Raw genomic sequence first — 478889 nt, forward strand, 5'->3', positions numbered from 1 at the left:
AAAACAAAATAAGCAGCAGTAAATAGTTTAAAAGAACAAAACCAGAATCTATGTACATTTTGTAAGAATATGGATGGGTGCAACAATAAATTGGTGTAAAACAATAAGAAATTACAAAATACTTGGTAGGGTTTAAAGTCACACAGAATTGCCATCATAGTCTGCTGTGTTTGTATCACACTTGTTAGACCTACATGGATAAAAAAGAAAATAAATAAATCTAATGCCGAACTAAGAGGAAGCAACAAAGTCACTGCTTGATGAAAAATGTAGCTAATTAGGCACATGATACTATGAGAAAGTATTCATGTTCAGAAATATTTGATATGCAAACAAGAAAAATAGAATAAATGTTAATAGTTTTATAGAAAAGTTGCATCTTTACAGGAATAATACACATTCATTATTTACATTCAGTGTGATTTCATTTTTTTTTTTTTAGCAAAATTCATTTGTTCATTCTTTTATAATACCTGCACATTTTACCAACACATGCTTTGTGTTTGTGTTTGTGTTTTTAGTGTTAATGTTGGATTAGGGGGCATTCTCTACAAGTGTATAGAAGGAAAAAAGGAACATCAGGACGATCAAATATCACTTTCAAACAACATGATCAGGCTTTAATTAGTGTAACTGTGTGCATAAAAGCTCAGCAGCGCCCTCTGCAGTTTGCAAAGAGAAGTGAAAAACAATAACATACCACCTTTCTATACACTTGTAGAGAATCCAACATTAACATTGCTGTTAGTTTGTCATTCAATAAACAAATGAAACCTGAGATAAATATTTGTGTCTTGTCGTTCTTTCTAATAGTTTTACGACACTAGTTTAATCTGATATTCTCTCAAATGTTATATTTCCAGTTTCAGTAGCTACTACTGATCATACAACATAATCCTCTTGTTACTGTCCTCACAACCATGAAAAGGGGGTCAAGTTCAAGTTCAACATTTAGGGATTTATATGAAGAATAATGAAGCTCCTTCCCTTCCTCCAGGTAAAACAGTGCTTCTTTATGGACGCAACAGTTGATCAGTTATTCTCAGACAAGTACCAAAGTCTCTACTAAAACATTTTACTTGATTTATCACAGTGTCAAACTAACTGTGTTTCTGACTGGCCTAGTGGTTACAGAAAAAGGTTCCAGATCACAAGGTTGTTGGTTTAATTCCTGACTCTGCCAGATATGCATCAATGTGGCAGATAACACACAAGTGATGCTCTTTCACCTGTAACACATTTTTTTCCTGAAATGTTAAGTGAACATAAAGTGTGCAGGAGGTGAAGCTAAGGTGTGGCTGAGATAAACCTCCATGTGGATGACCTGAAATATGTCTCAGTAAGATGAGTAACAGGTGATAAATACCTGAGCACAGGATTGTTTGTTCAATCCCTGCTGAGGGATAAATATGTTTGTGGTTGCTTTGTCTTTAATGTGTGCTTACAGAGCACTGATATTGGCTTCAAACAAACACAGAGTACATATGTATAAGACTGCATATAAAGTAAAAAAGTACATAATATAAGTGTTAGAGTATATATATATAAGTATCACAGCAATCTACAACATTGGCTTTAAAATCAGACACACTGCTGGAGATTAAAAACCTTAAATGAACACTGTCGGATTCCATCTCATCTTGTGGCTCACTCTGTTAGACAGTCTCTTGAAGTTTTGAGGTTATGGGTTCAACTCTGACCCTGTTCATCAACGTTTTTAAGTGTACTGCTACAGATTAATAAGCTCATGTGAAAAGCACTTGTTGAAAGCCATTTAATCATGTAGCTCACTGTGTTGAATATCAACATGGAAGCTTTAAGGTTGTTGGTCCTGACTTTCACTGACTTTTTTAAAGTCAGCCTCACTGCAGTAGATTGAAAACCTCTGATGAAGACTGTGACATACAATCTGGTCTTGTGGCTCACTGTGTTGAACAGCTATGTTGTTGTTTTGAGGTTGTGGGTTCGATCCTGACTCTGTCAGTGAATTTTGAAAGTGATGACTCAGAGGAGAGGTTTAAAAGTGCTCAGAGAAGAGGTATGAGTGTGAAGGGGACCTGGTGGAGTGATGGCATCGTCAACACAGATCTCAGATACGTCTGCGGACGTGAGGTGGCTGGTTCGATTCCCTCTCCTTCATCAGTAACTGGAGCAAACTCAAATGTGTCCCACATGGGTGGGTAAGGGGGGGGGCCTTGTCCTCCCCCGATGTTCCAAAGGTCTGTATGCAGGGGGTTATGCAGCAAAAAGTCCTGCACAGCTGAAATTTTACTGATGAATGAAGGTGCGAACAAGTTTTTAAAAATGTTGAAAGTCTCTTGCCATCGCATGTTTGTTGCTTATTATGTTCTGTCATTATTAATACACAAAACCACCGCCTGCCTATCGGGATAAAACGCAAAATTCTCAAATGACAGTCAGTGTCTACATACTGTTGGAGACTGCTGTGATACTTATATATGTACTCTTATACTTTATATGCACTCTTATACTTAGATATACGTACTCTGTATTTGGTTGGAGCCAATATCAATACTTTGTAGACCAACATTACAGGCAGAGCAACCAAGAAGATCTTTAACCCTGAGCAGGGATTGAACCAACAACCATGTGCTCAGGTGTATAGTACCTGTCACTCATCCCACTGAGCTATCCTTGTGGTTAGACACATAGGTGTTTATCTCTTACACATTTTGTCCTCGCACCCCTCATGATACACTTAACGTTTCATGAAAATAAGTTATTTGCACATGGAGGGAACACAGCTTGTGTGTGGTCATACCTGCCTTCTGCAGGTTCCTCTGGCTGAGTTGGGGATTGAACCAGCAACCTTGTGAATACCAGCCCTCTTCTGTAACCACTCAGCCAGTCAAGGTACCCTCCCATCAACCGAAAATCCTAAATCAATTAATGTCATATGCATCATGCCAAAGAAAGTATAATTAAGACACTCTGTTCTTGTAAAGCACAAGTGGAAATCCATTTTAATACACTTGCTTTTAAATGGTTCCTTGTTATTGCTCTCCAATATGGTTTCTCAATTTTGCTGAATGGTTAATACCTTGTGGTCATCAGCCCTTTTCTGCAACCACTCGGCTAGCAGAACCACTGACCCACCCAAGGAAAATGTGCATTGATGTTACTTTTGTGACCCTGGCAGAGTTAACAATATGATCCTTGGAACAGGGTGATTTTGACACTGTGAGACTATCAGTGTGTCACTAAATCAATTAAAATGTTTTGGTGGAGAACACAAACAGTTGCACCTGTAGAGTCCATAAACGAGCAGGAGACAGGGGTGTGGCCTCAATGAAACAAGCAACCTCTCAGCCTGGCTGCCCGGTGTTACGGACAAACTGGTCCCGGTGGTTCAGCCAGTGGTCTGCACTGAAGCAGTTTTACATGGAGTGGGGTGTTTCCCAACCTTGTGGTGACTTTCTGACTTTGTTGAAGTTGTGGGTTCAACTCAAAGCCAATCAGCAATGCAAAGCTTTAGCTCACTGTGTTTGACAGCATCACTGAAGTTTTAAAGTTGTGGGTTCAATCCCGACTTGAACAATGAATTTTAAAAGTTAGCAGCTGTATGTAAGATGTAAAACCCTTAGTAAAGGTTTAACCCTTGGTAAAGGTTTGACCCTTGTGGCTCACTTCGTTAAAATATGCTACCCATAGGGTTTAAGGTTCAAGCCAGAGCTGTTTGGATCTTCAATCTTCAGGAGTGTGTCTGATTTGAAAAAATGCAATGAGGGTGTTGGGATTGAACCCACAACCCTTAAACTTCAACAAAGATGTCTAACAGAGTGAGCTTCACAACCAGATAATGTTTTAGAGTTTTCATTGGGACTGTTCAACCTTCAGAAATGTGGCTGACTTGGAAAAAGCTCAACGAGAGACTGAGGATTGAACGAATGTTTGTCAGAGCGTTTCTGTCTTTAATCAAGATATTGGTTTTAAAAAGTTACCAAATGGAAACAAGTAGATGATGTTCATTGTTTTTACTCTTCAGTGGTTTATCTTGTGTCTGACTGATTGAAGATTGAATCCACAACTTCAAAGCCTTTAAACAGCTACCAAACAGACTGAGCTACTGGACCCAGACAGCCATGACTCAAGATTTTGGCTTTAAAAAATCTCCAAGCAGCTCTGGCTTGAATCTTAAAACGTTTGAGTAGCAATTTAACACAGTGAGCCTCAAGGGTCAAACCTTTACCAAGGGTTTTCAATCTTGCATACAGCTGCTAACTTTAAGAAGTCATCGCTAAAGTCGGGATTGAACCCACAAGTTTAAAAGTTCAGTGTTGCAGTCAAACACAGTGAGCTAAAGTTTTGCACTGCTAATTGGCTCTGGGTTGAACCCACAACTTCAACAAAGTCAAAAAGTCAGCACAAGGGTGGGAAACACCCCACTCCACGTAAAACTGCTTCAGTGCCAACCACTGGCTGAACCACCAGGACCAGTTTGTCCGTAACACCGGGCAGCCAGGCTGTGAGGTGGCTTGCTTTAGTGAGGCCACACTGCTGTCTCTTGCTTGAACCCACAACCTTAAAACTTTTAACAACTTTAAAACTTCAGTGTTTCTGTTCAACACAGTGAGCTACGGATTCACACTGACACAATGTTTTCATGTGATGTTTTCAGTCCTCAGTGGTGCAGCTGGATTGAACCCACAGCTTCAACAAAGTTAAAACGTTACCAAACAGTTCAAGCAACTGGATCAGATGCCCAAAAAGGTGTTTTTGTGAGAGCATTTAAATCTGAGTTAGATCTTATTTTATCCTTTGAGTAATTATTCCAATGTATTATGTGCAAGAATGTCAGTGCTTACAGAACAAATTTATGTACAAAATCCAGCATTGTATGGTTTGTAGCCCATAATTAACCGTGCATCAGACACCAATTTAAAAGGTTATGTGCACAGTGACACCTGGGGCCTGTCTGGTGGTGCTGGGGGAGGGACAGGTGGTGTACAGCAGACAGCAGTGTAGCCTCACTAAGCAAGCTACCTCACAGCCTGGCTGCCTGGTGTTACGGACAAACTGGTCCTGGTGGTTCAGCCAGTGGTCTGCACTGAAGCAGTTGAACGTGGAGTGGGGTGTTTCCCACCCTTGTGGTAACTTTCTGACTTTGTTGAAGTTGTGGGTTCAACCCTGAGCCAATCAGCAGTGCAAAGCTTTAGCTCACTGTGTTTGACAGCAACATTGAACTTTTAAACTTGTGGGTTCAATCCCAACTTGAGCAATAAATTTTAAAAGTTAGCAGCTGTATGTAAGATTGAAAACCCTTGGTAAAGGTTTGACTCTTGTGGCTCACTTCATTAAAATATGCACATCAAAGGTTTTAAGGTGTCACCAGTCTGATGACCAGCAACACAAGCAGCACTGTTTTACCTGGGAGAAGGGAAGGAGCTTCATTATACTTCATATAAATCCCTAAATGTTGAACTTGAACTTGACCCCCTTTTCATGGTTGTGGGGTCAGAAAAGGTCAAATTACAGATTAAGACAGGAACAAGAGTATTATGTTGTATGATCAGTAGTAGCTACTGAAACTGAAAGTATAACATTTGACAGAATATCTGATTAAACTAGTGTTGTAAAACTATTAGAAAAAAGAAAGACAGGACACAAATATTTATTTCCAGTTTCATCTGTTTATTTAATGACAAACTAACAGCAGTGCTAATGTTGGATTAGGGGGCATTCTCTACAAGTGTATAAAAGGAAAAAAGGAGCATCAGGACAATCAAAAATCACTTTCAAACAGCATGATCAGTCTTTAATTACTGCAACTGTTTTTATAAAAGCCCCGCAGCGCCCTCTGCAGTTTACAAAGAGAAGTGAAAAAGCTTACAGCACCTGGTATTCCCAGGCGGTCTCCCATCCAAGTACTAACCAGGCCCGACCCTGCTTAGCTTCCGAGATCAGACGAGATCGGGCGTGTTCAGGGTGGTATGGCCGTAAGCGAGAAAATTACTCGCACACACACTATTTATACATGATGTAACGTCATGTATTCTTCTATTTATGTGTGTGCTGATTGTATATGTAGCCTGTAGATTGTCTAGATAAAACACATCTTACTAGAAGACTAAATGAGCCTGTAAAAGCTGTAACTGTGCGCTCCTCTCCATGTCTCAGCTGCTTATCTGTACACATTATTATATAACACACAGTCTTTATCATTCTTGTTAATGTTGGGGGATTGTATCACTGGAATTAGAGGTTCCTGCTCAGAAAATACACTTATGTCTTTAACTACATAACCCCACACAGATGGGGGTCGGGACATCAATAAAAGACTAGTTTGTCTGCGTTACCTTCGCTTACGGCCATACCACCCTGAACACGCCCGATCTCGTCTGATCTCGGAAGCTAAGCAGGGTCGGGCCTGGTTAGTACTTGGATGGGAGACCGCCTGGGAATACCAGGTGCTGTAAGCTTTTTCACTTCTCTTTACAAACTGCAGAGGGCGCTGCTGCCTCTTTAACGGAAGACAGGACTTTGATATGCAGAGCAAGAACGAGGCAAGACAAGTAAAAACACTGTTCTGGTGGAATTGAAATTAAAAAATAGCGTTTGTGCAGTCATGTAAATTGGCAAAGTAGAGCTAAGGCTTGATGACTGATGAAAGCAGACTGTGACACTTTTGTTAAGCTTAAAAACAAAGCAGTTCATCACTGGAGGAACAATGTACACAGGAATTCTGGTAAATGTAAGAAGAAAAACAGTATAGCATGTGCAGCAATGATTATTTATTACCTCAAATAATAATAAGCATAAAGCTGGTTCACAATTTACAAGGAATATTCAGTCAAAACAAATACTGTGTAATGTAACTAAGCGGTTTTGACAAGTGTGACTGGGCACAAGCAAGGCCCAGATTTGGTTTTTAGAATTATAGGTTGCACTGACCCTTTAATACTCAAACCAAACCAGCTAAAAGGCCATAGATCCTTTACAATTATACAGATGACAGTAAATGAGAGACTGAGACAAGAAATTCACCCAAGATTACAAAAATATTAAAACAACAATTAGACATATAATAATTTAAAAAGAAATTAAAAACAGGATATTTATTAAAGCTAACTAATTTAAAATTGATATAAATTGCAATAAGAAAATGGGAGTGCCAAGGGGTGGTTGGCCGTAGCCGTATACATAACGTATAAGAAAAGTTACACTAGGATAGAGTAATCACCACGCCGCTGTGCTCTATACGCCCTACGCATGGGGGTGAGCAGCTAAAGTGAGACACCCTATCACCAAACCCGCCAGCGTCTTGGCGGGCGGCCATGCTTGCTACATGTCCTATAGCACTCACACAGACAGAAAACAGGTTAAGTTCACAACAGTAGCGCTGTGTGGCAGCACGCTACGTTATTTACTTCTTGGAGGAAAGCAATAAATGCCACGAAGGGCTGACAGGATGTAACAGAAGAATCTAACAATAACAGAAACCACCTGATGAAGCTAAAGGCTAATAATACAGGCAAAAATAATACAGTAGTAAAGCAAATTAAACAACTGTATTAACAACAAATCAGACACACAGCAAAAACAAAATGTAGCAAAACAAAAACTAAGCTAAACAAACCCAAACTAAACAAAAAAGCAGTGGCAGTCAAAAGAAAACGGATTAAATTAATTGACACACTGCCAAACAAATGCATAATATAAGGAAACATAACATCGGTATTTACCTCTCGCCGGGCTTAGAAACCAATTTGACATTGTGGCCAAACCGTGTAATTACAACGTCATGTGTTGCACACTGGCCCCAAAAGACTTTTTCCCATAGATTTACAGCGTATACATTTTTGTAGCATCACAACCCCAGCGAAATGACTTGTCTCACTATCAGAATTTGATCCTTTCAGTCCAATCACATTTCAAAAGTCTAGAAAAGCCGCATGATGGTACGCACAGATGCAGAAGCAATGCAGAAGAAGTTAAAAGTTTTTGGCTTCAGCGAACTTTCATAGGAATGAGCGGGGCTTTGTTAAACCAAACAAACTGACAACAAGGAAGTAGGCGGTACTAAGGCCTGTCTAACCCTATGGTAGCCCGGGAGGGACATTACAAATGAGAACTTGAGGGCTTCTTTCATTGAGGTCATCTATACTTAAAAGACAAATAGTCTAATTTCATTAGTGTTGTAGGAGCCATTTATGTTGATTGTTGGCATATCATCTGTGTAGTTATAACTTGCAGTATTATTTTGGACACTGGGTGGCGGTCATGAGATGCACAGGGTTGTATATTTAGGGGCATAGGTGACAGGAAACGGCAGGCACAGGCAGGTGGAGCACATACAGTTCTTACCAGATCGGGAACAGACGCACACTACAGCTGGCAGGATAGAAACCCGGTATGTTCATGTCATGTACAAAGACTTCAATAAAACAACAAACTAAACGGCAGCCAACGGACTGGAAAATCTGTTCTTGAATCTGCGTAAGATCACTCCTAACTTAACCTACCTGTGTAGTAATGGCAAACCGGAAAAACAGGAAAAGAAAGGACATCGAAAAATGAAAATTGCCATTACACCTAAGTAAGAACTCGCTCTTCGAGTGAAATTGGAGCTCGTGATTCATTCAGACGGACTGAGCATTGTCTCGCGGAACAACAAAGAGGACGCCGCCATTACCAAACCAGGTGGACATCTTCGTCACCTGCGCTTACCTGACGGTGATTGAAAACCGCAAACTGAGTGAGTACATGCAAGCATTAAGCTTTATTGGAGAAGCTATATGCAAAGCCGTATTGGAAGACGGCTATTATAATGGAGTTGGTGGACTGAAGACTGAAAGCTACGATCGCACATCGATCAGCTGTTTGAAACATTGTGCCGGCAGCATACGGCTTTCGTCAACAAGTCTTAAAGAGACAGTGAACAAATATGTCTGTTGTTAAGTCTGATGCTCAGTCACAAGATGACGATGTTGAAAAGGAAAAAAGAGTTATCAAACACACTGCCAAAGGCTTGGAATTGTTCATTGCAAATTGTCAGAAGACAAGAAACAGGAAATGTAAACAAGCTAACAAGTTGATGGAAATGCTGAAAGAGCTCATGAAATCAAAGGAAAATGCAAGAAAAGTACAATCTAATTTGTTTCAATTAATCAAGCTCTGTGATGAAGCCAAGGAAAACCATGAATCACTGGTGAATTTACCACTGCCTGAAGATGAACTTGAAAAGCAAAATCAGTGGTTTCAACGAAAAATGGAAATCTTTAAAGGGTTTATACAAAATGTAAAGGTGTGGTTACCTGAGGCTGGACAGCAAATTGCACACTCCGTTGCTGAAAGTGTCATACTACAAAGTGTAGTAAATTCAGATGACATTGGACCTGATGACAGCGTTTCAAATGCCTCAAAACCTAAATCAAAGCACAAATCCAGTTCTTCATCACGTGCATCTTCAACATCCTCTGCTCGCATTAAAGCTCAGGCAGAAAAGGCTGCTCTCATGGAACGTGTTGCTGCCCTGAAGAAAAAACATGAGCTTGAGGCACAAGAAGAACAATTGAAAAGAAAGAAAGAGCAACTGGAACTAGAAACTGAACTGGCAGCAACCAATGCAAAAATCAACATACTTGAGGCCTTGGGATCAAGAAGCAGCTCTAGAGTTTCTGATGGGATGAACTCTTATTTGAGAAAAGGAACTGCTCAAAATGAAACATCAGCTAAATTAAATCCACACGCAAATGAATATTTACCAGAACAAGTGCAGCAAAGACAGAATGTGTTGATCGAAACTAACTCTTCTTCCCAGCAACAGGTTGTTAGACCAAAAGAAACAGCTCATGGACCATCTGTTCGACCTCATGATACAACCCATCTAATACAATATTCTCCTCAAAGGAAAAATGTACAGAGTCGTATGCAGGGGTATGTTCGCACTACACCCCCTGTATTGAATGATGGTAATCAAGGTGATATGTGTAACCTAATACAGAGGCAAAATGACATCACTGCTCTCCTGGCTCAACAAAGTCTCTCTTCTACTTTACCACCAAGAGTCATTCCTGTTTATGATGGTGATCCTTTACAGTACGACGTTTTCCGCAGGGCATTTGAGAGAGGAGTGGAAAAAAAGTGTGATGACTACAGTGACTGCTTGCATTTTCTAGAGCAATATACAAGAGGGCATCCGAAAGACTTAGTCCGCAGCTGTCAACATCTGCCCCCAGCCCAGGGCTATCAAAGAGCAAAAGATCTGCTCAAAGAACATTTTGGTAACGAACATAAGATTGCCACTGCATATATGGACAAAGCATTTGCCTGGTCAGTGATCAAATCAGAGGATGTGGAAGCATTGCAAGCATTCTCACTGTTCCTTAGAGGTTGTTGCACTGCAATGGAACATCTCACCTATATGGAGGAAATGAATGTTGCTTCCAATATGAAGACCATCCTTCTGAAACTGCCTTACAGGCTCAGAGACAAGTGGAGAAGTAGAGCATGTCAGTTACAGGAGCAGCGTGGACATCGAGCTAGATTTTCTGACCTGGTAGACTTCATAGAGAGACAAGTGAAGATACTATCAGATCCACTTTTTGGAAACATTCAGGATGCTAAGCCAGCTGCAACTGTCAAAAGCTCTACTAAAACAAGAGAAAAGTCAAGACCTAGAGGAAGCAGTTTTGCAACAGCTGTAACACCGGTAAAAACATCAGTACAAGAAAATTTGACAACAAATGGAATGAAAGGAAACGTACCTACTACCAATTCTCAAAGTTCTTGTTTGTTCTGCAACAAGAGTGGTCACACATTGGGGCGGTGTCCACAGATCAGGAAGAAGATGCACAGAGAAAAAATGGACTTCTTAAAGGAGAAGGGAGTCTGTTTTGGATGTTTAAAAATAGGACACATGAGCAAAGACTGCAAGAGTCGTTTGACTTGTGATGTGTGCAACCAAAATCATCCTGAAATACTTCACATTGAACAAAAGGACAAAGGAAAAAAAACAGAACATGCAGAACAGAGTGAAAAAGCAACTGGGAGTAATGCTGTTCCCTCACCTCATACATGTGGGCATATTGGGGCCGGTGATGAAAACTGTACCTTTTCCATTGTACCAGTACAAGTAAAAGGCCAAAAGGGGGACACAGTGTTGCAAACATATGCATTTCTGGATCATGGAAGTACATCTACCTTTTGCACAGAAAGCTTGATGAGAAGGCTGAACATAACAGGGCAAAGGACCAATATTCTTTTACGTACCATGAACCAAGTGAAGCCTGTGACCAGTCATCATATCTCAGGTTTGGAAATATCTAGTCTGGACAAAGACTATTTCATTCAAATATCTGATGTGTTCACACATAAAACCATGCCTGTTTCCCAGCTCAACATTCCCAGACAAGAAGATCTGACACAATGGCCTTACTTGAAGGATATCAAGATTCATGAAATAGACTCTGGCATTGACCTACTCATCGGGACAAATGCTTCAAAGGTATTGGAACCTTGGGAGCTGGTCAACAGCCAAGGGGATGGACCATATGCTGTGAGGACCCTACTGGGGTGGGTCATCTATGGTCCCCTGAGAGGAGACAAAAGCATAAGGGATGAAAATGGCTGCCCTGCTGCTGCTGTCAATCGAATATCCATTGTAAACTTGGAGGAGCTACTGGTCAAACAGTACAATCATGACTTCAGTGAAGGAACCAGCAAGGAAACAGAGGAAATGTCTAGGGAAGATATAAAATTCTTGGACATTGTGAATCGCTCAGCAAAAGTGACAGATGGACACTACTGCCTAGACTTACCTTTCACACAAGAAAAGCCCAGCATGCCAAATAACCGTTGCATTGCAGTGCAGCGCATCCAAAGCCTGAAACGCAAGTTTGCCAAGAATAAGAAATTTCATGATGAATATACATCTTTCCTCACAGAAATGATTGTTAATGGTTATGCTGAAATGGTACCTGTAGACCAGCTGAATCGAAGCGATGGAGAACTCTGGTACATCCCACATCACGGAGTGTATCACTCAAAGAAAGGAACCTTAAGGGTAGTGTTTGACTGTGGTGCAGTCTTTAAAGGAACATCACTTAACTGCCAATTGCTGCAGGGTCCAGACCTTACCAACTCACTCATTGGAGTCCTCATCAGATTCAGACAAGAGCCGGTTGCTTTGATGGCTGACATCAAAGCAATGTTTCATCAAGTCAGAGTTTCAGAAAAGCATGTTGACTATCTGCGATTCCTGTGGTGGCCCGATGGTGATGTGCAGCAAGATCTTGTTGAATACCGGATGAAAGTACATCTCTTTGGAGCCGTGTCGTCACCAAGTTGTGCAAACTTTGCATTAAGGAAGACTGCTGATGACAACAAAGGTCACTTTCCATCAGAGGTAACAAACACAGTAAGGAACAACTTCTATGTAGATGATTGTTTGAAATCCCTGCCTTTGGAACAGGAAGCAGTTCAAATGGTAAGAGACCTGACTGCTCTCTGCAAAATGGGAGGATTCATGCTGTCAAAGTGGATCAGCAACAGCCGTGTTGTATTGGCATCCATTCCCCAAGAAAACCGAACCAAAGAGACTAAGGAGTTGGACTTGGACAAAGACAATCTGCCAATGGAAAGAGCCCTGGGATTGCACTGGTGTGTTGAAACAGATGTCTTCAAGTTCAAAATTGCTGCACAGGAACGACCATACACCAGACGTGGCATCTTGTCCGTAGTCGGCTCTATATACGACCCTTTAGGATTTGTAGTACCATTTACTCTGCCAGCCAAACTGATTATGCAGGAGCTCTGTAAGACAAAACTTGGATGGGATGAAAACATACCCCAAACCTTCTTGCATCGGTGGACAGGATGGCTAGCAGACCTTAACAAGATGGCAGAGTTTAAAGTAGACCGGTGCATGAAGTCCACAAGCTTTGGTCAAATCAGATTTGCACAGCTACACCACTTTTCAGACGCCAGTGAAAGTGGCTATGGTACTGCCTCATATATAAGACTGGAAAACTATAACAGAGAAGCGCATGTTGCATTCATAATAGGAAAATCCAGAGTGGCACCATTGAAACAAATAACGATTCCCCGAATGGAGCTCACAGCTGCAGTCCTAGCTGTCAAAGTTGACACAATGCTGCGAAAGGAATTACAGCTACAACTGGACAAATCCATCTTCTGGACCGATAGCACAACGCTGCTTAAATACATCAACAACGAAACCAAACGCTTCCAAACATTTGTAGCAAACAGGACCTCTTTTATAAGGGATGCTACTGATGTATCACAATGGAGATATGTTAACACAAAGGAAAATCCTGCAGATGAAGCCTCTAGAGGACTAACAGCAGACCGCTTCTTGAGCTGCAAAAGATGGATCCAGGGACCAGATTTTCTCTGTAAGCCAGACAGAGAATGGCCAAAACCTCACTTGGAATCTGCAATCTCTGCTAATGATCCAATGGATCTGGAAGCACTCACACCAAACCATCTTCTTCTGTTGAAGTCTAAGCCAATACTACCACCTGGACTCTTTGTAAAAGAAGACTTGTACATCAAACACAGATGGAGACAAGTGCAATACATGGCAGATCTCTTTTGGAAACGGTGGACACAGGAATACTTACCTCTTATCCAAGAACGACAACGGTGGTCAAAGGTGAAAAGAAGCTTTGCTCCAGGTGACATTGTTGTGGTGGTTGATTCTACTGCACCACGAGGCTCATGGCTAATGGGCAGAATACTGGAAACTAAACCAGATGCACAAGGACTTGTGCGCACAGTTCGACTCCAGACGAAGAGCAGCATCTTGGAAAGACCAATAACAAAGAAATGTCTGCTCCAAGAAGCCGAGACCTAAACGGCAAGAAAAAAAAAAGGGAAGATTGAAGAATCAGTAAAGAAGAAATGCCAACACATAGTAGATGCATTTTTTGAAAATTGTATATGTAATGTATAATGGATATGGCACTTTTTTTATTATTTATTGGTAATTGTTTTGTTATATACTTAAAACAATTAGGGGCCGGTATGTAGGAGCCATTTATGTTGATTGTTGGCATATCATCTGTGTAGTTATAACTTGCAGTATTATTTTGGACACTGGGTGGCGGTCATGAGATGCACAGGGTTGTATATTTAGGGGCATAGGTGACAGGAAACGGCAGGCACAGGCAGGTGGAGCACATACAGTTCTTACCAGATCGGGAACAGACGCACACTACAGCTGGCAGGATAGAAACCCGGTATGTTCATGTCATGTACAAAGACTTCAATAAAACAACAAACTAAACGGCAGCCAACGGACTGGAAAATCTGTTCTTGAATCTGCGTAAGATCACTCCTAACTTAACCTACCTGTGTAGTAATGGCAAACCGGAAAAACAGGAAAAGAAAGGACATCGAAAAATGAAAATTGCCATTACAAGTGTAATTTCATTTTATAAAAACCTGGTGACGTCAAACGTTTACACAAAATGTATACTGATACTGAAACCACAAACTATTTCCTGACATACAGGAAAGTCCTTCTGTTGTTGACAGTCAGACATCTGGCTCAAATTTGGAGAAGTGGCTTGTTTGCACCCAAAAACCCAAGATTTTTGAAGATGTTATTTCAGGCTGTGGGGAATGAATTCAAAGTGTTTCATTACCTTTCATGACTTTAATGACATTTTATAGACTTAAACAATTAATCACAAAAATAATGGGTGGTTGCAGCCCAAGAACAAATTCCAGAGAGATGGAATGACATCCTTATTATGAAATGCCAGCGGGGTGTACATATCACAGATGACTCATCACTTCCTGTGGCTCACTCAACCAGAAACTAAAGGAAATTCCAGACACCTACTAAGTAGTTCCAGTGAACAGCTGTGCAGTGACTCAGTTTCACTTTCACTTGCAACTTCATGTTCAAGAGAAATTTGTCACAGCCATTGACTGTATTTATATATGGTTTATATTTTACATGTCTAATTTATATTTCTTTTAGATTGCAATATTCAGCACTTTATCTTTCTTTATGAGCTTCAAGCAGCTAAATGTAGAAATTAAAAAGTCAGGGAATATGACCAATGTTTCATGGAAGTATTATTATATTTTAATCTGTTAACAATATTGTGACCTTGACTGTAACACAGTACAATAGTTAAAGTTTGCTTCAAGTAAGTTTAGCAGGTAGATTATGAGTATAACCAGCTGATATAGATGTAATAAATTTTCCTTTTTGTGCTTGCGATCATGTGAGGAGACAGAAAAACAGGTGATTTTTACTCAACCAGAGGAGGAGTAAACTGGAGAGGGGGGTGTGATTCAGAGGGGAGATGGGACAGATATTTATATTTAGGGAGTGATAAACATTTGGATTGAAAAATGACTGACTGCTCATCCTGAGGTTGGATGGTTGGATGTCAGCACAGGAAACATGAAGCAAGGAAGAAGAATTCAGGGGAAGTTGAGGCAAAGCAGGCTGAAGCCTTGAGGTTGTGTTTTGGTGACACCGTGGATGTATCACAATGATACTGTGTCACAGACTGATCTCAGGGTGCTGTGGTGCCATCCAGTGTGCTTTCTGGGAACAAAAGAATAGGCTTTTTTATGAATCAGAAATTAAAATACAATGGTACTAAAGAGGATTGAAGTAACCCAAATTTCTCTCTCTCTCTCTCTCTCTCTCTCTCTCTCTCTCTCTCTCTCTCTCTCTCTCTCTCTCTCTCTCTCTCTCTCTCTATATATATATATATATATGCAAATCAATTAAAAATGAACTCTTTCTCTTTGGGAGCAAATCCCACATTTGCTCATCAACATCTAGCCTAAACATACATAAACATTCACACTAATGTTAGCAGAAAAAAACAAATGTAATAATCTTCTTATCTGAATACTTAACAGTAATAAATAAACTACTTAGTTATGGATGGTGATGTTGCTGTTGCTAAAGTGCTGGAGATGGTGGAAGCTGATGGACCTGATCAGAAAAAATAATGGGGAACATTTTGTCATGATGATTTTTAGAAGTCATGGCATGTCATCAATACCATTAGGATGTAATGAACTCACATTCATCAGGAGCAGGACCTGGAGGGGGACTGGTTCTCTTTTTTGTTGTTAGCAATTTCACCAATGTTCCTGTGAAGAGATAAGAAATAGTTACTTTATGATACTAATCAGTAATAAATGAGTTCATATGAATTCCTGAAATGTATCTTTAAATATTCCTTATGGCCTTATTAATTTATATTATTCTATCATCTTTTTTTAATTTATTTCATATGATTTACTTAACTTTAATCAGTTTCACGGGCTTGTTTCTCAAATCTTAACAAAGCTAAAACTATTTAGTTTACATTAAATTTGAATTAGTCTCATATAATCTCAAAGTGCTTTCTTTTCTCCTTTCTCTTTCTTTTTCATTTCTATGATACCGGAGTTATGGGGAATTTTTAGAAGGTAATAGCGTGAGTCTCGGTGAAAACCAATGTGCTTTCATTCCGCCTGACTGTTTCTTTACATCGTGGGACTCAGAGACGTAATTCGCTGTTTTATATTACATTTTAGCATTTTAGAAACAATTCAGTTTATGTCACTGTTTTTTTTTACATTGATACCAACAGAGATCAGTATAGTTGAGTTGAAACTTGCCACAATGATGACACAAGCTGCAGTCATGACGATCTTTTTTGTTTTAGGAGTCTTTCCAAAAGGTAAGAGAGATGTTACAGTAGTACTTTTACAAAAGTCATTTTTCTGCTGACATTGAAGGAGGATTCCTGTGTATTTTTAACTCTAATCCAAAGTGAATGTTTTGAGAAGAAATATTGAATCTTGCTGATTTATTCTTGTTTTCCACATTCAAAGTGCGACAGGTGAATGTTTCTTGCTGGTGACAATTTTTATTTACAGTGAACTAAGACAAAAAAGCAACATGTGTAATTTATTAGAAATTTAATTACTATAAATAAGTGAAAATTATGTCACTGTGAATTTTGGCTAAAATTATTCACAGGTGCTTAAAGGAAAAAAAAAATCACATATCATCATTTGTGGACTGACATTTCAGAAAGCTCTGAATATGGCATGTTGAGGACATATTGGTAAGAATCAGACATTAAACTACGTGAAAGCTTTTGTGATTTTGGAGAGCTATGTGTGTGCGCCTTTGCCAACTAAAGCCACGGAAATTTTGGATTTTGCGCTGAATATATTTTATGGACTGATATTGCTGCTGAAATGTGGTGTGAAAAAGAAGAAAAGATGTTCAGCTCACCTGTTATCACCTGTTGTTTGCCTATTTGGATTGCCTTTCTGTCACTGCCTGGTAATGAAACTGAAAAGACACCTGCCTCGATGTCTGACGTCATCCTCTTTGCCTCGTACACACACACACGTGACATTGAGTGTGGTGTTTGAAGGACGTTCCCTAAATCTAATAAAGAAAGAAACTTGATATTATCGTCATTACATCGTGGGACTCAGAGACGTAATTCGCTGTTTTATATTACATTTTAGAAACAAATCAATGTATGTTGCTGTTTCATATGTAGACCTATATTTATTCTATTAGTAACTTTTTTTACATTGATACCAACAGAGATCAGTATAATTGAGTTGAAACTTGCGACAATGATGACACAAGCTGCAGTCTTGACAACCTTCTTTGTTTTGGGAAAAACGTAAGAGAGAGATGTTACAGTATTACTTTTACAGAAGTCATTTTTTCTGTTGAAATTGAAAGCACCGTGGAGGATTCCTGTGTATTCTTAACTCTAATCCAAAGTGAATGTTTTTAGAAGAAATATTGAATCCTGCTGATTTATTCTTGTTTTCCACATTCAAAGTGTGACAGGTGAATGTTTCTTGCTGGTGACAATTTTTATTTACAGCAAACTAAGTTAAAAAAGTAACGTGTAATTTATTAGAAATTGAATTACGGTGAATAAGTGTCTCAAAAACAGCTACATGCAGTGATGGACTCAGGCTGTCTCAGGGGCAGGGATGAAAAATGTAAACGGCACCTGATACATTCAATGAGCCATTTCACAACGTTTTTTCCCATACAGTGCACCCTATAGGGCACACATTTTCATTGAGAGGGCACCCAATTCTGCACTTCAATATTTTAGACTTAAACTAGACTAAATTGCCCTTTTTTTTTCTTGCTCACTAGAAGGGCACCCATACAGAACCTCCAGCTCACCCCATTACAACAGCATCATAGAGCACTGCATTACATCCTCTTCATTTAAAGGGCACCTCATATTTTCTTGTTTTTGGGGGTTCTTTACAGGGCACTATCATACCGTGAGGACTCTTCATTCCAGATTGTCACATATAGAGGCCCTCTATAGGGCATTTCATCCTGATTTACCCATAGCTACACAGTCATTACAGAACTTATATATAGATATTTTTTCTCCTCTGTGTGGCCACCTTAGAAGGCACTTTATCATACTGTGGGGGCACCTTAGAGGGCTGCATTTTTTTTGTCCTAGTGGGCGCTGGGGGGGTGGTTGCCTCTTATTGGAGTTTTCCCATCACGATATAAATCATTTTGAGTAGTTAAGTATCAATTTATAACCAAAATTGTATTGAAATGTTCACATCAACCTAAAGTACACACACAGTTTAAACCCCATATTTCTTTTCCTCCATGCAGGTCTAACAGCTGTGATACAAACACAGCAGACTGTGATGGCAGCAGTAGGAGAAGATGTCCATCTCAGCTGTCAGCTCATGCAGTCTAAAGATGTTCTTCAGGTCACATGGCAGAAACTTTCACCTGATGGGAAGAACAAGAATTTTGCCACCTACAACAAACAGTTTGGACAAACAGTGAATCCTGGTTTTCAGGGGAAAGTGGAGTTTAAAGATGCTGGACTGCAGAACTGCTCCATAGTTATCAGGAAGGTGATGGAGCAGGATGAAGGCTGCTATCTCTGTTTGTTTAACACGTTTCCTGATGGTTCTCTGACAGGCAGAACCTGCCTCCAACTCTATGGTGAGGACTAGTCCTGAAACTTCATTATCAATTAATCTGTTGATTATTTTCTCAATTTATCATTTTCTCCATCAAAAAATTTAGTTTAATATCAGATATATTCACATTAATGAAGTTGGGACCAGTGGATTTTTGGCATTTCTGCTGAAATGGATTGATTAATTACTAATTGGTGCAGCTGTAAGGACCTTTCTGCATTATTAAACATATTTCCATAATCGTCAAACTGGATTATGTAATTCCAGCGTTAAACACATTCACCCTGGAGAATTATCATGTCAAAGCTGATGTCATTGTAAGAAATGAATTCATGTGAAACAGTATTTCTTTAATGTTTTGTCTTTGCAGAGCTGCATGAACCCATTCTACAAATCAGAGAATCAAACTCTACTGAAGAGACAGTTGTGTCCTGCTCGGCCACAGGTCGTCCTGCTCCCACAGTAACTCTGAATGTCCCACAACAAGACCTCTACTTCTCTCACAACAGCACAGTCAGTGTCACCAACACCAATGGTACAGTCACCGTCACCACTACAGCTGTGCTGTCTGGTTTCCATGGAAACAGTGCACAGATTGGATGTGCAGCACGACTGCTCTCAGTCCCTGAAATTCAGGTGTTTAAGACGATTCCTGCAGTGAAACAATCATCTGCTGATGGTGAGAAACACTTCCAAAACCACAGATTTATAGATAGATTATCACTTTATGATTCTGATCGGGTTTCAATTTTCAGTTTTTAATGAGGAAACTCGATCTGATCAGAGTAAGTTAACCATAAAGTTGTCTTAAGTCAAAATGCGCATTTAAACTGTAGTTTACTTTATGAATGTTTCCTGTTCCATATATAGTGGAAAAGTAACGCACACCAAGGGCTGCAGAATCGAAGCAGATTCAAAAACAGGAAAAAATTGTTGCACACTCTGGCTCTATATGTATTTCTCTCATCAAAATAAAAGAGAAATACATGTTCTCAGTCCATGACTGATCTTGAAGAAGGCCTGAGGGCCCGAACGTTATCAATATAAAGTGAAATAAATAGTAATAGAGTGTGCAACACTTTTTTCTGTTTTTATTTAGTGTTTCATATCACATGTTTTCCTCTTTTTCTCATAGATTTCACTTTGATAGTTGCATCGATCACAACAGTGGTCGTTGTTTGTGTTGCTGTAGTCGTCACTGTCCTGCTCAGACATAAACATAAGAACAGGTAATTTCAACTTTCAACTCAATATCTGTCTTGTTGTGATACCAGTGTCTCACAGTTAATATGGTAATAATTTATTGACATTAAGAGGAAACACAGAGCTTAAAGAATCTTTACAGACAACACCTATAAATAAATAATATATAAATGTTCTTAAATCCTTCATTCTGTCACACAGGGATGATGAGGAGATCATGACGCTACAAGAACCAATGAAAGACCCTGATGAGTAAGACGATTTCATAATTATTCACTTGTTCATATTAATTATTAATTGCTTTTTCAGAAAATGATTTCATCTATCTTCTCTCTATTTTGTCATTTAAGTTCCTTTCTGTCTCTATATCTCTCTAACTAATGTGTTATTTATACATGAAGCTGATTCTGATGCACTTTACTCTTCATGGTCCATTGTGTACTCATAGTCAGCCTGTTTATCCACATAGTGTTAACTGTCAGAGTCATTCAGTGATAGAAATATGTATGATGAATTGTAATAATGTGAGTGGAAACTGACTCATGTCTTGTTTTTATCTGAAGGTGCAAAATACCTTTAATGAAGCAGGAGAACCAGCAGATCAGGTGACAAAGAAAAATCCAAAAGGGGAGAAACCAGAACCATCATCTTCCACAGTTAGAAGTCTATTTTGTGACAAACAACCAACAAGACTGTAGTTTAAATACAAAGTCAGGCGGATTTGAACAAAGTTGCATCAAAGCATGTGTTGGTGAGATGTGCAGACATTGTAAAAGAAGTAAATATTAAAGTAGATAGTAAATCAAAATGTGTCCTGAACAAGATGAATCTCTCATCTTATATCTCCAGATTGAAAAGATTAATGTACACAGAGGTTTTGATGTTTTTGCACTATTTTTTTTTACCATATATTTTTTTATAACATTTTAAGCCTTTTAAAATAAAATAAATCATTGAATGTTACCTTTTACTCAGAGAAGAACTACTTTAATGTCTCTGACATGTTGAATACAACCAGTTTCTCTTCTTTCTTGCTGTTTGTTGGGACTTTAAACTTTATCAAGTATTTTGTAAATTCTTTTTTTTCTTTTACACCAATTTATTGTTGCATCCATCCATATTTTTGTAAAATGTAAATAGATTCTAGTTTTGTTCTTTGCATTATTTACTTTATTTTGTTTTGTCATACAAACCTAGTAATGTCAGAGATGAATGAATATAAAAAATTAACATGTATTTTTCTTGTGTTAAATTAACATAAAACAAAATAAAGAAACCATCAGAAGGAAGCTCCAATCTAGCAGTTTCTGAGATTGACATTTATTGATAGATCCTCAGATACATGTTAGACTTTGTGTGACATGAAACATTTTTCTTCTTACTCTGTGATTTTTGGAAAGTGTTGGTTAAAATTGGTATTACTGCTACTGCTGCCACTGTTATTATATCTTCTAATGCTAACAAAGACAACAATAAAGGAGCTATCAAACCTTCATTTTCTTCATAATGTCATTTTTTCTCAACTGTGCCTCAATATCTGCTGCACAAAATCAATTTCACAACATGACCACTGGAGGTCGCTGTTTATACATATTTACTGTGGAAGTGTTGAGACATGATGTTACTAAATGAAGGACAGTCTTTGTAAAATCACATCAGTGTTTCTCATCTGTCACATCAGGAATCAGTATTACTGTAGCCTACAATTTATTAATTTATGATGGTAACCTGCAACAGAAACATTTACATCACCAACTTTGTATTGATCATATGAAAAAGCCTAATTCCTTTCTTCAAAATAATATATAGGAGAGGACTTTGCATATTTAACATATATAAACGTTTGTTTTTTCAGCCTCTCACATCAGACCCATCTGCAAAGCGCTTTGTTTGAATTTTGGTGCACATACAGCAGCAATGACAAACCGTGCAGTCTTATATTTCCTTTTTATGGTGGAGGTATTTCCGAAAGGTAAGAAAAAGAAATCCGTTATTATAATGTACGTTACAGTTGGTTCCTTTCTTCAAAATAACATATAGAAAGGACTATGCATATATATATATAAATGTTTGTTACAAAATAAAGAAACCATCAGAAGGAAGCTCCAGTCTAGTAATTTTCAAGATTGACATTTATTGATAGATCCTCAGATACATGTTAGACTTTGTGTGACATCAAACATTTTTCTTCTTCCTCTGTGATTTTTGGAAAGTGTTGGTTAAAATTGGTATTACTGCTACTGCTGCCACTGTTATTATGTCTTCTAATGCTAATGAAGACAACAATAAAGGAGCTATCAAACCTTCATTTTCTTTATAATGTCATTTATTCCCAACTGTGCATCAATGGCTGCTGCAGATTTTTTCATAAGTAATTGTACAACATGGCCGCTGGAGGTCGCTGTTTATACAGATTTACTGTGGAAGTGTTGAGACATGAACTCATTAAATCCAGGATAGTCTATGTCAGAGCCATATAGAGATGTATACAACTGAATATGTGGCATTTTCATACAGTGTGGAAAAGATTTGTTCTGTTCTCTGAAGCTAGTTGGTTACATTTGCCTCATTTACAGTTATTTACATAATACTTTGGCTAATTACCCTTCTGAGCTTGTCTGCATAAGATTGATAACATAGCAGGAAGAGCATGATCGTCATACACTTTAAATATTGCCAATATTGATGCTGACAAATTGTGCATTTATTCATTATGTGCAGTAAATGTATTGTTATAGCCCACAGGAAAGTACACACTGCAAAAGTCAGTAACTCCAATGTATGATTGTGCTAGTAATGCAGATTTATCCTCTTTATAGATGAGAAAAGTACCCTGCCGTCCACAGAGGTCATATTCATCTACATATTCATGACAGTTGGACATTTAAGCCAAATAACACTTTCAGTTATTTAGTTATTTAATTATTTAGTTTAGTTATTTAGTAATCAGCAGTGACGGAGCTCCATGCACACTGCTCTGCACGGTTTTGCTTTTCTCCTTTTGCACCTGCTGAGAAGAATCAACTTACCAGTGAAACGACATACAGCAACATTTTGATCCAAAAAAGGCTCAGCTAGATTTACATTGATCAATCATCACATCTCTGTTAAGCAGCTGGTGAGCTGGACACAAGGTGACAAAAATGACTGTTTTAAGCCTTTTTCCATTTGTTTAATGATCTGATGAATAATTAAAACCACTGCACATAAATAGGGTAAAACATTATTATAAAATATATCAATTTAATGTTGTGATAAACTATCATTTTCTTTTTTTAATTGTAGATTGTAGAACTTTTTTTCTGTCAATAATTAGTCCTCCTCATTCTTTATGCAAATTTGCGTTTAAATGCTCATTGAACATCATATCTTATGCTTCAAAGTATTTTTTTCTTCGTAGTAGCTGATTAAAATAGATTTGAACAGATGAAAGAAAACAAGAACACCACAATAAGAAACAGATGAGAGCTAGAAAGCCCTCAGAGGGTCACACACATATAAGGGGGCCTGACTCGTAGTGGTCTTGCAGACTGCAGACAGAAACTTGCTGCTTGATAAAATCATGTCAGTGTTTCTCATCTGTCACATCAGGTATCAGTATTACTGTAGCCTACAATTCATTACTTTATTATAATTTACCTGCGACAGAAACATTTACATCTCCAACATTGTATTGCTCATAATTCCTTTCTTCAAAATAGCATATAGGAAAGGATTATGTATATTTAACATATATAAATGTTTGTTTTTTCAGCCTCTCACATCATATGCAACAAAATATAAAAAAGGAAGAAAACTGAATTGGCCTCTATAGTTTTGAATAATACTGTTGTTAACTTATGTTGTAGTTTCCTGTGAGGGCTGTGACAACTAATCAAAGACTGATGGGTTTCACCTGATCTGAACTGTTGCCGCTGACAGACTGTGAGCTGATCGTTCTCAGCTGGTCTTGATTGCTGAGATGACGAACTGGTAAATGAGAGCCGAGTGGGCGGGAATGTGTTTACTATGGGAGGCTGGTTAGCTGGGGGAAAGACTGTCTGAAAGGGGTTATGTCATAGCTTCACCAGTCCTATCCTCGGTCCACTAAGAACACGCTGTTGTCTGATGAACTCATCTGTGTAAAATAAAGTCTATATTCTCCGTACATCGTTGTAAGTGTGTGTTGTTCTCAGATCTCTGACACCGGCAAAGATAAACGTATTGGGTACATTTTAAACTGCCGGAGATTTTTAACATTACAAACTATAAAGTGTCACAAACGCTGTCCAAGGTGCTGATTCTGCGACGGCCATGATTGCGGGAGCTGTCCAGGGAATTTCGTGTTTGTCTCCTCTTCATCACTCATTGTCGCAGGTGTCTGCAACAAAAAGCGAAAGAAACAGATGTCATGTTTCCGTTATTCCGCCTGACTGGATCGTTTCTTTACATCGTGGGACTCACAGACGCTGTTTTATATTACATTTTAGAAACAAATCAGTGTATGTTTCTGTTTCATATACAGACCTATATTTATTCTGGTAATAACTTTTTTTCTGCTGAAATTGAAAGCAACGTGGAGGATATTTTTTTTAACTCTAACTCAAAGTGAATGTTTTGCGAAGAAATATTGAATCCTGCTGATTTATTCTTGTTTTCCACATTCAAAGTGCGACAGGTGAATGTTTCTTGCCGGTGACAATTTTTATTTACAGTAAACTAAGACAAAAAAGCAACATGTGTAATTTATTAGAAATTTAATTACTATAAATAAGTGTCTCGAAAACAGCTACGTGTTCTTTGCCCGTTTTCAACATCTGTATTAATCACAACCAACCAGCCAAACATTTATGAGTTAACATGAAGCTTAAAGTGACACAAATTATTTTTCACTTTTAACATCACTGTTCAGTCTCTATAATAAAGTTCAGTGCTTTACCTGCAGCCTGTCCTACTTTCAAAAGCAAAACTATATTTGCAGAAATAAATCATATTTTACAACACTTTACAACACTGTATGAAAATGCCAAATATTCTGTTGTATAAATCTCTATATGGCTCTGACATAGACTATCCTGGATTTAGTTACTTCATGTCTCAACACTTCCACAGTAAATCTGTATAAACAGGGACCTCCAGCGGCCATGTTGTGCAATTGCTTATGAAAAAATCTGCAGCAGACATTGATGCACAGTTGAATGAATGACATTATGAAGAAAATGAAGGTTTTAAAAGGTCCTTTATTGTTGTCTTCATTGGCAGTAGAGGATATAATAGCAGTGAATAGTTCATATTGAAACTACAGTCTTGTTGGTTGTTTATGACTAAACAGAATTGATGGTAGTTCTGGTTTCTCCCCTTTTGGATCTCTTTTGTGAGGTGTCCATCGACTGATCTGCTCGTTCTTCATGTTCATGAGTCAATTTCCACTCACATTATTACAATACATCACTTTCTGGAGAGGAAATTAATGATAAATATGTACAAATGAATAATTATGAAATTGTCTTACTCATAAGATCTCCTCAGCATCCCTGTGTGACAGAATGAAGGATTTAAGAACATTTATATATTATTTATTTATAGGTGTTGTCTGTATAGATTCTTTATGCTCTGTGTATTTTCTTAATGTCAATAAATTATTACCATATTAACTGTGAGACACTGGTATCACAACAAGGCAAATATTGAGTTGAAAGTTGAAATTACCTGTTCTTATGTTTATGTCTGAGCAGGACAGTGACGACTACAGCGACACAAACAACGACCACTGCTGTGATCAATGTAACGATCAAAGTGAAATCTATGAGAAAAAGAGGAAAACATGTGATATGAACACTAAACTTTCATAAAGCAACTACAGTTTAAATGTGAATTTTGATGAAATGTGAAACTTGAGACAACTTTAAGATTAACTTACTCTTATTGGATCCAGATTCCTCATCAAAATCTGAAAAATGAAATCCAATCAGAATCATAAAGTGATATTCAATTTATAAATCTATGGTTTTGGAAGTGTTTCTCACCATCAGCAGACGATCGTTTCACTGCAGGAATCATCTTAAACACCTGAATTTCAGGGACTGAGAGCAGTCGTGCTGCACATCCAATCTGTGCACCGTTTCCATGGAAACCAGACAGCACAGCTGTAGTGGTGACGGTGACTGTACCGTTGGTGTTGGTGACACTGACTGTGCTGTTGTGAGAGAAGTAGAGGTCTTGTTGTGGGACATTCAGAGTTACTGTGGGAGCAGGACGACCTGTGGCCGAGCAGGACACAACTGTCTCTTCAGTAGAGTTTGATTCTCTGATTTGTAGAATGGGTTCATGCAGTTCTGCAAATTCATTAAAAAATATCACATGGAGCAAGTTGCTGTTTTATAACATTATAAATCAAATATATTTGGGCTTTAGACTGAATAAAACAAGCATTTTAAGAAATGTTTGGGTTCTTGGTCATTGTGACATAAGTTGTTTCTGTTTCCTGTGGACAAAATACACAATAGGGCAGCACCTTTCATTTTTATGCCTTAAAGTACATTTCATTTCACAAATTGAGAAATTTGATGCAATTATTTAATTTAAATATCATGACTATCATGTCTTGTTATATTTGTGAAGAAAATTAACTTTTATGACAGTTGGATGCAAAATGTGTGAAATGCAGAGTATGTACAACATGCTTTTAGTGGTGTGAAGTATTTGCATTTCATGGCAAAATGACGGCTAGCAGACAATTTAACAGCCATCATTTCTAACTGCCATCAATGTTAAACAAGCTAAAATATAATTCACTACAAATATGTCTTAAAAAGTGAAGAAAGGAGCTCACCATAGAGTTGGAGGCAGGTTCTGCCTGTCAGATAACCATCAGGAAACGTGTTAAACAAACAGAGATAGCAGCCTTCATCCTGCTCCATCACCTTCCTGATAACTATGGAGCAGTTTTGCAGTCCAGCATCTTTAAACTCCACTTTCCCCTGAAAACCAGGATTCACTGTTTGTCCAAAGTATTTGTTGTAGGTGACAAGATTCTTCTTCTTCCCATCAGGTGAAAGTTTCTGCCATGTGACCTGAACAACATCTCTAGACTGCATGAGCTGACAGCTGAGATGGACATCTTCTCCTACTGCTGCCATCACAGTCTGCTGTGTTTGTATCACAGCTGTTAGACCTGCATGGAGGAAAAGAAATATGGGGTTTAAACTGTGTGTGAACTTTAGGTTGATGTGAACATTTCAACACAATTTCTGTTATAAATTGATACTTAACTGCTCAAATTGATTTATAATGTAATAGTGAAACTGCAACTCAGTGACAAAATATGATTTATTTCACCAAATATAGTTTTGCTTTTCAAAGTAGGACAGGCTGCAGGTAAAGCACTAAACTTTATTATAGAGACTGAACAGTGATGTTAAAAGTGAAAAAAGTGAGTCACTTTAAGCTTCATGTTAACTCATAAATGTGTTGCTGGTTGGTTGTTGTGAACACAGATGTTGAAAACAGGCAAAGAACACGTAGCTGTTTCCGAGAATAAATGACTTGTAAAAGTACAGACTACTGTAACATCTCTCTCTTACCTTTTGAAAAAAGTCCAAAACAAAAAAGATTTTCATGACTGCAGCTTGTGTCATCATTGCTGCAAGTTTCAACTCAATTATACTGATCTCTGTTGATATCAATATATTAGAATAACTATAGGCCTATATATGAAACAGTAACATACACTGATTTGTTTCTAAAATGTACTATAAAACATCGTATTACGTCTCTGAGTCCCACGACGTAAAGAAACGATCCAGTCAGGCGGAATAACGGAAACATGAAGTTTCTTTCTTTTTTTGTATTTGCGGAACACCCGCAAATACAAATGGTTGTTGTTATGCTATTTCGATGCTTCCTCCCATGCGTCAACACCCGCCTTCAGCGAGGTGAAAGTGGCCAATCAGATTGTAAGGGGCACTGGCCCTAGGCCTATAAAAGCGCGCATGGTTCACACAATTGTTCTTATACACCGTTGGACTCAGAGACGTAATACCATGTTTAATATTACATTTTAAACACAAATCAGTGTATGTTACTGTTTCATATGTACACCCATATTTATTCAGCCTGGTTGTCAGAATAAAACGTTGGCATTGTACGTTTCAACACGTGTAATACGTATCAAATCAACATTTCTTAAGTGACGTAGTTCACATGAGATCTATATGAGCTGACTTTTTTTATTAAGAGGAGAAGGAGTCGGTGGATGCTGGATGGTATCGAAGTTTCTTGGCAGAAAGTTGAAAGTTGGAAATCAGCAGAGAGCACGGTTAATTTAAATTTGAACCCAAATCATGATCTTTCCTTAACCCTAACCAAGTGGTCTTTGTGCTTAAACCTAACCAGACCTTAACCACAACGTTGCCACACCATAAAACATCATTATTCAATGGATAACGGCCAACATTGAAACGCTGACATTCAACGTATCCGTAGTTTGCAGAAACCTTCGATGCCAATGTTTTCTTTGGCGATTGGATTGATTTTGATTTTCTAGTGATAACTTTTCATTACATTGATACCAACAGAGATCAGCATGATTGAGATGAAGCCTGATGACACAAACTGCAGTTATGACAATCTTTTTTGTTTTGGGAGTCTTTCCAAAAGGTGAGAGAGAGATGTTACAGTAGTCTGTACTTTTACAGAAGTCAATTTTTACTACTGAAATTGAAAGCATCTTGGAGGATTCCTGCATCTTTTAACTCTAAACCAAAGTGAATATTTTGAGAAGAAACGTTTTAAATCCTGTTGATTCATTCTTGTTTTCCACGTTCAGTTTTTATTTACAGCAAACTAAGACAAAAAAGCAACGTGTAATTTATTAGAAATGTAATTACGATAAATGAGTCTGTCTCAACAGCCACGTGTTCAACACGTGTTCATCAAACCAACCTAAAGTTCAACTCAACGTGGCTGTTCTCACTAGACTAAATATAGGTCTATATATGAAACAGAAGCATACACTGATTTGTCTCTAAAATGTAATATAAAACAGCGTCTCTGAGTCCCACGATGTAAAGAAACGATCCAGTCAGGCGGAATAACGGAAACATGACATCTATTTCTTTCGCTTTTTGTTGCAGACACCTGCGACAATGGGTGCATCCCAAGTCTCTTACATTGCATCCACGTTTCCCTCACTTGCGTCTTTTCCACCGTGGATGCAAGGAGAGACGCAAGGAAACCAAGCGAGGAGAGAGGAAACGAGGAAATTTGTTTTAAGGGACATGAGACGTCCTCTCCTCTGAAGCGTCATGTGAAGGAGGAGGACAGAGGAGCACGGTGCATCATGGGAAGTCCCCCGGGAGTCTAGACCTATAGCATCATAACTAAGGGTTGATCCAAGGTGAGCTTGGCCGGCCCTAACTATAAACTTCATTAAAAAGGAAAGTTTTGAGCCTACTCTTAAATGTAGAGAGGGTCTGTCCTGCTCAGACATAAACATAAGAACAGGTAATTTCAACTTTTAACTCAATATCTGTCTTGTTGTGATACCAGTGTCTCACAGTTAATATGGTAATAATTTATTGACATTAAGAGGAGACACAGAGCTTAAAGAATCTATACAGACAACACCTATAAATAAATAATATATAAATGTTCTTAAATCCTTCATTCTGTCACACAGGGATGCTGAGGAGATCTTCTGAGTAAGACAATTTCATAATTATTCACTTTACATATTTATTATTAATTGCTTCTTCAGAAAATGATTTAATAAATTTATGTTCAACTAAATGAAATTTAAAAATGGTAAAACGAGAATACAGTTTTACATATGGCGCTTTTCTTTTCTCAGCTGACCCCACTTGGGCTCCGTAGATGAGAGAAGTTTACTTTATCAGACAGTTTAGCTCATTTTTTCAGATCTTGAAGGCACCAATCACAATCTGCTGAGTTACGTCAAAAATACAATCTGATCTCTTTCTCAGTTTCTCAGCACATTACGTGAAGACGCTTCACTAACACCAGCATCAAAATAACTGAGCTGACACTTCTCTCAGCGTCCGCCCTCATCCTCTCGATAAACTCATGCCCCTGAGGGCGGTCTTAAAGCGTGCAAGTATACAAATCAAAAAGCGGAAGAAACGGATGTTACCATCATTCCGGCACTCAGAGATCGTTTCTTTATATCGTGGGACTCAGAGACGCTGTTGTATATTACATTTTAGAAACAAATCAGTGTATGATTATGTTTCATATGTAGACCTATATTTATTCTAGTGATAACTTTTTATTTTAACATTGGTACCATCAGAGATCAGTATAGTTGAGTAGAAACTTGAAGCAAAAATGACACAAGCTGCAGTCATGACGATCTTTTTTGTTTTGGGAGTCTTTCCAAAAGGTAAGAGAGAGATGTTACAGTCGTCTGTGTACGTACAGTCTTTTTTCTGCTGATATTGAAAGCACCGTGGTGTTTCCTGTATGTTTTAACTCTAACCCAAAGTGAATATTATCAGAAGAAATATTGAATCCTGCTGATTTATTCTGGTTTTCCCACATTCAAAGTGCGACAGGTGAATGTTTCTTGCTGGTGATATTTTTTTTATTTACAGCTAACTGAGACAAAAAAGCAACGTGTAATTTATCAGAAATGTGATTACTATAAATAACTCTGTTTCGAAAACAGCTACGTGTTCTTCTTCCTGTTTTCAACATCTGTGTTCATCACAACCAACCAGCAACACATTTATGAGTTAACATGAAGTTTAAAGTGACTCAAACTCTTTTTCACTTTTAACATCACTGTTCAGTCTCTATAATAAAGTTTAGTACTTTACCTGCAGCCTGTCCTACTTTGAAAAGCAAAACTATATTTGGTGAAATAAATCATATTTTATCACTGAGTTGCAGTTTCACTATTACATTATAAATCATTTTGAGCAGTTAAGTATCAATTTATAACAGGAATTGTGTTGAAATGTTCACATCAACCTAAAGTACAAACACAGTTTAAACCCCATATTTCTTTTCCTCCATGCAGGTCTAACAGCTGTGATACAAACACAGCAGACTGTGATGGCAGCAGTAGGAGAAGATGTCCATCTCAGCTGTCAGCTCATGGAGTCTAGAGATGTTCTTCAGGTCACATGGCAGAAACTTTCACCTGATGGGGAAGAAGAAGAATCTTGTTATTTACAACAAAGCCTCAGGGCAAGGAGTGATTCCTGGTTTTCAGGGGAAAGTGGAGTTTAAAGATGCTGGACTGCAGAACTGCTCCATAGTTATCAGGAAGGTGATGGAGCAGGATGAAGGCTGCTATCTCTGTTTGTTTAACACGTTTCCTGATGGTTCTCTGACAGGCAGAACCTGCCTCCAACTCTATGGTGAGAACTAGACCTGAAACTTCATTATCAATTAATCTGTTGATTATTTTCTCAATTTATCATTTTCTCCATCAGGATACGTAAAGTCTGTCTGATAAGACTTTATCAGTCAAAAATACAATCTGATCTCTTTCTCAGTTTCTCAGCACATTACGTGAAGACGCTTCACTAACACCAGCATCAAAATAACTGAGCTGACACTTGTCTCAGCGTCCGCCCTCATCCTGTCGATAAACTCATGCCCCTGAGTGCGGTCTTAAAGCGTGCAAGTATACAAATCAAAAAGCGAAAGAAACGGATGTTACCATCATTCCGGCACTCAGGGACGTAAAGCGCTGCTTTATATTACATTTTAGAAACAAATCAGTGTATGATTATGTTTCATATGTAGACCTATATTTATTCTAGTGATAACTTTTTATTTTAACATTGGTACCATCAGAGATCAGTATAGTTGAGTAGAAACTTGAAGCAAAAATGACACAAGCTGCAGTCATGACGATCTTTTTTGTTTTGGGAGTCTTTCCAAAAGGTAAGAGAGAGATGTTACAGTCGTCTGTGTACGTACAGTCTTTTTTCTGCTGATATTGAAAGCACCGTGGTGTTTCCTGTATGTTTTAACTCTAACCCAAAGTGAATATTATCAGAAGAAATATTGAATCCTGCTGATTTATTCTGGTTTTCCCACATTCAAAGTGTGACAGGTGAATGTTTCTTGCTGGTGATATTTTTTTTATTTACAGCAAACTAAGACAAAAAAAGCAACGTGTAATTTATTAGAAATGTAATTACGATAAATGCGTTTTTTTTTTTTTTTTTTTTGTTTTGTTTTGTTTTTTTTTTAAACTCCATGCAGGTCTAACAGCTGTGATACAAACACAGCAGACTGTGATGGCAGCAGTAGGAGAAGATGTCCATTTTGGCTGTCAGCTCATGCAGTCTAAAGATGTTGTTCAGGTCACATGGCAGAAACTTTCACCTGAGGGGAAGAAGAAGGATATTGGCAGCTACAACAAACACTTTGGACAAACAGTGAATGCTGGTTTTCAGGGGAAAGTGGAGTTTAAAGATGCTGGACTGCAGAACTGCTCCATAGTTATCAGGAAGGTGATGGAGCAGGATGAAGGCTGCTATCTCTGTTTGTTTAACACGTATCCTGATGGTTCTCTGACAGGCAGAACCTGCCTACAACTCTATGGTGAGAACTAGACCTGAAACTTCATTATCGATTAATCTGTTGATTATTTTCTCAATGTATCGTTTTCTCTATCAAAAAATTTAGTTTAGTATCAGATATATTCACATTAATGAAGTTGGGACCAGTGGATTTTTGGCATTTTTGCTGAAATGGATTGATTAATCTACTAATTTGTGCAGATGTAAGGACCTTTCTGCATTATTAAACATATTCCATAATCGTCAAACTGGATTATGTAATTCCAGTATTAAACACGTTCACCCTGGAGAATTATCATGTCAAAGCTGATGTCTTTGTAAGAAATGGATTGATGTGAAAGCACCGTGGTGTTTCCTGTATGTTTTAACTCTAACCCAAAGTGAATATTATCAGAAGAAATATTGAATCCTGCTGATTTATTCTGGTTTTCCCACATTCAAACTATGACAGGTGAATGTTTCTTGCTGGTGATATTTTTTTTATTTACAGCAAACTAAGACAAAAAAAGCAACGTGTAATTTATTAGAAATGTAATTACGATAAATGCGGGTTTTTTTTTTTGTTTGTTTTTTTTTTAAACTCCATGCAGGTCTAACAGCTGTGATACAAACACAGCAGACTGTGATGGCAGCAGTAGGAGAAGATGTCCATCTCAGCTGTCAGCTCATGGAGTCTAGAGATGTTCTTCAGGTCACATGGCAGAAACTTTCACCTGATGGGAAGAAGAAGGATATTGGCAGCTACAACAAACACTTTGGACAAACAGTGAATCCTGGTTTTCAGGGGAAAGTGGAGTTTAAAGATGCTGGACTGCAGAACTGCTCCATAGTTATCAGGAAGGTGATGGAGCAGGATGAAGGCTGCTATCTCTGTTTGTTTAACACGTTTCCTGTTGGTTCTCTGACAGGCAGAACCTGCCTCCAACTCTATGGTGAGCTCCTTTCTTCACTTTTGATGACATATTTGTGGTGAATTATATTTTAGCTTGTTTAACATTGATGGCAGTTAGAAATGATGGCTGTTAAATGGTCTGCTAGCCGTCATTTTGTCATGAAATGCAAATACTTCAAACCACTAAAAGCATGTTGGACATACTCTGCATTTCGCACATTTTGCATCCAAATGTTATAAAAGTTAATTTTCTTCACAAATATAACAAGACATGATAGTCATGATATTTAAATTAAATAATTGCATCAAATTTCTCAATTTGTGAAATGAAATGTACTTTAAGGCATAAAAATGAAAGGTGCTGCCCTATTGTGTATTTTGTGCACAGGAAACAGAAACAACTTATGTCACAATGACCAAGAACCCAAAGATTTCTTAAAATGCTTGTTTTATTTAGTCTAAAGCCCAAATATATTTGATTTATAATGTTATAAAACAGCAACTTGCTCCATGTGATATTTTTTAATGAATTTGCAGAGCTGCATGAACCCATTCTACAAATCACAGAATCAAAGTCTACTGAAGAGACAGTTGTGTCCTGCTCGGCCACAGGTCGTCCTGCTCCCACAGTAACTCTGAATGTCCCACAACAAGACCTCTACTTCACTCACAACAGCACAGTCAGTGTCACCAACACCAACGGTACAGTCACCGTCACCACTACAGCTGTGCTGTCTGGTTTCCATGGAAACGACACACAGGTTGGATGTGCAGCACGACTGCTCTCAGTCCCTGAAATTCAGGTGTTTAAGACGATTCCTGCGGTGAAACAATCATCTGCTGATGGTGAGAAACTCTTCCAAAACCACAGATTTATAGATAAATCATCACTTTATGATTCTGATCGGGTTTCAATTTTCGGTTTTTAATGAGGAAACTCGATCTAATCAGAGTAAATTAACCATAAAGTTGTCTTAAGTCAAAATGCGCATTTAAACTGTAGTTTATTTTATGAATGTTTCCTGTTCCATATATAGTGGAAAAGTAACGCACACCAAGGGCTGCAGAATCGAAGCAGATTCAAAAACAGGAAAAAAGTGTTGCACACTCTGGCTCTATATGTGTTTCTCTCATCAAAATAAAAAAGAAATACATGACTGATCTTGAAGAAGGCCTGAGGGCCGAAACGTTATCAATAAAAGTGAAATAAATAGTAACAGAGTGTGCGACACTTTTTTCTGTTTTTGTTTAGTGTTTCATATCACATGTTTTCCTCTTTTTCTCATAGATTTCACTTTGATCGTTGCATTGATCACAACAGTGGTCGTTGTTTGTGTTGCTGTAGTCGTCACTGTCCTGCTCAGACATAAACATAAGAACAGGTAATTTCAACTTTCAACTCAATATCTGTCTTGTTGTGATACCAGTGTCTCACAGTTAATATGGTAATAATTTATTGACATTAAGAGGAAACACAGAGCTTAAAGAATCTTTACAGACAACACCTATAAATAAATAATATATAAATGTTCTTAAATCCTTCATTCTGTCACACAGGGATGCTGAGGAGATCAAGACGGTACAAGAACCAATGAAAGACCCTGATGAGTAAGACAATTTCATAATTATTCACTTGTTCATATTAATTATTAATTGCTTTTTCAGAAAATGATTTCATCTGTCTTCTCTCTATTTTGGTATTTAAGTTCCTCTCTATCTCTATATCTCACTAACTAATGTGTTATTTATACATGAATCTGATTCTGATGCACTTTACTCTTCATGGTCCATTGTGTACTCATAGTCAGCCTGTTTATCCACATAACTGTTAACTGTCAGAGTCATTCAGTGATAGAAATATGTATGAAGTATTGTTATAATGTGAGTGGTACTTGGCTCATGTCTTGTTTTTATCTTAAGGTGCAAAATACTTTTAATGAAGCAGGAGAACCAGCAGATCAAGTGACGAAGAAAAATCCAAAAGGGGAGAAACCAGAACCACCATTTTCCACAGTTAGACGTCTATTTTGTGACAAACAACCAACAAGACTGTAGTTTAAATACAAAGTCAGGCGGATTTGAACAAAGCTGCATCAAAGCATGTGTTGGTGAGATGTGCAGACATTGTAAAAGAAGTAAATATTAAAGTAGATAGTAAATCAAAATGTGTCCTGAACAAGATGAATCTCTCATCTTATATCTCCAGATTGAAAAGATTAATGTACACAGAGGTTTTGATGTTTTTGTACTATTTTTTTTACCATATATTTTTTTATAACATTTTAAGCCTTTTAAAATAAAATAAATCATTGAATGTTACCTTTTACTCAGAGAAGAACTACTTTAATGTCTCTGACATGTTGAACACAACCAGTTTCTCTTCTTTCTTGCTGTTTGTTGGGACTTTAAACTTTATCAAGTATTTTATAAATTCTTATTGTTTTACAATTTTTTTAAAAAAAATGTAAATAGATTATGGTTTTGTTCTTTGCATTATTTACTTTATTTTGTTTTGTCATACAAACCTAGTAATGTCAGAGATGAAATTACAGATCATTGAATATAAAAAATGAAAATGTATTTTTCTTGTGTTAAATTCACATAAAACAAAATAAAGAAACCATCAGAAGGAAGCTCCAATCTAGTAATTTTCAAGATTGACATTTATTGATAGATCCTCAGATACATGTTAGACTTTGTGTGACATGAAACATTTTTCTCCTTCCTCTGTGATTTTTGGAAAGTGTTGGTTAAAATTGGTATTACTGCTACTGCTGCCACTGCTATTATGTCTTCTAATGCTAACAAAGACAACAATAAAGGAGCTATCAAACCTTCATTTTCTTCATAATGTCATTTATTCCCAACTGTGCCTCAATGTCTGCTGCAGATTTTTTTCATAAGCAATTTGACAACATGGCCACTGGAGGTCGCTGTTTATACAGATTTACTGTGGAAGTGTTGAGACATAAAGTAACTAAATCCAGGATAGTCTATGTCAGAGCCATATAGAGATCTATACAACTGAATATGTGGCATTTTCATACAGTGTGGAAAAGATTTGTTCTGTTCTCTGAAGCTAGTTGGATACATTTGCCTCATTTACAGTCATTTATATAATACTTTCACTAATTACCCTTCTGAACTTGTCTGCATAAGATTGACAACATAGCAGGAAGAGCATGATAGTCATCCATTTTAAATATTGCCAATATTGATACTGACAAATTGTGCATTTATTCATTAGGGCCAGAAAGCCCTCAGAAGGTCACTCACACATAAGAAGGGGGCCTGACTTGTAGTGGCCTTGCAGACTGCAGACGGAAACTTGCTGCTTGATAAAATCATGTCAGTGTTTCTCATCTGTCACATCAGGTATCAGTATTACTGTAGCCTACAATTCATTACTTTATTATAATTTACCTGCAACAGAAACATTTACATCTCCAACATTGTATTGCTCATAATTCCTTTCTTCAAAATAGCATATAGGAAAGGATTATGCATATTTAACATATATGAATATTTGTTTTTCAGCCTCTCACATCATATGCAACAAAATATTAAAAAGGAAGAAAACCGAATCGGCCTCTATAGTTTTGAATAATACTGTAGTGAACTTGGGTTGTAGTTTCTTGTGAAAATTTGTGGTGAATTACAGTTTTAACTTGTTTCACATTGATGGCAGTTAGAAATGATGGCTGTTAAATTGTCTGTTAATTATTTTAAATTCATTTTCCTCAATTTGTGAAATGAAATATTATCTATGGCATGGAAAGTGACACATGTTGCTCGAAGTATATTCGATTTATAATGTTATAAAACAGAGGAAATCAGCAAACTAGTTGATTTTTTTAAACAACTTGCTCCATGTGATATTTTTAAAAAAAAGATTTTCATGACTGCAGCTTGTGTCATCATTGCTGCAAGTTTGAACTCAACTATCCTGATCTCTGTTGGTATCAATGTAAAAAAAAAAAGTTCTCACTAGAATAAATATAGGCCTATATATGAAACAGTAACATACACTGATTTGTTTCTAAAATGTAATATAAAACAGCGTCTCTGAGTCCCACGATATAAAGAAACGATCCAGTCAGGCGGAATAACGGAAACATGACATCTGTTTCTTTCGCTTTTTGTTGCAGACACCTGCGACAATGAGTAATGAAGAGGAGACAAACAGGGAATTCCCCGGACAGCTCCCCATTCTTATGAGTGTGTGACCTTCTGAGGGCTTTCTGGCTAAATTAAAAATAACCGTGCTCTCTGCTGATTTCCAACTTTCAACTTTCTGCCAAGAAACTTCGTAACCATCCAGCATCCACCGACTCCTCCTCTTAATAAGAAAGTCAGTTCATATAGATCTCATGTGATCTACGTCACTTAAGAAATGTTGATTTGATACGTATTACATGTGTTGAAACGTACAGTGCCAACGTTTTATTCTGACCACCAGGCTGAATGAAAATAGGTCTACATATGAAACAGTAACAGCTGGAAAGGAACAATTGAGTGAACCATGCGCGGTTTTATAGCTACAATCTGATTGGCCACTTTCACCTCACTGAAGGCGGATGTTGACGCATGGGTTTCCGGGTCACAGAGGAGAAAGGACGCGAGGAAGCATAGAATTAGCATAACGAAAAGCACCCACAGTCTCAAAATGCGGGAATTCCCCCTAATAAAAAACAAAAACCCTCCAAAAAACCCTGTAAAGCCCAGATATAGGAAAAAAAGAGCAAAATTGTTTTTCATCTTTCAGATGTTGTTGTAGGAGGCCATTGATGCAGAAATTAAAGGGTTTTCAATTGTTTTACGTTTTTAGGGAAATGTGCTATTGCAACGTTGGGCCTAGTTGGGAGCAGAATATCTGTGTGTACTCTAATTCTCTGAACAAATATACAGAACAACTAGAGGATTGATTGCTTATTTAGCCCCATAACAGTATATATATATATATATATTGAATAATAATCACACAACAGTCATATATTTCTATGTTGGTCATTTACTTTTCTTGCGATTTTGCACTTTAATGTTTGTGTTTACTCTCTCTCTCTCTCTCTCTCTCTCTATATATATATATATATATTTGTTCATCAACATCTAGCCTAAACATTTTTCACACTAATGTTAGCAGAAAAAACAAATGTAATAATCTTCTTATCTGAATACTTAACAGTAATAAATAAACTACTTAGTTATGGGTGGTGATGTTGCGGTTGCCAAAGTGCTGGAGATGGTGGAAGTTGATGGACCTGATCAGAAAAAATAACGGGGAACATTTTGTCATGATGATTTTTAGAAGTCATGGCATGTCATCAATACCATTAGGATGTAATGAACTCACATTCATCAGGATCAAGACCTGGAGGCGGGCTGGTTCCCTTTTTTGTTGTTAGCAATTTCACCAATGTTCCTGTGAAGAGATAAGAAATAGTTACTTTATGATACTAATCAGTAATAAATGAGTTCATATGAATTCCTGAAATTAATCTTTAAATGTTCCTTATGACCTTATTAATTTATATTATTCTATCATCTTTTTTAATTTATTTCATATGATTCACTTAACTTTAATCAGTTTCACGGGCTTGTTTCTCAAATCTTAACAAAGCTAAAACTATTTAGTTTACATTAAATTTTAATTAGTCTCATATAATCTCAAAGTAAATATCTAGAAAGCTAAATGCTGTTAGCTTGCTAGATAGTTTCTGGCTTACCATTTACTATCATCAATCATCATTTATCATCATTCATTATCAGCTCTACTAACCACTGACCTGCTTTCTTTTCTCTTCCTCCTTTTTCTCTCTCTTTCTTTGTCGTTTCTATTACTGGTTGTGACTGCAATGATACCGGAGTTATGGTGGATTCCCACGTTTGTAGACGGTAATTGCGTGAGTCAGATCTCGGGGACTCATTCTTCTGTCAAACATACAGGCAGATTGTCTCAGTGGAAACAAATGTGCTTTCCAAACACCCACACCACAGAGAAGTGTGAGCCAACTACGTGACAGAAATTTTCGGTGAATTTTGGTTAAAATTATTCACAGGTGCTTAAAGGAAAAAAAAATCACATATCATCATTTGTGGACTGACATTTCAGAAAGCTCTGAATATGGCATGTTGAGGACATATTGGTAAGAATCAGACATTAAACTACGTGAAAGCTTTTGTGATTTTGGAGAGCTATGTGTGTGCGCCTTTGCCAACTAAAGCCACGGAAATTTTGGATTTTGCGCTGAATATATTTTATGGACTGATATTGCTGCTGAAATGTGGTGTGAAAAAGAAGAAAAGATGTTCAGCTCACCTGTTATCACCTGTTGTTTGCCTATTTGGATTGCCTTTCTGTCACTGCCTGGTAATGAAACTGAAAAGACACCTGCCTCGATGTCTGACGTCATCCTCTTTGCCTCGTACACACACACACGTGACATTGAGTGTGGTGTTTGAAGGACGTTCCCTAAATCTAATAAAGAAAGAAACTTGATATTATCGTCATTACATCGTGGGACTCATAGACGTAATTCGCTGTTTTATATTGCATTTTAGAAACAAATCAATGTATGTTACAGTTTCATATGTAGACCTATATTTATTCTATTAGTAACTTTTTTTTACATTGATACCAACAGAGATCAGTATAATTGAGTTGAAACTTGCGACAATGATGACACAAGCTGCAGTCATGACAACCTTCTTTGTTTTGGGAGTCTTTCCAAAACGTAAGAGAGATGTTACAGTAGTCTGTACTTTTACAGAAGTCATTTTTTCTGTTGAAATTGAAAGCATCGTGGAGGATTCCTGAGTATTTTTAACTCTAACTCAAAGTGAATGTTTTGTGAAGAAATATTGAATCCTGCTGATTTATTCTTGTTTTCCACATTCAAAGTGTGACAGGTGAATGTTTCTTGCTGGTGACAATTTTTATTTACAGCAAACTAAGTTAAAGAAGCAACATGTGTAATTTATTAGAAATTTAATTACGATGAATAAGTGTCTTAAAAACAGCTACATGTAGTGATGGACTCAGGGGCAGGGATGAAAAATATAAACGGCACCTGATACATTCAATGAGCCATTTCACAACGTTTTTTCCCATACAGTGCACCCTATAGGGCACACATTTTCATTGTGAGGGCACCCAATTCTGCACTTCAATATTTTAGACTTAAACTAGACTAAATCAGTCTTGCAATCAGTCTTAAACCAGCTTGCCCCATTAGAACAGCATCATAGAGCACTGCATTACATCCCCTTCATTTAAAGGGCACCTCATATTTTCTTGTTTTTGGGGGTTCTTTACAGGGCACTATCAAACCGTGAGGACTCTTCATTCCAGATTGTCACATATAGAGGCCCTCTACAGGGCATTTCATCCTGATTTACCCATAGCTACACAGTCATTACAGAACTTATATATAGATATTTTTTCTCCTCTGTGTGGCCACCTTAGAAGGGACTTTATCATACTGTGGGGGCACCTTAGAGGGCTGCATTTTTTTGTCCTAGTGGGCACTGGGGGGGGGGGGGGGGGGGGTGGTTGCCTCTTATTGGAGTTTTCCCATCACAATATAAATCATTTTGAGCAGTTAAGTATCAATTTATAACCAAAATTGTGTTAAAATGTTCACATCAACCTAAAGTCCTCCATGCAGGTCTAACAGATGTGATACAAACACAGCAGACTGTGATGGCAGCAGTAGGAGAAGATGTCCATCTCAGCTGTCAGCTCATGCAGTCTAAAGATGTTCTTCAGGTCACATGGCAGAAACTTTCACCTGATGGGAAGAAGAAGAATCTTGTCTCCTACAACAAACACTTTGGACAAACAGTGAATGCTGGTTTTCAGGGGAAAGTGGAGTTTAAAGATGCTGGACTGCAGAACTGCTCCATAGTTATCAGGAAGGTGATGGAGCAGGATGAAGGCTGCTATCTCTGTTTGTTTAACACGTTTACTGATGGTTCTCTGACAGGCAGAACCTGCCTCCAACTCTATGATGAGGACTAGACTTGAAACTAATTTTCTTTATTGGTGGCATTTCTTCTGAAATTGATTGATTAATCCACTAATCGGTGCAGCTGTAAGGACTTTTCTGCGTTATTAAACATTTGAGACATTTCCATAATCGTCAAATTGGATTCTGTATTTCCAGTATTAACACATTCTTGCCGTAGAATTACAACTTTAACCTGTTTCATAATGTATCTCCACTCTCACTTGCAAATAGATGGAAGATTAAAATTATGTTTATTTGTTTGTTTGCCATGAAATTGAATTTTTTTAACCATCACACGTGACAATAACTGTATTTTCACACCACAAAATGCAAAAAGTGCCAAAAGAAAGAAAAACAATCCTTGTGTGCATTTATGTTCATGTACAGTGTTTTCATTTAGAGCTGCAACAATTAATCAATTGACAGAAAACTGAAACAGCATGAAAGTGACAGATGCTGCATCACCAGTAGCAGGTGATTCTTTTAGGCCAAACTGTACATATTTATTATTAATTGCTTCTTCAGAAAATGATTTAATAAATTTATGTTCAACTAAATGAAATTTAAAAATGGTAAAACGAGAATACAGTTTTACATATGGCGCTTTTCTTTTCTCAGCTGACCCCACTTGGGCTCCGTAGATGAGAGAAGTTTACTTTATCAGACAGTTTAGCTCATTTTTTCAGATCTTGAAGGCACCAATCACAATCTGCTGAGTTACGTCAAAAATACAATCTGATCTCTTTCTCAGTTTCTCAGCACATTACGTGAAGACGCTTCACTAACACCAGCATCAAAATAACTGAGCTGACACTTGTCTCAGCGTCCGCCCTCATACTCTCGATAAACTCATGCCCCTGGGGGCGGTATGCAAATCAAAAAGCGGAAGAAACGGATGTTACCATCATTCCGGCACTCAGAGATCGTTTCTTTATATCGTGGGACTCAGAGACGCTGTTGTATATTACATTTTAGAAACAAATCAGTGTATGATTATGTTTCATATGTAGATCTATATTTATTCTAGTGATAACTTTTTATTTTAACATTGATACCATCAGAGATCAGTATAGTTGAGTAGAAACTTGAGGCAAAAATGACACAAGCTGCAGTCATGACGATCTTTTTTGTTTTGGGAGTCTTTCCAAAAGGTAAGAGAGAGATGTTACAGTCGTCTGTGTACCTACAGTCTTTTTTCTGCTGATATTGAAAGCACCGTGGTGTTTCCTGTATGTTTTAACTCTAACCCAAAGTGAATATTATCAGAAGAAATATTGAATCCTGCTGATTTATTCTGGTTTTCCCATTCAAAGTGTGACAGGTGAATGTTTCTTGCTGGTGACAATTTTTTTTATTTACAGCAAACTACAGTTGAGGCCCTCTCAGGAACAGTTGTCTCTAATTTCAACATCTGTGTTCACAACAACCAGCAACACATTTATGAGTAACATGAAGTTTAAAGTGACTCAAACTCTTTTTTTACTTTTAACATCACTGTTCAGTCTCTATAATAAAGTTTAGTACTTTACCTGCAGCCTGTCCTACTTTGAAAAGCAAAACTATATTTGCTGAAATAAATCATATTTTATCACTGAGTTGCAGTTTCACTGTTACATTATAAATCAATTTGAGCAGTTAAGTATCAATTTATAACAGAAATTGTGTTGAAATGTTCACATCAACCTAAAGTTCACACACAGTTTAAACCCCATATTTCTTTTCCTCCATGCAGGTCTAACAGCTGTGATACAAACACAGCAGACTGTGATGGCAGCAGTAGGAGAAGATGTCCATCTCAGCTGTCAGCTCATGGAGTCTAGAGATGTTCTTCAGGTCACATGGCAGAAACTTTCACCTGAGGGGAAGAAGAAGGATCTTGGCAGCTACAACAAATACTTTGGACAAACAGTGAATGCTGGTTTTCAGGGGAAAGTGGAGTTTAAAGTTGCTGGACTGCAGAACTGCTCCATAGTTATCAGGAAGGTGATGGAGCAGGATGAAGGCTGCTATCTCTGTTTGTTTAACACGTATCCTGATGGTTCTCTGACAGGCAGAACCTGCCTCCAACTCTATGGTGAGCTCCTTTCTTCACTTTTGAAGACATATTTGTGGTGAATTACAGTTTTAACTTGTTTCACATTGATGGCAGTTAGAAATGATGGCTGTTAAATTGTCTGTTAATTATTTCAAATTCATTTTCCTCAATTTGTGAAATGAAATATTATCTATGGCATGGAAAGTGACACATGTTGCTCGAAGTATATTCGATTTATAATGTTATAAAACAGAGGAAATCAGCAAACTAGTTGATTTTTTTAAACAACTTGCTCCATGTGATATTTTTAAAAAAAGATTTTCATGACTGCAGCTTGTGTCATCATTGCTGCAAGTTTCAACTCAATTATACTGATCTCTGTTGGTATCAATGTAAAAAAAAGTTCTCACTAGAATAAATATAGGTCTATATATGAAACAGTAACATACACTGATTTGTTTCTAAAATGTAATATAAAACAGCGTCTCTGAGTCCCACGATGTAAAGAAACGATCCAGTCAGGCGGAATAACGGAAACATGACATCTGTTTCTTTCGCTTTTTGTTGCAGACACCTGCGACAATGGGTGCATCCCAAGTCTCTTACATTGCATCCACGTTTCCCTCACTTGCGTCTTTTCCACCGTGGATGCAAGGAGAGACGCAAGGAAACCAAGCGAGGAGAGAGGAAACGAGGAAATTTGTTTTAAGGGACATGAGACGTCCTCTCCTCTGAAGCGTCATGTGAAGGAGGAGGAGAGAGGAGCTCGTGCATCATGGGAAGTCCGCCCTCATCCTCTCGATAAACTCATACCCCCTGAGTGCGGTCTTAAAGCGTGAGAGTATGCAAATCAAAAAGCGGAAGAAACGGATGTTACCATCATTCCGGCACTCAGGGACGTAAAGCGCTGCTTTATATTACATTTTAGAAACAAATCAGTGTATGTTTATGTTTCATACGTAGACCTATATTTATTCTAGTGATAACTTTTTATTTTAACATTGATACCATCAGAGATCAGTATCAGTCTGTGTACCTACAGTCTTTTTTCTGCTGATATTGAAAGCACCGTGGTGTTTCCTGTATGTTTTAACTCTAACCCAAAGTGAATATTATCAGAAGAAATATTGAATCCTGCTGATTTATTCTGGTTTTCCCATTCAAACTATGACAGGTGAATGTTTCTTGCTGGTGACAATTTTTTTTATTTACAGCAAACTAAGACAAAAAAGCAACAGGTGTAATTTATTAGAAATGTAACAAAGATAAACAGCTTGAGGCCCTCTCAGGAACAGTTGTCTCTAATTTCAACATCTGTGTTCACAACAACCAGCAACACATTTATGAGTAACATGAAGTTTAAAGTGACTCAAACTCTTTTTTTACTTTTAACGTCACTGTTCAGTCTCTATAATAAAGTTTAGTACTTTACCTGCAGCCTGTCCTACTTTGAAAAGCAAAACTATATTTGCTGAAATAAATCATATTTTATCACTGAGTTGCAGTTTCACCATTACATTATAAATCATTTTGAGCAGTAAAGTATCAATTTATAACAGAAATTGTGTTGAAATGTTCACATCAACCTAAAGTTCACACACACAGTTTAAACCCCATATTTCTTTTCCTCCATGCAGGTCTAACAGCTGTGATACAAACACAGCAGACTGTGATGGCAGCAGTAGGAGAAGATGTCCATCTCAGCTGTCAGCTCATGCAGTCTAGAGATGTTCTTCAGGTCACATGGCAGAAACTTTCACCTGAGGGGAAGAACAAGAATCTTGCCACCTACAACAAACACTTTGGACAAACAGTGAATGCTGGTTTTCAGGGGAAAGTGGAGTTTAAAGATGCTGGACTGCAGAACTGCTCCATAGTTATCAGGAAGGTGATGGAGCAGGATGAATGCTGCTATCTCTGTTTGTTTAACACGTTTCCTGATGGTTATCTGACAGGCAGAACCTGCCTCCAACTCTATGGTGAGGACTAGACCTGAAACTTCATTATCGATTAATCTGTTGATTATTTTCTCAATTTATCGTTTTCTCTATCAAAAAATTTAGTTTAATATCAGATATATTCACATTAATGAAGTTGGGACCAGTGGATTTTTGGCATTTCTGCTGAAATGGATTGATTAATTACTAATTGGTGCAGCTGTAAGGACCTTTCTGCATTATTAAACATATTCCCATAAGCGTCAAACTGGATTATGTAATTCCAGTATTAAACACGTTCACCCTGGAGAATTATCATGTCAAAGCTGATGTCTTTGTAAGAAATGAATTCATGTGAAACAGTATTTAATGTTTTGTCTTTGCAGAGCTGCATGAACCCATTCTACAAATCAGAGAATCAAACTCTACTGAAGAGACAGTTGTGTCCTGCTCGGCCACAGGTCGTCCTGCTCCCACAGTAACTCTGAATGTCCCACAACAAGACCTCTACTTCTCTCACAACAGCACAGTCAGTGTCACCAACACCAACGGTACAGTCACCGTCACCACTACAGCTGTGCTGTCTGGTTTCCATGGAAACGGTGCACAGGTTGGATGTGCAGCACGACTGCTCTCAGTCCCTGAAATACAGGTGTTTATGACGATTCCTGCAGTGAAACAATCGTCTGCTGATGGTGAGAAACACTTCCAAAACCACAGATTTATAGATAGATTATCACTTTATGATTCTGATCGGGTTTCAATTTTCGGTTTTTAATGAGGAAACTCGATCTGATCAGAGTAAGTTAACCATAAAGTTGTCTTAAGTCAAAATGCGCATTTAAACTGTAGTTTACTTTATGAATGTTTCCTGTTCCATATATAGTGGAAAGGTAACGCACACCAAGGGCTGCAGAATCGAAGCAGATTCAAAAACAAGAAAAAAGTGTTGTACACTCTGGCTCTATATGTGTTTCTCTCATCAAAATAAAAGAGAAATACATGTTCTCAGTCCATGACTGATCTTGAAGAAGGCCTGAGGGCCGAAACGTTATCAATATAAAGTGAAATAAATAGTAATAGAGTGTGCAACACTTTTTTCTGTTTTTATTTAGTGTTTATATCACATTTCTTCCTCTTTTTCTCATAGATTTCACTTTGATCGTTGCATTGATCACAGCAGTGGTCGTTTGTGTTGCTGCAGTCGTCACTGTCCTGCTCAGACATAAACATAAGAACAGGTCATTTCAACTTTCAACTCAATATCTGTCTTGTTGTGATACCAGTGTCTCACAGTTAATATGGTAATAATTTATTGACATTAAGAGGAAACACAGAGCTTAAAGAATCTATACAGACAACACCTATAAATAAATAATATATAAATGTTCTTAAATCCTTCATTCTGTCACACAGGGATGCTGAGGTGATGGAGATGACACAAGAACCAATCAAAGACCCCGATGACTAAGACAATTTCATAATTATTCACATATTTATAATTAATTTATTTTTCAGAAAATGATTTAATCTGTCTTCTTTCTATTTTGTCATTTAAGTTCCTTTCTGTCTCTATATCTCTCTAACTAATGTGTTATTTATACATGAAAGCTGATTCTGATGCACTTTACTCTTCATGGTCCATTGTGTACTCATAGTCAGCCTGTTTATCCACATAACTGTTAACTGTCAGAGTCATTCAGTGATAGAAATATGTATGATGGATTGTAATAATGTGAGTGGTAAATGACTCATGTCTCGTTTTTATCTGACGATGCAAAATACCTTTAATGGAGAAGGTGAACCAGCAGATCAGGTGACAGACATCTCAGAAGAAAAATCCACAAGGAGAGAAACCAAAACCACCATTTTTCCACAGTCAGAAGTCTATTTAGTGACAAATAACCTAAAAGACTGTAGTTTCAGTCCAAAGTCAGTCGAACTTGAACAAAGTTCAAAAAACTTGTTTTTTCAGCCTCTCACATCATATACAACAAAATATAAAAAAGGAAGAAAACCGAATCGGCCTCTATAGTATCGATGAGCAAAATCCCACACCAGCCTCTTTAAGTTCAGATCCTTTGGGAGGGATCTTTCAGCACTTGCGACACTCACAGGTAGAATAAGAAATTGTTTAAAAGTGCGCCGGAAATAGTTTATGGGGGACACTAATGCACGTCTAAATGAGATGACTTGTTCTGGAAAACCCGCAGATAAAAGTCAACTCCAACAGCGAACCTGCATCGATGCTGACTTACTGAGGACCTGCAACGCCTGTTGTGTTCGTCATGGAGGCGCTGCGTACAAATGTTAAGTTCCGTGCGACAACCTGTACAAACATTTACTAGTAAACTGCTCAAACTAACACAGACATTTAATATTGCCACGCAGATGTTAAAAACTTAAAGGTTACATTGTATTTAGATCAAATACACCATTCTCTAGTCTAGAAAACAGTAGACGTGTTTATTTGATTGTAACGTTGCATATTTACAGGGAATGTTGCTAAAAAACAAGCCGCATATAAACATAAGAATGCAAAAGGAAAAGATGTTTACAAAGAAAAGAAATGCAACTAAAGAGTCTTGGGAGTAAATCTGGTATTATTATATATGTATGTGTGGTATTATATGTGATGAAATCTACCTATATGTTTGAAATTAGTGTCATTTTTTATTTCAACAAAATTGGTTTGGACAGGAAGTTTAATTTATTTCCATGGAACATTAATACATTTTAAAAAGTTTGACAGTCCCTTTGTGTATCCTTCATATCTCCAGAGACAACGAAGTTCACAACCTCTGGTTATTATATCCGAGTTAGTGACTACAAATGTATAAAGGAAAAGGTAAACACATTTATTGTTTCAGGAGGAAAACATTCATTAATGTTTGTGCACAAATGTAATTACCACAGATAAATTCTATTAATGCACAACAGGCTTTCAGTAATACTTGCAATGTTACTGTACCATTGTATTGCCATTTACATGTGAAATTTAGCAAATAACAATAAAATTCGGGATATTTGATGTAAATAATGACGCTAGAAGGAAAACGTTTTTGAATTGCATCATAGCGTGGTCTTTAAAAATTTATTTTTTCAATGGCATCTCTGAAAAATGGCTCACCGCCACTTGTGCAAAAGGATCACTATGCAAGGAGTGTAGTGATATGGTCTGTACCCAAGAAATGTATTTTTGTATTTTCGATAACAAAAAGATGAAACACAAAAAAACATCTACACCTTCTGACAGATCTCCCTCTCTTGCAACAGCTGGTGGATGATGGCAAACGTTGCCGCTCCCGACCATTGACTGTATATAGATTTATTATAAGTATATAAATATTTATATACAGTCAAAGATCCCCACAGATGCTGATTGGAAACCATGGTGACGAAGAGTTACGACAGTTCCTGTTTCCGCCGGAGAGAGTGAAGTTCGTCCCAAAGCTTGCCGCTGTATTTATACCCTAAACCTTAATGAAGGGAACTTCATTCAGCTGTGCGTGTGACTACAAACAGAGTGCACGCCGTGATGAAGTGGGAGTGGGTGGGGGCTACCTTGGAAAAGGCCCATAATCAATGATTTTGGAGAGTTTTGTGTGTGCGCCTTTGCTAAAGCCACGGAAATTGTGGATTTTTTGTGGACCGATATTGCTGCTGAAATGTGATGGAAAAACAGAAAAGACGTTTCAGAAGAAAAGTCCCTTTCATTTATCTGACCTTTAGTGTGGTTTTTAAAGGACTTCTTTACTTCGTAGGACTCGAAGACGTAATACCCTGTTTTATATTACATTCTAGAAACAAATCAGTGTATGTTTATGTTTCATATGTAGACCTATATTTATTCTAGTGAGAACTTTTTTTTACATCGATACCAACAGAGATCGATATAATTGAGTTGAAACTTAAGACAATGATGACACAAGCTGCAGTCATGACGGCTTTTTTATTTTGGGAGTCTTTCCAAAAGGTAATAGAGAGATGTTACAGTAGTCTGTACTTTTACAGAAGTAATTTTTTCTGCTGAAATTCCTGTGACTTTAAACTCCACCAAGTATTTTGTAATATATTTCTGAAAAATTGTTTTACAGCAATTTTTTGTTTCCTCATCAATTTTTTTTTTGTAAAATGGATATAATTTTTGTTTTTATTCCTTGCTCTGTTTATAGCTGCTTCTTTTTTTGTTTTTCCATTTTTGTATAGTCTTAATGATGTCAAATATAAAATTACAGGAGAAACCTTAATGTGAATATTTGCACTGTTCCCGTCTTAAAGTTATGTTCAACAAAATAAACAAACCCTTCCTGTTTGAAATGCAGTTTTTCTGTAAACCTAGGAGAAGGTCTCTGGGGTAGATCGGGGATACAAGTTAAATTTGAATTTTTTTCAGATTATGAAGGCACCAATCACAATCTGCTGGGTTACGCGAAAAATAAAATCTAATTTCTTTCTCAGTTTCTCAGCACATTACAAGAAGACGCTTCACAAACACCAGCCTCAAAATTACCATTGATTTGATTGGACACCTCTCTGGCTCAGTGTTTTTCATGGTTTGATAAAAGACAATGAAGTTCAGCTGCTGTGCCAGGCGTGCGTAAAATGCGCACAGCCCCTGGCTATGGGTATTCACAGGTACTCAAAGGAAAAAAATCTTACATACCATCATTTGTGGACTGACATTTCAGAAGCACATAGGTAAGAATCAGACATTAATCTACATGAATCCTTATGTGTATTTGGAGAGCTCTGTGTGTGCACCTTTGCCAACTAAAGTCACGGACACTGTGGATTTTGCGCTTAAAATTTTTTACGGACTGATATTGCTGCTGCAATGTCTCGTGCGTCTTACACGCATCCATGACCTTTATCGTGGTGTTGAAGGTCAACAACGAAAGAAACCTGACGTCAGCCTGACTAGATGGTTTCTTTACATCGTGGGACTCAGAGACGTAATACGATGTTTATATTACATTTCGGAAACAAATCAGTGTATGTTACCGTTTCATATGTAAATCTATATTTATTCTAGTGATAACTTTTTATTTTAAAATTGATACCAACAGAGATCAGTATAGTTGAGTAGAAACTTGAGGCAAAAATGACACAAGCTGCAGTCATGACGATCTTTTTTGTTTTAGGAGTCTTTCCAAAAGGTAAGAGAGATATGTTACAGTAGTCTGTGTACGTAGTCTTTTTTCTGCTGATATTGAAAGCACCGCGATGTTTCCTGTGTATTTTTAACTTTAACTCAAAATGAACGTTTTGAGAAGAAATATTGAATCCTGCTGATTTATTCTTGTTTCCACATTCAAAGTGCGACAGGTGAATGTTTCTTGCTGGTGACATTTTTTTTATTTACAGCAAACTAAGACAAAAAAGCAACATGTAATTTATTAGAAATGTAATTACGATAAATGAGTTTGTCTCAAAAACAGCTATGTGTTCTTCAACACGTGTTCATCGCAATCAACCACATGTAGGCCTATGAGTCAGCATGAAGCTTAATGTGACTCAAACTCTTTTTCACATTTAACATCACTGTTCAGTTTCTATAATAAAGTTTAGGACTTTACCTGCAGCCTGTCCTACTTTGAAAAGCAAAACTATATTTGCTGAAATAAATCATATTTTACCACTGAGATGCAGTTTCACCATTACATTATAAATCATTTTGAGCAGTTAAGTATCAATTTATAGCAGAAATTGTGTTGAAATGTTCACATCAACCTAAAGTTCACACACAGCTTAAACCCCATATTTCTTTTCCTCCATGCAGGTCTAACAGCTGTGATACAATCACAGCAGACTGTGATGGCAGCAGTAGGAGAAGATGCCCATCTCAGCTGTCAGCTCATGCAGTCTAGAGATGTTCTTCAGGTCACATGGCAGAAACTTTCACCTGATGGGAAGAAGAACAATCTTGCCACCTTCAACAAATACTTCGGGCAAACAGTGAATGCTGGTTTTCAGGGGAAAGTTGAGTTTAAAGATGCTGGACTGCAGAACTGCTCCATAGTTATCAGGAAGGTGATGGAGCAGGATGAAGGCTGCTATCTCTGTTTGTTTAACACATATCCTGAAGGTTCTCTGACAGGCAGAACCTGCCTCCAACTCTATGGTGAGGACTAGACCTGAAACTTATTTTCGTTGTTGATGCCAATTTGGCTGAAATTAATCAACTAACTGGTGCAGCTGTAAGGACCTTTCTGCATTGTTACAGACATTTCCATAATCATCAAATTGGATTCTGTATTTCCATTCTCACATGCAAATAGATGGCAGATTGAAATTATGTTTGTCTGTTTGTCATTTATTCACACAATAAAATGCAAAAAGTGCACACACACATACACAAAAAACAGTGCTTGTGTGCATTTATATTCATGTACAGTATTTTCATTTAGAGCTACAACAATTAATCAATCAGCAGAAAACTGAAACAGCATGAAAGTGACAGATGCTGCATCACCAGTAGCAAGTGATTCTTTCTAGGCCAAACAAACTAACATACTGGACACAAAGTATCATGTCAAAGCTGATGTCTTTGTAAGAAATGAATTCATGTGAAACAGTATTTCTTTAATGTTTTGTCTTTGCAGAGCTGCATGAACCCATTCTACAAATCAGAGAATCAAACTCTACTGAAGAGACAGTTGTGTCCTGCTCGGCCACAGGTCGTCCTGCTCCCACAGTAACTCTGAATGTCCCACAACAAGACCTCTACTTCTCTCACAACAGCACAGTCAGTGTCACCAACACCAACGGTACAGTCACCGTCACCACTACAGCTGTGCTGAATGGTTTCCATGGAAACGACACACAGGTTGGATGTGCAGCACGACTGCTCTCAGTCCCTGAAATTCAGGTGTTTAAGACGATTCCTGCGGTGAAACAATCATCTGCTGATGGTGAGAAACACTTCCAAATCATCAGATTTATAGATAGATTATCACTTTATGATTCTGATATTTGTTTTTCTTTCTTCAGATTTTAATGATGAATCTGGATCCAATAATAGTAAGTTAACCATAACAGTAAGTTAACTTCCAAAACCACATAGATAGATAATTATTCTATGATTCTGATTGGGTTTAATTTTTCAGGTTTAATTTTTCAGGTGTTTAAGACGATTCCTGAGGTCGATCAGTTGCTGATGAGAAACACTTCCAAAACCACAGATTAATAGATTAATAATTACTTTGTGACTTATGATTTTATAACTTTTATTACTTTGTTTTTGTTTCTTTTTCCAGGTTTTGATTTAAAAAATGAATCTGATAACAGTGATTCAGTTAATGTTCATGTGGTCTCCTGTCACTAACAGCCAGTTACTCTTTGATTCTTAGTTACATTATGAATGTTGTTCCATATGACAAATGTTCCTCTTTTTCTCAGGTTCCACTGTGATCATTGTGTTTGTTGTGTTGGCCTGTGGTTGTGTTGCTGCAGTCATCGCTGTCCTGCTTAAACGAAAATATAACAACAGGTAAGTCTTTCAGTCGATATCTATTGTAATACTTGTGTCTGAGTTAATATTGAAATGAATATTTCTTCAGCTTTAACTTTTCTTAAATCCTTCAGTTTGTCACACAGGGACTCAGAGATGAATGAGATGCCCAGAGCAACAATTACAGACACTTATGAGTAACACACTTTCATACTATCATCACTCACTTGCATATATTTATCATGTATTCCTAATTATTTATGATCAGCCTCCATCCTGTTGTGTCACTTATTCTGATTCTCACTAACTTGCCTCTTTGACAAATCAGTTTTATTTTTGTAGCCCAAAGTTGCAAATTTGTCTCAGAGAGTTTTACAATCAGTACAAAACATGTTCTCTTTTTTGGACCATTGAGTACTTGTTTTATTAAAGAAATATGATACGTGAAGTGATGCAAACATGTATTAATGTGCTTTTTTCAGGCACGGTCATACAACGGACGTTTGAAGATTTGAAGATTCAAGGAAATTACATTTGACAGCAAGGAGACAAAATTTTTTAGATCACCAGTTGTAAATGTATGAGGTGGAACACTTTAAACTAACTCTGGTGCTGACGTGCTACGGTAAGTATATTGTGTCATTTCCGGTTGCCGACTGTGTCTACTGATAGCGTTGTTGCTGCTCTCAACTCAGTTGATTTTGCTATATATCACATTACTGTGGATTAATACCTGCTGTATATTTAAACTTTCGCTAGTTCTACACAAGCACTCTCAGCGCTTTTCTCTTAGCAGCTTTTCTCGCCAATCGCACAGTTGTCAGTTATTTTAGCTCCGCAGCTAGCATTAGCAGCTAACTTCAACTAGGCAGTTAGGGATGGCCTCTCGTTCTCCTGCTCTCTCTTGCTCGGTGTGTCAAATGTTTAGTTATTCCTCTGCTTCCTTTAGTGAGAGTGGTACGTGTAATAAGTGTAGTTTATTTGCAGTGCTGGAGGCAAGGCTCAGTGAATTGGAAGCGTGGCTCCGCACCATGGAAAAACAATCAGTAGCTAATGTAGTTAGCCAGCCCCCAGTATCCGGTGCGGGCCGACCTAGTGTAGCTCCCACTCCCCCGGTAGTTCCTGAGCACCCGGGAAGCCAGGGTTGCTGGGTGACTGTCCGAAGGAAGCGTAGCCCTAAACAGAAGCCCACGGTTCACCACCAACCAGTTCGCGTTACAAACAGGTTCTCCTCCCTCAGTAACACTGTAATGGCAATTTTCATTTTTTGATGTCCTTTCTTTTCCTGTTTTTCCAGTTTACCATTACTACACAGGTAGGTTAAGTTAGGAGTGATCTTACGCAGATTCAAGAACAGATTTTCCAGTCCGTTGGCTGCCGTTTAGTTTGTTGTTTTATTGAAGTCTTTGTACATGTCATGAACATACCGGGTTTCTGTCCTGCCAGCTGTAGTGTGCGTCTGTTCCCGATCTGGTAAGAACTGTATGTGCTCCACCTGCCTGTGCCTCCCGTTTCCTGTCACCTATGCCCCTAGATATACAACCCTGTGCATCTAATGACCGCCACCCAGTGTCCAAAATAATACTGCAAGTTATAACTAAACAAATGACATGCCAACAATCAACATAAATGGCTCCTACATACCGGCCCCTAATTGTTTTAAGTATATAACAAAACAATTACCAATAAATAATAAAAAAGGTGCCATATCCATCATACTTTACATATACAATTTTGAACAAATGCATGTACTATGCGTTGGCATTTCTTCTTTACTGATTCTTCAATCTTCCCTTTCCCGTTTAGGTCTCGGCTTCTTGGAGCAGACATATCTTTGTTATTGGTCTTTCCAAGATGCTGCTCTTCGTCTGAAGTCGAACTGTGCGCACAAGTCCTTGTGCATCTGGTTTAGTTTCCAGTATTCTGCCCACTAGCCATGAGCCTCGTGGTGCAGTAGAATCAACCACCACAACAATGTCACCTGGAGCAAAGCTTCTTTTCACCTTTGACCACCGTTGTCGTTCTTGGATAAGAGGTAAGTATTCCTGTGTCCACCGTTTCCAAAAGAGATCTGCCATGTATTGCACTTGTCTCCATCTGCGTTTGATGTACAAGTCTTCTTTTACAAAGAGTCCAGGTGGTAGTATTGGCTTAGACTTCAACAGAAGAAGATGGTTTGGTGTGAGTGCTTCCAGATCCATTGGATCATTAGCAGAGATTGCAGATTCCAAGTGAGGTTTTGGCCATTCTCTGTCTGGCTTACAGAGAAAATCTGGTCCCTGGATCCATCTTTTGCAGTTCAAGAAGCGGTCTGCTGTTAGTCCTCTAGAGGCTTCATCTGCAGGATTTTCCTTTGTGTTAACATATCTCCATTGTGATACATCAGTAGCATCCCTTATAAAAGAGGTCCTGTTTGCTACAAATGTTTGGAAGCGTTTGGTTTCATTGTTGATGTATTTAAGCACCGTTGTGCTATCGGTCCAGAAGATGGATTTGTCCAGTTGAAGCTGTAATTCCTTTCGCAGCATTGTGTCAACTTTGACAGCTAGGACTGCAGCTGTGAGCTCCATTCGGGGAATCGTTACTTGTTTCAATGGTGCCACTCTGGATTTTCCTATTATGAATGCAACATGCGCTTCTCCGTTATAGTTTTCCAGTCTTATATATGAGGCAGTACCATAGCCACTTTCACTGGCATCTGAAAAGTGGTGTAGCTGTGCAAATCTGATTTGACCAAAGCTTGTGGGCTTCATGCACCGGTCTACTTTAAACTCTGCCATCTTGTTAAGGTCTGCTAGCCATCCTGTCCACCGATGCAAGAAAGTTTGGGGTATGTTTTCATCCCATCCAAGTTTTTTCTTACAGAGCTCCTGCATAATCAGTTTGGCTGGCAGAGTAAATGGTGCTACAAATCCTAAAGGATCGTATATAGAGCCGACTATGGACAAGATGCCACGTCTGGTGTATGGTCGTTCCTGTGCAGCAATTTTGAACTTGAAGACATCTGTTTCAACACACCAGTGCAATCCCAGGGCTCTTTCCATTGGCGGATTGTCTTTGTCCAAGTCCAACTCCTTAGTCTCTTTGGTTCGGTTTTCTTGGGGAATGGATGCCAATACAGCACGGCTGTTGCTGATCCACTTTGACAGCATGAATCCTCCCATTTTGCAGAGAGCAGTCAGGTCTCTTACCATTTGAACTGCTTCCTGTTCCGAAGGCAGGGATTTCAAACAATCATCTACATAGAAGTTGTTCTTTATTGTGTTTGTTACCTCTGATGGAAAGTGACCTTTGTTGTCATCAGCAGTCTTCCTTAATGCAAAGTTTGCACAACTTGGTGACGACACGGCTCCAAAGAGATGTACTTTCATCCGGTATTCAACAAGATCTTGCTGCACATCACCATCAGGCCACCACAGGAATCGCAGATAGTCAACATGCTTTTCTGATACTCTGACTTGATGAAACATTGCTTTGATGTCAGCCATCAAAGCAACCGGCTCTTGTCTGAATCTGATGAGAACTCCAATGAGTGAGTTGGTAAGGTCTGGACCCTGCAGCAATTGGCAGTTAAGTGATGTTCCTTTAAAGACTGCACCACAGTCAAACACTACCCTTAAGGTTCCTTTCTTTGAGTGATACACTCCGTGATGTGGGATGTACCAGAGTTCTCCATCGCTTCGATTCAGCTGGTCGACTGGTACCACCTCAGCATAACCATTAACAATCATTTCTGTGAGGAAAGATGTATATTCATCATGAAATTTCTTATTCTTGGCAAACTTGCGTTTCAGGCTTTGGATGCGCTGCACTGCAATGCAACGGTTATTTGGCATGCTGGGCTTTTCTTGTGTGAAAGGTAAGTCTAGGCAGTAGTGTCCATCTGTCACTTTTGCTGAGCGATTCACAATGTCCAAGAATTTTACATCTTCCCTAGACATTTCCTCTGTTTCCTTGCTGGTTCCTTCACTGAAGTCATGATTGTACTGTTTGACCAGTAGCTCCTCCAAGTTTACAATGGATATTCGATTGACAGCAGCAGCAGGGCAGCCATTTTCATCCCTTATGCTTTTGTCTCCTCTCAGGGGACCATAGATGACCCACCCCAGTAGGGTCCTCACAGCATATGGTCCATCCCCTTGGCTGTTGACCAGCTCCCAAGGTTCCAATACCTTTGAAGCATTTGTCCCAATGAGTAGGTCAATGCCAGAGTCTATTGCATGAATCTTGATATCCTTCAAGTAAGGCCATTGTGTCAGATCTTCTTGTCTGGGAATGTTGAGCTAGGAAACAGGCATGGTTTTATGTGTGAACACATCAGATATTTGAATGAAATAGTCTTTGTCCAGACTAGATATTTCCAAACCTGATATATGATGACTGGTCACAGGCTTCACTTGGTTCATGGTACGTAAAAGAATATTGGTCCTTTGCCCTGTTATGTTCAGCCTTCTCATCAAGCTTTCTGTGCAAAAGGTAGATGTACTTCCATGATCCAAAAATGCATATGTTTGCAACACTGTGTCCCCCTTTTGGCTCTTTACTTGTACTGGTACAATGGAAAAGGTACAGTTTTCATCACCGGCCCCAATATGCCCACATGTATGAGGTGAGAGAACAGCATTACTCCCAGTTGCTTTTTCACTCTGTTCTGTATGTTCTGTTTTTTTTCCTTTGTCCTTTTGTTCAATGTGAAGTATTTCAGGATGATTTTGGTTGCACACATCACAAGTCAAACGACTCTTGCAGTCTTTGCTCATGTGTCCTATTTTTAAACATCCAAAACAGACTCCCTTCTCCTTTAAGAAGTCTATTTTTTCTCTGTGCATCTTCTTCCTGATCTGTGAACACCGCCCCGATGTGTGACCACTCTTGTTGCAGAACAAACAAGAACTTTGAGAATTGGTAGTAGGTACATTTCCTTTCATTCCGTTTGTTGTCAAATTTTCTTGTACTGATGTTTTTACAGGTGTTACAGCTGTTGCAAAACTGCTTCCTCTAGGTCTTGACTTTTCTCTTGTTTTAGTAGAGCTTTTGACAGTTGCAGCTGGCTTAGCATCCCGAATGTTTCCAAAAAGTGGATCTGATAGTATCTTCACTTGTCTCTCTATGAAGTCTACCAGGTCAGGAAATCTAGCTCGGTGTCCACGCTGCTCCTGTAACTGACATGCTCTACTTCTCCACTTGTCTCTGAGCCTGTAAGGCAGTTTCAGAAGGATGGTCTTCATATTGGAAGCAACATTCATTTCCTCCATATAGGTGAGATGTTCCATTGCAGTGCAACAACCTCTGAGGAACAGTGAGAATGCTTGCAATGCTTCCACATCCTCTGATTTGATCACTGACCAGGCAAATGCTTTGTCCATATATGCAGTGGCAATCTTATGTTCATTACCAAAATGTTCTTTGAGCAGATCTTTTGCTCTTTGATAGCCCTGGGCTGGGGGCAGATGTTGACAGCTGCGGACTAAGTCTTTTGGATGCCCTCTTGTATATTGCTCTAGAAAATGCAAGCAGTCACTGTAGTCATCACACTTTTTTTCCACTCCTCTCTCAAATGCCCTGCTGAAAACTTCGTACTGTAAAGGATCACCATCATAAACAGGAATGACTCTTGGTGGTAAAGTAGAAGAGAGACTTTGTTGAGCCAGGAGAGCAGTGATGTCATTTTGCCTCTGTATTAGGTTACACATATCACCTTGATTGCCATCATTCAATACAGGGGGTGTAGTGCGAACATACCCCTGCATACGACTCTGTACATTTTGCCTTTGAGGAGAATATTGTATTAGATGGGTTGTATCATGAGGTCGAACAGATGGTCCGTGAGCTGTTTCTTTTGGTCTAACAACCTGTTGCTGGGAAGAAGAGTTAGTTTCAATCAACACATTCTGTCTTTGCTGCACTTGATCTGGTAAATATTCATTTGCGTGTTGATTTAATTTAGCTGATGTTTCATTTTGAGCAGTTCCTTTTCTCCAATAAGAGTTCATGCCATCAGAAACTCTAGAGCTGCTTCTTGATCCCAGAGCCTCAAGTATGTTGATTTTTGCATTGGTTGCTGCCAGTTCAGTTTCTAGTTCCAGTTGCTCTTTCTTTCTTTTCAATTGTTCTTCTTGTGCCTCAAGCTCATGTTTTTTCTTCAGGGCAGCAACACGTTCCATGAGAGCAGCCTTTTCTGCCTGAGCTTTAATGCGAGCAGAGGATGTTGAAGATGCACGTGATGAAGAACTGGATTTGTGCTTTGATTTAGGTTTTGAGGCATTTGAAACGCTGTCATCAGGTCCAATGTCATCTGAAGTTACTACACTTTGTAGTATGACACTTTCAGCAATGGAGTGTGCAATTTGCTGTCCAGCCTCAGGCAACCACACCTTTACATCTTGTATAAACCCTTTAAAGATTTCCATTTTTAGTTGAAACCACTGATTTTGCTTTTCAAGTTCATCTTCAGGCAGTGGTAAATTCACCAGTGATTCATGGTTTTCCTTGGCTTCATCACAGAGCTTGATTAATTGAAACAAATTAGATTGTACTTCTCTTGCATTTTCCTTTGATTTCATGAGCTCTTTCAGCATTTCCATCAACTTGTTAGCTTGTTTACATTTCCTGTTTCTTGTCTCCTGACAATTTGCAATGAACAATTCCAAGCCTTTGGCAGTGTGTTTGATAACCCTTTTTTCCTTTTCAACATCGTCATCTTGTGACTGAGCATCAGACTTAACAACAGACATATTTGTTCACTGTCTCTTTAAGACTTGTTGACGAAAGCCGTATGCTGCCGGCACAATGTTTCAAATAGCTGATCGATGTGCGATCGTAGCTTTCAGTCTTCAGTCCACCAACTCCATTATAATAGCCGTCTTCCAATACAGCTTTGCATATAGCTTCTCCAATAAAGCTTAATGCTTGCATGTACTCACTCAGTTTGCGGTTTTCAATCACCGTCAGGTAAGCGCAGGTGACGAAGATGTCCACCTGGTTTGGTAATGGCGGCATCCTCTTTGTTGTTCCGCGAGACAATGCTCAGTCCGTCTGAATGAATCACGAGCTCCAATTTCACTCGAAGAGCGAGTTCTTACTTCGGTGTAATGGCAATTTTCATTTTTTGATGTCCTTTCTTTTCCTGTTTTTCCAGTTTACCATTACTACACAGGTAGGTTAAGTTAGGAGTGATCTTACGCAGATTCAAGAACAGATTTTCCAGTCCGTTGGCTGCCGTTTAGTTTGTTGTTTTATTGAAGTCTTTGTACATGTCATGAACATACCGGGTTTCTGTCCTGCCAGCTGTAGTGTGCGTCTGTTCCCGATCTGGTAAGAACTGTATGTGCTCCACCTGCCTGTGCCTCCCGTTTCCTGTCACCTATGCCCCTAGATATACAACCCTGTGCATCTAATGACCGCCACCCAGTGTCCAAAATAATACTGCAAGTTATAACTAAACAAATGACATGCCAACAATCAACATAAATGGCTCCTACAAACACACCTGCTGAGAAACCAACTCTGATTATTGGCAGCTCCATAGTCAGAAACGTGAAGTTAGCGACACCAACAGCTATAGTTAAATGTATTCCTGGGGCCAGAGCAGGCGACATTGAGTCAAATTTAAAACTGCTGGCTAAGAATAAACGTAAATATGGTACAAAAACAATGTCGGACTCATGTATAGCAACATGTCACAATTCAACCACTGGCTGTCGAGGTGGTGTCCAGCAAACGATATGGGCTTCATAGATAATTAGCAGACTTTCTGGGGAAGACCTGGTCTGATTAGGAGAGATGGCATACATCCCACTTTGGATGGAGCTGCTCTCATATTTAGAAATATGGCTGAGTTTATTAGTAGACCAAAACCATGACAACCCAGAGTTGAGACCAGGAAGCAGAGCTGCAGTCCTACACGCTTCTCTGTGCTTCCATTGGAGCAGTTACCCACCCAAAACCACATAGAGACTGTGTCTGTCCCCCGACCACTTAAATCAATTAAATCCAATGTAAACAAAAGAAGAGTCATTCATAAAAATCTAGTAAAAATTAAAACCACTACTGCAATAGTACAACAAAATAAGATAATTAAATGTGAACTCTTGAACATTAGATCTCTGTCATCTAAAGCTGTTTTAGTAAACAATTTAATTTCAGATCATCATATTGATTTATTTTGTCTTACTGAAACCTGGCTGTGTCATGAAGAATATGTCAGCCTAAATGAATCCACTCCCCCCAGTCATATTAATACTCACATTCCTTGAGACACTGACCGAGGAGGAGGAGTTGCAGCCATTTTCAACTCAAGCCTAATCATCAACCCTAGACCTAAATTTAATTATAACTCATTTGAAAGCCTTGTTCTTAGTCTCTCTTAGCCAACCTGGAAAACTTTACAGCCAGTTCTATTTGTTATAGTGTACCGTCCTCCTGGCCCGTACTCTGATAAAAACTCTGACAATTCAGATAGGAATTCAAACTTAGTCCTCAGTACAGATAAAGTAATTATAGTAGGTGATTTTAATATTCATGTGGACATCGATAATGATAGTCTAGGTACTGCATTTATCTCATTATTAGACTCAATTGGCTTCTCTCAGTGTGTAAATAATCCCACTCACTGTATTGAACATTTACTTTTTTTTCCACAAAATCCTATTCTATCAGATCATTTTTTAATAACTTCTGAATTCCTATTACTGGATTACACACCATTAGACAAAAATGTCCTCACTAGATGTCTATCTGATAGTGTTGTAGAAAAATTTAAGGCAGCAATTCCATCAGTACTGAATTCAATGCCATGTCTCAATACTACAGAGGACTCTTCTGTTAACTTTAGTCCCTCTCAAATTGATAATCTTGTTGATAGTGCTGCAGGCTCATTATGAATAACACTCAGCTCCATCGCCCCCTTAAAAAGGAAGATAATAAAACATAAGAGGTTAGCTCCATGGTATAACTCCCAAACCCGCAAATTAAAGCAAACATTGCGAAAATTGGAAAGGATTTGGCATTCCACCAAAGTGGAAGAATCTTGCTTAGTCTGGCAAGATAGTCTTAAAACATATAGGAAGGCCCTCTGTAATGCCAGAGCCGCCTATTACTCAGCATTAATGGAAGAGAATAAAAACAGCCCTAGGTTCCTTTTCAGCACTTTGGCCAGGCTGACAAAGAGTCATAACTCTATTGATCCATATATTCCTATAGCTCTCAGTAGTAATGACTTTATGAGCTTCTTTAATGATAAAATTCTAACTATTATAGACAAAATTAACCACCTCTTGCCCTCAACAGGCACCGTTTTCTCCCCAAACACAGTCACCCTAGAAACAGCTGTAAATCCTGACATACATTTGGACTGTTTTTCTCCAGTCGACTTTTCTGAACTAACTTCAATGATTTGTTCAGCTAAACCATCAACCTGTCTCTTAGATCCCATCCCAACTAGGCTGTTTAAGGAAGCCTTACCCTTAGTTAGCACTTCTTTACTAGATATGATCAATCTGTCTTTAGTAACAGACTATGTACCACAGTCCTTTAAAGTAGCTGTAATTAAAACTCTTCTTAAGAAGCATACTCTTAATTCAGGCATTTTAGCCAATTATAGACCTATATCTTACCTTCCATTTCTATCTAAGATCCTTGAGAAAGCAGTCTCTAATCAGTTATGTGACTTTCTACATAACAATAGTTTATTTGAGGATTTTCAGTCAGGATTTAGAGTGCATCATAGCACAGAGACAGCACTGGTGAAAGTCACAAATGACCTCCTAACTGCATCGGACAAAGGACTTGTCTCTGTACTTGTCCTGTTAGATCTTAGTGCCGCATTCGACACAATTGACCATCAAATCCTTTTGCAGAGACTGGAACATTTAATTGGCATTAAAGGAACTGCATTAAGCTGGTTTAAGTCCTATTTATCAGACCGATTTCAATTTGTACAAGTTAATGATGAATCCTCTGTGAAGGCAAAAGTTAGACATGGAGTTTCACAAGGTTCTGTACTTGGACCAATTCTATTCACCTTGTATATGCTTCCTTTAGGTAATATTATTAGGAAACACTCCATAATTTTTCATTGTTATGCAGATGACACCCAATTATATTTATCAATGAAGCCTGATGAAACCAATCAGGACATAAAGACCTGGATGACCTGCAATTTTCTACTACTAAATTCAGATAAAACTGAAGTTATTGAGCATGGCCCTAAACACCTTAGAAACACATTATCTAATGATATAGCTACTCTGGATGGCATTACCCTGGCCTCCAGCACCACCGTAAGGAATCTGGGAGTTATCTTTGATCAGGATATGTCCTTTAACTCCCACATAAATCAAATTTCAAGGACTGCCTTTTTTCACTTACATAATATCACAAAAAATCAGGCACATCCTGTCCCTAAAAGATGCAGAAAAACTAGTTCACGCATTTGTTACTTCTAGGCTGGATTATTGCAATTCCTTATTATCAGGCTGCCCTAACAAGTCTCTAAAGACTCTCCAGCTGGTCCAGAATGCAGCTGCACGTGTTCTGACTAAAACTAGAAAAAGAGACCACATTTCTCCCATTTTAGCTTCACTACATTGGCTTCCTGTAAAATCTAGAATAGAATTTAAAATCCTTCTCCTAACTTACAAAGCCCTTAATGGTCAGGCACCATCATATCTTGAAGAGCTCATAATAATTATCCCACTAGAACACTGCACTCCCAGTATGCAGGCTTACTGGTGGTCCCTACAGTCTTTAAAAGTAGAATGGGAGGCAGAGCCTTCAGCTATCAGGCTCCTCTTCTATGGAACCATCTACCAGATTCAGTCCGGGGTGCAGACACCCTCCCTATGTTTAAGAGTAGGCTTAAAACTTTCCCTTTTGATAAAGCTTATAGTTAGGGCCGACCAGGCTCACCTTGGATCAGCCCTTAGTTATGCTGCTATAGGCCTAGACTGCTGGGGGACTTCCCATGATGCACTGAGCTCCTCTCTCCTCCTCCTCCTCTCCATCTGTATGCATTCATGTAACATCAATGCATGTCACTAACTTTGCTTCTTCCCCGGAGTTTTTTTTTGTGCTTTCTCATCTCGCAGGAAACCCTGGGTTCTGGGCCGAGCCTTCGCAGTCCTTCACAGTCTTCACAGTCCTGATGGCATCCTTCCCTGTCTATTGATGCTTACGCTTGCTGTGATTATTGCTCTCCTGTCCCCCCTCCCCCTTTCCCTCTCTCTTTCTCTCTCTCAACCCAACCGGTCAAAGCAGATGGCCGCCCACCAAGAGCCGGGTTCTGCTTGAGGTTTCTACCCGTTAAAGGGGAGTTTTTCCTTACCGCTGTCGCCAAGTGCTTGCTCATGGGGGAATTGTTGGGTGTCTGTAAATTAAAGAGTATAGTCTTGACCTGCTCTATGTGAAAAGTGCCCTGAGAAGACTTTTGTTGTGATTTGGCGCTATATAAATAAAAATTGGATTGAATCGAATTGAATATATTTGTTTATATATTTCTTAAAAAGAAAAAGAAACAATCTTTGAATAGTTCTTTATTTTCGTATGAAAAGATTGACTTTGAGAAGTATTTGGATGATTTTAAGCTCAGGTAGAACGACTCTCATTTCACTTTGACCTGTAAATGTTATATATCATGCATTTGCAAATCAAACCACCTGTCTTTGTTTTATTTTGTTTGCATCATTAACTTGTTTTTATCATGTGAAAATAGTTTTTGTTTTTGCTCTGTTTCTGTCATTTGTGTAGATTTTTAAAAAATTGCCACTTGAATATTAGTAATGTATTAATATCTGCAAATAAAAATTCACACAATGTTTAAAAGGATAATTTTTGGTGAAATTGGGAGTGTTATTATAAGATTTTGGAGCCAGATGAGCTGTGACAAATAGCTATGATGATTTATTCTCTTATTAAAAGGCAAAACTGCAACTATCAAACCCTCATATTGTGCGTAATAACGTGAAGTAAAACGGTTAGATGCAATTGCGCAACATGGACACCAGAGGTCCCACTGACCTCAAATGTACTGACGAAGAGTTGAGGCGTTTTGAGAGACCAGGGAGTGAAATGAGGCAGCAGAAACTCAACACTGGTCGATCGTAGTTTTATGTAGTAACCATGGATTATTCTGCTCCAGTTACACATTACCTGTAACACAGGGACACCTCACAGACTGGGAACCAAGCTTGTTTTCGGGGGACTATCATCTGTCAGACTTTCATTTGGAATATCTTGAAAGTTTAGTAGTTTCCAGTTATTTCTTCCACTTTCTTACTATTTCAAACTTTTTATGATGACACTCCTCAGGATGTAAAATCAGTGTAAATAGTGGATCAGTAACAACCAGACATGTCTATGAAGATGGCATCTTTTAAAACTAATCATGTTTTACTTAAAATAACATGTAATCAACATTTTATTGTAGTTTTTTCTTTATAATGAACTCATACACCTGTATCATCTTGTTTTTATCTGAAGGTGTAAAACAGCTTTAATGAAGCAGGAAAACGAGCAGATCAAACAACAAACATCTCGGGAGGAAAATCCAACACGGGACAAACCAGAACTATCATCTCCCATAGTAAGAAGTCTGTTTAGTGACAAACTATAAACCCACAAAATGGTAGTTTCACTACAAAATACAATACATTTGACACTTTGCCACCAAGTATTTTGTAACATCTATAAATTAATTCTGATATATTGTTTTAAATCAATTTAATGATGCCTCATCCAGTTTTAAAGTAAAATAAATATGTTTGGTTTTATTACTTGCACTATTTACTGCTGCTTCTCGTTTTTGTTTCTTTCTTTGTTTCTTTTTGTTTGTACAAACTTAATAATGCCAAAGATGGAATTACAGGAGAAAACTGAATATCAATGTGTGTATTATTCATGTGTTAAAGTTATGTTCAACAAAATGAAAATGAAAAATTATCTTAAGTCCAAATTCTTCCTGTTTGCAATACCAAGATGAAGTTTTTCTGTAAAACCAGGAACATTTCTCTAATTTTCGCCTCTCAAAGGGTCTCTGGAGTATAGGTACGGTGCCTCCCTGGGGTCAGCTGGGAAGAAAAGGATCCATGTGTAAATCTGTGTTCTCAGATTCATATTCTGCGCGCACGGATTAATAAACGGAGAGTACAGATTTACACATGGGTCTTTTTTTCTAAATTGACCCCAGGGAGGCACCGTAGATAAGAGAAGTTTGTGCCTGGCGTGCGTAACATGCGCACAGCCCCTTGCTACAGGTATTCATAGGCAATCAAAGGAAAAAATCTTACATACCATCATTTGTGGACTGACACTTCAGAAAGCCCCGGATTAGACATTCAGTGACATGTTACAGACACATCGGTAAGAACCACAGGAACTGTGGAATTTGCGCATCATAATTTTTATGGACTGTTATTGCTGCTGAGATTTGGTGGGAAAAAAGAAAAGAGGTTTCAGAATCTCTATCCTGCCTCCATCCTCTTTTCTACGTACACAAACCCGTGACCATGAGTGTGATGTTCCGCAAGTACAAAAAAAGAAAGAAACTTCATGTTTCAGTTATTCGGCCTGACTGGATTGTTTCTTTACGTTTTGGGACTCAGAGACGTAATACGATGTTTTACATTTTAGAAACAAATCAGTGTATGTTACTGTTTCATATATAGGCCTATATTTATTCTAGTGAGAACTTTTTTTTTTTTTACATTGATACCAACAGAGATCAGTATAATTGAGTTGAAACTTACAGCGATGATGACACAAGCTGCAGTCATGAAAATCTTTTTTGTTTTGGGAATCTTTTCAAAAGGTAAGAGAGAGATGTTACAGTAGTCTGTACTTTTACAAGTCATTTATTCTCGGAAACAGCAACGTGTTCTTTGCCTGTTTTCAACATCTGTTCACAACAACCAACCAGCAACACATTTATGAGTTAACATGAAGTTTAAAGTGACTCATATTCTTTTTCACTTTTATCATCACTGTTCAGTCTTTATAATAAAGTTTAGTACTTTACCTGCAGCCTGTCCTACTTTGAAAAGCAAAACTATATTTGCAGAAATAAGTCATATTTTACCACTGAGTTGCAGTTTCACCATTACATTATAAATCATTTTGAGCAGTTAATTATCATTTTATAACAGAAATTGTGTTGAAATGTTCACATCAACCTAAAGTTCACACACAGTTTAAACCCCATATTTCTTTTCCTCCATGCAGGTCTAACAGCTGTGATACAAACACAGCAGACTGTGATGGCAGCAGTAGGAGAAGATGTCCATCTCAGCTGTCAGCTCATGCAGTCTAGAGATGTTGTTCAGGTCACATGGATGAAACTTTCACCTGATGGGAAGAAGAAGAATCTTGCAGGCTACAACAAACACTTAGGGCAAGGAGTGAGTGCTGATTTTCAGGGGAAAGTGGAGTTCAAAGATGCTGGACTGCAGAACTGCTCCATAGTTATCAGGAAGGTGATGGAGCAGGATGAAGGCTGCTATCTCTGTTTGTTTAACACGTTTCCTGAAGGTTCTCTGACAGGAAGAACCTGCCTCCAACTCTATGGTGAGCTCCTTTCTTCACTTTTGAAGACATTCGTGGTGAATTACAGTTTTAACTTGTTTCACATGGCGCATCTTCTCCACCTGCAGGGCTTAAACAATGATGGCAGTTAAATTTTTGACATTAAATATGTTTTAAAAAGTGACAGATGCTGCCCCAAATTGATTTGATTTATAATGTTATGAAACAGAGGAAATCAGCAAACTAGTTGATTTTTTTGTAACACCTTGCTCCATGTGATATTTTTCAATGTTTTGTCTTTGCATTTTATCACTGAGATGGAGTTTCTGCATTACACTATAAATAATTTTGAGCAGTTAAATGTCAATGTATAACAGAAATTGTGTTTAAATGTTCACATCAACTTAAAGTTCACACACAGCTTAAACCCCATATTTCTTTTCCTCCATGCAGGTCTAACAGCTGTGATACAAACACAGCAGACTGTGATGGCAGCAGTAGGAGAAGATGTCCATCTCAGCTGTCAGCTCATGCAGTCTAGAGATGTTCTTCAGGTCACATGGCAGAAACTTTCACCTGAGGGGAAGAAGAAGAATCTTGCCACCTACAACAAATACTTTGGGCAAACAGTGAACGCTGGTTTTCAGGGGAAAGTGGAGTTTAAAGATGCTGGACTGCAGAACTGCTCCATAGTTATCAGGAAGGTGATGGAGCAGGATGAAGGCTGCTATCTCTGTTTGTTTAACACGTATCCTGATGGTTCTCTGACAGGCAGAACCTGCCTCCAACTCTATGGTGAGCTCCTTTCTTCACTTTTGAAGACATATTTGTGATGAATTATATTTTAGCTTGTTTAACATTGATGGCAGTTGGAAATGATGGCTGTTAAATTCTCTGTTTGCCGTCATTTTGTCACAAAATATAAATACTTCACACCACTAAAAGCATGTTGTACATACTCTGCATTTCACACATTTTGCATCCAAATGTCATAAAAGTTAATTTTCTTCACAAATATAACAAGACATGATAGTCATGATATTTAAATTAAATAATTGCATCAAATTTCTTAATTTGTGAAATGAAATGTACTTCAAGGCATTAAAATGAAAGATGCTGCCCTATTGTGCATTTTGTGCACAGGAAACAGAAACAACTTATGTCACAATGACCAAGAACCCAAAGACTTCTTAAAATGCTTGTTTTATTCAGTCTAAAGCCCAAATATATTTGATTTATAATGTTATAAAACAGCAACTTGCTCCATGTGATATTTTTTGTTGTCTTTGCAGAGCTGTATGAACCCATTCTACAAATCAGAGAATCAAACTCTACTGAAGAGACAGTTGTGTCCTGCTCGGCCACAGGTCGTCCTGCTCCCACAGTAACTCTGAATGTCCCACAACAAGACCTCTACTTCTCTCACAACAGCACAGTCAGTGTCACCAACACCAATGGTACAGTCACCGTCACCACTACAGCTGTGCTGTCTGGTTTCCATGGAAACGGCGCACAAGTTGGATGTGCAGCACGACTGCTCTCAGTCCCTGAAATTCAGGTGTTTAAGACGATTCCTGAGGTCAAACAAACATCAACTGTTGGTGAGAAACACTTCCAAACCACCACTTCCCATTTTATATTTGCGTAATCAATGTTGTTCCATATGACAAATGTTCCTCTTTTTCTCAGATTCCACTGTGATCATTGTGTTTGTTGTGTTGGCCTGTGGTTGTGTTGCTGCAGTCATCGCTGTCCCGCTTAAACAAAAATATAACAACAGGTAAGTCTTTCAGTCGATATCTATTGTAATACTTGTGTCTGAGTTAATATTGAAATGAATGTTTGTTCAGCTTTAACTTTTCTTAAATCCTTCAATTTGTCACACAGGGACTTAGAGATGAATGAGACGCCCAGAGCAACAATTATAAACACTTATGAGTAACACACTTTCATACTATCATCATTCACTTGCATATATTTATCATGTATTCCTAATTATTTTTGATCAGCCTCCATTCTGTTGTGTATTGTCACTTATTTTGATTCTCACTAACTTGCCTCGTAGTCAAATCAGTTTTATTTTTGTAGCCCAAAGTTGCAAATTTGTCTCAGAGAGTTTTACAATCAGTACAAAACATGTTCTCTTTTTTGGACCATTGAGTACTTGTTTTATTAAAGAAATATGGCATGTGAAGTGATATAATAATGCAAGCAAATATTAATTTGCTTTTTTCAGACACATTCATACAACAGATATTTGAATATTTGAAGTGATAAATCAAAACTGTCACCTTTGACAGTGAGGAGATGATGGGATTTATTCGAAAAATGTAAACGTATGAGGTGGAACACTTTAAACTATTTGATACACGCCGATCTGCCAAAACATTAAAATCGATGACAGGTGAAGTGAAAAACACTGATTGTCTCGTTAAAATGGCACCTGTCAAGGTCTGGGATATATTAGGCAGCAAATGAACAGTCAGTTCTTGAAGTTGATGTGTTGGAAGCAGGAAAAATGGGCAAGCATAAGGCTCTGTGTGACTTTGATGCACTCTGCCACATTGCAAAAATTATTCAGGAATGGTTTGAGGAACATGACAAAGAATTCAAGGTGTAGCTTTGGCCTCCAAATTCCCCAGATCTCAATCCGATTGAGCATTTGTGGGATGTGCTAGAAAAACAAGTCTGATCCATGGAGGCCCCACCTCACAACTTACAGGACTTAAAAGATCTGCTGCTAACGTCTTGGTGCCAGATACCAGAGGACACCTTCAGAGGTCTTTTGAAGTCCATGCATCAATGGATCAGAGCTATTTTGGTGGCATGATGGGGACCTACACAATTTTAGGCAAGTGGTTTTAATGTTGTGGCTGATCTGTGTATATTTGTTTATATATAGTATTTCTAAAAAAAACAAAAAAACATCTTTGAGCAGTTATTTTATTTTCATATGAAAACTTTGACTTTGAGAAGTATTTGGATGATTTTAAGCTTAGCAAGAACTACTCTCATTCCACTTTGACCTGTAAATGTTGTATATCATGCATTTGTAAAACCAATCCATCTGTCTTTGTTTTATTTTGTTTGAATCATTAACTTGTTTTTTCATGTGAAAATGTTGTATATAACACATGTGGTGTTACTTCTTTTTGTTTTTGCTCTGTTTCTGTCATTTGTGTAGATCAAAATTTGCTGCCACTGGAACATAATTTAATATCTTCAAATAGAAATTCTGTTTTTATGAATCTTCATGTCTGTCTAGAATTAGTTTTTGGTTATTGGTTGGTTATTATAAGGTTTTAGAGCTGTGACAAGAAGCTGTGATGATTTTTCCCTTATTAAAAGGCGATACTGCAACCGTTAAACCCTCATATTTTGCGCAATAATGTGAAGTAAACCAGTTGGATGTGATTGCGCAATATGGACACCAGAGGTCCCATCATTACATTGAGCACAGCAGTGGTCGTTGTTTGTGTTGCTGTAGTCGTCACTGTCCTGCTCAGACATAAACATAAGAACAGGTCATTTCAACTTTCAACTCAATATCTGTCTTGTTGTGATACCAGTGTCTCACAGTTAATATGGTAATAATTTATTGACATTAAGAGGAAACACAGAGCTTAAAGAATCCATACAGACAACACCTATAAATAAATAATAAATAAATGTTCTTAAATCCTTCATTCTGTCACACAGGGATGCTGAGGAGATGGAGATGACACATGAACCAATCAAAGACCCTGATGAGTAAGACAATTTCATAATTATTCACTTGTGCATATTTATTATTAAGTGCTTCTTCAGAAAATGATTTAATCTGTCTTCTCTCTGTCTGTTTTGGCATTTAATGTCTGTGTAAAGGAAAATCAGAAATTTCTTTTAAAACACATTATACATATTAGAAAATAATTGCTGAAAACATGTGAAAAGACTGTGAACCATGTCGTACTGAACTGTGGCGTTAGACCATTAAACTGTTTTTCACCATTTCTGTGTTAGGGATTTGTTGGGTGTGCCTAAAACCACTTCACTATGACGTAGAGGTGTTACTAGCATGACCACCACCACCACCACCAACGCTATATATAACAGTGGTTCTCAACCAAATAATGTATGAGGTGAAAGGGACTTTCTCTCTGACGGACATGGTGGGGTCTGGTTGGGGCTACTTTTGTATCAGCCACATACACTCCTCACACAGTACTTTTTAAAAATTGATTATACTGATTATTCTGCCAGTTAAACCCTGCTGTCCCTCCAGATGACACCAAGTTCCCCAAATGAGCCAAACACACCTCCAACTGTCCGGAGGGACACTGACAACAAATAAGGAAAGTAACAACACCAAATATGTGTAAAATATTAGAATAAAAGTGTAACTAAATATTCCACTGGAAACACTTGAAAGTAATTCATCAAGAGTAAATGTATGTTTTTGCAGTTTAAATGTTTAAAGACCCCAAAACAACCTCAGTTTATATGACTCACAATGTGTTTAAGAGCATTACATTTATTATTATTAGAATGAATAAATGGCCACACATAGATATTTGGAGCCAAAGTCTTAATATGAAAAGCTGCTAATTAATACTAATTGGGATATGTTTATATTGATAAGTTGTCTTAGAGGAAACCTAGAACCCTTCAGCAAATATTGAACTATTTGAATCAGAACTGGAAAACTAAAAAGAAAAACTGACAGGACAAGAATCATCTTTGTTTTAATGTTTAATTAACATATAATGTACTGATTCTGATCATTATATTTGGTATGTTACTCTTACTGTGTTCATTTGAAGTGATTAAACATACAAAAAGAATACACTGCTATGTAAAACGTTTACAGTTGTTAGAATGAAATATTAATGCACACATTCAATAAAGCAAAAATAGTGCCACCATGTGGACATCTTGAGCTATTTCACTTATTATTCAACAGTAAAACATGAAAATGGATACAGTTTAGTTTCATTGCAGTTCTACTACAGATTCCCTCAATTTGTGGTAAACATGTTTGAATTATTAGTGTTTGAGTTGCGTATTTTGACAGTTGAATAAAGCCCAGCAGACTCTGTTTGCATGAAGGTGCTGTACGGTTCAATGTCTTGAGGCTCCTGCAGAAAGACGTTTAAGGAATGATTAAAGTTAAATTAACAGTACACATGAAGAAGGTAAAACACTTTTCTGTATTGTACCGTGTTTGGACGACTGCTCAGCGGCTCTTGTTGTCTTCTGTTGGATGAACGGACAAAACAGAACTTCATTAGAATTAAATCTTAACGTTCATGCACTCTGAATTTATAAGACAAGACAGGAAATGAAACACACTTCCTCCATTGTTTCATCTTTGATCTTGACCTGACAGTCAAGATCTTGTTATATGTGACTGCAGTGAAGTACTGCAGTAAAACTCAAATTCAAAATGAGATAAACATGTATGACAGGTGATATCATTAAAGAAAAGTACTTTTTAATTGATATACTTGACTTACAAAATAAGAACAGGTGTTGAAAGCGCTGCATGTAAATGAACCGCAGTCAATATAATCATATTTATATAGTTTAACATATAGTATAAGAGCATTCAAAAAATAATAATGTATTGAAAATATGAAATATGAATATTACAGTCTCTCACCTGTGATGTTTTCTTCTGTGGATAAATCCCAGGATAACTCCAGTTATAATGATGAATACAGTCACACCAACAGCAGTACTGGCAATTGATATTTTTGTGGAACCTGTGGCCTCTTCATCCTCTACAGTGGCACTGGAATTTACTCAAATTGTAAAACAAAAAACATAAGATGCTTCTGTAATATAAAAATGATCGAAATCTGTCAACCAATAAATTACCGCATGCTTTGATTTGACCTGTAAACCTGAAGTATAGACATCATACTAACAATACAACACAATGGAAAATAATCACCATAAATTTAATCAAAGTATGAGGAAAAATGCATAACATGTGTTTACCTTCCACAGTGATATGAAGATGGAGAGTATTTGTTGCTCCAGGATATGTACACTCACAGCTGTAGTTCCCACTATCCACTGGTGTTAAACTGGTCAGGTGAAGAAATATAGTCTGATTCTTTTTCATAAGTGTGAACCTGGAGTCACATCCATGCTCAAAGTCCTGTCCATATTTATACATTAAGCGACACTCTTCTCCTCTGCTCCTCTCTGTTCTGATCTTACATATTATAAGTGTGATGTCATTCAGTGTTCCATTGGTGCATATCGGAGTGACATATGGTTCTCTCCCAGAGGTTTTCACAATAGTCACTGCAAACAATGAATAATTAAAGTCAGTATGAAATATAGAAAATATTATGCTCTCTTTAAACCAAAGATGATTAGAAAACAATTACATTCTCAAATGATAAATGATACAAACTAGTTCCTGTACAGTACCTTGGCTGTTGTTATACGCAGGTAGCAGCAGAAGCAGAACAAACCACAGTTTCCAAACAGCCATGCTGGTCAAGAGGTCTGAGCAACAGTTTAAGTGCTGCTGGCAGTGAAAACGTTACTGAACTGAAGAGAGGAAACTGACACACGCCTTTGACCTGTTGTTTAGACACCTACAAGCTGGTGTGATGTCTTCTTAAAAGGAAGTGCAAGACCAGACTGGTTTTACATTAACACATTGACAGTGGGAGGGTAGAATACAGAAAGAAAATATGTCAGATCTTCAATCATCAGGTCTACAGTCATGTGTTCAGATCACTCTTGGAGCTGGATCCACAAGAATCCAACTAATACAAAGTATCACCTGCTTTATATCTTAAAATATGTACACTTAGTAAAAGTTGTACATCTTGTAACATGATTTACCTGACATGTTTGCTTTTGTGGTGATCATCATGTGCGTGAGAAGAAAACAGTAAGCAGCATGTTCTAATCACCTTTTTGTAAAAAGGAAACCGCTGCTTCCTCTTCACACAGCACTGTTTTAACTGAACACAATTATAAATGACAAACACACATCACTTGATGCAGGTTAACAGGTCAGTCTGAGCACAAATGAACAGCAACTGTATTCTACAGACTAGTTTATGTGACTGGCAGACATCTTTCAAGCAACAGCGAGTTTATAGACATCTGGAATATTTACTTGTTGATCACAATTATACACTTCCATTGCCTGATATTTATTCTCAAACTCCAATAATTCATAATCAATATTGTACAGTTTGTGGCCATAGGATGCAAAGTCCTCTCTCTGTAGTTTAAATTGTGTTATTATTAAGAGAATCAGAAAATGGCCTCAACTTTTGTGATGAAACTCCAACTCAGGAAGGATGTGAGGTACATTACTCATAACAAGGTTTGTGTGTTAAAAACATTGATACTAGAAGAGGGAGTTATATGTTACATACTTTATTGTATTTGTTGATTTTGTCGGCCACTGCAACAGTTTTACACGGAGCATTGTGTCTTCTTTTTGTTTTTGCTGTTTAATATCTTCTGTTTTTATGAATCTTCATTACTAGAAGTAGTTTTTGGTTAAATTGAGAGTGTTATTATGAGGTTTTAGAGCTGTGACAAGAAATTGTGATGATTTATTCTCTCATTAAAAGGCAATACTGCAACTATCAAACCCTCATATTTTGCGTTGGATAAAACAGTTGGATGTGATTGCGCAACATGGACACCAGAGGTCCCACTGACCTCAAATGTACTGGCGAAGAGTTGAGGCATTTTGAGAGATCAGGGAGTGAAATGAGGCAGCAGGAACTCGACACTGGTCGGTCGTAGTTTTATGTAGTAACCATGGATTATTCTGCTCCAGTTACACATTATCTGTAGAACAGGAACACCTCACAGACTGGGAACCAAGCTTGTTTTTGGGGGACTATCATCTGTCAGCAGGTAAATTTAATTTCTGTTTCTCCATGGTGAGGACTAGGTCTGAAAATTATTATCATTATCGATTCATCTGTTGATTATTTTCTCAGCTTATCATTTTGTCCATGAAATGTCAAAAAACCCAAAAATATTTAGTTTAATATCAGATATATTCACATTTATGAAGCTTGAACCAGTGAATTTTTTGGCATTTCTGCTGAAATCGATCGATTAATCTACTAATTGGTGCAGCTGTAAAAACTGCATTATTAAACACATTTCCATAATCGTCAAACTGGATTATGTAATTCCAGTATTAAACACATTTCCCCTGGAAAATTATCATGTCAAAGCTGATGTCTTTTTAAGAAACAGATTCATGTGAAACAATATTTCTTTAATGTTTTGTCTTTGCAGAGCTGCATGAACCCATTCTATAAATCAGAGAATCAAACTCTACTGAAGAGACAGTTGTGTCCTGCTCGGCCACAGGTCGTCCTGCTCCCACAGTAACTCTGAATGTCCCACAACAAGACCTCTACTTCTCTCACAACAGCACAGTCAGTGTCACCAACACCAACGGTACAGTCACTGTCACCACTACAGCTGTGCTGTCTGGTTTCCATGGAAACGGTGCACAAGTTGGATGTGCAGCAAGACTGCTGTGTCATGTGTTTTCTTGCAGTGTGATGACGATAAAAGTAGAGAGGCGAGTGAATTTCTTTCTCTTATAGGTCAGAAATTAAACAGTTATGGTGTCAAGAAAACGTCCGATACTGCAATCTCAATGTTTAGGGAAACAATATCAGACAGTTACATATATATGTTGTGTTGAATTTTGGTTCAAGTGTTTTCATAGTTTTCTCAACTTGGATCAGTCTCTCTTCCATCTATTTTCTGATCATCCAGCTCCATTATATTGTGGCTGAATTTGTCTTGGCATCATGTTGATGGTTTATTGAGGATATAGTTTGGTAGAGATTATTTGCTGGCTGCTGAAGGCTTGTGTAGGGGTCATCTGGGTCATCTTGGTCCTATAAAAAGAGATCAGAATTTGAATGCATGATGCTTTAAAAGTCTGACTTAATTATGTTGAACAATGGTTGAGACACTGAGTCACTACATTTACTGAAACCTCCACTTTTCAAGGTTCAAATCCACTCACACACTCCTCTGATCAGAAAGTATATTACTCACCGATGAGCTGGGAGATTTACATACAGATGATCCAGATGTGTCTGTTCTTGAACAGTTTCTTTAAATAAGAAGAGATATCAGAGTTAGTGACACACCAAACACACACACACACACCAGCTCTTCTGTGCTCTCCAAGAAAACCACTGACTGCATTGTTTTACAAGGTTTGAAAACACTTTAGTCAGAAATTTTCACGGGCAATGAATTTTTCTGAGGATGAATCCAAGGACAATTCCAGTAACAACAATCAATGCAGTAACACTACAGTTTATATTAATAAATAATACATTTTGCTTTTTGTGGTCTGTTTTACTAGACGAGACAGGAAACGAAACATCACGTCTTCCTTCATTGTTTCATTTGAACCTGAAAGTCAAGATCTTGTTATATGTGACTGCAATGAACTTAATTCAAAATGAGATAAACATGTATGACAGGTGATATCATTAAAGATAATTACTTTTTAAATGATATACTTGACTTACAAAATGAGAACAAGTGTTGAAAAAACTGCATGTAAATGAACCACAGTCGACATAATCATGTTGTTTAAGAGCATCTGATGCTTTTAAGTCATGAAGAAAAAAATAATAACATATTGAAAATATGAAATATGAATATTACAGTCTCTCACCTGTGATGTTTCTTCTGTGGATAAATCCCAGGATAACTCCAGTTATAATGATGAATACAGTCACACCAACAGCAGCACTGGCAATTGATATTTTTGTGGAACTTGTGGCCTCTTCATCCTCTACAGTGGCACTGGAATTTACTCAAATTGTAAAATAAATAACATAAGATGCTTCTGTAATATTTTATTATTTAAATCTGCAAATCAAAGCTAATAAATTACCACAGCCAAGACCAAAAATGATGTATGACATTACTGTCAGCACTAATGCTGTTTAAAATACTATATCCCTGTTATAATTACTGCATGCTTTGATTTAACCTGTAAACCTGAAGTATAGACATCATACTACCATGTTAACAATACAACACAATGGAAAATAATCACCTTAAATTTAGCCAAAGTATGAGGAAAAATACATAACATTCGTTTACCTTCCACAGTGATATGAAGATGGAGAGTATTTGTTGCTCCAGGATATGTACACTCACAGCTGTAGTTCCCACTATCCACTGGTGTTAAACTGGTCAGGTGAAGAAATATAGTCTGATTCTTTTTCATAAGTGTGAACCTGGAGTCACATCCATGCTCAAAGTCCTGTCCATATTTATACATTAAGCGACACTCTTCTCCTCTGCTCCTCTCTGTTCTGATCTTACATATTATAAGTGTGATGATATTCAGTGTTTCATTGGTGCATATCGGAGTGACATATGGTTCTCTCCCAGTGGTTTTCACAATAGTCACTGTAAACAATGAATAATTAAAGTCAGTATGAAATATAGAAAATATTTAGTTTTCTATTTAAATGATAAATGATAAAAAAAACTAGTTCCTGTACCTTGGCTGTTGTTATACGCAGGTAGCAGCAGAAGCAGAACAAACCACAGTTTCCAAACAGCCATGCTGGTCAAGAGGTCTGAGCAACAGTTTAAGTGCTGCTGACAGTGAAAACTTTATTGTACTGAAGAGGGGAAACTTACACTCGCCTTTGACCTGTTCTCTAGCTAACCTCAAACTCTCACAGATGCACTAGCTGGTTTCTCTTCTCTTTTGAAAAAGAAAGTGCAAGACATGACTGATTTTATATTAAGACACTGAAGGTGAAACAGAGTAGAATACAGAAAGAAAATATGTCAGATCTTCAATCATCAGGTCTACAGTCATGTGTTCAGACCGCTCTTGGAGCTGGATCCACAAGAATCCAACTAATACAAAGTATCACCTGCTTTATATCTTACAATATTTACACTTAGTAAAAGTTGTTCATCATGTGACATGCTGTAACTGACGTGTTTGCTTTTGTGGTCATCACATATTTATAGGACTGAGCGTGAGTTGAAAACAGTAAGCAGCATGCTCTTAACACCTTTTTGTAATAAGGAAACCTTTGCTTCGTCTTCACACAGCACTGTTTTAACTGGACACAATTGTAAGTGACAAATACACATCACTTGATGCAGGTTAACAGGTCAGTCTAAGCACAAATGAACAGCAACTGTATTCTACAGATTAGTTCATGTGACTGGCAGACATCTTTCAAGCAGCAGCAAGGTTTGTGTGCACAATTCAAGTATTATAGACATCTGGAATATTTACTTGTTGATTGCAATTATACACTTCCATGGCCTGATATTTATTCTCAAATTCCATTAATTTATAGCAATAATAAGAATCAGAAAATGGCCTCAACTTTTGTGATGAAACTCCAACTCAGGAAGGATGTGAGGTACATTACTCATAACAAGGTCTGTGTGTTAAAAAAACAGTGATACTAGAAGAGGGAGTTATATGTTACATACTTTATTGTATTTGTTGATTTTATCGGCCACTGCAACAGTTTTACACAGAGCATTTCTGAACAAACTAACCAAACTCAGTAACAAGTAAGCAGTAAGCAAGAAAGAATCAGAGATGTTGAGGTTTCATGCTGTTAGCTTTTGGAAAATATCAATCCTATCTGATTGAAGAATGTGACTAGAAACTTCTAGCTATTAGCCTCATGAAACAGCATGCAAGAACAAATTAAAATGCTAATAACTACATTAAGATACTGTTGTGGTTGAACCTGAGATATATAAGACTCACACCACAATCCATTAAACACGTATCTCTGACAACCACGTAGTGAATCTGCACAGGAAGTCCTGTGTTTTCTTGCTGTGTGATGACGATAAAGATAGAGAGGTGTGAATTTGTTTTTCTTGTAAGTCAGAAACGAAACAGTTATGGTGTCAAGAAAACGTCTGATACTGCAATCTCAATATTTAGGGAAACAATATCAGACAGTTACATATTTATGTTCTCTTGAATTTTGGTTCAAGTGTTTCCATAGTTTTCCCAACTTGGATCAGTCTCTCTTCCATCTATTTCCTGATCATCCAGCTCCAATTTATTGCAGCAGAATTTATCTTGGCATCATGTTGATGGTGTTTTGAGGAGATAGTTTGGTAGAGATCATTTACTGGCTGCTGAAGGCTTGTGTAGGGGTCATCTGGGTCATCTTGGTCCTATAAAAAAGATCAGAATTTGAATGCATGATGCTTTAAAAGTCTGACTTAATTATGTTGAACAATAGTTGAGACACTGAGTCACTACATTTACTGAAACCTCCACTTTTCAAGGTTCAAATCCACTCACACAGTCCTCTGATCAGAAAGTACATTACTCACCAAAGAGCCGGGAGATTTACATACAGATGATCCAGATGTGTCTGTTCTTGAACAGTTTCTTTAAATAAGAAGAGATATCAGAGTTAGTGACACACCAAACACACACACACACACACACACCAGCTCTTCTATGCTTTCCAACAAAACCACTGACTGCATTGTTTTACAAGGTTTAAATGCAGTAACACCACAGCTTATTCAACCGCAATGGTAAGAATAAATAATGCACTTTGAATTTTGTGGTCTATATTATTAGATGAGACAGGAAATCTGTCTCATCTAATAACGCCTTTGACCTGTTCTCTAGCTAACCTCAAACTCTCACAGAGCTACGAACTGAGCTTCTCTTCTGAAAGAAGGAAGTGCAAGACATGACTGCTTTTATATTAAGACACTCTGAAGGTGAAACAGAGTAGAATACAGAAAGAAAATATGTCAGATCTTCAAACATCAGGTCTACAGTCATGTGTTCAGATCACTCTTGGAGCTGGATCCACAAGAATCCAACAAATACAAAGTATCACCTGCTTTATATCTTACAACATCTACACTTAGTAAAAGTTGTACATCTTGTAACATGCTTTAACTGACATGTTTACTTTTGTGGTCATTACCATGTGCGTGAGATGAAAATAGCAAGCAGCATGCTCTTATCACCTTTTTGTAATAAGGAAACTGCTGCTTCGTCTTCACACAGCACTGTTTTAACGGGACACAATTGTAAGTGACACACATCACTTGATGCAGGTTAACAGATCAGTCTGAGCACAAATGAACAGCATCCTCAGAGTCTGAGGTGCCCACACGAAGGAGAAAACATACAAAAGTTCTGTATTGACTGTCTAGTTATGAGCAATTTAGGATGAAATGCCTTATAGAGGGCCTCTATATGTGACAATCTGGAATGAAGTGACCTCATGGTGCCTTTTCAGTGGAAGAAAATGTGATAGTGCCCTGTAAAGAACCCCCAAAGATGAGAAAATACAATGTGTCGTTTAACTGAAGAGGATATAATGCAGTGCCCTATGATGGATGCTGTTGTAATGGAGTGAACTGGAGGTTTTGTATGGGTGCCCTTCTAGTGAACAAAAAAAAGAACAAAAGAAAAAAGTGCAATTCAGTCTAATTTAAGTCTAACATACTGAAGTGCAGAATTGGGTGCCCTTTCAATGAAAAAATGTGCCCTATAGGGTGCACTGTATGGGATAAAAACATTGTGAAGTGCCATTTATATTTTTTCATCTCTCCCCCTGAGACAGCCTGAGTCCGCCACTGCATTGCGGCCACATCTAGACATCCCTTTGCCACCTCTGCTCTTTCTCTTTTCACTCCCGGACAGATAACTCCTCTCTGTTTTGCGTAACGTTAGTCTATGCAAACAAATCTGGATGTAACGCTGCTCACAGAGACGCTGATGAGATAGGGCTCATTAGGGGAGGGTTCCTAGCACTGGTTGTCGCTGCAATAGTACCGCAGTTAAGGGGGATTCTCACATTTTCAGACAGCGTAAGTCAGCCCTAGGAGGGCGCCCTCATACCTCCATCAATCATACAGGCACAGCGTCTCGGTAGAAACCAATGTGCTGGCCAAACACCCGCCCCACAGCAAGGTGGAAGTCAATGACGTGGCAGAAATTTTGGGGTGGCTTCTGGGGTGGCCAGTCAGATTGTAGAGGTGGAAATGGACACCCCAGCCACCCATTTAAAAGCACACATGGTTGGGAGATGATCAATGCCATCCTTTCTCATCCTTTGTCATATGTTATGTGGCTTTATGTGAGGAGGTGTTCCTCCGGCTTCTGGGCTGAAGATTTGAATAAATATTTGCAAAACGGAATCACACACACATTTGTCTCTCTCTCTCTCCATTCCGTATTTCCATTTCATTTCCGCTTGCAGCAACGATGACACAAGCTGCAGTCATAACAATCTTTTTTGTTTTGGGAGTCTTTCCAAAAGGTAAGAGAGAGATGTTACAGTAGTCTGTACTTTTACAGAAGTAATTTTTTCTGCTGAAATTCAAAGCACCATGGAGGATTCCTGTGTATTGTCTAACCCAAAGTGAATGTTTTTAGAAGAAACATATTGAATCCTGCTGTGTTCCTCTGTCTGTTTTCAGCATCTGTGTTCACCACAACCAACCTGCAACACATTTATGAGTTAACATGAAGCTTAAAGTGACTCAAACTCTTTTTCACTTTTAACATCACTGTTCAGTCTCTATAATAAAGTTTAGTACTTTACCTGCAGCCTGTCCTACTTTGAAAAGCAAAACTATATTTGCTGAAATAAATCATATTTTACCACTGAGTTGCAGTTTCACCATTACATTATAAATCATTTTGAGCAGTTAAGTATCAATTTATAACAGAAATTGTGTTTAAATGTTCACATCAACCTAAAGTTCACACACAGCTTAAACCCCATATTTCTTTTCCTCCATGCAGGTCTAACAGCTGTGATACAAACACAGCAGACTGTGATGGCAGCAGTAGGAGAAGATGTCCATCTCAGCTGTCAGCTCATGGAGTCTAGAGATGTTGTTCAGGTCACATGGCAGAAACTTTCACCTGAGGGGGAGAGGAAGAATCTTGGCAGCTGCGACAAAAACTCTAGTCAAACAGTGAATGCTGGTTTTCAGGGGAAAGTGGAATTTAAAGATGCTGGACTGCAGAACTGCTCCATAGTTATCAGGAAGGTGATGGAGCAGGATGAAGGCTGCTATCTCTGTTTGTTTAACACGTTTCCTGATGGTTCTCTGACAGGCAGAACCTGCCTCCAACTCTATGGTGAGCTCCTTTCTTCACTTTTGAAGACATATTTGTAGTGAAATATAGTTTTAGCTTGTTTCAAATTGATGGCAGTTAGAAATGATGGCTGTTAAATTGTCTGCTTGACGTCAGTTTGCCATGAAATGCAAATACTCCACATCACTAAAAGCATGTTGTACATACTCTGCATTTCACACACTTTGCATCCAAGTGTCATAAAAGTTGATTTTACTCCCAAATGTAAGAAGACATGATGGTCATGATATTTAAATTATTTCATTGTTATCTCCAAATTCTCATTTTGTGAAATTAAATGTAGGAAAAAGAGACAACTGCTCATCATAATGTCCAAGAAACCAAAGATTTCTTAAAATGTTTTATTCAGTCTAAAGCCCAAATATATTTGATTTATAATGTTATAAAACAGAGGAAATCAGCAAACTAGTTGATTTTTTTGTAACAACTTGCTCCATGTGATATTTTTTAATGTTTTGTCTTTGCAGAACCCATTTTGCATGAACCCATTCTACAAATCAGAGAATCAAACTCTACTGAAGAGACAGTTGGGTCCTGCTCGGCCACAGGTCGTCCTGCTCCTACAGTAACTCTGAATGTCCCACAACAAGACCTCTACTTCTCTCACAACAGCACAGTCAGTGTCACCAACACCAACGGTACAGTCACCGTCACCACTACAGCTGTGCTGTCTGGTTTCCATGGAAACGACACACAGGTTGGATGTGCAGCACGGCTGCTCTCAGTCCCTGAAATTCAGGTGTTTAAGACGATTCCTGCTGATGGTGAGAAACACTTCCAAAACCACAGATTTATAAACTGATTATCAGTTTATGACTCTAATATTTGTTTTTTTTTTCTTCAGGTTTTGATGATGAATCTGGATCCAATAAGAGTAAGTTAACCTTAAAGTTGTCTCAAGTCAAAGTTCACATTTAAACTGTAGTTGCTTTATGAAAGTTTAGTGTTTCTATCACATTTTTTCCTCTTTTTCTCATAGATTTCACTTTGATCGTTACATTGATCACAGCAGTGGTCGTTGTTTGTGTTGCTGTAGTCGTCACTGTCCTGCTCAGACATAAACAGAAGAACAGGTAATTTCAGCATTCAACTCAATATCTCTTATTGTGATACCAGTGTCTCACAGTTAATATGGTAATAATTTATTGACATTAAGAGGAAACACAGAGCTTAAAGAATCTATACAGACAACACCTATAAATACATAATAAATAAATGTTCTTAAATCCTTCAGTCTGCCACACAGGGACGATGAGGAGATCAAGATGCTATAAGAACCAATGTAAGACCATCATGAGTAAGACAATTTCATAATTGCAGCTGTATGCAAAAGTTTGGACATCCCTTAACAAATAACATATTTTAATGATTTTTTTTTTAATTGAAAAGACGTAAACAGTCTCTCTAGGATATGGAACATAAAACACAATATTTTCAGCAATCATTCATGCATAGATACTTTTTATGTCATAAATTGAACAAAAATTTAAACAATAAAAACATCATTGTGGCATGTGCAGAGGTTTGGACATCCTACATATTCAGTACTTAGTGACACTCCTCTGGCAGATTTCACAGCTTGCAAACACTTTTTGTTGCCAGATAAAAATTCTTTCAGTTCTTGTATTTGGGATTTTCTCTCACTCTTCTTTGCAAAAGGCTTCTGGTTCTGCAATTTTCTTGGACCATCTTGCATGCACAGCTCTTTTAAGATCTACCCACAGATTTTAATTATGTTTAAGTCAGGGGACTGTGAGGGCTGTTCCAAAACCTTCAGCTTGTGTAAATATATAAATAATATATAAATGTTCTTAAATCCTTCAATCTGTCACACAGCGTCACTGAGGAGATGACACAAACATCGATCAAAGACACTAATGAGTAAGATAATTTAATAATTATTCACTTGTATATATTTATTATTAATTGCTTCTTCAGAAAAGGATTTAATCCGTTCAATTCTCTCTATTTTGGCATTTAAGTTCCTTTCTTTCTCTACATCTCTTTAACTAATGTGTTTTTATATGAAGGTACAACACACCTTTAATGAAGCAGAACCAGCAGATCAGACAATGGACACCTGAGAAGAAAAATCCAAAAGAGGAGAAACCAGAACCACCACCTTCTACAGTTAGACGTCTATTTAGTGACACACAATAATCCACAAGACTGTAGTTTCATTACAAAATCAGTTAGACTTGAACAAATCTGCATCAAATCATGTGTTGGTAAAATGTGCAGACATTGTAGAAGAATCAAAATGTGTCCTGAACAAGATGAATCTCTCATCTTATTTCTCCAAATTGAAAAGATTAATGTACACAGAGGTTTTGATGTTTTTGTGCTATTTTATTAACCATGTTTTATGTGATAATGATAATGATAATGAGGTTGAACGGTTGGATGTCAGCACAGGAAACATGAAGTAAGGAAGAGGAATTTGGGAGAAGTTGAAGGCAAAGCAGGCTGAAGCCTTGAGGTTGTGTTTTGGTGACATCATGGATGTATTATAAGAGCTCTTGCAATACATCAGTGGCTGATACTGTGTTACAGACTGATCTCAGGGTGCTGTAGTGCCATCTAGTGTGCTTTTTGAGAACAAAAGAATTGGCTTTTTTAAGATTCAGAAATTAAAATACAATGGCAATAAAGAGGACTGAAGTAACCCAAATTCAGCATCACTAAATAATATAATTCAAATTTCTGTTAAATTGGAACTCCTTCCTTGTTAAAATGATCTATACTTCTATCTATCAGACAACTGCAGCTGATTCAGAACGCTGCTGCTCGAGTCCTCACTAAGACCAAGAAAGTGGATCATATCACTCCAGTTCTCAGATCTTTACACTTGTTTCCTGTCTGTCAAAGAACTGACTTTAAAATACTGCTGTTGGTTTACAAAGCACTTAATGGTGTAGGACTCACATACATTTCTGATCTGCAACCGCAATGGTAGGAATAAATAATGCACTTTGAATTTTGTGGTCTATTTTATTAGACGAGACAGGAAACGAAACATCACATGTTCCTTCATTGTTTCATATAAACCTGAAAGTCAAGATCTTGTTATATGTAACTGCAATGAATTTAATTCAAAATAAGATAAACATGTATGACAGGTGATATCATTAAAGATAATTACTTTTTAAATGATATACTTGACTTACAAAATGAGAGCAAGTGTTGAAAAAACTGCATGTAAATGAACCACAGTCGATATAATCATATTGTTTAAGAGCATCTAATGCTTTTAAGTCATGAAGCAAAAAGTAATAACATATTGAAAATATAAATATGTATATGACAGTCTCTGTCAGGGCTCTGGCTGGCCTGTGTTTCTCTGTTTTCCTCTGTGTCACCTCCTCCTCTGTCTGTTTGTGTGTGTGTGTGTGTTGTGGGCGTGGCTTCCCTGACCAGGCACAACCTGTCTGCAATCAGCTCATCAATTCACAGCACAAGTACTCCGGCTCTCCTTCCATTCCTCGCCAGATTGTTCAGTCAGCTCAGTAGTAGCTACTCTCCCTCAGCTGCTCAGTATTCTTTGTACTTGAGTTACTTTATTGTGATCTCTTGCAAATTACTGATCTGACATCTCCTTTGTCCAGGTCTCCGGTGCCAGCTCGTCCACCACATCGTTGTTATCAACATTGCTGCAAGCCCACTATTCAGCTAATCCAAGCAATATTCACCGAGCCACCAGCCAAGCTCCACCATACCACTCCTCTGTAGCCTGCCTGCCGCCCCTTGCCATCACCAGCCCCCCTCCCTTCTTCCCTCCACAACCAGTTTTGCTCACTAAACCATCCTATCTTATTCATTCCTCTCTGTTTCTGTGTCTGCTTTTAGGTCTAAAACAATCTTAGCCTTAACAGTCTCTCACCTGTGATATTTTCTTCTGTGGATAAATCCCAGGATAACTCCAGTTATAATGATGAATACAGTCACACCAACAGCAGCACTGGCAATTGATATTTTTGTGGAACTTGTGGCCTCTTCATCCTCTACAGTGACACTGGAATTTACTCAAATTGTAAAACAAAAAACATAAGATGTTTCTGTAATATTTTATTATAAAAATCTGCAAAACAAAGCTAATAAATTACCACAGCCAAGACCAAAAACGATGTAGGACATTACTGTCAGCACTAATGCTGTTTGAAATATTATATTCCTGTTATAATTACTGCATGCTTTGATTTAACCTGTAAACCTGAAGTATAGACATCATACTACCATGTTAACAATACAACACAATGGAAAATAATCATTATAAATTTAGCCAAAGTATGAGGAAAAATACATAACATGTGTTTACCTTCCACAGTGATATGAAGATGGAGAGTATTTGTTACTCCAGGATATATACACTCACAGCTGTAGTTCCCACTATCCACTGGTGTTAAACTGGTCAGGTGAAGAAATATAGTCTGATTCTTTTTCATAAGTGTGAACCTGGAGTCACATTTATGCTCAAAGCCCTGTCTATATCTATAAATTAAGCGACACTCTTCTCCTCTGCTCCTCTCTGTTCTGATCTTACATATTATAAGTGTGATGATATTCAGTGTTTCATTGGTGCATATCGGAGTGACATATGGTTCTCTCCCAGTGGTTTTTCACAAGAGTCACTGCAAACAATGAATAATTAAAGTAATAATTAAAGTTCCCAAACAGCCATGCTGGTCAAGAGGTCTGAGCAACAGTTTAAGTGCTGCTGGCAGTGAAAAGTTTATTGTCCTGAAGGGGGGAAAGTGACACATGTCTTTGACCTGTTCTTTAGATCCCTAGACCTCAAACACTCTTAGAGGTACAAGCTGGTTTCTCTTCTCTTCTGAAAAAGGAAGTGCAAGACATGACTGCTTTTATATTAAGACACTCTGAAGGTGAAACAGAGTAGAATACAGAAATAAATATGTCAAATCTTCAAACATCAGGTCTACAGTCATGTGTTCAGACCGCTCTTGGAGCTGGATCCACAAGAATCCAACTAATACAAAGTATCACCTGCTTTATATCTTACAACATCTACACTTAGTAAAAGTTGTACATCTTGTAACATGCTTTAACTGACATGTTTACTTTTGTGGTCATTACCATGTGCGTGAGATGAAAATAGCAAGCAGTATGCTCTTATCACCTTTTTGTAGCAAGGAAACCGCTGCTTCGTCTTCAGACAGCACTGTTTTAACTGAACACAATTGTAAGTGACAAACACACATGACTTGATGCAGGTTAACAGATCAGTCTGAGCACAAATGAACAGCATCCTTAGAGTCTGAGGTGCCCACACGAAGGAGAAAACATACAAAAATTCTGTAATGACTTTCTACTTATGGGTAAATCAGGATGAAATGCCCTATAGAGGGCCTCTATATGTGACAATCTGGAATGAAGTGCCCTCATGGTGCCTTTTCAGTAGAAGAAACTGTGATAGTGCCCTGTAAAGAACCCCCCAAAAACAAGAAAATATGACGTGTCCTTTAAATGAAGACGATGTAATGCAGTGCCCTATGATGCTGTTGTAATGGGGTGAGCTGGAGGTTCTGTATGAGTGCCCTTCTAGTGCCAAAGAAAAGAAAAAAGCGCAATTTAGTCTAATTTAAGTCTAACATACTAAAGTGCAGAATTGGGTGCCCTTTCAATGAAAAAATGTGCCCTATAGGGTGCACTGTATGGGAGAAAAACATTGTGAATGTGCCATTTATATTTTTTCATCTCTCCCCCTGAGACAGCCTGAGTCCGCCACTAGACATCCCTTTGCCACCTCTGCTCTTTCTCTTTTTACTCCCGGACAGATAACTCCTCTCCTCTGTTTTGCGTAACGTTAGTCTATGCAAACAAATCTGGATGTAACGCTGCTCACAGAGATGCTGATGAGATAGGGCTCATTAGGGGAGGGTTCCTAGCACTGGTTGTCGCTGCAATAGTACCGCAGTTAAGGGGGATTCTCACATTTTCAGACAGCGTAAGTCAGCCCTAGGAGGGCGTCCTCATGCCTCCATCAATCATACAGGCACAGCGTCTCGGTAGAAACCAATGTGCTGGCCAAACACCCGCCCCACAGCAAGGTGGAAGTCAATGATGTGGCAGAAATCATATATTATGTGGCTTTATGTGAGGAGGTGTTCCTCCGGCTTCTGGGCTGAAGATTTGAATAAATATTTGCAAAACGGAGTCAAACACGCGCAGACACACAGTTGTCTCTCTCTCTCTCCATTCCGTATTTCCATTTCATTTCCGCTTGCAGCAACGATGACACAAGCTGCAGTCATAACAATCTTTTTTGTTTTGGGAGTCTTTCCAAAAGGTAAGAGAGAGATGTTACAGTAGTCTGTACTTTTACAGAAGTAATTTTTTCTGCTGAAATTGAAAGCATCATGGAGGATTCCTGTGTATTGTCTAACCCAAAGTGAATGTTTTTAGAAGAAACATATTGAATCCTGCTGTGTTCCTCTGTCTGTTTTCAACATCTGTGTTCACCACAACCAACCTGCAACACATTTATGAGTTAACATGAAGCTTAAAGTGACTCAAACTCTTTTTCACTTTTAACATCACAGTTCAGTCTCTATAATAAAGTTTAGTACTTTACCTGCAGCCTGTCCTACTTTGAAAAGCAAAACTATATTTGCTGAAATAAATCATATTTTACCACTGAGTTGCAGTTTCACCATTACATTATAAATCATTTTGAGTAGTTAAGTATCAATTTATAACAGAAATTGTGTTTAAATGTTCACATCAACCTAAAGTTCACACACAGCTTAAACCCCATATTTCTTTTCCTCCATGCAGGTCTAACAGCTGTGATACAAACACAGCAGACTGTGATGGCAGCAGTAGGAGAAGATGTCCATCTCAGCTGTCAGCTCATGGAGTCTAGAGATGTTCGTCAGGTCACATGGCAGAAACTTTCACCTCAGGGGGAGAGGAAGAATCTTGGCAGCTGCGACAAATACTCTAGTCAAACAGTGAATCCTGGTTTTCAGGAGAAAGTGGAGTTTAAAGATGCTGGACTGCAGAAGTGCTCCATAGTTATCAGGAAGGTGATGGAGCAGGATGAAGGCTGCTATCTCTGTTTGTTTAACACGTATCCTGAAGGTTCTCTGATAGGCAGAACCTGCCTCCAACTCTATGGTGAGCTCCTTTCTTCACTTTTGAAGACATATTTGTAGTGAAATATAGTTTTAGCTTGTTTCAAATTGATGGCAGTTAGAAATGATGGCTGTTAAATTGTCTGCTTGACGTCAGTTTGCCATGAAATGCAAATACTCCACATCACTAAAAGCATGTTGTACATACTCTGCATTTCACACACTTTGCATCCAAGTGTCATAAAAGTTGATTTTACTCCCAAATATAAAAAGACATGATGGTCATGATATTTAAATTATTTCATTGTTATCTCCAAATTCTCATTTTGTGAAATTAAATGTAGGAAACAGACAACTGCTCATCGTAATGTCCAAGAAACCAAAGATTTCTTAAAATGTTTTATTCAGTCTAAAGCCCAAATATATTTGATTTATAATGTTATAAAACAGAGGAAATCAGCAAACTAGTTGATTTTTTTTGTAACAACTTGCTCCATGTGATATTTTTTAATGTTTTGTCTTTGCAGAACCCATTTTGCATGAACCCATTCTACAAATCAGAGAATCAAACTCTACTGAAGAGACAGTTGTGTCCTGCTCGGCCACAGGTCGTCCTGCTCCCACAGTAACTCTGAATGTCCTACAACAAGACCTCTACTTATCTCACAACAGCACAGTCAGTGTCACCAACACCAACGGTACAGTCACTGTCACCACTACAGCTGTGCTGTCTGGTTTCCATGAAAACGATGCACAGGTTGGATGTGCAGCACGACTGCTCTCAGTCCCTGAAATTCAGGTGTTTAAGACGATTCCTGCGGTGAAACAATCATCTGCTGATGGTGAGAAACACTTCCAAACCACAGATTTATTAACTGATTATCACTTTATGATTCTGATTTGGTTTCATTTTTCAGGTTTTGATGATGAATCTGGATCTGATAAGAGTAAGTTAACCTTAAATTTGTCTCAAGTCAAAATTCACATTTAACCTGTAGTTGCTTTATGAATGTTTAGTGTTCATATCACATGTTTTCCTCTTTTTCTCATAGATTTCACTTTGATCGTTGCATTGATCACAGCAGTGGTCGTTGTTTGTGTTGCTGTAGTCGTCACTGTTGTCACTGTCCTGCTCAGACATAAACATAAGAACAGGTAATTTCAACTTTCAACTCAATATCTGTCTTGTTGTGATACCAGTGTCTCACAGTTAATATGGTAAAAATTTATTGACATTAAGAGGAAACACAGAGCTTAAAGAATTTTAAATGTTCTTAAATCCTTCAGTCTGCCACACAGGGACGATGAGGAGATCAAGATGCTATAAGAATCAATGTAAGACCATCATGAGTAAGACAATTTCATAATTGCAGCTGTATGCAAAAGTTTGGACATCCCTTAACAAATAACATATTTTAATGATTTTTTTTTAATTGAAAAGATGTAAACAGTCTCTCTAGGATATGGAACATAAAACACAATATTTTCAGCAATCATTCATGCATAGATACTTTTTATGTCATAAATTGAACAAAAATTTAAACAATAAAAACATCATTGTGGCATGTGCAGAGGTTTGGACATCCTACATATTCAGTACTTAGTGACACCCCTCTGGCAGATATCACAGCTTGCAAACACTTTTTGTTGCCAGATAAAAATTCTTTCAGTTCTTGTATTTGGGATTTTCTCTCACTCTTCTTTGCAAAAGGCTTCTGGCTCTGCAATTTTCTTGGACCATCTTGCATGCACAGCTCTTTTAAGATCTACCCACAGATTTTAATTATGTTTAAGTCAGGGGACTGTGAGGGCCGTTCCAAAACCTTCAGCTTGTGTAAATATATAAATAATATATAAATGTTCTTAAATCCTTCAATCTGTCACACAGCGTCACTGAGGAGATGACACAAACATCGATCAAAGACACTAATGAGTAAGATAATTTCATAATTATTCACTTGTACATATTTATTATTAATTGCTTCTTCAGAAAAGGATTTAATCCGTCTTCTCTCTATTTTGGCATTTAAGTTCCTTTCTTTCTCTACATCTCTTTAACCAATGTGTTTTTATATGAAGGTACAAAACACCTTTAATGAAGCAGAACGAGCAGATCAGACAATGGACACCTGAGAAAAAAAATCCAAAAGAGGAGAAACCAGAACCACCACCTTCTACAGTTAGACGTCTATTTAGTGACACACAATAATCTACAAGACTGTAGTTTCATTACAAAATCAGTTAGACTTGAACAAATCTGCATCAAATCATGTGTTGGTAAAATGTGCAGACATTGTAGAAGAATCAAAAGGTGTCCTGAACAAGATGAATCTCTCATCTTATTTCTCCAAATTGAAAAGATTAATGTACACAGAGGTTTTGATGTTTTTGTGCTATTTTATTAACCATGTTTTATGTGATAATGATAATGATAATGAGGTTGAACGGTTGGATGTCAGCACAGGAAACATGAAGAAAGGAAGAGGAATTTGGGAGAAGTTGAAGGCAAAGCAGGCTGAAGTCTTGAGGTTGTGTTTTGGTGACATCACGGATGTATTATAAGAGCTCTTGCAATACATCAGTGGCTGATACTGTGTTACAGACTGATCTCAGGGTGCTGTAGTGCCATCTAGTGTGCTTTTTGAGAACAAAAGAATTGGCTTTTTTAAGATTCAGAAATTAAAATACAATGGCAATAAAGAGGACTGAAGTAACCCAAATTCAGCATCACTAAATAATATAATTCAAATTTCTGTTAAATTGGAACTCCTTCCTTGTTAAAATGATCTATTCTTCTATCTATCAGACAACTGCAGCTGATTCAGAACACTGCTGCTCGAGTCCTCACTAAGACCAAGAAAGTGGATCATATCACTCCAGTTCTCAGATCTTTACACTTGTTTCCTGTCTGTCAAAGAACTGATTTTAAAATACTGCTGTTGGTTTACAAAGCACTTAATGGTGTAGGACTCACATACATTTCTGATCTGCAACCGCAATGGTAGGAATAAATAATGCACTTTGAATTTTGTGGTCTATTTTATTAGACGAGACAGGAAACGAAACATCACGTGTTCCTTCATTGTTTCATATAAACCTGAAAGTCAAGATCTTGTTATATGTAACTGCAATGAATTTAATTCAAAATAAGATAAACATGTATGACAGGTGATATCATTAAAGATAATTACTTTTTAAATGATATACTTGACTTACAAAATGAGAGCAAGTGTTGAAAAAACTGCATGTAAATGAACCACAGTCGATATAATCATATTGTTTAAGAGCATCTAATGCTTTTAAGTCATGAAGCAAAAAGTAATAACATATTGAAAATATAAATATGTATATGACAGTCTCTGTCAGGGCTCTGGCTGGCCTGTGTTTCTCTGTTTTCCTCTGTGTCACCTCCTCCTCTGTCTGTTTGTGTGTGTGTGTGTGTTGTGGGCGTGGCTTCCCTGACCAGGCACAACCTGTCTGCAATCAGCTCATCAATTCACAGCACAAGTACTCCGGCTCTCCTTCCATTCCTCGCCAGATTGTTCAGTCAGCTCAGTAGTAGCTACTCTCCCTCAGCTGCTCAGTATTCTTTGTACTTGAGTTACTTTATTGTGATCTCTTGCAAATTACTGATCTGACATCTCCTTTGTCCAGGTCTCCGGTGCCAGCTCGTCCACCACATCGTTGTTATCAACATTGCTGCAAGCCCACTATTCAGCTAATCCAAGCAATATTCACCGAGCCACCAGCCAAGCTCCACCATACCACTCCTCTGTAGCCTGCCTGCCGCCCCTTGCCATCACCAGCCCCCCTCCTTTCTTCCCTCCACAACCAGTTTTGCTCACTAAACCATCCTATCTTATTCATTCCTCTCTGTTTCTGTGTCTGCTTTTAGGTCTAAAACAATCTTAGCCTTAACAGTCTCTCACCTGTGATATTTTCTTCTGTGGATAAATCCCAGGATAACTCCAGTTATAATGATGAATACAGTCACACCAACAGCAGCACTGGCAATTGATATTTTTGTGGAACTTGTGGCCTCTTCATCCTCTACAGTGACACTGGAATTTACTCAAATTGTAAAACAAAAACATAAGATGTTTCTGTAATATTTTATTATTAAAATCTGCAAAACAAAGCTAATAAATTACCACAGCCAAGACCAAAAACGATGTAGGACATTACTGTCAGCACTAATGCTGTTTGAAATATTATATTCCTGTTATAATTACTGCATGCTTTGATTTAACCTGTAAACCTGAAGTATAGACATCATACTACCATGTTAACAATACAACACAATGGAAAATAATCACCTTAAATTTAGCCAAAGTATGAGGAAAAATACACAACATGTGTTTACCTTCCACAGTGATATGAAGATGGAGAGTATTTGTTCCTTCAGGATATATACACTCACAGCTGTAGTTCCCACTATCCACTGGTGTTAAACTGGTCAGGTGAAGAAATATAGTCTGATTCTTTTTCATAAGTGTGAACCTGGAGCCACATTTATGCTCAAAGCCCTGTCTATATCTATAAATTAAGCGACACTCTTCTCCTCTGCTCCTCTCTGTTCTGATCTTACATATTATAAGTGTGATGATATTCAGTGTTTCATTGGTGCATATCGGAGTGACATATGGTTCTCTCCCAGTGGTTTTTCACAAGAGTCACTGCAAACAATGAATAATTAAAGTAATAATTAAAGTTCCCAAACAGCCATGCTGGTCAAGAGGTCTGAGCAACAGTTTAAGTGCTGCTGACAGTGAAAAGTTTATTGTCCTGAAGGGGGGAAAGTGACACATGTCTGACCTGTTCTTTAGATCCCTAGACCTCAAACACTCTTAGAGGTACGAGCTGGTTTCTCTTCTCTTCTGAGAGAAGGAAGTGCAAGACATGACTGCTTTTATATTAAGACACTCTGAAGGTGAAACAGAGTAGATTACAGAAATAAATATGTCAAATCTTCAAACATCAGGTCTACAGTCATGTGTTCAGATCACTCTTGGAGCTGGATCCACAAGAATCCAACTAATACAAAATATCACCTGCTTTATATCTTACAACATCTACACTTAGTAAAGTTGTACATCTTGTAACATGCTTTAACTGACATGTTTACTTTTGTGGTCATTACCATGTGCGTGAGATGAAAATAGCAAGCAGCATGCTCTTATCATCTTTTTGTAATAAGGAAACTGCTGCTTCGTCTTCACACAGCACTGTTTTAACTGAACACAATTGTAAGTGACAAACACACATGACTTGATGCAGGTTAACAGATTAGTCTGAGCACAAATGAACAGCATCCTTAGAGTCTGAGGTGCCCACACGAAGGAGAAAACATACAAAAATTCTGTAATGACTGTCTATTTATGGGTAAATCAGGATGAAATGCCCTATAGAGGGCCTCTATATGTGACAATCTGGAATGAAGGATCCTCATGGTGCCTTTTCAGTAGAAGAAACTGTGATAGTGTCCTGTAAACAACCCCCCAAAAACAAGAAAATATGACGTGTCCTTTAAATGAAGAGGATGTAATGCAGTGCCCTATGATGCTGTTGTAATGGGGTGAGCTGGAGGTTCTGTATGAGTGCCCTTCTAGTGCTAAAGAAAAGAAAAAAGCGCAATTTAGTCTAATTTAAGTCTAACATACTAAAGTGCAGAATTGGGTGCCCTTTCAATGAAAAAATGTGCCCTATAGGGTGCACTGTATGGGATAAAAACATTGTGAAGTGCGGGTGCCATTTATATTTTTTCATCTCTCCCCCTGAGACAGCCTGAGTCCACCACTGCATTGCAGCCACATCTAGACATCCCTTTTCCACCTCTGCTCTTTCTCTTTTCACTCCCGGACAGATAACTCCTCTCTGTTTTGCGTAACGTTTGTCTATGCAAACAAACCTGAATGTAATGCTGCTCACAGAGATGCTGATGAGATAGGGCTCCTTAGGGGAGGGTTCCTAGCACTGGTTGTCGCTGCAATAGTACCGCAGTTAAGGGGGATTCTCACATTTTCAGACAGCGGAAGTCAGCCCTAGGAGGGCGTCCTCATGCCTCCATCAATCATACAGGCACAGCGTCTCGGTAGAAACCAATGTGCTGGCCAAACACCCGCCCCACAGCAAGGTGGAAGTCAATGACGTGGCAGAAATTTTGGGGTGGCTTCTGGGGTGGCCAGTCAGATTGTAGAGGTGGAAATGGACACCCCAGCCACCCATTTAAAAGCACACATGGTTGGGAGATGATCAATGCCATCCTTTCTCATCCTTTGTCATATATTATGTGGCTTTATGTGAGGAGGTGTTCCTCCGGCTTCTGGGCTGAAGATTTGAATAAATATTTGCAAAACGGAGTCAAACACGTGCAGACACACAGTTGTCTCTCTCTCTCTCCATTCCGTATTTCCATTTCATTTCCGCTTGCAGCAACGATGACACAAGCTGCAGTCATAACAATCTTTTTTGTTTTGGGAGTCTTTCCAAAAGGTAAGAGAGAGATGTTACAGTAGTCTGTACTTTTACAGAAGTCATTTTTTCTGCTGAAATTCAAAGCATCATGGAGGATTCCTGTGTATTGTCTAACCCAAAGTGAATGTTTTTAGAAGAAACATATTGAATCCTGCTGTGTTCCTCTGTCTGTTTTCAACATCTGTGTTCACCACAACCAACCTGCAACACATTTATGAGTTAACATGAAGCTTAAAGTGACTCACACTCTTTTTCACTTTTAACATCAAAGTTCAGTCTCTATAATAAAGTTTAGTACTTTACCTGCAGCCTGTCCTACTTTGAAAACCAAAACTATATTTGCCTCAAATAAATCACAATTTAACACTGAGTTGCAGTTTCACCATTACATTATAAATCAATTTGAGTAGTTAAGTATCAATTTATACCAGAAATTGTGTTGAAATGCTCACATCAACCTGAAGTTCACACACAGTTTAAACACCATATTTCTTTTCCTCCATGCAGGTCTAATGCAGTCTGCTGTGATACAAACACAGCAGACTGTGATGGCAGCAGTAGGAGAAGATGTCCATCTCAGCTGTCAGCTCATGCAGTCTAGAGATGTTCTTCAGGTCACATGGCAGAAACTTTCACCTGAGGGGGAGAACGAGAATCTTGGCAGCTGCGACAAAAACTTTGGACAAACAGTGAATCCTGGTTTTCAGGAGAAAGTGGAGTTTAAAGATGCTGGACTGCAGAAGTGCTCCATAGTTATCAGGAAGGTGATGGATCAGGATGAAGGCTGCTATCTCTGTTTGTTTCACACGTATCCTCATGGTTCTCTGACAGGCAGAACCTGCCTCCAACTCTATGGTGAGCTCCTTTCTTCACTTTTGAAGACATATTTGTGGTGAATTACACTTTTAACTTGTTTCAAATTGATGGCAGTTAGAAATGATGGCTGTTAAATTGTCTGTTTGACGTCATTTTGCCATGAAATGCAAATACTTCACATCACTAAAAGCATGCGTTTCACACACTTTGCATCCAAGTGTCATAAAAGAAGACATGATGGTCATGATATTTAAATTATATTATTGTTATCTCAAAATTTTCATTTTGTGAAATGAAATGTAGGAATCAGAGACAACTGCTCATCATAATGTCCAAGAAACCAAAGATTTCTTAAATGCTTGTTTTATTCAGTCTAAAGCCCAAATATATTTGATTTATAATGCTATAACAGAGGAAATCAGCAAACTAGTTGATATTTTTAACAACTTTCTCCATGTGATATTTTTTAATGTTTTCACCAAGATATTACAAAGAAAGAAAATTGAATTGGCCTCTATTGTTTTTAATCATAATTCTTTACTTTTAGGGATTTCTACTGTAAGATGTATCCCAATGATTTTCCGGAGGGGGGGCTGGTAATATAGAAATAATTTTAGAGCAAAACAGTCAGACTTTGTGTGGAATTCATTATTATTATTATTCATTATTATTATTATGATTATTCTCTCATTTTCACATACAGGCTAAATAAGAGCTGCAAGTTTACTATAAGTGGTGGTTTGGCAGTAAGGTCTAGTCCTCCACTAAAATGACCCTTTTAAGTCTTGAGGAACAAAAATCCCCTTCTGAGTTGTGCATTAAAATAGTCCTTGACTTCAGATAATGATTATTCATTCCTGTATAACATCACCACTCCATCAGCTAGTGGTGCTATTGAGAACAGCTCCCACTAGAACCTGTGTGTAAAATAAACAGGTGGGATTGGAATTAGATAGTTGTTGTGAGTCCATATTATTTGTGCTTTGTTGCAACTGTTAGACTTTGAAGATACCTTGTGAGTATTGAGAATAGCAACCCTCATGTTTAACATTGTTTAACCAGGTTTAATCATCCAAATCATATTGTGATGTGTTGTAAGACTATTTCATTTATGCAAAATGTTTGTCCTTGTTTTACCTTGAAGATGGCTGAGTAGCCTGCAACCTTGTACCATTTTAGTCTACATAATGTTTTTATAAATATAATTCTAAATATGAAATAGCCATTCTTCTGATAATCATTTCCTGTCCTGATCCGCCCAATTATAAACAGTTCTTGGTGCATTCTTGGTTTTCAGAGCACCTTCAATCGAACTAATCTAGACTAGTGCAGGTGGCTGTTTCTTGACTTAATCCAAGAGATTGGGTGGTGTAGAAAAGCAGGAAATTTGTTTTAAATTACAATTTCTTTTCAGAGGGAGGAACCCCAACTCCCCTATTTTCAAACATGACCAGGCGCCCTCCTACATGTGGTTATTTTAGGGCTTAAATGTGCAGCAACAATATTAAATGCAGCAAATGTGTGGGACTTTAAACTTTGCTGAAGGTACTGACGACCGAGAACGAAAGTAATTCAGTGTTGAAATCCTGGATGTGTCCCAATGATTTATGAGCGGGATGTTCCACTATAAGAGGGGGGATCAGTTTATGTGTTTAATATAGATTTTTTTTTAGAGTAAAACGGCAGCAGCTGGTTAAATCAACAGTTTATTCGACACTGAAGTGAATGTCGTTATGTTGTTTATGGAAGGATTTATTCAAGGGATTACTTATCTTATTTTTATATTGACACCTACTGTACACCTGGATTAGTACAGTATTAGTCTCCTACAGACAGACCTTTGTCCACGGCGCTCCCTTTGAATTTTGGCGCACATGGAGCAGCAATGTCAAACCGTGCCGTCTTATATTTCCTTTTTATGGTGGCGGTATTTGCAAAAGGTAAGAAAAACAAATCCGTAATTATAATGTATGTGATTATTATGTTGAAGTTCATGTATCAGAAGCAAAACCTTCCAGACACATTTCATATTTATTTTCCTTTTATCGTCAGATATTCACGTTCGCGCTCAAAGGATTTTGAGTCACCTTATTATCGCACCAATCATCAGCTTTTCATCAAATTTAGAGGTTTTCATCTCTGGAATTCACTAAGTACAACTTTGAAGTCATCTTCTTTAACAACTTTCACAACACATTTTGAAAAATATGTTTTATCTGACTGGAATTTTGTGTGACTGGGTTTGTATTACATCTCTTGCACATTTAAATTGTTCAAATCTCTGTCTTCATTATTTTTTCCTTTTTTAATCTTTTTCAGCGATACATGTTTTTTGTTGTTTTGGTTTTTTTTTACATTTGGCATTAACATGCGTCTCGGGTGATCCGATCACAAGTGGACAGCTTTAAGTACAGGTGTGAACGCACCCAAAACGCATTGAAGACGCATTGAGATCCAAACACCACATTAGAAGGTGGTCTGGGCCGCATGTGACCACATTCATTTAGAAGTGTAAACGCAGTGTGTCCCGGGCCACACTGAAGGATCGCCTACTCAACTGACGTCCTCTATTTTCCGCCCGTGAACCCTCCATTCAAAGCTGTAATCAACTTGTTTGATAACTGGATAAAGAAATGCATTATTTTGTTTTTCCATTTTTCATGTAAATTAAAAGAACGTAATCCACATCCCGTTTTCCTGATTTTCTCGTTCCTCTGACCAGTTTTCCTCATCAAATCGACAACTGGAATAGAAATTAAACGGAAACCAGAAACTAACTTGTTTTTCGCTTGTCTGCGTAAAAAATATTTCAGAAGCTAAACGTTGCTGGATAGTTTCTTCTGTCCTGTCAAGTTGATTAATACAGTTTTTAGTTTTGCTGCGCTGTAATGAGGTCAGGATTTATCAGGACCAAATAGTTTCACTGTATGAACCTGGACTGTGTGTGACCTTTTGGATGTGTAGAAGAACACAGAACATTCATTAACATTAGATCCTGTCGGTCTGTCGTAGATTTAAATAATCAATGGAGTTGCGCTGCTGTGTCTCGTGCGTAAATGCGCACAACGTCTCATTGTGGGGGCACAATGTATTGTATATTTGTTTGTCCTGTTATCAAACAAGTTGAACACAGCTTTGGACGGAGGGTACACGGACCCCCGCTCCTCCCGCCGGTTAATAACAACAACGACTTTGGTCTTTGCAAACGGAAATGATGTCCGTGGTTATTTGCATACAGAGCAGGGAAGTGAGTTCCGATCACAAATGGCCACTTAAGACGCACGTGTAGACGCATGTTCGTACCAGGTGTGAGCAAAACCTATGACTCAGTATGTTTTTAATGACTTGTTGAAATGAGGGCGAGAACTTTATATAAGTCCTCTGGGCTTCTTTTCTCTGCTGCACAATTAATATAACTTTGTTTACCTTGTAATATTTTATCGTAAACTCGATGCAAATAAATACACTAAACTATGTTACAGTTGGTTTTATAGCCATTTGTTGTTTGTTGAGAAGGTTAAACCTAAAAATAACTTTGTAATTTTTCATATTTTGTCAATGACTGCTTCATTAAGCTGTAGCAAAAACATCAGCCTCACATCTATAACTGTCATTTCTTTTCCTCCATGCAGGTCTAACAGCTGTGATACAAACACAGCAGACTGTGGTGGCAGCAGTAGGAGAAGATGTCCATCTCAGCTGTCAGCTCATGCAGTCTAGAGATGTTGTTCAGGTCACATGGCAGAAAATTTCACCTGATGGGAAGAAGAAGAATCTTGCCACCTACAACAAACACTTTGGACAAACAGTGATTCCTGGTTTTCAGGGGAAAGTGGAGTTTAAAGATGCTGGACTGCAGAACTGCTCCATAGTTATCAGGGAGGTGAAGGATCAGGATGAAGGCTGCTATCTCTGTTTGTTTAACACGTTTCCTGATGGTTCTCTGACAGGCAGAACCTGCCTCCAACTCTATGGTGAGAACTAGACCTGAAACTTATTTTCATTATTGATGGCATTTCTGCTGAAAAGAATTGATTAGTCCACTAATGGGTGCAGCTGTAAGGACCTTTCAGTATTATTAAAGACATTTCCATAATCATTAAATTGGATTCTGTATTTCCAGTATTAAACACATTCCTGCTGGAGAATTAAAACTTTAACCTGTTTCATAATGTATCTCCACTCTCACATGCAAATAGATGGCAGATTAAAATAATGTTTATTTGTCTGTTTGCCATGAAATTGATTTTTGTCACACATGACAATAACTGTATTTTCACACCACAAAATGCAAAAAGTGCAAAAAGAAACAAAAACAGTGCTTGTGTGCATTTATGTTCATGTACAGTATTTTCATTTAGAGCTGCAACAATTAATCAATCGACAGAAAACTGAAACAGCATGAAAGTGACAGATGCTGCATAACCAGTAGCAGGTGATTCTTTCTAGGCCAAACAAACTAACGTACTGGACACAAAGTATTATGTCAAAGCTGATGTCTTTGTAAGAAATGAATTCATGTGAAACAGTATTTCTTTAATGTTTTGTCTTTGCAGAGCTGCATGAACCCATTCTACAAATCAGAGAATCAAACTCTACTGAAGAGACAGTTGTGTCCTGCTCGGCCACAGGTCGTCCTGCTCCCACAGTAACTCTGAATGTCCCACAACAAGACCTCTACTTCTCTCACAACAGCACAGTCAGTGTCACCAACACCAACGGTACAGTCACCGTCACCACTACAGCTGTGCTGTCTGGTTTCCATGGAAAAGACACACAGGTTGGATGTGCAGCACGACTGCTCTCAGTCCCTGAAATTCAGGTGTTTATGACGATTCCTGCAGTGAAACTGTTTTCAGTTCTTGGTGAGAAACACTTCCAAAACCACAGATTTATAGATTAATTATCACTTTATGATTCTGATATTTGTTTTTCTTTCTTCAGGTTTCGATGATGAATCTGGATCTGATGAGAGTAAGTTACCCTTAAAGTTGTCTCAAGTCAAAATTCACATTAAACTGTAGTTGCTTTATGAATGTTTAGTGTTTCATATCACATGTTTTCCTCTTTTTCTCATAGATTTCACTTTGATCCTTGTATTGATCACAGCAGGGTTTGTTTGTGTTGCTGTAGTCGTCACTGTTGTCACTGTCGTCATATGTAAACATAAGAACAGGTCATTTCAACTTTCAACTCAATATCTGTCTTGTTGTGATACCAGTGTCTCACAGTTAATATGGTAATAATTTATTGACATTAAGAGGAAACACAGAGCTTAAAGAATCTATACAGACAACACCTATAAATAAATAATATATAAATGTTTTTAAATCCTTCAGATTGTCACAAAGGAATGCTGAAAGAGATCAGGATATCTTATGAGTAAGATAATTTCATAATTATTCACTTGTTCATATTTATTATAAATTGCTTCTTCAGAAAATGATTTAATCTGTCTTCTCTCTATTTTAGTATTTAAGTTCCTTTCTGTCTCTATATCTCTCTAACTAATGTGTCATTTATACATGAAGCTGATTCTGATGCACTTTACTCTTCATGGTCCATTGTGTACTCATAGTCAGCATGTTTATCCACATAACTGTTAACTGTCAGAGTCATTCAGTGATAGAAATATGTATGATGTGTTGTAATAATGTGCCTGGAAACTGACTCATGTCTTGTTTTTATCTGAAGGGACAAAACACCTTTAATGAAGCAGGAGAACAAACAGATCAGGAAACGGTCACCTGAGAAGAAAGATCCAAAAGGGGAGAAACCAGAACCACCATCTTCTACAGTTAGAAGTCTATTTTGTGACAAACAACCTACAAGACTGTAGTTTTAATATGAAGTCAGTCAGACTTGAACAAAGTTGCATCAAAGCATGTGTTGGTAAAATGTTAACATTGTAAAAAAATCAAAATGTGTCCTGAACAAGATGAATCTCTCATCTTATATCTCCAGATCAAAAAGATTAATGTACACAGAGGTTTTGATGTTTTTGTACAATTTTTTTACCATATTTTTTATAACACATTAAGCTTTTTAAGACAAAAAGATAATTGAATGTTTTCTTTGACTCAGAGAGGAGCTATTTTAATGTCTGTGACATGTTGAATACAACCAGTTTCTCTTCTTTCTTGCTGTTTGTTGGGACTTTAAACTCTACCAAGTATTTTGTAACATCTATGATATAATTCTGATATATTGTTTTACACCAATTTATTGTTGCCTCATCATTTTTTTTAAGTAAAATGGTCATAACTTTTGGTTTTGTCCCTCTGTCACAACTATTGTCTCAGTCCTGCTCATTTAGTCCTTTCTGTCTCTGTCTCAGCCTCCAGCCTCCTTCTTACTTCTCCAGACCTCTTGCATCGACATTGAACCTTCCATTCTCTGCCATTCATCACCTGACCACCAGGTGGCCTCACACTTCTCCACTGGTCTGCTCACCTGTTCTCACCTGTTTGCCTGATAACTTGAACTTTGAACTGTTAAAGTGCCTTTACCTGATGTGATGTTGTTGTTCCTCCTGACTGGCTTCTGTTAAGCAGATTGTTTCTTTTCTTCCGGGGACACTTTCAGATGTAACGCACTGTTTATATTGTATTTTTAGAATAAAGCAGGTTTTCATAAAATAAGCAGTTTATTCGACAAACTTTGCCATTTGCATCAACGATGACTCACGGTGCCGTAAATAAAACTCTTTTTGGTTTTGGGAGTCTTTCCAAAAGGTAAGAGAGAGATGTTACAGTAGTCTGTACTTTTACAGAAGTCAATTTTTCTTCTGAAATTCAAAGCACAGTGGAGGATTCCTGTGTATTTTTAACTCTAACTCAAAGTGAATGTTTTGAGAAGAAATATTGAATCCTGCTGATTTATTCTTGTTTTCCACATTCAAACTGCGACAGGTGAATGTTTCTTGCTGCTGACATTTTTTAGTTACAGCAAACTAAGACAAAAAAAGCACCATTGTTCTGTGTTTTCAACATCTGTGTTCACAACAACCAACCAGCAACACATTAATGATCCTCATCTGTTAAACATGAAAACAGCTTAGTTATGAAACACCCTTTTCCACATTTCAGTCTCTATAATAAAGTTTGGTGCTTTGCCTGCAGCTTGTCCGACTTTGAAACATAGATTGCTGAAATGAAAGTTCCCCATGACATAAATAATTTTGAGCAGTTCATGACATTCAGTGACATGTTAAGGATATTTTGGTAAGAATCAGACATTAACCTACATTACAGGTTTTGTGATTGTGGAGAGCTGTGTGTGTGCGCGCCTTTGCCAACTAAAGCCACGGAAAGTGTGGATTTTGCTTTTTATGGATTGATATTGCTGTTGAAATGTAGTGGAAAAAAAAGAGCTTTCAGAAGAAAGTCCCTTTCATTTATGTATCCTGCCTCCATCCTCTTTGCCTTGCACACACATCCGTGACCATCAGTGTGGCGTTAAAGCGTGAAAATACGCACGAAACGCAGGATCCCCCGAAAAAAAAAAGAATTAGAAACCTGATGTTACCGAATTGTTTCTTTGCTCCGTGGGACACTTTGAGACCAATGCGCTGTTTTATATTACATTTTAGAAACAAATCTATGTATGTTATATTCTAGTGATAGTAATGTTAATGATATTAACATTACGAGCTAACGTTTGGGTGACACTTCAAGAGGACACAGAACCACCACAAACAAACGGAGTTAAAAGAGAAAAAGGGAGGACAGACAGGAGGACGTGGCCGCGGTGTGAATAGTCTTGGAAAATTAGACAAGGTAAGCATGAGTTTTGTTTGTAAATGTGTCAATATATTTTGTAGTTCTATTGTTTTTCTCTGCGGGGACAAGAAGATCTGAATAAATATTTGCATAGATGATTGCAAAACAGAAAGAGTAAAGACCTAAGAGTCCCACAGTTAAATATGTGGGCAGTTTCGCATGTTGTGTTAAGTATCTAAAAATATGTTCAATGTTTGACGTGCAGGGCTGTAAACCTCACAGCTATGTGAACATTTAAAAATAAGGGCGGTGTAGCTGAGTGTGCACATTTAGGCCAAAATCCACCTGCATGGCTTGGACACGTTTTATGCTGTCATCTCATTTGCTTATTTTTCGCTGACGTGACAACTGTAGAGCCGGAATTGGTCAGTAAATGGTCACTGCAGTTCCCTTAATATGATTATTTATGACCATATATAGCTTTTTGTCTTTACAATGAAACCAACAGAAATCAGTGTAGTTGAGTTCAAATTTGCAGCAATGATGGCACAAGCTGCAGTCATGAAAATCTTTTTTGTTTTGGGAATCTTTTCAAAAGGTAAGAGAGAAATGTTACAGTAGTCTGTACTTTTACAGAAGTCATTTTTCTGCTGAACTTGAAAGCACCGTGGAGGATTCCTGTGTATTTTTAATTCTAACCCAAAGTGAATGTTTTGTGAAGAAATATTGAATCCTGCTAATTTATTCTTGTTTTCCACATTAAAAGTGCGACAGGTGAATGTTTCTTACTGGTGACAGTTTTTATTTACAGCAAACTAAGACAAAAAAGCAACATTTCCTTTCATGCATTACTGCATAAGAGGATTTTGTTTAGTTTTTCAGGACTAGTGTTGAACTGCTGATCACCCAGATGGTAAAGGAGGGAAGTAGCTGTAATAGAAGCCCTGAAGTAGAAATCTATAACAGAAATTGTGTTGAAATGTTCACATCAACCTAAAGTTCACACACAGCTTAAACCCCATATTTCTTTTCCTCCATGCAGGTCTAACAGCTGTGATACAAACACAGCAGACTGTGATGGCAGCAGTAGGAGAAGATGTCCATCTCAGCTGTCAGCTCATGGAGTCTAGAGATGTTCTTCAGGTCACATGGCAGAAACTTTCACCTGAGGGGAAGAAGGAGAATCTTGTCACCTACAACAAATACTTTGGAGAAACAGTGAATTCTGGTTTTCAGGGGAAAGTGGAGTTTAAAGATGCTGGACTGCAGAACTGCTCCATAGTTATCAGGAAGGTGATGGAGCAGGATGAAGGCTGCTATCTCTGTTTGTTTAACACGTATCCTGATGGTTCTCTGACAGGCAGAACCTGCCTCCAACTCTATGGTGAGCTCCTTTCTTCACTTTTGATGACATATTCATGGTGAATTACAGTTTTAACTTGTTTCACATTGATGGCAGTTAGAAATGATGGCTGTTAAATTGTCTGCTTGATGTCATTTTGCCATGAAATGCAAATATTTCAGACATAAACATAAGAACAGGTCATTTCAACTTTCAACTCAATATCTGTCTTGTTGTGATACCAGTGTCTCACAGTTAATATGGTAATAATTTATTGACTTTAAGAGGAAACACAGAGCTTAAAGAATCTATACAGACAACACCTATAAATAAATAATATATAAATGTTCTTAAATCCTTCATTCTGTCACACAGGGACGCTGAGGAGATCTTATGAATAAGACAATTTCATAATTATTCACTTTACATATTTATTATTAATTGTTTGTTCAGAAAACGATTTAATAAATTTATGTTCAACTAAATGAAATTTAAAAATGGTAAAACGAGAATACAGTTTTACATATGGCTCTTTTCTTTTCTCAGCTGACCCCACTGGGGCTCCGTAGATGAGGGAAGTTTACTTTATCAGACAGTTTAGCTCATTTTTTCAGATCTTGAAGGCACCAATCACAATCTGTTGAGTTACGTCAAAAATACAATCTGATCTCTTTCTCAGTTTCTCAGCACATTACGTGAAGACGCTTCACTAACATCAGCATCAAAATAACTGAGCTTACACTTGTCTCAGCGTCCGCCCTCATCCTCTCGATAAACTCATGCCCCTGAGGGCGGTCTTAAAGCGTGAGAGTATGCAAATCAAAAAGCGGAAGAAACGGATGTTACCATCATTCCGGCACTCAGGGACATAAAGCGCTGCTTTATATTACATTTTAGAAACAAATCAGTGTATGATTATGTTTCATATGTAGATCTATATTTATTCTAGTGATAACTTTTTATTTTAACATTGATACCATCAGAGATCAGTATAGTTGACTTGAAACTTGAGGCAAAAATGACACAAGCTGCAGTCATGACGATCTTTTTTGTTTTGGGAGTCTCTCCAAAAGGTAAGAGAGAGATGTTACAGTCGTCTGTGTACCTACAGTCTTTTTTCTGCTGATATTGAAAGCACCGTGGTGTTTCCTGTATGTTTTAACTCTAACCCAAAGTGAATATTATCAGAAGAAATATTGAATCCCGCTGATTTATTCTGGTTTTCCCATTCAAACTATGACAGGTGAATGTTTCTTGCTGGTGACATTTTTTTATTTACAGCAAACTAAGACAAAAAAGCAACAGGTGTAATTTATTAGAAATGTAACAAAGATAAACAGCTTGAGGCCCTCTCAGGAACAGTTGTCTCTAATTTCAACATCTGTGTTCACAACAACCAGCAACACATTTATGAGTAACATGAAGTTTAAAGTGACTCACACTCTTTTTCATTGTTATCATCACTGTTCAGTCTCTATAATAAAGTTTAGTACTTTACCTGCAGCCTGTCCTACTTTGAAAAGCAAAACTATATTTGCTGAAATAAATCATATTTTATCACTGAGTTGCAGTTTCACCATTACATTATAAATCATTTTGAGCAGTTAAATATCAATTTATAACAGAAATTGTGTTGTAATGTTCACATCAACCTAAAGTTCACACACAGCTTAAACCCCATATTTCTTTTCCTCCATGCAGGTCTAACAGCTGTGATACAAACACAGCAGACTGTGATGGCAGCAGTAGGAGAAGATGTCCATCTCAGCTGTCAGCTCATGCAGTCTAGAGATGTTGTTCAGGTCACATGGCAGAAACTTTCACCTGAGGGGAAGAAGGAGAATCTTGTCACCTACAACAAATACTTTGGAGAAACAGTGAATCCTGGTTTTCAGGGGAAAGTGGAGTTTAAAGATGCTGGACTGCAGAACTGCTCCATAGTTATCAGGAAGGTGATGGAGCAGGATGAAGGCTGCTATCTCTGTTTGTTTAACACGTTTCCTGATGGTTCTCTGACAGGCAGAACCTGCCTCCAACTCTATGGTGAGCTCCTTTCTTCACTTTTGATGACATATTCATGGTGAATTACAGTTTTAACTTGTTTCACATTGATGGCAGTTAGAAATGATGGCTGTTAAATTGTCTGCTTGATGTCATTTTGCCATGAAATGCAAATATTTCAGACATAAACATAAGAACAGGTCATTTCAACTTTCAACTCAATATCTGTCTTGTTGTGATACCAGTGTCTCACAGTTAATATGGTAATAATTTATTGACATTAAGAGGAAACACAGAGCTTAAAGAATCTATACAGACAACACCTATAAATAAATAATATATAAATGTTCTTAAATCCTTCATTCTGTCACACAGGGACGCTGAGGAGATCTTATGAATAAGACAATTTCATAATTATTCACTTTACATATTTATTATTAATTGTTTGTTCAGAAAACGATTTAATAAATTTATGTTCAACTAAATGAAATTTAAAAATGGTAAAACGAGGATACAGTTTTACATATGGCTCTTTTCTTTTCTCAGCTGACCCCACTTGGGCTCCGTAGATGAGAGAAGTTTACTTTATCAGACAGTTTAGCTCATTTTTTCAGATCTTGAAGGCACCAATCACAATCTGCTGAGTTACGTCAAAAATACAATCTGATCTCTTTCTCAGTTTCTCAGCACATTACGTGAAGACGCTTCACTAACACCAGCATCAAAATAACTGAGCTTACACTTGTCTCAGCGTCCGCCCTCATCCTCTCGATAAACTCATGCCCTGAGGGCGGTCTTAAAGCGTGCAAGTGTACAAATCAAAAAGCGGAAGAAACGGATGTTACCATCATTCCGGCACTCAGGGACGTAAAGCGCTGCTTTATATTACATTTTAGAAACAAATCAGTGTATGTTTATGTTTCTTATGTAGACCTATATTTATTCTAGTGATAACTTTTTATTTTAACATTGATACCATCAGAGATCAGTATAGTTGAGTAGAAACTTGAGGCAAAAATGACACAAGCTGCAGTCATGACGATCTTTTTTGTTTTGGGAGTCTTTCCAAAAGGTAAGAGAGAGATGTTACAGTCGTTTGTGTACCTACAGTCTTTTTTCTGCTGATATTGAAAGCACCGTGGTGTTTCCTGTATGTTTTAACTCTAACCCAAAGTGAATATTATCAGAAGAAATATTGAATCCTGCTGATTTATTCTGGTTTTCCCATTCAAACTATGACAGGTGAATGTTTCTTGCTGGTGACATTTTTTTATTTACAGCAAACTAAGACAAAAAAGCAACAGGTGTAATTTATTAGAAATGTAACAAAGATAAACAGCTTGAGGCCCTCTCAGGAACAGTTGTCTCTAATTTCAACATCTGTGTTCACAACAACCAGCAACACATTTATGAGTAACATGAAGTTTAAAGTGACTCACACTCTTTTTCATTGTTATCATCACTGTTCAGTCTCTATAATAAAGTTTAGTACTTTACCTGCAGCCTGTCCTACTTTGAAAAGCAAAACTATATTTGCTGAAATAAATCATATTTTATCACTGAGTTGCAGTTTCACCATTACATTATAAATCATTTTGAGCAGTTAAATATCAATTTATAACAGAAATTGTGTTGAAATGTTCACATCAACCTAAAGTTCACACACAGCTTAAACACCATGTTTCTTTTCCTCCATGCAGGTCTAACAGCTGTGATACAAACACAGCAGACTGTGATGGCAGCAGTAGGAGAAGATGTCCATCTCAGCTGTCAGCTCATGCAGTCTAGAGATGTTGTTCAGGTCACATGGCAGAAACTTTCACCTGAGGGGAAGAAGGAGAATCTTGTCACCTACAACGAACACTTTGGGCAAGGAGTGATTCCTGGTTTTCAGGGGAAAGTGGAGTTTAAAGATGCTGGACTGCAGAACTGCTCCATAGTTATCAGGAAGGTGATGGATCAGGATGAAGGCTGCTATCTCTGTTTGTTTAACACGTTTCCTGATGGTTATCTGACAGGCAGAACCTGCCTCCAACTCTATGGTGAGCTCCTTTCTTCACTTTTGAAGACATATTCATGGTGAATTACAGTTTTAACTTGTTTCACATTGATGGCAGTTAGAAATGATGGCTGTTAAATTGTCTGTTTCCCGTCATTTTGTCACGAAATATAAATATTTCACATCACAAAAAGCATGTTGTACATACTCTGCATTTCACACACTTTGCATCCAAGTGTCATAAAAGTTAATGTCATGATATTTCAGTAATATTATTATTATATCAGATTCCTCAATTTGTGAAATGAAATGTAGGAAACAGAGACAACTGCTCATCATAATGTCCAAAAACCCAAAGATTTCTTAAAATACTTGTTTTATTCAGTCTAAAGCTCAAATATATTTGATTTATAATGTTATAAAACAGAGTAAATCAGCAAACTGGTTGACTTGCTCCATGTGATATTTCTTTAATGTTTTGTCTTTGCAGAGCTGCATGAACCCATTCTACAAATCAGAGAATCAAACTCTACTGAAGAGACAGTTGTGTCCTGCTCGGCCACAGGTCGTCCTGCTCCCACAGTAACTCTGAATGTCCCACAACAAGACCTCTACTTCTCTCACAACAGCACAGTCAGTGTCACCAACACCAACGGTACAGTCACTGTCACCACTACAGCTGTGCTGTCTGGTTTCCATGGAAACGACGCACAAGTTGGATGTGCAGCACGACTGCTCTCAGTCCCTGAAATTCAGGTGTTTAAGACGATTCCTGCTGATGGTGAGAAACACTTCCAAAACCACAGATTTATAGATTAATTATCACTTTGTGATTCTGATATTTGTTTTTCTTTCTTCAGGTTTTAATGATGAATCTGGATCCAATAAGAGTAAGTTAACCTTAAAGTTGTCTCAAGTCAAAATTCACATTTAAACTGTAGTTGCTTTATGAATGTTTAGTGTTTCATATCACATTTTCTCCTCTTTTTCTCATAGATTTCACTTTGATCATTGCATTGATCACAGCAGTGGTCGTTGTTTGTGTTGCTGTAGTCGTCACTGTCCTGCTCAGACATAAACATAAGAACAGGTCATTTCAACTTTCAACTCAATATCTGTCTTGTTGTGATACCAGTGTCTCACAGTTAATATGGTAATAATTTATTGACATTAAGAAGAAACACAGAGCTTAAAGAATCTATACAGACAACACCTATAAATAAATAATATATAAATGTTCTTAAATCCTTCAGTCTGTCACACAGGGACGATGAGGAGATGGAGATGACACAAGAACCAATGAAAGACACTTATGTGTAAGACAATTTCATAATTATTCATTTGTTTATATTTATGATTAATTGCTTCTTCAGAAAATTATTTAATCTGTCTTCTCTTTGTCTGTTATGGTTAGGGTTAGGGTTAGTATTTAAGTTCCTTTCTGTCGCTATATCTCTCTAACTAATGTGTTATTTATACATGAAGCTGATTCTGATGCACTTTACTCTTCATGGTCCATTGTGTACTCATAGTCAGCCTGTTTATCCACATAACTGTTAACTGTCAGAGTCATTCAGTGACAGAAATATGTATGATGTATTGTAATAATGTGAGTGGAAAATGACTCATGTCTTGTTTTTATCTGAAGGTGAATCTGGAGAACGAACAGATCAGGAAACGGTCACCTGAGAAGAAAGATCCAAAAGAGGAGAAACCAGAACCATCATCTTCCACAGTCAGAAGTCTATTTAGTGACAAATAACCTACAAGACTGTAGTTTCAATATGAAGTCAGTCAGACTTGAACAAAGCTGCATCAAAGCATGTGTTGGTAAAATGTTCAGACATTGTAAAAGAATCAAAAAGTGTCCTGAACAAGATGAATCTCTCATCTTATATCTCCAGATCAAAAAGATTAATGTACACAGAGATTTTGATGTTTTTGTATTATTTTTTTTTACGATATTTTTGTCTTAACATTTTAAACTTTTTAAGACAAAATAAATAATTGAATGTTTCCTTTGACTTCATTTCTCTTCTTTCTTGCTGTTTGTTGGGACTTTAAACTTTACCAAGTATTTTGTAACATTTATAATATAATTCAGATATATTGTTTTACACCAATTTGTTGTTGTCTCATCAATTTCTTAAGTAAAATGTTTATAACTTTTGGTTTTGTCCCTTGCGCTGTTCACTGCTTCTTTTCTTTTTAGATTTTTTTTTATAAAATGAATTTTGCCGAAGATGAAATTACACTGAATGTAAATAATGAATGTGTATTATTCCTGGAAAGATGGAGTTTTTTCTATAAAACTATCTTTTCTACTTTGTATTTGTCTTTTTTTGTAAATATTTTTATATGTATATTTATATATATGTTTATTCAACTTGGTGTTAGATGTGTTTGTGTGTCACAACTACTGTCTCAGTCCTGCTCATTTAGTCCTTTCTATCTCTGTCTCAGCCTCCAGCCTCCTTCTTACTTCTCCAGACCTCTTGCATCGACATTGAACCTTCCTTTCTCTGCCATTCATCACCTGACCACCAGGTGGCCTCAGACTTCTCCACTGGTCTGCTCACCTGTTCTCACCTGTTTGCCTGATAACTTGAACTTTGAACTGTTAAAGTGTCTTTACCTGATGTGATGTTGTTGTTCCTCCTGACTGGCTTCTGTTAAGCAGATTGTTTCTTTTCTTCAGGGGACACTTTCAGATGTAACACACTGTTTATACCATATTTTTAGAACAAATCAGCATTTCATAAAGAAGTTTGTTCAACAAACTTTGCCACTTGCAGCAACAATGACACACAGTGTCTTTCTAAAAGGTAAGAGAGAGATGTTACAGTAGTCTCTACTTTTACAGAAGTCACTTTTTCTGCTGAAATTGAAAGCACCGTGGAGGATTCCTGTGTATTTTTAAGTCTAACACCAAGTTGGATGTGCAGCACGACTGCTTTCAGTCCCTGAAATTCAGGTCATCTGCTGATGGTGAGAAACACTTCCAAAACCACAGATTTATAAACTGATTATCACTTTATGACTCTGATTAGGTTTCATTTTTCAGGTTATGATGATGAATCTGGATCCAATAAGAGTAAGTTAAACTTAAAGTTGTCTCATGTCAAAATTCACATTTAAACTGTAGTTGCTTTATGAATGTTTAGTGTTTCATATCACATGTTTTCCTCTTTTTCTCATAGATTTCACTTTACTCTTCATGGTCCATTGTGTACTCATAGTCAGCCTCTTTACCAACATAACTGTTAACTGATAGAGTCATTCAGTGATAGAACTGTGTTCACAAAAGCCCAGCAGCGCCCTCTGCAGTTTGCAAAGAGAAGTGAAAAAGCTTACAGCACCTGGTATTCCCAGGCGGTCTCCCATCCAAGTACTAACCAGGCCCGACCCTGCTTAGCTTCCGAGATCAGACGAGATCGGGCGTGTTCAGGGTGGTATGGCCGTAAGCGGGAGAATGTGCTGCAAACAGGCTTTTTATAGATGTCAATCATCAGCATTTTCTGAGCAGGAACCTCTGATCCTAGTAATACAATCCCCCAACATTAACAAGAATGATAAAGACTGTGTGTTATATAATAATGTGTACAGATAAGCAGCTGAGACATGGAGAGTAGCGCGCTGTTACAGCCTCATTTAGTCTTCTAGTAAGATGTGTTTTATTTACACAATCTACAGGCTACATATACAATCAGCACACATATAAATAGAAGAATACATGATGTTACATCATGTATAAATAGTGTGTGTGTGTGTGTGTGTGTGTGTGTGTGTGTGTGTGTGTGTGTGTGTGTGTGTGTTTCTCTCGCTTACGGCCATACCACCCTGAACACGTCGTCTGATCTCGGAAGCTGAAGATGTTGCACTGTTACATTAAATAAATAAAAGAATAAAGTCATGTGAATGTAGTTTCTTTATCACAGGTGTGAATGCTTTAAAGATCCATTGAATGTAACCCTTTCAGCACATCACTGACATCTTGTGGTCTTCACATGAGCCTTGTTACAGTTTTTCTGATTGTTTTGATTGTTTAATATCTTTAAAACTACAGGCTATTTAACCACAAAACCTTACAGCAAACCAGCAAAATATTATACATCTCTCGCAAAAGCAAACAAAAAACTCCTCAAACTGTTTTAAAAAATAGTGTTTTTGCATCAATACAGTAACAAAACCATCATTTGAATAAGCAAATGAAGCGCAAACTACACTGATGGCATACATGAAAAACACTTGTGGCTTTTGCTTTTTCTTTTTTTCTGTGCAGGGCAGCAGTTTGCAATAAAGTTTTGTCATACATGTAGTAAACACACATAAAAGTATCGCCTGGAGTGTCGTATCCAGTCCCGACATGACTCTCTGTCCAATATTGGCCTCCATTGTTGTCCAAACCAAATGTTTACCTGTGGCCTATTTATATTGTTCAAGCTCTGATTTGTAAGTGTAAGTGAACTCATTATCTAAAAGTGTTTTCACATGTGTCATTGTGGAAAGACAACTGGCAAAATAGTGCAATGTAGAGACCAATGTTTACAGTTTTGCTAGAAGTGTGTTAATAAACTGCAAACTGAGTGTAAAGCAGAGAACGTGTTTTCAGTTTGGCACACTTGGTAAATGCATTGGTTACAAGTGTTAATGGTTTCAGACATAGTGCTTCAAGAATCACTGTTAGTGTTTAAGCATTCAGAAAAAAAACTGTAAACTCCTCATTAGCAAGATTTAAATGATGAAAGTGAAAGAGAAAGTTTACAGTGTTTGAGGGAGTGAGAAGTTTAGTGTGGAGTAGTTTTAAGATACTGATGTGATCAGAAAGTGAAGAATCTGTTGTGACATTTGTCCTTTTATCCACTTGGATCTGCTTCATGCAGTATAGAAGGAAATGTGAGAGCATCTTTGTGAAGTCTGGACTTCATTTGCAAGTGAACACCTGCAGACAAGACAAATAGATAAAACACAATAATGCAGCAGATATTTGGATTCAGCTGGAAAATACATAACTAGTAACATTAATAAAAGCTCACAGGCACACATACAGTATATGAGATGGGACCATTATTATTATTAGTTACATTTCTGTTGACAAGTAAGTAACATGTCTGCAGTGTGAAAGACCAACATACTTACAGTGTTAGATGTCATACTGTCACTCTACCTGCAGAGAGAGTGAAAGCTTAATGGGTCACTGCTACCTCTGATAGCTCTGCCCTTAAAGGACACGTTCACAATTTTTCAAGTCTCCTCTAAAACAATAGCCAGATGCAAAAATGAACATTGTCAAGTTTTTCAGTTCTACTTCTGTGTAAAAATATATTTAAAAGTTTATTTGATGTTAATATGAAGCTCCAGCTGCCCAAATTAGTCAAATCAAGTCAATGTCTTTAAAAGTTACAGTCTTTTTGGTGCGAAATTCCTTCTTTATGTTACTAAACTTCCACTGCAGCTGAACAGGAAAACATTATGTGGAGACACAAAGAGGGAATTTGCTTTATTTGATTAACTCAGTCAGCTGAAACTTTGTAAAAACTGCAGATAAACTTTTAAATACATGTTTGCTCAAAACGTGGACTGGATGAACATGTCATGGTTCTGTCTCAGTCTGGCTCTATGTCCCTCCACCAGTCCACCAGATGACCTCTGACTTTTTCCCTGTTTGTGAACTGGACTTAGTGGGAGAAGGCCCTTATACAGGAAATTGGAGTTTGTTTTCACGCTAGTTGTTTTCTTAAGGAAATGTGACTTGAGGACTGTTGCTTGCTACACACTGACCCTCCTAGAAACTAAGTGCAAAAGTGAGCTGAAACTCAGAGCAACAGTTGTCTTTCAGTCCTGTTTTTGTTGTTACATGCAGCCTTAATATGCAGACCACTCTGCTTGACAGATTTATTGGTTCATGTTTCTGTCAACAGTGATGTATGTTTCTAGTCTTTAAGGTAAAGGTTTCTAGGTTTGCAATGTGATGCTGAAGTTTATTTGCTGTGTTTTCTAAGTGTGACTTGTGTATTTAAGTTATATTCATGTGTATGTTGGGTTTTCAGTTGTTTTTTTCCTTCTGTGCTCCCAGCCTGCTCTTCCCTCCACACCTGCCCTGCATCAGTCTCGTTGGCTCTGCCCTGCTCCCTGTGTTTTCTCCAGCCAATCAGCTTCTTTCCTGTTCTCCTGTTCATCTCCTCACTCCCCTCACTTGAGTTTCTCTGCCCCACCTGCACCTCATCTCCTGGTTAGTTCTGTTAGTATTTTGAGTCCTGCTTTTCAGTTTAGTGTGTTTGGATCCTTTGTTCACTTCAGTTCTCTTCAGTACACTGAACACTATACTGAACACTGATGCACATTTTCACGCTTTGTCCTTGTTGCTCTTTTTAAAAGTGAGCACATTCAACTGGTCTTTTTGAAGAGTCGACACACAGTCTGGCCTTCGCTCCTTTGAAGAATACAGTACGGCTTTGTCAAAGTCTTCAGAGTTAGGTGTTGTCGGACATGTAGTCACGTTGATGAGATTATTCTAAAATAATTAGAAATGGTTGATTGTCAGAGTTGTTCTGTTTCAATTCTTTTGGATCATGACTTGCTGTGTGTGTCTTATATTGCTTTTGGATATAGTTCTTCTGAATGAGTTATCATCTGGTTGCTAAAGAAGAAAGAGGAATTGTGGGAGAAATGTTGATTTGAATATAGGGGCAGTCTGGAGTCACAGTTATGCAGACGTGTTCTTGGAGTGGTGAACTTGCATATCTTGAATACAGAGCTGGCTGTGAGCCATATTGGTTCAGATATGATTCCTGTGAGTACTCTTTATTCAAATCAGCGTAGTGTTTCATCCACCAGGCATCAAACTCTTTCTCAATAAACTGTAAAGCTGTTTTACTGCTGAGCACCTTACATGGTTAATCTTCTATAGTTGTGTCATCTGTGCCTTCAAGATAATGACTGTAACACTGTTTTATAACAAAATAAAGTACTGAAGATGTAAATATTTGTGAGTATAACTATAATGATATATAAGTCTTAGTTAGTTGGAGTAAGACCCAAACTTAAACTATTTTCCTTGGTCATGTAATCCTTTATGTGCTGTTATTAGTCTGTAATTTACACTCTTTCCTGTCTCTTAGTCTCATGATCATATTGTACAACAACCTGTTACGCAGCTTCCAAACTGAAAAAAGGTAAAAGGAGAATATGGAGTCACAAGAGTCATGTAGACGTGTTCTTTGCTTGGTGAACTGTCACCAGGACATTTGCTATAACTGAGACGCCACTTTGTTATCATTTTATTACATAAAAAGGATTTAATATTGTACGATTATACACATATTACACATGCTGGATTTAACAACAGTTGTTTTGTCAAGTGATATTTCAAAGGTCAAGAATGAGTTTACAATTTTAAATTTTAAGCAAATGTGGATGAGAAGTCCTTAAGGTGCTCAGAAAACAATGGACATTTAAATATATTCACTTCCCTGCTTACTGAGCAAATTCTATCTGGTAATGAAGACCATGTGATATGATTGAAAGCTCCAGAACATATACTAAATTAACCTTATGGCAAAATGTTTTTGTCAACCTGAAAATTTGATTGAAATTAAGCTAAATAAATTACAGTTGAAGGAATTTAGTATTTTTCACTGAATGACATAACTTACAGCATAGAGAAACAACAGTAAGGTCATAATTACTTAAGATATAATAATAATAAAATATTTTCATGGCTAATCAATAAATGTGTAGGTGGGTTGTGTTATGTTGGGGGAATTTGAACATTACCTCTGTTGTATTACCTCAATCATTGTAAAATCCTGGTGGCCCTGAAAGTAACCAGTAACTACAACACAGATTATAATCAGATTTCACTTTTTCATCTGGATGTGAAAACTGAAACTCTGAGAATTTCATAACAATAAATAATTATAAATAACAGTTTTAATTATTGATAAACTGTAAATTACTGTTTGTATATATTATATCTTTTATTGATATTGTAAGATTCTCCAAACAAACTCTAATGTTTGTGACTTGTTAATTATTGTGAGTATGAACATCATCTACGCATTTCGTTAACCTTCTTGTCATGTTTTTGTCAAGGTAGTGTGTTTATATCTATATTACTGTGCAGGTCAAAGGAAATAGCTGCACTACAGCTGCACTACTGATTATTTGCACTGTTTATGACTGCAGAGTAGAACCAGGAAGTAAATTCTGTTGCCATCCTGTGTCATTTTTATAACAGTAGCTGTAACAGTAAATCCAGCTAAAGACCAACCTTTGAAGACAACATTTGAATTGGTACACTGTAAAGTGAGAAGTATTAAAATGCCATGTACTTTCTCAATCATGCATGATTAAAAAGTCAGTTGTCATGGAGATGGCTGAGCTACGTGTCCAACACTGTCTCTGTATGAACGTCATTTCTAGGAAACAGGGTTGAAGTTTCTGGAGTGTCAGAACTTCTAGTCAGAGTCATCAAGTCACAAGGAGTCAACACTCACCACAAACAACATCTCTGCTGGTACATCCAAACCACACATTACTTTGATAGTGAGAATGTTAATGATGTGCTTTGTTTCGATGACTAATCTGAGATTTAGAATAGCTACAAATGCTGTTGTACCCAGGAATAATATAGATTATACAGTTTATGATAAGATGCTAGCGGCAGGGCTCTAGTAATGGCAACGTTGGTCGGTGGTTCGGCATGAAATTTGTTCCCCACTGAATGAATTGTTAAGACTTGATCCCTTGACTTTTCATCTCCTGCCATCATCAGGTCAAAATTTCACTTTGTCCAATAATTTGATTTATGATCAAATACCTGCAAAACTAATGAGGTTCCCATCAGCCTCAGCACTAATTAGTAAGTTCAACCATGTTAGCATGTTGATAGCAATTTTCTCAAAGTTGCGCTGTGTTGAAGTACAGCCTTACAGAGATGGTAGCACGGCTGTAGACTCTACTTTCAGACAGTGAGTGGTTGCTGCCACCAGCTCCATTGTTTCCAAGGTAAAGATGATGGCAGCTGTGCTGTAGTGTCAGCAGCGAGGACAGAGACGCTGGCTGCTGCCAACATAAATGTACATGATTATTTGCTGCTGTCATATGAGTTGATTATGGTTGAACTTCTTTCACTGACAAACCATGACAACCACAGAAACCACACTAAGGAAAAGATGCAGGTTCTGAGATCAACATCTCTTCATCAGCATTGAACAAAGACTAACATTAACAAAAACAGTTTTTGAGCAAAAGCTTCAGTGTTTAATTATCAGGTCTGAGCCAGTAAACAATGTTTATGATATTAGTTTGCTAAACTTGCTATAATTGTTTTCTAACATTTTGCTGTCTTTTAAATACTTGTTTTCTTGTAAACTTACCAAAAAGCAATGAGTGTATCCTTGTGGTCTAACAAATGTGTTGTGTGCATTTCCAATTCACTTCAGTTCAGTTCTTTATTGTCCCACAAACATAAAAATACACAATAAAAGTTCCAGTGCTATTCATGCAGTTCAGACAATAAGGATATATGTTAAAAGCAAGAAAACAGTAACGAAGAATAAAAATGAGAAAAAAATAAAGTGCTGAGCTGTGTGAAGAATCAAGACTCAGTGTATAATGTAATGTTCCTTCCTCATAAAACATTTGCAAGCCACGTTTAAAAAAATATTTCAAATCATACAATGTTTACATCCATATTTGTATGGTTACCTGGATACCATTTGCTCAACATTTTGTTGTGCTGTTGTATGTTTTGATTGTGAGGGACTCAGCCAGGTACAGTGCATCATTTATGTTAAAAACTGTACTCTATCCCAATAAATAAATACAATCAATCAGTGACTCATTTCTGATAGTGCAGAGTGTAAAAGAATGTAGAGGAGACACATGAGGACAATGTTCAAGTGGTTTTATATCATGTCTGTTCTTCTTATCTCTGCCCTCTGTAACGTTTCTCTGTACTTTGACACTAGGTGTGTTTGGTGTGTGTTCGGAAAGAGCTGATCCACTGAAGTGAGACACTTTACAGAGTGTACATGGGGCACTTTGACAGACACACCATTTTGCATTTTCAACATTTGGATTTGAGTATTTTGTGTCAGTTATCACTGACATCCACCGCTGCCTGGGATGTAATCTGATCATGGTGTTGTTTTCACATTTCCTGATTATCTGTGCTCTACTCATCTGCTTATGTTCTACTAAAGGTAAGATTCATACTCATAAACACATTTGCTAAATCAACACTTTTATGTCAATTTTCATGTTGATGTAAAATGTCTTAAACATTCTAATATTTAAGTTTAAATACAAAATATATTTACATTTCCTTTTACAACTGATTTAAGGCCAATTAGTGTTTTAGTTAGTGTGTTTTCTCCATTTTGAGCCTGTGTCCTGACAGCAGATGGATCAGCGCCACGTAGTGGACACAGGAAGTGATAGTTATCTCCTACATGCAATGTCCAATATTCATGAAAATGTATATCAATGTTATGCCCTCTTTTAAATGCATTAATATTTCACTTATGTAGTATTGCCTACAGGCAACAGGAAGTGAGGCCTATATGACACATAGTTCATCAAATTATACACAATTCTTAATAACTACACAAAGGAAATAACATTTGACCCCTTTACACAGTGTCCAAAATTCCTGACAAATCAGAGCCGTGTCAACAGACCTCAAGTAGCGATACTACTCTTACTAGCGATTAAACACATTGGATCAAAGGGGTGTTGCCATCCGGCAAGACACTTCTGTGTAGGATACACCTGTGTTTCCTCACTCTAAGCTCCTCCAGGAGCCTCCTCTCTCCTCGCTCCTCGTCTCCTGCAGGTGCTTTTAAGGGATTGGAAGATCCTCCATGATGGCGAAGGAAGGTCAGTTTCTGGGTCACGGAGGAGAGAGGAGGCATAGAGTTAATGTCATGAAAAGCACCGATACTTGCACTGCTCAGGTAGATGTAGGCAGTGTGTCCTCAATGGTAACAGTTTCAAGTTAACAGGCGAGATGGAGACAGTCTAAAGATCCCTTTCATTATCTAAGAGAATGAGATCTTACTTATGGGAAACATCCAGACGTGACACACTGTTTATGTTGTATTTTTAGAACAAATCAGGTTTTCATAAAATAAGCAGATTATTCCACAAACTTTGCCGCTTGCAGCAGCAATGACACATGGTGCCGTTATAAAACACTTTTTTCTTTTGGGAGTCTTTCTAAAAGGTAAGAGAAAGATGTTACAGTAGTCTGTACTTTTACAGAAGTCATTTTACTACTGAAATTGAAAGCACCGTGTAGGATTCCTGTGTATTTTAAACTCCAACCCAAAGTGAATGTTTTGAGAAGAAACATAGTAAATCCTGCTGATTTATTCTTGTCTTCCACATTCAAAGTGCGACAGGTGAATGTTTCTTGCTGATGACAATTTTTATTTACAGCAAACTAAGACAAAAAAGCAACATGCGTAATTTATTAGAAATGTAACAAAGATAAGTTTTCTCTGTTTTCAACATCTGTGTTCATCACAACCAACCAGCAACATATTTATGAGTTAACATGAAGTTTAAAGTGACTCAAACTCTTTTTCATTTTTAACATCACTGTTCAGTCTTTATAATGAAGTTTAGTACTTTACCTGCAGCCTGTCCTACTTTGAAAAGCAAAACTATATTTGCTGAAATAAATCATATTTTATCACTGAGTTGCAGTTTCACCATTATAAATCATTTTGAGCAGTTAAGTATCAATTTATAACAGAATTCATGTTAAAATGTTCACATCAACCTAAAGTTCACACACAGCTTAAACACCATATTTATTTTCCTCCATGCAGGTCTAACAGCTGTGATACAAACACAGCAGACTGTGATGGCAGCAGTAGGAGAAGATGTCCATCTCAGCTGTCAGCTCATGCAGTCTAGAGATGTTCTTCAGGTCACATGGCAGAAACTTTCACCTGATGGGAAGAAAAAGGTTCTTGCCGCCTACAACAAAAACTTTGGAAAAACAGTGATTCCTGGTTTTGTGGGGAAAGTGGAGTTTAAAGATGCTGGACTGCAGAACTGCTCCATAGTTATCAGGAAGGTGATGGAGCAGGATGAAGGCTGCTATCTCTGTTTGTTTAACACGTTTCCTGATGGTTCTCTGACAGGCAGAACCTGCCTCCAACTCTATGGTGAGCTCCTTTCTTCACTTTTGAAGACATATTTGTAGTGATTTACAGTTTTAACTTGTTTCACATCGATGGCAGTTAGAAATGATGGCTGTTAAATTGTCTGCTTGACGTCAGTTTGCCATGAAATGCAAATACTTCACATCACTAAAAGCATGTTGTACATACTCTGCATTTCACACATTTTGCATCCAACTGTCATAAAAGCTGATTTTTATTATATCCCAAATGTTAGACATGTCATAAAAGTTGATTTTATTCCCAAATATAAGAAGACATGATGGTCATGATATTTAAATTATATTATTGTTATCTCAAAATTCTCAATTTGTGAAATGAAATCTAGGAAACAGAGACAACTGCTCATCATAATGTCCAAGAACTCAAAGATTTCTTAAAATGCTTGTTTTATTCAGTCTAAAGCTCAAATATATTTGATTTGTAATGTTATGAAACAGAGAAAATCAGCACAACAGTTTATTTTTTTTTTTAACTTGCTCCATGTGATATTTTTAATGTTTTGTCTTTGCAGAGCTGCATGAACCCATTCTACAAATCAGAGAATCAAACTCTACTGAAGAGACAGTTGTTTCCTGCTCGGCCACAGGTCGTCCTGCTCCCACAGTAACTCTGAATGTCACACAACAAGACCTCTGCTTCTCTCACAGCAGCACAGTCAGTGTCACCAACACCAACGGTACAGTCACCGTCACCACTACAGCTGTGCTGTCTGGTTTCCATGGAAACAGTGCACAAGTTAGATGTGCAGCACGACTGCTCTCAGTCCCTGAAATTCAGGTGTTTAAGACGATTCCTGCTGATGGTGAGAAACACTTCCAAAACCACAGATTCATAAATTAATTATCACTTTATGATTCTGATATTTGTTTTTCTTTCTTCAGGTTTTGATGATGAATCTGGATCCAATAAGAGTAAGTTAACTTTAAAGTTGTCTCAAGTCAAAATTCACATTTAAACTGTAGTTGCTTTATGAATGTTTAGTGTTTCATATCACATTTTTTCCTCTTTTTCTCATAGTTTCCACTTTGATCTTTGCATTGATCACAGCAGTGGTCGTTGTTTGTGTTGCTGTAGTCGTCACTGTCCTGCTCAGACATAAACATAAGAACAGGTAATTTCAACTTTCAACTCAATATCTGTCTTGTTGTGATACCAGTGTCTCACAGTTAATATGGTAATAATTTAATGACATTAAGAGGAAACACAGAGCTTAAAGAATCTTTACAGACAACACCTATAAATAAATAATATGTAAATGTTCTTAGATCCTTCAGTCTGTCACACAAGGACGCTGAGGAGATGGAGATGACACAAGAATCAATGATGACCGAGACCCCGATGAGTAATACAATTTCATAATGATTCACTTGTTTATATTTATTATTAATTGCTTCTTCAGAAAATTATTTAATTTGTCTTCTCTTTGTCTGTTATGGTTAGGGTTAGGGTTACTATTTAAGTTCCTTTCTGTCTCTATATCTCTCTAACTAATGTGTTATTTATACATGAAGCTGATTCTGATGCACTTTACTCTTCATGGTCCATTGTGTACTCATAGTCAGCCTGTTTATCCACATAACTGTTAACTGTCAGAGTCATTCAGTGATAGAAATATGTATGACGTATTGTAATAATGTGAGTGGAAATTGACTCATGTCTTGTTTTTATCTGAAGGTGAATCTGGAGAACGAACAGATCAGGAAACGGTCACCTGAGAAGAAAGATCCAAAAGAGGAGAAACCAGAACCATCATCTTCTACAGTTAGAAGTCTATTTAGTGACAAATAAGCAACAAGACTGTAGTTTCAATATGAAGTCAGTCAGACTTGAACAAAGCTGCATCAAATCATGTGTTGGTAAAATGTTCAGACATTGTAAAAGAATCAAAAAAGTGTCCTGAACAAGATGAATCTCTCATCTTATATCTCCAGATCAAAAAGATTAATGTACACAGAGATTTTGATATTTTTGTATTATTTTTTTACCATATTTTTTATAACATATTAAGCTTTTTAAGACAAAATAAATAATTGAATGTTTTCTTTGACTTTGTTTCTCTTCTTTCTTGCTGTTTGTTGGGACTTTAAACTCTACCAAGTATTTTGTAACATCTATAATATAATTCAGATATATTGTTTTACACCAATTTATTGTTGCCTCATCAGTTTTTTAAGTAAAATGTTTATAACTTTTGGTTTTGTCCCTTGCACTGTTTACTGCTTCTTTTTTTTCAGATTGTTTTTTTTTTTTGTATAAAATGAATTTTGCCAGAGATGAAATTACACTGAATGTTTTATGTATGAATGTAAGTTGTCATTAGATGTGTTTGTGTGTCACAACTACTGTCTCAGTCCTGCTCATTTAGTCCTTTCTGCCTCTGTCTCAGCCTCCAGCCTCCTTCTTACTTCTCCAGACCTCTTGCATTGACATTGAACCTTCCATTCTCTGCCATTCATCACCTGACCACCAGGTGGCCTCAGACTTCTCCACTGGTCTGCTCACCTGTTCTCACCTGTTTGCCTGATAACTTGAACTTTGAACTGTTTAAGTGCCTTTACCTGATGTGATGTTGTTGTTCCTCCTGACTGGCTTCTGTTAAGCAGATTGTTTCTTTTCTTCCGGGGACACTTTCAGATATTACACTCAGATGTAAGCAGTTTATTCGACAAACTTTGCCATTTGCATCAACGATGACTCACGGTGCCGTAAATAAAACTCTTTTTGGTTTTGGGAGTCTTTCCAAAAGGTAAGAGAGAGATGTTACAGTAGTCTGTACTTTTACAGAAGTCATTTTTTTTGCTGAAATTGAAGCACCGTGGAGGATTTCTGTGTATTTTTAACTCTAACCCAAACTAAATATTTTGAGAAGAAATATTGAATCCTGCTGATTTATTCTTGTTTTACACATTCAAAGTGCGACATGTGAATGTTTCTTGCTGGTGAAATGAGGTGGAGAAAAAAGAAATGAGCTTTCAGAAGAAAAGTCCCTTTCATTTATGTATCCTGCCTCGTTGTCTGCCTACATCCTCTTTGCCTTGTACACACACCCGTGACCCTCAGTTTGCTGTTAAAGCGTGACAATACGCACGAAACGCAGCATCTTCTGCAAAAAAAAAAAAAAAAGAAAGAAACCTGATGTTACCGAATTGTTTCTTTGCTCCGTGGGACACTTTGAGACCAATGCGCTGTTTTATATTATATTTTAGAGACAAATCTATGTATGTTATATGTAGGACTATATCTATTCTATTGATAGGGTTGTGACGTAATGTTAATATCATTAACATTACGAGTTAACGTTTGGGTGACATTTCAAGAGGACACAGAACCATCACAGATAAAGGGAGTTAAACAAGAAAAAGGGAGGACAGACAGGAGGACGTGGACGTTGTGTGAACTGTCTTGGAAAATTAGACAAGGTAAGTATTAGTTTTGTTTATAATGTCAATATATTCTATAATTCTATTGTTTTTCTCTGCTGGGACAAGAAGATCTGAATAAATATTTGCATAGATGACTGCAAAACAGAAATTATTTGGAGTAAAGACCTAAGAGACCCACAGTTAAATATGTAGACAGTTTTGCATGTTGTGTTGAGTATCTAAAATATGTTCAATGTTTGACGTGCAGGGCTGTAAGCCTCACAGCTATGTAAACATTTAAAAATAAGGGTGGTGTGGCTGAGTGTGCACATTTAGGCCAAAATCCACCTGCATGGCTTGGACACGTTTTATGCTGTCATCTCATTGGCTTATGTTTCGCTGACGTGACAACTGTAGAGTCTGAATTGGTCAGTAAATGGTCACTGCAGTTCCCTTAATGTGATTATTTATGACCATAGATAGCTTTTTGTCTTTTACAATGAAACCAACAGAGATTAGTGTAGTTGAGTTGAAACTTACAGCAATGATGACACAAGCTGCAGTCATGAAAATCTTTTTTGTTTTGGGAATCTTTGCAAAAGGTAAGAGAGAGATGTTACAGTAGTCTGTACTTTTACAGAAGTCATTTTTCTGCTGAACTTGAAAGCACCGTGGAGGATTCCTGTGTATTTTTAATTCTAACCCAAAGTGAATGTTTTGTGAAGAAATATTGAATCCTGCTAATTTATTCTTGTTTTCCACATTAAAAGTGCGACAGGTGAATGTTTCTTACTGGTGACAGTTTTTATTTACAGCAAACTAAGACAAAAAAGCAACATTTCCATTCATGCATTAGTGCATAAGAGGATTTGGTTTCGTTTTTCAGGACTAGTGTTGAACTGCTGATCACCCAGAGGGTAAAGGAGGGAAGAAGCTGTAATAGAGACTCTGAAGTAGAAATCTATAACAGAAATTGTGTTGAAATGTTCACATCAACCTGAAGTTCACACACAGCTTAAACCTCATATTTCTTTTCCTCCATGCAGGTCTAACAGCTGTGATACAAACACAGCAGACTGTGATGGCAGCAGTAGGAGAAGATGTCCATCTCAGCTGTCAGCTCATGCAGTCTAGAGATGTTGTTCAGGTCACATGGCAGAAAATTTCACCTGATGGGAAGAAGAAGGATCTTGCCGGCTACAGTGAACGCTTTGGGAAAAAAGTGAATCCTAGTTTTCAGGATAAAGTGGAGTTTAAAGATGCTGGACTGCAGAACTGCTCCATAGTTATCAGGAAGGTGATGGAGCAGGATGAAGGCTGCTATCTCTGTTTGTTTAACACGTATCCTGATGGTTCTCTGACAGGAAGAACCTGCCTCCAACTCTATGGTGAGCTCCTTTCTTCACTTTTGAAGACATATTTGTGGTGAATTACAGTTTTAACTTGTTTCACATTGATGGCAGCTAGAAATGATGGCTGTTAAATTGTCTGCTTGATGTCATTTTGCCATGAAATGCAAATATTTCAAACCACTAAAAGCGTGTTGTACATACTCTGCATTTCACACATTTTGCATCTAACTGTCATAAAAGCTGATTTTTATTATATCCCAAATGTAAGAAGACATGTTGCTTATGAGTGATTATCATTTCATGTGATTATGTATTCTATAGAAAGAGCTTCTCACTACCAAGTATGTGGACATTTATATGTTCTATCTTTAGATAAGTCTACTACTGAAGGGGAATGCAGGTGTAAGACCCGTCGCTCTGGACAAAATGATAATAACGCAATAATCAAATATTTGTTTTAGGTCGTCAGTAGTTGGAGCTCCTTGTCTGTTTTGAGAAGTAATATTAAATCCTGGTGATTTATTCTTGTTTTCCACATTCAAATTGTGACAGGTGAATGTTTCTTACTGATGACAATTTTTATTTACAGCAAACTAAGACAAAAAAGCAACATGTGTAATTTATTAGAAATGTAACTAAGATAAGTTTTCTCTGTTTTCAACGTCTGTGTTCACAACAACCAACCAGCAACATATTTATGAGTCAACATGAAGCTTAAAGTGACTTAAACTCTTTTTCACTTTTAACATCACTGTTCAGTCTCTATAATACAGTTTAGTACTTTACCTGCAGCCTGTCCTACTTTGAAAAGCAAAACTATATTTGCTGAAATAAATCATATTTTATCACTGAGTTGCAGTTTCACCATTACAGTATAAATCAATTTGAGCAGTTTAGTATCAATTTATAACAAGTTTTGTTGAAATGTTCACATCAACCTAAAGTTCACACACAGTTTAAACCCCATATTTCTTTTCCTCCATGCAGGTCTAACAGCTGTGATACAAACACAGCAGACTGTGATGGCAGCAGTAGGAGAAGATGTCCATCTCAGCTGTCAGCTCATGGAGTCTAGAGATGTTCTTCAGGTCACATGGCAGAAACTTTCACCTGAGGGGAAGAACAAGAATCTTGTCACCTACAACAAACACTTTGGACAAACAGTGAATCTTGGTTTTCAGGGGAAAGTGGAGTTTAAAGATGCTGGACTGCAGAACTGCTCCATAGTTATCAGGAAGGTGATGGAGCAGGATGAAGGCTGCTATCTCTGTTTGTTTAACACGTTTCCTGATGGTTATCTGACAGGCAGAACCTGCCTCCAACTCTATGGTGAGCTCCTTTCTTCACTTTTGAAGACATATTTGTGGTGAATTACAGTTTTAACTTGTTTCACATTGATGGCAGTTAGAAATGATGGCTGTTAAATTCTCTGCTTGCCGTCATTTTGCCATGAAATACAAATACTTCACATCACTAAAAGCATGTTGTACATACTCTGCATTTCACACATTTTGCATCCAAGTGTCATAAAAGTTAATTTTCTTCCCAAATGTAAGAAGACATGATGGTCATGATATTTAAATTATATTAAAATTATATCAAATTCCTCAATTTGTGAAATGAAATGTAGGAATCAGAGACAACTGTTCATCAAAATGTCCAAGAACCCAAAGATTTCTTAAAATACTTGTTTTATTCAGTCTAAAGCCCAAATATATTTGATTTATAATGTTATAAAACAGCAACTTGCTCCATGTGATATTTTTAATGTCTTTGTGAAACAGTATTTCTTTAATGTTTTGTCTTTGCAGAGCTGCATGAACCCATTCTACAAATCAGAGAATCAAACTCTACTGAAGAGACAGTTGTGTCCTGCACGGCCACAGGTCGTCCTGCTCCCACAGTAACTCTGAATGTCCCACAACAAGACCTCTACTTCTCTCACAACAGCACAGTCAGTGTCACCAACACCAACGGTACAGTCACTGTCACCACTACAGCTGTGCTGTCTGGTCTCCATGGAAACAGTGCACAAGTTAGATGTGCAGCACGACTGCTCTCAGTCCCTGAAATTCAGGTGTTTAAGAAGATTCCTGCTGATGGTGAGAAACACTTCCAAAACCACAGATTTATAGATTCATAATTACTTTATGATTCTGATGTTTTTGTTTCTTTTTCACTGAACTGTGATTCAGATAATGTTCACATGGTCTCCTGTCACTAACATCCACTTCCCATTTGATAGTTGCATTATGAATGTTGTTTCATGTAACAAATGTTCCTCCTTTTCTCAGATTCCACTGTGATCATTGTGTTTGTGGTATTGGCCTGTGGTTGTGTTGTTGCAGTCATCGCTGTCCTGCTTAAACGAAAATATAACAACAGATAAATCTTTCAGTCGATATCTATTGTAATACTTGTGTCTGAGTTAATATTGAAATGAATGTTTGTTCAGCTTTAACTTTTCTTAAATCCTTCAATTTGTCACACAGGGACTCAGAGATGAATGAGATGCCCAGAGCAACAATTACAGACACTTATGAGTAACACACTTTCATACTATCATCATTCACTTGTATGTATTTATCATGTATTCCTAATTATTTCTGATCAGCCTCCATCCTGTTGTGTATTGTCACTTATTCTGATTCTCACTAACTTGCCTCTTTGTCAAATCAGTTTTATTTTTGTAGCCCAAAGTTGCAAATTTGTCTCAGAGAGTTTTACAATCAGTACAAAACATGTTCTCTTTTTTGGACCATTGAGTACTTGTTTTATTAAAGAAATATGATACTTGAAGTGATGCAAACATGTATTAATGTGCTTTTTTCATACGCGTTCAGACAACGGATGTTTGAAGATTTGAAGGTTCAAGAAGTTACATTTGACAACAAGGAGACAAAATTTATTAGATCACTAGTTGTAAATATAACTATGAGGTGGAACACTTTAAACTATTTGATATATTTGTTTATATATTTCTATAAAAAAAAAAGAAACAATCTTTGAACAGTTCTTTATTTTCATATGAAAATAGTAAATGTTATATATCATGCTGTTGCAAAGCAAACCATCTGTCTTTGTTTTATTTTGTTTGGATTATTATCTTGTTTTTTCATGTGCAAATGTTGTATATAACACATTTAGTGATGCTTCTTTTTGTTTTTGCTCTGTTTCTGTCGTTTTTGTAGATCAAAATTTGTTGCCACTGGGACAAAACTTAATATCTTCAAATAGAAATTCTGTTTTTATGAATCTTCATGTCTAGAAGTAGTTTTCGGTTAGATCAAAAGTGTTATTATGAGGTTTTAGAACTGTGACAAGAAGCTGTGATGATTTATTCTCTTATTAAAAGGCAATACTGCAACTATCAAACCCTCATACTGTGGTTAATAATGTGAAGTAAAACGGTTGGATGTGATTGCGCAATATGGCCACCAGAGGTCCCACTGACCTCAAATGTACTGACGAGTTGAGGCGTTTTGAGAGATCAGGGAGTGAAATGAGGCAGCGGGAACTCAACACTAGTCGGTCGTAGTTTTATGTAGTAACCATGGATTATTCTGCTCCAGTTTCACATTACCTGTTCAACAAAATGAAAATAAAAAAATGGTCTTGAGCCCAAACTTTACCTGTTTGAAATACCAAGAAGCAGTTTTTTTTGTAAAACCAGGAACATTTCTTTAATTTTCGCCAGAGGGTCTCTGGAGTAGATAAGTGCAGAGCCCCCCTGGGGTCAGTTGAGGAAAAAAAGAGTCGTGTAAATCTGTGTTGTCAGATTCATAATCAGTGCGCAGGGCACGGATTCGCAATCCACTGCGGATTTAACAGATAAATAATCATATTTTCCAAAATTTCTTCTAGTAAAAAGAAAGAATAGTTCTTTCAGCAACAAGCTCCGGTGCAAAGTCTGAAATATTTGTTTATAATTTTTTCTGGGCACTTTACAAAACACAGTTGTACACAAATATGTTGCGTGCAGCGTGTAAACTTTCCATTGCACTTTATCGGAGGGTTTTGCCAAACTTCGGAACATTTACAACTCCCCTGCTAACGTTACACTGTAAGTTTCCAAAAGGAGAAAGACACGCATTTCATGTGTGGGATGCTGTTTTGGCTCAGACATTAAATCAAGGTTTTATGCTGTTCTCTCCAGACACATGCTTTACACACAGCACGCACGCCTCAGCGCACATACAAGTTACTGTAACTGAATTTATCAGAAATTTGCATTTGTGCTTTAAATACACAGATCGGTGCGCACGGATTCGTAAACACGCGTACAGATTTATACATGGCTCTCTTTTCTCAGGTGATCCCAGGAGGGATCCTCATTTTTTGACACCCTGTACGTACCAACCACAATCTGCTGGGTTGTGTGAAAAAAAACAATCTAACTTCTTTCTCAGTTTCTCAGCACATTACGTGAAGACGCTTCACTAACACCAGCCTCAAAATTACCATTGAGTTGATTGGACACCTCTTTGGCTCAGTGTTTTTCATGATTTGATAAAAGACAATGAAGTTTCCGCTGCCGCTGGTATTCACACGTACTCAAAGGAAGATATCTTACATACCATCATTTGTGGGCTGACATTTCAGAAAGCCCCGGATTAGGCAACATTCATTGACATGTTAAGGACATATTGGTAAGAATATGTCTACCTGTCACCCCCTGGTAATTTAAACTGAACTGACACAGAGGCAGACAGCTGCCTTGGTGTCTGCCCCCACCTCTCTGCCTCACACACACACCCGTGACTTAGAGTGAGGTGTTAAAGGATCGCAACTCAATGAGTAAAACGTCGGCATTGTACGTTTCTGCAAACCACGGATACGTTGAATGTTAACGTTTCAGTGTTGGCCATTTTCAGTTGAATATTGATGTTTTACGATATGACAACGCTATGCTTAAGGTCTGCTTAGGTTTAGGCACAAAAACCACTTAATTAGGGTTAGGGAAAAGATCATGGTTTGGGTTAAAATAATAAAATAAAAATAAAAACATCTGCAAATGTCCATACGTCTTGCTAAAAACACCCGGTTTTGTCTACTACGTCACTTTAGAAATGTTGATATGATACGTATTGTTGAAATGTTGATAGGCTACGTATTACACATATTGATCCAACGTATCCGTGGTTGCAGAAATGTACAATGCCATCGTTTTATTCTGGCGACCAGGCTGAGAATCTTCCGCAAATACAAAAACGAAAGAAACCTGATGTTTCCGTTAATCCACTTGACTGGATCGTTTCTTTACATCGTGGGACTCAGAGACGTAATACGCTATTTTATATTACATCTCAGAAACAAATCAGTGTATGTTACTGTTTCATATATAGACCTATATTTATTCTAATGATAACTTTTTCTTTTTTTTTACATTGATACAAACAGAGATCAATATAGTTGAGTTGAAACTCGAGGCAACGACGACACAAGCTGCAGTCATGACAATCTTCTTTGTTTTGGGAGTCTTTCCAAAAGGTAAGAGGGAGATATTGCAGTAGTCTGTACTTTTAAAGAAGTTTTTTTTTTTCTGCTGAAACTGAAAGCACCGTGGAGGATTCCTGTATGTTTTAACCCTAACCCAAAGTGAATGTTTTGAGAGGAAATGTATTAAATCCCACTGGTGAAACGTTCGTCTGCTGATGGTGAAAAACACTTCCAAAACCATTGATTTATAAATTGATTATCACTTCATATATCTGATATTTGGGTTTCATATTTTCTGGTTTTAATGAGGAATCTGGAACCGATAAGAATAAGTTAACCTCAAAATTGTCTCTAGCCTATGTTTTTCTGTCTTCTTAAAGAGACTACATTATTATATAGTATTATTTAGAGTCGTCTGTGTTTAAAATGCTTAGAGGGACAAATATATTTTATTGAAAATCCAAAATAGGCTTTTTTGAAAAATATTTTTTTCCTCAGGTGACTGGAAGACTGGAAGCTTATTCATGTTTTTTATGTTGTGTATTAGTCATCCATTATTGACAGTAGCATAACAAATGGATATCTTACCTTAAGTATGCTCTTACCAACATTCAGCTGTTTTTATTTTAGCCTGGGCGTCACAGATCAGTGGATATGGAAATACAACAGCTGATTACGGCGGTGACGCGTATTACAGGTGCACACTTCAAAACCCCACAGGTGATCATATTCTCCTTCTCTAATCGTCTGCAGCCTTGGTTATTTTGTTTTTAATGTTTTACTGGTGTAATTTATCTTTCAGAACACCTTCAAGATATGTTTTATATAACTTTTCTCTTTAAATATTGACTGGAGGATAACCAGTCAATATGCTCCAGGTCACGTGGCAGAGGCTGTTCAAGGATGAGTCCATAAAAAAATTTGGCAACCTACAGCAAGCGGTTTGGACAGCAAGTGAACGAGCCTTACCGGGAAAAACTAATGTTCACAGAGGCATCTCTCAACTCATCATCTATCACTGTGAGGAATATAACATGGGAAGATGAGAGCTGTTATATTTGCTCGTTCAATGTGTATCCAGATGGGTCCCAAAGAAGACATACTTGCCTCACAGTGCAAGGTAAATTACAGGAAGACCATGCATGTAGATGGAAAAAGAGAAAGAATAGTATTTTTAAATTATGAGCAAAAGTTGTACATCTAAAGTTTAAAGTTGGTTGTCTAGAAGAAATGTTATATTCTTGCAGACATGCAGTGGTTGAGGCCCAAAAATTAGACTTTTTGCTTCAAGTTCTGACATTTGAACTTTTTATATGGCCCTGATTCTGTGAATTCAAACCACAAGTACTCAAATGATCAAATAATCTCTTGTGAGAATAGTTGTAAGAATGGCTGAGGTACTCAAAATGTTTCAATTCTCTATCAAGGAATATCCGAGGTGAAAACAGACGTGCAAGTTACAGACAGAGGAAAAGAGGAGGAAGATGTGAAGGTTGTGTTTAGCTGCTCTGCAACAGGTAAACCAGCTCCCTCCATTCAGTGGGTCGTTTCACCTCCTGCGACCAGCTCAGAAGAAACAAAGACTATGACAGCAACAAACAGTGACCACACATTTACCAGCAGTAGCAACATCACACTGAAAGTATCTGCAGACTGGAAAGGAGATGTGGATTGTCTGGTGAACAGTGGAAAGAGGGGACAGAGGCTGCAGAGGATTCCTTTTTCTTTACATCCTGAACATGTGGAGGACAAGGAAGAGAGAGGTATGCATATCAGTCATTTTGTTTCTGTTTTACTGTAACAACAACTGCTGTCTTTAACTAGTATCTACTATAGTTAATTGTAAACTGCCCAATGACAACTACTACACTTTTTCTGATAACCAGTGTCTCTTTCATCAGAAAGGAAGTAACCAGCCTAAGAAGTCCTAGAAAATTCCCAGCAGTATAGTATCTTTGTGAAGCGATGTCACTCTGTCCACAGTGTGATGAGACAGAAACAGGTTTATAATGGGTAAATTTAAGTGACACTGTAATGGTTTCTGCCTTAGATAACCGATACCCCCTGCCAGTGTGGATAAGGCACTGGCAGGAGACTGTTCTCTATCTTTGACCTGGGTATTGAACCCAAAATCTACATGCGAGACCACCTTAGCCTGCTTAAGGAGCCAATATTCAGCTTAGCTTCTATACTCACCAACTGTCATTGGACCACTCTAAAACGGGCCTATTTAGTCAGCCTGACAGCCACATTACAACATAAATGTGTGGGTGCAAATAGGAGTTGGAGGTGTGAAAGTACTCCAAGATGACCCTTTAGCAGGTTATCTCTGGAGGAGGTGCACTTTGTCAGCTGAGGGCACTCACCCGGTTTTATAGGGCAACTTCAATGCACTGACTCTAACATTTTTAGCCAATTCAACATATATAGTAAACCTTTTAACCAGTTATGCTTATTATAGATTCTATGATGAAATTATACCTCTATCAAAGGTGCATCAAATTAATTTTAATCAACAAATCTAGACCTGTTAAAAACTTTTAATTAATAAACATTGCATGTTTATCCTCAGCAATTTCCATTATAAACTTTCAATATCAATAAATTTAGATCTCATGTCAGCCATATCTCAGGAGAGGCATCTTTGCTTACCTTAAAGAGCTACTCAGAAAACCTCAGAGATGAGCACAAGCCAGGAACTTTGGTTGGAGTGTATAAAAATACAAATCAGTTTTATTTGTTTTTTTGTTTTTTTACAAAAATGAGTATTACAAATTGTAAAAAGCAAAAGTTTAAAAAAGGAGAAAAACCCTCACTAGGTTTTAAAGAAGTCAAAAAAGCCTTAAATGCAAAAAGGAACAACGGACGGCAAAAGGCCAAAAAGCAAAAGAGGCAGAAAAAGCCAAAAAGGAAAAAGCCTTGAGACGTCTTTAGCCTCCAGTTTTATATCATTCATCTTAAAGCATCTACATCTCAAAATCCATATATACCGGTAGTCACCAACCAGACCATCAGCAAACTATTGGAAAATTTTTGTTTGCGTTGCACAATACAATTCTTAGAATTCTAATAATATAAGATATTTTCATCATTTCCAAGACTTCACGGTGTTTTTATCAGGGGCAGAAACCACAGCTCGCTTCGCAGGCTACCGACTTCCTGCTGAGCTAAGCAGAAGTTTTAACTTGCACTTCCACAAGTTTAGTTACAGTTCAGCTCAACTGACAATATTTTCCATCATGTGTTTTAGTTAATTGTCAATTTTCATTGAGCCTTAACAGAAAATTATTTTAGGTAGGTTTGGGTGGAGTGTGTCTCGGGCATACTGGGTGAGACCTTTAATGACACTAAAACTGACTTTTGCCAATTTTTGCTCATTATCTCTTATCTAAACAATCTTTTTTGTTTTGGGAGTCTTTCCAAAAGGTAAGAGAGAAATGTTACAGTAGTCTGTGCTTTTTTAGAAGTCATTTTTTTGGAAGATTCCTGTGTATTTTTAAGTCTAACCCAAAGTGAATGTTTTGAGAACAAAAATTGAATCCTGCTGATTTATTCTTGTTTTCCACATTCAAAGTGCAAGAGGTGAATGTTTATTACTGGTTTTATTTACAGTAAACTAAGACAAAAAGCAACATGTTAATTTATTAATATTAGAAATTGAATTACGATAAATAAGTGTGTCTCAAAAACAGCTACGTGTTCCTCTGCTTGTTTTATTCAGTCTAAAGCCCAAATATATTTCATTTATAATGTTATAAAACTTAGGGAATCAGCAAACTAGTTCATTTTTTGTAACAACTTGCTCTATGTGATATTTTTTCAGATCAGCCTCCGTCTTACTTCTCCAGACCTCTTGCATTGACATTGAACCTTCCATTCTCTGCCATTCATCACCTGACCACCAGGTGGCCTCAGACTTCTCCACTGGTTTGCTCACCTGTTCTCACCTGTTTGCCTGATAACTTGAACTTTGAACTGTTAAAGTGCCTTTACCTGATGTGATGTTGTTGTTCCTCCTGACTGGCTTCTGTTAAGCGGATTGTTTCTTTTCTTCATGGGTAAGAGAGAGATGTTACAGTAGTCTGTACTTTTACAGAAGTCATTTTTCTGCCGAAATTGAAGCACAGTGGAGGATTCCTGTGTATTTTTAACTCTAACCTAAACTAAATGTTTTGAGAAGAAATATTGAATCCTGCTGATTTATTCTTGTTTTACACATTAAAAGTGCGACATGTGAATGTTTCTTGCTGGTGAAATGAGGTGGGAAAAAAAGAAAAGAGCTTTCAGAAGAAAAGTCCCTTTTATTTATATATCCTGCCTCATTGTCTGCCTCCATCCTCTTCGCCTTGTACACACACCCGTGACCCTCAGTGTGCTGTTAAAACCTGACAATATGCACGAAACGCAGGATCTTCCGCAAAAAAAAAGAAGAAACCGAATTGTTTCTTTGCTCCGTGGGACACTTAGAGACCAATGCACTGTTTTATATTACATTTTAGAAACAAATCTATGTATCTTACATGTAGGACTATATCAACTCTAGTGATAGTAATGTTGATGATATTAACATTACGAGCTAACGTTTGGGTGACACTTCAAGAGGACACAGAACCACCACAGACAAACGGAGTTAAAAGAGAAAAAGGGAGGACAGACAGGAGGACGTGGACGTTGTGTGAACTGTCTTGGAAAATTAGACAAGGTAAGCATTAGTTTTGTTTGTAAATGTGTCAATATATTTTGTAATTCTATTGTTTTTCTCTGCGGGGACAAGACGATCTGAATAAATATTTGCAAATATGATTGCAAAACAGAAATTATTTGGAGTAAAGACCTAAGAGTCCTCCAAAATCTACTTGCATGGCTTGGACACGTTTTATGATGTCATCCCATTGCTTATTTTGAATTGGTCAGTAAATGGTCACTGCGGTTTCCTTCATGTGATTATTTATGACCATAGATAGATTTTTGTCTTTACATTGAAACCAACAGAGATCAGTGTAGTTGAGTTGAAACTTACAGCAATGATGACACAAGCTGCAGTCATGAAAATCTTTTTTGTTTTGGGAATCTTTGCAAAAGGTAAGAGAGATGTTACAGTAGTCTGTACTTTTATTATTATTCTGCTAAATTTTAAAGCACCGTGGAGGATTCCTGCGTGTTTTTACTTCTAATCCAAAGTGAATGTTTTGTGAAGAAATATTGAATCCTGCTAATTAGGGCCCGAGCGCTGACCAGCGCGAAGCCCTCTTGTTTCCAAAGGAATTATTATTATTATTATTATTATTATTATTATTATTATTATTATTATTATTATTATTATTGCGACTCTTTGACCTCAAATAACTGCTACAAACGTGTACGAAAACTCACCGAAATTGGCGTGCGCGTCAGTTCTGGTGAAAATCGCAGATTTTATGCGTCTCGCAAAAAATGCGGGGAAAAATGGCTCGACAGCGCCACCTAGAAAATTAAGAAAAGCGAGCCCCACGATACAGATCGTCGTAGAACAATGAAATTTGGTGTGCTTATATATCATGACCAGACGCACCAAAAACTCTCTTGGAGCCATACCCTAAATCCGACAGGAAGTCGGCCATTTTGGTTCAAAGTTGCGATTTTCAGGCCAATTTTGCCGTTTTTAGCCCGCGTACTTTAACGAACTCCTCCTAGGGATTTGACCTGAGCAACTTGAAATTCGGTCAGTATCATCTACAGACCTGGGAGATGAAAAGTTATCAAAACGGTGAGTTTTCGACATTGCCTAGGGGGTGTGGTCGGGCGGCGAATTTCGATCCTTCGCCATGAAAATTCAAACGGGCATAACTCCGGCATGCACGATCCTAAGAGACCCAAACCTTTTGTGCTTGGAAAGAGTCCCGTCCTGAACACATTCCTGTGTCAATATTGGATGTAAGTCATAGCGCCACCTACTGGCAACAGGAAGTTACATGTTTTACACTTTGACGCTCTGTGGGTGGCACGGTGATGGGATCCACCTCAAATTTACTCAGAATAGCCTAAAGACCTTGGAGATGGTATATTATGAAGTTGGTGACTTTTCGTCGAAAGGTGTTGCCATGACGACGCGGCGAATTTCGATGTCTCGCCATGAAATTTCAAAGCCTTATAACTTGACTCCACATGGTCTGATCTTTTCCAAATTTCATTTGCTTGTTAAGAGTCCCGGTCTGAACACATTGTCAGGCCCATATTTAGTGAGAGTCATAGCGCCACCTACTGGCAACAGGAAGTATCATGCGACGTTCTTTGTTGTATTGCTCCTAGGAAATTTGGCCGATGCACCTGAAATTGACTCAGCTAAGATGTAAGACCTTGGTGATGCTACATTTAGCAGGTCATGACCCATGACCAAACGCCGTTGCCATGGCGACACATCCTTCGCCATGAAATACGATGCTGTATTTTAGGGACAAGGGATGGGTTTACAGTCACAAAACTTGGCACACATGTCTGGAGCGACACCAGTTAAAATCCTGGATAGGTCATTTGCATAGACGTGACAATATGGCTCAACAGCGCCCCCTTGACAATTTCAAAATGGTAGCCCTGCCTTCCAGATTAACCTAGGAAAAAGAAATTCGGGAGGCTTATGTATCATGTGAAGACGCACAAAAAAGCCTCTTGGAGCCGTATCGTAAGTCCTACAGGAAGTCGGCCATCTTGATAAAAGTGGTCATTTTTCGCGTTTTTTTGACCATTTCGCATACCTTGTATTTTAACGAACTCCTCCTACAGAATTCATCGTAACGACTTCAAAATCAGTGTGTGTCATCTACACTAGTGTGTGATCAAAAGTTATCAAAAGATTTAGTTATCATTTAAGCGTGTGGCCGTGGCGTGGCGTTGAGTTTTGATGTTTCGCCATGACAGGCGAAATTGCTGTAACTTTAGTGTAAATGCTGGAGTCTACACCAAACTGTACATGTTTGATAAGACTCCCAGCCTGAACACGTCTAAATAGCAATATTCAGTCAGTGATGAAAACTGGCTCCATAGCGCCCCCTACGACATTTCAATGCAGCAGCCCCTGCAGCAGGCAGAGTAGGTGATTGAGGATGTGACGTTAATCTCCCCTTGCACTGTCTGAAAACAGCCCAGGTCTGGGGACATCTATATCCCTGTGACAGAAGCCCTTCACCAGTGCCGAGCCCCGACATACGCAAGGACGCGAGGGCCCGATCATCGCTGCTTGCAGCTTTAATTTATTCTTGTTTCCCACATTCACATGCGACAGGTGAATGTTTCTTGCTGCTGACAGTTTTTATTTACAGCAAACTAAGACAAAAAAAGCAACATGGGTAATTAATTAGAAATTTAATTACAATAAATAAGTCTGTCTCAGAAACAGCTACGTGTCCATCTGCCTGTTTTCAACATCTGTGTTCACTACAACCAACCAGCAACACATTTATGAGTTAACATGAAGCTTAAAGTGACTCACATTCTTTTTCATTTTTATCATCACTGTTCAGTCTTTATAATAAAGTTTAGTACTTTACCTGCAGCCTGTCCTACTTTGAAAAGCAAAACTATATTTGCTGAAATAAATCATATTTAATCACTGAGTTGCAGTTTCACCATTACATTATAAATCAATTTGAGCAGTTAAGTATCAATTTATAATAAAATTTGTTGAAATGTTCACATCAACCTAAAGTTCACACACAGTTTAAACCCCATATTTCTTTTCCTCCATGCAGGTCTAACAGATGTGATACAAACACAGCAGACTGTGATGGCAGCAGTAGGAGAAGATGTCCATCTCAGCTGTCAGCTCATGGAGTCTAGAGATGTTCTTCAGGTCACATGGCAGAAACTTTCACCTGATGGGAAGAAGAAGAATCTTGCCAGCTACAACAAACACTTTGGACAAACAGTGAATCCTGGTTTTAAGGGGAAAGTGGAGTTTAAAGATGCTGGACTGCAGAACTGCTCCATAGTTATCAGGAAGGTGATGGAGCAGGATGAAGGCTGCTATCTCTGTTTGTTTAACACGTATCCTGATGGTTCTCTGACAGGCAGAACCTGCCTCCAACTCTATGGTGAGCTCCTTTCTTCACTTTTGAAGACATATTCGTAGTGAATTACAGTTTTAACTTGTTTCACATTGATGGCAGTTAGAAATGATGGCTGTTAAATTGTCTGCTTGACGTCATTTTGCCATGAAATACAAATGCTTCAAACCACTAAAAGCATGTTGTATATACTCTGCATTTCACACATTTTGCATCCAACTGTCATAAAAGCTGATTTTTATTATATCTCAAATGTTAGACATGATGGTCATGATATTTAAATTATATTATAATTGTAACAAATTCCTCAGTTTGTGAAATGAAATGTACTTTAAGGCATAAAAATGAAAGATGCTGCCCTATTGTGCATTTTGTGCACAGGAAACAGAAACAACATATATCACAATGACCAAGAACCCAAAGATTTCTTAAAATGCTTGTTTTATTCAGTCTAAAGCCCAAATATATTTGATGAATAATGTTTTAAAACCGCAACTTGCTCCATGTGATATTTTTTAATGTTTTGTCTTTGCAGAGCTGCATGAACCCATTCTACAAATCAGAGAATCAAACTCTACTGAAGAGACAGTTGTGTCCTGCTCGGCCACAGGTCGTCCTGCTCCCACAGTAACTCTGAATGTCCCACAACAAGACCTCTACTTCACTCACAACAGCACAGTCAGTGTCACCAACACCAACGGTACAGTCACCGTCACCACTACAGCTGTGCTGTCTGGTTTCCATGGAAACGGTGCACAAGTTGGATGTGCAGCACGACTGCTCTCAGTCCCTGAAATCCAAGTGTTTAAGAAGATTCCTGCAGTGAAACCATCACCAACTGATGGTCAGAAACACTTCCAAAACCACAGATTTATAAATTGATTATCACTTTATGATTCTGATTGGATTTCATTTTCCAGATTTTGATGAGGAATCTGGATCCAATAAGAGTAAGTTAATCTTAAAGTTGTCTCAAGTTTCACATCTCATCAAAATTCACATTTAAACTGTAGTTGCTTTATGAATGTTTAGTGTTTCATATCACATTTTTTCCTCTTTTTCCTCATAGATTTCACTTTGATCATTACATTGATCACAGCAGATATCTGTGATCCAGATAATGTTCACATGGTCTCCTGTCACTAACATCCACTTCCCATTTGATAGTTGCATTATGAATGTTGTTCCATATGACAAATGTTCCTCCTTTTTTCAGGTTCCACTGTGATCATTGTGTTTGTGGTGTTGGCCTGTGGTTGTGTTGCTGCAGTCATCGCTGTCCTGCTTAAACGAAAATATAACAACAGGTAAGTCTTTCAGTCAATATCTATTGTAATACTTGTGTCTGAGTTAATATTGAAATGAATGTTTGTTCAGCTTTAACTTTTCTTAAATCCTTCAATTTGTCACAATGGGACTCAGAGATGAATGAGATGCCCCAAGCAGCGATTAAAGACACTTATGAGTAACACACTTTCATACTATCATCATTCACTTGCATATATTTATCATGTATTCCTAATTATTTCTGATCAGCCTCCATCCTGTTGTGTATTGTCACTTATTTTGATTCTCACTAACTTGCCTCTTTGTCAAATCAGTTTTATTTTTGTAGCCCAAAGTTGCAAATTTGTCTCAGAGAGTTTTACAATCAGTACAAAACATGTTTATTCACATTAAGAGGATACACAGACAGGTGTGTTGCAGCTGCAGGTGTTAGAAACATGATTGGTCATCCAGCCAATCTCAGCCATTTGACTAACCCACCAGGCCAGGGAAGAGTAAAAGTTGAAGTACAGTAAAGTTAGGTTTGTGCATTCAGAAACTTCTGTTACTCACCGCTGGCTGTGATAACATATTAGGGAATGACAGGTATTTAACTAGTTAGTAATGTAGAATTTTCTTTTGTAACTTTGTCTTATTATCTGATGTGTCAGCTCAGCTAACATTAGTCATTGAACATACATGAAAAAAGCTATCGTAAATGCAAGCCAGGAGGCAAAATTAATTTGTAAAGTCACTTCTCTTGTGGTTTTTAAATAGTCATAGACAAAGACAAAGATGAAATTACACTGAATGTAAATAGTGAATGTGTATGATTCCTGTAAGATTCTGGTTTTCTGTAAAACTATGAGCATTTAATTTATTTTTTCTTGATTACATATTAAATGTTTCTGAACATGAATACTTTCTCATAATCTTCATTTCTCATCAAGCAGTGGTTTTGTTGCTTCCTCTTAACTTGGTGTTAGATTTTTTTGTGTTGAGTTAAGAAGAAATTTATAACAGGAACTGTGTTGATGTTTTCACATCAACCTAAAGTTCACACACAGCTTAAACCCCATATTTCTTTTCCTCCATGCAGGTCTAACAGCTCTGAGACAAACACAGCAGACTGTGATGACAATTCTGCCTTGTGACTCCACCAAGTATTTTGTAAATTCTTGTTGTTTTACACCAATTTATCCTTGTATACATCCATATTTTTGTAAAAATTTAAATAGATTCTGGTTTTGTTCTTTGCGCTATTCTCTGCTGCTTATTTCCTTCTTTTTTATTTTTTGTCACACAAACCTAGTAGCAGCAGAGATGAAATTACAGATCATTGAATGTAAAAAAAAATAACATGCAACAAAATAAAGAAACCATCAGAGGAAAGCTTCAATCTAGTAATTTTCAAGATTGACATTTATTGGTAGATCCTCAGATACATGTTAGACTTTGTGTGACATGAAACATTTTTCTCCTTCCTCTGTGATTTTTGGAAAGTGTTGGTTAAAATTGGTATTACTGCTAATGCTGCCACTGCTATTATGTCTTCTAATGCTAATGAAGACAACAATAAAGGAGCTATCAAACCTTCATTTTCTTTATAATGTCATTAATTCCCAACTGTGCCTCAATGTCTGCTGCAGATTTTTTCATAAGTAATTTGACAACATGGCCGCTGGAGGTCGCTGTTTATACAGATTTACTGTGGAAGTGTTGAGACATGAAGTTACTAAATCCAGGATAGTCTATGTCAGAGCCATATAGAGATGTATACAACTGAATATGTGGCATTTTCATACAGTGTGGAAAAGTTTTCTTCTGTTCTCTGAAGCTAGTTGGTTACATTTGTCTCATTTACAGTCATTTACATAATACTTTGGCTAATTACCCTTCTGAGCTTGTCTGCATAATGCTGACAACATAGCAGGAAGAGCATGATAGTCATCCATTTCAAATATTGCCAATATTGACACTGACAAATTGTACATTCATCCAGTATGTGCAGTAAATGTATTGTTATAGCCCACAGGTAGGTAGACACAGCAAAAGTCAGTAACTTCAATGTGTGATTGTGCTAGTAATGCAGATTTATCTTCTTTATAGATAAGAAAAGTACCCTGCTGTCCACACTCATCCACATATTTATGACAGTTGGACATTTAAGCCAAATAACACTTTCAGTTATTTAGTTATTTAGTACTCAGCAGTGGAGGAGCTTCATGCACACTACTCTGCACAGTTTTGCCTTTTCTCCTTTTTCACCTGCTGAGAAGAATTTTTGGTGTTCAGACACCTCAACTCACCAGTGTGGTGAAATGACATACAGCAACATTTTGATCCAAAACATAAAAAATGAAAAGGCTCATTTACATTGATCAATCATCACATCTCTGTTGAGCAGCTGATGAACTCGACACAAGATGACAAAAATTAGTGTTTTAAGTCTGTTTCCATTTGTTTAATGATTTGATGAATAATTACCACCAATGCACATACACAGAGTATAAAAATATTATAAAATGTATCAATTTAATGTTGTGATAAACTATCATTTTCATTTTTTAATTGTAGATTGTTTTGATCTGTCAATAATTAGTCCTCCTCATTCTTTATGCAAATTCTGCATTTTAAATGCTCATTGAACATCATATCTTATGCTTCAAAGTTTGTTTTTTTTCTTCGTAGTGGCCAATTAAAAATAGATTTGAACAGATGAAAGAAAACAAGAACACCACAATGAGAAACAGATGAGAGCTAGAAAGCCCTCAGAGGGTCACACACACATATAAGGGGGCCTGACTTGTTGTGGCCTTGCAGACTGCAGACGGAAACTTGCTGCTTAATAAAATCATGTCAGTGTTTCTCATCTGTCACATCAGATATCAGTATTACTGTAGCCTACAATTCATTACTTTATTATGATTTACCTGCACCAGAAACATTTACATCTCCAACATCGTATTACTCATAAATCCTTTCATCAAAATAGCATATAGGAAAGGATTATGCATATTTAACATATATAAATGTTTGTGTTTTCAGCCTCTCACATCATATACAACAAAATATAAAAAAGGAAGAAAACTGAATTGGCCTCTATAGTTTTGAATAATACTGTAGTGAACTTAGGTTGTAGTTTCTTGTGAGGGCTGTGACAACTAATCAAAGACTGATGGGTTTCACCTGATCTGAACTGTTGCCGCTGACAGACTCTGTGAGCTGATCGTTCTCAGCTGGTCTCGATTGCTGAGATGACGAACTGGTAAATGAGAGCCGAGCGAGCGGGAATGTGTTTACTATGGGAGGCTGGTTAGCTGGGGGAAAGACTGTCTGAAGGAGGGTTATGTCATAGCTTCACCAGTCCTATCCTCGGTCCACTAAGAACACGCTGTTGTCTGATGAACTCATCTGTGTAAAATAAAGTCTATATTCTCCGTACATCGTTGTAAGTGTGTGTTGTTCTCAGATCTCTGACACCGGCATAAAACAAGCTTTTCTTTTAAATCAGTTTCTCAAACAGAGCAACAAAGATCACATCAACTTTAAACACACGTTCATCTTAGCAATAGGACTACAGTATATGTTTTCTTACAGGCTTACAGGCGCACATCTTTTGGCGTATCGATGAGCAAAATCCCACACCAGCCTCTTTAAGTTCAGATCCTTTGAGAGGGATCTTTCAGCACTTGCGACACTCACAGGTAGAATAAGAAATTGTTTAAAAGTGCGCCGGAAATAGTTTATGGGGGACACTAATGCACGTCTAAATGCGCGTCTAAATGAGATGACTTGTTCTGGAAAACAGATAAAAGTCAACTCCAACAGCGAACCTGCATCGATGCTGACTTACTGAGGACCTGCAACGCCTGTTGTGTTCGTCATGGAGGCTCTGCGTACAAATGTTAAGTTCCGTGCGACAACCTGTACCAACATTTACTAGTAATCTGCTCAAACTAACACAGACATTTAATATTGCCACGCAGATGTTAAAAACTTAAAGGTTACATTGTATTTAGATCAAATACACCATTCTCTAGTCTAGAAAACAGTAGACATGTTTATTTGATTGTAACATGTTGCATATTTACAGGGAATGTTGCTAAAAAACAAGCCGCTTATAAACATAAGAATGCAAAAGGAAAAGATGTTTACAAAGAAAAGAAATGCAACCAAAGAGTCTTGGGAGTAAATCTGGTATTATTATATATGTATGTGTAGTATTGTATATGATGAAATCTACCTATATGTTTGAAATTAGTGTCATTTTTTATTTCAACAAAACTGGTTTGGACAGGAAGTTTAATTTATTTCCATGGAACATTAATACATTTTAAAAAGTTTGACAGTCCCTTTGTGTATCCTTCATATCTCCAGAGACAACGAAGTTCACAACCTCTGGTTATTATATCCCAGTTAGTGACTACAAATGTATAAAGGAAAAGGTAAACACATTTATTGTCTCAGGAGGAAAACATTCATTAATGTTTGTGCACAAATGTAATTACCACAGATAAATTCTGTTAATGCACAACAGGCTTTCAGTAATACTTGCAGTGTTACTGTACCATTGTATTGCCATTTACATGTGAAATTTAGCAAATAACAACATAACTCGGGATATGTGATGTAAATAATGACGCTAGAAGGAAAACTTTTTTGAATTGCATCATAGCGTGGTCTTTAAAAATTGAACTGAAGAGACAGTTGTGTCCTGCTCGGCCACAGGTCGTCCTGCTCCCACAGTAACTCTGAATATCCCACAACAAGACCTCTACTTCTCTCACAACAGCACAGTCAGTGTCACCAACACCAACGGTACAGTCACCGTCACCACTACAGCTGTGCTGTCTGGTTTCTATGGAAACGATGCACAGGTTGGATGTGCAGCACGACTGCTCTCAGTCCCTGAAATTCAGGTGTTTGAGACGATTCCTGCAGTGAAACTGTTTTCAGTTCTTGGTGAGAAACACTTCCAAAACCACAGATTTATAAACTGATGATCACTTTATGATTCTGATATTTGTTTTTCTTTCTTCAGGTTTTGATGATGAATCTGGATCCGATAAGTGTAAGTTAAACTTAAAGTTGTCTCAAGTCAAAGTTCACATTTAAACTGTAGTTGCTTTATGAATGTTTAGTGTTTCATATCACATTTTTTCCTCTTTTTCTCATAGATTTCACTTTGATCGTTGCATTGGTCGCAGCAGTGGTCGTTGTTTGTGTTGCTGTAGTCGTCACTGTCCTGCTCAGACGTAAACATAAGAACAGGTAATTTCAACTCTCAACTCAATATCTGTCTTGTTGTGATACCAGTAAATGTTCTTAAATCCTTCATTCTGTCACACAGGGATGCTGAGGAGATGGAAATGACACAAGAACCAATCGAAGACCCTGATGAGTAAGACAATTTCATAATTATTCATTTGTTTATATTTATTATTAATTGCTTCTTCAGAAAATTATTTAATCTGTCTTCTCTTTGTCTGTTATGGTTAGGGTTAGGGTTAGTATTTAAGTTCCTTTCTGTCTCTATATCTCTCTAACTAATGTGTTATTTATACATGAAGCTGATTCTGATGCACTTTACTCTTCATGGTCCATTGTGTACTCATAGTCAGCCTGTTTATCCACATAACTGTTAACTGTCAGAGTCATTCAGTGATAGAAATATGTATGACGTATTGTAATAATGCGCGTGGAAACTGACTCATGTCTTTATGTTTTTATCTGAAGGTGAATCTGGAGAATGAACAGATCAGGAAACGGTCACCTGAAGAAAGATCCAAAGGGGGAGAAACCAGAACCATCATCTTCCACAGTTAGAAGTCTATTTAGTGACAAACAACCAACAAGACTGTAGTTTCAATATGAAGTCAGTCAGACTTGAACAAAGCTGGATCAAAGCATGTGTTGGTAAAATGTTCAGACATTGTAACAGAACCAAAAAGTGTCCTGAACAAGATGAATCTCTCATCTTATATCTCCAGATCAAAAACATTAATGTACACAGAGGTTTTGATGTTTTTGTATTATTTTTTACCATATTTTTGTCATAACATTTTAAACTTTTTAAGACAAAATAAATAATTGAATGTTTCCTTTGACTTTGTTTCTCTTCTTTCTTGCTGTTTGTTGGGACTTTAAACTTTACCAAGTATTTTGTAACATCTATAATATAATTCTGATATATTGTTTTACACCAATTTGTTGTTGCCTCATCAATTTTTTTTAAAGTGAAATGGTTATAACTTTTGGTTTTGTCCCTTGCACTGTTTACTGCTTATTTTCTTTTTAGATTTTTTTTTATAAAATGAATTTTGCCGAAGATGAAATTACACTGAATGTAAATAATGAATGTGTATTATTCCTGGAAAGATGGAGTTTTTTCTATAAAACTATCTTCTCTACTTTGTATTTGTCTTTTTATGTAAATATTTTTATATGTATATTTATATATATGTTTATTCAACTTGGTGTTAGATGTGTTTGTGTGTCACAACTACTGTCTCAGTCCTGCTCATTTAGTCCTTTCTGTCTCTGTCTCAGCCTCCAGCCTCCTTCTTACTTCTCCAGACCTCTTGCATCGACATTGAACCTTCCATTCTCTGCCATTCATCACCTGACCACCAGGTGGCCTCAGACTTCTCCACTGGTCTGCTCACCTGTTCTCACCTGTTTGCCTGATAACTTGAACTTTGAACTGTTAAAGTGCCTTTACCTGATGTGATGTTGTTGTTCCTCCTGACTGGCTTCTGTTAAGAAGATTGTTTCTTTTTTTCATGGGTAAGAGAGAGATGTTACAGCAGTCTGTACTTTTACAGAAGTCATTTTTTTGCTGAAATTGAAAGCAGTGTGGTGGATTCCTGTGTATTTTTAACTCTGTTAACACTGTTAAAGTCTGACACTTTGCACGAAACACAGGATCTTCTGCAAAAAAAAAACAAAAAAAAAAAAAAAGAATGAAAGGAACCTGATGTTACCGAATTGTTTCTTTGCTCCGTGGGACACTTTGAGACCAATGCGCTGTTTTATATTACATTTTAGAAACAAATCTATGTATGACTATATCTATTCTAGTGATAGTAATGTTGATGATATTAACATTACGAGTTAACGTTTGGGTGACATTTCAAGAGGACACAGAACCATCACAAACAAACGGAGTTAAACAAGAAAAAGGGAGGACAGACAGGAGGACGTGGCCGCGGTGTGAACTGTCTTGGAAAATTAGACAAGGTAAGTATTAGTTTTGTTTGTAAATGTGTCAATATATTTTGTAATTCTATTGTTTTTCTCTGCGGGGACAAGACAATCTGAATAAATATTTGCAAAGATGATTGCAAAACAGAAATTATTTGGAGTAAATATCTAAGAGTCCTCCAAAATCTACTTGCATGGCTTGGACACGTTTTATGCTGTCATCCCATTTGCTTAATTTTTCTCTGACGTGACAACTGTAGAGCCAGAATTGGTCAGTAAATGGTCACCGCAGTTCCCTTCATGTGATTATTTATAACCATAGATAGATTTTTGTCTTTACATTGAAACCAACAGAGATCAGTGTAGTTGAGTTGAAACTTACAGCAATGATGACACAAGCTGCAGTCATGAAAATCTTTTTTGTTTTGGGAATCTTTGCAAAAGGTAAGAGAGAAATGTTACAGTAGTCTGTACTTTTATTATTATTCTGCTAAATTTTAAAGCACCGTGAAGGATTCCTGCGTGTTTTTACTTCTAATCCAAAGTGAATGTTTTGTGATGAAATATTGAATCCTGCTAACTTATTCTTGTTTCCCACATTAAAACTGCGACAGGTGAATGTTTCTTGCTGCTGACAGTTTTTATTTACAGCAAACTAAGACAAAAAAGCAACATGGGTAATTAATTAGAAATTTAATTACAATAAATAAGTCTGTCTCAGAAACAGCTACATGTTCCTCTGACTATTTTCAACATCTGTGTTCACAACAACCAACCAGCAACACATTTATGAGTCAACATGAAGTTTAAAGTGACTCACATTCTTTTTCATTTTTAACATCACTGTTCAGTCTCTATAATAAAGTTTAGTACTTTACCTGCAGCCTGTCCTACTTTGAAAAGCAAAACTATATTTGCTGAAATAAATCATATTTAATCACTGAGTTGCAGTTTCACCATTACATTATAAATCATTTTGAGCAGTTAAGTATCAATTTATAATAAGATTTGTTGAAATGTTCACATCAACCTAAAGTTCACACACAGTTTAAACCCCATATTTCTTTTCCTCCATGCAGGTCTAACAGCTGTGATACAAACACAGCAGACTGTGATGGCAGCAGTAGGAGAAGATGTCCATCTCAGCTGTCAGCTCATGCAGTCTAGAGATGTTCTTCAGGTCATGTGGCAGAAACTTTCACCTGAGGGGAAGAAGAAGGATCTTGGCACCTACAACAAATACTTTGGACAAACAGTGAATGATGGTTTTCAGGGGAAAGTGGAGTTTAAAGATGCTGGACTGCAGAACTGCTCCATAGTTATCAGGAAGGTGATGGAGCAGGATGAAGGCTGCTATCTCTGTTTGTTTAACACGTATCCTGATGGTTCTCTGACAGGCAGAACCTGCCTCCAACTCTATGGTGAGCTCCTTTCTTCACTTTTGAAGATATATTTGTGGTGAATTACAGTTTTAACTTGATTCACATTGATGGCAGTTAGAAATGATGGCTGTTAAATTGTCTGCTTGCCGTCATTTTGCCATGAAATACAAATACTTCAAACCACTAAAAGCATGTTGTACATACTCTGTATTTCACACATTTTGCATCCAACTGTCATAAAAGTTAATTTTCTTCCCAAATGTAAGAAGACATGATGGTCATGATATTTCAATTATATTAAAATTATATCAAATTCCTCAATTTCTGAAATGAAATGTAGGAATCAGAGACAACTGCTCATCATAATGTCCAAGAACCCAAAGATTTCTTAAAATACTTGTTTTATTCAGTCTAAAGCTCAAATATATTTGATTTATAATGTTATAAAACAGAGAAAATCAGCAAACTAGTTGATTTTTTTAACAACTTGCTCCATGTGATATTTTTTAATATTTTGTCTTTGCAGAGCTGCATGAACCCATTCTACAAATCAGAGAATCAAACTCTAATGAAGAGACAGTTGTGTCCTGCTCGGCCACAGGTCGTCCTGCTCCCACAGTAATTCTGAATGTCCCACAACAAGACCTCTACTTCTCTCACAACAGCACAGTCAGTGTCACCAACACCAACGGTACAGTCACCGTCACCACTACAGCTGTGCTGTCTGGTTTCCATGGAAACGGTGCAAAAGTTGGATGTGCAGCACGACTGCTCTCAGTCCCTGAAATTCAGGTGTTTAAGACAATTCCTGCTGATGGTGAGAAACACTTCAAAAACCACCAATTTATAGATTCATAATTACTTTATGATTCTGATGTTTTTGTTTCTTATTCACTGAACTGTGATTCAGATAATGTTCACATGGTCTCCTGTCATGAACATCCACTTCCCATTTTATATTTGCGTAATCAATGTTGCTCCATATGACAAATGTTCCTTTTTTTCTCAGATTCCACTGTGATCATTGTGTTTGTGGTATTAGCCTGTGGTTGTGTTGCTGCAGTCATCGCTGTCCTGCTTAAACGAAAATATAACAACAGGTAAGTCTTTCAGCAAATATCTATTGTAATACTTGTGTCTGAGTTAATATTGAAATGAATATTTCCTCAGCTTTAACTTTTCTTAAATTCTTCAGTTCTTCACACAGGGACTCAGAGATGAATGAGATGCCCAGAGCAACAATTACAAACACTTATGAGTAACACACTTTCATACTATCATCATTCACTTGCATATATTTATCATGTATTCCTAATTATTTCTGATCAGCCTCCATCCTGTTGTGTATTGTCACTTGTTTTGATTCTCACTAACTTGCCTCTTTGTCAAATCAGTTTTATTTTTGTAGCCCAAAGTTACAAATTTGTCTCAGAGAGTTTTACTATCATTACAAAACATGTTCTCTTTTTTGGACCATTAAGTACTTGTTTTATTAAAGAAAAAGTGATGCAAACTTGTATTAATGTGCTTTTTTCAGGCGTGTTCAGACAACGGATGTTTGAAGATTTGAAGGTTCAAGAAGTTATATTTGACAACAAGGAGACGAAATTTATTAGATTACTAGTTGTAAATGTTACTGATATATATTTGTTTTTGTTTTTTTTTTAATGAAAAACAAAAACAATCTTTGAACAGTTCTTTATTTTCATATGAAAACTGTGACTTTGAGAAGTATTTGGATGATTTTAAGCTCAGCTAGAACTACTCTCATTCCACTTTGACCAGTAAATGTTATATGTCATGCATTTGCAAAACCAAACCACCTGTTGTTGTTTTCTGTCATTTGAATTATTAACTTGTTTTTATCATGTGAAAATGTTGTATTTAATGTATATTTACCATTGCTTCTTTTTGTTTTTGTTCTGTTTCTGTCATTCGTGTAGATTTTTAATAAATTGCCACTTGAATATATTTAATATCTGTAAATAAAAATTCACACAATGTCTAAAAGGATCATTTTTGGTGAAATTAGGAGTGTTATTATAAGATTTTGGAGCCAGATGAGCTGTGGCAAATAGCTATGATGATTTATTCTCTTATTAAAAGGTAAAACTGCAACTATCAAACCCTCATACTGTGGTTAATAATGTGTGGTAAAACGGTTGGATGTGACTAGACAACATGGACACCAGAGGTCCCACTGACCTCAAATGTACTGGCGAAGAGTTGAGGCGTTATGAGAGATCAGGGACTGAAATGAGGCAGCAGGAACTCAACACCGGTCGTAGTTTTATGTAGTAACCATGGATTATTCTGCTCCAGTTTCACATTACCTGTAGAACAGGAACACCTCACAGACTGGGAACCAAGCTTGTTTTTGGGAGACTATCATCTGTCCGCAGGTAAATTTAATTTCTGTTTATCTATGGTGAGGACTAGGTCTGAAACTTATTTTCATTATCAATTAATCTGTTGATTATTTTCTCAATTTATCATATTCTCCATGAAATGTCAAAAAAACCCAAAAACGTTTACTTTAATATCAGATATATTCACATTTATGAAGCTGGAACCAGTGAATTTTTGGCGTTTCTGCTGAAATCGATCAATTAATCTACTAATCAGTGCAGCTGTAAAAACTGCATTATTCTGCATTATTAAAGACATTTCCATAATCGTCAAACTGGATTATGTAATTCCAGTATTAAACACATTTCCCCTGGAGAATTATCATGTCAAAGCTGATGTCTTTGTAAGAAATGAATTCATGTGAAACTGTATTTTTTTAATGTGTTGTCTTTGCAGAGCTGCATGAACCCATTCTACAAATCAGAGAATCAAACTCTACTGAAGAGACAGTTGTGTCCTGCTCGGCCACAGGTCGTCCTGCTCCCACAGTAACTCTGAATGTCCCACAACAAGACCTCTACTCTCACAACAGCACAGTCAGTGTCACCAACACCAATGGTACAGTCACCGTCACCACTACAGCTGTGCTGTCTGGTTTCCATGGAAACGGTGCACAAGTTGGATGTGCAGCAAGACTGCTGTGTCCTGTGTTTTCTTACAGTGTGATGACGAGAAAAGTAGAGAGGCGGGTGAATTTATTTCTCTTGTAAGTCAGAAATTAAACAGTTATCATGGTGTCAAGAAAACCTCTGATACTGCAATCTCTGCAATATTTAGAGGGACAATATCAGATGTTACAAATTTATGTTCTTGAATTTTGGTTCAAGTGTTTTCATAGATTTCCCAACTTGGATCAGTTTCTCTTTCATCTATTTCCTGATCATCCAGCTACATTATATTGTGGCTGAATTTGTCTTGGCGTCATGTTGATGGTGTTTGGAGGAGATAGTTTGGTAGAGATTATTTGCTGGCTGCTGAAGGCTTGTGTAGGGGTCATCTGGGTCATCTCTGGTCTATAAGAAGATCAGAATTTGAATGCATGATGCTTTAAACGTCTGACTTAATTATATTGAACCATTGTTGAGACACTGAGTCACTACATTTACTGAAACCTCCACTTTTCAAGGTTCAAATCCACTCACACAGTCCTCTGATCAGAAAGTACATTACTCACCAAAGAGCCGGGAGATTTACATACAGATGATCCAGATGTGTCTGTTCTTGAACAGTTTCTTTAAATAAGAAGAGATATCAGAGTTAGTGACACACCAAACACACACACACACACCAGCTCTTCTGTACTTTCCAACAAAACCACTGACTGCATTGTTTTACAAGGTTAAAAAGCACTTAAGTCAGAATTGTTCACCTGGAAAGAATTTTTCTGTGGATGAATCCAAGGACAACTCCAGTAACAACAATCAATGCAGTAACACCACAGTTTATATTAATAAATAATGTTTCATTTCCTGTCTCATCTAATAAAACAGACCACAAAATTCAGAGTACATCATGTGTTCCTTCATTGTTTCATATAAACCTGAAAGTCAAGACCTTGTTATATGTGACTGTGAATTTCATTCAAAATGAGATAAACATGTATGACAGGTGATATCATTAAAGAAATATACTTTTTAAATGATATACTTACAAAATGAGAACAAGTGTTGAAAAAACTGCATGTAAATGAACCACAGTCGATTTAATCATATTGTTTAAGAGCATCTAATGCTTTTAAGTCATGAAGCAAAAAGTAATAACATATTGAAAATATGAATATGTATATGACAGTCTCTGTCAGGGCTCTGGCTGGCCTGTGTTTCTCTGTTTTCCTCTGTGTCACCTCCTCCTCTGTCTGTTTGTGTGTGTGTGTGTTGTGGGCGTGGCTTCCCTGACCAGGTATGTGGTTCAATTCCACACCTGTCTGCAATCAGCTCATCAATTCACAGCACAAGTACTCCAGCTCTCCTTCCATTCCTCGCCAGATTGTTCAGTCAGCTCAGTAGTAGCTACTCTCCCTCAGCTGCTCAGTGTTCTTTGTACTTGAGTTACTTTATTGTGATCTCTTGCAAATTACTGATCTGACATCTCCTTTGTCCAGGTCTCCGGTGCCAGCTTGTCCACCACATCGTTGTTCTCAACATTGCTGCAAGCCCACTATTCAGCTTATCCAAGCAATATTCACCGAGCCACCAGCCAAGCTCCACCATACCACTCCTCTGTAGCCTGCCTGCCGCCCCTTGCCATCACCAGCCCCCCTCCTTTCTTCCCTCCACAACCAGTTTTGCTCACTAAACCATCCTATCTTATTCATTCCTCTCTGTTTCTGTGTCTGCTTTTAGGTCTAAAACAATCTTAGCCTTAACAGTCTCTCACCTGTGATGTTTTCTTCTGTGGATAAATCCCAGGATAACTCCAGTTATAATGATGAATACAGTCACACCAACAGCAGCACTGGCAATTGATATTTTTATGGAACTTGTGGCCTCTTCATCCTCTACAGTGACACTGGAATTTACTCAAATTGTAAAACAAAAAACATAAGATGCTTCTGAAATAATATATTATCTAAATCTGCAAATCAAAGCTAATAAATTACCACAGCCAAGACCAAAAACGATGTAGGACATTACTGTCAGCACGAATACTATTTTAAATACTATATTTCTGTTATAATTACTGCATGCTTTGATTTGACCTGAAAACCTGAAGTATAGACATCATACTACCATGTTAATACAACACAATGGAAAATAATCACTGTAAATTTAATCAAAGTGTGAGGAAAAATATATAACATGTGTTTACCTTCCACAGTGATATGAAGATGGAGAGTATTTGTTACTCCAGGATATACACACTCACAGCTGTAGTTCCCACTATCCACTGGTGTTAAACTGGTCAGGTGAAGAAATATAGTCTGATTCTTTTTCATAAGTGTGAACCTGGAGTCACATCCATGCTCAAAGTCCTGTTCATATTTATACATTAAGTGACACTCTTCTCCTCTGCTCCTCTCTGTTCTGATCTTACATATTATAAATGTGATGATATTCAGTGTTTCATTGGTGCATATCAGAGTGACATATGGTTCTCTCCCAGTGGTTTTCACAGGAGTCACTGCAAACAATGAATAATTAGAGTCAGTATGAAACATAAAAAAAATATTTAATTGTTCTATTTAAATGATAAATGATAAAAATTAGTTCCTGTACCTTGGCTGTTGTTATATGCAGGTAGCAGCAAAAGCAGAACAAACCACAGTTTCCAAACAGCCATGCTGGTCAAGAGGTCTAAGTGACAGTTTAAGTGCTGCTGGCAGTGAAGACTTTATTGTACTGAAGAGGGGAAACTGACACACGTCTATGAACTGTTGTTTAGACACCTACAAGCTGGTGTGATGTCTTCTTACAAGGAAATGCAAGACATGACTGCTTTCATATTAACACACTGAAGGTGAAACAGAGTAGAATACAGAAAGAAAATATGTCAGATCTTCAAACATCAGGTCTACAGGCATGTGTTCAAACTGCTCTTGGAGCTGGATCCACAAGAATCCAACTAATACAAATTATCACCTGCTTTATATCTTACAATATCTACACTTAGTAAAAGTTGTACATCATGTAACATGATTTAACTGATATGTTTGCTTTGCAGTCATCACCATGAGTATGAGTTGGAAACAGGAAACAGCATGCTTATCACCCTGTAAAAAGGAAACTGCTGCTTCCTCTTCACACAGCGCTGTTTTAATATGAAACAATTGTAAGTGACAAACACACATCACTTGATGCAGGTTGACAGTTCAGTCTGAGCACAAATGAACAGCAACTATATTCTACAAACTAGTTTATGTGACTGACAGACATCTTTCAAGCAGCAGCAAGGTTTGTGCGCACAAGTCAAGTATTATAGACATCAGGAATATTTACTTGTTGATCACAATTATACACTTCCATTGACTGATATTTATTCTCAAATTCCATTAATTTATATCAATAATAAGAATCAGAAAATGGCCTCAACTTTTGTGATGAAACTCCAACTCAGGAAGGATGTGAGGTACATTACTCATAACAAGGTTTGTGTGTTGTGTAAAAAAATAGTGATACTAGAAGAGGGAGTTATATGTTACATACTTTATTGTATTTGTTGATTTTATCAGCCACTGCAACAGTTTTACACAGAGTATTTCTGAACAAACTAACTAACTCACTTCCAAGTAAGCAGTTAGAATCAGAGATGTTGATGTTTCATGTTATTAGTCATGTTGTTAGCTTTTGGAAAATATCAATCTTATCTGATTGAAGAATGTGACTACAAACTTCTAGGTATTAGACTCATGAAACAGCATGCAAGAACAAGTCACAATGCTAATAACTATATTAAGATACTGTTGTGGACCTGAGATATATTAGACTCACACCACTATCCATAAACATGTATCTCTTACGATCAAGTAGTGAATCTACACACAAAAAGTCCTGTGTTTTCTTGCTGTATGTTTTCATAGATTTCCCACCTTGGATCAGTTTCTCTTTCATCTATTTCCTGATCATCCAGCTCCATCACATTGCTGGCTGTTGTCTTGGCATCATGCTGATGGTGTATTGAGGAGATAGTTTGGTAGAGATCATTTCCTGGCCGCTGAAGGCTTGTGTAGGGGTCATCTCGGTCATATAAAAAAGATCAGAATTTGAATGCATGATGCCTTTAAAAGTCTGACTTAATTATCTTTAACAGTGGTTGAGACACTGAGTCACTATAATTACTGAAACATCCGCTGCATGCACAGTTTTGAAGGCTAGTGCCTCCCCTACAATCTGATTGGCCACCTCAGATGCCTCCCCAAAATTTCTGCCATGTCTTAGGCTTGCACCTCGCTTTATCATACTGTGGGACACCTTAGAGTCTAAGGTGCCCCCACAGTATCATAAAGTGCACTCTAAGGTGCCCACACAAAGGAGAAACATACAAAAATTCTGTGATGACTGTCTACTTATGGGTAAATCAGGATGAAATGCCCTATAGAGGGCCACTATATGTGACAATCTGGAATGAAGGATCCTCATGGTGCCCTTTCAGTAGAAGAAACTGTGATAGTGCCCTGTAAAGAACCCCCAAAAACAAGAAAATATGACGTGTCCTTTAAATGAAGAGGATGTAATGCAGTGCCCTATGATGCTGTTGTAATGGGGTGAGCTGGAGGTTCTGTATGGATGCCCTTCTAGTGCTAAAGAAAAGAAAAAACTGCAATTTAGTCTAATTTAAGTCTAACATACTTTAGTGCAGAATTGGGTGCCCTTTCAATTAAAAAAATGTGCCCTATAGGGTGCACTGTATGGGAGAAAAACATTGTGAAGTAAGGGTGCCCTTTATATTTTTTCGTCCCTGCTTCTGAGACAGCCTGAGTCCACCACTGCATTGCGGCCACATCTAGACATCCCTTTGCCACCTCTGCTCTTTCTCTTTTCACTCCCAGACAGATAACTCCTCTCTGTTTTGTGTAACGTTAGTCTATGCAAAAAGTAGTTCTCGATGTATCATTGCTCACAGAGACACTGATGAGATGGGGCCCCTCAGGGTGGGTTTCCTAGTACTGGTTGTTGCTGCAACAACAGGACCACGAAGGACCACGAAGGACCACGAAGGACCGCGAAGGCTCAGCCTGCAACCCAGGGTTTCCTGTGAGATGAGAAAGCACAAAAAACTCTGGGGAAGAAGCCAAGTTAGTAACATGCATTGATGTTACATGAATGCATACAGATGGAGAGGAGGAGGAGGAGAGAGGAACTCGGTGCGTCATGGGAAGTCCCCCTGGAGTCTACACCTATAGCAGCATAACCAAGGGTTGATCCAAGGTGAGCTTGGCCGGCCCTAACTATAAGCTTCATTAAAAAGGAAAGTTTTGAGCCTACTCTTAAATGTAGAGAGGGTCTGTCCTGTTCAGACATAAACATAAGAACAGGTTATTTCAACTTTTAACTCAATATCTGTCTTGTTGTGATACCAGTGTCTCACAGTTAATACGGTAATAATTTATTGACATTAAGAGGAAACACAGAGCTTAAAGAATCTATACAGACAACACCTATATATAAATAATATATAAATGTTCTTAAATCCTTCATTCTGTCACACAGGGATGCTGAGGAGATCTTATGAGTAAGACAATTTCATAATTATTCACTTTACATATTTATTATTAATTGCTTCTTCAGAAAACGATTTAATAAATTTATGTTCAACTAAATGAAATTTAAAAATGGTCAAACGAGAATACAGTTTTACATATGGCTCTTTTCTTTTCTCAGCTGGCCCCACTTGGGCTCCGTAGATGAGAGAAGTTTACTTTATCAGACAGTTTAGCTCATTTTTTCAGATCTTGAAGGCACCAATCACAATCTGCTGAGTTACGTCAAAAATACAATCTGATCTCTTTCTCAGTTTCTCAGCACATTACGTGAAGACGCTTCACTAACATCAGCATCAAAATAACTGAGCTGACACTTATCACAGCGTCCGCCCTCATCCTCTCGATAAACTCATGCCCCTGAGTGCGGTCTTAAAGCGTGCAAGTATACAAATCAAAAAGCGGAGGAAACGGATGTTACCATCATTCCGGCACTCAGAGACGTAAAACGCTGCTTTATATTACATTTTAGAAACACATCAGTGTATGTTTATGTTTCTTATGTAGACCTATATTTATTCTAGTGATAACTTTTTATTTTAACATCGATACCATCAGAGATCAGTATAGTTGACTTGAAACTTGCAGCGATGATGACACAAGCTGCAGTCATGACAATGTTTTTTATTTTAGGAGTCTTTCCAAAAGGTAAGAGAGAGATGTCACAATAACCCGTGTACTTACAGTCCTTTTTTCTGCTGATATTGAAAGCACCGTGATGTTTCCTGTGTATTTTTAACTCTAACTCAAAATGAACGTTTTGAGAAGAAATATTGAATCCTGCTGATTTATTCTTGTTTTACACATTCAAAGTGCGACAGGTGAATGTTTCTTGCTGGTGACAATTTTTATTTACAGAAAAGACAAAAGACAAAAAAGCAACACCTGTAATTTATCAGAAATGTGATTGCTATAAATAACTCTGTCTCGAAAACAGCTACGTGTTCTTCTTCCTGTTTTCAATATCTGTGTTCATCACAACCAACCAGCAACACATTTATGAGTTAACATGAAGTTTAAAGTGACTCAAACTCTTTTTCACTTTTAATATCACTGTTCAGTCTCTATAATAAAGTTTAGTACTTTACCTGCAGCCTGTCCTACTTTGAAAAGCAAAACTATATTTGCTGAAATAAATCATATTTTATCTCTGAGTTGCAGTTTCTGCTTTACATTATAAATCAATTTGAGCAGTTAAGTATCAATTTATAACTGAAATTGTGTTGAAATATTCACATCAACCTAAAGTTCACGCACAGTTTAAACACCATATTTCTTTTCCTCCATGCAGGTCTAACAGCTGTGATACAAACACAGCAGACTGTGATGGCAGCAGTAGGAGAAGATGTCCATCTCAGCTGTCAGCTCATGCAGTCTAGAGATGTTCGTCAGGTCACATGGCAGAAACTTTCACCTGATGGGAAGAAGAAGATTCTTGCCAGCTACAACAAAGCCTCAGGGCAAGAAGTGATTCCTGGTTTTCAGGGCAAAGTGGAGTTTAAAGATGCTGGACTGCAGCACTGCTCCATAGTTATCAGGAAGGTGATGGAGCAGGATGAAGGCTGCTATCTCTGTTTGTTTAACACGTATCCTGATGGTTCTCTGACAGGCACAACCTGCCTCCAACTCTATGGTGAGCTCCTTTCTTCACTTTTGAAGACATATTTGTAGTGAATTACAGTTTTAACTTGTTTCAAAATGATGGCAGTTAGAAATGATGGCTGTTAAATTGTCTGTTTGATGTCATTTTGCCATGAAATGCAAATACTTCACATCACTAAAAGCATGTTGTACAAACTCCGCATTTCACTCACTTTGCATCCAACTGTCATAAAAGTTAATTGTCTTCACAAATGTAAGAAAACATGATGGTCATGATATTTAAATTATATTATTATTGTATCAAATTCCTCAATTTGTGAAATGAAATGTAGGAAACAGAGACAACTGCTCATCATAATGTTCAAGAACCCAGAGATTTCTTAAAATGCTTGTTTTATTCAGTCTAAAGCCCAAATATATTTGATTTATAATGTTATAAAACAGAGAAAATCAGCAAACTAGTTGATTTTTTTAACAACTTGCTCCATGTGATATTTTTTTAATGTTTTTGCCTTTGTGGAGTATGTTAAATAAAGATTTTAAGTTAAGGATGTAAGATTTTGGTTTTAATATGATATGATAATAAGACATACAATGTACACTTTGGATTACAGCCAGCAAAGGCCGACAGCATCCATCACAATACACTTTCCCCTGGACCTTTGTTACAAAGTAAACGCACAGATGTACCCCATAGTTAAGTACACCAAAATAGAATAACAGCAATCATAACAATAACAATAACAATAACAATAAGAGCAGCAATAGCTAGGGAAGGACACCAACAGGACCACGAAGGACCGCAAAGGCTCAGCCTGCAACCCAGGGTTTCCTGCGAGATGAGAAAGCACAAAAAACTCTGGGGAAGAAGCCAAGTTAGTAACATGCATTGATGTTACATGAATGCATACAGATGGAGAGGAGGAGGAGGAGAGAGGAACTTGGTGCATCATGGGAAGTCCCCCCGGAGTCTAGACCTATAGCAGCATAACTAAGGGTTGATCCAAGGTGAGCTTGGCCGGCCCTAACTATAAGCTTCATTAAAAAGGAAAGTTTTGAGCCTACTCTTAAATGTAGAGAGGATCTGTCCTGTTCAGACATAAACATAAGAACAGGTTATTTCAACTTTTAACTCAATATCTGTCTTGTTGTGATACCAGTGTCTCACAGTTAATATGGTAATAATTTATTGACATTAAGAGGAAACACAGAGCTTAAAGAATCTATACAGACAACACCTATAAATAAATAATATATAAATGTTCTTAAATCCTTCATTCTGTCACACAGGGATGCTGAGGAGATCTTATGAGTAAGACAATTTCATAATTATTCACTTTACATATTTATTATTAATTGCTTCTTCAGAAAACGATTTAATAAATTTATGTTCAACTAAATGAAATTTAAAAATGGTAAAACGAGAATACAGTTTTACATATGGCTCTTTTCTTTTCTCAGCTGGCCCCACTTGGGCTCCGTAGATGAGAGAAGTTTACTTTATCAGACAGTTTAGCTCATTTTTTCAGATCTTGAAGGCACCAATCACAATCTGCCGAGTTACGTCAAGAATACAATCTGATCTCTTTCTCGGTTTCTCAGCACATTACGTGAAGACGCTTCACTAACATCAGCATCAACATAACTGAGCTGACACTTGTCTCAGCGTCCGCCCTCATCCCCTCGATAAACTCATGCCCCTGAGTGCGGTCTTAAAGCGTGCAAGTATGCAAATCAAAAAGCGAAAGAAACGGATGTTACCATCATTCCGGCGCTCAGAGACGTGAAGCGCTGCTTTATATTACATTTTAGAAACAAATCAGTGTATGTTTATGTTTCATATGTAGACCTATATTTATTCTAGTGATAACTTTTTATTTTAACATTGATACCATCAGAGATCAGTATAGTTGACTTGAAACTTGCAGCGATGATGACACAAGCTGCAGTCATGACAATGTTTTTTATTTTAGGAGTCTTTCCAAAAGGTAAGAGAGAGATGTTACAGTAACCCGTGTACGTAGAGGCCTTTTCTCTGCTGTTATTGAAAGCACCGTGATGTTCCCTGTGTATTTTTAACTCTAACTCAAAATGAACGTTTTGAGAAGAAATATTGAATCCTGCTGATTTATTCTTGTTTTACACATTCAAAGTGCGACAGGTGAATGTTTCTTGCTGGTGACATTTTTTATTTACAGAAAACTAAGACAAAAAAGCAACAGGTGTAATTTATCAGAAATGTGATTACTATAAATAACTCTGTTTCGAAAACAGCTACGTGTTCTTCTTCCTGTTTTCAACATCTGTGTTCATCACAACCAACCAGCAACACATTAATGACTCAACATGAAGTTTAAAGTGACTCTCACTCTTTTTCACTTTTAACATCACTGTTCAGTCTCTATAATAAAGTTTAGTACTTTACCTGCAGCCTGTCCTACTTTGAAAAGCAAAACTATATTTGCTGAAATAAATCATATTTTATCACTGAGTTGCAGTTTCACCATTACATTATAAATCAATTTTTAGCAGTTAAGTATCAATTCATAACAAGTTTTGTTGAAATGTTCACATCAACCTAAAGTTCAAACACAGTTTAAACCCCATATTTCTTTTCCTCCATGCAGGTCAAACAGCTGACATACAAACACAGCAGACTGTGATGGCAGCAGTAGGAGAAGATGTCCATCTCAGCTGTCAGCTCATGCAGTCTAGAGATGTTCTTCAGGTCACATGGCAGAAACTTTCACCTGATGGGAAGAAGAAGAATCTTGGCAGCTGCGACAAAAACTCTAGTCAAACAGTGAATGATGGTTTTCAGGGGAAAGTGGAGTTTAAAGATGCTGGACTGCAGAACTGCTCCATAGTTATCAGGAAGGTGATGGAGCAGGATGAAGGCTGCTATCTCTGTTTGTTTAACACGTTTCCTGATGGTTCTCTGACAGGCAGAACCTGCCTCCAACTCTATGGTGAGCTCCTTTCTTCACTTTTGAAAACATATTTGTGGTGAATTACAGTTTTAACTTGTTTCACATCGATGGCAGTTAGAAATGATGACTGTTAAATTGTCTGCTTGATGTCATTTTGTCATGAAATGCAAACATTTCACACCACTGAAAGCATGTTGTACATACTCTGCATTTCACTCACTTTGTATCCAATTATATCAAGTTCCTCAATTCTCGACATGAAATGTATGAAACAGACTGACTCAACTGTTCATCATAATGTCCAAGAACTCAAGATTTCTTAAAATACTTGTTTTATTCAGTCTAAAGCCCAAATATATTTGATTTATAATGTTATAAAACAGAGGAAATCAGCAAACTAGTTGATTTTTTGTAACAACTTGCTTCATGTGATATTTTTTAATGTTTTGTCTTTGCAGAGCTGCATGAACCCATTCTACAAATCAGAGAATCAAACTCTACTGAAGAGACAGTTGTGTCCTGCTCGGCCACAGGTCGTCCTGCTCCCACAGTAACTCTGAATGTCCCACAACAAGACCTCTACTTCTCTCACAACAGCACAGTCAGTGTCACCAACACCAACAGTACAGTCACCGTCACCACTACAGCTGTGCTGTCTGGTCTCCATGGAAACGGTGCACAAGTTGGATGTGCAGCACGACTGCTCTCAGTCCCTGAAATTCAGGTGTTTATGACGATTCCTGCTGATGGTGAGAAACGCTTCCAAAACCATAGATTTATAAACTGATTATCACTTTATGATTCTGATATTTGTTTTTCTTTCTTCAGGTTTTGATGATGAATCTGGATCCAATAAGAGTAAGTTAACCTTAAAGTTGTCTCAAGTCAAAATTCACATTTAAACTGTAGTTGCTTTATGAATGTTTAGTGTCTCATATCACATTTTTTCCTCTTTTTCTCATAGATTTCACTTTGATCGTTACATTGATCACAGTAGTGGTCGTTGTTTGTGTTGCTGTAGTCATCACTGTCCTGCTCAGACATAAATATAAGAACAGGTCATTTCAACTTTCAACTCAATATCTGTCTTGTTGTGATACCAGTGTCTCACAGTTAATATGGTAATAATTTATTGACATTAAGAGGAAACACAGAGCTTAAAGAATCTATACAGACAACACCTATAAATAAATAATATATAAATGTTCTTAAATCCTTCATTCTGTCACACAGGGACGCTGAAAGAGATCAGGATATCTTATGAGTAAGATAATTTCATAATTATTCACTTGTTCATATTTATTATAAATTGCTTCTTCAGAAAATTATTTAATCTGTCTTCTCTTTGTCTGTTATGGCTAGGGTTAGGGTTAGTATTTAAGTTCCTTTCTATCTCTATATCTCTCTAACTAATGTGTTATTTATACATTAATCTGATTCTGATGCACTTTACTCTTCATGGTCCATTGTGTACTCATAGTCAGCCTGTTTATCCACATAACTGTTAACTGTCAGAGTCATTCAGTGATAGAAATATGTATGATGTATTATAATAATGTGAGTGGAAATTGACTCATGTCTTGTTTTTATCTGAAGGTGAATCTGGAGAATGAACAGATCAGGAAACGATCACCTGAGAAGAAAGATCCAAAAGGGGAGAAACCAGAACCATCATCGTCCACAGTCAGAAGTCTATTTAGTGACAAATAACCTACAAGACTGTAGTTTCAATACAAAGTCAGTCAGACTTGAACAAAGCTGCATCAAATCATGTGTTGGTAAAATGTTCAGACATTGTAAAAGAATCAAAATGTGTCCTGAACAAGATGAATATCTCATCTTATATCTCCAGATCAAAAATATTAATGTACACAGAGGTTTTGATGTTTTTGTATTATTTTTACCATATTTTTGTCATTACATTTTAAACTTTTTAAGACAAAATAAATAATTGAATGTTTTCTTTGACTTCCTTTCTCTTCTTTCTTGCTGTTTGTTGGGACTTTAAACTTTACCAAGTATTTTGTAACATCTATAATATAATTCTGATATATTGTTTTACACCAATTTGTTGTTGCCTCATCAATTTTTTAAAGTGAAATGGTTATAACTTTTGGTTTTGTCCCTTGCACTGTTTACTGCTTCTTTTCTTTTTAGTTTTTTTTTTTTATAAAATGAATTTTGCCGAAGATGAAATTACACTGAATGTAAATAATGAATGTGTATTATTCCTGGAAAGATGGAGTTTTTTCTATAAAACTATCTTTTCTACTTTGTATTTGTCTGCTGTAAATATTTCTGAACATACTTTCTCATGTCAGGTGTTTAATTACAGCTACATTTTTCATCAAGCAGTGTCTTTGTCTCTTCCTCTTAACTTGGTGTTAGATGTGTTTGTGTGTCACAACTACTGTCTCAGTCCTGCTCATTTAGTCCTTTCTGCCTTTGTCTCAGCCTCCAGCCTCCTTCTTACTTCTCCAGACCTCTTGCATTGACATTGAACCTTTCATTCTCTGCCATTCATCACCTGACCACCAGGTGGCCTCAGACTTCTTCACTGGTCTGCTCACCTGTTCTCACCTGTTTGCCTGATAACTTGAACTTTGAACTGTTAAAGTGTCTTTACCTGATGTGATGTTGTTGTTCCTCCTGACTGGCTTCTGTTAAGCAGATTGTTTCTTTTCTTCAGGGGACACTTTCAGATGTAACACACTGTTTATACAGTATTTTTAGAACAAATCAGCATTTCATAAAGAAGTTTGTTCAACAAACCTTGCCACTTGCAGCAACAATGACACACGGTGTCTTTCCAAAAGGTAAGAGAGAGATGTTACAGTAGTCTGTACTTTTACAGAAGTCACTTTTTCTGCTGAAATTGAAAGCACCGTGGAGGATTCCTGTGTATTTTTAACTTTAACCCAAAGTGAATGTTTTGAGAAGAAATATTGAATCCTGCTGATTTATTCTTGTTTTCCACATTAAAAGTGCGACATGTGAATGTTTCTTGCTGGTGAAATGAGGTGGAAAAAAAGAAAAGAGCTTTCAGAAGAAAAGTCCCTTTCATTTATGTATCCTGCCTCGTTGGCTGCCTACATCCTCTTTGCCTTGCACACACACCCGTGACCCTGAGTGTGCTGTTAAAGTCTGACAGTTGGCACGAAACGCAGGATCTTCCGCAAAAAAAAAAAGAAAGAAAGTAACCTGATGTTGCCGAATTGCTTCTTTGCTCCGTGGGACACTTGGAGACCAATGCACTGTTTTATATTACATTTTAGAAACAAATCTATGTATGTTACATGTATGACTATATCAACTCTAGTGATAGTAATTTTGATGATATTAACATTACGAGTTAACGTTTGGGTGACACTTCAAGAGGACACAGAACCACCACAAACAAACGGAGTTAAAAGAGAAAAGGGAGGACAGACAGGTGGATGTAGATCCTGTAACTGAGTTTAAGTTTCCCATGACATCATTAATCATCAGCAGTTCAAGGTTCAAGTTTATTGTCATCTCTCTGCGGGGACAAGACGATCTGAATAAAAATTTGCATAGATAACTGCAAAACAGAAATTATTTGGAGTAAAGACCTAAGAGACCGACAGTTTAATATGTGGGCAGTTGCGCATCTTGTGTTGAGTATCTAAAATATGTTAAATGTTTGGCGTGCAGGGCTGTAAACCTCACAGCTATATGAGCATTTAAAAATAAGGGTGGTGTGGCTGAGTGTGCACATTTAAGCCAAAATCCACCTGCATGGCTTGGACACGTTTTATGCTGTCATTTCATTTGCTTATTTTTTCGCTGACGTGACAACTGTAGAGCCGGAATTTGTCAGTAAATGGTCACCGCAGTTCCCTTAATGTGATTATTTATAACCATAGATAGCTTTATGTCTTTACAGTGAAACCAACAGAGATCAGTGTAGTTGAGTTGAAACTTACAGCAATGATGACACAAGCTGCAGTCATGAAAATCTTTTTTGTTTTGGGAATCTTTGCAAAAGGTAAGAGAGAGATGTTACAGTAGTCTGTACTTTTACAAAAGTCATTTTTCTGCTGAAATTGAAAGCACCGTGGAGGATTCCTGTGTATTTTTAATTCCAATCCAAAGTGAATGTTTTGTGAAGAAATATCTTTATTCTTTTTTCCCACATTAAAGGAACGACAGGTGAATGTTTCTTGCTGCTGACAGTTTTTATTTACAGCAAACTAAGACAAAAAAGCAACATTACCATTCATGCATTAGTGCATAACAGGATTTTTTTTAGTTTTACAGGAATAGTGTTGAACTGCTGATCACCCAGAGGGTAAAGGAGGGAAGAAGCTGTAATAGAGGCCCTGAAGTAGAAATCTATAACAGAAATTGTGTTGAATTGTTCACATCAACCTAAAGTTCACACACAGCTTAAACCCCATATTTCTTTTCCTCCATGCAGGTCTAACAGTTGTGATACAAACACAGCAGACTGTGATGGCAGCAGTAGGAGAAGATGTCCATCTCAGCTGTCAGCTCATGCAGTCTAAAGATGTTCTTCAGGTCACATGGCAGAAACTTTCACCTGAGGGGAAGAACAAGAATCTTGCAGGCTACAACAAATACTTTGGAGAAACAGTGAATCCTGGTTTTAAGGGGAAAGTGGAGTTTAAAGATGCTGGACTGCAGAACTGCTCCATAGTTATCAGGAAGGTGATGGAGCAGGATGAAGGCTGCTATCTCTGTTTGTTTAACACGTATCCTGATGGTTATCTGACAGGCAGAACCTGCCTCCAACTCTATGGTGAGCTCCTTTCTTCACTTTTGAAGACATATTTGTGGTGAATTACAGTTTTAACTTATTTCACATCGATGGCAGTTAGAAATGATGACTGTTAATTTGTCTGCTTGCCATCATTGAGTCATGAAATACAAATACTTCACATCACTAAAAGCATGTTGTACATACTCTGCATTTCACACATTTTGCATCTAACTGTCATAAAAGCTGATTTTTATTATATCCCAAATGTAAGAAGACATGATGGTCATGATATTTAAATTATATTATAATTGTAACAAATTCCTCAGTTTGTGAAATGAAATGTACTGTAAGGCATAAAAATGAAAGATGCTGCCCTATTGTGCATTTTGTGCACAGGAAACAGAAACAACTTATATCACAATGATCAAGAACCCAAAGACTTCTTAAAATACTTGTTTTATTCAGTCTAAAGCCCAAATATATTTGATTTACAATGTTATAAAACAGAGGAAATCAGCAAAAAAAAAAAAAAATAACAATTTGCCCCATGCGATATTTTTTAATGTTTTGTCTTTGCAGAGCTGCATGAACCCATTCTACAAATCAGAGAATCAAACTCTACTGAAGAGACAGTTGTGTCCTGCTCGGCCACAGGTCGTCCTGCTCCCACAGTAACTCTGAATGTCCCACAACAAGACCTCTACTTCTCTCACAACAGCACAGTCAGTGTCACCAACACCAACGGTACAGTCACCGTCACCACTACAGCTGTGCTGTCTGGTTTCCATGGAAACGGTGCACAGGTTGGATGTACAGCACGACTGCTCTCAGTCCCTGAAATTCAGGTGTTTAAGAAGATTCCTGCAGTGAAACCATCACCAACTGATGGTGAGAAACACTTCCAAAACCACATATTTATAGATTAATAATTATTTTATGATTCTGATGTTTTTGTTTATTTTTCCAGGTTTTGATGAAGAAAATGAATCTGGTAACAGTGATTTAGTGAATATTCATGTGGTCTCCTGTCACTAACATCCACTTCCCATTTGATAGTTGCATTAAGAATTTTGTTTTATATGACAAATGTTCCTCTTTTTCTCAGGTTCCACTGTGATCGTTGTGTTTGTTGTGTTGGCCTGTGGTTGTGTTGCTGCAGTCATCGCTGTCCTGCTTACACGAAAATATAACAGCAGGTAAGTCTTTCAGTCAATATCTATTGTAATACTTGTGTCTGAGTTAATATTGAAATGAATGTTTGTTCAGCTTTAACTTTTCTTAAATCCTCCAATTTGTCACAATGGGACTCAGAGATGAATGAGATGAACCAGAGCAACAATTACAAACAGTTATGAGTAACACACTTTCATACTATCATCATTCACTTGCATATAGTTATCATGTATTCCTAATTATTTCTGATCAGCCTCCATCCTGTTGTGTATTGTCACTTATTTTGATTCTCACTAACTTGCCTCTTTGTCAAATCAGTTTTATTTTTGTAGCCCAAAGTTGCAAATTTGTCTCAGAGAGTTTTACAATCAGTACAAAACATGTTTATTCACATTAAGAGGATACACAGACAGGTGTGTTGCAGCTGCAGGTGTTAGAAACATGATTGGTCATCCAGCCAATCTCAGCCATTTGAGTAACCCACCAGGCCAGGGAAGAGTAAGAGTTCGATTTTTTTGTGTTGAGTTAAGAAGAAATTTATAACAGGAACTGTGTTGACGTTTTCACATCAACCTAAAGTTCACACACAGCTTAAACCCCATATTTCTTTTCCTCCATGCAGGTCTAACAGCTCTGACACAAACATAGCAGACTGTGATGACAATTCTGCCTTGTGACTCCACCAAGTATTTTGTAAATTCTTGTTGTTTTACACCAATTTATTCTTGCATACATCCATATTTTTGTAAAAATTTAAATAGATTCTGGTTTTGTTCTTTGCACTATTCTCTGCTGCTTATTTCCTTCTTTTTTATTTTTTGTCACACAAACCTAGTAGCAGCACAGATGAAATTACAGATTATTGAATGTAAAAAAAATAACGTGCAACAAAATAAAAAAACCCATCAGAAGCTTCAATCTAGTAATTTTCAAGATTGACATTTATTGATAGATCCTCAGATACATGTTAGACTTTGTGTGACATGAAACATTTTTCTCCTTCCTCTGTGATTTTTGGAAAGTGTTAGTTAAAACTGGTATTACTGCTAATGCTGCCACTGTTATTATGTCTTCTAATGCTAATGAAGACAACAATAAAGGAGCTATCAAACCTTCATTTTCTTTATAATGTCATTCATTCCAAACTGTGCCTCAATGTCTGCTGCAGATTTTTTTCATAAGCAATTTGACATCATGGCCGCTGGAGGTCGCTGTTTATGCAGATTTACTGTGGAAGTGTTGAGACATGAAGTAACTAAATCCAGGATAGTCTATGTCAGAGCCATATAGAGATGTATACAACTGAATATGTGGCATTTTCATACAGTGTGGAAAAGCTTTGTTCTGTTCTCTGAAGCTAGTTGGTTACATTTGCCTCATTTACAGTTATTTACATAATACTTTGGCTAATTACCCTTCTGAGCTTGTCTGCATAATGCTGACAACATAGCAGGAAGAGCATGATAGTCATACACTTTAAATATTGCCAATATTGACACTGAAAAATTGTGCATTTATTCATTATGTGCAGTAAATGTATTGTTATAGCCCACAGGTAGGTAGACACAGCAAAAGTCAGTAACTTCAATGTGTGATTGTGCTACTAATGCAGATTTATCTTCTTTATAGATGAGAAAAGTACCCTGCTGTCCACAGAGATCATATTCATCTACATATTCATGACAGTTGGACATTTAAGCCAAATAACACTTTCAGTTATTTAGTTATTTAGTACTCAGCAGTGGAGGAGCTTCATGAACACTACTCTGCACTGTTTTGCCTTTTCTCCTTTTTCACCTGCTGAGAAGAATTTTCTGTGTGACCTCTTCTTACTAAGGATACTGATCAGTGTATTTCCTGGTGTGCAATTCCCCAGGTGGCGTAGTTGTACAACTTTCCATCTCCTACCCGTCTTCGGCCATACTATATTTGAGTCTCTCGGCCTCAGTACGCTTATCTTGCCCTTTAGATAACGGACATATTTTCGTCAGTGCATTCAGTACTTCTGGGAAACGGAGTGAGCGCATAGCATTTCTAGATGCCCAGCGCGTCGGGCATAACCCCTTAAGTGTTGGATGCCAAGTTTCCATCGTTTATTTCTCCTTTAGTTTCTCACAATACGCACAGAAAGCAGAGTTGTATGATGCAAGTGTCAAGATAACGTCAGCAATTCTCGTCAGTAACCTCTGACAAAAAGTTGACTTCACTCTTATATTCGGAGGAAATTTGCTCATCGATGGTAAGATTTCACTGCCACATATCATAAATTACACAAACTGCGTGAGAACGGGCGTGTTCATATACTTCGATCTTTCGCGACAGTCTATGCCAGTCATTAATTCCTACCCTGGTCTCCAGAATAAAACGTTGGCATTGTACGTATCTGCAAACCACGGAAACATTGAATAGGCTATCTACGTTGCCACACATGTAATAGCCTACGTATCAAAATACCAAAATTTCAAGAAAACATATCTCAGCATTTCTAAAGTGAAAGTCGTTCACATGCGATCTATTTGAGCTGACTTCCCTATTAGGAGGAGGAGGGGTCGGAGATTGGCAAGTAAGTTTCTTGGCTGAAAGTTGAAAAAGGGCACGGTTCGAGACCCCCTCGAAACCAATGCCCGCTTCCCGTTTCAACCGATGGGTGGGTGTTGTTTTGGGGTTTTTTTTGTTTTTGTTTTTGCGAAACGCCAGGACATTTGCAGCCGATTTTATTTTTTTTATTTTAACCCAAACCATGATCTTTCCCTAACCCTAACCAAGTTGTCTTTGTGCTTAAACCTAACCAGACCTTAACCACAACGTTGCCACACCATAAAACATCATTATTCAATGGATAGAAATGTTGATATGCTACGTATTACACGTGTTGAAACGTATATATTCAACGTTTCTGTGGTTTGCAGAAACGTTCAATGCCAACGTTTTGTTCTGGCGATTGGGTTGGTAATACAGTTTGAACTACAGAGAGAAGACTCTGCATCCTATAGCCACAAATCGTACAATACTGATTATAGGAATTTGAAAATAAACATCAGGCAATGGAAGTGTATAATTGATCAACAAGTAAATATCCCAGATGTCTATAATACTTGAATTGTGCACACAAACCTTGCTGTTGCTTGAAAGATGTCTGCCAGTCACATAAACTAGTCTGTAGAATACAGTTGCTGTTCATTTGTGCTCAGACTGACCAGTTAACCTGCATCAAGTGATGTGTTTTGTCATTTACAATTGTGTCCAGTTAAAACAGCGCTGTGTGAAGACGAAGCAGCGGTTTCCTTATTATAAAAAGGTGGTAAGAGCATGCTGCTTACTGTCTTCAACTCATGCTCAGGCCTATAAATATGTGATGACCGCAAAAGCAAACATGTCAGTTAAATCGTGTTACATGATGTACAACTTAGAGAGATATAAAGCAGGTGATACTTTGTATTAGTTGGATTCTTGTGGATCCAGCTCCAAGAGTGGTCTGAGCACATGACTAGACCTGATGTTTGAAGATCTGACATATTTTCCTGCTGTATTCTGTTTCACCTTCAGAGTGTCTTAATGTGAAAGCAGTCATGTCTTGCACTTCTTTTTGAGAAGAGAAACCAGATTGTACCTCCTGAGAGAGTTTGAGGTTTAGGTACTGTAAGAACAAAAAGAGAAACATATTTTTGACTGAAGGGAGACTTTAAATGTTTCTTTACAAATAAAGCAAATACTAATACTAATGCCTTTACACTATTTTAGAGGCTACATCAATTGTAAAAATTTTGATCCTACATATGGAAACATTAAACTATTTTGTAACGATGTATTTCCATATTTATCCAACAGAAGACAACCTGAACTAACGACCAGTCTTCCACATACGGTAATGTACACAAAAATGTTGCCCCTACTTTGTTTGTGCTGTTCATTTAACTTAATGAAACATATTTTAAAATATCTGTCACTTTGCAGGAACCAGAGGAAATTGAGCCGTACAACACCTTCATGCAGACAGAGAACGTGCTTTATTCAACTACTGAAATACAAACTTCTAATACTGATTATTCAAATGTCACCAGAGTGGTGATGAATTTAGAGATGCCTTTGTAGGGCTTTAATTATACAATATCCAGTATAATGTGATGCATGTTTTCCTATTGAATAATAAGTGAAACAAAGCCTGATGTCCACAAGGGGGCACTATTTTACATACATTGGTATTTCACTCTCCTGTATGACTGATGCTTAAAATGTATTTCATTCTAAAACATTCAAGCTTAATAGTTTTGTGTAAATTGTATTTTATTTGTAAGTTTAATGTTTTAAGAGAGCAGTAAGGGCAATATACTGTTTGTAAAACATAAGATCAGAATTAATTATGTAATGAATAAATGGTTAAAACTGCTTGTTCTTTTGATGTCCGATATTCAGTTTGTCAAATTGCTGCAAAGCTGTAAAAGTGAAATATTTAACTACTAGTAAGTTTATTAAATCAGGTTTCACAGATAAAACTTCATAAATGTCTGTCAGTAAATATTTGAATAATGTGTAAATTAAAATGAAATAAAATGTGTTCAACTTGAGGGTAAAACTTCATATTGGCTCTTAGAGGATCCAAGTCCAAGATTGTTCAACATGTGACTGTAGACCTGATGTTTATAGACATATTTCTTTCATGCACCTACTGTTTTACCTTCAGAGTGTCTTAATGTCAAAGCAGGAGCAGTCATGTCTTGCACTTCCTTTTAAGCGGAGTAGAGACACCAGCTCGTACCTCTGTGAGAATTTGAGGTTTAGGTTTCTAAAGAGCAGGTACAAGGCGAGTGTCAGTTCCTCCCCTTCAGTACTATAAACTGTCAGCAGCACTTAAACTGTTGCTCAGACCTCTTGACCAGCATGGCTGTTTGGAAACTGTGGTTTGTTCTGCCTCTGCTGCTACCTGCGTACAACAACAGCAAAGGTACAGGAACTAGTTTTCATAATTTATCATTTAAGACTGCCATTGTTTTCTAATATTTGGTTTAAAAAGAAAAATCTATTTCATGCTGACCCTTGTGAAAACCACTGGGAGAGAACCATATGTTACTCCAGTATGCACCAATGAAACACTGAATATCATCACATTTGTAGTATGTAAGCTCAGAACAGAGAGGAGTAGCGGAGCAGAGTGCAGCTTGGCATACTGTTATGACTCAGAGGTCCTTTGAGCACTTTTCTGCTGTGTAATTTGTGTGTGCTTTAATTTTGTGCTTGTGTTGTGGATCCCTCTCACTCTCTCCCTCTAGGGTTCCTGCTGAGGTGTGTTTGTGTTGGGATGCAGAGAGCAGAGGCTAATTGAATGATTGTGACTGTGTGAGTGTGTGGGTTGTTCCAGGGAGCTGATTGGTTCCAGCCTGCAGGGTTGCAGTTTTAAGGCCAGCTTCTTCCAGCTTCTGTTGGGCTCATCTCTCTCCACTTTCAACCAATCTGCCAGCCAACATGTTTTGATGTTCTATTTAGCTTTGCTCATGCGAAATGCCAGCCCAGGTTTTTTAGGTGTGGGTAGCAATTTTGTTTTAATCCTATTTTCTCCTGTTTTTTGTTAGGTTAGTGACTTGTCTTTTTGTTCTTTTGTTTGAGTGGGTAAGTTTAGGTTCCTCAGCTTTAGTTACTTCTGTTTGTTATTTTGCTGTTAGCCCACCCTGAAGCTGAAGAAATTCTGAATGAAAACCTAAAGTGCTGTAAATTCATTGTGGCTGGTGGTTCTTGGGAGCTGGGAAGAGGGGAGTCTCAGACTTTTCATGTTGCGCCAGGGTTTCCCCTAGGCTGGGTCATAACAATATAGATATGAAGATTATTTTGTTGGATGTGACTCCAGATTCATACTTATAGAAAGAATCAGTCTATATTTCTTTACCCGACCAGTTTAACACCAGTGTATAGTGGGAATTACAGCTGTGAGTATTCATATCTTGCTGGAACATCTTCTCTCCATCGTAATATCATTGTGGAAGGTAAATGTTGGATTTATTTTCTTGCTTTTGTGTTTCACATTATGAACAAGTAAAGTATCAGTATGATGTCTGTGCATGTAGAAGAAATCAGACCCACTAAACCAGCCAAAAGTTTGGACACACCTTCCAAATCACTTGAATTACAAAGTGTCCAAACCTTTGACTGGTCCTGTACTTTGTGATATGTTACATTTTTAACTTGTTCTGCATTCATAGCTGAATACTGGGAGATAACTTGAAAAGGAACATTTGTTTTTGTATGTTAAAATTATGTGGTTCAAATATTTAATATTTGATTCAGAGAAGATGCCAGCATTACGTTATCTTGGTCTTTCTCCTGATACTTGTTTTGTCTTTACAATTTACTAGAAGACAAAGTGATCAATACCAGGCTTTTGCTTTTTCCTACCACAATGGTTGTTGGTGTTATTGCATTTATCGTTCTTACTGGAGTTGTCCTTGGATTCATCCTCAAAAAATTTCTTTCCAGGTGAAAAAATCTCAAATGTTTTAAAACGTTGTAAAAAAATGCAGTCAGTGGTTTTGTAGGAAAGCACAGAAGAGCTGGAATGTGTGTGTGTTTGATGTGTCACTAACTCTGATATCTCCTCTTATTTAAAGAAAGTGCTCAAGAACAGACGCATCTGGATCATCTGTATGTAAAACTCCCATCTCTTTGGTGAGTAATGTATTTACTGATCAGAGGACTGTGTGAATGGATTTGAACCTTGAAAAGTTGAGGTTTCAGTAAATGTAGTGACTCAGTGTCTCAACAATTACTCAACGTAATTAAGTCAGACTTTTAAAGGCATCATGCATTCAAATTCTGCTCCATTTTTATAGGCCCCAGATGACCCAGATGACCCCTACACAAGCCTTCAGCAGCCAGCAAATGATCTCTACCAAACTATCTCCTCAATACACCATCAACATGACGCCAAGACAAATTCAACCAGCAATATAATGGAGCTGGATGATCAGGAAATGGATGGAAGAGAGACTGATCCAGGTTGGGAAAACTGTGAAAACACTCGAACCAAAAGAGAACATAAATAAGTAACTGTCTGACATTGTTTCTATAAATATATTGAGATTTGTCGTCATAGCAGCAAGAACACCCAGGACTTCCTGTGTAGATTCACTACTTGGTCATAAGAAATATGTGTTTAATGGATTTAAACCTTGCTGTTTCTTGCTGATTCTCTTAATAATTGCAAAGTAATATAATTTAAACTACAGAGAGAAGACTTTGCATCCTATGGCCAAAAATCGTACAATACTGATTATAAATTATAGGAATTTGAAAATAAATATCAGGCAATGGAAGAATATAATTGTGATCAACAATTCAATATTCCAGATGTCTATAATACTTGAACTGTCAGCTCATTCTCACTCCCAACTCGTTACATATTGAAGCTTGGTCAGGACCCCGTGTCGTCACTTTTTAACGTTGAGGGTCGTCCGATAGACTTCTGTTGAGCTCCCACAACGTCTGAAATAGACGCTATGAGACCGATGACATCTATATAAGGTGACAAATTTCAGCCTGGTCGCCAGAATAACACATTGGCATTGGACGTTTCTGCAAACCACAGATACGTTGAATATCTACGTTTCAACACCTGTAATACGGAGCATATTAACATTTCAACGATACGTATGGTATCAATATTTCTGAAGTGACGTGGCCTACTTGACATGACATATATTTAAGCTGACTTTCTTATTAGGAAGTGGAGGGGTGGGTTTATGGCTTGTAATGTTGGAAATCAGCGCAGAGAGAACAGTTCGAGACCACCTTAACATTTTGGTTTTTTTTTTTTATTTTAACCCAAACTATGATCTGGTTTTTGTGCTTAAACCTAACCAGACCTTAGCCACCGCGTTGTCACACCACAAAATATAATTATTTTTAATAGTGCATGTTGAAAAATGACTCTAAAGGGATACCCCATGCGTTTAAAAAAGTGATGCCACGGGGTCCTGACAAAGCTTCAATATGTGACGAGTTGGGAGTGAGAACGTGTTGGAATTGTGCACACAAACCTTGCTGTTGCTTGAAAGATGTCTGCCAGTCACATAAACTAGTCTGTAGAATACAGTTTCTGTTCATTTGTGCTCAGACTGACCTGTTAACCTGCATCAAGTGATGTGTGTTTGTCACTTAAAATTGTGTCCAGTTAAAACAGCGCTGTGTGAAAAGGAAGCAGCGGTTTCCTTGTGACAAAAATGTGGTAAGAACATGCTGCTTACTGTTTTCTTCTCATGCATATGATGATGACCACAAAAGCAAACATGTCAGTTAAATCATGTCACATGATGAGTGTAGATATTGTAAGATATAAAGCAGGTGATACTTTGTATTAGTTGGATTCTTATGGATCCAGCTCCAAGAGTGATCTGAACACATGACTGTAGACCTGATGTTTGAAGATCTGACATATTTTCTTTCTGTATTCTACTCTGTTTCACCTTCAGAGTGTCTTAATATGAAAGCAGTCATGTCTTGCATTTCTTTTAGAAGAGAAGAGAAACCAATTTGTACCTGTGAGAGTTTGAGGTTACCTGAAGAACAGGTCAAATGCGTGTGACAGTTTCCCCTCTTCAGTACAGTAAAGTCTTCACTGTCAGCAGCACTTCAACTGTTGCTCAGGCCTCTTGACCAGCATGGCTGTTTGGAAACTGTGGTTTGTTCCCCTTCTGCTGCTGCCTTTTTTGTTTATTGACTGCAAAGGTACTGTACATGAACTACTTTTTATAATGTATAACTTGTTTTCTGTTTGTCTTATTGTCTTCAGTTTAAAGAGGGAAATATTTAAATTTATGTAAATTGCTTGCTCTACAGTAGTTCCAGCTCATTGAGCATATTCATATTGAGTTATGATTGCTTTGATTTACAGTGACTCTTTTGAAAACCGCCGGGAGAGAACCATATATCACTCCAATATGCACAGATGAAACACTGAATACCATCATTCTTGTAGCATGTAAGATCAGAACAGAGAGGAGCAGAGGAGAAGAGTGTCACTTGGCGTTCAAATATGGAGAGGAGATTTTTAATAAATGTGACCCCAGGTTCACATTTATGAAAAAGAATCAGACTATATTTCTTCACCTGACCAGTTTAACACCAGTGGATAGTGGGAACTACAGCTGTGAGTGTACACATCCTGGAGTAACAAATATTCTCCATCTTCATATCACTGTAGAAGGTAAACACATGTTTATTTTTCCACATACTTTGATTAAATTTACAGTGATTATTTTCCATTGTGTTGTATTGTTAACATGGTAGTATGATGTCTATACTTCAGGTTTACAGGTCAAATCAAAGCATGCAGTAATTATAACAGGAATATAGTATTTGAAGCAGCATTAGTGCTGACAGTAATGTCCTACATCGTTTTTGGTCTTGGCTGTGGTAATTTATTGGCTTTGATTTACAGATTTAGATAATATAATATTTCAGAAGCATCTTATGTTATTTGTTTTACAATTTGAGTAAATTCCAGTGCCACTGTAGAGGGTGAAGAGGCCACAAGTTCCACAAAAATATCAATTTCCAGTACTGCTGTTGGTGTGACTGTATTCATCATTATAACTGGAGTTATCCTGGGATTTATCCACAGAAGAAAACATCACAGGTGAGAGACTGTAATATTCATATTTCATATTTTCAGTACATTATTTTTTGAATGCTCTTAAACTATATGTTAAACAATATAAATATGATTATATCAACTGTGGTTCATTTACATGCAGTTTTTTCAACACTTGTTCTCATTTTGTAAGTCAAGTATATCATTTAAAAAGTATATTTCTTTAATGATATCACCTGTCATACATGTTTATCTCATTTTGAATGAAATTCACTGCAGTCACATATAACAAGATCTTGACTTTCAGGTTTATATGAAACAATGAAGGAAGACGTGATGTTTCGTTTCCTGTCTCGTCTAATAAAATAGACCACAAAATTCAGAGTACATTATTTATTCCTACCAGGAATGAACTGTGGTCTTACTACATTTATCAGTTACTGGAGTTATCCTTGTATTCATCCTCAGAAAAATTCATTGCAGGTGAAAAATTCTGACTTAAAAGTATAATATGTAATTATTTTACATTAAAATGTCCAAAAACAACTAGACCTAAATCTGTAATTTTAAGCAAAGTAACGGACCGTTTCATTTGGTTGCCTGTCAATGGCGTCATACCTCCTCAACCAAAGAGTATAGTGCACCAGATGCATGCCTCGGTGCAGTGTTAGTCCGCTACAATGGCGTCTACCAAAGAGTAACTTACACACATACAAGATAGTACATTAGCGTTGTGGTTGTTTGACAGAAACTGTTATAAATTGACTTTTACTCAGTTGTAAGCCACATTTTTGTGATAAATTTTGGTCGTTTTTAACTATATCTTTTAGCTGGATGAAGGATTTTAGTCACTGGACGTCTGGATCTTAAGTTATCAGAGAATTAAACTGGGCAAACGCAGCAGCTCAGCTAACAGCCCCCTATTGGACGTTTAAAGTGAAACAGCTTTAATTAGTATTTTTAACAACAAACAACGTTTGTTTTTGGAGAGGAGGAGACTTCTGCAGATGATTCGGCTCCCAGTAGAAACCTGCCGAACGTCTGGATCTAAAATTACAAGAGAAATAAACCGAACAAGTGTTAGCAGCAGCTCAGCTAACAGCCCATACTGGACGTCTGGTGCTCGCTGATCATCGTCAGAGAAACACGTTTTTTTAGGTGAAACTGCTTTATTTAGTGTTAACCTGTAATCACTGGGTCTGTTTGTTTTGGAGAGGAGGAGACCTCTGTGGGTAATTCGGCTCCGGGTAAAAACATCCTGAAAGATGAACACTGGAGTAATCCTATCCCGGTGAAGCTGATTATTTAGTAATGAAGACAACAATTCCCATGATCCCTTGCTTCTTCACACCGTCATCACACTCCATCTTTTGTTATTGTTTTGATTGAGAGACCCCTAGCGGCTGAAATTACATATTGTGCTTTTAACCTTGTAAAATAATGCAGTCAGTGGTTTTGCTGGAAAGTACAGAAGAGCTGGTGTGTGTGTGTGTTTGATGTTTCACTAACTCTGATATCTCTTCTTATTTAAAGAAACTCTTCAAGAACAGACACAGCTGGATCATCTGTATGTAAAACTCCCGTGAGTAATGTACTTTCTGATCAGAGGAGTGTGTGAGTGGATTTGAACCTTGAAAAGTGGAGGTTTCAGTAAATGTAAATTAAGTCAGACTTTTAAGGCATCATGCATTCAAATTCTGACCTTTTTATAGACCGGAGATGACCCAGATGACCCCTACACAAGCCTTCAGCAGCCAGCAAATAATCTCTACCAAACCATCTCCTCAATACACCATCAACATGACGCCAAGACAACAGCCAGCAATGTGATGGAGCTGGATGATCAGGAAATAGATGGAAGAGAAACTGATCCAAGTTGGGAAAACTATGAAAACATACAGCAAGAAAACACAGGACGTTTTGTGTAGATTCACTACTTGGTCATAAGAGATACGTGTTTAATGGATTGTGGTGTGAGTCTAATATATCCCAGGTTCAACCACAACAGCATCTTAATGTAGTTATTAGCATTGTGACTTGTTCTTGCATGCTGTTTCATGAGGCTAATAGCTAGAAGTTTCTAGTCACATTCTTCAATCAGATGGGATTGATATTTTCCAAAAGCTAACAGCATGAAACCTCAACATCTCTGATTCTTTCTTGCTTACTGCTTACTTGTTACTGAGTTTGGCTAGTTTGTTCAGAAATGCTCTGTGTAAAACTGTTGCAGTGGCCGATAAAATCAACAAATACAATAAAGTATGTAACATATAACTCTCTCCTCTAGTATCACTATTTTTTTTTTTTTAACACACAAACCTTGTTATGAGTAATGTACCTCACATCTTTCCTGAGTTGGAGATTCATCACCAAAGTTGAGGCCATTTTCTGATTCTTATTATTAATGTAAATTAATGGAATTTGAGAATAAATATCAGGCAATGGAAGTGTATAATTGCAATTAACAAGTAAATATCCCAGATGTCTATAATACTTGAATTGTGCACACAAACCTCGCTGTTGCTTGAAAGATGTCTGCCAGTCACACAAACTAGTCTGTAGAATACAGTTGCTGTTCATTTGTGCTCAGACTGACCTGTTAACCTGCATCAAGTGATGTGTGTTTGTCACTTACAATTGTGTCCAGTTAAAACAGCGCTGTGTGAAGAGGAAGCAGCGGTTTCCTTGTTAGAAAAAGGTGATAAGAACATGCTGCTTACTGTCTTTATCTCACGCACATGGTGATGACCACAAAAGCAAACATGTCAGTTAATGTTAAATGATGTACAACTTTTACTATGTGTAGATGTTGTAAGATATAAAGCAGGTGATACTCTGTAATAGTTTTCTTTTTCTTTTAAGAAAACATCACACTAGCTCGTAACTCTTAGAGAGTTTGAGGTTTAGGTTTCTAAAGAACAGGTCAAAGGCGTGTGACGGTTTGTTTTTGCTATCATGCTTCAGGTGGATGCTCTATGTCTGCGTCTAGAGGAGAAAGAGTCCTTCCTTAACAAGAAAACTAAGCAGCTGCAGGACCTGACGGAGGAGAAGGGCATTCTTGCTTTAGAAATCAGGGGAATGAAGGACATGTTAGAGGTCAAAAAAAGGAAGATCAATGTCCTGCAGAAAAAGGTAAGAATCAGAGTTGAAGAAAACTTGGCCATTTAAAGGGTGTATGAAGGAAGGAAAGGAGATTTTAAGAGGAAAATGTCCGAACCATTCACAGACTACTAGTATTATATATACACCAAACTTGGTTGAGTTAGTGGAGGTCTATGTAGGTGTACTCCAGCTGTAGTATGAGAACGATGAGGGGAACGAGATTCTGTCAGATTCTTGTGTTCTGGACTAAACCAGTTGCTCTCTGAAAATACAAAGCAGAGTGGTTACTCTCTCCATTAAGAGTGAGAGTGTCTCTGTTGCTCTCAGGGGGAAAGTTTCCATAGAAAGACAAGCAAGATGATATTTCTGCCTCACTGGCTCTAGTGTGTGTGTGCTATAAATACTCGTACAGTGCTACTCCCCCTCTCACTCTGACCTGCTCACACCTCCTCTCCCTCATCTATCCACTTTCATCTCTCTCTTTGTAGTCTCTCTTGATTTAAAAATATGTAATAATATGTTTCCCCTTGATGTGTTTTTTTTTGTTTGGTTTTGTCTCTCTGTTGTGTCAGTCATATGTTGAACATACACTAAATTAGATGCTGCACATATTATACTGTCCCTAAATAATTAGTTCACATTCTTGTTTCTTTTTAAATGTATTTATATGATGCATTTCTTCCTGCAGAAGCAATGAAAAATGCTTCTTTATAAATCCCAGGCACATTTCAAACTATGAAAATGACATTGTCTGTAGCGAGTATTAATCTTCAAAGACTTTTGTAATCTCCAAGCTTTGCTATTACACCAACTTTAAACGCCACTGTAGTTTTTGATATCATGCTAGTTACCTCTGTTTTTCTGCTTTTTCTCTCCCCGGTGCCTCCACCTGAAAGACAGGGTCAAGTCTCTGCAGACCGACTCCAGTAACACAGACACTGCCCTGGCCACGCTGGAGGAGGTGCTGTCGGAGAAAGCCAGAGCCGAGGGGCCCTTTAGCATGGTCACCTTTAGATTTAAGCCTTGACTTTGGAACAGCCAGAATGGCCCCACCTGAGGATCTAAGGTTGCGGGCTGGCTCGTATGGGGTCAGCATTTCTGTTATGTAGCATGGAGCCAGACTCAGACGTGCTTTAAAAATGATCAGTAAAATCTTAAAACCATTTCTAAAATGAACAGGGAGCCAATGGAGAGAAGCCAGGATTGGGGTGATGTGATGTCGTCTGTCAAAATGAGTAAGAAGCCTAGCGGCTGTGTTCTGAACTATTTAGAGGCGAGACAGCGATTTTTGTCTTATGCCAGAAAGGAGGGAATTACAGTAGTGTAGTCTGGAGACAATGAGAGCATGGATGATTTTTTTCTGGTCAGTGTGAGAGAGCATTGGCTTAATTCTAGAAAAGATTCTTATTTGGAGGAAGCAGGACTGGACAACTTTTTTAATGTGCAGTTCGAAACTTAAATCAGAATCAAATAGTACTGCTAGCTTTCTGGCAGTGGGTTTCATGTTGGTGGATAGGGGACCGAGACTGATGGGATTTTTCGGATTTGGGGGACTGAACGGTATGATTTCTGTTTTTGAGTTGTTGAGTTGAAGGAAGGTTTGTGCCATCCGACAGTTGACATCACTGAGACAATCTACAGCAGCAGCTAGGCTTCTTGGATCATTGGGTCTGAGGACAAGGTATATCCATGTGTCATCTGCATAGCAATGAAAAGAAACGTGTCGTTGAATAATTTGGCCAAGTGGAAGCATGTAGATGAAACTACTTTTTTTAAAACGTTGCTTAAAAAGGGAAGTTTAGAAATTGGTCTAAAATAATTAAAAACTGAAGGATCGAAGTTAGGTTTCTTTAAAAGGGGTTGTACCACAGCATGTTTAAAAATAGAGGGAAAAAAATCAATTTTCTAAAGAGCTATTAATAATCAATAAAATACTGGGGCCAACTATATCAATAACTTCTTTGAAAAATTTTGTGGGAATAGCATTAAGGCTGCACATGGATGGGCTTCATGTGGGCTATGATATCAGATAAAAATGATAACTAGTATATCAACTTATACCCTAAATATATGTAATTATGTTGTTTAAACCTTTAATTAGTTTACTTGAATAATCAAAAGAGTATTTGTTGCTTTATGTTGTATCTAATTTGATACACACATTTTCAACATGATTTTACTAAACTTATTAAAATAAGTTACCAGATATTAATTATACGTTGCATCAATACAGTAAATATTCCTATTGAAGTATCAGTAACAATTCAAATGTTTTTCTTACCTCAATTTTTTCAGAATTGGCAAAAATATCCATGAAAAACTACATGTGGGTCTCTGATTTGTAACGTCCATTTTGGATGTCCCAGTTGAAGGTCCTCTGTTGCATGCCTTTTGCACCCTGGTGGATTATCTGTGCACTGCATGTATCTGATAGTATACATCATGTTTTTCAGGGGAAAAAAATATCCCACTGATGATGTAGAGGTCTCAAAAACTCAGGTATCAAATATGATTCACTTAGTGTTACAGGATTAACCCTGTTAAGTCTGAACCATCAAATAATTGCAAGAAAATTCTAATTATTTGAAAATGGGGTGTTTATTAGACCGTCTGACAAATTTAAAAAAAAAAAAAAAAATTAAATAACTCTTTGCATATATGAGTTTTGTTATGTATCATATTTTATACATCTGGAATTTTTTGCAATGTATTGCTCACAGCATGTTTTTTTAATCAAACAAAAACATACAGAACTTTCTCCTTTAAATTTTTCCTCAAGTAATTTCAAACTTAGAAAATAACATTTTTTCCATATTGTATGACAATGTCACACATATTATGTTGCCGCTACATAGATCTTCATCATCAACAAACCCACCGATGGGACTGACAGGGTGAAAGAGGAACCTTTCAGTTAGTTTGGTTCATTTTTTGATTCATTGTTTGGTTCACAATGTCACACATATTATGTTGCCGCTACATAGATCTTCATCATCAACAAACCCACCGATGGGACTGACAGGGTGAAAGAGGAACCTTTCAGTTAGTTTGGTTCATTTTGTGATTCATTGTTTGGTTCACAATCTCTTTATTTTGCGTTGAGGTGGTCGATAAAACAGTTTCTGTCCTTGTTCACCCATGTTGGGAAATAATCAATGCCATCCTTGCCCTGACTGAACTTTCGCTAAGCTTTATTTCTATGTTCTATCTTTACATAAGTCTACTGCTGAAGGGTAATGCAGGTGTATCTACACCCCACCCCCAACCCCCCTGTCTGTTTCACACTTCCATCTAATTATATTGGCCTACATAACTACTTATTTTCACATTGATAGCAACAGAGATCAGTATAGTTGAGTTGAAACTTTCAGCAATGACACAAGCTGCAGTCATGACGATCTTTTTTGTTTTGGGAGTCTTTCCAAAAGGTGAGAGAGAGATGTTACAGTAGTTTGTACTTTTACAGCAGTAATATTTTCTGCTGAGATTGAAGGCACTGTGGAGGATTCCTGTGTATTTCTAACTCTAACCCAAAGTGAATGCTTTGAGAAGAAATATTGAATCCTGCTGTTTTATTCTTCTTTTCCGCATTAAAAGTGCGACAGGTGAATGTTTCTTGCTGGTGAAATGAGGTGGGGAAAAAAGAAAAGAGCTTTCAGAAGAAAAGTCTCTTTTATGTATCCTGCCTTGCTGTCTTCTTCTATCTTTGCCTCGTACACACACCCGTGACCCTCATTGTGGCGTTAAAGCGTGACAATATGCACGAAACGCAGCATCTTCCGCAAAAAAAAAAAAGAAAAAGAAAAAGAAAGAAACCCGATGTTACCGTATTGTTTCTTTGCTCCGTGGGACACTTAGAGACCAATACACTGTTTTATATTACATTTTAGAAACAAATCTATGTATGTTACATGTAGGACTATATCTATTCTAGTGATAGTAATGTTAATGATATTAACATTACGAGCTAACGTTTGGGTGACACTTTAAGAGGACACACAACCACCACAAACAAACGTTAAACAAGAAAAAGGGAGGACAGACAGGAGGACGTGGCCGTGGTGTGAACTGTCTTGGAAAATTAGACAAGGTAAGCATTAGTTTTGTTTGTAAATGTGTCAATATATTTCGTAATTCTATTGTTTTTCACTGCGGGGACAAGACGATCTGAATAAATATTTGCAAAGATAACTGCAAAACAGAAATTATTTGGAGTAAAGACCTAAGAGTCCCACAGTTGAATATGTGGGCAGTTGCGCATGTTGTGTTAAGTATCTAAAAATATGTTAAATGTTTGACGTGCAGGGCTGTAAACCTCACAGCTATGTGAACATTTAAAAATAAGGGTGGTGTGGCTGAGTGTGCACATTTAGGCCAAAATCCGCCTGCATGGCTTGGACACGTTTTATGCTGTCATTTCATTTGCTTATTTTTTCGCTGACGTGACAACTGTAGAGCCGGAATTGGTCAGCAAATGGTCATCGCAGTTCCCTTAATGTGATTATTTTTGTCTTTACATTGAAACCAACAGAGATCAGTGTAGTTGAGTTGAAACTTACAGCAATAATGACACAAGCTGCAGTCATGAAAATCTTTTTTGTTTTGGGAATCTTTTCAAAAGGTAAGAGAGAGATGTTACAGTAGTCTGTACTTTTACAGAAGTCATTTTTCTGCTGAAATTGAATGCACCGTGGAGGATTCCTGTGTATTTTTACTTCTAATCCAAAGTGAATGTTTTGTGAAGAAATATTGAATCCTGCTAATTTATTCTTGTTTTCCACATTAAAAGTGCGACAGGTGAATGTTTCTTACTGGTGACAGTTTTTATTTACAGCAAACTAAGACAAAAAAGCAACATTTCCATTCATGCATTAGTGCATAAGAGGATTTTGTTTCGTTTTTCAGGACTAGTGTTGAACTGCTGATCACCCAGAGGGTAAAGGAGGGAAGAAGCTGTAATAGAGGCTCTGAAGTAGAAATCTATAACAGAAACTGTGTTGAAATGTTCACATCAACCTAAAGTTCACACACAGCTTAAACCCCATATTTCTTTTCCTCCATGCAGGTCTAACAGCTGTGATACAAACACAGCAGACTGTGATGGCAGCAGTAGGAGAAGATGTTCATCTCAGCTGTCAGCTCATGCAGTCTAGAGATGTTCTTCAGGTCACATGGATGAAAGTTTCACCTGAGGGGAAGAAGAAGAGTCTTGGCAGCTACAACAAACACTTTGGAGAAACAGTGAATGCTGGTTTTCAGGGGAAAGTGGAGTTTAAAGATGCTGGACTGCAGCACAGCTCCATAGTTATCAGGAAGGTGATGGAGCAGGATGAAGGCTGCTATCTCTGTTTGTTTAACACGTATCCTGATGGTTCTCTGACAGGCAGAACCTGCCTCCAACTCTATGGTGAGCTCCTTTCTTCACTTTTGAAGACATATTCGTGGTGTATTACAGTTTTAACTTGTTTCAAATTGATGGCAGTTAGAAATGATGGCTGTTAAATTGTCTGCATTTCATGGCTCAATGATGGCAAGCAAATACTTCAAACCACTAAAAGCATGTTGTACATACTCTGCATTTCACACATTTTGCATCCAACTGTCATAAAAGCTGATTTTTATTATATCCCAAATGTTAGACATGATGGTCATGATATTTAGATTATATTATAATTGTAACAAATTCCTCAGTTTGTGAAATGAAATGTACTTTAAGGCATAAAAATGAAAGATGCTGCCCTATTGTGCATTTTGTGCACAGGAAACAGAAACAACTTATATCACAATGACCAAGAACCCAAAGATTTCTTAAAATGCTTGTTTTATTCAGTCTAAAGCCCAAATATATTTGATTTATAATGTTTTAAAACAGCAACTTGCTCCATGTGATATTTTTTTAATGTTTTGTCTTTGCAGAGCTGCATGAACCCATTCTACAAATCAAAGAATCAAACTCTACTGAAGAGACAGTTGTGTCCTGCTCGGCCACAGGTCGTCCTGCTCCCACAGTAACTCTGAATGTCCCACAACAAGACCTCTACTTCTCTCACAACAGCACAGTCAGTGTCACCAACACCAACGGTACAGTCACCGTCACCACTACAGCTGTGCTGTCTGGTTTCCATCAAAACGGTGCAGAAGTTGGATGTGCAGCAAGACTGCTCTCAGTCCCTGAAATTCAGGTGTTTAAGAAGATTCCTGCAGTGAAACCATCACCAACTGATGGTCAGAAACACTTCCAAAACCACAGATTTATAAATTGATTATCACTTTATGATTCTGATTGGATTTCATTTTCCAGATTTTGATGAGGAATCTGGATCCAATAAGAGTAAGTTAATCTTAAAGTTGTCTCAGGTTTCACATTTCATCAAAATTCACATTTAAACTGTAGTTGCTTTATGAATGATTAGTGTTTCATATCACATTTTTTCCTCTTTTTCTCATAGATTTCACTTTGATCATTACATTGATCACAGCAGATAACAGTGATTCAGTGAATATTCACGTGGTCTCCTGTCATGAGCAGCCACTTCCCATTTGATAGTTGCATCATGAATGTTGTTCCATATGACAAATGTTCCTTTTTTTCTCAGGTTCCACTGTGATCATTGTGTTTGTGGTGTTGGCCTGTGGTTGTGTTGCTGCAGTCATCGCTGTCCTGCTTAAACGAAAATATAACAACAGGTAAGTCTTTCAGTCAATATCTATTGTAATACTTGTGTCTGAGTTAATATTGAAATGAATGTTTGTTCAGCTTTAACTTTTCTTAAATCCTTCAGTTTGTCACACAGGGACTCAGTGATGAATGAGACGCCCAGAGCAACAATTACAAACATTTATGAGTAACACACTTTCATACTATCATCATTCACTTGCATATATTTATCATGTATTCCTAATTATTTCTGATCAGCCTCCATCCTGTTGTGTATTGTCACTTGTTTTGATTCTCACTAACTTGCCTCTTTGTCAAATCAGTTTTATTTTTGTAGCCCAAAGTTGCAAATTTGTCTCAGAGAGTTTTACAATCAGTACAAAACATGTTTATTCACATTAAGAAGATACACAGACAGGCGTGTTGCAGCTGCAGGTGTTAGAAACATGCCATTTGAGTAACCCACCAGGCCAGGGAAGAGTAAAAGTTGAAGTACAGTAAAGTTAGGTTTGTGCATTCAGAAACTCCTATTACTCACCGCTGGCTGTGATAACATGTTAGGGAATGACAGGTATTTAACTAGTTAGTAATGTAGAATTTTCTTTTGTAACTTTGTCTTAATATCTGATGTGTCAGCTCAGCTAACATTAGTCATTGAACAAACATGGGAAAAGCTATCCTAAATGCAAGCCAGGAGGCAAAATTAATTTGTCAAGTCACTTCTCTTGTGGTTTTTAAATAGTCATAGACAAAGACAAAGATGAAATTACACTGAATGTAAATAGTGAATGTGTATGATTCCTGTAAGATTACGTTTTTCTGTAAAACTATGAGCATTTAATTTATTTTTTCTTGATTACATATTAAATATTTCTGAACATGAATACTTTCTCATAATCTTCATTTCTCATCAAGCAGTGGTTTTGTTGCTTCCTCTTAACTTGGCGTTAGATTTTTTTGTGTTGAGTTAAAAAGAAATTTATAACAGGAACTGTGTTGGCGTTTTCACATCAACCTAAAGTTCACACACAGCTTATACCCCATATTTCTTTTCCTCCATGCAGGTCTAACAGCTGTGATACAAACACAGCAGACTGTGATGACAATTCTGCCTTGTGACTCCACCACGTATTTTGTAAATTCTTGTTGATTTACACCAATTTATTCTTGCATACATCCATATTTTTCTAAAAATTTAAATAGATTCTGGTTTTGTTCTTTGCACTATTCTCTGCTGCTCATTTCCTTCTTTTTTATTTTTTGTCACACAAACCTTGTAGCAGCAGAGATGAAATTACAGATCATTGAATGTAAAAAAAATAACGTGCAACAAAATAAAGAAACCATCAGAAGCTTCAATCTAGTAATTTTCAAGATTGACATTTATTGATAGATCCTCAGATACATGTTAGACTTTGTGTGACATAAAACATTTTTCTTCTTCCTCTGTGATTTTTGGAAAGTATTGGTTAAAATTGGTATTACTGCTAATGCTGCCACTGCTATTATGTCTTCTAATGCTAATGAAGACAACAATAAAGGAGCTATCAAACCTTCATTTTCTTTATAATGTCATTAATTCCCAACTGTGCCTCAATGTCTGCTGCAGATTTTTTCATAAGTAATTTGACAACATGGCCGCTGGAGGTCGCTGTTTATACAGATTTACTGTGGAAGTGTTGAGACATGAAGTTACTAAATCCAGAATAGTCTATGTCAGAGCCATATAGAGATGTATACAACTGAATATGTGGCATTTTCATATAGTGCGGAAAAGTTTTCTTCTGTTCTCTGAAGCTAGTTGGTTACATTTGTCTCATTTACAGTCATTTACATAATACTTTCACTAATCACCCTTCTGAGCTTGTCTGCATAATGCTGACAACATAGCAGGAAGAGCATGATAGTCATACATTTCAAATATTGCCAATATTGACACTGACAAATTGTATATTCATCCAGTATGTGCAGTAAATGTATTGTAATAGCCCACAGGTAGGTAGACACAGCAAAAGTCAGTAACTTCAATGTGTGATTGTGCTAGTAATGCAGATTTATCTTCTTTATAGATAAGAAAAGTACCCTGCTGTCCACACTCATCCACATATTTATGACAGTTGGACATTTAAGCCAAATAACACTTTCAGTTATTTAGTTATTTAGTACTCAGCAGTGGAGGAGCTTCATGCACACTGCTCTGCACTGTTTTGCCTTTTCTCCTTTTTCACCTGCTGAGAAGAATTTTTGGTGTTCAGACACCTCAACTCACCAGTGTGGTGAAATGACATACAGCAACATTTTGATCCAGAAAGAAAAAAATAAAAAGGCTCAGCTAGATTTACATGATCAATCTCTGTTAAGCAGCTGATGAACTCGACACAAGATGACAAAAATTAGTGTTTTAAGTCTGTTTCCATTTGTTTAATGATTTGATGAATAATTACCACCAATGCACATACACAGAGTATAAAAATATTATAAAATGTATCAATTTAATGTTGTGATAAACTATCATTTTCATTTTTTAATTGTAGATTGTTTTGATCTGTCAATAATTAATCCTCCTCATTCTTTATGCAAATTCTGCGTTTTAAATGCTCATTGAACATCATATCTTATGCTTCAAAGTTTGTTTTTTTTCTTCGTAGTGGCCAATTAAAAATAGATTTGAACAGATGAAAGAAAACAAGAACACCACAATGAGAAAAAGAGCCAGAAAGCCCTCAGAGGGTCACACACACATAAGAAGGGGGCCTGACTTGTTGTGGCCTTGCAGACTGCAGACTGCTGCTTGATAAAATCATGTCAGTGTTTCTCATCTGTCACATCAGGTATCAGTATTACTGCAGCCTACAATTCATTACTTTATTATGATTTACCTGCAACAGAAACATTTACATCTCCAACATCATATTACTCATAAATCCTTTTATCAAAATAGCATATAGGAAAGGATTATGTATATTTAACATATATAAATGTTTGTTTTTTCAGCCTCTCACATCATATACAACAAAATATAAAAAAGGAAGAAAACTGAATTGGCCTCTATAGTTTTGAATAATACTGTACTGAACTTATGTTGTAGTTTCTTGTGAAGGCTGTGACAACTAATCAAAGACTGATGGGTTTCACCTGATCTGAACTGTTGCTGCTGACAAACTCTGTGAGCTGATCGTTCTCAGCTGGTCTTGATTGCTGACGAACTGGTAAATTAGAGCCGAGTGAGCGGGAATGTGTTTACTATGGGAGGCTGGTTAGCTGGGGGGAAGACTGTCTGTACTGGGGGGGTGTCGGTACAGTCACCGTCACCACTACAGCTGTGCTGTCTGGTTTCCATGAAAACGATGCACAGGTTGGATGTACAGCACGACTGCTCTCAGTACCTGAAATTCAGGTGTTTATGACGATTCCTGCGGTGAAACAAACATCAACTGTTGGTGAGAAACACTTCCAATCCCATCAATTTATACATTTATTATCACTTTATGATTCTGATGTTTTTGTTTCTTATTCACTGAACTGTGATTCAGATAATGTTCACATGGTCTCCTGTCATGAGCAGCCACTTCCCATTTTATATTTGCGTAATCAATGTTATTTCATATGAGAAATGTTCCTCTTTTTCTCAGATTCCACTGTGATCATTGTGTTTGTTGTGTTGGCCTGTGGTTGTGTTGCTGCAGTCATCGCTGTCCTGCTTAAACGAAAATATAACAGGTAAGTCTTTCAGTCGATATCTATTGTAATACTTGTGTCTGAGTTAATATTGAAATGAATGTTTGTTCAGCTTTAACTTTTCTTAAATCCTTCAATTTGTCACACAGGGACTCAGAGATGAATGAGATGAACCAGAGCAACAATTAAAGACACTAATTATTTCTGATCAGCCTCCATTCTGTTGTGTATTGTCACTTATTTTGATTCTCACTAACTTGCCTCTTTGTCAAATCAGTTTTATTTTTGTAGCCCAAAATTGCAAATTTGTCTCAGAGTTTTACAATCAGTACAAAACATGTTCTCTTTTTTGGACCATTGAGTACTTGTTTTATTAAAGAAATATGATACGTGAAGTGATGCAAACATGTATTAATGTGCTTTTTTCAGGCGCGTTCAGACAACGGATGTTTGAAGATTTGAAGGTTCAAAGAAGTTACATTTGACAACAAGGAGACAAAATTTATTACATCACCAGTTGTAAATATAACTATGAGGTGGAACACTTTAAAGTATTTGATATATTTGTTTATATATTTCTAAAAATCAATCTTTGAACAGTTCTTTATTTTCATATGAAAATAGTAAATGTTATATCATGCTGTTGCAAAGCAAACCATCTGTCTTTGTTTTATTTTGTTTGAATTATCTTGTTTTTTCATGTGAAAATGTTGTGTGTGTGTGTGTGTGTATATAACACATTTAGTGATGCTTCTTTTTGTTTTTGCTCTGTTTCTGTCGTTTTTGTAGATCAAAATTTGTTGCCACTGGGACAAAACTTAATATCTTCAAATAGAAATTCTGTTTTTATGAATCTTCATGTCTAGAAGTAGTTTTCGGTTAAATCAAAAGTGTTATTATGAGGTTTTAGAACTGTGACAAGAAGCTGTGATGATTTATTCTCTTATTAAAAGGCAATACTGCAACTATCAAACCCTCATACTGTGGTTAATAATGTGAAGTAAAACGGTTGGATGTGATTGCGCAATATGGCCACCAGAGGTCCCACTGACCTCAAATGTACTGACGAAGAGTTGAGGCGTTTTGAGAGATCAGGGAGTGAAATGAGGCAGCGGGAACTCAACACTGGTCGGTCGTAGTTTTATGTAGTAACCATGGATTATTCTGCTCCAGTTTCACATTACCTGTTCAACAAAATGAAAATAAAAAAATGGTCTTGAGCCCAAACTTTACCTGTTTGAAATACCAAGAAGCAGTTTTTTTTTTTTGTAAAACCAGGAACATTTCTTTAATTTTCGCCTCTCAGAGGGTCTCTGGAGTAGATAAGTGCAGAACCCCCCTGGGGTCAGTTGAGGGAAAAAAAGTCGTGTAAATCTGTGTCAGATTCATAATCAGTGCGCAGGGCACGGATTCGCAATCCACCACGGACTTAACAGATAAATAATATTTTCCAAAATTTCTTTTAGTAAAAAAGAATAGTTCTTTCAGCAACAAGCTCCGGTGCAAAGTCTGAAATATTTGTTTATAATTTTATCTGGGCACTTTACAAAACACAGTTGTACACAAATATGTTGCGTGCAGCGTGTAAACTTTCCATTGCACTTTATCGGAGGGTTTTGCCAAACTTCGGAACATTTACAACTCCCCTGCTAACGTTACACTGTAAGTTTCCAAAAGGAGAAAGACACGCATTTCATGTGTGGGATGATGTTTTGGCTCAGACATTAAATCAAGGTTTTATGCTGTTCTCTCCAGACACATGTTTTACACACAGCACGCACGCCTCAGCGCACATACAAGTTACTGTAACTGAATTTATCAGAAATTTGCATTTGTGCTTTAAATACACAGATCGGTGCGCACGGATTCGTAAACACGCGTACAGATTTACACATGGCTCTCTTTTCTCAGGTGATCCCAGGAGGGATCCTCGTTTTTTGAGACCCTGTACGTACCAACCACAATCTGCTGGGTTATGTGAAAAATACAATCTAATTTCTTTCTCAGTTTCAATGCACATTACGTGAAGACGCTTCACTAACGCTAGCCTCAAAATTACGCCATGCGCACAGCCCCTGACTACAGGTATTCACACGTACTCAAAGGAAAATATCTTACATACCATCATTTGTGGACTGACATTTCAGAAAGCCCCGGATTAGGCAACAAGGACATATTGGTAAGAATATGTCTACCCGTCAGCCCCTGGTAATTTAAACTGAACTGACTCAGAGGCAGACAGCTGCCTCGGTGTCTGCCCCCACCTTTCTGCCTCACATACACACCCGTGACTTAGAGTTTGGTGTTAAAGGATCGCAACTCAATGAGTAAAACGTCGGCATTGTACGTTTCTGCAAACCACGGATACGTTGAATGTTAACGTTTTAGTGTTGGCCATTTTCAGTTGAATATTGATGTTTTACGATATGACAACGCTATGCTTAAGGTCTGCTTAGGTTTAGGCACAAAAACCACTTGGTTAGGGTTAAGGAAAAGATCATGGTTTGGGTTAAAATAATAAAATAAAAATAAAAACGTCTGCAAATGTCCATACGTCTTGCTAAAAACACCCGGTTTTGTCTACTACGTCACTTTAGAAATGTTGATATGATACGTATTGTTGAAATGTTGATAGGCTACGTATTACACATATTGATTCAACGTATTCGTGGTTGCAGAAATGTACAATGCCGTCGTTTTATTCTGGCGACCAGGCTGAGACTCTTCCGCAAATACAAAAACGAAAGAAACCTGATGTTTCCGTTAATCCACTTGACTGGATCGTTTCTTTACATCGTGGGACTCAGAGACGTAATACGTTATTTTATATTACATCTCAGAAACAAATCAGTGTATGTTACTGTTTCATATGTAGACCTACATTTATTCTAATGATAACTTTTTTTTTCTTTCTTTTTTTTTACATTGATACAAACAGAGATCAATATAGTTGAGTTGAAACTCGAGGCAACGATGACACAAGCTGCAGTCATGACAATCTTCTTTGTTTTGGGAGTCTTTCCAAAAGGTAAGAGAGAGATGTTACAGTAGTCTGTACTTTTAAAGAAGTTTTTTTTCTGCTGAAACTGAAAGCACCGTGGAGGATTCCTGTATGTTTTAACCCTAACCCAAAGTGAATGTTTTGAGAGGAAATGTATTAAATCCCACTGGTGAAACGGTCGTCTGCTGATGGTGAAAAACACTTCCAAAACCACTGATTGATAAATTGATTATCACTTCATAAATCTGATGTTTGGGTTTCATTTTTTCTGGTTTTAATGAGGAATCTGGAACCGATAAGAATAAGTTAATCTCAAAGTTGTCTCTAGCCTGTGTTTTCCTGTCTTCTTAAAGAGACTACATTATTATATAGTATTATTTAGAGTCGTCTGTGTTTAAAATGCTTAGAGGAACAAATATATTTTATTGAAAATCCAAAATATGCTTTTTTGAAAAATATTTTTTTCCTCAGGTGACTGGAAGACTGGAAGTTAAAGCTTATTCATGTTTTTTATGTTGCCTATTAGTCATCCATTATTGACAGTAGCATAACAAATGGATATCTTACCTTAAGTATGCTCTTACCAACATTCAGCTGTTTTTAATTTTAGCCTGGGCGTCACAGATCAGTGGATATGGAAATACAACAGCTGATTATGGCGGTGATGCGTATTACAGGTGCACACTGCAAAACCCCACAGGTGATCATATTCTCCTTCTCTAATCGTCTGCAGCCTTGGTTGTTTTGTTTTTAATGTTTTACTGGTGTAATTTCTCTTTCAGAACACCTTCATGATATGTTTTATATAACTTTTCTCTATAAATATTGACTGGAGGATAACCATCTGGGATTCCCCGCAGGTGTGCTCCAGGTCACGTGGCAGAGGCTGTTCAAGGATGAGTCTATAGAGTATTTGGCAACCTACAGCAAGCGGTTTGGACAGCAAGTGAACGAGCCTTACCGGGAAAAACTAACGTTCACAGAGGCATCTCTCAACTCATCATCTATCACTGTGAGGAATGTAACGTGGGAGGATGAGAGCTGTTATATTTGCTCGTTCAATGTGTATCCAGATGGGTCCCAAAGAAGACAGACTTGCCTCACAGTGCAAGGTAAATTACAGGAAGACCATGCATGTAGATGGAAAAAGAGAAAGAATAGTATTTTTAAATTATGAGCAAAAGTTGTACATCTAAAGTTTAAAGTCGGTTGTCTGGAAGAAATGTTATATTCTTGCAGACATGCAGTGGTTGAGGCCCAAAAATAAGACTTTTTGCTCAAAGTTCTGACATTTGAACTTTTTATATGGCCCCGATTCTGTGAATTCAAACCACAAGTACTCAAATGATCAAATAATCTCTTGTGAGAATAGTTGTAAGAATGGCTGAGGTACTCAAAATGTTTCAATTCTCTATCAAGGAATATCCGAGGTGAAAACAGACGTGCAAGTTACAGACAGAGGAAAAGAGGAGAAAGATGTGAAGGTTGTGTTTAGCTGCTCTGCAACAGGTAAACCAGCTCCCTCCATTCAGTGGGTCGTTTCACCTCCTGCGACCAGCTCAGAAGAAACAAAGACTATGACAGCAACAAACAGTGACCACACATTTACCAGCAGCCGCAACATCACACTGAAAGTATCTGCAGACTGGAAAGGAGATGTGGATTGTCTGGTGAACAGTGGAAAGAGGGGACAGAGGCTGCAGAGGATTCCTTTCTTTCCTGAACATGTGGAGGACAAGGAAGAGAGAGGTATGCATATCAGTCATTTTGTATCTGTTTTACTGTAACAACAACTGCTGTCTTTAACTGGTATCTACAATAGTTAATTGTGAACTGCCCAATGACAACTACTACACTTTTTCTGATAACCAGTGTCTGGTTCATTAGAAAGGAAGTAACCGGCCTAAGAAGTCCTAGAAAATTCCCAGCAGTATAGCATCTTTGTGAAGCGATGTCACTCTGTCCACAGTGTGATGTTGAGACAGAAACAGGTTTATAATGGGTAAATTTAAGTGACACTGTAATGGTTTCTGCCTTAGATAACCAATACCCCCTGCCAGTGTGGATAAGGCACCGGCAGGAGACTGTTCTCTATCTTTGACCTGGGTATTGAACCCAAAAACTACACACGAGACCACCTTAGCCTGCTTAAGGAGCCAATATTCAGCTTAGCTTCTATAGTCACCAGCTGTCGTTGAACCACTCTAAAACGGGCCTATTTAGTCAGCCTGACAGCCACATTACAACATAAATGTGTGGGTGCAAATAGGTGTTGGAGGTGTGAAAGTACTCCAAGATGACCCCTTAGCAGGTTATCTCTGGAGGAGGTGCACTTTGTCAGCTGAGGGCACTCATCCGGTTTTATAGGGCAACTTCAATGCACTGACTCTAACATTTTTAGCCAATTCAACATATATAAGTAAACCTTTTAACCAGTTATTCTTATTATAGATTCTATGCTGAAATTATATCTCTATCAAAGGTGCATCAGGTTAATTTTAATCAACGAATATAGACCTGTTAAAAACTTTTAATTAATAAACATTGCATGTTTATCCTCAGCAATTTCCATTATAAACTTTCAATATCAATAAATTTAGATCTCATGTCAGCCATATCTCAGGAGAGGCATCTTTGCTTACCTTAAAGAGCTACTCAGAAAACCTCAGAGATGAGCACAAGCCAGGAACTTTGGTTGGAGTGTATAAAAGCAAAGTCTGAAATATTTGTTTATAATTTTATCTGGGCACTTTACAAAACACATATGTTGCGTGCAGCGTGTAAACTTTCCATTGCACTTTATCGGAGGGTTTTGCCAAACTTCGGAACATTTACAACTCCCCTGCTAACGTTACACTGTAAGTTTCCAAAAGGAGAAAGACACGCATTTCATGTGTGGGATGATGTTTTGGCTCAGACACGTACCAATGTGTATCCAGATGGGTCCCAAAGAAGACATACTTGCCTCACAGTGCAAGGTAAATTACAGGAAGACCATGCATGTAGATGGAAAAAGAGAAAGAATAGTATCTTTAAATTATGAGCAAAAGTTGTACATCTAAAGTTTAAAGTTGGTTGTCTGGAAGAAATGTTATATTCTTGCAGACATGCAGTGGTTGAGGCCCAAAAATAAGACTTTTTGCTTCAAGTTCTGACATTTGAACTTTTTATATGGCCCTGATTCTGTGAATTCAAACCACAAGTACTCAAATGATCAAATAATCTCTTGTGAGAATAGTTGTAAGAATGGCTGAGGTACTCAAAATGTTTCAATTCTCTATCAAGGAATATCCGAGGTGAAAACAGACGTGCAAGTTACAGACAGAGGACAAGAGAAGGAAGATGTGAAGGCTGTGTTTAGCTGCTCTGCAACAGGTAAACCAGCTCCCTCCATTCAGTGGGTCGTTTCACCTCCTGCGACCAGCTCAGAAGAAACAAAGACTATGACAGCAACAAACAGTGACCACACGTTTACCAGCAGCTGCAACATCACACTGACAGTATCTGCAGACTGGAAAGGAGATGTGGATTGTCTGGTGAACAGTGGAAAGAGGGGACAGAGGCTGCAGAGGATTCCTTTCTTTCCTGAACATGTGGAGGACAAGGAAGAGAGAGGTATGCATATCAGTCATTTTGTATCTGTTTTACTGTAACAACAACTGCTGTCTTTAACTGGTATCTACAATAGTTAATTGTGAACTGCCCAATGACAACTACTACACTTTTTCTGATAACCAGTGTCTGGTTCATTAGAAAGGAAGTAACCGGCCTAAGAAGTCCTAGAAAATTCCCAGCAGTATAGCATCTTTGTGAAGCGATGTCACTCTGTCCACAGTGTGATGTTGAGACAGAAACAGGTTTATAATGGGTAAATTTAAGTGACACTGTAATGCTTTCTGCCTTAGATAACCGATACCCCCTGCCAGTGTGGATAAGGCACCGGCAGGAGACTGTTCTCCAGCTATCTTTGACCTGGGTATTGAACCCAAAAACTACACACGAGACCACCTTAGCCTGCTTAAGGAGCCAATATTCAGCTTAGCTTCTATAGTCACCAGCTGTCGTTGAACCACTCTAAAACAGGCCTATTTAGTCAGCCTGACAGCCACATTACAACATAAATGTGTGGGTGCAAATAGGTGTTAGAGGTGTGAAAGTACTCCAAGATGACCCCTTAGCAGGTTATCTCTGGAGGAGGTGCACTTTGTCAGCTGAGGGCACTCATCCGGTTTTATAGGGCAACTTCAATGCACTGACTCTAACATTTTTAGCCAATTCAACATATATAAGTAAACCTTTTAACCAGTTATTCTTATTATAGATTCTATGCTGAAATTATATCTCTATCAAAGGTGCATCAGGTTAATTTTAATCAACGAATATAGACCTGTTAAAAACTTTTAATTAATAAACATTGCATGTTTATCCTCAGCAATTTCCATTATAAACTTTCAATATCAATAAATTTAGATCTCATGTCAGCCATATCTCAGGAGAGGCATCTTTGCTTACCTTAAAGAGCTACTCAGAAAACCTCAGAGATGAGCACAAGCCAGGAACTTTGGTTGGAGTGTATAAAATACAAATCAGTTTTATTTGTTTTTTTTACAAAAATGAGTATTACAAATTGTAAAAAGCAAAATACAAAACTTGAATGCAAAAGTTTAAAAAAGGAGAAAAACCCTCCCTAGGTTTTAAAGAAGTCAAAAAAGCCTTAAATGCAGAAAGGAACAACGGAGGGCAAAAGGTCAAAAGCAAAAAGGGCCAAAAAGCAAAAGAGGCAGAAAAAGCCAAAAAGGAAAAAGCCTTGAGACGTCTTTAGCCTCCAGTTTTATATCATTCATCTTAAAGCATCTACATCTCAAAATCCATATATGGTCACCAACCAGACCTTCAGCAAACTATTGGAAATTTATTGTTTGTGTTGCACAACAAAATTCTTAGAATTCTAATAATATAAGATATTTTCATCATTTCCAAGACTTCACGGTGGAAGGACAAGGATGTAGTGTTTGTATCAGGGGCAGAAACCACAATCGCAGGCTACTGACTTCCTGCTGAGCTAAGCAGAAGTTTTAACTTGCACTTCCACAAGTTTAGTTACAGTTCAGCTCAACTGACAATATTTTCCATCATGTGTTTTAGTTAATTGTCAATTTTCATTGAGCCTTTACAGAAAATTATTTTAGAGGTAGGTTTGGTTGGAGTGTGTCTCGGGCATACTGGGTGAGACCTTTAACGACACTAAAACTGACTTTTGTCAATTTTTGCTCATTATCTCAGGTAAATAAAACATTAACATTAGAAATTTCATTAGCTGTAGCTGTGTTTTCCATCATAAGTGAAAAAGGCCCCTTTAAAATGAATAGATGTACAGTTTATTCTGTATTTTTTTAAATTATTTTTCACTTTGTAGCTGACCAAACAAAAACTGAAACAATTAGTCAGTTGAAAGAAAAATAATCAGCAATGTATGTAGAAATGGTACCTTCAAGTCAAAAGCCAGGGCTCCAGCGTGCCCTGATCACTTTGTTTGCAAAGTTACCTCGCACAAATGTCCGTCTGTTCCATAGTCTTTGCTGCTAAGATTGTGTCATGTTGTTTTGGATCTGATTCAGGAGAGAACATGCACTGATGTATTTGCGAAATTTATGTTTCGAGTAAACAACAGAAAAAAGAAGTGAAAACCAACTGCTATTGTTTGTTTATGTAGCATGCGGAGCTTCTGTGAACCAATCAGAACAGAGCAGGCTCATCGGGAAGGGAGCCTTAAAGAGACAGAAAAGAGAATTCTCTTAAAGAGAAACGGTCTGTTTCAAAAGTGTTTTTTTTTCCCACTTTCAGCGAGGGTGGGAGTCAGAAGACTCGCCCTACTCTGCCTCTGATTTGCTAATAGTCATTGCCTTCATTGGTTAGGTTGTTTAGGTTTAGGCATGAGGAGTGAGATGGTTAGGAGAAAAATATTAGGGTCAGGGCCAATCAAAAGGCAGAGTAGGAGTGTCTTTGGGAATGCAGGTGGGGAAAAAATAACATGTTTCAGACAGAGGTTTAATTGAGGGGCAGCATAAAGAGCCAGTATAAGATAAATAAGGAGTTTATTGAACTGTAAAAAGATATTCCAGTAGAGCCCCAGAATATAAATGTGGACCTGGAAATGTGCATGATATGTCCCCTTTAATAATCATTTAACTAATTTTTCATGCAAAAAACACCAAAGATCCATCTCTAGTCTCTGCTCTAGTCTAGCTCTGGTCCAGCTTTCAAATGTGAGGATTTTCTGCTTTTCTCTGTTTCGTATGATTATAACTGAATATCTTTGGGGTATGGTCTGTTGCTTGTTAAAAAAACAAAACAAGATATTTGAAGATGTTATCTCAGGCTCTGGGAAATGACTGGAAAGTGTTTCATTACCTTTCATGACTTTAATGACATTTCATAGACTTAATATATAGACAAACTCCAGAGAGAATGAGTGACATTCTTATTAGCTGACTGCAGGGTATATATATCACAGATGGAGCTCATTTACAAAAGTTAAGGCTATTAAGTAGTCAAACCCTCTAAACAGACAAAACAAAAATGCATTATGCAAACACTGGGTTCTGTCTTCCTCTAAAACTCAAAATGACTAATCTGAATTAAATAGTATATCACACCTTATAGCATATACTAATATAATAACACAATAAGCCTGGATGTTTTTGGATGAAGAATAAACAACAGGTTCTGAACATATTTAATGCTGTTAAAGTAGTAGCTATGTTACCTTTACCAAATGGTAGGCTACTTTGAAACAACAACAACAACAATAATAATAATAATAATAATAAGCTGACTTCATGAGAGCTATACCTCTGCTATAATGAAATAAGCTTGCAAGACAAGTGTGTTCCACATTATTGTTTAGATTCAATAAGAACAGCAAAAATAATTATTAATTTTATGATAAACCAGTGTATGTTATGATTCAGGGATGATATCAAGGCCTTTGACTGATGCAGTAAGAAAACGATGCCTTGTTGACTTGCAGTCAGATTGCAGAATTATAGATGAGAGAACAGTGCAATGTAAACGATAGCACAAGCAGCAATTCTATGTGGAAGTAATAAACATCTGATTAACAAGTGCAGATATTGTACAGTATTTGTATTTATCTCTTATCTGTATTAAACAAGTGGCATGCTAACCCTGAACTCCTTAATTACAATAAAAACAAATAGTTTAATATGAAAGAAATAAGATAAATATAAACAACTTAAAAGTATAAAGTCAAAAAGTGTACAAATATATATAAATAAAACATGCAAATGAATTCAAAACTAACTCTAAAAAGTTATTTCTCTTTGGGAACAAACCACATTATGAGATCATCAACATCTAGCTTAAACATTTTTCACACTAATGTTAGTAGAAACAAATGTAATAATCTTCTTATCTGACTTCTTATCAGTAATAAATAAACTACTTAGTTATGGATGGTGGAGTTGCTTTTGCTAAAGTGCTGGATGAATGTTGTTTTATATGACAAATGTTCCTTTTTTTCTCAGATTCCACTGTGATCATTGTGTTTGTGGTATTGGCCTGTGGTTGTGTTGCTGCAGTCATCGCTGTCCTGCTTAAACGAAAATATAACAACAGGTAAGTCTTTCAGTCAATATCTATTGTAATACTTGTGTCTGAGTTAATATTGAAATGAATATTTGTTCAGCTTTAACTTTTCTTAAATCCTTCAATTGTCACAATGGGACTCAGAGATGAATGAGACGCCCAGAGCAACAATTACAGACACATTTTCATACTATCATCATTCACTTGCATATATTTATCATGTATTCCTAATTATTTCTGATCAGCCTCCACTCTGTTGTGTATTGTCACTTATTTTCATTCTCACTAACTTGCCTCTTTGTCAAATCAGTTTTATTTTTGTAGCCCAAAATTGCAAATTTGTCTCAGAGAGTTTTACAATCAGTACAAAAAATGTTCTCTTTTTTGGACCAATGAGTACTTGTTTTAGTAAAGAAATATGATACGTGAAGTGATGCAAACATGTATTAATGTGCTTTTTTCAGGCGCGTTCAGACAAGGAAGGTTCAAGGAAGTTACATTTGACAGCAAGGAGACAAAATTTATTAGATCACCAGTTGTAAATGTAACTATGAGGTGGAACACTTTTAACTATTTGATATATTTGTTTATATATTTCTAAAAAAAAAAGAACAGTTCTTTATTTTCATATGAAAACTTTGACTTTGAGAAGTATTTGGATGATTTTAAGCTCAGCTAGAACTACTCTCATTCCACTTTGACCAGTAAATGTTATATATCATGCTGTTGCAAATCAAACCACCTGTCTTTGTTTTATTTTGTTTGAATTATTAACTTGTTTTTTTCATGTGAAAATGTTGTATCTAATACTCATTTACTGTTGCGTCATTTTGTTTTTCCATTTGTTTCTGTAATTTGTGTAGATCAAAATTTGTAGCCACTAGAACATAATTTAATATCTTCAAATACAAATTCTGTTTTTATGAATCTTCATGTCTAGAAGTAGTTTTTGGTTAAATCAAGAGTGTTTTTATGAGGTTTTAGAGCTGTGACAAGAAGCTGTGATGATTTATTCTCTTATTAAAAGGCAAAACTGCAACTATTAAACCCTCATACTGTGGTTAATAATGTGAAGTAAAACGGTTGGATGTGATTGCGCAACATGGACACCAAAGGTCCCACTGACCTCAAATGTACTGACGAAGAGTTGAGGCGTTTTGAGAGATCAGGGAGTGAAATGAGGCAGCAGGAACTCAACACTCACATACGGATGATCCAGATGTGTCTGTTCTTGAACAGTTTCTTTAAATAAGAAGAGATATCAGAGTTAGTGACACACCAAACACACACACACACACCAGCTCTTCTGTGCTTTCCAACAAAACCACTGACTGCATCATTTTACAAGGTTTAAAAACACTTTAGGGAGAATTTTTCAGCTGGACAGAATTTTTCTGAGGATGAATCCAAGGACAACTCCGAAAGCAATGATCAATGCAGTAACACCACAGTTTATATTAATAAATGATGTTTCATTTCACAAAATTCAGAGTACATCACGTGTTCCTTCATTGTTTCATATAAACCTGAAAGTCAAGACCTTGTTATATGTGACTGCAGTGAATTTCATTCAAAATGAGATAAACATGTATGACAGGTAATATCATTAAAGAAAAATACTTTTTAAATGATATACTTGACTTACAAAATGAGAACAGATGTTGAAAAAACTGCATGTAAATGAACCACAGTTGATATAATCATATTGTTTAAGAGCATCTGATGCTTTTAAGTCATGAAGCAAAAAATAATAATGTATTGAAAATATGAAATATGAATATTACAGTCTCTCACCTGTGATGTTTTCTTCTGTGGATAAATCCCAGGATAACTCCAGTTATAATGATGAATACAGTCACACCAACAGCAGCACTGGCAATTGATATTTTTGTGGAACTTGTGGCCTCTTCATCCTCTACAGTGGCACTGGAATTTACTCAAATTGTAAAACAAAAAACATAAGATGCTTCTGTTATATTTTATTATTTAAATCTGCAAATCGAAGCTAATAAATTACCACAGCCAAGACTAAAAACGATGTAGGTCATTACTGTCAGCACTAATGCTGGTTTAAATACTATATTCCTGTTATAATTACTGCATGCTTTGATTTAACCTGTAAACCTCAAGTATAGACATCATACTACCATGTTAACAATACAACACAATGGAAAATAATCACTGTAAATTTAATCAAAGTATGAGGAAAAATACATAACATGTGTTTACCTTCCACAGTGATATGAAAATGGAGAGTATTTGTTCCTTCAGGATATAAACACTCACAGCTGTAGTTCCCACTATCCACTGGTGTTAAACTGGTCAGGTGAAGAAATATAGTCTGATTCTTTTTCATAAGTGTGAACCAGGAGTCACATCCATGCTCAAAGTCCTGTCCATGTTTATACATTAAGCTACACTCTTCTCCTCTGCTCCTCTCTGTTCTGATCTTACATATTATAAGTGTGATGATATTCAGTGTTTCATTGGTGCATATCGGAGTGACATATGGTTCTCTCCCAGTGGTTTTCACAGGAGTCACTGCAAACAATTAATAATTAAAGTCAGTATGAAACATAAAAAATATTTAATTGTTCTATTTAAATGATAAATGATTAAAACTGTACAGTAACTTGGCTGTTGTTATACGCAGGTAGCAGCAAAAGCAGAACAAACCACAGTTTCCAAACAGCCATGCTGGTCAAGAGGTCTGAGCAACAGTTTAAGTGCTGCTGGCAGTGAAAACTTTATTGTACTGAAGAGGGGAAATCACATGTCTATGAACTGTTCTTTAGACACCTACGAGCTGGTGTGATGTCTTCTTACAAGGAAATGCAAGACATGACTGCTTTCATATTAACACACTAACGGGGAAACAGAGTAGAATACAGAAAGAAAATATGTCAGATCTTCAAACATCAGGTCTACAGTCATGTGTTCAGACCACTCTTGGAGCTGGATCCACAAGAATCCAACTAATACAAATTATCACCTGCTTTATATCTTACAATATCTACACTTAGTAAAAGTTGTACATCTTGTAACATGATTTAACTGATATATTTGCTTTGCAGTCATCACCATGTGTATGAGTTGGATACAGGAAACAGCATGCTCTTATCACCTTGTAAAAAGGAAACTGCTGCTTCCTTTTGCTGAACAGCAACTATATTCTACAGACTAGTTTATGTGACTGGCAGACATCTTTCAAGCAAAAGCAAGGTTTGTGTGCACAAGTCAAGTATTATAGATATCTGGGATATTTACTTGTTGATCACAATTATACACTTCCATTGCCTGATATCTATTCTCAAATTCCATTAATTTATATCAATAATAAGAATCAGAAAATGGCCTCAACTTTTGTGATGAAACTCCAACTCAGGAAGGATGTGAGGTACATTACTCATAACAAGGTTTGTGTGTTAAAAAAAAATAGTGATACTAGAAGAGGGAGTTATATGTTACATACTTTATTGTGTTTGTTGATTTTATCGGCCACTGCAACAGTTTTACACAGAGCATTTCTGAACAAACTAACTAACTCACTACCAAGTAAGCAGTTAGAATCGGAGATGTTGAGGTTTCATGTTATTAGTCATGTTGTTAGCTTTTGGAAAATATCAATCCTATCTGATTGAAGAATGTGACTACAAACTTCTAGGTATTAGACTCATGAAACAGCATGCAAGAACAAGTCACAATGCTAATAACTATATTAAGATACTGTTGTGGACCTGAGATATATTAGACTCACACCACTATCCATAAACATGTATCTCTTACGATCAAGTAGTGAATCTACACACAAAGTCCTGTGTTTTCTTGCTGTATGTTTTCATAGATTTCCCAACTTGGATCAGTTTCTCTTTCATCTATTTCCTGATCATCCAGCTCCATTATATTGCTGGCTGGATTTGTCTTGGTGTCATGTTGACGGTGTATTGAGGAGATAGTTTGGTAGAGATCATTTCCTGGCCGCTGAAGGCTTGTGTAGGGGTCATGTGGGTCATCTGGGTCCTATAAAAAAGATCAGAATTTGAATGTGTGATGCTTCAAAAGTCTGACTTAATTATGTTTAACGATGGTCGAGACACCGAGTCACTATAATTACTAAAACATCCACTGCATGCACGGTTTTAAAGGCTAGTGCCTCCCCTACAATCTGGTTGGCCACCTCAGATGCCTCCCCAAAATTTCTGCCATGTCTTTGGCTTGCACCTTGCTTTATCATACTGTGGGACACCTTAGAGTCTAAGGTGCCCCCACAGTATCATAAAGTGCCCTCTAAGGTGCCCACACAAAGGAGAAACATACAAAGATTCTGTAATGACTGTATACGTGTGGGTAAATCAGGATGAAATGCCCTATAGAGGGCCTCCATATGTGACAATCTGGAATGAAGGATCCTCATGGTGCCCTTTCAGTGGAAGAAAATGTGATAGTGCCCTGTAAAGAACCCCCCAAAAACAAGAAAGTATGACGTGTCCTTTAAATGAAGAGGATGTAATGCAGTGCCCTATGATGCTGTTGTAATGGGGTGAGCTGGAGGTTCTGTATGGGTGCCCTTCTAGTGCTAAAGAAAAGAAAAAAGTGCAATTTAGTCTAATTTAAGTCTAACATACTAAAGTGCAGAATTGGGTGCCCTTTCAATGAAAAAAATGTGCCCTATAGGGTGCACTGTATGGGAGAAAAACATTGTGAAGTAAGGGTGCCCTTTATATTTTTTCGTCCCTGCCTCTGAGAAAGCCTGAGTCCACCACTGCGTTGCGGCCACATCTAAACATCCCTTTGCCACCTCTGCTCTTTCTCTTTTCACTCCCAGACAGATAACTCCTCTCTGTTCTGCGTAACGTTAGTCTATGCAAAAAGTAGTTACCTCGATGTATCATTGCTCACAGAGACGCTGATGAGATGGGGCCCCTCAGGGTGGGTTTCCTAGTACTGGTTGTTGCTGCAATAGTACCGCAGTTAAGTGGGATTCCCACATGCCTCTGTCAATCATACAGGCACAGTGTCTTGGTAGAAACAAATGTGCTGGCCAAACACCCGCCCCACAGCAAGGTGGAAGCCAATGAGGTGGCAGAAATTTTGGGGTGGCCAATCAGATTGTATCAGGGAGCACACTAGAGGTTGGTCTTTTGTGAGGAGGTGTTCCTCCTGCTTCTGGGCTGCAAGAAGATTTGAATAAATATTTGTATAGATTATTGCAAAACAGGAATAAATTGGAGTAAGGACCTATGGGTCCCACCTGTAAGCCTCACAGCTATGTGGGCATTTCAAAACCAGCGTTGTCCTATGGAAGAGGATTAGGGCCACATGTGAAAATGTATTAGAGTTCTGAGTTTAAAGACAGAATTCTGACTTTAATCTCAGAATTCAAATAATTTTTTCACATGTGGCCCTAATCCTCTTCTGTACAGTCTAGCTGAGTGTGCACGTTTAGGCCAAAATCTATCTGCATGGCTAGAACACTTTTTATTGCTGTCATTTCATTTGCTTATTATTCGCTGATGTGACAACTCACTGTAGAGCTAGATATCTCTGTTTGTTTAACACTCTCATTCTAGAGATGTTCTTCAGGTCACATGGCAGAAACTTTCACCTGAGGGGAAGAAGAAGAATCTTGCTACATACAACAAATACTTTGGACAAACAGTGAATCCTGGTTTTCAGGGGAAAGTGGAGTTTAAAGATGCTGGACTGCAGAACTGCTCCATAGTTATCAGGAAGGTGATGGAGCAGGATGAAGGCTGCTATCTCTGTTTGTTTATCACGTTTCCTGATGGTTCTCTGACAGGCAGAACCTGTCTCCAACTCTATGGTGAGCTCCTTTCTTCACTTTTGAAGACATATTTGTGGTGAATTACAGTTTTAACTAATTTCACATTGATGGTAGTTAGAAATGATGGCTGTTAAATTGTCTGCTTGCTGTGATTTTGCCATGAAATGCAAATACTCCACACCACAAACATCATGTTGTACATACTCTGCATTTCACACATTTTGCATCCAAGTGTCATAAAAGTTAATTTTCCTCTCAAATGTAAGAAGACATGATGGTCATGATATTTATATTATATTATAATTATATCAAATTCCTCAATTTGTGATATTAAATGTAGGAAACAGAGACAACTGCTCATCATAATGTCCAAGAAACCAAAGATTTCTTAAAATGCTTTTTTTATTCAGTCTAAAGCTCAAATATATTTGATTTATAATGTTATAAAACAGAGAAAATCAGCAAACTAGTTGATTTTTTTAACAACTTGCTCCATGTGATATTTTTTAATGTTTTGTCTTTGCAGAGCTGCATGAACCCATTCTACAAATCAGAGAATCAAAGTCTACTGAAGAGACAGTTGTGTCCTGCTCGGCCACAGGTCGTCCTGCTCCCACAGTAACTCTGAATGTCCCACAACAAGACCTCTACTTCTCTCACAACAGCACAGTCAGTGTCACCAACACCAACGGTACAGTCACTGTCACCACTACAGCTGTGCTGTCTGGTCTCCATGGAAACAGTGCACTAGTTGGATGTGCAGCACGACTGCTCTCAGTCCCTGAAATTCAGGTGTTTGAGACAATTCCTGAGGTCAAACTGTTTTCAGTTCTTGGTGAGAAACACTTCCAAAATCACAGATTTATAAACTGATTATCACTTTATGATTGTGATAGTTTTCTTTCTTCAGGTTTTGATGATGAATCTGGATCTGATAAGTATAAGTTAAACTTAAAGTTGTCTCAAGTCAAAGTTCACATTTAAACTGTAGTTGCTTTATGAATGTTTAGTGTTTATATCACATGTTTTCCTCTTTTTCTCATAGATTTCACTTTGATCGTTACATTGATCACAGCAGTGGTCGTTGTTTGTGTTGCTGTAGTCGTCACTGTCCTGCTCAGACATAAACAGAAGAACAGGTAATTTCAACTTTCAACTCAATATCTGTCTTGTTGTGATACCAGTGTCTCACAGTTAATATGGTAATAATTTATTGACATTAAGAGGAAACACAGAGCTTAACGAATCAACACAGACAACACTTATAAATAAATAATATATAAATGTTCTTAAATCCTTCAGTCTGTCACACAGGGACGCTGAGGAGATGGAAATGACACAAGAACCAATCGAAGACCCTGATGAGTAAGACAATTTCATAATTATTCACTTGTTTATATTTATTATTAATTGCTTCTTCAGAAAATGATTTAATCTGTCTTCTCTTTGTCTGTTATGGTTAGGGTTAGGGTTAGTTTTTAAGTTCCTTTCTGTCTCTATATCTCTCTAACTAATGTGTTATTTATACATGAAGCTGATTCTGATGCACTTTACTCTTCATGGTCCATTGTGTACTCATAGTCAGCCTGTTTATCCACATAACTGTTAACTGTCAGAGTCATTCAGTGATAGATATATGTATGACGTATTGTAATAATGTGAGTGGAAATTGACTCATGTCTTGTTTTTATCTGAAGGTGAATCTGGAGAACGAACAGATCAGGAAACGATCACCTGAGAAGAAAGATCCAAAGGGGGAGAAACCAGAACCATCATCTTCCACAGTTAGACGTCTATTTAGTGACAAACAACCAACAAGACTGTAGTTTCAATATGAAGTCAGTCAGACTTGAACAAAGCTGGATCAAATCATGTGTTGGTAAAATGTTCAGACATTGTAACAGAACCAAAAAGTGTCCTGAACAAGATGAATCTCTCATCTTATATCTCCAGATCAAAAAGATTAATGTACACAGAGGTTTTGATGTTTTTGTATTATTTTTTACCATATTTTTGTCATAACATTTTAAAGTTTTTAAGACAAAATAAATAATTGAATTTTTTCTTTGACTTTGTTTCTCTTCTTTCTTGCTGTTTGTTGGGACTTTAAACTTTACCAAGTATTTTGTAACATCTATAATATTCAGATATATTGTTTTACACCAATTTGTTGTTGCCTCATCAATTTTTTTAAAGTGATGGTTATAACTTTTGGTTTTGTCCCTTGCGCTGTTTACTGCTTATTTTCTTTTTAGATTTTTTTTTATAAAATGAATTTTGCCGAAGATGAAATTACACTGAATGTAAATAATGAATGTGTATTATTCCTGGAAAGATGGAGTTTTTTCTATAAAACTATCTTTTCTACTTTGTATTTGTCTTTTTATGTGAATATTTTATATATATATATTTATATATATGTTTATTCAACTTGGTGTTAGATGTGTTTGTGTGTCACAACTACTGTCTCAGTCCTACTCATTTAGTCCTTTCTATCTCTGTCTCAGCCTCCAGCCTCCTTCTTACTTCTCCAGACCTCTTGCATCGACATTGAACCTTCCATTCTCTGCCATTCATCACCTGACCACCAGGTGGCCTCAGACTTCTCCACTGGTCTGCTCACCTGTTCTCACCTGTTTGCCTGATAACTTGAACTTTGAACTGTTAAAGTGCCTTTACCTGATGTGATGTTGTTGTTCCTCCTGACTGGCTTCTGTTAAGCGGATTGTTTCTTTTCTTCAGGGGTAAGAGAGAGATGTTACAGAAGTCTGTACTTTTATAGAAGTCTGAAATTGCTGAAATTGCTGAAATTGAAAGCAGTGTGGTGGATTCCTGTGTATTTTTAACTCTGTTAACACTGTTAAAGCCTGACACTTTGCACGAAACACAGGATCTTCCGCAAAAAAAAAAAAAAAAAAAAGAATGAAAGAAACCTGATGTTACCGAATTGTTTCTTTGCTCCGTGGGACACTTTGAGACCAATACACTGTTTTATATTACATTTTAGAAACAAATCTATGTATGACTATATCTATTCTAGTGATAGTAATGTTAATGATATTAACATTACGAGTTAACGTTTGGGTGACATTTCAAGAGGACACAGAACCACCACAAACAAACGGAGTTAAACAAGAAAAAGGGAGGACAGACAGGAGGACGTGGACGTTGTGTGAACTGTCTTGGAAAATTAGACAAGGTAAGTATTAGTTTTGTTTGTAAATGTGTCAATATATTTTGTAATTCTATTGTTTTTCTCTGCGGGGACAAGACAATCTGAATAAATATTTGCAAAGATGATTGCAAAACAGAAATTATTTGGAGTAAATTCCTAAGAGTCCTCCAAAATCTACTTGCATGGCTTGGACACGTTTTATGATGTCATCCCATTTGCTTAATTTTTCTCTGACGTGACAACTGTAGAGCCAGAATTGGTCAGTAAATGGTCACTGCAGTTCCCTTCATGTGATTATTTATAACCATAGATAGATTTTTGTCTTTACATTGAAACCAACAGAGATCAGTGTAGTTGAGTTGAAACTTACAGCAATGATGACACAAGCTGCAGTCATGAAAATCTTTTTTGTTTTGGGAATCTTTGCAAAAGGTAAGAGAGAAATGTTACAGTAGTCTGTACTTTTATTATTATTCTGCTAAATTTTAAAGCACCGTGAAGGATTCCTGCATGTTTTTACTTCTAATCCAAAGTGAATGTTTTGTGATGAAATATTGAATCCTGCTAATTTATTCTTGTTTCCCACATTAAAAGTGCGACAGGTGAATGTTTCTTGCTGCTGACAGTTTTTATTTACAGCAAACTAAGACAAAAAAGCAACATGGGTAATTAATTAGAAATTTAATTACAATAAATAAGTCTGTCTCAGAAACAGCTACATGTTCCTCTGACTATTTTCAACATCTGTGTTCACAACAACCAACCAGCAACACATTTATGAGTCAACATGAAGTTTAAAGTGACTCACATTCTTTTTCATTTTTAACATCACTGTTCAGTCTCTATAATAAAGTTTGGTACTTTACCTGCAGCCTGTCCTACTTTGAAAAGCAAAACTATATTTGCTGAAATAAATCATATTTAATCACTGAGTTGCAGTTTCACCATTACATTATAAATCATTTTGAGCAGTTAAGTATCAATTTATAATAAGATTTGTTGAAATGTTCACATCAACCTAAAGTTCACACACAGTTTAAACCCCATATTTCTTTTCCTCCATGCAGGTCTAACAGCTGTGATACAAACACAGCAGACTGTGATGGCAGCAGTAGGAGAAGATGTCCATCTCAGCTGTCAGCTCATGCAGTCTAGAGATGTTCTTCAGGTCACATGGCAGAAACTTTCACCTGATGGGAAGAAGAAGAATCTTGTCACCTACAACAAATACTTTGGGAAAAAAGTGAATCCTGGTTTTCAGGGGAAAGTGGAGTTTAAAGATCCTGGACTGCAGAACTGCTCCATAGTTATCAGGAAGGTGATGCAGCAGGATGAAGGCTGTTATCTCTGTTTGTTTAACACGTATCCTGATGGTTCTCTGACAGGCAGAACCTGCCTCCAACTCTATGGTGAGCTCCTTTCTTCACTTTTGAAGACATATTTGTGATGAATTACAGTTTTAACTTGATTCACTTTGATGGCAGTTAGAAATGATGGCTGTTAAATTGTCTGCTTGTCGTCATTTTGCCATGAAATGCAAATACTTCACATCACTAAAAGCATGTTGCACATACTCTGTATTTCACACATTTTGCATCCAACTGTCATAAAAGTTAATTTTCTTCCCAAATGTATAAAGACATGATGGTCATGATATTTCAATTATATTAAAATTATATCAAATTCCTCAATTTGTGAAATGAAATGTAGGAAACAGAGACAACTGCTCATCATAATGTCCAAGAACCCAAAGATTTCTTAAAATGCTTGTTTTATTCTGTCTAAAGCTCAAATATATTTGATTTATAATGTTATAAAACAGAGAAAATCAGCAAACTAGTTGATTTTTTTAACAACTTGCTCCATGTGATATTTTTTAATGTTTTGTCTTTGCAGAGCTGCATGAACCCATTCTACAAATCAGAGAATCAAACTCTACTGAAGAGACAGTTGTGTCCTGCTCGGCCACAGGTCGTCCTGCTCCCACAGTAACTCTGAATGTCCCACAACAAGACCTCTACTTCTCTCACAACAGCACAGTCAGTGTCACCAACACCAACGGTACAGTCACCGTCACCACTACAGCTGTGCTGTCTGGTTTCCATGGAAACGGTGCAAAAGTTGGATGTGCAGCACGACTGCCCTCAGTCCCTGAAATTCAGGTGTTTAAGACGATTCCTGCTGATGGTGAGAAACACTTCAAAAACCACCAATTTATAGATTCATAATTACTTTATGATTCTGATGTTTTTGTTTCTTTTTCACTGAACTGTGATTCAGATAATGTTCACATGGTCTCCTGTCATGAACATCCACTTCCCATTTTATATTTGCGTAATCAATGTTGCTCCATATGACAAATGTTCCTCTTTTTCTCAGATTCCACTGTGATCATTGTGTTTGTGGTATTGGCCTGTGGTTGTGTTGCTGCAGTCATCGCTGTCCTGCTTAAACGAAAATATAACAACAGGTAAGTCTTTCAGCCAATATCTATTGTAATACTTGTGTCTGAGTTAATATTGAAATGAATGTTTGTTCAGCTTTAACTTTTCTTAAATCCTTCAATTTGTCACAATGGGACTCAGAGATGAATGAGATGAACCAGAGCAACAATTAAAGACACTTATGAGTAAAACACTTTCATACTATCATCATTGACTGGCATATATTTATCATGTATTCCTAATTATTTCTGATCAGCCTCCATTCTGTTGTGTATTGTCACTTATTTTGATTCTCACTAACTTGCCTCTTTGTCAAATTAGTTTTATTTTTGTAGCCCAAAGTTGCAAATTTGTCTCAGAGAGCTTTACAATCAGTACAAAACATGTTCTCTTTTTTGGACCATTAAGTACTTGTTTTATTAAAGAAATATGAAACGTGAAGTGATGCAAACATGTATTAATGTGCTTTTTTCAGGCGTGTTCAGACAACGGATGTTTGAAGATTTGAAGGTTCAAGGTTTGACAACAAGGAGACGAAATTTATTAGATTACTAGTTGTAAATGTTACTGATATATATTTGTTTATATTTTTTTTTTTTTAAATGAAAAACAAAAACAATCTTTGAACAGTTCTTTATTTTCATATGAAAACTGTGACTTTGAGAAGTATTTGGATGATTTTAAGCTCAGCTAGAACTACTCTCATTCCACTTTGACCAGTAAATGTTATATGTCATGCATTTGAAAACCAAACCACCTGTCGTTGTTTTATGTCATTTGAATTATTAACTTGTTTTTATCATGTGAAAATGTTGTATTTAATGTATATTTACCGTTGCTTCTTTTTGTTTTTGTTCTGTTTCTGTCATTCGTGTAGATTTTTAATAAATTGCCACTTGAATATATTTAATATCTGTAAATAAAAATTCACACAATGTCTAAAAGGATCATTTTTGGTGAAATTAGGAGTGTTATTATAAGATTTTGGAGCCAGATGAGCTGTGGCAAATAGCTATGATGATTTATTCTCTTATTAAAAGGTAAAACTGCAACTCTCAAACCCTCATACTGTGGTTAATAATGTGTGGTAAAACGGTTGGATGTGACTGCACAACATGGACACCAGAGGTCCCACTGACCTCAAATGTACTGGCGAAGAGTTGAGGCGTTATGAGAGATCAGGGACTGAAATGAGGCAGCAGGAACTCAACACTGGTCGGTCGTAGTTTTATGTAGTAACCATGGATTATTCTGCTCCAGTTTCACATTACCTGTAGAACAGGAACACCTCACAGACTGGGAACCAAGCTTGTTTTTGGGAGACTATCATCTGTCCGCAGGTAAATTTAATTTCTGTTTATCTATGGTGAGGACTAGGTCTGAAACTTATTTTCATTATCAATTAATCTGTTGATTATTTTCTCAATTTATCATATTCTCCATGAAATGTCAAAAAACCCCAAAAACATTTACTTTAATATCAGATATATTCACATTTATGAAGCTGGAACCAGTGAATTTTTGGCGTTTCTGCTGAAATCGATCAATTAATCTACTAATCAGTGCAGCTGTAAAAACTGCATTATTCTGCATTATTAAAGACATTTCCATAATTGTCAAACTGGATTATGTAATTCCAGTATTAAACACATTTCCCCTGGAGAATTATCATGTCAAAGCTGATGTCTTTGTAAGAAATGAATTCATGTGAAACTGTATTTTTTTTAATGTTTTGTCTTTGCAGAGCTGCATGAACCCATTCTACAAATCAGAGAATCAAACTCTACTGAAGAGACAGTTGTGTCCTGTTCGGCCACAGGTCGTCCTGCTCCCACAGTAACTCTGAATGTCCCACAACAAGACCTCTACTCTCACAACAGCACAGTCAGTGTCACCAACACCAATGGTACAGTCACCGTCACCACTACAGCTGTACTGTCTGGTTTCCATGGAAACGGTGCACAAGTTGGATGTGCAGCAAGACTGCTGTGTCCTGTGTTTTCTTACAGTGTGATGACGAGAAAAGTAGAGAGGCGGGTGAATTTATTTCTCTTGTAAGTCAGAAATTAAACAGTTATCATGGTGTCAAGAAAACCTCTGATACTGCAATCTCTGCAATATTTAGAGAGACAATATCAGATGTTACAAATTTATGTTCTTGAATTTTGGTTCAAGTGTTTTCATAGATTTCCCAACTTGGATCAGTTTCTCTTCCATCTATTTCCTGATCATCCAGCTCCATTATATTGTGGCTGAATTTGTCTTGGCATCATGTTGATGGTGTATTGAGGAGATAGTTTGGTAGAGATCATTTGCTGGCTGCTGAAGGCTTGTGTAGGGGTCATCTGGTTCATCTCAGTCCTATAAAAAAAGATCAGAATTTGAATGCATGATGCCTTTCAAAGTCTGACTTAATTATATTGAACAATAGTTGAGACACTGAGTCACTACATTTACTGAAACCTCCACTTTTCAAGGTTCAAATCCACTCACACAGTCCTCTGATCAGAAAGTACATTACTCACTAAAGAGCTGGGAGATTTACATACAGATGATCCAGATGTGTCTGTTCTTTAACAGTTTCTTTAAATAAGAAGAGATATCAGAGTTAGTGACACATCAAACACACACACACACACCAGCTCTTCTGTGCTTTCCAACAAAACCACTGACTGCATTGTTTTACAAGGTTTAAAAACACTTTAGTGAGAATTTTTCAGCTGGACAGAATTTTTCTGAGGATGAATCCAAGGACAACTCCAGTAACAACAATCAATGCAGTAACACCACAGTTTATATTAATAAATAATGTTTCATTTCCTGTCTCGTCTAATAAAACATACCACAAAACAGCCATGCTGGTCAAGAAGTCTGAGTGACAGTTTAAGTGCTGCTGGCAGTGAAGACTTTATTGTACTGAAGAGGGGAAACTGACACATGTCTATGAACTGTTGTTTAGACACCTACAAGCTGGTGTGATGTCTTCTTACAAGGAAATGCAAGACGTGACTGCTTTCATATTAACACACTGAAGGTGAAACAGAGTAGAACACAGAAAGAAAATATGTCAGATCTTCAATCATCAGGTCTACAGACATGTGTTCAAACTGCTCTTGGAGCTGGATCCACAAGAATCCAACTAATACAAATTATCACCTGCTTTATATCTTACAACATCTACACTTAGTAAAAGTTGTACATCATGTAACATGATTTAACTGATATGTTTGCTTTGCAGTCATCACCATGAGTATGAGTTGGAAACAGGAAACAGCATGCTCTTATCACCTTGTAAAAAGGAAACTGCTGCTTCCTCTGCACACAGCACTGTTTTAATATGAAACAATTGTAAGTGACAAACACACATCACTTGATGCAGGTTAACAGGTCAGTCTGAGCACAAATGAACAGCAACTATATTCTACAAACTAGTTTATGTGACTGGCAGACATCTTTCAAGCAGCAGCAAGGTTTGTGTGCACAAGTCAAGTATTATAGACATCAGGAATATTTACTTGTTGATCACAATTATACACTTCCATTGCCTGATATTTATTCTCAAATTCCATTAATTTATATCAATAATAAGAATCAGAAAATGGCCTCAACTTTTGTGATGAAACTCCAACTCAGGAAGGATGTGAGGTACATTACTCATAACAAGGTCTGTGTGTTCAAAAAAATAGTGATACTAGAAGAGGGAGTTATATGTTACATACTTTATTGTATTTGTTGATTTTATCAGCCACTGCAACAGTTTTACACAGAGCATTTCTGAACAAACTAACTAACTCACTTCCAAGTAAGCAGTTAGAATCAGAGATGTTGATGTTTCATGTTATTAGTCATGTTGTTAGCTTTTGGAAAATATCAATCTTATCTGATTGAAGAATGTGACTACAAACTTCTAGGTATTAGACTCATGAAACAGCATGCAAGAACAAGTCACAATGCTAATAACTATATTAAGATACTGTTGTGGACCTGAGATATATTAGACTCACACTACTATCCATAAACATGTATCTCTTACGATCAAGTAGTGAATCTACACACAAAGTCCTGTGTTTTCTTGCTGTATGTTTTCATAGATTTCCAAACTTGGATCAGTCTCTCTTTCATCTATTTCCTGATCATCCAGCTCCATTATATTGCTGGCTGGATTTGTCTTGGTGTCATGTTGACGGTGTATTGAGGAGATAGTTTGGTAGAGATCATTTCCTGGCCGCTGAAGGCTTGTGTAAGGGTCATGTGGGTCATCTGGGTCCTATAAAAAAGATCAGAATTTGAATGCATGATGCTTCAAAAGTCTGACTTAATTATGTTTAACGATGGTCGAGACACCGAGTCACTATAATTACTAAAACATCCACTGCATGCACGGTTTTAAAGGCTAGTGCCTCCCCTACAATCTGATTGGCCACCTCAGATGCCTCCCCAAAATTTCTGCCATGTCTTTGGCTTGCACCTCGCTTTATCATACTGTGGGACACCTTAGAGTCTAAGGTGCCCCCACAGTATCATAAAGTGCCCTCTAAGGTGCCCACACAAAGGAGAAACATACAAAGATTCTGTAATGACTGTATACGTGTGGGTAAATCAGGATGAAATGCCCTATAGAGGGCCTCCATATGTGACAATCTGGAATGAAGGATCCTCATGGTGCCCTTTCAGTGGAAGAAAATGTGATAGTGCCCTGTAAAGAACCCCCTAAAAACAAGAAAATATGACGCGTCCTTTAAATGAAGAGGATGTAATGCAGTGCCCTATGATGCTGTTGTAATGGGGTGAGCTGGAGGTTCTGTATGGGTGCCCTTCTAGTGCTAAAGAAAAGAAAAAAGTGCAATTTAGTCTAATTTAAGTCTAACATACTAAAGTGCAGAATTGGGTGCCCTTTCAATGAAAAAAATGTGCCCTATAGGGTGCACTGTATGGGAGAAAAACATTGTGAAGTAAGGGTGCCCTTTATATTTTTTCGTCCCTGCCTCTGAGAAAGCCTGAGTCCACCACTGCATTGCGGCCACATCTAAACATCCCTTTGCCACCTCTGCTCTTTCTCTTTTCACTCCCAGACAGATAACTCCTCTCTGTTCTGCGTAACGTTAGTCTATGCAAAAAGTAGTTACCTCAATGTATCATTGCTCACAGAGACGCTGATGAGATGGGGCCCCTCAGGGTGGGTTTCCTAGTACTGGTTGTTGCTGCAATAGTACCGCAGTTAAGTGGGATTCCCACATGCCTCCGTCAATCATACAGGCACAGTGTCTTGGTAGAAACAAATGTGCTGGCCAAACACCCGCCCCACAGCAAGGTGGAAGCCAATGAGGTGGCAGAAATTTTGGGGTGGCCAATCAGATTGTATCAGGGAGCACACTAGAGGTTGGTCTTTTGTGAGGAGGTGTTCCTCCTGCTTCTGGGCTGCAAGAAGATTTGAATAAATATTTGTATAGATTATTGCAAAACAGGAATAAATTGGAGTAAGGACCTATGGGTCCCACCTGTAAGCCTCACAGCTATGTGGGCATTTCAAAACCAGCATTGTACTATGGAAGAGGATTAGGGCCACATGTGAAAATGTATTAGAGTTCTGAGTTTAAAGACAGAATTCTGACTTTAATCTCAGAATTCAAATAATTTTTTCACATGTGGCCCTAATCCTCTTCTGTACAGTCTAGCTGAGTGTGCACGTTTAGGCCAAAATCTATCTGCATGGCTAGAACACTTTTTATTGCTGTCATTTCATTTGCTTATTATTCGCTGATGTGACAACTCACTGTAGAGCTAGATATCTCTGTTTGTTTAACACTCTCATTCTAGAGATGTTCTTCAGGTCACATGGCAGAAACTTTCACCTGAGGGGAAGAAGAAGAATCTTGCTACATACAACAAATACTTTGGACAAACAGTGAATCCTGGTTTTCAGGGGAAAGTGGAGTTTAAAGATGCTGGACTGCAGAACTGCTCCATAGTTATCAGGAAGGTGATGGAGCAGGATGAAGGCTGCTATCTCTGTTTGTTTATCACGTTTCCTGATGGTTCTCTGACAGGCAGAACCTGCCTCCAACTCTATGGTGAGCTCCTTTCTTCACTTTTGAAGACATATTTGTGATGAATTACAGTTTTAACTTGTTTCACATTGATGGCAGTTAGAAATGATGGCTGTTAAATTGTCTGTTTGACGTCATTTTGTCATGAAATGCAAACATTTCACACCACTGAAAGCATGTTGTACATACTCTGCATTTCACTCACTTTGCATGCAACTGTCATAAAAATTGTCTTCACAAATGTAAGAAGACATGATGGTCATGATATTTCAATTAAATTATTATTGTATCAAATTCCTCAATTTGTGAAATGAAATGTAGGAAACAGAGACAACTGCTCATCATAATGTCCAAGAACCCAAAGATTTCTTAAAACGCTTGTTTTATTCAGTCTAAAGCCCATATATATTTGATTTATAACGTTATAAAACAGAGAAAATCAGCAAACTAGTTGATTTTCTTTAACAACTTGCTCCATGTGATATTTTTTTAATGTTTTTGCCTTTGTGGAGTATGTTAAATAAAAGATTTTAAGTTAAGGATGTAAGATTTTGGTTTTAATATGATAATAAGACATACAATGTACACTTTGGATTACAGCCAGCAAAGGCCGACAGCATCCATCACAATACACTTTCCCCTGGACCTTTGTTCCAAAGTAAACGCACAGATGTACCCCATAGTTAAGTACACCAAAATAGAATAACAGCAATCATAACAATAACAATAACAATAACAATAACAATAACAGCAGCAATAGCTAGGGAAGGACACCAACAGGACCACGAAGGACCGCGAGGGCTCAGCCTGCAACCCAGGGTTTCCTGCGAGATGAGAAAGCACAAAAAACTCTGGGGAAGAAGCCAAGTTAGTAACATACATTGATGGTACATGAATGCATACAGATGGAGAGGAGGAGGAAGAGAGAGGAACTCGGTGCATCATGGGAAGTCCCCCGGGAGTCTAGACCTATAGCAGCATAACTAAGGGTTGATCCAAGGTGAGCTTGGCCGGCCCTAACTATAAACTTCTTTAAAAAGGAAAGTTTTGAGCCCACTCTTAAATGTAGAGAGGATCTGTCCTGTTCAGACATAAACATAAGAACAGGTAATTTCAACTTTTAACTCAATATCTGTCTTGTTGTGATACCAGTGTCTCACAGTAAATATGGTAATAATTTATTGACATTAAGAGGAAACACAGAGCTTAAAGAATCTATACAGACAACACCTATAAATAAATAATATATAAATGTTCTTAAATCCTTCATTCTGTCACACAGGGACGATGAGGAGATCTTATGAGTAAGACAATTTCATAATTATTCACTTGTTCATATTTATTATTAATTGCGTCTTCAGAAAACGATTTAATAAATTTATGTTCAACTAAATGAAATTTTAAAATGGTCAAACGAGAATACAGTTTTACATATGGCTCTTTTATTTTCTCAGCTGGCCCCACTTGGGTTCCGTAGATGAGAGAAGTTTACTTTATCAGACAGTTTTGCTCATTTTCTCAGATCTTGAAGGCACCAATCACAATCTGCTGAGATACGTCAAAAATACAATCTGATCTCTTTCTCGGTTTCTCAGCACATTACGTGAAGACGCTTCACTAACATCAGCATCAAAATAACTGAGCTTACACTTGTCTCAGCGTCCGCCCTCATCCTCTCGATAAACTCATGCCCCTGAGTGCGGTCTTAAAGCGTGCAAGTATACAAATCAAAAAGCGAAAGAAACGGAGAAACGGATGTTACCATCATTCCGGCACGCTGCTTTATATTACATTTTAGAAACAAATCAGTGTATGTTTATGTTTCATATGTAGACCTATATTGATTCTAGTGAGAACTTTTTATTTTAACATCGATACCATCAGAGATCAGTATAGTTGACTTGAAACTTGCAGCGATGATGACACAAGCTGCAGTCATGACAATGTTTTTTATTTTAGGAGTCTTTCCAAAAGGTAAGAGAGAGATGTCACAGTAACCCGTGTACTTACGGTCCTTTTTTCTGCTGTTAATGAAAGCACCATGATGTTTCCTGTGTATTTGTAACTCTAACTCAAAATGAACGTTTTGAGAAGAAATATTGAATCCTGCTGATTTATTCTTGTTTTACACATTCAAAGTGCGACAGGTGAATGTTTCTTGCTGGTGACATTTTTTATTTACAGAAAACTAAGACAAAAAAGCAACGTGTAATTTATTATAAATGTGATTACTATAAATAACTCTGTCTCGAAAACACCTACGTGTATCTTCCTGTTTTCAACATCTATGTACATCACAACCAACCAGCAACACATTTATGAGTTAACATGAAGTTTTAAGTGACTCACACTCTTTTTCACTTTTAACATCACTGTTCAGTCTTTATAATAAAGTTTAGTACTTTACCTGAAGCCTGTCCTACTTTGAAAAGCAAAAATATATTTGGTGAAATAAATCATATTTTATCACTGAGTTGCAATTTCACCATTACATTATAAATCATTTTGAGAAGTTAAGTATCAATTTATAACAGAAATTGTGTTGAAATGTTCACATTAACCTAAAGTTCACACACAGTTTAAACCTCATATTTCTTTTCCTCCATGCAGGTCTAACAGCTGTGATACAAACACAGCAGACTGTGATGGCAGCAGTAGGAGAAGATGCCCATCTCAGCTGTCAGCTCATGGAGTCTAGAGATGTTGTTCAGGTCACATGGCAGAAACTTTCACCTGATGGGAAGAAGAATCTTGCCGGCTACAACGAACTCTCTGGGAAAACAGTGAATGCTGGTTTTCAGGGGAAAGTGGAGTTTAAAGATGCGGGACTGCAGAACTGCTCCATAGTTATCAGGAAGGTGATGGAGCAGGATGAAGGCTGCTATCTCTGTTTGTTTAACACGTATCCTGGTGGCTCTCTGACAGGCAGAACCTGCCTCCAACTCTATGGTGAGCTCCTTTCTTCACTTTTGAAGACATATTTGTGGTGAATTACAGTTTTAACTAATTTCACATTGATGGTAGTTAGAAATGATGGCTGTTAAATTGTCTGCTTGCTGTGATTTTGCCATGAAATGCAAATACTCCACACCACAAACATCATGTTGTACATACTCTGTATTTCACACATTTTGCATCCAAGTGTCATAAAAGTTAATTTTCCTCTCAAATGTAAGAAGACATGATGGTCATGATATTTATATTATATTATAATTATATCAAATTCCTCAATTTGTGATATTAAATGTAGGAAACAGAGACAACTGCTCATCATAATGTCCAAGAAACCAAAGATTTCTTAAAATGCTTGTTTTATTCAGTCTAAAACCCAAATATATTTGATTTATAATGTTATAAAACAGAGGAAATCAGCAAACTAGTTGATTTTTTTAACAACTTGCTCCATGTGATATTTTTTAATGTTTTGTCTTTGCAGAGTTGCATGAACCCATTCTACAAATCAGACAATCAAACTCTACTGAAGAGACAGTTGTGTCCTGCTCGGCCACAGGTCGTCCTGCTCCCACAGTAACTCTGAATGTCCCACAACAAGACCTCTACTTCTCTCACAACAGCACAGTCAGTGTCACCAACACCAACGGTACAGTCACCGTTACCACTACAGCTGTGCTGTCTGGTTTCCATGGAAACGGTGCACAGGTTGGATGTGCAGCACAACTGCTCTCAGTCCCTGAAATTCAGGTGTTTAAGACGATTCCTGAGGTCAAACAAACATCAACTGTTGGTGAGAAACACTTCCAAACCCATCAATTTATACATTTATTATCACTTTATGATTCTGATGTTTTTGTTTCTTATTCACTGAACTGTGATCCAGATAATGTTCACATGGTCTCCTGTCATGAACATCCACTTCCCATTTGATAGTTGCATTATGAATGTTGTTTCATATGACAAATGTTCCTCCTTTTCTCAGGTTCCACTGTGATCATTGTGTTTGTTGTGTTGGCCTGTGGTTGTGTTGTTGCAGTCATCGCTGTCCTGCTTAAACGAAAATATAGCAACAGGTAAATCTTTCAGTCAATATCTATTGTAATACTTGTGTCTGAGTCAATATTGAAATGAATGTTTGTTCAGCTTTAACTTTTCTTAAATCCTCCAGTTTGCTGTCCTCCATCCTGTTGTGTATTGTCACTTATTTTGATTCTCACTAACTTGCCTCTTTGTCAAATCAGTTTTATTTTTGTAGCCCAAAGTTGCAAATTTGTCTCAGAGAGTTTTACAATCAGTACAAAACATGTTTATTCACATTAAGAGGATACACAGACAGGCGTGTTGCAGCTGCAGGTGTTAGAAACATGATTGGTCATCCAGCCAATCTCAGCCATTTGACTAACCCACCAGGTCAGGGAAGAGTAAAAGTTGAAGTATAGTTAAGTTAGGTTTGTGCATTCAGAAACTTCTGTTACTCACCGCTGGCTGTGATAACATGTTAGGGAATGACAGGTATTTAACTAGTTAGTAATGTAGAATTGTCTTTTGTAACTTTGTCTTATCTGATGTATCAGCTCAGCTAACATTAGTCATTGAACATACATGAAAAAAGCTATCCTAAATGCAAGCCAGGAGGCAAAATTAATTTGTAAAGTCACTTCTCTTGTGGTTTTTAAATAGTCATAGACAAAGACAAAGATGAAATTACATTGAATGTAAATAGTGAATGTGTATGATTCCTGTAAGATTACGTTTTTCTGTAAAACTATGAGCATTTAATTTATTTTTTCTTGATTACATATTAAATGTTTCTGAATATGAATACTTTCTCATAATCTTCATTTCTCATCAAGCAGTGGTTTTGTTGCTTCCTCTTAACTTGGCGTCAGATTTTTTTGTGTTGAGTTAAGAAGAAATTTATAACAGGAACTGTGTTGGCGTTTTCACATCAACCTAAAGTTCACACACAGCTTAAACCCCATATTTCTTTTCCTCCATGCAGGTATAACAGCTGTGATACAAACACAGCAGACTGTGATAACAATTCTGCCTTGTGACTCCACCATGTACTTTGTAAATTCTTGTTGTTTTACACCAATTTATTCTTGCATACATCCATATTTTTGTAAAAATTTAAATAGATTTTGGTTTTGTTCTTTGCACTATTCTCTGCTGCTCATTTCCTTGTTTTTTATTATTTGTCACACAAACCTAGTAGCAGCAGAGATGAAATTACAGATCATTGAATGTAAAAAAAAAATAACGTGCAACAAAATAAAGAAACCATCAGAGGAAAGCTTCAATCTAGTAATTTTCAAGATTGACATTTATTGATAGATCCTCAGATACATGTTAGACTTTGTGTGACATGAAACATTTTTCTTCTTCCTCTGTGATTTTTGGAAAGTGTTGGTTAAAATTGGTATTACTGCTAATGCTGCCACTGCTATTATGTCTTCTAATGCTAATGAAGACAACAATAAAGGAGCTATCAAACCTTCATTTTCTTCATAATGTCATTTATTCCAAACTGTGCCTCAATGTCTGCTGCAGATTTTTTTCATAAGCAATTTGACAACATGGCCACTGGAGGTCGCTGTTTATACAGATTTACTGTGGAAGTGTTGAGACATGAAGTAACTAAATCCAGGATAGTCTATGTCAGAGCCATATAGAGATGTATACAACTGAATATGTGGCATTTTCATACAGTGTGGAAAAGCTTTGTTCTGTTCTCTGAAGCTAGTTGGTTACATTTGCCTCATTTACAGTTATTTACATAATACTTTCACTAATTACCCTTCTGAGCTTGTCTGCATAATGCTGACAACATAGCAGGAAGAGCATGATAGTCATACACTTTAAATATTGCCAATATTGACACTGAAAAATTGTGCATTTATTCATTATGTGCAGTAAATGTATTGTTATAGCCCACAGGTAGGTAGACACAGCAAAAGTCAGTAACTTCAATGTGTGATTGTGCTAGTAATGCAGATTTATCTCCTTTATAGATAAGAAAAGTACCCTGCTGTCCACAGAGGTCATATTCATCTACATATTCATGATAGTTGGACATTTAAGCCAAATAACACTTTCAGTTATTTAGTTATTTAGTACTCAGCAGTGGAGGAGCTTCATGCACACTGCTCTGCACTGTTTTGCCTTTTCTCCTTTTTCACCTGCTGAGAAGAATTTTTGGTGTTCAGACACCTCAACTCACCAGTGTGGTGAAATGACATACAGCAACATTTTGATCCAAGAAATAAAAAATAAAAAGGCTCAGCTAGATTTACATGATCAATCTCTGTTGAGCAGCTGATGAACTCGACACAAGATGACAAAAATTAGTGTTTTAAGTCTGTTTCCATTTGTTTAATGATTTGATGAATAATTACCACCAATGCACATACACAGAGTATAGAAATATAATAAAATGTATCAATTTAATGTTGTGATAAACTATCATTTTATTTTTTTAATTGTAGATCTGTCAATAATTAGTCCTCCTCATTCTTTATCCAAATTTGCGTTTTAAATTCTCACTAAACATCATATCTTATGCTTCAAAGTTTTTTTTTCTTCGTAGTGGCTAATTAAAAATAGATTTGTACAGATTAAAGAAAACAAGAACACCACAATGAGAAACAGATGAGAGCCAGAAAGCCCTCAGAGGGTCACACACATATAAGAAGGGGGCCTGACTTGTTGTGGTCTTGCAGACTGCAGACGGAAACTTGCTGCTTGATAAAATCATGTCAGTGTTCCTCATCTGTCACATCAGGTATCAGTATTACTGTAGCCTACAATTCATTACTTTATTATGATTTACCTGCAACAGAAACATTTACATCTCCAACATCGTATTACTCATAAATCCTTTTATCAAAATAGCATATAGGAAAGGATTATGCATATTTAGCATATATAAATGTTTGCTTTTTCAGCCTCTCACATCATATACAACAAAATATAAAAAGGAAGAAAACTGAATTGGCCTCTATAGTTTTGAATAATACTGTGGTTAACTTAGGTTGTGGTTTCCTGTGAGGGCTGTGACAACTAATCAAAGTCGGTCGGTCCACTAAGAACATGCTGTTGTCTGACCAATTCATCTGTGTATATGAAGTCTATATTCTCCGTACATCGTTGTAAGTGTGTGTTGTTCTCACATCTCTGACACCGGCACAGATAAATGTGGTTAGATATTTGTTCGCCTGTAAAATATCGATGCCCTGTTTTTGGAGACTTTGTGAAACAGTGTTGACAGTTTCCAGAATTTGATCACTGTTTAGAGGAAGAATTCAAAATTTTCTATGCTATTGTGGCAGGTTGAGTGCTGTTCCACCTCCACTGCAATCTCCCCATTAGTCTCACCTGCGGCTGATTGCGCCGCGGTGCCACCTGGTTTATTAGTCCTGCTTTCACCCAAGCGCTCAGATGTGCCTGGTACTGACTGAGTAAGGACTCTGTCTGCTGTGCTCCAGTTGACGGCGCAAAACAACTTGTAAGTAAGTACTTGCGCTGCTATAGATGTTTCATGGGACATTATGGTGTGACAGCGGCCGTTGTGTGACCTTTTTATAGCGGTGTTGGCCGAGCCGGTTTTGAGTGCAGCGGTGAGGATTTCAGGGAGCGTGGCATCTACTCTCCGCCTACATCGTGAGGTGGTGATTGTATGTTGGTCCGGGTGTTAAGCTGTCTTCGCGTGGGTAAGACTGACAGTATTTAGGCTGATTACCAGTGACATCTTTCTGTTCTTTTAATGACAGTAAATCTTAACCAATAAATGTTTGTAGTTGGAAGTCTGTCTCCCGTCCTCTGTGTGACCTCTTCTTACTAAGGATACTGATCAGTGTATTTCCTGGTGTGCAATTCCCCAGGTGGCGTAGTTGTACAACTTTCCATCTCCTACCCGTCTTCGACCATACTATATTTAAGTCTCTCGGCCTCAGTACGCTTATCTTGCTCTTTAGATAACGGACATATTTTCGTCAGTGCATTCAGTAGTTCTGCGAAACGGAGTGAGCGCATAGCATTTCTAGATGCCCAGCGCGTCGGGCATAACCGCTTAAGTGTTGGGTGCCAAGTTTCAATCGTTTATTTCTCCTATAGTTTCTCACAATACGCACAGAAAGCAGAGTTGTATGATGCAAGTGTCAAGATAACATCAGCAATTCTCGTCAGTAACCTCTGACAAAAAGTTGACTTCACTCTTATATTCGGAGGAAATTTGCTCATCGATGGTAAGATTTCACTGCCACATATCATAAATTACACAAGCTGCGTGAGAACGGACGTGTTCATATACTTCGATCTTTCGCGTCTATGCCAGTCATTAATTCCTACCCTGGTCTCCAGAATAAAACGTTGGCATTGTACGTATCTGCAAACCACGGAAACATTGAATAGGCTTTCAACGTTGCCACACATGTAATAGCCTACGTATCATACCAAAATTTCAAGAAAACATATCTCAGCATTTCTAAAGTGAAAGTCGTTCACATGCGATCTATTTGAGCTGACTTCCCTATTAGGAGGAGGAGGGGTCGGAGATTGGCAAGTAAGTTTCTTGGCTGAAAGTTGAAAAAGGGCACGGTTCGAGACCCCCTCGAAACCAATGCCCGCTTCCCGTTTCAACCGATGGGTGGGTGTTGTTTTGGGGTTTTTTTTGTTTTTGTTTTTGCGAAACGCCAGGACATTTGCAGCCGATTTTATTTTTTTTATTTTAACCCAAACCATGATCTTTCCCTAACCCTAACCAAGTTGTCTTTGTGCTTAAACCTAACCAGACCTTAACCACAACGTTGCCACACCATAAAACATCATTATTCAATGGATAGAAATGTTGATATGCTACGTATTACACGTGTTGAAACGTATATATTCAACGTTTCTGTGGTTTGCAGAAACGTTCAATGCCAACGTTTTGTTCTGGCGATTGGGTTGGTAATACAGTTTGAACTACAGAGAGAAGACTCTGCATCCTATAGCCACAAATCGTACAATACTGATTATAGGAATTTGAAAATAAACATCAGGCAATGGAAGTGTATAATTGATCAACAAGTAAATATCCCAGATGTCTATAATACTTGAATTGTGCAAACAAACCTTGCTGTTGCTTGAAAGATGTCTGCCAGTCACATAAACTAGTCTGTAGAATACAGTTGCTGTTCATTTGTGCTCAGACTGACCAGTTAACCTGCATCAAGTGATGTGTTTTGTCATTTACAATTGTGTCCAGTTAAAACAGCGCTGTGTGAAGACGAAGCAGCGGTTTCCTTATTATAAAAAGGTGGTAAGAGCATGCTGCTTACTGTCTTCAACTCATGCTCAGGCCTATAAATATGTGATGACCGCAAAAGCAAACATGTCAGTTAAATCGTGTTACATGATGTACAACTTAGAGAGATATAAAGCAGGTGATACTTTGTATTAGTTGGATTCTTGTGGATCCAGCTCCAAGAGTGGTCTGAGCACATGACTAGACCTGATGTTTGAAGATCTGACATATTTTCCTGCTGTATTCTGTTTCACCTTCAGAGTGTCTTAATATGAAAGCAGTCATGTCTTGCACTTCTTTTTGAGAAGAGAAACCAGATTGTACCTCCTGAGAGAGTTTGAGGTTTAGGTACTGTAAGAACAAAAAGAGAAACATATTTTTGACTGAAGGGAGACTTTAAATGTTTCTTTACAAATAAAGCAAATACTAATACTAATGCCTTTACACTATTTTAGAGGCTACATCAATTGTAAAAATTTTGATCCTACATATGGAAACATTAAACTATTTTGTAACGATGTATTTCCATATTTATCCAACAGAAGACAACCTGAACTAACGACCAGTCTTCCACATACGGTAATGTACACAAAAATGTTGCCCCTACTTTGTTTGTGCTGTTCATTTAACTTAATGAAACATATTTTAAAATATCTGTCACTTTGCAGGAACCAGAGGAAATTGAGCCGTACAACACCTTCATGCAGACAGAGAACGTGCTTTATTCAACTACTGAAATACAAACTTCTAATACTGATTATTCAAATGTCACCAGAGTGGTGATGAATTTAGAGATGCCTTTGTAGGGCTTTAATTATACAATATCCAGTATAATGTGATGCATGTTTTCCTATTGAATAATAAGTGAAACAAAGCCTGATGTCCACAAGGGGGCACTATTTTACATACATTGGTATTTCACTCTCCTGTATGACTGATGCTTAAAATGTATTTCATTCTAAAACATTCAAGCTTAATAGTTTTGTGTAAATTGTATTTTATTTGTAAGTTTAATGTTTTAAGAGAACAGTAAGGGCAATATACTGTTTGTAAAACATAAGATCAGAATTAATTATGTAATGAATAAATGGTTAAAACTGCTTGTTCTTTTGATGTCCGATATTCAGTTTGTCAAATTGCTGCAAAGCTGTAAAAGTGAAATATTTAACTACTAGTAAGTTTATTAAATCAGGTTTCACAGATAAAACTTCATAAATGTCTGTCAGTAAATATTTGAATAATGTGTAAATTAAAATGAAATAAAATGTGTTCAACTTGAGGGTAAAACTTCATATTGGCTCTTAGAGGATCCAAGTCCAAGATTGTTCAACATGTGACTGTAGACCTGATGTTTATAGACATATTTCTTTCATGCACCTACTGTTTTACCTTCAGAGTGTCTTAATGTCAAAGCAGGAGCAGTCATGTCTTGCACTTCCTTTTAAGCGGAGTAGAGACACCAGCTCGTACCTCTGTGAGAATTTGAGGTTTAGGTTTCTAAAGAGCAGGTACAAGGCGAGTGTCAGTTCCTCCCCTTCAGTACTATAAACTGTCAGCAGCACTTAAACTGTTGCTCAGACCTCTTGACCAGCATGGCTGTTTGGAAACTGTGGTTTGTTCTGCCTCTGCTGCTACCTGCGTACAACAACAGCAAAGGTACAGGAACTAGTTTTCATAATTTATCATTTAAGACTGCCATTGTTTTCTAATATTTGGTTTAAAAAGAAAAATCTATTTCATGCTGACCCTTGTGAAAACCACTGGGAGAGAACCATATGTTACTCCAGTATGCACCAATGAAACACTGAATATCATCACATTTGTAGTATGTAAGCTCAGAACAGAGAGGAGTAGCGGAGCAGAGTGCAGCTTGGCATACTGTTATGACTCAGAGGTCCTTTGAGCACTTTTCTGCTGTGTAATTTGTGTGTGCTTTAATTTTGTGCTTGTGTTGTGGATCCCTCTCACTCTCTCCCTCTAGGGTTCCTGCTGAGGTGTGTTTGTGTTGGGATGCAGAGAGCAGAGGCTAATTGAATGATTGTGACTGTGTGAGTGTGTGGGTTGTTCCAGGGAGCTGATTGGTTCCAGCCTGCAGGGTTGCAGTTTTAAGGCCAGCTTCTTCCAGCTTCTGTTGGGCTCATCTCTCTCCACTTTCAACCAATCTGCTAGCTAACATGTTTTGATGTTCTATTTAGCTTTGCTCATGCGAAATGCCAGCCCAGGTTTTTTAGGTGTGGGTAGCAATTTTGTTTTAATCCTACTTTCTCCTGTTTTTTGTTAGGTTAGGAGTTAGGTTAGTGACTTGTCTTTTTGTTCTTCTTTTGTTTGAGTGGGTAAGTTTAGGTTCCTCAGCTTTAGTTACTTCTGTTTGTTATTTTGCTGTTAGCCCACCCTGAAGCTTAAGAAATTCTGAATGAAAACCTAAAGTGCTGTAAATTTATTGTGGCTGGTGGTTCTTGGGAGCTGGGAAGAGGGGAGTCTCACACTTTTCATGTTGCACCAGGGTTTCCCCTAGGCTGGGTCATAACAATATAGATATGAAGATTATTTTGTTGGATGTGACTCCAGATTCATACTTATGAGAAAGAATCAGTCTATATTTCTTTACCCGACCAGTTTAACACCAGTGTATAGTGGGAATTACAGCTGTGAGTATTCATATCTTGCTGGAACATCTTCTCTCCATCTTAATATCATTGTGGAAGGTAAATGTTGGATTTATTTTCTTGCTTTTGTGTTTCACATTATGAACAAGTAAAGTATCAGTATGATGTCTGTGCTTGTAGAAGAAATCAGACCCACTAAACCAGCCAAAAGTTTGGACACACCTTCCAAATCACTTGAATTACAAAGTGTCCAAACCTTTGACTGGTCCTGTACTTTGTGATATGTTACATTTTTAACTTGTTCTGCATTCATAGCTGAATACTGGGAGATTACTTGCAAAGGAACAACATTTGTTTTTGTATGTTAAAATTATGTGGTTCAAATATTTAATATTTGATTCAGAGAAGATGCCAGCATTACGTTATCTTGGTCTTTCTCCTGATACTTGTTTTGTCTTTACAATTTACTAGATGACAAAGTGGTCAACACCAGGATTTTGCTTTTTCCTACCACAATGGTTGTTGGTGTTACTGCATTTATCGTTCTTACTGGAGTTGTCCTTGGATTCATCCTCAGAAAATTTCTTTCCAGGTGAAAAATTCTCACTAAAGTGTTTTTAAACCTTGTAAAATAATGCAGTCAGTGGTTTTGTAGGAAAGCACAGAAGAGCTGGAATGTGTGTGTGTTTGATGTGTCACTAACTCTGATATCTCTTCTTATTTAAAGAAAGTGCTCAAGAACAGACGCATCTGGATCATTTGTATGTAAAACTCCCATCTCTTTGGTGAGTAATGTATTTACTGATCAGAGGACTGTGTGAATGGATTTGAACCTTGAAAAGTGGAGGTTTCAGTAAATGTAGTGACTCAGTGTCTCAACAATTATTCAACGTAATTAAGTCAGACTTTAAAAGGCATCATACATTCAAATTCTGCTCCATTTTTATAGGCCCCAGATGACCCAGATGACCCCTACACAAGCCTTCAGCAGCCAGCAAATGATCTCTACCAAACTATCTCCTCAATACACCATCAACATGACGCCAAGACAAATTCAACCGCAATATAATGGAGCTGGATGATCAGGAAATGGATGGAAGAGAGACTGATCCAGGTTGGGAAAACTGTGAAAACACTCGAACCAAAAGAGAACATAAATTAGTAACTGTCTGACATTGTTTCTATAAATATATTGAGATTTATCGTCATCACAGCAAGAAAACACAGGACTTCCTGTGTAGATTCACTACTTGGTCATAAGAAGTATGTGTTTAATGGATTTAAACCTTGCTGTTTCTTGCTGATTCTCTTAATAATTGCACAGTAATATAATTTAAACTACAGAGAGAAGACTTTGCATCCTATGGCCAGAAATCGTACAATACTGATTATAAATTATAGGAATTTGAAAATAAATATCAGGCAATGGAAGAATATAATTGTGATCAACAATTCAATATTCCAGGTGTCTATATTACTTGAACTGTCAGCCCATTCTCACTCCCAACTCGTCACATATTGAAGCTTGGTCAGGACCCCGTGTCGTCACTTTTTAACGTTGAGGGTAGTCCGATAGACTTCTGTTGAGCTCCCACAACATCTGAAATAGACGCTATGAGACCGATGACATCTATATAAGGTGACAAATTTCAGCCTGGTCGCCAGAATAAAACATTGGCATTGGACGTTTCTGCAAACCACAGATACGTTGAATATCTACGTTTCAACACCTGTAATACGGAGCATATTAACATTTCAACGATACGTATGGTATCAATATTTCTGAAGTGACGTGGCCTACTTGACATGACATATATTTAAGCTGACTTTCTTATTAGGAAGTGGAGGGGTGGGTTTATGGCTTGTAATGTTGGAAATCAGCGCAGAGAGAACAGTTCGAGACCACCTTAACATTTTTTTTTTTTTTTTTTATTTTAACCCAAACTATGATCTGGTTTTTGTGCTTAAACCTAACCAGACCTTAGCCACCGCGTTGTCACACCACAAAATATAATTATTTTTAATAGTGCATGTTGAAAAATGACTCTAAAGGGATACCCCATGCGTTTAAAAAAGTGATGCCACGGGGTCCTGACAAAGCTTCAATATGTGACGAGTTGGGAGTGAGAACGTGTTGGAATTGTGCACACAAACCTTGCTGTTGCTTGAAAGATGTCTGCCAGTCACATAAACTAGTCTGTAGAATACAGTTTCTGTTCATTTGTGCTCAGACTGACCTGTTAACCTGCATCAAGTGATGTGTGTTTGTCACTTAAAATTGTGTCCAGTTAAAACAGCGCTGTGTGAAAAGGAAGCAGCGGTTTCCTTGTGACAAAAATGTGGTAAGAACATGCTGCTTACTGTTTTCTTCTCATGCATATGATGATGACCACAAAAGCAAACATGTCAGTTAAATCATGTCACATGATGAGTGTAGATATTGTAAGATATAAAGCAGGTGATACTTTGTATTAGTTGGATTCTTATGGATCCAGCTCCAAGAGTGATCTGAACACATGACTGTAGACCTGATGTTTGAAGATCTGACATATTTTCTTTCTGTGTTCTACTCTGTTTCACCTTCAGAGTGTCTTAATATGAAAGCAGTCATGTCTTGCATTTCTTTTAGAAGAGAAGAGAAACCAATTTGTACCTGTGAGAGTTTGAGGTTACCTGAAGAACAGGTCAAATGCGTGTGACAGTTTCCCCTCTTCAGTACAGTTAAGTCTTCACTGTCAGCAGCACTTAAACTGTTGCTCAGGCCTCTTGACCAGCATGGCTGTTTGGAAACTGTGGTTTGTTCCCCTTCTGCTGCTGCCTTTTTTGTTTATTGACTGCAAAGGTACTGTACATGAACTACTTTTTATAATGTATAACTTGTTTTCTGTTTGTCTTATTGTCTTCAGTTTAAAGAGGGAAATATTTAAATTTATGTAAATTGCTTGCTCTACAGTAGTTCCAGCTCATTGAGCATATTCATATTGAGTTATGATTGCTTTGATTTACAGTGACTCTTTTGAAAACCGCCGGGAGAGAACCATATATCACTCCAATATGCACAGATGAAACACTGAATATCATCATTCTTGTAGTATGTAAGATCAGAACAGAGAGGAGCAGAGGAGAAGAGTGTCACTTGGCGTTCAAATATGGAGAGAAGATTTTTAATGAATGTGACCCCAGGTTCACATTTATGAAAAAGAATCAGACTATATTTCTTCACCTGACCAGTTTAACACCAGTGGATAGTGGGAACTACAGCTGTGAGTGTACACATCCTGGAGTAACAAATATTCTCCATCTTCATATCACTGTAGAAGGTAAACACATGTTTATTTTTCCTCATACTTTGATTAAATTTACAGTGATTATTTTCCATTGTGTTGTATTGTTAACATGGTAGTATGATGTCTATACTTCAGGTTTACAGGTCAAATCAAAGCATGCAGTAATTATAACAGGAATATAGTATTTGAAGCAGCATTAGTGCTGACAGTAATGTCCTACATCGTTTTTGGTCTTGGCTGCGGTAATTTATTGGCTTTGATTTACAGATTTAGATAATATAATATTTCAGAAGCATCTTATGTTATTTGTTTTACAATTTGAGTAAATTCCAGTGCCACTGTAGAGAGTGAAGAGGCCACAAGTTCCACAAAAATATCAATTTCCAGTACTGCTGTTGGTGTGACTGTATTCATCATTATAACTGGAGTTATCCTGGGATTTATCCACAGAAGAAAACATCACAGGTGAGAGACTGTAATATTCATATTTCATATTTTCAGTACATTATTTTTTGAATGCTCTTAAACTATATGTTAAACAATATAAATATGATTATATCAACTGTGGTTCATTTACATGCAGTTTTTTCAACACTTGTTCTCATTTTGTAAGTCAAGTATATCATTTAAAAAGTATATTTCTTTAATGATGTCACCTGTCATACATGTTTATCTCATTTTGAATGAAATTCACTGTAGTCACATAACAAGATCTTGACTTTCAGGTTTATATGAAACAATGAAGGAAGACGTGATGTTTCGTTTCCTGTCTCGTCTAATAAAATAGACCACAAAATTCAGAGTACATTATTTATTCCTACCATGGTGGTGGTAGGAATGAACTGTGGTGTTACTACATTTATCATTGTTACTGGAGTTATCCTTGTATTCATCCTCAGAAAAATTCATTGCAGGTGAAAAATTCTGACTTAAAAGTATAATATGTAATTATTTTACATTAAAATGTCCAAAAACAACTAGACCTAAATCTGTAATTTTAAGCAAAGTAACGGACCGTTTCATTTGGTTGCCTGTCAATGGCGTCATACCTCCTCAACCAAAGAGTATAGTGCACCAGATGCATGCCTCGGCGCAGTGTTAGTCCGCTACAATGGCGTCTACCAAAGAGTAACTTACACACATACAAGATAGTACATTAGCGTTGTGGTTGTCTGACAGAAACTGTTATAAATTGACTTTTACTCAGTTGTAAGCCACATTTTTGTGATAAATTTTGGTCGTTTTTAACTATATCTTTTAGCTGGATGAAGGATTTTAATCATTGGACGTCTGGATCTTAAGTTATCAGAGAATTAAACTGGGCAAACGCAGCAGCTCAGCTAACAGCCCCTATCGGACGTCCGGTGCTCACCGAACATCGTCAGAGATTTTTTTTTTTTTTCTATAAGTGAAACAGCTTTAATTAGTATTTTTAATGATTTTAATCTAAATGTACGTTTGTTTTTGGAGAGGAGGAGACCTCTGCAGATGATTCGGCTCCCAGTAGAAACCTGCCGTACGTCTGGATCTAAAATTACAAGAGAAATAAACCGAACAAGTGTTAGCAGCAGCTCAGCTAACAGCCCATACTGGACGTCTGGTGCTCGCTGATCATCGTCAGAGAAACACGTTTTTTTAGGTGAAACTGCTTTATTTAGTGTTAACCTGTAATCACTGGGTCTGTTTGTTTTGGAGAGGAGGAGACCTCTGTGGGTAATTCGGCTCCGGGTAAAAACATCCTGAAAGATGAACACTGGAGTAATCCTATCCCGGTGAAGCTGATTATTTAGTAATGAAGACAACAATTCCCATGATCCCTTGCTTCTTCACACCGTCATCACACTCCATCTTTTTTTATTGTTTTGATTGAGAGACCCCTAGCGGCTGAAATTACATATTGTGCTTTTAACCTTGTAAAATAATGCAGTCAGTGGTTTTGCTGGAAAGTACAGAAGAGCTGGTGTGTGTGTGTTTGGTGTGTCACTAACTCTGATATCTCTTCTTATTTAAAGAAACTCTTCAAGAACAGACACAGCTGGATCATCTGTATGTAAAACTCCCGTGAGTAATGTACTTTCTGATCAGAGGAGTGTGTGAGTGGATTTGAACCTTGAAAAGTGGAGGTTTCAGTAAATGTAAATTAAGTCAGACTTTTAAGGCATCATGCATTCCAATTCTGACCTTTTTATAGACCGGAGATGACCCAGATGACCCCTACACAAGCCTTCAGCAGCCAGCAAATAATCTCTACCAAACCATCTCCTCAATACACCATCAACATGACGCCAAGACAACAGCCAGCAATGTGATGGAGCTGGATGATCAGGAAATAGATGGAAGAGAAACTGATCCAAGTTGGGAAAACTATGAAAACATACAGCAAGAAAACACAGGACGTTTTGTGTAGATTCACTACTTGGTCATAAGAGATACGTGTTTAATGGATTGTGGTGTGAGTCTAATATATCCCAGGTTCAACCACAACAGCATCTTAATGTAGTTATTAGCATTGTGACTTGTTCTTGCATGCTGTTTCATGAGGCTAATAGCTAGAAGTTTCTAGTCACATTCTTCAATCAGATAGGATTGATATTTTCCAAAAGCTAACAGCATGAAACCTCAACATCTCTGATTCTTTCTTGCTTACTGCTTACTTGTTACTGAGTTTGGCTAGTTTGTTCAGAAATGCTCTGTGTAAAACTGTTGCAGTGGCCGATAAAATCAACAAATACAATAAAGTATGTAACATATAACTCTCTCCTCTAGTATCACTATTTTTTTTTTTTAACACACAAACCTTGTTATGAGTAATGTACCTCACATCCTTCCTGAGTTGGAGATTCATCACAAAAGTTGAGGCCATTTTCTGATTCTTATTATTGATATAAATTAATGGAATTTGAGAATAAATATCAGGCAATGGAAGTGTATAATTGCAATTAACAAGTAAATATCCCAGATGTCTATAATACTTGAATTGTGCACACAAACCTCGCTGTTGCTTGAAAGATGTCTGCCAGTCACACAAACTAGTCTGTAGAATACAGTTGCTGTTCATTTGTGCTCAGACTGACCTGTTAACCTGCATCAAGTGATGTGTTTGTCACTTACAATTGTGTCCAGTTAAAACAGCGCTGTGTGAAGAGGAAGCAGCGGTTTCCTTGTTAGAAAAAGGTGATAAGAACATGCTGCTTACTGTCTTTATCTCACGCACATGGTGATGACCACAAAAGCAAACATGTCAGTTAATGTTAAATGATGTACAACTTTTACTATGTGTAGATGTTGTAAGATATAAAGCAGGTGATACTTTGTAATAGTTTTCTTTTTCTTTTAAGAAAACATCACACTAGCTCGTAACTCTTAGAGAGTTTGAGGTTTAGGTTTCTAAAGAACAGGTCAAAGGCGTGTGACGGTTTGTTTTTGCTATCATGCTTCAGGTGGATGCTCTATGTCTGCGTCTAGAGGAGAAAGAGTCCTTCCTTAACAAGAAAACTAAGCAGCTGCAGGACCTGACGGAGGAGAAGGGCATTCTTGCTTTAGAAATCAGGGGAATGAAGGACATGTTAGAGGTCAAAAAAAGGAAGATCAATGTCCTGCAGAAAAAGGTAAGAATCAGAGTTGAAGAAAACTTGGCCATTTAAAGGGTGTATGAAGGAAGGAAAGGAGATTTTAAGAGGAAAATGTCCGAACCATTCACAGACTACTAGTATTATATATACACCAAACTTGGTTGAGTTAGTGGAGGTCTATGTAGGTGTACTCCAGCTGTAGTATGAGAACGATGAGGGGAACGAGATGTTCTGTCAGATTCTTGTGTTCTGGACTAAACCAGTTGCTCTCTGAAAATACAAAGCAGAGTGGTTACTCTCTCCATTAAGAGTGAGAGTGTCTCTGTTGCTCTCAGGGGGAAAGTTTCCATAGAAAGACAAGCAAGATGATATTTCTGCCTCACTGGCTCTAGTGTGTGTGTGCTATAAATACTCGTACAGTGCTACTCCCTCTCTCACTCTGACCTGCTCACACCTCCTCTCCCTCATCTATCCACTTTCATCTCTCTCTTTGTAGTCTCTCTTGATTTAAAAATATGTAATAATATGTTTCCCCTTGATGTGTTTTTTTTTTTTGTTTGGTTTTGTCTCTCTGTTGTGTCAGTCATATGTTGAACATACACTAAATTAGATGCTGCACATATTATACTGTCTCTAGATAATTAGTTCACATTCTTTAAATGTATTTACATGATGCAATTCTTCCTGCAGAAGCAATGAAAAATGCTTCTTTATAAATCCCAGGCACATTTCAAACTATGAAAATGACGTTGTCTGTAGCGAGTATTAATCTTCAAAGACTTTTGTAATCTCCAAGCTTTGCTATTACACCAACTTTAAATGCCACTGTGGTTTTTGATATCATGCTAGTTACCTCTGTTTTTCTGCTTTTTCTCTCCCCGGTGCCTCTACCATCCACCCGGTCTCCTCCTCACACACAAATTGAGACCCTGCAGGAGCAGATGTGGGACAAAGACAAGCAGCTGGGGAGCCTGAAAGACAGGGTCAAGTCTCTGCAGACCGACTCCAGTAACACAGACACTGCCCTGGCCACGCTGGAGGAGGCGCTGTCGGAGAAAGCCAGAGCCGAGGGGCCCTTTAGCATGGTCACCTTTAGATTTAAGCCTTGACTTTAGAACAGCCAGAATGGCCCCACCTGAGGATCTAAGGTTGTGGGCTGGCTAGTACGGGGTCAGCATTTCTGTTATGTAGCTTGGACCCAGACGTGCTTTAAAAATGATCAGTAAAATCTTAAAACCATTTCTAAAACGAACAGGGAGCCAATGGAGAGAAGCCAGGATATGGGTGATGTGATGTCGTCTGTTAAAATGAGTAAGAAGCCTAGCGGCTGCGTTCTGAGCTAGTTAGAGGCGAGACAGCGATTTTTGTTTTATGCCAGAAAGGAGGGAATTACAGTAGTGTAGTCTGGAGACAATGAGAGCATGGATGATTTTTTTCCAGGTCAGGGTGAGAGAGCATTGGCTTAATTCTAGAAAAGATTCTTATTTGGAGGAAGCAGGACTGGACAACTTTTTTAATGTGCAGTTCGAAACTTAAATCAGAATCAAATAGTACTGCTAGCTTTCTGGCAGTGGGTTTCATGTTGGTGGATAGGGGATCAAGACTGATGGGATTTTTCGGATTTGGGGGACTGATCGGTATGATTTCTGTTTTTGAGTTGTTGAGTTGAAGGAAGGTTTGTGCCATCCGACAGTTGACATCACTGAGACAATCTACAGCAGCAGCTAGGCTTCTTGGGTCATTGGGTCTGAGGACAAGGTATATCCATGTGTCATCTGCATAGCAATGAAAAGAAACGTGTCGTTGAATAATTTGGCCAAGTGGAAGCATGTAGATGAAACTACTTTTTTTAAAACGTTGCTTAAAAAGGGAAGTTTAGAAATTGGTCTAAAATAATTAAAAACTGAAGGATCGAAGTTAGATTTCTTTAAAAGGGGTTGTACCCAACATGTTTAAAAATAGAGGGAAAAAAATCAATTTTCTAAAGAGCTATTAATAATCAATAAAATACTGGGGCCAACTATATCAATAACTTCTTTGAAAAATTTTGTGGGAATAGCATTAAGGCTGCACATGGATGGGCTTCATGTGGGCTATGATATCAGATAAAAATGATAACTAGTATATCAACTTATACCCTAAATATATGTAATTATGTTGTTTAAACCTTTAATTAGTTTACTTGAATAATCAAAAGAGTATTTTTTGCTTTATGTTGTATCTAATTTGATACACACATTTTCAACATGATTTTACTAAACTTATTAAAATAAGTTAGCAGATATTAATTATACGTTGCATCAATACAGTAAATATTCCTATTGTAGTATCAGTAACAATTCGAATGTTTTTCTCACCTCAATTTTTTCAGAATTGGCAAAAATATCCATGAAAAACTACATGTGGGTCTCTGATTTGTAACGTCCATTTTGGATGTCCCAGTTGAAGGTCCTCTGTTGCATGCCTTTTGCACCCTGGTGGATTATCTGTGCACTGCATGTATCTGATAGTATACATCATGTTTTTCAGGGGAAAAAAATATCTCACTGATGATGTAGAGGTCTCAAAAACTCAGGTATCAAATATGATTCACTTAGTGTTACAGGATTAACCCTGTTAAGTCTGAACCATCAAATAATTGCGAGAAAATTATAATTATTTGAAAATGGGGTGTTTATTAGACTGTCTGACAATTTTTTTAAAAAAAATTAATTAAATAACTCTTTGCATATATGAGTTTTGTTATGTATCATATTTGATTCATCTGGAATTTTTTGCAATGTATTGCTCACAGCATGTTTTTTTAATCAAACAAAAACATACAGAACTTTCTCCTTTAAATTTTTCCTCAAGTAATTTCAAACTTAGAAAATAACATTTTTTCCATATTGTATGACAATGTCACACATATTATGTTGCCGCTACATAGGCCTAGATCTTCATCATCAACAAACCCACTGATGGGACTGACAGGGTGAAAGAGGAACCTTTCAGTTAGTTTGGTTCATTTTTTGATTCATTGTTTGGTTCACAATCTCTTTATTTTGCGTTGAGGTGGGCAATAAAACAGTTTCTGTCCTTGTTCACCCATGTTGGGAAATAATCAATGCCATCCTTGCCCTGACTGAACTTTCGCTAAGCTTTATTTCTATGTTCTATCTTTACATAAGTCTACTGCTGAAGGGTAATGCAGGTGTATCTACACCCCACCCCCAACCCCCCTGTCTGTTTCACACTTCCATCTAATTATATTGGCCTACATAACTACTTATTTTCACATTGATACCAACAGAGATCAGTATAGTTGAGTTGAAACTTTCAGCAATGGCACAAGCTGCAGTCATGACGATCTTTTTTGTTTTGGGAGTCTTTCCAAAAGGTAAGAGAGAGATGTTACAGTAGTTTGTACTTTTACAGGAGTAATATTTTCTGCTGAGATTGAAGGCACTGTGGAGGATTCCTGTGTATTTTTAATTCTAACTCAAAGTGAATGTTTTGAGAAGAAATATTGAATCCTGCTGATTTATTCTTGTTTCCCACATTCAAAGTGCGACAGGTGAATGTTTATTGCTGGTAACAATTTTTATTTACAGCAAACTAAGACAAAAAAAGCAAAATCTGTAATTTATTAGAAATTTAATTACAATTCATAAGTCTGTCTCGAAAACAGCTACATGTTCTTCCTGTTTTCAACATCTATGTACACCACAACCAACCACTGACACATTTATGAGTTAACATGAAGCTTAAAGTGACTTAAACTCTTTTTCACTTTTAACATCACTGTTCAGTCTCTATAATAAAATTTAGTGCTTTACCTGCAGCCTGTCCTACTTAATGGGGAAACTACAACTCAGGAGCTGGAGTTTCCCCATTACATCTCTCTATATAAAGCAAGGAATCTCTGTCTGTCTGTTTGTATGTATGTTTGTCCTTCGCGTATCTTGAGAACCGCTCATCCGATCTACTTCATATCTGGCAGTTTTAGTGTTAAGTTGTTTGGATGAGAGGTTCTCGAGAAAGATATAAAAATACTTCATAAACAAAGTCGATTATTTTTCTTCTGCCCATGGAGTCAACAAGCGGAAATACAGAGAGCACCACTCTGCCATTGCAACTCATATTGTGGTCAGAGAACTTTGTATGTATGTTCAAGACATAGTGCAGGATGTCAGGCACTACAGTTCATCCGATCAATTTCAGCTCAACTCAAAGTTGTAGTCTCCAGACATTCTGCATGTGAGGCATTTAGGGAGCATGGGTAAATTGTAGCATCTACTTATAGCCTGCAGTGACGTGTTTAGGGAACATCAGTAAATTATACCATCTACCGATAGTCTACATGAGAGGCGTTTGGGGGATGGGCACTGTTCTCTTTAAGTATTACAAAATTGGCCTGTTCCGAACGGGCACGTTTTGAATGGGCACTGCACTAGCCTATCTACTAAAGCAAGGAATCACTGTCTGTATGTCTGTATGTCCTTCGTGTATCTCTTGAATCATTCATCTGATCAACTCCACACTTGGCGAGTGCATTGCTGGAAAAAAAAGGGAGTGCTGTGTCGAATTTGGTGCAATTTGGACATGCAGCACGATAAACATTAATAATTTTAAACTCTGAATAAACAATCAATCAGCCACTCTCCTCTGCTGCGGCAGGTCATCTGGGTTCTGCTACTGTACCTCACGATCAGGGCTTTGTAACCCTGCCACAAGAAAGAGGAGGGGACAACATCTCTCTTCCTTTGATAAAGTTAAAGGTTAGGCTTTGTTGTGGGTTTCCTGAGTCATTTTAAAAAAGACGAGAAAAAGAGAGAGAGCACGTGCTGAGAGCACGAGTATATATATATATATATATATATACATATATATATATATATATATATATATATATATATATATGTGTGTGTGTGTGTGTATATATATATATATATATGTGTGTGTATATGTGTGTGTGTATATATATATATATATATATATATATATATATATATATATATATATATATATATATATATATATATATATATATGGGCTCTGACTTGCTGAGCGGGACAAAGGCGGGACAAAGGCACACACCCCGCTCAGTTAAACTGCCCGAGAGGAAAGAACGAGCACACACAGGTGAAAAAAACAGAGGCGGAGGAAGTAAAACTAGCCAATAGGAGCGCAGACACATTTGATTGGCAGAAGAATCAACCAGTGGAAGTCTCACTGGTGAAGTTTCTGTCTGGATTAAAACCATTTAATTTACTAAATCCTAATCGTTTGAATTGATACATTTGTCAATTGATATATATATGTGTGTGTGTGTGTGTGTGTGTGTGTGTGGTTCTCGAAAAATAATAAGCAATCTGCCTGTTCAGAACAGGCGTGTTTTGAACAGGCAATGCACTAGTTACAAATCAATTTGAGCAGTTAAGTATCAATTTATAACAGATAATGTGTTGAAATGCTCACATCAAACTAAAGTACAAACACAGTTTAAACCCCATATTTCTTTTCCTCCATGCAGGTCTAACAGCTGTGATACAAACACATCAGACTGTGATGGCAGCAGTAGGAGAAGATGTCCATCTCAGCTGTCAGCTCATGCAGTCTAGAGATGTTGTTCAGGTCACATGGCAGAAACTTTCACCTGAGGGGAAGAAGACTAATCTTGGCAGCTACAACAAATACTTTGGACAAACAGTGAATCCTGGTTTTCAGGGGAAAGTGGAGTTTAAAGATGAAGGACTGCAGAACTGCTCCATAGTTATCAGGAAGGTGATGGAGCAGGATGAAGGCTGTTATCTCTGTTTGTTTAACACGTATCCTGATGGTTCTCTGACAGGCAGAACCTGCCTCCAACTCTATGGTGAGCTCCTTTCTTCACTTTTGAAGACATATTTGTGGCGAATTACAGTTTTAACTTGTTTCACATTGATGGCAGTTAGAAATGATGGCTGTTAAATTGTCTGCTTGCGTCATTGTGCCATGAAATGCAAATACTTCAAACCACAAAAAGCATGTTGTACGTACTCTGCATTTCACACACTTTGCATCATAATTTTGTGTCATAAAAGTTGATTTTATTCCCAAATGTAAGAAGACATGATGGTCATGATATTTCAATTATATTATTATTATATCAGATTCCTCAATTTGTGAAATTAAATCTAGGAAACAGAGACAACTGCTCATCAAAATGTCCAAGAACCCAAAGATTTCTTAAAATACTTGTTTTATTCAGTCTAAAGCTCAAATATATTTGATTTATAATGTTATAAAACAGAGGAAATCAGCAAACTAGTTGATTTTTTTAACAGTTTGCTCCATGTGATATTTGTTTAATGTTTTGTCTTTGCAGAGCTGCATGAACCCATTCTACAAATCAGAGAATCAAACTCTACTGAAGAGACAGTTGTGTCCTGCTCGGCCACAGGTCGTCCTGCTCCCACAGTAACTCTGAATGTCCCACAACAAGACCTCTACTTCTCTCACAACAGCACAGTCAGTGTCACCAACACCAACGGTACAGTCACCGTCACCACTACAGCTGTGCTGTCTGGTTTCCATGGAAACAACATACAGGTTGGATGTGCAGCAAGACTGCTCTCAGTCCCTGAAATTCAGGTGTTTAAGACGATTCCTGTGATGAAACAATCATCTGCTGATGGTGAGAAACACTTCCAAAACCACAGATTTATAGATAGATCATCACTTTATGATTCTGATATTTGTTTTTCTTTCTTCAGATTTTAATGATGAATCTGGATCCAATAAGTGTAAGTTAACCTTAAAGTTGTCTCAAGTCAAAATTTACATTTAAACTGTAGTTGCTTTATGAATGTTTAGTGTTCATATCACATTTTTTCCTCTTTTTCTCATAGATTTCACTTTGATCATTACATTGATCACAGTAGTGATCGTTGTTTGTGTTGCTGTAGTCGTCACTGTCCTGCTCAGACATAAACATAAGAACAGGTAATTTCAACTTTCAGCTCAATATCTGTCTTGTTGTGATACCAGTGTCTCACAGTTAATATGGTAATAATTTATTGACATTAAGAGGAAACACAGAGCTTAAAGAATCTATACAGACAACACCTATAAATAAATAATATATAAATGTTCTTAAATCCTTCATTCTGTCACACAGTGGGAGATGGAGATGACACAAGAACCAATGAAAGACCCTGATGAGTAAGACAATTTCATAATTATTCACTTGTTTATATTTATTATTAATTGCTTCTTCAGAAAATGATTTAATCTGTCTTCTCTTTGTCTGTTAGGGTTAGGGTTAGTATTTAAGTTCCTTTCTGTCTCTATATCTCTCTAACTAATGTGTTATTTATACATGAAGCTGATTCTGATGCACTTTACTCTTCATGGTCCATTGTGTACTCATAGTCAGCCTGTTTATCCAAATAACTGTTAACTGTCAGAGTCATTCAGTGATAGAAATATGTATGATGTATTGTGATAATGTGAGTGGAAATTGACTCATGTCTTTATGTTTTTATCTGAAGGTGAATCTGGAGAACGAACAGATCAGGAAACGGTCATCTGAGAAGAAAGATCCAAAAGAGGAGAAACCAAAATCCTCACTTCAAGATATAGTTAAAGATCTATTTAGTGACAAACAATCCACAAGACTGTAGTTTTAATACGAAGTCAGTCAGACTTGAACAAAGCTGCATCAAAGCATGTGTTGGTAAAATGTTCAGACATTGTAAAAGAATCAAAATGTGTCCTGAACAAAATGAATCTCTTATCTTTTATCTCCAGATCAAAAAGGTTAATGTACAAAGACGTTTTGATATTTTTGTACTATTTTGTAAAAATATTTTCTTATACTATTTTAAACATTTTAAGATAAAATAAATCATTGAATGTTACTTTTGACTCAGAGAGGAACTACTTTAATGTCTCTGACATGTTGAATACAACCAGTTTCTCTTCTTTCTTGCTGTTTGTTGGGACTTTAAATTCTACCAAGTATTTTGTAACATCTATAATATAATTCAGATATATTGTTTTAATATATAATGTTAATAGATATATTGTTTTCACTTTATTGTTGGCTATACATTTTTTAAGTTTTAAGTTTTTTAAGTAAAATGAATATAATTTTTTTTGTTTTGTCCCTTGCACTGTTTACCACTGCTTCTTGTCTTTTTAGGTTATTTTTTGTATTAAATGAATTTTGTCAAAGATAAAATTACGCTGAATGTAAATAATGAATGTGTGTTATTCCAGTAAAGATGCAGTTTTTCTGTAAAACCACACAACAGCTGCCACTAACGTGTGGTCAGCTTGTTTCTCTAACTTAAGATCCAGAAATCTGATGACTGAAAACCTTTATCCGGTTAAAATATATACTGAAAGACGACCAGGATTTAAAAAGTTTATCATAAAAATGTGGCTTAAAACTGGATAAAAGTCAATTTATCAAATGAAACGGACCGTTACCTTGATTAAAATTAAGTATTTCTCTATTTTTGAAAATTGTTTGAAATATTTAGAATAATGTAGACAGGTCAACAAAATATATAACATAGGTCCAGTCGTTTTTAGACATTTTAATGCAGAATATATAGTTACATATTTCAGCTTTAAAGTTGGACTGCGGGACTTTTGTCTCCCCCTCCTGGCAGTGAGAGTAATTACAACATTGTTGACACATGCTTTACATCCTAGGTTCCGCCGTGGCCTACTCTGTCGCTCCTGTTGTGGCTGTAAAACGTGGATAAATTGTTTTGAGCGTCACACAACCCCGCAAAATGACTCATTTCACTGTCAGAGTTTGATCCATTCGGTCCAATAACATCTGGAAAGTCTAGAAGAGCCACACGATTAAAGAGGTACTACACACTAAAATGTGTTTTTGAAATGTTCACTAAATGATATGACTATACTGGGATAAAACACTTCAATGCTGGTGTTAATATTGACATTGACACCAAATTTATAAAAACTGGCATTTCATGGGTTGAAAATGGCTCAACCTGTCACCTGCTGTTTAAAATCGGCCCTGAATAAGGGGGGGGGGGGGGGGGGGGGGCAATGCTGACAACAGAAATCCTCCTCGTATCTCCACCTGCAGCTCTTCAACTGTCTGTTCCTGCAGTTGTCAGCTGGTAAAATCTTGTTTTGAAATGTTTAATCGCGGTGTAACCGGAGCTCCACCGAGTCTGTCCCTTCTTGTCTGTCAGTTGAAGCTGTCCGCTGCTGGAGCAGAGCTGCAGAGCTGCGGTCTGACAGGTTCAGTAACAACTCCGGTTACACCATGATTTCATATTTTAAAAAAAGGTTTCACCAGCTGATAACTGCAGACACAGACAGCCGGAGAGTTAAAGAGCTACAGGACGAAATGCGAAATGACTTCTGGCTCGTTTAAATGTCGTTGCACTATTTGTCCTCCTATTATTATTATCCTTATTATTATTGTTGTTGTTGTTGTTGTTGGTATACATGTCACTGAGAAACCCCTGCCCTCCTGCCTCACACAGTAGTATGACTTACTACTATAACCTCCTACCTGTGGGTATTTTAGGGCTTAAATATACAACAATATTGAAAGCAGCAAATGTGTGCAAATTTAAACTTTGCTGAAACTGAGGACAACGACTGAAAGCGAAAGTAATTTCATGTTCATGCTGGAGCGGGTTGTTCCACTTTAAAAGGGGAGAGGGGTCATATCTGCAGGTTGAATCAGCGGTTTATTAGAAGTGAGTCCCGTTATGTCGTTTATAGAGGGATTTATTCTAGCTATATTATTTTTATATTAACACCTACTTACTTACTTATAGTCTCCCATAGCAAGACCTTTCTGCAAAGCGCTCCTGTGGACTTTTAATTATTGGTGCACATACAGCAGCAATGGTAAACCGTGCAGTCTTATATTTCCTTTTTATAGTGGAGGTTTTTCCAAAAGGTAAGACAAAAGGAATCCATAATTATGATGTGCGTTACAGTTGGTTTTAAAGTAATTTGTTGTGAGTAGGTTTAGTTTGTTTGTTTAGATCCCCATTAGCTACAGTATTGTAACAGTATTCTTCCAGGGGTCCCCATAAGTATTTTTTAACAACATTGTAATACTGAAGATGCATCAATACACACCCGTATTCATACTCACAATACATAACACAACTACTATGACACAGAACAACCGACCCAAAACCTGTCTAATACAAAGGCAACGATAGATCCATATAATCATTTCATCTCTTAAATAATTGAGAAAAGAAATCACTGAACAACTCAGTCCACTAAATCACAAATGAAAGTAGGATGTATTGCTCTCTATATCCAATTACATCTTCAAGAACAGAAAAAAACAGTCATGTACTTTACTACACTATTCCTTGTGTAAACAAATACAATCTTAACTTTTTGTTAAAGCATATTTGTTACTTCCTGAGGTCAAAAAACTTGCTAGTGAATTGTGAGAGTAAACCTAAAAATAACTGTGTATTTTGTCAATGACTTTCATTACATTATAAATCACAATGTTAAGCTGTAAAAATATATATATATAATAACCTCAGTGTCACATCTATAACTGTGATTTCTTTTCCTCCATGCAGGTCTAACATCTGTGATACAAACACAGCAGACTGTGATGGCAGCAGTAGGAGAAGATGTCCATCTCAGCTGTCAGCTCATGGAGTCTAGAGATGTTCTTCAGGTCACATGGCAGAAACTTTCACCTGAGGGGAAGAACAAGAATCTTGCCACCTACAGCAAACAATTTGGGCAAACAGTGAATCCTGGTTTTCAGGGGAAAGTGGAGTTTAAAGATGCTGGACTGCAGAACTGCTCCATAGTTATCAGGAAGGTGATGGATCAGGATGAGGGCTGCTATCTCTGTTTGTTTCACACGTATCCTGATGGTTCTCTGACAGGAAGAACCTGCCTCCAACTCTATGGTGAGGACTAGGGCTAAAACTTATTCTCACTATTGATTTTTCTCCATGAAATGTCAAAAAACCCAAAGAAATTTAGTTTAATATCAGATATATTCACATTTATGAGGCTGGAAACAGTGAATTTTTGGCAATTCTGCTGAAATCAGTCCATTAAACGATTAATCGGTGCAGCTGTAAGGATCTATCTGCATTATTAAAGACATTTCCATAATCATCAGTTGGATTCTGTATTTCCAGTATTAAACACATTCCTGCTGGAGAATTATCGTGTCAAAGCTGATGTCTTTGAAAGAAATGAATTCATGTGAAACAGTATTTAATGTCTTGTCTTTGCAGAGCTGCATGAACCCATTCTACAAATCAGAGAATCAAAGTCTACTGAAGAGACAGTTGTGTCCTGCTCGGCCACAGGTCGTCCTGCTCCCACAGTAACTCTGAATGTCCCACAACAAGACCTCTACTTCTCTCACAACAGCACAGTCAGTGTCACCAACACCAACGGTACAGTCACCGTCACCACTGCAGCTGTGCTGTCTGGTTTCCATCAAAACGGTGCACAAGTTGGATGTGCAGCACGACTGCTCTCAGTCCCTGAAATTCAGGTGTTTAAGACGATTCCTGCAGTGAAACTGTTTTCAGTTCTTGGTGAGAAACACTTCCAAAACCACACATTTATAGAGTAATAATTACTTTATGATTTTTTGTTTTTGTTTATTTTTCCAGGTTTTGATCAATAAAATGAATCTCATAACAGTGATTCAGTTAATGTTCACATGGTCTCCTGTCAGTAATGGCAATTTCTTATTTGATTCTTCGTTGCGTAATCAATGTTGTTTCATATGACAAATGTTCCTCTTTTTCTCAGATTCCACTGTAATCATTGTGTTTGTGGTATTGGCCTGTGGTTGTGTTGCTGCAGTCATCGCTGTCCTGCTTAAACGAAAATATAACAACAGGTAAGTCTTTCAGTCAATATCTATTGTAATACTTTTGTCTGAGTTAATATTGAAATGAATGTTTGTTCAGCTTTAACTTTTCTTAAATCCTTCAGTTTGTCACACAGGGACTCAGAGATAAATGAGATGAACCAGAGCAACAATGACAGACACTTATGAGTAACACACTTTCATACTCAGTACAAAACATGTTCTCTTTTTTGGACCATTAAGTACTTGTTTTATTAAAGAAATATGATACGTGAAGTGATGCAAACATGTATTAATTTGCTTTTTTCAGGCGCATTCAGACAACGGACGTTAGAGGATTTGAAGGTTCAAAGAAGTTACATTTGACAGCAAGGAGACGAAATTTATTAGATCACCACTTGTAAATGTAACTGAATGAGGTGGAATTCTTTAAACTATTTGATATATATTTGTTTATATATTTCCTCTAAAAAACTTTCTTTGAACAGTTCTTTTTTTTCATATGAATATTTGACTTGAAAAGTATTTGAATGATTTTAAGCTCAGCAAGAACTACTCTCATTCCACTTTGATATTTGCAAAACCAAACCACCTGTTTTATTTTATTTGAATTATTAACTTGTTTTTTTCATGTGAAAATGTTGTATATAATGTATACTTACTGTGTCTTATTTTTGTTTTTGCTCTGTTTCTGTCATTTGTGTAGATTTAATTTTGTTGCCACTGGAACATAGCTAATTTAATATCTTCAAATAGAAATTCTGTTTTTATGAATCTTCATGTCTAGAAGTAGTTTTTGGTTAAATTAACAGTGTTATTATAAGGTTTTAGAGCTGTGACAAGAAGCTGTGATGATTTATTCTCTTATTAAAAGACAAAACTGCAACTATCAAACCCTCATACTGTGGTTAAATACCGTGAGGTAAAACGGTTGGATGCAATTGCGCAACATGGACACCAGAGGTCCCACTGACCTCAAATGTACTGGCGAAGAGTTGAGGCGTTTTGAGAGATCAGGGAGTGAAATGAGGCAGCAGAAACTCGACGCTGGTCGGTCGTAGTTTTATGTAGTAACCATGGATTATTCTGCTCCAGTTTCACATTACCTGTAACGCAGGAACACCTCACAGACTGGGAGCCAAGCTTGTTTTTGGGAGACTGTCATCTGTCAGCGGGTAAGTTTAAAGTCTCTGCGACTTTTGTTTGACGTAAAATTAGTTTGGAATAACTTGAATGTTTAGTTTCCAGTTATTTCTGCCACTTTCTTACTTATTTCAAACTTTTTATGGTGACACTCCTCAGGTTGCAAAATCAGTGTAAATAGTAGATTAATAACTACCAGACAAGTCTATGAAGATGGCATCTTTTAAAACGAATCATGTTTTACTGAAAATAACATTTAATTAACAAGTTAATAATCTCATACACTTTTATCATTGATTTAAAGAAGAACACGTTTGATTTACTTATATAACTAACATGTTTTCCTTGTTGCACTTGTTATATAAGCTCTGCAGAACTGATGATGATCACCATGTTTTTGGGGCAAATTTCTTTGAATTTCATACAAATTATGTCAGTGTCTCTCATGTCACTTTGTAGTTTCCTTAAAACATTTCCATTAATTTGATGTGATTTATTTACATCCACATTCTTCTTCTTCTTCTTCTTCTTCTTCTTCTTCTTCTTGTAGTAAAGGTGTTCAGGTTTAAGCTTTTATTTCAGCAGACTTTGTTCAAGAAATCATGAAAAAAAATCCTCTGGAACTGAACCAGATATGGAGAAAATGGTCAGTGCACATCTGGATGGAGAGCAGATTTTATGAAGAAAGTTGCCAGCCTGGCTTCATTCATATTATACTCTAATGAATGAGTTTTCTCAACAGAAACAAACACTGGATTTTCTACAGATTATCTGCTTTTAAACTACAAATCCTTTAACAGTAGTTTTTTTGAAGTTGAAAAGTGATTTAACTGTTGCCCAACAGGAGCAGGCTGACTGTTTGAAGCCAGATGGTTGGCGCTGTAAAAGGGCAAATCACGCCCATAAAGCTCTGAAGTCTGTACCTCATGGTTGTGGCGGGTTTCTATTTCCCAGCAAGTGCACTTCACTTCACTTACAGAAACTGATCAAAGGGCAGTTTATGTCTGACCCCTGCTGTTTACAGTCAGATGCTGGAGTGGCATCTTTCTATTGTCTCTCCCGAACAACAAGAGTGGAGTTTTGCCACAATGTGATGCTTACAGCCAACCAACCACAGGGCTCGGCTGGTGTCTCAACACTCACACACCTTAAATGCCTACGCTAAACCCTCATGACTCATGTCTTCTTATCCCGTCATGCATCATCATCTGGATGCTGTAATTTCATTCAGGTTGGATCTCTAGTATCAATTTGGAAATCTCATGTGGAAAGGTGCTGTCTAGACATGAAAGTGGCAGCTTGTTTTGCTACCGGATGATTATGGGCTTACTGGAGGCAGGGTGCGCGTACTGTGGATTAACATGTAAAACCCCAATTAGACCCCAGGTGATGTTTCCTGAATCAGCAGCCGTTGTTGTTGATGCTTACACATCGCATCTACATGGCAACACATTTTAAAGCGAACTAACTGCTGTCTCAGATGCACAAAAGTGCCAAAGTGATGGCCGTTTACTTATTCACATGTTTGAATTTTGTAGAACTGCAACGATTAGTTGCTTGGTTAAATTTATCTGCAAATATTTTGATAATCTGAGTCATTATTTAAAAAAGAAACTGACAAATTCTTTGGTTCCAGCTTCTAAATGTGAATATTTTCTGCTTTCTGTGACAGTAAAATGAATATCTTTGAGTTGTGGACTGTTGGTTGAGACAAAAGAAGACATTGAGGGCATCATCTTAGGCTTTGGGAGACAGTGAACACCATTTTTCACCATTTTCTGACATTTTATAGACCAAACAACTAATAGATTAATCAATAATGAAAATAATCGTTAGGTACAGCACTAGAGTTTTGCACAGTGTAATCTCTTATGAAGCTGGCACAATGCCGTCATTGCTAATGTCATCCTCTGGCTTCATGTTTCTCATTACAGCAGACAGTGTGCCAGTAAGATGCAGCAACAGCCACGCTGACCAGCAAGTCAGAGTACTGGACAGCTGAAAGGAGTACGTCTGAATCCACAACTTTGATTCACACTTACTGATTGAACATCTGTTTTTTAAGTTTACTTAGCCACAAGCTGTCATAAGTGTTCAATGTTGAGGTTTAAAAGTGAGATTGAGGTTGTGGTTGAAGATGTTTAAGTTGTCTGACAGTGTTTGTGTTTGCAGCTGCAGCCTGGATGTGATACTTGGTAACCCTGCCTCTGTGTGCGATGTGTGGACTTGTTCTGCCCCTGTGTTTGCTGCTATGGATAGTAGGAACAGCTTTCTCCAGGACACAAGGTATGTTTTGCATGTAATTTTTTTTGTTTGTTTGTTTATTAAATGGACTGTAACTTCTTTTAAGAGGGTTTTAGATGCTTTTGAAGTTTCACAAGGCCTCAATGCCCCTAACATGTGTATAAAATGTTAAAGATTTAAAGTGATTTTACATTTAAAAAAAAACATGTGATGAGTTTATGAAATAAAGTATTTATTAAAGATTAAACTCCAGATTTCTTACATTGTTTACTTCTCTCTAAACTTATCAGATGGTTTACAGTTTGAGGCCCAAAGAGGGAAAAATGTGAATTATTTCACAAATGGCAAAAACTAGAAAAAGTCTAAGAAAGTCTCACAACCTCCTAAATTTATCTCATGACCCTTTGGAGGCCCATCCCCTGGACTAAACTACAAAAAAGTACCAGCTACAGCAGGAAAATGCTATTGAGGCATTGATGCACCAGAATCAACAATCTAATAATGTCATATATAATAATATATCAGTCACAAGAGCTGTTTTTCTCCAGAATGAGTACATTTACTTTTGATACTTTCAATACATACACTGTAAAGTAAAGGATCTGAGTGCTTATTCCACCACTACATTTTGACAAAGACAGTTATTTTACAGCAGGGATGGGACGCTTTTCTCTACTGAAGGCACCACTTTTAGGCTGACAACATTTCAACCTATAATCTTGACTAATGCAGCCTTCAACAGTCACATTTTAAGCTAAAGGAAGTTTAAATTTAATATATTTTCTGCACTCAGCTTCAATGAAATTGATATTAAGACAAGCACATAATTATTCACTAATATGTGATTTAACTTTGGCAATAATGTGGTAACACTTTAATTTATAAGTTCTTTAATTTTATACAAATTTCTTGGAGATTTTCTGTTTAATTTGCAGGTATTTAAAGATATCAAACAATATATTCGCATGTTAGACTGTTTTTTTAAAACACCACTAACAATTTATTGAGACTATTTTATGGATACCTTAGTTTCCTACTATTGTCCAGAACAGTTTTACAATTATTTACTAAAAGTAACTTCTGTTTAATTGTTAATTCTTTGGATATTTCTTTCAGGGGTTATGTAATTTAGTAGTATATAGGAAATGTGCTCATTAGAGTTTTTAAGAAACAACTTAATATGCTAAAATGTAGTTTGACAAACAAAACTGCAAACTGCAAATGGAGCATTTTCTGTCAGTCACAGAATAGTCAAGAATCTAACCTACTTAACACTTTTTTCACTTTTTTCCTACAATTTTTATCACCACTCTTTTCCTATTTGTTAAGTTTACTGTTAAATACCTGCAAATTACAAAAAAAACCTTTCCAGGAAATTAGTAAAAAAAATTAAAGAACTTGTAAAATGAAGCATTACCAATACTGTAACTTTAACAGTTATGCCAATAAACCTTATTTGTATTTGAAATCTGAATTAATTAACCTAAAAAAAACTTCAATGTCTATCCTGACTGGCTTGCTTGCTGTGTGTGTGTTGTCTCAGGTGAGGTCATGGCTCCTGCCAAACTGAACGCAGAGGCAGGTCTTCCCCTCCAGCTTGGCTGTAACATCACCACGCCGGCAGGCAGCACCATCCGGCAAGTGCGCTGGTTCAGGCAAAAGAAGATGCTCCTGGCGTACGAGCCACTTGTGCCAATCCGCATCAGCCGTCAAGATTCCAACGTGGTGCTGGCCTCCTCGCATGCCGACGCCAGCTACATCACCATCAAGAGGGTGCAGCATCAAGAAGAGGGCTGCTACCGTTGCATCTTCGATGTTTTCCCCGGGGGCCAGCAAGAAGGACAGACATGTGTAACGGTCACTGGTGAGTCCAGCTTTTCAGAAGCTCACCTGCAAGCCATTTCCTTTTCATTTGAGTCAGCAAGCTGTGTATTTATTCTGTTTTATCATATTTTTAATTCTCAATAATATGTTCCAAGATGATAAAACAGTTTTGTGTTTGTTTTGGGATTGTTGGTTCCTAGCATATGTTCTCTTTAGTAAGCAACTTTTGTTCTTTTTTCTATAAAAACAATAAGAATTTGTAAGTGTTTATTTGTAGAAGTCATCTACTGCAGCCTGTGTGCAAGATGTCCTGATCAGGGTCACACAGAGTGTTTATTTTGCTAACTAGTCCCAGAATGCCTTGAGGCAGGAAGTAGTGGGCTCAAGTCTGAACTCCAAAACAAGCAGGGGAGAAAGCCCACCCACCTAGCTTTCCTTTGCATCCTGTTGTTACCATTAAATGTGCACACACACACTTTTATTAATCCTCCTCGTTAACCCTGCTCCTGCACGCAAGCAACATCCCTGTGAAGTGTTTGACTGTACATTTTAATGCCAGCAGAAATAATCCTCTTGACAGATACTGTTTACAATCACAGATTTGTGCAGTAATATAAATAATTGGAACATTTCCTTTGTCACAGGTAAAGTGCAGCTGGATGGAAACAAGACGGCCGTGAGTGGGAAGCCGGCCACCCTTTCCTGCTGGTACAACCTCCCTGAGAGGGTACAGCAGGTGCTGTGGAGGAAAATAGCCGAGCAGGGCGACACCACCACTGTGGCCTCCTATAACAAACACGGCCAACAGAGCACAGATGAGGTGTTCAGGGGGCGTGTGAGTCTGAGCAAAACCCTGGCCAACACCGAGCTGACCATCCAGGAGGTCAGGACAGAGGACGAGGCGTGCTACACCTGCGAGTTCCACACGTTCCCAGACGGCATCAAGAGCGCCACCGCCTGCCTCTCTGTATATGGTGAGTGTGGTGACAGGGACGACAGCCACATTCATTCATTTTTAAAAACATAAGCATTAATGAGGCACTTTAAAGGAAAATGAAGGGATGTTATGACCTGGCCCTAGCACTCCACAGTTCATTGTACTTGAATCCTGTGTTTTCTATGAATGCAGTTGCATAAACAATGATATATGATTAATAACTGCTTCGGCCTTATATGAATCTGCAGGAAGAGTCAGCTGGAACACTTGGGGGGGAAAGTATTTCATTTTGTTTAGAAGAGTCTGGACACATTATTTAACAAACAATCTTGACACAAACTGGGGATATATTGTACTGTACACTGAGAGGAAATGTGCATCCCAGATATAGCTCAGGAAAAGGAAACACTGTCTATAAACAAACCACAGGCGGCCCCCGAGGTGAGAGTTACTGAAGTGGGTGATTAATCTACTGTCCTGACCTGCTTTGGAGCCTCGCCACAGCGATTTGTGTCCTTCGCCAACACTGACTTAATCCCCGTCCTCTTTTTTTCCCTTCAGCGCTGTGACTGTGCAGGGTTGTAAACCACAATGTTAAAGCAGTGTTATCTCTCTTAGACTTTTAGAAGTTGTACGCAAACTTTCCAACTTTCTGGAAGTGTGACTAGCTGTTGATCTTCCTCTGTATATTTGTGTGTTTTTGGAGTAATAATGTTGACAGAAGGGGGGTGTCATTGAGGGGAAAGGAGTGATTAATTTGGGTGAAAGCCCGTAGGATGAGTGGCTCACTGTTTCCTAGACACAAGGCCTCTGTGTGTGTGTGTGTGTGTGTGTGTGTGTGTGTGTGTGTGTGTGTGTGTGTGTGTGTGTGTGTGAGTGTGTGTGCGCACATACATCCATCTTCTAGCTCTGCTAACAAGCTTTGCTTTTGTCTAAACTGACAGAAAGATCCAGACACACACACACACACACACACACACACAGTGTTAGTAAAAGCTGCTTTGCCTCTGTTCTCTGTCTGGGTTTTGTTTCCAGGCCGGCCTGTCGCAGAGACTGACAGGCGATGTGCTCTGTCTCTCCGTCTCCATTATGAAGGCAGAGGAACAAATCTCTGCTTTCTGTTGTCTGTGATTGACAGGCTCAGACAAAATACAAACCGGCAAAATATCTAAAAGAAACCACAACATAAAGCTCATTGAACTTGGACTGAAAGTCACATTTAACATCTGAATAACATCTACAAGCAGCCACTAAACAATCTTTCTTTCTCCAGTTTTACCCAAACCAGAGGTTACCTATGTGAGCTCACCTTCAGGGGTCACCGAGGCCAACTGCACCGCCCAGTCCCGGCCCGCAGCAGACATCATGTGGAACATCGGCGGGGACAACCGAACGCTGGGGCCGGCCATTTCATCGGCCTACGATCAGGGTGACGGCACAACGATAGTGACGAGCACGCTGTTCTTCCAATCGGCGCTGCTCAATGACCTGTCCGTCAAGTGCATCGTGCACCACCAGGGTTTGGAGAAACCTCTCTCAGTGTCCCTCAACACAAATAGTGAGGAGTTTAAAAATCCTGTTCTAATGGGGTTTTTATCAGCATGATTGGTGTTGAGCTCACTGATCTCTAATCAAATTAGCTCACAACCACCTCGTCTTAAAGGCCCTGCACTGCAGAGTTACAGTTATTCTTAATTTAAGCTTGAAATTCTTTCATCTGTGCCACTAATGGAGGATTAATGCTAAATTAAATCAATTCACTTTTGGATTCTGGGTCAATTCTGGATGCATTCAGCAACCATGGCAATGTGTTTTGTTCCCAACTGCGGCAACAAAATGCTTTCTGCCTGGCTTCTTCTCCATAGCAACGGCAGCCGAGACCGAGTAGCCTATTGTTGTATTTCGACCCGTCTGCCATACAAAACTGAGAGACAAAAAAGTTATTTTAGTCAGAGATAATTATAAGCTGCTTTGATGGGGTCCTAAATCCTGTAATGTTGCAGTATGTGGAAAGTATTACTCTTCTCATATGAATTATCGTACCACATCATCTAACATGTTAAATCCAGATGTCTTACACTTACACGTTGTACTTCTGAAACATAAATAGAGCTTTGGCTTAAATTTAAGTGTGTGTGTGTGTTTGTGTGCCGCAGTGGCTCCAGCCATGGTTATCCTCCTCTCCGTGTGCGGTGTGGCAGTGGTCCTCCTCCTGTGCCTTTGTGTGTGTCTCTGCAAGTGCTTCATCTGCACTGATGGTGAGCTTCACTTATTTATTCTGCCAAGTTAAATTCACTATTGTCAAATAACTTGCAACAAGGTCATTCCTGTTCTCTTGTGGTCTTTCCGAAAGGTATTCAAGGAAGTGACGGTTGAGGGCGCAAAAGAGTAATTTAGAACGTTATCAAAAATACTGTTAGGAGAGTATCTCATTGTGGATTTTCCCTTTTATGGTTGCTAATTTGAATCTTCCAACAGGAAAAAGTAGGTGGAGAAAGTGAAGAAGAGGCACTTTGATCAGTTCTGAATAATCCTAACTGCGTCAGAGTTCAACAGAAGACATTGTTCTGGGATTGACTCGCATTTTAGGCACTTCTTTACTAAATAGTTTCCATCATGGGAGAAAACTCACTCACTGATATGAGGAAAAATGTTTGTCTTGCTGTGCTGGCCAAGTTTTAACTGCCTTTTCACATTCATTCTGGTTCATGACCTGGAACAGAAAAAATTATTTTATGAGCAAGATAACCTCGGGAAACTGATTGACGAAACATGCTGCAAACCTCATTTTGTCTGTTAAAAGTTGCACGTGAACACACCATAAAGACTACAGCTAACGGACAGCTGACTGACCCCCATATGAGAGAAAATAACCAGTCAGCCTTCTGTAAGATGAGGAACATACTAAATATACTACAATCTAAATCAAAATTGCCCCCTTTGTTAGACAACATGGCCGGGCAAAAAATGAGCCAAAAAAAGTATATAGTCTGTTTTATCGATTTGTTCTGGAGAAATTTCAGACAAACCTATCATAGGAAATAATCTCAGAAGAAGTGAATAGGGCAGTGTGTACATGTTACGGTAAAGTGACAGTGTACAAAAGCATCACCTAACTGCGAAATAGCTCACATTTCTCTGAAAACACACTCAAAGCGTCAACATGTGTCATCAACACTCCCTTGACTCCTGTTGACACCTTTCCCACAATCCTCTCCACCACAGAAACAGTCCAGCGTAATGTGGCATTTGGACCTCTTCCCACTTCCCCTTTATCATAAATTTTCTGCCCACAAATGAGAGAAGCATCTTAGCACAGGCAATGACGGAGGCCTTGGCTGACGTTGCCACTTCTGCTAGCCAAACAAAAGTCGTAGCCATAAAGCAAGAAAAACGGAAGTTGGAGGTGATGTGTCATGGTCAGGACAGTCCTATGCCTCCTATTGATTTGGCGACATTTTTGTGTGTCAAGAGAAAGAATTAATCACAATAAATTGATATATTTGTCATACCTGCATGAATGTTCAGATGTTTGCAAGGTTTTAAAAACCATTAAAAGGTGATGAAAAGTCTACAATTCCTCTAGAGCTATGCATTTCCTAAATAGACCTCATTCAGAAGGTTCCTCTCTCCTTCAACTTCTCCTTGCCTTTTTTTTCTTCTGCGATAAACAAGCAGAGGGCACATACGCCCGTTTTCCCTGATGTCTTGAGGATGCAAACCCACTGACACATTCTCTTAATTCCTCCTTTCCTTGTCACTTAAGATCCAAAATCAACAGTCACCCACACGGGTCACTCACAACAAAGCTCTCAGTCATGCTGTTGATTTAAGCGTGTTTGTGTTTTTGTCACATCCCTAACTCATGAGAACATCAGACTCGGTCTCGACACTCTCAAATACAGTGTTTGCATGAGATTGATAGCTTTGTGTTGGAGCAGGTCTGCGGCCAAATTTTGGCGTGGGATATTTTGAAGAGATCGCTGTAAAAATAGATTTTTTTCAAGGAATCAATCCCCTGTTTGCCTGAAACTCTTTGCCAAAGTTTCCTCGCTTTCCAACTCTGTGGATCCTGAGCAGAATAACAAGTGGTCGGGCTGATTGTGTGGAGTTAGCAGCCAGAAGAAAAGACCCTGTCTCTCTTTCTAATCCCTTGGACTGTGGAGGAAGAAGACAGACAGTAGGGGCCTGGGAGAGGGAGAAACAAGAAAAGAGTCCAAAGTTGAAAGCCTGCCCAGTTGATAACAACACTCGACTGTACAGACACACACATACTGTAGTTCATGTGCCAGGAACACAGGCATTTACTGTGATGGGACTCAGATTGCAGTTTAAGGGAAGAGAGCTGTGATGCACTCAGGATGCAAAGTGTCCGACATCCTCTGTTCATATTAGAGCTAATGTGATTCATTTTAGAGCTGAAATGATTAATCGATGAGCAGAAATTATTCTGCAACTATCTTGATAATTGATTATTCTCTAAAACCCTCATGCATTTTGATTGGGATCGTTGGGAATTAATCTGTCTTGGTAACACTCTAGCAAGCCAGCCATGACTTCCCACTAACTGAACAACAAAACTGGAAATCCTCTGGTGTGTAGTAGCTTTCTGAAAGGAAAACTATGTTGAGAAATATTTCAAGTGTCTGTGAAATGTTCGGCTGCAGAGAAACCCACTGAGGATGGTTTTAAAGAGTTGTCATGTCTATAGCTGAAGTCAAACCACAACCCTGTCCCAAGTAGGCTGTTGTGGTCCCTTCTGGATCAGTGGGCGTAATTCAGGCTCTGCCTGCTTCAATCTCATCTGGGAAGTTGGACCAAGGCCTGAGGTTCTTCCAGTAAAATGCTAAAATGTGATTTTTGGTGTGGCCTGAGTGGAAATGTACAGTCTTTAAGGTGCAGTGGTGGCACAGCTACAAGGGCAGGGAGTTGAACACAGATAAGCACCGGTCTTCTTTCATGAAAGCAAATGTTTTCAGTGGCACCTTTCAATCTGTGGCACCACAGGAAGTGCAGGGGAGTGACCATATCCTGTTCGGCACACAAACACGGTCAGCCTTTGAATCGTGAGGGAAGAACTGAGGGTAACACTGATTGCTCCTGGGGAAAAATAGATAAGAGGAAGTACACTGCAAAAAAAGAAGACCTCCACAGTGCTGATTGATTTTCCAGCTTAGTTACCTTGTCACTCTTGCTCCAATTAGATTTAGTCTATATGTGAGGATCCCATTTTAATGCTAAGTGAGCCGCCTCCACATAACTCACATTGCTGCCACATGTAGATTGAGGTGTGGCAGGGGCTTAATTACGGCTGTGGAATTCCTGCAGGTTTTTTTTTTTTTTTTTGTGCATGTGGTGTTTTGGCTCTGAGTGGGCGTTTTTGAGGACTATACAGACGTGTATGTGCTCACTGTGTTTATTTTTGCATTCTTGTGTGGGATATATATCAAGTAAATAAAACCTCTGCCCATGACATTATAACATTTTTGCAATAACATTGTTGGAAAACTAGGACAATGCAGACCGGTGAGGAAAGACTGGATCTGCGTGATTCATGCAAAAATGTGAAATGAAAAGTGGAAAGTTTCTGGTGGTCCCAGGACAAAGCTGACCAACTAACTGTGTGTGTGTGTGTGTCTCTATCTCTCTCACTCTCTGTCCAGACTGATTTGGAGCACAGCGGCCACCACTGCTTTGATGAAGGTCCAGCAGAGCTCTGAGCCTGACCTAGCTGCTCAGCACCGTGCCCTCCAGCTCAGTGTGCAGAGGACAGGAACAGAGCTTTCACAGAGCTGAGCCAACACTGGTGGTTCTGCTTCTATGAGAAGGGAAGGGGAGGGAAGATCTTGGGGACACAAATCACTTAACAAAACTGTCAACAGAACTAAAAACACTATTTAATGCTACAGTAGAAGTTACACTTACAGTGGATATGTTGCTTTGATTGATAAAATAGCTGTGAAAGGAGTGGAGGCCTGTTGGATCAGCAAGTGGCATCATGAGGGTCCAACAGAGAACTGAGTAAATACAAAACAATTTGGCAAAAGCAGATACTGAAGGCCCAGAAAGATTATCTGATAAGTTATATTTGTTTCTAAATACTGATATATGTAGCTTGAAAAGCTTTTTTAGTTGTGAAAGTATTTTTTGACTTTGTTGAGTAGCTTATTATTAAGCAAGTTAATTAAGCAATTAAATATATTAACCAATAGGAAAAAAAACATATACACTTATATATTAACATCTAACTGAAATTACAGTAAATTGCCTTATTTGTCTACTACAGCATACATATCTGCTATGTGCATCACTTATCCTGTGTTTTCCGTTGAGAAAAATCTGAAACCAAAAGGGAGAAATATATATTTTAAATGTATTTATTTCATGATGTGTCCGCTAGTTTTACCTTATTTTCATAACAGTAAATCAAATCTTGCAAAAAGCAATAACATGGCGTTCTATCATAGGAATAGCAGACGGTCACACTGAGCCTGATAGCATCCTGCTACACAACACATTAGCTTTCCTGCTAAAGTCTCCTTCTTATCTGACTTACAAACATGAACACATGTCTTGTCCTGCACATTAGCTGGTCAAACGAGCCACCAAACAAACTTTTGGGGGAAAAGTGCACCACTAACTTTAATTAGCAGTCTAGATAGCTAGATAGCATTAAACAGCATGTAAACATACCTGAAAATGTCACTTTGAACCTGTTAGATGCTGGTTTGGTTCTTATTCTTCAATACCACTGCTGACAACACGCTGTATATCCATGACATGTAGCTACAGCAGTGTTTACTTTGTCTCTGTTCCGTATGGTATAACACTGTTAGCCTGCTAGCTAATGTCAATCAAACAAGCCTCGGACACACCTTTCTCATATTTCCCCAAAGACCTTTTTTCTTAATCCTAATCCAAAACCATTAACAATACATTGAAAAAACATGTTGATGTTATTTTTAAATGCAAATGGGGATGATTAAATGTGATTTCATTTGGACTTTAATAGCACAGGCGTCACCATAAGGTCGTTATCTTTACAGTATATATTGTGCTTTAATGATGCATTCAGGACTGATTAAGTTCCATTTAAAAACAACAGAAATAGGCTTCAACAAATTCTCAAATAGTTTTTCTATATTCGTTTTAAGTGGCTGAAGTTAGACACATCCGCCACTATTACCTGACCACTACAGGGTCTTACATCACCTGAAAACCCTCTGTTTGTGGTTGTCAGTGACGCAAACTTTATGTAAACTGTAGTGGACAAGAGGTATGATTAAAAGGATGCCGTGCTAATTTTAAACTATACTCACAAGTTACAGGAAAGTAAAAATGATTACGAGGAATGATGCTAAAGTGAACCAGCCCTGTATGAGTCAGACTGAAAGCACGGTTTGAGGGAAGAATGGAAGGTTTGTTATTCATAGCTGCTGTGTCGTGTGGGACAGAGAAAGGTGGTTGACCTGTAACCTTCAAGGACTCACTGGTTAATACCGCCCAACCGATGCCTGTGTGGATGAGCCCTGCAGTTGTGAGTCATTGTTTTTGTGTGTATGTGAGACAGACAGTGAGAGAAAGAGGGTGTTTGCGTGTGCTGTTCTGCAAGACTGTGTGTGTTGTGAATGCGAAAGAAGTATATCTGTTTTTATTTGCATTGTTGTACAGTATTCATGACTTACAGAGCCGAACTATAGGGAGCACCAGTGTTAGAGTTTAACTTTATATTTGCAAACTTGGGAAAATATATCATAGTCTCATACTATGGGTCATGTACAGTATATATTATTTTGCAGAGAATCTCATTTATCAGAAAAAAAAGAAGCATTATATTAATAATTAATCTCAACGTTTACAGTTAAGTCACTTACAGTATCTGTATATAAAGATGATTATAAGGTTTAAATTTTAATAAATGTCCATAGTGACATGATAAAACTTAGCTGAAATACTAAAGCTGCTGTCCGTCTAATCCTGTCTTGAGTATCAACAGTGATATTTTCTTCTTTTTTTTAAAATAGTGTTCACCTTTCTTTAGTATCTGTAAAGTTTCCTGTGCTGGTGCTGAGATAAATGAAACTTAAGTGAGTTCCAAGTGGAAACAAATAAAATCTGAGTCTCTATCTTCTTTTGTTTCACTGCTTAAGTATTTTGCAGAAACTGCGTAAAAAAAAATCAAGTGTTTTCTTGCATATAATAGCTCAAAATTATAACTGAACTCTCTCAACCCTCTTTTTGACATTGTTGCGTAGTGAAGTGTGTATGAAGACTGTGGTTGGCACTGTAAGTTACACAGTAGAAAACCCATTTCCTCTGCATCCCACTCCAGTGACTGTACTATTTCATTCTCTAAACCCCTGCGAGTGGCATGTTTGCATTGTTGCTCTTTGCCTTAAATTGTCTATGACTAACCAATGCAAATATCTCAAGTTCAAAATAGCCTAAAATGAACTTGCATCCAGTTTCACAAAGTTGTTTCAGTTATTATTTGAGTGAGTCATTTGGTAAATCATGGATAAAATTAAAGGGTTTCGTTCCAAAATAACACCCCTGTCATTTGAAAAATACGTTGAAATTGGCTGTTTGCACACCAAAGACCACAAGATGTAAACTGCCTAAAAATAAATGTTTCAAGAAACAAAAATGGTGTGAGTGATTTCAGATTAATACTTAAATTCAGCCAGTTGAATATAAACTATTAATAGTTGTCCCAAAAAGCTATACACTTCTCAAGAATAGAAACAATACCTGCTCTCTCTCAAGGGAAAAAAAAAAGAAATTGTGTTAGATTCAGAAAGAGGAAATTGGTCTGTTTCTTTGACTTTTATCCAAATGGAATTTACCCTGTTTTGGAAATGAACTCCACCTGAATGGGACCATGGTAACATTCCATTGAAAACACCTTTCATCTATGGAAAGACATTTTTCCTTCCACAAACCTCAAAAAAGACAGGAAATGGAAAGTAGCTCCTTTGTTCCTCTGAGGCGTTGAACACACTTAAGTTGATTCTCTACGGCGATACTGATGTCATTAAAGCAAATAATTCAACTAATAACAAAAACAGAGGGGCTTATCAAAAGGAAACTGTCTGCTAAACTAGAATGGGCTTCACGATAAAGTCACAAGTGTGTTTTTGTTTTTGTCCCTCTCTGGCTGTAAATGTTTATGGACTCACACTGATAGGAAATGATAATTTTTATTCGAAATTATGTCTCATGTGCAACTTAATATTAGCGAGATAAAGAGATATAATCTGGTGATGAAAGTGCAGAGTTTGGCTTTTATACCACTAGGTGGCAACCTTTATTAATTTGCTGTGAGGTGACAGGTTTAATTGCACATGTCCCATCCAGCTTTAATTTACACTTCTGGATCCCTTCTACTTTACAGCTTAACATAAACAGGAAACTTGCATAGCCTTTAAAAGTGATGACATCTAATAACATCTGAAAACATGCTCATTTTTTGTTGTTTTTGTTGTAACACTCACTGCTCTGAGAGGCAACGAGCCTCTCCACCTGTATGCAACATTTGGTGGGCGATGCAATGTGTGAGGTGTTAAAGCAAGTGTATTTTTGTATGAGAGTGCCTGTACCAGATTATGCAGACACTGCCGTGATGTACGTCAGCTTTCAGCACTTTCAAAACCACAGAGGTAGCACATCCCACAGGCCAACTCCACCTATGCCCGCTTTACTTTCCACTCATACTACAGTTCAATTTGCATCATCTTTGTCCATTTAATCAACACATTGCACTTTGTAGCTTGTTAACAGCTGCATCCTGCTTTTTTGACAAAGCCTTTACACTGGCTTCTGTCCCCTAATTTAATGATAGTAAAAGTCTACAACAAAATTCATCAGACAGTCAGCATGGTTACAGATTTGTTTTCAAAGAATTCACACTCTAAAGTCAAGGTGCTTAATTTAAATGTAATGTCATTGCATGCTAGATTTCAAGCCACTTCCTGAAAGGTGACACTTATCAAAATGTATCTTATTCTGTGGCTTCACTTGAATGCTCCGTGGCCATAAAGAATGTTTGGTTTTTTTATTTCAATGTCATCCTTTTCATTGCCAGCCTTTTAATTTACATTCCCCTATGTTTTCCTACTGTGTTTTCTTACTGAGGTTCCTGTTGCAGAAATGACCTTTACAATCAAATTTCACAGATTCTTGGTTCAGTTTTTTTGTTGAAATTGTAGCCGGTTTCAGTCTGAACTGAAACGTCTCATTTCCTGGATTCGAGGAGGGAAAGAGAAGGTTTTCCCCCTGTATAACTGTTCCATATATGTACCTCAACACCTGCAGGTTAAAGATGACTCATTCTGAAATATGGCAGATGTCATGTTGGGATTTTCATTATTAGTAGCTTGGACTACTAATAATTCTCAGTACAGTAGGCCTATATGTTAAAATGAAAGGGCATTTTTCAGTTGATGCAAATCACCTGAGCACAGGTCATAACTAATTGAGTTTAATGGACAAATGTGGATACATAATACTCCATTAAATCAAATGAAAACACATTCACAAGTGAATTTTTTACTGATATACTGTGTGCAAACATGATGCCGTAATCCAAAGTGTATGTATGCATGATGTCAGTGTACATATGATTAATGTACTCAAGTTAATGAACAAGATGATCAATTGGGTGCTATTTTTTGTTTATTAACTTAATCATGGCAGCTAAACTAAGATTCACTCTCGTTTTAGGCTAATCACATTACTGGCTATGCGAAATGAGTTTTTTGTCTATGCTAGCAGCTTGGTCGGTTGGTCGGTCAGTTGGGCCGACACTGGTCCCAACTGAAAAATGTCAACTATCAAATGGATTGCCATGAAATTTTGTACAAATATTCACGGTCCCCACACAATAAATCCTCATGAATTTGGTGACCCCCTGACTTTTCCTCTAGCTCCACCAACAGATTGTGGTTTTCAGTGAAATGTCACTATTGGATGGATGGCTATGAAATTTTTTAAAGACATAGATGATCCCTAAACTTTTAATGTATCACCAACATCAGGTCAAAATTTCAATTTGTCCATTACTTTAGTTTACCTGCAAAAATAAAGACATTCCCATCATCCTCAGCTGTAGCAATGCATTGTGTGAGGTGTTAAAGCAAGTGTATTTTTCTATGAAAGTGCCTGTACCACATAATGCAGGCACTGCCGTGATGTACGTCCGCTTTCAGCACTTTCAAAACCACAGAGGTAGCACATCCCACAGGCCAACTCCACTTATGCTGTGTGATTCCCATCATCCTCAGCTGTAGTTTGTGTGTACTTCTAAGCAAACGTTAGCATGCTAACATGCCTCAGTACAGCCGCCGGCATGGCTTTTAGACTCTTTCTTGTTGACTCTTATTTCTTTGATGAGGTTGCTGATCACATTATCAGGTAACTATCACTCTTGTTTTAGGCAAAACATGTTAATAGTGTTGCTAAATTAGTCTGCAAGTTATATTAGACCGCTAATAGTCCACAAACCACTGTGGAACTGTTTATCATTTAGATCAGATAGATAAATGACAACTAGGTATAAAGGTTTACATCACTCCTTCAAAAGTTTCAGCTGGGTAAAATCTGAGCTTGAATCTGCTGACGAGTAGAGTTCATGACTAGTGTACTCCACTGTAAAACAACGTCTAGCCCTTGTTTTACGTATACGTGACGTGTGGTTTACTTCTGCTTCCTGTTCGTCATTCTGAAGTCTGCTGCCAAATGAACAACAGATACTGTACCGAAGAAGAAAGGGAACTTCAATCAACATCATCAGAGAGCAAATAAAGAACAGAGGTGCAAACACAAACACACACAATATAGACAGACAAACATAAAAAAAAAGGCATCTGAACCGGATGTGTGCGCAAAGACTGTTACCTGTAGAGGAAGCAAAACTACTTACCTGTGAATGTGATACATTCTGAACACTTATACGTACCACACACATACACAAATACACACACTTAGCAGATCTAAACAATAGTGGTTTCTCAAGTAAGAAATTTCACTTCTGTATTTTACAGCTTGATTAACCGGAATTCAAAAACACAAACTGGAGGTAAAAGTGTGATTCACCATTATTCACGAGAGTAAACAACATTGTGGAGAAACTGATTATATTTTGTAGTTGTAAAAAAAGTTCATAAAAAAACAAAGCATATTACATCAAAATACAAAACATAATAATAGCAAAACCTTGCATGGATGAAGTAATTTAACACACAATTCGATATAAATCAGACACAAGTTACAACTTACAGTCTTGTAATGAACACTGTGAAATGTTTTCATATTAATCAGAACCCTGATATCATAAGATTTAACTTAGCAGATTGAAGTAGCATTGGGATCATCATTGATATGAATGGTAGACAAGACATGCTGGTTAGCAGAGCTTCCTCCTGGGAGAGGCTGGGGGCTCGGATCTGGTGTGTTCTTGGGTTTTCTTGCACAATGGACACCTTGGATTGACATCAGGTGGGATCACAATCATGAATATGTACCACAGCCTATTTATTTTACTGGTTTGTGGCATTAATCTGTTATTATGTTTTCAGAATACAATTATTGTATGTGAAAATCAGAAAACCTCACCTTTACAACCATGTTTTGATGCAACATATATAGTTATCACTATGACGACAAACAGCACAACTCCAGGAACACGGTACATATATGGCCACAAAGTATCTTGAGTTGTTGTGTTCCCTGCAAGATAAAATATTACATTTCCTACAGCATTATTTTATAGAGATTCATTTGACACCTGTTTTTTAGATTGTAAGCTGTACAAGGCCTGTTAAACACAAATACCACTGTGAGAGTGTGAACGACATTTTCTTACCAGTTTCCAGAGTTGTCCATGTAACTGTGGTGAGCTCAGCATTACCTGAAAAACAGTCAAATCTGATTCTTGGGAACTGGGAACAACTCTAAATGAGTCATTCAGCGGCAGTAAGAAATGGTTTCCTTCAGTGCAGTCTAGGAAAGATATAGTCCAGCTGTGTAGAGCGGATCACTTACCATAGACAGACACGTTGATGGCATGACCCACATTGTCTCCACTTCGACACAGATACAGACCTGAGTCATTTCTTTGTATGTTTTGGAAGATCAAAAATGATATCCCTTCTACATGGTTTGAAACTTTCCACTCTGTTTTGATGTGAGGGCTCCTGTTGAAATTTACTGGAACAGGAGTATTTTCAACTTTATACCAGGAGACTGTTGATGGTGAATTGATGCAGAAAGTAAACGTGCAGTTAATCATAAGATCTCCTCCAAGTAAAGCCTCATGAACCGTGTGACGGCGCACTTTAATTTCTGGGTAACAGTCATAATCTTCACCTAAAAAAAGGGAAAAGACAAAACAGACAGACAAAGAATATTCAGTCAGTTTTTCATGCCGCCGCTGTGACCATCAAGCTGAAAATCTGTAGTAACTTTGTGGCACTTTTCTGCCTCTAATCTGTAACAAATTCCTCCAAACAAATATGTTTAAGTTCACATTACTGAATTTTAAGAGTTTGTGTTGGAGCAATGGCTGAGATCAGGGTCAGCCAAACTTAATGAAGGAGGTGAGATTTGGAAAAAAGTGAGGTCTTTCCCGGAGAGGCTCAATTTAAGGGAAAAGAAGTTGTCTTTGGCTATATACAGGCTTATTTAGCGCAAAATTAAGTCATTACAATGCTGTTCTGGTAGCTGCAATATGTAGCCAAGTTTTTACAAGTGAGCACCCTTTCCAAGAAAAACAATGCAGGTGGACCAAGAAAAAGCTGATTTTACGGTCACATCTGCTCTCGTAAATGGTTGTAAAGGAGGTATTGCTAAAATTAACATCAACCATTTACACAAGATCATCCTGAGGTACAAAAAATGAACCAAAACCTGCATTATAGCATCAAAGACTTATTTTACAACTTCAAGTTTATCAGTTTTATAGCGATTAATGTAAAACCCACCTTTCAAGGCTGCACATTATGAACATATTTTACTATTTCTCTCATAGCAATTCAATTGACTCCAACCACATCCGCATTCAAGTTTATTTAACTGTTGAGAATGCTGCACTGTTAAGTCTTTCGGTTTGTGTAGGGGAATATCTTTACGCCTAGTTTGGATTAAAGTTTAAGATATATTAAGTATATTTAAAACCTTTTGAGTATTTATAAGAGTTAACATGCAAAACATAACTTTACTTGTTTCATACTAGTGAATACATTACTTGGCGACAGAGAAACAAAGCCCCGCTCAGACTGAGCGACTTCGAAAGAATAACAATAACTTACTTTCAGCTTTCAAAGTGAAGAGGAGCACTGCTAAGATGAACACATGAAGGATGGTAAGGCAGTGGTTTGGTCTCATGGTGGAAACACTTAAGGAACCAGCTATCCACTTCTGTAAAACAACTATCACTGGAGGTCTCCTCTTTATATCACAGTAAGCGGTTGACTTTACTTCCTGTTTTTGATGATGGTGGTCTTTGGTCTACATGTATCCCCAGTTCAGTTTAACACATCACAGCTCACAGGGGGTTTTCAAATAAACATTTGTGCTTGGTATTAGATTATATATAGTGTATAGTATTGGATTGATTTACGGGGGGAGGAAAGTGAGTCAGCAGTGATGGCATCATATAAACATATAATTTTAATTTACAGTAATCAAAAACATTTATTCATACATGAAAAATGCTGTTTCCTGATTGCACAAAACAATCAATAATTCTGAAAGGTTGTGAAACATTAAAGGGGACCTATTATGCTAATTTCCAGCTCTATATTTTTAATTCAGGACTCCACTAGAGTAGCTTTGCATGATTCCCAGTTCAAAAAACTCCTTATTTATCTTATACTGGCCCTTTAAGGTACCCCTCCCCAATGAACCCACAAAACAGAACAGAGGTGCAAACACAAACACACACAACAATATAGACAGACAATCATTAACAGGGTATCTGAACCGGATGTGTGCACAAAGACCATTTCCTTCCTCTACCTGCCTCATGTTTCCTGGATGGGCGGAGCCTCAGAATCAATAAAGGCAGCGATCTCACCTGTGGCAAAACCTTTAAGAACAAAGAAGCTGGCTGACCTCATGTGGACGCCTCGTCCCTCCAATAGTTTGATCTGTGTATATGATATGTAAGTTTCCTTTGGTTTAAAATGCACTTATAGCAGCTTATGATTTATTTGCTGTACTGATTAGGCTTAAGTAGTGGGGAAGCTATTTCTACATTTCTTTTTACCTTTGTTGGATTAATAATTGTTGAAATTAGGAATTATAATGTCTAGATTAATATCCTTTGTTATCCTTTTTCTTCTGTTATCAGATCAACTAGTTTCAGGTATTCCACAATAAAACATTGGACTGGAACTCCTGCAGCACGTATATATGCCACACACACACAAACACACACACACACACACATAGCAGATCTAAAACCAATAGTGGTTTCTCAAGTAAGAAATTTCACTTCTGTATTTTACAGCTTGATTTACCGGAATTCAAAAACACAAACTGGAGGTAAAAGTGTGATTCACCATGATTCACGAGAGTAAACAACATTGTGGGGAAATTGATTATATTTTGTAGTTGTAAAAAAAGTTCATAAAAAAACAAAGCATATTACATCAAAATACAAAACATAATAATAGCAAAGCCTTGCATGGATGAAGTAATTTAACACACAATTCAGTATAAATCAGATACAAGTTACAGATTACAGTCTTGTAATGAACACTGTGAAATGTTTTCATATTAATCAGAACCCTGATATCATAAGATTGAAGCAGATTAGCAGATTGAAGTAGCATTGGGACCATTGGAATAATTTTCATAGATATGCATGGTGGACAAGACATGCTGGTTAGTGGAGCTTCCTCCTGGGAGAGGCTGGGGGCTCGGATCTGATGTGTTCTTGGATTTTCTTGCACAATGGACACCTTGGATTGACATCAGGTGAGATCACAATCATGTTTATGTACCACAGCCTATTTATTTTACTGGTTTGTGGCATTTTTAATCTATTATCATGTTTTCAGAATACAATTACTGTATGTGAAAATCAGAAAACCTCACCTTTACAACCATGTTTTGATGCAACATATATAGTTATCACTATGACGACAAACAGAACAACTCCAGGAACACGGTACACATATGGCCACAAAGTATCTTGAGTTGTTGTGTTCCCTGCAAGATAAAATATTATATTTCCTACAGCATTATTTTATAGAGATTCATTTGACACCTGTTTTTTAGATTGTAAGCTGTACAAGGCCTGTTAAACACAAATACCACTGTGAGAGTGTGAATGAAGTTTTCTTACCAGTTTCCGGAGTCGTCCATGTAACAGTCAAATCTGATTTTTGGGAAATAAAAGAAATAACAAACAGCTTTGAATAAATCATTCAGAAATGGTTTCCTTCAGTGCAGTCTAGGAAAGATATAGTCCAGCTGTGCAGAAAGGATCACTTATCATAGACACACTGATAGCATGACCCACAGTGCCTCCACTTTGACACTAATACTGACCTGAGCCATTTCTTTGTATGTTTCAGAAAATCAAAAACAATGTCCCTTCCAAATGGAGAACTGTCCCTCAACTAATCTGAACATCTCACCTTTACACCCTTGCATTGATATGGCGGATATCACTATGATAACAAATCCCACTATCCCAGCAGCAGAGTACACGTACATCTATACATTTTCTAGCGGTGTAGGATTAAAATTTAATGTGGTGACTGCAAGAAAATGAGGAAGTTTGGGAGGCATGTTTTTTTTTGTATCTAATAGTAATGTACACTACAAAAATGTTTTAGGATTCAGATTAGAGTTAAGTCATGGATAGCATGTGGAATAGCAGAAACTATATAAAGTTTTCTTACTTGTTTCATTCTTCCCTGTATCAGTGGGAAGCTCAATGTTACCTATAGAACAAAACAGAGGTTAGTTAGTAATACTAGGTAAGTACAATCCAGTCCAGACATATTTAATCCTTGAAAAAGTCACACTTACCATAGACGGACACATTGATGGCGTGGCTCACTTCGTCTACAGTTTGACACCGATATTGACCTGAGTCATTTCTTTGTATGTTTTGAAAGGTCAAAAACAATATCCCTTCTACAGGGTTTGAATCTTTCCACTCAGTTTTAATGTGAGGGCTGCTGTTGAAATTTACTGGAACAGAAGTATTGTCAACTTTATACCAGGAGACTGTTGATGGTGAATTGTTGCAGAAAGTAACTGTGCAGTTAATCGTAAGATCTTCCCCAAGTGAAACCTCATGAACCGTGTGGCGGCGCACATTAATTCCTGGGTCACATTCATAATCTTCACCTGCAAAAGGAAAAAGACAAAACACAGAGATTAGAAATGACTGACCAATTTATCATCACTTGAAAATTTGATAGCAGCTGATGATGACAGAGTACACTTTTTTTCTTTTAAAAAAAACTCAAGCAGTAAGAAGGATACAGAAAAAGTTAGAACGGTTTTTCATGCTGCAGCGGTGACCATCAAACTGAAAGTCTGTGGTAACTTTGTGGTTAAGGCACTTTTCTGCCTCTAACCTGTAACAAAGTCTTCCAATCAAATATGTTTAAGCTCACATTATTGCATTTTAAGAGTTTGTGTTGGAGCAACAGCTGAGATCAGGGTGCACTAATCTTAATGAAGGAGGTGAGATTTGGCAAAAAAGTGCGACCTTTTCTGGAGAGGCTCAATTTAAGGGTAAAAGAAGTTGTCTTTGGCTATATACGGGCTTATTTAGTGCAAAACCCAGTCATTACAATGCTGTTCTGGTAGCTGCAATATGTAGCTAAGTTTTTACAAGTAAGCACCCTTTCCAAGAAAAACAATGCAGGTGGACCAAGAAAAAGCTGATTTTACAGTCACATCAGATTGTAAAGGAGGCATTGCTAAAATGTACCATCAACCACTTACACATACTCTATAAAGATGCTGCATTGTTGAATGTTTCGGTGTGTATATGAGAATCTTTACGCCTGGTCTGGATTTAAGTTTGAGATATAAGAAGTATATTTAAAGCCTTTTGAGTCTTTATGAGATTTAACATGCAAAACATAACTTATCTGGTTCATATTAGTGAACACATTACTTAGCGACAGAGAAACAAAGACCTGCTCAGACTGCACGACTTAGAAAAAATAAGAATAACTTACTTTCAGCATCCAAAGTGAGGAGGAGCGCCGCTAAGATGAACACATGAAGGATGATAAGGCAGTGGTTTGGTCTCATGGTGGAAACACTTGGGGAACCGGCTATCCACTTCTATAAAACAACTATCACTGGAGGTCTCCTCTTTGTATCACAGTAAGCGGTTGACTTTACTTCCTGTTTTTGATGATGGCGTTCTTTGGTCTATATGTATCCCCAGTTCATCACAGCTCACAGGCGATTTTCAAATAAATATTTGTGCTTGATATTAGATTATATACAGTATATAGTATTGGATTGATTTACAGGGCAGAGAAAGTGAGTCAGCAGTGATGGCATCATCTAAACATATAATTTTAATTTACAGTAATCAAAAACAATTATTCATACATGAAAAATGCTGTTATTTGATTGCACAAAACACAGTCAATAATTCTGAAAGGTTGTGAAACATTAAAGGGGACCTATTATGCTCATCTCCAGCTCTATATTTTTATTTTTGGACTCCACTAAAGTAGCTTTGCATGATTCACAGTTCAAAAAACTCCTTATTTATCTTATACTGGCCCTTTAAGGTACCCCACCCCAATGAACCCACAAAACAGAGCAGAGGTGTGAACACAAACACACACAACAATATAGACAGACAATCATAAAAAGGGTATCTGAACCGGATGTGTGCACAAAGACCATTTCCTTCCTCTGCCTGCCTCACTTCTTCCTGGATGGGCGGAGCCTCAGAATCAATAAAGGCAGCGATCTCACCTGTGGTAAAACTTTTAAGAACAAAGAAGCTGGCTGACCTCATGTGGACGCCTCGTCCCTCCAATAGTTTGATCTGTGTATATGATATGTAAGTTTCCTTTGGTTTAAAATGCACTTATAGCAGCTTATGATTTATTTGCTGTACTGATTAGGCTTAAGTAGTGGGGAAGCTATTTCTACATTTCTCTTTACCTTTGTTGGATTGATAATTGTTGAGATTGGGAATTATAATGTCTAGATTAATATCATTTGTTATCCTTTTTATCAGATAAACCATCAAACTGAAAATCTGTAGTAACTTTGTGGTTAAGACACTTTTCTGCCTCTGGCCTGTGACAAATTCCTCCAAACAAATATGTTTAAGCTCACATTACTGAATTTTAAGAGTTTGTGTTGGAGCAACAGCTGAGATCAGGGTGTACTAATCTTAATGAAGGAGGTGAGATTTGGCAAAAAAGTGCGACCTTTTCTGGAGAGGCTCAATTTAAGGGTAAAAGAAGTTGTCTTTGGCTATATACGGGCTTATTTAGTGCAAAACCCAGTCATTACAATGCTGTTCTGGTAGCTGCAATATGTAGCTAAGTTTTTACAAGTAAGCACTAGGGGTGTGCCCGAATACAAATACGTAATTCAGCAAAGCACAAATAGTGGGCTTTTTTTTTACAAATATTTGTTTCATACAAATATTATAAAAATAACTTGTTTTCGGAAAGAAAAAAAAAGCGTCAAATACCAGCACACAGGTCGGTTACATCGCTATCTCAGTCTTTCTCCTCTGCTACGCTGTTAGATCTATGAACAGGTCTCAACGAGGGGAGTCACATCCACCTGCTACATGACACACATTTCCTAATTTGAGGGTGTTCCTCAGAGATAAAGTTGAGCTACTGACACACACAAAGTGCTCGCAAGGGACTCTCCATAACCTGTTGTTCCCCCTTTCCTTCCCACAAAGTTAGGTTGTAAAAAAAATAGGCAATAAATGAAATGTGCAAAGCAATAATCACCTTTGAAGTTCTACCCTACATATAACATGGTGTGCTGTTTCTGTGTTATGGGTTTATAAATAGGTAGAGGTCTGTCTGCAATGAGACGACAAGTAAAGTTTTTCTCAGTAGTCAGCGCAGTCGTCTATGATCTTGGAGTCTCCAGTTCGAGACCCAGAGAGGGGGCCTTCTTCATAATGTAGTTTATTCATGAATACTTATTGTAAAACTTTAATTTTCTAAAATTAAAAGTGTAATAAAAACAAAAACAGGATTTTTTAAGACTCTTTCCACTTTTATTCGAATACAAATACATATAATTTTGCTGCCTCAACAAATACAGATATAAATACAAATACTGGGCCCTCTGCACATCCCTAGTAAGCACCCTTTCCAGGAAAAGCAATGCAGGTGGACCAGGAAAAAGCTGATTTTACAGTCACATCTGCTCTCGTAAATGGTTGTAAAGGAGGTATTGCTAAAATTAACATCAACCATTTACACAAGATCATCCTGTGGTACAAAAAATTAACCAAAATCTGCATTATAGCATCAAAGACTTAAGGTTTTGTCGATTTTGCAGCAATTAATGTAAAACCCACTGTTCAAGGCTGTACACTATGAGCATATTTGACTATTTCCTTTATAGAAATAGAAAATAAATGGACTCCAACCACATTCCCATTCAAGTTTATTTAACTGTTGAGAATGCTGCACTGTTAAATCTTTCGGTTTGTGTAGGAGAATATCTTTACGCCTGGTCTGGATTTAAGTTTGAGATATAATAAGTATATTTAAAGCCTTTTGAGTCTTTATAAGAGTTAACATGCAAAACATAACTTTACTTGTTTCATACTAGTGAATACATTACTTGGCGACAGAGAAACAAAGACCTGCTCAGACTGAGCGATTTCGAAAGAATAACAATAACTTACTTTCAGCTTTCAAAGTGAAGAGGAGCACCGCTAAGATGAACACATGAAGGATGATAAGGCAGTGATTTGGTCTCATGGTGGAAACACTTGAAGAACCAGCTATCCACTTCTGTAAAACAACTATCACTGGAGGTCTCCTCTTTATATCACAGTAAGCGGTTGACTTTACTTCCTGTTTTTGACGATAGCAGTCTTTGGTCTACATGTATGCCCAGTTCAGTTTAACGCATCACAGCTCACAGGGGGTTTTCAAATAAACATCTGTGCTTGGTATTAGATTATATATAGTGTATAGTATTGGATTGATTTACGGGGGGAGGAAAGTGAGTCAGCAGTGATGGCATCATATAAACATATAATTTTAATTTACAGTAATCAAAAACAATTATTCATACATGAAAAATGCTGTTTCCTGATTGCACAAAACAATCAATAATTCTGAAAGGTTGTGAAACATTAAAGGGGACCTATTATGCTCATTTCCAGCTCTATATTTTTATTTCTGGACACCACTAGAGTAGCTTTGCATGATTCACAGTTCAAAAAACTCCTTATTTATCTTATACTGGCCCTTTAAGGTACCCCACCCCAATGAACCCACAAAACAGAACAGAGGTGCAAACACAAACACACACAACAATATAGACAGACAATCATTAACAGGGTATCTGAACCGGATGTGTGCACAAAGACCATTTCCTTTCTCTACCTGCCTCATGTTTCCTGGATGGGCGGCGATCTCACCTGTGGCAAAACTTTTGAGAACGAAGAAGCTGGCTGACCTCATGTGGACGCCTCGTCCCTCCAATAGTTTGATCTGTGTATATGATATGTAAGTTTCCTTTGGTTTATAATGCACTTATAGCAGCTTATGATTTATTTGCTGTACTGATTAGGCTTAAGTAGTGGGGAAGCTATTTCTACATTTCTTTTTACCTTTGTTGGATTAATAATTGTTGAAATTGGGAATTATAATGTCTAGATTAATATCCTTTGTTATCCTTTTTCTTCTGTTATCAGATAAACCAGTTTCAACTATTCCATAATAAAAGATGGGAGTGTAACTCCTGCAACACGTACACACACACACACACAGATGTAACCAAGAGCGGTTTCTTAAGTAAGACATTTAATTTCTGTGTTATTATAGCATGATTTACAGGGATTCAAAAACAAACTGGAGGTAAAAGTGTGATTCACCATGATTCACGAGAGTAAACAACATTGTGGAGAAACTGATTATATTTTGTAGTTGTAAAAAAAAGTTCATAAAAAAACAAAGCATATTACATCAAAATACAAAACATAATAATAGCAAAGCCTTTCATGGATAAAGTCATTTGACACACTAATCAATATAAATCAGATACAAGTTACAAATTACAGTCTTGTAATGAACACTGTTTTGATATCAATCACAACCCTGATATCATAAGATTTAACTTAATTTAAATTCATGTAGACGGGATCATTGGGATAATTTTCATAGATATGAAGGGTGCAAAAGACATGCTCGTTAGTAGGGCTTCCTCCATGGAGAGGCTGGGGGCTCGGATCTGGTGTGGTGTTGGATTTTCTTGCACAATGGACACCTTGGATTGACATCAGGTGAGATCACAATCATGAATATGTACCACAGCCTATTTATCTTATTGCTTTGTGACATTTTTTATCTGTATGTAAAAATCAGAAAACCTCACCTTTACACCCACTTTCTGATACAACATATATAGTCATCACTATGATGGCAAACAGCACGACTCCAGCAACACGACACAGATATGGCCACAAAGCATCTTGAGTTGTTGTGTTCGCTGCAAGATAAAAAAGAGTACATTTCCTACAGCATCAAGGAAGAATGTATACATTTAATTAATGTAAAAACATTTTTAGACATTCATTTGACACCTGTTTTTTAGATTGTAAGCTGTACAAGACCTGTTAAACACAAATACCACTGTGAGAGAATGAATTTTCTTACCAGTTACCGGAGTCGTCCATGCAACTTTGCTGAGCTCAGCATTACCTGGAAAAACATTCAAATCTGATTCTTTGGAAATAAAAGAAACAACAAACACCAGATGAATCATTCAGTGGTGGAAATGGTTTCCTTCAGTGCAGTCTGGGAAAGATATAGTCCATCTGTGTAGAAAGGATCACTTATCAAAGACAGATACAATGATGGCATGACTCAGACTGTCCTCTCTTTGACAACGATACAGACCTGAGTCATTTCCTGAGTATTTTTTTCAAGACCAAAAACGATTTAGCTTTTAAATGGTTTGAAATTTTCCACTCTATTTTCTCATGTTTATACCAGGAGACTGTTTGTGGTGAATTGTTGCAGAGAGTTAATCCTAAAGTCTTCCACAATTACACAACTAAAGTTTAATAAATTGTGTCGCGGCATATTTAAATTTCTAGGTAACAGTCAGAATCTTCACCTGCAAAAGGAAAAAGACAAAACATAGGGCCAAATGTACCGCAAATTGTGCTGCCTAGCAACTAGCGTGCGCTTGTCTCATTTGCATGCATGTAAATGATGTAATATTCATACATTCTTACTCATACATCCTTTTTATGCAAATAAGCCTCGTTGCAAAAACGGTCTAACTCACAAAGACCAGCGCTAATTGCCCCACGCAATTAGGGTGGAGTATTAGCATCTTCAGATAGTTGGTGTGTGTGCTGCACGCACTTTCTCTCTCTCTGGATCTTCAAGCTTGTGAGGCTTGAATGATACTGAATTGATATTGAATGATAGGCCTATAGAGGGCAAAATCTTCAGTTATACATTGGGGTGGGGGCCAAGTGGGTATGGGGTTTTAGGCGTATATCGGCTTATTTCAGACCTGCCTGAGTCACATTAATAGCTGTAGCCTATTCTGACTGACATTTCAGTAGATTATGTTGTAGATGTGAAATACTAGAGAAGCAAAAGAAGCAAAATAAATGAAAGTTGGTTTGTGATTGTGGAGGGCTCTGTGTGGGCGCACCCCTACTAATTAAAGACATGCAATTTGAGGCTTCTGTGCTCTCTGAAAACCGCTCCACTCATACAGTTGCAAAACTTTATGGGCATGTTTGTGCTGGCATATCACTAAAGCAAAATCTTTTGTGAATAGGGCCCTAAAACGGGGCAGATTGTGGCTGCAAATGCTGCACAATCCACGAGAAACAACCTGCGACTTAGTCATTTAAAAATTTGAAAAATACCAGCTGATGATGACGAAAATACACGAAAAAAACAGGCAGTAAGAATGATACAGAAAAGAATTAGATCAAAAGTTGTACTGGTTTTTCATGTTGCAGCTGTGACCATCAAACTGTAAATTCAGGTCAGCTAGGCAGGCCAGCATGTCATCTGTGGTAACTCTGTGGTTAAGGCACTTTTCTGCCTCTGGCCTGTAACGAATTCTTCTAAACAAGTATGTTTAAGCTCACATCACTGAATTTTAAGAGTTTGTCTTGGAGCAACGGTTGAGATCAGGGTCTGTCAATCTTAAAGGAGGAGGTGAGATTTGGAAAAAAGTGCGGCCTTTTCTGGAGAGGCCCAATTTAAGTGAATAAGTTATATACGGGCTTATTTAGTGCAAAACCTAATCATTACAATGCTGTTCTTGCAGCCAAAATATGTATCCAAGTTTTTATAAGTAAGTACCCTTTTTAAGAAAAACAATGCAAGTGGACCAAGAAAAAGCTGATTTTACAGTCACATCTGTTTGTAGGCATTGAGGCATTGCTAAAATATATAACCATTTACACATACTCTATAAAGATCATTCTGAGGTACAAAAAAATGAACCAAAATCTGCTTTATAGCACCAAAGACCCATTTTATAACTTCAACTTTTGTCAAATTTTCAGTGATTAATGTGAAACCCACCTTGGTTTTTCTTTCATTTTTCTTTTTACAGAGTAAGGCCGTACATATGAAAATATTTTACTATTTCCCACATATGAATTAATACACATTCCCATTCAAGTTTATTTATTTGTTGAGAATGCTGCACTGTTGAGTCTTCAGGGTGTGTGTAGGAGAATATCTTTACACCTGAAATTTAAGATATAATAAGTATATTTAAAGCCTTTTGACTCTTAAGTTTTAACATGCAAAACATAATTTATCTGGTTCATATTAGTGAATATATTACTTGTATGCTCAGATTGAGGGTGAGCGACTTAATAGAATAACAATAACTTACTTTCAGCATCCAAAGTGAAGAGGAGCACCACTAAGATGAACATATGAAGGACGGTAAGGCGGTGGTTAAGTCTCATTGTAGAAACACTTGAGGAACCAGCTATCCACTTCTGTAAAACAACTATCACTGGAGGTCTCCTCTTTATATCACAGTAAGCGGTTGACTTTACTTCCTGTTTTTGACGATAGCGTTCTTTGGTCTACATGTATCCCCCAATTCAGTTCAACATGTCACAGCTCACAGGGGGTTTTTAAATAGACATTTGTGCTTGGTATTAGATTATATACTGTGTATAGTGTGAGATTGATTTACAGGGGGAAAAAAGTGAGTCAGCAGTGATGGCATCATATAAACATATATTCTTAATTTACAGTAATCAACAGTTATTGATGCATGAAAAATGCTGTTATTTGATTGCACAGAATCATCATATTATTACATTCTCTATTTCCTGACACAATCAACAATTCTAAAAGGTTGTGAAACATTAAATTATAGAAGAAAATCAGTGAAGCTCAATAGTCATTGGTATAGTCAGAAAGTGATTGAATAGGTGATACAGCACAGGTTGCAAGAAATGAAACTATTACTTCAAGTTAATTCAAGTCATGGATGTGCACAAACAGCACAGAGTCACAGTTTTAACCATTCGGTGAGTGCAGGACACAAAACATTCAAACCAAGATCACAAACAAATCCGTAAGAGAGATGGTAAGAGATGATGCTGCTTTGGGCTTTTATATCACAATCTGAGGGTTTTTGTAGCCTGATTTCTTCCCTTTATGCACTTCTATCTTAGAGCACAAGACTGGTTTAATTCAATATTTTTCTTATTCTCAACAAATCTCAGTAAAATCAAACACAACATTAGTCTGTCTTTCAGTTCTTTCTGACTTCCTGCCCTGCTTGTGGTATCAGCACATTGGTTTCTACTGAAGATGTAACTGTTCAGAAACAGGGCACAAATTTGTAGTTTAATCTTTTAAAAAGTAATTTTCTGAAACAGCTGGGCATCGTAGTTTTTTATCAAATCTTACCCAAACAGGTGTAAGTAATGAATTTGTTGGGGACTATTTTTAGTCATGGATTAATACACATTTGGTGCTTTAATGAGCATTTACAGCAGGACAGTGTATGTGGGACTGACTCAAATAAACTACAGTGTCCATGTTAATCATAATAAAGGAACATGTCACCCAGTGCATTATGGGATTTGTCAACAGTAAGAAATTTAGAATATTACTAGACTTTTAATCTGTAAATGCTCTCAGGAAATTTCTATATTGAAGTAGGAGTTGATTGAAGCTCCTGCAATTTGCCAGCTCACAAACTTTTATGAAACTCTTGCACCATATGGCGAGGTGGGATTAAAAACAGCAACATTTCACAGAAATACAAGCAAAATAATAATAATAATAATAATAATAATAATAATAATAATATAAGTACCCAGTGGTCTTTGGTTTTTGTAGCTGTTGCACACTACATGCTAACAAACTTCATTTACCCTTTGCAAAATTGTTAGTATAAAAAATAACAAAAAGGAAATGTTAGCAATTCCATAACACATAATCATGCGTGTAGGTATTAATTTTGGCATTTCTTGCTAATCCCATGTTTTCTATAAGAATTTTAGAGATGACTCACACCCAGCTAGCTTCGTTGCACCTGTTAAGGAGGGACACAATACATCCTCACCATTCTTACTGGCCTTTTTTCACAGCAGACATTTTTACTTGTCATAGTAGGAAAATAATAACATTAAATTCTATTCAAGTGTCCCAGTAAGCCATGACAGCGTGACAGTGAGCCAGCGTGCACAACACCAGGACCCTGAAACTTGAGCAGCTAATTGGATTTCAGCCATCATTCATTTAATTATTTACACCTGTGCTTTTCCTACTGTGTCATGTAAAAATGTTTCCTGTGCAAAAGGCCTATTGGTAAAGATGAAAAGATGACATAATGTCCAGCATAGCTCCACCCAACTTCAACCTGAGCAGAGGTCTCATCAGCCAGAGTGAAAACACCCGTGCAGGTGTGCAGGCTGTCAAAGTACTGACCAAATGGTGGAGATGCTAACTTATGAGCTTACTTATGGAGCAAATCTCTGGAGTCTCATGTTGATGGGTGAGAGAGTCTGTGCTGTGTCATCCTCACGTTGAGTAGAGAGCAGTTTTTTACAAAAATGTAGGAAACAAAAAGGACACTTTGGCTATCCAAGACGAGTTTTCAGAATCCGCACATTATGGAGCTTCTTGCACCCCTTCCTGGTGTTAGGGTCACCCCCTTGTAATTGCCCTCCTGAGCTCCTGACATGATCTTCTAGTGTGAGCTTGTTGAATGAACCAAACTGTGTCTCTGGCCAACATCAACAAGACTATTAATCCAAATAATGTGACATGTCCTCCACTTGGAAATGGCGTCTAGTGGATCTTTAAGGAACACGGATAGCTGCGTACTCAGAACTCTCCTCTATCTGAATCCTTGGCCGAGCAGCAGCTGCTGGTGCCCGCTGATGGTTGAGTGCAGCATAAACAACAGAACTCCCCTCTTCCTCCGCCACATTCCTCTGTCTCTCATCGTCCTCTTTTATCACGCCGTAAAGATGGTCTTCTGGTAATGTCGACTCATTGCGTTGTGAGGGCGGCATCTTCTTCCGTGTAGATCGCCTAGTTGGTGGGACAGAGGGGCCTTCTCTTGACGACGGCTGGAGGCTGGCTTGTGGGAAGGCTTGCTCGACCATTGGCATTGCCATGTACTGTAAAGATCCAAAAAAGCATTTTGTATTTAAATGTTTGAGGGGATAAAAATGGGATGATATAAGGATGGAGGTAAGTTTGAAATGTATCTGTATCTCACCTGATTTTCAGTACTTGTCTCTTTCTTTGGTTTCCCTGCATTGTGGACATTTTGGTGAAATAGACAGACTCATTAATATTTACTGCCTAGTATATTGATTTGAAAATTTTGGAAAAGAGAATTGTCCCTTAAGGAATCAAAAATCTGAAAGTCTCACCTTTACATCCTAGCATTGATACGATAGATATAATTATCACGACGATGACAAATACCACTATCCCAGCAGCAGAGTACACATACATCAACATATTATCCTGCAGTGTAGGATTTGGATCTGACGTGTTGTCTGCAAGAAAATGAGGAAGTTTGATTCAGCATGAAGGCAGGTTTTTTTTAATATCTATTAGTAATGTACACTACAAATACGTTTTAGGATTCAGATTAGAGTAAAGTCATGGATAGCATGTGGAAGAGCAGAAACTATATAAAGTTTTCTTACTTGTTTCATTCATCCCTGTAACAATGGGAGGCTCAATGTTACCTATAGAACAAAACAGAGGTTAGTTAGTAATACTAGGTAAGTACAATCCAGTCCAGACGTATTTAATCCCTGAAAAAGTCACACTTACCATAGACGGACACATTGATGGTGTGGCTCACTTCGTCTACACTTTGACACCGATATTGACCTGAGTCATTTCTTTGTATTTTTTGGAAGGTCAAAAACGATGTCCCTTCTACAGAGTTTGAATCTTTCCACTCACTTTTAATGTGAGGGCTGCTGTTGAAATTTACTGGAACAGAAGTATTTTCAACTTTATACCAGGAGACTGTTGATGGTGAATTGTTGCAGAAAGTAACTGTGCAGTTAATCGTAAGATCTCCTCCAAGTGAAGCCTCATGAACTGTGTTGCGGCGCACTTTAATTCCTGGGACACACTCAAAATCTTCACCTGAAGGAGAAAAATGAAAACAAACACATGCAAAGTGCGAATGAGAAAGTGATTCATCCTTGCTTGATACTGTACTGAAATACTGTAATAAAACAATTGAATCATATACAGCAAATGATAAAAGAACATGACACTAGATTTAAAACCCATAGACCAACAGTGTAGCACAATATATCATCCAACAAAAAGCAAATTTTTTCTTATAGGTGCTGGCCGAGGGGAGTTGTTAATGGTAATCAAGTATCTGAAATACACATTAGAAGTCTTCATAATGCACTTTCAATGTAAGCGATGGGGGATAAAATCCACAGCCCTGTGCAAAAATATATTTAAAAGTTTATTTGAAGATAAATTTGAGGCTTCAGTCATCAAAATTAGTCAAATCACTTCAATATTTTTCAAAGCTACTCTTTATAAGTGCCAAATTTCCTCTTTTTATCAGGATTGTTCATGTCCTCAGCGACACAAAGAGGGAATTATTTTACTGAAAAGACAGTAACTGTGGAAGATATCCACTTTATTTGACTAACTCAGACTGCTGAAGGTTCATATAATCTTCAGATAAACTTTTAAATGCATTTTTGTTCAAAACGTGGACTGTTGATTTTGTCACTTACATTGTAAGCACATCTGGAGGGGATTTTCTAATGGCCAGTATGAACAGGAGGAAGGATTACAGCAAGCAAAACATGTTTCAGTGTTCATTTTGGCACCTGACTGTTCTTTTAAGACAGCCTTCAAAAGCTGTGAACCTGTCCTTTGGGGGAAAGTACCATCATGTGCAATAATAAGAATATTAACATGATCCAAGGCTGAATACAGTGATGAAGAAAAGATAAAACAAACTAATTAAACAAACTGAGAAAAAATCATTCTGTGACATTTCATTTTGTGATGTGTGGAAACACAATTTGCATGAGATCCAACAGTTTGAGGAACTGAGAGTTTAACCCCATTTAAAATACACTGTCTCCAGGGGAAACTTTAGCTCAGACATCTACCTCAGTTTAACACCTTTTACAAATGTTATGGCCCTTGATCACTTGGCATAAATCACTAGCTGAGCTTGGAAACAACACTGACAAAACAGTCTGACTACAAGCTCCATTTAGTAGCTGTTCTGATCATATCACATTAATAGCGATAACTTTCTCAGTTATTTGAGAGGGTGTTTCATGGATGTTCACACTCGGTAATATTAACATAGATGCTTATGATTTTGCTTTGAATCAAGTACATTTAAAATAGCGAAAATAATGTTAGTACCAACTTGGCTCACTTTGAGTCATGTTTAAATAATACACGTTCTCCCCTCAGACCACAAAGAAATATTTAAGGCACAAGGAAACCACAGAACACTTGATAAATACATGAATGAAACTGTGGTTGCTGACTGTTCACACCATTTATAAGAATTGATCGGTTTCCCACTCCTTTGTTGTTTTTTTTTAGAATAAGAAATTCCAGCTGTGTTTTTAAGATTTTTAAGGAGGATAGATCACGGAAATTATAGCCCTCCTCGTGTAAATCAACACTTTAAAAACACAAGGAACATGAAAGGAAGTGGGCTGACTATTGATAAAGCTAATGAGTGAGTTCAAGTTCTGCCTCTCTCTTTTGGGTAAATTATTTTATTATTTTTCCGTCAAGCTCCCACACGTACTCCAGAAACACCCTCATGTTTTGGAAGAAGGAAGCATTTTTAGCTCCTGAAACTGACATTGTGAATTGGTTTTACATTTGCCAGCTTAACAGTTGTTCATTATAAAATGTACATACTTTTAAGGATAGGTTAAGATGTACAGTAGCTTATTATGTGGTATGTTCAAGAAACAATCACTCTCATCATAACCATGTTCAATGTACTTCGATAACAAATATCTGTTACGACTTTTTATGTCAAATTGAGCCGTTGGTTTTGTTTGGGAGATGATTTTTTCAATATCTGTCCTTCCAACAACTGTACAAACTGCCAATGTATTTTACATTTGTACATTAAATGTGAATCCACAGTGGACACATACGCAGCACTTTAAAATTCATGATGAATCAGGCAATCATCAAGTCTCCAATCCTACCATGAGAATTTGGATAGTGGTTACGAAGTTCTCCTCACGAAACATAACAAGCTGACTTTTTATTCTGAAAACCTTAGTTAACACTTTTTACACCTGCAGAGGAAGCAAACTTCACACTACACAAACACTGAGGCAGCATAACATGCAAGAAACAAAAACTTACTCTCAACGTTCAAGGTGAGAAGCAGCCCCGCCAAGATGGACACATGCAGGATAGTCCAGCAGGGGTTAGGCCTCATGATGGAAACACTCAGAAAACCTCCTGTCATCTTCCAGTCGCAGACAGTCCAAATGGGAAACGTTCCTCTGAGCACATTATCTTTAAGTTAAACAAAACAGAGAAGTGCTGAAGTTGAGGTTGGTTTTACCTCACTGTATGCTGCTTCCTCTTTCTAGTCTCAGCTCGCTCCCTTCCTACCTCTGCCTCTTTCCCCTTAAAGTAGGGGCGGTGAATGTAGTGGAGGTGAGTGCAGAACGGTGGGTGGTCTTGCTTCTGCAGATGTTGCAATGTTGCAGTGAAACATCTCAGATTAGGGGGTTCCCGCAGCTTCGGAGGCTGTCTGTAAGACCTGCTGTTTTACTATAATCTCTATCTCTCACACTCTCTTTTCAGTCTTGTTTCAGTCTGCGCACCTTCATCACTTTTTGGCAGTGTCTGTGGTTCACATTCTTCAAGCTGACTTCCTCTCCTCTCTCCCTTCCTTTCAACTCTGCCGTCTGCATCTCCTGCAAATTTGTACGGCCCTGTGCACAGCATTGCGGTTACAGGGGAAGACATAAAGTGCACTCAAGACGAGATGAGGATGCTGTGTGCGTGTGTGTGTGTGTGTGTTTGTGGTCACTCAACACCATTAGCCTGTGGACTACACTTTTTTTTCGTCTTTTTCTTTTTTTTTAGCAGGAAGGTTGTGTAAGAGCTGGGGACATGAAGTTCAAAAGCCACACAAAAGTCTCTTGAGTTGTACTGTGGGAAACGTAGTATCCAGAGCTTTGGGGGCTTAACCTTTAGTATACTTGTGGCTAAAAGTTATCCCAGGCTCTGCTGCTTATATTTTTAACTATTTTTAATATTTCTCACGTAATTCGGCCAACTTGTGTCCCTTTAAAACTCAGAAGAAACAAGAGCGATGAAGGGAAAGTACAAAAATCTGGAAAAAGTCCCTACAATAGTACCCAAGTAAAAGCACATTTACATTAGTAAATTTTAGGCCCATTCCAGTGGGTAACCTTGAAGTAGTCTTTTCTTAAATAGTTAAAAAGTACAGTTGTTACAGGTATTCTGACTCTACACCATATTATGAGGCTTTTGTATGTTTTACACATTATTATCCAAAGTAGGGGTAAAATAATTAGGCCTATAGGGGAGTGAAAAGTGCAATATAAGGAAGTATTCAGATCCTTCACTTAAGTATAGAATTACTATCAGAACCACAGTATCACAAATAAGAGTACTCATAGAATGGTTGCTTTCAGAGTTTTACAGTATTACATACAGTATATTGAACTATTACTGATGCAGTAAAGTGTTAGCAGCATTTTAATGTTGCATTTTGGGCCAGGTGGAGCCAATAACTTGTCCTGGGTAGTTTATTATATAAACAATATTTTAACATGACATGTTTTGTGTGTAAAACCCAACTAGTAATACTAGTAATCTTATTAGTAACGTCAGATAAATGTAGTGTGGTTCCCTTAAGAGAAGTACAAATAAGCAGAAAAAATGTAGCCTATGTAAAATCTTAACTAGTATAACGGTAGATGTCAGATAAATGTAGTGCATTCATTTTACATGGGAATTTTATTATTCATTTGAAATGTAGAGGGGTAGAATTACAAATGAACAGAAAAAATGTTACACAAGTAAAGTAAAAGTACCTAAAATAGTAGCATTATTTGAGTATGTACTTAATTGCTTTCTGGAAAATACTCACTTACTGTGTACACATCAGGGGGAAGGTGAACATGTAAATTACAGGTAAAAACCATAGATTGCATATACAGATATACAAGTGATAGATAAAAAAAGATATATAGATAGACTTTGGCATGGTAAATTAATAAATTTGGCGACATCTTGAGGCAGTTTGAGCAAGAAGACAAGCAGGGTTGAGAGAAGGATAAAAGTCTGAGTTGTACAGAGAATTAATATCTTTGTTTCTGGATCAACAGCGCACATGTGTGGTCTTCAGGGTCAGTGCAAGCCGCCGGAAAAGTACCGACTGCGCAAACTCCCTTCCTTTACGTAATGACGTACACCGTAACGTCCGCGACGAGCCGAAAATGGCGGAGTACCTGGCATCCATTTTCGGCACAGAGAAAGACAAGTAAGTTTTATTTAGTATTTTTATTTAAATATACACTTAAACAGCGGGGTTTGTGCAAAGTGAGGTTGCAGCTATGTGGACTTTACCGCCAGCGAGCCCCAGTTTGTAGCCGTTGCACCAGTGAATGCCCCAGTTAAGCTTAAATTAGCAAGAGGAAGCTAACGATCGGCTAACGCATTGAATGAAACTCAGGAAGGCACCTCAGCTAACCTGCAGCTGCAAAATATATCGTTTTGGAGATTGTTGCCACAAATCTTAAACAACTGCGAGCATACATTGTAGTTTGTTAGCCAGCTTGGTTAATTAACGAACTTGTTAGCTGAGTGGACGGATTGTTTTTGTTTTTGTTCACCGGTGGAGAGCAGCAAAAAGCATCTCACACATGCTTTTTAGTCAATTAAATATATTGATTGTACCTTGCTATCAATAATATAATGACTATTTGGGGTATGACTTTTGATGCCTTCATATAAGATGCAATCTGAAAGGGGGTGATCTCCATGTGGTTCAAAAAAACGCAGTATTATGGTTATAATAGGGTTTTATTGTTCATTTACCTGTAGAGAAACAATATTTGCAGTATTTATCCGATGCTTAACATTTTATCGCAAACTTAGCTATATGTTATAGTAGCTATACTTAAATCAAAACAATCTCTAGGTTCATGATATGGATGCATGCAGCTAACATTTATTCAGAGAGTTGTGTTATTGTGTTGTTTTCAGCTGTGGTACTTGAGTATCTGCCTCCTTTTTTATGTATTTATGTATGTAAGTGTGTAATTGAATTTGTTTATTTAAGCATGACCTAATTATTTCTGTTATCGATTGCAGACTGAAATAAAAAAATGCACGTTTTCATTAGTGATTAATTATTATTATTTTCGCGATTAATTAATTTGTAGTTTGGTCTATAAAATGACAGAAAATGGTGTCTAAGTCTAAGATGATGTCCTCAAATGTCTTGTTTTGTCCACAACCCAAAGATATTCTGTTTACTGTCACGGAAGACTAAAGAAACCAGAGAATATTCACATTTGAGCAGCGCGAAAAAGAGATTTCCGACTTTTTAAAAATGATTTAATTGTTTATCAAAATAGTTGGCGATTTAATTCAGTAGTTGACAACTAAGCTACCAATAGATGCAGCTCTAACGTCATGAAACTGCTCATTTGTACCACCTATTGAACTAGTGTATGACTGCAGCTGATGATTATTTTAATTCTCGATTAATCTGCCAATGATTTTCTTGATATATGATCATGTAAAATAGTGAAAAATGTCCCGCACCCTTTCTCACAGTCCAAGGCAGCATCTTCAGATTGTTTGTTCTTTCTGTCCAGCACTCCAAAACAAAAAAATAAATTAATTTTATTACAGATAAAGAGGTTGGAACCAGTGATATATATTTTTTACTTTAAAAATTAATTAAACATTTAATCAGTAAAAAAAAAAGTGTCTGATTGAGCTGTGAACTTGTGGTCATAGTACTGTGTGCTCTAACAGTCCCAGTGAAACGTTGTCAATAAATGTGAGCGTGATGACACTGTTCCTTCTCTTCCAGGGTCAATTGTTCTTTCTATTTTAAAATCGGAGCTTGCAGACATGGAGACCGCTGCTCGAGATTGCACAACAAACCAACCTTCAGCCAGGTGAGGATGCCACCGAGCCTCTCTCTCTTTTAAAAATAAAGACCGTCTTCTGTGGAAAATCTTATTACTGTTAATGAAATATTGTGTCCTCTCTGACATCGACCTGTCCCATTTATCTTGACGCCAAAAGTCCAACGTGATATGCGCTGGGGGACTTTTTTTGTTTGATTTGTTTTTGATGGACATTACGTATTGTTTTTAAATATAAATCATATTAAGTATGAGTACTGGATATACCCGATGTTTGGGTTAAAAGGTCAGCATTGTGAAAGCAACATGCTGTCAGTCATGTTGTAGTTTTGTCCTTTCCTATTCATACTGTAGTAGTTGCCTTTTAGATCTCATGTTGCAATTATGAACTTTCCTGATTCAGCGTTTTGTTCTTTTTCAGTGAGGTCAAACTTCTAAGCAGTCTCTGTATTTGGGTGAGATTTGTTTAGGGGGGTTGGGGGGGGGTATTCTGAAAAAGAACGATCTTATGTGTACAAATTGTAAAGAAAAAAGGCCGATAAAACTTAATTTCGGCTTTAGGAGGACGTCAGGGTGTGATGAAGTTGAGCCTCACAGCTACAGTTGAGCTGACCTGCTTTTTTGTTTTGACCCATCTTCAAAAGATCATGTGACAGCATAACTCTTTATGGATGCAAACAAGCTAAACTAGTTGTGCGTGTATTTTACGACGTCTCACCATGTATTTCTTTTTGTTCCCTGCAGACCATCTTGATTCAAAACATCTACCGAAATCCCCAGAACAGTGCACAGACGGCCGACGCCTCACGCTGTAAGTTTAAAAAAAATTTGCCAGCAAACTCTCTTTCTGTCTCTTAAAAGTGGTGCTCAAATATAACAGCAGACGTGAGATACCGCTTCAGCTCCGTTAACGACTGATTATGTCTACAATCCATAGGCATTAGCAGACACTCGATATCCCTAGTGATGCTTTACCAGGCCTCTACTGCTGCCATCTTCACTTCTTGCTTGTTTCAGGGTTTTGTTTTGCTCTTTAGCAAGTGACATTTAATATCTGGAGTGCAAAGCCAAAACAAACATACTTAAATTGCACTGATTACAGTAGATTATACTAGAACTACTAGATATGATCAGTAAATATGTTGAGCCCAGTCTAGCAAAGCTGAGGCAGGACCTCTGATACAGGTAGGTGTGTAATGGAAGAATATTCAGTTTACATCCAGTGAATTTGAAAAGGATTTGCGTTCACTCCGCTGTAAATTTTGAGCATTTTGTGACTGTTGAACTGGTCAAAAGTTCTTTTATCAGCATCTGTAGTCTGATAAGACTTGATCTGAAATGACCTCAGTGATAGATACAGTGATGGAAAATAACAGGCAATTATTGGCTATTAAAAGAGAAATTCCAGTGTATTATTTTATTTCATTTTTTTCATTTTCCATCCCTTTGAATGTTATTTGTAATGTCGCATGCACCACAGCTCAAGACAAATTTAATCTGTTTTGAAATACATCTGTAGGTCATTCACTTCCATTCAGCACCTAATTTGGTACACAAACAACTCTTGACTCTTAACCCAGTAAAGATCATCTATTAATCTAGTAGATTACAGTCGTGTTTTGCAAGATTGCATCAGAGCAGTAACGTCGGGGTATAAAAGTTCACCAGCATGTGTTTGATTTTCTTGTTTTTCACCCCCAAAATGGAACGTTCAATCAACAAAAATTCTGTGGACCTACTTTCTGTAGATTCAAGCAAAACTAAACAATATGTTTATGCTATACATCATAATCTCTGATGTAAAATGGGAATTAAAGCAAGGGTATATATAAGCCCACAATTATAGCCCATTTTCCACCAATTATCTGTAATGTAATGTTTTAAACTATTAACTTGAGTGTAAACTGGCGACTCGTGAAACAGTCCAGTCGTAGACATCGTCTCACAACTCCAAATCCATTCTGGCGTCTCAAATGTTTAATCAGGCTGTAAACAACGACAGGCACACGGAAGAGGAAGTGGCCTGGATATCCGCTAGCTACACCAGAAGCCTTGACACATTGGCGGTTGCCCACAAAGACTAAATCATTGTCAGACAATAGCTGATGAGATTGGAAAAAAAAAAAAGTTGAGCTTCTCCTCCATTTCTAAGATCTTGAACGCAGCTTTATCCATCACATAATTAGCCGGAACTCATGAGATGTGATAACGAAGGCTCGCAATTTACTGACAGAAAAATTTCTAATCACATTTTTTCCTCCCCAGCTCTATATTTTGGTTCACAGAAGTTTACGTTTTGTATTTCAGACCATTTCCCTCTTGAACATTTACCTTCATAACCTTCAAAACTCTGCCCAGTCTGCTGATGGTTTACACTGTAAGTTTTCCCTTCATACGCAGGATCCTCCGGCACCGACTCCATTTAATTTACTGTTTCACACCTCCCACAACCCCCCCCCCCCCATAAATTTGGCTTAGTGTAGCAACATGTCCCCCCTTAGAGACATCTTAACGCATCACATCATTCCTTGGATATAAAATAACTGGCCCGGCCACATGCTGTTTTGCATGTTTCCCCGGCCTAACTCAAACTACCTGAGACAATGTGGTGCAATAATGTGCACAGCTTTTGGTTTTTAGATCCTTCATTCTGCTGACGTGAAACAGATGTTTTAACTTTGTGTTTTTTTGGCTTCACACTTAACCGTTTCACATTGAGTACACAATTTTTGCTTCTGATTCATTGAAGCAGGTTCCTCCTAGTGCTGTACCCAATTTAGGAAATCCTCCTTCATGTAATAGGCAGGAGTTTTCATGACTTGTTAAATAACTCCCCCCCCCCCCCCCCCCCCCGAATATCGATTCGTGATATTACGTAATGACCTCTTTCCGCACATCATGTACGAGTTGTTTGTAAAGAAGTAAAACTTTTGTAATTTTAAAGTAAAACCCTGCCAACCTGGAGGAGGATAAATGGGGTCAGCTCTAGTTTTTACTTTGCTTCCATGAAAACAGGAAACTGAATAATTGTCAGTTTAAATTGTAAAATCACAGGAGAGAGGCCTGCTTATGTAGCATCTCATAACATACAGAATTTTACCCTTTTGACTTACAGGTAAATTTTTATAAGATTTGGGTGTAACATTATAGCGATCATGCTATGTTGCTACAGTTAGTTTTCTCTGTTAAAAGATGTTTAAATCCATTGAAATGTCTTTGTTAATCACTGTCCATGTAGCTGCTGTAGCTTGACTTTCACTTGTTGACATTTTGTAGGCGCCGTCAGCGATGTGGAAATGCAGGAGCACTACGACGAGTTCTTCGAGGTAAGTGACCTTTTGTGCTCGCCGCTCGTCTTCGTTTCACATATTGCACCGAGCGACGTCACAATTATGTTATCTGCCTCTTGTAACACGTTGCGGCCGAAAGGAGCAGCATGAGATGTATTCAGTTTATCTTTTTATGGGTTCAGGAGCAAATATTTGCACAGAAGTGAAATGTAACAGCTGCTTTTATACATAGAAACTGTGTGAAAAATGTGATTAAACTCATTATAGATACTAATCTGAGGAAAACAAGATGAATACTCTACATGTTCATGTTGAGAGATGATGATAGAGGATTGTTAACATTTTTCAGTTGCCCCTGACACGACATGAATGCAATGATGCAATAACCAGGCAGGCTTTCAATACCCAACTCATATCTAAACACAACCTCTAATCCAACTTTCAGTCAATAAGAAGAATGTTTTGTTAAGAGGAGTTGACTTAACTCCAACAGTATCTCTCACTACTTTATATCTGAGTAGTCTGAGCTGGTTGCAGAGTTATTAATTTCTTTTATGCTTAAAAAAAAACAACCTTGGCAGAGTTATCACTGGAAGTGGTTAGCTGTTGTGGTGATCTCAGTTAACCAATTTCCTGGTTGAAAGATAAAGTAGATAACAGATAAGAACCAGTTGCACAGGCCAATTGTTCTTTTGTTCTTTTTATTGGTGTAGGAGGTGTTCACGGAGATGGAGGAGAAGTACGGAGAGGTGGAGGAGATGAACGTGTGCGATAACTTGGGCGACCACCTCGTCGGCAACGTCTATGTTAAGGTTCGTGACGAATTTTAGAGGAGGAAGCTAATAAATGAGATGAAAGGGTAATAAAAGTGCCGCTGAGTCTGATCTTGAGTTGACATCATTTTAAGCTGATATGAAAAAGTGTTTCACAGATTTATGTGAGATAAGAAGTTTAATGGACTATATTTATTTTGTAGAGTTAACTACCACCAGTTATTCCCTAAGTTAACGTTTCTTCTGTGTGCAGTTTCGTCGTGAGGAGGATGCAGAGAAAGCAGTCATGGACCTGAATAATCGCTGGTTCAACGCCCAACCCATCCACGCAGAGCTCTCGCCCGTCACTGACTTCAGGGAAGCTTGCTGCCGCCAGTATGAAATGGGGTGAGTGATGTTTTGTAGGTTGTAGGCGCGCTGAAAACTTCCTATTAATAAACAAGATTAGGTCAAAACCTGGTTTAAAAAAAATGGTATAAATGCAGTTGCAAGAACAATAATTTGATTTGAAAGAGAACTTATTTTAATTCTAGTTATAACTATTCAAATGACCTGTTAACTCCCCCCCCCCACACTTTCATCTGTTTCTATCTGCATTGAGTATTTAGTTTTGTGTTTGGGGTGCTTTAACCGTGCGCTCTCCCTCGTGCCCCTATCCGTCTTTTATCTGCCTCTGTCCTGGTTGATGGTCATGGAAGCTGCAGTGGAAATCGTAAATGAAAGTTTTGGCAGCATTTTGTGTGCAAATTTCAGGAGGCTTATCTCCACCTAGTTACTGCAGTTAAATGCAAATCGAGCGTACTTGCAGAGCAGCCGCCCCACACTAAACTGATAAAACAGCTACATTAGTTGCACATTTTACTTGCAGGACCTGTGTTTTAATGCTGTTGTTCATCTTTTGTGATGTGATAACATTAGGACTGGTATTAGTTCCGTTATAAAATGGAGCGTCTCTCCTGCCGGCTGCTGACAGCGCTGCCAGCCACACTGGACGGTAGAGGAGAGGACATTAGAGACGCTGGTAAACATCTGTTTAAACAGGAGTTTAACCGACTGCACTGTATTTGACACCGGAGCATCTTGGAGCAGGAAACACAGTCACTCTGTGTCACTCTGCATCACTTTGCGTCACACTGCGTCACACTGCGTCACACTGCGTCACACTGCTGTCCTCCGCCTCCATCTCCATCATCTTGCGCTGATTCGTTTTGAAAGAGCATCTGTCAGCAGGGAAACTCCCAACACTCAGCTGGCCAACGAGTGGCGTAACTTCATTACTCTCACTCACTCACGTACGGTTACAGGGCCGGTTCATGACCTGTCCAGGCAACAAACAAAAAAAGTAACAAAATCTCCCCATTTGACTGTCTATGTCATTGTCTGTAATTAAATTTAAATGAACAGCAGCTGTAAACTACAACAACTGTGTCTGTAAACCATGTGTTATACACGCTGAGTCCTTAAATGGAATCATAACACAGCTGCAAACAATTACCTCTGCAGCTTCAGCCCCGTCTATTCATACATCTTCTGAGTTTCCTGCTGAAAGCCGAATCTCAAAGATTTGATATTGAATTTATTTGAGAAGCCGTTGTATTAACATTTGTAAGGGCATCAGGTAAATGCAGCAAAGGGCATCAGGTGGTAGCTGTAGTGTTGAAGTTTGGTAAACTGACAAACCACTGAAACACAATATCACTGGACCTTAAGATGGTTGAGGTAATTCCTTTTATCTTATCTTGAGGCCCTGTCTTAAAGAGTGTCTCTGTGTCAAGATTTGACTGTTGCTTATATCTTAATTACTCTGATAAATCAGCTACAGTAAACTGGGGGCCAGGTAGAATTCCAGCATAACAAACTGCTGGGGTCTCCAGCCACTAGATAACGCTTCACTGTTGACGGCATCCAGCCTGCAGATGTGTCCTTGTGCAAGGCACTGAAAGCCAGCTGCATGGGCACCTCGTGAATTATCACATTTTCTTTTAAATGCAAAGATAAACTTTGTCCCCGCACAGTGGGAGGAAACTTGTGCTCCTCTGCTTTATGAGCCCCTCAGTGATTTTCCATTGGAGCGGAGGTTGTTTGCTCTGTAAGTGATAGGACTAACTTCATGTAGAGGGAGATAAACATCAGACGTTCTGCGTGGTAGGCTGGCAAGCTCCTCAGCATGCGTAAGAGCCAACCTCTCCTCGTGGCACCGATCAACCAAAATGCATGCACAGTAAGTTTTAACCCCTTCATGTGCTGTTTGCCTACAGAGAGTGCACCCGAGGTGGCTTCTGCAACTTCATGCACCTGAAACCCATATCGCGGGAACTCCGTAGGGAGCTGTATGGCCGCCGCAGGAAAAGGTATAGAAGTCCAGTTCAACATTTATATTTTAGAATCGATTTTTATGTTTATTTAATCATTTTCGACATTTAAATGAATCCCTTCTTCTCTCCCACCAGGCACCGCTCTCGCTCGCGTTCCAGGGAACGACGCTCCCGCTCCAGGGATCGACGAAGGGACCGCGAGAGGCGGAGGTCGAGGGACCGAGAACGTTCTGGAAGATTCTGAAGGAAGCCCAAGACTGACCCGATCTCCTACCAAATCCCTCCTTCTTAATCCTAGCAGTGAAGACAGTTATTTTCTTTTTTTTTTTCTTTTTTTTTCTTTTTTTGGTGAATTGTTGGAAGTGTTTTTCTTTTATTCCTTTTTTTAAGATGAGCTTGTGTCGCTTTCTCAATAAAACAGATTTGTAACTCTGCACTGGCACCATTTGCTTATCTGAACATAAGTTTGTTTCTTATCTAGTATACCCTCAACAAACCAAGATACTTGTATAAAATAATTATTAAACAGGTATGGAAAGATATAAAAAAAAAAATGAACGTGGTAACTTGATGAAGTCTTAAGTTTAGAAATTGCATAAAATTTCTAATAAGTTGAGCGGAGACGTGTGTTAAAATGTTGAGGGACAAAACAATTTGGAGACATCGGAAGCTTTGAGTGCTTTAAAAATTTGTGAAGTGATCTCATACCTAATGTATTTATTTTAGATATTTATATTGACCCATTAGGTATTTATCATATTGTCACAGTCATTGCTGCAAAAAATTACCAGTTGTTTGCTTTTAAACTGTCAAAAACCCCAATTTAAAGCTCCTATTTTGTCCAATTAGACTATATTTATCACTCAACAATTTCATTTTATATTTCTGAAAGATCACAAGTAGTAATGACATTGTTGTTTTATTCTATTATATATTTTTTTACATGATTATTTTTTATAGTGTGTGAATGATGCAACATGAACCAAACCTTAATCAGCCAATCCTTCGTTCCTTTCCTCTACTCTCAGTTCTGTTTTCTGAAGTAAGCAGGAGTTGGTGATTAATTAGTTTGCTCAAGATTAATATTTCAAAATATGTTTTTGCAATCTCTCGCCCTGATATTTGCTGCTTTCAGCACATATCATACTGGACACCAAATATTACGCCATAGAAGAGAAAAATACAGTTTAAAGCCATTTTAAATGACTATATGGCCTTTAAAGCTATTTGAAACACTTAATAGCTTTAAAAATAAATACATGCTGACTCGTTTTTTATTGTGGGAACAACAAACTGCGCATGAGAAGTTCTCAAGATGTCACATGCATCAAAGTCCGTGCAGTGTGTGTTGGGTCAATAAAAGGTAAACATATGGTGAGGACAACTGCAACACGGCGTCACCCCTAAATCCTTATTGAGAAATCTGCGCTCTGATTGGTGCAGGCAACAAACAGACGCCCTCGCCGTAGCCAATCGCCGAGCGTTCTAAAACTTTGCCCACGTCCTCCCAGCTTGGTCCACGTGTTCCGTCACGAAAACTGCTCCGTTTCATCAGTGCTTGCTCACTCCGCAGTGTTGTTCCTGCCACGCCGGTACGTCGGAGTCTTCTCTGGTTTTTTACACACGTTTTCGGCCACATTTAAGTCGTCAGGTGAGTGAAAATGAACAAGTAAGTGCGACATGTAAAGGAAAAATGTAACCTCGATGAATGAAAACGAGTGATTTAAAAAAAAAATTATCTTGCTGCCTCAATGCTGCTCCGTATCCGCTGCTCTGATGCAACAATGTAACTGCGCAGTAGAGAGATGTTGGCTCGATGCATGTTTCCGCATATTTGCCGCATTTAACACATTAATTATGTGTCAATGTTACGTATATCCTCAACCTTACATTTCATATTTTACATTTTTATCATTAATTCCGCCAGGGCTGAACCGTGTGTATATTTAATCCGCTAATACAACACACAATAACATCTCTGTAGCATGTTATAGCGAGAAGAGAACACCTCACTGTTCATTTTCTTATAGTAATGATTATTTTCATTGGATATTAATCCAGCGCAGTCTAAAATGTATATAGTGAATAACACCAGTCACATTTTCCCGAAAACCGAAGGTGACTCATTCAAATTCCCTCTTTTGTATGACTAACAGTCTAAAGAAAACCAGCTAATACTCACCTTTTGGAAACAGCAATCAACGAATTTGCTGACATTTTTGCTTTAAAAATGACAGAAAATTGTCACAGATTCATTTTCTGTCATCCATGAATCCACATCCAGTGTCTCATTACACTTCAGGGTCACATGTGGTTATCTAAGCTAAAAGGTCATCATAAATTGCACCTTTGGCTCTCTAACATGTGGTGGGTTTTCAGGTGTGGGCTACATGTTTGCACTTTTACATTGTATTTCTATGGCAAGCATTCCTGCTGTTCACATTTGACCCACCATTTGTTATGGCTGAGTGAGTATCTATAGTCTGCTTTCTTGTGCTGTTGACCAGCTGATATTTTGGTAGTGTTTGTTGCTGGCAGAGCAATTATATGCCTCAACCATATGCCTTTTTTTTTTTTTTTTTTTTTTTTTAAGTCCAGTAATTGTTAAACTTTGAGAGCACTGAACATACCACAGAGGATTAGAAAAGCCACAGCTTAAGCAGATATCCAAGTCTGATAAGGTAAGAATATTACAGGGATTTTTCATTAGATTGAGTTTGATGTTGCCAGACAGATCAGGTGATTTTCTGCTCTGTATTTCTTCAGCCTGGTAGGTATTTGGGGAGTGGATTCTTGGCTTAAGTCCGGAGTATTAAACAAAAATTGAAAATTCTCCTCGTTAAATCCTCTTGCGAGTCTTAAACGGCCATGCAGCCTGGGCTCAGTGCCGCATGTGGTCTCTCAGAGGATCATATTGCCCTGTTGAACCCTGCCTCAGGCCACTACATACCATCAACTCTTTCCCACATTTACAGCAGCAGTTGTAGCCAATGTAACTTTAATTAGCAGCATGACTAATAGTTACTGCAGACTTGCTGATATTAAAATTTGAGGTTATAAGTGGGCAGAAAAGGAGAGTTGAAACATGCAAGATCGAGCTCTGCATCAATAGATAGAGATCAGATGGATCTCCACTTTGTGAACAGTGAAAGTCTCCAACAACACATGAAAATCTACATTAATTCCTGTTTTCTCCTTCTATTGATTTATTTGTGTTTGTTTTATTTATCAGTGCGTCACTAACTCTAAAGCAGCACATCTCTGTTAGTTCTCTCCCACGGAGAGCTGTTTGCTTAAGAAGATGTAGTTGGCTCACTGAGTGAACATCATCTGAACTCATGGTAGAGTCAAAGAGGGGCCCCCGGTTTTAACAGCTGGCCTCGGTGTGTGCACTGCGTGTTAGTGAAGGTTCATCTGCTGCCATTCCAGCTGGATGAGGGAGAAACCGAATGGATGTCTTCATATTTTTAGAAGTCGAGGGGCTTAAGTAGCGAGAGGCATCTGATTCTTTGTATCTGTACTGTTGTTGTCTGCCAGACTTAAGCTCCACCAGAAAAAAAATAACAAATAACCTGCTTCTGTTCCAGGAAAGGTATTACTTAAACCCATATCGACCCATAAGATCTGTAATTATATTAACTGCATGGTAATGTTTACACTAATAGTCCTTAACCAGATTAAGAGGTCATTTTAAGTTCACTTACCGTGCTGTACAAGACTCCAGCTTAAGATAATGTTTAACATTTAGTCGTAAAAGTGTGACTTTAACAGCATTTCTAACTTGTTAAGACAGAACATTGAGTCATTATAGGTTCACATTAACCACATTCACAAACACAGAGCCCATCTGAGCTTTAAAAGGGAGATCATGATAACAGACAAGTGCATGTCTGCTAATTTATCGTTAAATATAATATGTTGCTCTTAATTTTTTTGTGCGATTTTGACCTCTAAGATATAAATCTTTTTTTCTGTAGTGAGTGTCTGATGCAATATTAACTAAAGCTTGATCAGCCAACTGTAACCTCCTCCCACTTTCTCTCTAGTAGCAGTGATGACTAATTTCCTTGCTCATCATGACAATGGCAGTAGTTTAAATATGTGTCCAATTGAAACTCTGCAGGGGTGCGAAGGGCAGGGCGCAAGTAATAACGCCAAACTCCTTGCCAAGCGTGATGCAGCTTTTTTTTTTCAGTGCTGATATGACTCAGCATTAATAAGAGGGAATAGGAGTGGTTCAGTGTGTTTTTTTTTTATCTCCTCACTGGCTCCTGTTTTAATAGTAGTCTGAAATAAAGCTAAAGATTTGACTTGTTTTTCTCTTTTCAAACAAACAGTATCATCCGGATTGGATTTACTATTAATCAAGTTCATTTCCTGTTATTGGCATTGTTTTAATGTTCCTTGCTGCTGCTAATGTCCCAGTTCCTCTTCTGGTTGTTGTAACACCGAGTATCAAAAACTGTCAAGTATCAAAAGCTGGCTCTGAATGCTTGCTCCAGTTCAAGGTCTTGCTTACTTACTTTGTGATTTGATACTTCCAGATTTGCTAATTGTAGCCTGTATCTTTTAAGCTCTTGTACAGCTTCTTTGTGCTAAGGTACATTTTTATACTCCTAAATGAGGTATTCAAGTATCACATTGGCACCAGCACCGCAAAACTTCAAACAATCCCCTGTTATTTTCTGTATGAAAAAGAAAAGATTACAAAAACATAACCCTTCTTCCTCTGTTTTTTTTTTCTTCTTCTTCTTCTTCTTCTTCAGGGTAAGCCATGCCGTCAGTTCCCTCGTCCAAAGAGACCCCCGTCAAGGGCCCCGTCTGCCCCCACGCTGCCAAGATGCTCAACCACACCAACGGAGAAGCCAAACTCCGGGAGGGTTCCTTCCCACTGAACGGGGTTGACAAGCTGCCCGCGGTGCTGGACACCGAGGAGGCCAACAGAGCCCTTCAGATGAACACAAAGAACGCTGCAGTTGAGAGGAAATGGATCCGGCCCGACCTGCCCAGCCGCTGCAAATGGAGCCTGGGAGCCTCGAAAGCTGACTCCCCTCATACACAAATTCCAAGGTGAGTCCAGTTTTCACACTTTACATATAAAATGATTTGCAGTTCAAAAATTGACCAAAAAACAGGAACTGAAATGTATTATTGTACAGATATATATAAGTTTTATTTTGCTTGTTCAAGCCAGTGAAAACCAGTTCCATTACACTACTCAGGAATGACGCATGACATACAAACACCCGCTATTAAAACTCCTCAAACTAGTGAAACGAGTGGAAACGGGTGTAATTATCTCCCACTAGCGGTAGCAAAAATATTTGAGACCGATGTTGAAGCGATTATCTTCACTGTGAATCTACACACAGACACGTGACGTGTGTCTGAATCTGTTTCTCTTTGCTGAAACACGTGTTGAGGTTTTTTTTCTCTTTCTCTCTTCCACTTTCTCCTCCCAGAACGGTTTCGCCAACCATTCTTCCAAACATCCTGCATAGGATTGGTGAGACTCCCATGGTACGCATCAACAAGATCCCCAAAGCGTTTGGACTCAGATGTGAAATATGTGAGTCACCCAACACTCAAGCCGAGACACATTCTCAAATCTAGAAGTGTAACGTTTGATGCTTTCACACAACGGAAACAAAAGGTTACACATAGCGAGTTGTGGCGTGCGATGTGCTACGTGTTCAGTTTTTGTTTCAGTTTGACAAGATTATGAATAGAACAACTAGAGGTGGTTCAGGGTCATTTGCATCATTCAGCTTTCTAAATCAACTCTTGTACAAATATGTATCTGTTATTTGTTTTTAAGTGGCCAAGTGTGAGTACTTCAACGCTGGCGGCAGTGTCAAGGACAGGATCAGTCTGAGGATGGTGGAGGACGCTGAGAGAGCTGGCATCCTCAAGCCTGGAGACACCATTATAGAGCCCACCTCTGGAAACACTGGTAATTAACCACATGTGTTTGTCCTCAAGAATGCACGTGTTGCTATGGTGAAAGGTATTTAAAAGTGTTAATGGTATGTTATTTACCGTAAAGCGGTAGTGTTGTAAAACGTACTCATCTGTACTCGTGTGTGTGTGTGTGTGTGTTGTTTCTAGGTATCGGATTGGCTCTGGCTGCGGCTGTAAAAGGCTACCGTTGCATCATAGTCATGCCTGAGAAAATGAGCATGGAGAAGGTGAGATCTTTAACGTGTCAGTTGTTTTGTTCGTCCATTACTTGAAAATAAAATTCACAAAAATGATAGAGACAGCTTTTTTTTTTTTATAGTGTAGTGAAACTGAAATTGCAGAAGGTGTACACCTGTTTCCTCTTATGATTGTTTTTAGTAACCCATTGCACATTAGGCTTGCCTCCTGTCTAAAATAACACACTGTGCTCTTTTTAAAACCCTAAAACCTTTTGAGAAAGCAAAGCATTTAAACATTCAGCAGGTGTGTCAAGCCTCTAAAATGCCACTGTTAATTAAAAGCTGCACCTTAACCTGTGTGGTATTCAATTTTCTGAGTCCTGTCCAAACCTTCTTGCTGCCACATGTCTAGACTGACAGAAATTATGCAAAACTCTATAGGTCAGCACTCATAAGCTATAGGAAACCATTATATATTATAATTGATATTTTTTGTAATGTCAAGCTATTCAGTCTAGCTTTGCTAATTTTAATACAGGTCTATGTTAGGCTGTTTTATGTAGTAAAACAAATGTCTATGAGACTTGGTTGGAGTTTATTAATAAGATCGTAGTTACTCAATTTGTTTTTTCTACGCAGGTGGATGTCTTGAGAGCTCTCGGAGCCGAAATCGTCCGTACGCCCACCAGCGCTCGCTTCGATTCGCCAGAGTCCCACGTGGGCGTAGCCTGGCGCCTGAAGAACGAAATCCCCAACTCGCACATCCTGGACCAGTACCGTAACCCGAGCAATCCCCTGGCTCACTACGACACCACAGCCGAAGAGATCCTGGAGCAGTGCGACGGTACGAAGACACCACAATGCTGTCATGTTTTTATTTAAAGGATTAAACTGTTACCACCATGCTCTTCTGACGTTCAGCAACAATCTCTTCAGTTCACAAAAGACCTCTGTTCAAGTAAATTACACTTTTTTTTTTTTAATGTAGAGTAAATTTGAATCATCTGTTGTGCCTCTGACTCATAACAGGTAAAATAGACATGCTGGTGGCAGGAGCAGGTACAGGAGGAACCATCACAGGCATCGCCCGCAAACTAAAGGAAAGATGCCCCAACATCAAAGTAAGTCGTCTCTGTCCTGAAGTCAAAGGGGACAACTTAGTCACTGCTCTCTAAGATCATAGAGGCATCACTGTGTGTTACAACTGCTCCTTACCGTTCTTATTTCCGATTCTGAATATTTCCAAGACGTCAAGCTACATTTATTACTTTTATATTCATTTGAGCCATGGCTAAAAAGAAGTGGAATAAGAAGCAGATGTCAGCTGAGCCCCGTTGTTCATAAATGTTGTGTGTTGTGTGTAGATCGTTGGTGTCGACCCAGAAGGCTCCATCCTCGCTGAGCCGGAGGACCTTAACAAGACCGATAAGACCCAGTACGAGGTGGAGGGCATCGGGTACGACTTCATCCCCACCGTGCTCGACAGATCAGTGAGTTCCAGAGGCTTTTTTTTCCCCCTTATATTACCTTTTCTTATGTGTTTCTGAGTTGCATCAACTTAATATTACGTCTTTATTTAATATTTTCAGGTAGTTGATACCTGGTACAAGTCCAACGATGAGGACTCCTTCAACATGTCTCGTATGCTAATCAGAGATGAAGGCCTGCTGTGTGGTAAGTACTCTTTCCCTCTTACAAAAAAAACCTCAGAAGTGGATTGTAATTATAATAATTATTGTCATCTTAACACGTTGGTGAAAGGCAGCTAAATTTTTTGGACTTTTCTTTAACAGGAGGCAGCTCTGGAACGGCCATGTCAGCAGCAGTAAATGTCGCCAGAGAACTGAAGGAAGGTCAGCGCTGTGTCGTCATCCTGCCAGATTCCATCCGCAACTACATGTGAGAATCCCCACACATCCAATAACCATATGATTTTGAAATGAAGGGGTTCAAAAAAAGCCGATTTTTGTGATATTCGCCATTACAGACAGATGTATAAACTTTCAGGATTAAAGCAAGTGATTTCTTTGATAATTGCAACATGGGAATCCTATGAAAACTGCTGATTGTGAATTAAAATCGTGCAAGATTTTGATCGGTTGGACCCTCATGGTCACACATTTGTTTGAGAACAGATCGTTCTTAACAGGGGTAAAGTGCCATGTTTGTCAGATTTCTCCAGGGACTAATATGGGCAATTTGTAGAAAACTTCATGTTTAGCTCCCCCATGTGGAAAATCAAAGTAATTTGTTCAACCTAATATGTCATTGTGACAAATTACATTGATTTATCATACGGAGCTTCTCAGAAAATAAATAAATGGTGCAGCAATATTAATAAAACAGGTATTACTGTGTGGTTTGAAACCCTGCTTTGATGATCAAGGTAATCACTGATCAAATCACCGAGTTCAGCCTTAAGAGGTCACTTTAGGTTAGCTGAGCCTTCGAGTGATTGCAAATATCCGGTTTGGTTTCTCTTCATTGTGTAAATAAAAAAAAAATCTTCATCTTTTCCCCCTCAAGGTCCAAGTTCCTGAGTGACAAATGGATGGTCCAGAAAGGCTTCCTGAGGGAGGAGGACCTCATGGTGAAAAAACCATGGTATGTGTGTTCATTTTCTCTCTCTCAATTAAAGCGTATCTCCTTGCATGCTCGTTTACGACATAAATCCCTTCCTATTTCCTCTTTGTCCATCAGGTGGTGGAACCTGAAGCTGCAAGGCTTGAACCTGTCTGCCCCCCTCACCGTCCTGCCAACAGTCACCTGTCAGAAGACGATCAAAATCCTCAAAGAGAAGGGTTTCGACCAGGCGCCCGTGGTGGATGATGCTGGGTGAGTGTCCTGAAAAAGAAAGACAAACTAGCTAACTGCCACACAAAAGAACAGTTGTTGAAACCTTTTTGTTGCATTGCAGTATTAGTTATATACCTGTTGTAAAATGTAAATTTTTAACCTGGACTTCTGTATGTGTGTATGCAGGTTAATCCTGGGCATGGTGACATTAGGGAACATGTTGGCCTCTATTCTGGCAGGGAAGATCAAGCTGTCAGACCCAGTCAGCAAAGTACTCTACAAGCAGTTCAAACAGGTCAGACATCTCTGTTCTCAGCTCCTGTATATAAGGAAATGTGTAAAAGTAATGCATTCATAATGATTTTCAAATAAATTGGATGGAGCACTGGCTTACAGCTCTTTACCAGAACCGTTAATGTTTGACTATTCAAGTCTCAGTTCATCAAGATATCTTGTCAGAATTAAATGTTCTGGAAAGCTTTGGCATCGTCATACGCTCCTTGTGTATATGTTACTTTCAAATTTCACATTATTAATCGTTGAAATAATAACCTTTTCTTCCTCCCAACACATTTTCTCGTCATTCTCAGATCCGTCTGACCGATAACTTGGGAAAGTTATCCCGTATTCTGGAAACTGATCACTTTGCCCTGGTGGTGCATGAACAGATTCAATGTAAGTACAACACGAGTACACACACACAGCTCATAAACACACTTCCTTTGCTCTTATTCTTTTTAGCCGGGTCTTAGAAACTTTGATATGTTGGCGCCCCCCAGTGGTAGTTTGACAAAAATACACTTATTACATTTCCTAAATCCACACTAAATACTACTTTTATGCAGGTTTTTAATATTTAGTGTGTTCACACTGGAAAAGTAACTAATGTACTCAAACCAGATAGTATGCAGACTAAATACGGTAAGTTTTTGTGCGTGCTCCCCTAATACACAAAGGAAATGAAATACCTTCTCAGAGCTGGCGGGATGTAGTGAGACAACTCCAGAATGATCTTGGAAAAGAAAAAAGGATCAACATTTTATGTTTGCTTGTGAAGTTTAATTGGCAGCAACATTATAAAGTCACAGTTTGGTAGACATCAACATATTGCATCATTTCCTGTTAGTATGAAATGGTGAAATATGTTGATATCTTTCATATTCTAACCGCTAAACATTATACTATCAAAGTTAGTATGTAGTTTGGGTTTGTCATCCAGCTTATTGCAGCCAGCAATGCACACTTTGTTAGAAAAAGATCTAATCAAAATTATTCTAACTGCTCAAATTAGTGTGAAAATTGATAATGATGCCTTGTGGGATTAAAACCAAGTAGTCAGGAAAACAAAAAAGTAGTAAACAATTTTGCAATCAGTGTCTTCATCCAAAGCAGCTTGGTCTGAATGTGTACACACAGGTTCATGGTCTGTCTCAAGGACACGGTATTGATTAGTGTTGAACCCGTGGTCCTGCCGCACCCACATTTTTAAGATAACATTGGTCTGTCTCAGTGGGTCAGTTTGCCACAGATCATTCCTCTCTGATATACGAGTGTTAAAGTCCAGCTGCGAAGGGAGCATCCTAATGGGAAATGGATTTTGGACAAAAGTAGTCTGGAAGAGATGAGTATTTGGCTAAAAAACAAGGACACACCAATATTTTTGTGTGTTTTTGTCTAATGTCATGCAAACACTCCAAAGTTGTGAGGATATATTCAAAAAGAAAATAATTTACATCATATAATTAATGTCCAAGCTAAGACAGAGTTATTGCATAGTTCCCAATGATTCCATGTGTTAAATAATCAGTAACAAACTCAGATTTACTTGATTTGGAGAAGTACAAAATGACTTCATGGTGCTGTGGGTTTACTGAATAATAGCATCTCTAGTTTTTATCTTTTCTTCAGCAGCTGTGTCAGAATAACCCTGATAAGTGCCCGGGGAGGAATATCACATCTAAGCCGGACACAGAGTGACCTTTTAAATATTGTGGAATTGCCTTTTATACACATTTTTTTGAAACCACCAATTTGGTTTTGTCCATGCTGGACATAAACAAGATTTGGCATAAATGCAAACCACCATTTAGACGCCAGTAAAATGTGGCTTTAACGGTAGTAAACAAGCTCCATTATATGTTTTCAATTATTTGTTTTCTGCTACACATGCTGATGTTCAAGTGTAATTCAGTTGATTACTGGTTTAATTTGAGAAACCGTGACCAGCTACCTCAGCATGCGACATGTCACATGCATAATATTTAATGCAATGTGAGATTAATGTGTCTGGCACTGTTTCAGAGTATTTACACACACATTCACATGTGCCTTTTTCATTTACTTTAATCTCCCAGATGGTTTTAGATACAGTTTATCAAGTGAAAAAAGGATTATTTCAAAGCATAATGAAAAATTGCATGAATAACTCCAGTAAAGTTGAAGCAGCACTAATCAATATTTTATGTTAACAATTGATCAGTGGACCATACATAATGTAAAAGAGGTCGCTCATAGTGATGAATCTACAGAGTAGGGCTGCAACTAACAATTATTTTTATTATTGATTAATTCTTTAGCTGTTCGGTCCATAAAATGTCAGAAAATGTTGAAAAATGTCAATCATCGCTCCCTAAAGCCCATGATGCAAACTCAACAAATAGTCCACAACCCAAAGATATTCAGTTTACTATCAAAGACGACTAAAGAAACCAGAAAATATTCACATTCAAAAAGCTGGAACCTGAGAGTTCAGGCTTTTTTTCATACAAAATTACTCAAAACAATTAATCGATTATCAAAGTTATTGGCAATTAATGTTCTGTTAACTAATTGTTGCAGCTCTACCAAAAAGAACCCCACTGCAGTTCTCAACTTTATCGAACACTAAGCTTCTTTCAGCTCATTGTTTTTGCATCAGTGTCCCGCTCTCATAAACCTCGACCAAAACAGAGCTAAAAGGAGCGTGAGTATTTTTAATTACTCCAATCATCACTCTCTCTCCTCTTCTATTCTCCCACCAGACTTGACAGACGGCTCTCCCAGTCTGAAGCAGATGGTCTTCGGGGTGGTCACCGCGGTCGACCTACTCAACTTCGTCACAGGCGTGGAAAGGAGAGAGCGGTCCCTTTCAGAGTCCACTGACGAGCTGTGACCTGCAGACTGAAACACACAGTACACACTTGTACATTTCTGACACTAGCATAACAAACGCAATGAGGAGTTTAGTAGAAGTGTCTTAAAGAGGGCAAAAATATGATCTTGTGAAGTTTTGATTTAGGTTAGTTCTTTTTTTTTCCACTTAAAAAAAGAAATGAATAGATTTTTTTTTTTTTATGTTTTGGACTTGAGTCTTAAGGTTCAATCAAGTGATGGATGGATGAGATGGAGCCTTTTATGCCAGTCAGTCAACTTGTGATATTGTTTGAAGCCGTTGATTATTACTTTATTATATCTGCTTGTAGTGCTCAAAGCAAATCTTTTATAAGTTTATAACTTTTAGAAAGTTTTTGTTTTATATTATCTTAAATATTGAGGCCTTTGTGTTGCTTTTTTTATTTGTCTGAAAGCTTCATGATTGTTTCACTGTGGCCTCGTGCGTCAATCGAACATTAGAAATAAGACATAGATTAGTCTCAATTATCTTGTTAATCAAGATTAGACAGGTTGATATTTGCTGTATATAAGTAAGTGCTGCTTTTTTCATTTTTGTGTGTGTGTGTGTGTATACACAAAAAGAAATACACGTGGAATATAATCAAATTTCTTGCACACAATCATGTGGCGTTCTCTGCTCTTTCAGTGACAGTGGTGTGACTGTAAAGTTGTCTTGACTATTTAATCGTAGCTGTGTCTGGAAGAAATATTTTGTATTGCATCATTTTACCTTAATGAATGTGTATGATTTAAATAAAGTTTAAAGAGATTCTGTAGCTGTCTGCCTCATTACTGTAAACCAACTGACGCCATGATGATCACGGATCTTGCTTTACCCTCAGTGATGAAGAGCAACAGGATGAGAAGTCTGATCAAGCTCAAATTTAACAACAGCCAATAAGATTTAGTTATTTTTGTAAATATTTGAGGTAAAAGTTTCCAGAATACATTTTTTTTGTTTAAAAAATGTAAGATAAAAACAAGCCTACGTAGTCACAAATGTGATTTTTATGATATTTACATATTAAAAACATGTCGACATAAAACTTACAGCATTTAATCTGAGCCTTGTTTAGAAAGTTTTAAACTGTCCCTTAAATCCAGTAGTTCCCAATCTGGGGGGTGGATCTTTTTATTGTTTAATACTTAATACTTGAATACTTTATTTTTTTCAAAGTTGTTTTCATACATGCTGTTTCCACTTTCAGCAATTCATGATGTAGAACAGAGAAAGCAAAGCAAAACTAATGTTGATTAAGTTAAGTTGATTGAGGTAGAGTGATATGACAAATCAAACCTATAGCTACATCATTTATATGATAAAGATAAATCCAAGGGGTGATGAAACAATCTGAGAAGTAAAAATCACTGTTTGGTTGAACAGCTCACAGCTCACTTCCGCAGATGTGTTGGAAACCTTTGCCAAAATGAATTAAAGGTGGTTTCAGACGAGGTTATTTGGTTATAGACAAATCTGCACATTGAACACATTTACATACTGTACTTTCTGCTTCATTCATTTTTCCTTTACTGTCCAAGTTTCACATTGGTTTACTGTAAATGTATGAATGAATGAATGAAACCCTTTATCGTCCCCTTAGGGAATAGTACATCCTATGTAAATAATCAAACAAGACAGAGCATAAACCAGAGCGCAGCATTTAGGTTCAACCATGGGCCAGTTTTTTCACATTTCTTTCAATGGAGGGACATTACTCAGTGCAGTGTAAATGCAGGCCTAAGTGTTTTAATTTCTTTTAATTCATTTAAGAATAAAATAGATTTATAACACTGTTAAGGATTGTATCGGAGGGAGAATAAATGGCATCTTGTGAAGAACAAGTCTGTTTTGGTTGCACAGGCTAAAGTTGTTGAAATAAAATAGTGTTCATGCATTAAACTTTAATATCTGGTAGGTTTCATTTCAGCTCTGTGCACTGTTCAAATTGCAATTATAATTTTTAATGCCTCTCCTTGTCTGGGGGATACATGTATAGACTTAAGGTTATATTGCAGTGATTGGGATTTGCAGGAGTCTTGTGTTTATTTTGTTATCTATAGTAGATTTGTGAAAAATTATGTAAAAGTTTTGATGTAAATTATAAAAGTCAAAACTTTTATCAGGGGGCCAAATATTTTTTCTGCAGTTTTTCTGCAAACAGGTTACATAAAATACACAAATTGCAAAAATACTGTACCTAAACACAGCCTGCCAAATAATTTAAAAATATTTGACAATATATTTGTGTCATGTTAATGTAGATATAAACATGTTTAGCTCATGAGTAAACATTTTAATATTAATATTCATATTAATATATTGAAAAGGTCCAAAAACTGAAAACAAATTTGTGTATCAGAAATTTGTTTTTTCTTCTTTCCTCCCCCATTAATCATCTCACGACCCCTCAGATTCATCTGGTGACCCTTTGGAGGGGCCTGACCCTAGGTTGGGAACCACTGGACTAAACTAGCTAACTGTATGTAAAGTAGTTGAAACTAGCTTCACCTCCAGCAGCTACAACAGTAACATGCTGCTCTAACACTGATGCTTCAGTATCAATAATCTAATGATGTCGATAATATATAATAATATATCAGTCAGAGGGACCAAACCAGTACTTTTACTTTCATACTTTAAGTACATTTTGCTGCTCACTTAAGTAGGATTATTCATGCAGGACTTTTACTGATAATGGAGTATTTTTACATGGCTGTATTGGTATTTTTACTTAAATAAAGCATCGGAATACTTCTGCTATCACTGTTAACAGCACAATTACTCTAATAATTTACTGTTTGTACTATGAGCTTGATAAGAGTCATTAACAACGCGCTGTGTTTGTGTCTGCCATGTGGTTTGTGGCGCATGTAATGTTCTACCGCTAACACCGTGTGGGCGGGGCTTAACCGAAGGCATTTTCTTGTGAAAGAGAAACTTCGAGTCCGCCCTGACCAGCGTTCCTTCGGCGCGCGCTGACACCGCAAAGGAGCGACTCCCTTTACGTTGTCCAATCAGCGCTGTCGATGCGAGCCGTTGACCGTGGCGATGTATGGTGTTGTGTGGTAGCTGCTACGAGCACGGCTAGACAGGCAGTATGGCGGAGGAGGGCAGTGTGTACGAGTTAGAGGGGCTTGAAAAACAACTACAGAGTTTGTTAAGCCGTTACTCAAGCGATGAACTGCGAGCCGACAGCAAACCGTTCTGCTCGGACTACTGCAAGGTAAGGAGCTGTAGCTTGAAGTTGGTGACAGGCTTGTTGTCGAAGATAGAAGCCGACTCCCCTCCCCCAGAACACGGCTACCGTTAGCAACTGTTAGCATCTAGTTAGAACGAGCCGTTGTCGCTTTAAACACTAATATAACGATATAACACCTTTTTTACGATTACAGCCGACAACCAGGGCTGAAATTTAGGTGACGCTTTCGACGCGTCCGAGTCATATTTTGACAATGATTGTTTAGTGTACAGCTAGGAAGCTAACACGGCTAAACGCTTGAGCCAGCTGCCCAGCTAGCCCAATATTTGCCCGCAAGTTAGCGTCGTTTGTCGGCTGAATGTTTACCAAATTACCCACTGGATAACTTTTTGCAGGCACACAGCACGTTTGGTAAACGTTGAACTAGAAAGGAGGGTGTTAGTTAGCGTCAATCTCTAATTTAAGGTTGCCATGTGATGTGTAGCTAACATTACCAAACATTTGCCAAATAGCCTACGTAATGTAGAAATCTGGCTTAATGACCTGTCTTAGGACATGTAGCTTAACTGTAAGTGTACTGTTGCAATAGCAGATAACATAATTTATTGTATCACAAGATGTGCTTATACCCTTAAGTTTTCCTTATTGCCATAACGTTAAAGGAATAAAATCAGCCAGTAAATCTCATGGAGAAGTGCATTTAAATGTCAGCTGTCTGGGATTGTTTGCTAATCTTTCCCTGTCACAAAATAGAGTCGTAAATAAGGCTGCAACCTAATTAGTAACAAAGAAAAATAATTTAAATATTGCACGGTTTAACTCGCATAGCTGTCTATACCTCTAAAAAACCCAACCCTGTTATTGTTACCAGTTGACAAAACCAAAATATAAATTATTATTTTGCTGCTTGGCTATTGGCATGTCATTCAAACTTTACAGTTAAGGAGTAGCCCAGTGTAAAAACAGTTTGGACACTCATTATGGTAAATTCATGAAGCACAATGAGTGTGTTGGATCAGTGTTTTGAGTCAGCTTAACTTGTGATGCTGTGCAATTTGCGGCAGTTTGATTTAGTAGGATACTGGTTGCACAGATGGGACAAAGGCCTGAGAACAACATTGTTGACAGTTGACATTCACCGGATTCCGGTGGTGTACAACACTGAGGTTTCTGGATCTCCACCATTAGAGGGCAATATAAGCACAATGTGTGGGTGGGGGGGGGTGTATGGGGGGGTACCACAGGCCAAGTCTGGGTGTTGTGTAAAGCAGCACCGAATGCCACTCTTGGGATGCAGACAGACAGCCCCTCAACTTTAATAGTATATCATTGTAGTGATACAGCATTTAAGGGGGAAAAGACGGATATAACTGTTCAGACAAGATGGCTGTGCCCAGTCTTCATCTACTGTACACTGAATAGTTTCATTTAGAGCTACAACAGTTACTGGCCAACTATTAAATTGATTGCCAACTATTTTGATAATTGATCGATCATTTTAGTCATTTTTGAGTCATTTTGTAAAGAAAAAAAGGCAAAATTCTCAGATTCCAGCTTCTTAAATGTGAATATGCTGGTTTCTTTTATCCTTCATGATAATAAACTGAATATCGGGACAAAAGACATTTGAGGACATCAGCTTGGGCTTTGGGAAAACCGATTGACATTTTTTTCTGGGCCAAACAACTAATCTCCCTAGCACCATACTAATCAGTGAGATAGGTAACAGTCTGTTTTCTCTTGGTTTTTAATTTCATGTACTTAACATTAAGAAAAAAATGCAAAGCTGCACACGTGTTGCATGAATCCCACTAGTTTGTTCCTTGTACTTGTTGTACCCGTACTCAAAATCTCAGTCAAAACATTGATTATTGCTACAGACATAAACACGCTAAATGATACAAGCTATTAATTGTCCTTGTATTGCAGTTTTTGACTCATCTTTGTTTTGTTCCTTCTCCACGCAGCTGGTGGAGGAGTATGCCTCTCGCTGGCAGGTGCCGCTGCCTCAGCTCAGGATCTTTGAGGTGGCTCTCCGCTACTTCGCTCAAGCCTCCATCTTCTTCACATCAAACTGTGATCATGTGCTCCACACACTCAGTAGTCTGGCCTTGTAAGTACACAGACCTCCCTAAAGAGGTTTCTTTAAATCTTTGCAGTCCTAAAAAAAACCCCACATATTTAAATCTAAATTTGAATCAATTTCATACTCTTGCTAAACGGTTTTCCACTCAGTAGGGCTGTTGTTGTCGCTCTCATTCAGTTCAGAAGCAACGCAGGATTTACAGTCGGGATTTACAGTCACATAAATTATTGTTACATAAACATGCAGCACTGGACATGACAGTTTAACTTAGTGACCATAAAACACGTCTGGAAACAATGTGTGACTGACAGAACTACGGCCTCATGTTTTCATTCCTCATCTCTTGCTACTGTCCTTGAATCTGTGCACTTTTATTGTCCAGAGTGGAGCCGGCAACATTGCGCTTCTGAGCAAAGATAACATGTTTGTTTAGGTAATATTATTGCTGCAAAACCAGGCTTTTAACGGCCAAGACCATTCACAGCCTCCACAATCATCATAGTTGGTTTTCTCGCCAGTCCAGTGATGTGAGGGTTAGTGTAGTCCAGTTTTACCATTTTTAACACACAATGTGATCTCCATAAAAATGACACTCATCTGCAAATTATACCTGAGTTGTTTGTGATGATTCATTTCTCATGCTAGCTAAAACTAAATGACCAATACATCAGTTGTAACCACAGGCTAGTTGTCGGGATGGCTGTGTTGACAGGAACATTGCTGAAATGTCTTGTTTGAATTACCGCCCATGAACAACTGGACATGCAACCAAATTTATTTTTTCTGTTGCACAAATGCTGGCAAAATGCTCAAATGACATTCACATTTCCTGAAGACAAAGTTGATCAGGTGTATCTTGCACCGTTATGTTTTGGTTTCTGTTTTGTTCAGTTTTGCTTCTCTGTCCAAGTTTCGCATTCATTTATTGTGAGTGAATGAAAGAATTAATGAAATACTTTATTTTCCCATAGGGAACAATACATCCAAGGAAAAATGATAAGCGACACATTAAAAAGACAGAGCATTAACTATATAAACACAATTAACATGAAATACACAAACTCATTTGCCAGTGTTAACAAATTGAGAGAAGAAACAACTGTCAAATCAGTAGCATTTGATAAATGATAAGGATATTTAATTGAATCAGCCAAACATTTGTTTGTCTCTGTTTGTCAACCACCTCTGTAGTATTCTAGTTTATTCTGGGCCAGTTGAAAGTTGATTTTGCTGACACAAGCACATTTGTTGACCCCACTCTATCCATAAACCCTCAATCCTCCACACCGCCTCCCGCAGGGTTCCCCGCAGCTTCTCAATTAACTGCATTCCACTGCCTCTTTATCACAGTCAGTGTCTTTAAATACACACAAAGAAGTGAAATACTGTGGATACCTAGATTGGCCCAACAGATTAAAGTTAAGTTTACACTGTTTAGGGTAACCCTTGTTAATGAAAGCCAAACAAATTTTCATCTCCTCACAGGAGTGTTTTTGAGTTGCTGCTGTTCTTTGACCAGAAAGACTTCCTTCAAGAGCCACTGAAACACTTCACTGTTACATTCCAGGTGAGAATGACCTTTGTAGACATTTTTGCGTGTTTGTTTGTGAATCATAAATTAAATTACATTCTGTGCTCTATATCTCAGTGCAGCAGATTACTTGAAACCATTCACAACATTTTGTGTAACATGGGGTGATGGTGCACTATAATTAATTGTTTTTGTCCCTGGGCTGTTTTAGGAATGTCATTTGGCCCTTGCGAAGCATCAGAATGTTCACTTACTTCAGGTGGAACGTTCGGTTCGGGGTGGTGGGGCTTGGGCCAGTTCAGCCTTACAGGCAATTCTCAGTGAGTCCAGTTTACCTCAGAATGAAGGTAGGTAACATTTGTAGTCATTACCTTTTCTAACTAACCCTGGACTAGACTTAATCACCTCAGTGTGCTCTCCTTATGTACATTGTAGACACGTCTTAATCTGTTCATCTCACTTTCTGATCCTGTTCATTTTGGCATTTACTATAGTTAAATGTCAAGATGTACAAGATGATAAGATATAATTTTTAATGTTAAATTCTGAGGCAAAATAAATGTGTTGTTGCATATTCGGACTTTAACCCAAAAGTTTGATTTCAGTATGGAGCTGAATGTCCTTCTGTATGGTTGTTCATTGTAATTCTTGCTAGTCTTTTCAGCATCAACAGTATTCACTTTCAACCATATCTTTCTCCATTTTGGTTTGGCCTTCTCTCAGTGGATGGGTGCATTAGCTCTGAGCTGCCAGTGTTCTTTGAGCTTCGAGTGCGCTACCTTTTATCCTGTGAGCGGTTCAGTGAGGCTTTGGCCCTGGCTAAGTGTTGTGCTCAGCATCCAACAGCAGGGCAACACTTGTTCTTCCTCCAGGTCTACCTCACATGGCTTCACAAAACGTCACAGCATGATCGTCTACATAAAGAGGTGGGTGGAGTGATAGCATGAGAACTTTGTCTTCTGTGTTTTGTACCAGTTGTTGTTGATCACATCTACTCACACATCTATACCAAGATTGTACAAAAACAAACTACCTTTTAGCCCTAAACTGATGGTCTGTCTTTCAGGTAGCTGACCTCAATGGCAAAGATGCTGTGCACATCATCTGTAGTTTGGAACGTGAAGAAAAGGATGAGTTGCTACTTGCTCTCAGCAGAGCCTTCCTCTCCCAGCAGCTTCGAAGGGGAAACATGTACTATTTGTGGTAGGTCAACTTAAATTTGATGCATATGTAAAGAGAAGTTGGTTTATGACACCAACAGGGGCCTATTTATGGGCTCCCACTTGATACAAAAATGAAAAACCATTCAAGTAAGCACTAAGTCACTTCCTTTGTCCCCTACAGTGATCTTGTTTTCATATGGAGCAAACTCCACAGTCGGTTGAAAACATCCAAACAAGCTCTACTTGAGGAGAGTCGTCAACTGATGCGGTCTGCCACCAATGTCAACTCAATCTTTCCATTTATCAGAGTGATTCTGCAAGAGGTGAGGAATTAGTGTTTTTTATTTGCAGATCAGAGTAAATGGTATTGAAAATACATAAGAGTGTAGAATTGTTTAAATGTTGCTCTTACAAATTGAAAAAAATCTGTAAAAAATATTCATAAGTTTTGACCTGTAATGTTAAAATGATGTTAAAATTTCGAAATGTATTTAGATATTTAACAAGTCCTCTGTGCCTATCTTACTAGCTGGGTGAAGATGGTATCCAGTTTTGCGTGGAGCTTTGTGCTAATGCCCTGGAGTCTTGCCTTCCCTGTGATGTCGTCACCAAGTCCCTAATCTACAAAACCATTGCTGGCCTGCTGCCCAATGATCTGGAGGTTTGCCGGGCATGTGCTCTTCTTGTCTTCTTCCTGGAACGCTCTGTTGACACCTACAAGATGGTGTACCTGCTCTACATGCATCCTGACCAGGAGTACCACGTGGAGTACAGCCCCATCAGAAATCACATCCGCTTCGAAACCCTGCAGGTAGAGCACCTCTTTTTAATGACAGAAAAGGCATAGTTGTGTACAAAGTTTCACATTGTGTATTATGTTTCCCTAATTTCAGTTGCAGTAATTACCGCTGGACAACTTCTGTAATATAATATATGGTGACTTCTCAATGTGTATTTTTTTCTATTCTCAGGTCTTGAAGAAGGACCTGTATTTTGACCCAGAGTTTTGGAACCTCATTGCTTTGCGGACCAACTGTTTGAAGCTGATGAGTGGGAAGGTGGTTGATGCTGCCCTCGAGGAAATCATGGATGAAAAATGGATCTCTAAGTATTGCACCAAAGAGGCCGCTTCCCGATCAAGCGCATCGCTATGTCAGAAGGGAAGTAAAGGGGCAGCAGCAAGGAAGCGCCACCATAAAGAGGACAGACATCATAAAGAGGATTTAACTGATATGGCACCCAAAAGACTAAAGGTGGGTCATGGCACGGCTGTAAAGAAGAAGGGCAACCAAGGGTCACGACATATGAAGGAAGCCTCATCTGAACCTTTGAGGCGTTCGTTTTGGCAGCTAGACAGAATTCAGGACAATGTAGTGATTCCATATGGAGAACAAAGACGCACTACACGGCTGTCTGAAAAGAACCCGCCAAAACGGAGGATTCGTAAACCCAGGTGGCTTCTGGAAGACTCAGGCACTCTTGAAGAGAATAATGTTCCTCCGAAGATCAAAAAGCATGGATTGAAACATGGAAAACACCATCAATCGTCTGTCGTAAAGGGGCCCGAATCTGGTCAGAGCAAGAACAACACAAAACACAAAGTGTCAGTAAACTCCCATTTAAAGGCGAGGGAAAACAACACCAAGCACCAGAAAGGGTTGTCTGTGGACTCTCTTAAACCAGCCTTTGCTCCACAAGTAATTCTTGAGCTCTCACTACCAGACAATGAACTGATGGGTACGTTTACAGAAGACACTTGCAACAAACAGAGAGGGTTCCCTCAAATGCTTCTTTACAAACCTACAGTGAAACTTCCTGCCGCATCACAGCCAGTGAAGGCTGTGCATCGCAAAGAGGTTATTCTTAGAGCAAGGGATGCAACTATGTTTGTACAACAGTTGCATTGTTATGCTCGGCGGGAGAAAGGAAAAAGGAATGGGTCGAATATTCATGGATCAGTATCAACAATCACACGCTCATCTGTGCAGGGAAGTCCTCCCAAAGATCCACCAAGAGAGCTTTGTGAAAATCCTGATGTTGAGATGAAGGGTGGAATTTCCTCACAGACACCAGCAGCAGCAGAATCCCCAGTTTTAGGAAAAGTCCTTCAAAAGAAGGGTTCAGCAAGAGAGCTCTTTGAAAACTCTGCTGTTGAGATGAAAGTTGCTGCTGCTTCACAGACATCACCTGCACTAAAAGTTACAGAAACTTCCGTTTTAGAAAAAGTCCCTCAAGCTCAAACCACAGAAAAGATCTCACAAACCATAGTTTCAGCGAGAGAGCTCAGTGAAGAATCCGCCGTTGAGATGAAAGTCACTATCGCTTCACAAACCACAGCAGCGGCTAAAGTGACACAATCCCCAGTTATCGATAAGGCTTCTAAAGTGCATAATATAAAAGATGTCTCAAAAACCACAGCCTCAGCCGAGGCTTCACAGACCATAACTGCACACAACAATCGGATGGTAGTTACTGATGAAATCCCTCTAGTGTCCAGTACGGCAGACAATTCAAACACTGGAGCTCTAGGTGAACAAGAACCGAGTTCACTTTCCTCTCGGTCTGAAAGTGGCAAGAATTATGTAGCCCATGTTAAAGCAGACACTTCAGGGGTGCTCACCACAGTGGTACCTAAAGACTCAGATGGACACATGCCCTATAAAGATGAACTCAAAAGGGACACAGCAGATACAGGTGTTCAAAAAGACACAATGTCTGGCGAGAACATGGGGACTTTGTGTGCGATTTCAGAGACAGAATCTACTTGTGCACCTACAGAGCCAGACAGTATAAATGATATATCTGCTCTGACATTAGTAACAGAGATGGTAACTGAATTTACACCTGAGGAACTTGCTCGAGATCTGGAGAATCACAAACAACCAGTTCTGGAGGACGGTGCCTCCAAGGAGTCAACATCAGTGCTTAAACCGAATGTTCCTCATAAAATACGGACTACCTCCAGCTGCTTTGTGCCACAACAGGGGACCTCTAGAGTTGCTGACATGCAAGGTAAAAAGAACGAGGAAACCGATGACATTGATCCAGAAACACCAGAGAACAGTGATCCAATGGAAACAGCAGTTGAATCAGAGGAATCCAAGTTAGAGTTCTGTTGCATCTTTTGCAACAAGGACTTCAGGGGTAATCGTGTGGTAGCACATGCAATGTTTCATTACCGTAAGGATGAGTGTATGTTCTGTGGGACAATGTTCAAAGATGACCTCCTGGCCATGATGCACCTGTCTGATCACATAGAGAAGCTGAAAAAGAGCAAAGAGTCAGTCGGCAACAAAGCCCAAGAAAACTGGGTGTCTGACACCAAAGATATCTCCACACCTAAGACCTCTGCCAAAGCTAAGACCACAAACATGTCTTTAGGGCATCGTAGTAGTGGGAGACCGAGGAAATGTGCTGTCCGTCCTAAATCTCTGAGCAATCTAGAGTCAGGCCCAACTGAATCAAGAAAGTTAAGATCCAGTGACAAGCCAGCAGATGGTCAGTTTTTACAGAAAGGAAAGGAGCAAAACAAGAACCTTGATAGCAAAACCTCTGTTCACAAGGTAAATGGACATATTAGCAAAAAGAAACAGCTTGACAGAATGAAACAGAACACCACAAACTCGAAAACTAAGCAGCCACTTAGACAGCAGGAGATCACTCACGACAGAACAAGTGATGGAGCAGTTAATCCTGGGTTACCAGAAACCCATGATCTCAAAGTGGATTCCTCTACAACATCAATGCAGGTAGAGAAAGAGTTTGGCAGTTCCACTGAAGATACAGTGAAGGAGACAGAATCTCTGCAGGTCCTGAAGACAGCCACAAAACAAGACAGGAAGGTTGTTGAAGAGAAAAATGTGGAGCCACAAGAGAAAGTTTGCTGTCCTGCGGATGGATGTACTTGGTTTACAGACCTGTCTAAAAATCGCGTTGCACTCCTGTACCACGCTCTGGATGATCACTATGGTGATGTCAAACCTTTAGAACTGTCATTTCAAATCGGAAACAGCAGATGCAGTATTTGCATGAGGGTTTTATGGAGTTTTGAACATTTTCAGCATCATGTAGAAAGACACAGACTTGCGCCTCGGCATCCTTGCCTTCATCAGGGTTGCACTGCCAGATTCAAAACCGGAATGGAAATGAGACGCCATGCCAGGAGGCACAGTCCACTGCAGGCAGTGTGCTGCCTCCCTGGTTGTTCTCAATTATTTATTTGTCTCTGGGCACTGAACCTTCATGAAAGAGAGCACTACGCTTCTAAACCCACTAAACCAATCAAGAACACAAATGTGCAAACAAATGACAAACATAACAGACCAGTGGAGAAGAAGCAAGATCATAAGCCAAAAGATTCTACTGCTGCCACGACTGTAAAAAAGACTGTGAGTGTCAAGACTGCTCGTAAATTAAGAAGACAAGCTTCTCATAGTTCATCAACAGGAAGAAATCTTAGTGTTCCTTCTCTCTCCTCTGTCAAATCATGTCTGTTGAAACAAGAGAGAAATGAGACCAAGGATTCCAATGTGTTGAAGAATCTCTCTAACAAGGACACCACCGGGGAGTCAACTGTTCCTAACCTGAGATTAAGGCAAACATTACGAAAAGGGCAAGTAGCAAGAACAAATCTGACAGCTCCCAAAACTCACAAAGTCTTCTCATCATCTTTGTTAAAACACAACAGCAAAGTGAGGCACAAGCTAAAGAAAAAGCTGGTCAAAGTAAACACAAAAGGTCCTAAAAGAAGAGGGCGTCCTCCTAAGTCAAAGAAAGCTGTGCACGATGAAAACACTACTACTAGTCGAAACAATGAATCTGTCAAAGCGAAAACTGCTCAGCTTCCTACAAATACTACTGAAACAGCAGAAACTTCAACAGTTAGCAACAATTTTCAAGAAGAAAAGAGCCAGCATGTTCAAGATGTAGTAAAAATGATAGAAACGTCAACAAATGAATCGAAATCAGTGAACAAGCAGATTAAGAGCAATCATGTTAAACAAAAGATCTCACATAATAAATCTACACCTGCTGATACAGCTAAGAGTTTAAATGAGTCAATCATCACCACGTCAGCAAACAAAACACAGATGTTAACTGCTGACAAAGTGAAGAAATCGCATATTACAAAAAAACGCTGTGCTCCTGAAGAAGGCAATACTGTTTCTTTGGACTCCAGTAAATCAAAGAAGCACAAGGTTACAAACAGCAAAGTCAACACAAAGACTGTCAACAAAAAATGTCCTCGCAAAGATCTGGGCGTCTCAACAGCCTCAAAACTTGCCAAGTCAAAATCTGAGGCCAAAGCAGCAGCAGCAGCAGTAGTAGAAAGTCTTGCTGATGAGCAGGGAAAAGTAAAGGCGGAAAACACAGACTCAACACAAAACAGTCCTGGTAACAGTTTCAAAGAAATAACTTCACCACACACCACCTCAGGAGAGAAAAAGCAGAAGTTGACAACAAAGGAAAAATCTAAGAAATCTCATAGTCCCAAAGAAAAGAATACTCAAGCTGCTTCCTCTGACTCAGGCAAAGCAAATAAGAAGCACAAAGTTATAAATAAAAAAGAGGGCAAAAAGACTGTCAAGGAAAGACGGCCATGCAAAGACCCGAGCAAAACATCTGCTTCAAAAAAGACTGCAAAGTCTAAATCTGTAGTCCAACAGGTTGAGGCCCAAGCAGCAGCAGCAGCAGCAGCAGCAGGAGAGAGCTGTCCCAATGTGGAAGGAAAAGCAAAGGAGGAAACCTCAGACGCAACACTCGAAAGCCCCGGTTCCTCCTGCATATCTGCTGTTACTTCTAACAGTGTAAATGAAACAACTTCCCCACCAACTGCCTCTGAAGAGAACAAACACAAGGAAGCAAAGAAATCTAATATGAAAAAATCTGACCCCAACAAAGCAAAGGTGATTAAGAAAGATGGTGATATGAAGACTGTCAAGAAAAAATGTCCACGTAAAGATGAGGGTGCTCCGTCAGTCTGTAAAAAGCCTGTTAAGTCAAAAACTAAAATCCAACATGGCAAAGCAGAGGAACGAGCAGAAAGCGAAGATGAAAAATCCACCGTGTGTATAGACACTTTGGCTGAGTACGGAAAGAAACCGTACATGCGTCTCCCGCCGACAGCATACCTCGACGAGAAGTTCATCACCATGCCAAAACGAAGGAAGGAGATGCTGTCTTTCCAGACGTCTCAAAGAAACCCCCCTCCTGAGCGGGCTGATGTTACAGCGGCTCCGCAGAGACAAAGATGTGCCAACTGTTTCGCTACTTTCAACAACACCGAGGAGCTGCAGAGTCACCTCCGGCTGCAGAGTTGCTCCAACCTCTTTGGGTTTGACTCTGATGACGAAGGTGAGTACGCAGTTTTGACCTTCTTGGATTTTTTATACTATGGAAAGTTCAGTTAATTGGAATCTAGAGGAAAATATTTTTACGCGTTTTCTTCTTTTTGTGTTTCAGGCAACAGTTGAATTTGTCTACTTAATTCAAAGTGACTTGACATTTTGGATGCATAATCGAGTGGCCTGTGGACCCGCATGGAGCTCCTGGATGGATCATACCTCAACAGATCTCTTGACGACTTTCTCATTATTTTGGGCAAAGACTTGTACATCTGGAGTTGCCAGAAGAAGAGAGCGAGAACTGAAAGGGTTACCCGACTTTCGCTGCAGCATGTGCCTGGGCATGTGCAAGGCCCGGGAGCACATAAAATAGCCAATCAATAAAAGACTACTGAACAGAATCCCATTTGGACTTTTTAGCAGAACAGCTAGTACTGAAGTGCCTGCTCTGGAACCAGTTTCCAGCTGCTTCAACTGGTAATGGAGATTAAACATTGTGGCTTAAAAGACTGGACTCTTGAAAGCTGTGAAAGAAACTGACGAAGACAAGGCTGCTCCTGCTATCACTAGGATACATATTTTTCGCATCAGTAAGCCATAAAATTGCATTGTTTGCTTTTTGCACTCTTCTCATAAGATTTTGTTTCTGCCTAAACTCTCAAAGTGATGGGGATTGTACAATGAAGCGTCTTAAAAGTTCCTGCTTTTTTAACATCTTATAATTAAATACATAATTTAGACTGAGTCTAAACTTTGAAAAGTTGTAAGATTGCTGTATCAGTCTTCTTTAGAAAGTTTTTAGGAATAATTCTTGTTTAAATACTTACTGTATTTCTTACACAAAATTCCCCATAGAGTTGATTAGGTCTTTGCTGCTTGTCCTTACCACGAGTAACCAGTAGGGGTCAGCGTGCGCTCAGCCTCATTATGTTAACTTTTTTTCCCCCTCTTGCTGAACACAAGACAATATTGTTCGCTCGTTTTTTTGCAGCAGCAGCAGAAAGATTTCTACATTTGTAGCTGCTCCACTGTATTAATCACTGTATGGTTTAACTTCCAGTCACATCCAATCAAGCTTTATTTCCTTTAGCAATAACAACTACTAACCACAGTTGGTGCCAGTATCCACACAGTATATTGCAGGATGCTGCCTCTGATCATGTCTCTCAGTCGCTGTCAGTGGAGCAGCTCAAATTCTGGCTGTTTATATTTTCTCATTTTTAACTTAACAGGACTGTCCAAGACCATAGAAACGTTGTGATTTCTCTTTTAGGCTGAATGTTGTCTTTTAGGATTCCTTCAACGAGACAGACGTGGCAGTCGTGAACAACCATAGTTTTAAGTGTTACCAGGAGGCCACACCTGTCTTTCATGAGCAGCAGCAGCAGGTTATATTTATTTATGTTTTATTTTCTATCTTTTGTAAATATTTGAAGAGTTTCAATGGCTTATTATATAAGGGGGTGTTGGAGCTGGGTTTATATTTTGTTCTTGAAGAAAAAATAAAACTTATTTGAAAATGGCATCAATTCTGACTTATAATGGCATTTAACAGACAGGAGGAGTGTGATGTCATTAGAGGAGTGAACAGACCCAAAGAAATAAAGTAGGAAATAAAATGCTTCAGTGCACTGGCCACAGATGAGACACGGCAGTGTTGGACAACAGGCTGCAGAGGAGGAGAAAATGTTAGATAATGTTCCACTTTAAAAAAATGTTTGAAGTAGACTCATCACTCAAGATAAATCCTCACCTTTGCCAACTTCTGGCATGTGTCACTTTACCATTATTGAAGTTTGCAATCCAACATGTGTAACTACTTAAAAGATAAAACAAAGAGCGGAATGCAAATTGCCAAGTGTGCATAGCCTGATGATAAAAGGGCTCCATCAGTAGATGGAAAAATGTTTTTAGCCAGTATACAAATTATCCTTGTAAAAAGGATCCAATTTTTAAGAGGCCATTTAAAAAAAATCATTAGTTGCCAGTCTTCTCAGCCCTTTCAAAAAGCGGCTCTAAATATTTTAGCATTTTCTTGGTATGATAATGATAATCGGAGAAGAAAATCTCACTGATTATCTGGATTGATGCCGAGGCACAGGAAGTAAATCAAGTGTATCTTTTATTTCTCCATTTAAGCTCATAAAAATACAACAGAACGTACAAGGAAAAGGATGAACCTGATAAGTTCCCTTCAAGCCTTGTGATGAATTTATTTGTTGTGGCCTTTTAATTTACAGTAATCACTCCCATAACCATATTTTGAAATTTGAATTTTGAGAAGAAGCTGAACCCACAGCTGCACTCAGATGACCTGGATCTCTACCAACTGCTTCAGGCTCAAACTCTGTACGCCTGAAATTTCAGTGACTTCTCAGGGTAATTTTATCGCAACAGTCAAGTCAAGTCAAGTTTATTTATAAAGAACATTTCATATGAAAGGCAGAGACTCAATGTGCTTCAAGATAAAAAAAAAAAAAGTGGATCATACATGACAAAAACATAGAAGATATACATATAAAGTAGGACCATAATGATTGAAGGCACCATAGGCCATTTAGAATGTATTCTGTATAGTGAGGAGACCTTCGCTTGACGATCAAAGGCAGAGATTTTCAAAGTGGGAGGCGGGCCTCCCCAGGGGGCCTCCAAACAGTTTCAGGGGAGGCTCAGTGAAGGGAAGTGAAAAAATATTACATTAGTTATTAAAAGGAGATCACGTAGAATAGCTTTAATGTGTGTGATTTGGTTAAAGAGAGTTCAGACGTACAGTAGTTACCAGAGTCAGAAACTAATAAATGCCTTCAGACAGACCTTTTTTATGTTTTTGATGTAATCTGAAGTATGTCAAACAGCAATATTAGGCTATCTTAGCTCAATTGTTGAGTGTCTATGGGATCAAATAACATAATCACGATCCCATAGGCATCCAGGAATTGAGCAAAATTAAGTAAGTAAACTAAGGGGGGCTGAGGGGGCACCTTTTTCTAAGCTTTGTCTGAGGGGAGGCCCACAGGCTCAGACTTTGAAAACCCCTGATCTGAGGGATCTGTCCGGTGTGTACTCAGTGAGGATGTCAACAACGTAGGAAGGAGCTAAGCCATTCATAGATTTAAAAACAATAAGAAGTATTTTAAAATCAGGCTGCAGCATTCTGAATGAGCTGGAATTTATTTAATACAGTAGGGTCCAAAAGTCTGGGACCGCTTTCCCATGGGAAAGTGGTCCCAGACTTTTGGACCCTACTGTACCTGCTTTGTCAGTTCAGCAAGAAATGTAATACAGTAATCTAGTCTATTAGAAATGAATGCATGAAAGAGCTTTTTCAGAGTCTGACTGTGACAGGAATCATCTAACTTTAGGTATATTTCTGAGATAATAAAGGCAGTCTTGGAGATATGAGATTTGTGCCTCTGGAATTTAAGATTAGCATCCAAAATCACACCCAAGTTTTTGGCATGCTCACAAGGCTTTACCAAAAGGGGAGTTAACAAAGAGTGCATGTGGTGCTCAAAGCCTTCTGACCTACCAAAAGAATCTTTGTTTTGTCCTCATTTAGCTATAAAAAAATTGTGGCCATCTAATATCTGATATCTGGAATGCATTGGATGCAGCAACCTCCCTGGCTGAAAAATGAAGCCAATGCAGAAGTGTCAAAAACCGCAGTCCCTCGAATGGCCACTTGAGGCTGGCTCCAAAAGCAAGTCAGTCCCCATGTTAAATTGTCCAACTTTACAGCAGAAATAAACATGTTTACAGCCTGGTACAAAAAACAGTTTTGGTCTCTGTCGCTGATTTACCTGTCCATGACAACTGTACGGGGCGGGGGGTGAATTTTTATATAACTCACCTTTTTAAATTGTATTAAGGCTTAAAGTTAGGCATATTTAAGGGTGTGGCTGCTTTGAGTGAGAGGACGGTGCCATTGCAGGCAAGACTCTACCACTGCGACAACGTTGGTTTGGTAATGTAACCATGGCGTAACCCCAGATTCTCAGCATTTAGGTGTAGTCGTCACTATTTCAGTGTTTCTCCAGTTCACAAAAGTTAATTGTGGCATATTGGTCACTTACAAAGTCTTGTTCAGCATTTTGTTTAACTAAAAGACCCTTTAAGGAGTTGGATTTTCAGTTTTTCCGGTGAGTATATTTTGTTTTAATGGTTTTAAGCCTGTTCTTCGCTAGCAAAAATTAGCATTAGCATTATCACAGTTACCCATAGATTGTAAATGCACCGTGCTAACCAAGCAGCAGCTAGCATTAGGATCAGCTCCACCCTCTCGTCCAAATATGGTCACATCTGGCTCCAAAAATCCAAGATGGTGACAGTCAAAATGCAAAACAGGAGGCGACATATTTTTTCCTTGGATGGCGAAGTCATGACCCATACCTACTCAGCCCCTGATTGGCTTACCCAGATATTCTTACCCCAACCCTAACCAATCTCACTCCTCATGCCTGAGCCTAACCAACCCAACAAACGAAGGCAATGAGTACTAGCCAATCAGAGGCAGAGTAGGCTGAGTCATGACTTTGCCATCCTGAGAAAAAAAATTGGCAAACTAATGGGTGACATTTTTTACAGTCCATGGGCGAAGGTTGTTGGTAGAAACAGATATGTATAACTGTGCGTCATCAGCATAGAAATGATATGAAATATTACATTGCTGAATGATGGATGAAGTGAAAACATGTACAAATAAACAGCCGTGGGCAAAGAACTGATCCTTGAGGGACTCCAGTAAGATAGGAAGAAAGCCAATTAGTGCCTCTAAGGCCTAAACAGTGTTCTAGGTGCTGAAGAAGAATTATATGGTTAACTGTGTCGAAGGCTGCACTGAGGTTGAGAAGTACAAGAATAGAGACTTTATGGTTGCCTGGGCTAGTTTTAAGATCGTCAACAACTCTGACCAGGGCAGTTTCTGTAGCGTGCTGAACTCTAAAACCAGACTGGAAAACGTCAAACAAATTGTTAGACGACAGATACATATGTAATTGTTGGCATACAACCTTTTCAAGAATTTTTCCCAGGAATGGAAGGTTTGAGATTGGTCTGTAGTTCTCAAAAACACATTGATTAAGATTACTCTTTTTCAACAATGGTGTTAATAGTATGTTTGAGACTTGTGGGGAAAATTCCAGAGAACAGGGAGTCGTTAACAGTCCCAAGAACATTATCTACCAAACAGCTGAGAACATTTTTGAACAAAAAAAGAAAGGCACCATTTCTTGAGAATGACATCCAGCTTTTCTGTGAAATAAATCCCATTGCAAGTGTAAATGAACCTGCTTGCGCTTTTGCTGCCCTGACATTCAGACTTTGGAACAATCTCCCCTCTCCTATTATATCAGCTGAGTCTGTTGACTGTTTTAAACAACATTTAAAAACCCACTGTTTTTTTGGATGTCCTTTCTATAACATTTGATAACTTCAAGGGTTTGCTCTTGCTGGTGACTGGTTGCTGTATGCTTTCTGTGCTCGTATGTGTGTTATGTCTGTATATATTTTTGAATGTTTTTTTCCTGCTCTGTTTCATCCTTTTTTTCTGTTTTTCCTGTTCTTTTTTTTACTTACTGTTAATGTCAACAGAGCAGCCAAAGTGGATACTTACCCTGCCGAGTCTCATCAGAGTCAAGGTATTTAACACAGATGATCAGAGATTAAAAATGTCTTTGTTAGATGAGGCTCTGTATGTCTGACTTTAGTAATTAGTGTTTGGCCATTAGTCACTGTAATCATGCACAGTAATCAGCTGATGATGCAGGCAAACAAGTGTTGAGGCAGTTCAGAAGGCAGACATTCACCAGGCCCAGACAGAAAGGCGATCTCTCTGTTTTTCATCCGAGTCAATATTGTTTATTGTGGTAGACACAGACAGAGGGAGAAGAAGAAACGGGAGACCACAAGGAGAGTCAAGTTCCTTCCCACAGGTGTGTGTGTGTGCGTGTGTGTGTGTGTCCGGAGTGGTTGGGGGGGGAGGGGGTGGGGCTTTTCACTATTTTGTCATTTGAAACATGAGCATGTAATGTGCATTTCTCATGCAAGAGACCTTTTTAAAGGAGCAGTTACACATTTAAAACGAATTTCAATTCAAAGAAGAGTTGTTGAAATGAATGTTTTATATTCCTAGAGATTCAGGAGGGTTAATAATGAAATGAGAAGTTTACATTCTCTACACACAGGTTTTCTAAAGGCTTATTCTGACAGTTTTTAACACTAAATTGGACTTTTTAATGCAAAAAAACTAAATAATATAATATATAATACTACATTTACATAAAATGAAGGGAGTTTGGTATTCTCTATCAGAATGTACATATTTGCCACTAGACAGACACAGACAGAACAGTTAAATGACAAAAAGGTGCATTTTTTGTTATTTCTTAAATGGTGTAAAGATTAAACAGAGTTTGGTTGGTATGTTTTATTTTGCTCACAGGCTGTTGTTGTCAATATACCCCCCAAAAATACACTATAATATTCAATCTTAACAAAATGTCACCACAAATGCATCGGTCTGACAAGGCTTTTAATCAATACTTCAAAACAATTTTAAATATTTAATAGTGTCATGATAAAGTTTTTCTCTATATCCATGTTGCAGAAGTGGGCTACCACAGCACAAACACTACAATCACTGCTACACTGCAACAAATCTTCATCTTAACATTTACTGTCCTTTTGACCCCTAAAATATTTTTAATGCATTACCAGTAAATTACTTGTTAAGATTGATCTTTTTGCAGTGCTGGCAAAACGGATAATTAAAAACATAATTCAATTTCTCTGTAATAATTAAAACAGCTGGAGTACAAATACATGTAAATACTTTCAATCCAAAATATTTAGTTATGATAGTGACTTAAATACAGTATTTTACAACAACAGATGAGTCCATCTTAAAAATGTTTTAAATATGAAAAAATTAAATATTTACAAATAATATTACTCAAGAGTGTGTAAAGTTAAATTACAAGAACTGTATCTTTGCGAAAGGTAGAATGACTAAACTCTGCCAGTGTTACCATCCATTGTGATTCAGCCATGTCTGAGTAAAACCTTCAAAGAGCAGCACTACAGTAGAAGCAAGTAGAAACTGGAGGGTATAATAGCCCTTGGGAGTGTTTAAATCAGCATTTCTTTAAACAAGGTCTGACAAGAACTCTATTCTCAGATTTCAGGTTAAAGAAAGGGAGAGAGTTGAGTTTTATCACAAATAAAAAAAAAATCAAAACCGATACAACCTATTCGTGTTGGGAATTGTTCTCTTAATGCGCTACTAAAAGATAATGTCCTTATTACCACCGCTACTAAAACTGTGAATATAAGGCCCCAGCAACATGCAGTGACATCACATTACATGATTTCTGCACATTAATCCCTTCAACCTCTCGAAAATCTCGTCCCTCAAGGCTGCCAAAGTGTGAAGTTGTCTAAAGCTTATTTAAACTAAAAAAAGCATGGAGTCTGATCTGTTATTATCTCATTCCACTTTCACACAGTCATGAGTGGTGCCTCTGCGGCAGTGGGGTGGTTGAATATCGTGCTCAAACACGTTGCAGCGGGGATCAGTGCTTGCTTTCGAGTCTGATTGGTCCGTCCTGCCCTGCTGTCACACTGCTGTCAGGTGTGACTGGTTTGCTTTCAGTCAGGATCATGTTATTAACGTTGGGAAGAGGGCCAACACATGGGCACTGTCAGACAGAGTCCCACAGAGTCCAATTTCTTTCCTCATTTCCTCTTTTTTTCACTGGTTTTACTGCATATGTGTGGCTGTTTTTGCCTTTTTATTTCACTGGGCAGCTCCCACATCCGCCTTTGGATGCTAGCTTTTTTGGAAGAGTGTCAGAGCACCGATAGTATTATTAAAACTCCTCCAAGTGCCATTTGTAGTCTGTCATAATCCAATAAATTTGTAGGTCCACCTTCGTGCCCTTCCAGTCAAGAGGCGCTTCACCTCCTTGCCCAAAAAGTTTCTAGCCTCAGGTTAAAGGACAATAAATGGTGGCGTCTGCAGTCCGCTGGCATCTAGCTCCTCTCCACAGCTCCCTGTGATTGGTTAATTCCACTCAGGCCTCATGTAGTTGGGGATGCATTGGCAGACCTGGTGACTGTAGTAAAACCCAGCCTGGCACACACGCCTGGGCTTCCTGCAAGGCAGCCTGTAACAACTAGAGACGGGAAGAACAAGAGAAAGATTGGAAGATGGGAAAGAAAGCCAGAAAAAACAAGGTCAGGAGGAAAATGGAAAGATGAAGGCGAAGTAGAGGTGAGAGAGTTTAGAGAAGGAAATAGAGCAAAAAGCGGGACAAGAAGACACAAAAAGATAGAGATGGTTGAGAGAAGGGTGGATGGAAAGAAAGAGGGAGGATGAGAGGGGGGATAAATAAAAAGAGGACACAGGGGGGATTATATTCCCTTGGCATGAATACTATTGATTATTCAGATCTTCACATCCCTTTTGGATAAACCCTGGTCCAAGTTTTATTTGTGCGTGCATCAAAAGATTCTCTGAGAGACAGGGAGGGAGTATTTCTCAAGAGAAGGGCTGAATACAGCCAATTCTGGGAACTCTCCCCTTCAAAATCACAGTAGGTGTATGGTCTTCTCACCACCTCCTGTGACCAGATGTTGAATCAAACTTAAAAAAATAGGCAATGAAAGGAATGATGGACAAAGAACAAGTAGAAGAGTTGGACTCTTGAACTTGGAGTTGGAGATATAAATCCATACTAAGTACTTGCGTGAAATCCATTCTAAGTTTCAAACCAGTCATTTAAAAAATTAGGTCATACATCTAAAATTTGGCCATCAAAGAAATGTCTTAGCTAGTTAAGACTTTAAAAACTGAACAAAAGAAGAGAACAAGTAGGTCTTTAAAAGAATTGTTTGATGTTTTAGGAAATATGCTCATCCTGTGTCTTGCCAAGAGTTAAATTAGCAGATCGTTACCATTCTCATGTCTGTATGGTAGAGCCAGAAGCTAAGCTTAGCTTAGCATAACTGAACGCAGGGAAGACGCGGCTACAGTGAAAAAAAACAAATGAATTGAATTCAAGGCTCCGACAAGTCACTGCACCCGGCCAAGAAATAGTCCCAGACATCTGCTAATTCTTGGCAAGAAAGCAAATAAGTGTATTTCCCAAAATATCAAACTCTATTAACTTAAAATAGACTTACGTAATGTATGTTAGGAAACATTTGTGTTTATAGTTAAGTGCTAACATGGAGAAAGTTAGTATTCATGCAGTTTACATGTGATTACAATGAAATTATGCTAACCCAACATTAGCGTAACATTCCGTAATGTGAGGTATGTTGTGTTACTTTTCTGAAATGTAATTTACCGGTTTATATCATTTTTTAACAGTATTTAATCATGTGTAAGTCAAATGTGTCGACTTTTGCTATAACATTGCGCAACTGTTACACCCAGTAGTTACTGGGTCTTAACATGTAGTAAATACTCCATGTAAGTTTAGTTTTGTTTGTGTGGTGCAAACCATTTTAATTAAATTTAGTAAAAGCCTAAGTTATAACTAAGGCTAAATGTGAAGATAATTTAATTTGTTTTTCGAGATAAAAAAAGGCAAATTGAGTGAAGCGGGAAGCTTGAGAATCAAGGAACTCTAACTCATCCTGAGTCTCAGTTTGATCTTTTTTTTTATTTCAGCCCTCGTAAGCTGAAAATGTTCTCTGGCATGAAAGGTCGCCTATATGTACATTTGTGAACTTTCCCACATGTGTAAAGTCACCAATACAAATACTCGCCGCTCATGTCAAAGCTCATGTCTGCTTATGTGTTTTTCTTATGTGCCTGTCACTCCATCTGTCTCTGTGCCTGCCCGCCTGTCTGATCGCTGCTCTGCTCGCTATCTCTCAGCAGGCCTCTCGGGTCAGAGGCCTCTTGCATGCCGGCTGTGGGAACCACAACACGCATGCATTACACGCACACGCAGCTGAGAACATGGCTGAATGTTTAGGACGCCGCATGTCCATAAAAGGTAATAAGGAAACATCTGATAGAAAGAAAGTGGAGAAGGAAAGTTCCTCTTTTTTCAAGTGTGGAATGTATGACATGTCCATTGAGACTTTTTGGAAATGCAGATGTTCATCACACATTTCATTTTGACCACTTTAGTTATGCTCAGATAGTACTCAACATGACCCATATCTGCTTATAAAAACATTTTTTGCTGGCTTTCTATCCCCCAAACACAGTTGATTTAAGTAAATAGTGATATGATGGATTTGTTTAACTACTTAAATTACTATAAACCAGGAACTGTCTCGTCCTTAGCAACAGTTTTTACCCCAAAACACTGAGTTTGAGCTTTAAAAAGTGAACTCAGTTAACCATAACAAATGTGAGCGACACACTGACATTAGCTAGGCAACAAGCACACATAAACAAAACACACATAAATTGTAATTATCAACAAAGTATACATTTCTCAGTAAAAACCTGCTCAGAAATCTATCACATCAGTGCAATTCTGTCATTATGGCAAAGTTATATAAATTGAAACACAATGTACTTATCATGGTTATTTCTGACCACAAGCTCAGGACATCCTTTTGGCTTCAGACCACATGTTACATCACACACTTGCGCAAAATGACCACAAACATAATTTATGCTCTCGTAAAAGTCTTTATAATGAGTCTGAGTGCGTCTTGGGCTTCTCAACATGCAGGTAAGATTGTGTAGCACAGCTGAATTCAGGATTCAGGGATTTTTATTTTTACGCAATTGTAGAAGCAGGAAGAGAAACCAATAACAATGAATTGCTTTGCCTGGAGCCTGGAAACCAAACTTCACACTCTTTTTTTTTTTTTTTTTTAGAATTAAACTGAATGTATAAACACACAGATATCAGGCAGCTTAACTTGGCTTATAACTTTAAAAAAATGTGGTGGCCCAATTTAAATGATAAGGGTACAATTACGTAAAGAATGGATGCTGTTTTTATTGCCATTTGCCATTTTGTTTTTTAGTCTCAGCAGGGATTTCTAAAAGTTAACGGCCTCAGTGGCTGAGGCCCAGAGTGTGGATACTTGGGATAATTTCATCCCCCAAAGGAGACATTCTCCCATTGCTTTCCCCTCTCTCCACAGGGAGGTTAGAGTGCAAAGCTGAGAAATTCAGACCCATCACGGGGGCTTGAAACCAGACCGAACACACTTTTTTAATACTAAATCGGGCTGGTCTGCCTTTTTTTTTTCTTCGGCCTACCTGCAGGTGTTGGGGTTGAACCTCTTGCCTTGCCGCAGACAGGACTCCGGACTCTCTCTGCACTGGCACAAGCAGGTGTCGGGGTTGAGGGGTTGATTCCCGGGACACACTGCATCACACACACAGCCGCACAGCTCCTTATCCCACCTCTGGCCGGCAGGGCACCACTTCCCCTCTCCTTGACCTTCACACTGACATTCACCTGCAGCAAGACAGAATTGCAGAACTAAACATTTTGCTCCTTTTATGAATTAAAACCAATCAGATATTGCATTGTGCACTTCTGTCAGTTTTGCTGGGCTAAATATTTTGTGGTCAGGTTCTGACTTGTTAGACATTTTCATAACGCTCTGCTTCCCAAATATTTCCTTCTATCTGTGTTTATCCTTCCTTGCTTTATCGTGCCTGGTTGCTTCAGAATTACAGCCTTTTTCTCAGGAATTTGGTGCATTTACAGTAAATAGATCCTCATGAAACTAAGGCCAGAGGCAGATTTTTTTCTTTTAAAAAGGTATTTTTGAACATTTTTGGCATCATTTTTCATGTGGCAGTACCTATTGTGCAAATGGAGTGTAAAGACTCTCTTCTACGCCTTTAATTTTCTTTTAAAAGACACGATATTGTTAAATATTTTTCATTAACTTAAACCCCTCCTCACAGGTGTCATGGTCCAGTTTCCAGCCTGGATCGCAGCTGTCCTTAGTGAGTCCGTTTCGACAGACACATTCACAGGTGGACTCTTCTAAAACCCTGTTGGGCCCACAAAGAGCCAGCAGCCCCGAGTCCAGCGCCTCTGGAAGCCACAAAAAGACAGACAGGTTTGTCAATTTCATTATTAGACAAAGCAAAAAAGTAGATGGTAGGCACTGTAATTCAACCACTCGCTGCATGAATGTACAAGTAAAATGCCACAAAGACACATTCGCTTCTCATGTTGCAGTTGAATAAACACTCCCTCAGTGGGAATTATTTCCAAGTAATTTCATTTACCGCTCAGGCCTCATCATCATCATCACCTGGCACTCATCACCTGGCTGCGGTGGTGGAGTTTTTTTGAAAAAAGCTATTTTAGCAGAACCTGGCTCACATCCCCAAACCAGCTTCCTTTGGTTTTAGGGTGCAGCCACATCCTCATGAATGACATTGTATCCTGTGCCATTCTTTTTATTACAATTACAATCATTATCTAAACATTCCTAAAAATGTATGAAACCCATTCATAGATGACTCTGGTGTTTGTTTGCAACATGTTGGGGTATAATTCATGCACTTGTTGTTGCAGGACTGGCACACTGTAATGCCTAAATGTTTAAGGGTGTGCAGCTTTTTACTTCTACCAAACTGCAGCAGGTGATTTCACTAGTTACTTCCTCTCTGGCTGTGTTGTGCTAATCAGTGAAATCACCTGGTGTTGTGTTTGCTGTCCTCTGTCTAACGTCCCATCTTGAACCTGCTGCAGTGTTATCACCCTTTCCAAATATTGCTTTGACTACAGAAGTTAACCTATGAGGTAAATCTGTCTTTTTGGTCTGCGATATACTGCTTGATTTAAATTTTGCAGGTTTCTTGCTTAACATGCTGGTTTCAGAATATAATGTTGCAGTTGTAGTGACTGTTTGCTGTTGATTTGCTGCTTCATTTTCTTTTAACTCTAAGAAAGTAACTTGTGCAAAGCTAGTTTTCATGTCTTAAAGTATTAAATCAGGACCTAAAATAGATGATAGACATTTTTTTGGCTTGTGACTCCCTTAAAATGAAGCACTGTCATCACTGGTTATGTCCTTAAAGTGGCACTGCACCAATTTTATTAGCTCAGTTTAAACTCAACTTTAAGCATCTTTGGGTGCCTTTAACAGTGCTGTATAAATAAAATGTATTATTATTATTGTTATTATTATTGTGAACTTGTCTTCTGTGGCGCTGGAGGCACCGGAGTTATCTGGGCTCACAGATGATACATTTTTAGCAGCAAGCGTGTGTTTCAAACTAGGGCAGAGAGAGCCTAATGTAAGATGTTAGTGAGTTGCATTATGGGAAATGTAGGATCCACTGTTTTTCGGACTACACTTGAGGCAAAAAGTCAGAATATTTCAAGTTCTGCTGCTTCGATTTTGATTATTTTTTTGTAATCTAATCTAATCTATCTCTTGAAAGTCCTGTGAATTTATGGAAAGACAATACTAAATTGCTGGAGTGCACCTTTAATGAAAGCTGTGCACTTTCTCTTTTCTCTGTTTTTTTTTTTTTTGACAAGTGAAGAAAAGTTGGAGAAATATTAGAAAGAAATAAACATGATTTTGTGTGACAGAAATATTGTTTTTCTTTCTTATCCCTTTAATTATCTTGGGGATCCTGACAGCCAAAAGCCACAGCTGTAGTCTGAAAAGGCAGCAGAAACAGATTAATTTGTCTAACTTGATGTAGTCTTACCCGTCTCTCTCTCAGAGTAGTTTATGGCGTCTGTAGAAACACACACACAGTTCACTGGATCCCATAATAACCCTGAAGCACAGGGAACCTCAGGAGGGGAACACCTACACACACACACACACACACACAAACACACACAGATACACCAATACACTTATTATAAATACATGGATACACAGACTGACTCAGATATATTTTGTAAACGCACACACACCCTCTTCACTTTCACTCACAGGTAATCTGTCGCGGCTCGTCTTATGATGGAGTGCAGCGGCCGTTTGGAGAGGCATTCGCACGAAGTGTGGTTGACAAAGGTTACCATGACAACAGAGCGTTCCATCTTAGGCGGGGACAGTTCCATCAACTGGCAGGAGGAGAGACAAAAGTCAGAAGTATGCATGTATGAAGAAACACAGTACTTTTTGCTGTTTTCCTTTGTATTCATCTTTTACTGCTTTCATCACATTATTATTGTTGTGACTAAGTGTTTCTGCTTGAAGCTGATGTAATGGTTGCAAGATTGTGCAACTATGCGTGACTGTGTGTGTGTTGTATGGACTTGATGTCCAGTTGCAGCCAAAGGGTGTCCCACTACAGAAGGGCGGATTGTGATACAGATGAGCTTACATAACTGGCTAGATTTTCTCTTTTTCTGAGGCAGTTTGAGGTATAAGAGTAGAAAAATACCAACACAGTCATGTAATGGAGCAATGTTAAATAATTCAATTCTTGACGTGGAACTAAACAGAGTAGATGCAAGAGGGAAAGAGGAAAATCCAGCTGCAGCACTTACTGTTTTGTTGACAAGCGTGTGGCTCGTGTTGGTGCAGTAAAAGGCTTCATTGGTGCAGCATCCACCACACCGATGCAGCGCCACACAGCGGGGGAGGTAGAACCGACTGGTGGATTCTGGATATTCTTTGGCCACCTCAACGCACACCTCTCTGGGCTGGCATGAGGTTCTCTGGATCTCCTCTAGGATGACTGAAAACATATGTGATTGCGTAACTGGACTAGCTGCTTTGGGAAGTTTTGCGGTCATGGCAGGAAATCACTGGTTGTTCAAATGGCGTATGTAGTCTTAGATTCCTTGGATTTTTGTCTTTTTTCCATTTATTTAATTTACCTTTCTGTTTTTGTCAACAAAACAATTAAATCTGTCCATCAAACATGATTTTTTTTAGGTTACAGCTCTGCTTCTGATGCAACTTCGCGGGAAGACCTGATCCTGATGAAGATGATGCAAAATGCACATTTAAAGGGGACATAACATGTTTTTTTGTGATTTTATGTCATTTATACACTGTTATAATGTTGAATGTCTATGTTAAACATAGTCCAAGTTCCAAGACTTGAGAACATACAATATATGCTCCCTCCAAGTCAAAAGCCAGGGCTTTAGCGTGCTCTGAACGTGCCTACTTCCCCTTCAAACTGACGTCAGATTGTTCACACATGCCTACAAACGTCCGTTCTGTAGACTTTGTTGTTATTCCATGGGTTGTTCACATTATCCACTTGCATATTTTGGATCATATTTGGGCTCGAACAAGTATGGATGTATTTGAGAAGTAGAACGAGAAGAGGAAGCAAAATTTGATTACTATTGTTTCTTTACATAGCCTCTCAATGAATCTTCCGAAAGCTGGCCAATCAGAACAGAGTGGGCTCATTGGGAGGGGGGCCTTAAAGAGACAGGAGGTAAAACCGCCTGTTTCAGACAGAGGCTGAACTGAGGGGCTATGTAAAGACACATAAGGTTTTTTGAACTGTAAATCATGCAAAAATGTTCCAGTAGATTCCCAGAATATAAATATAGACCTGGAGATGCAAATGATACGTCCCCTTTAAAACTTTAAAATGTCCTAACTCCTTGGCTATGAGCTTGAATGACGCCTTGCGCCATATATGTGGAGTCAAATGTGTTATTTCAGATGCCACTAGTCTGCTTATCATCTAAATTTAAGTTTTATTAGGAAACATAGCGTTTACCTGCCAGAGTCCCGTCAACTTTGTAAAGAGCCTCCTTCCTCGGCTGACCCCACAGATCTTCGTCGTTGGAGTGGACTGAAGGGCTCGCTGAAGAGGCGGAAAAAGAGGAGGAAGAGGGTGAGGCGTGCCGCGATTTCTTCCTCAGGCAGTGCTGAAGCAGATTGTATTCAGGGTATAGGAGCTGTAATAGCTGATCCACGCTTGTCACCGTCTCTAAACTGGGCTGGTCATCTGACAACGCTGGAGCCTGGAGGACGGGAGAGGAGAACGAAATGTGGCTCTAATAACACATGATTCTTTCAGTCATGATTTAATAACATGTAACTCTCTCAGTCATGATTCAATAATACATAACTCTCTCAGAAATGATCTGAGAAACGTCACTAAAGCCCTTCTCATAAAACGACAGAACAAGCTTTGTATTCATGAATAACTTCACCAAAGGGGTAAAAAATCGGAGATGAGGACACAGGAATATGAAGCTAAAAGTTACACAGAAACTTAAAACCAACATTTGCCTCACAAGACACAAGTTTCAGGCTCATTATTTTTATATTTTATTTTAATTGCAAGGGAGTTTTTTGGAGAAAAACTGTTAGATACTGTCGAATTTACAGGGTAAGCTTTGCTGGTTTGAGCTGGATACACAGTGAATACCTCAGCTACCAATGTGTTGTAACATGTTGCTGTTGGCTACTGTTAGTTATTATGGTGTGTCCTCTCCTAACCTACACACACACACACACACACACACACACACACACACACACACACACACACACACACACACACGATGTTGCATTCGGGTACACAAGGAAGCTGCAGAGACAATTTTCTTTTGGCTTTAATCTCGCAGTTCTTGTTCTTCCTTGTTTCTTTTTGGTTGTGCCCTTTTATACCTAGTTATACTCGGCGTTTTTAGAAAATGTCACCTTAGGGAAAGTGATAAAATTTGAAAATACCTGACTTGTCGCTGCAGTGCCCTTGAGCAAACCATTGAAGCACAAGCTTGCCCTGCACCATTAACCAGTTTTTATATTTTACAAGTCCTTTTGGTTGCTTTATTGATCCATTTCCTTGTAAAATACGTCATGCTACCCTTCTTAAATGTGCCTTCTATAACAAGACAAGTTCCAGTCTCATAAGTGCAAGCTCCTGTGGAGTCCTTGAATGCGGCATTAGATCAGCTTGAATGAACCAAACAGATATTCCGCAGTATTATTGTACAGCGATAGCTTTATGTGGCGCACCAGATCCATGCAGGAAATCTCAGTTTACAAAATCACTCTATAAACCATGCGTGATGTGAGTCATCCATAATGATTTTTCACCCATCATGATAGGTGACTCTGCTGTACTCCGTCACGATACAATAGATGAAAGATAAGAGGTTAATTGTGAAACAGACTGGTTAATAGAGGCTGCAGTATTATCTGTGTGTGGGGGGGGGGGGGGGGGGGCTAAACGTAAGCTCGGAGTTGGCAGTTTGAGTTTCACATATTAATTCTTCCCTCAGGGGGTGGGAACGGTTGTTTAGTTTTCCAGGCTGAGAGGGAGCAGACTGGCAGAGCTGGCATTACCTAAACAGAAACCAGATCTCTGTTATCAGTCTTTCCATTTATCTCCCCCTCCTTCTCTGTTTCTCTCCATACATCTTACTGTGTTTTTCTGTCTGTCTGGCCCCCTGTATTTACACTTTTTTGCCTTATTGCTTTTTTTAGTGCTCACCTGAGATGCCAAATATGAAATTCTTATTTAAACAAGATTAAATGGAATCCAAACATACTGGCACATTTTCATTTCTCTCTTTCTTTCTCTTATCTTTTATCTTCTTTTGGCCAGAGAAAGCCTTAAAGTAATGTAGCAGTCTCTGGCAGCCATATTAGAGATCCACATCTCTTGGCCAACACCGGTTGTAAACAGCTGAATGAATTTCTAAATATACAGTTCATCTACCTCAGCAAAACTGTAAAGACGTGATTGATTACTTGATGTTTCTGAGTGGAATCGCAACATCTTGCCCGTGAATATCCGATCAATTACACCTGTAGTTTATCATCAGTATGTCTGGATGTTACACCTGAAACTACAGTAGCAAACGTAGTGACTTGATGGTGTATCTGAACATCAGTTGTTTTAATACTGCTGCCCACTTGGACACTCAAAAAATCCAACTGTAGGCTTTATGATTCAAGTCGTAGCTTCACAATTATTACAATCATGTTTTACAACTGTGATACTTTGAGTAGAGGAGAAAGGTAAGGACAAGATAGTTCAAACGTCTGACCTTTTTGTCTGTGGTTTGTGTTTTTTAGCCAGGTTTTAGTATATTAGCACAACCAATTTACCTCTGTAACTGTAAAGAGTTTAAAGACTGATGATACAATCTCATTAAGAGAGAAAACCTTGACAAAACCTTCTTTTTTTGGTCAAAATTGGAAATAAAAAGCCATTTATACCTTTTAAAATTTGACAATATTGGCTCTATATTGGTATTTTCAAGCTGATGTAACCAGTTTTTACGATATACTGTGGTGAAACAGTCTGATGGTAACAATACACCTCTTGCGTCTTTATTAGCGGTTTCGCATTTTTTACTGCTCAAACAGAGACACAGCAGGACCAGAGAAACCTCAAACCTCATTGTCTGAGTGAGTCCAAGTGATTGTGTAGTGAGTGTGCAGGATTTTCCAGAATTTCTTAAAGTATAAACAACCAACCTACTTTTGTTTGTGGTGTTTTGGTGAGTTCGCTTCACATTTCACTCTACAGCTTGTTCAGTGAGATTAAATCCAAGGCAATCATGGTGTGTAAAGTACAGTAATTTCACCTTATAGTAGTATTTCAGAAAAGTTTGATAATTATCGTGATAATACCATTTATTCATGATACACACAATAATTGTAGCATGACAGTTTGATACTGACACATACCTAATGTCTACATATATACAATATTGATGTGTACATGAAATTTATGCACTAGACAATGGATTATTCTCTATTTCTTAAAGGTCTTCCCAGATTTCCTCTTTCTTTTATTCCTCTTTGTGTTCTTAGTTATCACATGATGTAATTGCTGTGGGACTATGAAGTCATGATGGACAAATGACCAGCAGTTCAGTGCAGGGCTGTGGGGTGTGTACTGCTGGCACAAGACACACGCATATAAACACACCCATTTGTCTCCCATCTTACATCCGAAATTACTGTAAAATACATTTACATTTGAGACAAAATATGTGACTGCAATCCATCCATCTGCAATTCATTCATTCATTCAACTCCAAGAGGATTGTATTACTTAAGAGCTCTTCTGGTGCATTTGTGCACTTTGTTTAATGAGAGAGGAAACAGAATTCCTGGCAGTAAACCGACGCCACTGTGAAAACATGAGTGAAATGACAGAACGAGCATCATGAGTCACAGCTTTCCTCATGTTTTTGACAAGGCAGAAGCTTTTAAATCAACCACAAATACTTCAACAGAAGTATGAGTGTGTCAGGATTCAACAGAGCTTGAAAACTAAACGGTTTCCTGGCTGGCTCATGAGCAGCATTTACAGTAAGATGGAAATCGAAGCCAAAGCAAATGATAACTTGTTAGTGTAAACTGGCTCATAGTCTGATTTAAATGACTTCAAAGGAACAAACTACTACTACTACTACTACTTTACCACTACTACTAGTACAGGAAACTTATTATGTAAACTAACTGAGTTTATGTGAGTAAAATTAAATTAAATGATGATTCAGTGAGAAGTGATTTTACAAACTGCAAAAGATATTTCTTCTTTATCTGTGATCTGGCTATCTTCAAGAAGTTACTTAAAACTTAAATTTAAAGGGAGACATAACATGCTTTTTGTGTTTTCTGTCATTTATTTACTGTTATCATGTCACATGTCTATGTTAAACATGGTCAGAGTTCCAAAACTTGAGGTGAATGTATGTAAAAATGCTTCCTGCAAGTCAAAAGTGAGGGCTTCACTCTGCTCTGATTGCTCTGTTTGCAAAGGTACCTCTACTTCCCCATCAAACTGACGTCAGATTGTTCACACATGCTCAAAAATGACTGTCTGTTCTGTAGCCTTTGTTGCTAGGCTTGTTGCTAAAGTAGTTCTGTGGGTTATTTCAGATCAGATTTGGGCTTAAACCAAGAGCAAACCAATCAGAACAGAGCAGGCTCATTGGGAGGGGGGCCTTAAAGAGACAGGAGCTAAAACAGCCTGTTTCAGACACAGGCTGAACTGAGGGGTTGCGTAAAGAGCCAGTATGAGACGAATAAGGAGTTCTTTTGAACTGTGAATCATGCAAAGATATTCTAGTAGAGCCCCAGAATAAAAAGAAAGACCTTGGAATGTGCATGATGTGTCTCCTTTAAAAACCACGTTTAAGGGGATACTACAGATTAAGTTTTATGCTTTCCTAAAGACTCTCAAGAGACATATTTTAAAAAATCTAAACTGAAGCAGAATAGGGCGAGATATTCTCACTTTTAGTCATTATTATGGAGTCAAACTCAAAAAATGCTAGATCCTACACTTCCCATAGTGCAACTCAATAGCATTTTTCATTAGACCCTTCCCTTCATTAAACCCTGATGATGTCACTTGGGTTTTCTTTCTCTCTGTTCTGCTTTCTTTTTTAATTTTCTAGGTTTCTTATTTACTTTTTCAAATTTGTCATGGACTGTATACATCTGGATTTGTTAAGGTTTTCCACTCTTTTATTCAGGTTTCACCTTTGAAATGACATATGTAATTGATTATAGACACTAATTGACAAGCTGTAAGAGTTAGTGAAACTTAAGTACAGGCAGACACGTGTTTCTTGATGAAAGACATATTAAATAGCTCACCTCGGTGCCCATGTCTCCAGTTTGATAATAGTCTGTATAGTCTTGTCCTGAGCACAAATTGCTGATATTAAGAATCCATAGGAGCAAAGCTGGTATCCACATAGTGAGGAGATGGAGATGGAGAGGAGAGGAGGAGATGGAGAGATGTCAGAGCAGAGGAGGAGGAGGAGGGAGGAAGTTAGAGAATTTAAAGCTGGATGTAAAGTGAAAGAGAGGAAGGAGGAGAGGAAGGTGGAGGAGTGTGAGGTGAAGAGGAGGAAAAGGAGGGTATCACAGACTCGGCAGGTATCTCTTCGCTCCTCTCTTTCATTCTATCCGGGGACGAAGTTGCTCTTCCGGCGCAGGTTGTTTGAATTTGGGAAACCAGCTGAATAAAACATGATGAGGGAATCGTCTCCTCTTCTTCGTGTCAAACGCTGCCGCCTCTTCCTTTTTTTCCCCCCTTGCACTTCAGAGGAAGTCTGTCCTCTCCTCACGCTGCACTTCCATTCTAACTGTTGTTTAATTGATGTCAGGTGTCTTCAAGATAGATCAAAAAAAAAAAAGGAATGAAAAGTTCTTCTTTATTTGACCTTCAACTGGAATTGTACCTCAGTCTCTTTCTTTTATTTGCTGTTTTTCCCATTTATCTCTCTTTTTCCTTCCAGCCTTGGTCGTCCCCGTCGCCCTTCACACTTGTGCACCTCCTTGCTTTCTTTATCTTTATTTTTCCCTTCTTCTCACACAACAGCTGTGCTCTTCCCTCCCCTTGTCTCTCTCTCTCTCTCTCTCTCTCTCTCTCTCTCTCTCTCTCTCCCAGATTATCGCTGCCTCTTTATCTCCTGTTTCTTCCTCTGAAACCTTCGGGGGGGAAAAAACTCTCTCTCTCTCTCTCTCTCTTTTTTTGCCACTTTCTAAATCTGTCACAACTCTTCTGTCAGACTGTCTGATCCTTAGAGAGGCATCAAAGAGAGAGAGAGGGAGGGGGAAAAAGAGGAAGAGCTTATTCCAAATCCTGTTTAAAAAAAAAAAAAAAAAAAAAAGTCCAGCTTTTGGTGTTAAGTTCTTATCCAAATAGAGTGAAAAAGACAAGAATGGTAGTAGGAGGATTGCGTCCTGCGTGTAGACGTCCTGGTGGAGTGAATGAGAAAAAATACAAGAATGGAAGGATTGTATGTTGTGGGCGGAGTGGAGGATCTGAGAGAGATGATTCGTGCTTTATAGCTGATTATACTGGCACACTTTCTTTCTTTTTTTTTCTTTTTTCCTCCGCAAAAATTGCAGGCTTCACAGTGTCTGCAGTAGCAGCGCCTTGGCACTGACACACACTCTCTTAAAACATGTCATCATCATCCTTTTTATGAGATTTATAATTACTGGAGAGCTTTTGTTTAACTTTTGGACTTTATAACTTTTAATAAAGATAAGGAAAACAGGTCCTCCCGCTTTCCTTATCGCACATCCCTTTCTCACACATTCGTTATCTCGGATGTGTGCGTGTGTGTGTGTGCGCATGTGTGAGAAAACGTGTGTTCAGTAGCAGCCAGTAGTGATGAACGTGTGAGTTGCCCCACAGCAGCTTTAAGTGCCTTTTTATGTGCCGCTAATACCTTTGCTCTCTCTCTCTCTCTCTCTGTCTCTCTCTTTCTTCGCTGTTCCTGCTTTATGCCAGCTGCCCCGCCAGTCTCTCTTTAAAATGTTGACCTCGGGAAGCACTACTCTAGTGTCAAGACTAATCTGAAATCGGCCTCACACTTGCAGCTCCAAACACCTTTTCTGCCTTTGTTTTCTCTCTCACACTTCATTATCTTTAATGCTCCCTTTTTCCCCTCCCTCCCCCCCTCTCTCACTTTTCCTCTTCCTCCCTTGTTTCCTTCTGTTCTTGACCGTCCAAGGTCTTAAAAAGCCAAACTTTACATACCTCCTGAACTATTCTGCCTCAAGGCTGTGGGCATGTGTGTCTGTGTGTCATGGAGGAGGAGGAGGAGGAGGAGGAGGTGGTGGTGGTGGGGAGGGGGTAAAGAGAGGTGAGCTTACATCTTTGTCTGAATTATGATACCTTTTTTCCTTCCTTCCAGGGCAAAAGCAGTTACCGGCAACTGTAAAATAAATCATGGAGACGGACAGACACACTGAAGGAGAAGAAGAAGGAGAAGAGGAGACACCGGTTAGTTAAAGAGAGGCTGCCAACGACTGGGAGGGAGAAAGAGGTGTGTCTGGGAAACGCTCGAATGAGAAAACATCCGATTTTTGGGCCAGTCACTGCCAGCCTTTCCAAAGGATTAAAGACGCACAACCCTGCACACTCACATGCACGCACACGATGGCAAGTGTCTGCTTGCAGTACACTTTATGTGTCGAAATCTGAGCAACCAAATTCCACATTCCAGTCATTGCTTTCTCCACTTCATCATGTGAGCCTTGAGCATAGAGTGGAGACGATAGAAAGGGACGTTTATCAGTATGTCATGTGCTGTTCAGTATAATTCTTTAGCAACAGGCTTGCTGGTGTTTTTTTTGAGTAGTAGTTTTTTTATGTTTAAACAAAAGATGTGACAAAACCAGTTCACCTGCTGCTTGAAAATGAACTCATGGAATGAATATGCGTCAGATGGCATTAACTTGGATATCTGTCTAAGAGGAAAGGATTAGCTCTTTCCTGGTGGGGTTAAGGGATGATTTAAACCTCTGTGATAAATAGTTATTATCCATGATCCTCTCTAGAAGCCGACAACAAACCAAAAACGGTTGAAACCTGAGCAGAAGTGAGGTCAAGTCAGAAAAAGACACGTAAAAACAGATAAAATAGATAATTTTTCCATCAGGTGCAAATCTTATAAAATGTTGGATTAGTGTTTTATGGCCGTTTTTGCTGGAAAAACCTGATGCACTGAAATTCTTTTAGGACAATGCATGAGGTATGTGGTGCCCCTTTTAGAGATTTGTGAAATTTAAAAGTACACACAAAATAGCAAATTAGGTGTGTCCTTCCCTTTGTAGAAAAGCAGAAAAAGCAAAATTCAGAAAGCATTTACTGCAGCGTGGCCTTGATTAAAATGAAATAAACATCTGTTAGAATCTGATTGAAGCTTTTCTGCTCTACTTCACAGTAATCACCGTTTCGTTTGTGAAATAACCGCCATGCCTATCTGTGACAGGTGAACTTTGTGAACCTGCTCAAACAGAAACAAACCTGGCTGAGGCTAAGCAGGTCTGATACAGTTGTTAATATTTGACGTCAAATGTTGAGCCGCAGTTAACATACGAAGATTTGTATCAGACTTTACACGCCAGAGTAAAGCAAAACTGCTAAGCTTGGTATGTCTTAAGACGGGGAAACCATACAGTTGTAATAATTACAATAAAATCGTCAAGGTTAAAGGTGCATTCATGACAACTTGGGATTTGAAAACTGTTTGTAAAAGGAGGAAAAATCCTTCACCTGCCCTCCAACATTTAACCTGAAACTGAAAACCTCATCAAGTTCCATGTAGATCTCTATGTATGTACAGTACAAGTCAAAAGTTTGGACACATCTTCCCATTCACTTCAATGAGAAAGTGTGTCCAGACTTTTAATTGGAACTCTATATTTGAAATGTAGTAACTGATTTCTTCAGCGGAGAAACCATACTGTTGTAATCTAAACACAATTGTTCATTGCTCTAAGAAATAGACAGACAAAGCTTCACATTTATAATCTTTAATTTTTTTCTTTTTCTTAGTGGCCATACTGTATTTACCTCAGCCAGACATTACCCCATTAATCCAACACCCAAGTGCTTTAAAGTTTACAACTTCATCCAAAATCATAGTAAAGCAATTTCCATGTAAAAAAATGCAAATAAAGAAAACAACTCCTTCTTAAATTATATAACATTTTACTCCAGCTAGACTGACAGTGAAGAAATACAACTCAAAATGTTAAGTCACATGTGTAAATAACGTCACAGCCACCAAACGTCCATTGAAAGAACTTTAAGGCTTATTAAGAAGCTGCAGATACTGGGCCGAGCAAACGTCCTTATCTCAGATATAATTCGCAGCATTCACAGTTGATTTAGTTGAGGCACAACAGCCTGACTGACACGACTAACATAATTTACGGTTCAGTTTCTTCTCTTCTCCCAGCCGTCCTTGCTCCGCCGTTTATCAAGTGCCGTTCCTCTGCCTCGACATCCTGTGCCCTGCAGTAGATAGAGCGCCCTTTGCACCGCACAGTTGCAGAACTCACACAGCAGTGGCATTGTACTCCATAATTATGGAAAACTGCTTCCTCTATTTTCAGTTTCTGCTGCCGTTTAGAGCGGTAATGACATCCTCTGCTATTGAGTTGATGTTGACTGGACTGGAGGCTCCTCTCTGGGTTCCTCTGTCTTGGTCTTTATGCTCTCAACTTTTGTGGTCGGTTTGGCCAGCGTACTGTAAATGGTCATAGCCTGAAGGCAGAAGAACAGGGCAGAAACTATTTAATACAGCATATTATAGAAATGGTGACAATTTACAGCAAAATTAGTGATAATTTACAATGAGGAGTTGAAGAAGAGCTTGACACAAAGTATAGTAATGTTTCCTATTCTAAGCTTATTTTTTTCCATTTCAGGTCACATGAGAATGCTAGGACAACTTACCAAAGAAATAAGGTAAGCTATCTTTAAATCATCATCTTTTTCACTTTTTTTAAGTCAGTTTAACATGTGGTTCTGTATTTATTTATTTAATTGACATAGATGTGAACATGAACTACAACGTAAAGAGTACGGCGAAGAAAGTCCATAAATGGATGAGACAACGACTATGAAAAGGTCTATATATCAACGTTCAGATCATTTTATTTCACTTGTTTGTTTTAAATTAAAATAGTTTCTAAATGTGTCCAAAGATCAAAATTCCTGTGAAAATGCCACATTTTTTTAAAAAGATTCCTGGGGTTTCCCTTATTGCTTGATAATGACTGATAATAACCTTCTTTGAGCCTCAAATTATTTGAAAGCTCAAACCACCGTTCTGTAATTTTTTACCAGTGAGATGACTGTTAACGTACCGTGAAATAAGTTTAGTCAAATTTATTATATCAGGACGAGCCTCTTGAGATGCATCATCTCCTTTTCAATGGGGTCCCAAAATTAACTAATTTGGCTATGAATAAGAACACTATTGGGAGTCCTGATTTACAATGTTTAAATGATTCTATGCCAAGAAATGATGATATAAATGTATTAAAAGCACCCAAGACAACGTTAAAATTAATAACTTTTCACACAGAAAACCTCAAGTTTATAATTTGCCATGACACACAAACTGTGACCCAAAGAATGGTAAAATATTAAGTAGTGCTGTCAAAATGAACCCATGCATTTTTGAATAAATTTGAAACATTTAACGTGTTAAAAAATGAATGCATTACTGTCTGAGGTAAATAATGCTCCAAAGTTAGGCTGAAGTTTGCTGAAGTTTTCATATTTGTATGGACTGTTGTGGACCTTGCTGAAATTCAACTGGCACTTGAACATTATATAACATAAATAACACATTTATTGTTGTAAATTATCATTTATATTCGTGCATATAAGAAATTATTGGCCTCTAAGCTGATATCTAATTTTACTGGCCTTGATGGATTTGAAATTCAACTGGCATTTTAAAGGCCTGGGTTTTGTTATTATTTCTGTTAGTTCATAAAAGAAATGTGTCTTTCAAGCTGACAGTCAATGGCCTTGATAGTTTTACAGGAAATCTGTCGTTCACAAGAGAGAATCTGTGTTAAAAAGATGCTATTAATGCATTTGAATTTACTTCCTTGGTGTTGATTCTACATTAATTCCATCATTTAACATTTTAATATCTATTATTACAAACTTCAATATCAAGAGGGAAAAAGCGATGAATTGTGATTAATCACAGCAAACTGTGTGATTATGTAGTTTTTAAATCGATTTACAGCTCTAATATTAAGTTCCTTCATCTTTAAAGCAAGTCTCGGGTAACATCATACCTGTGTGACCATCCCGCTGATGTCACCGGAGTTGGAGGGCAGGAGGACGGTGTTGGACTCCTTGGCGAGTTTGGAGAAAGCGGAGACGTATTGTTCGGCAACACTCAGAGAGGCTGCAGCATTTCCGTTCTGTGGAGAACACAGCCAAACATCTGGTTACAGTGAATATTCAGTATATTTCCAAATAACACAAGATCATTCTGTGATTCTATAAAGATAAATGAAGCCGTAAAATCTGCTTTTTACCTGTTCAGCCAGAGCGTCTGACAGCATACAAATGGCTTTGGCTTTGGCCTCTGCTGTGGCCAAAACAGCTTGGGCCTCACCTAGAGAGAACACAGGATCAATACATGATTTCACAGAAAAAATAAGACGTCACTTAAAAGTTGTTTTAGCACGGTGGTTAAACCCATGCAACGGCCTGAGGCAGTTAGCAACCATGTTTGATTTGTTTCATGTCTGAGCCTTGAGATCCTCGTGTAATGTAACACAATCTGCAGGCAGGTAATTAAATGCTTTGTGGATTAAGTGTAATGACAACCTAAGCCCAAAGTTAACAAAACCTTTAATTACACATATAATCACATGATACATGCATGTAACTGAGTCTATGGGAAACGATTCTTTAAGTCAAACTGCACCAACCAGCTGCTTTGTTTATCTGCTCCGCTTTCTCGCCCTCTGAAGCGAGGATCTGCGCCTGCTTGTAACCCTCTGCGATGTTGATGGCCGCTTCGCGTGTCCCCTCCGACTCCAGCACCGTCGCTCTCTTCTTACGCTCGGCCTCCACCTGCGCAGGGAACAAAGAACAAAAAACGGATTACACATATTTCACCTTCAGGCGAACAAAATAATCCTAAAATCACCTGGTGGTTGGGGGCTATAATTTTCAGAACCTTTTAGGAGCTCTCAAGCGTGTAAGCTATATTTAATAGCCTGAATTTAGCATAATTTGTGCGTACAAATCCTCAAAAGATACTTAGGTTTCCTGAAAATTAGATGGTACTGAAAACATCACTATTAGTAGTACTTTTCCAGAAATACTAGGGATGAAAACAGAAGTTTAGACACCAGAAAAAGTAGGATTGTTCTGTCATTTCTGGAAATCCTGACTGCAAACTTGCCTTGAAATGTCTTCTTAAACACACTTATTCACATGTGTGTCTTACCTGCATCTGCATTGACTCTTTAACCCGAGGTGGAACCTGTATATCTTTGATTTCGTAGCGCAGGCAGCGGATGCCCCACTCGTCTGACGCCTGGTTGATGGAGTGGACGATGTTGGAATTGAGAGACTCCCTTTCCTTGAAAACCAGACAGGCAACAGGTTCAAGGTACATGTCATTTCCTTGCTGCAAGAACTGTAACACATGGCATGCGGTACAGCTGCTTCTTACCCTGAATACTTTATCCAGCGTGAGTTTGCCCAGTTCTGAACGCATTGTGGTTTGTGCAAGCTGAGTCACAGCATATTCTGGATCCTCTACACCATAACTGGCCTGGAAAGACACCACTGATCAGTCTCCAAGGAGAAAAATGTAATTATCTGGCACCACCTGGTGGCTAAAATACAGAATGTCTTGCTATGGTCACAACATTTAACATCAGTTATAGACATTTCTTGTCTTTTTAATAGTTCGCAATTAATTTTAGTTAATATTTTGTTTCAAACATAGTAGTAATTTGCAGAACAAACAACTGACCAGGTACTGATGCACAAGTACTCTGAGTGTTTAAGCAGTTATAATTCCTTCAGCATACCTTAAAAGGATCCAAGATTCTCAAATAAAGGACCCCATCAATTTGCAGCGTTACATTATCTGCGTAAAGACAAGCCATTAATTAAACCGATAATAAACACAAATGTTTAGTGTGTCATTAGTGGTTTTCTTAAAAGGCAATAAAAGAGAAACGCTTACCAAGGGATACAGCTGACTGTTCAGGAACATCAATTACAATCTCTTTAAGGCTCTGCACGTAACGAATGCGGTCAAGTATGGGAATGAGGAAGTTCAGTCCCTATGAGAAGAACATGCAGAAAGAGTGATGTGAAGGAGGGTGCTGCTTTTTCCGTCTATACATAAATAGATATGTGGTCACAGAGAGCAGCTTTACCGGCTCTAAGATCCGGTGAAATCGACCCATCCTCTCGATCACCCAGGCTTCCTGCTGCGGCACAAACAGGACCACAGTGTTCATGGGTAAGCGCGAGGCCCATCGTTGCTGGGCAGGAGTCACCCACAGCCTGGGCACAGTCCTCTGGGAGTTCTGCCGACACAGAGGATAACATATTATAGATAAGTGTTTGTTACAAATCAGTAGATCTGTCCCAATACCCACACTTCCAATATCTCTGAGTATATTTTTTGATAATAGTCAACAGGGTCCAAGTGATTGTTAAAATTGACAATATGTAGATACTTTTAAACAAAAAAATTGTGCAAAGTACGTCAGGCACAAAACAAGTACCCAACACAATACTGGGGTGCTGATAACAACAATATATATAAATGTATATAAATATTTGTAAAATAAGGCATAAAAACAAAATCTATGAAATTAGAGACAAAATAAATTCAAAATAAGTTAAAAATGAAATAATCACAGGGGAAATAGGGTTAATGACATCATCCTGTCAGTCACACAAATGCATAGCTCTTAGTGCTAAAGCTAAAATGTATTAATTTTTATTATTACAAGGACTTAACTAATTGATAAGTTAGTAATGTGCAAAAATGAAAAAGTTTAGATATAACATTATTATTTATATTTAGGACATGTACCCATTATAGTAGACCATTAATTATATTCGTTCATGTTGATAACGAGGTAGCTACTTTCGGTTGCTATGGGTTACAAAGCTTTAAAGCCTCGCTCCAGCCAGTGTTACTTCCTGTTTCACGCTTCTTTCTCAAACTGAGAACGGGGTTGTGGTTAACAGTCAGACGTAATCCGTTACCGTGGCAACCAGAGTGCCATTCTAGCGCACTGGCGATGTGTCGGAATGATATTATAGCCTAACCTGTCCACGTACTTACAGCATTAGCTATACAGACTAGGTTACATGTCAGTAACAGTTATGTGAAATTACATGATAGCTTTATTGATGGATCATCTATCATAAGTAATGACATCTTGCTTTATTTTAGCCTATGATAAATGTCTGTAAATGTTCCTCCTCAGTGGCCAGGCCCCATATTCTTACAGTATACATGGAGTGAGCAGTGGTGTAATATAAATAGATGATATATCATAAAACATGAAATATGCTACCCCTGAGGATGTCTTGTCCGATCGGGGACACCAGCTGTGTCCCCAATTGGGAAAAAGCTGTTTTTTGGGTCATCGGTTATGGTTAGAGTTAGGGTAAGTCTCCAGGAAATTAATGTTGGTCTAATTTATGTCCCCAAATGTGGCCTAGGTCACTGTGTGTGTGTGTGTATGCGCATGCTGTGCCAGGTGTGCGGTGAGATGTGAAAAATAAAGCATGAGAAAGCCCCAGCCTTTATACTGCTACACAGCTGGGGAACAGGAGATGTGTGTGTGTCTGTCTGTCTGTCTGTCTGTCTGTCTGTCTGTCTGTCTGTCATAGGCTACTTTGGTAAGAAATTTCAGACTAAAGATCAGTTAGCTGGGGATGGCTTGTCCAACTTGGGACAACAGCTGTGTCCCCAGTTGGGAAAAAGCTGATTTTTGGCCAAGTGGTTAAGGTTGGGGTTAGGTTAAGACTCCAGGAAATGAATGTAAGTCCCCAAATTTAATGTCCCCAAAAGTGACCTAGGTCAATGTGTGTGTGTGCATGCATGTGTGTTGTGCCAGGTGTGTGGTGAGATGTGCAAAATAAAGTGTGAGAAAGCCTCAGCCTAAATACTGCTATATAGCTGGGGGACAGGATATGTGTATGTGTTACACAATATTATTATAATATTTTTATAGGGTTTTATTACTATTATTTATTATTTTTGTTGTTGTAATTTCTGTTATTCATGATAGTTTGGCAACATTTACTATGTTTCTCTGTATAAACAACCCATTATTACTACAAAGTCAAACACAACAGATGTAACTTTGTGTGTACATATATATATATATATATATATATATATATATATATATATATGTACACAGTTAGCTAGTTTAGTCCAGTGGTTCCAAACCTAGGGGTCGGGCCCCTCCAAAGGGTCACCAGATAAATCTGAGGGGTCGTGAGATGATTAATGGGAGAGGAAAGAAGAAAAAAGTTTTGATACAAAAAACTGTTTTCAGTTTTTGGACTTTTTCTTTAATTGTTGCTGAAATATTGGATCATTTGAACATTTATTGAAATGAAACACATGTGAGAAGTTAAGAGACAAAAAATCACTATTTGGTGGAGCTGTTAATAACTCATAGACATCTGACATGTGACCCTGACTACACACTGCTTTATGTAAGACGTCAGGTTGGAAACCACTGGTTTCATCTTTAACAATGTGTTGTATTTTAAAAGCTTGTTATATTATCCAGAGAGTACAATATTTCCCTCTGAAATGTAGTGGAGCAGAAGTTTAAAGTTCAAATGGAAATACTCAAGTCAAATACAAGTACTTCAAAATTGTACTTAAGTACAATACTTGAGTAAATGTATTTAGTTACTTTCCACCACTGCCCACATCCATTTATAGATCTGATACTGTATCAGTGACGCTCACAAAAACAAAGGGATTTTATGAGGATGACTATGACTGCAGCTTAAATTTTTTGAACTTTGAGCGCAAAATTAGGTTATTTGTCAAAACATATTTAGTGAACAGTGTGGCTAATCAACATTACCAGGAAATGACTCAGAAAAACATGAAATATCTTTTTTAAAAATGCCAGAATACACTGGAGTGGGGCTTCAATTTCCACCAGTTTGACAAGAGCAGAGTTACCTGGTTATGTTACGGAGAAATAGCAAACTTGACGGATATAAATGCACATACAGGAACCTTAAATAACAGGTGTTGCCAGTTCCAATAGCAAACAGCGAGGTGTAACTTTACCAGCTAAAGTTAGCTAGCAGCTAGGTGAGTCAGCCGGCAGTTATCACTGAAAGACAGTTAGTGGATAATTAACGGGGTCTTTACCTTTAAAACGGCGCCGCCGGCCCGACACAATGTCCGTAACATGTTTTAGGGAAAAAACTTATACAAAGGTGTCACAACAACTGACTCAGGTTCATGTCATTTTTCATACAGAGGTTGGATTATGTCCTGTACGCGATGGCGAAGTCATGACCCGCCCTACTCTGCCTCTGATTGGCTAGTACTCAGGCATAAGGAGTGTGATTGGTTAGGACTAGGGTAAGAATATCAGGTTAAGCCAATCAGAAGCAGAGTAAGGCGGGTCATGACTTCGCCGGCGTGATTTATTAAATGTTGGTATGCAACACCGCCACCTTCTGCTTTGGATGACGGCACCGCAGCTGTGTGCCTCCAGCCAACAATTGTGTCTGAAAAGTGTGATAGATAGTCAAGAAATAAACCCTTTTTACAGCTGACACGTTGGATCGTTAGAGCAGGACAAGCACAGGTGAAATTAAGGACATTAATTGTCCATGTAAGCCATGTGACTGAATGACAGGGTATCTGCAAGTCTTGAAAAGTCTTAAAAGCATTGATTCAGGTTTCCTAAAAAAAGGCCTCAGAAGGTATTTAAGGTTTTAATTTAAGGTATTTAACGAAGGTCTTAAATATTAATTGTAGCCTACCATATGTTTTTTTTTAATGATTTTAGCAAAGCTGGATGGGAAATCCAGAAATCTATTGTTCCAGACCTCTGACCTTAAATGAATTAGTTGTCTTTTAATTGTTTAATCTATCCATCCATCCATCCATCCATTCTTTTTCTTAGTTATATCATTGGAAATTATTGTTATATACTGCCAGGACTATATAATGATGACAAAAATGTGAAATAAATTGAAATAGACAGCAAATATTTAAGTATTTATATAGATTTATACCCAAAGAGCTGCTTTAAAAACACTGTTGTTTGCTGTAGCTACATTTTTATATTCAGGCTCATACGGAAGGGGAGAATGTGTGTTATTACTTTCCGCCTGCTCATACATTGCCATTTCAAATGACTAAAACTTTAATAACCATTTTCTAACCGTCTTATGCGTAAGTCTGAATTCAGAATAAATATACCAGAGTATAGTCCTATAGTGAGTGTTAATGAGTACTTTTTAAAAAAAAATTAACAGCACTATTAACACAACAGGTAATAAATCATGCAAGAGTTAAAAAGCACATTAATATAGTGTAATAATTGCACAGCTTGAATGAAAAATAGGAGAAAGACATAAAAGCTTTTTTATGGAGATTGTGCTAAATATACTGTTTAAGAGAAAGCAGGGAAATAATTTGATGAGAAACAGAGCAGACTGACTAATCTCTGTGCAGCGTTGATAAGAAATGCGTCTGATTTTTGAACATCTTGTGATAGGGGAGTAAACACATAAAGCAGTACTGCTTTGTCATAACAAATGAGTCATAATGCATTTATTCATACATACACCACCCCTAGGTTTTATATATGAAGGTATATAATAATAATATATTTTATTTAAAGATCACTTTTCAAGGTACTCAAAGACACTTCATATCACTTCACTTATATCTTATTGTTTCTGACAGTGAGATAAAAGGGGGAAAAAGCATTTTTACACTGCAAAGTATAGAGATGAAATATGGTAAAACTGAGATCTTGCCAAAGGACACATAAACACACACAAGTAACACAGGAAATGACCAAACACAGATGATTTCACTCCTGTCTACAGGAGCTTGACCTCCCAGGAGTGAGGCTGCAGTATTCTGAGTGTTAGGATGAGTTTGATAGCTTTTCTAAACCAGCGGTAGAACAGAGCGTAGATCAGAGGGTTCACACAGGAGTTCATCAACATGACCCAGGACAACACACTAAAGTACGACAAGCTATTGGAGGTGTCTTGACCTGCCAGAGCTGGGTAGTAATACGGGCAGAAGCACATTAGAAACACAGCTATCACAATGCCAAGAGTCCTGGCTGCCTTCCTCTCTGATCTTTTAGCAGTCGGAGCCGCTCTCATCTTAGTGGCAGCAGTCTGTGACTGAATGACTCTCATCTGAGAAACAGCAACTACAAACACCCTCATATACAGCACAACCATGACAGTACAGGGCCCAACAAAGGTGATGAAGAGGTCAACAGTTCCTGAGATGTGGCTGATGACTACCACACACTCGCCGTGGCAGGAGTTGAACCTGTCCGGCCGCCCTAAATGGTCCATCAGAATCAGGCCGTTGTAGATAATTGAACAAGCCCAACACAGACAGATTGAAATTTTAACTCTGTTCAGGGTGACTTTAGAGGAATAGAGCAGTGGGTCACATATAGCAAGATAGCGGTCTATGGATATGAGCACCATGTGGCCCAAAGAAGCTGAGAGAATACAATAAGAGACATAAGGAGTCAGAGCACACATCAGCCTCCCCAGCAGCCAGCACATCAACATGTAACGCAGGCCTTCGATAGGCATCACCAGCAGCCCCACCACCAGGTCGGACACGGCCAGAGACAGAAGCAGGGTGTTAGTCGGGGTGTGGAGCTGCTGGAAGTGGGAGATGGAGATGATGACGAGCAGGTTGAGTGTGACAGTCAGCAGAGAGATGAAGGCCAGCAGGGTGTAGAGGAGTGAAGACTCAGAGCGGGGTAGCAGCAGACGTCTGCAGGAGGAGTTGAAGTCAGGGAAGCAGAGTGGGGGGCCCCCAGTGCCATCCATCAGGGAGGAGGGGAAGAAATGCAACTCCCCACCAGACAGTTAATTTATCCTCCTTTAACCTGCCGCCACCCTCCCTTCTTTCCAAACATCCCCTGATAGCAGTGATGTAACTTCTCTCACGCATCATCATCTTCATCACTTCACCCTCTGGCCTATTTTTCCATTGCAAAGCTATGAATGATACATTCTGTTCAGTATACATGCAGTATAGCTAATATTGAAAAGCACCAGAAGGCTCAAACTTTGATTTAAATGCAACAAAGCCTTGAATGTATAAATCTAAACAGAACAGGATATCACAACATGCAAATAAAAAAAAAGTGTCTCAAAGTTCCAAGATGGAGCACTTAAGCTGTAAGTTGTAACAGAGTTACTATAAGTCAAGCAAAGGGGCACAAACCAAGTAAACTTTAAAAAGTGTGTACAATTATGGCCCAAATACAGTGCAGTATTCAGACCCCTTCACTTTTTTCACATTTTGTTATGTTGCAGCCTCATGCTAAAATCATTTAAATTCATTTTTCCCCTCATCAGTCTACACTCAATACCCCATAACATATATATCCCTAATGAAAACCTGGTCCAGAGTACTTAGGACCTCAGACTGGGCTGAAGGTTCAACTTCCAACAGGACAATGACCCTAAGCACAGAGCCAAGACAACGCAAGAGTGGCTTACGGACAACTCTGCGAATGTTGTTGAGTGGCCGGGTCAGAGCCCTGACTTGAACCCAATCGAGCATCTCTGGAGAGACCTGAAAATGGCTTAGAGGATCTGCAGAGATGAATGAATGGCAGAAAACCCCCAAATCCAGGCTTGCACAGCTTGTTGCATCATACCCAAGAAGACTTGAGGCTGTAATCGCTGCCAAAGGTGTTTCAACTAAATACTGAGTAAAGGGTCTGAATACTTATGTCGGTGTGATATTTCAGTTTTTCCTTTTTATTGAATTTGCAAGAAATTCTAAAATTCTGTCTTCACATTGTCGTCATGGCGTTTTGAGTGTAGATTGATGAGGGAAAAGATTAATTTAAATTATTTTAGCATAAGGCTGCAACATAACAAAAATTGAAAAAAGTGAAGGGGTCTGAATACTTTCTGAATGCACTGTAAGGTGTAAATTGCTTAAGAAGTCCTTTGCAAGCAATTCAAATGACTTTTTACCTTAGCAAATGTAAGGCAAATGCAAATATAGGTGGAAATTTTCCTCAAATGTCTAAAAGTGAAAAATAAGTATACAGTTTTAGCTCAGTTGCCATAAAGTGTATATTAAATCTGACGGTGTGTTATTTTTTGTGCAGTAGACATTACAGCTGACAACATACATTGTCAGAATAACATGAACACCTTAAGATAAAATGCAATCCAGTGTAACACCGCAAACTACCATGTTTCAAAGTAAAGTGGGAATTGAGGTTTCCATCATTTCACGGTGGGTGAGATTTGATCTGACTCATGGTTGTAAAAAAAGGTGGTAAAATTTGGTGGTGTTGTGCTTTAAAATGTGGCAGAAGGAGGCTTTTAGAATATTAGTAGCTTTATTGCTTTTTTTTTACTCTACAAAGGTGCAGCAAGCATCTTTTAGAGCATATTGTAGACTGTGTTATTAAGACTCCTGGAGCGCCCCCATGTGGCTACAGCCAGAACATGTGTATCTTGTGACTGGATCAAGAAAGTGTTACTTTTTCAGCAAATTTATCCCTCAGAGTCCATCATTTTTACATATTTCTATCTAGAAATGTGTCCTGTAAAACTAATTGTCTTTTGTTGTTCTCTATAGATGTTATATGTCTTGATTAAGGGAGGACTGTAGTAATAGTTCAGCCTAAGGGAAGTGAATGGGTGTTTTGTTATTTTCCTCTTACTCAGATTTTTCCAATTTGAATGACTGTTTTCTAATTATCTTCTGTCCTTTGTGATTCACAGGCCGGCTCCACACAGACATCCGGGTGTGGTTGCCTTATGGGTAAGTCTACGTGCAAAGTGAAAATCCAAAAAACACATATAAATGTAGTGGTTAATTTAGTGTGTATGACTTTCTTATTTTTGGCGGGACAAAACATGCCATTTGTTGCATGTTGGTTTTGGAAAATTCAAAATGTTTATGTTTGTTTTAAAAAATCAAATGTCAGCATCAAGGCAAAAAATAAAAACTGCAGGCATTTTGCATTTGACAGCTTTGTTATAGTACAATAAATAAACCATGGAAGAAAATACAACACACTGATTTGATTATTTTTATTAACTGGCTTCTTGAAAAGCTTACAATTAAATGATGAATAATAGTGATAGTGGAAGTGCAAACCACTTTAAAGCATTTATCTTGAAATTATGCACAATATAAAGTGGTAGGAAAGCAAAGAAACTAACAAGGTCAACAAGGCCACTGAGGAGAAACAAGCCTACTGTCTAGTATGTTTGATTAGAATATATAAACCTATTATATAAGTTAATATATCCAAATGTATTATCATGCATTATTTTAAAAACATTTTAGATATGCCTATGGTTTTGTACATCATGTCTGTGCTCATATTAATCAAAACTAAGTAATCACATATAACCATTCTGTTGACTGACTAATAATATATTCATAGATAATGCTCATAAGCCATTCATTGTACAGTGCATGTGTTGTGGCTCTGTGCTCCAGTGAATTGGCTTTAAAAATAGTGAATGAATGATTATGAGGTTTAAGTGCTGACCTTCAGATTTAAGTGTTTCAGGTTGTTCACAGCTACATTGAATAAACAATGTGGGAATCATAGCCTTTTTATTTTGGAACAAGGCAGCAGGAAAATGATGGCTTTAATACCCTAAAGTGAGTAATTATGCACATCAGTGCTCAGCCAAATTACTTCCTGACTACACTGTACATGTAGAGACAAGTGAACAATGATTCACTATTGTGCTTTTCTATGATTTTTCGGACCTTATGACAGTGAGGTAAAGACAAAAGCAACAAATTTTGCACTGAGAGTGTAGAGATTAAATATGGATAGAACTGGAAAGAAAAAAAGGCTAAATTGTGAAGATACACTTCTCTAAATCATAGAAATCCAGTCACTTAAATCTTTGTCATATATGTCAGAGAGCACACTCACATACAGAAGTGAGAGCATGTTTCCAAAACAATGTAAAATGACCAAACACAGATGATTTCAGTCGTGTCTACAGGATCTTGGCCTCCTGAGAGTGAGGCTGCAGTATTCTCAGTGTTAGGATGAGTTTGATAGCTTTTCTAAACCAGGGGTAGAGCAGAGCATAGATCAGAGGGTTCACACAGGAGTTCATCAACATGAGCCATGACAACACACTAAAGTACGACGAGCTATTGGAGGTGTCTTGACCTGCCAGAGCTGAGGAGTAATACCGGCAAAAGCACATTAGAAACACAGCTATCACAATGCCAAGAGTCCTGGCTGCCTTCCTCTCTGATCTTTTAGCAGTCGGAGCCGCTCTCATCTTGGTGGCAGCAGTCTGTGACTGAATGACCCTCATCTGAGAAACAGCAACTACAAACACCCTCATATACAGCACAACCATGACAGTACAGGGCCCAACAAAGGAGAAGAAGAGGTCTAGTGTGCCTGAGATGTGGCTGATGACTACCACACACTCGCCGTGGCAGGAGCTGAACCTGTCCGGCCGCCCTAAATGTCCCATCAGAATACACCCATTGTACAGAAGAGAACAAGCCCAACACAGACAGATTGAAATTTTAACTCTGTTCAAGGTGACTTTAGAGGAATAGAGCAGTGGGTCACAGATAGCAAGATAACGGTCTATGGATATGAGCACCATGTGGCCCAAAGAGGCAGAGAGCATACAGTAAGAGACATAAGGAGTCAGAGCACACATCAGCCTTCCCGGCAGCCAGCACGCCTCTATGTAGCGCAGGCCTTCAATAGGCATCACCAGCAGCCCCACCACCAGGTCAGACACGGCCAGAGACAGGAGCAGGGTGTTAGTCGGGGTTTGAAGCTGCTGGAAGTGGGAGATGGAGATGATGACGAGCAGGTTGAGTGTGACAGTGAGCAGAGAGACGAAGGCCAGCAGGGTGTAGAGGAGTGAAGACTCAGAGCGGGGTAGCAGCAGACGTCTGCAGGAGGAGTTGAAGTCAGGGAAGCAGAGTGGGGGGCCCCCAGTGCCATCCATCAGGGAGGAGGGGAAGAAATGCAACTCCCCACCAGACAGTTAATTTATCCTCCTTTAACCTGCCGCCACCCTTCCTTCTTTCCAAACATCCCCTGATAGCAGTGATGCAACTTCTCTCACGCATCATCATCTTCATCACTTCACTCTCTGGCCTATTTTTCCATTGCAAAGCTATGAATGATACATTCTGTTCAGTATACATGCAGTATAGCTAATATTGAAAAGCTCCAGAAGGCTCAAACTTTGATTTAAATGCAACAAAGCCTTGAATGTATAAATCTAAACAGAACAGGATATCACAACATGCAAATAAAAAAAAAATGTGTCTCAAAGTTCTAAGATGGAGCACTTAAGCTGTAAGTTGTAACAGAGTTACTGTAAGTCAAGCAAAGGGGCACAAACCAAGTAAAATTTAAAAAGTGTGTACAATTATGGCCCAAATACAGTGCATTCAGAAAGTATTCAGACCCCTTCACTTTTTTCACATTTTGTTATGTTGCAGCCTCATGCTAAAATCATTTAAATTCATTTTTCCCCCTCATCAGTCTACACTCAATACCCCATAACATATATATCCCTAATGAAAACCTGGTCCAGAGTACTTAGGACCTCAGACTGGGCTGAAGGTCCAACAGGACAATGACCCTAAGCACAGAGCCAAGACAACGCAAGAGTGGCTTATGGACAACTCTGTGAATGTTGTTGAGTGGCCGGGTCAGAGCCCTGACTTGAACCCAATCGAGCATCTCTGGAGAGACCTGAAAATGGCTTAGAGGATCTGCAGAGATGAATGAATGGCAGAAAACCCCCAAATCCAGGCTTGCACAGCTTGTTGCATCATACCCAAGAAGACTTGAGGCTGTAATCGCTGTTGAAAGGTGTTTCAACTAAATACTGAGTAAAGGGTCTGAATACTTATGTCAGTGTGATATTTCAGTTTTTCCTTTTTATTGAATTTGCAAGAAATTCTAAAATTCTGTCTTCACATTGTCATTATGGGGTTTCGAGTGTAGATTGATGAGGGAAAAGATTAATTTAAATGATTTTAGCATAAGGCTGCAACATAACAAAAATTGAAAAAAGTGAAGGGGTCTGAATACTTTCTGAATGCACTGTAAGGTGTAAATTGCTTAAGAAGTCCTTTGCAAGCAATTCAAATGACTTTTTACCTTAGCGAATGTAAGGCAAATGCAAATTTAGGTGGAAATTTTCCTCAAATGTCTAAAAGTGAAAAATAAGTATACAGTTTTAGCTCAGTTGCCATAAAGTGTATGTTAAATCTGATGGTGTGTTATTTTTTGTGTAGTAGACATTACAGCTGACAACATACATTGACAGAATAACATGAACACCTTAAGATATAATGCAATCCAGTGTAACACCGCAAACTACCATGTTTCAAAGTAAAGTGGGAATTGAGGTTTCCATCATTTCACAGTGGGTGAGATTTGATCTGACTCATGGTTGTAAAAAAAGGTGGTAAAATTTGGTGGTGTTGTGCTTTAAAATGTGGCAGAAGGAGGCTTTTAGAATATTTGTAGCTTTATTGCTTTTTTTTTTTACTCTACAAAGGTTCAGCAAGCATCTTTTAGAGCATATTGTAGACTGTGTTATTAAGACTCCTGTAGCGCCCCCATGTGGCTACAGCCAGAACATGTATATCTTGTGACTAAGCAAAGAAAGTGTTACTTTTTCAGCAAATTTATCCCTCAGAGTCCATCATTTTTACATATTTCTACTTAAAAATGTGTCCTGTAAAACTGATTGTCTTTTGTTGTTCTCCATAGATGTTATATGTCTTGATTAAGGGAGGACTGTAGTAATAGTTCAGCCTAAGGGAAGTGAATGGGTGTTTTGTTATTTTCCTCTTACTCAGATTTTTCCAATTTGAATGACTGTTTTCTAATTATCTTCCGTCCTTTGTGATTCACAGGCCGGCTCCACACAGACATCCGGGTGTGGTTGCCTTATGGGTAAGTCTACGTGCAAAGTGAAAATCCAAAAAACACATATAAATGTAGTGGTTAATTTGTGTGTATGACTTTCTTATTTTTGGCGGGACAAAACATGCCATTTGTTACATGTTGGTTTTGGAAAATTCAAAATGTTTATGTTTGTTTTAAAAAATCAAATGTCAGCATCAAGGCAAAAAATAAAAACTGCAGGCATTTTGCATTTGACAGCTTTGTTATAGTACAATAAATAAACCATAGAAGAAAATACAACACACTGATTTGATTATTTTTATTAACTGGCTTCTTGAAAAGCTTACAATTAAATGATGAATAATAGTGATAGTGGAAGTGCAAACCACTTTAAAGCATTTATCTTGAAATTATGCACAATATAAAGTGGTAGGAAAGCAAAGAAACTAACAAGGTCAGCAAGGCCACTGAGGAGAAACAAGCCTACTGTCTAGTATGTTTGATTAGAATATATAAACCTATTATATAAGTTAATATATCCAAATGTATTATTATGCATTATTTTAAAAACATTTTAGATATGCCTATGGTTTTGTACATCATGTCTGTGCTCATATTAATCAAAACTAAGTAATCACATATAACCATTCTGTTGACTGACTAATAATATATTCATAGATAATGCACATAAGCCATTCATTGTACAGTGCATGTGTTGTGGCTCTGTGCTCCAGTGAATTGGCTTTAAAAATAGTGAATGAATGATTATGAGGTTTAAGTGCTGACCTTCAGATTTAAGTGTTTCAGGTTGTTCACATCTACATTGAATAAACAATGTGGGAATCATAGCCTTTTTATTTTGGAACAAGGCAGCAGGAAAATGATGGCTTTAATACCCTAAAGTGAGTAATTATGCACATCAGTGCTCAGCCAAATTACTTCCTGACTACACTGTACATGTAGAGACGAATGAACAATGATTCACTATTGTGCTTTTCTATGATTTTTCGGTCCTTATGACAGTGAAGTAAAGACAAAAGCAACACATTTTACACTGAGAGTGTAGAGATGAAATATGGATGGAACTGGAAAGAAAAAAAAGGCTAAATTGTGAAGATACACTTCTCTAAATCATATGAATCCAGTCACTTAAATCTTTGTCATATATGTCAGAGAGCACACTCACATACAGAAGTGAGAGCATGTTTCCAAAACAATGTAAAATGACCAAACACAGATAATTTCAGTCCTGTCTACAGGATCTTGGCCTCCTGAGAGTGAGGCTGCAGTATTCTGAGTGTTAGGATGAGTTTGATAGCTTTTCTAAACCAGGGGTAGAGCAGAGCGTAGATCAGAGGGTTCACACAGGAGTTCATCAACATGAGCCATGACAACACACTAAAGTACGACGAGCTATTGGAGGTGTCTTGACCTGCCAGAGCTGAGGAGTAATACCGGCAAAAGCACATTAGAAACACAGCTATCACAATGCCAAGAGTCCTGGCTGCCTTCCTCTCTGATCTTTTAGCAGTCGGAGCCGCTCTCATCTTAGTGGCAGCAGTCTGTGACTGAATGACCCTCATCTGAGAAACAGCAACTACAAACACCCTCATATACAGCACAACCATGACAGTACAGGGCCCAACAAAGGAGAAGAAGAGGTCTAGTGTGCCTGAGATATGGCTGATGACTACCACACACTCGCCGTGGCAGGAGCTGAACCTGTCCGGCCGCCCTAAATGTCCCATCAGAATACACCCATTGTACAGAAGAGAACAAGCCCAACACAGACAGATTGAAATTTTAACTCTGTTCAAAGTGACTTTAGAGGAATAGAGCAGTGGGTCACAGATAGCAAGATAACGGTCTATGGATATGAGCACCATGTGGCCCAAAGAGGCAGAGAGCATACAGTAAGAGACATAAGGAGTCAGAGCACACATCAGCCTTCCCGGCAGCCAGCACGCCTCTATGTAGCGCAGGCCTTCAATAGGCATCACAAGCAGCCCCACCACCAGGTCAGACACGGCCAGAGACAGGAGCAGGGTGTTAGTCGGGGTTTGAAGCTGCTGGAAGTGGGAGATGGAGATGATGACGAGCAGGTTGAGTGTGACAGTGAGCAGAGAGACGAAGGCCAGCAGGGTGTAGAGGAGTGAAGACTCAGAGCGGGGTAGCAGCAGACGTCTGCAGGAGGAGTTGAAGTCAGGGAAGCAGAGTGGGGGGCCCCAAGTGCCATCCATCATGGAGGAGGGGAAGAAATGCAACTCCCCACCAGACAGTTAATTTATCCTCCTTTAACCTGCCGCCACCCTCCCTTCTTTCCAAACATCACCTGACAGCAGTGATGCAACTTCTCTCACGCATCATCATCTTCATCACTTCACCCTCTGGCCTATTTTTCCATTGCAAAGCTATGAATGATACATTCTGATCAGTTTACATGCAGTATAGCTAATATTGAAAAGCACCAGAAGGCTCAAACTTTGATTTAAATGCAACTCAAAGCCTTGAATGTATAAATCTAAACAGAACAGGATATCACAACATGCAAATTAAAAAAAAAAGTGTCTTAAAGTTCCAAGATGGAGCACTTAAGCTGTAAGTAAAGCATTAAAAAAGGGGCACAAACCAAGTAAAACCAAAAAAATATGTACAATTAAGGCTCAAATATTGTAAGGAATACTGTAAAGTGTAAATTGCTTAAAAAGTCCTTTTAAGCAATTCAAATGACTTTTTACCTTAGCAAATGTAAGGCAAATGCAAATATAGGTGGAAAATTTCCTCAAATGTCTAAAAGTGAAAAATAAGTATACAGTTGAAGCTCAGTTGTCATAAGGTGTATATTAAGTCTGATGGTGTGTTATTTTTTGTGCAACAGACATTTCAGGTGACAACATATTGCAAACTACCATGTTTCAAAGTAAAGTAGAAATTGAGGTTTCCATCATTTCACAGTGGGTGAGATTTGATCTGACTCATGGTTGTAAAAAAAGGTGGTAAAATTTGGTGGTGTTGTGCTTTAAAATGTCGCAGAAAGAGGCTTTTAGAATATTTGTAGGTGTATTGCTTTTTTTTACTTTATAGAGGTGCAGCAAGCATCTTTTAGAGCATATTGTAGACTGTGTTATTAAGACTCCTGGAGCGCCCCCATGTGGTTACAGCCAGAACATGTATATCTTGTGACTGGATCAAGAAAGTGTTACTTTTTCAGCAAATTTATCCCTCAGAGTCCATCATTTTTACATATTTCTACCTAAAAATGTGTCCTGTAAAACTAATTGTCTTTTGTTGTTCTCCATAGATGTTATATGTCTTGATTAAGGGAGGACTGTAGTAATAGTTCAGCCTAAGGGAAGTGAATGGGTGTTTTGTTATTTTCCTCTTACTCAGATTTTTCCAATTTGAATGACTGTTTTCTAATTATCTTCTGTCCTTTGTGATTCACAGGCCGGCTCCACACAGACATCCGGGTGTGGTTGCCTTATGGGTAAGTCTACGTGCAAAGTGAAAATCCAAAAAACACATATAAATGTAGTGGTTAATTTAGTGTTATGACTTTCTTATTTTTGGCGGGACAAAACATGCCATTTGTTGCATGTTGGTTTTGGAAAATTCAAAATGTTTATGTTTGTTTTAAAAAATCAAATGTCAGCATCAAGGCAAAAAATAAAAACTGCGGGCATTTTGCATTTGACAGCTTTGTTATAGTACAATAAATAAACCATAGAAGAAAATACAACACACTGATTTGATTATTTTTATTAACTGGCTTCTTGAAAAGCTTACAATTAAATGATGAATAATAGTGATAGTGGAAGTGCAAACCACTTTAAAGCATTTATCTTGAAATTATGCACAATATAAAGTGGTAGGAAAGCAAAGAAACTAACAAGGTCAACAAGGCCACTGAGGAGAAACAAGCCTACTGTCTAGTATGTTTGATTAGAATATATAAACCTATTATATAAGTTAATATATCCAAATGTATTATCATGCATTATTTTAAAAACATTTTAGATATGCCTATGGTTTTGTACATCATGTCTGTGCTCATATTAATCAAAACTAAGTAATCACATATAACCATTCTGTTGACTGACTAATAATATATTCATAGATAATGAATAAACAATGTAGGAATCATAGCCTTTTTATTTTGGAACAAGGCAGCAGGAAAATGATGGATTTAATACCCTAAAGTGAGTAATTATGCACATCAGTGCTCAGCCAAATTACTTCCTGACTACACTGTATATGTAGAAACAAGTGAACAATGATTCACTATTGTGCTTTTCTATGATTTTTCGGTCCTTATGACAGTGAGATAAAGACAAAAGCAACACATTTTACACTGAGAGTGTAGAGATGAAATCTGGATCTGGATGGCTAAATTGTGAAGATAAAATCCATTGTCACTTTAATCTTTGTCATACACGTCAGAGAGCGCGCACACAGAGAGGTGAGAATGTGTTTCCAAAACACTGAAAAAAGACCAAACACAGATAATTTCACTCCTGTCTACAGGATCTTGGCCTCCTGAGAGTGAGGCTGCAGTATTCTCAGTGTTAGGATGAGTTTAATAGCTTTTCTGAACCAGGGGTAGAACAGAGCATAGATCAGAGGGTTCACACAGGAGTTCATCAACATGACCCACGACAACACACCAAAGTATGACAAGCTGGTGGAGGTGTCTTGACCTACCAGAGCTGGGTAGTAATACGGGCAGAAGCACATGAGAAACACAGTTATCACAATGCCAAGAGTCCTGGCTGCCTTCCTCTCTGATCTTTTAGCAGTCGGAGCCGCTCTCATCTTAGTGGCAGCAGTCTGTGACTGAATGACCCTCATCTGAGAAACAGCAACTACAAACACCCTCATATACAGCACAACCATGACAGTACAGGGACCAACAAAGGAGAAGAAGAGGTCTAGTGTGCCTGAGATGTGGCTGATGACTACCACACACTCGCCGTGGCAGGAGCTGAACCTGTCCGGCCGCCCTAAATGGTCCATTAGAATACACCCATTGTACAGAAGAGAACAAGCCCAACACAGACAGATACAGATTTTAACCTTAGTCAGGGTGACTTTAGTGGAATAGAGCAGTGGGTCACATATAGCAAGATAGCGGTCTATGGATATGAGCACCATGTGGCCCAAAGAAGCTGAGAGCATACAGTAAGAGACATAAGGAGTCAGAGCACACATCAGCCTCCCCAGCATCCAACACCTCTCTATGTAGCGCAGGCCTTCGATAGGCATCACCAGCAGCCCCACCACCAGGTCGGACACGGCCAGAGACAGAAGCAGGGTGTTAGTCGGGGTTTGGAGCTGCTGGAAATGGGAGATGGAGATGATGACGAGAAGGTTGAGTGTGACAGTGAGCAGAGAGACGAAGGCCAGCAGGGTGTAGAGGAGTGAAGACTCAAAATGGGGTAGGAGCAGACGCCTGCAGGAGGAGTTGAAGTCAGGGAAGCAGAGCGGGGGGCCCCAAGTGCCATCCATCATGGAGGAGGGATGCACGGATGAGGTGGGGGCAAGAGAAGTGGTTAAACTCAGTACCTGACAGTTAATTTATCTACCTCTAACACCAACCCTCACATTTTCCCAAGAAACCTAAGAGAATGATGTCACCTCTTTTCCCTCATTATCTTCATCACTTCCTCCATTTTCTCTCCCTTCTTTATCTTTATTTTTATTTACACATAGAGTTAACATTTATATTAATACCTGGTGTATATTGGCTTTGATTTCTTTAACTTTTAATTAGCTCTTCAATTCATCACAAAGAAGACCCACTTAAAAGACAGTTCAACCACTTGCGGAGCATCTTAGCCAAACTCCAGATATCAGAAATGTGTTGACAATAGAGCTGCAACAATTAGTTGATTAATTGATTAGTTGCCATCCATGAAATTAGTCGCCAACTTTTTTAATGATCTTTTTATTAAAAAACAACGTCCAAATTTTCTGCTTCCAGCTTCTCAAATGTGTATATTTTCTGGTTTCTTTAGTCTTCTGTGATAGTAAACTGAATATCTTTGGGTTATGGACTGTTGTTGGGGACAAACAACATTTGAGGACGTCATCTTGGGCTTTGGGAAACAGTGATTGGCATTTTTCACCATTTTCTGACATTTTATGGACCAAACAACTAATCGATTCCAAGAAAATGATCAACCCACCACCAGATTCCCTCTTCGGAAAACATCCAAGTTATTATAATAATTACTTTCAATAGTAGGTCACAGTAATCAAGACAGACAAGAATTGTTTAAGTTCAGTTTATTGATATAGCCTTGAGTTTCCTGAGTTATATATTAGCTTGTTGTGTTTCTCATCATACTCACCCTGCTTTAGGAGATTAAAGGGGGAGGCACCCAACCACTTCCTGCTTTTAAGCTCCCGCTGACATCACCAGTGATGTCACGGGCTAAGGCCAAGTATGGGGGGGATTTATTGTATTTGGTTCAATGTTTTGTTTAGTATTTGAGTGATTCTTACTAATTTTTGGCTTGGGGTAGGGAATATGGGAGGTACTATTTATATAGACAATCTGTACTGGTACAAGTAACATTGTTGTTTACCTGTTATAGGTGTGGAAGACTAAAACACCCCCGAGAGAAATATGGTTCTGCCTCGACAGATTGGAGGGCCTATTTAAAGAGGGATCAGATCTGCTGATCAATCACTGCTCTTCATTCCATGCTGACAGTTAAATCCAGGCATGATCAGACCTTTTCATTGTCGGCCCTAAACTGTGGAACAGTTGCCACTCATTATTAGATCTTCCCCCTCTATTGATAATGTTAAAACTCATCTCTTTTCTTTAGTCTTTTAATATTTTTTTCTTATATGTTTTCTGTACAGTGCTGTTGTGTTTTTAGGATTTTATCCATACTTTATTTTACTCTACGCTATTAATATTCCCCCTTAATCCTCATAATTATGTCTGTGTTTTTATTTGATTGTAATTCTCAGTCTCTATAAAGCATTTTGGTAAACATTTGTTATTTTTTAAGATGTGCTCTATGAATAAATTGACTAAATTAACATGCCTAACATTTGTAATTGTAAACATCCCTCTAACTTGCTCTTTCTTCTTACCTAGCAAGAGAGTCATAGAGTCATGAGCTACTCACTTAATCAAAGCTAGCAAAACAGACATAACATCCTGTTTTTGCTGACCTTCAATGGTTTAACTTCTCACCTTTCCTCAGTGACGTACAGGTGGACTCTAGGAAACCGTGACATCACTGTTGGTTGTGTCAACATGTCTCCAACCTTTAGAGACCCTTAGACCTCCAGACCAGTTTAGAAGGCTGCCAGCGAGGAGCCTGTATGAGAGGCAGAGGAGGAACCCAGCTGTAGACCTTCTGGTTTCATCCTCTCCTTCCCCGTCCTTCATCATGCCGTCACCCATCTCACTGATGTGGTAGAACAGCTCTACATCTCTCTGAGGGCCAAGAAACATCAGGCCTTCTTCTCCGCCATCCTGCATGAGAAAGTCAATTCCAGAGGAAGGTCAGCGCAAAATATGTGTGATATGTGAGGTATGGAAAGAATGGTGACAAATCTTACATGATCTAAATATTAAATATTGAGCTTTGTCAGTTTATAATGCAAATCATGCACACTTTAATTAAAACTGATCACTCAGCTTATACTCACTGTAGAGGATGATGCATCTGGATGTCTCGCCATGGCTTACTTGTCTGGGCATGATCTACTTCTTGCCTGGTCTGACAAAAACAGTAGAGTCAGTGAATTTGAGGTTGCCACAGTTAAAACCACATGAAACTGGAATATTCTGTGTAAATATACTTAGATACATGAATGCGCTGAAAAGCCGGACATCCGAGTTTTCCACCAGCACTTAAACGCAGCATACGTTTGTGGATCAGAGACTGTGAAAAGACTCAAAACTCCAAACACAAATATAAGATGATCCACATGTGTGAGGCGAGCCGTGCACAGATTAACAATCTGTGAATAAATGCAAACGAACATCACAAATATTTTAGATATTTATATGCACAGGATGCTTTTAAAAAGCAAATTTTGTCATGTCAATGAAGTTGAAAATATATATGTATATGTATAAAATATTCATATTTATTCAAGCTGTTATGTATTTATTTGTAAAATTGTTTTACATTTGTTCAAATTGTTTGGTATTTGTTTGTGGATTGTGTACACCATAAATTACCCACAACTTGCCATACACATTTTGATAATGTGACACACATTTGTCACTATTATTGAGACTAATTTCTCTCCGAAAACATGCGGTTGAGAGGAAGCTGAGCTGGAAGAGAGTTGGGAGAAAGGTCGACATCATGGTGGAGAAAATATTTGTTATTTTGAGCCCTTGAAACACACAGAAATGATCTGCTCAGATGAATCATAATGAAATTAAAAATGATTTCAGTTAAGGTGGAAGAAGATGATTCCAACCAGCTATCTATGGTGGACAAAGGATGAAATATTGTTGTTATCATCTGTGTACTTAAAGTACTACATGCATAATGTTATGTACATTAATCATAATGCAGTTTTCCAGTGATGCATCCCTCCTCTAGATAGTTAAAAATGTTGCTTATGCTTATTCCTGGCAGTTATTAGGCAATGTAATATATCTTATAAAGTAATGTTGTCTGTGACATTAAAAGATGAATTCAAAAAAATGTTCAGACCTTCAAAACCTCCTTAGTTTGTACAAGTACAAGAAAAGTTGCCGTTTGACTTGTTTACCTGTTGTTTTGTTTTGTATCATTATCCCAAAGTTGCATCATTATGTTTTTGTTTTGTTTTTTAACACTTCAGATTGGCCTGGTGCCTTAGCGGTTTAGAGGTGTTACTTTATGACACAGCAGGTGAACTGCTCTTCTCGTAGCCATTAACTACGATAGAAGCTTGTTTTGTTTGCTGGGTGCGAAGCTTTAATTTGATCTCAGAGGTATTACTTTGTGCATAGTTGCATTTGTTTGTGTGCGTGATAGACATTGCGTCATTATTAGCCTCCAGCAGCATTTAGTGTTTGCTGAATACGTGACTAATGATGTTTAAAAAAAAAATCCATCCATATAATCTGTGGAAAAATCTGGGTACACTTTTTATCCAACGTTGAAATTACTGCCACACATAATGAGTTCACTTCTGTGTTTTTGTTACTCCTAAACAAAGAAGAATTGTGATATTTCATAATTACTGTTCCAAAATCAATAAAGGAACATTTGCAGTTATGGTGCTTAAACTTACTAACAACATGCCAAAGAAAATATGATTAAGAAAATGTGTTTCTGAAGCTTAAGTGGAAATCCATTTTCATAAATTTGCTTTTAAATGGTTCCTTGTTATTGCTCTCTTTATGCAGCAGTAGTTTTGTTAATTAGCTTGGAGTCCAATATGGTTTCTTAATTTTCCTGAATGGTTATTAATGAGCCTTTAGTTTTATATTGTATTAAGTGGTCACTGATCAGCTCATGGAGGTATTTTGTCTCATTTCTATTTATATAACCATTACTGGCTCTGGTGGCTAAATTGGCCTTAATGAAGCCAGCAGACCAAATCTTCCCCTTTATTGTAGCTGATTGTTTCATTTTCACAGCTTATTGCAACGTCTTAAAAACACTACAGTTGAGTTCTCTCTCAAATTAACATTAAAAATGAAAAAAGAAGAACATAAAATACTATTTATATTATATTAGTTATAAAAACAAAAATATATATTAGAACATTCATGTAAACCATAAAACTACATTAACTTAATTTACTCAAGTACAAGGAGTATTTTCTATTAACAGCTTTACCAAACCGATAAATAACCTTTTAAATTGGAGTCAGATGCACAGGTAATTATGGGCTGCAAACCATACAATGCTGGATTTTGTATATAAATCTGTTCTGTAAGCACTGACATTCTTGCACATAATACATTGGAATAATTACTCAAAGGATGATATAAGATCATGATCAAGATTATTACCAGTATATCTGTATTAATTAATGGATATGGCTGTCTGTGATATGCACATAGGCATATTACTCTTTATTCTCTTTATTATTCAGCTGTAGAGACTCACAGAATCAGCAACCAATCAGAAGACAACAGACTGTGTGCTTTAAGATTGTGGGTTTAACACAGTTGGAGGGATTTTTTTTTATTGTCAAAAAGATGAAGGCTTTTGGTTGGAGCCAGATAATTGCTTATAAAATGATATATATATCTTGAGTAAAGTCTCTGACAAAACTGTTTCAGTGTCCTGATCCAGTAGCTCAACCTGTTGGTTATCTGTTTGAAGTTTCTGAAGCTGTGGGTTCAATCCTCCGACTATCATTTAGTTTTTTCAGATCAGTTTAAGTGCTGAAGATTGAAAAGCTCTGGTGAAGACTGGTGGACACCATCTGACGCTGTGGATTCAATCCAGCTACACCACTGAGGACTGAAAACATCACATGAAAACATTGTGTCACTGTGAATCTGTAGCTCACTGTGTTGAACAGAAACACTGAAGTTTTTAAGGTGTTGCAAGTTTTAAGGTTGTGGGTTCAAGGAGGAGACGGCAGTGTGGCCTCACTGAAACAAGTCACCTCACAGCCTGGCTGCCCGGTGTTACGGACAAACTGGTCCTGGTGGTTCAGCCAGTGGTCTGCACTGAAGCAGTTTTACGTGGAGTGGAGTGTTTCCCACCTTTGTGGTAGCTTACTGACCTTGTTGAAGTTGTGGGTTCAACCCAGAGCCAATCAACAGTGCAAAACTTTAGCTCACTGTGTTTGACTGCAACACTGAACTTTTAAACTTGTGGGTTCAATCCCGACTTGAGCGATGAATTTTTAAAAATAGCAGCTCGATTTAAGATGTAAAACCCTTTGTAAAGGTTTGACCCTTGAAACTCACCGTGTTAAATTAATACTCAAAGGTTTTTAAGTTCAAGATAGAGCTATGTGGAGATTTTTAAAAGCCAATATCTTAAGTAATAACTGTCCTGGTCCAATAGCTCAGTCTGTTTGGAAGCTGTTTAAACTTATTGAAGTTGTGGGTTCAATCCTCAATCAATCAAACACAAGATACACCACTGAAGACTGAGAACATTTAATGACATCTCCTTGTTCCCATTTGAGACAGCGGTGCACTGTGTTTAATGTTTTATGATTGTTTAAGTTTTATGATTGTGAGTTTTAAGGTTGAGTTAATATCTGGCTCAATCAGTGATTTTTGAACATTAGCAGCCTTGATGAAGATTGAAAACCTTCGGTGATAATACCTAGCAGCTGTTTTACTCTGTAGCTCATTGTGTTAGACGGCTACACTCAAGATTTAAGTTCATGGGTTCAATTCACAGGAGGGTGTTTTTTTTTTCAAGCAAATAAAGATTTAAATACTCTGTCAAAATACCTTTTTAGGTTCAAACAGCTTGAACTGTTTGGTAACATTTTGACTTTGTTGAAGATGCGGATTCAATCTAGCCGCACCACTGAGGACTGAAAACATCAAATGAAAACATTGTGTCTGTGTGAATCTGTAGCTCACTGTGTTGCACAGTGATAGACAATTTTGAAAGTTAGCTTAAAAACCTTTGATAAAAGTGTCTGACTGTGTTAAATTGCTGCAGATAATATTTATGTTTGTTGGTTCAAGTTGTGGCCAGTACCTTGATTAAAGACAAAAATGTTCTGACAAAACTTTCTTTCAGTATCACAGGCCAGTAGCTCAGTCTGTTTGGCAGCTGGTTGAAGTTCCTAAAGTTGTGGGTTCAATCCTCAGTCTGTCATTAAGCTTTTTCAGATCAGCTAAACTGCTGAAGATTGAAAAGCTCTGATGAAGATTGGTGGACACCATCTGGCCCTGTGGCTCCCTGTGTTAGACAGCTTGTCAGGAGCTTTATGGTCATAGGTTTGATCCCAACTCTGCCTTTCAATGTTTTATGTCAGACACACTGCTGAAGACTGAAAAGCTCTGGTCAAAACTGATATTGACCTTGTAGCTCACTGTGCTGGACATCAACATTGAACCTTTGAGGTCGTGGGTTCAACCCTGACTGATACTTTATTTTTAAAAGTCAGCCTCACTACCGGAGATTGAAAACCTCTGGTGAAGACTGTTGCATATGATCTGATCTTGTGGCTCACTGTGCTGGACAGCTGCATTGTTGTTTTGAGGTTGTGGGTTCGATCCCGACTCTGTCAGTGAATTTTGAAAGTGATGACTCAGAGGAGAGGTTTAAAAATGCTCAGAGAAGAGCTGTGAGTGTGACGGGGACCTGGTGGAGTGATGGCGTCGTCAACACACATCTCAGATACATCTGCTCTGATGAAAACCCTTCAACCACGTGGTTTATCTCAAGCTTTTAGGCAATTTCTTTGAAGTTTAAAGGTTATGGGTTCAATCCTGACACTGGCAGGTAAATTTTTAAGATTGAAAACCTGATAAGACCATTGGATGCTATCTGAACCTGTAGCTCACTGTGTTAGGTAGCTTCAGTTGAAGTTTTAAGGTAATGGGTTCGAATCCCGAGTCGGTCAGTGACTTTTGAACATCATCACTCAGAGGAGAGGTTTAAAAGCGCTCAGAGAAGAGGTCTGAGTGCGAAGGGGACCTGGTGGAGTGACGGCTTCGTCAACACAGATCTCAGATACGTCTGCGGACGTGAGGTGGCTGGTTCGATCCCTCTCCTTCACCAGTAACTGGAGCAAAAAAAACTGTGTCCCACATGGGTGGGTAAGGGGGGGGGCCTTGTCCTCCCCCGATGTTCCGCAGGTATGGAAGCAGGGGGTTATGAAACAGGAAGTCCCGTCCAGCTGAAGTTTTACTAATGAATGAAGGTGCGAACAAGTTTTTAAAAATGTTGGAAGTCTCTTGCCATCGCATGTTTGTTGCTTATTATGTTCTGTCATTATTAATACACAAAACCACCGCCTGCCTATCAGGATAAAATGCAAAATTCTCAAATGACACTCGATGTCTACATACTGTTGTAGACTGCTGTGATACTTATATATGTACTCTTATACTTTATATGCACTCTTATACTTAGATATATGTACTCTGTATTTGGTTGGAGCCAATATCAATACTTTGTAGACCAACATTACAACCAAGAAGATCTTTATCCCTGGGCAGGGATTGAACCAACAACCATGTGCTCAGGTGTTTATCACCTGTCACTCATCCCACTGAGCTATCCTCCTGGTTAGACAGATAGGTGTTTATCTCATACATGTGTTATTCTTGCACCCCTTATGTTACACTTAACATTTCATGAAAATAACTCATTTGTACCTGGAGGCAGTACAGCTTGTGTGTGATCACATCTGTCACTGGCCTTGTTAGGGTTGATTTGGCTGAGTTCGGAAATGCACCAGCAAACTTGTGGACACCAGCCCTTTTCTATAACCACTCAGCCAGCTAAGGCACCCTCACACTTAGGAAAATATGCATTGATATTACTTTCTTGACCCTGGCATAAAAATATGTTGCCATTGTAATTTGGGACAGTATCACCGTGACAGCTGGGGGCTGCCTGGTGGTGTTGGGGGAGGGACAGGTGGTGTACTTTCTTGTTGGGAAGGTTTATCTGGCTGGTTTGACAACAGCAGCCCTTTTCTCTAGCCACAAGGCCAGTTGACCCATCCACCCACCCAAGGAAAATGTACGTTGATGTAACTTATGCCACCCTGGCAGAATTAACAATATTGTCCTTGGAACAGGGTGATTTTGACACTGTGATGCTAAATCAATTAAAATGTTTTGGTAGAGAGCACAAACAGTTGCACCTGTAGAGTCCATAAACGAGCAGGAGACAGGGGTGTGGCCTCACTGAAGAAAGCCAGCTCACAGCCTGGCTGCCCGGTGTTACAGACAAACTGGTCCTGGTGGTTCAGCCAGTGGTCTGCACTGAAGCAGTTTTACGTGGAGTGGGGTGTTTACCCATCCTTGTAGTAACTTTCTGACGTTGAAGTTGTGGGTTCAATCCCAACTTGAGTAAATAATTTTTAAAGTTAGCAGCTGTATTTAAGATTGAAAAGCTTGGTAAAGCTTTTACCCTTGAGGCTCACTGTGTGAAATTACTACTCAAAGGTTTTTAAGTTCAAGACAGAGCTATGTGGAGATTTTTACAAGCCAATATCCTGAGTAATGACTGTCCTGTTTATGCATCAGTTATAGTAATCCAATGAATGATATATATAATAAAAGAAACTAATTATGCTGCATAATAAATACTTTTACTCTTGCTTATAATTGATCAAACAGCTGTATTTCAACCTTTAATAAATCTGCTACACGTTCAAATACAGTCACCGAAATGCTGTTAATCCTAAATGTGTTTTCTTAAAAGCTGAAACACATTAAAAGTTTTATCCCAGAGTGACGTCAGAACACCAGGGAAGGGGTTAAGATACGTCACCGCGACGTAGGTTGTATACAAGGAAGTAACTTGACTGTACATCCATGCTCTGTATTAGCTTCGGTAGCTAACCTAAATCGCTTTAATTGACAGTTGTGATGAAGAATAGTGACAACACTTGAACTACACCTCGATTCAAGTGTTAAACAGTAATGCTGCTACAAACACCTGACACTAACACTGCAAACAACACGTTACTTACTTAATAAACGGAGACGAGCCGGGAGCACATGCAAGCTGGCAGCTGAGTTAAGTTAACATGTCCACAAGCTACCCCACTCCCATTTACAGTCACGCTGGACGAGGAGACTTCAGAGATGTGTACGAGCCGGCGGAGGACTCTTTCCTGTTAATTGATGCTCTGGAGAAAGACGCAGAGAGGCTGCAGCAGATGAGGTGACACGTTTGCCTCTTTTAACATTAAATATTTCCATTTATCCCAGCTGGATACGACCTGTGACTCCGTATAACTCGTGTTTCTTTGTTGTCTGCAGCCCATGTGTGTGTTTGGAGGTCGGCAGCGGCTCAGGAGTGGTGTCTGCATTCTTGGCATCCCTGGTTGGATCTTCAGCTTCATATCTGTGAGTGACTCATACATTAAAAAGTAACATTTTTTTTCCTCTATATCCACCTAATAGAAATGTCTCTCCTTCAGTTGCACTGATGTGAATCATGCAGCAGCACAGTGCACAGCAAAGACAGCTTCCTGTAACAGTGTTTCACTGCAGCCGGTCATCACAGACCTGGTGAGACTTTTTGATTGTACATTTCAAGCAGCTTCACATGCAAGGACTTGAATTGCACATCTCAGTTCTGTTTTTCCTACCTCAGGTGGAGTGCCTCTTACCCCGGCTAAGTGGAAAAGTGGACGTTCTCCTATTCAACCCTCCCTATGTGGTCACACCTTCAGATGAGGTGGCTCAACTTTGGCAGGTTTTCATTTCAGAGGTGTGTAGAGTGTCATCAAAGTGCTTGAGTGCATTTATTCATTTCTTTCAGGTTGGGAGTACAGGCATTGAAGCTGCCTGGGCTGGCGGGAAGCGAGGCCGAGAGGTGACTGACAGATTTCTGCCTCTGGTGTCAAAGTTGCTGTCCAGTAAAGGGCTGTTTTACCTCATTACCATTGCTGAGAATGATCCAGGTACGATACTTTTGTTTCTCTGATGACTTCAAACCATCTGAGTCTGTATAACAAGTTCAACCTCCTCTTTTTCTTTACCAGAGGAGATCCTCCAATTACTGGGCAAACATGGTTTGAGAGGAGAGTCGTGCTTGTCTACAAGAGCTGGAAATGAAAGGCTGTCTGTCCTGCGCTTCCACAGGAGCCAACAAACGTGAACTCAACAATAAATCCTTTGAAAGGATTGCAAGAACTGAAAAAGAAGTCAGTGGACAGGATTTCTTTAATCTAATGGGGCACAGTCTTGGATTTTGGAAGGACAAATGTTCTCTAATGAGGAAAACTGAAAGATGTACACATCAGACGAATGATGAACATTTTCTGATTAAAGCTCTGCAGGAGTGAAACACAGCATGAGAAAGAACCTTTTTTTTTTTTAGTGAGAAATTTGCTGGGTGAAAGGACAAAGGTGCCTCTGATGTACTGGTAAAACAAATAAAGTAGAAATACAACAAAAGTGAGTCCTTGCATTGAGCCCGTCAGGTTTAATAATGAAACGGCACATCCAGAAATTCATCATACTGTAGTTCATTATATTAACATACACCATTCACGCAGCATTACAAGTAGGAACAACATGCTTAATGCTAAATTAGAGGTTAATCCCAGTGCAGACACAAATCTAACAAGTCTCAAAAGGTATAAATGGAATGTAATTTTTGTTTCAAGTAAAATGCTCACAAGGAAAGAAATCTGACTCTGTGTTTACATGCTTGAAGCATCTATTAACGAAATCTACTCAAAAGTTCCGTCAATATGAAAAAAGTCCATTTTGAGGTACTGGAATGTGTTATCTATATCAGTCTGCTTTGTCTTGTGTTTCTTTAACATTGTTAATCCAGTTCTAAGTAACAGATGTAAGAAGGTTAATGGTGGACATTGACAGTGGTAAGCTGTGGTCAGTGTGAACTTTTAACTCTGTGAATTCGCCTTCCAGAGGATGTGTCCGTCCTCGCCGAGCCTGACCGCGCCGCTGGCTACCAGCTCCAGAGCGGCAGGGAAGGCGCGGTGCTCGGCTTCTCGGATTCTGTCGCACAGACTTTCCTCAGTGTCGCTGCCGAGCACGGGTACCGCCTCCTGCACGATGATGGCTCCTGCGTCCACCTCTTCCTAAAAACACAGAGTAACAAAAGCTTTGTGAGCTGTTCCAACTTATACAAAAGATATTTTAAGTATTATTAGTTTGGCTGCTGTATTTGACAAGTGTGTCAAACTTACTGCGACAAAGTGGACCGTGCAGCCGCTAACCCGCACCCCAGCCTGCAGAGCCTGCTTCTGGGCGTTCACACCCTTGAATGAGGGCAGCAGGGATGGGTGGATGTTCAGTAGTTTACCTGAGACAAGGACAGACAAACGCACAACGTTATATACCTTCCTGTGACTCCAAGATGATGATATCAGCAGTGCAAACATGAGGATTTACACACCGTTCCATTTCTTGACAAAAGTCCCTGTGAGGATCCTCATGAATCCAGCTAGACACACTATCTCCACCCCAAACTCTTCCAGCACTCGGTCGATGGTGGCATCAAACTCTGCTCGGCTCCCGTACAGTTTGTGGTCCACCACCTAGTTTTGGGGTGCAAACATCTGCCTTCATGTAATCTGTGATCTTATTAAGAGACTGGAGTCCCGGTAAAGAATTATTCTGTGATGTTTATTTGAATGTTTATTTCTTTTTGTACCCGTGTCTGGATGCCAGCCAGCGATGCTCTCTTCAGGCCCTGAACTCCAGGTCTGTTGGAGATGACCACCACAATCTCTGCGGAGCTGGACGGACGCTTGGCCTGCTCTATCAGGGCCTGCAGGTTGGTGCCTGGAACAGTGGAGGATTTTTGAGACACATCGTAAGGAAAACGTAAGGAATTCTTTTGTAGGATGTGATCCACTTTCAAGGGAATAGTTCAACATTTTAGGAAGTGATGAAGATTGATACCACTCATGTTTTGTACAGTAAATATGAAGCTGGAGATAGCAGCTGATCTGTCTAAACAAAATCCACCTCCCATCACTTCCAAAGCTCTTTAACAGTTTATATCTTATTTGTGTAATTTGTCCAAATACCGACGTGTAAGAAAAGACAATGCTGCGTTATGGTGGGAAACCAGCGGAGACTCCAATAAGTCAGCGGTTACACTTCTTATTTCAAGATGAACAAAAACACACCTGTGCCAGAGATGAGAACAGCTACTCTGGTCCTCTTGTGTGGCGTGCAGCTGTCACCATGGCAACCACCATTCAGCTTGACCTCCAACTCCCCGCCGGAGGTAGGACCTGCATTCAGCAGGCTGTGTTTCAGGTTGCGGACCGCCACAGGCTCTGCACCTGTAAAAGCACATACAGGAGTTTCACCATTTTTGCTTGTAACCTTTATTTTTTTCCCGCTAGTATCTCAAAAAAATCGTTTCTGACTGCTCTGCTGTGTTCCAAAGTATCAAGTCATTCAGTGTCTCACCAGGCTGCTTCTGGGCCAGTGAACCCACAATCCAGGCTTCCTCGTGAGCTTGTAGCTGGCGCAGGACCCTCTGAGCGTCCACGGGTGCGACCACCAGTACCGCCCCCAGGCCACAGTTGAAGGTGCGGGCCATCTCCTCCTCGCTCAGACCCCCCTCCTTGTGGAGCCAGGAAAACACCGGGGGGAAGCTCCAACGAGAGGCATCTGAGTCATGCATAAATAACAAGCGTAAATATTAATACGAGACTGTACACTTTAAAAACACAAAGTGACCTCTACATTTTCAAGATGGGCTGTTTATTCATTGTTTTTATTTGCATGAACTTCAGTGTGCATAAAGGTCATACAGCTATAAATGTTTGTACTATATTTTCCCCCTCGCATAAATAAAGAATTGATTTTCAAAATGCAAATGCAAACCTCATCCGGAATCTAAATTGCTGACGTCAACTGTCTTATATGCTTATGTTGCATATGAAGATGAAGTGTCCGTTTGCTTTCATCTCACCTAAATCGACTGCCAGCTCTCGTGGCAGCACCCGAGGGATGTTCTCCAGAAGGCCGCCGCCGGTGATGTGAGCGTAGGCTTTGACAGCACCGCTGCGCAGGATTGGCAGAAGCAGACGGCTGTAGATCTTTGTTGGTGTCAGCAGAACCTCCCCTAGAGGCGGAATAACCTCAGTTATTTGAAAATTAACAGCACGCTTAGTGTCAGCGATGTGACTTGGAGGTGACTTACCGACGGTCTGTCCCGGTTTGCCAAAGGGAGCCGGGGAGCTGTAGCTGAGGTTAGCTCTTTCAAGGACTTTGCGGACCAGGCTGAAGCCGTTGCTGTGGACCCCAGAGGAGGCCACTCCGATTAGCAGGTCTCCCTCGGCGATGTCCCCCAGCCTGGGCAGCATGGCTCCGCGCTCCACCGCTCCGACACAGAACCCCGCAAGGTCGTACTCCCCTGGAGCGTAGACGCCCGGCATTTCCGCCGTCTCTCCACCTGGACACACACAAATATTTTAAGGAACAAGGCAAGTAGGAAAAACAAGCTACAGCTCTTCTTTTTGATTTAGAGATGCTACAAATCATTTCTCACGGTCAACTCCAAAATAAAGGATGACGTCTCCTCTTACCCAACAGCGCGCAGCCGGCCATCTCGCACGCTTTGGCAATCCCGCCAACCACCGAGGCCGCCACGTCCACGTCCAGGCTGCCGCAGGAGAAGTAGTCGAGGAAGAAGAGCGGCTCGGCGCCCTGAGCCAGCACGTCGTTCACACACATGGCCACCAGGTCCTGACCCAGGCCGCCATGCTGCCCGCACGCCTGAGCAATCTGATAGTGACAAAAATGCCGGTGTCCATGAGATAACCCCGATCTTTAAAAGGCATAGATTTATATTTCTTTTCAGCGGTTTTAAGAGGCCCAAGTCTGAGCCTTTGAATCTGTCTACAGATAACTGTATTCCCTGCTGCTCAGTTACTTCCGAGCCAAATTTGAATAGTTATTTCTTGGCCGATCTGGAATCAACTAAAGCCAATTTGGACCGAGTTGAGGTTTTAATACATTCATTTGGTTCTAATTTGTTCCAGGACCGTGACAGTGAAGTCTGGGGAAAAAAAAGAAAAAGGACTCATGGGGAAAGTGTGATGACTGAACACAATATGAAGATTACCAGAAATCACTAAATTTATTGTCCTTATTTTCCTCCCAAAAAGAGGATGAAAGAATCGAAATCCCACCTTGAGTTTGGTCCCAACTCCGTCTGTCCCAGATACCAGGATCGGATCGACAAAACCTGCTGCCTTCAGGTCAAACAGCCCAGCAAAGCCTCCCAGTTCTGCATTACAGCCTGGTGGAAAAATACCAGTTACAGTCACTGCTTTGTCCATTCATTCCAGTTTGACTGTTTGTATTAGGGCTGCTTAACACTGGAAAAATACTATTAAAAACTTTTTCTCCCATTACTATGTGTGTTTGATGCATCAGCACTGCATCTAATAATTATTTAAGTACACTAGAAGGTATTTTCTTTCTGTCACACTTGCAGTCTTTAGTTTTTGAACATGAAAATAAAGTTACCAGCGCGAGAAGTTGCCTTGGCCAGAGGCTTGATCATGTCCACCAGCTTGTTACCGGCAGCGATGTCGACTCCGCTGTCCTTATAGGTCAGACCTCTGTCAGAGAGAAATACTGCTCACTGAACTGATAAACTGTGACCTAATTCTTATGAGAGATGCTTTAAAAGGGTTCAAATCAGTAGAAAAATATCTGAAAATGATTTTTTTTTCTTCATTTCTGGTTGTGGATTAGAACACAAATCAAAATGTAAATTAATAGAATTAAATATTAAAAAGAGGACACACTAGGACACACATATATCCAATGTGAAGTTTATTAATGAGAAAATTCTACATGACATACAAAAAACACAAAAAAAATCTATTACATAATACAAAAACAACAAAGGAATGTTTTAGTGTTTTGTTTTGTGTGTGTGTGTGTTCAACTTGTACCACGTTCACACACACCTGCGTTGGTTCAGGTGGGTGATGGCCCGGTGGCCGATGTCACGGCGGTACACGGCGCCCGGGAAGCCCACGGCCGCCACGCCCTGATTGGCCGCCCGCAAAGCCGTTTCCAGTGAAGACCTGACAGCGGTGACCGTCAGGACCCGCCCGCCGCTGGAGACCACGCCTCCGTCTTTCAGGGCCGTGCCGGCGTGGAAAACCTGCACCCCCGTGTCCTCAACCTGGGACAAGCCTGTGGAAGAAGAGAGGTGTTAGTCTGGCAGGTTTCAAGATACGTATTTAGAAAAAAATCCAGATCATTTTGATTTAAAGCCACTATGTTATTCTGACAATGAAAGTTTTTGCCTGTAGAAAAATAACCCTCTTCCTCTCAGTGTCCATGGATGCATTGTTGTCTGCCAGTCTCTTTTGATACAAGCAGCTTTAAATTTTCAAATCCAACACAAAGCAGCTTAAAGATAATATCTGAAAAACATTTTTTAGAATTATGAGGACAACTAGTGAATGAAATTTGCTAGAACCACCTTGTATTATTAAGTATAACGTGGAGGTTTGTATAGAGATGAAATAATTAATACATGAAACCGTCAACAATTTGATGAATTGTTTAAGTAATTTTTTTAAGCAAAAATACATTATAATCTGGTTCTGTGTAATATCTTCTGCTTTTCTTTGTTTTCCATGATAGTAAACTGAATATTGTTGAGTTCTGGACTGTTGGTTGGACAAAACAAACCATTCTTATCATCAATTTCCACTCCAAGAAAAACAATTATCTACCAAATATTAATTAACATGGATACTGCAATTTCACATGCCAAAAATAATCTTAAATTGTGGGTTTGCACTGAAATTGCCTTTATAGATTTTGTAGCAGACAAAGAAACCAAATTTTGGGAAGGTTTCATTATATTGTGTAATTTAACCTGGAATTTGGCATTGCAGATTCCTTATCAGTCTCACATGAATCAGGCTTGATTTGTTAACTGTGTTACAGGACATGTGGTGACAGATTTCACTGCCAACATGTTTTTGGCAGTTTTACAACTTGATTCAATGCAGACACGTTCAAACAAGACTCCCTTTTAATGTTACGTCAAGGACTAACGACTAAGTTTGAGCGTGGAATTTATTCTCACTCCTGGGATCAGCTCAACTCGAGGCCAACTTATAAACTTTTCAGAAGTGTTTTAAACCTCATCTGTGCAACATCAAATACCACTTCCCCTCTTTTATTCCTGCACATGTCTAACCAAACAACCGTGCTGCTGCGCCATATCCTACCTGTGATTTCTACTCCTTTCTTGTAGGAGCCGGGGTAACCAGAGCTGGCCATGACCACTGTGACTGCAGAGCTGTCCTGCTGCCACACGGGGGCGTTGGAGGCCAGTTTGCCATTCATAGTGTTCAAGATGACTTCATACAGGTCGCTCTGCAGAAGAGGCAGCAGGACCTGAAAGAGAAACATTTATTATTTATCTTGCATTAAGAAGATCCAGTGACAGACGACAGAAAACAAAACACACCTGACACTCGGGGTCACCGAAGCGACAGTTGAACTCGAGGACTTTTGGCCCCTGCTTGGTCAACATCAGGCCTGCGTACAGCACGCCTGGAAAACAAAACAAGCAGAATTTCAAACTCGCTGCTGCAAATATAAGGACAGACTGGGGAAAATGAGAGTTATGTGAAGTATAGATGACAGAAAAAGAGCACTTGCCCACATAAGGAGCACCCTCCTCTTTCATCCCGTCCACGGTCTTCTGAAGGACCGTCTCTCTGATCTGCTGCAGCAGCTCCTGGCTCACCTGCACAGGATCAAGAGGAAGCAGCAGAGTAATTAGAGATAGCTGTACACTAGCGGACTGTTTGAATAATCTTAAAATAAATCCAACATCCAACAAAAAGTAGAGGAAAAACTCAAGTGGGAGTAAAGTTTTGGAAAGAAGCACCCTAGTACCTGAGGGGTTGGGCAGTAGGCTCCCATGCCGCCGGTGTTTGGGCCCAAGTCACCGTCCTGCAGCCGTTTGTGATCCTGTGCCGGAGGCATCGGAGACACCGAGGAGCCGTCACTGAAACACAAACACTACAGGACAAAACACCCTGTCAGGTTTTATTCTCATCCATACGTTCATGCATATTAACGTGAACGTAGAATTGGTGTCGTTCCGACTCACAGATACTTCCTCTCCCTCTAAAAGCTCCTCAACCACCACCGTCTCCCCCGCAGCTCCGAACGCTCTGTCCTGTAAATCACAGCGTTAAAAAGATTTACCTTTGAACATGTGGGAACTGTTGAAACTGGAAGGTGTAATTACTGAATGTATATCTGGTATAAAAAAAATAAAAAAAACCTAGCCTCTGTGCCTGAGGTTGCAGCACTGCTGAACAGGCAGAATAAACAGTATTTGAAGACTTTTCCAGTATTTTTATTTTATTTTAGGCAGAAAGAAGAAAGTGTTTCACTCAAAAAAAGATTCACACAAAAAAATACTTTCACAAAATTAAACTGTTGGCTAGAAAGCAATAGTGACTGCAGAGTTTAATTAATGTTAATACCCTTCTGCCATCATTTCAACCCAGAGACATAACGGCAAATAGTCTCTTAACTCATAATCGTTCAGTGGGTTAAATACTGCAGAGTATTTTCTACAGCTTTGCCTGGAAAGGAGCAATGATCACACAGAGAAATGTCCAATAGTTTCATACCTTCATGATGTCCATCACAGCCTGACAGGCCTCTTCCTGGTCTCGCGCCACAATAACTCCTTTCCCTGCCGCCAGGCCGCTGGCCTTCACTACCAGAGCTGGAAACTCGGCCCTGGAGATCCCGGATAACGAGATAAACTCAGAGATATGCAGTAAAAATCTACATCTTTTCACAGAAAAACACATCTGGAACAGATGCTGGATAGCAGATATAAAGCATTAGATGTTTTTTGTGGACCATTTAACATTTTGCACGACGCACTTTTGTTTGGGAATGGGTTTGGGATCCATATGGTTGAAGGCTGTAAGAATACGACAGCTGTTGTTGCTGCCCGAGATGACCAAAGAAATGATCTTCCACTGAGTACGAGGGATTTCTTTTCATCCTCTATAAAAAGTTTCAGCTCTCTTTATGTTGGATCAGTTTCTTCTTTGTGGGTGCTCTCATATGAAAGACAATCATCACATCTTAGATCGTTAACTCGGGAAACCATCTGAGAAACAAACTGTCATTTTCTATTACGGTGCAAATTTTTGTGTGTTTAATGGCTCCGAAAACAAAACATTCATAACGTTCTATGCTGGAAATCAGGACTGATAAAAATGATGTTTTTTTCCCTCAACATAAACAGCGAGAACAATAAAGTCAGCATGAAGCTTTACACATAACAATGTTTATCATTTTTATTACTTTATTCATGGACAAATAACTGTGTCCACACTCTTCCAAAGCCACTGAGTCTACTGTACTGACGTGCGGATGTAGTTGCAGGCTTCCTGGGGGTCGGTGAAGGAGCCATAACGTGCTGTGGGGATGCCGTGACGCTGCATGAAGGCCTTGGAAAAGCTCTTACTGGCCTCCAGCTGAGCCGCTTTAGCAGAAGGGCCGAAACACGGCACTCCTGCAGCAGTGAGGTCATCTACGATACCTGGAAAGGAACGGCGCGGTTGATGGAGCGGAAAGGAAACCAAATAAAACCCACAGAAAAAAAAGAGCGTTAATGTCCACTCACCCGCTGCCAGCGGCACCTCAGGTCCCACCACAACCAGCCCCACGTGATGATCCTTACAGAACTGAGCCAAGATAGTGTGGTTACTCACTGACACCTCTGCATGGAGACAAACAGGGAGAGAGATGCTGCAATCAATCGATCAATACATTAACTAAATTGTACTCTATTCATTTAAAAAAATAAAGGAAAATAGGAAAAAGGAAAAAGAAGTCCTTATTCACACTGATGTCAAACATATCTTCTTTATTGGGGGATGTGTTTGTGTTACTGTGTTCACTACATAATAAAAAACACAATTTTCCACTTATAATGTCTTGGTGGTGTATTTTCTAACATTTTATAGTCCAAACAATTAATCTGTAAAGAAAATAATTGTTAGTTGAAGCCCTAAATGATTCAGTATTGTATATATTAGAAATCTTGTACCATATACTGCATCTATAAACTTCAGGGTCTAACATATAACGTATGTCATCATGTTTGCATTTACCAGAGTTGCTGATCTTCCCGCAGTCTGCCGTGCCAGCGTTACCGGGGGCCACCAGGACTTGCTGAATCTGCGGCGACAGGGCCAGCTTCCAGGCCAGGGCGTGCTCCCGCCCACCACTGCCAATCACCAGCACCCGTTCCGCCATGGCACCTGAGTGACGGGAGAATAAATCTCAGCGTGTAGGATTAGACTGAAACCTTTCACACCTTCGCTGCTGTTCAAAGGCACGGCCGAGCACTTCTTCACGTCCGACTTTAATCGTTCCTAAAAGGGCCGTTTAATTGCATGCAAAGATTGACCTATAATGAAAGGGGAGCTGTGAGGGAGCGCTGACCTTTTCTGAGGCCTGGGGTCTTATATTATCTTGTAATGCCACACTAACAAGGATCCAATCAACTAGAACAAAAACACGAGTCAACAATTAAATGGCGTGGTCACCAAGCAAGACCAAATCACCGGCAACTGTGAATGGAGGCTCATTTGCATTGAAAAACAAATCCATTATCAGGTTGATATACGGTTAACTGTTCAGTGGAGGCTCAGCTTGGCGAGGCAGTTATTCCGCAGTTTTATTTACAGAAAAGCAACGACTGGACCACTTTTTTGTTTCTGAAGCAAACCAGAGTTCTGTTATCTGCACATATAAGAGCTGGAATTTGCTTATATTAGCTTTTTTCATTCATTTGCAACCATTTAAAGCGTTTGTGATGTAATTATTGATCACGTTTGACGGGATTTGATGCTCACTGTTCCTATCTCATGTAAGACATGATATGCTTTATCATACTGATTGTTATACAATGCAAATTCATGATAAACATTTGGATCAATGTAACATCGTCACCGGAATAAAAACTTGAACGATTTAATTGGTTTTGTGGCTCATTTGTTGTCCTGAATTTCCTAAACTAGACAAAATCACTCACTAAATTCAATTCCGACTTGTAACAGCTACTAGTGTGCAGATTTTTACATTAAAAAAAAACAGACTTCTGTTCTCAATCTTTAACCCCCAAACAACTCAAACAAACCGGGGTTAGAGTTCAAACCATCCCAGTCTGCAGTGATCTGAAACCTATGGCTTAAACTCAGAGGATTGTGCAATAAAGAGTGAAGGCCTGTATGTGCAGAAACATTGTCTACAAAAAGATACAGTACAAAGGGGTGAGTGTTGCACAGTGGGTGCACATGTTGCACAATTAGCCAAATCACCGGCTTTGATTGAAATCACTCCGCTCATGTGACTCACATGTCAGACAGCGACTAAAAACACATGAGTCTAACAATGCATGATTTTTAAATATCCCTTAAAGAAAAAGGTTGTAAATATGAGGCGGTTGTAGCATCAGTGATAAGAAATAACTTTAATGTACTCTTAACTGTACTCCACTGCAGGTTTGGAGTATGAAACTAAAATTATGGGATTAAAGACTTCATAACATCAAACTTTGCTGTGGTTAACTAAAGATGTCAAAATAAAAGCAAAAAAGCATTTAACTAACAATATGTTTCTCCAATATGGCTGCACATGCATATGTATACTGTACATGCACTTAGCCAGCAGTTAAACAGAAGCAAACTCATCCAATATCTCAAAAAAAAGGACAATATCTCATGTATTTACTCAAACCAGCTTCAATTGTTTCACTATGCAAGCTAGTAAAGCATGGGTGGCATACATTCATTCTGGTTTTGCATGGAAATAAAAACTGTTATGACTTTAGTCAGACAGTTAACTTCATTTTTTTAGCAACGTTAGCTCACAGATTTGTAGGTGAATTAACACCTAGCATGCTGTTTTGACACTCACCTGTGTCTGTGTGTGTGAAGCAGGAAATAGCCGGAGCCCGGTTCAGTAGTAAGATGTGTCTCCTCTGCTCTCAGCCTGCTGACTGACCGTGGATGCAAAGTATGTTATCACACACACATTACACACGCACACACACACACATACTACACACACACCACGTGGATCCAATATATCACCATGATGTACTTAATGGTGCCAACAGACGTTACGAAAAGTTACTTAAAAGTGCTAAATAACATTAAAAACGAACAAATTCGCCGTTGTTTTCTATTTCGTTAACATACGTTTCTGTTTCTTACCTTTATCTGCTGCCTAAACTGTTTTTGGGGCAGGTTTTTGGGGATTTCGTCAACTTCCTCGGGGGTGTAACAACCCAGTGCATCATGGGAATTGAAGTTAATTAGCCATTCCGTGTGTTTTGCCTTTTTTTCGCCCTAAAAAACATTCCCCCGGGTTTACATTCACCTCAGTTTCACACTAGAGAGGAAAATGAAAGTCATTTTATTTTTAATTTCCTCCTGTGGCGCCGAATATAATTTTAAATACATATTAATTTATTTACTAAAGATCTGGAGCCACTGTAATCAGTTTCCCCAATGTTTTTCAGTCTAAAAATTAGTCTACTACTAGGTTCATTGTGCAATACACAATAAGAAAGATGACAATAGCAGAAAATATTATAGATAATAGGAATTTTGATAATCTTTGTAAAATGTTTATTTGTCACTTGGACTGCCAACAGCAGAGGTGGAAGTAGCTAAATACATTACTCAAGTATTTAAGTGGGATTTTGAGGTACTTTATACTTCAACTTCACTATATTCTTGAGGATATTTTCACTCTTGATACCTCACTACAGTATTCATTTTGCAGACTGTATACTAAATCCAACATTTGCTTTTAAAAGTTGATGCATTGCTACAGTTAAACTACATAAAAGCAGTTAATATTAGCTTCAACTTGGCCAGCTACAACAATTAAAGGCTGCTTACACCTTAACGCATCACTAATCATCCAATAATTTAATATATACTCATATAACAGGAGCCATTCTGCTCCATAATGAGTACTTTTGATACTTATGATATACTTTGCTGCTATACACTGCTACTTTTACTTAAGTAACCACCATTTACTACTCTATATAACCTTGAAATTAATTCAGATAAACTTCATCTTATGCAGGCTGGTTCATAAGTAGTCTTAAACACCACACACACTGACACATTATATATCACATAACATATCACATAAATTGATATGAGTTTAATGCAAATATTGAAAAAGACAAATGCTGCCAACATTTAAGCACTCTGGCTGCAGTGACTCCATCCCCTTTAATGTGGCCTTTGGAATAATCCGAGGTGTTTAGTCTGCTGATATAAGCTCCTGTGTATAAGAACATAACAACTCTGAAATATGAACTGGAGCTGTGCCATTTATTGCTTTGAAAGAAATCAATAAATTCTGAAAGTCAATCTTCAAATTAACTGGAAGACGGTGTAAAGTAGCCAAAACACGGACTGATGGAATCTGCTTTTTTTTTTTTAGTTCCTAGTTAAAAGTCTGGAGGCAGGAGGGTGCAGAGGAGGACGCTTGGAGACTCAGATAGTTACAGTGGATGTAGAGAGAGTGTGGTCAATTAATGATGCAGGCAGGTAGTCTTGTGTCAGTTTGCACAGGTGCTTAAAACATACTGAATCTGCTGCTGCTTCAATAAGAGAACAGGTGGTATTGTTATAATCAACAACAGATTTTTATGGTTGTTTCTCTTCAATGCACAAAATAGTTTCATTTTCTCTTTCTGTGTTGCTTATATCTTTTCTTTCTTTTGTTTTTTTTTTCTCCTCTTTCTGCAGCGTACCAGTCTACTGAGTTGGTGAGGATTAAAAAAAAAAACATAAAAACACACACTGAGAATTGATTATAGGAACCTTCTTTATGTCTTGAAATCTGACTCCATGTCAATATTGGTACAAAAAACTGACAAAAATTCATTCAGCAAAGATGTCACTCTCAAAATCATGACAGATGTCTATTAAAATGTCACTTTGTAAATGTACGAGTGGTTTAAAATAAATATTCTACAACATCATGTGCCGTTTCTATCACTTGTCTTTTTGCTTGCATCTCTTCCAGGGAGGTCAGAGGTCAGACTCAGTTACACAGCATCACTTCAGCAGGGAGGATATTTTCCAATCCACAAGGATCATCAGTGTCATATTTTCAGTTTTTAACACAGCAGATGAGTCTTATCACAACACAACACGAGTCTTCATGCTTATTTCGAGTTCATGTGTGGCAGTCCGGTCACAACACAGGAAGTTCAGGAGCGTCGAGGAGTTCTTGTCCTAACTCTGAATGTCGTCTGGCGAAGAGCGTGATGCCTGAGCTGTATGCTGCAGGGATTGTAATGTGGGTTAACTTCACTTGTCCCTGCTCCTCTTCCAGGGCCATCTGTCTCACTTGACCTGAAGAAAGCAGACAGGTGAAAAAAATGTGGAAAATATGTTGCATATGAGGTGAAAATGTGCAGGAATAAGACTTTTAATAACTTGCTTTTACCTTCGACATCCATTGCTTTCCACCGCGGGTCAGACTGGCAATCTGAGAGGTCGGACAGGCAGCAATCTGGCGTCAGTCGCTGCAGCACGTCTTCTCGGCGAATCAGCAGCACAGATTCGCTGCAAAGTCGTTGGTGGACTTCTCCCTCGCTTACTGGAACAGAGATAAAAACATAGGAAACAAAGTATTTCTCCTGAAAAACAATAAAGTGTCACTGTTTCCCTCCCCCTTACACACCTAAATCTAAAGGATTGGTCATGAAAACAGCAGTGGGTGCGACTCCAAATATGAGCTGATGGTGCCAGGCGTCGGGCACCTCCTCTCCCTCGGGTACAACCAGCTGCATGTTCATAGTCGCTACAGGAACGGCGCCTTTCTGGATCCAGCGTGCCAGCCAGGGGACTAGTTTGACCTGGCGGCGAGGGTGAAGGTGGAAGAAGCGACCTATAACCTTCCCTTCACTGGCTTCCTCGGCTCCCGCGATGAGCTGAGCGTGAGTCGCACCTGAAAGAAAAATAAATTCCTCATTTCACCTTTTTTCATCACCTCTAGCAATACAGAAACTAAGTTATTATATTTAAAATCAATGAACACAAGTGTACTTCTTTTCCACTCAGGGTCTCATGAGTGGGGCGACAGCTTGAGATAAATGCCTGAAATGTCAGAGTAAAAATTGTGAAACAGAGCTGAGAAAGTCAATTACAGTCTCTCCTCTGAGAGACATAAAAGTCTTTGTCTAATTCAAGAGGGTGCTTTTTGAATTTGCCTGGTTGGCAGTGCAGCCAGCTGTCACACAGGCAGGAACAGCGCTTATGGGTTCAAGATGTTATGGAGCCTCGTTTAGCGGTGAAGTTATAGTCCCTGCTAGCATCTGTCACACCTGAGATATAACTTCCTGTTAGAGCAGGCGCCGATACAAAATTATCCTTCATGTATTAATATTTCATCGCCTGAAATGGTAGAGAGCAGTTTGCTGGAGCGGTAGCTTTGAGCTGGCGCCAAGTGTTTATAGTATAATATCTGGCAATTTAGTGGATGGTTTTTTAAGTGTGAATAGACACATTAGAACGAGCAGATACAGAATAGAAGCTGAGACACACAAAATGATATTCACATAAAATTGAACATGGATATACTTCAGGGTTTTGAGACTTTTTTTCTTTTCTTGAAAAAGTTGTAATGATGACATTTTCTATCACACAAGCTTAGAGAGGATTGTTCAAGAGCAGATACTGGGTACAGCTATTTTTTAAATTTCCTTCTCTTTTTGATTGTTTTGTCATCTTGTAGACTTTTCATCATGTTAATTTTGTGTTCTACTTGTTGTGTCTTGTGTTGGAAACATTGTACCAACTTTGTTAACACACACACACACACAGCTTCAATAAAAGTAGACAAAATTAGACTCATCCTTTTAGTCAATGCTGTAATTTTCAAAAAATAACACCCTGCCACTACAATGTTCACACTAAAAGAATTAAAATGTTGATTTTCAGCACCTCGTTCGACACATGAAATATCATTTAACTCATTAGTTGACTGAAAGAAAATAAACCGGCAACAATTCTGAATGATTAAATGTTTTAGAGCTGCAACTATTGCCAACTATTAATTTAATTGCCAATTACTTTGTCATTTTTAAGAAGAAAATACCCAAATTTTCTGATTCCAGCTTCTTAAATGTGAATATTTTCTGATTTCTTTAGTCCTCTATGACAGTAAACTTAATGTTTTTGGGTTATGGACTGTTGATCAGGACAAAACAAGACATTTGAGGGCGTCATCTTGGACTTTGGGAACTTTTTTCACCATTTTCCTGAAATTTTATGGACTAAATGACTCACAGATTAATCAATAATGAAAATAACCGATAATTACAGCACTAAAATGTTTATTACAAAAATTATCTGCTTCTTCTTTTATGATGGTAAACTGAATATACAGTATATTTCAGTGTTTACCCTTCGTTAACTCTTCAATTCGACAATTGATTAGCCTAATCCGACCAGGCTCACTTAAGGTGGACTGACCTTTAAGGTGGACCAGCTATTCTCATTTTAGAGACAATCTCAGCTGCTTCTAAACAGAGAACAGAAAAACAAGTGGCTGCTGAGTCTCTATCGAGTTTTGCTCAGCGCACCCTGTGATATTTAAATAAATCAATTTGGGCAGATTAACAGATATTAGAACCAACTGTTAGTTAGTCCTAAATAATATAAAGTGTTTTATTCACATCAGTAAAATGGTGTTGTGAAGATGCTGACAAATCTAAGGGTCAGCTGGAGAGGAGCACTACATTTTTTCAGGGACACACCCCTGCTGTTTTATATTTTACCCAAACTTTGCAGGTGACCTGTAAATACAAATTCTCTCTTCCTTGATCAATAGTTCTTAGCTTTGTCTCCTCCACAGGTACAGTGACCTCCTTACACGTGTCAAAGCACACAGCTGAGGGCATGTTCAGTGTTAAATAACACACTCCAGTCTTGTGTTGGCACCTGTGTATCTCCTGCACACCAGGACATTTACCAGCTTCGCTCCGGGACAGCAGGTAGTCAGGCAGCGGGGACTCGTTCCTCCTCAGGCGGGTTTGGACGCAGCGGTCAGCCTCCTCTGGGGCCACGTCCACGCCGAGGGCCTTCAGCACATCCACCACCGCCGTGGCCCCGCAGGCTGATACTCCTATCTGCAGGGTCTGCCTCTCCAGAGCCTCCTGGATGGACCACAGCATGGCTTCCTCTGCTCCTGCCTGCTCCTCCTCCTCCTCACCTCCACCTCCACGGACCTGCTCACTCACTGACTCCATCTGAGAGCCTCACCTGCACACCTGGAGATTAGATAAAGTAGAAATTATCAACACACAAAGATTAAGGACATATACTAAAAAAAGGATAAAAATGAAACATAAAGTGCATGTGAAGTGCATCAATAAAGAGCTCCATATGATTTGTAGTGTGGCACCGGATGTCAGGGCCAAATAATTCAGTTATAATGGAGTTAAACTTACCTTCTTAAAGGGTAAAGAACAATTTAGTTTCTTAATAAACTAAAAAATTATATTCTATTGCCTCACTTAAATTATTTTACCAACAGTCTCTTTATTGCTAAACTGAATAAGGATTAAATTCAAATGCATGTTTGCCAGTACAGAGTTATTACATATTTATTTTATCTGCTGTTTTCTCACCATGTCTCACATATGACAGAAGCCGACAGCGACAACTATATTCAGCTTTGCGCATGCGTGAAACACCGTCGGCGCTTTCTTTACTGGTGGAATAAGGAGGTAAGAAGACGACTAGAGCCCCTGCTGGTCGCCTTAAGCCATGACAGAGAAGAAACATTGCAGGTGTAACTCTACAATAAAAATGGCTTTACAAAGATAAAACCCGCCCAAACATAAACATTTAAATGGTCAAATTAATTAATATATAACTGTAAGTAAAGAAACACCATTCTCATTAATATAATTATATTGTATATTTTGTTTTGGGTTTTTTTTTTTACCAACCAACTTCCTTTGGCCCCCAATTTGAACTGACTCCGGCATTATAATGTAATGTTGTGATCCTGTTTTATAATATAGGGGCCTTGAGTCAAACTTATCTTGTTCTCATGTGATGCATTTTCCCTAAATGTGTTTTCAAATTACAAAAACCTTATTGACACACAGACACACAGAAAACCTGAGGCCAGTAAGTATTATTCCAGATTGAGAGTATTGGTTGGTTTCTGGGTTTCTTTGCAAAATACTGTTATAATGAAGCTGGGGCCCAACAGCTTTTATTTATTTTTTGCCATGAGGCCCCTCAAATATCTGGCTATGGTGATTAGTATAAACATATTATATATTGTATTAACTCAGCACACTTTTTCAGTATGGAGAATACACCTACCTTCTGTCGTATTTGAGATTTTGATGATAGTTTCCATGCTGACATTACACTAAAATCTCTTAAATCAATCTTAATATCACACAGATATCTAGGTATATAAAGGTCTAGGTGGGGAAAAATCATAGAGTGATGCATTTCTGGAATTGATATCTGATTGCACTTTTTAAATTAGCTTTTAAAGCCCATCCCACATGTGACCTAACACCAAAAGAACTGTGTAATATCTGCATTCAAGCTGAAATGTGAAAATCACCTAAGCTTATAGTTATATAGTTTGTGCATATAATGACGTGGTCATGAGTCTCATAAAATCTACATGTTTTTCACATTTCAGGTATTTTAGATGCTATTTGTATTGAAAAGCACTTTGCACACAACACCCCAGAGATGTTCAGGCCCGTTCAGTCCTGTGATGGTTTCCCATCAGGCCAAGAGATGTCAGTGTTGCTACATGTCAGCGCAGCAGGAAACAGAGAACAGCAAATACTGTGTGTATGTGTGTGTGTGGTGTCACTATAGGTGATGCTTGGCGAAACTGCCTGAGGCGTGCAGCATGTTGCCAGCGGCCGCCTCCTCCTTCGTGTCTCGTGTGAGCATCAGTGTTTCACATGAGGGGGGGGCATCATTGTGAACCTGGTTAGTGACTCTGAACTGTTTGGTTTTCCTGGGGCAGAGGTTCTCTTCAAGAGAGGTGGAAACAGGGTTATTAGAACAAAATATTAGAATAATTTTCCATTTTTACACCAATTTCAGCTTCTCTTAATGAGGCCAGAAGGTCAGAGCAGGTAATCTGACAAATTTTGTGAACCTAAATCCAAACAATATTCATAATTGTTTTCATACATCCTCAACAAGTTCAAATTTGAAAATGAAATCCAGCAGAAGTCTGAATTCAGACCACGTAGCCCAAAATTATCCAAACAAGACTCCCACAGGACAACAGTTCCCTCTGTTATCCTGTGGCCTCAGGGCCAAATGTGACTGTTCACCACACAGTGCCATCTGGTGGTGGAAAAGGGATATAAGACAAACATTTCCAAATGATCTCCACCTAAACAAAGACTTTCAGGTCATAAAGAAAGTCTTGTTTTCATGATCTTAAACACCTTGCTTTGATCTTTCCTACAGTAGCTTCATCTGTACTGATCCCATGTAATCATAAACTGCTTGGTATTCATCTCACCTCTGCATTCTCCTGGTTTTTCCACAGTTACAGCGATGGCTGCTGGAAGCACTACGAGGAGGGAGTGTGATTAAAGCTGACTGGGCCCCCACGAATGTGATACGCCAGCCGATATGAAGCATGTCAACGAAGAGATGAGGTAGGGAGGGAAAATCTTCACATGTCTGGGATGAAAGATAGAACCAGAGAGGCTGTCTCAGTTTCTCACAGGCAGCCTTCACCTCAGCATCACCTTTTGCCATTTGCAGATGTGGAGAAGCTGCAGAGTTGAAAGTGCTGTAGTGGATTTTTCTTACTACTGTATGAAGTAATCACAAGGCTGAGCTATTAGTCATCAGACTAGTCAACAAATACACAGATCAATATGTTTGTTTATAAGGAATATGAATGATGTGAATACCGTGGGATTGGAGGTTGCTTGAAATGTTGGATGTGTTAATAACGTTGGCAGACACTCGAACCAAGAACTCCTATCTGCAGATTGCCACAAACACCAAAATACAAACAGAAATATGCAGCAGGATTTGAACAATTAACCCTTTTTGACATAAAGGTGAAAGATAATGAACCTCAGCAGGACAAACCAAGAATATACAGAGAAGAATAAAACATTCAGTTTGGGTTTGAGGTGTTCGGTACATGCTGGAACAATTCTTTAACACCAAATCCTTGAGCTTTCTGCATTGGAGCTGGATAGATGGTGCTAAAACAGTACTTATGTGGGCCTAGTTCTGTACAGAATAAAACTATTTGAACCAGCAACTGACTGAACTTCAGAGAGTTAGAAGCAGCGCTGGATATCATGGTGTTATGAACAGTGATGCTATCATTTGCTGCTCATGATGAGATTGCTTAGCTTAGGAAAAAAATGGACAAACTACAAACTCTGCGGCTACAAATCTTTGAAATGAACTGCGCAAAATGAATCAAAACAGCCGGCTGATTTGTAACTTACAACACTAAATCCTCAGAGAACGTCCACCAGGCACAGCTGCGTCACTGTCGGGCTTCATCGTAGCGAGCCGGTGCCAAAGTCCATCCATCCCTCCTATAAAAGCCTGTATTTATTAACAACTTACATGACGTTGCTTTGTCTTTACATTTTAACAATAAAACTTGCTTTTCGTGTTTATGTCACTTCTTGAAAGTCTGTGAAGCAGGAGAAAAACTTCTCTCTGCTAATATTCAGGAAAAACAGATACAAAATCAGATCATAAATGACCATTTCCTCATGAAACACTTCTAGAGGACAATGGGACCCCAACAGAGATGTGATAGAGCTGTGGTGAAACTGAAAATGGACATTTGGATTAATCCTGTGGAGATGATCTCAGTGGATGAGGCTCCATCTTATTTTTGGCGCCATCTGAGTGTTATAAAGAGAGCATAAAGAGAAGTCCAATGAATTGTTTTGGTTTGCTCTGATATCTCACAACCAGGATGACAAAGATGACTCTACACAGATTTTATAGTCCCCAGCTGCGTTGCCATATATATAAACAGCTACATTACCCAATATCTTAATGTTATTAAAGTGAACAGCTGGCGGGCCTGTGAGATTGTTTTTTTCTCCCATTACACAGTGCCAATATTCCAAATACATTTCATTTCGTCGCTGCCCTCTATTCAAAATCTGCTCACAAACTGTCATTGCTGGTGATAGCGTCTTGCGAGCCTTCAGGTTATGACTGGTTGCCACAAGCTGTACAGTTCATAAAGATGAGACTAAAAGAGAAGAAAAAAACAACAAAGGAGGTCTTGTTATGTAAAAACAGCGTCTTAGTTCAGTTTGTGATACCTCGCTGCTACTTCCCAGATGTGCGGGAAAAAAAACGGAGAAAATAGGGAATCTGTCGGCTGTATATCGTCCCCTTGGTATAATAAGAGAAGCAGTCTGTTTAAACAGTATCTCTATGACCTCTTGGTGCACAGCAGCTCTGCAGGGATCTACAGGATTAACCGGCACCTCTCAGGTAAGCTGATTCATAATAAATAGCAGCAACACTTTGAAAATACCCATAACAGCACATTAGCATTGAAATGAGGTAGCACTTTTGTCAGCAGGTAGTCCTGGGTCACAGAGACAAACGTTGAATACTGCTGGAGGTACATGAGCACACACTCTGCTGTCCCCTCCCAGGCCCAGTGCGCCTACATTGGTAATGTCAATAGTGTTAACATCCTGGCTCGTTTGCAGAAGAGCAGGGGCAGGGGAGGGATTCCTTCAGAGTGCTGGAAGCCATCCATTTTGGACAGAATTCAGATTCATTTTATGCGCTACATACATGACAGACTTTTCTACATACGCTGTAAAATTTACAGGTTCATACAAAAGCCATGAGGTTGATAAGATTTGCACGTATCTCATAATCTTCGTTTCAACTGGCTATAAAATGGTTCTTGTTGTTAACTTAGCATTTATATTGGTTGTTACAGGATGCACCCTCATCTCCTGCAGTAAAGGTTCTCAGAATTTCAAAAGGCAAGTGCATGAATAGTCACATACAGTATTTAGTAACCGGCAGGAGCATGTTTATATGTGTTTTGTCGAGCACATAATGTGAATTTTGCACTCCAGGGAACATTTAAGTGGCAGGTCTATAGGGCTGTGTTCAGAGTCCAAGTTGCATAAGAGCAAAATCATGATCTGCTGGTTATTGAAATTATAGAGTAAAACATAGCTGGCTCTGAGACACAATCCTATACCTGCCAAGCTCAGCTGTCAAAAAACTGAGTTTTTTTATGGTTTATTCAAAATCCCATCAATGGCCTGTTCTCTCGAGTGAATATTGCAGAGCACAGATTGTTCTTTCAATGGCAAATAAAAGGTTTCCTCTCTCTTACTGTTCTTTTATTTAGGGATCTGTTATACTGTGTTCAATCAGATGTAGCATCTGGAGTCGCCATGCTGTGTGTCGGCCTCTTTTTAGTGAAATCTGAACTCTAACTCAACTTCTCAAGGTAAATAAAACCTTCAAACATTGAGAATTTCATATGTTTACCAGCCTTTTTGGATGATTTCTGCATAATGTGAGGATTCTGTGTACTCACCAAGGAAAGAAAAGGCTTTAGTAAGATTGATTCTCAAAGCTGCTGTTGTCCAAACACTTAACATGAGCTTAGCATGCAACAACAAGAATCCTAACAGCATGACAAGAGCGCTCTGCAACAGCTGCACGGCTCGTTCATGAATACAAATCAAATCGTACGCCACTTTCAATTAGATCTTCAAAAAAATACTTGTGTGGAACAATTCACAAAGGACATGTTTTATTAGTATGTTATGTATCACAAGCAGTACGTGAGTGAAAGCAGAGTGTTAAGTCATTATTTATGAATGTCTGATAGGGAGCTGTTGTTTGGGTGCTTGTGCGTAATGATTCAAAAATTGTTTATTGCCCATTATCACGTCTAACCAGGATCAGATTCGGCTCACACCTTGCCTGACGACTGAAGAAACACTCGCCTAAGCTAGTTGTGAAATGCTATACATCATCACCTAACCGCAAAAACAAACTGTCCTTGGCAGATAATGTTCCATAAAGTTGCTTGAGCTGGCTGATTTTCCTCTCTGCAAGACATTTGTCAGGTTTCTCTGACACCGGGACAATTTCTGCTCCTTGCTCATATATCACAGAAGTAAAGGTGATGAGTTCTTTTTTGAAGTTGTCAGCTGAAAATAGTCGTACTGACATTCCAAATCACACATATGACATTCACAAAGCGAGCAGAAAACTTTCTATCTGTTATCTCGCATCCCCGCTTCAACTCTGACATGGCCGAGCTGCCATCGTGCAGAGGCCTTCATGCACCGATATGGCAGATGTGACTGAAAGGTGCTCTTTAGGTGCAGACACCTGCATCATGCAGCCTGGCATTAGCTCATGATGCCCGCTGTGGTAGCTGTCACTACAGGTGAGTGTCTCCACAACAGAATGCCATTTTCTCTGCTTCGTTTCTCCAGACCCCTGCTGCTCGGTCCACAGTTTAACTATCAACCTCTGACATTTATCAGCTGTGTGGTAAAAGTGCAAGACTCTAAAAGGGTTTATGGAGGATGATGCGCCAGGTCTCCTGTTTTATCTGCTCAGGCTTGAAGATAATGTGGGTTTTGAGAATGTGGCCTAACCGGAAACTTTGGCTCTTGCCCTCTGTATGCTGATGTTTGTGCTGCCATTTGAGCAAAGCTGCAAACACAGAAGAAGACATAGAAATGGCTTGGCAATATCTCAGACAAGAAAATAACAGCATCGCGACTCATGACAGTGGAAGGCTGGATGCACAAAGCCTCCACAAATCTTAACAATAGCTATACCAGAAAAGACACATTTGTAGGTATTTTTAACGATTTTGGAGCTTCGTGCCACATCAGAAAATACTCATATGGATTGTTTTCAACTGCAATGACAATCTGACTTTTGGAGGACTTGTTGCTAAGGCCACATGTCCCCTCTCTCTCCCTCTCCTGCCCACTCAATCTCCTCTATTTACTCTCCAACAAAGGAGAAATGACAAGGATATTTGCTACTTAAGGCTGGTAAACTCAAAGGACGCCCTTATATAATCAACATATGAATATGAAACAACTGGGAATGGAGTTGGGAGGACCAAAGGCATGTAAATTACAGATATCTTAAAAGAGAATGCCATACAGAGAATTTCTGCATGTTAAACCCTCTCTCGTCACCACTCACCCTTTTGGTAAACATGAAGCGTCGCCTTAGATCTATTTCTCATCATGTCCTCCCCTCTGACTTCCTTGAGGAGTGCTCATTGTTCAGAAGTGATTGGGCCTTAAAGGAACAGACTCTCTAGATGACTCTGTTTATTTGTGTGTGTGTGTGTGTGTGTTTGACACAGAAAGATAGAGGAAAAAGGAGAGAGAGACAGTTTTTTGAGAGCCCATCTTCCGATCTAGAACCAATTTCTATGCAAATGCTTCGACCTGATTTGGAAGAAGCTGCCATTGTTCGGCGTGGGCAGGCAGGGTTAAGGTGTCATAAGACTCAGCAACCGAGCTGGCCGACACATAAAACACCGCATATGCTCATATTTCCTGAGCTGACAAACTCGCCATGTGATGCATTTTAGTGCAGCGGCACGCGACTGGAGGGCAATACTTTACACGGCTGTGACAAACAGCTGTAGGGGAGAATCACACCTTGCAGGGGGAAGAAGGCCAGCAAACTAATCGTGAGACTGCGGGGAAATGTTCCTCTTAGCCAATGGGGCAGAAACCCGGGTGCTCATATTTCTCGGCCACTATATTGAAGCCCTGAAGCATCATTCAGGTAACAAATATCAGCGTCTGGTTGTTGCAGTGCTTCTCTGCGGCAGCCGGGCAGCTCCTTTCATCAAGCGCTACAGGGGACGTAGCACAAAACCATGTGTGCCATTGCTGTTAATGGTTGTTGGCCGTGATGGTTAGCTATTGTTGTCGGCCATAAAAATAGCATAGAGCAGTTGAGTGAGCAGCATTGCGACGCAGTTACATTTCTAGGCCGCAGCAAGCATGAAAGTGGAAGAGAGAGGAGCTCCAGGATTTTCAAAAGAATACATAAATAGATGGCAAAGGATTTTCTCTGAGATTTGCGGCCTCGCATTTTCATTCACTCGCTGTCCTTCATACACACACACGCCCACTCACAAACGCATAGGGAACTTTGTGTGACTACAGAGGAGAGTGATGACCCCTATTTCACTTATGTGTTCCTGGATGAGTTCAGACACTGAAGGGAGCATAAGCAATCTCGCCTGCAGCGCCGGCAATGCGCTGCCCTGCATTCGTTATGTGCGATTCTGATTTAAGCAGAGACTACCTCCACCCTCTGCGGGGAAGGCCATATCACACCTTCAGTAAAATATTCCTTATCACTATGCAAACATGCGCCCGAAGAAAAGTTTTGTACTCTTGCCATCACAGCGAGTAAGAGGAGCCAACTCCTCCAGTTAATTACGTGCTCAGATGGTCTCACTGACACATGGTACTGTAGATCAGTGGCACTCAAAGTCCCGCTAAGGGGACCCTTGCAGCCTATGAAAGACTTCTGAGTGGCCCTTGAACATTTTCCAGCATGAAACATCTTCTGCCCTGGACTACAGAACCACCTTCTTAAAGATGACAGGACCTGTAATCAATGTTTAACAACTTCATCCACAGTTACAATTCCCGAAAGAGATGCAATTTTCAAGCACTGCATTCTTATTTTAACAAAATATCTGTTTTGTTACATTCCAATACTGATTATTATGAAGCTTTTTCCTTATCCTTTAGGTTTTACATGGAAAAAACCCTCTACAACACAAGAGGCAGCAAGAGCAGGTTGAAATAAAAAGAACTGGTTGGTGAGCAGCTAGTCGCTAACGTTAGTCTGACTGTTCAACAGCTGCCTGGAAGTGACGGTGTGACAGAAACAAAAAAGTAAAACAATTTGTTAAAAAAAAAACGCTAAAACACTCTGAGGGGAACTGCAGTGTCTGGTGATAATTCTTTGTGGGTTTTCTCTATGAGCAATCACTTTTACCTTACACTTTTTATCCACTCTTATAAAAATATTGATTAGTCCAACTTTAATAAAATATAAGTAGGAAAGCTTCACAGTAGCATCTCAGCATGCTGACTGCAGTAAAGGCACTAAAGCATTCTATATAAAAACAACAACAACAAAAAAAAAATCATTTTTCAGATCCAATATGATGATCCATACTGTACAATCAGATTAAGCCCAAAAGTGATATGTGTGAGTCATAAAATGATGGGCCTTCATTTCCGTGGCACAGATAAAAATCAAAGAAGGATGAAATGCAAATTACTGAAGCAATAATTTGTGCGGTGTTAGCGGCAGGCCAGGATGAGCAAAATTCCATTTTAACGTCATGCATTAAGAAACATAAAACAAATAACCGAGGAGCATTAGAGCATAAAAATAAAGCATGAAATATACTTTGACACTTTGAATATGAATTTCACACAAAAAAGCCTGACTTGTCCCTGAAAAGTAGATTGGATTAACAGAGACAATTATAGAAAGGGAAGATGAGAAACACATTATATAAAAGGTAACATACAGGGTGACACATTTAGCAAACTAAAAACATATAATAGGGAATAAATATTTAAAATAATTACATTTTCTCCATTCAACACCACAACAACCAAATAATCTAAAAGAGCAGCAAACAGGCCTGATAAGATGTTATCTCTCAGTGCTCTCTTTTCATGGCTCATACCAAGTTGAGTCTGTGTGATATGATGAAAAACTTAGTAACTATTGTGCTTACTACTGTAAACTATGTCTTTACAGCAGTAATCAGATTTTTCATTCAATCGAATTTAATCATGGATCTTTTTGTTATTTCCTCATATTGCCTTCCACTTCTCTTTAACCAATATTTAAAGGTAGAGTCAGTCATTCTGGAGAGAGATTGTTGATATTTGTACACCCAAACAGAAGCTCTGCCCCCCAAATTCATGGATGCGCATCGCCATGGCAACGACCAAAAGAGAAATACAGTGGAATCCAGAGCGATGCGTCAGCTGTAGAGTCACTTCTGTTCCTCTCACACTTTATCACAAGCGGGGAAAAAAAAATTCATCTCACGTAAGCACAACAGTCCATCCACACTCTGCAGCCTCCATACTTCTCACTCAACCTGCGTTCAGCGTCTCCGTCCACAGGAGCAGCCGTCTGTCAGCTGCAGCTTCTGGGGAGCTGAGAAGACAACGGCCAGACAAACTGCCTTCACCAGGCTGAATTTACTGAACTAAAATAGTTTACATGTCGGCTCCACGGGCAGAAATCAACAGTGTTTGTATTTATTGATTGATTGAAACATATACAGCGGGATATTTGTGTAATTTAAACAGCTGCCTGCTCAGATTACACTTCACTAAACATGACAGAAACAGACTCAGAGCATAAAAAAACGCAGGGGGTCTCCATGAGACTGTCTTGGATTCAGTGTGGATTGATACATTTAATTAAAATGGAAGCGTATCTGTTCTTTGAGAAAACACTTTCTATGTGAATTGGCTATGGTCTCTCTCCAGTTCACAAGCCCTCCCTGACCATTAAACGGGTGCTGGAGACTGTCATGTCCTCATTCAGACAGTTGCTCTGATGACTTCCCCCTGTCCTGTACACGAGCACGAATTCCCCGTGCTGATTGGCTGGAGTAGCGTTGTGTGGTTCGCTCCGAGCCTACATGCCCATTTGCAGAGCCAGTGCTGTGTATGGACACCGTATTTTTTTTCAGCACACACACAGAACAGACAGCTAGTGGACCGTGAGGAGATATTCGCTGAATTTGACATAAAAGTGTCGAAAAGAATCGCTGTCTTTGCCTTTAATGTTCAAATACTTTTGCACGCCGTTGTGTCCCAGACATGTGCATTAAGTGCCAGAACAGCAACAGGATCAGAGGCCTGTACTATGAAGCAAATTCAACATACCCAGAATATCTTTTCGTTAGCATTTTGTTAACATTGGCCATCGATAACCAGTACTATGAAACTGGGGTTTTCCTGTCCAGCCACAAGCGTGATGTGAAAGAGGCAGGGTTGTAAATTTTGAGAATCAGAACTATGAATGAAGTACTTCATATGATATGAAATGAGATTGATACCAAGTACCCATGGAAAACTTGTGTTTTAGGGACAGCAAAAAGTCATATTCAACAAGGTGAAATGTAAAACAACAGAATAAGAAGATGTAGAAACACTAGAAATAATTTCCTCATATTAAAATTAGGCTACGGCTTAAAATACATGTAGGAATTATTATATATGGCTTAAGTATAGAGTGATTATTTTCTGCTATTTAGTTGGATGATGAAGAAACCATCTGAATATGTCACATAAAAAAACCCTTAAAAGTAATGCCAGACTGTTTCTGCTACTGAAGCAAAGAGTGGAAAAGTAGTTAATGACTGATGAGGTCTATCTGACCCAAATGTTGTTTTGTAATCAGGGAGCCAATTAACAGTGTGGATTATTTTTCTAATAAAAGACAAGCTTTCGCTTTTATTTCCACTTATCATCACACAGTTGTCTCATGTTATTCTGAGCTGCAGTGATGGAATCAGAGTGTAAAATCATCCACACTGTCAGCTTCACTCCGGGGATAAATAAACTTTATACTATTAAAATGCAGCTAAAATCATCATGATGTGTTTAGTTCGATCTCTTCATTTGTTAGAAGCTCTGTTTGAAAACCAGAGTGGAAATAGAAAGCCTGGAACAATAAAATGTTTCCACTAACCTATAAAAATATATATATTGCTCTTTTCTCTTGTCAGTTTATTGTAAACTCAGGACTTTTGTCCATGTCCAGTTATCTGACTGGTCAGTGGTTGGAGTGTTGACAGGTTGTGATGCAATCCTCTGAAGTTAAGCTGTTCAGCATAAGTTGCCATGGCGATGAACCCTGGTGAGAAGTGAACCACCATCATAAGCCTGAAAACCGAGAGTTAAACCTAAAGTTACCTTACTAACCCCAAATCCTGCTTTATAGATCAGGCCTCAAGTCTCTTTAAGAAAATCAGATGAACCACAGCTGAGTTCATTTACACCTTTATTCTTAGTAAATAAATTGAAAAATTGCAGTCATTCAAATGTTTGCAATCCTGACAATAACTGACAACAGGCATAATAAATAACCACCCTTAGCCTGCTGTCAAACCCGTCTCACACTCCTTTGGAAAAGAGCAATTTATAATGAGTGCAAATGAAAGAAATATAAGACACACTGAGTATTTGTACAAAGTAAACAATAGATTATTCCTCAGCAGATGGCCCAGTTGTCATGGATTTGCAGCACCCTTTAAGGACTTTAAGCCAAAAGTTAAGCTTCAAAGTTTTCTCTTGTGAGAGAAAAAATGTTCATTTCTGAAGGAAGATGTACAATGTTCAATTCATGGGCAAAATGTTTACAAAGGAATGTTGTAAGTTAAGCCTTGTCATAATGATTTCATCTACAGGGCCTCTGTCTCTCTGACATTCATGGTCTCTCACAAAAGATGGTTTATTTTTCTGGGTGCCAGCATATGAGATAAGGTCTTGGCCTTGGATGGGTAACGAAGCTATTTTCGTTATTTACAATTAGAGTTTACTCTGACCCTGGGTGCCCATTTTCCCTCTTCTCAGGTTGCACAATCTGTGCTATAGTATAAGAACTGACAGTTTCTTGTGTGCCTTTAAGTTTTTGGTGTGACTGTATCCATGTATACACTGTGCTAAAGGCTTCTCTGATATCAAATATTTGTTTTCAATAAACTTCATATAGTCAAATAAGCATCAACTGGAGCCTGTGGAGTTTCTTCATCTTTATTCTTCATCAAAAGTGACATCGGACAAGGCGACAAGAATTTCTCCATCAATTCTTAACCTTGAAAACAGCAGATGAAGATCATGTGATATGATCCAAAGCTCCAGAACAACAGCTAAATAGACCTTTAGGTGCTGTTTCCAAAGTCAAGAAGGAACTTTGACATTCGATAATCAATATTTTTCATAACAATTTAACAACAATGAATCAAATGACATTGTGTAATGTCAGACGTGTTGCTCGTAGTGTTGAACCTACAGAGAATTATCAGTGACTCTGCAGCTCCCTTCAGCTTCACAGAGCGTTATAGCGAGTTTCTGCTCTTTGTTTAGCTGCGTGGCTGCAAATTCACTGTTTTGGTTCACTCTTAGCACTCTCATAGCATCGTTTTTGGCAGCAGCAGGCAGCTATTTTCAGAGAAAAAGCTCTAAAAGCCAACTGTACACTGCCTACCCAGCAGCAAACAGCAAACAGACACAGTTAGCTACTAGTTGGAGAACATAATGGAGCATTTAGCAGCTAAAGAGCTGGTAGAGATCCAAAACAGAACTAAAAGAGAGTGAATATTTGACTACATTCACCAAGTGGCCAGAAACACGACTCCAAATGAGTGATAATGTTACTCCGTAATTGCTGGACGTGTAAAGAAGCTACAAAAGTTTGCTGACAAGTTCAACATATTAACTTAAAAGGTTAAGATATGTTGTGTTCACAACTTGTTTCTGCTGGCCCCAAGTGCCCCAAAAAATCAGTTAATGTAGTTTAACGTGTTCAGAGAATATGGAAATTCAATTCAATGGCAACAAGGCAAACTCCATCTGCTGATGAAGATCATGGGATATGATGAAAGCTCCAGAAACTAAACAGACCTTATATTGAGATACAGATGATCCAGTCACTTAATCTGTTGCATTTTTTCAACGACAATTCTTTTTAAAAAAAACGACATCTTTTAATCTGCTACTGTCAACCAGTTCATGAGAATACATGTCACTTTTTAAAAAATCAGATATCTCACTTCACTTATGTGTCAAGTCTTCATTTATTCTGCCTGTCAGAATCTGAAAAACTCAAGAGTCTCCTCTATCCACGGATCAAAAATCACACCACGCTGCTGATGGCTGTTTCTGAACCACTCAGAGCTGTTAACCTCATTTCATTCTCGGGATTAATAAGCATCAGGAGAGTGAAGCCTCTCAGGGTGCTGCTGAGATCTTTGGCTCAGTGGAGGATTTCTCAACGTTTTCTCTCCCCCCACTGCCTTCCCTTCTACTCGCTGGGTGTCTCATTACAGCGGTGCAGGACCAGGTAGGGGAAGAGTCTGCTGGAATACCAACCTACGGACATTTCAAAACTCTCTCTACTGCAGTCCTGTCATTACACCTGATGTGGAAGTCATTTAAATCAAAGTTTATTGATCTCAATCTAGAACATTATACATCCCTGAAACATCAAAATAATAAATCCAGACAGGTAGGTAGCTATTATATAAGATGTATGGCATGTAAATCATGCTTTTGTAGCACGAATGTTGTCTTTGAATATTTATGTGTTTTGTTTTACTGATAGTGATAGTGGATTTTTGGTGAAATTACATTTGAGTAAATGCAGTTTTGGGGATGTGCTTTAGCCAATCAAAAGGTTGCACAAACCTAGGTAAATGGTTTCACCAGATTATCTAACTCACTTTATTTGGAAGTAAAACCAAAAGTCAGTGCAGCCGTAATGTGGGCAGTGATCCCTAACTGCATGGGGAAACCATGAGCAGACATCTACAGTAAGTACGGTAGGTCAAAGTTAAACCAGGAAATCAGTCTGTAAACTGTGATACTTGTTTACAACAGACTTTTGGGTAATAATTTTATTTCTCGCCTTTGTTGTCTCTTATAAAGAAGTTTAGCTAACCTGAAAATTAATTTTGCTCGCCCTATTGGATTTCTTGGTGAGGTTGCCTTTTTCCCACATCTCAGTGATTAGCTGTAAAAAAAAAACTGGAATGATCCTTTAATTACTACTCAATACAGAGAAGGAAACTACTCTGTATTGAGCAAAAAAAGGATCTATTTTGAGAACAAAAGGTACCAAACTTGTCACAGGAAAAAGGCCAGTGTGACATCTTAAGAGCAATGATTTTAATATGAACAGCCAATCCATCTTCAGTTTAGTATACTCCTTAAAGTGCCATGAACAGCAAAAGAGATACAGAGCAAAGTACTCCACATTAAAAGGAAAGAGGAATATTTATTGTTTCCAGCCTTTGGTTTTACTTTAAACTCCATCATCAGGAGCAGAAAAGGAAAGTTCTGCTAATAACAGCATAGCCACGTACTGTATCTCCAAAATTTTCAGTTTTGTGAGGAAGCATTTTTAAGATAATCCAAAAGGGTTTTTGAATGGTTTATTTATCTTAAACTGAAAAATTGAAAATCATTTAAATAAATACAAAGTTTTCATGGGAAAGCGACAATAAGCTCTGATTCTTATGCATCCAAAAGTAGTTGGGTACAATACTGAGACAAAATTGTACTTATTTAAAGTTATGGAGTACTGAGTGAAAAAAAACACTTAATTGAAGCAAACAGTTATTTTCCAAACCTGGTAATCATCAAGTATCCTATCACCCCCTTTTAGTTCTTGCAGAAACACCTCACCTCCTATTTGTGCAGAGATCGTGAGCAGAATCCATGTTAAAACCCTGCACTGCCTCAATTTGCCATGCACACACACTGCAAATATAACACACACATGTTCTTGACCTTGGTTCTTGTCTATAATAATAAAAAAAAAAAAGAAATGAGGTGGCTGGGTGGCCTAGTGGGTACAGAGACCTTCCTTTATCGGAAAGGTCACAGGTTCCATCCCAGCCCGACAGCCAGTGTGTATCCATCAAAAGCCGTTTATCCTCTCCAAACGTCCTTCAGCAAGACACTGAACCTCTTCCTGCTCACCCACTGTCACTCCACCTGACAACTACATATCTTAAAGCTCAAAACATTCAGACCACTGACCTGTGAACTAGAGGGATACTTTTCGACTAGAATCTAAACAATCCGTGATTAATCTTTATTTCACTAAGGTTACAGCATCAGCGACTCCTCAACAGCTCAAGTGTGTGTATATGTGAATGTCTGCAGTCTCTACTGGACGCATCAAAGCACTCTTGGATGTACCAGTTCGATCGACATGTTTGATCAGGGTATTCATCAAATATCAGCCTCTTTTTTTACAAAGTATAATCAGTCTCGCTCTGAATTATGTAGGAAGACAAATTCCAATATTTCTCCCAAAGCTATTGGTCGATGTTGTATCAACTGACCCATTTTTATCTGGCTGCTGAAGTGATTAATTTACTTCAAAGTGGGTAAAACTACAGCAGGAAATAACTTCAGAGACCAAAACCTTGAGAGCTTTTATGTGCTTTAACATTTCTGATACAGCAACTCAGCAGACTTTAAAGAACACACAGTTTTTTTATTCCAAAAAAGAGATCACAAATTAATTACAAGACATTCATATCAGTGAGATAATACTGTAAGTGTTTACATCTGACTGTCTGTGAAACCCGTCAGCCAAAAGCCTAAAGAGTACAGTTGTTGCTACTGTAAGCTACTTAGCCAAGTTGTCAGAATGAAATCATTAATTCATTTTCCTCAGTTAGACTCCCCTGAGACTCATACAGTGAAGGGTGTATGTGTGTTTGTAGAGAGAGTAAAGCAGATAGAGAAGGAAATGGCGCCAGAGCAGAGCAAAGGGGATAAAAATTGTTTATGATCTCGTTTGCGCGAGGTCACATTTTTAATTAGCTCCCAGCTCGGGAGGATTTGAGTCAAGGTCCCTAGTTGTGTGTAAATTGTTTTATTTGGAGTCTCAGCAAGAACCTGCCCTTTCCTCTTAGGCTTTCTCTCCAGCTTCTATAAAAGGACCCTGAATCGGAGACCTGAGCGACCCTTCGCCTGACTGAGACCTAAATGCACCGCAGCACAAGGGCGCAGTGGGAGCCAGGCTGGCGACTAGCCACGCTTCAGATTAAACACTGTAATTATTAATCCTGAAGCCTCTAATAGAATAGAATAATGTGCCAGTTGCCAAGAGACCACACTGTGCTTTATATGTGGAGAGGCTTCCTGAGACAGACAAGAATGGGGCTTATTCGCCACGAGTACTGAAGTGAGAAATATAAGGCGTGAGGGGGCGAGAGGTTTGTTCTGATTTCTTAGGAAAAAAAGTAGTCAAATCCTCCTTTTGTAGCAAAAGTTTCTGATTCTGTGTTTAAAGGACAGGTTCACAATTTTTCTTTTCTTAAAATGACAGTCAGGTGCTCATATGAACAGTGAAAGAGGTTTTCCTCGCTGTCATCATTCCTCCTGTTCATACTGGCTATTAAAAGATCCTCTTCAAATGTGCTTTCAATGTAAGTGATGGAGGCCAAAATCCACATTGTGTCCACACAGTCATTTTGTGCAAAAATGCATTTAAAAGTTGGGAAACAAAATCCATTTACCAGTATTTAAATCACAAATGAACGCATTATGTCTTGCCAAAATATAAAAATGACACATAGTGATTTTTTGAGGGGTTGTGTGCCCGACTGTAAGCTAGCACTATCCTCCTGTTTCCAGTTTTTGTGCTAAGCTAAGCTAACCAGTTCCAGGTCCATATTTACTGCTCAAACATGAGAGTGGTATCGATCTTTGTTTCCCAAAGAGTGAACTATTCCTTTTTCAAAGCCTTACTGTTACAGCTAATACCATCCCACATTAAGCTTTTCATACAAGTATCTGATTTAGAACAAATGTCCATTTTTATAATTACTTTTTCTCCCTCTTTATTCTTTGTGAAATCATTACACGCCTCGTCTCTTGTCTGCACCAACGTCCTTTGGAAATTAGAAAGATTTCGAGCAATGTGTGCAGTTTTTCCCTTTTGATGATTATGGGAGATTTGCTTCAGAGAAAAACGTTTGTTCAGGTCAAGAAAAAATACCACTTGTATGACACTGGAGTTATTCAGACATATGTTTTTTGTACATTATATGTGAGAGAATGATGTATTCTGTAGGTCTGTCTTGTAAATCCATGTATGATGTGCAGCATGAAACAGGGCAGTTGCCAGGATTTTAGTTAAAGGTGCAGTGTGTAGAATTTAGCGGCATCTAGCAAAGTGGACTTGGCAGAATATAATATTCTTAAGTATTCTTAAGTGTGTTTTTGTCACCTTAGAATGAGCCCCTTATATCTACATAGGGAGCAGGTGCTCTCTCACAGAGCCCGCCATGTTGCCCCACCATGTTTTTACAGTAGCCCAGAACGGACAAACCAAACACTGGCTTTAGAGAGGGTCTAGATGCCACTAAATCCTCCATACTGCACTCAAAAAATGTGTTTTGCTTAAGAGAAGAGTTTGACACTAGAAGCCTGTTTTCACATTCTGTGCTTAAATCAGAGTTTAAGGTGTGTACCAACGAGCATCACAATGAGTTTGGAGCCAATCGTGGTCCAGTTTGCAACTTACATAAGTGTGCTGTGGAAACTCAAGCCTCCAGTGCACATACACTGAGAATGGTCTTTTCAGAGAAGTAGAGGACATCTTGTGTCCAGCAGTTTAACTTAAGAAATGAAAAATATGAAATATGAAAAATATATTCTATTTGCATTGTTCTAGTTCTAGTTTTTGCCTGAAATAAGCCAAATTTAAGTAATGTAAACTCCTCCTTTGCTAAAACTACCAAACATAGAAGACATGACCTCAATGTCCTCAACGGTAGCTACAACTCCGACATGAGGCACGTCATCAAAATCAAATAAAATCATGCACATCTGTGAGCAAACCAGCCAACACATGGTCCTATTTATATTTGGCACATTTTACAGAGATGTGAAGGTTGACATGTTAACTGATAATTTCCATATAGTGTTAGAGAGCCTTATTGGTGTAGAATGGGCTGCACAGTATAATATATGATACGCTGTGTAATAATGAAGTCCTGAATTTAGCAGTGGGAATTGGTGGATGGTTGCTTGATGGGACACGGTTTGTTCGTTATATGGAGTCTAATGGGATTAAATCTGCATTTCACGCTGAAATATCACTCTTTAAAAGCGGCCATTAACAAGCAGCACAGATGTTGCAGTAATGGTGGAGATTTTAGATCAAAGTGCTTAATGAAGACGCTGTAAAATAAGGGCTACAATTTAGGGTTTTTACAATTTCAACACACCTATCAGTCTCCTTTTCATCAGCGACAGGCCTTTCCGCATGCAGGGTTTGATTAACGTATCACAGTGTGGTCTTTGGTTTTGATCAGCACACTGTGCCAAACAACAATAAATCTTTTCAATCAGCCCGGTTTGCTGCTTTCACACCAACACACCCCTCTAGAAAAAGTCCAATCAGTTTTGCATGATTTTGAAATTGGGAATTGATTGCTAGATGACAATCACGGATTCACATCAGAAATTGCTGTGACACACCCAAATGTGAGGAAGTTCTGCAATTACATTTTAGAATACCAGGTTGTCGCCACGCCATGCTGCAGCTTCTAAAACAACATAACAACCTTTGACACCTTTGACATTCTCTCTGCAATTTCTAACTTTAAGAACGCACACACAAGGTCCATCAAAATTAAAACACGTCACACAACTCTTCTCCTATTCACCATGTGCTATGAAACGTGCACATTTAATGGAAGTTAATCATCCAGTCTCTTCTCTTAAATATGTAGGAGTTGAGTATGTTTGCCAAAGAGAGGGAGAGATCTGGAGAAGGTTATTATACAGAAGATTAATCTCCCTTCTGATATCAGAATATCAGAAAATAGTGAAACATGCCCATTAACACCTTCAAATGTCTTGCTTTTATCCAACCAACAGTCAAAAACCTGTTTACAGTGATATGAAACAGAGAAAAACAGCAAATCCTCATATTGGAGAACCAGCACATGTTTGGCATTTTTTTCTTATAAAATGACTTAAACAATTAATCATTTATCAAAATAACTGCAGATAATTTTTCAATCAACTAATCATTTCATTTCTAGTTTTTCCTCAAGAGGGATTTCTAAATTGGGTGCTTTAAGCCCGAGAGGGTTAAATGAGCAACTTCACTTGAAGCCATGTTTATACCGGATTAACATGACTTAATACTGTACTATACTGGATTATATTAAAGAATAGGAATGTTTTGATGGGGAAAAACAGTTGGAAATTTAGTTAAGGGGTCCATGTGTTAAGGTCAACCATGGGTTGAGCTTGAAATTAGTTAGGGTTATCCATCAATACTAAGAGATAAAGGAGATCTGAGTTTTTTGTGTTTAGGATGAAAGAGCACAGAATTGATGGGTAAAGATGACAGATTGTAGAGTAAATATGTTATTTTATAAAATTTTATTTATTCAAAGATGATGATGATGTTGTTTTGTATACTTACATTAGTATGTATGATATTTTAATTCATTCTCTCTACTGCCACAGTTTTCTATGCATCCTAGTGTAACGGTACAAATACTGGATCTCTTTTGTTTGCAGCTCAACAACTCTATTATTGAAGATTACATCGGGGTGGAGTATCACAATACGATTCAGAGTAAAAAACATCTCAGCTCTCAGCTCTGCCCTGAGTTATTCACCCCTGCACAAAGCATGAAGAGGTTGTTGACACTGCAGCGCTCTAACGATCCAACATGGGGCAGCCCACGCTCTGTGAGGCTCAGGGGTCTGGGAGCACCAACGGAGAGCGGAGAACAGGGAGGATGGGGATTGGGGTGGGGGGGGGGCGGTTCTCACAGTTTCACTGTTGACCGATGACTCACACCCAGGGACAGTATAAAAACATACAGCTAAAGAGATTGGCTTGGAGGCAAAGTTGTCCCATTGGGAGAGGGTGATAGCGAACTCTATTACCGTGAGTGCAGATTGAAATGGGGAAGGAGCAAGGAGGCGTTGGGTTTGAATGGGGATGAGAGGCTTAACATGATAGGGAGCATTATGGAAGTGATATGGTGTCTATATGAATGTATGAAGTGGGGGTGGCACACACACACACGCTTGTAGTATTCACGCTGTTGCTCTGCTCAGGGTGTTTTTGTAAAGAGCATATAACCAAATGCAAACAGCCTGCAAATAAGATCATCATTCAATTTGCTTCGAACAGTGAAACACCTCATTCATTCTGTGGAGGATGAACAGGGCCCACATTTCACTCTAAGTGCTCTGGATAATAAAGAGATACTACTTAATCACCATACTTTAATCACTTTGCCGTCATCCCCCCCTCCCCCCCAGGTACCTTTCATTTTTACTTTGGATTTTTATCACACGATCCTTGTCAAAGAAATTTTTTTCTCCATAAAGCTGATCTCACCATGAACCAAAATTAACATGTGATAAGTTCCTTTCTCAAATGGAAACAACATAATTGGGTAAAGATTATGATTCAGTATCTAAATTATTTAGTTTCCAGTCAGTTCATTAAGCAGTAATAAAGGGTATTTTGGATTGTTTTGATTTTATGATATTAATCATTTATCAGTTAATGCCTCACTTTTATTTATTTATTCGACTTCTATTCCTGCTTTTCATACTGAAGTGTGCACTGGCTGCATTCTCCCGGGTGCTATCACCTATCATCTCTCCAGTGGCAAGGTAATCGACCTAATTGAAGTCATACTAGCTCTCATTGACCTGCATCCCACTGTCAATGTTGTTCTAACTCATGTGGGAACAAATGACATCATGGCTAGTAATTCCAGTAAATTACATGCAGACCTTGATTGCCTATGCTGCACAATTGAGAGTCTGGGAAGACATTATCTTATGTCTGGCCCCATTCCACCTCACATACTCTGAACATTTTCACCTACTCTTCAGTCTCCACCACTGGCTAAAAAACTCCTGTTTCTGCTGCAGGATATGAGTTCATCTCAAACTTTGATTACTTTTGGACTAATTGAAGCGTGTACAGAACAGATGGTGCGCACCCTAATAGAAAAGCAACAAAGCAGTTGACTGCTAATTTTATGCATTTTATAGCTTTTAACTCATCCTGACATGCACCACAGCAAGACCTGATCCAGACCTCTGTGGATCCACACTGTTATAGTGGGTTTTACTGGGTTATACTGGGTTTGCTGCTACTGTATGCTGTGGCTCTCAAACACAGTCTCTGAAAACCTCAAACCACCCTAGGCCCGACTCTGCCACAGCTGACAATTCTACTTATTCTGCAAGCTCTTTAAAGATGGTGCTCCTCAATGTCAGATCCCTCACTAATAAAATTTTCATTGTTAATGATATAAGATCTCACAGACTTGATTGTATCAGCTTAACTGAGATTTGGCTTGATGAAACTGGTAGCAAAGAACTGATTGAACTGATTCACCATCCCATCTATTTTTTCATTTTCACACTGTTCCAGGTCGAACAAGAAGGTTGGTGGTGTTGCTACTATTTTTTCAGATATTTTATCATGTAAAAACATCTTATTAGGTTTTTACTCTACTTTTGAGTATTTAGCTCTGGTCATCAGGTCTGTATATCCCAGTCTAGTGCCCACTGTTTACTGCCCTCCTTACTGTTGAATATGACTCAGTTCTTATTTCTGGTGATTTTAACATTTATATTTATAACACCTCAGACCATTTTGCTAACCAGTTTACTTACATGTTATCAACTTTCGAGTTCATGCAGCACATATGTGCCTACTGTTGACCCGGTTATTTCTAAAGGCCTTGATATAACTCCAAAGTGCACTCTAGATGTTGGGATTTCAGATCACTTTTGTATTTTTTGTCAATGTTACTTGGATGCCCAAACATGTAGCTGGATGTGCAAGATATACCAATTCTGTGAGGTATACCTGGTCACATTCTGAATTTAATTTGCCTTCCTTGTCTTTGTGTGAAAATATGGTCAATAATTTGAACTTTTCAGTGACACAAATATAGATGACATTGCACCTATAAAAACTCAGTTTATTTCTGGTAAAACAAAAGCACCTTGGAGGAATGTGGAAAGTGTGAGGGCACTAAAAAGAACCTGCCGCAAATCTGACTGCAAGTGGTGTAAGACCAAATTGCAGGTTGATTATAATATCTTTAAGGACCTTCTCAGGAAATATTACAAAGAAATGTAAACATCTAGACAGCACTACTTTTCTCAAATTATTACTGAAAATTTGTAAAATTCTAAATTTCTGTTTTGTACAACTGATGAATTGATTAATCCTCTTAGACAAATGCCTGCTGAGCTCCGCTCTGCTCCACACACAGAGAAATGTAATGAATTTGCCTCATACTTTAGAATTTCTAATATTAAGAATAATGTCGGGGCTTCCTCTGCTGGTGGATGTGACCTCTCTTCTTCTACAGTCTTAACTCAGTGCCATGTTGCCCACACTCTGTCCAACTTTGCTCTCATTAGTGAACACAGTGAACTACAAGAAGTCATGCAGCAGTGACATCCTGCAACATGTGCTCTTGACCCAATGCCTGCTAAGTTGTTCAAAAATGTTCTCATCTGTTTGGTAGATGATGTCCTTGAGACTGTTAATGCCTCCCTACTCTCTAGAAGTTTCCCCACAAGTCTCAAACATGCTATTATAACACTAGTGTTGGAAGAAGAGTAATATTGATCCATGTGTTTTGAGAACTACACACCAATCTCAAACCTTCCATTCTTGAAAAGGTTGTATGCCAACAATTACATATGTATCTGTCATCTAACAATTTGTTTGATGTTTACCAGTCAGGTTTTAGAGTTAACCACAGTACAGAAACTGCCCTGGTCAGAGTTGTAACGATCGTAACACTAGCCCAGACGACCATAAAGTCTCTTGTACTTCTTGACCTTATTGCAACCTTCAACACAGATGACCATATAATTCCTCTTCAGCGCCTAGAACACTTCAGGCCTTAGAGGCACAGTTCTTAATTCGGCTTTCTTCCTATCTTATTGGAAGATCTTTTTCTGTTTCTATTGATAACTTTGAATTAGTTAAAGTCAGCATTCCATATGGAGTCCCTCAAGGGTCAATTATTGGTCCACTGCTGTTTAATTTATATATGCTCCCACTTGGATTCATCATTCAACAATACAATATTTCATATCACTCCTATACTGATGACACATAGTTATACATATTTATTTCTGCCAACAACCTTAGCCCAGTGGATGACCTCATCCAATGCATTGCATATATGAGATACTGGATGGCCACAAATTTTTTACAGCTAAATGAGGACAAAACAGAGATTCCTTTAGTAGATCCCAAGGCTTTGAGGCACCGGATGCACTCTTTGTTAACTCCCCTGTCGATAAAACCTTGTTAGCATGCCAAAAACTTGGGTTTGATTTTGTGTGCTGATCTTAACTTCCAGAAGCACATATCTAATATTTCCAAGACTGCTTTTTATCATCTTAGAAATATACCTAAAGTTAGGTACTTCCTGTCGCAAACAGACTCTGAAAAGCTCTTTCATGCATTTATATTCTAATAGACCAGATTACTGCAATGCACTTTTTGCTGGACTGACAAAGCAGGTGTTAAATAAACTCCAGCTCATTCAGAATGCTGCAGCCAGACTATTAACTAAAACCAGCACTCCTTCCTTTATCTTCTCTTCACTGGCTCAATTGATTTTAAAATACTTCTTATTGTATTTCTATGAATGGCTTAGCTCCTTCCCACATTGTTGACATGCTCACTGAGTACACACTGGACAAATCCCTTAGATCATCAAGCACAGGTGTCCTCACTATACCTAAGAAAACATTCTAAATCAGCTTATTGTGCCTTCAGTCATTATAGTCCCATTCTCTGGCATCCTCTACGACATTAACTAAGGTCTGCTACAACAGTGCCTTCTTTTAAAAGCAGACTAAAAACATCTCTTTTCGCACACTTTTAGTTAGGTTTAAAGTATGTGGTTAATGGCTACAACTTTAATTTCAGAATCAGTAGTATTATTATTTCCTTTCTTATCTTATTCCCTTTTATTGTAATACCTTCTTATCTTATATGTTTTTATCTTATATGATTTGTCATGTATGATCTTTGCCTATTTTACCCGTCATATGACATATGCTATATAAATAAACTTGACTTTACTTGCAGAAAACTTTCATCCAGCACACACGTGGCGTCACTTGCCATATAAAAGTCTCGACAACCTTCAAGATGTTCTTTACCATGATTACAGGTACTTAAGTGCTGCTGACAGTATAGGTTAACTGCCGCCAAATAGTACCTGTAATTACAGAAGAACACCCTCCAATTTTTTTTTTTTTTTTTGTTGGCTTCTCTGCAGGATGCCGGTATAGAACCAAGGGTGAGTGTGTCAGTCATAAAATAAGAATCATGTGGTTATAAAAGGGGAAAATAGTCACAAAGTAGGTTTAATGTGCAGTTACAAAATAAAAAGTGGTGGCCCAACCCACTGACATTGCCACCCCTTGCCGCTGACTCAGCTAAATATAAAGTAGCTTGAAATCATTAGTAATCAGAACACATCATTTTGTTGTGTTTGCCAAAATTTGTTTCACTTTTATTGTGCATTTTGGTGGCAATGTGAAAATTACAATAATAACCGGATATTATCTGTAAATACTATATTATGTTTGAATATATGATCAAACGTCTCAGTGTAATGTACGTGTGTGGTGAAGAGGATATGAATAAGTTTGCACAGTACAAAAATAATTATACTGTGGATAAAAATCTGAATCAAGAGTCAATTACACAAACAAGCAAATTAGAAACAGTAGGAGAAACTGTAAAAAAAAAAACCCAAAAAAACCCCACCACGGGTAGCAGGCAGCTGAAATTGTGTAAATGCACAGGAAAGCACGGACTGGAATCTTATTTCCTATCACAGAATGAAAAGAGCTTCTAAAATATAATTCAAGGGCCTGATGCGATTAGAGGTTACAGACACTCAGGTCAGTACTTTTCCATGAATTAATTTCCTCCCACATGCAGAAATTATCTTATTAATCTCTATTAACCATGAACAAAACAGGCTATGGTCCTGTAATTACTCTACCACATTCTCAAAATGACAGTCTTCATGTTCGAATCTCCACTATTGTGTATTTCACAATGACATAAATGAGCACAGAGGATTAGAGTGTGTATTGGTGTCACAATATATATAGAACACTCTGTACAATCTGTGAAATAAAGACTGCAGCCACTGGACATTACAGATTTTTACTTTCTTTTTGTGTGGATATTAAAATACTTAAATAGAGCAGGTTGTGATCTGTGGGCTGAATTGGAGGCAGGACCTTATGCAGCTATAAAACAATCAAAATATGCATCAGTTACCGCTTTGTTATTTCATAACTTTATGTTATGTTAATGTAGCATTATATAGAGTTAATAATTTCCACTGCAAGCACTAATTGCATTACAAACTGAAAAAAGTCAATTAAATAACACAAGAGCTTCTCATTAACTTTGATAATGGATGCAGCCAGTGCCCAAACATTTTATGTGATGCTTTTTGCTGCAGTCTTTCAAATAAAAGTTGTTTTGAACTGGGAATCTCTGAAAGACTAGAACCAACTTCTGATCTATAGACACACAGAAAACACACACACACACACACAGTCAGGGACAGACTACCATAATGGCAGAAATAATGTAAAGTATTGTTCGAAGTTGTTTATATAATTCAGCCTAACAGGGCCTTCACAAAAGAGCATGTTCGACATTGTGCAGAGCGTGGCCATTATTTCAGACAGCTGCACATTTTCCGACAGGTTTTGCGTTTACTTCCACAACGGGCATCCAATAAGATTCTGGTAATAAAAGGGAGGTGGAAAGGTGGCAGCAATTTTACTGTAGGCAAGAAAAGTTTTGTGGATCTGTGAATTCCCAGAGTTCTGTAACTCTACTCTCCGATCCTACTGGAACATGAGTAAAAACTCTAACACTTGGCAGAAAATATCAGAGAAGAAATGGCACAGGTCAGAAAATTAATATTGTGATTATTTACATTCTGATGTAGTCCATATAGGATTGTGGTTAGCTGCTATGTGTTGCTTTATTCTGCTCTTATGATCTTACATCATTGGCCTCAAGAAAGTGCTTTGTGAACTCTTTTTATAAATTCTGTTGTTGGACAGAAAACAGATTCTTTCTCCTTTTCATGCACATAAGAGTATTTTTATGATGTATAACGCTGGTTACATTTGGCACCTGATTATAATCTTGCACAGGAAGGTTAAATACATGTTTTAATGCTTGACTGACAGTTATAAACTGACACTCCAGCAAAGTAAAGAAACTGAAATAGTCTCCTATGGATCTTTTGTTTGCTCCCTCCTCTCCCTCAACTCTGATCTGATTACCAATATGGAACTAATGTCGCATTGGTTCTGTCAGTCGTTTGTCATATGTTGGTGGCAGGTCAGGTTTCCTGTCTCTCTGATGGACGTGCCGGGGCAAGATCCGTACATCAGCTCCATGTCTATACATCAAGTCCCGGCGCCTCATCTTGTTTGGAAATGAAAGTCTTTATTATTGATTTTGGCTCAGACTGTACATCTGTCTCCAATTTGTACTCCATCCCTCCTTGTCTTCACCAACTATCCATCTCCGAGCCTTGCTCACAGTCAGTGCATGTGAGTGAATTTATAAGTGTGTGTGTGTGTGTGTGTGTGTGTGGGTGGGTGGATGGGTGGCTGAGTGGGTGTGATGTATGTTTTTTTTTTACCTGTGTTTTTGAAGCCTACATGTTCCCATGAGTACATATAAAAATGTTTCCCCGGATAAAATTTAAGGAAATGGTTCATGACCTGGGGTTAGCGCTAGTTTCAGCCTGATTTCTTTTAGGATTGAGAGATGGCTGTGAAAAGATTTAAAACGGCTGTAAAAACACAGAGCGAGAAAACACATAAATACATAAAACCTCCTAAAATATGTTGTTTTCACTTTTAGATCTTTTTTTCCTGCATGGCAAATGTTGCTGGAATTTCTTTTTATCTGTCCATCACACCTTGTTAATGGCTGATGCTGTACCAGAATAATTTATCAACCTGTGTGACCATTTGTAATTCACACACTAAACTGGGAATATTTAGTCTAGAAAGTGAATAGAAAATGCTTTATTCCCTTTGCTGCAAGGTCAGAAAGCTGAAAACATTTTCTCTCCAACCGTCTTGACTCAATTAAACACTATCTTTGTCAATATTAAAATATAATAGTCTGCTGTGAGGGTAAAGCATTGGCCAGTTAAGGCACAGTGGTCTCTTTAAAGGTGCAGTGTGCAGAATTTAGTGGCATCGAGAAGAAACGAGTTTCGCAGCCAGCATAGGATCCCCTGCACGCTTGGGGGGGGGGAGGGGTTGCAATGTGCAACCTCAACACTAGATGCCACTAAATCCTACACACTGCACCTTTAAATGCTCCTCCTAACCTCCAACTCTTCCTGTCATTACTGAATCTATCACCAGCATGCATCCAAGGACACCCAGCTCACTTGTAAAAAAGCAAAACAAAACAGGTCAGCCACCCCTGTATACAGTTTTACTGGTACAGTACAGTCTACAAAATGAAATTAAAAAATATATATCTAAGAAAAACAAGACATGTGATTGATTTATTGACTGATGTGGGCCCTACAACAAAACACTATACACAGAACCAAGGCCAGTATTTCAGTTTCTGTGTCAGTGTCAAACACGAGGGAAATATCTGCAGACTGAGGCTGCAAAACACATATTACCTGCAACAAACTACTGTTTCAGGTTGGGGCCTCTATGATATTAAACACCCGGGGCGACTGTGGAGGTCTTAATCCAGCCATGAGCTCGATGGTGTGTAACTCCATGAATTTGAGTTGCTGGAACCCAACTGCATAATAAATATTGTGATAAATGAAAGTATAATGAACAATAATAGAGCGAGAGTGTGAAGCTACATTAGGCAACCTTTTTCCCAAATGGCTGAGATGTAACAACAATTATGTTTTAGTAACAACTACAACCACAAGCTACTTATTTTTTATTTTTGTTCTTTATTTCCTCGTCCTTTCATGGATCTCACATCACACTTTGTGGCTATATTCGTATCTTGCTGCACAGAAGGTTATAATTTCCCTACTTTTAAAATTAAAAGTTAGAGTTAAATGTGTGTCTTGTCAGTGATGTCAATAATAATTTTGTCACTTGTTTGACGGTTATCTAGCAGCCACCTACACACTTATTTTGGCTGATTATACCTCTGTGTGTATGGGCATGTGCATACTAAGACTGACTTCTCCCCTCCCTCTCTATGCTTTTTCACTGAAGGTATTTAGACATGGCATGTTGGGAAAAGCACAGGCGTAAATGATAAAATTAACGATGGCTGAATGACATTTAGCTGCTATGGTTTCAGGGTCACGCTGTCATGGCTTAGCGAGACACTTGAATAGCTCAGAGCCATCGTTGATGTCATTAGCAACACCTGTGCTTATATGAAAAGTTAAATTTATGCTGTGAAAGAGGTCTGCTCTTCTGTCATTACTGGTATGTAAACTCCCAGTGCAGCTTCTTCCACCTCCAGCATGAACAGAAGTCTAAACAGCCTGAACAAATGACACCTGTGCATGTACGCAGGGCCTTTGACAGAAAGTTTACTATCTGCTTTTTTTGGACTTTTGTGAAGAAAATTAATTACGTTTTTAGGTGGCGGTGAAATTAATTTCGCAATTCCATTAAAAAATTCAATTTTAACTCATATTTTAAAGCGAGAATAAGGAAAGATAATAATTAATTGGTAAATTTAATGAAAATGAAAATGTCTATGGCTCCTTCATTCAATACTCCCTATATAACAGACACTCAATAGTCAACTCTATAGTAAGCAGTAAATTAGGATTTGAAACACTTTTGAACCATCATTTTGTTTATCACTGACATGCGTAGAGTTGCAGGACAGCAAATTTCACATTTCAGGTTTTCAATTTTATTGTAAAAAATCTTTGAGGGCTCATTATAGAGCATACTGTTAACAACACCGTCAGATAACTGAGGCCACACTTTGTAATTTCAGCTGATATAACAGGTGTGCATTTAACTTAAACATCCACAGAATAAGTTAGAGAATGAGTGAACATGAATGCATTTCAAGTGTAACACTGCTGAGATTTGTTTGTACTGTGTAAACAGCACACGTGTGTGTATGTCTCTATTTATATGTGTGTCTGTGTGTGTCTCTGTCTGCCATGCTTACAAACCCTGACGGTGATTCGTCAAGAGATTCCCATTAGTGTCTGAAACTATTTGGTCATTATTGGTTCTGTCATTCAATCAACTTATTTTTTTCCTCCTGATTTGAACACTTCCGTGCCTTAAGCTCGCTGTAATTACTTCCCATGTGGTCTCTGCTTTATACTTCACCATCTTGTGGGGGAATTTCACTGGTGCCAAGGGCATAGAGACTAAGACAGAGGAGGCAGGAGGGGGAGGGAGCAGAGGTTGATGCACAGCTCGCTGATTCTTCCTCTTCCTACGATAGCATCTCTTTCAAAACATCTCCAAACAAATGGCTTTGAAGGATTAACCTCATCAAACATTTCCTCCAAACGATTGAATGGCATCATCTCTTATTTGTTTATGAATGCACCCCTACTTTTTTTTTCTCCCTCTCTTTATTTAACGCGATGGGAGTTAATGGAATTGTTGTGATGGTGATGTATGGGGGATTGTGTGAGGAGACAGATGGGGAAATGTAATTACGGATGTTTCAGGGCTTCGGGGAGAAAAAAAAACTTGTCACAAAGGAGAGTTCAAGAAACGCAGACAGCACCATTCATCATGTGAGACAATAGTCAGAAAAAATTAAATCAAGGGATTTTTTTACATAAACCGAATTCTTTTACCCACAGCACAACTGAATAGGATTTTGTCATTTTCTCAAAGGGCGTTTAGGTAATATTTTTAAAAGAATTTTGCAGAAGGCTCTGTTGTTATGGTTGGTTTAAAACTAAAAGAGCTCAGATCAGTAAAAGTCACATTAGAGCAAAAAAGACCAAAAAAAGGTGATACTTCCAAAAATGTACTTACTTAAACAGGTGTTAACAATAAAATATGAAAATTAAACACTTGAAAAATGTTTTTTATCATAATGTCTAAGGCCCAATGAATACATTTAGACCATATATTACAGTCACATTCACACCTTTATATAGTTATTCATTACAAGTCATACATTTATGTATAGGTACCATGTCAGATGGGGATGTGGGGATGTGGTTTATCAACTTATCAGCATTGGAAAACTATTAATAACTCAGGTAGTTGTTGTCAGTTAATTAAAAGACCTGTCAATCAATTTTATCTTCACACAAGGCTTTATCTTTTGATGCCCCTTAGTCTCTGGAAGAACGTAAAGATTCCCTACAGAAAATGAAGAACGCCGAGGCTCCAGAGATGGACAGCATTCAGCCAGAGACGTTTTCCAAATGTCGAGATGTTTTATGACCTTTACGCTTGGATATGATTAATACAGCAGTTCAGAACTGATGTTTAAAGAAGGATGCATATACTGCTTTGATTACTTTAATAGTGAAAATGTGTAAATACCAATTTAGGAATGAGGGCAGGTTCAAATTCTGTTGTATGAATTTTGGTGACGAGCAGGTCAGCCTTTGGTTTATATTTGGATCAAAGATAAAGACCTTTAAGGTTCAGGCTTGTTCAGGTGGTGCTGCAGTCAAACTATCTTGTTTACTGTTGGGTAAGTAATTCTCTCGCTGGGCTGTAGCCACCAAAGTAAACCTAAAAAAACATCTTAAAGGATAAAGTTAGCAATTTTCTATATTTTTCTTATTGTCAACAAATCTCTATGTGCAGAGCCAAATCAACAATGAACTCATCCTACTGTATCCAAAGCCTGATATCTCATTCCTCTGTGCCGTAGACCTCTGTTATTGTCCAAAAACTATTAAAAACACATCAATGAGCCACAGAGTTGCACTGGGCAACATGTTCCTTCACCACGATGAGATGTTAGTTTATTTAGAAACGGCTCCAAAGTTGTAATTCAGAGTAGTTCTTTGTACCGCAGCCGCCACTGTTTGCTTCACTAGATTGTTGCGCTACATATCACAACCGCTTGACTTTGTGCTATATTGTAAAAAACTTAACTGTAGTTCCACAGAGATCTATAGCACAGAGGAATAAAATATATCACACTCTGGTTACACACACGATATTTCAGAGTCAATTCATTGTTGGTTTGGCTCTGCACATGAGATTTGTTGACGATAAGAATAATATATAAAATCGTCAGCCTCATCCTTTAAAAAGTACTAAATCTAAAAATATCGAATGTAAAATGTCGTAGGATGTAAAATCCACACATTCTTAAATCAAGAACCAATGCTGAAGATATAATCTTGGTAGCTACAGCTCTGCCTTTTAGTACTTCATATTTTTCTGAAAATACATTTGTATAGATTTACTTTTAAAGTTGCTCTTTTACTCTAGAGTTGATTTTGACCTTTTGGTGGGGCATTTGGGTCTGGATTCTGTATTTTGTAGAGATAAATACAACATCAATAAAAACACACAGGTGATAAAAAAAAAAGTGAAAGCTTACAAATTGCCTACATGGTGACATATATATACATGTAGTTGACTATACATGTAGTTCCTTGCTCTGCAGCACAGGAAGATAGATCAAAAATATTAAATAATATTACATGACTGATTCATTACATTACTCATCTGTACAGAAAACAGCTGCATTAGCATAAGGTTGCCTGTAGTCTTCATAAACAACACAAGGGTACGACGAAGCCCACAGCTCACCATGACACAGATGAATGAAAAGTAATAAATCATAAACTCTCGTGTCAGACATGAAAAAGCAGGGAAACAGTGGATCATATAAAATGCCTGAGCCTGAACCACATGGACAGAGCAGAGGCCGACGCTGCAGAGAGAAGAAAGACAGGGTCATGACACTGACTGTCTGAACCTGTGGGAATCAGGGCTCTCGGTAACCTCCTTCTGGACCAATGACCAACAAAATACCCACATAACAAAAAAAAAAAAAACCCAAACATTTTCACTTCCTCCTCCTCTCCCCTCTCTCACCAACACAGTCCGTCAATCTTCCTGCCCTTTCTTTTTAACCTTTCATCGGACATGTTTCATGGTGTGAGTAAAGTAGCCGTCAAATCTGCGGGGAGGAACAGGTCGTAGAGAGGTTGGCAGGTTATTTTGAGGGTATGATGGCAGTTTGAGGTGGTATTTTACTTGACAACAGTCGTGCCTCCAGCTGTCGTATTCTTGGTATCCCTACATTCTCATTATATCGCGCTAGGATTGACATTGACACGCAGCAGAGATTAAGGGTGTAGAACTAGAGAGTAATGGGGATAAGCAGGGGAAAAAAACACACACTATAGGCTCTATTGAAGTACACTCTCATTCCTTGCTTCTAAATCACCATCTAAATCATGTATTTTTGTGGTTGCACCACACCATAACGTCTATAATGTGTCTTTGTTGGGCTCTTGTGTTGTTAAACATGTTAATTTACTGGTATTTCTGCTGACAACAAAACAATGTATAGACAATTTAAATGATAAATTCAGTGATATTCTATATTATGTATCAACAACCGTCTTCAGGTATAAATATACCTGAAGAAATGTAAAATATCTTTATGGAGCAAGTGAAGACAGTGTGCAGGTGTCCCTTCTTCTTACTAGTACATATAAAAACCTTAAAAGTAATGCCACACTGTTTCTGCTACTGAAGCAATGAGTGGAAAAGTAGTGAATGAATGATGAGTCTATCTGACCCACATGTTTTTATAATCATGGGAGTCAATTAACAGTGTGTGGATTATTTTTCTAATAAAAGACAAGCTTTCGCTTTTATTTCCAATTATCATCACACAGTTGTCTCATGTTATTTTGAGCTGCAGTGATGGGATCAGGGTGTAAAATCATCTACACTGTCAGCTGTCACTCCCGGGATATAAAAAACTTTACAAAATTAAAATGCAGCTAAAATCAGCGTTATGTGATGCTTTATGTGTTAGAAGCTGTGTTTTAAAACCAGAGTGGAAATAGAAAGCCTGGACCATTTTTTTTTTTATAGGTCCACTGACCTATAAAAATATATATTACTCTTTTTTACTTGTCAATTCATTGTACACTTAGGACTTTTGTCCATGTCAGGATCCTGTAGGAATGATGACACTTTTTTTTTACCAGTGATCTGATTGGTCAGCAGTTGCAGTGTTGACAGGTTGTGATCCGATCCTGTGAAGTTAATCTGCTCCACTGCAGGTTAGCTGTTCACCAGTTACCATGGTGATGTACCCAAGTAAGAAGTGAACCACCGTCGTAACCCTGAAAACCCAGAGTTAAGCCTGAAGTTACCTCATTAACCCCAAATCCTGCTTCACAGTTCAGGCCTCTGGTAAACTGGGAAGAATGGTTACTTTCTCTACGATGGTGAGCAACAGGAGAGGCAATATCACCACGTCTTTGTTGTTGTTTTGAAACTGACCATTTATCCCACATTAATATCTGAAAACTAAATAAAAGGACCATTCTAGTGCAAACCCCTTTTTGTGCTTTGAAATACGATCAATAAAGAAGCGCGAGCTGTCACAATGTTTAACAGTTATGCAACATTCTTGTCAAGTTGAATTTTATATAAAAACAAGCTTTTAACCAGAAGAAACCATCAATGTCAGATTCTTAGTAGCTTTTATAGTTACAAGAAGGACATATGAGATGCTATTCTACTAAGCCCACCAATGTCTGCAGTCAGTGATTGTAACAAAGATTATCAATTAAATAATACTACTGTACTCTTGGAATGTGAGCAACACCTGCTGCTATCCAATTTTAAATTGAAAGCTGGAATAACATTAGACATTGTTTGCAAGCAGTGGCAACACAGTGTCATACTGCTCTTAATATAATATTAATGTGACATTAGTGGATGAGTGCAGGTGTCTCAAGTATTTTATGCAGCATTTCTTATTTTTTCTACATAGAGCACTGAGTGAACATTTATTTAATACATTATAAATATGCCAGTAGACAGTATCTTCAAATAAATACAAGGTATGAAATATAGAAGTGCTTTTTCAGAACAATATTTTGACATGTTCATGAAAAATTTATGGTGAATGCTCTGAATACTGTGAATAGTAAATACTGCGGCAGGATGGCTCAGAGAGAGCAGGGAGTGTCCTTTAGCTGGATGATCTGGACTCAGTCCTTTGAGTTGGCAAGCATCCGTCCTGCTGAAGTGTCCCTGAGCAAGACGCCGAAGCATTACACCTGACCTCAATGCTCAGCCAATTAAAATCCTGAATGGAAAAGCACAAACACATTATGAACCGAGGTTTTCTGCACCCTGACTTTCCCGCTGGCTGGTTTTGTCTTTGTCCAGCAAACCTGCTCTTGATTTATCAGTATTAAACTCACGACTCTGTATATTTTCACAAAGCATGAGTAAAGAGGAATCAATGAGCCCCTTCATGTAGATGGCTCATTGGCCAGTTGGAGTAATGGAGCATAGACAGGTGCCACGCCATTGGCCGCTGCCTGTGATGCCTTGAAAGATAGATGGAGAATGAAATCACTCGCTGTCATTTCAACTCTATCATTCTCAGCACTTGGTCTCTTTGCCAGGAAGACTAGCGGTACGTGACCACACCGCCTAAGCAGCTCTAAACCCTCCCCTGCATACACCGCAGGAACAAAGCTGGACAGCACTACTAAAAGCCAAGAGTCAGTGAACTTTAAGGGAGGAAAAAAAAAACCCAGCTTGGAGCTTATTCTGTTGGTTTAAAGAAGAGACACATTACAGCCAAGATAAAACAAGTCAGCTCATTGAGGTGTACTCTTATCTCGTATCTCCCAAAGACACCAGGTGATCCTGTGGAGAGTTAGTGCTGCCGTCAGATGAAACTGTGATTTGTAACTTTCACCTTAGAGCCACAGAAAGGAGATGTGAGATTGTAAATTCTGCCCAGAGGCACCAAAGAAGAAGAGAGCTGCCTCGCAGTCTGAGACTCAAGACGAATCTCATTGGTATTCAATGCATTAACATGGGACCTGGCACAGTCATGCTGCATATATTTATGAATAGCAGTTCTTCTGAGGTGTGAAGACTGAAACAGGGCATCGGTGAGGGCAGGGTGCAATTTGCTGTGTGGGTGCGTTGGCCTCTTTCTTGAACCATCCTTATGCTGCCAGGTTCAACACCATGCCAAGCTCTTCTCAGCAGCTGTTGCAATGCAAATGTACAAGACGGCTCGCTGTTGCGTCGTGCTAATTCATGATTCTCCTTTAATTGCTCGAGTTCACATGTGAAAAATCGCTTGTGATTGTAACGTGTTTTTATTTTTTTTCCTTTGTGTACCGCCACATTGCACTTGGATGCTCGGTGATGCAGTTCAGCCCCGAGTCTCCTTGCTCAGCAGAGAGGTAGAAAGGAGCATTAATTCTTAACCCTGTGGGAGGAGCAGCGGAGAGCAAGGCGGATGACTGCGAAATCCATCTCTGTCTCGTCCCCCTTGAGAGCTGAAAGGTCACTCAGCTGTCAGGAAGTAAAATTCAATACCTCAACCTTTCAAGCATGTCTCTATCCTCTGTGTCGCCGTCAGAGCTACACAATCCCTCTCTGATGCATCTCTGACAGTCCGGCTCCTCGCTGTATGGACGATTCATGTTCAGCACTGCAAAAAATCCACATCCTCTCTGACACCAACGGCCAACACTGACAGCCTCACTGACACCAGGAAATCCAACACAAGTAATGAGTTGCATTACCACAAGAGGTTACTGACCTGATGACCAAAATGTAATGATCCCACCTCACTTGAGCAAGAGGGAATTTTAAGATATTGCTGCAAAACAACCCTTTCAGCAATCCATTGCATCAAGAACTACTAACTAGTAGTATTTCTATAAGGCAAATTATTTCCTGGCTTGTAAGATGAGACGCAGTACAAGTAAAGGATGGACCTCTGAAATGGGATCAGACATGTTTGCTCAAAGATCTGCAATTCACTTGCGTCGCTAGACTCCACAGCTTGCAGAGTGTTAAGTGTACAGTAAATGCCAATAAAAACAAAGCCCTTCTGAGCGGGTGAGTAATGCTGCTATGAGACGTCTCTATCCAGGAATCGTCTGATTCCCAATCCCAGGGCACAAGCAGGCAGTGGTTTAATGACAAAACTATGTAAAATGATGGGCTTTCCAAGCCACAAGATCTTAAATAAGATGCACTAACTGCGATTGAATGCTGAAGCAAATATGGAAGCATATAAAGCTGCAGTTCTACTAGCGGCCACTACTGGCTTTAAGAAAGATGTCAGGACTGAACTGACTCTTCTGATAGAAGGAGTGAAATTAAGTTTTTTTTTTCAACAAAATGTCATGGTCTTATTAGTTAACTTAATTTTTGATTTAAAAGAACTGTGATGTTTAGAAAGATATTAATCTAGGGCTTAAATGATCAATGTGTAGGATTTAGGGGGATCTATTGGCAGAAATGGAATATAATATTCATAATTATGTTTTAATTAGTGTATAATCATCTGAAACTAAGGATAGTTGTGTTTTCGTTACCATACGTTACTGGTCATTTAAATAATACATTTGGCAGTAAGTTTGATTGACAGGAGTCTCAGCCAATCACAGTCAGCTGGTGTGCAGTAAACCAAATCTAGGCTTGAATAGTCCCCTTTAGAAATATGACATGTGAGCCTATGTTTATTACAGACTATGATTATCAATCTATGTAACACTTTGTTGAAATCAAAACATTAAAGGATCACATTTCCTTTGGCTTTTCATTCCTCACATATATTTCACATATATGGAAGTGATATCGCTTATATAGTTAACTGTATATTTGTGTATGCAGGCATTCTTTAACACAGTAACAGTCAGTCATTGCAGAAAAATAAAACTAATGCTTCATCCTGGTTTGTAATTCTGTGTATTTTTCATAAGAAGATTAATTTAAGCATGTATTAGTACTAAGTTACATGATGTTTCAGCATGGAGTTGTAGTATTTCATTCACAAGACACTAAACAAATTCTCATATAAAAACAAACATGTAATTTATACCACTTGGACTACAAATTGTATTGTATTGTAACACCAAACAGCTCATCAGCTCACGACTGACAGCAGGATGTCTCAGCAGAAATTCATTTACAATACGGGCTACAAATCAACTAACTTGACGCGCCAGATGGTTTGTTACACAAAAACGTCATCCTTGGAAATTGTTTGGAAAAGGGCAGGCACTTTCAAAAAATAGGTAGGTGACATCTGTCTATCACCGTCTTACCTCGCGAGGCAGCTGGATTCATGAGATCACATGAGCATTGTTTCTGATTGGTCAGAACCACCGGTGGTTCGGACACAAGCGCATAACTTGAAGCCTGACAAGATGGATTCTCGTGTGATCTTGTGATGTTGTGATCTCACGAGTCCAGCTGCCTCACAAGGTAACAAATCGACTACAGACTATGATAAAAAAGTTAATGGGATGATTCATTCATTTAATATGATTTAATTAATTTAATTATTGCAACAAATTAATATTTTGCTCATTTTGTTTTGTTCATATAATTTTGTTGGCTGAAAGTAGGGTTGACATGTCAACATTTTCAACAGGCACCCGTTGAAAAAGTATTGATTCATACGTACATTTTGACTTACATTAACCATGATCATACTGCTTTGAAACTTTTTCATTGCACAATGGTGAATATGTATTTGTTTTTAGGATTTTAGGACAATTCTGTCACACAAAAATTCAGTCAAAACATTTTTCAGCAACTAAAAAGACCAGCTGACTGTCAGGACATCAGTGAGTGTGTATGTTTTTATCCTTGGCAAACAAAATGAGCACAGGTTCTTGAATAACTATGATCTTTGGTACAGGATAAATTATGTCACCTCAAACTTTGTGACATGTTCATATCAAAATACTAAGCCTAAAAGCGAAACCTGAGACGAGGCCAGGATCTCCCGAGTCGACCGTGTGAAGTTACTCCGTGTTCATCAAGAGTGGCCATGAGTTTTGAAGGTCTCTGTTGTTTTGTTGTTTAAAAGACTGAAAATGACAGCGGCACAACAGAGAGCCAGTGCTTTGGTTGTTGCTCTTTGATCGTCAGGCATGACGGCTGCCTTTTATGCCACTTTGAAGAGAAAGGTTGGGGAGAAAAATACAGAGACAAAGTGTTAAATAAAAAAAAAAAAAGGACATACACACGCAGACATCAACAACATCAATACAAACCCCATGTGCTGTAAAAAGAAATGTCACTGTGCAGATATGCCTTGAAAAACATTTCCAGTTTGTGCTATTTATAGACAGTCAGGGGCAGAATGGGGCGTTATATTGCCCCTTGATAAAAAGTAAACATCCACAGGTAGGGTTAGGAAGAATTTGCAGCTACCTGTGGTACTGTAGTATTCAAAAAGCATCAAAGAAGACATGTAAACAGGCCTACACTGTCAGTTTGCCTTTGAGTTTTCTTAATTGTCTTCCCAAATAAAAATAGATCACTTAAATTAGCTGAAATATTAGAAATGACCAAACTTACATAAGGGTAGCATGTGAAGTTAAGCCTCTCTTTACCCCAACTTTCACCTCCTCTACCCCGTCTTGTACCAGCAACTTTACAAATGCATGCTGCATGCAGGAGTCTTTGATACTCAAAAAAATTAAATTTGAATTCACGGCAACACTGCAAAGTTTCGGGGAGTCTTTTTTAAAAGTGATACACAGTAATAGCGCAGCAATAAAATCAAGAGTTGGATTTAAATATTACTCTTAATGTAAGGTGAGACAGCTGCAACATCAGCATACATCAATGAGTTTTTTTCTAACATTTAAAGGGAAATTTTAGTCAGAATCGGGGCATATAAGGGGTTAACCAAAACTTTTAGCTGCCTGACCTTAAAGTTGTTTCACAAGGACATTGATTCAGCTACGATCGAGGTATGAGGGACATAATTAAGGAAAATTATGGTCCAAAAAGTTCAGAAAATTACAATCATTCGGACACAACTCTAATCCAAATTCCACATAACTGTATGAAGGTTAATTCCACATGAACTGCCTTCAAACTTACATGAACCTTTGACGCAGTTGCAACTTTTTTAGAGTATTTTTAGCAATGTCAATGGAACTTTGAAGAATCCTCTGTTGAGGACAAGTGGGACGAGGACAGACTATTTCCAAAACGCTTGTTAAAAGTTTTGATTTATGTGTACTTTTCACTGCTGTCATACAGAATACTACATTTCATTATTATAGATTGTACCAGCAGCTATTTGCCTCTGTTCAAACCAGTGAAGTGGGTGAACAGAAGACAAACAGTTGATAAAGTGAGATCATTGGTGGTGCTACAACAAATGCTAGTATTTGTGTAGACAAATGCTGCACAGCCAGCGTGAAATGTAATATATTCTTATCATTCTCACCTCCTCTCGACTTACTGCTCTCTCTTATCTTTCTCCTTTGTAACAATTGTAAATATTTTACTTAGTACTTTAATTGGAACTAGAGCTTGAAGATGACAAATTTCACTGCCTTCAATGTTGCCATCCACTGTATTACTGTGTATTTGACAGTAAAGCTCTTGAATCTTTTATCTTAGCCTTATTCTAACATTCATCACATAGGTTGTACTTGCCTGTCTTTCATTTACTTAATGTTGTTTTTTCCAAATTGTCTATATGTCTAAATGATAAAATAGGTCCAAAAACACCCATGTGACCATTCCAAAAACAAATCATATGAGTTATTTCAGATCGTCCACCCCAATGGTGAATGTTTGGTTAAGTTTAGGTAGCAAAAACTACTTGGTTCAGGTTAGGAAAGGATTGTAGGAAAAACCTGAGAGTGATATTTTGACCCTACTAGGGATCCATCAGGAATATAGCCAACATGGAAAATAATTGATTACATCCCGCCAATGTCATAGTCAAGTGATCAAACAATAAATACTTGCTATATAATTCTTGAGATTCTACATTCTATTGTTCGGGCGACCAACAACGTCGCCCTGTCAACACCGGACAATATTATATGTCAAATCAAAACCTCTCAACAGGACAGGTTTACAAAAAAAAGCTCCATATCAAAATCCTCATTGAGACTCACTGAGAGAAAATACGAAGGGAAGATTGTAGTCATGCTTAAGGTTAGGAAAACATTGCTTTGGTATCTGACAGGACACCAACATTACGCTACTTCCACTCTTGCAGTAATTATTCTCTTGACCGCAAGATGTTGCTTGTCAGGGAGATGTCAAGAAAGGTTCTTTTAAGTGGTTTAACAAAGTAGCAACACTGTTGTTTTTATGGTGAGGCCAGATTTGAACGTGTGAAAATGTCTCTGCTTCATGTTTCTGTCGCATAATCATATCGTGTTGGAGGAGCACTCTCGCCACATTATTCATGTCCACAGTGCATAATCACCATTCAGACTTTGATTCGATTTAATCAGATTGTGTGGGGTTGTGTTGATTTCCTTATTGACCATTACCGTATAACCCTCCTTTTAGTTCCACTTCTATTTTTGCCAATATGGTCTCAAATACTTAATTACAACGCTGCCTCTCACCCGCCACCCACATCTCTTTGATCCATTACCACAGTGCAGCCGTGACACTGACAGCCAAGCATGCTCAGTCCAGCCAAGCCCCACAGCCATCTAATCAAACCCCTTACTATCTTTTTATGGACACGGCACTGGGAGGACTGGTGGGATAAGCCTATTGGAAATCAAGTCTCTTCCTACAGTTGCTGGGACAATGGAGGGAGGCCTGCGGATCAGTCAGAGCAGCTTAAGAACCACTCAGAGCTCTGTGTGTGTTTACATCAATATCCTGCTCCTCCGGGAAAGAAAAAGACGGAGAGAAGAGGAAGAGATGGAAAGAGAAAGGGCAGGAACGAGATGGAGAAGACATAACAGGAAAAGAGGGAAAGGTGCATAGGGAGGAAAGATGAAGGAAGAAAGGTAAAAAACAAAGAGGGCGATGGGAGGATTGATTCTGAGAAATGGGAGTTCAATGCTAAAGACGAGGGAAGGAGGGAGATCGAGCGGCATTAGCGAGAGAGAGAGAAAGGAAGTGAATTTGGAGATGAAAGGGATTGAAAAGAAGAGGATGTGGGTGGCACTGGGAAAGAAGAAAAAGGATAGAGAGGAAGAGAGAAAGAGCAAATTCCTCCGGGAAGCGAGCCAGTTCAGTTGAACAATGGGAGTGCATAGCAGTGCTGATTAGGGTGGCGAGGTGGGAGATGACAATATGCTTACTGCTGTTCTTTATCCGGACTCGAGCTCTGCCAGTGCAGAAGGCACTCCACACTCAGCAAGACACTTTCTCTTCAACCAGCACCGTGGGCAATTAACCCAACCACCTGCTGCTCGCCAACAAATTGCCTCTCGTCATTGCCAATCCGGCTCCACTGAAGAAGAAAGGCAGCACAGTCAAAACATCAAGACACTGCTCAAAACACTTTGTTTTTTTGTTTTGTTTTGTTTTTTTTTTTACCCAGAATGCACATGATTGCAGCAGGTCATATAGATTCATTCTAAGAGGTGAGTGTATATCTGTGTGTGTGCGCTTCATCGATCGTTTTATTACATGTGATATGGAATGTACCATATCTCAAAGGGTCCAAGGAAAGAGAATCCATCCATCTTAAAGGCAGGACCTGGACCAAACCATACAATGTGATTGATGGGGGCAGATATGGTGTTGTGGGAGATCAGAAATGTTCAAGATTACTGGACAACACTGAGAAATTGGTTGCTATAGAATTGGACAGCGATAAATTTAAAGCCTGTGCTGTCTGAGTCTTTGAATCAAATGTCCACAGAGATAGATAACACACCTACTGGTGAGAGCTGTACAGTGTTCAGATTAAATATCTCATATTAATTAGACTGATGTTAAAATTTTCTTCACCTCTGAATCATACATTTTGTTGTCGCTCTCCCAAACCGAGTTTTGACAATCTCCTTTAAGCTTAGGAGTGACAATCTTTCATGGCCTTTCTGACGGCCTTTCAACACTCCCCCACCACCTCTCCACTGTCCACACAGTGATGAAATATGACCTGATCTCCGTCTCTCGCTGCACTCTCTGTCACACCTCTCTCACCTCACTGTCTCAAACTCTGCCACTCCAATTTCCTCGTACTCGTCTTTTCTGACTTTTTTTTTTTTTCGCCTTTCCCCTTCGCACTCGTGTCGCTTCGGCCGCCTAGAATTTCTTATTCAGCCCCCAAACAAGAAGAAGTCACTCACCCTGAAGAGAGATTCTCTGAACCTCAGCCGTGTCAGAGGTTAAGCCTCTCAGTCTTTTCTTCTCTGACACACAATCTTTGTCATTTTCTGTGTGAATCTCTGAAAATCAACTGATGCAGCACCACAGTCCATACTAGACTGTCCTTGCATTCCAACTTGATTCAAAATCTTATTTCTCTTGATCACAAAATATGTCTTCATGTAGCCTGAAACTAGCTGCATCCTTACTTCAACATACAGTACATCTATGTTACTTTCTCCTGCTGAGTCTCCATCTGTTCACATTTTTTATGTCTAAATTGTGCCAAGTTCATGTATTCCTTTGATCACTATGCGACCATGACATGTTACATATCTGGTGTTGAAGATGTGATAACGTAGCAATCAGAGCAGAATCTGATTTAAGCATCCAGACCTGTCACTAGTGGTGGCATGAGAGGATGATAAAAGGCATATTTAAATGATAAGTGCAACCTCCACTAACGGTGCAAGTCTTTGAAGAAAAATATAAACAAATATGTTGACGGAGGGTTAATGCTCAAAAAGATGCAAAGGCAAATTACATGCTGGGAAAGGTGATGGGAAGAGGAATTTGTAAATTAATCTATTTTAAAAATGTAGCTATGGTACGGCCTTGGAGCTGTGATGAACTCTAAAACAGACAGTTGACATGTGGTTCTGTACATGCACACTTGAAAAGGAAAGGGCAATCTTTAAACAACAAGATGATCTCCCTTGTTTGTTGTTTTTAGTTGAAAAAGTTGGGAAAAGCACCTGGTCATCTTTATATTTCTTTACAGAAGAATTATAAAGATGCAGCTCAACCAACAAGCTCTTGCAAACAACCACCATGTGATCTTGTGAACCCTTAAAACAAAGCAATATCTATTTGCAGACCCTCATCACAGGTTGCATATTTGTATTGTTGGGAAAAGTTGATTTAAGAGTAATTTTTCCTTCCTTCACTCACATTTACTTGAATTGTTTCTACAGGTCAAAAAAAAGAAGCAAAGATTAGAGCAACTGTGAACAGTCCAAATGGTCATAATTTTTTGGATGGGACACAAATACATGAGCAGCTGACAAAACGTATGTCACACGGACCACTGAGCCTTTATGGAAGGCACATGAAGAAGAATGAAACCCAAACTCTTCTGCATGCTCATCCTGTTTTATTGCTCAACTGTAAAATGCCCTGCTGAGTGTATGTTATGTGTTTATGTAAAATAAAAGGAAACCTCTAACATATGTTTAAGTGAAAACTACATGCATGGTTGAAATCAATTCCAGAGGTGAAGATGATGATCTCCAGTGATAGCCTACAAACAGCAAAGCACTGCAAAATTGTGCCATTTGTAGCACAGACAGCTCAGTAGCACATGACCAGTTTTGAGGTTGAGATGTCCAGGAAACCCTTCTGGTAATGAAACTGGTTATGACAATATGAACACTTGTTGGAAACCCATTACCGGATCCATCATCTGCTATTAGATGGTCCATCACCACGGCTGTTAATTTTTGGTAATGACTCATTATCTGAAGTTCACACTGTGATGGTCCTGTGACTTTCCCTGCTGTATAATTGATGCTGCTCTTTCACAGGCATCTGAGTGGCTGCGAATGAGCTCGCTGACCTCTGATTGCTCAGGAAAACTGCCGGCACTGCCCTTTAGAAAACCAGCTCGCGCGTGCTTATGCCTGAGGCACATACACACACAAATCTTTATATCTACCTTGCTATTATGATATTTATCCACAAACATACCACTTGGCTTGATGCATGTAAACAGGTAGAGTCTTGAAGAGGTGCAACATCACCAATAGCTTGTCCATCATCAAACCGTGCCCGTTTGAGTCCTTATACTCTCATGAAAATGTCGTTCTGCTGTGCTGAATTGCCTCACCGTGGCACCGAGGAAGATATGTCAAAACTGCTTGCCTCTTTTTCTCTCTCTATCTCTATTGTGCAGAATGCTGAAGTGTCCCTGACAGACCTCATCCACACCTTAGGCCATACATGAGTGGACAGGAGAAGAAAAGAGGGAGTTTTTAATCCAATATTACCAGCACGGTGGCATTGCAGTGGAAAATTACTGTTTTTTGCATGAGAGAGATCAAAGTCATTGGCCTTATTCTGCCTTTGGTGCTTGGGATTAAAGTTACCCTCTTTCCATGGACTCCTGATCGCCTGGCAACATCAAAGCAAATAGCACAAGCATCTGATTCATCAGAGAAAACATTTGTCAACATACTCACTTAACCAGGTAAGGGTTAACAGAATTAAAATAGGGAAAAAAAATCAGTAAATGACGGTCAAATAAACGATAAAATATAAATAAAAACTTTCAGCAAGTTGGCAGGAGCTGCCGTTCAGTCGGCTTCTCCAAAGGCTTAGCAAAGATCCAGTTGGCAGCAAACTGTCTCTGCAGAGCACAGATGGATTAGAAACCGACAGTCCAGACCATGCTAGCAGACGTCAGAATGACAGATGTGTCGCTAAGGCCCAACACATGCTTTATGAAGGTCTTGGATTAGCCAGAACTCTCCAGCTTGGTGGGAGTTGTGTGCGTGCTTCAGAGGACGCCATGTGAATCGTGATGCCATCTCCATCTCACAGTTTAGTTCAGTGTGGAAGTGGCTGGAATGCAGAAAAGTGTGCAAACACGAGCTTAACGGCCCGTTCTCCGCTCCCTTAAAATGAATTCCTCATTTATCTACCTTCAACTCGACAGGGCTCAGCCTCATGGATTCACACGTATATTTACAGGCAATTTAATGTAATACTTACATCAACTTTACTGTTTTCCATAAAAAAGTCGAGTAATACACAGTTGAAAGAGGGGGAAGTGTTGCCAGAAAAAAGTGCTGTGCTTGGCTTTAAAAGGGAAAAGTCATTTAATGCCGATGTTGTGTGTGAGATGTGAAATGAGTTTTTCAATCCTGTCATATAAAGCTGCTCGAATGTAGTTGCGCAGGAGAGGAGTTCGGGTGAAAAAATAATGATTTTAAATGGTCTTTAACTCTGGAAAGTAGCAAATAGCTGTGATTTAAAGCCACAAACTGCCAGAAATATGACTGAATCTGAAAAAAAGAGAGAAAGCCATGGGAAGAAAATGAAACAAGGCAAACAATGAATAAATAAATGATTAAATAAATAGCCTGGGCTCCGTATAATATCTCTGTAATTCCAGAAGCAGGAAAGACACTTGCCAGCGTGATCAAAAGCAGCACATGTGGCACTGCCAACTGTGACCCATTGGATTTAGCATCACTCATTAGCAGCGTCCGCTCTCATTAACCGACATCTGTATCTTAATTAAGCAGAAGAAGACAGGAATAGATGCAGGTGTCCGTCCAGGTTGGCCACTTAAGCATCCAGGCAGTGTTTCCTCTCACCTTTATTGGGATTTTAACAACTTTTATAAGGTGCATGGGGCAGTGAGCCAGGATCTGTTTGGATTGCTAATAAGGCTTGGATAATAGTGCCACTCTGGTATGCTAGGGTAGTTTTATGGGAAGGTGACTAAAAAGCAAAACAGCAGAGTCTTTAGTGTTCCTCCGATGGTTTAGCCCTAAAGACCACACAGTCTTCTTAATTCTTGACCCAAACTACGTGATCCTTACATCTGTTCCCCAGTGAAATCTACCTAAACCCCCACTCCCATATAAATTCTGTTATTCCACACAAATTGTTGATAGAAGGGTTTTTCCATGCAGCAATTTCGAAGTAGTTTTTGTAAATGTTTAATATTTTCTTTTCTTTGGAGAATGCTAATTATTATTTAACCACTTTTTCCTAAATTTGTTGATACCCTTACATAGATAATTGGCTTTTTAATATTATTTTCAACATTATATTATCAATATTGTTAGTGATTGATGCACAGGTAAGATTTAAAAAATATTAACTAGGCAATCATGTTAAAAAATTACATTTGTTCGTTATTAAATGTGACATGACAGGTGCTTTAAAGTTTTTGTATCCACAGACAGTCAAATCATTTGCACTGACAGTTGAATGGGAGAAATTGCTAACGGCTTTCTCACTGCTAATTATAATTTTACCATTATTATCCATTATGTATTAGGAATTACTGTTATTAATCAATTATGCAAGCAGTTGGAGATATGGCGAGGGAGAGCAGGTTGTGGCGATGAGTGTAATTTGAATTTTACCGTCGTCTGTCTGGGTGTTTCTTCAAATGGACAAGCAAATTGTTTTTTATGACATTGGGCAGTTTGACCAGAAGCATTTAGAGTCTGAAGGACCAAAGATTCAGATACTCCACAGGTGTTCGAGTGGTAATTGGAGACAAATCTAAAAGCCTGCAGCATAATTTGTTTTGGAGCAGATGGGAGGACCGTACTTCAGCATTCACAGGCTTTTGCAGCACAGTTACAAATATGATTTATCTTTTCAATAATGCTAATGGACAGCCATTTGTTATTTGGTGTACAGGCTTTTGTTTTGGGTGTTTTTATATTAGATTAATGTAATAAAAATCCGATTTTACTTGATTACATGTCAATTCAAACTGTTAAACAGGCAGAAAACCAATTAATTGTGAGTGACAGCTGTAACCAGGGCTGGCCTTCGTCCTTATGGGGCCCCTTCGCCTTTTAAACATGAATCATTTCTCCTAAGAGTGGGGTTCTTTTGGTGTTTTCATGACTTTTACAAAGCTGATACTTAATGGACATCCCATCAAAGTAAAAGAGACGATAACAACTGATAATAGACTGCAGAGATTTTTAAGCTTTCTCTGGCAAAGTAGTCCACCTGACAAGCCAAACCCTACTGCCAGACAACCCTGGATTACATTAACTGACAGTGTTTGTACCGTTCAATTTTTCCACAGACAGAACAGATGTCTCAGAACCACATCTGTTTCTGGCGCAAAGTCACCCGCCTGGCAATTCGGTGATTTTATTTTACAACAAGAGCAAATAATGGAACAACACTTAAAATGGTCGATATAGGTGATTCTTACAGTATCACTATGTTATCTGCAGCTGCTTTATAACTCACCTTCAGTTCATTAAATCCCTGCAGCCATCTGCAGGCAGCAGGACATATATGTTGATAAATCTGCAGCCGCAGGAGCACAGCACCATTACACACAGCCGTCTAGCATGTTTACCTTGATTAAAATCACATGATAATGACACAAGGCTGCTACAAAACCAGTTAGCTATAATAATGATGTAGCTCATCAATGCTGTGCATCACTGCCTCCCTCTTTTTAAATTTATTTTTTAAATTTAGTGGGGTTTCATATTCTGTCATTGTCCTCAAGACCCCCCACCAACAAGTTAAAAATCGATCCAATCGACCTTGCCTCGTACTCCACATCTCTGAAGTACAAGACAACGCCACAATCCCCCACTAGTAGCAGCTGTAGTGGGATTGAGAGGGGCGAGTTCAAGCTAAAATGGGTGTTAATATGCTCTTTGTGGTTCAGGAAATAATATGGTTTAGATTTGGTGACGAAATAAGTTGATCCATGTTAGGGAAAAACAAACTAACAAAAATAACAACATTAAATGCAAATCTGTGATGGGATACAAACTTTGGTCTCAAATGCAGCATATGCCTATCCACCACCCGGACCGCCTCTCGACGTAAATGACGCTCTCCTCCCTGCATTGGCACTGAAGATTTGGCATTTAACAATCGTCCAGTGTGAACATAATTCCTAGGGATATGAGGCTTGACAGGCCTGTGGATCTACTTGGGGGATTTAGCCAGTCTGTAAAAAGTTGAGTCAATTTCCATTGCTCCCTTCACTTACATATAGGCTAAAACCCTCAGCTTAAGTTTGCAAAATGGAAATATGAGAATATAAAACTCACAGACTGTAATAAAAGTAGACGAGGTAAAGTTGAGAGAGAAAGTTACACACATAAGCCTAACATCGCCGCATTATCCAAAGCAGAGAGGCAGGCAGCTGATGAACTAGAGAGCCTGAGAGCTGAAATCATATTCCAATAAACCGAAAATTAATTAGGTCTATATGTCATTACTAAGAAATGTGCTGTGGGACTGAACAAAGGCTGTACTTGTTTAATTAGGCTCCATGAATATCTGATAACCTTGTCTATTAAATATGGGAAAAGGCAGAGTTTCCTGAATGAGGATCTGTTGTAAAGCTGCACTCAAACACACCATGATGGTGGTTGTTGTCATGCATTATGTTGGTACCATATACACCTTAAAGTATACCATCAGTGGACTGCCAGGGATGTTGGTGCTACCTTAAAACATGCACCCAGGATATCATTACAGATAAAAAGCATCCATCAGATGGAAAAATGAGGATCTATTTGTGTTTTATATGAAGTTACTGTGTGTCCTAGTATCTCACACACACATAAGCTTGCCGGTGAGTGATACTCATCATATCTAGATGAGATTCTGGCTGTCTCAAAGTCATCACTCCTGGCTGGATCTGCATCCCCTCCTCCTTTCCCTCCACTTCCTTTCTCCTTGCTGTACCGCTCTATCGACATTCAGTCATCCTGACAGATGTTTCAGTCACCTGGGATTAAAAATGAGGCAGAGTTGATGGATCACCTCCATTGTGAAGGATACAATTTTTAAAATGTCCCTACATATTGTAAATGGGGAGCAAAGCACAATAAAACACACTGTAAATTGAGAATGGCCAAAGAAATTTTATGTTAAGTCAGCTTTTAGAAACACTGTTTAAGAACTTATTAATGTGATTTATGGGGTATTACATGACTATTACTCTGTCTGATTTCACACTGACATACACATAGACATAGAAAACACAGAAACATTGGGAAATGTGTCTGAAAGGGCAACGTCTGGAGAGTCCTGTCATTCCACTGATGAATGCAACTGCCATGTAAAAGCAGCTTTCTGGCTTTAAAGCCAGCCTGGACCTTTATTGCTTGTTACTTTCCCTCTCTTCAGCTTCTCTTTACTGTTGAACTGTCTAATAAAGCAAAAGTGCAATGAAAACAGTCTTCACAAAGACATTTACAATGAAATGCTCTGGGGCTCCAGGGTACAATGTCTCCCTTTGGGAAAACTTGTTGAAAATCTGCTTTTAAAAGCTACTCTTTGGTGATTTCTTTGGCACAGGAGTGTGTACATATCCTTTCAAGGTAAGGAATGCAATATACTTTCTACTTTTTCAACAATAAATTACAGGTATAAATGAAAATGAAAACATGGCTTTCCAGATAGTTTTCCAGAAATTAAGACAAAATATGATTCAGCTGTTCAAGGTGGTTGAAGTAGTTACACTTAGAATATTACTTATTAGTATTTTTCCACCATTTATCCATCTTGATTTAGAGTGTTAGACATTTGCTAATAAGCACTAAAAAATGCAGCTGAAAATACAGCCGAAGTTGATTAGATGGATCCATTTTACAGGTGTTTTCTTATGAAACCAAATTATTGGACAAATTAAAATTTCAACTTGATGTAGGCGTTAGATGACAAGTTATCCATTCAATGTTTGTCAAGATATATCACTGCAAACCACAAATGTGAACCTCAGGATGGTTCTAGAGGAAAAGTCAGAGGATCAGTTCTCTGGGGACCATGAGTGTCTAGTACAAGCTGAATCATCCATTTGTACAACATGAGTTGAATTGGTATTCTATTGTAAAACCTGTTTCATATTAATATACTGTGACAGTAGCTGATTTTTTACCAGTCACCTGAGTTTAAATGCTCTGTGGATGCTGCAAAAATCTGACCATTTATTCCTTCCTCCGCCTGCTGTCTAAACAAAGGAAGGAAACAAACATCTTATACACAGAGAGCACAAAACAAAATTCATGTAACTTAAAAGACAACTGATTGCCAACCTGCTGTTTAACAGTTGTGGAAATATTGTTATAAATGCCCTTCACGCTGGTAAATACGTCCTGAAAAATCAGTCCAACCTGTTTAGTTATACGTTATTTCCGTCCCTGCAGTCTGAACGGAGCAGGAATAGCTACTGTATCTCTACATGCATATGTAGGTAAAAACAACACTTTTCTGAAATGCTGCACAAGCTACAAATAGGCTTTCAAATTGTGCTGCTCTAGTTTTGGATCCATTAACTGATCTGACAAATGCGTAGGACGCTTTTTGTTTTATTTTTCTTTTTTATTTCTGGAAACATGCTCACAGCTCTAGTGATGGGCAGATTTCTGGCACTAGCAACACGTGGCTCTGTTTACAGACATGAGTGTAATAGACCACTATGTCATTAACCAGTCCATTGAACTGGCTAATAATATGACTTACATGAGGGAGGCCAAACCATTAGGTGCCAGTTGGCTCTCCGTTGCTATCATTTCACAGCACGTGTTGTCAGCCGCTGTCATTGCTTCCCAATGCAGACCTGGGATATAGGTAATATTTGCAGCACAAATTAGTTTTTTATTTCTCAAAAGAAAACTTATTGGACTTGATACAAGTAACGGGGATGTTTGCTTCCAGAAAGGCAACACGTTGGTTTAGATTGCAGGCAGCTAGTTACAGATCGACAGAAAAACTCAATTTTAAGATAATTTACAAACACCACATTTGCAACCAAAAAAAAACTTTTTTGTGACGCTCTATGGACAGGCAGTGGAATTTACAGAATTATAGGTGCAGTTTTTGATTCTACATCAAATCCGCCGAGGATGACTCAGGAAATGTCTCTCTCACAATCCCCCCCAAAAAATGTCATCCTTCTTAGTATCAAAGTCTTCTTGCTCAGTTTTTCTAATTGATTCCCTGTGGAGTCATGCCGCACGCTGGCATGACACCAGAGATGATGAGGTGGGACGAGCTACACTTCTCTGTTCCGGTAGTTCGAACAATAAACATTTGCTCATGTCAACCGTGAGACAACGGAAAGGTAATCATGGACAGAAAGAACTCTCTGCATATTGCCCCTTATTGTTTCATGACAGCTCAAAAGCTATTCCTATTGCTGAATTTTAATCTACAACGCAACGACTGTCTGCATCAGATCGTATTTTCAGTGCTGATTTGGTACTGATATCGGGTCATTTGATACTGCACACACAAACACACCCTATAATGACAGAGCCAGGCGGGTGACAGACATGGCTGACCGCTATCACAACAATCCAGTCCCTGTATGCAATACAGAGAGGTTGTTGGATGAGATGCGATAATAATTACAGACAAAATCCAACAGAATGAACAGATCCTGCCAGCCTGATAGGGCAATAAGGAATTACATCACAAGAAATGAGAAAGGTGAGATTAAGAGCCTGCTGAAATAAACACCACATCTATTTCTTACAAGTTTGTGTAAGGATTATAGCACATAGCTGTGATTATGAAAATTCAAATGATTAAATGACAAGGCTAAAACACCTATCTATAATTTATAGGTGGCAGAGGAATCTGAAAGTGAATAAACAAGGCTCAGTTCCCCCATGAGAGACATTCAGAGCTATTATCTTTGATTAAAGATTTTCTAAGTCTTTTCTTTCCAGGCTGGTTCCTGAAAAACTCAACACTCTCCAATTTGATCAAATCAAAGAGCAAAACACACTAGAGCGTCTGAGCAGAAAATGTTTTTTTTTGTTGTTTTTTTGGCTTGTATTGGAGTGTAATCACAGCTTTTTTTTTTTTTTTTTTTTTTAAAACCAATCTAATAATTAGAACTCCAAGCAAAATTAAATCAATCCCTATCAAATCTTACGGCCTGGCTTGTGTTCTGAAGCTGCCAAAACTGATATCATTAACTTCATGTTTCATTTTCCTACCGTAAGGAGGACGATCCAGGGAATCACTTGGCACTCTGTCATATTTCAAATATACTATTTCTGGCTTTGAAGAGAATTAAGATGCTTACATAACACTTTGAGCAGTCCAAACTGATAACTATCACTCCCCACAGCACTACAGTATGTTCTTTTCAGTGGTGGAAGAAGTACTAGGATCATTTATTTGAGTGAAAGTACCAACACAAAAATGTAAAAATACTCCATTACAATTAAAAGGTCCTGCATTCAAAATTCTATTTAAATACAGAAGTATTACCAGCAAAATATACTTACAGGAGACGTATCATACACACTTTCCAGTCTGTATTTTTATTCTGGGGCTCTGCTGGAATATCTTTGCATGATTTACAGTTCAAAAAATGTATTTATCTTATACTGGACCTTTATGCAGTCCCTCAGTTCAGCCTCTGTCTGAAACAGGCTCCTGTCTCTTTAATGCCCCCCTCCCCATGAGCCCACTCTGTTCTGATTGGTTAGCTTCAGGAAGCTGCCCCTCTGCAGATTTCCATTGGCTCAGGAGGCTATATAAACAAACTACAGTAGTCGGATTTAGCTATTTTTCCCTTTTCTTTACTCTAGATATAAACTTCTCAAATACATTTGTACATGTTTGAGCTGAAATCTGATCTGAAATATGCGAGTGGACAATGTGAAAAACCCTAGCAACAACCATAGCAACAAAGACTACGGACAGACGGCCCTTTGCGGGCATACACGAACAATCTGACGTCATTTTGAGGAGGAAGTAGAGGTAACTTTACCGTCAGAGAGTGCAGAGCAGGGGGAAGCCCTGACTTTTAATTTGCAGGGAGCATTTTTACATATGTTCACCTCATATTTTGGAACTTTGACTATGTTTAACACAGACATCCAACATTTTAACAGTATATAAATAACAGAAAATCACAAAAAGCATGTGTGTCCTCTTTAAGGAAAGGACAAGTACTATAAAATTGTACTGAAGTGCAATACTGGGGTAGATGTACTTTGTTTCTTTCCGCCATTGGTTCTGTTTGTGTTTGATATTATAGCAGAGCTTTTCTCCATCTTTTTATTCATAGCACATCACATGAACTCCCATCATATCTGCTGTGTGCTCTGCACAGTGCACCATGGCAGCTCAAAGAAATTATTATTGGAGTGGATCTGGTATTGGGAAATGGACTCCAGAAGGTCAGTGGCCAATACTTGTGCCCCTGGCCAAAGGAGACGAAGGGGTGGATGGGATATCCCCCACGTCCTGTCTGGCCCTGGTGAGATTACCAGCGATGTAATAGGATCGTCCATTTTCTGTAATAGAACACAGAAAGGCTAAGCCCTGGCTTGGGTCTTACTCGCGCCCCAGATCACCACCAAGGCAACAAAAAATATATAACTCTCCTTGCTCAGAGGAAAGGAAGCTTAGCTGCCTTTAGACTTGTGCAAAGATACACAGTGGTTGCTTTGCACCGCAAAATGGGGCAATGCTTCCAAGCCACAAAAATCCCCACTGAGCCGTAATGAGAAGTGAATAGACTGCGATAGGAAAGGCTTTGGCTGGATTGTTTGTACAACAGCATAGCGTATTTCATGTTGGTTAATTGGCTCATTTGCAAACTGATGATACACATTCAGAGATAATGGAGTTTCTGTATTGAAATGCATGACACAACTGCACTGAAAGACTGGCGCTGGTACAAATGATGTCTCCTTTTTATTGACGACTCAAAGATTACACTTCCAACGCAGAAAACAATCATTCTAGTGTGTCTGACATATTGGGAATAAATATGTTTTAGTGTAGTTAGTGAACGTTATTTCTCATGAAAAGATTAAAGGAGTAACACATTCATTATTTTGATAATGCCACGGTTGTGGGTCTGCAGCAACGTTGAGAGGCAAACACTCTTAATTTGGTCTCCTGTGGTGTTCCACTTCCATCTTCAGCAAGTAAATCTTTTTTTCAGAGTTGCTCCCTTGAGTGTATCTGAGAAAAGCCTTCAAAGGAGCTGAATTTGTATTGTCAATAGATGTTTTGTTTCAGCAGGGGAATGTATTTCAGAGGCAATTCCATCTGAAAAGATGTATTGATTGACTCATCCTGCTAAAGGTGGCCCTCAGAAGCAGTAAGAATCCACTGCTCATGAGAATCTGATAGTTCAAACTACTCCTGTCTTTCACTCCTCTGTTTTTTTTTTTTAGAGAGGCTACTACAGGTTAAACTGACTTTGGCCAACTGTCACCCGTCTGCCGGGTTGCTATGGCAACTGCATTTCATTCTTCAAACAAGATGCAATGAAGAGTTAGGAGAGTCAAATTCTCAGACCTTCCCGAGGCGTCACTGGAGGACCAGACATTAAAAATGAATGTGGCTGGAAAATAAAAATAAAAAAATAAAAAAGAGGCTTCACATGATTTCAATTCAGCAAGTCGGTTATCAAAACAGATAAACACCGTCGTCTGTTCAATATCCCTAGGCCCGGAATAGTCACCATCTGTTCTGACAATTTCCCAGAGAATAACATTTGAATTTCTCCTTAATGAATGCTCACACACTGCAAGTATAGTCTGCCACTATGGTGATATGGTCTGGGGATGTTAATGAAACTTGAGGAGGGTGCTGCAAAAGAATATGAAGTTGACAGCTACATTAGCCACATCTAATCCATTCAATTCCCATTATTCTAAACAATGGGAGGCATAAACAATGCATCCCCATCCTGCAAAATGTCTCCTGCAGCTAGAGCTATTTGATGCCAAACTTCTGGAGGGGATGGCTGACTGTGGGGGACGCCTGAGGAAAGGTAATGAATGCAGACTGCATGCTGGCAGTGGCGAAAGAGAGGCGCTTTAAAAGAGGAGGGAAGCTCTTTGAACGCGGAGCCCTAATGTGTGTTCATCTCTGAGCAAGGCCTGATCTTTTAAGGAGCCTTGATTAGTGGCACAGTCACCTGGCAACCACAACCATGCATTTGTTCTACTATATCTTGTGGTTTTTTGTTATTTCACAGCACTTTTAGCGATTAATTGTAGCATTTTATTGTAGGATAGTGCTCTCTGCAGCCATGAATGCCTATAGATACATTACAAAATAACATGATCTACGTTCCTATGGGGTGGCTGTGCATTTGAGCAGAGTGAAGAATGATTAATTCTGAATATAGGAAAGAATTTTTTTCATTGAAAAATCCAGAGCCTACAGTAGTGCATAATGTATCAGAAAATCGAATCTTCCACTCCTGAGTCAAGCAGCAATTCTTCAATGTCTGGCTGGTTGACTCCCCCTCACCCACTCAGGCCAAGCTCTCTTTAGCCTTTGCACCGAGACAGTTGGCCCCTGTAATTATAAAACTAACCACTGTCAGTGATTGTCATACAGTATATTCTGTGAGGGTCACATCTGACAACGAGGGACATGACTTTTAAACAAATCCCAATGTTCCTGTGGTAAATTGTGGAAAACATCGTTATCTTTTCTTGGCTTGTACTTACAATTATAGGGACATTTATTGACCTGAATAGTAACATACTGTTCTGTACTTTGAGTGGTGTGATAAGCATCCTCTTGCTCATGCTGGGTTGACGTCAAGAGAAAAGGCTGCAATCTTTAAGATTTCAGTCCTTGTTGAGAGACACAAGTGATTACTGGTGGTGACAGCAGGTGCATTTTAATAGTTCAGGTTCCAGAGTTCTGTTTGAGATGATGCCTGCATCCACTACAGGGGCAGCAAACACGCCTTGAGCAGCTAATCTGTCAGCAGAGGAGCAACTGTTGCATCTGTTTATAGCGCGGCCATATAAAGCATGGGCTGTGATTCATTGCATCACATTTCAAGAAAGAAGATGGCTGATGGTAATGCACACATGCTTTTGCCTTTTGCATCATATCCAGTACGTGCCTTAAGGCTCTCACCTTTTCAAAAAATCTAGTTCTACTGTATGAGAACTAATTCATAATTTGTTTGAATTAAATCATATACAAGCCAAGTAGTCTAATTGTAAAATAGAGCTAACTTTTATTTGTTTATTTGCGGTGCCTCCACTGTTTCACTGAGTGACAAGCAGACAGATTACTTCAGATTTGTTGTCGGGATAACAAGCATCAGTTACTATCATCACTTGAGCTTTTAAAAGGCAGCAAACAGCCCATTCTTCATCCAGGATTTGTCAAATAAAAAAGTCTTCCACACTTGCTTCTCTGATTATTATGCATACAGCACGACTTGCTAGTTTCCTCCATTTAGAGTTAACAAAGAAGACAACATTTGTCTAGTTGGCTGACAGGGTAGTAGGGCATGCCGTTGATCAGAGTGACAACTCCCTGCTTGAGTACTTTGTTGCCCTCTACTCTTTTTGAATTTTGAATAAAAATGGACAACCTTAACATGCTTAATCTCCTGTGAATCCCTTGCACATTAGCACACAATTTGAATCTTGAATCTTGAATGTAAATACACCGAAAAGAAGATTCTGATTATAAATAGTATTAAAATTCATTGAGTGAAAATCTTAAAATATGCAGTAATAATTTGGATGCTCTCCCCTCTACTGGCCTAGTACACAGAACTTAATAAAAGTTACTGTATGTGTGGTATATTGTTCAGGGGGTATCACAAGCCTTAAATTTTGATTACTTTAGTGCAAGACACTCAAAATTAATTAATCACAAAAACAAAAACTGCCAATCACCACACTACAACAGGCTGACATCCTGTATTAAATGATGTATCTACATGTATTATCGAGGGGTTTTGTAAAAAGGAAAATAGGAGATCTCTCATGGGTTTTTAGAGACTCAAAGAAAGTCTATTCCTCCTATTCCCTCCTGGTTCTAGAAGGCGCAGACCTATCCAGTTGCCTCTCTGTTAGCCCTGCTAATTTTATGCAGATTTATGCTCTTTATGTTTATTTTTACAATATTAGTTGTACTTTTCAAATGTTTACATTGGATTAAACATTGAGGAAAAGGTGGAGGGGATAAACACCAGCTACAATCCTGACCACATAGACAAACAAGACCATCTCTGCGTCCATCTCTGCATCCATCTCAACATCGGAGGAAGCACAGAGGTAAACATGGAAGGATTAAACACTGGCTGCAATCCTGGCCACATGGATCTTTTTGCCAAGCATCTTTCTAGCCAATGTACAGGTGCTGGGTAATAAACTGGACAACCTCTGTACCCACATCAGATAAAACGGGATATCAGGAACTGTAATGTCCTGTGTTTCACTGAAACTTGGCTAAATCCTGGAATAACGGACTCTGGTGACTCTTTTTCTGTATACTGATCTAACAGAACAGAGGACTCTGGCAACAAAAAATCTTGCTGAGGTCAAAGTATGTAAACAAATTACAACGCATGCTCCCAGTGACATGAGAGGCCAGGAAATGGTCAGGCCAATCAGAGGCTGCCCTATAGACTGCACCACATGACGCAGTCTGGAACACATGTCGACATCACTGATGACATCAATGGATTTACTGAGTCTGTGGTGGATTTAATTTGTGAAACAACAGAAACAACTGTATCCAAAACTACAGTTAAATCATTCCATAACCAGAAACCATGGATTATCAGAACCATTTGGGATGCCCTAAACACACACTGCAACCTACAAATTAGGGCTGCAGTCTGGAAACATGGACAATTATAAAGCAGCAGCCTACAATGTAAGAAGGAAGCAAAAATGGATGACAGGAAGAAAGTGGAACCACAATTCCAGGAGGACAATCCAAGAAGCACGTGTCAAGGTCTAAGAACTATGACAGATTACAAGCCCACCCCCCACCCCCTTGTCAAATGCTGATGCAGCTCTAGCAAATGAGCTAAACAACTTTTGTGCTTGCTTTTAGGCCATTGGTAGCCAGCAAGCAAAAACAGCTGAAGCAGAGATTAATGGATGGGTGGGTGTACCTTTCACACCTATCACCCTTTCTGAGCATGACATCAGGAGAGCTTTCAAGTGTGAGAAGACCAAGAAAGCGGCAGGACCAGATGGTATCAGCGGGTGGGTCCTCAAACTATGTGCTGACCAAGTAGCACCAGTGTTCATATATTCAACCTGTCTCTGGCTCAGTCTGTCATACCCACATGCTTCAAGAAGTCCACCATCATTCCTGTGTGCAAAATGAGACCAGCCTGCCTGAATAACTACTGCCCAGTGGCACTCACCTCTGTAGTGATCTGCTCCTCAATACCCAGCACACTGGATCCACTATAGTTTGCACAATCATCCCGACAGATCAACAGAAGACACTATAGCATCACATCCTCCACACCCACCCAATCTCACCCGGACAAGAAAAGGAGCTATATGAGATTACCGTTCATTGACTACAGTTCAGCGTTTAACACCATAGTTCCCTCCAGGTTCACTAAAAAGCTAAAGGACCTGGGATTATGTCATGCCCTCCACTTCTGCCTCCTCCTAGTGGGTGTGTGTGTGTGTGTGTGTCTCTCTCTGGGTTATAATTGCAGGAGTGGAGACAGGTGTGTGGGAGTCGGACGAACAGCTGCCATTCATCAGGAGGTCTGCTTAAATATTGGGTGCAACCTCCCACTCACCGCCAGATCGTAGACTCTGTTCCTACAGTCAGTCACGCTTCCAGCCTACTTATTACTGTTCTGTCAGTATCCAGCAATTGCCTAACTTTTGTTTTCTCTGTGCCTGCAGAAGACCTCAGCCTGACCCCGGCCCTGTCTCCAGTCCTCCTGCCTCGCTGGCTCAGCCTATCCCTCTACCTGGATCCCCACTCCATCCCCTATACCCAGCCTCACGCCCAGCCCAAGCCCCCAGGTTCCCCAGCTACTGGTCCAGACCTTGGCCCCAGTCTCCCAGTTTTACCGCCTTGCAAATAAATCCTTTTCCAACCCCACTCGCTGCCTCCTGCCTTGGTGTTTTGCTCGTGGGTTCATTAGCCTAGCCTTAACAGATTAAAAACCTCACTGTGCATGTGGGTCCTTGACTTCATGACGGACAGACCCCAGGTGGTGAGGGTAGGTGGACATGCCTCTTCTACCCTCATCCTTAATACCAGAGCACCCCGGGGCTGCGTTTTGGACCCCCTAATATACTCCCTGTACTTTCGACTCCAACGCCATCATCAAGTTTGCTGACACAGCTGTGGTGGGCCTGATCACAGATAACAATGAAAAGGCCTACCTGAAGGAAGTAGAGGTTCTGACCTGCTGGTGTCATGACAACAACCTACTCCTGAACATCAGCAAGCATAAGGAGCTAATAGCGGACTTTTGGAAGAAGCAGGGAAGGAAGTACTTCCCCCTTAATATCAATGGGTCCTCGGTGGAGAGTTTCAAGCACCTTGGTGTCCACATCACTGATGCCTTACCCGGGCCCTGCATACTGACTCAGTGGTGAGAAAGGCAAGGCAGAGACTGTTTCACCTCAGATGCTTGAGGAAATTTTGGGTATCCCCTCAAATACTGAGGAATATCATCTACTGCACCATAGAGAACGTCCTGACAGGGAACATCACTGCATGGTATGGAAACAGCACTGAACAGGACCGCAAGGCCCTGCAAAGAGTGGTTTGTTCAGCTGAACATACAATAGGCAGTGCTCTACTCTATATTTTCACCAGACACTGCAAGAATAAGGCTAGGAGAATCATTAAGGATCCCAACCACCCTGATAACAGCCTTTTTTCCCTGCTGCAGTTGGGAAGAAGGTACCAGATAAACCAGGCCAGCACTGAGGCCAGAACCCCCTCCAATCATATACATATATTTAATACTATTCCTATTCTTTTTAAATTATTTTAATGCACAAAATTGAAGGGACTGATTGTACCTTGTATGATTTAATGTGACAAATAAACTTGATTGATTGATTTATGGATTTACATATGGTATTCACTGTCTTAGACTGCCTCAGTGCCCCTATGATAAATGAATTAGATGCAGTGTCAGTTTTTCTCATTTAATTATGTGCTTTTTGGTTGAATCCTATGAATTAATTAATTTCATCTAATTAAATGCAAATGATGAAGCAAATATTTGCAAACAGACTGGAAATGGGAATCTGTTTCACCCAGTGAGACTTTTTTTGTTTATTAGAATTGGCTTGTAAAGAAAGGAGAGCAAGGAGAGAGGAAATCATGTTACGAGCTTTGGCAAAATGAGCTCACCACAGGGTGCTCCATTTTCAAAAACTGGTTGTTGACCTCCATCTTACGGGGTGTGAGTGAGTAACAAGCTCCCAGGAGAACAACACCTGAAAATACACTTATTTTAATGTTTGTCTTTTTTCTTCCATTGGTAGAGAGAGTGGTGGATCCTGAACCTTTTATTTTGGTTATTCATTAGTCAGTTGCACTTGGACCTGTCTTTGATTTCCCCAACTACATTCATTATTGCAACCATTTTGTGTTCCCCTGTGTTTATTGAAGCACTCCTTAAGTTCTGCCTGTGCATGGAGAAGGCACTTTATGCATTTTTGTCAGGATGGAGAGTCAATGACTCTTACAAAAAAGCTATTTGTATAGATTTTCTGCAGTATTAGACATTTGCAGGCACATTCAAAGCAATCATCCTGGCGGGCTCCACCAGTGCCTTGTTTCTAAGAGCAGAATGTTTGATGTGACAGTTTTGAGAATTTATTCTACAAAAGTATGTGCTGAATCATAACTTAATTAGTAATTATGGACATTTTGAGCTACTGTATAGGAGAAGTACAGTATGGTAAGTTATATGTTTGTTTCTATTTCTTCCAACATCAATTTCCAACTAAAAAAAGACAAACGTAATATGTAGCAAATTTAGATGAGCTCTATTTTGCTCACCTGACATGCCATAATGTTTTCCTGTAGGTAGTACCAAAAAAAACTTTAAGATGGGGCTAAAGCACTTCAATAAGTACTGAACAAATTGTGCATATGCAGCCAAATTTAAATGATTCATGTAATCTGTGATTTATTCTCTCAATTAATCGCTCTGTAAAACATCAGAAAACAATGAAAAGTGACAATCACAAAATCCACATAGCGACATCATCCAATGTCTTGTTATGTCTGATATTTAGTTTACAATAATGTATACCAACAAAAGCTGCAAATTCTCAATTTTAAGAATGTGGATCCATCAAATGTTGTGATTACTTCAATGATTTATCAATTACCAAAATAGCTGTTGATTAATTTTCTGTCGATCGACTATCGATTGATCTACTGTAAAGCTCTACACTCATGCATACATCAGAATGAAGCTTTCTTGCAGTTTGATGGCTTTTTGCCTAAAGGTGGTGCTAAGCAACATGATACATTTAAATGACTGAAATTCAGTCCAGAGGTGTTGTTTTTCTTGTCCTCAAGTAACGCTACAACGTAGTTTGTTTATGGTGCTAATAGCCTCCTTCTGGAAACTCCTGTTTTACTTATTTCTTGCTATTTAATTATTCTACTGTATAAGCCTCTTTTATTGTTTGACTATGGTCATTTTATATTTTGTTTTATGTCTCAGTGTGGTTTTGTGATGCTCCAAGGTTTCTGTTTTGTTTTATGTGAGCTCACAGATGCAAATTCCTGTCAGTTATGTTGAAACAGCTTTAGTGTCTAGTACTGAATCTTGATCTGCTGGGATGCAGATTTTGATCCAGACGCTGATTAAACTTAACAAACTTTAACTCAATAACTAATTCAGGGGGTTATGCAGTCTTGGCTGATTTAAATATTCTCTGGGTGCTAAATCTTACTGTGTGTTATGGACTTACATAACCCAATACAACAAAACTGCAAACAAAAAATGAAAGTAGTAACAATGATGAGAATACTGCCAGCTGCCAGACAGCTCCAAGAGTGGTGCTCTGATGTGCAAAATAGCAGCACAGCAATAAAAATAAAAAAAAGCTCACTGAATTTATGACACCATGAACATTTCTATTTATTTCAAGACCCGATTAAATTATCTGATAATTGCAATGGTAATTAGCGTTTATTGTAATTACAGGCCATGATTCAGACGGATAACTCACCAAATAATTCAGACTTTCCAAGTGCAGCCTACATGGCTTCACAAGTCAAATCTATCCATAGGTCAATAATATAACTCAAAACCTCACACTGTGCTTCTGTCTGCTTTTACCACAGTGCAGTGCTTCCAACATGAAGCGTGAATTAAGTGAGTTTCTTCTGACAGGGCAGCTCAACACAAAGAGAATCACTTTGAAGGAAAAGTTGAAGGAAAAGTATACACCATAGTAACTTCCACTACCTCACTCTCTCTGTCACCTACCTACACACATCTCTATCATGTTAATCTCAATTAACAGATGTAAGGGGGAAAAAAAACAGCCAAAGATGGTTATTTAATACAGGTTATTTAAGTACAAAATAACCGGTATCAGTGATATTTTTAAAGCAACCCACTCATGTGATACTGAGATAAACCTAAGCAAGTACTGCCTACAGCCTTCAGCGAGTACTGAAGGCTGTGCTGCTTATCGATGCATATGTACAGCCGTGCTTGTTTATGTGTGGCAGCTCCAAGATAAGTTGCACTGCCTTATCTCCCGTTGCCCTATCAAAGAATTCAAGCACAATTCAACACAGATTTTAAAAAGCATCTGGCTTCCAGTTACACCCGGGCCTTCAGGAAAACCATGGCTGCTGCCTTTTTTTAATGGATGAAAATAGCATAAAATGAGAAGACATCTGGTCTTTCATCCAAACCACTGTCCAAGGAGGAGAAGAACAGAACATGTCAGCTTGTGAATTAACATTTAACTGTTCAAATCTCATTTAATTATGAGTGGTTTTAAATTTGATTGAATAAAACTCAAAGGATGTCATATGAAGCCTTTCATCTAAAGCTGATAAAGCGACCATGTAATGTGTTTTCTACGCGCACATGTAAGTTGTTTCACTTCTTAGAGATGTCACCCACATCATAGCCGACAATTAAGAGTCATAACCGACTCTAAATGCGCCTTTGTTATTTATTCTTTCACAGTATTCAACTCCTGCATTTGTAAAAGCTAATTAATGCAAAACTGCAATTTCCTGCTGCACACCATTAAGATAAAATATTAGAACAAGCAGCTGATAAACACATATTATGCATATCTTCAGCTTTTTAGACTTGCACCAACCCCAGGCGGCTGATATTTAATACTGTCACTAACTAACCCCAGACTAATTTAAATTAACTACCTGTAGTACCCATTTGATGTAGCAAGTGTGGAGTTGGAGAGTGACAGCTGGATGGGATCCATGCTGATGTATTCATAGCGCTCAAGACAACATGAGACTTCACCGCAGTCGACATTTTCATCCCCACCATCGGCAAAAAGTCTCAGAGGCACTCTGACATTTCCATATAAAAATACATCTGGTTTGTAAAGGTTCCCCGGCAACTTTCTTCCTTCTCCTCAGGGTTGTTTGTTGTGAAAGCATTTGTGGGTTCAAACAGAAACATTAGATTAGGCCCGAAGGACACAAACACAATCGCAACAGGAGCAAATTGGGAACTGAATGAAAGAAAAATCAATTATGCCAAAACCCCTTATTAACAATTAGTGCCGGTGAGGGGGCTTTCTCTTGCTTTTGTTGTGGCTGATTGTTTTGAGAGTGGCATCGGCAGCTGGGGTTGTTTGTCTGACTATTGTCTTCGGTGCTGATTGTCACTGCCCAAAGGGGAATCTTTATAAGTATTATTTGTAGGTCTACAAGTTTTACAGGCCACAAACTCTTAACAACAAGCTACTGTAACTCACAAAACACCCAAACATGAGGACTTAGAACTACTGTTTTGAATATGTGACTCATCGGTTCACTTATCTTTTGGCTCACTTATCACGGTTTAGAGATCTGCACAGTACAGAGAAGATAAAGAAAGAGGGTGTATATTCTCTGAAAGATGCTAATTACAGAAAATGTCACTGCACCTGTATTTAAAGAGGAAATCTTAGGAAATCTCTTCAGCAAACTTGGCATGTTAGGGAGAAAACATTTGTAAAGGTGGTAAAATCAAATTCAGTAAATTTGCAAATAAAGATGACCGACTTGCACCGCACAATCTACAGTACCACATTTCCAATCAGAGTTAATTTACTACTTACAGAAGGTAGCCTAACAGTGTTAATAGTGTTAGTATTATATTTTCTTGTATGTTAAATACCCTAAAATGGGTACATGTCCTTGTTCTGAACAACTCAAGCACAAATGGTCACTTTTATATGGCACTGTACACCATATAAAGGTGATCAGGCTCAGGAAGAAAACATTAAAATCAAATAAATTGCGGTAATAAGACAGTGATACCAGATGCCTGCTTTAAAAGAATCTTTTGTTTCACTGTACGTTTCATCTTTTTACTTTCATCCTGTTTTTCTGCTGCTCACAGAGAGCTGACCTTTCCTTTTTGGTCTTCACTCCTTATCATATCTTGTCTCCCCTCTGATCTTCTTTCATGCGGCAAAGACAGATCACACTGATAAACCTTTCCGTACCCTCCTAATAAAATCAACTTCTGATCAACCGTTTCAGCACAGGGGCAGCTTCAAAGTTAGGTACACAGTTCAGCTCACTTATCTGTGTAGACAGGACATGTCTGAGCTGGCTGATCCGCCCCAGGGCCCCTGTGGGCCAAGCTGGACGACCCCTTACATCCAATCACAGCTGGCAAGAGGCTGGTTGGGCAATGATGAGCAGCTGGCTTTGTCACATTAGCCGTGACCGCCTGTGACCCCAGGGTGGCTTGGCAAGCTGCTGACTTACCAAGAGGCCTGAGAGGCAGCTCGGTGTGGGGATCGGGGTGGGAAATGAGCCGGAGAGGGCGCCGTCTTCGATAGGACGCTGGTGGACTACAAGAAAAGGAGGGACATGCAAGCGTGCATTCGCCTCAGCTCTGCCTGGCCTGCAGCCAACCGAAACAGATGTTATATGTTGATTTGGTGACTCAGACGCTCCAGGGGGGTTATTCATAAAAAGGTCTCATGGTCAAATGTGATTTTAGCAATATGGTAGGCAAGTAGAAGAAGTGTTTGTTTACAGAAGTTGCTGGTTTGAGAGGTACACCTTTCCTTTCCTTGGGGCAGTTTTGGGGTTGATAGAGGTTGTGTGGTGTACAGCTTCCACATTTTTTAGATTTGGGAGTCAGTACTTCACATTTCTGATCTAAGGCTCAACTACAGACTCAGGAATAATTTCCAAATGAAAGAAGAAGGATAGCAAGTAGGGCATTAAGTCGAGAAAGGAAGTTGCAAAATTTATATGATAATTTAATGGGAGTCCTGCTAGCCAAACAAGCAGGCAAACAGAATCAGCTAGAAGGCAAAAATATTAAAGTTTTAAAAGGTAATAAAACTGTTCAGTCTAACCACTTTATATCCAGTTTGGGTGTCAATTGGCATAGAGACCACAAACTGAGGTTAACTGTTCTAAAGTGAAAATCTACCGGGGTACCTGTTCCTCCATGAAAAAAGAGCGACCTTTGCTGAAGTAAACCCACACATGATGAGCAGGGAACATGATTTAGCTTGTCAGCTAAACTGGTTTAGAATATTTATAGGCTGAGGAAGCTCAAAAAAATGTACTTGTGATGAAAGTGAAGATCAAATCGAAGCACAAGCCCCAGGCGTGACTCCCTACTGAGAGGAAAGGGCGACGTGAAAGGACAGGAAGTGGACAGAGTGGAGTGCAAGTCGGGGAGAGAAGGCAGGAGAATAGAGTGGGAGATTGAAGGAGTAACAAATAGAGAGCTGGAGTAATATGAAAGTAAAAGCGATAGAGATTGGGGTGGAAAGAGCAGCGGGTAGAGTAGTGCCCCAATTATTTCATCATCTCCTTCTCACTCGCAAGATGGTTTCACCCAAAATGAAAAGAGGAAATAAACTGTTTTTATTCCACGGCTAAACCGGTCACAATACGATGTTTAAAGAGCACAGGGAAATAAGAAATACTATTGAAACGATGAATGAAAATCATAAGTTAGAAATATGAGAATAGAAAGTGAGATTGAAAAATTGAAAAGTGTGTATCTGCAGCTTTTTAGACTTAAGGCACTGCCAAAAAGACTCTAACCTTAAACATAAGCATCTCCAAATGGGAGTAATAGATGTGTCCTGCACTGATGAGTGTGTTTCCTATGGGGCTACAGTACTTGAAGCCTTACAGCAGCACGTCTTTGCTTTTAACTGTGAAGCAGCTGCAGGTGTTAAAGTTTGCATTAACATTTCAAAGCAGGGCTGGTCTGACAAAGCATGACGGCGGGAAAAACAGACCAGAAAAAAGTGAGGATCTATTGAAGAAAAAGAACAGAAATATAAAACGAAACTCCACATGACAGCGACATTCTGCAGCTAAACCCTGCGCTTCTTATTAGTCAGTCTCCATTTTCTTCACACTTCATGCTTTGATGTGACAGCGTTACCAACCAAACACCACAGGACACAATAGTGGACAAAAAACACCAATATCTCCTTAATTGGTGTCGAATTTCAATCAGAAACCTTTAACACAGAGCACTATAACTGAAACTATTTAATCAATATTAAATGTTGGAGTGCACCTTTTGTCTCTGTCTTTCCTGACATTACTGTGAGTTTATAATGGATATCAGATATAAAGTACATCCTAGAATAGATACAATAAACTTATATGAGCAGGAAATTGAAGCAGAGCTTTTACACCTGTAGTACGACTATAACCTGAGATCTCCACGCAGCGCGACTTAAAGGACGACTTATAAAGATTCAGCAAGGTGGATGATGAGCCTAAACTGTAAAGTTAACAAAGTGGATTTAATCATCTATATTATGAAGGAGCTTCCACTTTCTCAAATACCCCTCCTCGGTTTTAAAGTATATTATCCGTCAGTGACTCATCAGCCGTTATTTCTATCGAATTCTCTGTCATATGGTGTTAGAAATGTATTAGAAATGACATCAGCATCATTAACTGAAAACTTTCTCTAAAATAGGCTGGGAAGCAGCAGCTCAGCTCTGACGCTGTCATGTTTCTTCTCTACATGTGAGTCAGTTTGGTGCAAAACTTTTTTTTGGGAACAAAACTTACCATAATTCACTAAAACTACTACATGAAGTACAACCTCCTGAAACTCGCTGCAAAAATGACGTTTGCTTTAACAATACTTCAGTATCAGTCAGTCAGTCATTTAAGTCTGACTTAAATTCATTTTTCTTCCAATTCCAATGCAATTTACTACCTTTCAGTGTTATTTTGCAATCATTTTGCAGCTTAAAACCCACCATTGTTTGAGGAACTCCAATAACAATAATAACACCAATATTCATAATACAGTAGTTAATTATTGTTAGTAGAAATACATGTTTCAGTGCAGAAATTATTTTCCTTTTTTATTTCTATTCATTTGCTGGTTTGACAGCATGCTTGTGGATGTTATTGTCAGGGGAGTAGCAGGAGATGGACCCCAGTGCAGAACAAAGCAGCCAGTATGAACTGAATATCTCATTAATCTATTCAGGCGTGCAGGCACAACAAAACACAACAAGCCAGAATAAACAGAAAAGAGGATCCAACAAGACAGAACTGAAAACCAGGACTTAAATACAAACTAAACTGATGGGGGGGATGAGGTGCAGGTGGAACAGGAGAACAGGAAAGGAGCTGATTGGCTGGGGGAGACTCTGGGAGCAGGGCAGGGCTAACGAGGCTGATGTAGGGCAGGTGTGGAGGGAAAACACAGAGCAACAGAAAACTAAATCCCCTTCATAATTAACCAAAATTCATAAACTCGTCTAAGAATATACATGAAAATAACCTAAATACACGAGTACGCTATAACCTGCAAACTATCTTATATAATTTCATGATGATGCAGTTCTTCAAACATGACACACAGAGGCTCTAAATCCAAATTACTCAAATCTACAGAAACAATCAGTTCAGTCCAGTTCAACCAACAGAGAAAAGGTCTGAGGGCTGGTGGACTGGTGGATAATGGCAACCAAGGAACACAGAGCCAGACAGTTATGTAACTATGTAGACAGATAGAGCATTTAAATACAGAAATGGTAAAATAAATAACATTAAATTTTTACTGTATGAGCCATAAAGAGAGAGCAGCAGCATCATCTCAAGTGAGTTTTGCTGCATCTGGATGATTCATGTGTGTTTAGAGACATACAGCCATTTCTATTTACTGTATGTAGCGCATCAGTGCCCATTCTCAAATAGCATCTGTCACCTTTTCAGAGGGTGGACATCTCATTTTGAAGCGGGCTCCATATAACATATTAAGAAATAGATGTATGTGTGTGTGTGCGCGCGCGTGCATGTGTGCGTGCGTGTGTGGCTTTGTGGATTGCATGGTCTCTAAAATTAAAGTAAGTTAATTTAGCGGTCTATTGAGTAGTCCATTCTATTTCCCATCACATCCCAAGGTGACAGCATGATACTCTATAACACACTTTCATGTTGTTTTGAAGAGAGAGCAGGAAGAGAGAGAGGAAAAGGAGGGAGGAGGGGGGGAGATAAAGCGACAGCTGGTGTGTTTGCTCCGTCCTCTCCTCATACACTATAGTGCTTTCTCCTACACAACCTCCTATTACAGCCCCTCTAATCAGATTTGCCGAGCGAGGCCAAATGCAGGGCTATCTTGACTACCTTCACGCAGCAAAGGGGGGGTGAGCCATCAGAACTCCTCTCTGGACAGGCAGCTGAAATAACAGTGATCACTCCTGACAGCAGCGCATGAGCGGAGTCTGCACTCACATTTGGCACGGCGCTCAAATGTCATTTCACCTTCGGCGCACACTAAAAGGTGACAGGCTTCATCCTTCTTGCCATGCAGATGGGTTGGCTGTAGGCGAGGACTCCGGGGATGTACGCTGAAACCGATATGTGTTGAAAATGAAATGACTCACTGCTCTGACTGACAGACCCTAAAATGAACAGATATGTTAATGATACATAATAAATGTCACTTGGGCAAGGTTGATATTCAGAAGTGCGCTGTATAATTAGATAATAGTTGAGGGCAAATTGTCATGTTGATGGTATATCACGGCTGAATCAATAGCAGTAACACATCCAATAATAGGTCAGAGAAAATAACACAAGTTCATACTTTTGTTCATCCAAAGAATCCAAATAAAACATGTGTTTCACGACAAAAAGGTGGAAACATGCACAGCTCTTACAGTATTGCTGAAATACAACAGCAAAAATGGCAAAGTAGTTGAGCTAAATAGCAGAAGCATCGCGTGAAAAGGGATTTTCATTTTGAAGCAACAAAATCACAATTACAAAGCTGCTAGAGAGGACAGTCATATTAAACTGAATGCCAGTTGACAGCACGCAAACCAAAGGAGGGAACTGACAAAAGGTCCAACAAAGGGCAGATAATGGTGCTCTAATTGTAGGTGCATCAGTTACATAACATTTTTTGTGTTTTTAGAGGAACAGTCACGACCCGACGAAGCTGGTTCAATTCAAACTTTCACCAACCTCACTCAAACTTACAGTATGTCCAATCAAATGTCAATCATATATTCTAAGTATTTACCTACCATAGTAAAGTTGTTGTGTACAATGCAGTGTGCACCATTATATACATGCAGACTTTGAGATCTAAGTACAGATGAGCCTTTCCTGCTTGTCAAGCTCTTTTTTGCGATGACTTTTAAACATGAAATAGTTCAAAGACCCTGCTTCATTGTCTGTCAGGGACCTACAAGAATGACCCACAAGACCATTTTATAATATAATGATACTTTATGGTTTGACAATGCTATGTTAAGGTCTGGTTAGGTTTAGGCACAAAAACCACTTGGTTAGGGAAAGGTCATGGTTTGGACATCTGAGCCGTAGCAACATGCAGTGTCTTTTGCAGGTAAAGACACTTGGTTGGAAGCAGGAGGTGAACAGTAGTCTTCTGCAGCAAAGGCCACTTTTTTTGCCTTTTTTGCCATCTATCTAGCCATCCCCCCCTACCCGCCTCCTTATATTGACCTTATAACCTTATACTGACGGCACTAGATGGCGTAAACATAACCAGAAGTCTTTTCTTTGGCCTGAATTTGAGACCTATATTGTCAATTTTCTTATGAGGACGGGCTGTCTTTTGTAAAATGAGTGATGTCGATGTGATGATGTTTAAATTAGAAAGTAAAACTAAACCAACACACACACAAAAAATGAAGTCAATAATTGATTTGCCCTGTTTGTGTCGTCCTTGCCCTCCTCTCTCTCTTTTTGCATCACATATTCATCTTAAATCTAATATATTCATTCATCTTTCCCCAGCGTATATTTTCAGGTATCCTCTCTTTGCTTCCTATTTATGGCGTGTATGTTGTTTGTCAAGTTTACATACAGCAAGTCTAATACAGAAATGATGATGTGCATATTGAAACTTACAGGAACAGCCACTGCTGCATTTTAAAACTGGCTTCCACCCAGTACCATGAATTTAAAAAAGACTATAGACTGTTTACTGCATATTAAACCTTGTTTAATATTAAATACTGAATTTCAAGTATAAAACATTTATTTGTGTAGCTTACAACATTTATGCTTTGTGATGAGTGTACTTTCCTTATATAGCATGGCTTACAGACATAAATATGCAACATTACTTTAAAATGTAAACAGCATCATCTTCATCGCCGCAGACAGCCGATCGTTGCTTTCAAGTACCACTTTGGGAAACACGTTTAAAAATTTAAGATTGTAGAAATTATCTTAGGAAGCACTCTTAACTTTTAAGATTTATCATAATTGGGAAACGAGGTCCAGGTTGTTTCAATAAGAAACATAATCCATAAATATTATATGCTAGGATCTTCACCACACCCAAAAGGATAGTCACGCAGCCCTGCACACGCATTCAGCACCAACGCATCAGTGAAAGAGTCATTCCTCATCATTCTTTCTACATCTGGACATTGGTAGAAATTGAAAGAGATGAGGCTTCAGGAACACCATAAGATAAAGTGAAAAGCAGTCCACAGCCCTCCTGATCCTCACATCAAAATATCACTGAATCTTCACAGGATGCTGTGGAACACAGGGTGTAGAGTAGATTTCCAATTCCTTCATCTCTCAGAGAACTGGAAGCTTTTCCCTTTGAAGAAGTGATCCAATCTCCCACTACACCCATACAGAGGAGGACTGAAGCTGATCTGAAGGCAGAGTCTGGTTCTACTAGTTAACGTGCACTCATAAAGTATATAGTAATGTTAGTATATGTTTTATTGTCTGTTGCTCCATCTGTATTTCTACTGTCAGATTTTGTGGATTAGCTGGTACATTATGATGAATTTCTGCACACTTTCGGACCTTGAATGTTTTATTGTTAAATATAAAAGTCATTCACATTGTTTTCTTGGCATAAATATTCTCAGTTCAGCCACTGTGAAGCTAAATCAGTAAAGTGGATACGGCTTATCACACAAACCGTAAGAAATGTTTCAGACAGTTTGATGCATATTCCTGCGTTTAACCTCTATACGACTGAAAGAACAATGAACATTTTTCCATATTATTTCTTGATTGATACCGCAGAGGAACGAGACAATGAGATAAGGGGAGCGGTATCAATCATCATTTGCAGAAGGTCATTTGCGTGGACACTGAAACCGCTCTGTCCCTTCACTTCAGTTTTAAAATTAACATCCAGCCTGCTTCAAGAGTCTGGACATTATGGTAAAAGATGCCACAGCGATGAGGCAGGAGCATTAATTAACTTGACCTTCACAATGACAATTATTCTTACACCGGGATCATGTGTGTGTTCTTTAACATAGTCATACTGTAGGATCTTATTGATTATGACTATTTAATTAGTTTGACCTACTGGGGTATTGCATTAATGTTCAGCCAGGGAATTTAATTAAGACCATTGCTAGAAAAAAAAAGTGTCTTACAAGCAATGAAAACAACAGTAGCCCCTTGCTCCTAACGAATATTTCCATGCTCTTATCTACCATCTGCTGCACTGACAAGGTGTTGCCTTTGTGTGATAGTTAATTATGCGCTGTACACTGGCTGAGAAGCATTAGTGGGAGTAGCTGTTCTCTGGTTCCTGCAATGAACTCAACCTTATAATGTTGTTAAACCGATTAAACCTGCTGCTCAAAAGTTACTTCAACTTGAGTGTGTTTTTTTTTTTTTTTTTTTTCATTATGCACTTCTAACTTTGCTGAGATTAAACATTTTGACCCTGTTGTTGCTTAGCAACAGGTATGGAGGCTCATTATATGTCTCTAATCATGCTCTTTCCTCAAGTGACCACACTGAAGTATTTTAAAATGTAACTCCAATAAAGTGGCAGCTCCAGAAAAGAAATGGACGCAAAATCAAGACATAGGCAATAAATCACATATAAAGCAAAATCCATCTACCCTACTATCTTTAAGAAATCTTCCCTCTCGAGTTTCCAGATATTGGAGTTGTTAAGATATGAATGAATTTATGTTGAATAAATAGTTTAAAGTTGTTCTGTGAGTAGTAAAAATGTAAAATTAAGATATAAGTAAACTCAACTGGAGATAACAAGTTCAATAAACTTTAATAAACAACATTATGTTGAATCAACAACTGTTCAGTCACACTGACAAAATATCACAGTCAGATCTGCTTTTCCGTTTGCATTTTCTCAGTCTGAGAAGTCAGTTTTTCATTTGATACAAATAATTTAGAGTCAGCACAAAGTCGGAGTGTGAGGCTGCTCTCAGTGACTTTGTTGAATTATACGTGTACAGGAGAAGGGACTTAATTCGATATTAACCTCCATCATGGTTTGCATTGTTTTCATTTAAACTACGACTTGTCTTAAAAGTGCAGTGTGTAGAATTTAGTGGCATCTAGCAGGACGGACTTGGCAGAAATGGAATATAATATTCATAAGTATGAATTGACCAAGAATTGTTGTGTTTTCGTCACCTTACAATGAACCCTTTATATCTACATAGGGAGCAGGTCCTCTTCTACAGAGGCTGCCATCTTGCCCCGCCATGTTCCTACAGTAGTTTTTCGTGTTCGTGTGTTTCGTGGCCACTGTAGGTTTTCCTACATGCTTGGAAGGGGAGGGTGAGGGGTATTCAGTTGGTTGCAATCTGCAAGATGCCACTAAATCCTGCACACTCATCCTTTATTTATTTATTAGTTTATTTGTCAGGGACGATGCAAAAAAACATTATAACAGGTTAAAGTAACATGAAGCAGATGTATTGCATACAGGATTTCTAGCCAAGGCTAATTTGCAACCCCTGTCCCTGGTTAGGCTTTTCTACTTAAAAATAGTCTTAATATATCATTATCAGAAATACATTATTTAAACAGAGCTCATAATAAATAATGACCTTCTTAATAACGACAGTATTTACATCACATAATCAATTTACATGTGTTGCGTATGTGTGCACATTTGTATGTTCCCTAATTCATGGCAATGATGTGTTTTTGTGCATAATATTTAAAGGTGCGTGTACATACATGCATAGTCTGTATCAGTGTGCATGTATGTATCTGTTCCTTTATCTGTGTGTCCATGTGCATGTGTGCACGCAGGTTTGGTTTGGTTTCAGCTAATGTTTCACCTTTTCATTCACAGCAGTTTTCCATGTATGTTTTCTTCAAACTATAAAAAAGAAGAGTCTCTGAGGAGTTTTTACCCTCAAAATTGCATGCTGAGAAGTCTGCTAATATGCTAATTATACTTATTTTTAAAAAATAATTTATGAGTAAACTCTCAGCAGTAATTTCACTCAACTCATCATTTCAAGTCAAAAGATTTAAGTCAGATTAAGTCATGTTCATAAGTTCAGAAATGGTCTGAAAAATAAAACTAGACAAGTTGAATTGAATTAATCAAATTTAAATATTTAGAAGATTAGTTGATTCCACTAAATTCCTTTATAATGATACAGTGATACAATTTACAGTGTAGATACAAATTAATTCCTCATTTCATTCAGTCTGCAGGCAATGAATGAACTCAGTCCAGTCTAGGCTGCACTTTGTCTTATCCCTTTTACTTGTTGCATATTTCTATTAAGAACTTCTTTTTTTTACTGTATTCAGTATATTGCTTTCCCACTTTTTATGCCTTTCATTGTCTAATTGTTTTTTTAAGTTGCCTTGCTGCAAAAATATCTCCTCCTATTGCACAATGAAGGTATGATCTGAACTGCATACATTAGGTGTTGTGGATAAAATGTTCTACCATATACTGTATGTAATTTTATATTGCTGGGAATGTGCGTTGCTGCAGTAATTAAATACCTGACACATGACAGTACTTCATCACATTGATGCAAAAGTCCTGTACTGCAATAAAGCAGTCCTGCCCATTGATTTGTACCAGTGCTACCTTTGCAAAATATCATCATATTACCAAGACTTACTGGAGTATACATGTATGTCATTATGTCAAGCTCACAGTCAAGATAGAAAATAACTGCACTGCTCCTTTAATGCTGCTGCACTGATGTTCAGTTGACGTCACACTCTTGTTGATTCAAACTCTGAGCATCATTTCATTCATGATCCAAATCCTGCTCCACCACACACACGCTGCCTCACAACACGCTCTTTATACAGCTGCAGCTCCACCTACATGACACCAGACTATTGACAACATGCTATATTCTATTAGTAAAGGCTCAACTCTGTAGCTCTCTCATGGATTTCCCATATTAATCATTTCTGGAGTATTTCTCCAACCCCAGAGTCAGCACTGTAGGAGTTATGCTGAAAACCCTGAAGGCAGTTACGTCGTCTAATCACATGGCACGTTGTGAAAATCATCGAAATCATCACACACTCTGATATTGTAATGTGCTGCTGATTCAGACGGCACGGCAGTAACCCTATCATGGATCTGAATATAGATATTTCATCTTGGCTGGATGCTTCGCCTTTGATAGTCTTATGCATATTCATTAACCGTGATATCCACCAGAAGGTTATTATCCATAAATGTCACTCTGTAATTAATTAATCCTGTCTGCTGGTTGCTCTCCCTGCCTCATTAATGAGCCAAGTCTAGCTGATTGTATTCATATTCATGTGTCCAAATATACAGCTCTATTTTGGATTCAGATGCCAGAATATTTCACTTCATTAGCAGCAGGAATCGCCGGAGGGCCATTTGACAGGCAGGATCTGCATTTTGAGTTTCCTGTCAGCGGCGTGCACAGGATCCCGTTTGTCTGTTTTGGTTGTTGCAATAATGAGGGAACACATGGCTCTGGAGTCAAAAGTGAGGGAACGTCTTGGTCGATGAGATGAGTTTACTCACATTCGAATGAGAATCACCTTCAACGGGTAATGCGGTCCAAGGAGACAATTATGGGGGTTATTTTGTGCTGTTTAGCAAATTGATTTTTAAAGCTACCCCAGAGGCACATCTATTACTGATGGTTTGAGTTTTAATAAAAATCCAATATGAATTTGCACAAAGCTGAGAGGAGTAACTCTGGCACATTAGGCTAATAGAGAAGAATACCACAACTCACGAATGGCTTGCAAATAGTTTGACATTTACCCTGCCATGCACTCAATTATTGGGAGAGAATTTTATCCTTAGGCCCTGCTCAGTTATGCATGATGCTCTCTGCAAATGGTTATAATCTATATAGGCTTTAAGGGACACTGTAACACATGCTCTGCTGATATTGTATGTGGCCAAAGTGTGTGCTTAGCGACATGGCTTAGTGCTAAGAGAGATAGTATCATAATTGGAAGCTCACATGTCAAATCCCCTGACATCAGCCGTGTGTAAAGTATTCTTGAGCAAAACACTAAACCCCTTCTCGCACACTGTCACTTCTGATGGGAACATCAGCAAAATGTATAAAACATGAATGTAAATTGAACGACTTGAGCAGAGGGCTTCTTTTGTGTGCCTAAGGCTTCTGATTTAAATCACCCGCAGTTGGGTCTGTATCGTTCAACTACAATCCCTCTGCAGTTGGTGAAAGCCATTGTTAACTGTTAACTGGTTTGCTGTTTAAATGTGACGAGGAAGCTTGGCTACTGATATGAGACACAGCATGGAAATGAAAAAAGATTGTGGAATACATACTGTGTATATTTTTAAATACTGATTACAATGTATCCATGTATTTAAAAATGAATTTGTCATGACTTTTATCACAGATTCAATGAAGAAAAGTCGCATATTAAGAACTTGGGTGAAGTTTGAATCTTCAAAGAATGTCAGTTAAGTAGGACTAATATTAAAGGGGACGTGCACATTTTCAGGTTTATATTCATATTACAGGGCTCAACTGTAACTCAACTCTTCATGATTTACAGCTTAAAAAAACTCTTAATTTATCATATTCTGGCCCTTTATGTAGCCTCTCAGTTCAGCCTCTGTCTGAAACAGCTTGTTTTAGCTCCTGTCTCTTTCTATCTAAACAAACAATAGTAGTAGGATTTCACTTCTCAAATACATCTGAATACATTCGAGCCCAAATCCGATCCAAAATATGCGAGTGGCCAACGTGAACAACCTTAGCAACAAAGGCTACACAACAGCCGGCCGTTTTTCGGGCATGCAAGAACAATCTGACATCATCACGAGGAGGTAGAGGTAACTCTGCAAACAAAACATACAGAGCAGGCTGAAGCCCTAGATTTTGACTTGCAGGTTGCAGTTTTACACATGTTCACCTCAAGTTTTGGGACTCTGACCATGTTTAACATAGAAATCTGACATCATAACAGTATATTAATGACAGAAAAGCATGTTATGTCCCCTTTAAAACTAACACAATGTGCACGAATGAAAAAACGACTCAGCAGTTACAACGGATGAACCTCAATTTGTCTGAACTCAGCAATCATCTAATAATATTTGTGACATAATTAGAATAAGAGTCTGCATCTACATGCTAACATCATCATGCTAACATTCTCACAATGATGATGCTAAATGGCTGATGTTAGGCAGGTAGAATTACCATGTTGATCATCTTAGTTAGCACTAAGCACAAAGAACAAATTTATATATATATATATATATATATATAGCTTTTACTCAAAACCAAAGACGTCAACCTCATGGTGGTACAAGAGGAAAAGTGAAGGGTTAGTGTGATTCATCCTCTGGGCACCATGGATATATATACCAATTATCACGGCAATCAATCTAATATTTGTTCAGATATTTCAGTCTGGACGAAAGTGATAAGCCGCCTGACTGTGGCTAAAAACAAATCTGACAGCAGAGAGTTTAAAATAAACAGAATACATATAATTATAAAGGTAAAATGTTCTATTGGTTTTAATTGCTTTTTTATTTTCTAAAGATTATCTGTGGGGAAAAATACACTAATTAATTGTGAAACATCTGAAGTAAAAGCCATCAGCACCTCTCACACTCCCGTACGGGGAGACATAATTACGCTAGTTATGAGCCATATTGTTACATACAGTATGATGAGTCATACCTCGGGGTTCACAGGGTGCAGCGTCTTGTGGTTGATGGAGTCTCATATGCTGTCAGGCTGGGATCAGCTGGCTTCTCCTATAAGAAATCTTGACTATATTAATCAAATCTAAACATGTAGGATTATCTCAAAAACACACTGTCAAAGAGCTTAAATCAAAGCTGCTTTTTTAATTTCCTGAAAAACTGACATTTTAGATACACATGGTTTTCACTACAGAGCGACGCGCTCATTAATCCTAAAAGCAGTGAATTACAGTACAGTCAGTGATTAGCTGACTTTAGCTGTCTTTAATTAAGCTTTGTGTTTAATTCATTTTCAAACAACTGAAAGGATTTTAAGAATTCAAAGCTGAGCAAACCTCACTAACTTTCAAATAACAGTTTCAAACTAAGTTTCTGTTTTAATATCAAGTTTAATATCAAGGTCTAACAAGATAAATTGAGCAGGTAAAACATAAAACTGAATAAATGAATTTACCACAGCAAGGAGCTGGTTTTGAACAGCATTTCAAGAAGTGAGCTTCCTTAAAGGTGATGTACTTCCTGTTGAAACAGGATGTTGTGATGAGGCAAAAAAAAGTAGATCCTGCACTGAGGAAGGACACTTAATTGCTCACTTTGCCATGCAGTTTCTAACAATATCTTTCATAGTGGATTTAGATAATACTGTCACACAACTATAATTTCAAGCTATTACGTGTATAAAGAGAAGAAATCAGCCTAAAGCACCGACACATCAACAGTCTTTGTACAGCTATTGTGCTTTGCATTTCTGGATTTAAATGCTTGGTGCTTGTGTGGTTATATTATTCACATTAATACCATGGCCAAATAGATAAAAGCCATATCTCTATATTTCCAGCACAGCGGTTTCTGCATCAGTAAAGCAATTACAACATTTTATTGTAAAATAATGCACCAAGCATCACTAATTGATGATGTCTAATTGTGTACGATTATCCGAGTGTGAATTTTTCCCTTAAACACTGCCGGCGGCAGGTCTTTGTCTACATACACTTAGTTTTAAGTTTAGGAAAGAGAAGGATCCCATAGATTGGTGGTATTATTAAAAGTGGTGAGAAAATATTCTCTGAGGGTCTAGTTGAATAGTTAATGAGACCTTTACTCTGAATGGTAGGAACCTTGATTTCCATACAACAGCAGCCACTTGAATTATTTGGAAAAAAAAACAAAAAAAACCTCACAAATGAGTGAATTTGGTTTGATCATATTTATCACAGACTGCTTTTAACTAGAAAAGAAAAGCACAACATTGAATTATTTAGGAGCTACTTGTTAGCATTAAATCCATCCATTGTAATTTGATTCCACTGAGAAAAGAAATTCATGCCAAGTGTCACACTGAAACTTTTCTTTTCCGCAAAAGAAAGTGGTCTTTGATCCGACAGAAAAAGGTATTTCACAGCTCAGCTGTATATGCACAGACGCAATTATGTCTCCTGTAGCTCCGAGCTTCATAATGAAAGACTCACAGCACAGAGAGATAAAGTGACCAATGTACGTGACTTCTTCAAGATTTCTATCCTGATGTATTTATGTGTGTCTGCCCTGCATATCAAAAGGCTCCTCTCGCACTAGCTCAACACACCTTATGTGTTTCTCTTTTAAAGCATTGCATCACTTTGAAAGAGTTACAACCCAAAGTAATTTAGGCCTATTCCCTTGGAAAATCCTCCCGGTGTGTCCTTGAACACTAAGCCTGCGGTGCGAACAGCCATAAAGCTCTCATTTGTCATCTGGATTGTGTTTCAGTTCCCTCCAGAGCTCGCTTGTTTGGAGAAAAAAAAAAAAAAAAAAAAAAAGCGACAGTACGAAGACTGTTTTATCACTTGATGTTTAGTGGTTTTTAATAAAGAAAATAGAACAAGTGCGACTTTATTTTATTCCTCAGCAATTTATGTTACCACTCCTGCTCCCTGTTGTTAGAGCGCAATGTTTCTTGTATGAACCACTCAGAAAAGCCAATTTAAGAAGTTGCAGCAGGTGCCGTGACCTCATCTTAAATTTATAGAACATAAGTCAGCAGGTTCTTGAGGATGTTAAGAATTCTCTGCCCAGTAGCTCCACTTTGCACCAGTTAATAGGGTTATATTGAGTTTGACAGATGTGAATATATTATGCTGTAGTTCCAAACGAATGACGACGCGAGCATGTAATGGCTTTCACAGAAATGCTAAGCGATGCTTCTTTGCTGAACTTACTTATAGAAACGCTCATGATGGAAATACTGAGAGGAAATGTCTCTCAATCACAGCGCGCAGTGCAGGAATCTGCTCAAACTCATCTTCTCTGCGCGCGAAAACGTGGCACCTTTCCAAGTCTGTTCACCTTCCTCGACTCTCCTTGCAAATCTTTAGGGAGCCGTTCTGTTCTCAGCATCTACTTCAAATATTTGCCTCCATCCTTCATCGTGCTGCTTCACCCGCAATGTGAACGAGGGGCCAGCCAGCGTTTCGATATATGACTTGTCAAAGTAATATTCATCTTCAAGAAATAACCTGCAACATTTATAACTAAATGTCACTTTGCTCTCTACCGTCAGCTGCTATCTTTCAGCGGTGACATGAGCTTTACACGGATCAAGACAGCTTTTATACTTGCCTTTCTAAACATTTATAAAGGTAAAATTCCTCTGCTGCTGAGGATACCAAGTGTCCTGTTTAAGGCAGCAAGTGGTTTCTTTGGAATAAATATAAAAAGATGGAAGAGGGCACCATATCTTTATTATTCCAGTATGATGAGCGAGTTTCTACACTCCAGAGCAAAGGCTGCTTATCACCAGAGTTGCTGCAAAAGGTGTAAAGCAACATTGCATGAGAGTAAAAGTTCATTCATGACCAAGGAAATAGTTTCTTGCAGGTTGTTACTATTGAGTTTCCAAGAAAACATCATAGAAATCGTTTTCCTTCTGCAAACTTCATCTCCAAACAAAGCAGATCTGCAAGGTAATTATACTTTGCTAAATCTCCTTTAAACAAGTGAAATGATATTATCTCCTTTGTTCAGTTTTTCTTCACTTGAAAGAAAAAGCATGATCTTCAGAGTGTATCTAAGGTCAAACTGCTTTGTTTAAGAGAACATATGTGCAGAACGGTGGGTGAAATCTCACAATCCTCCGTCTTAAAGGAACCCTGTGGAGTTCTAGCGCTTTAGCTTTTTGTTAGCATGACTCAGATTTCTTTGTAGGCACGCAAGCGTGCAGCAATGCATTTCACTTTTCTGCAGGCAATTTCAAGCATCCCACTGATAGTTAGCGGAAATAATGCGCCAAGAAATGAAGCAATGTGCCAAAAACGGCAGGGAAGATGAAGCCTGTCAGCTAGCAAAACCTTGATGTAAACAATGTAGGTTTCAAGATATTTAAAAAATCTACTTTGCATGTGTTTTATGAGGGAGGAAACGCCTTGAGGAAACACACACACACACACACACACAAAACTCGGGGTATACATTTAAAGAAATCTTGCTTTGGCTGCATGCTCTGCGTTACATCACTGCTGGGCATGGTCAGAAGTGCAACAGAGGTGAAACTTTGAAACAAGAGAAAGTACTTTTGTTGCCATGACAGATTTATGGTACCACACACACACA

General features: G+C 38.4%; 24 protein-coding genes, 17 long non-coding RNA genes, 3 other non-coding genes and 1 pseudogene across 66 annotated transcripts; 25 read left to right on the plus strand and 20 right to left on the minus strand.

Annotated features, from left to right (window-relative positions):
• Window positions 1-5844: 5844 nt before the first annotated feature.
• LOC137177899 (5S ribosomal RNA) lies at window positions 5845-5963 on the minus strand. The gene has a single exon (XR_010926515.1). It is a non-coding gene; the product is annotated as a 5S ribosomal RNA (ribosomal RNA).
• A 358-nt stretch (window positions 5964-6321) lies between these two features.
• On the plus strand, window positions 6322-6440 carry LOC137177900 (5S ribosomal RNA). Its single transcript, XR_010926516.1, has one exon. It is a non-coding gene; the product is annotated as a 5S ribosomal RNA (ribosomal RNA).
• Window positions 6441-15408: 8968 nt separating this feature from the next.
• LOC137177104 (uncharacterized) lies at window positions 15409-20813 on the minus strand. Its single transcript, XR_010925963.1, has 4 exons — window positions 20735-20813; window positions 17249-17407; window positions 16042-16110; window positions 15409-15550 (listed from the first exon to the last, which is right to left on the minus strand). It is a non-coding gene; the product is annotated as an uncharacterized lncRNA (long non-coding RNA).
• LOC137177100 (uncharacterized) lies at window positions 20092-41775 on the plus strand. The gene is made up of 4 exons (XR_010925960.1): window positions 20092-20186; window positions 20362-20412; window positions 20724-22132; window positions 41256-41775. It is a non-coding gene; the product is annotated as an uncharacterized lncRNA (long non-coding RNA).
• On the minus strand, window positions 25571-26102 carry LOC137177316 (uncharacterized). The gene is made up of 3 exons (XR_010926067.1): window positions 26060-26102; window positions 25849-25942; window positions 25571-25673 (listed from the first exon to the last, which is right to left on the minus strand). It is a non-coding gene; the product is annotated as an uncharacterized lncRNA (long non-coding RNA).
• Window positions 34855-36425, plus strand: LOC137177106 (uncharacterized). Its single transcript, XR_010925965.1, has 3 exons — window positions 34855-34970; window positions 35146-35196; window positions 35509-36425. It is a non-coding gene; the product is annotated as an uncharacterized lncRNA (long non-coding RNA).
• Window positions 41776-52076: 10301 nt separating the features above from the next.
• LOC137177101 (uncharacterized) lies at window positions 52077-54658 on the plus strand. The gene is made up of 3 exons (XR_010925961.1): window positions 52077-52483; window positions 52971-53061; window positions 53157-54658. It is a non-coding gene; the product is annotated as an uncharacterized lncRNA (long non-coding RNA).
• Window positions 54659-72254: 17596 nt separating this feature from the next.
• On the minus strand, window positions 72255-74597 carry LOC137177092 (uncharacterized). Its single transcript, XM_067583209.1, has 5 exons — window positions 73960-74597; window positions 73519-73830; window positions 73178-73319; window positions 72735-72771; window positions 72255-72653 (listed from the first exon to the last, which is right to left on the minus strand). Exons 1-5 carry the CDS (start codon window positions 74021-74023, stop codon window positions 72534-72536), a joined length of 675 nt encoding a protein of 224 aa, XP_067439310.1. The 5' UTR covers window positions 74024-74597; the 3' UTR covers window positions 72255-72533.
• A 1375-nt stretch (window positions 74598-75972) lies between these two features.
• Window positions 75973-78525, minus strand: LOC137177093 (uncharacterized). The gene is made up of 5 exons (XM_067583210.1): window positions 78069-78525; window positions 77662-77973; window positions 77228-77368; window positions 76594-76651; window positions 75973-76430 (listed from the first exon to the last, which is right to left on the minus strand). The coding sequence occupies exons 1-5, from the start codon at window positions 78130-78132 to the stop codon at window positions 76352-76354; spliced, it is 654 nt and encodes a 217-aa protein (XP_067439311.1). The 5' UTR covers window positions 78133-78525; the 3' UTR covers window positions 75973-76351.
• A 484-nt stretch (window positions 78526-79009) lies between these two features.
• Window positions 79010-81624, minus strand: LOC137176953 (uncharacterized). Its single transcript, XR_010925904.1, has 2 exons — window positions 79900-81624; window positions 79010-79737 (listed from the first exon to the last, which is right to left on the minus strand). It is a non-coding gene; the product is annotated as an uncharacterized lncRNA (long non-coding RNA).
• Window positions 81625-98737: 17113 nt separating this feature from the next.
• LOC137177508 (OX-2 membrane glycoprotein-like) lies at window positions 98738-112753 on the plus strand. Its single transcript, XM_067583865.1, has 9 exons — window positions 98738-99029; window positions 100722-101063; window positions 101646-101954; window positions 102034-102063; window positions 111149-111242; window positions 111406-111468; window positions 111567-111573; window positions 111801-111887; window positions 112616-112753. The coding sequence occupies exons 1-9, from the start codon at window positions 98975-98977 to the stop codon at window positions 112751-112753; spliced, it is 1125 nt and encodes a 374-aa protein (XP_067439966.1). The 5' UTR covers window positions 98738-98974.
• Window positions 112754-113499: 746 nt separating this feature from the next.
• Window positions 113500-113618, minus strand: LOC137177902 (5S ribosomal RNA). Its single transcript, XR_010926518.1, has one exon. It is a non-coding gene; the product is annotated as a 5S ribosomal RNA (ribosomal RNA).
• Window positions 113619-122855: 9237 nt separating this feature from the next.
• LOC137177097 (uncharacterized) lies at window positions 122856-125761 on the plus strand. Its single transcript, XR_010925956.1, has 5 exons — window positions 122856-123154; window positions 123234-123263; window positions 123370-123463; window positions 123627-123694; window positions 124027-125761. It is a non-coding gene; the product is annotated as an uncharacterized lncRNA (long non-coding RNA).
• A 1034-nt stretch (window positions 125762-126795) lies between these two features.
• On the plus strand, window positions 126796-129455 carry LOC137177509 (nectin-1-like). Its single transcript, XM_067583866.1, has 5 exons — window positions 126796-127011; window positions 127079-127102; window positions 128011-128395; window positions 128878-129168; window positions 129361-129455. Exons 1-5 carry the CDS (start codon window positions 126796-126798, stop codon window positions 129453-129455), a joined length of 1011 nt encoding a protein of 336 aa, XP_067439967.1.
• Window positions 129456-131801: 2346 nt separating this feature from the next.
• LOC137177103 (uncharacterized) lies at window positions 131802-133361 on the plus strand. The gene is made up of 3 exons (XR_010925962.1): window positions 131802-132347; window positions 132467-132556; window positions 133136-133361. It is a non-coding gene; the product is annotated as an uncharacterized lncRNA (long non-coding RNA).
• A 13-nt stretch (window positions 133362-133374) lies between these two features.
• LOC137177094 (OX-2 membrane glycoprotein-like) lies at window positions 133375-149175 on the plus strand (annotated as a pseudogene).
• On the plus strand, window positions 139824-143408 carry LOC137177446 (OX-2 membrane glycoprotein-like). The gene is made up of 6 exons (XM_067583786.1): window positions 139824-139827; window positions 140230-140571; window positions 141080-141388; window positions 141465-141494; window positions 141761-141851; window positions 142910-143408. The coding sequence occupies exons 1-6, from the start codon at window positions 139824-139826 to the stop codon at window positions 142962-142964; spliced, it is 831 nt and encodes a 276-aa protein (XP_067439887.1). The 3' UTR covers window positions 142965-143408.
• A 924-nt stretch (window positions 149176-150099) lies between the features above and the next one.
• LOC137176724 (immunoglobulin superfamily member 10-like) lies at window positions 150100-210960 on the plus strand. The gene is made up of 12 exons (XM_067582607.1): window positions 150100-150437; window positions 150925-151215; window positions 153204-153416; window positions 158327-158497; window positions 159541-159651; window positions 160295-160636; window positions 163233-163574; window positions 163994-164284; window positions 164364-164393; window positions 209907-210000; window positions 210164-210226; window positions 210559-210960. The coding sequence occupies exons 1-12, from the start codon at window positions 150131-150133 to the stop codon at window positions 210560-210562; spliced, it is 2259 nt and encodes a 752-aa protein (XP_067438708.1). The 5' UTR covers window positions 150100-150130; the 3' UTR covers window positions 210563-210960.
• LOC137177099 (uncharacterized) lies at window positions 151407-152412 on the plus strand. Its single transcript, XR_010925959.1, has 2 exons — window positions 151407-151498; window positions 151594-152412. It is a non-coding gene; the product is annotated as an uncharacterized lncRNA (long non-coding RNA).
• LOC137177096 (uncharacterized) lies at window positions 153307-156388 on the minus strand. Its single transcript, XR_010925955.1, has 5 exons — window positions 156023-156388; window positions 155616-155927; window positions 155184-155325; window positions 153982-154039; window positions 153307-153820 (listed from the first exon to the last, which is right to left on the minus strand). It is a non-coding gene; the product is annotated as an uncharacterized lncRNA (long non-coding RNA).
• On the plus strand, window positions 171284-181306 carry LOC137177095 (uncharacterized). Of its 8 annotated transcripts, XR_010925952.1 has the most exons (9): window positions 171287-171691; window positions 173281-173317; window positions 173407-175917; window positions 176049-176106; window positions 176271-176436; window positions 177611-177664; window positions 177952-179074; window positions 180563-180611; window positions 180742-181306. It is a non-coding gene; the product is annotated as an uncharacterized lncRNA (long non-coding RNA). The 8 variants fall into 8 exon arrangements; XR_010925951.1 differs by having other exon boundaries at window positions 171284-171691; window positions 176271-177664; XR_010925948.1 differs by having other exon boundaries at window positions 171285-171691; window positions 176271-178642; window positions 178933-179074.
• Window positions 191360-205626, minus strand: LOC137177105 (uncharacterized). The gene is made up of 3 exons (XR_010925964.1): window positions 204871-205626; window positions 204203-204318; window positions 191360-192202 (listed from the first exon to the last, which is right to left on the minus strand). It is a non-coding gene; the product is annotated as an uncharacterized lncRNA (long non-coding RNA).
• Window positions 195140-203644, plus strand: LOC137177087 (nectin-4-like). The gene is made up of 8 exons (XM_067583204.1): window positions 195140-195278; window positions 195406-195495; window positions 196079-196168; window positions 196329-196580; window positions 196888-197217; window positions 198754-199083; window positions 203016-203106; window positions 203541-203644. The coding sequence occupies exons 1-8, from the start codon at window positions 195155-195157 to the stop codon at window positions 203578-203580; spliced, it is 1347 nt and encodes a 448-aa protein (XP_067439305.1). The 5' UTR covers window positions 195140-195154; the 3' UTR covers window positions 203581-203644.
• A 3438-nt stretch (window positions 210961-214398) lies between the features above and the next one.
• LOC137176905 (OX-2 membrane glycoprotein-like) lies at window positions 214399-265349 on the plus strand. Of its 6 annotated transcripts, XM_067582938.1 has the most exons (11): window positions 250524-250794; window positions 251015-251105; window positions 251201-251264; window positions 251386-252250; window positions 254153-254225; window positions 254391-254504; window positions 256006-256326; window positions 256931-257260; window positions 258497-258781; window positions 259380-259481; window positions 262887-265349. In XM_067582938.1, exons 6-11 carry the CDS (start codon window positions 254435-254437, stop codon window positions 262889-262891), a joined length of 1113 nt encoding a protein of 370 aa, XP_067439039.1. In that variant the 5' UTR covers window positions 250524-250794; window positions 251015-251105; window positions 251201-251264; window positions 251386-252250; window positions 254153-254225; window positions 254391-254434; the 3' UTR covers window positions 262892-265349. The 6 variants fall into 6 exon arrangements, with proteins under 6 accessions (XP_067439042.1, XP_067439039.1, XP_067439036.1 ...); XM_067582935.1 differs by having other exon boundaries at window positions 251201-252250; XM_067582939.1 differs by having other exon boundaries at window positions 251213-252250.
• On the minus strand, window positions 216181-219979 carry LOC137176906 (uncharacterized). Its single transcript, XR_010925885.1, has 3 exons — window positions 219607-219979; window positions 217006-218747; window positions 216181-216841 (listed from the first exon to the last, which is right to left on the minus strand). It is a non-coding gene; the product is annotated as an uncharacterized lncRNA (long non-coding RNA).
• On the plus strand, window positions 223996-225984 carry LOC137177304 (uncharacterized). Its single transcript, XR_010926066.1, has 2 exons — window positions 223996-224272; window positions 224465-225984. It is a non-coding gene; the product is annotated as an uncharacterized lncRNA (long non-coding RNA).
• Window positions 228015-238417, plus strand: LOC137177184 (uncharacterized). 2 transcript variants are annotated; one of them, XM_067583337.1, is made up of 9 exons: window positions 228015-228194; window positions 230311-230347; window positions 230437-232966; window positions 233102-233159; window positions 233324-233488; window positions 235383-235694; window positions 235985-236126; window positions 237674-237722; window positions 237853-238417. In XM_067583337.1, the coding sequence occupies exons 5-9, from the start codon at window positions 233443-233445 to the stop codon at window positions 238066-238068; spliced, it is 765 nt and encodes a 254-aa protein (XP_067439438.1). In that variant the 5' UTR covers window positions 228015-228194; window positions 230311-230347; window positions 230437-232966; window positions 233102-233159; window positions 233324-233442; the 3' UTR covers window positions 238069-238417. The 2 variants fall into 2 exon arrangements, 1 of the variants encoding a protein (XP_067439438.1); XR_010926003.1 differs by lacking the exons at window positions 233324-233488; window positions 235383-235694; window positions 235985-236126; window positions 237674-237722.
• On the plus strand, window positions 249843-251264 carry LOC137176725 (OX-2 membrane glycoprotein-like). Its single transcript, XM_067582608.1, has 4 exons — window positions 249843-250149; window positions 250486-250794; window positions 251015-251105; window positions 251201-251264. Exons 1-4 carry the CDS (start codon window positions 249843-249845, stop codon window positions 251262-251264), a joined length of 771 nt encoding a protein of 256 aa, XP_067438709.1.
• Window positions 265350-269340: 3991 nt separating the features above from the next.
• On the minus strand, window positions 269341-278317 carry LOC137176886 (uncharacterized). 2 transcript variants are annotated; one of them, XM_067582902.1, is made up of 5 exons: window positions 278114-278317; window positions 270265-270588; window positions 270086-270130; window positions 269836-269949; window positions 269341-269702 (listed from the first exon to the last, which is right to left on the minus strand). In XM_067582902.1, exons 1-5 carry the CDS (start codon window positions 278187-278189, stop codon window positions 269566-269568), a joined length of 696 nt encoding a protein of 231 aa, XP_067439003.1. In that variant the 5' UTR covers window positions 278190-278317; the 3' UTR covers window positions 269341-269565. The 2 variants fall into 2 exon arrangements, with proteins under 2 accessions (XP_067439003.1, XP_067439002.1); XM_067582901.1 differs by lacking the exon at window positions 278114-278317 and adding an exon at window positions 271530-271770.
• Window positions 272321-273370, plus strand: LOC137176888 (uncharacterized). 3 transcript variants are annotated; one of them, XR_010925882.1, is made up of 4 exons: window positions 272328-272384; window positions 272732-272766; window positions 273083-273201; window positions 273285-273370. It is a non-coding gene; the product is annotated as an uncharacterized lncRNA (long non-coding RNA). The 3 variants fall into 3 exon arrangements; XR_010925884.1 differs by lacking the exon at window positions 272732-272766 and having other exon boundaries at window positions 272321-272384; window positions 273101-273201; XR_010925883.1 differs by lacking the exon at window positions 272732-272766 and having other exon boundaries at window positions 272323-272384.
• Window positions 278318-282656: 4339 nt separating the features above from the next.
• LOC137176885 (B- and T-lymphocyte attenuator-like) lies at window positions 282657-289667 on the minus strand. The gene is made up of 6 exons (XM_067582900.1): window positions 288315-289667; window positions 285750-286073; window positions 285620-285661; window positions 285338-285466; window positions 285181-285215; window positions 282657-285079 (listed from the first exon to the last, which is right to left on the minus strand). The coding sequence occupies exons 1-6, from the start codon at window positions 288418-288420 to the stop codon at window positions 284756-284758; spliced, it is 960 nt and encodes a 319-aa protein (XP_067439001.1). The 5' UTR covers window positions 288421-289667; the 3' UTR covers window positions 282657-284755.
• Window positions 289668-290369: 702 nt separating this feature from the next.
• Window positions 290370-298908, plus strand: LOC137176887 (splicing factor U2AF 35 kDa subunit-like). The gene is made up of 8 exons (XM_067582904.1): window positions 290370-290475; window positions 292039-292126; window positions 292841-292907; window positions 295373-295422; window positions 296100-296198; window positions 296413-296546; window positions 298418-298510; window positions 298610-298908. The coding sequence occupies exons 1-8, from the start codon at window positions 290432-290434 to the stop codon at window positions 298716-298718; spliced, it is 684 nt and encodes a 227-aa protein (XP_067439005.1). The 5' UTR covers window positions 290370-290431; the 3' UTR covers window positions 298719-298908.
• Window positions 298909-299985: 1077 nt separating this feature from the next.
• Window positions 299986-311339, plus strand: LOC137176812 (cystathionine beta-synthase-like). Its single transcript, XM_067582757.1, has 15 exons — window positions 299986-300125; window positions 303241-303544; window positions 303937-304043; window positions 304293-304427; window positions 304583-304662; window positions 305254-305458; window positions 305644-305735; window positions 305979-306104; window positions 306204-306288; window positions 306408-306513; window positions 307141-307218; window positions 307315-307449; window positions 307597-307705; window positions 308001-308085; window positions 310431-311339. The coding sequence occupies exons 2-15, from the start codon at window positions 303249-303251 to the stop codon at window positions 310559-310561; spliced, it is 1770 nt and encodes a 589-aa protein (XP_067438858.1). The 5' UTR covers window positions 299986-300125; window positions 303241-303248; the 3' UTR covers window positions 310562-311339.
• Window positions 311340-313576: 2237 nt separating this feature from the next.
• Window positions 313577-326412, plus strand: LOC137177266 (serine-rich adhesin for platelets-like). The gene is made up of 10 exons (XM_067583443.1): window positions 313577-313787; window positions 315731-315876; window positions 317335-317416; window positions 317592-317727; window positions 318104-318306; window positions 318447-318583; window positions 318725-318866; window positions 319073-319354; window positions 319515-324897; window positions 325006-326412. Exons 1-10 carry the CDS (start codon window positions 313662-313664, stop codon window positions 325014-325016), a joined length of 6648 nt encoding a protein of 2215 aa, XP_067439544.1. The 5' UTR covers window positions 313577-313661; the 3' UTR covers window positions 325017-326412.
• Window positions 326413-329983: 3571 nt separating this feature from the next.
• On the minus strand, window positions 329984-346812 carry LOC137177267 (vascular endothelial growth factor C-like). The gene is made up of 8 exons (XM_067583444.1): window positions 345405-346812; window positions 340546-340792; window positions 339347-339537; window positions 338787-338917; window positions 338554-338657; window positions 336782-336916; window positions 336124-336325; window positions 329984-333058 (listed from the first exon to the last, which is right to left on the minus strand). Exons 1-8 carry the CDS (start codon window positions 345504-345506, stop codon window positions 332947-332949), a joined length of 1224 nt encoding a protein of 407 aa, XP_067439545.1. The 5' UTR covers window positions 345507-346812; the 3' UTR covers window positions 329984-332946.
• Window positions 336856-351481, plus strand: LOC137177269 (uncharacterized). Of its 2 annotated transcripts, none has more exons than XR_010926044.1 (4): window positions 336856-336941; window positions 347462-347593; window positions 349986-350025; window positions 351356-351481. It is a non-coding gene; the product is annotated as an uncharacterized lncRNA (long non-coding RNA). The 2 variants fall into 2 exon arrangements; XR_010926045.1 differs by having other exon boundaries at window positions 336882-337633.
• On the minus strand, window positions 349070-356635 carry LOC137177268 (stomatin-like protein 2, mitochondrial). The gene is made up of 10 exons (XM_067583446.1): window positions 356486-356635; window positions 353493-353645; window positions 353297-353396; window positions 353139-353197; window positions 352775-352876; window positions 352547-352681; window positions 352023-352167; window positions 351624-351703; window positions 351378-351506; window positions 349070-349821 (listed from the first exon to the last, which is right to left on the minus strand). Exons 1-10 carry the CDS (start codon window positions 356525-356527, stop codon window positions 349708-349710), a joined length of 1059 nt encoding a protein of 352 aa, XP_067439547.1. The 5' UTR covers window positions 356528-356635; the 3' UTR covers window positions 349070-349707.
• Window positions 356636-358059: 1424 nt separating this feature from the next.
• On the minus strand, window positions 358060-359592 carry LOC137177226 (trace amine-associated receptor 13c-like). Its single transcript, XM_067583398.1, has one exon. It carries the CDS (start codon window positions 359164-359166, stop codon window positions 358180-358182), a length of 987 nt encoding a protein of 328 aa, XP_067439499.1. The 5' UTR covers window positions 359167-359592; the 3' UTR covers window positions 358060-358179.
• A 2586-nt stretch (window positions 359593-362178) lies between these two features.
• LOC137177059 (trace amine-associated receptor 13c-like) lies at window positions 362179-363349 on the minus strand. The gene has a single exon (XM_067583151.1). The coding sequence runs from the start codon at window positions 363322-363324 to the stop codon at window positions 362338-362340; it is 987 nt and encodes a 328-aa protein (XP_067439252.1). The 5' UTR covers window positions 363325-363349; the 3' UTR covers window positions 362179-362337.
• Window positions 363350-365252: 1903 nt separating this feature from the next.
• Window positions 365253-372805, plus strand: LOC137177239 (uncharacterized). Its single transcript, XR_010926020.1, has 3 exons — window positions 365253-365297; window positions 368697-368736; window positions 372470-372805. It is a non-coding gene; the product is annotated as an uncharacterized lncRNA (long non-coding RNA).
• LOC137177081 (trace amine-associated receptor 13c-like) lies at window positions 365439-367698 on the minus strand. Its single transcript, XM_067583195.1, has one exon. The coding sequence runs from the start codon at window positions 367490-367492 to the stop codon at window positions 366503-366505; it is 990 nt and encodes a 329-aa protein (XP_067439296.1). The 5' UTR covers window positions 367493-367698; the 3' UTR covers window positions 365439-366502.
• On the minus strand, window positions 369019-372543 carry LOC137177238 (trace amine-associated receptor 13c-like). Its single transcript, XM_067583413.1, has 2 exons — window positions 372460-372543; window positions 369019-370698 (listed from the first exon to the last, which is right to left on the minus strand). Exons 1-2 carry the CDS (start codon window positions 372522-372524, stop codon window positions 369768-369770), a joined length of 996 nt encoding a protein of 331 aa, XP_067439514.1. The 5' UTR covers window positions 372525-372543; the 3' UTR covers window positions 369019-369767.
• A 6853-nt stretch (window positions 372806-379658) lies between the features above and the next one.
• Window positions 379659-381188, plus strand: n6amt1 (N-6 adenine-specific DNA methyltransferase 1). The gene is made up of 6 exons (XM_067582976.1): window positions 379659-380053; window positions 380152-380238; window positions 380313-380403; window positions 380489-380572; window positions 380657-380798; window positions 380880-381188. Exons 1-6 carry the CDS (start codon window positions 379917-379919, stop codon window positions 380993-380995), a joined length of 657 nt encoding a protein of 218 aa, XP_067439077.1. The 5' UTR covers window positions 379659-379916; the 3' UTR covers window positions 380996-381188.
• Window positions 381189-381307: 119 nt separating this feature from the next.
• Window positions 381308-392240, minus strand: gart (phosphoribosylglycinamide formyltransferase). Its single transcript, XM_067582975.1, has 23 exons — window positions 392133-392240; window positions 391834-391915; window positions 390024-390173; window positions 389534-389629; window positions 389275-389449; window positions 388521-388632; window positions 387989-388057; window positions 387772-387897; window positions 387532-387619; window positions 387338-387423; window positions 387096-387264; window positions 385812-386043; window positions 385363-385457; window positions 385023-385132; window positions 384417-384615; window positions 384032-384283; window positions 383801-383953; window positions 383293-383496; window positions 383004-383162; window positions 382523-382653; window positions 382265-382406; window positions 382056-382171; window positions 381308-381947 (listed from the first exon to the last, which is right to left on the minus strand). The coding sequence occupies exons 3-23, from the start codon at window positions 390166-390168 to the stop codon at window positions 381750-381752; spliced, it is 3057 nt and encodes a 1018-aa protein (XP_067439076.1). The 5' UTR covers window positions 390169-390173; window positions 391834-391915; window positions 392133-392240; the 3' UTR covers window positions 381308-381749.
• A 1507-nt stretch (window positions 392241-393747) lies between these two features.
• LOC137177177 (uncharacterized) lies at window positions 393748-475841 on the minus strand. 6 transcript variants are annotated; one of them, XM_067583314.1, is made up of 9 exons: window positions 475756-475841; window positions 475276-475352; window positions 400433-400525; window positions 399878-399951; window positions 399478-399641; window positions 396928-397225; window positions 394636-394902; window positions 394399-394551; window positions 393748-394304 (listed from the first exon to the last, which is right to left on the minus strand). In XM_067583314.1, the coding sequence occupies exons 6-9, from the start codon at window positions 397202-397204 to the stop codon at window positions 394144-394146; spliced, it is 858 nt and encodes a 285-aa protein (XP_067439415.1). In that variant the 5' UTR covers window positions 397205-397225; window positions 399478-399641; window positions 399878-399951; window positions 400433-400525; window positions 475276-475352; window positions 475756-475841; the 3' UTR covers window positions 393748-394143. The 6 variants fall into 6 exon arrangements, with proteins under 6 accessions (XP_067439415.1, XP_067439416.1, XP_067439417.1 ...); XM_067583315.1 differs by lacking the exon at window positions 399878-399951; XM_067583316.1 differs by lacking the exons at window positions 399878-399951; window positions 400433-400525.
• Window positions 475842-478889: the final 3048 nt, after the last annotated feature.

This window comes from Thunnus thynnus, chromosome 24 (genome assembly GCF_963924715.1).
Source record: "Thunnus thynnus chromosome 24, fThuThy2.1, whole genome shotgun sequence".
NCBI lineage: Eukaryota > Metazoa > Chordata > Actinopteri > Scombriformes > Scombridae > Thunnus > Thunnus thynnus.

Bases quoted from the DNA above. Each gene is read 5' to 3' on its own strand.
- LOC137177092 (XM_067583209.1), bottom strand. From the start codon at position 74,023: ATGGCTGTTTGGAAACTGTGGTTTGTTCTGCTTCTGCTGCTACCTGCG. The intron at 72,772-73,177 runs GTGAGAGACTGT...TTCATCCAACAG, and splicing joins CACAGAAGAAAACATCACAG to AAGACAACAAGAGCCGCTGA. The intron at 72,654-72,734 runs GTACAATACAGA...GTCTTTCTGCAG, and splicing joins TGAGCAGTCGTCCAAACACG to GAGCCTCAAGACATTGAACC.
- LOC137177093 (XM_067583210.1), bottom strand. From the start codon at position 78,132: ATGGCTGTTTGGAAACTGTGGTTTGTTCTGCTTCTGCTGCTACCTGCG. The intron at 77,974-78,068 runs GTACAGGAACTA...CATTGTTTACAG, and splicing joins TGCGTATAACAACAGCCAAG to TGACTATTGTGAAAACCACT. The intron at 76,431-76,593 runs GTGAGTAATATA...CTCTTTTTATAG, and splicing joins GTAAATCTCCCAGCTCATCG to GACCAAGATGACCCAGATGA.
- LOC137177508 (XM_067583865.1), top strand. From the start codon at position 98,975: ATGTCAAACCGTGCCGTCTTATATTTCCTTTTTATGGTGGCGGTATTT. The intron at 99,030-100,721 runs GTAAGAAAAACA...TCCTCCATGCAG, and splicing joins GGTGGCGGTATTTGCAAAAG to GTCTAACAGCTGTGATACAA. The intron at 101,955-102,033 runs GTGAGAAACACT...TTCTTTCTTCAG, and splicing joins GAAACTGTTTTCAGTTCTTG to GTTTCGATGATGAATCTGGA.
- LOC137177509 (XM_067583866.1), top strand. From the start codon at position 126,796: ATGGCAGCAGTAGGAGAAGATGTCCATCTCAGCTGTCAGCTCATGCAG. The intron at 127,103-128,010 runs GTGAGCTCCTTT...ATCAACCTAAAG, and splicing joins AACCTGCCTCCAACTCTATG to TTCACACACAGTTTAAACCC. The intron at 128,396-128,877 runs GTGAGCTCCTTT...TTGTCTTTGCAG, and splicing joins AACCTGCCTCCAACTCTATG to AGCTGCATGAACCCATTCTA.
- LOC137177446 (XM_067583786.1), top strand. The intron at 141,495-141,760 runs GTAAGTTAATCT...TCCTTTTTTCAG, and splicing joins GGAATCTGGATCCAATAAGA to GTTCCACTGTGATCATTGTG. The intron at 141,852-142,909 runs GTAAGTCTTTCA...TCCTCCATGCAG, and splicing joins AAACGAAAATATAACAACAG to GTCTAACAGCTCTGAGACAA.
- LOC137176724 (XM_067582607.1), top strand. From the start codon at position 150,131: ATGGCAGCAGTAGGAGAAGATGTCCATCTCAGCTGTCAGCTCATGCAG. The intron at 150,438-150,924 runs GTGAGCTCCTTT...TTGTCTTTGCAG, and splicing joins AACCTGCCTCCAACTCTATG to AGCTGCATGAACCCATTCTA. The intron at 164,394-209,906 runs GTAAGTTAACCT...TTTTTCTCATAG, and splicing joins TGAATCTGGATCCAATAAGA to ATTTCACTTTGATCGTTACA.
- LOC137177087 (XM_067583204.1), top strand. From the start codon at position 195,155: ATGCCGTCGTTTTATTCTGGCGACCAGGCTGAGACTCTTCCGCAAATA. The intron at 195,279-195,405 runs GTAATACGTTAT...TGATACAAACAG, and splicing joins ACATCGTGGGACTCAGAGAC to AGATCAATATAGTTGAGTTG. The intron at 196,581-196,887 runs GTAAATTACAGG...TTCTCTATCAAG, and splicing joins GACTTGCCTCACAGTGCAAG to GAATATCCGAGGTGAAAACA.
- LOC137177184 (XM_067583337.1), top strand. From the start codon at position 233,443: ATGGAGCTGGATGATCAGGAAATGGATGGAAGAGAGACTGATCCAG. The intron at 233,489-235,382 runs GTTGGGAAAACT...TTTGATTTACAG, and splicing joins TGGAAGAGAGACTGATCCAG to TGACTCTTTTGAAAACCGCC. The intron at 236,127-237,673 runs GTGAGAGACTGT...TCTTATTTAAAG, and splicing joins CACAGAAGAAAACATCACAG to AAACTCTTCAAGAACAGACA.
- LOC137176725 (XM_067582608.1), top strand. From the start codon at position 249,843: ATGGCAGCAGTAGGAGAAGATGTCCATCTCAGCTGTCAGCTCATGGAG. The intron at 250,150-250,485 runs GTGAGGACTAGG...TTGTCTTTGCAG, and splicing joins AACCTGCCTCCAACTCTATG to AGCTGCATGAACCCATTCTA. The intron at 250,795-251,014 runs GTGAGAAACACT...TCTTTTTCTCAG, and splicing joins GAAACTGTTTTCAGTTCTTG to ATTCCACTGTAATCATTGTG.
- LOC137176905 (XM_067582941.1), top strand. From the start codon at position 254,435: ATGTGTGGACTTGTTCTGCCCCTGTGTTTGCTGCTATGGATAGTAGGA. The intron at 257,261-258,496 runs GTGAGTGTGGTG...TTCTTTCTCCAG, and splicing joins CGCCTGCCTCTCTGTATATG to TTTTACCCAAACCAGAGGTT. The intron at 258,782-259,379 runs GTGAGGAGTTTA...TGTGTGCCGCAG, and splicing joins AGTGTCCCTCAACACAAATA to TGGCTCCAGCCATGGTTATC.
- LOC137176886 (XM_067582902.1), bottom strand. From the start codon at position 278,189: ATGAGACCAAATCACTGCCTTATCATCCTTCATGTGTTCATCTTAGCG. The intron at 270,589-278,113 runs GTAAGTTATTGT...CCCTTTTTTTAG, and splicing joins CTTCACTTTGAAAGCTGAAA to GTGAAGATTATGACTGTTAC. The intron at 269,703-269,835 runs GTGAGGTTTTCT...TGTCAATCCAAG, and splicing joins ATCAAAACATGGTTGTAAAG to GTGTCCATTGTGCAAGAAAA.
- LOC137176885 (XM_067582900.1), bottom strand. From the start codon at position 288,420: ATGACAGGAGGTTTTCTGAGTGTTTCCATCATGAGGCCTAACCCCTGC. The intron at 286,074-288,314 runs GTAAGTTTTTGT...TTTCTCCTTCAG, and splicing joins TCTCACCTTGAACGTTGAGA to GTGAAGATTTTGAGTGTGTC. The intron at 285,080-285,180 runs GTGAGATACAGA...GGATCTTTACAG, and splicing joins AGACAAGTACTGAAAATCAG to TACATGGCAATGCCAATGGT.
- LOC137176887 (XM_067582904.1), top strand. From the start codon at position 290,432: ATGGCGGAGTACCTGGCATCCATTTTCGGCACAGAGAAAGACAA. The intron at 290,476-292,038 runs GTAAGTTTTATT...CTTCTCTTCCAG, and splicing joins TTCGGCACAGAGAAAGACAA to GGTCAATTGTTCTTTCTATT. The intron at 296,199-296,412 runs GTTCGTGACGAA...TTCTGTGTGCAG, and splicing joins TCGGCAACGTCTATGTTAAG to TTTCGTCGTGAGGAGGATGC.
- LOC137176812 (XM_067582757.1), top strand. From the start codon at position 303,249: ATGCCGTCAGTTCCCTCGTCCAAAGAGACCCCCGTCAAGGGCCCCGTC. The intron at 306,289-306,407 runs GTAAGTACTCTT...TTTCTTTAACAG, and splicing joins AGATGAAGGCCTGCTGTGTG to GAGGCAGCTCTGGAACGGCC. The intron at 307,219-307,314 runs GTATGTGTGTTC...TTTGTCCATCAG, and splicing joins CTCATGGTGAAAAAACCATG to GTGGTGGAACCTGAAGCTGC.
- LOC137177266 (XM_067583443.1), top strand. From the start codon at position 313,662: ATGGCGGAGGAGGGCAGTGTGTACGAGTTAGAGGGGCTTGAAAAACAA. The intron at 317,417-317,591 runs GTGAGAATGACC...GGGCTGTTTTAG, and splicing joins ACTTCACTGTTACATTCCAG to GAATGTCATTTGGCCCTTGC. The intron at 319,355-319,514 runs GTAGAGCACCTC...TTCTATTCTCAG, and splicing joins TCCGCTTCGAAACCCTGCAG to GTCTTGAAGAAGGACCTGTA.
- LOC137177267 (XM_067583444.1), bottom strand. From the start codon at position 345,506: ATGTGGATACCAGCTTTGCTCCTATGGATTCTTAATATCAGCAATTTG. The intron at 339,538-340,545 runs GTAAACGCTATG...ATATGTTTTCAG, and splicing joins AGTTGACGGGACTCTGGCAG to TCATCCTAGAGGAGATCCAG. The intron at 336,326-336,781 runs GTGAGGAGGGGT...GTCTTGCTGCAG, and splicing joins GAAACTGGACCATGACACCT to GTGAATGTCAGTGTGAAGGT.
- LOC137177268 (XM_067583446.1), bottom strand. From the start codon at position 356,527: ATGTTACGGACATTGTGTCGGGCCGGCGGCGCCGTTTTAAAG. The intron at 353,646-356,485 runs GTAAAGACCCCG...CTGTGTCGGCAG, and splicing joins CCGGCGGCGCCGTTTTAAAG to AACTCCCAGAGGACTGTGCC. The intron at 349,822-351,377 runs GTATGATGTTAC...TTCTGCCTTCAG, and splicing joins TCAGCGGGATGGTCACACAG to GCTATGACCATTTACAGTAC.
- LOC137177226 (XM_067583398.1), bottom strand. From the start codon at position 359,166: ATGGATGGCACTGGGGGCCCCCCACTCTGCTTCCCTGACTTCAACTCC.
- LOC137177059 (XM_067583151.1), bottom strand. From the start codon at position 363,324: ATGGATGGCACTGGGGGCCCCCCACTCTGCTTCCCTGACTTCAACTCC.
- LOC137177081 (XM_067583195.1), bottom strand. From the start codon at position 367,492: ATGATGGATGGCACTTGGGGCCCCCCACTCTGCTTCCCTGACTTCAAC.
- LOC137177238 (XM_067583413.1), bottom strand. From the start codon at position 372,524: ATGTTGACACAACCAACAGTGATGTCACGGTTTCCTAGAGTCCACCTG. The intron at 370,699-372,459 runs GTGAGAAGTTAA...CTCCTCCTGCAG, and splicing joins CTGTACGTCACTGAGGAAAG to GCGTCTGCTCCTACCCCATT.
- n6amt1 (XM_067582976.1), top strand. From the start codon at position 379,917: ATGTCCACAAGCTACCCCACTCCCATTTACAGTCACGCTGGACGAGGA. The intron at 380,239-380,312 runs GTGAGTGACTCA...TCTCTCCTTCAG, and splicing joins GGATCTTCAGCTTCATATCT to TTGCACTGATGTGAATCATG. The intron at 380,573-380,656 runs GTGGCTCAACTT...CATTTCTTTCAG, and splicing joins TGGTCACACCTTCAGATGAG to GTTGGGAGTACAGGCATTGA.
- gart (XM_067582975.1), bottom strand. From the start codon at position 390,168: ATGGCGGAACGGGTGCTGGTGATTGGCAGTGGTGGGCGGGAGCACGCC. The intron at 387,898-387,988 runs GTGAGTCGGAAC...TTTGTCCTGTAG, and splicing joins TAGAGGGAGAGGAAGTATCT to TGTTTGTGTTTCAGTGACGG. The intron at 387,265-387,337 runs GTGTGTTTTGTT...TTTCTCTTTCAG, and splicing joins TCGGTGACCCCGAGTGTCAG to GTCCTGCTGCCTCTTCTGCA.
- LOC137177177 (XM_067583317.1), bottom strand. From the start codon at position 397,204: ATGGAGTCAGTGAGTGAGCAGGTCCGTGGAGGTGGAGGTGAGGAGGAG. The intron at 394,903-396,927 runs GTAAATGTCCTG...TTTTTCTTTCAG, and splicing joins GCTGTCCCGGAGCGAAGCTG to GTGCGACTCACGCTCAGCTC. The intron at 394,552-394,635 runs GTGTGTAAGGGG...TCTCTGTTCCAG, and splicing joins GACCAATCCTTTAGATTTAG to TAAGCGAGGGAGAAGTCCAC.